The sequence below is a fragment of the Takifugu rubripes genome, chromosome 4, assembly GCF_901000725.2.
Source record: "Takifugu rubripes chromosome 4, fTakRub1.2, whole genome shotgun sequence".
NCBI classification, from domain to species: Eukaryota; Metazoa; Chordata; class Actinopteri; order Tetraodontiformes; family Tetraodontidae; genus Takifugu; species Takifugu rubripes.
In genome coordinates, this window is record NC_042288.1 from 11,964,908 (window position 1) to 12,514,328 (window position 549,421).

The 549,421-nt window shown below is 46.0% G+C and overlaps 45 protein-coding genes, 8 long non-coding RNA genes, 3 other non-coding genes and 1 pseudogene across 112 annotated transcripts in view; 31 read left to right on the top strand and 26 right to left on the bottom strand.

Moving 5' to 3' along the window:
• chata (choline O-acetyltransferase a) overlaps window positions 1-4,933 on the top strand; it is a 5,974-nt gene extending 1,041 nt beyond the window's left edge. Inside the window, exons 3-15 of the mRNA XM_029835583.1 lie at window positions 109-300; window positions 557-675; window positions 831-884; window positions 989-1,169; window positions 1,726-1,903; window positions 1,977-2,146; window positions 2,599-2,699; window positions 2,778-2,906; window positions 2,987-3,109; window positions 3,184-3,325; window positions 3,485-3,547; window positions 3,646-3,783; window positions 3,893-4,933. Coding sequence (XP_029691443.1) covers window positions 109-300; window positions 557-675; window positions 831-884; window positions 989-1,169; window positions 1,726-1,903; window positions 1,977-2,146; window positions 2,599-2,699; window positions 2,778-2,906; window positions 2,987-3,109; window positions 3,184-3,325; window positions 3,485-3,547; window positions 3,646-3,783; window positions 3,893-4,264 — 1,962 coding nt within the window. The 3' untranslated portion in view covers window positions 4,265-4,933. The remainder of the gene's footprint in view (window positions 1-108; window positions 301-556; window positions 676-830; window positions 885-988; window positions 1,170-1,725; window positions 1,904-1,976; window positions 2,147-2,598; window positions 2,700-2,777; window positions 2,907-2,986; window positions 3,110-3,183; window positions 3,326-3,484; window positions 3,548-3,645; window positions 3,784-3,892) is intronic.
• A 438-nt stretch (window positions 4,934-5,371) lies between these two features.
• Window positions 5,372-5,889, top strand: LOC115249572 (uncharacterized). The gene is made up of 3 exons (XR_003888247.1): window positions 5,372-5,514; window positions 5,587-5,706; window positions 5,800-5,889. It is a non-coding gene; the product is annotated as an uncharacterized lncRNA (long non-coding RNA).
• Window positions 5,890-6,272: 383 nt separating this feature from the next.
• ogdhl (oxoglutarate dehydrogenase L) lies at window positions 6,273-17,935 on the bottom strand. 6 transcript variants are annotated; one of them, XM_011603289.2, is made up of 24 exons: window positions 17,405-17,935; window positions 16,917-17,137; window positions 16,584-16,751; window positions 15,718-15,820; window positions 14,254-14,369; window positions 14,016-14,170; window positions 13,767-13,913; window positions 13,582-13,672; window positions 13,333-13,512; window positions 13,135-13,263; window positions 12,855-13,034; window positions 12,612-12,764; window positions 11,884-11,986; window positions 11,633-11,761; window positions 11,166-11,316; window positions 9,350-9,477; window positions 9,108-9,286; window positions 8,898-8,969; window positions 8,546-8,671; window positions 7,932-8,004; window positions 7,678-7,841; window positions 7,434-7,588; window positions 7,209-7,362; window positions 6,273-6,758 (listed from the first exon to the last, which is right to left on the bottom strand). In XM_011603289.2, the coding sequence occupies exons 2-23, from the start codon at window positions 17,133-17,135 to the stop codon at window positions 7,239-7,241; spliced, it is 3,045 nt and encodes a 1,014-aa protein (XP_011601591.2). In that variant the 5' UTR covers window positions 17,136-17,137; window positions 17,405-17,935; the 3' UTR covers window positions 6,273-6,758; window positions 7,209-7,238. The 6 variants fall into 6 exon arrangements, with proteins under 6 accessions (XP_011601591.2, XP_029691134.1, XP_003964098.2 ...); XM_029835274.1 differs by having other exon boundaries at window positions 6,273-7,362; window positions 17,618-17,934; XM_003964049.3 differs by having other exon boundaries at window positions 6,273-7,362; window positions 17,405-17,934.
• A 1,430-nt stretch (window positions 17,936-19,365) lies between these two features.
• On the bottom strand, window positions 19,366-37,384 carry parga (poly (ADP-ribose) glycohydrolase a). 3 transcript variants are annotated; one of them, XM_011603292.2, is made up of 18 exons: window positions 37,322-37,384; window positions 36,617-36,679; window positions 35,871-36,521; window positions 35,670-35,772; window positions 34,283-34,405; window positions 34,121-34,201; window positions 33,820-33,894; window positions 30,758-30,850; window positions 29,584-29,738; window positions 28,019-28,098; window positions 27,858-27,918; window positions 27,470-27,545; window positions 25,188-25,335; window positions 23,178-23,256; window positions 22,948-23,056; window positions 22,706-22,811; window positions 21,286-21,414; window positions 19,366-20,663 (listed from the first exon to the last, which is right to left on the bottom strand). In XM_011603292.2, exons 2-18 carry the CDS (start codon window positions 36,643-36,645, stop codon window positions 20,482-20,484), a joined length of 2,280 nt encoding a protein of 759 aa, XP_011601594.2. In that variant the 5' UTR covers window positions 36,646-36,679; window positions 37,322-37,384; the 3' UTR covers window positions 19,366-20,481. The 3 variants fall into 3 exon arrangements, with proteins under 3 accessions (XP_011601594.2, XP_011601593.2, XP_003964099.2); XM_011603291.2 differs by having other exon boundaries at window positions 37,318-37,368; XM_003964050.3 differs by having other exon boundaries at window positions 37,231-37,353.
• Window positions 37,385-37,425: 41 nt separating this feature from the next.
• myofl (myoferlin like) lies at window positions 37,426-52,058 on the bottom strand. Of its 2 annotated transcripts, XM_011603293.2 has the most exons (54): window positions 51,767-52,058; window positions 51,396-51,451; window positions 51,204-51,295; window positions 49,704-49,812; window positions 49,518-49,614; window positions 49,274-49,443; window positions 48,951-49,079; window positions 48,626-48,688; window positions 48,464-48,514; window positions 48,360-48,390; window positions 48,156-48,271; window positions 47,938-48,064; window positions 47,604-47,707; window positions 47,462-47,530; window positions 47,338-47,381; window positions 47,171-47,253; window positions 47,050-47,085; window positions 46,837-46,961; window positions 46,635-46,748; window positions 46,149-46,326; window positions 45,854-45,978; window positions 45,650-45,759; window positions 45,322-45,511; window positions 45,086-45,241; window positions 44,870-45,001; window positions 44,622-44,785; window positions 44,061-44,175; window positions 43,621-43,723; window positions 43,375-43,514; window positions 43,136-43,300; window positions 42,809-42,896; window positions 42,579-42,656; window positions 42,313-42,494; window positions 42,020-42,178; window positions 41,832-41,933; window positions 41,586-41,747; window positions 41,331-41,496; window positions 41,177-41,247; window positions 41,076-41,090; window positions 40,892-40,990; window positions 40,672-40,803; window positions 40,290-40,445; window positions 40,105-40,196; window positions 39,809-39,979; window positions 39,581-39,729; window positions 39,303-39,442; window positions 39,126-39,214; window positions 38,950-39,045; window positions 38,721-38,862; window positions 38,546-38,645; window positions 38,248-38,441; window positions 38,056-38,165; window positions 37,826-37,973; window positions 37,426-37,732 (listed from the first exon to the last, which is right to left on the bottom strand). In XM_011603293.2, exons 1-54 carry the CDS (start codon window positions 51,852-51,854, stop codon window positions 37,694-37,696), a joined length of 6,162 nt encoding a protein of 2,053 aa, XP_011601595.2. In that variant the 5' UTR covers window positions 51,855-52,058; the 3' UTR covers window positions 37,426-37,693. The 2 variants fall into 2 exon arrangements, with proteins under 2 accessions (XP_011601595.2, XP_029691133.1); XM_029835273.1 differs by lacking the exons at window positions 48,951-49,079; window positions 49,274-49,443; window positions 49,518-49,614; ... (2 more) ...; window positions 51,396-51,451; window positions 51,767-52,058 and adding an exon at window positions 48,765-48,857.
• Window positions 51,303-58,553, top strand: LOC101062462 (cone cGMP-specific 3',5'-cyclic phosphodiesterase subunit alpha'-like). The gene is made up of 23 exons (XM_003964051.2): window positions 51,303-51,464; window positions 53,407-53,894; window positions 54,008-54,160; window positions 54,434-54,523; window positions 54,615-54,755; window positions 54,825-54,899; window positions 54,977-55,041; window positions 55,118-55,184; window positions 55,256-55,303; window positions 55,377-55,526; window positions 55,625-55,768; window positions 55,834-55,899; window positions 55,980-56,126; window positions 56,213-56,320; window positions 56,414-56,523; window positions 56,607-56,694; window positions 56,783-56,883; window positions 56,952-57,059; window positions 57,140-57,203; window positions 57,290-57,364; window positions 57,443-57,526; window positions 57,618-57,765; window positions 57,833-58,553. The coding sequence occupies exons 2-23, from the start codon at window positions 53,427-53,429 to the stop codon at window positions 57,865-57,867; spliced, it is 2,535 nt and encodes an 844-aa protein (XP_003964100.2). The 5' UTR covers window positions 51,303-51,464; window positions 53,407-53,426; the 3' UTR covers window positions 57,868-58,553.
• A 2,799-nt stretch (window positions 58,554-61,352) lies between these two features.
• Window positions 61,353-64,240, top strand: lgi1a (LGI1a protein). The gene is given in 8 exon segments (NM_001246290.1): window positions 61,353-61,657; window positions 61,759-61,830; window positions 62,215-62,286; window positions 62,372-62,443; window positions 62,585-62,656; window positions 62,858-63,027; window positions 63,112-63,276; window positions 63,359-64,240. Coding segments are annotated over 8 exon segments (1,638 nt in total). The 5' UTR covers window positions 61,353-61,460; the 3' UTR covers window positions 64,177-64,240.
• A 566-nt stretch (window positions 64,241-64,806) lies between these two features.
• Window positions 64,807-84,834, bottom strand: mark1 (MAP/microtubule affinity-regulating kinase 1). 5 transcript variants are annotated; one of them, XM_011603295.2, is made up of 18 exons: window positions 84,473-84,833; window positions 81,970-82,170; window positions 78,092-78,145; window positions 72,671-72,719; window positions 72,482-72,547; window positions 71,932-72,002; window positions 71,237-71,293; window positions 70,864-71,100; window positions 70,279-70,398; window positions 69,870-69,969; window positions 69,671-69,783; window positions 69,402-69,594; window positions 68,682-68,857; window positions 68,499-68,590; window positions 68,269-68,409; window positions 67,945-68,196; window positions 66,736-66,780; window positions 64,807-66,660 (listed from the first exon to the last, which is right to left on the bottom strand). In XM_011603295.2, the coding sequence occupies exons 1-18, from the start codon at window positions 84,521-84,523 to the stop codon at window positions 66,318-66,320; spliced, it is 2,361 nt and encodes a 786-aa protein (XP_011601597.1). In that variant the 5' UTR covers window positions 84,524-84,833; the 3' UTR covers window positions 64,807-66,317. The 5 variants fall into 5 exon arrangements, with proteins under 5 accessions (XP_011601597.1, XP_003964074.1, XP_011601598.1 ...); XM_003964025.3 differs by having other exon boundaries at window positions 69,441-69,594; window positions 84,473-84,832; XM_011603296.2 differs by having other exon boundaries at window positions 68,676-68,857; window positions 69,441-69,594; window positions 84,473-84,832.
• An 8,782-nt stretch (window positions 84,835-93,616) lies between these two features.
• On the bottom strand, window positions 93,617-107,382 carry efemp1 (EGF containing fibulin extracellular matrix protein 1). 2 transcript variants are annotated; one of them, XM_011603298.2, is made up of 11 exons: window positions 107,174-107,382; window positions 106,509-106,613; window positions 106,337-106,382; window positions 105,942-106,217; window positions 97,564-97,686; window positions 97,364-97,483; window positions 96,842-96,961; window positions 96,639-96,758; window positions 95,758-95,884; window positions 95,495-95,687; window positions 93,617-95,172 (listed from the first exon to the last, which is right to left on the bottom strand). In XM_011603298.2, exons 2-11 carry the CDS (start codon window positions 106,587-106,589, stop codon window positions 95,011-95,013), a joined length of 1,368 nt encoding a protein of 455 aa, XP_011601600.1. In that variant the 5' UTR covers window positions 106,590-106,613; window positions 107,174-107,382; the 3' UTR covers window positions 93,617-95,010. The 2 variants fall into 2 exon arrangements, with proteins under 2 accessions (XP_011601600.1, XP_011601601.1); XM_011603299.2 differs by having other exon boundaries at window positions 107,184-107,381.
• A 669-nt stretch (window positions 107,383-108,051) lies between these two features.
• On the bottom strand, window positions 108,052-108,151 carry mir217 (microRNA mir-217). Its single transcript, NR_105316.1, has one exon. It is a non-coding gene; the product is annotated as a microRNA mir-217 (primary transcript).
• Window positions 108,152-108,610: 459 nt separating this feature from the next.
• Window positions 108,611-108,683, bottom strand: mir216a (microRNA mir-216a). Its single transcript, NR_105317.1, has one exon. It is a non-coding gene; the product is annotated as a microRNA mir-216a (primary transcript).
• Window positions 108,684-109,292: 609 nt separating this feature from the next.
• Window positions 109,293-109,369, bottom strand: mir216b (microRNA mir-216b). Its single transcript, NR_105318.1, has one exon. It is a non-coding gene; the product is annotated as a microRNA mir-216b (primary transcript).
• A 13,966-nt stretch (window positions 109,370-123,335) lies between these two features.
• Window positions 123,336-133,438, bottom strand: xpo5 (exportin 5). The gene is made up of 33 exons (XM_011603300.2): window positions 133,214-133,438; window positions 132,661-132,782; window positions 132,477-132,549; window positions 132,251-132,388; window positions 131,893-132,075; window positions 131,759-131,785; window positions 131,484-131,669; window positions 130,986-131,062; window positions 130,858-130,899; window positions 130,687-130,777; window positions 130,499-130,582; window positions 130,239-130,364; window positions 130,061-130,151; window positions 129,853-129,981; window positions 129,482-129,597; window positions 129,246-129,401; window positions 128,884-128,925; window positions 128,724-128,813; window positions 128,382-128,581; window positions 128,202-128,304; window positions 127,465-127,646; window positions 127,097-127,197; window positions 126,907-127,003; window positions 126,688-126,824; window positions 126,422-126,519; window positions 126,270-126,316; window positions 126,067-126,170; window positions 125,683-125,742; window positions 125,512-125,606; window positions 125,319-125,426; window positions 125,046-125,183; window positions 124,737-124,901; window positions 123,336-124,600 (listed from the first exon to the last, which is right to left on the bottom strand). Exons 1-33 carry the CDS (start codon window positions 133,313-133,315, stop codon window positions 124,454-124,456), a joined length of 3,657 nt encoding a protein of 1,218 aa, XP_011601602.2. The 5' UTR covers window positions 133,316-133,438; the 3' UTR covers window positions 123,336-124,453.
• Window positions 133,439-134,137: 699 nt separating this feature from the next.
• LOC101075443 (apoptosis-stimulating of p53 protein 2) lies at window positions 134,138-153,347 on the top strand. Of its 2 annotated transcripts, XM_011603302.2 has the most exons (20): window positions 134,138-134,281; window positions 134,556-134,712; window positions 140,327-140,474; window positions 141,398-141,511; window positions 142,733-142,803; window positions 142,930-143,031; window positions 143,863-144,037; window positions 144,180-144,361; window positions 144,491-144,655; window positions 146,106-146,153; window positions 146,671-146,854; window positions 148,557-148,679; window positions 148,833-148,954; window positions 149,134-149,542; window positions 149,706-150,550; window positions 151,261-151,398; window positions 151,512-151,645; window positions 151,737-151,903; window positions 152,007-152,206; window positions 152,288-153,347. In XM_011603302.2, the coding sequence occupies exons 2-20, from the start codon at window positions 134,686-134,688 to the stop codon at window positions 152,327-152,329; spliced, it is 3,396 nt and encodes a 1,131-aa protein (XP_011601604.1). In that variant the 5' UTR covers window positions 134,138-134,281; window positions 134,556-134,685; the 3' UTR covers window positions 152,330-153,347. The 2 variants fall into 2 exon arrangements, with proteins under 2 accessions (XP_011601604.1, XP_011601605.1); XM_011603303.2 differs by lacking the exon at window positions 146,106-146,153.
• A 1,448-nt stretch (window positions 153,348-154,795) lies between these two features.
• LOC101063126 (semaphorin-4G-like) lies at window positions 154,796-169,280 on the top strand. Of its 4 annotated transcripts, none has more exons than XR_003888237.1 (16): window positions 154,796-154,991; window positions 157,523-157,766; window positions 160,985-161,133; window positions 161,473-161,535; window positions 161,627-161,725; window positions 161,821-161,914; window positions 161,981-162,094; window positions 162,256-162,410; window positions 162,854-163,029; window positions 163,344-163,488; window positions 164,055-164,277; window positions 164,455-164,567; window positions 164,643-164,797; window positions 164,944-165,002; window positions 165,380-167,602; window positions 168,495-169,280. XR_003888237.1 is itself a non-coding variant. In XM_029835236.1 (16 exons), exons 3-16 carry the CDS (start codon window positions 157,637-157,639, stop codon window positions 166,369-166,371), a joined length of 2,667 nt encoding a protein of 888 aa, XP_029691096.1. In that variant the 5' UTR covers window positions 154,796-154,991; window positions 156,286-156,368; window positions 157,523-157,636; the 3' UTR covers window positions 166,372-169,280. The 4 variants fall into 4 exon arrangements, 3 of the variants coding, with proteins under 3 accessions (XP_029691096.1, XP_029691095.1, XP_029691094.1); XM_029835236.1 differs by adding an exon at window positions 156,286-156,368 and having other exon boundaries at window positions 165,380-169,280; XM_029835235.1 differs by adding an exon at window positions 156,943-157,109 and having other exon boundaries at window positions 165,380-169,280.
• A 6,570-nt stretch (window positions 169,281-175,850) lies between these two features.
• Window positions 175,851-184,219, top strand: LOC115249698 (ubiquitin carboxyl-terminal hydrolase 37-like). Of its 2 annotated transcripts, none has more exons than XM_029835820.1 (8): window positions 175,851-175,954; window positions 176,028-176,179; window positions 176,274-176,367; window positions 176,446-176,522; window positions 176,620-176,737; window positions 176,826-176,880; window positions 176,964-177,153; window positions 183,760-184,219. In XM_029835820.1, the coding sequence occupies exons 1-7, from the start codon at window positions 175,874-175,876 to the stop codon at window positions 177,143-177,145; spliced, it is 759 nt and encodes a 252-aa protein (XP_029691680.1). In that variant the 5' UTR covers window positions 175,851-175,873; the 3' UTR covers window positions 177,146-177,153; window positions 183,760-184,219. The 2 variants fall into 2 exon arrangements, with proteins under 2 accessions (XP_029691680.1, XP_029691679.1); XM_029835819.1 differs by lacking the exon at window positions 183,760-184,219 and adding an exon at window positions 177,242-177,699.
• Window positions 179,159-183,998, top strand: LOC115249647 (ubiquitin carboxyl-terminal hydrolase 37-like). The gene is made up of 14 exons (XM_029835647.1): window positions 179,159-179,376; window positions 179,500-179,575; window positions 179,660-179,752; window positions 179,839-179,973; window positions 181,743-181,817; window positions 181,909-182,045; window positions 182,137-182,268; window positions 182,351-182,474; window positions 182,546-182,697; window positions 182,792-182,885; window positions 182,964-183,040; window positions 183,138-183,255; window positions 183,344-183,398; window positions 183,694-183,998. The coding sequence occupies exons 1-14, from the start codon at window positions 179,225-179,227 to the stop codon at window positions 183,996-183,998; spliced, it is 1,725 nt and encodes a 574-aa protein (XP_029691507.1). The 5' UTR covers window positions 179,159-179,224.
• A 7,384-nt stretch (window positions 184,220-191,603) lies between the features above and the next one.
• On the top strand, window positions 191,604-192,198 carry LOC115249701 (uncharacterized). Its single transcript, XR_003888382.1, has 3 exons — window positions 191,604-191,908; window positions 191,992-192,084; window positions 192,175-192,198. It is a non-coding gene; the product is annotated as an uncharacterized lncRNA (long non-coding RNA).
• Window positions 192,199-193,201: 1,003 nt separating this feature from the next.
• Window positions 193,202-196,158, top strand: LOC115249697 (ubiquitin carboxyl-terminal hydrolase 37-like). The gene is made up of 13 exons (XM_029835818.1): window positions 193,202-193,233; window positions 193,320-193,457; window positions 193,680-193,754; window positions 193,846-193,982; window positions 194,077-194,208; window positions 194,291-194,414; window positions 194,486-194,637; window positions 194,732-194,825; window positions 194,904-194,980; window positions 195,078-195,195; window positions 195,284-195,338; window positions 195,422-195,611; window positions 195,700-196,158. Exons 2-12 carry the CDS (start codon window positions 193,353-193,355, stop codon window positions 195,601-195,603), a joined length of 1,251 nt encoding a protein of 416 aa, XP_029691678.1. The 5' UTR covers window positions 193,202-193,233; window positions 193,320-193,352; the 3' UTR covers window positions 195,604-195,611; window positions 195,700-196,158.
• A 1,329-nt stretch (window positions 196,159-197,487) lies between these two features.
• Window positions 197,488-197,944, top strand: LOC115249700 (uncharacterized). Of its 2 annotated transcripts, none has more exons than XR_003888380.1 (3): window positions 197,488-197,568; window positions 197,695-197,767; window positions 197,852-197,944. It is a non-coding gene; the product is annotated as an uncharacterized lncRNA (long non-coding RNA). The 2 variants fall into 2 exon arrangements; XR_003888381.1 differs by having other exon boundaries at window positions 197,491-197,568; window positions 197,692-197,767.
• Window positions 197,945-201,536: 3,592 nt separating this feature from the next.
• On the top strand, window positions 201,537-202,410 carry LOC115249699 (uncharacterized). Its single transcript, XR_003888379.1, has 3 exons — window positions 201,537-201,589; window positions 201,673-201,862; window positions 201,951-202,410. It is a non-coding gene; the product is annotated as an uncharacterized lncRNA (long non-coding RNA).
• A 7,514-nt stretch (window positions 202,411-209,924) lies between these two features.
• On the top strand, window positions 209,925-211,145 carry LOC115249691 (uncharacterized). The gene is made up of 6 exons (XR_003888370.1): window positions 209,925-210,229; window positions 210,314-210,406; window positions 210,497-210,601; window positions 210,676-210,750; window positions 210,865-210,903; window positions 211,037-211,145. It is a non-coding gene; the product is annotated as an uncharacterized lncRNA (long non-coding RNA).
• A 379-nt stretch (window positions 211,146-211,524) lies between these two features.
• Window positions 211,525-214,481, top strand: LOC115249688 (ubiquitin carboxyl-terminal hydrolase 37-like). Its single transcript, XM_029835768.1, has 13 exons — window positions 211,525-211,556; window positions 211,643-211,780; window positions 212,003-212,077; window positions 212,169-212,305; window positions 212,400-212,531; window positions 212,614-212,737; window positions 212,809-212,960; window positions 213,055-213,148; window positions 213,227-213,303; window positions 213,401-213,518; window positions 213,607-213,661; window positions 213,745-213,934; window positions 214,023-214,481. The coding sequence occupies exons 2-12, from the start codon at window positions 211,676-211,678 to the stop codon at window positions 213,924-213,926; spliced, it is 1,251 nt and encodes a 416-aa protein (XP_029691628.1). The 5' UTR covers window positions 211,525-211,556; window positions 211,643-211,675; the 3' UTR covers window positions 213,927-213,934; window positions 214,023-214,481.
• Window positions 214,482-215,759: 1,278 nt separating this feature from the next.
• LOC115249693 (uncharacterized) lies at window positions 215,760-216,268 on the top strand. Of its 2 annotated transcripts, none has more exons than XR_003888373.1 (3): window positions 215,760-215,892; window positions 216,016-216,091; window positions 216,176-216,268. It is a non-coding gene; the product is annotated as an uncharacterized lncRNA (long non-coding RNA). The 2 variants fall into 2 exon arrangements; XR_003888372.1 differs by having other exon boundaries at window positions 216,019-216,091.
• A 1,042-nt stretch (window positions 216,269-217,310) lies between these two features.
• Window positions 217,311-218,538, top strand: LOC115249692 (uncharacterized). Its single transcript, XR_003888371.1, has 3 exons — window positions 217,311-217,635; window positions 218,261-218,335; window positions 218,427-218,538. It is a non-coding gene; the product is annotated as an uncharacterized lncRNA (long non-coding RNA).
• An 8,286-nt stretch (window positions 218,539-226,824) lies between these two features.
• Window positions 226,825-229,409, top strand: LOC115249690 (uncharacterized). Its single transcript, XM_029835770.1, has 7 exons — window positions 226,825-227,794; window positions 227,915-227,990; window positions 228,254-228,388; window positions 228,654-228,758; window positions 228,833-228,907; window positions 229,022-229,060; window positions 229,194-229,409. Exons 1-7 carry the CDS (start codon window positions 227,643-227,645, stop codon window positions 229,377-229,379), a joined length of 768 nt encoding a protein of 255 aa, XP_029691630.1. The 5' UTR covers window positions 226,825-227,642; the 3' UTR covers window positions 229,380-229,409.
• A 261-nt stretch (window positions 229,410-229,670) lies between these two features.
• Window positions 229,671-234,059, top strand: LOC115249689 (ubiquitin carboxyl-terminal hydrolase 37-like). The gene is made up of 13 exons (XM_029835769.1): window positions 229,671-229,713; window positions 230,201-230,338; window positions 230,561-230,635; window positions 230,728-230,864; window positions 230,969-231,100; window positions 231,183-231,306; window positions 231,378-231,529; window positions 231,624-231,717; window positions 231,796-231,872; window positions 231,970-232,087; window positions 232,176-232,230; window positions 232,314-232,503; window positions 232,592-234,059. Exons 2-12 carry the CDS (start codon window positions 230,234-230,236, stop codon window positions 232,475-232,477), a joined length of 1,233 nt encoding a protein of 410 aa, XP_029691629.1. The 5' UTR covers window positions 229,671-229,713; window positions 230,201-230,233; the 3' UTR covers window positions 232,478-232,503; window positions 232,592-234,059.
• Window positions 234,060-241,287: 7,228 nt separating this feature from the next.
• On the top strand, window positions 241,288-267,253 carry lzts2a (leucine zipper, putative tumor suppressor 2a). Its single transcript, XM_029835178.1, has 9 exons — window positions 241,288-241,491; window positions 252,004-252,105; window positions 261,403-262,044; window positions 262,804-263,454; window positions 263,530-263,652; window positions 263,751-263,897; window positions 264,014-264,529; window positions 264,692-264,796; window positions 264,880-267,253. Exons 3-9 carry the CDS (start codon window positions 261,436-261,438, stop codon window positions 265,060-265,062), a joined length of 2,334 nt encoding a protein of 777 aa, XP_029691038.1. The 5' UTR covers window positions 241,288-241,491; window positions 252,004-252,105; window positions 261,403-261,435; the 3' UTR covers window positions 265,063-267,253.
• Window positions 267,254-267,405: 152 nt separating this feature from the next.
• On the bottom strand, window positions 267,406-275,328 carry LOC101063348 (PDZ domain-containing protein 7-like). The gene is made up of 15 exons (XM_029835177.1): window positions 275,139-275,328; window positions 274,856-274,993; window positions 274,621-274,795; window positions 274,282-274,458; window positions 273,979-274,126; window positions 273,275-273,335; window positions 272,529-273,026; window positions 271,924-272,076; window positions 271,613-271,785; window positions 271,372-271,463; window positions 271,178-271,269; window positions 271,027-271,095; window positions 270,098-270,634; window positions 269,914-270,014; window positions 267,406-267,965 (listed from the first exon to the last, which is right to left on the bottom strand). Exons 1-15 carry the CDS (start codon window positions 275,326-275,328, stop codon window positions 267,789-267,791), a joined length of 2,781 nt encoding a protein of 926 aa, XP_029691037.1. The 3' UTR covers window positions 267,406-267,788.
• A 1,360-nt stretch (window positions 275,329-276,688) lies between these two features.
• Window positions 276,689-281,907, top strand: sfxn3 (sideroflexin 3). Of its 3 annotated transcripts, XM_003964026.3 has the most exons (12): window positions 276,689-276,802; window positions 278,004-278,222; window positions 278,334-278,504; window positions 278,864-278,962; window positions 279,030-279,105; window positions 279,184-279,269; window positions 279,344-279,471; window positions 279,738-279,787; window positions 279,911-279,960; window positions 280,041-280,088; window positions 280,158-280,295; window positions 280,377-281,907. In XM_003964026.3, exons 2-11 carry the CDS (start codon window positions 278,059-278,061, stop codon window positions 280,252-280,254), a joined length of 969 nt encoding a protein of 322 aa, XP_003964075.1. In that variant the 5' UTR covers window positions 276,689-276,802; window positions 278,004-278,058; the 3' UTR covers window positions 280,255-280,295; window positions 280,377-281,907. The 3 variants fall into 3 exon arrangements, with proteins under 3 accessions (XP_003964075.1, XP_029690895.1, XP_011601608.1); XM_029835035.1 differs by having other exon boundaries at window positions 278,308-278,504; window positions 280,158-281,907; XM_011603306.2 differs by having other exon boundaries at window positions 280,158-281,907.
• A 52-nt stretch (window positions 281,908-281,959) lies between these two features.
• LOC101063569 (peroxiredoxin-like 2A) lies at window positions 281,960-285,492 on the bottom strand. 4 transcript variants are annotated; one of them, XM_029835036.1, is made up of 7 exons: window positions 284,744-284,892; window positions 284,192-284,414; window positions 283,843-284,028; window positions 283,271-283,359; window positions 283,044-283,184; window positions 282,795-282,959; window positions 281,960-282,715 (listed from the first exon to the last, which is right to left on the bottom strand). In XM_029835036.1, the coding sequence occupies exons 2-7, from the start codon at window positions 284,364-284,366 to the stop codon at window positions 282,620-282,622; spliced, it is 852 nt and encodes a 283-aa protein (XP_029690896.1). In that variant the 5' UTR covers window positions 284,367-284,414; window positions 284,744-284,892; the 3' UTR covers window positions 281,960-282,619. The 4 variants fall into 4 exon arrangements, with proteins under 4 accessions (XP_029690896.1, XP_029690897.1, XP_029690898.1 ...); XM_029835037.1 differs by lacking the exon at window positions 284,192-284,414 and having other exon boundaries at window positions 284,744-284,880; XM_029835038.1 differs by lacking the exons at window positions 284,192-284,414; window positions 284,744-284,892 and adding an exon at window positions 285,368-285,492 and having other exon boundaries at window positions 281,963-282,715.
• Window positions 285,493-285,500: 8 nt separating this feature from the next.
• On the bottom strand, window positions 285,501-287,098 carry LOC101063791 (peroxiredoxin-like 2A; annotated as a pseudogene). Its single transcript, XR_003888205.1, has 6 exons — window positions 286,885-287,098; window positions 286,632-286,802; window positions 286,480-286,571; window positions 286,264-286,404; window positions 286,019-286,183; window positions 285,501-285,937 (listed from the first exon to the last, which is right to left on the bottom strand). The product of XR_003888205.1 is annotated as a peroxiredoxin-like 2A (transcript).
• Window positions 287,099-287,231: 133 nt separating this feature from the next.
• LOC115249523 (uncharacterized) lies at window positions 287,232-290,783 on the top strand. The gene is made up of 3 exons (XR_003888206.1): window positions 287,232-287,346; window positions 289,048-289,108; window positions 289,187-290,783. It is a non-coding gene; the product is annotated as an uncharacterized lncRNA (long non-coding RNA).
• A 409-nt stretch (window positions 290,784-291,192) lies between these two features.
• mat1a (methionine adenosyltransferase 1A) lies at window positions 291,193-295,532 on the top strand. 3 transcript variants are annotated; one of them, XM_029835002.1, is made up of 11 exons: window positions 291,193-291,456; window positions 291,742-291,877; window positions 292,607-292,684; window positions 292,766-292,888; window positions 292,974-293,086; window positions 293,180-293,323; window positions 293,458-293,583; window positions 293,670-293,762; window positions 293,851-294,033; window positions 294,130-294,263; window positions 294,585-295,532. In XM_029835002.1, exons 1-11 carry the CDS (start codon window positions 291,409-291,411, stop codon window positions 294,685-294,687), a joined length of 1,281 nt encoding a protein of 426 aa, XP_029690862.1. In that variant the 5' UTR covers window positions 291,193-291,408; the 3' UTR covers window positions 294,688-295,532. The 3 variants fall into 3 exon arrangements, with proteins under 3 accessions (XP_029690862.1, XP_003964076.1, XP_029690863.1); XM_003964027.3 differs by lacking the exon at window positions 291,742-291,877; XM_029835003.1 differs by lacking the exon at window positions 291,193-291,456 and having other exon boundaries at window positions 291,785-291,839.
• Window positions 295,533-295,539: 7 nt separating this feature from the next.
• On the bottom strand, window positions 295,540-307,079 carry LOC101064015 (transmembrane protein 150A). Of its 4 annotated transcripts, none has more exons than XM_029835004.1 (9): window positions 306,897-307,077; window positions 306,624-306,672; window positions 306,426-306,549; window positions 304,301-304,348; window positions 303,930-304,016; window positions 303,043-303,110; window positions 300,064-300,191; window positions 297,983-298,160; window positions 295,540-297,532 (listed from the first exon to the last, which is right to left on the bottom strand). In XM_029835004.1, the coding sequence occupies exons 3-9, from the start codon at window positions 306,488-306,490 to the stop codon at window positions 297,294-297,296; spliced, it is 813 nt and encodes a 270-aa protein (XP_029690864.1). In that variant the 5' UTR covers window positions 306,491-306,549; window positions 306,624-306,672; window positions 306,897-307,077; the 3' UTR covers window positions 295,540-297,293. The 4 variants fall into 4 exon arrangements, 3 of the variants coding, with proteins under 3 accessions (XP_029690864.1, XP_029690865.1, XP_029690867.1); XM_029835005.1 differs by adding an exon at window positions 305,128-305,212 and having other exon boundaries at window positions 306,426-306,672; XR_003888203.1 differs by lacking the exon at window positions 295,540-297,532 and adding an exon at window positions 299,533-299,898 and having other exon boundaries at window positions 298,024-298,160; window positions 306,426-306,672; window positions 306,897-307,079.
• A 359-nt stretch (window positions 307,080-307,438) lies between these two features.
• On the bottom strand, window positions 307,439-312,071 carry ftr14l (finTRIM family, member 14-like). The gene is made up of 8 exons (XM_011603315.2): window positions 311,839-312,071; window positions 309,990-310,647; window positions 309,749-309,844; window positions 309,435-309,668; window positions 309,186-309,345; window positions 308,954-309,085; window positions 308,410-308,546; window positions 307,439-308,307 (listed from the first exon to the last, which is right to left on the bottom strand). Exons 2-8 carry the CDS (start codon window positions 310,386-310,388, stop codon window positions 307,924-307,926), a joined length of 1,542 nt encoding a protein of 513 aa, XP_011601617.1. The 5' UTR covers window positions 310,389-310,647; window positions 311,839-312,071; the 3' UTR covers window positions 307,439-307,923.
• Window positions 311,221-315,414, top strand: LOC101076341 (zinc finger protein 883). 4 transcript variants are annotated; one of them, XM_011603313.2, is made up of 3 exons: window positions 311,221-311,412; window positions 313,221-313,357; window positions 313,500-315,414. In XM_011603313.2, exon 3 carries the CDS (start codon window positions 313,622-313,624, stop codon window positions 315,269-315,271), a length of 1,650 nt encoding a protein of 549 aa, XP_011601615.1. In that variant the 5' UTR covers window positions 311,221-311,412; window positions 313,221-313,357; window positions 313,500-313,621; the 3' UTR covers window positions 315,272-315,414. The 4 variants fall into 4 exon arrangements, with proteins under 4 accessions (XP_011601615.1, XP_003964077.1, XP_011601616.1 ...); XM_011603314.2 differs by lacking the exon at window positions 311,221-311,412 and adding an exon at window positions 312,094-312,634; XM_003964029.3 differs by lacking the exon at window positions 311,221-311,412 and adding an exon at window positions 312,094-312,621.
• A 1,381-nt stretch (window positions 315,415-316,795) lies between these two features.
• Window positions 316,796-333,044, bottom strand: stox1 (storkhead box 1). Of its 2 annotated transcripts, XM_003964056.3 has the most exons (5): window positions 332,762-333,044; window positions 328,201-328,855; window positions 320,350-320,502; window positions 317,706-320,262; window positions 316,796-317,191 (listed from the first exon to the last, which is right to left on the bottom strand). In XM_003964056.3, exons 2-5 carry the CDS (start codon window positions 328,532-328,534, stop codon window positions 317,038-317,040), a joined length of 3,198 nt encoding a protein of 1,065 aa, XP_003964105.3. In that variant the 5' UTR covers window positions 328,535-328,855; window positions 332,762-333,044; the 3' UTR covers window positions 316,796-317,037. The 2 variants fall into 2 exon arrangements, with proteins under 2 accessions (XP_003964105.3, XP_011601618.2); XM_011603316.2 differs by lacking the exons at window positions 328,201-328,855; window positions 332,762-333,044 and adding an exon at window positions 320,648-320,748.
• Window positions 333,045-333,938: 894 nt separating this feature from the next.
• ccar1 (cell division cycle and apoptosis regulator 1) lies at window positions 333,939-345,134 on the bottom strand. Of its 3 annotated transcripts, none has more exons than XM_029835176.1 (26): window positions 345,063-345,134; window positions 344,037-344,198; window positions 343,535-343,710; window positions 343,331-343,438; window positions 343,145-343,177; window positions 342,850-343,046; window positions 342,578-342,704; window positions 342,135-342,254; window positions 341,582-341,771; window positions 341,367-341,511; window positions 341,133-341,288; window positions 340,833-341,058; window positions 340,596-340,709; window positions 340,163-340,329; window positions 339,224-339,434; window positions 338,038-338,121; window positions 337,772-337,960; window positions 337,409-337,600; window positions 337,118-337,333; window positions 336,912-337,047; window positions 336,518-336,606; window positions 336,298-336,438; window positions 336,072-336,192; window positions 335,804-335,986; window positions 335,305-335,510; window positions 333,939-334,844 (listed from the first exon to the last, which is right to left on the bottom strand). In XM_029835176.1, the coding sequence occupies exons 2-26, from the start codon at window positions 344,146-344,148 to the stop codon at window positions 334,773-334,775; spliced, it is 3,711 nt and encodes a 1,236-aa protein (XP_029691036.1). In that variant the 5' UTR covers window positions 344,149-344,198; window positions 345,063-345,134; the 3' UTR covers window positions 333,939-334,772. The 3 variants fall into 3 exon arrangements, with proteins under 3 accessions (XP_029691036.1, XP_011601620.1, XP_011601619.1); XM_011603318.2 differs by having other exon boundaries at window positions 342,850-343,064; XM_011603317.2 differs by lacking the exon at window positions 345,063-345,134 and adding an exon at window positions 344,772-345,045 and having other exon boundaries at window positions 342,850-343,064.
• Window positions 345,135-345,398: 264 nt separating this feature from the next.
• On the bottom strand, window positions 345,399-347,926 carry LOC101064687 (NFU1 iron-sulfur cluster scaffold homolog, mitochondrial). Its single transcript, XM_011603320.2, has 8 exons — window positions 347,650-347,926; window positions 347,239-347,339; window positions 346,961-347,096; window positions 346,784-346,850; window positions 346,588-346,699; window positions 346,437-346,500; window positions 346,107-346,281; window positions 345,399-346,033 (listed from the first exon to the last, which is right to left on the bottom strand). The coding sequence occupies exons 1-8, from the start codon at window positions 347,712-347,714 to the stop codon at window positions 345,965-345,967; spliced, it is 789 nt and encodes a 262-aa protein (XP_011601622.1). The 5' UTR covers window positions 347,715-347,926; the 3' UTR covers window positions 345,399-345,964.
• A 666-nt stretch (window positions 347,927-348,592) lies between these two features.
• Window positions 348,593-351,291, top strand: echs1 (enoyl CoA hydratase, short chain, 1, mitochondrial). Its single transcript, XM_003964058.3, has 8 exons — window positions 348,593-348,760; window positions 349,202-349,399; window positions 349,490-349,617; window positions 349,779-349,878; window positions 349,966-350,070; window positions 350,195-350,314; window positions 350,396-350,463; window positions 350,546-351,291. Exons 1-8 carry the CDS (start codon window positions 348,670-348,672, stop codon window positions 350,609-350,611), a joined length of 876 nt encoding a protein of 291 aa, XP_003964107.3. The 5' UTR covers window positions 348,593-348,669; the 3' UTR covers window positions 350,612-351,291.
• Window positions 351,292-352,398: 1,107 nt separating this feature from the next.
• LOC101065124 (transmembrane protein 150A) lies at window positions 352,399-357,272 on the top strand. Its single transcript, XM_003964059.3, has 7 exons — window positions 352,399-352,667; window positions 354,544-354,591; window positions 354,659-354,721; window positions 354,797-354,864; window positions 354,935-355,065; window positions 355,302-355,479; window positions 355,580-357,272. The coding sequence occupies exons 1-7, from the start codon at window positions 352,603-352,605 to the stop codon at window positions 355,771-355,773; spliced, it is 747 nt and encodes a 248-aa protein (XP_003964108.1). The 5' UTR covers window positions 352,399-352,602; the 3' UTR covers window positions 355,774-357,272.
• On the bottom strand, window positions 357,209-362,089 carry eif4e1c (eukaryotic translation initiation factor 4E family member 1c). Of its 2 annotated transcripts, none has more exons than XM_003964031.3 (7): window positions 361,991-362,089; window positions 360,953-361,038; window positions 359,671-359,766; window positions 359,205-359,268; window positions 358,695-358,808; window positions 358,439-358,578; window positions 357,209-358,260 (listed from the first exon to the last, which is right to left on the bottom strand). In XM_003964031.3, the coding sequence occupies exons 1-7, from the start codon at window positions 362,006-362,008 to the stop codon at window positions 358,146-358,148; spliced, it is 633 nt and encodes a 210-aa protein (XP_003964080.1). In that variant the 5' UTR covers window positions 362,009-362,089; the 3' UTR covers window positions 357,209-358,145. The 2 variants fall into 2 exon arrangements, with proteins under 2 accessions (XP_003964080.1, XP_029691218.1); XM_029835358.1 differs by having other exon boundaries at window positions 360,953-361,035; window positions 361,991-362,023.
• Window positions 362,090-363,155: 1,066 nt separating this feature from the next.
• On the bottom strand, window positions 363,156-384,203 carry tet1 (tet methylcytosine dioxygenase 1). Of its 5 annotated transcripts, XM_011603322.2 has the most exons (12): window positions 383,761-384,203; window positions 380,973-383,201; window positions 368,913-371,139; window positions 368,310-368,400; window positions 367,825-367,918; window positions 367,523-367,731; window positions 367,275-367,425; window positions 367,035-367,124; window positions 366,768-366,905; window positions 366,509-366,685; window positions 366,280-366,424; window positions 363,156-366,194 (listed from the first exon to the last, which is right to left on the bottom strand). In XM_011603322.2, the coding sequence occupies exons 2-12, from the start codon at window positions 383,025-383,027 to the stop codon at window positions 365,134-365,136; spliced, it is 6,438 nt and encodes a 2,145-aa protein (XP_011601624.2). In that variant the 5' UTR covers window positions 383,028-383,201; window positions 383,761-384,203; the 3' UTR covers window positions 363,156-365,133. The 5 variants fall into 5 exon arrangements, with proteins under 5 accessions (XP_011601624.2, XP_029691618.1, XP_011601625.1 ...); XM_029835758.1 differs by having other exon boundaries at window positions 380,973-384,203; XM_011603323.2 differs by lacking the exon at window positions 380,973-383,201 and having other exon boundaries at window positions 383,761-384,177.
• A 250-nt stretch (window positions 384,204-384,453) lies between these two features.
• Window positions 384,454-389,681, top strand: slc25a16 (solute carrier family 25 member 16). 4 transcript variants are annotated; one of them, XM_011603324.2, is made up of 11 exons: window positions 384,454-384,662; window positions 384,750-384,786; window positions 384,925-385,050; window positions 385,533-385,625; window positions 385,706-385,839; window positions 386,035-386,098; window positions 386,345-386,466; window positions 386,558-386,624; window positions 386,699-386,861; window positions 387,003-387,071; window positions 387,475-387,631. In XM_011603324.2, exons 3-11 carry the CDS (start codon window positions 384,969-384,971, stop codon window positions 387,629-387,631), a joined length of 951 nt encoding a protein of 316 aa, XP_011601626.1. In that variant the 5' UTR covers window positions 384,454-384,662; window positions 384,750-384,786; window positions 384,925-384,968. The 4 variants fall into 4 exon arrangements, with proteins under 4 accessions (XP_011601626.1, XP_029691627.1, XP_011601627.1 ...); XM_029835767.1 differs by having other exon boundaries at window positions 384,454-384,611; XM_011603325.2 differs by having other exon boundaries at window positions 384,454-384,567.
• Window positions 389,682-390,082: 401 nt separating this feature from the next.
• Window positions 390,083-395,351, top strand: alox5a (arachidonate 5-lipoxygenase a). Its single transcript, XM_003964032.3, has 14 exons — window positions 390,083-390,355; window positions 391,291-391,489; window positions 391,572-391,653; window positions 391,724-391,846; window positions 392,104-392,210; window positions 392,346-392,518; window positions 392,626-392,772; window positions 392,852-393,055; window positions 393,119-393,205; window positions 393,370-393,548; window positions 393,644-393,765; window positions 394,506-394,606; window positions 394,674-394,844; window positions 394,982-395,351. Exons 1-14 carry the CDS (start codon window positions 390,206-390,208, stop codon window positions 395,159-395,161), a joined length of 2,025 nt encoding a protein of 674 aa, XP_003964081.1. The 5' UTR covers window positions 390,083-390,205; the 3' UTR covers window positions 395,162-395,351.
• Window positions 395,352-396,168: 817 nt separating this feature from the next.
• On the top strand, window positions 396,169-420,023 carry LOC101077844 (arachidonate 5-lipoxygenase-like). Of its 2 annotated transcripts, none has more exons than XM_029835761.1 (15): window positions 396,169-396,305; window positions 398,323-398,498; window positions 400,117-400,315; window positions 400,393-400,474; window positions 400,546-400,668; window positions 400,753-400,859; window positions 400,925-401,097; window positions 401,271-401,417; window positions 401,482-401,685; window positions 401,757-401,843; window positions 401,923-402,101; window positions 402,190-402,311; window positions 402,388-402,488; window positions 403,611-403,781; window positions 403,886-404,065. In XM_029835761.1, the coding sequence occupies exons 2-15, from the start codon at window positions 398,349-398,351 to the stop codon at window positions 404,063-404,065; spliced, it is 2,025 nt and encodes a 674-aa protein (XP_029691621.1). In that variant the 5' UTR covers window positions 396,169-396,305; window positions 398,323-398,348. The 2 variants fall into 2 exon arrangements, with proteins under 2 accessions (XP_029691621.1, XP_029691622.1); XM_029835762.1 differs by lacking the exon at window positions 396,169-396,305 and adding an exon at window positions 419,758-420,023 and having other exon boundaries at window positions 398,349-398,498; window positions 403,886-404,066.
• Window positions 396,239-412,843, top strand: LOC101066485 (arachidonate 5-lipoxygenase-like). Of its 3 annotated transcripts, XM_029835763.1 has the most exons (16): window positions 396,239-396,305; window positions 398,323-398,333; window positions 409,393-409,557; window positions 409,844-410,042; window positions 410,119-410,200; window positions 410,271-410,393; window positions 410,473-410,579; window positions 410,667-410,839; window positions 411,013-411,159; window positions 411,224-411,427; window positions 411,499-411,585; window positions 411,665-411,843; window positions 411,932-412,053; window positions 412,130-412,230; window positions 412,389-412,559; window positions 412,664-412,843. In XM_029835763.1, the coding sequence occupies exons 3-16, from the start codon at window positions 409,408-409,410 to the stop codon at window positions 412,841-412,843; spliced, it is 2,025 nt and encodes a 674-aa protein (XP_029691623.1). In that variant the 5' UTR covers window positions 396,239-396,305; window positions 398,323-398,333; window positions 409,393-409,407. The 3 variants fall into 3 exon arrangements, with proteins under 3 accessions (XP_029691623.1, XP_029691624.1, XP_029691625.1); XM_029835764.1 differs by lacking the exons at window positions 396,239-396,305; window positions 398,323-398,333 and adding an exon at window positions 405,239-405,355 and having other exon boundaries at window positions 409,392-409,557; XM_029835765.1 differs by lacking the exons at window positions 396,239-396,305; window positions 398,323-398,333 and adding an exon at window positions 408,766-409,006 and having other exon boundaries at window positions 409,392-409,557.
• On the top strand, window positions 416,351-419,762 carry LOC115249685 (arachidonate 5-lipoxygenase-like). Its single transcript, XM_029835766.1, is given in 13 exon segments — window positions 416,351-416,620; window positions 416,925-417,123; window positions 417,201-417,282; window positions 417,353-417,475; window positions 417,561-417,667; window positions 417,733-417,905; window positions 418,079-418,225; window positions 418,290-418,493; window positions 418,565-418,638; window positions 418,640-418,818; window positions 418,895-418,995; window positions 419,154-419,324; window positions 419,429-419,762. Coding segments are annotated over 13 exon segments (1,890 nt in total). The 5' UTR covers window positions 416,351-416,470; the 3' UTR covers window positions 419,609-419,762.
• A 1,513-nt stretch (window positions 420,024-421,536) lies between the features above and the next one.
• marchf8 (membrane-associated ring finger (C3HC4) 8) lies at window positions 421,537-458,085 on the bottom strand. Of its 2 annotated transcripts, XM_029835673.1 has the most exons (9): window positions 457,688-457,916; window positions 449,690-449,878; window positions 432,632-432,682; window positions 429,412-429,491; window positions 428,224-429,126; window positions 426,057-426,234; window positions 425,447-425,582; window positions 425,051-425,065; window positions 421,537-424,324 (listed from the first exon to the last, which is right to left on the bottom strand). In XM_029835673.1, the coding sequence occupies exons 2-9, from the start codon at window positions 449,783-449,785 to the stop codon at window positions 424,020-424,022; spliced, it is 1,764 nt and encodes a 587-aa protein (XP_029691533.1). In that variant the 5' UTR covers window positions 449,786-449,878; window positions 457,688-457,916; the 3' UTR covers window positions 421,537-424,019. The 2 variants fall into 2 exon arrangements, with proteins under 2 accessions (XP_029691533.1, XP_029691532.1); XM_029835672.1 differs by lacking the exons at window positions 425,051-425,065; window positions 428,224-429,126; window positions 457,688-457,916 and adding an exon at window positions 457,929-458,085.
• Window positions 458,086-459,261: 1,176 nt separating this feature from the next.
• On the bottom strand, window positions 459,262-465,379 carry zfand4 (zinc finger, AN1-type domain 4). Its single transcript, XM_003964110.3, has 10 exons — window positions 465,030-465,379; window positions 464,090-464,403; window positions 463,784-463,859; window positions 463,409-463,476; window positions 463,132-463,318; window positions 462,880-463,024; window positions 461,602-462,726; window positions 461,397-461,448; window positions 460,971-461,088; window positions 459,262-460,105 (listed from the first exon to the last, which is right to left on the bottom strand). The coding sequence occupies exons 2-10, from the start codon at window positions 464,271-464,273 to the stop codon at window positions 459,970-459,972; spliced, it is 2,091 nt and encodes a 696-aa protein (XP_003964159.2). The 5' UTR covers window positions 464,274-464,403; window positions 465,030-465,379; the 3' UTR covers window positions 459,262-459,969.
• Window positions 465,380-465,521: 142 nt separating this feature from the next.
• On the bottom strand, window positions 465,522-475,427 carry washc2c (WASH complex subunit 2C). Of its 5 annotated transcripts, none has more exons than XM_029835669.1 (31): window positions 475,276-475,427; window positions 474,290-474,421; window positions 473,969-474,133; window positions 473,755-473,823; window positions 473,496-473,669; window positions 473,298-473,391; window positions 473,160-473,221; window positions 473,025-473,081; window positions 472,834-472,935; window positions 472,669-472,753; window positions 472,487-472,546; window positions 472,246-472,373; window positions 472,039-472,129; window positions 471,822-471,875; window positions 471,553-471,711; window positions 471,328-471,470; window positions 471,143-471,253; window positions 470,429-470,521; window positions 470,241-470,342; window positions 470,029-470,136; window positions 469,760-469,938; window positions 469,190-469,304; window positions 468,644-469,060; window positions 468,429-468,557; window positions 468,241-468,342; window positions 468,090-468,152; window positions 467,936-467,995; window positions 467,394-467,603; window positions 466,681-467,322; window positions 466,428-466,596; window positions 465,522-466,339 (listed from the first exon to the last, which is right to left on the bottom strand). In XM_029835669.1, the coding sequence occupies exons 2-31, from the start codon at window positions 474,419-474,421 to the stop codon at window positions 466,212-466,214; spliced, it is 4,203 nt and encodes a 1,400-aa protein (XP_029691529.1). In that variant the 5' UTR covers window positions 475,276-475,427; the 3' UTR covers window positions 465,522-466,211. The 5 variants fall into 5 exon arrangements, with proteins under 5 accessions (XP_029691529.1, XP_011601642.2, XP_011601641.2 ...); XM_011603340.2 differs by having other exon boundaries at window positions 468,644-469,039; window positions 471,553-471,732; XM_011603339.2 differs by having other exon boundaries at window positions 471,553-471,732.
• Window positions 475,428-475,841: 414 nt separating this feature from the next.
• slf2 (SMC5-SMC6 complex localization factor 2) lies at window positions 475,842-484,046 on the bottom strand. 2 transcript variants are annotated; one of them, XM_029835482.1, is made up of 19 exons: window positions 483,893-484,046; window positions 483,253-483,281; window positions 482,486-483,009; window positions 482,327-482,363; window positions 480,414-481,872; window positions 480,240-480,338; window positions 479,983-480,150; window positions 478,933-479,038; window positions 478,759-478,846; window positions 478,539-478,680; window positions 478,365-478,449; window positions 478,080-478,256; window positions 477,875-477,969; window positions 477,680-477,779; window positions 477,492-477,602; window positions 477,329-477,409; window positions 477,148-477,234; window positions 476,558-476,626; window positions 475,842-476,454 (listed from the first exon to the last, which is right to left on the bottom strand). In XM_029835482.1, exons 1-19 carry the CDS (start codon window positions 483,925-483,927, stop codon window positions 476,119-476,121), a joined length of 3,828 nt encoding a protein of 1,275 aa, XP_029691342.1. In that variant the 5' UTR covers window positions 483,928-484,046; the 3' UTR covers window positions 475,842-476,118. The 2 variants fall into 2 exon arrangements, with proteins under 2 accessions (XP_029691342.1, XP_029691341.1); XM_029835481.1 differs by having other exon boundaries at window positions 482,327-482,366.
• A 372-nt stretch (window positions 484,047-484,418) lies between these two features.
• LOC101067231 (phosphoglycerate mutase 1-like) lies at window positions 484,419-487,120 on the bottom strand. Its single transcript, XM_003964066.3, has 4 exons — window positions 486,877-487,120; window positions 486,191-486,465; window positions 485,595-485,775; window positions 484,419-485,428 (listed from the first exon to the last, which is right to left on the bottom strand). The coding sequence occupies exons 1-4, from the start codon at window positions 487,013-487,015 to the stop codon at window positions 485,259-485,261; spliced, it is 765 nt and encodes a 254-aa protein (XP_003964115.1). The 5' UTR covers window positions 487,016-487,120; the 3' UTR covers window positions 484,419-485,258.
• Window positions 487,121-490,064: 2,944 nt separating this feature from the next.
• On the bottom strand, window positions 490,065-491,770 carry marveld1 (MARVEL domain containing 1). Its single transcript, XM_011603343.2, has one exon. The coding sequence runs from the start codon at window positions 491,445-491,447 to the stop codon at window positions 490,659-490,661; it is 789 nt and encodes a 262-aa protein (XP_011601645.2). The 5' UTR covers window positions 491,448-491,770; the 3' UTR covers window positions 490,065-490,658.
• Window positions 491,771-492,546: 776 nt separating this feature from the next.
• Window positions 492,547-493,864, top strand: avpi1 (arginine vasopressin induced 1). Its single transcript, XM_029835648.1, has 3 exons — window positions 492,547-492,554; window positions 492,715-493,038; window positions 493,109-493,864. Exons 1-3 carry the CDS (start codon window positions 492,547-492,549, stop codon window positions 493,335-493,337), a joined length of 561 nt encoding a protein of 186 aa, XP_029691508.1. The 3' UTR covers window positions 493,338-493,864.
• A 21,097-nt stretch (window positions 493,865-514,961) lies between these two features.
• Window positions 514,962-543,688, bottom strand: LOC101077773 (zinc finger matrin-type protein 4). 3 transcript variants are annotated; one of them, XM_029835684.1, is made up of 7 exons: window positions 543,190-543,688; window positions 535,906-536,022; window positions 533,192-533,212; window positions 528,036-528,210; window positions 525,321-525,575; window positions 520,785-520,881; window positions 514,962-516,436 (listed from the first exon to the last, which is right to left on the bottom strand). In XM_029835684.1, exons 2-7 carry the CDS (start codon window positions 536,014-536,016, stop codon window positions 516,415-516,417), a joined length of 681 nt encoding a protein of 226 aa, XP_029691544.1. In that variant the 5' UTR covers window positions 536,017-536,022; window positions 543,190-543,688; the 3' UTR covers window positions 514,962-516,414. The 3 variants fall into 3 exon arrangements, with proteins under 3 accessions (XP_029691544.1, XP_029691543.1, XP_029691542.1); XM_029835683.1 differs by having other exon boundaries at window positions 533,120-533,212; XM_029835682.1 differs by having other exon boundaries at window positions 533,042-533,212.
• Window positions 543,689-549,421: the final 5,733 nt, after the last annotated feature.

Here is a 549,421-nt window from a genome sequence, read left to right on the forward strand (position 1 = left end):
CAATAAGAAGAATATTAAAATACATTTTTGTCACACTGAGAAGAAGAAAAGATATGCTTGTGAAGCATATTATGCTCTAGCATTTATTTAGTTTCCCTCTCTGATCAGGGACTTCCCAGGTTGCCACTCCCTCCTCTAAGAGACACATTGGACATGTACCTGAGGTGCATGAAGCATCTTGTGACAGAGGAGCAGTTCGCCAAGACCCAGATTCTGGTGAAGCAGTTTGAAGCCCCTGGTGGAGTGGGGGAGCTGCTGCAGAGCAAACTCGCAGAGAGGAGGGAGAAGTCAGTGAACTGGGTATAAAATCATTTTCCCGGTCATAAATGTACAGATAAGTTTGCGGCTTTGAGTCACAGCTCATTTTCTTGGCATTCAATGGCAGCATGTTATCCACTGGATTTGTTAATGTAGTTAACATTTTTAAACGTTCATAAAGTTTATTACAGACGAATGAATAAAAGGTAGACATCTAGACAGATTGACAGGTCCAATATTGTGTTGTGTTCCATTTGCGTTCATCATCGTGTGAAACGTGTCTGTTTCCTGGTTGCAGGTTTACGACTACTGGCTGAATGACATGTACCTGAATAACAGACTGGCTTTGCCTGTCAACTCCAGTCCTGTCATGGTCTTCCCACAGCAGAACTTCAGAGCTCAAATCGACCCCTTGCGGTATACGATGCTGCACAATAGACTGATTAACCCATTAGTCATCAGTTTTAACACTGGGGGTGAAAAAAACACGGGTTTTTGACAAATAGACAGACAAAACAATTATTTGAATTAGTATTTTCCAATTTTTAGAACCAATTCCCCTTTTTTTGTAGATTTGCTGCACACCTCATTTCTGGAGTTCTGGAGTACAAATCACTTCTTGATGCGTAAGTTGAAGTAAAGTGTGATTCAGCCAAACCTGACAAACACAATCACAGCAAAAATGTCTCCATGATGCCCTCATGTGTAACTAAGAGGCCTGTGGCTGCAGGCGTGCCCTGCCTGTGGACTACGCCCGTGGTCAACTGGCCGGAACAGCCATGTGCATGGAGCAGTACTATCGCCTCTTCACCACCTACCGCCTGCCGGGACATGAGAGGGACACCCTGGTCGCCCAGGAGAGTAGCGTGATGCCAGAACCAGAACACATCATCGTGGCTTGTAAGAACCAGGTCAGACATCACGAAAACACGTTGCCTCTGATGCGAAACGTGGTCGTCATCATCAGATGGAGCTGACTTTGAGATGGATCACCTGATTTCAGCTCCCATTTGTTGTGAGTGGAAGAAAGAAACAAAACTACTCACACTGACTGCCTGACTGCCTGTTCATTACACAGTTAGAAACAATAAATTTTAGCTCATTTTGCAGCACTTAGACAGATTTACTTTATGGCTGTGTCAGAGCAGAACATATGGACCATCATTCACTCCACATAAACAGACTGTTGCTTCTATACTAACTTGTCTCCTGATGAGGGATTAGCAGCTACAGAGCTCTCTATTAAGTTAATTATCTTTATCATTTACACATCAGCCAGCAGTGTTCAGTGATGCCTCCATCTGTGTGAGAAGGAAACAGGGAAATGCTCAACCGAAACGATGGAGGTAATACAAAAAAGTCACAAAACAGGACGATCGCCTCGGGCCGTGATGCAGATTCCTAGATTTCCTCCAGACGAAACTTTTGGAACGATCACACTGACACTTCATTCTGGCTCTCGCCCAGTTCTTTGTTCTGGATGTGGTGATCAACTTCCGCCGACTCAACGAAAGAGACCTGCTGACTCAGCTGAGCAAGATTGCCAAGATGGCCGACAGCAAAGAAGAAGAGCTCCCCTCCATCGGCCTTCTCACTTCAGATGGACGGACAGAGTGGGCCAACTCCCGTAGCGTGCTAATGAAAGGTAGGTTGATGCAGGTCCGTGATACTTAATACAAGCATACTTTCCACCCTACTAATTTACTGTTATCATCTAGAATCCACAAACCGGGACTCTCTGGACATGATCGAGCGTTGTCTGTGCTTGGTGTGTCTGGATGATGCCTCTGGGGCTGATCTCAGCGATACCACACGCGCCATGCTGATGCTCCATGGAGGAGGTCCAGCCAAGAATGGGGGCAACCGCTGGTATGACAAGCCCATGCAGGTCAGTGCAGCAGGAAGTGCAGAAGCCTTTGACATTTGCCTCTTTATGCACATTGTGAACCCGCATAAAAAATGTGTGCTCTAATGTGCAACAGGATCAATTCATCTCCTTAATTACGGAGGGAAAATGGCCTAACTGAAGAAATTAATGTTCAGTATCCCACAGTGCCTGTAGATATAATTAGACCAAAAAAGGAACAGCTTTAAGAATTTTGGGATGGAAACAAAGGTTAATAATTAAAATTTAGCACATAAAGGCAACATATCTGATGGATTTGCCGTAATAAAATGAAAATCCAAGTTTACTGTAATAAATCATACGATTCGAAGGTCACGTGGCTGCACAATAACGACGAAGCGACGCAGAGCATAAACGGATTTTCAGCTAATCTAATTTTGCAGTTTGGGTCAGTTGAAGGAAACACTCAGGAAAATTGTTTGACAATGTCAAAGTTTGTCGTAGGAGCCGACGGCTGCTGCGGGGTTGTATGTGAGCACTCGCCATTCGAAGGGATCGTCCTCGTGCAATGCACCGAATATCTGCTGAAATACATGTAAGAAACAACGTCTCACGGTGCGTGTGAGTGATCCTTGCTGGCAGAATGATGCAGGAAGGTCATTTCTGACAACAGGATCGGCAGCCCGTCGAAACTGGTCAGAGCTGCCAGTGTGAGCGAACTGCCTGCGCCTCGCCGACTTCGCTGGAAGTGCACGCCAGAGGTTCACAAGCTCATCGCTTCTTCTGCAGACAGGCTACAGAGGTCTTGATTTCACTCCAGTTTATGCTATATACGTGTTTAAACACGCTGCATTGATAGATGATGTGTTCTCGGCCTCTCAGGCTGGTGGATAATCTGGACATTAATGTCTACAAATTCCACAACTATGGGAAGGAGTTTATAAAGAAACAGAAAATGAGTCCAGACGCCTACATTCAGGTTGCCCTTCAACTGGCCTACTATCGGTAAGATGTGTACTGAAGCTGGAGTGGTGTCACACAACGGCAAATTAATGTTTTATCCACCTGTGTTGCAATAGATGCCACGGACGACCAGTTTCCACCTATGAGAGCGCCTCAATACGGCGTTTTCGGGAAGGCCGAGTGGACAACATCCGCTCCGCCACGCCAGAGGCCCTGGCTTTCGTCAAGGCGATGACTGATGGAAACCGTAGCACAAAGGTACGAGGCTATGGATGCACAGAAATAAATGCTGCTTTTGGAAGAAGCGAGCACTGTCAGGTCATTTCTTTCTACTGCAACACCAGGGGGAAAAAAACCTGGCTACTGTAACTAAAGGTATTTAATAGACCTGCATTGATTTTCTGTTTGTTTCTAAAGGATACAGAAAAGATGGAGATGTTACGAGCTGCCATTGCAGCACAGACAAAGTACACTATCCTGGTAATATGCTCCAACCTCGTCGTTTTCAGTTGCAGTATTGACAGTGTTTGTCAAAGGAAATCCAGTGTTGCACATCTGCTTTTTGTCCATTTTTTTAGGCCATAACTGGTAAGGCAATAGACAATCATTTACTGGGATTACGTGAAATTGCACAGGAGTTGAAGATGGAAAAGCCGGAAATCTTCCGAGACGAGGCCTATCTCATCAGTAACCAGTTCCTTCTTTCCACAAGTCAGGTATCGTCATTCCTCAAACCAAATCCGCCCTTTTGGATGGAGGGTGGTTCTTTAGCTCTTTATAAGGTTTTATATACCATATATGCTGCGGTTCTCACTCTTCCTTCAGGTTCCTACATCTGTTGATATGTTCTGCTGCTATGGACCTGTGCTTCCAAACGGATACGGAGCGTGTTACAACCCTCAGTCCGATTACATCATCTTCTCCGTGTCCAGCTTCCATGAGAGCCCGCAGACCTGCTCGGCAGAATTTGTGGAGTCACTGGCGCGGGGCCTGCTGGACATGCAGGATCTGTGCAATAAATGTAATGCTCCCCCGGATTCAGACATAAAAAGACAGGGTCAGAGGTCACACACTCAAACAAGCACAGACTGGCAGAACACAAAATCCACGGGGCAGGTTGGTCAGAGCCAAACGCAGGAGAGCCACACTCCATCGTCTTCTCGGGGGGGTGCACAAGCTTTAAAACATGAAATATAACTATAAGAAATTATCTGTGGGGAAAAAAGGGTGGTTTTAAACTGTGTTTCTGTGCTGTATTTATTCCACAAACAGTGTAACTGTGATAAAATGTTACATAAAGCTGTCTTTGTTGCTGTAAGTGCCGAAGATGATGTTATCAAGTGGATTATAGAAGAGTTTTATTAAGATTACAATATACTTCCATTGTCAGCTAAATGTCCATTAGAGAGAAAATATATGATAATTAATTAGTCACTGCTCAACAGTGAAATTAGAACGCTAAAGGGGAAATTAAAAACACATTTTTTCTCTCACATCTGGATCATTTTCCCCACAAAGGCTATTGGACAGTCACTAATCATCAAGGCGCATGCTGCTGTCTAGTTGTCTGAAGGTTTCAGTGTTGTGAAGCTGTTCCATGCAATTTACACGTGTGTCGTATCTTTGACATCCAAAATATTACTGTGACTGTATCTATAGGAATCCTGAATTTTAAGAGATGCTGTTTAATTTCTGAAAGTGTGATATTTATCCAGAGACTATATGTAAGCAGAACATACATGTGGTTTATTTTTGTATGATTTAAAGAGAAATCATTGATATTTCAGTATAACATACTTCCAAACCCCAAGTGATCACTGTGTTTCTGGCTGTCTTAAAAATGACCATTAAAAAGTACTAAAGTCATACCAAATCTGGAGTTTTGGTTTCGCAGCGTTACATTAAGTGAACAGTCACAAATATTGACATAAGTTCGTTTATATTATTTCCACTTTGTGTAGATTACGGGAGGCCAATGAATGCATCTGCAGAAACGTGATAACTTAATTATAGAGTATTTTCTCATTCATTATTAATGACTATAGAACTGAACTCACATATGTATGATCAGATGAATGTGCACATTAATATTTACCTATTCAAATATATTTTCCGCAACAGGTTCCTGACATTCCACAAATACAATGAAGATGCTTCTCATTAATATAAAATGGAGAATTTTCCACAGTCCTAACAAACCAGTGATGAAAATTTAATCACACTTCCCCAGTGCAGGCTTCAGGTTTCCCAGTAACAGGGACCTCCGGACCACAGTCACAGGACGTCTGCCAAATCCAGACAGCAGATGAATGTGTGGGACTTCTGTTGTGTCACAGTCACCCGTAGCGACCCAAACCAAGCACGCCCAGAGCCGCGCGGGTGACACTCTGCTACGGAGTCTAAAGGGGCCGTTCACCACAGGAGCTGCTGCCTTCAGGGTCTCCAGAGTACGTTTATTCAGGCTGTGCATGTTGTCTGCCTCGGTCACCGTGATCTGAGATCAAACTCTCCACTTGTAGCTGCCCTGAAGGCGAGCGGGCACCGGTGCGTCCTGGAAGAGACGAGCGCCCGGGACAGGGTGGAGCTGTTGGTTAACGGGATGTTCGTCTTCACATGTGACAGAAAGCGGCTGCAGTTTGGTGAGACGTGTGTCCTTACTGTGGGTGTGATTTGGGGGAGATGCTGTGCCCATTTATTTCTTTTCTCTCTATTTTTTACTTAATCCTTTTAAGGTGGAGACGGGAAACTGGACCCTCTTTGCAAAGAGGCTGTCATCGCAGTGGAGAATGCTCACTGATTAATTAAAGACATAATTCTGCAACGCCAACTTTATATACGGTATCAGCGCATAAACCTTTGCTTAATTAAGAAGGCCAGTCTATGCTGACAGTTGTGTGGCTTCTTCTCGGTGAACAGTCGTTACTCCACAGACCATGTGAAACACGGTAAACATGTTGATTTATGGGTCTCCTGGGAAATATTCTGCATAGGAATCCAATGTGCTGCATCACGTTACCTTGTAAAGACTTCTGAGGAGAAGAGGAAGCATGACACACACCTGCCCGGTGACGAGGGACAAAACTATTAACCACCTGAATGGAAACCTCCCCTGTCAAATTATTGGCTGCATGGTAAAACATCAATTAAACTATCATCTAATGGACTTCTCTTAAATGGTTTCATGTACTGTGACTCAGAACACCATTGAGTTAAATGCAGTTTTTTTTTATTCTCATTGAAATACAACCTGTCCCGACCCAAAATGATTAGTTTGGTTTAATAAATGGTAGACTTGATCAAAAATGCTCCTGTATACGTTTTATATTACAATCAGCATTTTGCATTGTTGTTTGCGTCGTTTTTAGGTCACATTTCATGAAGACAAAATGGATATTATCCTTAAAATGCTGCAGTATTGAAGAAGAACTTACAGTATAGCTGGGCAGGAAGCAGAAATGAATAAAGAATTTTGTAAGTACAGTTGTAAATAATAACAATTTCTGCTGGATGCCTGGGGTTTTGAATGTGACAGCCAGTCGTCATTATTGCTCTCCAGGCTTCCGGAGCTTCGCTGCCTTTATGCGTGTTGTTTATGCGTGCGCGTCTCTCAGCCTCCGAAGAGGATCCCGAGCCTTATGTCCACCAGTCGAAAACATGGCTGCGAGTCTCTGTGCCAGCTGGCTCATGTCTCCCGGTGATACGAGGCGTGACGATAAGTACAGACTCCTTCCGTCACAGCTAAGGTAAACACAGTAAAACTACTGATGTGTTAAATTTGATAAGAGTCTCCTTAGCTGCCATTCATCGTTTAAGTGCACTGAACTGTTCTGTGCGTGTCTATTGCTTCTTGAATTGATCTATAAAAATCAATACAACTATAAATTAGTACTTATAATGTAGTGCATAGTTATGCAGCCTTGTGATAATTCTTAACTTAAATCAATAGTATGATTTTGTGTGTATCTCCATTTTTAAAACTGGATATCTTTAAACAAACCTAGAAAATCATACATTTACTGCATTCAAACACTTGGAGATGCTCAGGAATGCTGACTGAGGTGCATATATTTGGGATTTGTGGAAGCGTTTGCCAGGTCAGTGTTGGACAAGCAGGCTTTGGCGTTTAGGGATTAAAGTGCACCTCCAGCATTCCTCCTGGTGAAGTTTGTGGTCACAAGCCCTTCTCCTGGAACGCTCTCAGACTAAAAGCCATTTCCATGAACCGCTTCAGCTCATTGAGGTGGGTGAACTTGTTCCCGGTTGCAGGGGCGGCTGCAGGCTCTCGTCCCACATACCTAAAACGGAACACCGATGCCGTGTCACCTGCGGCTGGAGGTCGCGGTTGTCACGTGAACTGAACTCTTACCAAATAGGCTTCCTGTTGGCCAACACTGTGAGGAAACGCGGCCGGACGTAATCATAGTAGCCCATGTTTTTGTGCTCCTCCTGACACCACACCAGCTCGGCCTCGGCGTACATCTCGGCTTCTGTCCTGACCAAGTCGAATGGAAATGGAGAGATCTGAAGGGCAGAGAAGAAGAAAAATCAATAAATAATCCCCTCTCTGTTCAGTTTGCTCTGCTCCGATAGCAGAGGAGGGATTTTGAAACCTGTTCGAGTCGGATGATGGCAACTTCTCTCTCCAGGTTTTGCTGTTTTCTTTCTTTAGCCAGATCATAGTAGACCTTTCCACTGCAGAAGATCACCCTTTTCACGCGGGCTGGGTCTTGAGCTGCAGGACCGTCATCTGGAATTAACCTCTTGAATTTGGTACCTAGAAATGTTGTATAGACAACAATGCAAACAGGACATATTTGAGACAAATCCTGACGGCACAATGTCCAGAATTATGAAGTAAGTGCACCTGTGGTGAGTTCATCAAAACTGGACCTGGCATCCGGGTGCCTCAGCAGAGACTTTGGTGTAAAAACAACGAGCTGTCATGGAAAAAGAGCCCACAATGTTTCTGTGAGAGACAATCAGCAGCTCTTGTCTTAAGTAGAAAAAACTTTTCATGCCACCCGATCAACATCTTTTCACAGTCAAATGAATAAAACTCATTACGCTCAAACAACCATGTCCAGAATTTCCCAGATTTCTTAAAAAAAAAGAAAACCCAAACAACATTATCCCCTATTGGCCCCCTCACTAATTTGCTCAGGAAGTTGTTTTTTTCATGCTTCATGAAGCATTGCATTGATGAGAAACAGGGGATCGGCTACAGTGTGGCTGAAAAATAAGATTTTCTACCAACGGGACAGTATAACAGCAACAGGGAGGGTATAATTCGACATCCAAAAATCCCTTTACTTATGTCTGATATATAATAAAGCCAGTTTGTATATTTCCAAGTCATTTGTGAGGATAAACGCGTGCATGCAAACGATTTAGTCTTAGAACTACCTACTGTGTAAATGAACAATGCAATGTGCATAAAAACAAAGAAACAAAGTGCGATGAAGAAAATGTTACTATTACCGGTTTTCTGAATGGCAGCAGGACCTGCCGGCGGAGCACACGACAGTAGTTAGCAGGAGTGGAGCAGTTAACGACGATCCAGTTACAGTCGTAGAGTTGCTCGACTTCAAAATCTCCGCTGAACTCCTTAACAACAGCAAACAAAAAGGATGTAGATATATTAATGTGGAACCTTCTGATTCAGCCTTCTGGGAGTCACCCCTGAGTGAGTTACTGCTGATTACTGCTAATTGAACATTGTCACTTAAGCTAGCACTCAAGAGGTCACGGCAGGCACATCCAATTAACAAGGCAGCTGTTGAATGGTAACAGGAGGACACGTAATGGTGTAAACTGCATCAGAGGATCGTACGGGGAAGTGATCAGGATCATCGTTGCTCATCTGCAGGAAGCGTTCGGGTCGAGCCGATGAATGTTCTGGGCCCTGAGTGCAGGACAGAACAGAGAAGAGTTGAAAGAATGTCGGGGGAAGGATCCTCCTCACAAATACAAACAAAAATTCAGAGCCAAACAGTTTAGAAGCAGATCCACAGATGTTGCAGGGTGCCAAGATTCCTCTCACCATGCCCTCCATCCCGTGTGGCAGCAGCAGGACGATGCCATTGTTGCGGACCCACTTGGCCTGGCCTGAGCTGATGAACTGGTCTATGATACACTGGGCTGTGTTGTGAAAATCTCCAAACTGCGCTTCCCAGAGGATGAGAGCATTTGGACTGGCCATGGCAAACCCCAGCTCAAAACCTGAAGTCACAGTTGTCGTCACGCAGAGCTTCAAAATTAATGTTTGCCGCACGGCCATCTCACCTAACACACCATACTCCGACAGGGAGCTGTTGCAGACCGTGTACGGAGCTTGGTTGGACCACAGGTGGTTCATGGGAACACAGATACGTTTGTCCACCTCTTGGTCATGAAGAACGTGATGCCGGTGACTGTTAAACAGGAGCAACGGAGACACAGAGGGCTGAAAAAGTGCATCAATGAGTATTAAAATGGGCCAAATGATCCTTGGTAGCAAAATAAAAATGTCCACTTTATCCGCAGCAGTCTGGATTTGGACAGATTTCTGACAATATTGTTCACATTTTGTTGTCACATCATCTTCCATACTGATGGAATGGCTTTCAAACCCAAGTCTGCCCTGTTTCCACATGAAAGAAAATTCCTCTTTAAATGGAATAAATGGCAAAATGGGATATTAGATCATTTTACTACATACTGCATTTGGGTATGATAATCATCATCATCCCTCAGCTCATGTTAATACATTAATCCTTTATTCTTTTGAATACCACAACAGGGTTTCTGGTTGATCCAGATGGAGGCATGCAGGCACATATTCCCCAGAGGTTTACTCAAACACTAGCCATCCTAACCAAATGCCCGACCCTTGACCTAACCTCACACTAAACTCCCTTCTGAGAACCAGCCAACAAGAAAATATTGTCACACTCCTGATGTGGAAATCACCTAAACCCCTGATTTTTAAGGACATCCAGGCAGACATCACAAGTGTAATCTTCTGGCAAAAGCACAGAAATTAAATCTTATGATTATTGTAATGGATGTGATTTCAGCCCTTTGAATACTAGTACCCATAATTATGGACTAATAAGGGCCACACAACATGCTGCTCGTATAAATGTGTTGTTTGATCCTGACTCCACACTGTAGGAAGGAAGTGGATTCAAAAAAAATATTAGAAAATAAATAAAAATTACAATTATAAAAGTGGAGACCAGAAACATAGCTTCTAGTTTCATTTTTGATATTGGACTGAGTCAGAAATAAGCTCCGACCTTTGTCTTTTTACTTTCACATATACAACAAACACTGAACACATACACAAGCACGCACACACACACGCACATCTTTTGCCTGGGGGACCCCATTAGTCAGGGAAAGGGGGTGCGCGGCAAAGCACACACAACCCACCCAAAGACGATGAACTGAGTCCATTAGTCCTTGCTGTTACGTGCACGCACAGAAACGCGAGCTGGCCCACTCAAGTGTAACACGCCAATATGCTCAGCTCCCAAGAACGATGGCAGCAAATGACTGGTGGTTTGGGGCAGGGGGGGTAGTGTGGTTGGGGGAGGAAAATGGTTGTGTGAATGTGTGGGGATAGGGGAAGTGCAGTGGGAGAAAGCACGCTTATGGGCTCAGAAGGGAGGAACAGGAGAATTTAAACAAACAACAGGTCCGATTACATCGAATCCCGACGGCGAGAGTCGCCGCAGAGTTAGACGTTGGCCCCGTAGCCTGTGGTTAGTTAGCGTGATGTATGTGGCTGCGAGCCGGGAGGAGGGCGGCGGGGCGACGATGTCACTGAAGATGGGCCGGTGGAGAAACGATAAGGGACAGATGAGACAGGCGCAGTGAAAGAGGGAGCCGCTTTCGTTCATGTGTCACTCGCTTCCTCCATACCATGACAACACCATGTGGGCTCCAGAGTTCCCAGGAGACTCAGCTGACGTCTCCTCTCTGTCAGACTCTCCGCAACAACAAATAATTCATTCACTATCTCCATCTTGTCCCAGTCAGCTATGCTGGGCGACTGTATATTCTCGTCACGTTAATGAACCGGTTCAAGCTCTCCATCTTGGTTACACTGACTCACCTGAACGTGCCCCGCTCCACATCCTGCCCACTGAGTCGCACGTGGATTCCATCTTTGAGGAGGGACCCAAAGGCCATGTACTCGCCCAGAGCCCAGTCCACCTGACGCTTCTTCACTAGATCGGCTCGACCGCGCAGGATACGCGAGACACCTGGAGGAACAGAGGGGAACCCGAGTGATGCTGGATGATGGAGCATTGGGGAACGGAGCATAAAAGGCAATGGACTGATGACTGTTTTGAAAATAATCTCAATAACGTCTGCGGCAGTCAATTGCTAGAGCGCAAGGGGACTAAACGGAACAGCTGCAGTCAGGAAAAGATGTTCACAGCTGGATTGTTTAATTGACTTTATGTCATCCAGAGAGACGAGTCAAAAATGAATAAGTTCTGCTGTGTTTCGTATTGTTTGCTCTTTCCTGAAGTTTTCAGTGCAGAAATATGACCAGCATCAACACAGCTGGCTCACCAGGGTGGATATTAAAGTCTTCCAGAGGTACCGAACTGGCCTCCTTGCCGATGTGCTGCAGAATCTCTTCGTCCAGTCCAGTGGGGATGTAGCTCATGGTCTTCGGCTCTCCGTCTGCTGTGAAGAAATCTAAAGACAGGAAAACAGGCCGCTTCACTTGAGCAGAGATGAAAAATAGGAAATTTGTGAATCCACTGCAGAGTTTGATAACAATGGCCTGTTTTATGTTCTGTAGATTACAGGCTGTTTACCTGGCCAGGGGGAGTCAAGCCAGTGTCTGATATGCAAAATCTTCTCATCTTTGGAGCTGGCGTACGCCTCCTCACATATCTTATCGTATTTTGCCACTTCTTCCTGTGATTCAGACATGGAGACGGGGTAGTAAGACATGCCACATTATCCTCAATTACCAGTGAAGTTTGAAGGTTTTTAGCATAATTTATGATAAAACCAAGTTAAAGATAGTTAAAGACAGATAATAATGGAGCAGAAGCAAAGCAAGATTTCTCTGAACAAAAAAATACTGCCCGTCGACGATTAGAGCATGTTGTTATTATGCAGAATCATATTTTACGGTCTTAAACGGGGAGCCGAGTCCATTCGACAGCAGCTTAAGCCGATATGTGGCACACTACCCGTTCAAAAAGGATGCACCAATCAAAATTCCTGTTTGGAATGAAGAACCTAAGCAATTCTATTGAATAATTAAACACCACCAGACTATTTGGTTAGGGTTACTTCAACTTCACTGAATATACTGCACGCTCCACGTGAGGGATCGTGGGGCTCGGTGATTGAACTGAGAGCGTAAATTGAAACTCAGCTACAGTGCAGCAGTGTTGGCACAACATCTTTACTCATAGGCGAGGGTAATCCCTAAGAGTGATTTAAGGGACACGGTCCAGCACGGGGTGATAGCGAGCAGCGTTTAGCAGTGGCTGCAGTTTATTTGAGAGCAAAAAAGCAGCAGCGCACGAACCTCATACTCCTGCAGCGTCACCACCCCCTCGGCAATCAGGCGGTCGGAGTACTTTTTCAGCACGTGCTCCTGCCGACGGATCACTTTGTACATAAGCGGTTGCGTGAACATGGGCTCGTCCATCTCGTTGTGGCCAAACCGTCTGTAGCTAACCTGTAGAGGTCCAGCGTGCAATATTCAATTTAGGGTTGAGATTTGTTTGTTTTTTTGTCAAAAAACAATTTGGACTCTCCCCCATCTCACCAGGTCAATGACGACATCTTTGTTGAAGGTGGACCTCCATTCTGCAGCAATCTGGCACACGTACACAACGGCCTCGGGGTCGTCGGCATTGACATGGAAAATGGGCGCATTGACGACTCGGGCCACATCAGTGGGGTAGGGGGAGGAGCGGGCCACTCGGGGGTCCGTAGTGAAGCCAATCTGAAGGAGAAACCATCACAGGCTGTAAGTTGATCTGGCATTGAATGATGGACGCACCTCAAAATTCTGAAACTGTCAGTGAGAGTGAGCTCTCCGATACCTGGTTATTGACCACAACATGGATCGTACCATGTGTAGAGTAGGAGGGGAGCTCACTGAGATGGAAAGTCTCATATACGACACCTTGTCCAGCAAAAGCAGCGTCACCGTGTATCAAGATGGACATCACCTGGAAAACAATGATTTTATATCGTTGTTTTCAACTCAAAAAACTCAATCAAAGAAGCCAACCTGGTACCTTTTTTCCTTCACTGTCTCCTCTATAGAACTGCTCAGCTTTGGTTTTGCCCTGAACCACCGGATCCACAGCCTCTAGGTGGGACGGGTTGGCCATGAGAGACAGCATGATGTTCTTGTCAGTTTTACGATTAATCCTCTCGTGGTACATTCCAAGGTGGTACTTGACATCACCCGAACCCTACGCGTATAGCAAACAGTGATGGCAGAAGGTTGGTTTTTTTTTTCCACGGGTCCACATTCACCTCACCTCATCGGCAGCCTCAAGTTTGGGGTCGAATTGACAGAAGATCTGATCCAAGTCTTTTCGGATCACGTTAGCCAAGACGTTCAGTCGGCCCCTGAGGGAAAGGTTTATAAAGTCTCCATCAGGGCAAGAAGAACAATGAGTTGCACAAACAGATTTAAATGAGATTTAATAGAACAGAGGAGTACCGATGAGGCATTCCCATGATCACGCTGTCGACGCCTGCAGTGCTGGACTCGTCAATGATGGTTTTAAGGGCAGGGATGAGCACTTCACAGCCCTCCAGGCCAAAACGTTTCTCCGATGACCACTTCCGAGCCAAGAAGTCCTCAAACCTGCACGTAAAAATAGATATTTTTGACCCTAAACAGTGCAATAACATGGACACACAATGAATTACACTCAAAAAAATCCAAGGGCTGCTTGTTGCTGCTAACCTTGTGGATCTGATTAAGCGTGCTAGCAAAGTTCTTTTGTCGACATCTGTTAACCGCATGATTCCTGGAGTCTCGATCTTTTGACGGATCCACTGACACTGATCCACGTTGTTAATGAACATAAACTCCACTCCAATGTGGCCACAGTAGGCCGTCTGCAAAACGAAAAGTCTGGCATGATGGTTCTCTTTCTTAACTTAACTCAAGGAGAGTAAAATATACTTTATAGGGGAAATACCTCCAGTCTGCGTATGATTTCTCTAAGAGGTAAAGTGGAGTCTTCTCCTCCGATGAAGGTGGTGGAGGGCAGCTGAAAGCTTCTGTCCAAGTCAGACTCTTTAAGATCGTAGTAACCTAAAAGGGGAGGAGTCGACAGCAAGAACACACAACTTAGAACAGAAAACATATGCAAGGGAGTGGAGAATTAACTAAGTAGAAAAGTGCACCCTTTAGCTTTATTTAACAACAGTCTACAGCTGAAAGGTAAATATTGACTTAAGAAAAAAAATTCAATGTATCTCTTATTCCTGATAAGGGTCACGGGAAGACTTTGTCCATTGTGTAATCCTGTTTGTCGCCTTGTGACCTGCTGGGATAGAACAATCAAAAAATGCATTTTTAAAAAAGAAATGTGGCCATAACCTCAACCAGGGGGGTTTGATGAAAAGGTGCTGCTCCCTGCGAATGCCCTGCACAATCCTGCAGTGAATTGGATCAAAGCGAACTGCACAACCTTCTGATGGCAAAGATAAAGCTTTGCCGAGAACTAAAAAACGATTGTCCAGGATGTGGTTGGCTGCAGATACCAGCAACGACGGCCCCTGGACGGCCAGGGCCCACCTGATAGACCTGGCCAAGCTCAGGATCACCAGCAGCATCAGAGGAGACAGGTGCAAATCATATTAGGAACGCAGCAAAGACAAAGGGGGCCGAGAATAGACTCTTGCGGAGCACAGAGCCTTACATTAGCTTTCATTAGGAAGCTACGGCCCTGGCGACGATACATAATTCAACACTAGGTCCTGCCAGAGTGATCACAGATAACAACAGTGCGGCAGAAATAAAGCCCCCCCTCTCTCACTCTTCTTTATGAGCTATGCTCACTTTCTGAAGTCGACCCGCTGCCTCCGATCCGGTCTTCTAGATGAAATGGGGAATCGTAAAAGCTCGGCCACAGATTAATGACAGAATTAGTCTGAACTGCCTTTAGAGGCACTTACACAGGGAGACTTTTTAGATGCAAACAGCGCTCCTGAAAGACTGGATCAGAGAGACGTGCGCGTGACACGCACGGGAGTATTCAAAACATTTATCGGGATAAAGAAATGAGAGCAAAACAGCCTTTCAAATTGAAACTCACAGTAATAATGTTCTTATGGTGACAAGATTTATGCACATTCAGTATCCTGAGGTAATTACAAGGGGAAAAAAGACTTCTATAGTAGGAAACTAATCAGCATATATGCTGCCTATGGGTTATCTCTATATGAAAGAGGGGTTCATGAAGGTGTTTCATGTCCCTTCTGTGGTAGGGATAAACTTGTATAATTAATGACAGGCACAATATTGTTTGTATTATTTTAACAACCCTGCTTTGGATGTGTTTTGTGGAGCTAAACATGTAATGTTTGCGTTATACATATTGTATAAATCACAATGACAATGTACAAAAGAAATAGTTGCATGGTTCACCGAAACCAACCTAATTTATCGATACTGGTGATCAAGTCAGAAGGAACGAAGGAGTCCAGGTCGGCCTCCAGGATCCCCAGAGGATCTAACTGTGCGACCTGATGCCCGCCGATCTGCGGGGAGAGGAGGAGCAGCGAGAGATGCAAAGAAGGATGAGACAACAGCTTCAAACCAACTCACCCAGTTTGAGCCCTACAGAGGTGCTTTTACTGCAGTACACAATAGTAATAAACGCACCTCAGCCCTAACCCTCTCCACACTGACATTACTGACCCTTCCTAGAACCCTCACCGTAGCTATAAACAGTCTTAGCTCTCAAAGAAAACTAAAATGTTATGTGGTCCATCCCAAATGTCCTCACTTCCCAAAAAGAACCTGACTCTGCCTGGTGGAGACCAAGAAGCATGCCCGAGAAGACACAAAAACACGTTTGGACCGGGATTACCACAAAGTGGGACTAAAAGTCACTTCTTTGCCAAAAGAGACTTTAATAAATCCCTCTGATAATTGCTCGTATTAATTGGAAGGGCGAGGGGGAAGTGCAACCACCTGTTTTGTTTAAGGAGTCTCTTTGATATTTTTCATTTTTCAAAAAGCAGCCAGGCTGCAGTTAATCTTGCAATCTGCATAACCTCACGCAGGGACAAACAAATTGTGTATTCCCTTTAATACCAGACTGAACTGTGCAAGCAGCTTCTTGGCAGTCAAATGAATATTTTTTATGTATTATTTAAAACAATCATGTTGGGCAGAGATCTCTGTGAGGACACACTGATATAGAAAAGAGAAGCTGCAAAAGATAAACTATAGAACAGATACTTTAATGTGCTAATAATGAAGTTGCTTCCCCACTGGTGCCTGATGAAGGTGAGGTACCTGGTAGGCCCTAATGAGCGTGTGCACAGCCAGGTGGTCCTCAACTACTTTCTGTGCCATGTCTGATGAGGGGGACAGGACTCGGCCCTGGAGCAGAGCGGAGGGGCGTCTGCCGCCTGCCTCGCCAGATGGACTGGACTCCATGTTACGGAAGAACGTGTCCCAAGACTAGAAAAGGAGAGAAATCCATCGTCAACACCGATAAAGTGTGTGGCTGCTTGGGTGGGGAATGACAGGAGAGAAATATGTGCCGCATCAAAAATTCATTAATCTTATTAGTTCTTGACTCTCTAGTTCACGGTTGTGATTATTAATATGGAAAGTTCAAATTACCTTGTGGACGCTTTTGTGATCCTCCAGCCAGGCAAAGTACATCTCTTCAACGTAGCCGGAGTTGCTGGTCAACGCTGAGGGTCCAGGCGCGGCCCCGGAGGAGCAGCTCCTGCTGTCCACACAGCCTCTGGCAAGGCCCGCTCCACACCCGCGCAGCCACCGACTCCCCCCGACACGCCCACCCCGCAGGACACCCGCCAGCACCCGAAACTGACTCATGGCTACGGGGACACAACAGAGTGATTGATGATTGGGAGAATTCCTTCAGAGACATCAGAAACTTAATAAACCCCATTCTGCTGCAGTTGCGCAATCATGGAGCGTTATCACGCTCCATGATTGCGCACAGGCTCGTTTTGCGTAATCATGAGCAGACAAATGTAAATCGTCGACGCGTTCGTGGCGGTTTGCGTGTTTTACGCGCTCGCCCCTGCAGCTGCTAAACGCGCAACCACGGCTATATTTCGACAAGTCTGCCACCTTCTCACCTTGGCCTGGAGGAATAACTGCTCTTCTTCCAGCGACACCAACAAGAAAATGTTTGTCATTTCAACAGGATTCCGTTTGCTCTGGTCGGACCTCTAATCCCTCATTAATCCTCATAATCTCCCGTCGGCGTTTTTCAAAAAGCGGAATCACAGAAACGCAACAGCTCTTTTAAGTGTCTCAAGGGCCTTCTGAAGAGTAATCATTTCGTTTACCTCAGGGGTGGTCGCCGGAAGGTGCAGGACAGGTGTCAGTGAAGGTGATCCGAGCGCGCGCGACGCGCCTCCCTGCGGTGCGTCAGGTGATGCGTGACGGAGGGGACGCATCAAGCCGAAGTTTACAGGAATCCGTGATGAATAAATAACTCCATATGTCTGTAAAGTTTTGTCTGTAACTTCAGTCTCTCAGGTATTAATCGTCACAACCCGACGGGTGGTTTTGTTTCTCGTTCTTTTTTCCAGATGTGTATCATAGTCTTAATTATATCAGCCAATTAAAGTTTTATAAAGACTGAGCATGAGTCATTTGCGCAAGTGGTTTCAGATTGATGAGTTTCCACCTTGAGTGGGTTAAACAATAACATAATTGCCCTCCTCTCTTTCTCCCTCCCTCCACCTCTTTTTTTAGTTTTTCATCATTCATGCTTTCCTGGCACAGAAAGAACAGCGTGATCAGTCATGGAAAACACCAGTGAACTATCCTTCAGTTCCAAAAGTAGAGGGCAACTCTAAAAATATGCCTGTTACATAAAAAGAAACAAAATAAAATAAAAGAGGAGACTGGGCTGAGCAGCGGAGGGTTCTTGGTTCAAGCCCGGGTGCAGACAAAACATAGAAGGTGCTCTGGTAGTAGGGGGACGTCCCAGGACACTTTCAGAGCACTGTCGAGGTACCCTTGAGCAAAGTATCGAACCCCCAAATGCTCACTTTTCCCCCATATGTAGCTGGATAGGCTCCAGCAACCCTAACCATGACCCAGCAAGGGATAGAAAGGAAAAATACAAAACATAAATAGGAATTTTATGCTTTACACATGATAGTGCCTACTGAGAGAGAGCTCCTGTTTTCATTCAGCTGACCTGGGGAACAGGCAATTATGGAGTGAAATGCCATTTTGTGTGAGCGAGGCTGCAGCCTGACAAAGATGGAGCGAAGGCTGGTTTTAATTTGCCATCGTATTAATAGTATCATTGATGAAAAGTCCAGTACGGCTGGGAAACATCACAGACACTCCGTTAAGTTACAATCAGAACGTGATTGTGAGAGAGAGAAATTGTGGGCTGCATTTCTGGGGACGTAAACAGCCGCTGAAAGGCGAACAACAGTCCAAATGCGTCACCGGTCCTGTTGACTTTAGTTATCCATTGGCAGTGATCAGTGTACAGATGAATGTCTGAGAGGAAGGTGGCACCAGTGTCCTGAAGTTCACTTCCACACGACAGAGGTCATCAACAGTCAGTCGGGCCAAAACAAACCATTTTGCACGAGCCTGACTCTCAGCTGCTGCCTTACTCAGTACAAAGAGCAGAGGTGGAGGATAATGTGTAATCCGCTTACCAACGCCAAGCCTACACGCCAATTACGAAGGCTACGTCACAGGAGTGTTTATAATTTATCTAATAAAGCATGTTTGGAGGCAGAATCAAATTTGTCTGAAAGCCCTTTGGTGCACGTTCTATCACCAAAATCAATCAATGATTAAATAATGCATGATTTCATTAAATGATGTGACAAATCCCTGGTGCCGAGCACGGCTAAAATAAGATTTTTTTTTTTCTCCGTTCTGATGAAAGCGACATTCTAAAATCTGATATTCAGAGGTGATCTATGACATAATTAGTGCAATGTATTGGAGTTGCATTAAAGATTAAAACATCGTGAGTTAAGTGAGGCTGCGCTAGAATAGCTACAAATATTTGCGTAAGGGTTTTGGTCATTGCACGGTGTTGAATGGAGAAAAAACATTTCAACAGGATACATTTTAATTAAAACGTATTGAGAGAATATCACCAACCTTCATAACCAACCTAAACTTCGGTCAGATTTACAGGTTAATTCATAACTATACAATGATGAATGTGAACAAAATAAAATATAGAATTATATATAAAAATAAAAGGTAATGATTTTTAAAAACTAACCAGTACAGTAATTCTGGATTTCCTCCCCCTGCATGAGAATAAGAGTGGTTACATTATTACCTCCGCCAAGGGGGGCAGGTGACAACCGGCGTTTGCTCGTTTGTCTGTTGGCAAAATAACTCAAAGTTATGAATGGATTTTAACGAAATTCTTCAGGAAATGTTAACAACGGACCAAGAGCTTCTTACAATGGGTAACCTTCAATGTCAGCCAACCTTGTATTTCTACTGCCTCTATCACACACACCCATAATTGAGAGTGTATGTGTGTGTAAGTCACAATTTGTGGGACCTGCTTGGCTGAGTTCTGCTTTTTTCCTAGTTTCTAATAAACTGGCGAGCTGAGATGGAATTACAAGTCGGATATTCTTCTCTCACAATGGCAGATTTAATGAATCAATAAGAATAACACTGACATCATACAAGGGAAAAAAAGAGCAGCGTGTTTGATCAATAAATGTTTGCCATGCATAGACTACAGTATGGAATCTCAGCAGCTCTCTGCATTTATTTGCTGTACCGCCATCTGGGCACATGAAAAATACTGTTGAACAGAAGAAGCATCCCATAATATGGAATATTATTAATGGAACCTTTCCACAAACATGCGTGATATTCAGCCACATTTGGAAGCGAAGGAAAAAAATAATTCCACACGTTGACTCAACACCTAACAGCAACCAGGATTTACTATTGCTAGAATCTCTCAAACATTGTTAACACACGAGGCGGCATCACAACAAACGCCACCAAAGAAGGCAGAGTCGTGTTTTGGTTGTTCATGTGTCAGGATTACAAACTTAAAGGGAGCGTGTGTGTGTGTGTGTGAGAGACTAGTAACACTGTAAGTGTTGACAGCACATTGTGGTGTTTTTTTTTTAACCTGGAGCCTCGATGTGTAGTGATGATGGAGGCAGGCTGAGCTGCAGTTCTCTCCTGCTTAAAGAAGGTCCAGCACCCCAGCCAACGCCGCGGAATCCCCGCTGGGCTCCTCATCGTTGGCTGGGGTGCGGGAGGAGACTCTCTCTTGGATGAATCTGTAGAGGCTTTCTTCACGTCGAGCCGTGTGACGGTTCATACACACCAGGCTGGAGTACTGATTCAAAAGGGTGAACAGCATCCCTGAGAAGGGGGAGTACAGGGGGAAGAGGTAAGAAGAGAAGAGGAGACAAAAAGAGAGGAGAAACTACTGAAAACACAGGAGACTTGAACAAGTAAAAGAAATAAATCTGAGGAAAAATGAATGATTGTTTGGCTCATTTATAAATCCCGCACAGACGCACACCCACGCCACAAGCTTTTTCACTGTAGCTCCACTTTAGGAAATGGATGGCTAGAGGGGTATTTCTCTGAAAGGCCTCAATAAATGTCAGCGCAAGAAAAATGAACGGAGGGGGAGGAAAGAGGCAGGGGTCAGTCCAGGCAGTAATCCACTCTGCAGCCGAGACCGAACGGATGGGCGAGGAAGGAAGATGGCCCATAAAGTGGAATAACTTAAGGTAGAGATGAAGTGCATTCTGTTATTTATGCACCCTGAACCGATGACGCCAACAAAGACACTGTGTGGTGAGAGCCTCAGGAGCCCCGCGGCCCCTGCAGAGGCTGACGACATCGCCGTTCCTGCTCAAGATGTAATTTACTGTCGGTGTGTATGTGTGCGTGTGCGTGTGTGTGCGAGTGATTGCGCCAAAGGCAGAAACTCGCACAACAAAACGACAAATTTGGGTTGGCGTGCAAGACGTACCGACAGTGACTCGTTTGTCCGTGAGGAAAGAGTGTATTGTGTGAACATCTCTCATGAGCTGAGCATCTCCGAAGGTGAAGTACGCCACGTCTCTCCCGGCTTCTGCCGCCGCCATGAGCTGAATCAATGCTGAAAGAGAGACGAGCAGGACAAAAAGATTATTACTGGCGCTAGTAGTAATAGTGGTCATAATAACACAATTGATTTAGATTACTTTGAAAACTTTCAAGGTCAGCTTACATCATGTGAGAAAACAAACTGCTAAAATAACAGTAAGCTAAAATATAAATAACCTAATTATGAATTATGACCTCATGGTCACAAACAGGACAAGTTATGACTTCAGGCAGAATCACCAGAAATGACAAAGGCAACTGCTGTACCAGGAGAGTAAATAACCCACCAGCAGCAGCAGAGCTTTAACATGTGCATTCAATCAAAAACACTTTTAAATATTTATTGGAACGGATATTGATTCCAGATGAATAAATACAGGAAGCCATTACACCGTAAAGGTCTGTAATCTTGACAACAACATTATGGCGGTCTTATGCAAATGCTACAATCCAAGTCAGCTCCAGTATCATGATGGAAAAACACTTTTGCTGCTTCTAAAAATACCGGCTATGCTAATTCCAGGGCTAATGGGCGGGGGTCCCTGGAAGCTAATACCATCCTCAGGGACATTGTGAATAGTCCAATAGATCTATTATACGAGGCTATAAAGGAAATTAACTGCTCCAATTCTACAGGAACCAACACTGAAACACATCGATGTGACTGTAAACAGGTTTCAGTTTTTCAAGAAAAAAAATGTTAACAGCTGTTCAATTACAATTAGTTCGTAAAAAGAATTAAAAGAAGAATATGGATCAAAATACGACGTGTTCGGATGTCAATGACTTCTTCAGTCTAGGGGGAAATTCAAATCTCCAACAATCACAATGTTACAATAAAAAAGAGCTACTGATATATAATTTGTGAATTAAAATGAGGGAAAATGTGACTGAAAAAGGCCAAATTCTGCAGTGGGGCGCACTTGAGCGGACTTTAGCTTATCAAGAGTGATGATGTGTGAGCCCAGAGAGACCTGCGTCGGCTGGGATTTATGGCGCTCCTTCCCTGTAATCAATTGCCCTTTTAATGGAAAACATAAATGTATGCCAGCCAGTCAATAATGGGGAGGGGGGGTGGGTGCAGGTAACTGACACCCTGGGGGAGCTACTAATTGACTACAGGGAAGCGAGAGAGAACCCAGATGCAACCCTGTCAATCACAGACAGAAGTTCTACTGTTAAATGTTCCGTTTTCTCCCACCTGAATCGCAACTTTACAGTTTTTCTTTTTCAGGTGAACATTCTAAAAGGGCCGAATAAGTGGCATTCTATTCAACACGTGCCGAATAAAAGGTTAATGATACCTTTGAGTCGCGTGTCTCCGCCAAAAGCTCCGCAGCCCCAGTTGCCCGTGGCGACTGCGGAGAGGTGCTTGCTTTTGTAGTTGTTTCTGAAGAACCCACAGTAAGCCTGGAAAAAGGTAGGAGGATAAAATTACAACTAGAAAATGGTTCATCTGGGCATTAAAAACAGGTTACACCTTTTAAGGATTCGTTTTAGGGGGATGAGCTAATATAGCTATTTAAAAAAAAGGACAGTTTCGCACCTTGTTGAGTTCTCTTAGGATCTTCTCAGGCAAAAACTGCTCCAGGTAGTGTCTGAATTTAAGAGCGTCAATGGCCACAATTTCTGTGCATCGCCTCTGCCACTCATCACTGGAGAGGAAGGAAAAATAACAGAAGAGATGAGGATCCTGCTACCTTCTTTTTATAGCGATTTGGTTTATAATTTCACAACCCAAATACTTAATTACACGGGATTATGAGCAAACGATACCTGGGAGTCTTGTCTTCGTCGTGCTGCACCCATTTGTAACTCTCAGCATAGCCTGAATATTTACTGTACTGTTCAGTTCCTGAAGAAAAAGATGGTTGGTGAAAAAAACAGACCACAAATAACTCAGTATTGAGAGGATGCGGTGGGCCTAAATCTGTTTCTGCAACTTAATTCTTAAATCTAATTTAGAGCTTTTTGTGCTGCCTACATGAGTATCAGTGTGGATTGGATTGTCATAAATAAAGGGCATTGATTTAATAAGCAGCCCGCTTTGGGCTTTGAAATGAAAAGCTTTTAGCCATAATGGGAAGAAATGGATGGAACTGAGAGGAGGGAATTAAAATGCCTGCATGGCACCAGCACCACAATATCATTCAGTAACTGGGAAGGTTTTAAAACATTATCTCTTATACGATCTATACTGGTATGATGCAGTACATCTCCTTGAGAGCCAAGCACATGATGTTTATAAAAATACTCATTTTTGCCCTTAACAAGAAGGAAGAATGTGTGAAAACTGTTTTTCTAGCAAAAATCATGAAAAACGTGTGATATTACCATCCTGTTTGGGCGACTAATAATCCAGCCGCATTAAATCCCTCCTACAGCTCCACTAACTCCTCATATCAAACAGCTGGCCGCTCACATGACTTCCTCTATCAGACATCCTCCTTCACCTTCATCCTTCCCATCCAGGAAACCGCCCACAGATAGAGGCTGCCACCAGTAGATTACATCTGCGCCCACTGATCAGTAAACTGATAGAGTGACATTTGAGAGTCAAATGCACCGGACGTCTAAACTAAGGAAAACAAGGCGAGATGAAGACGGAGCAAGATGGAGAAGAAAAGATTTGGCTTACGGTCGTGCAAAGAATATTCTGCATGACTTCAATGAATCTTTGACGCAACTGGCCCATTCCATTAGAGAAGCAACGACCTTAGTTGGGCCATAAATTCCTTTCTGTCCAAATGTAATAAAGTTAAGTGGAGAGGAGGAGGAGGAGGAGGGAGGGAAGGAGGGAGGGAGCTAGAGTAATGGCCAACAGGCAAGGAGGCAATGAAGGTGACTTGAAGAAGATGAGGGTTAAATAAAACCGATGGAAAAAACAGGGCGCCGTACATGACAGCCGATAGTGGTCGTAAAAGAGACAGAAATTGATTTTAAAATTGAATAAAGAGAACTGGAACATGCGTGTCTGTTTGGTGGAATAAACAGGCAGAGCAATATTATTCCTTTTCTATTACACGTCATTATAAACTACAGCTATTGCCATTGCGGCAGAGAATGTAAGACCCAACCCTGTTGTATTTTGGCCCGTCAATATGCTTCTTCCTTTCTCCAGGTAGAGAACTGCATGTATGGATCAGTCCCAGTTTATTTTAAGTCTGTTTTACTAACTTGTGGTTCGTCCCACCCATAGGGAAGAGACAGAACTGTAATCTGTGCTCGTCATTATGCTGAGCGGAGGGCAGGTTTCATCTAAGTGCCAGGGATGTCCAAAGAGGGGGAGGAAGGTGAATGAGAGGGCAGAACATTTCCAGAGGTGGACTGAGAGCGTTGGAGGTTGAAAAATAGAGCAATCCTGCCGGAAAGAAATGAAGGATAACCGGGCAGAACCAGGTGAATCGATGGAAGGAATTTATATTCGGACCGGACGAAAGGATGAGGGATAGAAGCAGATAAACAAGGAAAACTTGAGTAGACATGCAGTCAGTGTGAGGCTTACTACTAGAAAAGCTAAGATACCTGTGCAATCCTCTATTACTTTTAATCACTGAAATCACACAATGCACTATATCCACAGTTTAATATAAATTAAAACAGAGACGTGGCAATAATGGAATCCTGCAGACTGCCCATTAAAGCTCCTTTACCTGTATTTCAGACTAAAATAAGGGCCGTGACAGAGGAAGTCCATAACTGCCCGTCCCAATAATTAGCATTTTTTTTAAGGTTTAAATTAAGGTCATATTTTGGTTTAAGTTTAGGTCACTATTGTGTGTGTACCTGTGATAATAAGGCATTCATCATGTTCCAAAGCTTCGGTAAAAAGGCGAGAGACGATCAGTTCTGCATTTATCACAAATCTAATTTCTTCCTGGACCAGTCCGTGTCCCGTTACTCCTCCACCGACAAACCTGTTTGCAAAGTCCACCTAGAAGAGAAATAATAAGACTCAATTTACAGCCCCTTTGGTTTCTCACCACTTCTTTAAAAAGTAAGAGGCTCATTTGACAAACTGTGTCAAATCCCCATTGGATGAACATGGTGTTTATAATAGCCTTAGTCAGGCTAAACTTTATAGTTCTTCTCTCGGCTACCTTCATTATTTAAACAAATGAATCGATTAGGGTCTCCTTATTACCCGTCACTGTTGTGGGAATCTAACACAGATAGATGTCTACTAATCGCTGCACTGTTTCCTGCTCGTAAATAATCAAATCAGGAAACCACAAAAAAATGCAAGAAATCGAGAGATAATTCAGGCACAAATAAAAGATTACAGCCAAAAATGAGCACAGCGATGGCATATATTTAGGCAAAAAGCATACAGTATGAAAAGTGGGGATTTGAGTCACCCTCAGTTTGTCATTATTTAGCCCGATAATAAGAAGGAAGAGAGGAAAACAAATTAGACAGATTCAGCAGATCAGCAACAATCTAAACCCTAATTACATTGTTGTCATTAGTGCGAGACCAAACTGGTTTGACCACCGTATTGGACGCATATCAATAATAATTAACAGAGGCTAAGCTAAGCTTATCTTTTCTGATCACAAGATTGCGAAACAGTCCGGTTTCTATGAATCTTCTGGGAAACAAACATATTGATCCCGTCGCAACTGCGGTTGTAGCTCTGGGCCAACATTTCCCGTGTTGAAATATTTCCATGTGACATTCACACCCCAGGTTATTTAACGCCACCTTTTGTTTCTGTGGCGTGTGTAAGAAGACAGTCCGTTCAATCAGCATGCTGCTATTTAAACAGTCTGTCAAGGGCGAAGGTTCTGCTCACTGGCCCACAGCAACGTCAATCTGTGTGACAGTGAGTGTGTTTGTGTGTGTGTGTGTGTGTGTGTTCTAAACAGTCGCTCAAATCCTCACCTCCTTCACTGGTTCACCCCTAACCCTCCTCCACGTCTCACCTCCTGACAGAATGACAGCCCACTTTGGCCTATCGAAACGCAACACACCGCCTTCGACTGGCCTGCAGAGGTAGCCATCAATCCTCCTGCAGGACTTGTGGCCCAGCTACCCCAGTGAGACAAAACCCAAATCTCTTACCCCCCCGTGCACACTCTCTTCCCTCATCCCCCACCCTTGGGTCCTTTCCTCCATCCTTTGCTTCTCTGAACTACTCAAGTGAATACATCAGCTGTCACAACAGAAAGGAGAAAAGCATCAAGCAGGCAAACTGGAACACAGAGGACGCCGTCTTAGATCCGGCACCAAATCAGACAATTTGCTATTTTAAGAGAAATTGGCTCTTTTCCAACCCAACAACCATGTTGTTAGGATAATGCATCACATGTCTGAGTGTCCATGGGCATGTTAGTCTCCAAATAAAGTGTGATTGGGCTCACTGACTGAGATCAGGTTCAGACAAAACTTAAAGAGTCAGAAACCAGTAGCACTGACCAAAGAATTAAACGTAGGAAATAAAAGCTTTAAATAAAGCAGCTGGTTTAGTACGCCAAAGAGCAACGTCTCAAGAAATCCTGTAAAATCATCATGATTTAAATTATTTCTAAATTGCATTTATAAAAACACCCCAAATTGTATCAAAGTGCTGTGCACAAAAGAAGATGATAAAAGCTAAGATTCAAGTAAAAACACTGAAAAAGACATAGTGTATAAATATAGGGTCAGAAGCCAAAAATGGTTAAAAAGCCAAAAAGAGAGCGATTTTTTGGAACCATTTATTAAAGAGCAAGTGAGCCAGCCTGCCTGATGTGTAGAGAGAGCTGACTCCAAAGGTTAGAGGCAGAGATTGAGAAAGTGAAGCCCCCCTCTCAGCTTCCTGCTTGAATTTGGTGCAACAGACAAAGACTGGAGTGATTGAGAGGAGCATATGGAGCATATATGACCATGGAGGTCAGCTGGGTGTAGAGGGGCAAGGCCACGACAACATTTTTAAAAAATGCAAATATATTCAACAATTTCTCACAGCATTCAAATACACCTTCAGCCATTCTCAAGACCATTACGAAGTTCTGAACACACTCGGCGTTAAATAAGGCACTGAGGGGTTTCTGTGAATGTACCATTGAAATTAAAGGATTTCTTACCTGCAACATTCCGTAACCATCATCCTCAATGGTGCCTCGACAACTGATATGCAGACGTGTTAACTGTTTCTGGGAGCTGGAGAGGAAAACAGGAAACTTTGGATTATTTTTGGATGCGTATGCACAGGCTCGGGGAGGAAGAAGGATGAGGTACTGCAAGTTAACGCTTGCTTGCATTTTCATCAAAACACTTTTGTTAAATGTTTGTGTCTGTGGTGAACATTTTTCAGTCGTGCTTCATGAATTTAAATCATCACTAAAGCCTTCAATGAAGCCATCAACTCTGCAGCTGAAAGTAGTTAGAACTTAATTTGTTTATACTGAAATTAACACTGAAAAAGTGATAAAGACAGGCGATTAAATGTATGTTTGTTAGTCATCAGCCTACCTTTCCCAGTTTGGAGGATTGTTTAATGTTTGCCTTGTGAATGTAACAAGACCCTTGGGCCCTTGAAAAAAGAACAACAAATGGGTTTTAATAAATAAATACTGTCGGCAACAGATAAATAAAGAAAAAATCAATTGCTCTCAGTTGGGATATTTACTTACTGTTCTGTGTAACTCTCCTGAAGTAACACAGCAGTGTTTTTAACTTTTCGATTTTCCTCATTGAAGAACCTTCAAATAACCTGGAACGGAAAGCAAAAATCAAACACCCAGCTTGGTGCACAACAGGAGGACAATTACAGGTTGGGACAATCTTTTAAACCACTATTCCATCTTCACCCTCTTCCTCACACTGGAACAGCCTAAGGACTTAGCATTATAACAACACATCAATATTCAGCCGACAAGTGTCACGTGGGATGTATTTTTTTAAAATGGCAGAAAATTTGATAGTCTGGAGACGTTGCATTATTTTGAGACAGCATCCTCACTGAAAAATAGCCATAATTAGGCAATATTCCGCCTCAAAAAATAAGAGAGACCATCCTGTGGCGCCTCCATTCAAACCCAAACACACGGGCTTTATTTTTCACTAATGAGCTTTCACTGTTGACAAACTTTTTATTGGGTTTCCTACGCCATTTCCCTAACGCAGAAAAACACAGGGTAAACAGACACATCTGCTTTCTTTGCTCCCTCTTAATTCCATCCATCACTTAATGGAGGACAAACCTTGACAGTTGTGCCAAAACAGCAATCAGCAGATTGCTTGCTGCTCTGGGTGTCCAAGACCGAGTACCGCTGTGGACGATAAGCACAGTGATGGACACTCCCTCAATTAGAGCAGAAGGGGAGGGCTGGTAACGATCCAGAGCCCATTTTAGACTGCAGTGGTTGTCTTGTCTCATCTCTGATACACCAAGATTTTTCGGCCGCCCTCTTCTCCTGGTTTTTGCCTCAGAAATAGTGACAGTGAAGGCGGAACTGTGTGAGTCCCAAGAAAGCGGCCCGATGCGGCGGGAATCAATGCTTACATTATTACAGAATCCACTTTACTTTGCCTGCCACTAACATTTCATGTGAAGTCAGGCGGAGGGGGGCTTCATCTGCATGGCTGTCTGTGTGTCCAACAAATCACACATAATCGATACCGAGACTCTGTCTGACTACCATGACGGAGCGAATGACTCCTGGTCAGTGGTTTTAATGCCAGGATTAGTAAAACACCCAGAGTTGACCTACAATGTCTGAAACACAAATAATATATGCTTCTCCACTGCTGTGTGACATATGCCTTCTAAAAAAAATGATAAGAACGGCCCATCATCAGGTCACACTATAAAAACTATAGCTGCACAATTTAATATACATAATCATATTAGATCTCTACATATTCTATCCCAAAGAGAATGTAAATCTACAGGACAGACAGGTGTGGAGTCAATCTATAAAAATCATTGTACTGTAGAATGACGGCACACTTGCTTAATGGGCTTTAGAGGATTGGATGACTTGTCCAAAAAATTACTGTGATGTGATAAAAAATAAATAAAGGGTAATATTTTTTTCTTTAAGGCAGTAGTGCCCCCTTATGGAAATCAGTTACTTTTCCTCTGAATATGCCCCCTGAGTGCTGTATTTGATAGCCACTCCCTGTGAATTCTACTACTTAAAATATCCTTACCCCCAGTTACCCCCCCCAGTGAGCTCCCAATATTCTAGTTTACCTGTAGAAGTTGATCTCGGGGTAGTTGCCGTACTCTGACTTTCGGGAATTGCGTCTGGGAAATGTGCAGAAGAAGGCGTTGGCCAAAAGGCAGGCTATTTGCTCCTGAGATAGAGTCAGGGAGTGGTTCATCCTTGTCTTGAGAAGGGGAATTGGCTGAAAAAGACAGTATGAGGAGAAATGCACATTAAAACTTAAAGTGGAGACTAACAGACATAAACAAAATCGCAGATGAGTCAGGTAGGCACACAGCGGTGGGTCTGAGGGCAAGTGGGAGTAGATAATTGGTTTAGCAATCCAACAAGCAGAAGAGACAGGGAGTCCCATTAGGTAAATGGTGGTAGTAATTAAGGTCCTGGTTTTCTTGCTCTCCTCCAGGTTTGTGCAGTCACACACAAGGGGTGCATCCATCTTCCCTGATTAGGGCTAAAGAGTCTCCCAAGGCTGCACAGTTAGCAGATCAATACCAGCACTAATAACGCACGTAGACGTTAGCCTTGACGCTCCTTGCCACAAAACAAGGAATCACAGAGCTTCATGCAACAGAGGAGTGATCTGGAGGTGAATCCTCAAAAACGTCCATTTTTATCTACGTACGCCAGCATCCTTGACATTCGGCCCCTAATTCTGCCTCCAGGAAAAGAGGAGTTTCCCATCCAGCTGTGAGTGGGCAGTAAATCTGCTTTATTCAATTAAACCGAGGACTCTGAACTAGATAAGCGAATTACAAAAATACCGACCTCAGAATTCTTACATTGCTCTAATTGAAGACAGTGAATGATTACTGATGGGGAGGAAAATATGAAGACAAATGGGGATGACATTTAAACCATCTCTGACATGTATCAGCCCCATTTACTGGGAATGAAATTAAGGGCCTCTGGGATTTGACGGGGTGATATCAAATCCTGTTTTTAGCATACGCTGCTCACATGGTGGGTGTGGAAGGTCCGGGGAAAAGACAGATTTTTACATTTCATGAGCGCAACACATCAGATGGATGACTGAACATGAGACAGACGGCTCCTCTCCCTGCTCTCATCTCTAATGAAGCAGGCCTTCATGTGGACCCAAAAGGACCACTCCTTATCTAACAGCTGTAACTCATGAGCCCATCTTATGTAATGTCTCACCACCACAAATAAATCCCTTAAAAATTGCTAAATTGTACTTGCCATAGTGCAGAGGCTGGGTGCACTGAGCGCCAGGTCAACCATAGCTGGTAGCACGACCTCAAACAAGTGTTGCTTCTCACAGTCCTCCAGACACTGTTGGTTGGACAAAAAAGATGTGTGGACAGATTTAGTATTAAATCGTGAAACAAAACATCTAGAATTTGTTTTTTCTAGTTAAATCTCTGATATAATTATAACATTTTTTTTTTAAACTAGAGTTTTAAATTTGATGAACTCTATGATTAACCTTTAGACTATTATAATCATGAATTCTTCCCTCAGGTATTTCTGGAATACCTTGGCATGGTATCTATAACAAAAAAAGGATACCTTGATCTACTTTTTTGAGTCAAAGTGAACAAGTATATTAAAAAATTAAAAAAATAAAAAGAGAAAATGTATTCACACAACTGGTACAGAGCTACCAGGAGATGCAAAAGCAACCTGAAAATGTTTCTTCCAAGTGCCTCTTACTGGTGCAGGGATGGGGGAAAATAAATCAAATTTTATAAAAACGACATGTTCCGGCCGAAACGACCGTTCATCTGGCAGCGAGATTGCCACATCTGAGATGCTCATACCTCAGTCTGCAGCTTAGCTCAGCAAGCATGTGCAATGTTCTCTGAAATAAACAACCGGTTATTCCATCATAGGCTCAGATTTACAGCACAATCAATTACGAGCATAGTGGCAACGTGCGCTGCCTGTATCAATCACTCGGCTTATTCTGTAAAGGTGAGCAGGAGGCTCTTGCTGATTAAATAGCCCTCTCGGAGCAAATGCAAATGGCCAATTGTGAGGCGTGTGGTAGGGCGGTTTAATTTCCAGCCAAAAGTCTTTGGTGTGTGATTGGACCGGGGGGCATTTATACAGCCACAGAGCAGCCTGACTAAATCCTGTCAGAAGTAATGAGCTGGCAGACATCATAAAGCGCTCCTGTGGGACTAATAGATGGAAGCTGGTGATGCAGCAAAATGAGGGTAGGGGGATGATTCCCATCTCCTCCTTGGCTACAGCGATCGGCACTTACAGTAACACAGAGGTTACATACAAACTGCACCTTCAGCATCGACAGCACAGACTGAGCTCCAGCAGAACAGCCAATAAGCACGTAATGAATGCAATGTGGTCACTTGCTTTACTCCAAGTCATATCAGCTGGTTTCAGCCTGTGAAAACTGAAATAATAACTTTAAAAAGTATTTAATCCTACAGCTAAAAGGTGATTACATCATTATTGTTACAAAACTTTTATTTAGTGTTTGCAAAAAAAGACTGTCAAAAAAATATTTAAAGGTGAATGACGTAAAGGTATGAAAACTACATGACCAGATTATCATCAGTTGTTTGTTTAAATCATGAGTACTTTTCTGATGATATTCTTAAGCTATTTTTACAATTACAGGTGTGCACCTCCCGGGTGTGCACGTCTGCTCAGACATTCATCAAAAAGGGACATGCTGACAGTTTCATTTGGCATGAGAAAACTCAAAGACAATTTACAGGCAGACCCTTATTTGGCTATCTAATTCTCCCCACTCGATAGCTATTATACAAGTGTCAGTCCCTGCTCTTTGTGCAGTGCCCTTCCTGACAACCCCCACCCCCCAATTTTTGGAAGGTTCTACATTTTAAACAATGTATTTTTGGTTGAAAAGTTCAAGCTAGGAATTGGTCTACAGTCAAAGATTACCCATCACAGAGCTTTTAAACATATTAAATTGGGCACTGACAAAGCAGAATTTGAGTATTTCTGTGTGATTCGTCTGTGTGGAAAAGATTACTCTCTTGTGATGGTGCACATTGACAGCACAATTCCAGCTGTTAATCATTCTTGTTCACTAGGATGCTCTAAATGAGTCCACTGGCAACGTTTGTCAAGAAACCTGTCTGAGGCAGTCATGGCTACTGCATATACAGCAGATATATTTAGTCTCTAAGAAACCCTGCACACTAACTATTCATTTTCTGCAGTTTCATCCACACCTAAAATCATTTGAAAGTCTTCTGAAATTCAAGTTTTGACGTAAATTCTGTGTGTCACAAAGCCTCAGTAGCAAATGCATTATTAATTGAAGGAAATACTGTGCTAAGCTGAGTAAACGTTGTTGCTGATGCAACAGATTCCTGGCAGTCACTTGCTGGCTTTACTCAGCATCCCTAAAGATTTAATGGAAGTTTTTAATTAAATTAGACTAACCTATAAAAAGGCTCAGGCAGCTATTGATCAGGGAAGCTCTCTGCTCCACTCTGATAAATTATTTTGAGCAACAATAATCAGAAGGGGCACGTGACAGTTTTTAAAATTGATTTGAATGGAGGATTTTAAGTATCAGCACCGCTAATCAATGGTTACAGCTCTATTAAAATGCTGCTACTACTTAAAAAGCACCAATTAAAGCACCCAGGAAGAATTATTTGCTTCCTTTTCAAATAATTCAACACATCTCCTGATCACAGTAAAGCCATTTCACATCATTTCCAGATGTTTCTCTAAACTGTGTTTGTTTAAGTCCCTGAATATGTGAAAATGGCTGAGAAGTGTTGGAAAAAATGGAGCAGGGAGACCAAAATGAAAGATATTCCCTTGATTCACCTACAGCAGCTGTTGCAGCCATGGTCTGTGATTATCTGTTCTAACTGCTTGATGCTTTCTTGCCCCCGCGAGACTCCAAGGTGCTGGGAGGGGGATGACGAACACTGATTGGCTTACAACAAAACAGAGAAAAGTATTGTTCTAGTTTAGTATCATAAATTAAGCTTATTACAGTTAATAGATTTAAATTATAAATACAGATTTTACTTTCCAAGGCATGTAATTACATGGCCCTGGTGCAAATATCGTGCTGCCTTTAGTTTTGGAACGGAACTTATAACAGTACCAAAAGCTCCAAAAATACACTACAAAAGGGGAAAAACAGTATAACACAGGAACTAAGGGTAATATAAAGGTATGTTTTCCAAATTGTTAATTGCTTGAATTAATCAGGGGAAATGTTTTTATCTCTATGATTAATATTTGTGCAGCCCCAGCTAGAGGTTGTCGGGTTTTCCACAGCTTACCTCTGTGCAAAGAAGGTTAAGGGCGGTGAAATCCCATTTCTTTGTGTGGGCTATGTTGTATGTCAGTATTGCTTCCTGCAAAAGAGAATTGGAAATACTTCTAAAACACAATGACGTTAACTACATGTTTTTTTGTTGTAAATTCCGCCCCCATGTGGCCATTTTCTAGAATAACATCGAGTTAAAGTAAAGTTAATTACAGCGTAAATAAGTGATCATGAATAAGTATACAAGAAAGAAAAATCACTTTATTTCCTGTATTTTTCTGTTTAATGGGAATAGATTGAATGAGAATTCTTACCCTAATATCCAGGGAACTTTTGAATCCTCTCCGCAAGGCATTGCATATTAGATCCCATCTACTTTGGACCCTACCTCCAACCTGCATGAAAAAAAAAAAGACATCAAAATAAGACATGTATTCCTACTGTTTATTTTGAAAAGCACAACTACAGTGGTATACTTCAGTCTCCATGGGAAACAGATTTTTATCGGAGCAGGGCATCTTCACGGACATGTCATCCCAAGCATCTTTGAACTTGCTTGGGTATGAAACAGGGAATTCTCCCTCTCTGAGAAGGTCCGTCTGTAAGAAAAAAGAAAATGCAAAAGAGGGAGGAAAGAGTTTTACAGGTTGCTGTTACAATTGCATAGGCCAAACAGGTCCTGGATTATAAAATCACATCACATTGTGTACTGTTCACCGGTCTCACCATAATTAAGTTAAGTTACTGAAGTTTGGGGCAATAATTACAAATCTAATGTACAATGTCATTGTTTATTCGACAGAAAACAATAATTTGCAACATCCTAAATTATATCGATCATTTTTATGGTCTCATTTATTTAACTTTGCTGATTTGGTGGAATTTCAAACAGCTCAAATAATGCACAAAGCAAAAAAAACAACCAACTGCCCGCAAATGTCCAAAAATGTTCACTGTGAGAGAGGAAGGCAACAATCTAGGGTCATACGCGTTGCCATGCGTACGACGAGAAGGACCTTTTGTGTTTCTGTTTTTGGTGTGAGGCTATGGAACAGTCTAAATATGGAACTGAGGGAATGGCCAGACATCAGGTTTTTATGATCGGTATATGAATTAGGAAGGTATTATTAAATATGTATATATGTGTGGTATGTATGTATCTATGTATAAGTGGTAAGGTAGAGATGATAATGATGTAATAATGGCAATAGTGGTGGTAATAATGATGTTAAAGATACAATAATACAACTAAATCACAATAATTATAATAATAAAGGTGACATAGTCAGTAATGGTAGTGATACTGTTAATGATAATATATTTTAATATACGACAAAGGAACACAGGTAAAGACATTTTTGTTGATTGTTAATTAGGGGCAGGAGTTAATAAGTATAAACCTCACCCTGCTCCTTTTCAGGCAGTTATTTACAGTTATGTCATCGCTTGCTCCGCTCTTTATTTCACTTTCGGATCAATATCAATACATAATACAAGCATAAGAATTAAGCTTTTAAATCTACCTGACAGAGACCAAATTGCAAATAATGTGATGTTAAAAAATCTGACTTTTTATATATTTTTTCAAATATAAATTAAAAGTTTGCAGTTTCAAGTTTAATTTCCTTAAAACTAAATATCCAGAGTGAACATGTGAAACTGTTTTATCAAATGTGATTGTTGGGTTGCATCAACTCCCTATAGGAGTTCTACTGAGGTGAGGGGAGGAAGGGAGGCTTCACTTCTTTTAGCCTGTGAGTTTTACTTTACCAATTTTCATAAAATGAACAACAAATGTAGATAAAACACACAAATCACCTGCTCATTATCACACTGCACTACATGCAAAATGTTTGAACTCACCCTGACTGTGACAGTGTGATTAGGTAGTGCCCTCAGGTGGGGAAAAGGAGGGGCACACTGGGGCATTCTGTTCAGCTCATCTATGGGCGTCCCCAACCATCCACTGTAAATATTATACACAGAACAAAGAAAGATAATTATGAGTGGACATTTTTATGATGTGGAGTTGTGATATATGAAAAAGTTAGCAAATACATTTACCTTTCAGAACTTGCACCTGATGGGTTTTTGATTAAATCACATGCACCACTACACTCTGCTCTCTCAGCATTTTCTGTTTCTGTGGTGTCACGTTGGACCCCATCTTTAGCAGAACATCCAGAATCATTGTCCCCGACAACATCCTGGGAGTCCACTTCCTGGGACATTGCAAAACTAGAGTCCTGCTCAGTGGAGTCGTGATCCTTCTCTGAACAGTCGAAGAGTGTGGATTTAGATAAAGGGCTCGTAGGACTCAGCATCTCCGCATCACTTGGAGTATTTACATCTTTCCTGGGACTATTTTTGAGTGAGAGGATGAGTTTTTGATTTGAGGCGTCTGCAGCAACACAAGTAGTTTTGGCAGGCTGTGGACCAGGTGAACTGGGTCTTTTAGATTTCTGACCATTAGACAATTCTATTTCGGTTAAGTTATTTTTGCCACTTGCATTGTCAGATTCCTCAAGTCCCCCAGCAGAACCACAGTCCATCAAAGTCTGGGATGATGGAACACTTTGTGTGCCCTCTGTCTGAGAACAGTCTTGTGACATGTCCTGTGTATTGGCTTCACAGAGGTCATCATCGTTCTTATCTATTACGTTAGCTTTTGAAAGGTCATCCTTTAGATCTTCAGCCTTGATGTCAGGAGCCACACTGGATGACAGGAAAGACGAAACCAACTCATGATCACGTGTCAAGGTTAGAAAAATCTTGCACAACTAAAACCTTTATGTATAACTTGACTTTACCTTTCCTGAGAGTTCATCACTTCATCCATCTTCCAAAGTTCAGATAATATTCATAAACAGAGGCTGTTCAAAGAAGAAAGGCCTTCATGTTATTAAAAGAAATACTTTAGGATATTACTATATAAAATACTATGGGATATTTTTGTACTGTTGAGTTGAAGGTGAAAGTCGAGCCACGCAAAAACAAGCACTGCTTGCATGACTTAGCTATAAGTCACTAAAGTAATTATATACTGCATCGTTTTCTCAGTATGAGCCCTATTAGCCCGGCAAGATTTCTCTTCGGGTTTAAAGTCTTCGACAGAACATTATAAATAGAATGCGACTTCATTTTGTACATCCGCTCAGTGACGCTAATTTCAACTAGCTGATACTGATCAGTTCTACGCTTATTTGACATCTACCCCTAAAATATAACTATATATTACATGACCATTGCACCTATAAACTATTAATAATAAGAATTAAAAAAGCGAAAATAAGCTTTGGGTTAGGCTCACCTAACTGGCTGAAAAACAGTTAGCATTTGTTCGCTAGCTTTGATTATTCTTTTAAGATGACTCCAACATGTTGCGCCGTATAATTTAAGTAAAAGTTAAAAAAAAACAACTTACAGGCATGCCACGTTTTCTTTAATAAAATGGAGTTACACGCGTTGGGTAATAATTATTTTCGTTTTACATGCAATCATTTTCACATACTGACTTGTGTTCCGGTTCTTCCTCTCCAACGCCGACGACCCGAAGATTGTCCAATCAAAACAGTTTTTTTCGTATAGTAGGCGGGCCATAAATTGTTGTCAAGGCAACTGGGTCATAAAGTAGTTTATTGTCGTAAAACATATGAAGACACAAATATGCAGAAAAACAAATAATAACAGCGTTGTAGGTTAGTAATTTTATTCAATATATAATTCTTGGCAAGCACATATTTTTCCTTTCAACAAGCAATATGTTTACTGCTTCAAATAACAGTTTTTATGGAAAAAAGGTCAGATTTTAAGCAGCGATTACTATCATCTGATGACAATAGAGGTGATGAGAAATGCAGGGCGTGGTACATGAAGGCAGGCAGGTCTTAGGAGAAAGGCTTCACAATCTTCATGGAGATATAGTTCTGTGGACATGTAACACTGTGTGTTAGAATTCAAAAAGCATCCAAAATATTAGTTTAAAAGGCAGCAAAAAAGATCCAGATGAATTATCTCACCGGTAGAGAGTAGAACAGGATCCCCAAGAACAAGATTACCAACAGAAGGACAATTGCTAAAAGAAAAAACCACTTAAATCTGCGCCAAATGATGAACTTCATGGTCTTGCAGGGATTGGTGAACCAGAAGAATGATGTGTCAGGGCGGCTGTTGATTGGGGGGGAAAAATAGCATTAAAATGTATATTCATATATATTTATGCAGACCAGAGTGCTGTGACATTTCTTACTTCGGCTGGTCTAGTTTGGGATTCATGTTTGGCTCATCTCTGCCTTTCCCTGCAGGCCTCTCCTGCATCTCCTTCTCATCCACTATTTCAAGCGTCATTTCTACTTTTCCCTGTAAAACATTTAAGCACATTTATAATCACAAGAAAACATAGATACAAAAAATTGTTTGTATGCTGGGAAGAACAGCTTACACCCAGCACATGTTTTCCATCCTGCTCATTCACGCATGGCCACCAGCCACGAACAGCCTTCTGGGAGAAGAGTGAGTTGGGCAGTGGCTTTTTCAAGGAAGATGAGTTTGGCATTCCAGGCAGCATCTTTAAGCTGCACTTCTCTGGACTCTTAGCAGGAGAGATCAGTTTGAGAAGATCCAGCTCAACTGAACCTTTAGGAGAGATAAAGATGGGGGGGGGGGGGAGATGCATGAATTTGAATTTGAATCTCAGTCCCATTTTTTGCTGTAAAATTTAGTTAACCCTGTTGTTTTACCTAAGTAGTCATCTAGGGAGAATTTGTCATTGTCCCATATCTGGATCATCAGTTTAGGTGGAATCCTAAATTCAGTTTTATCCAGGTTCCAAAAATGGTCCTAAATAGCAGTTTATTGAGATTAATCCTGTAAACACTAACAACACTGATGTATAAATGTGATGTTTCCACTTACTTTCCTTGAGACAACGCACAGCTGTTCTGCAGGCAGGTAGTCAAACTCGTAAATTAACCTCCAGTTGAAATTTCCATCACCATCCAGGGATCTGTAATGGACATCGGTCTTCTGTTTCTGCTCCTCCATTCCTGGCATCCATCTGGGAAACACAAAAACATCAAGTTCACATTAGCTAGCCGGCAAAGAAAAGTAGGTAGAAAAGAATTTTGTTTCATAAGACATCTACCCTTTAACATAGATATCACTCATGTTCTCTCCAGTGATGCTTGTTTCATCCAGAATGACATCTGTTGTGTTCCAAATGATGGCTCTCAAAAAGTATCTGTTTTGAAAATATTGCAGTATTTTAATCTTACAAGCGTAATAACAAACGGCAAATATCTCTTCTCAGGTGTGTTTTACTTCTTGGCTCTGCGTGGTTTAATAACACATGGAGGCCCTGGCAAACCGAGGTTTTTCGGGAAAATGTCAACCCACATTTGGATTTGTCCCTGGATTCATAGAAAGAAACAGGACATTTGAATGAAGATGTGATGCAATACACACGGAGATGGTAAAATTATACAGTGTTGTCATGACCTGGGATAAATTTGGTTGGTGGGAGCTGTAAAGAGTTCTGGTCTCCACATGCTCTGGCACTAAGCCCTGGTTTCTGAGGACGTACAGGGCCAGTCTCTCACTGGCTGGGCCCAAGTGTGGGTTGATCCCAGGGGTTGTCTCTGCAATGAATATGCAACATCTTAGACACGATGGACGAAGAGAAATATTACTTAAGCGTGAACACAACTGTCAAGAAAGAAGTTATCAATCTAATAAATGATTACTATAATCATGGTTCTAAAATATGAGCATGGTACCAAAATCGTGCAGGTTGTATTGTCTTCCAGAGAATGTCAGAGAGCTTCCATCTCTTTCTAGGCGAGGAGGTGGAATGGCCCTCAACTTAGCTACATGCTGGAGGATCTGGGAGGGCTTCAGCTGGTCTCTCCACTGATTGATCCCAGAGCTAGAGCAAAATAGTTTCTTTAATGATTCTGCTGCTGGTGTGTTAGTCCTAGTGTATGTGCCAAAGACTGCAAACTTACGTGCAGTAGGTCTGCGGCAGGCCACAGCTGGACCTGTAGCGAGACAAGAGTCTGTTCTCTAAATCAATGACGGTTTCACCCACTTTTTCATCTCTGCTCAGCAAATCGTAGTCATAGACTGCAATCTTTAGGTCTTTGTCTTGAGGTATAAAGCAGGACAGCTCGAACATCCTGAACAAATAGAAAGGACAGTTATAATATCCCACAATATACAAAATCATATACATTGTGAGTAAAGTATTATTTGAGAACATTTAATAACATAAGATTTTTACAATGGAACAGTGAAGTTTCACCTTCCAAATTCTGGATTAAGGGTGTTTGGTTTGTAGTTGTCTCTGTCATCATGTGTTTTTCTGCCCATTGAAATCTTGACATATGGATCACACTGAAACAACACAAAACAAATCACAGCTACAATCATCACCAATCACTTGGGTTCACGGGCTGTATTAAAGGGAGACTGGATGGTAAAGCTTACCATTCCATTTGTATCCTTAGGCTGCAAATCAATGCAACGAATCACATAGATCCGGACCAGGCACTCCTGTGGTCCACTTTCTGGGAGCTCTGTGAACTGTCGGGGTGGAGCTGGAACCCCTGGGTCATCAGGAAGTGGGTAAATTTTGAAGGAGCCCTAAAGAATAAGAATTTATCAAGATCACTTTTGTAAAATGTACATGTCAATTGCTCTTAAACAGGGACGGAAATTTGAAGATGGCAGATGAAAATACCCAAACTATCCACCAGAGGACGACAAAGAATTAAGTATCTGTACAAAAGAAGTAACCTATCTTTAACAGAAGGTAAAACATTTTGGAAATCTAAAGGTGATAGTAAAGTTTACTCCCTGTATTTTTTACCTTGAATTCTCCCACCACAGACGGGTCATCTTCATCATTTTCTTCAGTCTTTCCTCGCTGGAGTTTGAAGGTACGGCAGAAATCAGTGAGTCCGTCGAACTCGGGGACGTCCTCTAGTTCAGTTTCATACACCTAAACAAAGAACAAGCATATCAAAGATGAAATTATCAATATAAAAACACAAATTATAGTTCTGTGGCAACACAGGAGGGCATGTAACCTGTAATTTGTCATATCCCTTTTTCAAATAAGGGCCACACTTCTCTTCATCTCCAATGGAGGCATAGAATTTGCTCCACCAGTCAACAGTTTCCTCCTCCTACAAAAACAAAATAAAAGAGAATAGCTCCTTCCCCCACACAGTAAGTTTTCATTTAAGAATCTGCGGGAAGTCTAGATCTCACCTTTTCTGCTTGAAGCTACACAATAGGAGCAAAAAAGAACACATGTCATAAGTAATGGAAATAAAACAATATGTTCTGTACCTATATGCAGCATTGCCTACCACAGTGTTCAGAATGGGACTCTCCTCTACATCTATGATGACGTCATTCTGAGCCGCAGCAATCATTGCCACTGTAAAAACAACAGAAGCCACAACAAAGTCCATCCTCCATTCTAGCTGATCACACCTGCCTGGTTCAATGTGGGCTTTTTACCTCTTGCAGACATGCAAATATCATTACTGATGCGATACGGATCACAGCGGAATTCCTCCAGGCAGTCAATGGTGCACTGTCCTACTACAGGTTTCCTTCCAAAAGGCCGGTGGTCAATTACCTTCAGCACAATGGGAGGGGTATACATCTCCTCTTTTGGAAGCAGCTAAAGGAGTCAGCAAGAGGCCATATTAGAAGCATGGACATGAAATCCTTGGAACTTTCGGGCTATTAATAGAGTTTTAAGACTTTTACCACTTTGAGCAGCAAAACAGATCCAGGGAAGTTGGGGTTCTTTTTGAAGTTTCTGATGACTGTAGTTTGAACTATCTCACCACCACACTCCACTATCAAACTTGGTGAGGAAACTGTGGCTAATTGGTAGGACTTCATGTTCCTTAATCCCCAAGTCAGGACCTGGAACCAAATAAATGCCCAAAAAACCCTCAGCATACCTTGGAATTTAGTGGAAACAGTTTTTTTTCAAGAGTAATGGGGTACCTCAACCGCTGTTAGCTGCACTACAGGTCTGATCCCCTGGGGAACCATGTAGAGCCTCTCGCCTCGTCGGGGAGGAACTATGGGCAAATCTCCCTCATCTGCCTGGAGGACAAAGCACAGCATGGTGCTAAGGACACACCTTAATAAGGGAAAGATTGAGTATTTATCTTATTTAGGTTCTCCCTTACCTTGTCTTTGAGGAACAGCTCCGCAGCCATCAGCACCTCCCCGGCACTGCGGCCTTTTTTTGAGACTGGAAACCACCGAAGCTTAGGAGTGCCAGACATACTGGGGTTGAGTTTCACAGTAGGGGCGCACATAGAGCGACCCATGGGCTCATCTTTACCCTTTGAAATAAATGTAAACAGACAACTACTGGTTGGACCTAGTATGAACCCAATTACCTCCACTGCAGTTTCAGAAATGATAACCGACGCCTATCATTTGAACACAACTTTGGTAGATTAGATGCTCCACATACTACTTGATCGCTGTCATACAGCTCCAGCACCACGTCCGGAGGATTGTAGGCAACAGTTTGCGGGTCTCCGTAAATTTCAATGTTCTCAAATATGAGAGTTTGGTCCCACGTGGGGTTCAGAGTGGCCCTTATAACCTCTGTGGTTTTGCTCACATGTAGGAAGGACGCATGGACATAAGGATCTGGAATGAACAGAAATATTTTCAGAGATCGGGGCTCTCTATTGCTTATAGTAGTTTTTTTTAATTTATAAGTATTTTCTTTACCTGAGAAGCTGTCTTTGTCCATGGCACAGAGGTTCCTCCCCTGATACACATACACTCTCAGATGATAAATATGGGACCCTGACAGGACACCACTGTTAATACAATGCTGAGCTTTGCCTCAAAGTAAACACAGGAAAAAGTAATATACTGCTGATTATTAGCCCTGATTTAAACCACTCAGGAAGGCTAATGTTGCTCAGGAACCAACGTTTTCCGGCCCAAATACTTACGGCTAAAATGGCAGGAAACAGTGGGGGTGTTGGCACCAAAGACTTTGGCCGCGTCTGTTTTATTCGTTTTTTCATCAACATCAACTCCCTGTTGAAAAAAATAAAAATAAAAACTGGATACCTAAGAGCTTCAAGGAAAGCAGCAGGCTGATTTACAAACAGTGGATTTTTTTTAGGGGGAAAAATGCAGGACTAAAAATAAATCTTTTTTCTTGACATCTGGCAGGACACATGCAATAAAATAAGAGGATGTGACTCATTGGCAAGAAATGGAACAATTCATATTTGCCAAAGCAGCATTTTTCAAGGGACCTCAGATGGACTCACCAGCCCCCCTTCTAGTTTAAAGATTGCAGAAGACCCGATACAATCTGACGGGACCATCTTCCTTCTCCATCGGCGGCGGCGGACAGTGTCAGAGGAGCGCTCCTTCCTGTGGAACTTCCAGCCAATGAGGGAAGAGTACTCCCAGCCTTCCACAGGTTCTCGCCTCTGCAGAAGAAACTAGAAATTGTATATCTTTTTCCATTTATGTCCCCCCGTTCCGCCACTCTCGGCCCCCTCACCTCAGCGGGAGCTGTCTGGTCTGATATCTTCTTTCGTGGTCTGATCAGTCTCTTCCTGCGATGGACATGGTACATTTTCTCTGCTGCAACCCACGATTTGGGTTTGTCATCAGGTGGAATTGTTATTCCATATTCCCATCCTACAAGGTAAGGTCGAGGGACATATTGGGATGGTGGATTTCCAAAAAAAAAAAACCCACATAAGGACATTTTGAGAGACATTCTTATCCTTTCTGTTCATGTTACCTTTCTCATCTACAGCTCTGTTGATGTCAAAGCTCCAGTCATCCTCCCAGCTCCACCCAGGTGGGCATTCAAATGCTCCTGGACTTTGAGCCTTTTCTCCATTCTAAACAACAGGGACGCGTATTAAACATCTACAGTGGGTGTAAATGGAAACGGTTCAGTTGTGTGGACCCTTAATATATCTTTTTAACATAACAACAGAGATGAAATGCTAATTCTTATCATTATTTTTCTGTGGGTTTGTGGCTGAAAGATGGCAATGAATCACATCCATGAAAGAACCAGGAACATCTAAAATATGCTATGATAACATTGGAACCTGATTAGACAGGCTTTTGTTCTCTTATCTTTAATTTTTTGTCCAAGGTTGTCCAAGGTATCCAAGGTTTTTGAAAACATGTCTGTACATGCGTGGACTTGTGCATGTGTTGCGCATTTACCACATCTGTATACGGCTCTGCAGCAGGCTGCCAGTCCCCACCAGGAAATCGTGTTTCATTTTGAAAAACTTCATCGGTGAACTCGGTGTGGCCTGCGTCCGCTTCAGTCAACAGGCTGCGGAACACAGCACAGAATAGTTGTGCCCGTGACTCAGAGTTTAGACACGAAGGAGTAAGTTCAGGAGACAGGATAGGTGGAACACAAATGGCCAGACCAATGAGATTTAGGTAGATTACTCTGTTTATATTTGCCTTGGATGGAGAATGTAAGCACTTCACAAGGAGACTTCATGGGACATTGACCTCCTCAAACCAAAACACAACTTGATGCTGAATTCCTTCTCATTTCCTGTGATTGTTTTCCTGACATGGTGCTGTAATGCAGCTAACTCAAGCACCAATCTATGCCAATTAACTATGCTGGGAGTTGGAATATGAGTCAGATTCTGAGTCTGCACCACCATAGTGGCAACAGGATGTTTGGACTTCAGAGCCCAAGTGTTCCAGTCAAAAAACAACTATTGGGGAGGGGGTATATTATTGTCTGGATTTAAAGCTTACCATTTTGCTGGGTCAACAAACCAGTCGTCCTCCCATTCCCATCCACGAGGAGGTAGAAAGCGTTCCCGTTTGAGCTTCACTTTTCCGGTGACGTCCGAGAACTTGTGGCGGCCGACAAGGCCGGTGGTTCCCCACTTGCCCAGAACAAAGGCCTGGTTTTCATACTGCAGAAGACAAATCGGGTGAAAATTGCGATCACTCATTCACACCTGGCTGAAATGGGATCACTCTTGGAAAAGGGACGTCACCATTTCTGCATAGACGCTGAAGCTTCCTTCTGAGAAGCTGTTAAACTTTTCCTCCATGGCAGAAAGGCTGAGCCACATGCTGATCCTCAGCTGAACGGGGATCTTCATGCCTTTATTTTTGTCCATTGGGTACTGATAAACAAAAGAAGCTTTGTCTAATACTCCTTGGAAATGTCGACGTGAACAGTGAATATCTGGTTCAGTCTAGTCTCGCACCTGCATGAATATGGTTTGGATCCGTCCACAGTGTTTGCCACGGGCCTCTTCGCTGAAGTTGGAGTACAGGACCTCGTTTGCTGGAACCCGGGCATAAGCGACCCGCTTCTCTCCTCTCAACATCCAGATGATCACATCTGGCATGCTGTTCTGGGGCTGTTGAAGGCAAACCTCATTTAGTCACATCGGTACAGGTTTGTATGTAGGTTTGTTTTTTTCTTTATCTCCATCCTGACCTCTTCTGCAAGCTGCTTGAGTCTGTCCAACCAATCCTCAATGTCACTAATTGTAGCCTTGATGTCGGTGGCGTCCTTGATGCGAACGGCCATTTGTTCAATACTTTTTACAGCAGCATCTCGCAGGTTTTTTATCTGGAGATCCAGAGCGGTGACATTTGGCCGGCCCTCCAGTACTGGAAGCTGGAAACTGTTTCACAAAACAATACAGACAAAAATCTCCAAATGTGTCACTCATTAAGACGTGAGTTCTCAAGAAATGGTTCCATATGGTCTCTTCGTGAAACAAAGAATTCCAGAAGTTTGTTCTTTCTTTATACATCCTCACCTGTTCATGTCCTCTAACATGTGGTTGAGGAGTTGAAGCCAAATCTCTTTCAGGCGTGTCTCTGCCACTTTGGCCAAGACTGCAGTTTTTAACGAGGTGAGTCTGGTCTCCTAGAGGTCGACACACAAGCAGAATGAGGACATTATTCCAATCATTAGTGTAGGAATGATAAGTCTTCAGGCACCTTTCTTGATTCATATTTACCAGCCTCTCTGCAAGGTGGAGGAGAATGTTGACAGAATCCAAACGGTGACTGATGTCTTCCCAGTATGAGGTCACAATCACTACTGGTTTGGTGTCAGCCCAAGGCAGATAATAATAGTGATTACCTTTGGGATAACAAATAATAGTTATGGAGATAGTTAAATATGTCACTCTGGAATCAATGAAGTCCGGATTCACAAGTTGAGATCACTGCAAGATGCCTGTGCTGTTAAAATTCTGCTTTAAAACAGAGGTATGTAACATTTTTGGTTTTATTGTATTGCCATTTTCATACCATCAAACACAGCAAAGCTGTACTGAGTGGTGGAGGACAGTGGCTTGCAGGTGGAGTCCAGTTTGTTGCCATAGTTACCAATGCTAACCTCAAACTGAATGGGCTCGCCCGGCTCTTGGAGCATGCACGCACTGTGGAACACAGCGCACAGGGAGTACTTCCTCCTCCGCTGGTACTTCTGGAAAAAAAGGGGTAGTATGATATTGAAAAGGGGTGGTCCTCCAGTTTCAGTTCTTTAGGAAAGATGAGTTATTTTTTCTGTAGGGCTGAAGCATAATTCCATTCCAAAATAAGGCAGGCTGACATTGAATTCAATTCAATCTCACTTTATTTATAGGGCGTCTGTTACAATCACGATTGTCTGCTTTACAGAAAGGCAGAGCCTGATCCCTGAGGAATGAAGCAAACCTCCCTTTTAACAGGAGGAAACCTTGACCCTCCTGCTGATGGCCAAATGAGTAAAGGAGGAGATGTAACTTTACAGACCTGTGCCACTAAGATGTCATCACTGCAAATGTGGTCCACATTTTTATCAATCTTTCCATCCAGCTCAGTGGATAGCTCAACAAGCACCCTCCCCCTGTAGGCCACACCTTCACCCTGAAAGGTAACAAACCAATCATGTTAGCTAGGCCACATGCGTATACGTGCCAAACCCTCAGCACTGATCCTGTGGCAGCGGCCTTACTTTTCCAAGATTGAGCTCCTCGTATGGGTCAGGAAGCCCGGAAAATTCTCTCGGGCTACCGTACAGGTTGATGTAGCAGGGGCCAAACGCTGGGAGGAAACCAATCTCTGATGCTGCAGTGCTCACTGTCAAACGCAGAAGACACTCGTTAACTGCAAACTTGTTTACCTTTTTCTTTTATGCTAATAGAACCAAAAACCATGAAGCGCGTACATTCTGACAGAGTGTTGCCGGTCTCAGCCCGTCTATCTGTGTCAGTGGAGAGGGAAAAAAAAATAAATCCAATGTTTAGCCAGTTGAGCGAAGCATTAAACAAACCACCACTGATTATCACCCTCAATCTCTCCACCCGATGACGACATTGTGCTGAGATTTAAAAATGTCGTCCCGATAGCGTCATCCTTGGTCAGACAATCCCTGTGGAGAGAGATGACAGGTCAAACATTGGCTGCGATCAAACCATTCCAAGCTGAGCCGTGCAGGAGTGAACGTCGTCCTTACCAGTCGTACATGGTCAGCTTGATGCGCTCACACATGGATGGAAACTACTGACGCAGACAGAGCGGCGGTGTTACTATGAGCCGAATCCAAAACCTCCATTTGCATTTAAACGCGTCATTCATACCTTCACTTGGACATTTATGAGTTGGTTCCATTCTGGGTTGGCATTTTTCTCAATGATTTTGGTGCACAACTATATAAAGATTCATAGATATTAGTACAATAAAATCCGACAATTAACTTAATTTGCTCCAAACTTCAACTACCTTCTTTCCAGCAAAGCTCAACTCCACGTACGGATCCACCAAGTTCTTCTTATCGACGTCGCCTCCGAAGACCTGTTTGACCGTCTGAAGGAAGGCGTCATCCACTAGAATGGAAGTGTGTAAGTCATGTCAGTGTGAGCTGTCGTGGAGCATTAACAGTAAGAACACAGAGGGTAGAGAGTGAAGACGGATCTTCTGCTCCCCTCTCTTTGTGCACTGTGCCGGTGCAGGAGCGCTACAGTAACATTGATTAGCACGCCAAAGTACTTAAATGGAAAAATGAACTGTTTTTGCTGAAAGAGTTTTGATAAATTGGGATGTAATGAGGGCTCACTCTGTGGTACGTCTTCAGCACGGTAAACTTTGAGGGTGATGGTGGCCGACCTCATTGAGACGCCAGCCGGCACTAAAAGGTTGCTCTCTATGTCGTCTTGCTCCTCGGTCACATCTCTCCTCTCCGTCTAGCAGGATTGTATGGGAGGGAATACTGTCAAGGGTTCTTTAGTACTGAAGAAGAAGTGGACTTGATGGTGAGGTAGACCGCATGCTCACGGGGGGCTCGTCTCCAGTTCCCAGAACAATGATGCTGACTTTCAGGTAACCTCGGGCTCCAGAGCTGGAGTCATCAGCGTCGCTCAGGAGGAGCCATTTTCTCATTATGGCGTGACCTGGGACAGGAAACGTTCCACATGATAAACTATAACCAATCAGATGCACAGGGCATCTTAATAAAGCGTTTGATGAGGGAATACTCACCTGGTTCATCAAAGATGTAGCCAACATCCAGCTACAAAAGCACGATAAAGAATTATAAATCATAATTAATGCCAAAAACAATCCTTTAATGTTAAATGATCAACCTTGAATTCCCCCATGAGACTGTCTGCTCTGAGAGAAAAGGAGTCATAAACCTGTCAGGAAAAGCAGAGAATCAGTCGTCTGATTGTGAAGGAACAAGGTGGAAATTGACATAGTTTCTAATCCAGTTAGTCTGTCAGAAGGGCCAGCGTGTGTCAACTCACCCGAAGAATAATGCTCTCATCAAACAGCTCTGAGGGCAGCATGTTAACATTGTAGAAAAACATCTGGAGGACAAAAACAGAACTGGTCACAAATGTGCACCATTGTCTGAGGGACTGATGGCAACACTGCGGGACTTACAGCGCATTCAGCTGAAGATGCTCATGCTTGGACAGAAACTGAGATAAGGGAGGGCGATGAGGAAGAAGAAAGAAATCAAGCCTCTGTTTTCAAGCATCATTTGGGGAACTGGAGTCAAAGGGAGAAATGAAGCTGCAGCGGCAAGGAGATGCAGAGAAGAAGAGCTTCAGGTGCTGGAGCCATTACCTCATCGAAAAATGGGTTGTTTCCTCTCCTGATTCTCGTCCTGTGGGTCTGTCCGCACGTGCTCACCTTGACTACTGGCTTGATGTTGTTGCCGGGCAGCTGGCGGCCCTCAATGACACGTACGCGAATCTGGACACGGCAGGGATTCACAATTACCAGCTCATCGCTGCCACTGCAGTTTGGGATTAATAATATCCCAATAATCTCTGAAAACATTTCTGGAACATTCGGCCAGGATTGTTGACGTTTGGGGTTTTTATAATTGACGGCTGGTGAAACTGGTCAAAGAGAGTTTTGAAATCAAATCGGGATGAAGGCAATACCTGGAAGTCCTGAGGTTTGTTGGCCAGGGCTCTGTTCCTCTTTCGGCTGAGTCGGACTGGCTTTCGCCCCTGTTTCCCAGGCTGATTTGACGAAGAGGCAGCGGACACACCTCCACCTTGGCCTCCACCGTCCACAAGCGCCTCCTCTTCATCACCTTCATCGGTGCCTCCTGAGAGGCAAAATAAACAAAGATTATATTCACACGCAGCATTTTGTCTTCCATGAAGTAATTCTGGGACTCACCAGCGTCCACGTGAGACGTATCTGCATCAGGTGGGTCAGTTAGGGTTGAAGTGGCGTTGGCAGGCGGTTCATACCGGATCAGCAAGTTTATGGTTGCCTGGAAAAGTGCATGTGTGAGCATTTGACATGACTTTTATCAGTGAGAGCATAATAATAAAATATTATTAATGAAAGCGTAATAATCACCCCAACAGCTTTTTGTTTCTCATTCATCAAGGGCACATTCTTGAATGGGAGCGATGTCGCTTGACCACCGGCCAAGTCTCTCAGAAGGATCTTTGCTGAGCCGATAAACCTGAGTCACATACATCATCATCATCATTATCATCATTATTATTATTATTCATTACTGGTTCAGTATTCTGCCACTATTTCCACTTCCCAATTTTACTTCTTCACACATGACAAAGCAGGCAACAACGCCTAGATTTCTGTTACTAGCAACAATGATGAATGACCGCAAGAATTGCAACAAGTCAACAAATAAATGTACATCGCAGGCCGAATTAGCACAGTCACCATGGTGACACTTGGATGTTGCAAGCGTGTGGGTGCAGGAAAGCACCCTGGGTTGGTCCCCAGTCCAACATGAGAAGTGTCCACAGAGAGAGAGAGAGAGAGAGAGAGAGAGAGCTGAAGATGAGCACCCTCTTGATGTGAGAACTTTATTTTTCATGTGGGAACAGCAGCTGCTGCCAAGTCCCCTGAGTGACGAGGAGCATTTGCTTGCATTTGGCAGCCAGAAAACACTCAGAGAACACAGAACCGGCTGAGATTCACCACAGGAATGTTCTGGGATCTTTCTGGCCTGGGTACGGGTAGATAAATACAGAGGGAGGTAACAGGCGTGTCCTCCCCCCAACAACACTGGAGTATGACAAATCCCCTTAATACGCTTTATCAAACCATTGTTTCATTATTACACAGGTTTTTAACATGTGGCTGCACATTCCTGTGTCGACACGCAAAAACTCATTCACTGTTTGAACATGTAACTCCAACTTAAAAACCTCACTGGCAGAGTTCATCCAGCAGCGTCTGAGGCAGCGGAACTGAGCTGTTACTCATCCGCACAGATGTGCCAGCAGCAAGGCAGCGCACGAGGCCTCGTTGGCCAGATTCACGCGCTGCAGACAGGCAACGATCGTGGAAAAATCTGAGTGCATTCGTGGCCGAGGCAGAACGCCACCTCCCCCCATCCCCCACCCGTAAAGTGCCTGTCGCCAGAGTGACTCGCTGTGAGATAGTCGGCTTTCCTTGATGCCTCCGTGGCGGAACAACATATGATTACGATTACATAGATGTTAGATTGTGCTGTGAAATAGGTAAAGCGTGAGGCAATTTCAAAGTGAGATAATGGACTTCCTTTTATAGGCAACATTTCTGGTAAGCAGAGGCAAGAGCAAAGTCATTGCAAGTCTAAACAAGAACGCACAGTCCCTGTGGTTTCAACTTTCAGATGAAAACACCATTTAAGCAATGTTGTTGGAATCAGCCGTATCATGGTACTGACACCGCCACAGCCTGCTGGCTGCTTTTAATATTCAATTCTATTTTATTAAAAGGCCCAGAAAGTTAGACTGAGCTTGAGGAAGGAGGAGTTGGAGGCTGAGTCCCAGAAACCCTCCTCCACAGCAGTGTGGTCAGGTATCCACTAGTCTGCAAACTTTCAGACGGGTTTCTTACTTGTCTTTGCCGATTGTTTCGAAGTCTTTCACAACCACGTCGATAAAGGACGATGCATCCAGGGGCGAGCCCTTCAGATCAAATTCAAGTACCTGCATGAACAGGGAAGTGAAAGTTAACAACAAAACAGGGACCTAAAGCAGGGACCTAAATCTTACAGTCTAAATCCAATCGCTTATTTTAATCACTTACTTCGTTCCAAACAGGATTCAGTTCATTGTCAATTGATTTGGTTTTCTTCTTCTCACCTGCAATTTGAAGGTGAGTAATGTAGGTTTTGTGGCAAAACACTGAAAAACTGCACTAATAATACACATTAAAATTGTGTGCACAATCAAATTCGAGAGTGAAATAGTTACAGAAGCCAAAATCGCAGGACAGAGTTTCTGCCCTTATAAGGATGGGCTCTTCATTTTTAAATAAGAAGTTCTCAAGGTTTATCGTAAGTTTGTTTTAAGATATTTAAAAATGTCTAACTTAAACACGGTGGCGTGCATGAAACAACCATCAAAATGGTAACAGAGCAACACTTGAATGTTGTTTGATTGATGCGCATTTCTCACCCCTGAAGACGATCGCAGTGATCGGATCCGGATTTCCCAGTTTCTTCTTAGGGATCCCGCTGGCGGACTCAACGATGACCCGCAACATATCAGAGTCGGGGAGGGGGGTCCAAATTTACTGAGAGAAACAAGTCATATTCCACTGGAAGACAAAAAGAAAGACTCCGCACAAGTTCTTAAGATGTGGAGAAAAGAGGAGAGGATGAAAGAGTGCAGCCTCCGGAATCAAAGAAGTCTGTGCTGAGGCTGAGCTCACCACATGACCCTCCTAACCTTCTTCCCGTTAAGAAGAAGTTCACGTACAGTATTCTGTCGACTGGCATCACTCCACATCCTGAGGACGTTCGGAGATTTTCGGAAGTCGTTTTCTTTTACTAGGGCGCCCTCTAGTGGTGAAGATTACACATCACTTCCGTGCCTGTTAACCGCTAGCTGTGTTAAAGGGTTAGGGATTTCATGCATTTTAGTTGCAGGTTTTTGACTTTTGTATCATATATTAAAATTTAACTTAAAAAAAACATTGTGCGGATAGTGCTATAATAATAATAATAATCATCATCATCATAATAATAATAATAATAATAATAAAATAATAAAGTACAAGTTACAATGGTAATAATCCACTTTTAGACTGCTGAGAGAAGTGATCTGCTGTCCTGATTTGGTCTGTGGTCTCACACAGCTCAGATGAGATAAATATCACCATGGAGCTTGTGCATGTAATCCCTTTCCTGGGCTATTTGAGGGAGTGGATTACAATTGCTAATCAACACCATCAGGAATTGTGACCCTGGAACTTCAACATCACTCTAGCTTTGGCCTAAATCATTTTTCTGCCTTCATTTACTTATACAGTCTTAATTAATTTATAATATAGCCAATTGTATAAATATTTATCAGCTAAAATTATGTTTCATAGAAAAGGCAGTAAGATCAAAAGATGAATTTGAAATAATTTAAGTTCAACTTTTAAATAGTCTATGACTTGTTATTATTGAAATTATCCTTTTTATTCAGGCTGAGTGCATTTCAGTAGTTGAAGGGTCAAGAATTGCATTAAAATAAATCGATTAAGCAATCCAGTTGAACGCTTTAAGTGATTAAAAGAAGCTGCCAGCTGACGGCTCAGGTTAACCACTCTGTGGAGGAGCCTAATAGTGAAGTGCTGCTGTTTGTGAGGGTGTTCATCAGTGTATCATCACAATAATCTCTGTGATTCATACAAATCCTCCTGAGGCATCATAAGGTTTTTAAAAACAGTCTCTCTGTGGCCGATAGCTGCTTTCACCCTCTTTGTTTGGTGGAATTATCATTATACTCTTTAAATCATAACACTGGCCTTTTTAGTGCCTGGTTCCTTTCTACTGTGGTCACTCTGCAGGTGGTATAACTGGGATATGTCTTTGTGATGGGATTGGATGCTCCAAAATGACAAGTGGATGGATTTACAAGTTAAGAAAGCTCAGAGGCTTTATGAATCTTACGTCACAGCTATTAGTGACCCCTGGGATCCCCTTATGGAGTAAGCCACTGCCTTCTGTTGCTTTGGTTGAGGTTGAAGTTTGGGAAATGCTTCAGTAGCTTCTGTAGGTCCTTTACTCCTCTGCTGTCTCCTCTATCCATCCGCACTCATCTGGCAGAGCGTCACGGAACCTTCAACATGGCAGACAAAGACACTGTGGAGAAGTTCCTGGACAACAACCCAGAGTTTGCCAAGGTCTATTATGAGAAGAAAGTGAAGGCTGATGTGATCACGGCTGCCTTCAACAACCAGGTGCAGGTCAAAGACCCGGCATCCTACAAAGATCTGTCCACCATCCAGGAGGCCGAGTTCATCTTTGAGCTCATCAAGGAGATACAGAGCAGCAACCCGCTGGAAAAGATCCTGCACAAGATTCTCCAGAGGATTGCTCTGCTGATCCAGGCAGATCGCTGCAGCTACTTTGGCTGCAGGGCTCGTAACGGGACACCTGAGCTGTCCACCATTCTCTTCGACGTGACACACAATTCCCCCTTAGAGAAAAATGTCGTCAACCCCAATGTGGAGATTGTTTTTCCCACCGACATGGGAGTCGTTGGTTGGACGGCCCATTCCAAGAAGCCTCAGAACATTCCCGATGTTAAGAAGGTAAAGAGAAAACTGCTGAATTTGTTTGAGAAAAATGAACGGATTTTGTGGACTTTTGATTGGAAAAACATGTTGTGTTTCCATCTAAAGCATTTGGCTGCTCTTCTTCTCAGGATTCTCATTTCAGTGATTTTGTGGACAAACAGACCAAATACACCACAAAATGCGTGATTACAGCTCCCGTCATGAGTGGGAAGGAGCCCATTGGCGTCATCATGGCCCTCAACAAACAAGGCGCTGAGGACTTCTCAAAGAGCGATCAGGAGGTGAGTGGCCTTGAGGAACGCCTCAGACGCCTCAGGTGTTACATATTTTTAGCCAATGATTTGAAATAACCTATTTTAGCTCTGCCGACTTCCTGTTACTGACCTTTTGTGCCTTGACCTATAATGACAGCTCAACTCCTAATCTTGTCTGGGAGGGAGTATTTCCCCTTTTCTTGTCTTTTTTGACACAACACATCCCAGCCACGAGGATAACTCAGCAAAAATGACTCTTCCAAACAAACGGAGGTGAACTGAAACACTCTTTTGTTGCAGCTCTTTAACAAGTACGTGAACTTTGCTGCAGTTGTGGTTATGCAAGCACACACCTCTTATATGTGGGATGTAGAATCTAGGAAAAGCCAGGTAAAAAAGCATTTTCAGAGCGCAGCTTCAATCATCACATGCACATTGTTAAATAAAAGGGTTTTTGGGGCTGTTTTTTTTAACATTTTAGGTGTTGCTGTGGGCGGCCAGCAAAGTGTTTGAGGAGCTGACGGATATTGAGAGGCAGTTTCACAAAGCTCTGTACACAGTCAGAACGTACATCAAGTGTGAAAGATACTCTGTGGGACTGCTGGACATGACCAAAGACAAGGTATGGGGGGAATGATGGAATCAGGCTATTGTGGATGCAGAGACGTGATTATGGGCATTTCTCAACCAGGAATTTTTCGATGAGTGGGCAATCAAACTAGGGGACCAGGAGCCCTACAAAGGCCCCAAGACCCCTGATGGCAGGGTGAGTTAAAGGGCAGAATGGTTCTTTTTAACCCAGCTTGCAGACATTTGAATGATGTTTTTGCTCCAAATATTTAGGAAATTAGCTTTTACAAGATTATCGACTACTTGCTGGAAGACAAAGAGGAGATTAAAGTTATTCCGTAAGTACACGGATGTGCTGAATGGGTTCTGAAAAGGACTAATCTGTGCAGTGACTCCTTTTCTCTGTGCTCACAGTGGCCCTCCAGCAGACCACTGGGCCCTGGTCAGTGGGCTCCCCTCATATGTGGCGGAGAATGGAATGGTAAGTTTTTCCTTTTATTTGGATTAAAGCGTTGCTGAACATTCCCGAGACTCACACTTTGGTCCGTCTAGATCTGCAACATGATGAACGCTGCGGCGGACGATTACTTCACCTTTCAGGTGAGCCGCTCCTCTCTCGCTCCGCTTCTATCGCACCCTGTATGTGACACAACCTGGTTGTTGTATCTGGCAGAAAGAAGCGGTGGACGAGAGTGGGTGGAAGATCAAGAACGTCCTCGCGCTTCCGATTGTCAACAAAAAGGAAGAAATCGTCGGAGTCGCCACCTTCTTCAACAGAAAAGATGGCAAGCCCTTTGATGAGAATGATGAGCAGATCATAGAAGTATGGGACGATTCTTGGCTTTGGTTTAATCCTGCCCTTATTTCTAAAGCAAAAGCACCTCACCCAGACATTTAAGGTATTTAATTTCGCGTCCATAGTCTCTAACCCAGTTCCTTGGCTGGGCCACCCTGAATAGCGACACGTACGACAAACTGAACAGGACAGAGTGGAGGAAAGAGGTCGCCCAGGAGATGCTCATGTACCAGACGAAGGCCTCACTGAGCGACGTGCAGACCATTCTGGTAAGCTGGGCTTTATTTGGTTGCTTTAAAGCAGGCAAATGTAAAACGTTTTCACGAACACACAGAACACTCAGGAGAAATTTGGCTCTGACCCTGAAGACTGCGACCAGAAGGAGATGTACAAGCTGTTGGTAAGCTGCCAGATAAGAGAGCCAGCAATACTGCTCATGATATCAAATCTGATCATTTGCTGCGTCCTTCCACCCTGCAGAAATCAAACATCCCTGATGCGAAGACTGTGGACTTGCATGAGTTCCATTTTAGCGACTTCCCCCTGTCAGAGTTTGAGCTCATCAAATGTGGCATCCGCTGCTTCTTCGAGCTGGGGGTGGTGGAAAAATTTAAAGTTCAAGCGGAGGTAAAGTAGGCACCCTCGAGTTTTTAACAACTTCTCGGTCATTTGGCTGCCAATGGCGTTTCTCCCTCTTCCCTTCCGCCGTGCAGACCCTGACACGATGGATGTACACGGTCCGCAAGGGATACCGCGACATCACCTACCACAACTGGAGACACGGCTTCAATGTGGGACAAACCATGTTTACGCTGCTGCTTGTAAGGCCGAGTTCTTGCACCAAATACCCTCTTTTCTTGCTGCTTCGGCTAAATTTTGCTCGCCACGGGTGAATCCATCCTTCTCCTCAACAGACTGGTAAGCTGAAGAAGTACTACTCAGACCTTGATGCCTTCGCCATGGTCGCTGCTGGATTCTGCCATGATATTGACCACAGAGGGACCAACAACCTCTATCAGACAAAGTAAGAACCTTTTGTGTCCGGCTACAGGACACCGAAACATGATCATGTGACTTACCTGCTCTGGATTTGGCGCACTTCCGCAGGAGTCTATCCCCGCTGGCCAAACTGCACAGCTCCTCAGTCATGGAGCGACATCACCTTGAGTACAGTAAAACGCTGATGGAGGATGAGGTTGGTCTTCCTATTTATCTGTTTAACAACAGCATTTGGGAGTATCTGTCATGCCGCGCGGTGACAACCGTTGTCCATTATCCTGCAGAACCTGAACATCTTCCAAAACCTTCAGAAGCGTCAGTTTGAGACAGTGCAGCATCTGTTCGAAGTCTGCATCATCGCCACAGATCTGGCCCTCTACTTCAAGTAAGGACGTCCAGCAGCCTCGACTGTGAGGGCGTCTTCGGTGGCCTAATGGCTGCGTTGCCTTTCAGGAAGAGAACAATGTTCCAGAAACTGGTGGAAAGCATGCAGGCAATGCCAGAGGAGAAAGAGAGGATCAGCTACGTCTCCAACAACCCGACCAGGAAGGAAATCATCATGTAAATGCAGAGGATGAAAGCCAATGCTTGCAGGTTTTCGAGATTCCATTTATTCAGAAATGTTCTTTAATTTCTGGCAGGGCCATGATGATGACAGCCTGTGACCTGTCAGCCATCACAAAGCCGTGGGAGGTTCAAAGCAAGGTGCCTTCCTGTCCCCAGACTCCTCATCTAAATGGAACCCTCCCGCTCCCCAGACTCACTTCTCTGTTTGTTTTTGATGGTTCTAGGTCGCTCTGATGGTGGCGGCAGAGTTTTGGGAACAGGGAGATCTTGAGAGGACAGTCCTGGAGCAGCAACCTATTGTAAGAACTCCATACAATTATTAGCGTTCCTGAACCTCGTTCACCATAATCACATTGTTCCTTCTTTTGCCACTTTAGCCCATGATGGACAGAAACCACGCCGACGAGCTACCAAAGATGCAGTGTGGTTTCATTGACTTTGTCTGCTCCTTTGTATACAAGGTACATCGGTTTAGAGTAAAACGCCATGTGTTCTCCCCCAGTTTCTAAAGATCGTTGGGGCTTGTCCTGCACTTTTGCGTGTGTTTTGCAGGAGTTTGCTCATTTCCACTCAGAAATCCAGCCCATGTTCGACGGGCTTAATAACAACAGGTGCGAGTGGAAAGCCCTGGCAGATGTCCACGAGGCCAAGATAAAGGCAATTGAGGATGGGAAGAAGAAGCCGGAGGAACCAGATCAAAGTAAACCTTCAGCGCTTATCACTGTTGTCAATATTCCCTCACTTTTATTTTTATTTGTAACTCATAGGTGGCGGAAAGTCAAAGACGTGCGTGATCTGTTAAACCACCAAGACCCCTGACACATTCAAGGACACAGTCACGGAGGTCCATCAGTGTGTCTTTGGAATAAACATAAGGAGTTCTACAAATATGCAAAAATCCTTCTTTTTATATGAGTCACTCTTCCACCCTCTGGTCCTGAAAAATATTTTAATCCACACTTCACTTGAGTAGAAATGTTTATATGCAATGCTATAATAATGTATAAATGTATAGTGTATATAGCTCCATTTAAAAAAAATACAATATATGTATTTTTTTTATTCTAATCATAATAAATTTAAAATTAACTTATCAAGCTGTTTAATTTTAGACATGGTTTTAAATGTCAAGCTACAAATATGATGCAGATTAAACTACTATATTATGTTTATGAAATATGTATTATTTACACCTAAAGCTTTCTTTCAATTCTCAATTTCAAGCATATGTCCCAGACAAATGGGTGAGAGATGTAAGCAGATTTAACAGGATTGGATTTGTTTATAAGCCACCTCGAGCTTGTGGGCTTTCCTTTTTAAATCCCCTGCTTAAATTTTTTTTTAAAAACTGTCACCCTGTTCATAAGGCATGATGTTGGGAGCACGTGTGGACACAAGGAGCTGGAAGTAAGAGAAAAATAATTAAGAGATGTTCTGATGTAGGCATAAAGCTGGCATTTAGGAGCAACATGTAAAATATAGAAGCATAAATAATGTTTATTTTAATAAAAATCACTAGTTTGTGTCTGATCTTCTTTTGAGAACCATTTCTAAGCAATATAGTATATCCATTTACAGCAGGTTTGACAAATGCTATGTTTTTATCAGACGCTAATATACAAGCATATAACATTTACTAATGTTGAATGAATATAGCTTATATCATGCTTGTAACATGATATACTATTGACCTCTGGGAGAGTTAAAGATATTATTATGCATCAAAAGAGCACAGATGGTACATACTGTTGAGGTAAATATCATCAATATTGGAGAGAAATGTCATCCAAATGTTAAAATATTGAGATAAGTCTCACAAATCTTTATTTGGGCTTCGTTGAAAACTGACACTAAAGTACCCGTGGCAAAAGTCATCATCCTCCTGAGATGATGGGCTCAGGCAGATGGTAGCAGGTGACGGGCAAACTTCATAGTTCATACCAGAGGGGTCAAAGTCCCGTCAGCCACGTCATAGAAGGTAAGCCAGCTTTGTAAATGGACAAAACATCTTAAGACATAACACAGCTCCAGAGGTCAAGCATATTATGTTGTTTTCACTGCTGGGAGCACATGGACTGACCAGAAGGATGAGCCATTCGCAGATAAAAGGTGGAAATGTGAATGTACTTTGTCAAATGTTTGGATTAAATCTCATTTTAAGTTTTAGTATTTTTTTTATTAAACAATAAGCTGCATTGTTGCTTTATTTGCCCTCAGTGATATAGAAATGGATATAGATTTAATTTGTTTTTATCATTCAGCAAAAGATTTCTTAAATAAATGAATGATTTCATATTTAACAGGCCATAATTTGTTTGTATTGCCCTCTAGTGGCAATACGGGTTACTGCAGTATGTAGGTAATTTATTCCGCCCCTTCTCTCTCTCTCTCTCTCTCTCTCTCTCTCTCTCTCTCTCTCTCTCTCTCTCTCTCTCTCTCTCTCTCTCTCTCTCTCTCTCTCTCTCTCTCTCTCTCTCTCTCTCTCTCTCTGTGTTTACTGGTTCGAGTTTTACTAACAGCACATGGACACTGAGTGACCACAGATAACCTCAAATGCAGCATTTTGTCCTTATAACATAACTGTTAACATCAGTCACATTAGTATAGTTCTCTTTTATAGAGTGATGAGATAAAGCCTGAAAGTCTGAGTTCCTTTTCAACAGGTTGCCGTTAAGAAGATTACAGTGTGGCTGGATTCACTTTCCCTTCCTTCAAGAATTCCAAATATTGTTCTTCTTCTAATTGTGGGAGCAATTTGAAGAAGCCAGCCCCTTTTGCGATTTAAATAACGTTAAAATTTCTGACGATTGTTTGGTGGTAAAGGGCAACATGAACCGAGAACCCTACAGGACTGATCCATTTGGTCACGCTGTTTCGTCTTATAATCTGACACAAAATGCAAATTCCTCAGCAGAAAAATCAAAACTATGCGATGATGTGCTGTTAAAATGCCGAAAGCCTTTCAGAAACAATATCGGCCGTGCAGCACCGAGGCTGTACGAGCCACCATATGGCAAAACAGGCCTGTGCGTGCACATTCTCTCCTTGTGATGAATGATGACATTTATGAAGAACAGACAGTGCCCATCATCCTGCAGCACAACAATCACCCCCATTTACTCCAAAAAGCTTGCGGGGGACAAGGACTGGTTTCTTCCTCTTCTCCATTTTCCTACAGGATTCCTGGAGCAGGCAGCGGGCCTGGAATGTCGTTCCGCTCCCCTCTCTCGTCGGATCATGACCCCGCAATTCCAAATTCCCCACTGTCCTTTCCACAGCCAATAAGGTATTACCATAGCAATAACAGTGAAGAGAAAACATGTCAGCCAGGGTGTGGGGAGGCCAAAACATCTGCACGTTTCCCCCCAGAACGTGACACAGCTTTTTAGAGAAATGTAAACACATTAATCACCAAGCTCAGGGGAATGGGATTAATTTGATCAGATGCCGGGAAGGATTTCTATTCATTCTGGCCGGAACATTGGAAACAGTCGTGATGAGAAGGACTGACGCAATAAAACAGGGCAGGTTTTAGAAGAAGCTGGTTAGTTTTGAAGGGGAAAAAACATGTCATGATCGGCCTGATGGGAGCCAGATTCTGTCCTTTGTTTGTGAGGGGTGTCAGAAGGGGGGTGGGGCTCATTTCACTGAAACAGAGCAGATGTCAAGAAGACAGGAGGGCTTCCACACGCCCCTTGTCACGGGCCAGCCGCAGTTGACATCTACCGGTCTCCATGGAAACCGGGCGTCAAACAGGAAATAAAACAGCCCTTAAAAAGACCAAACCCTCGGCGCACTTTAAGGAATATACACAACTTGTGTCTGGGGGTGTCGATTCAAGCCCAGCTAGTGTTATTTTGTCGTTATTGTTGCTTTTTCCTCGGGTTTCCCGCCTGTATCCCGCATCGCAGCGCGGTGTGCGTCTGCGCCACAGACAGCGATCCGCTGGCTCATGGCAGCGCGCTCCATCCACAGCTGATTCACCATTAATTATACCATTCCGTCGCCCATTGGGAGCTGCGAGCGTGTGGGTTGCTTTGCCGAAATCCTAGGCGTGGTTTTGGATGGAGATGCTCCGTCTGCTCCCGCTGGGATCCCCACCTGCCGTAACGCCGCGTTTGTCAGCGCGCCAGCTGGTATTTTCCTCAGCTCGCACCACCGCGCCGCGGATCTGATCAGGATCGTCGTTCGCTGTCGTGGCTGATGCTGGCTTTTATTTCAGAGCTACAGCATAAGTGAAACACCGCTGCGGTCGTCCTGGACGCCCGGTTTTAATCGTCGTGGAGACATAAATAAGATCGGACGGCGCGTCGCCTGGCCTGCAGCGGCGGCGACGGACGGAAGGATCCACGGCAGAGAAGCCCGGTTCATGTCCAGGATTTCTGCTTGGCCAGCATGGAGAATTCACCGAAGATGCCCATGAGATCGACCTGGCTCTTTTCACTTGTCGTGGCGTCTGTTTTTCTTGCGGTGGTGGTCGGGAAACCCAAGCAGCCTCGTTGTCCCACACATTGTACATGTACCAAAGATAACGCGCTGTGCCAGAGCGCGGATATAATCCCCCGCAGCTTTCCCCGCGAAGTCACATCACTGTAAGTCTTTACTTTATTAACAATTTTCGGTGCACAGATTTCTAAAAGACTGTCTTGTATGAGATCTGAAGGCGCGCACACATGTCTGTGTTTTCCTACAGATCATTCGCCAATTCTAAATTCACCGAAATCCCAAAGGAGAGCTTCATCCACTCTCCCGGCCTGCATCTCCTGTGAGAATTCTCCAAGCTTTTTGTCATTGTCTTTATTACATTTGTCACTCTCTATAGTGAGCAGGATCGCAGCGAAAAAAAATATCACAATAGTATTAGATTTCCTGGAGGCCTTCATCTGAGCATTTTCCTATGCAGGCTGTCCCTCAGACTTGTGGGGAATCCCCCTTTAAAAAAGGAAATCCTTTGACTTCATGGGGAGGAGTCATTTAAATCTGATGTGGGTTTTTTGGGGGTTTATGGGATATGATAAAGCAGATAGGGTGTCTTTTTTCCTCCTGCAAAAGTCTGTTTTTGTGTGAGAATAAGGCTGCAGATGTGGGGTAACAGCTTGTTGTCCAGGTGGTGAGCAGCTAGAGTGAAATATTAACAACTTCTCTGCAGCCTGTTCACAGCCAACAACTTGGAATCTATCAACGAGGATTCTTTCCTCGGGCTTCCTCATCTGGAATATCTGTAAGTGGGTGATGCCACCTTATTCCGGAAGATGAAATGAACGCTTGTAATCATTCGACTTCCCATTTTAAAAAAACCTTCCCAGGTTCATCGAAAACAGCCAAATCCAGACGATCTCTCCTAACGCTTTTAATGGGCTGAAGACCTTAGTGCATCTGTAAGTTACTCCCGAACTCAATTTTATTGAGTTTAGATCATTTTTTTTCAACCAGTTTGGTGTTTTTAGTTTGGAATTGAATGAAACAAGAACAGTCATAGGGAGTTAAATGTCATTGGCAGTGATTCTTTGTCATTCCAGGAGTCTGGCCTTCAATAACCTGGAAACTCTGCCCAAAGATCTTTTCAGGGGTCTTGAGGCCTTGACAAAAGTGTACGTATAAAGTTTTGTGTTCAAAGTGCCATTATGCTGGTTTGCTAAAGTGCTAAAGTGCAAGATTCAAGCCACAGCTTGTGAGTGGGCGGCCCTTTTAAGGCCATTAAACAGCCGTGTTGCTCAGAGGAAGAGATAGTCCTGCCACTTATGAACCACGGAAGCTGTTCTGCTCTCAAGGTTTTGTTTGTTTGTCATCAGAGACTTGCGAGGGAACCAGTTCGCCTGTGACTGTAAGCTGAAGTGGTTGGTGGAGTGGATCTACAGCACCAACGCCACCGTGGATCAGATCTACTGCAAAGGCCCAGCCTCACAGCTGGACAAGAAGATCAACAGTCTGCTGCCGCAGTCCTTCGACTGCATCACCACAGGTGGAGCACAGATGGAAGTTCAGTTATTGTCCCTCCAGCCGTGACCTTTGAACCTCACCTGAGGTTTGTTCTTGCTTTCCTCAGAGTTCGCTTCCTACCAGTCCTTGGACTTCAAGACATTATCGGTGGAGGCCTTTTCCTTTGGAAATGACCAGTATGTAGTGTTTGCTCAACCCTTCAATGGGAAATGCACTTTCCTAGAGTGGGATCATGTGGAGATGGTCTTCAGGAAATACGACGAAATCAACAGTAAGTGAAATATACGCACATAACGCTGCACAGCAGCCGCCATGATCGCTCCCATCACGGTGGCCCGCTGTTTCCTCACCAGGCACTTCCACGGTGATCTGTAAACCTCTGGTCATCGACGACCAGCTCTTCGTCATTGTGGCTCAGCTGTTTGGTGGATCCCACATCTACAAACGCGACAGCTCGGCAAACAAGTTCATCAAGCTCCAGGGTATCGACATCCTCAAAATCCGTAAACCCAACGACGTGGAGACGTTTCGCATCGACGGGGAATCCTTCTTCATCATAGCAGACAGCTCAAAGGCCGGCTCCACCACCATATACAAATGGAACGGCAATGGATTCTACTCCCATCAGTCGCTCCACCCTTGGTACCGGGACACCGATGTGGAGTTCATGGAGATCTCCTCCAAGCCTCACCTGATCTTGTCCAGCAGTTCCCAGAGGCCGGTCATCTATCAGTGGAACAAAGGCACCAAGCAGTTCGAAAGACGCACTGACATTCCAGAGATGGAGGACGTCTACGCCGTCAAGCACTTTCACGTCAAGTCGGACCTTTTCATCTGCCTGACGCGCTTCATCGGCGACTCCAAAGTGATGCGCTGGGACGGGGCCCTGTTTCGAGAGCTGCAGACCATGCCGTCCCGCGGGTCCATGGTGTTCCAGCCCTTCACCCTGGGAAGCTGGCAGTACGCGATCCTGGGCAGCGATTACTCTTTCACCCAGGTGTACCGCTGGGATGCCAAGAAGGGCGAGTTTGTCCAGTTCCAAGAGGTGAACATCCAGGCGCCGAGGGCCTTCTCACCGGTCTCCATAGATAACCGGCAGTTCCTGCTCGCCTCAAGTTTCAAAGGCAAAACTCAGATTTACGGACACCTGGTCATTGATCTGAGCAACTGAACGGACCCAGGCTGAACCCTCTTACTCTTTACACTTTGAGAGTCCATTGGCGTTCGTGCATGATACATGTGATCACATGTATCTTAACCAAATGTGGCCCAGGTTCATGTAGAGCTCACTGCATGTTTCTCAAGTCACAATCAGATCTGGTATTCCGCCAAGACATTAATGCATGATTACAAGCCATCAAATCGATGAATGCAGTATCCATACACATTAAAACGTGCATTCGCCAGTAAGCTATTACATTTTTTTTAACATCGAGCTTTTAACATTACTCAGCAAAGTTTGTATACATTTATAGCCTCGTCTATTTATCTACAAGGTAACAATGAAGCGGTACTTTTTAATTGCACAATCGAAATTAACAAAATCTGCCAAAATGAAATGTTTACAATGTTTTTCTGTCCACTTGTGCGCCGATATTTGTAAATGAAGCTTTTGTACGTTTGAAAAGCACCACATGAGTGAGATAAAGGATGAAGGAGAACAATGTGGAAGTTCTGATCAGATATTGGAAAATACCAACAGAAATGCTGTGTGAGAATACCCGTACATCCCTGTGGCTAACCTTTTTATTGTTATCAATGGTTTTTAATGTTTAAAATAACAGAAATACAGTTTTTTTTCACAAGTAGAGAAAACATATTTTTAATGGATGACTTCCGATATCGTTCATGATGCTTAACATTAGCAAACTATATCAGCTGTGTCGTGACTGAATGATCCAACCCTTTCATGCTGTTTAAGTCAATAAAAGTTAACATAAGCGGCATCGCCTCTCTGTTAAATGCCATCAACGGGTACGTCTTTGCGCTTTAATTCAAGCCATGTAACTAAAAATCAAGAAAAATACATGTACAAACAAATAAAATTCTTTTTATTTTCTCCAACAAAGTGCACGCCTCAAATCTACAAAGCAGCACATTACAATGTAATGGAATAAATACAATAAAATCAGCTGAAATAATAAAAAAAAAAAAGCAGGGAGAAACACAAGTACCTGCAAATTCACACTGGTGGCAGGACAAAATCAGCCTCTTTAGAAACACTCCTTCATGGTGATTGTTGGATTTTTCATGCATCTCCAGTCCTTTGGATACAAAAAGTCCCCTGATTTCTAAAGGAAACCAAATTAAATCCCGTGTTGTTTTGTAATTGAGGACAACAAGCTAACTCAAAGGAGTTACAGGAGCATTCTCTTACGTTCGTTCACGCAACCCTGGAAAACTTGTGCAATTGCAGCAGGGTTTTCCAAACCACCTTCCTGCTGCAAAGAGGAAATAAAGTGAACATATCTTCAGTTTTAACTGAGGTTACTACTAAAGTCTACACGGTGCAACTTAGTGTGTATTCATAGGCAAATAGAACATAAAGGCAAGGGTGCGTGTCCCTTAATATTCAAGAAAATAATTTAGTGCTCTTTAAATAAAATTAAAAACACTATTTTCATGTGGTGGCTCTTAAAAAAAACATTTAAAAAAACTCACAGACTGAAAGGATAATGCTTAAAGAGACATCCATTATATTAGGAAAGAACTCAAATCCCATGAAAAAAAAGACAGTATTGACAATAAAATTCTGTACAGAACACAAAATCAATATACAATACAGTACCTGCAGATGTTATGCATACAGTACAATTCTCTTTTTACATAGTTTTAATATGAGCTCCAGCCTGGTCTATATACTGATATACCACAGATGGAAAAGCAGTTATTTTAGGTTTTAGTTTTAATGGTTATTCAGTGAGATTAGAGTTTCCAATAACGGTTTTAGAAAAACAGACTGAAAATATTATTGCAGGATGGTCTTCAGTTGCACGTACTGCATGTTACACAAGTGTCCTGTTGTGAGGAGCAACGGGCTGATGAGAGAGAAACACGTTTGGACGGAAACAAAAAAAGGTGTTTTTTTCCCCCCCATTATCTCTCCATAACAAACGTTAACCTCTGCGATGCCTCTCTAATCCACTACCCTGTAAGGTACATTCATGGCCAGTATTGCACATTACCAGCCAAGCCCACCCTGATTCGGCATGGTGAGGACTTTTCAGTGCTGAGATCTGTCCTTTCAGTCAAAACTAATCCAGTGATGAGGCGACACCTCATGAGAAAGACCGACAACAAGTCTGTCGGCCGTCACAGTTTGAGCTCATTGGCGATTTTACAGGCGATGTTCTTAAAGGCGATGGACGTGCCCGATATCCTCTTAAAGCGAACGCCGTTGAGTGACAGACGGGGCAACTTGCACACCTCCATCTCCCACTGGACCAGGTTGTCCTGCCGTGCGTCGCCGTGCACGCAGAACAGCAGGAACCGTTCACGCTGCTCGTAATCGCAGCTGTTGGCGTCCAGGACCTTGCGGATCTCCCTCATCATCTCAGTGGGCTCCATGGAGGAGGTGGTCTTCATGCTCCAGGTGAAACGTAGCGAGCGAGGCTTGGCGTCACGCCCTTCTTCCTTAGAGTCGCCTGATGCACTTCTACCATAAAAGGAGTAGAAACAAATCGCGTTGTTGACAGTGTTGGGTGAATTAGAGTTTCTACCTGTTCCTCACCTTGGTGTTTCTGTCCTGGCACTGGCTTCTCCCTCACTAGGCACCCTGAAACAAACCAGGAATCCACTGTTACTGCGACACAGTCTGATGTCAAAAGTTGCTATTCCACCTGCTAACATCACCACCCCCTTTCCACCGAACACAGAGAGGGGCTTCAGGCATCATGCCAGGAAAGAATCCTAAGTCCGTAGCTATCAGGGTTCAGCACACAATGAGGTGACTCTGACTTTTGAGGGCTTTAAATACAGCAGCTCCTTCACGATAGCCATTGGCATTATCCCATCGACCGTGCATTACCTCTCCTTAATGCCCACTCATCTGCGTGGAGAGGCAAAGTATTTCCTAATCTTCAAAGTTGAGACCCTGTGAAGTGTCTGACCTCTTTTCTAAAAAAGAACTCTCTTCTGAAGAGGGTGTAGACTGTAGAGTAAGCAGAGACAGAGCCAATCTGGGCCTTCTCTGGTACAGAAGGAGCTTGTGAACCGTGACGATTGTTGCTGAGGCAGTGGGCACCAATGGAGGGGAAAAACACGGCATAACAAGGTGGCAAAGATGCGGATGTAGTGGGCAAGTAAAGGGATAAGGAAACGTGGGCCGAAGTCATGGTGGGCACAGAGAGGTTTGGGGGGGGTTGACAAGGAGTGGGGACAGGTGCAGCAAGCGTTGAGATCTCCTACCTCCGGGTCGACCTGAAAGACAGAGCTCTACGCAGGGAGAAAAGGAGAGAAAGCTGTGAGCCTCAACTGGTAGGATCAGCGTGAAGGTGATCAAGGAGCCACCGGTGGGTGGACTTGGTTTGGCAACGTAAAACCCTAGTTTAGAACTGGGATAGAGAAGGGTACTGAAACTATTCTGAAGTATCAGTAAAAAGTTGTGAAGCTGTCTGCTTACAGTTTAAAGTTTGGGTTAGGTGAGAAAATAAATTCAGAAAACCTTCATTAGCCTTTTTTGTCCTAATTGCAGAAATACGAGTCACAAAATTTAGTTTTTTTATGAGCAAAATAAAAAATATTACACAGCAGCAAAATAGACACCAGCTATCACTCCAAAAATTTAAGGAACAGTATAGACAACATTTTTAGGGGTACAGAACCTCACAGGATCACCTTAACAAAATACAAAAATCTCTACTGCCCCCTGGTGGCAGACTAAAGTCTGTGGCTCCATCTTTTTAATCCCAATTCTACAGAATCTGTTTCCTTTACTGACCTGCGGACAAACTTGGAGGTGATCTTGCTGATGATCCCTGCAGATGTGCCCCTGCGTTGCTGAGCAAGAGCCCCTGTGTCGTGGGACAATGTGGGTGAAGCCGGGGGGCCATTGTAGGTGGCGCTGCGCCGGTCTCTGAGCTGAGCTCCGTGGAATGTGCTGCGACTGGTGGTTCCCCGTGGGAAGCGGTTCTTCTCCGGGGTGCTAATACTGTGTGCAGATGGAGAGCTGGAAGGACCACGAGGGGAGGAACTGCAAAAGAAAAGCAATGTTTGCTTTTGCTTTTGAAAGGCTGATGAGAAAGCCTTGGATCTGGGTTCAAACCTTGCTTTAAGCTCTGTGTTGTCATCGATGGGAGGCAGTGTGCTTTTTGACGGATGCCCCGACGATGACATGGACTTGGTGTGACGAGGTCGTGTGGAACTTATTGCAGTTGACGGGGTGCTACCTGACACCTCAGTTAAACTGTGCATCACAAATGAACACATTTTTATTAGAAATCCATTCAAAAGTTTTAAAATTTCACACCTCAATGTGCATGTCTTTGTGTTTACCTGCTGTCTTTGCCATTTGGGATCGCTGTATACCGTTCAGTAGAAGATCGTTCACACACATATGTGTTCCTTCGGGTCATTGACCCATTAGTCTGCATGTTGGAAAGAGGAGCAACAATGAAAACCTTTTACTCCAGGTCTGTATTTTTAATATCATGTCATTTTTGACATACACACCCCTACAGTGCTTGAAGTCTTCTTCCTCTCTTGCACACCCAGGGGTGAAGCAGGAACATCTCCTTTGGAAGTGCTGAGCTCTAGCCGGCGCGCTCCGTCCCACTCCTCCCTGTGGTCACTCTCCACGCTCAGGGCTTGGCCGCGCTTTGTATACGACACCGCCGGGGGAACAGAAGGGCCCACTAAGAGAGACAACCTCGTGTTAAATTAATATCTCCATTGTGGCCAAATTAGGGATTTTAGACAGTGAAGGTGTCTACATCAAGCAAAGCCATGTCAAATGCCATGTCAAAGCCATGATTTGAATGACAATCTTCTACAAATGTGATACGGAAATACGGAAGCCAAGTTACACTGACAAACTGCTTCCCTCCTCATGCTTTGAGATGCTGTTATTGAGGGAGGTGCAAGAAGGCAACGAGCCAGCAGATGGCGCCAGACACAACAGCTCCAAATGACATAGGAGGACGCTGCCAAACGATCTGTTCAGTAATGAGGATGAGCCACTGACTGCTGTATTTACACAAAACAAGCATTTAAAGTATGTGGCCGTGTGATGAACCTTGTTTTTAAATTACATCTACAGTAATCAGCATTATTCTAAACCCTTTTTGTCAAAACCAGCATCTTTTTGCTGGCTGATCCTCACTGACGGGGAGCAACTTCCTCCTACACCGCACGCACCCATCAGCACTCTCAGAGCTGGGAAGGACGGGGTTACTTTACTTGGCTTCTCTACGACACCACCACCCTCATCATCCCCACCATGATCACTGTAGCGGCGCTGCTTCTGATTGGCTGAGATGCTACGCGTGACTTTCGGATGGGCAGGAGAAATGCTGGAGCTGTTGTTGATGTCGCTTGTCGGCCTCTGTCGCTGGCCCAGGACGCTGTTGGCGAGGGGCTCACTCCCCTCAAACTGAGACACGTTGAGAAAGAGGATGAGGAGTGGACCCATACGGCATGATACATCAACTACTGATGGAGAGACTGACCTCTGGAGCTTTCCGTCCCAACAGCAGGTATGTGGCCATAACATCATCATATTTCTGGCCATGCAAAGACTCTGTGATCTCATCTTTAGGATAGCCCATCGTCACCATGAGCTCTGATGGAGGAGAAGCAGAAGTCACAGAATCAGCAATTGGCAAATGCCGTTGAGAGCGACATGGGCGCAGATCCACTCAGACATACCTATTCTGGATGAATCACTGAAGTCCGCCTCTGGCTCGATGTAAGGTTTCAGCTCCTCCTCCTCATGACCCACATTCATCCAATGGTCTTTCATGATTTGCTAACAAAGAAAGAAAGCGTTTATCTTGTGCGCATCCGACACAATTAGTTCATCTGCAATTTTAACCACAAATCTTCTAACAGCAGATAATTAACCATCTAAATTCTGCTAATTATACGGCAGGACAAAAGATGTGGAGGAAATATACACATATAAATATATATACACCGGTGCATATATAAAATCGTATGTGTGTTTAGAGCTAAACAACAGTGGGCAGTGGCAGTTAGAGGAGAAATCTTTATTATTGACCTTCAAATCATTGTGGACAACATATTACTAAATATATAACAGCACTGACAACTTTACCTCCAAACTGCCCCGTTTTACTGGGTTGAGCACGAGTAGCTTCTTCAGAAGATTTTCACAGTCCGTCGACATGTAGAAAGGAATACGGTATTTTCCCCGCAGGACCCGCTCCCTCAGCTCCTGAAACAGACAAGACATGAAATAAGAACCAGAGCTACCCAATCAGTGACCAGATCCCCAGTCCATCTCAGGAAAAACTGACATTGTTAATGTCATCAGCAACATCATCAACAAATTAATTGCATTTCATACTGATCTATAATGTACGTTGAAAAAAGATTCTCGCAGGACTTTAATGTTAAAGTAATATGAAGATATTTCATACAACGATGCACTATTCATCCATTCACTATTCATAACCCAATTTAGGTTGATGCATGTAAACATCATGACTCAATCAGACTAGCCTGAGGTCATCCAACCGTTCCTCTGGCCTTAGCTGTCACTGCAGATCATCAACCGAGCAGAATTTTCAAAGTCTTCTGATCTGTTAGCAAATGAAGGCAATCTCCTAATTCTGACTGTGAGAAATTAACAAAAACTACACAATCTGGGGAAAAGGGGGGGGGGGTGGCGGCGGCACACCTTTAGGTTCTGACCATCAAACGGCAGCGATCCGCTGACCAGCGTGTAGAGAATAACACCAAGGCTCCACACGTCCACCTCTGGGCCGTCATACTTCTTCCCCTGGAACAGTTCCGGAGCGGCATACGGCGGGGAGCCGCAGAACGTGTCCAGCTTGCTGCCCACGGTGAACTCGTTACTGAAGCCAAAGTCTGCTATCTTGATGTTCATATCTGCGTCCAACAGCAGGTTCTCGGCCTGAAGATGGGAGGGAGAGGGAGGGAGGGAGGGAGGGAGGGAGGGAGAGAGAGAGGGAGAGAGAGAGAGGGGGAGATCACAAAGCTGACAGATGTGTGAAGATTGTGATTCTGAAAATAAGAAGTTCAGCTCTTACCTTTAGATCTCGATGTACTATTCTTCTCTGGTGACAATACTGCACTGCAGACACGATCTGGAAAAAAAAAGTTAGAGTTATAAACAGGTAAACCTGGAGAATAAGCCTCGTGAAAAGGAGCACAAAACCATTTCTTCTTAATTATTATATTGGTTTTATTCCATTGAACTGCTCTTAACGTTTCAGGAGTGCAGTAACAGCATAACTCCAAGACGATGACATTGTTTAACACAGGACAGCACGGCGGTAGATGAAAATATATAGTGTGACGTGCTTATATAAATGTTTTGATGTGGTAAATGTATGAAGGCCCGTGCTGCCATGTGACACACAGCAGGCAGGTGTCACGACAAACATCGCTGGCATATGTAAAAATAGACACAAAGGAGGGAAATGTTCCACCCTCCCACCTACTCTCAGGAACGAAACATTTCTAACCTTTCTGAATGCTGCTGCACTGCTATTGTTCACACACTGTTCCTCTGAGTCATCGTTAACCATAAAGAGGCTCTGCAGCTTCTCAATCACGCTGCTCACTGCATCTGGAGCACCACTAGGTGTCAGGGGGAGCCCTGGTTGCGCTCCACTCTCAGACCAAGCTATCTGCACACCATCGTTCCTCTGCAGGCTGTGACTTGGTGCATGAAGAAGCGGAGTGACGACAGGTGGAAAATGCTGCCGTGCTGATGACTCACCTGTCTGAACTTGGCTCGGGCCTCCTTTTCCTTCATTCTGCCATGAGCAACTAGATAGTCAAATACTTCTCCTAAAAAGAGGAAATATTCCGTTGTTATAGCGACTCATTTGAATTGTGGATTTGATGTTGTTCTATCAAATCTAGGTCTGGCCTAAATATCTGTAAATGAATCTTTTTATTCAAATGGCCATTTCATACAGGCCCTATAATGCTGCCTTCATGACAATGTGTCATGTTTGAACACATTTCAGGGGGGTTTTTGGACTACATTGGGTTGTTTTGTCTAATCCCTGTGGCTCCTTAGTACAGATTCTTGGAGAACCTTTGGAGCAGAAGGCACGCATGACTGCAGAAGTCCGAGAGACACACGGTCCCACATAAGCAGCAGTCTTGCTCCCCCCATCCACTCCCACCCCTTGTTTAAATCTGAGTCCGACGCCAACATTGGGGAACCGGTCTGAGGGAGAGATTCTGCTCTTGTTTACTGCATGAGTGAACCCACAGTGTGCATGTGTAAAACAGGCATGAGTGCAAACTCGTTGACTCACCGCCGCTGGCGTACTCCATCACCAAATAAAGGGTCTTCTCTGTCTCAATCACCTCAAATAATTTCACTGCAGAGGGAGAAAAATAAAAGATGAGAAATTCCAAAGATGCCACGTTCAAGACCTCGTGGACAAACACAACACGTGTTATGTCCTGGATGAACACACATTAAACACTCACTTCCAACTCACCTATGTTTGGATGATTCAGTAGCTTCATTATTCGGACTTCCCTGAAGAGCTGTGGAGACAAAGGAGCGTTAAAGGCGAATGACAGAACAAGCAGTCACCCCGTCACTGGCAGAGACTGCTATTAACCACTGATTAGGGAGCTGAGAGGCCACAGTAAACTCATTAGGGTATCAAAGCGTGTGTACATCGGAGGCTGGATTACACGCTGCAGAAACGAGAGCGCTAGACAACAGTGGCGCTAGTGTCCCGGATTGCATGGCAGATGCGGTGACATCACGCTAAACCTTGACCCTCCACAGAGAGGGGCCAGAATTACAACCCTACTGAATACTGCAGTGGAGCCAGCAGGCCTTTACAGAGCCGCCTTGTAGAATTATCAACGTAACGCTTCAGCCCTCCACTTCTAGTTATCTAAATATTGGAGAAGTCATTCAATGGAGTAGTGGGTTTAATTTAATACAGCAGGTTGGTTTTTTTGGGTACAGATGGGAAACAAATGTATTGAATCTGCGAGAACCCCCTCAATGGAAGATCACATCCTGGAGTCTATTTTTGTAGAACAGAGGAGGTAACGGGGATATGATCATTGAAAACTACCTCTGCTCCACGTTTACGCCACAGAGAGCTCATGCAGCCACTTAGAGGTGCTGTTGAATCATTTACATTGTGCTGGTCATGCTCAGGGTGTGTTAAATTGCACTCAGCTTGGATTTAGCGTTGCCTGCTGCGGCAGTGCGTCCGTTTCCTGGTCGTTTAGGGGAAGGTGAGGACTTTCTGTATTTTCATTACCGAGTTATTAGGGCAGCGCCGGCATGATCCGTCATCAAACCCAGCAGGTGCACCGGGCCAGACAGTGGGCACATTGAGCTTCGGTCGCTCTTAACATGTTAAATGCAGGTTCTCTTTCGTGCATTCTGCTTGTGTTGTTTTTTTCCTTCACTTGCCACACTATCAGTTTTAATCTTAGTTTTTCACAGGAGGATTAAAGAGATGCTAAAAAAAGCCTCGGGTCTGATCAAACTCAATAGTAAAACACCATTTATAGCTCACTTATACAACAAGAGCTTAGAAGATAATAAAACAATACGGAAATACTATATTTCACCCAAAAAAACCAAAGCAAATGTTACAGCTGAGCAATGAAATCAAATGTCATAATATATTTGACCTTTCACCTCGATATATATTTTAAGCCTCGCTAGGGGGATTACAGCTATTTATAGTTTTATTACCATCTCTTTTTGCATGTAATAAATGCAGATTAAAGAGAGTTTGTTCATGCATCCATTCTCCTTCCTTAGCAACTGCAAACAAGCCTTTCATGTGTAGCAAACTCAGTTCCATATTCATTGACCTCTCAAACACCCAACACTTCACATGCACACGAATACATGCACATCCAACTCCCAACTGCTGATTTACCTTCCAAACGCGGACCTCGATGTGTGGCACAGCCACCCAGATTCAACTTTATTATTAGCCCCGTGGGAGTAAATGATGGCCCAAAGAGTCGGCCCTTTAACCTGATCCCCCATTTCCTCCCCTCTCTCTCATTTACGTCACTGCCCTAAAGCCCCTCACATGGGAAGCATGTGTGCAACCACTTGCAAACAAAAATTAGAACAAATCTGAGAAGGGTTGATGACAACAAACAGAGACTGTCGATACAGGCTCAACGGGGACGCTGACACCATGAAAGCTGACAGTAGATAATGAGCTGGGATCTCTGTCCTGTTCGGTACTAATATCAATACTATCTACAGACACAAAGGGGAGTCACAGTGGGTATCAAGCAGCTTTTATTGGTGGGTTTGGACAGGAAATATGTGGAACAACTACAACAATATAATAAATGAAACACCCATGTTTTTAGGAATGAAGTTAGACAGCGCTGGAAGAGAAACCTGGACAAAACCTGTTTTGAGTGTGTCTGGATTTCAGAAGTCTGTGCCAGTGACCTACTTCAACTCACCCAGGGGCTTCCAGTCTCCCAATCCAGCCTTAATTACAGCCGAGTCCCCGTGCAGAAGGAGTAAGCAGAGCATATATCAGACTGGAACCACTTACAGGAACTGGCTGGACTATTTCAGTCACAGCATCACAGCTGCTCATTCAGCACGGAGATTATTGATATGGGCCGAGCAGCCAGGAAGCCCTCATCACCGTGTGTTTCAGTTTACAGCTACATTAAAATGAAAGAATACTACCTTAAACACTCATTTTAATGCTTTAGCAAACGGATCCCAGCACATTCACCGTTGAAGCTAAAGCTAGCAGGCTAGTAAGTGGATATAATTGCTGGGTAAAATGAGGGCTGCTCTGCTAATTAGGCTACATGAAATTATGCAAATTATGTTCTGGCATCACAGAGCAAACTGTCCCAAAATATGCTTCTATACAGGTATAAAAGACTGTCTTAAGCTCATCGTGTTATATAGAAAGATCTATGAACAACAGGGAGCATGTAGTTTAATGTGAAACCAATGGCTAATCTCAAAGGATTAAAGTGTAACAATCCATAAGATTGTCTAAAACAATCTGCTTGTTTACTTCAACTTCAGTATTTATTAATGTTGGGAGTGCTAAAGCAATAAAGTTTTTATTTACAGATCAGACCGGGACCAAAGCAGAAGGATGGTGGGGGTGAGAGCAGCGTCAGCTCTGTGAAAGCAGGGATTAACAGAGAGGCCTCTTTTAGGGATAAAATGCCTAAAAACCATGACAACGTCAACATCCCTGACCTCCGATGTCACGTGGTGCATTTCCTGTGACAGATCTAAGGCGTTGCTTTTGGAGGCTCAGCTGACCTCATTTCCTGTTGCCCTGTACCAGTAGGCCAGAGAGAGATACAGACTGGAGCTTCCATCGAGCTCCTGCCTCTCTGCCCTCCGCTAATCTCGTTTTAAATCAATTTATCCAAGGGGTGCAGCAGGCAGAGTCCCACCTTACATGAAGTCTATATTTGTAATCTGCGCTCTGAACGGGTGCGCATAGTACAAACCAAACAATTCCCAAAGTGCATGTGAGGCGCAGGCTTGTGTAACAGTGTTGGTCATTGCCTACATTGCCAGATGGCGCGGCTGCTGCCGGGCTCCCTCCGAGATCGCTTTTGAGAGACTCGTGGAGAAAAAAAAAAAAAAAAAAGCCGCCGATGATAATACTTCATCCCTCTCAGACCTGAACGCAGAAGGCTCAACCTTCCACCAGCACCAGTCCAGTGTCATCAAAATGAGCCCTTATGCCCATTAACTGGCGTCCACACCAGAACTGAATGCTTCCGTTGGTGTTCTTCCTCCAATGGTTTATGAATAAACAGAGTATTTATTAATGAAAGACTTGTTTGTGTCGCAGAGCTGATATGAATTAAAGCCACAGTGTTGGCACGCACTCTTTATTTTACAACTCTTGATTAGTGTCAACAGAAGGCATTATTGTTACAAATTATTAGTTACTTAGTGGTTTGTGCCACAAATTTCTGTTTAAAACCTGGTTTTTCAGGTTGTTCATCCACACTTTCTTGCCAATTTCAGATGGTAAAGGGTCACAGAGTGAGCAGAGCAGCAAAAGTACCTTCGGGGAAGGTTTAGCCTAGACTGATATTACACAAAAACACACAAAGCAATAAAAGCACCTATCGGTATGTTACTTAGAGATGCTGACAAACATTAGGGTTAGGGTTATCTTAAATAAAGATAGTTCATGGAATCAAAGCTCCACAATAGCCTGCTGCCTGTTGTTTTCTTATTTATTATTCTGGTTGCCATCCAATCTGAAGAGCAGCACCATTCCTTTCACTCAATTACAAACAGGCAGCACTGAACCACAAGCACCAGGAATGAGAACCACTGATGTCTCTTCCCCAGATATTAGTTGGCCGGTCCAAGAATAACCAAGCAAAGATGGAATTTCCCATTAATGCTTCCATACAGCTTTCACAAGGATAGTATAGGACACTTTGAGTCAATCGATCCAGTCCATGAGACGACTGCTGCATCATAAGGGAGGCGTCTGCATTGCAGAGGGCACTTCTGCAAACTATTCCAGCAACCAATGCAGGGCAGAGATCAGCCCAACATATGGCGTATCACCACACATACAGAGACAAATCAAACATTTGGGCTTCATTAAATCAACTGTTAGGCTCCTAAAAAGCAGCTGGATTTCTCCAGATTTGCCCTCTCAGGTCCACTGCAGCTGACATTTGGATGACCCTCTGAATAATTGATGGGATACATCCAAATTGGTCTGCAGTCTCACATGATACATCTGCCCTGCCCATCGGACAGCGGACGCCTCAACCCGCCACCGAGGTAACTGCTCACGACTTGGAGACGGCTTATGATTAATGAGAATCATTAGGACGCACAAAACGATGCCAGCTCTGAATGATCATTGCCCCAATTTGTGCACCGTAATCTGTTTAACACAAGCACGTTTATGATTAAACTCGTCTCAGTCGGACCTTGAAGTCCTTCGAGCTGCGTCCTCGTGCTGATTTATTGGAGAATTGCAGTTCTGAGCAGAGTCAATTAAAAAAATGACATGTTCTTTTTGGAGAACACCATTTGCAACAGAATCTTTCCACAAAAGCCGAAGCAGGCTGGGAAATGAGCTGCTTTTGCCGCTTTAGACCCAAGAACAGCCTTTGTTTCATCACGTAGCCCTCCAGGTCGTCCTGTCCAGACTGGTGTGGGATGCAGACACTGCAGGAAGCTGCTGCTCCGCGTTGTTTTCTATTTTTTAAAAATGTTTTTCATCCCAGCAGCTTGCATGGAGACGATGACCAGCAGGCCCATGCGGAGCTTTGACCATCGCTACCGGTAATGTGGCGCTCACAACGGGCCAATCCTCGTATGATTCACCACAGAATCACACAAGCAGAAGCTTCTCTATCTCTTCCTGGATCTCTTCGCAGTGACTGGACCACCGAAAGAGCGGCTGCCAGTTAGCTCTATAGCTGCGTCGTTTTTAGACCTCCAGTGGGCGATGCTTGCTCATCGCACTTTACTGATGCTGCTACTGCTTTGTATCCGCATGGTCCAATCTGCCTTCTGCGTGCGTGCGTGTGTGTTTAATCAGCAGAAAGAGCAGGATTTGGACTCATTAATCAGGAAACAGTCCCAAAACCCTTCACTGTAATTGGTTATGACTGCTAGACAAGGGTAAGTGACAAACAAGCAGGCAGGGGTATTTTTAGTCGCTCCCTACCACAACCTGGCGCAGTGACGAGCGGGGAGGGCCGAGATTAAACGAGCCTTGTGGTCTCTCCTGACTACATCTGATTACATTATGTAAGGCGGCACATCCTGAGTTCAAAGAGCACAGAAGCAGCATCAGGAGGCCAAGAGCGACTGGGGGAAAGGCAAGCGCACGGTAATCAAGGCGCTAACGGCGCCACGTGACCAGAGAACTGCAACTCACCTTCTGTAGACTGGTGGGATTCAGCTGGGTTTTGTCTATAATCTTCACCGCCACCTACAGAGAGAAGTCGGGAAGAAAAAGCCAGTGGAGGGGAGTGGGAAGGAGGGGAAAAAACACATATCAGAGGTGTCAGGATTAATTCCAGCTATGCGTGCGTGTGTCTGTGTGTGTGTGTGTCTGTGTCTGTGTGTGTGTGTTTCAGCTGTGGCAGAACGAACGATCGGAATTGTTTCACTATTCCGCAGCGAGGATGCGTCATCAAAACATGTCCCAGCTGGGAGTGCGCTCGAGCAGAACGTGTTGTCATTTGTGAGGAGATCAAAAAGGAGACACACGAGAGATGTGCCTTTGGTCCTCTCAAAGCTAAAACCAAGACCCATTTCCCCAAATGCAGATGTAGAGTCTGAAGGAATGAAGGGATGGTCGAAGCGTCTCTGTTGTTGGCATGACAGCAGCCCAGTGATCCGCTGTAGAGTTGGCGGGTCCACACATTTTACTAATCACCCAAAAAGAGTGAAACAGACCTTCTCCCCCTCACTGTGTGACAGCACAGAAGCTTTTAGCTAATCCGTACTGCAGACTCATCATTAGGCCCCTACACTGTGCTGGAAAGTGATTGGCAGGTTGACAATGCCATCCCAGATATTTCTTTACAATAACGATACAATCATTGTAGACAAAGTTGAGATATTTGAAGGAATGGGGCTGATATACTATTATCTTAAAGCATTTCTTCTAAATCTCTGTGACATACATCTGCATGAATAGATAGACAGCAATAATGATCCTGACTTTTCCTGTCAGCATCTCTGGAGGTGTCAGTAATCCTTGGATTTAAGATGCTGCACACGCCTCAGTTCTGTTTCTGCGGGTTTGAGGAAGATTTTCACCGGTGCTCTCCAGTAATGACTGGATTTGAAACCACTCATTACTTACATTCTAAATACCACTATCAATTTGAAGTTCGGTATGTGGTCTTAAATGAGATATATTCAAATTAAGAACAAACGCATCGGAATTACGTGGCATTTAGCCTCTACACAAGCGCTGAGCATCCCTGCCATCGACCAGGCCCAGCAGGGTGGCACAAATCCATCAGCAGCGCAGGAGGAGAGAGACAAACAGGGAGAATTCATGTCACTGACAACTCAACAACAAATAATTTAATTTGAAATTATTCATCTCCTGCCACGATCAGAGCTACAGCTTCCAAACAGCTGCAGAGATATGATGATTAAATCAGAGTTTTAATAAATGGATCCAAAAGTTAGCAGAACTTAAACAGCTTAAATGTAACTTCAGATCTTAATTAAAGTGAGTCTTAATTATAAGGGGTGGAGTGTGCCGATCTTAGCCACATTATTGCAAAATGTAAACACTCCAGCTGCTCTACAATGTTATTTATTTCATTTACAATTCACATCTTGCTAGCGGGATGGGAAAGGAGAAAGTGGAGATTAGAGATATCATTTCTTAGCCTCCGTCTCTTCAGCGGCTGCATTCTCTGACTCTAAGCTTAAAAATCCTGTTAACAGGGAAACCAGAAAGCTGCTGAGTCACAGGAAGACAATGCAGGTTGTTTATCCCGAGCAGGGCTTCCCCGAGACATTTATTCTTACAAACCTGGAGAAAGGATGGAAATATCGTGGCTTTAACAGGAACTTGGAGCAGGAGACATGAATGTGGGCACATGGCGCTCACCGCGTGGAGACGAGCGGCATGCAGGTGGCGTCTATTTGATGCTTATCTCCGGCAGACAGGTGCACAGAGACCTGATTCCTGTCCTTGATGCTTCCTCCCGTCACGCTCAGATTTGGGTGCAGCCATGTGCACATGTGTGCGTGTGATTTGTCCACATGTAGCGCTCTATCGTTCTCATCTTTCACTGTTCCTTTGGCATCAAATATTTATTACATTTCCTCCGTGCTAACCTCTCTCAGTATTTCCCTCTTTGTTCTTAGCTTGAGAGGTGCGGTGAATGACATCATAGGCCAGAGTCTGTGTGTAAACGTGTGGGGTTGGAGTAAATAATGTGGTTCCAATGACATAAAGCCTTTTCTTGGGTGTAACTGCTAAACCGCTTCCTTAAAAAGTTAAACAAGCTTGATTTCCCCCTGCTGATAGGCTGCAAAGACTATAACCTCCCAATATCACCCCATTTGAAGTACATTTTATTCTGTCAATTATTGCTTCTTTTTTTTTTTTACGAAGGGTGATTTTACAACACTGGTGTCTCCGTTACTATGTACTCTTGACCTGCCTGTATTATTACCTGTTTTCTTTAGGATAAAGGAGACCCAAAACCCCCCATGAGCGAAAGAGAAAAACTACTTTTAAGAAATATGAGCCCTCTGTCAAGCATAATTGGGTTTCGTGTCAGCTCCAGATGGTACAGGAGGCCATATGGGCGTCTCTGTCGATACTGCATTTGTGCCATGTAATTAATGTAATAATTTTAAATTACCGATGTGCTTCGCAGCATGTTACTGTGAGGTCACGTTCGCGCTGCCTTTTTTTAGCTTTGTTGTCTTTGTTCAGCTGCATGTCTAAATTTAGTCCTTCCAGTACATTTGTTCTCAGAACAAGGGCTTTAAGAGCTGCCGAACAGTAGGAATAAAACTCTTCTAATGTGACAGTCTAATCAGTCCAAAAAAAATAAAAAATTGATAATTTTAAAGACTAAATATCATCAACTACATTTCAGAGTTCCTTCTTCCACAGTGGGGGGGTTTTACCCTAACAGAAGCGCGTGTCCTGGCCTTTTCTATGCTTTTTTTTACATTGAAATGTACAGAAATGGTGCTGAGCTAAACAGGACCTGTTTTAGTGGGTCATGTTCCTCGCACCTGTTATTCACTCTCACTTTGATCAATGTTTTTGCATTCTGACGCGTCAGCAGAAAACGCCCGGCGCAGCGGCACCTGACCTTCTCCGCAAATGCACCCCGCACGCCTTGCTCGAAGGACGCAGAGCGGATAGAAGCGTCAATGGTTTAACCCGAGAGGCAGACAGATGAGAATGGTCTCGCCGCTCAAGACGCGACTGGCCGATTAAATGTGGGATGATCAAAAGATGTTTCGGGTTAAAACGCTGGAGCGGTACATCCTGCTGAGTGAACTCTTGCCTACTTTATGAAACTGGCACGGCAGAGCATGATGTTAGTCGAGACAGCGTTTGATTCAGGTTAGCCGTAAAGGTTATTCATTCGATCATTTACCATAATCTAGCTATTAATGGATTTGCTGCTGCTCCAGCTGGATCAATCTGCTGCTCCAGGCCTTAGTCTCCTTGTTGGAGAGGTGAAATCTTTATTAAAATGCTGAGGACATTTTGTGACGCTGCAAAACACGATGCCCACGTAACACAAACTTCTTCTATCCCATGTGCAATCATTTACACTGTAATGATATACAGTATAACCCAATCAGGCGAAGGCTTACTACTTCAGCTGCCCACTGCCTTGTGGATGCTGCTTTGAAAGTGGATAACTAACCTGCTGCTAAAATGACAGACCAGAGGCAGATATTTTGAGATTTCCCTCCACACAACAGGAATAATTCTTATAATTCAATGTAAATTGACCACAAAGGTGTGACAGAGAAGCATGATAACAGCATCTGAGAAAGATCGGCAGCTAAAATCTTTCTTAGTAATCTAAAGATGGCAGATTATTGAGTCAACCATGAGTTGCACTTCCTCCCACAGTTTAAACATCCGCTGCAATATCAAAGCCAGGCATTTATCCTGAAACGCACGCCACCAGCTCACGCTCTGATGCACGTGACTGTTGGACTCATCAATAACATGCTCAGCAGATTAGCAATAAAGAAAATCTCAGCAACCATAACTTCAAAATCATTTATAAAACAAAGTCTCACCTCTCGCCCAGTCAGAACATGTCGTGCCAGCTTCACCTTGGCAAAGTTCCCCTTCCCGATGGTCTTGAGGAGACGGTAATTGCCGATGTGCGGGTGTTCCTCGGTGGAGGTGAAAGAATTGCGGCATCGCGGCAGACTGTGGCGACTTGCAGACTTTGTCGGAGGAGCTGGGGGCTCGGCAAAACCATCCACCGACGAGTGCTGCAGGGAAACGGCACACGTGATTAGCAAAATCCTTTTCCCCTTCTCTTTCTGGCAATTTGACCTGAAGTACCTGGAAACCAAACCCAAAACTCCTTTTCTCTTCAGTGTAAATTCAGAGGGACCCATCCTCCGGCAACAATGCTGTGGAGTGCTGCGGTGGAGATTTGTGTGTTTGCCAGTGCTGAGATATTTGCCGCGCAAACACATATGAACCCACTAACCTCGATCTAAGAAGGGGACCCAATATGACGTGTGTTCGTCACCGAGCCTCATTACAGCCTGTGAAACTACATGAAAATGCACGCAAGCACAGAGACGAGCTGTTCCTGCAAGAATCAGATACCCCTGCCTGCGGGATCTTGTGAGTCCTGAAAAGAATCTACTTACATTTGAGCAGACTTTCAAAAACAGTCCAGTACCTGTGGCCAAACCGGTCCCTGTATATTAAGGTTAATTAGAGACAGCTTGTTGTAAAAGCAAGGCTGGCACCGATTCTGCTGGTGCTTTTCCCCTCCTCTGTAACAGCTGCTGGTGTCGGTCCAGGTCAGAGATCCCATGATCCTTTGCTCCTGAGCACCACACCCTGCCAGAGAATAAAGCCTTGGTCTGGTTACCCAGGCTCCCCTGCTCCTGTTTCACCGGGTGAAACGAAACACCCTGCGGGGTGCGCATCATGTCAGCTAAGCTAACATCCAAACAGAGGCAAGATTCAAGCCCTGCCTCGTGCACCGAGTGTATGAGGGTGCGTGTGCTGCGAAGCACAGATTAATGTAGTACGAGTCGCCTTTGCATTTGCTGTAGGTAAATAAAATCAAGCCATTCCAATCCCTTCAACTCTCATTTTTAATTCAGGTCTGTGTATTAGCCAGTTAATCTTCTTCCATATTTCCATATACTAGCAGAATCCAGACAGGGAAGAGATTAGGCCAACCTGTGCTTAATACATTCACAACTGTCTCACTTGCCCATCCATTTACTCCAGAGTGTGCAGCTTCAGTGATGCCAGAAGATAACAAACACTTGCACAGATTCACATAAAAATAAGAAAGCCAGAAGAGAGAGGCTTCTATCTTGTTGCACTAAAAGCCACTTTTCGCTCTGAGTAATAAGTTGTTATGCAATGCAGTTCAGCTGCTAGTGGGCCCTGGGGCTGCCTGATGGAGTCGAACAGGGGCAGGATCGGCTGCCTGGCCACTGCAAGGGACGCTGAGGCGGTTGTTTAATGGCTGCAAAGCAGTCAATGTTTATGAGACCTCGCTCTTAAACAGTTACTGCAGGACTCGCCGATGAAAAAGCATGGCTGGTGGTCAGTCTGAAAGGTAATCTCAGAGTCACATCACAGGAAAGTTCAATTTATAGTCTAAATTTCATCACCACGGAGATAAATGGCACACAGAAATAGAAGATTCTGAGTAAAAGCCGTATTTTTAAACGATCAAATTATTTCCAGTCGTTTCCTCTTTCACAGAACCAAATAGAAGCAGGAGTTTAGTTTTTCACCATGTTGTTTCCAGGGGGAATTAACCACGGAGATGTGTCAGAGCCTGTGTGCACACACAGAAGTCCTCATCTGGGCTCATGAAAGGGGTATTGTTAGGGTGCAGGATAGAGGAGGATGGTGGTTCATAAAAATTCCTTCACACGAAATGAATGAGACGCTCTCCAGTGGCGTGAGCCACTTCTTCAACACGTTAATAAACACATTTCTGGCCAGCTCATCGGCGTCGTGGCAGCCGAAGGGAGAGAACCAACACGGGTGATCCTCCTCTTCCTCCTCCTCAGCAGCAACGGGCCCCGGTGGGTGATGGATGTCACATTGCGATGCCACCAAGCGTTGCCATTGTAAACTAGGGCAACATCCTCCCCCACCCTCCCTAAATATTGACGTTGTGCACTACGAAACACCCCAGGTCGCACGAGTGTGAGCTCGCAGGCCACACGGGCAACCTTTTCTGAAATGGAAACGTTCGAGCGTGAATCGGTAAAAGCGGCATAATGACGCAGTGCGTTGTTGAGGTTGGCGCTGACCTAAACAACAACAGCGGCGGAGAAAATGCACATTCATGCACAATTCTTCCCTAAATGTTCTGGTCTATGCTTTAATTCCCGTCAGTGGGGGGGAAGCGGGGGGGGGGGGGGGGGGGGGGGGGGGGGTGAAGCCGGCGTGCTCATTGGCCGGGTCCCCCCCGCAACACCGAAAAGCGCCGCCGTAAATATGCACCGACTAGCACGACTAATTTGCCTTTTTTTTTTTGTTCCTTCTCCCACCTCCAGCTTTGTCCGGAGAGCAGATACTTACATTCTCCGTGTCACGCTCGTTCACGGTCGGCAATGGCGTTCTGGTCGACATCTTGTGTGTTTCGCAGGCCGCTCAGCGATGCAGCGGGCTGGGCAGAGCGGAGCAGACACGGCGCGGCGCGGTGCGGTGCGTCGGGCAGAGCGGTGCCGCTGGCCCCTCTCTACATCCCCTGGAAACAACCCCGCGGGCTGCGGCCCTTCACCACAGCATAGCGCAGACACGCCAGGGTTCTCGAACTAGCTTTGTGTAGTCCCCCTCAGGTAAGCTAGTGGCAGACAGAAAGGGAGGAAAGAGAGCCGGAGAGCGAGCGAGCGAGGGAGGGGGCAGGCCAGGAAGATGCGTCGGATCTGCGCAGCGCATCTCAAACCTCCCACCAGGAAGGATGGAGGCTTCTCTCTCTCTCCCTCCCTCTCTCTCTTTCTCTCTCTCACACACACATTCACACGCAAACCCTTTGTCTCTTATTTACAGCTAATTAGAGAAGTCACACATTTGTAACTGCCAAGTTGTCCAGCAGCAAAAGTGAATTTAAAAAAAAATACCACCTAATAATTGTAATAGTGGAAATAGTTAACCTACATGTTTGTCATTTTTGGCGGATGTATTCAGAATTTAAAATAGATCACTTGCTCCAGGGACACTGACGCTGAGTTTAAAGGCTGTAAATTGGACAGACTTTGCCATCTGTTGGACGTCTGCAGCAGTGCAGTGTTCTTTCATCCAGCAGCCATTATAACAGTGATGCAATATTTTCCGTATTGGATATGGAACGAATTCTGAACACCTTTCTGCTTGGAAATGGCAAGCTCTGTGTGCCTTCATCACTGAATGGTTACCTGGCATTTTTTGGGTGTGGTGATGATGACTTGCAGACGTGAGTGCGAAATTCGTCCGCTAGGTGGCAGCCTTCCTCCGCACCACAATGCTCATCTGCGGCTTTTGACATCCGAGGCCTGCAGAAAACAACCATCATTCATTTGCTTTCTTTTGTTTAAAATGCCTTCAGCTTTTATGCCCGTGATCATAACTCACGCCAACACTGACATTTTATATTGTGATGAAAAACAGGCGCTGCATCAGGAGCGGATTTCTGCTGCTGAGTGTTTTGTACGAGATGTCACATCTTCCTTGCCCATTATCGTGGAACTCGGGCAGCAGTGCACCTTCATGACTGATGGCTACTTACACAGCAGTGAGGCTGAAACAACAAAGGGCGCAGCAAGACATCACGTATCACAATAGCTGATGGATATAGGACCTGAAAGCTTGTGAGAACGTTAGAGCCTGTTTTTTTTGTGGGTTTCAGGAATCTGTAGTTTGTTTTTCAACATGTCAGGACCACAACATCCGCCTTTCTTTCTGTCGAAAGGAATCCAGTAAGCGCTCACATCATTTTTCAGGGGGGAAAAAATGTTTTGATTCAAGAGCAATATGCAACGAGAATGGTTCAGCAAAACAAAATGGGGTCTGACACTGAATCTTGGCATGTGGATGGGCATTTTTGGAATTCTGCATTTGATCCCAGCATGGACTGGGTCCCAGCATAGCAGGTCTTATCCTCTCTGAGCCCTAACAACTGGGACCGGCTAAATAATTTCCACTAAGACATCCTGTTGTAGCGAGATATTTGGCTGTCAGTGTGATTTACGATGACATTTGCATCAGGAGTAAAGGTGAATTCACTTTAAGGGGAAAAAAATACAAGTGTTAACGGGTGACAGAAGTTATCTGGAGAGTTAGCCTTTTGTTCTTGAGTTGCAATGCTGTGGAATGTAATGGGCAATGTCACTAGTTTAATGATTACATGTACACCCAGGGCGAAACGCAATTATATGCTCTCAAGAGCAACCATCAAAAAAGAGGCAGCTGTTAACTGCTATTCATCACGGACCATCATGCAGTTCTACTGTAGCTGCAGGATGGGGCCTGAGAGGAAAGTGTAGCAACACGGGCACAGAGGGGGGGGTTAAACTTAAACTTATTATGAGCCAGATTGCAGCGTAGCATCTGTCAGCACTGGCAATTTACCGTAGCTCTTTTTCCTCTGTCAGTTTTATAAGTGAACATCAAGCCGCTAAGAAGGCAAACCTGCAAAAAGTGTCGAAAGTTTTTTGTTTTTTTTTGGACAAACTGTGCCTCTGACATTATTGTCCAAATGAATTAAAGGTTGAAATTTCAACATACAGCAGGAGAGATCTCCAAAAAGAGGCCAAAACATCTCTGTTGCCCTCTGGTGAGGGCTCACAATAATGCAATAAGGTTGCCTAGGTGAGAGCGCAGATGGGTTTAAAGCATTTCTGCCTGAAGCATCTGAAACAGTGCTGAAGGGTCATCAGCTGGGTGCCGCTGTTTACTGGTGTTTCCCTTTTTAAAACCCAGAACACCTACAGGTCGTGGGGCAGCCTACCCTCGGACCCTTGCCTTGTCCTTTCTTTGGACCCAAGTCAAATGCTCGCATGCTTAACTTCCTCTGCCAGGTCTTTTGTGGCCTTTAGCTTGAAGCCTGAGATCTGAAGAGACTTCAGGAATCACTGGATGCTCCAGTGGAGCCTCAGCAGGCAACTTCCACTGGATAGATGAATACCTTCCTCCCATCTTGAGGACACACAGTCGCCAGCTCTGCGTACCTCTCCTTCATCTTGTGCCTCCATTTCCTCGTCACATTAGACAGTCACCTCTGCTATGATGACTGACTTTCCAGGAACAGACCAGCTCACATTGTCTGGTCGTAAGAAAGTCGTGGTTATCCCGGGGGGATATTTAGTTGACAGCAGAGGCTTGTGCTGGTGTGAACCTCACTCACTTGCCTCACATAATAGCTCCGCAGATGTGATGGAACTGGCCTTGCTCTGGTTTCCTCCAGCCTCCCTGTCTAAAGAATTGTAGCCAGTTTGCGCAGGGCCAGTTCATGGTACCATCAGCCCTGTGCCAGGGCTGCATTGCACAATGCCAGGAAGTTCTTTAGACTTTGGTTCTGAGACTTGCAGAGCAAGCGGGTTTGATCCGAGCTGCACCACAGGTGCAGGTTGTTGGGACCTGGAAGGATGTCATAGGTGGCACAGATCAGGAATCTCAGCCTTGCCTCAGGTATCCTCCATATCTACCCGCATCATGGCCTTGTCAACCACAGATTCCCAGCTTGTCCATCTCCCTTTTTGTTGCTGGGACACTGCTTTGATTTTATAGTACCCTTATTACACATTCTATGTTTAAGACATAACCATAAGTACAACGACTTGCATGGAATTTGTCCTGAAACCTGGTATATGCTCAAATCCCATAGGCACCCTGAAAATTCAAATGTATGAAACTGAAATCCAAGCACATTTGCTTTGTATATCCCATCAATGTGACATTGAGTGCACATGTTAGGTTACCACTACTGTGGGTTCGGAGAAGTGCACATTCCAAGTGTAGCTGCAACTCTGCACACAGTTCCACGAGGAGTGCTGTTGGAGACCTAAAGCAGCTGATGATCCAGTCACTGCCCTGAGCCACAAAATCTACTCGGTCTCTGTAAAACTCTTGCTCCATTCGCAACATCTTCTAACTGCGCTGAAGCTGCCGTTGTGGTTAACAGTAGTTTCTGCACCATTTGACAGATACTTTGGTCTCATTCATGTAATCACAAAGACGGGTATGTTAATTGGTCATCTGTTTATTGCTAATGTGCACATCACTCTACGGAATGCCCTTTTTGACATTATCAACAGTTTCCCAGCATCACACCTGAGGGTCGCCAGCAGCTCAAAAGGACTAGAAATGTCTGTACGCCAGCCACAAAGTTGGGGGGGAGCACCACACATTCCTAGGGTCATTTTACTCTCAGCTCAGGCTGATAGATTTCAGTGGAAGCTGTTTCTTCTGAACAGTACTGCATTGGTCAGGCAACAGGAGATGCCCACTTTCTGATGTATCTTTTGGTTTTTGCATCCAGTTTGAGAGTAGATGTGGATGAAAAGGTGACGTCATAGATCTTCAAAGGCCACATCAGGCCACATCAGGTCGTTCTTAATCAGACCATCCATAAGTTCATATGCCTACACGCCACCATAAGTCAGAAAGGTCAGGTGTGCAGAGCGTACCCAGGCTTTGCACTGGCTGCTCTGCCAAGATCCCCTTGCCACTAACAGAGGAGTTGTTGTGGCTCCTTTTCTGATTGAGAGACTATAATACTTGGCAGACACAATGCATCTAACAGTAGTGGACTGGCAGGATGGAGCTCATCACAATCCCTTTCTGCAGCTAGTGCCTGCCAGTTGTACTTGTCTGGGTAGAGTTGCAGACATGGAATTTGTCAAAGTACTTGGTTATGAGACTCTGGATGCCTGGTGGTATGTGGAAGAAGTTGAGAGAGAAGCTGATGAGCTGTTGGGGTACCAAAACGTAGGCCTTTGCAAGATCCTGCCAAACCACGTGGAGATCTGATTTGCGGCTCTTGGCTGCATGGATTTGCTCCCAGACCCTGGATGAATATTCCACACAGCTAGGAAAACCTGGGACGTCCAACCTTTGGGAAAGTGGTGCCGATGTATTTGTTTGCAAATCTTCCCCTCCACATTCATCAGGGCAACAACTCTGAAGTAGCTAACGTCATGGGTATCCTTCTCTTTCAAGATGAAGGTGGTGATGGCCTTGCTCCATTCTGATGAAATGGTTTGGGTTTGGCAGGCAATTGTCACCAGCTTCAGCAGAAGCTTGAGGAGGTCTGGACAGCTGTTGTACATTCTGTGGGGTACACCATATATACTACCAGTTTGACTTCAGGCCATTTGGGGGGGGACCGATGCTCAGGTGTGGGGTACTTGGCTGGGTGATCTGAGTGTGCACTCCATTTGGCTGTTGCGAAGGAGATCACTAAAGTGTTCCTTCAGCTCTCCTTCACACTCCTTCAGGTGTGCAAAACTCCTCCCTCCTCCTCCTCTATGGCTTTCTTCCATGACTTCTGAAGCAGGAATCAGAAGAATTCCCCTCTCTCATTTCCTGAATCCAATAGTAAATCTGTTTCCCCTCTTCTTTTTCTTATTCATTATCCGAAACAGTAACAACCAAACTGATGGGGATGGCTCAGGTGGTTGTATAAACCAGGAGGGCGATGCTGCAGCATCAGTGTGCAGCAGGTTTTGAACAAATGCTACAAATGAGTCCCAAAAAGTTTGGTCTTGTTTTCACACAATAGGCAGAAGAAGAGGAGCATCGTGAAATGTCAAAAACACCTTTTTGAAAAACCCTCAAACAAAAAATCTTGTGCACTTCAATCTTTGCTGGCTGAAACTGAAAATACCTCAGGTGAGATGTTTTAGATAGTGCCCATCATCTGTACTGTCATAGATTAAACATTGGAAACAGGTTAAAAGATTTTACTTTACACCACAATGTTGAATATTTGTTTTCACTCCAGCATTTTGATTCAGCCGAAATGCTGAGAGAAACATGCTGGCCCCGACACATTTGTTGCTTTAATCATCAATCATAAATTCCAGTTAAAAATCACAAAGTATTACAAATAAAACAGCAGACATTCCTGCCTTGGGAACCTGTTAACTGCGCACCTTACAAGGCAGAGCCTGCAATCTCTTCTGTCTGCTCTGACAAGTCAATAAAATCCACTGGTATGCTGAACATTTTTGGAAGGCGAGATAGATGCGAGGCTGCGGTGGAATTTGATCAGGCAGTGAGCCAGCCTTCCGTTCATTACAGAACTTCCCAGCAGCAACACACCCTCCCGGTGAGCAAATCTCAACTAGAGGAGAAATATCACCGTCAGTCATGTCAAGAACCCCCCCCAAAAGCCTACCTTTGAGTGTCTGTCTTCATCAGAGGTCACAAAACAGGCACATTTACTCTTCTTCTATTTGCATGAATGTGTACATATGCCATTCATATTCTTGTTTTTACCTCTTGGTGAAAACCTGTTTTTAAAAGGTACTGTATAAATAAAGGCATTGTTATTATTATTATCTTTATCTTGATTTCTGCAGTCAGATTTTAAAGCTTCAAAGTTTAGAGCAGGCGGCGAGGTCATGTGCTCTTGTATTGCTCAACTGGAGCTCGGTGGATTTTGTGTCAATGCTGAATTCCATCAGTATACAAAAGAATTTTTTTTTTTTTTTTAATTTTCCTTCCCAAAGTATTTTTTCCTGGAGGATTCAAAAGATCGGCAATGTTCGTCACAACACAAAACAACCCATGATCACAGGGCGCGCATGCAATCAGAGTTGCTCAGTCTGGCAAAGTACTGAAAAACAGCTAAAAAATGTAGACACAAATTCCATAGAATAGCAACAGATGAGCTATATCTTAAATAAATCCCCACATGCATGCTTTTACCTTTATTTTCACCTGGAATTGGTAGATCATGCCAGTAAAAGTGTGAAAAACTGTGCAGCAGCTGTGGAGAAATATAAACATGTCCTCTGATATGACCTTCATAAAAGGAAATACAGTTTACTGTGTACTTGGGGATAATTATCATCTTTGTATATCACATTTTCCCTTGTAATTATCTCATAACTCAAAGACTTCCCTGGCAAGCTGAAAACCGTCTGGTACGCCATTATATAAGAAAGTTCTCCGAGAAACCGATCCATTAATTGTCAGGATATAATTACATCTTCAGCGCCCTGAGGGGCAATCTTGTTTAGTCTTCTCAGGGATACCGCTCCAGACTGTAATTACAGAATAAAAGTACACAGGTACAGACCCCCAGGAGTGAGTTTTCAGCCAGCATGAAGCCCGATTGAACTTACACCTGTGCCCGTACATGCAGTAGCACCAGGATGTGGCGCACAGGAGCAGAGTTCACTGTCAAAACACACACATGTGCGTTCGGGTCCTTCATCTCCTGTTGTTATTTGTGTGTTATTTGTGTGTTATTGTTGAGACTGCTGCATGCGTGAGTGTGTTCCCCGAGGACGCCAGAATTCCGCGGCTCTTCTTGCCAATACTTAATGAGTGACCTCATCCCAATATGCATTGCCAGTGTGGAAATGTCATCCAGTAAAGTTTTAATTTCTCACCTCTTTATGCGCCCTCTTTTGATGTTAAAACAACATTATGTAACTGTTACAGCTTTGAAAAGCCATTTTGGGATCATTTTGATGGTACACTGACTTGTAATTGGGAGAATATTGACTCTGACATTTTCACTGTGCACATAAAACGCCTGTTCTTGCACCATGCAACCTGGGTTGAGCAATCTTCTTCAAGTCACACGTGAGCCTTTAATGGGGCTCCACGACACACCATCAAGTTGGTGAAACTGGATCATATTTTACAGAATATGTGTTTCTGATTTTTCTTCCTTTGGTTTTTCAGACCTTGATCCCTGTTTGATGTCCCCTTGGGATCAATTATAGGGACCTTTTTTTGAATGTTGTTTCAGAAGCAAAGATCAAGAGCTTGAAATCATTTCAATCCCCTGTAAGTATAAGACAACACAAGACTGGAGTAAAAAGTGTTAGAAGTGGGTTTATACAGGCACCGCAGCTCCCTTACCATTTGGGACACTGTTCTTTTATGTAGGGATGCAGAAAAGTCAAGTTAAGCCAAATGATCTTTGGTTCTCGTTGATGTAAAACACTTTTACACAATGTTAATGAGACTAAAATGTAGAATTTATTTTAAAACGAATGCAAGAAGCCGCAAAACATTCACTTTATTTAATCATATTATTAAAAGTTCTTTGACAGAAATGTGAAATGGATCTTCCAGTATAACCTTTCTGCTAAATTGGACTCAGTTTTGCTGCTCCCAACGGATTCTTCTCCCTTTCATTCATATGTTTTTGGAAAGAGGAGAAGACCGGTAGTATAGATGTTCAGGAGTAGTTAAAACACATGAAAGGACTGAGGTATGGGACAAGCCTTTCTTCAGTAAACTGCAGCTATCCTGCAGCTGCACACGACACTGATGAGGAGCAGCGCAGGACTGGACAGCAAAACTGGGGCTGAATGACTGGGATCGGCTGCAAGAGTTTCGCCATGACAACGGATGTTGATGTGGGAGGACTTCTGTGACCCGAATCGATCCTCGTTTTACACGGAAAAGGGAATCCGAACACAATGGTTTATTAATCATTTAATTAGTAAGATGGTTATTGGAAAAGCAGAAGAGTGGAGCAGCCTGCCACAACACACAAAACACATTCTCCTGGGGGAAAGTTCTGCATACAAACCACCCAACCACACTGGCTCCTGAAGATTAGAGTCTTTATAAAACATGTTTTCTTACTGAAAGGTTTTGGCAATAGAGAAGCATTTGAGGCTGACTTCTCCCAAGCATCGGCAGGGGCCCCATTTCAGCTTTGCGTTTCACTATATTGTGACCATATGCATATGTGATCCAAGGGCTGTGCGCGGCTTTGCTCTCCCACACTTACTGCATACAAAGCGAGGTTAGAGGAGGAAAATGCTCTGAAATAAGTGTTATTGCATCACCGGGAGAGTACAGTAACCAACCAAAATTCCACTGAGTGAACTCTCATGACCTGCATCAATTTTATTTTGCTGTGATCTCCAGCCACTTATGGCTGATTGATGGAATGTCCAGATACAGGCGATGAGACTGAAGTTAATTACCATCAGAGAAATATTAATCAGGATCAAGATTCAGAGTGTGTTGTTCTTCAGCGCAGGGCTGAGTCAGAGAGAAAGTGGGTGAGCGATTTTCCCTCCTGGGGGTTGAATCATGCACGGGCAGCAAAAACACAAGAGCTCCAGCGAGGGGGTTAGGGGAGCAATGACACATCGTGTATCATCTTACACGTCCCAGCGCTGCGCTGACTGAAGCTGTGGAGAACAGAATGATTGAGTAACAACTTACCATAAAACCACTCCCAACCAATTTCGAATCGAACGCGTCGTGGCTCCAATATCTGTCACGCACAGTTTCAACATGCTACATTACCATTCTGCCCACTCGATCTCCTTAAACAAGATATATAGGATGGAACGTGCGCCGCGTTCGCCACATTTATCATTGTTATACTCAGATGGGATCAACTTCACATTTTCCTAAGAGCTTGTGGAGCTTCACAGACAACGGCTGAATTTTCCATCCCAGCACCAAGTGAAGATAATGTTCGCTTTCTTGCAGTCCGACAGTGCTATCGTGCCATTTCCTGTGCCACAGAACAGAGCCCACTCTCGTTTATCCATCGTGTTTTATTCAACAATATAACTTTTCAGAGTACAATCAATATAAGATGTATATGACAAAATATATATTTAAATAGAACAGAAGACTTAAGGGATTTTCAATAATGAAATTGAACAGTCTGACAGGATGAACCTTTAAGGCACTGTGGCATGTTTGCTTCTGAAAAGCACATAAAAGTTTTTAAGGCAAAGATGTCAGCGTTGAACCTTTGCAGCTCGGTGCACGGCGTTTTAGCAATAAGCCAGAGAGGACACGTGCAGTCATGAAGCAGGCTTTGAAAGCATTCGATCCTGGTGGCATTGCGTTAAGTTTTTAACAACTCCATGTGCCACGTTAGCAACGTTGTGTTTACGCAAGCCAACCTGGTGCCATTGAGACTGACATTAGAAAGCCCAGCTGTTTCCTCTGCAGCATCGCCAACAAGCGGTCAGCTGGCCAAAGTGTGTTATGAAACAGTCATTTCCTGCACGTGCTCCAAAGTTCAAAACTCTCTTGTTATTGCCTCGGTGACCGAGCGCTGCGAGGGTAGTATCACAGAGACGCATAAACAGCTCAACCACAACCACCAAACCCAAGGCGGAGAACAAACTCTTTTCTCGCTCTTTTCCTCCCTCAATGTTTCACACTTTTACTAGCATGGATACTAAAAATTCAAACACACACACATTTGTTCCCTTGGTACAGTATGTACATGACATAACTCTTGCAAGTAAAATCTATGAGCATCAAGCCTGTTGTCATGCAAACTTTGAACACTCTCCCTTTTTTTTCTGAACTGCTCTGGATGTTTTGGGAAATCATTACTCATGAGCAAAACTATACAGAAACTGGCGCAGCAAAACTAACCGCTAAAATGTTTATGGACAGAGGCAGTGGCTAAGAAGGTCTGTAAGTTTGTTCTGCGTCAAGATTAGTCACATTGGATATTTACATTTAAGTAGAAATTAGGACTTTTTTCCCCGTATGACAGATGTTTCAGTTGTACACATGCAGGCTTAGACACTTAGATGTGTTTTGTGTCCACTAAGCTTCTTGTCCTCCAATATTTCAACCACTGAATTACAACTACAACAAATAATGCTAATCTGCACATTTCCTCCACAGCTCAAACTCAGCTTTAAAGATGAAAAGGATTAAACTGTTGAGTGCTGTTTTTGAAAACAGCTGCTTGGCTTTCAGTAAAACCTAATTCTTTCCCAACCCTTTACAGGAAAGGAAAGCTGGTGGTCAGATGGGTGGGTTTATCAGGGGCATGCTGGGAGTGATGTGTGGCTTTGGTGCACCTAAACATGTTTGGGTGTTAAAAATTGGACAGTATGTCCTGCTGATGAAGCTGTGTGATCCAGATCGATGAGGGCTGGTGGAAGGAGCAGCACTGATTAGAATGCGTACGGTCCGACTATAATGGTGAGCCGCAGCACGGAGCTGGAGCGGTAGTTCATCACCAGATGTTGGGTGACCATCTCCAGGTCCACGACGTACTCTCTGGGCCCCGCGAGAGGCTTGGTGAGCACCAGCATGGCGCTCGCATTGCTGGAACGCTGCAGATAAATGAGCCAATAAATGAAAATAAGAAGACTGAATTGATTGACACTTGCATCTGTCCATTCCTGCAGAAACACAGTGGAACAATGATCTATATGGACCCATAGAGGGGGCGCTTGTGGACCGAGGAACTGGCTAAGAAGGTCTGTGTCGTATTTATGACAATTCCCGTAGTCCCAAATAAAGCAAAACATTATACTTTAACCATTACAGTAATAATACTATAGACATTACGATGTGATATTGCGTTGTGTAATTAAGTGGATTTTGACACAATCAGTACACTAAAGCCTTTTCAAGCCAATAACGTCCACTTACACGCAAGAAAAAATCCCCGCCGTCGTTTCCAGCCTTGATCCTGAAGGTGCTCTGTGTATTGGCGTAGATATTGGTGGCCTGAATCTGGAAGATGTCAGCTGGCACGGTCCGGTCCGCCTGGATGCTCATATACTTGTAAACGATTGAGGGCGGGAGGCCCTGACACTCGGTCTGAGATCGGCAGATACAGCGGCTGCAAGCACGGAGAGGTCGTAGTGAGACAGGCTCTGTGATCTGCGCAATGCTGCGCGGTGTCCACTGACCTTTCAGCCGTTTTGGTGTAAGGCGCCTCACAGGGGTTTCTGGGATAGCATCGAAAGCCTCCATAATAATTCCAGCACATTTCATCATCTTGACAGTTATGAGTCCCCATCTCACATTCGTTTATATCTGGCCATTGCAGAAAAATGCGGACACAGGAAGGAAAGATTCAATAAGAATACAGTAGTAGGTATCACAAAACACACATGCCACTTCCAAAAAGAAAGAAATCCGCATGCTTCATCAAGCAGAGCTAGGAAAACATTCCCAGGGTATGCATGAGAGCATCCATGGAGTTTCAGTAATGTAGAAACATTCACTACATGGAGATAAAACACAAGCAGGAAGTCCAGGGACGTGGAGTCCAGGGAAACCCCCCCAACGTCACCCCACGCTGCTCTAACTGCAGCTCTTTCGTTGCCGTCCTGTAAAAATAACAAGCCCCAAACCGCAGGGCTATTTCTGGCACAGCAACCTGGATTCATCACCCAAAGGTCTCCATGACACAACCAGCCAGATTCATGGCTCCCCCCTATAAAGCCTGCACCTGACCGGGGGATGGGGGGGATAAATAACAGCTCAGCCTTTGAGTTAGGCCTGGAGCTTCAAATAAATCCACTTCAGAAAACAACATCATGCACATAAATTCACAGAAGTGGCGGAGCAAGAGAAAGTTTCTGTGTGCACGTGTTGTCTGACAGCTGCACGTTTCCATCACAATGCTGACGAGAGTGATTTTCATACGCATTTTGTTGTCAGTGGTTTATTATCTTTAAGCAGTTGAGAGAGGAGGAAGAGAGGGACCAGTGGGAATAACAGTGTTAGAGGACAAGTAAAGAAAATTGGACCAGTGGCAAAAAGAGGAAAAGGATGGGTGCGGTACCTTGACACAACCTGTTTCCTTGGAGCTGATATCCTTCTGGACACTCGCAGGAGTAACTGCCGGGGGTGTTCACGCACTGGTACTGGCACATATAGCTTGAGAAGCTGCATTCGTCGATGTCTGCACCGGAAATAAACACGTATGCACAAATGTTCAGCAATCTGCCGGAGCGCATGTGCGTGTGAGCAGGTGTGCGTGTTCACCTTGGCAGGAGACTGCGTCCAGGGCCAGCTCGTAACCCTGGTTACACTGGCAGAGGAAAGAACCGATGAGGTTGTAGCAGAGGTGCTGACAGGGACTCTGCACATCACATTCGTTTACATCTGGAAAAAGGACAAGCAAACACATGTCTGACACGTTTGGGCGCGACGCCGACCGTCGCGTGTGCATCAGTTTGAGCTCAAGCCAGTACAACACACAATATGATCTGCTGTCTACACGACTGTCCGGGGTCATTGCAGACCATTGATTAGGTAGCTCTCACGTTCCGTTAAATAGCTATGGTAAACCCCTGCACACAAAACCTGCAACATGTCCTCTTGTCGTGACTTGCATGTTTGTTCCATTAGATACGGAAAGCAAACATATGCAGTTTTATGTTGAACCTGCATTTGGACTTGGTAATGTGCATCTGAAGGACAGTTAAATGTGTCCCTGTCAATACCAATTACACCGTGACACAACAGGACAGACTTCAGGCTTTTTCAGGCGTCTCAGCTACTTACCGACACAAGTGTGGTTGTTGCTGGCCAACTTGTATCCTACGTTACAGTCACAGTGGTACGATCCCTGCGTGTTCACGCAGACGTGCATGCAGTAGTGGGTCAGACCGCACTCATCTCTGTCTGCAAGGTCACACAGACATGGGTGATCAGGCACGTGACAAAGCAAGCTTATAGCTAAACTTTATTATCATGTGACTAACCGATGCAGCGGTCTCCATTTCTCTGGTAGCCTAGAGGACAGTTGCAGGTGTAGGAGCCTCTGGTGTTGTAACACGTCTGCTCGGGGCCACAAGCGTGTCGTCCTGTTGTACATTCGTCAATGTCTGCAGTGAACACACAGGGACATTGAGAGGAGGACGCTCCAGCTCGATTCCTAGAAGAACACGACTGGAGGAATCGATTTGTTTGGGCTAGACAAACCCTGTGATCACTGATGTGTGAACTGTTCTTCGCAGTCACATCTGTGATCCCTGACACCAACGCAAGCCGGAGCACAAGCGCACACGTTCGCTCAAAGAGCGGGCAATTAAATAAAGGGGGCTTTTATTCTGCAGCTGGAGATTGAAAACAAAGATCCTATCTTCCAACAGGGCAGCGTTTTGTCCTCTTTGTGTGTGTGTGTGTGTGTGTGTGTGTGTTTGTGAAATCATCAAATCACATTTTCCAATGGTCTTAGTTGTGTTGAGTTGAGGATTTCAATTTTTCAATTCCACACTTGAGCTAAAATGTAAAATGTGTGGAAAGATTATTTTCCTGGTGACCACAACATGTTTTCGATTCATTCTTTTAGAGGCATTTTTAAAACAATTATCCCCCAACCTTTATTTTAATGAACACAGGCCCCTCCACACACACACAGACTACAAATATACCCGTGGTGCTTGCTCTCATCCCTGTGGGCACACCAGCAGACCTCTTGGGTGGTCTGACACACACCTCATCATATGCAGCCAGTGGGCATCATTTTAACAGGCGAAAGCCAAACAATAGCGGGAAGAGCTGGAAGGTGATGGGAACAGCTTCACGCGCAACTCTCTAATGCAACATGGCGTAAAGTTGGAAAAAATCGAGTGCGGCCGGTGCCAGTGACACTTGGCCATTAACTGAAAGCTGAAGAGCAGATAAGAAATCCATACTCGTCAAAAGGAAGGAAAAGGAAGTGGCCTGAAGTGTGCCCCTCTCTGTGGGGCCACAGTGATAAGATGGTCATAAGCTGGAGCTCAACACATTCGAGAAAAAAGAAAAGCTTATCTGAAGGTGCAGCAAGGCGGCAACAGTTGCTCACTGCAAACAGGGAGGAAGGCAAAGACCAGGCTGGTCGCCCACTGACCTACTAAGTAAAGAGCAAAGATAAAAGGAGTGTTGTTCTGGAAAATCTCTGATGTGGTTTAAAAGGTATTTGGAAAAGTGCATGAGCAAGTGAGGAAAGTAAATGCTGGGACTGCAGCAGTATCGCGTTACGAGATACCGACGCAGCTGCCAGAAAATCTTCATGTTAAAAATAAACATCTGCTGCATTAGTGGTTCTCTGTCATTGTTGGTGGTCGTTCTGCAACATCTGAAGCCTTGTTCCAGGAGATCACACAAATCTGGAACCGGGCGATGGATTTTCTTTCAGTGTGCATGAAAATATGATACATTCTGTTTGGTATATTTCTACATTTAGCAACTTTTTAAAGGGCTTCATACAACTTTAGGAAGGCATTAGGGTGAAATGATGAAATATGCTGTACATCTACATGCTCTCGGTAAAACAAAGCACATTTCATGTTCTCCATCACACCGTTCCATGTACAGTTCATCAGTAATGGGGGGCAACATGTGCAACTCATTATCAGGAAACTACACACAACTGTTGTAACTACAAATGTGTAACTTAAACAAGAAATAGTACGACAGCCAACAAACAACTTCAGAGAAGTTAATGGAGTTTGTTTTTATATGTCATCTATTTCAGTATCATCTGATCATCTGGTCCATCCACCCATCCATCCATCCATCCATCCATCCATCCATCCATCCATCCATCCATCCATCCATCCATCCATCCATCCATCCATCCATCCATCCATCCATCCATCCATCCATCCATCCATCCATCCATCCATCCATCCATCCATCCATCCATCCATCCATCCATCAAAATTGGCAGGAATAAACTCTAATTGCCGGTCATCCTTCGCTCACGCACTCACCAAGTCAAAGTCTCCAATCAGCATAATGTGCATGTGAATGCTAACCGCTAGCCCTCCCTGATGTGTGATTTCCACAAACTATTGTGTGCCGTGCAAAACAATGTGGAAAAACTCCAAAGCTGACAAAATGCCCATAAAATGTCCGTCAACAACACGTGATGGGAGGAAGCCTGGTTTCTCCTATTACATGTTGTTTAGATGTTCTCCCACCGTTTTAAGGAAATGCCAACCAAATACTAACTTCACACCTACAATCTTTTAACAGTGAACATCAAAGTGAAACTCTTTTTCCTATCATAGTCTACCTGCTGTCCTCAGTCTTGCCAAAACTGAGGATTAATTAGGTTTACCAATGAGGAGGCTTGCTTTTATTCTTGGACATAATGAATTATTAAGGGGAAAGAACAGGGTGAATAACATCCAGTGATAAAGACATTTAACAATAGATTTAGCCAAAAATGAAACTATAATTGCATGGAGAGGCAGATTACACTAATGCACAAAAGAGCTTTTCAGGGTGAGTACGAGTCTGAGTGTGTTTTTGAGCTTCGCCCTGCAGCCCTTAACTGCAGAGTCCCTTCTGACACGGTTCACTAACTTCAGGGTTGTGGGTTTGAAGTCGCTGACATATGGCTGCAAGTCATGAAGTATGAGTCAAGTCCAAATAGCAGAATTAGATTTCTTGTTTTATGACAATTGCTGCCAGTCAGAATCAGGTGCACTCTGAGTGATTTTGGCATCTGGAATCCATGCAAGTGCATTCATGCCACTGTTGGTCAAAGTAGTCTGGGAGACTATCCAAATAATCCATCAACGTTTCACCCTCATACCTTTTAAAATCATAAACTCACAGAAAAAGGCTGCCTGACAATGTAGCAATAAATGTCTTCAAATGTCATCCTCGCCCCCTTCTAGAAAACCTAAGCCCAAAAATAAAAGCACATGTGCTGAATGACATCCAGAAGCTCATTCACGTTGAAATCTTGTGGTGGTGACTCTGTCGCTACCCTTTTATGAGCTGCCAAACCAAAGTGGCACGGCATATCTTCAAATGTGGAGGTGGTGCAAAGTGTATGAGTGGGATGGGGGGGGGGGGCATCCCAGTCTGGCAGGCTCGCTGCAGCTTACAGTACGCAGCACAGTGATTCATACAGAAACAGGGATTTTACTGTGAGAAGCAATCAGAGGTGCAGATGAACTGCATGTGAGGAGAAGTGACTTTGTTTAACGTGGTAATTCCTTCCGAGCGACCCCGTTGACCCCGATGAATCAGGCGAGGACTTAGAAAAAGTTTCATTTGAACTTAGATTTACAGCTGTGTGTGCATATGTGATGTCAGAGTTTAAAAGAAAAAGAAACTCCCCTCTTTCCAGGCAGATTAATTCTAAATGCCCTTTGGGAGTTAAGGGAGTAACGGGAATGGCAGCAGCTAAAAGAATGTGCATGTGTGTGCGTATGCGTGTGTGTGTGTGTGTGTGTTTGAGAGGCTTAAACTTTAAAAAGCTATTTTTGCAGATGCACATAAAGGTGGTCGAAACAAAGGACATAACCTAGCTGTGTGAGCTTCTTTGCAAACTCTACAGAACACTGTATGTTCTACAGATGGCTCAAAAGTTATGTGGCCTACATTAGAAGAAATGCGTAATTTGCACCATATTTATAGTGACATGACAGGGCTTGTTGTAAAAATCACTTGAGAGCATTTAGCCTTGTTTTCACTGAACCGCAGCAGTGGAAACCAGGAGCCATTCCAGAGAACAGTTGGAGCCATCCTGCTGTTGGACGGCATCTCTGTTTCCCGCTGATTATTAGATAATTCAATCTTTGGGAAAACAGAGGGCAAAATGTACCATGATAATGGCCAATAAAATTTCCTAACTTCCAATACACGGGCCCATCACACACTGGCCGGTGAGCTCTGCTGCTTTGTCTCAAACATCAAAATCAGACCTTTAGGTAAAAGTTGCAGCCTTCGTGCACATCCTTCTGCCTGTCGACATGCATATATATACATATTTATACATATATATAAATGTAACGCAGTTGGATTTCATCCCTCACTGCTTTTGTATGGAGGTCTTCATTTTTTGAGGACTAACTAGATCAACAGGTTTTGTGAAAGCCCACTTATAGATGGTCTAAAAAACAAAAAGAATTGAAAGCTTCTTGGAGCTACCATTTGGCACCGAGCAGCACTATTTGTGGCCAGAATCTGTGCAGAACTGACCAGGAAGTGTAGCAGTAGTTTGGACTTCAGGGTTCATATGGACACCAGCCATTCGTGGATAGAGTGCAGCTGTTAATTATGGCAATTCACCATAATCCACAAAAGTGAGTGCTGGTTGAAGGGATGGGGGGAAGGAAGGGTTCTGCCACCAGGGAAAGGGGCTCCTTACACCAACTCTGGTTCTGTTGCAGCTTCGGGACAAATGGGAGTGTTCACGTTTCCCATTTGAGACAAATGACATAAAACACACTGGCATAATATTCAGCCTATATTCATCCATATTTGGATGTTAAATGCTTTAAAGTTCTTTCTTTTCACATCACCCACAAGGCTCATATCGCTGCCATTGTTCAGGAGGAGCGGGAGTTACATTCGCGTTGATAACCATGAGCAGATTTGTGGGTCTGACCTTCAGCGTGCACTCTGAAAAGGTTAGCCGGAGTCTTGGCATTCTTGAAAGTATGTCCTGTGTACCAGCAACATTCCTGCACGATAATGTTTCCTGTTACTTTGAAAATGTCTGCCGGTTTTTAAAAGCTCCTCCAGCTATTTGGTGCAAATCACCAGCCTGGACAAGCTGCTTCCTCTTCAATGTGACGGCCGTGTGGCCCAAAACAGGGCAACGATAACAGCAGGGTCGCATGTTACAGTTAGTGAAAGTGTTAATAGGCGGTCCTGCACTTTAAAACATGGCTTCAGCTAATTCTAGACTGTTAACATTGTTTCAGGAAATTACTGTATTCTAAAAAGTAGAAAAAACATTTAAAGAATGTTGAAATATGGATATTGTTTCTTTAAAAACTAGTACTGGTTAAAATATACAATTTACTTGCCAATATGATTGCGAGATTTCTTTGATAATGACACAAAGTTGGCTCAAGGGTCTCAAGTAAGTAAAGAAAAAAGGAAATTAAGATGCTAATTGATGCTAATTTAAAAAGAGAATCTCAAGTATATGATTGTTCCTTTCTGTGACAAAGACTCAACCATCATCAGCGTAGCAATATACACCAAATAACCTGCTGTGTATAACTGAGACTGGGGACTATGAATTTACAGCTGTTTGGTCATCAAAAAGTATTTAACAGAAATAAATCAGGTCTCATAATTCTGCACTTGGGTGTTTTGCAATTTCTTGCACGTCATCCCAAAGTGAACTAAATTTGACTGATAAAAGTGGCCAGCGCTGTCGTTCCTCAAAAGCCTCGACAATTTACGGGCTCACAGTTGCAACAGTGGTTGTCACGGTTAAATCTGCAGCGTAACAGGTGGACAGTAAATCACAGAGCAGTTGGACCATCTCCCAGTGGAAACATATTGTTGCAAATGATGGCTCTGAGAGCAGGTGGAAGCTGGGAGCTTAGCTGATAATAGGAGGCTTCAGCAGTCTTTTTTTTTGAAGCATCACAGTACAAAGTGGATCAGCTGTCATCAAGGAAATGCAACCAGCGTCATGTTGATCTTCCCTGTTCCTAATTATATCGTGAGGCGGCGTCACGTTGGACCTTCTGCTCCCCCACCCGCCTAAGTTCTGCTCTCAACATTCCTCCTCTTTCCAGATCGATTTGATGCTTATCTGTCAAGGTGGTGAGTAATTCTTACCATCACAAAAGGATGGGAGCAAACGGAAAAAACAACCACCGCTGACATTCCTGAGATATTCCTCCCAAGCGTATTGCATCGGGGTGGAAAAATGTTATTGCATGCTTTTGGAAAAGAACACAACTTCTCTGTCACGCGGGAATAACAGCCTTAACAGTGCATGTTTTGGAGAAGCAGTGGGTGTCCAGGCGGAGGTGTTGTCAGGCTGGCGCGTTGGTGGTGGTATCACAGAATTAATGACCTCGGGGAACTAGACAGGTAAACGGGAGTGACGTGTCTTTTCATGTCTCATACTGCTGCATGAGAGCTGTATCTAATTCAGGGATGAAAAATGAACAGGCAGTAAAGTCCCGACTTGACTCAACAACAGATTCTGCAAAGTGTCAAACGTGACAATACGGCCAACGTTACACACCTGAAGTCAGAGGAACTGAAACACAAGTCTGTGTGTGGGTGAGAGAAAGACAGAGAGAGACAGAAATAGAGAGAGGGGGGGGCTCAACTGCAAATGAAAAAAAACAACGTCTTACTTTTCAGCGGATTAACGGCGGATTTGACGACTTTTGATGGACAGCCCTCATTCTGAGGAGGAAGTGAGCTCACCCCTGCTGAACATATGCATATGCAATCCCACAACGAGCCGCTTGTAAGCATCTCTCGGCAGTAAAAGCGCCAAGTGTGTGCGTGTGCGTGTGTGTGTGTTTGGAGAGTGGGGGAGGTCATGGAAATACGAGGCATCATTAAGTTGTCACACATACAGTTTGTGCGGCCGGGCTGGAATCGGGCGCCAGCTTCTCCTATGTGCTACTGCAACAACATATATTTAGGCTTACACTCAGAGCCAACAAGGCTTTATTGACAATTTGCAACTAGTTATCCCCATGGCAACAAAAGTAAAAGCTATATTTTAAGGGGGTGAAAAAAACCCCGAAATGTGTTATATAATATTTGGTTTGGTTCAATTTTAATCAGCGTAAAGAAGAGTAAGAAAAGCTTTTTCGATTTTGTGCTTTGGAAAGTGGTTTCAATCATTCCAGAGAATTTAGCTGATCTCTCTTTGCTACTGGCAACACAATCTACACCTCAGCAGCAGCGTAACCATGACGTCGGTACATCCTGGACTGGCGAGGGCTCCACCTCAGCGGTCAGCGGGCCGATGTCAGCTTTTCATCCCTCATTCAGCTGTACCTGAGGCTGCACTCTGGGTTCCCTCCGCAGAGTGGTGAGTTAGCAGGAAGGGGGCCTGATGTAAGCGCTATTTGATACACTGAGGTTTCACCCTCTTTGGAAGTTAATGGGAATTCCTTCACTAGCAACTTTTGCAACAACAAAAAAAAATTCTCTGGAGCGAAGGAAGAAAAGACACTTCTGTGTCCAAGAACAGTTGGCGCATCGTCGCTATAACGAGTTAAAGGTAATGACAGAGAAACAGGAGCCTGATGTAAACAGAGATTATATCACCAACGTGAATGTGAGCCCACATAACCGCATGAGACATCTTTCAGTCATTTCAACGCAACGCCGTCAGCAACAGCCTATCTTTGTTTTGCCCCTGCACCAAAATGGCAGAGCAGTGATTGAATAAATGCCGTAGCCCCTGCCAGCCTGGTCGTGCGGTTCCTTCATCTGATATGCTGCCATGTTTCACACTCCCATAAAACCTAATTGGGTTCTAATTCAGAGAAAATCATAAAGCCGCCTCACACGTCTTTGCCCCTGGTGTAAAATCAAACGCGCTGCTTTCACTGGCGTTCTGTGACCACAAACGTGACCACACGGAGCGACGCTGAGTTCCCAACCACAGAACAGATAGAGTCAAGGAACATAATCGCGCTGATGTCACAGTGTGGCGTGTGGTTAAATCTACACGCCCCCTCCCCAACACATGACAAAAAGGAAAACCTAGCAGACATTAGAGGTAATTTTTTCTTTTTCTTTTTTACCTTGGGCACAGAGGGTTAACATCTGGCAAAATAATGTGTGTTGGTGCGGGCATGTGTGTTTGCGCCAGAACGACACCCCGCTCCTCGTTTGTAAAGATCAAAGTCCCGCTCAGACACCCAGTCCTGCGCGGCAACCACCACCTATTCCAGGGGAACATCTGCTGTGTGTGCACAACACTGTTGCCGCACTATAAGACGAAATCTCCCCGGTCCGACCCTGAAGCAGAGGGCCGCTACACCCTGCATTTTTTAATATTTCAGGAAGAAGCTGATGTCTTGCCAAAAACCACACCAGCAGTGATCAAAAGCATTTGGAGAACACGACGTCACGGGAGGAAGGGGAAGGGGGGGGGGGTAGAAGCTTGCAACACACCTGGCAGCTACGCATGGTTAGCTGCTGACAGTCAGATGGATGAATAAACAGTTGACCTTCAGATTTTTGGCTACTGAGACTCCAGCGTCGTTAGCAAATAATAATCAAATGCGTTTGTGGATTCAGGCACTTTTTTTTTCCAGAGGTGTGATATCGATGAGTCATCAGCACTATTCACTTGAGTAGATAGAATGCATCATCTGGTGGCTGAACTGAGAGCAGCTGGTGCTCAGCTTACCTCTGCAGAGGTTCTGCTCGTCCACGGTGAAGCCGTTCGCGCACCGGATGTGCCGGCTGGCCTGAGACATCGTCTCGCTGCTGGAGAACACCCGAGTGATCTGGCTCGTCCCGACGCCGGTCCCAGGGGGGACAGGGTCCGACGCCGTCGGCTGGTCGCTGTCCTGGCTGATGTAGATGATGGCGTTCTTTGGAAGGCAGAGGTATCCGCCGAAGTGGTTGATACACTGCATCCCCCCTTTACAGGCATCGTCTATTAAAGAGCACTCATCAATATCTGTGGAAGAAAGGAGGGGAGGAAACCCGTGATGGAATAATTACTGTTGAAGAAAATGTATGAAAAACACAAATTAATTACCATCATTAATAAACCGGTGCATTTTTTAAAAATCCCACCTCTGCACTGCTCCCGGATTCTGTCATACTCATATCCATCAGTGCACTGTAGAAGTAAGAAAATAGTTAACAGAATAGATGGATTCGTGCGTGCATGCATGGATGGGTGCACGGGTGGATGCATGGATCAGATGTAATTCAAACTACACGTTTGCTGAAATCGCGCACTCACTGAGTATAAGACGGGCTCCTCCGGCTCCAGAGAGAGCACGTGTGTGAGAAGCGCACAGAGACACACGCAGGTTCCCAGCATGTCGATCCAAACGTTGCAGCCGGACTGGAACAAGCAATCAGAGATGATCAGAGGATGCGAGATTTATTATTAGTATTACTATTATTATTGTTTCGCTTGACCAGCCTACAGGTTTAATACCAGCTGTTACGTCACTGAAGGGATGGCTTAACGTGTCCCAACGTCTCCCACTGTTTGCGCGATGTTTATGTTGGCGCTGCTCCAGCTGAATGTGCCACTTCAACAAAGTGAGGGGTTTTTTTTCCTGCTGTTTTTCTCCGAAGGGATTAGCGCGTAATGCGCGTAAAGATCGTGCGTAAACATGCCCCTGTGCGCCAGCCGATGTCCGGACACTGAAGGCGTTTCAATCAGCCGTGGACGCGTTTACTAAAATTAAATGTGTGCACAAACCCGGTGCGCTGTTGGAGAGCTGAGTTCGATTCCCGACACGTTTTAAGATAAACACACTTGCCATTGGACACATTCCCGAAGCAAACAGACCAAGTGGTGCTGCAGATGACCCCGTTCGAACGGCTACTAGGTGTATTGTTTTGATTTGGTTGTATGCAGCAGCTCTGGCATCCTGTGGCCCCTCGGCGACCTACCTGTGTTTACCTGTCGATCTCTGTCTCGTCGTGCTGAAGGAAACGTCCCCGTTGCGCGTTTTGTTGCAAGTCCAGTCGTGTGTGCAGAAGTTGGGCTTTATTGTAGAGACGGAGCGGTGAGACGTAAACGGCTGTTAGAGAGGAAGCAGCACTTGTGCTGAACATGCGGCTCGTACAGTGAGACATTCTGGGGGCGGTGTACCGGGCAGGTTGAGCTGCGGGTTCGCCTCTCACCGGAGTCCAGCCAACTACACGCTACAGTAGCTCCCTCTATGGACTGATTGGAATATAAATATGAAGCAAAACTGGTAAATCATCGCCAGTGTATCTGGGAAATACCGGCAACATAAACACAAATCTGCGTCCTGTAAACCACACCGTCCTTGAATGTTCCACACAGACCTTTTAAAGACAGAGGGGGGATTCCATTTGCGGACATTGATCAAACCCTGCGCTTAGGAGCTCCGTCAACTGGCACCGCTCGTCAGAGTTTAACTTCCAAGACTCTTCTTGACTTCTGGAACCTCTCCTGAAGTTGGCACGGACGGCTGGGGCATATGAGCAGATAAACCTGGCCCACATTTCATGCAGGCAACCTCAGAAGATGTTGGTGACAGGATTGCAGCACATTGTTCATTCTGATTATCCAAATAATAATAACAAAAAACTACGAGTATGTAATAATTTTTTATTGGATTTGATGAAGGTACAGTTGTTAAATAAAGCACTTGACTCATCACGAGGTCTGGACTCGGTGGTACGAAATGTATCACATCAGCATGTGGAAATTTAGCCTGCAAGTCCTACATGCTAATATTCAACCACATATAATCCAGACACTCGATTTGACCTCACAGAAGGAGCAAGACTGTGATGTTTCTTTCAATGCTGAAGGCAATGCATCAGGTACTGTTGGGTAAAAAGCATCAGCCAATCAGTTCCTGATGCAGTATCATCCGCATCAAGAAGGCTCTTCATTGTTTTTCGTGCAGGGGTGATGAAATGCTAATGGCGAACATTTTAGTCCTGGTGGGAGAGGTGGCAGAAACGTAACCCGAAATAAACATGCCATTATTGTTCATTTTATCCAATAAGAATACAATAGAATACTGTACAGTACACATCATCGTAAGTCATGGTGGCAGGAGAAGCATCTGGATAGTGAATTCATGCAAATTCAAAATGGGCATGCATTATGAAAGAGCTGCAAGAAGTGAAGCTACACTTCAAAAGACTGTCGCAAAGAAATTTCTTAAAAGTGAGGATGGGGGGGGGGGGGGGGTGCGAGAGGAGGAAGAGCAGACACAGAGGGTGTCTGTGAAATGTGCTTGTGTAATTGCAGTGACATCTTCATTGAGAGCCCTCCATCTTTTTCCTGTGTGCTCCAAAGGGCGTCGCTGATGCTGGTCGATGGGGAGAGCAGCCGAGGCGCTGTGTTTAGCATAATCCCAGAGGCCATTGTGAGAGCAGCTAGTGAACGACTCACAGTTGCCAGCTGAGATTTTACCAAAACACAACAGAACATAAGGAGAAAGGGATGAAATGTGAAATTCAGAGCGGGAGGGGAAGGGCGGGGGAAAACGGCTCCGACAAGAGAACTGGAAACACTAATGCAGATGTGTGATATCAAATTCCCGTGAAATATAAAGAGTAATGCTTTGTATTTACAGTAAAAGGTCTCTGCATTGTAGGGGGGTGAGGATGAGTGTCTCATCAGGGCAGTAGTCTGTGCAAGAGTAAAATCTTTTACCTCCACATGTCAGGGGCTTTTCCAGGACAGCAATTCAGTAACCTCTACCACTTTTTAAAAAAAAAAAAAAAAAAAAAAATTCCCTTAAGCAAAAACTGCTTTGACTTGTTATATCATGAAGCAGACGAAGATTAGGTGTCCTGTGGCAACATTTCAGCTTTTGCAACGATCATTACCTTAAGCCACCGTGTGAAATCCTCTTTAAACACAGTTTTGGGAAAGCAGATGATTGCAATCCATTAGTAAACAATCGAATCTTAACATCTTAAAAGTTCAAAAGTATAAAGAGAGAAAGAAGATTTAGGCTAAATAATAGAAGCATATTTTTAAATGTCATTGTGCATTTTTTTTATCAAGCAGCCTTATTAGATAAACTGCAGAATCTCTCCAGGTGATTGTGAGAATATAAAACACCATCACAGTTGCCTGCAGAGATTAAACAGTCAACCTAACTCTCTTTTCTGGGGCAGGTGAGTGATATTCTTACCAATCCACATGCAGCAGCCATTACACTGATCAGGATAAAGACTTAGCTTTGACCCCAACACCCCCCTTGCTACCTCTCCAAAGGGTCTTGCGTTACCATGGTGATGAGGCCAAGGAGGCACGTGCCTCCCATTGTTGAGCGCTGTCCTCTGGGGTCAGCTGCACACCCAGTTAGAGGTCAGATGTCATTCAGGCATCTCGCTCGGGTCACCACTCGCTAGCTTTCAGCCTCTGACCTCGACACACTGAAACAAATTGGGATGGGGGAGAAAGTGGGGGTGGGCAAAATGTAAACATCTTTCATTTAAAAAGTCAACATCTATCACCACATTCTCTGGAACTTTTGCATTTGTTGTGCTTCAGGCAGTTTACTTCAGAGTAGTAGTGCTGTGGACAGTGTATCGTACAGTAATCAGACAATATGTCTCCCTCTGCTGGCCAGATGTGGCACTGAAAACAGCCTTTTAGGTGGTACTGACTTAAAATGAACTGGGTCAATGCCAAATAGGGCTTCTTGTTGGTTATAACTCCCATCTACTGGCCCATCTACTGAGATTTTACGTAACCTTCTTTCATGTAAATCATAAATATCTCCCATACCTGAAGTATGAAGAGGCAAAAATTCCAAATCCTTAACTTGTTTATTCAGTTATATGCATTATCAGATATCCTACCGCACCCAACTCAGACATATTTCTGTTGAGTTTTTTAAAAAAGTTTTTTCTTTTTAAATTTTGACCATGGCGTCCTGGTCTTTTCTGCAATATTCGGGTCATCGGGTTGCAAAGTGTTGCTCGGGCGTTGACAAAAGAAAAATCTTAAGTTTATTAAACGGAACAGGCTGACAGTCCACACTTTGTTAGGCAGTGAGTGAACAGAGTGGTTTTGACAGGCCTAACCTCTTAAGCTTCGGTCCCACTGAGCTCGGCACAGCTAGAGCTAAATGCCATCTGTCCCAACATCATGAGCTCCCCCCAACATGTCCCCCAATACTTTAGAGTAAAAATTGGACAATACAATACTTCATTCGTGGAACAATGGAAGATAATTCTGCTCATCTGATAACATCTGCTAAGCACCTCCGTTAAATGTAATAATTTAATTTCAGTAAAGTCCACCATGTGGTTTTACATTCAGTTGGTTTTCTTGTAATGAACACGCAATTTTCAAACCCATTTTTTTAAGAGAAGCATCTCAGCTTCCGTTAATAACTGATAAACGTTGTATTCTGTTGATCCCAAAGTTTTTGCACCATAGCATCTTCGCCGTGTTGTTCTGTGTTTCTGGCATAATAAAAAGACAAGATGATATTGGTGACGCATAAATGCAGCCATGGGTTTGCAGCAAACTTTATACAGTTGGTTGGAACTCCACCTACTGCTGCTGTGTCCTGCAGTAACACGGTCGTCGGTGTAGCATGTTTCTGCATCACAATAGCAAGAACCCAAACTACAACAGGTCGGAGTTTTCAATGTGAGACGAAGGGGGGAGCTGCCAGGGTCCAGACCCGGCAGTGAATTATGTGCCAAGCCAGTGACAGCCCCTCCGAAAATACAAATCAGTTTTCTTCAGTTAGCCTCTCGCTGCGACTGGTCCGTGCTCGGGTGAAATTTGGTTTTGAACAGATTCATTTTACGCTTTGCTGAGTTCCGCACACTGCACGGAACAATAACGTAACGTTATGGCCACGTGAACTTTAGTCCCTTGTCCTTTCACTGTGCCGTGTGCTCCGTTAGCTGTCATCTGAAGTTAAGAGCAGACAACAACCTATGTGTCTGCTGTCAATGAGCATCCTTTAGCACTTCATTAAGGCCCTGGACCTTCAGAGTGCGGGCAATTGTCTTCAGCTAACAAAAAGACCGACGCATTGTATCGGTTGGAGGTAAATTTATCAAAGGAAGCCGATACAATGGACAGAGCAGGCCAAATTATAAAACAGGTCTGTAACGGGCCTCCTGGGGAGTCATATTGTAGCGTTTGTTGATGGTCCGAGTTTGAACTGAATGACGTGGTGAGATTCAGATGGTGTAGTACAGTATGTGGCAGTCCACAGCATACAGAGCAATGCACAGGCACAACGTAGGCTGTAGGAGTAGCCGCATGAGGTCACATGTGTGCCGTAGTGTGTGGGTGAAATAATTCGGGGTTGAATCTGAGTATATGAGGCCACGCTGTGAAACAGGCTGGCGAAAAACAATTGGGATCTTGATGAACCGAGCTGACATGTGCATGGGTCCCTCCCTTTTCCGTTAGAGGAGCCCTGCGACAGGGGTGGAAGTGAAGAGAGTGCATGAAGAAAGTAGGGACAGAGGAATTTGAGAGGGGGGGTCAGGGTGTTAGCACAGTGAAAAGGAATCTGCAGGACCTGGGGGTGTTTTCTTCCAAGAAAAAAAAAAATGCAAGATTTAAATTAAAACTTGCCAGTGTTTCGCCTTCCCAGGGTTGTAAAAAAAGCAAAACAAAACCCATTTTTTTCTGAGGATTATTCATAGTAACGCAGCAAAAAAAGAGGATTCGCTGCTTCTCTTTTAAAATCACTTCTTTGAAAGTGACGATTAGTTTCGGATTATGATTCGCCGCTGCTGAGACCCAACCTCAGATTCGCACTTTAACTCCGACGTTCCGAAGAGTAGATTGTTAATTAGACATTGAAAATTATATGTATTTGTTTCTCGGCAGTGACACGCTGCTGTATTACTGCCTGTGCTGCAGATAAAATGGGCCAATGGCGCATCAGTCCACCGACTCTCCGCTTCATATTTACATCCCTTCTCAGTTATTGGACACATAATTCTTCCAAACATCTTTTCACTCTTATGTCGCATGCACACACACACACACACACACGGGCGCACACCCATGAGGCTGAGGACAATCACAATTTTTACGTGGCCCAGTGTATCAAACATGAGATGCGTTTTGTGCCATTTAAAATGTGAATTTATGTCTCATGTAAACGAGTTGGGAGTCGATTTCAGCCTGTTGGACTGGCCTTTTCCAACAGCGCATTATATTACAGCCTTCTAGTCATTCCACGCTGCCCGTTCATCACCTTGATGAAATGGCAGCGAGGCCAAACGAGGGGGCCTGGCCGTCGTACCATCTGGTGTCCCCACCGAAAAACACGATTCCCAAAGTTTTGTGCGACCTACCGAGTCGTTTCTACGACGTTCACGAAGGTAAACGGTGGTAAACGAGACTATCGCCAAAATGGACGCCTCTCCTAAAATAACAACTGGACAACTAAGCTATGGAATCAGCTCAGCAGGAGGAATGTGAAGTGCAAATATATGTAAACCAAGCTTGGATGTAGTAATCAATTGGGTTTTGTCTGGTTAGGCTGACGTTTACATTTAAAACATCTAGAGGAGAAAACTGCTGACAGGATTTCTAATGTGAGCCTGTTTTCAGAGGACAGTTATTGTCTGTTTTATTGGTGGTGTCACAACATGGTATTAAGATGTGACCTTTTAATTTACAGCCCTGGATTCACATCAGTAAGAGCTAATCGGAGGGCAGATTTCATTTCAGGATTCACAGAGAAGTTGGCTGACTGACCGAGGTCTGATAAACTTTCAACTTATTTCTGCTTTATTATTCTTTGTTTGGTTTAAGTGGGCGGATATGAATAAAACAGTGTTGCTCACTTCACACAAAATTATGAAAGCCGGGGTTTTTGGAGGGTCGGGATTTTCTCTCCCTCGTTCTGTGTGTACATGCGGCGCGCGTGTGTGTGTGCGTGCGTGACCTGTTTCTGCATTCGTTTGCTGCTTTCGGGAGATAAATATGTAGTGAACTTGTCAGCTGATCAAACTTTGTCTCAAAAACGAGACCTTGACCACATGATCAATCGACTGCGCTTATCGCGACAATATCCAGTCCACCTGCAGCTTATCACACGCTCTCTCCAAAAACCACACACACACACACACACACACACACACGCACACATACAGAGTCCACGTACTAAACCCTACGCCCTTATCCGAAACCCCCAAGGTCTTGACACTCATCTATCAAATACAGATGTTTTTTGCCCTCTACTACAAAGCGACAGTCCAGTTTTCTGCTTTTTTCAAGAGGATATAAAACTTAAATACACTAAACAAACAGCTCAGTGATAAGACTGTCACATGGACTTAAAACCAAGATGTCAAGTGGATGATGGGTCTGAGGAAAATGTGCACTAAATGAGGGTAATGGTACAGTATGTACCGATTCTGCATCGGCCGATTCGGTTTCAGAGCAGCAGCCTGAAACCTTATAGATTTCACATATTTTACTGCCACTAACGACTCAAACAGAATATGAGGGTGGACCGTTGTTTCTATGTGCCAGATCTACAGATCAGACCACACAAATTGCCCCCTCGTCAGTTTAAAGCCCCGTCACCGTACAACTCTGTCGGCTAACTTATTCTGCCGGCCTGAGAGGACGTCCAGTGCCTTCAATAAGGTGCTGTGTAATTCAAGCCCAGAGAAGCGGTGGAGAGACAAGGAACTGAGCGGTGCGGCTCACGGCGCAATCGTGATTGATGGTCTCCGTCTGTGCAATAGCTGACTGAGCAACATGTACATCTCTCTTATTCACACTCTTAATGGCACTCACATCCTTTAGTGGGCTCTGTCGAACATGCGTTCATCTTAGAACATACAGTATATGTATCGTGTCAGTGGGTCCTCCATGAATTTGCATGATTCTTACCTGGGATCTTTGTCATGGTCCCGATTCATCCCTCGTTCCTGCACGATCACGGCTGAAAGGAAAGGAGAAACACAACAAACAGGGGAAATGAATATTTCAGACGTGAACTGACGATGCAAATCGTTCTCGTCTGTTAATATGGATTAGCAAATCTGACCCCCCCCCCCCCCCCCCCCCCCCCCCCCCCCCCGCCCCCCCCAACCCCAACAACAATCCTTGATCCCGTCACGTCTCTGTCGCCTGGTGCCAAGACGTGCCTGGGCTGGCTGTGGGCCAGGCCCGGGCCGGTCGCCACCACAGCACCAGCAGTCAAGCAGGCAGGCCTAGCATAATGCTGACACATCGCTAACATCAGCCAGGGAGAGCGGACCTCTGGGAGCTGCTGAAACATCAACACAGCACCATTTCGGATTTACACGTGCTCATCCGCAGTCCAATTTCACCACTACTGTACTGGCCTGATGAGACTCGGGCTCGAAAAAAAACATCACTCCAATGAGGCTAAAACGGTTGAAATGAGCAGGGAATACTGCAAATGTGCTCAAAGGCCACACCCCCCTGCAAGCAAGTCAATGATTATTTACATGAAGCCTTTCTCACCCCGTAACAGATCACACAGCTCAGACTAAATCCACTTGGAAGGAAAAGGTGCCCCGTTCAAAACAGGGATTTCATTTTACGACCAGATTACGTGTTGTAGAAATTAATAAAAGAAAAACTCTAATTCAAGAGGATTCCAGATCAGAGGACGTGCTTCCACAGAGATATTTTCATGGATTTTTCATGAGAGGGTGCTTGAGAAAGGCTAAAGACACACATGTTCGGCATTCAAAAGCAAGTAAAAATACAGTATATGTCCATTGCAGGCCTTCGTAAGCAAATACCGGTTGAAACAGGAATTTTTTTGCACACGTACGAGGCCACAGACACCACCCGCTATTTTTAAGCGTGCCGACTGTATATTTGGTCAAACGCATTAATGCCTTTGTGCTTAGATACCGATGCAAATTAGATTTGCAGAAACGAGCGCGGGTCATCAATATGCACGGATATAAACAGGAGTGCCACTGATTGATGATACAAACCTTCTCCCTGTAGCCTACCCTGTGACATCTGACTTGTAACTCCTCGAGGGGTTAAACTTATTACCCTTTGACTCGCGTGACCTCTGCTGCACAACGAGCTAAATTGAAGGATGACCCCAGCTTGGGCGCGATTGGCCGCTCGCTGACCAAACTGCGGCCAGAGGGCTGACCATCCAAACCCTGTGGGGATGTGACCCTGGCCCTGCCACACGCTCGGCGGATAATACTATTAACAGGTCGATACAAGGCGAAAAAACGGTGGAAGAGTTCACTGCTTTAACGTGAAGGATGAGCAGGAGAAGGGATGAAGGGGAGATGGGGAAGGGACGGATTTACACACGGGGTCGGGAGGTTGTTTGTCATGTATATTTGAACAAGTGGAGCCGATTTGATACTTGAACAAATCTAAAAAACAACCTCAAACAGTAAAAGTTGAATTGCTGCATACGAACATTGTTGGCCCACAAAAGAGAGAAAAGAGATATTGAGGAAAAACATCCAAGCAGGAAACAAAACCAGCTTAGTCATTCTTGTGAATTCCTACAAAAGAGCAAATTGGAATTAAAACATAAAGAAAGTGATGTTACCTTTGTGTGTAGTCAGAAAACTCACCACAGCATAAATATCTGAATCCATCTTTTAGGATTCGAATATTCTGCTTTGCTCAGAATCCTCTTTACAGTATGAGGAGAAGAGGCGTGTGCTGGGTGTTTGCCAATACAGCACGTTGCAAGATATGCACTCACTCACTCACTCACTCACTCACTCACTCACTCACTCACTCACTCACTCACCCTCTCACACACACACTCACTCACCCTCTCTCACACACACACACACACACGTGCACATACACACAAAATTCTGATTATTCATACTCCGATCAGTCATTTTTCCTAAATAAAAACATATTATACTTCAAGAGCTCATCTTATATACATGTTTTGACAAATGCCTGCAAATCCACTTTTTAATCTTGGTGAAATGCATCCGGCATGTCCTAGTTCAGATTCTTCTCTAAAACGATATTACTCTTACACAAGGCCCAGGTGGAACTATGGGCAGCCCCACAAAAAGTCATTGCTAAACTCACTGCTGATTTTCCAACTCCTTACACAGATCATCGGCCTGGAAAAGCCCCAGTGCTCTTGCTTTTATTAAAAAGGTACCGCGATTCACTGCATTTTGATAGAAATTGACTGTAAACATCATGAATATGCGTGATGAGTGTGTACTTGGGGCATACATAATGTGCTTTGTCTCTCTCCACCCTTCAGAGTTAAGCACAAATAAAGTGCAGGAGTGAATAATGCAACAAGCACCCAAAGCTGTGGAATTAGTTTTGAATGAGGCATTATTAGATATTAGCTGAAGTTCTTGGAGCTGAATCTGCTCTCAGATATGCTGTGTAAACATCTGTGCAAACACACATTGAGTCTCACACAAACGCACATGCAGCATCTCACACGCACGTTAATAACACACGTTACCCGGGGAGGGGGGGGAAACTGTCCAAAGAGGAGTCGGACAAACAAACACGCAAGAATCCCCAACTGTGACAGGAGGGAGAGAGTGGAAATCAAAAAAGAAACGGTACCTTCTGAAGCCTGCGCGTGATGGGAGGGTGGGACACCTGCAGAAGCTTGCGAGGTCTATCCAGAGCTCTTCAGCGACTGCTTCCTCGCTGAGCTGAGCGCGTGTATGAGGCAGCGAGAGGGAGAGACGGCATGTGTGTATGTGTGCGCGGCTGAGGGAGGGGATGCCACCCCTCCTCCTGTGCACTGAGCCTCCTTAACGGGATGGAGGGGTAGGTGGGGCCACCGCAATAAAGCAAACACTCACACACACATTTTTTTTTTCCTATGGCTGTTATGTCCTCGTTTCTCTTTCTCTTCCCCGCCTCCGCGCTGCCATCCTTCCACAACTTGCTCAAAAACCTCCATCCCTCACAGACTTGCTCTCTCCCTCTGCCTCGTGTCCCCCCCCCCCCCCCACCCGATTTTCACTCAGCCTGCAAAGCTCTCGTATGTCCCTCTACATTTCTGCTGCCTCCCCTCCCTACCCTGTGCCCCAATCCCTTCCTCTCCGACTGTACGCTAATATTAACATGCTTCCATTAATCTGGAGTGCAGAGGGACATATGCTGTTTCTGGCTGGAGGTCCACAACCTGCAGAACTCCAGGGATGTGCACGTAGCCCTGTTGGGCTTTAGTTTAATAAGACAACAGCGATCAGATCAAGAACCTGTCCAATAACCTGGTGTGTTTGGGACATGAAAACAACAGAGTGTGGCAGCAGGGAGGAGTGGTCGCAGATATATAGCAGCAAAGCTCACTTTTCTCCACTCCTGTTACTCTGCGCTGTTGTGCCTCTGCCCCTTCGTCTGTTCACTCATCCGGCCAGCAAACACAGAACCCATCTGATTTGGGGAGTAGCCATCCCTACATAAATCATTCCCTTATTCCACTGGCCACGCATTACATTGGAAGTATTGATTTCACCCTGCTGCAGCAATGATGGCAGGGAAGCCCTTCACAATGGTCACAGACAGGAAGTGGGAAAACAAACCACGGGTGTGTTTCGCTGGACCGCAATGGTGGCTTCTCCAGCTTTTGTCACAACAGCGCAGAGGGGAAATCAATGCCACCATGCACAAAGTGCACATGGCAGAAAGAGTCAAATGTTTTTATTCTAATGTCTATTTGTACATTAAATAGTCAGTGTTAGCTTCACAAGTACCTTTGACTGAGAGCTTTAAAGGACTACTGTAAAGCAACATAAACAACAGCAAAGTGGTTTTAGAGAAACCACTGTCCTTGGATTGAAAGTGACCATTAGAGGGATGAATGCTGTGGTTTCCATGACAGCGCAGCTGAGGATACATTGAACCCTGACCTTATCCTCCTGGCTGTGCTCTGAAGCGGTGACCAATCCCTAGGTCAATCAGGTCAAGAGTGTCAGCGAGGGGTAAATGGTAATGACCCTTCCTGGTTATGCAACCAAACCATATCAACCTCTTACTAGAAGCGTCATTTATACTTATCTGTGCTGAGCATCTTCCAGGGATTCACAATGAGGAGATGACGACAAGTGTAATTAGAATATAGTGACAACCGATAAATGCAATACAAGCACAAAATACATCAACACACTGTAAAACCAGATTTTAAAGCAAGTTAGTTAACAAAAAAAAAAGCTGTTGGACAATTCTTTTCTAAACCTTAACCTATTTGATGAGTCAGCAGAAATTGTACAAGGACTTAAATAGTAGTAATTTTGACAAAATGTTATCCAGCAATCATTAGGTTCAATACAAATTTCTGGAAAGTGCTGGATATGTCCTGTGAGAAAGAAGGGATGGGTTTTTTTTTTTAAGATGGTACTGTCTTGGGGTAGAGAAATTGGGTTAGAAGAGAGGGGGGAAAGACAGATGAAGGGGTGGAGGGACTGATCAGAGGGGTGCCAGACACAAAGAGGCCAGGCCGTGGCCGGTGGCACGCGATGGGCAGATTAACCAGCGTTTCCTCCCCAACTGAAGCTTTAGGACACCTGACTGAGTCCCGCCAATGGCAGGCAGCCAAGGATTTTGGGGGGGGGGGGGGGGGAGCAAGCTAGGGCTCGCCTTTCAACACTCAGTCTCTTCAACAACACAAAGAGGGGTGGGGTAGTGTTCATGAGGGTAAAAAAAATAAGGGGTGATGGGCTGGTGGCTTGGAGAGGGGAGGCGGTGGTGGTGTTGGGGGGACTACAAGCCTTACCCCTCACCATCTGCTGCCCGGGCTAAGTGAGGACAGGGGTAGGGCCAGAAGTGTGGGGAGTAGAATTTGAGCGTGTGTGTATGGAAAGCACACGTGTATCTGCGTGCACGCACCTGTTAGTGTGTCACAGGGTGCACGGGTGAGTGGACCGGCAGATGGACGGGGCATACTCCTGGCACCAGAGCTTTAGCGTTCGTCATCCTACTCTAAGGAGTATGCCCCCTTCCCGCACATTCCTAACCCCTCCTCCTTAATCCACTGTGCCAGCCAATTCTTTATGTTTTGCCCAGTTTGATTAAGACATCCTTATTAGAGCCATTACTGGCTGACAGGGTGTGTGTATGCCCGAGAACTGCTTAGCCATGCTGTTGTTTACTGTAATCAGACCCGAGCAGATGCAGCCCCCTTTTATGCCCCAATGCTCCTGAGTAACCCGTCCTTTATTATTGACTATAAACTATGAAAAAAAGTCGTCAAAAATGTATTCGTCACTTGCCAGAGAAGAAAACCAATCATGCCCCTAAGAACACTAAAGCATAATTCTATATTATATATTATGCATATTATCAAGGATCTGTTTCCCTGCAAAAAAAGGGGGTCAGAACAGCAGACAGTTCAGTCTTGCTGAGCTGTAATCTGAAAATTCCTGTAATCCTCCATACAGAGCCCGACTGCAGACTGTAGCGTGGAGAGGTGTAACCTCGCCTCCGTTTAGCAGCCATGTGTCTGAGTGAGCTTGACACGCAACCAGAGCCTTACAGCTGCCAGGACACACACTGAGAGATGAAGCACAGTAAAGCTGCCCCGGTCACCCACTCCAATAATTATGCCATTTTTCACCCTACAATGCAGAGTGAGTGCAGGTCACTGAACTTATTCAACTCCGTGTCAGAACAAGTAGCAGAACTGGGAGCCAATGAAATCCTCAGATAGTAAACAAAGGGTGTGGACAATATTAATAAGCACTTTTGAAAATTAAGATTCACACACTGCTTGGTAATAATGGTCTACTTGGCAGCGTCGCTATAACGATCATAATATGATTGTGCAGGCTGCGTGTGACATTTGTTTTCTACCACGTACACGCACATCGCCCGGTGCGATTACTGTAACGATTATGTTCCTGCAATAGATGGAAAATTGGGGCTTGTTCCCCAAGTACCACACCTACAAAAAAGAGGGTGAGGGTGGGGGAAAGATGAAGCACACATTCAGCCTGCACTTTACTTTTCAGTGCCAACCTGGTTTACAGTATTTGCCTGAGGTTCAAGGGTCAACCATGTGGTTGTGACTCGCGTGTATTACACAATAAAAGAATTCCATCCGTATGTTTTTTTCTTTTAAAAAGCTCACATGTAAAAATAAATAAATAGATAAAAGTTCTAGTTTTAAAAAGGGCCTCTGACCTGAAACATTTACCTGGGTTTTGGCCGCTGCTTCATGGCCGGTAGGAAATCTGCCCTTCCTTAGATTCGACCGCAGCCAACAACTCTTGGCTTTTTACCGGAAAGCAGTGCGGCAGACATCTGCCACTACCTGTCGGCGTTGAGAACCGCTTGGTTCAATAATGGACCAGTGTTATTTAACTATCTACCGAGTTTCATCGTGCTGACGGGAGTCGCGCTGATTTCCCGAGTGCCAGGATCAAAATTCAAACGCGCACCTGTTCGACCGTCCGAACAAAACCGAACGGAGCCGAGTAGGAACTCGTGGTGGAGCCCGTGTTTAGGTCGAAAAATAAAATACACAACTTGGGGAAACAACGCGCAAGTTGTTCAGGTGTCGTTAACACCAGAGAGACTGTTTGAAAGAGGGGGAATGGTAACGTCCAACAATGCTAAAAAAATCAGATAAGAGCTTTTTTGGCACACTGTCCAAAGAACCAATAACAACAGAGGTCACAACACACTCAGGTGCACCTTCTATGGCAAAGCACAGCCCACTTTTAATTTAGAAGACATTTAATGATTACTTTTAGAATTTGGTGCAGGCATATTATATGTTTCTGCAATAAAAAATAAATTCTTAAAGTCACTTTACAGCACAAGACAGCAAGACTCCTGTTTATCTGACGGCTGGTGCTTAGAAGGGGAAGAGCTGATCAAATTCTTAATGAACCGAGCACAGTCATTGCACAGAAAAGACCTAATATGCTTTTGGGAACTTGCCAATGAAGGAAATAAGCCTCCTATGTATATACGTTAAGTATTTTCATGTTGAATTTATCTCATCAGCAGTTTTTGTAAGTTACTTAGATCATGCTGAGGAGTGAAAAATGTGCTTTTCATTCATTCTAAAAGAAGAAATACTTGTTTTTAATGCTTTTTTTTGCAAATATTTAGAAATTAGCTACATTTTCAAAGTCACGCTGATTGAAACACCTTACACACAAGGAACAGCAATGGGTGATCAGTACGCTGCTGGTTGTGAATTGACCCCCCCTTCCCCTTTCCTCCAAATCAAGGTTAAAATTGTTTTTCAACACTGGATTAGACATGGAGTCAAAGTCCTGAATTTGGTTACTTTATTTTGTTATTTTTTATTGGAGGAAATCTGATGTGTTAAGGTGAATACCTGCAATATAATGTAGTTATAGAGACTACAGAATTCTACTTATTCTTGATTTATTAGTTAAGCCTTGTTTTATTTTTTTAAAGACCAAATTGCAGTAGGTAATTCATTTCCATGAAAGAAATCTATGCGCCATTCTTTGATAAGCATGATGAATTAATTTAAATGAAATTTAAATATTCTTAGTGATATTTATGTGGGATGTTTAAGTGTCCACAAATAAAAACAGCTTTTGCTGTTGCAAAGCTAAAAAAAACCACTTTATAGTTTTTCACAATTAAAGAATGAACTATTGAATAAAGCTTCAACACTTTAATTCCCGAAGGGCTGTGAATTATTGCACCATAGATAAATGTTAGACATGGGTTCCAGATCATTTTCAAGAGAATAAAGATTGGATGACAATGTAAATTTTACTTAATATCAGTTTAATGTGTATTTACATTCAGCGAGCTATTTTAGTGGTTGCTTTATTGCTGTTATAAGGTCTTGTATCATTTGAAACCATAGGTCATCCTTGTAAAACTTGGAATTTATTAAAGTATGGACATAGGTGGCAGGTAATAGCCTAAAATACAGCAAAGTAGTGACGGAAAATTTAACAGATGAACATTATATTATATTTAAAATTTAACAGATGAACATTATATTATATTAAATTTAAAGTGAAAAGTGACATTGATGCCTTTAAGATGGGACACTTGGTTACAAACAACAGTAAGTGTTTTCTTACTGGTATTTACTCTGCGTTACAAACGTCGAGGCCCAAATTTTTGCTAAATAGATTCAAGATGATTTATTGATTACAAACTAACTCACAAGTTCAATAGGTTACGAGTTCAATAAGTTACCCACTACAAACACACCCGTGACTAAAGCTTCTTCTCGGTCTATGGACGTAGGTTGGTTCTTTCTTCTTCTACGTTTCTGCCTCATTTACGTGATATAATGGGAGTGTTGGGTAGTTTGCGTTACGTCCAGGGATCTTCATCGCCACCTGTCGACTTGGAGGCCCACTGTTCACTATTTGAGTGCATTAGTTTTGGTGGTGAAAATGTCACATTATTTTGAAGATTACTTCTTGATTTATTGTGAGTGAACAAGTTGAAGCTTATTTGCCTTTCCATATCCCAACTTGGAAGCATAACGGTAAGGTGATAGCTTTATGTACAAAACTATATAATTTTAATGTTAAGAGTTTAAAATGATGAGCTTCGAGATGCAGTATTTATAATGGACATCTACACGGATTCTGCCAGGTCATTTCTATGTAATAGATAACATTTTTTTCCCTAAAACATATGACAGTGTTTCCCATCCTCGTCATCCGATATATGCTTTAAATAAAGCAATCAAAGAAACTTAGAGGTTAATTATAATCAGTGGTCAGAAACCAACAAATGTATGATTGGCAGAGATGGAACGAGCTTTTTTTTCCTCGTGACATGGCAAAATACTGATGCGCAGGTTTTATTAAAACATTACAGTTGTCATTGGAGTATGTATACTATAATAATGTAAATACATGCGTATATATTTTAGCAATTCCTAAATTTTATTGCATTTTGCTTTACTTAACCATATCAGCAAATCAGATGCAAAATATTAAATATAAAAATAACAGAACTGCCTCAACTGGAAAAAAAAAAAGGCTTTTCTTTGCACAAATTATTTGTCTTTAACAATTTGGAACGATGGCCACATATGGATATATTTAACAGGACACGAGTCAGATTTACACATAAATCAAACAATCCTTAGGTGTTTAATATAACATAGAATGAAAATGAAATTATTGATAAAAGCAGTTTTAGTGTTTGTTCCAAAAGGTGTTTATTAATGTCCGAGCAGGTGACATTACCAGAATTATCTTGGTAGAGTTTTTTGTTTGTTTTTTACGTCCAACAAATTATCTTTAAAAACAATCCCTTTAACAATGAAGGAATGTAGTGCTGGTTTGTCAATTTCTTTCTATAGGTGGAAATAAAAATACAGCACAACCAAACAAACAAAATAATAATAGCATAACCAGATGAACAAAGCATCACACATACTTGGAATATGTTACACTTTAGTTGATGCCTCTACTCAACATATAAAAGTCAAGATGGTCAAAATCCAGACCAGCACAGCCTATGTAAAATAAAACATCAGTCAACACAATATAGCTGCTTTTCTTTTCATTGTATTTAGCCGATATCTCCGCGTGGTAACAGGGGATGAGGCACCTGAGCTAACATTAGCACATTATTCTGAAATTTTGAAAGAAAAAAATGGGTACCAAGGTTTTCCTTCCTTTCCATTGGAGACAGGATGAAAACACCAGTCGCTCAACGCCACTGCTGAAAATGACCTCCAGAACCAAGACGTACAGAGGGTCTCCACCTCTCCACAAACTCCACACCTACTCTCACTGTTGCCCGCTCTGCTGTGCTTGAGACATTAGTTAACGCTCAACCTCAACCCTTCACTTCAATGAGCTACGATACGCTTAGTGTGCACCATGCAGCACAGCATGGCCCTGCAATAAAAATACTGAGTTTTCAGATGTTAGTGTATTTTTGTGGCTCAGTTAAAAATTAAAAGAAAACACCAGTGCAAACAACATTTTGCCTGCTTATTCCAGATAGTATCCTTGTAAAATACTTTACATTAACAGAACATTTTTTGTGTGTGAAATAGATCCTTCAAATTCACAAAAGGACATACATTTAATTAAACCAAGAGTGTCTCTTTTCTGCGAGCAGAACTGGCAGGTGGAGACAATAGGTGCAATAATGTGAGTGGTGCTGTGGTGGTGAAAATAAACGACGCAGGAGTATTAACAGTTCTGGTAGCACCGTACAGCTCAAAGATTGTAAAGGAGACCCTGGTTTGTATACATAATTTTGTCTTCAGTGTGAAGTCCATTCGAACCACTATGTTTCTAGAGGGTATTACTTTGTGAGAAAAAGAGATCCGTCAGGAATATCGCTTCGCTGCTCATTATGTCTTTGTCCGTCTTCTGCTTTTTAAATAGAGACGGAAGATTCCGGACATGCACCTCTTTCCTGAACTGCTGGCACAGAGCTTTCTGTTTGCAGAGAGAGAGGAGAGGTGAAACACAACCATCCAGGGATTAGACGGAAACAATTCCACTTACAGAGACCTGTCTTCCAATCGGATATAGCAGAGAACTACCACCCTCTAGCGGTAAAATGTGGCGTTACCTCAACAGTTCCCGCAATTAACTTCTTGAACTGGTCTTTCCTCCTTTTCTCTCCAACTTTCTGAGCATTGGGGTCTATAAGCCGATGGTCGTACTGGTCCAGAGCCTCCACGCTGATATTTGGGATTTGAGCCATCACTGCTCTCAGCTCCACAAAGCGAGGTCGCTATCAAAGATGGAAACAAGTGTACGAATACCCAACTGACTTTCTTTTTAATTACCAAGACAAGTTGGTAATCCTACAGAAATAATGGCAGGTATAAAGATTTAAGCTGTAGTCTAGTGGAGTGATGATTGGCACTAGACTCACCAGGTTGTCATAGATGAGCATTGCCAAGTAAGACAGGGTGGCATTGCAGGTCTCATGCTGCCCATGAAACTGAAGACCCCTCAGAACACTGGTGAAGAACCATGTGACCGCCTCAGGAAGAAGACTACCCCCCACCACCTGCAGATGTGAACATGTACAGGACATACCTAAATCTGACATTGTTTAATCAAAAGGTTGTTTGTCATACACACAATAGTTATTTAATAAATCAAACATTTTTTCCTGTATAGTAATTAATGAGGAGGCCTCTACCTGTTGCAGTAGTGCCCAGCAGACCATGGATGCAGTGCGGTGACAATTGGTGGTGTCCTTCCAGGACAGTGAGGTGAAGGAGAGGGTCAAGAGGGTCATGTAGATGTTCTGGGTAAAGAAGAAAGGAAACAGTAATTAAAAGTCTGATTTAAATGAGGCTAAGGCTGCCGTTTGACTATTCTGCGATACTGACCTCGTGCTTCAAAAGACATTTTCCCAGCTCGGTCAGGTTCTCCGTGCTGTGGCCAGCAGGTGCCACCTGCTCTGAATCCATCACCATGTCCTCGTCTGTGAGAGGGAATTTGCTCAAAAACACACAACAGCAGCAAAGAAAATGCACACACCAATTTATTTATTTATTTACCCTCTACTTCCTCCTTATTTCCTGCAGGTTCCTGCACTTTTCGAGCAATACAGCTCACAGCTGGAGAAGAAGAAAATGTCACACTGGTGCACTGATAACAGAAGTTTCCCCAGAATAAACTGATTCACAATCTGCTTTTTTATGTGATTTTGACATCTGTATTAAACATAACATACACTTTCTTTAAAGCAAAATATGTAAACACACAAAATTAGATTTAAATCAATGTTCACTGCAGCTAATTGTGAATGTGACGGTCGTCACTGAGACGCCTGTTCGTGGATTTGTGTGAAATAAATCCTACAGCTCACTTCACATCCAGTTTGCTGCCCAAATTGTAACAGCAACTGTAGCATTTTCACAGGATCCTTAAAGCCGACTTACAGACAAAATCCAGGAGCTCTCTGGTGACCAGGCGGACAAGATATTCATCCAGCATCTCCTTTGTCACCTCACTTTCCTGACAAATCACTTCTTCCTCATCGTCACTAAAAACAAATTCACAGTATTTCCACCCATTCAGAATTACTACACTAGGAGGCTCTGAGTGGTTTAAGAAGGCTTTTGGCCACAGCAACAGCACTTACTTGACAGATGTCCTCTGGTTGATGACCTGCCACTTCACATTCAGTCTCTGCAAAATGAAACAGAAGCGGGCCATGAAATCCGCTAACAGTAAAAACTGTGAGCTGAGCACCTTTTCTTGGCTGACAAATTGGCATCATAGCGAGATTCTGACCTGCAGCATGTAAGCAAACATCGGGCCCAGCAGGGGGCAGAGTACACTGTCATAGTACTCCTGAGGACATGATAACACCATCTGCTTCAGAAACAACCGTGCCAGTTGTTAAAGAAATTCCACACCTCTTAAATCAACGTCAATCATCTAGAGTGGCCTCAATTCAGTTGAGCAGACAGTAAAGATGTCTATAGACAAACCACAGATCAAATAATGGCAAACAAACCCACACCCAACACTAAAATGATTGAACAAACAAAGGATATGAATCATCAGACGGAGTCTGTGGTCAGGGACGTGGTCGAGGTTCACAAAGGCTGAGCTGGCTAATTCCCGAGCCAAACCCTCAACAGTGTAAAATTCCTGCTGCAGACACGGACCCGCATTGCCCAGGATTTGGAAGCTACAGAGAATAAACAGGGGGAGCATGTTAAACGTAATTATTAGAATATGAAGACCTAAACACTAAAACATATCGATTCTACCTGTAGTCATACACAGTGGTGAAAAATCCCTGCATTCTTTCCAGGTTGGTTTTATATACGGGAACATCGCAGTTCTCCAACGGCTGCTGGGGGAAAACTGAAGAAAGCACACGTTCCATACATTCAACGCTCGGGTCGTTACAGCAGGAAGCTCAAAGCGAAGCAAAAGTGTTTAAGAAGCTTCCTTTACCAAGAACGGTTTTCTTATCAAAATCCATCAAATCGTGGGTCCCGCCGTAGGTCTCGCTCAGACGAGCCATGTTCTCTGGCAGGAACAGGTTGTTATGAGTCCTGCAGTGAGAAGGTGAAATCCATATCAGGTCAGATCACGTGGTATGTCGATAATCGATCGCTTCGGTGAGGAAATATCAATCAATCTTTATTTATATAGCGTCTGTTACAATCAAAATTATTAACAATACACTGCTGCTTCGACCAGGTATCAACATCAGTTCAAAGAGAACCGATATAAAAGAACTGGCGGAAACTGGTGTGAAGCACATATAGAGTTGAGTTTATCACATGTCTCCCTGACTACAAGAAACATTTACAAAATACCTTATCAGAGCCAGCAGATTGGGCAGGAAGGACAGGAAGAGTGCAGCGCCAGGGTTTCTGTGGATGGGAGCCCCAGTGGGGGTGTAGTCAACCACAAATCCACCAGCTTTGGCTTCTTCCTGGTCCGCCGGCCACCGGGACCGCTTCACCATTGCAAACATGGCTAACAAGGCGAAGGTCACCTGGATAAGCATCACAGCAGGTTTTAGTGATTCTACGGACATAGCTAGCAAGTCTACAATTATCTTACATTACATACATGTTTTCTTTGTGTTGTTTCTCTAATGAAGAACAGAGCAATCAAAGGAAACTTTTTACCAAAGGCCCCAGTTTGTCTTTACAGTGAACTGCTCATAAGTGAGCATTAGCCCATAACTATAGCCACTTTGTTAAATCTAGTTGTTATAAAGGACAAAATCGCATTTCTTTGAAGCAGTAACAACTTAAACTGACTTGTCCTGGTGAATATGGATATGAGGAGCAGTAAAGTGGATAAGTGAAGCATAAACACAAAAGGAGGCAACATTCAAACATAATCTAAACAAGCACTGAACAGTCTGTTCGCCCACACACTGCAAGATGCTGATACAGTGGTCCTCTTGAAGGAAAGTAATGGAAAAACACAAAGCAATGAAGCATGGAGAAGCTCCGCTGGAGTGGCAAGATTTCCATGCAGATGTGTGATAAGAAGTGAAGAGCAGAGATAAAATAATAGCTAACTTCATCAGTTCACTTACTCTTGCTCGATTGAGGCCCGCTGTGTCTGTACCTTCACCGCTTTCTGTGACCACTTGATCAGCCCCAGCATAGGAAAGGAAGGCAGCAGGTTCACACAGCACGCTGTAAAAAGTTAGTCAGACGTCACACTGAGTGTTTTAACGGGATGGAAGGAAAGGGCAAAGGAACACAACACGCACTTCTTCATTTCATCCGAAGCCCACTGCACAACCACGGAGGACATCAGTTCATCCAGAAAAGCCTTCTGTTTGGCAAAGTCTTTAAACTGGTTACTGATGAGAATCAGGGACTCCATTAGTGCGCACTTTTCCATCTGCGACAGCGTGGCATCGCTTGCAAACAGATTCTTCACATGGTTGTAAAACATGTCAAAATAAGGCTGGAAAAAGAAAGAGTCAGTAATCCATGTTTATTCACCTGTGCATAGTACACGTACATGACCACGTGCAAAAGCTACAGCACGTGTAACCTGTTGGCATCTATAGGTGTTTAATACTGAAAGAGACAAGAAGGGAAATTACCAAGATGAATTGTGGGAAATCCCGGCAGATTTTGATGAAAGAAGAACAGGCGTGTTTCCTCACGTTCTTTACACTCCGGGACCAAGACACCTGGAGTCAGAGATCATCGCTGAATAACGTTCCTTATCTTTAATGTTGAAACATGACAAATTTGACTCACCCTGTTTTCCTGACCACCTTTAAAGGCGACTGCTTTAAAGAGCTGTAACGACACAATAAACTGGCTATTAAAACCTAAAACGCTCGTGTAGTTTTGACGACTTTGCAGGCTTTTTATGTTCCTTCCTGTGAAAACAGTAAGGAGCAGGTTGCACCCTCTCCCTATTCTCCTCCGGTCTGACGCCAGTCTAATTTATTTTTCATTAGCATAGTAATTTTGCTAAAGATGTTCCACAAGAGCCCAAATCTTCATACTCACACCCTGAATCATTTTCATATTATGCTTTACACTATTCATCTCTGGAACCACAAAGAGCAATATTGATTCTACTTCCTTTAATTGCCATTGGTGTTTCGACTCACTTTATAAAAGACTCTTGGAAGGAACTGCTGTCTTCTTGTGGCAAATGGAAAGAGGGTGGAGATGTTGGTGAGCACGCAGGACATAATGAGCGGGTCGCTGGTTTCATAGTTCAGCATGGCTTGCAGCAGCTCCATGCTCTGATCAATGGGGAATTTCTACAAAAAAAGAAAACCCCAAAAAGACATTATAAACAGTGATCAAGCATTTTCCATCTACTTCCACACGCTCCAATTACCTCCTCCTCCACACTTTTTAAGATCTGCCACACCGTACAGTCCATGAAAGTGGTCACTGCTTCCCACTGTAGCACCGACGGAGACAGGAAGGAGCACATGCCTTCAGCAGTCTGAGCTGGAATGATGCAAACAGATACTGCAAGTTAAAGTCGATGCCCATGCACACTACACTGTGAAGATTGCTCCAACAATGTCTGCATTTATATGACTTATTGCACATAAAAACGTTTCTTTTTTTGGGTTTTGTGTAATAGACAGGTAGGTTTATTAATATAAATTCCCAGCACAGAACCAAATCCATAATACAAGTAATAAATGGCATGTTCTGCGGTGCTGTGGTTATCTTACAGAGCCAGTTTAGCATACTTACATTTGCTCCCCCCTGTATCAATGGGAGTAGTGACCTCATAACGTAACCATTCGGATGCTATCTGGAAAGCCTCGTGAGGAGCTATGCGGCACGCACCTCTCACCAGGTCTCCTTGCTGTGCTCGGAAAGCTGTCAAGCATGACAAAAACGCAAAACTGTCAAAGGCTCAAAATGAATCCCGGTGCTCATTTAAATTTACACGACTTACTATTAAAGAAAGAATTAAAGTCACTGTCATTGTCAAAGTCTACTCGTGAGTAAGCACAGCTGGGGCTGTCATTTTTGGAGGGAAATCCAGTCTGAGGGGGGAAAAATAAATAAAATCTCCAGTTAAGTGCTCGTTTGTCATGTTCTCTGTAAGGGTAGGGGTGAAATGTCTGTCTCACTTTGACAAAGTTGGTCATACAAGCTCTGAGGTATCTGACAGCCATCTGCACAACAGCCTCCTCTCGTGACAGGGTTTCGTGTCTGAACAAATTTGCCCAGGTAATCAGAGTGGATGACTTTAAAAACTAAAAAGAAAAGAAATGACAAAGGCTCAAACATGGAACACATTTGCAGACAGGTCCTACTTGCAACACGTGTACAGGTGCATGCTTCACTTGCACCATAGCACCATCTGAAAAAGGGTGCTTTATTAACTCACCTGACTGGAATGTGTGGTAAAGGCTAAAAGGGCCTCCAAGTACTTGCTGAGATTTGCTGGTATGCTGACCTTTGCATCTGAACCCTACGAAGAAACCGCATCATCTTTAAAAAAAAGAAACGCAAAGTCTACCTACATACACTAAATGAAAACAACAACTTAAATGAACAGAATGAAAAACAACTTGCCACTAATGCACACAGCTGCCCTCCCAAAGCACAGAGGACCTGGCACAGCCTCTTCAGGAAGATGTAGCGCTGCTCCACCACCTCAACCACTCTAAAACCCAGGAAACACCACAAAGGAGTATATATTACTGAGAGATAAAAAGCAGTTTAATTTCTGATGCCGCTACTTACTCAGATTCAGGCTTCTTACATATAGCCAGACCATCTGCTGACCTGGAAGCAGACAGATGCAAACAATAAGGTGGCAACAGATGAGTCAATCCTATAAAAAGAGATTATTAAGAAGCAGTTGCACTCACTGGGCTGCAGAGAGGATGCAGTCGATGGCTACATCATCAAAAAGCAGCATAATGGGTTTCCTATCTTCCAGCTTCCCCTGTGTGGAGAAAAATGGACAGAAATGTTACATCCTTACACCCTCCACTACTTGATCCCATTTTTAGGATTTGGAGAGGTCTCAAACAAAAACAAATTATTGAAAATGTTCCTAAAAACCACATCCTGTAGTTAAGGTAATGATATCAACTAAGCATATGAATGCAGATTATGAACCTGGGACTTTGGAAAAAAAAAATTGTTGAAATTTATAGAAAATCTGCATTTTGTGATTCAACTAGCCACTTGGTGGCGCTGTTGCACCGGCAATTCCTTCAACCACCTGTAGTCGACATTTTCTTTAGCTGTCGATCAAGATGAGGTTGAGAACTGCAACTACCCGAGCAAAAACAGGTTAAAACAAACAAAATAAATAAAAAAAACAAGACCCGAACAAAGAACGCTGAATAACTGTGTCTTACCTTCCGTCTGACGGCGATGACCAAACACTCAGCTGCCTCCAGCTGCAGCTCGGGTTCATTCAGCAGCAAACACAACACCTCCAGAATCTCAGAGTATTTAGAGCTAATATAGGAAAGTGACACCCAGTCTATATACCCTGCAAGTGTGTTCAGTGTAGACACAGCCACTCGACAGAAAGCTCTGACCTGTGGGCCAAAGAACAAGAGGGAGGATTAAAACTCATGAAACAATGAAAGGCTGAATTCAGACCAGATGTGCAGGGATCATTTCTCACCTGGAGTTCGTGACCAGGTAATACTTTCTGGAAAAATTAAGGAAATAAATCAATAAACACGCTACATGGCTGATTTTTGTCTCTCGGGAATTCAAGCTGCACATTTCTGGCAAACAGAATGAATGCTCGCTGACCAGTTTCCGGAGCTCTTCCACATTCGCTCGCAGAATGGTCATCATGAACCTGAAGATGCTGTCCATGTTCTGGGTGAGTTTCTGCTGGATGTCTCTGCGCCGCTGCGCCGGCAACGTCTGGAAGAAGATCACGTCCTCGGCCAGCCGTAACAAGATCAGCATCACCAGTTCTGTCTGTGTTTCCTGTGGAAGGTGCATTACAGGAAATGAACATTTTATAGAGCACTAATAAAATAAACAAACAAAAGAGATGCTGTCTTGGTAAACAGAGTAGATACTGCAGGATAAAACCATCACCACAGTAACCTGATGATCCCATGATGAGTGATATAGTGAAAAACACATATAAGTTTCTCACCCCTTGGCTACTCAGGACCTCCATCTCTTTTAACATATCCGGCCACTGTTGAGGCCATTCTCTTTTTATCATTTCAACTATGATTCGCGACAGGACATCTTTGATGTGGCTCTCCTCTTCCAGGATAGAAAGAGTACCCTGAAAAAACACCCAAGCAGGCACAACATCAATATGAAACATCTACTGGATTTCTAAACTCACAGGAGCCCATTTCAGTTATGCATACGTTTGATAGAAGCTGCATGGCGCACTCCTTTAAATGGACCTTCTCTTGCTGCTGCATGTCATTCCATCGGAACCTACAAGAAAAATTCAGCTCTTTTAAATAGGCAGCTTGTGATTTATGCCTGATTTGTTAAAAGGAAATAGGGTTAAAAAAATTGCATTTTGTGTTAGTTTCCCCCACTCACTTGATGACGTGCTCCAGAATTTGCAAACCGAAGTGTCTCACAACAGCTGGCTGGGCTTTGTCAGCTAATTGCAAGCCGCATGGCACACACAAAGAGTTGTTCTCTTTGAATTCTTCACAAAACTGTGGCAAAACAACAAACCGTACGTTACAAGCAGATATACAGACGAGCTTCCTGAAAGGCTTCAATGGCTGAAAGAGTAAGATCAAAATAATAAATGGCACAACGCCAGCATACTGTGCAAATTCGCGAAAGATGTCATTGCAAAGATGGTGTTGTTAAATGCGTGTCTTTCATTCAAGATTCGACCAGATGTTGCTATGTCCATTAATGAATGAACACGGAGCCGAGGGTGATTTATTATAAGGACCGGCAAAGTCACACAGCAAACGAGAACGCACTAGTAGAATTTAACTGTTTAAACATGCCGCTATAGCAAGCCCTATTAAAAACGCAGACATTTTACAGGGCCGAGCAAACACTTAATACTGCATTCAGAGAAACTTTAATAACATGCTAACTAGCCGCTAGTTAGCATTCAAAACGATGCTACCTTAAGGGCCTCCAGACGGTAAATGTGGCTTGTTTCTGGGTCCATGGTGACATTTACAGCTGCCATGAGCTGTTCACACAAGGAAGCCACCTCACCAGACATGGCTTAGGGTAGGCCGTGTCGGGTCGTTAACAGCGAAAACGAGCGTCTCCCTTATGCAAAGCACCTGCACACCACTGAGCAAGGCTAGTAAAGGGAGGACCTAACGTGCACGCAATGTGCTATCCGATGCGAAGTTGGGACGCCTGGCTTGCCGTAGAACCGGAATTCTGGGAGCAGTAGTCGTTCTTAAATGATCGTCTATGAAATCACTCAAAAATCTATCTATGTATGGTGGAACAAGTGAATATTTGATCAGTTTACTTATTATTACTCTGGCAAATATTGCGTGGCAGCCAGCATTTGTCTTGCTTTAAGCTAAAATAACTGGGGAAAATGATTCCTGGATTTTAATGAAATTTTCAAGAAATGTTCATAATGTGCCAAGGAAGACCCCATTAACTTTTGGTGATATTCTGGATTTTGGAGGTGATGGTCAAAGTCTTTGAACAACCCCCGTGAAAGCAAGACATTGGAGCTTCACAGTGCCTTGATTTTCTAATTAAAATCATAGACTATAATCTACTCAAACAACAACCTTCAAATACTCCAGTATTAAACCCTATTAATATTATTAATGAGGGGAAATGAGCTCCTTGGTGGAGGTCTGCCCTCTCCGAGTGCTTTGCCTCTGCTTTAGTTTGAAATCAGTTTTCAAAGTCTCATTTTTGTTCCTTCCCCTCCTTTAACCATCCAGAATGATGGACATCATAAGTTAGAAACAAGTCGCGGTTGAACTCTTCTTCTTTCGTCAAATAATATGTGAGAACAGCGCAGATGTTTTTTTTTTTTTTTTTAAATAAACTTTATTTGTATTGTCTTCATTCCACTGGCGGGGAGGAGGAGGGGGCGGAGCCTGAATTCCAAAGTGGACCGAGTTTCCTCCCAACACGTCACTCCGGGATAGGCTGCGACTATCAACACCGCCGAGTCGACGGGCTCCCAGGCTGGTTACCCACCCCTTCTACGGTAAGCAAAACCTTAAAAGCCGTCGAAATTACCCACTCATAAGAAGAACTAGTTTCTTTTCAACCGTATGCGCCACATTTGGGAGCGCTTGCCTGGCCGTGCTACGAACAGCGATGCTCGCACAACTGCGGCGGAAACTTTTGTCTTGAAGGCCTTGTTGTCGGCTGCAACAGGTCCGCGACACACTTGGCGTCAATAGAAATGTTCATTTTAGAAGTCTTGTTTTAATCTGAGTGACCGTGTGTTACCTCTTTTTTTTTTTTTTTAAATCCAGAACGGGACCTCCGAGCAGGAGAAAGTAGCCCTACCCGTCGCGGGTTTAGACTGGAGGATTAAAGTGATCGCCAGCCCCGCAGCTTTCGTCGAAACTACCAGCGAGGATTCATGTTGTACTGGTTAGCTAAATGCGGTACGAAGCTAAAATGATGCCGGTGAGTACTAGATTTATTCCCGCAACTTCCAGCGGTCTCCCCGGTGGTCGTGTTGTCGACACAACGATGCCGCAGTGTTGCCACCACCGCGAACGAAGTGGACATTTAAACATCGCCATGGCGAATTAATGTTTGGCATTTTGCGCCTCGGGCAAGGTGTGCCGATTTTAATTACGTCATTATAGCGTTTATTTAAAGGGGTGTTCACGTGTGTGGTTACAGGCAAATTCCATGCGCGTTTATTAAACGCTTAAATCTGTTTAAACCCCTCCGTGCGTGGTTTGGGCACATTAATAATCTAAGTTCATCTCTATTCTGTTGATCTGTACAGTAGCAGGTGTTAATTTTACCCCGGACACAAGCAAAGTCATCGTCCTTATCATCATCCCAGCACTTATTTGCCTTGGCTCTGCGTGTTCTCAATTATGGAACATTAGATTCCTTATTTAAAATGTTATCTGCTCTCGGGAAGCTGCGTCTCTGCCAGGTAACTCCTGTTCGTATACTGTATATCTGCCTCAGTAAATCTCCTTGATCAGTGGATTAATCATTTGTAGCAGTGTTTGGAAGAAGCCTGGCCGGTGCGTGACCTCAGTCAGCCAGTCCCATTCAGCCATTTGTTAACAATCTCTCTTTTTGTCTAAACTAAATTTTTGCCCCTGGAGGAAATGTTTCCCTTTGGCCACATTAGATCTATCACAGTTTTCTCACCTGGGTGTATTTGGATGTTTGAATAAGATACAGCTACTAGTTTCCACTTGATAAACGCCTCGACACAACCGGCTTTGTTGCACGGCATTATCTGAGGGACTGCAGCCGGAGCCTGTGACCCCTCTTGCACGGGCCAGGGGCTCGGAAATGGTGAGAATGTAATGTCGTAATTAGTGGCAGGGATGGTAAATAGGGGGGTCACTGTTTGCCGAACACAATAAGCTGTAGGGGCTCTTTAACAGCATGTTGTGGAGAGCACATTGTTTGTGCGTATGCTGTTGCAGCACGCTGATAAGAGACGCGCACCCATTATTGAATCATACGACAGTATGACTCATTCACCCCTTGTTTACTGACGTCACTGCTCAAAAAACGCCTTTGTTTGATAGATATTTGTTAAGGGCAGAGGTTCAATCTCCGTCTTGGCTGCCCTGACTACTTGGCTACAGGAAAATACTAAAAAAAAAACTGGAGGAAACTCAATTTCCCATCCATCTCCCATGACGCTATGTGATTCCTGTGGAATTTCAAGCATATCACCTCAAAAGAGCTACCTAGTCATCATTATTGAGCATGCTCCTTATTTATCTGTAATGAGCCGCAGCAAGTGTCACTGGTGCCATACTTTGCGCTGGTGAAAATGAGATGTCAGATTTTGCTGCGTGTGTCAACAGAAACCCAAGCAGGAATTCTTTCCAGTCACCAATGAGCCTTTTGTTTTTTCTGTGCGCTAGAATGTAGCGTCTGCAATTAGGCAGTTATCACATCGGTGACAGCGACATTCCAAACGTTCACCCGAGGAATCCATAATTGTATAACTGGTAGAACAGGTGACGTTTAGATTTAATATGATAGCTTAAAGCAGCGCTGTAGGGGAGGAAAAGGCTGAGATTAATTTATCCTACTAGTATCAGAGGGTTTCATTCAAAGCAACATTCATTGAAGGTTGAATTCATCTTTAGTCAAAATCATCGTGTGTATTTGTTATTGAACCTCCTCACAGAAATTAATAATCAAAGTTTAATTGCCTTTAAAACCCCCCATAAATGTTCACATATTTGTATCCCTGTTAGTTATTTCTGTGCGCTTGAAATGTGGGTATGCTGGTTTGAAGGCTCATCTCCCTCCTTTTCATATCGACTTCCATTCCTGTTCCACACAAGTGCAACGTGAACACCGGTTTTATCTGGAGTAGGAATGGAGAAGAAAGCGATAGGCTCAGCACTGCAGTGCAGTCAATGACAAGAGGCGTCCTAATCCAAGTGTCGCAGCCCGCTGCAGCTTCAATGCATCGGACAAGCTGTTTTTTCAAAGATATTGCAGCTGAATGATCGCTGCCGACCTCTCCTTCCCCTTCGCCTCTCGGCCCCCTCGCGCACGTCCAAGAAAGCGAGCGTGAGAGATGACGGGGGCTGCTTTGGCTGGGACTTGCTGCACGAGGCTGCTGCTCCGGCGTGTCATAAACACTCGCTGTAATCGTGTTTAGAGGTGACTCCTCCAACAAGACCAAGTCTGCTCATCTGCCCAGCGCAGCAATATCTGTAATTGGAACTATATTTGTGGACAGAATCCCGCAGCGCTCTGTCTAATCTGGTAAAATGCAGCCGGACGTGGCCCGTCATCTCCAGCTGCTGTCACACTGCCTTACACCCCCTTTAGTTTTCCTGTTTTTCTCCAGTAACAGTGTGTAGTTGGTCATCCCGGAATATTGAGTCAAACCATCTTATTTAATGTGATTGCGTAAATTTGGATGCAATCCTGAGATTAAGTCATGAATGACCTCATACTGTATTTAATGTCGTCGTGTGTAGCAGGGGATGGTGCGAACGTTTACCTGTGAATGTTGTTTGAAAAAACTTAAGATTCAGATTAATAAAGCTCAGTTTATCGGGTATTTTATTCAGAATATACATTAAATGAGTGTAATTTTTGTATCTGCATAACGGAAAGCACTGCCTCATGATTATTTTATACAAAAACTGTTTGAAGATGGGTGTTTAAATCATCTCCTGCATACTGGGAATAAAGCCGTGCAGATTCCAATATACTTTATTGCCTGGAGCACTATGAACTCCAGGATATAAATAACATTCACACGTTTATGCTGATCATAAATCCGGATCCAACAAACCATTTTGTATCAGTCTGCAGTGCCGCCGTCTCCTTTTTTCTTTTTCTTATCTTGTTCTTATCTAAGTAATGTTTGTGGCCTGATCATCACATACCATCTTTGGGTGTGTCTTCCATTTTGCTCCTGTCACTTCCAGCCTATGATAAGCATAGATGATTTCCTACATGAGGCTAAATAGCTTCGATATAAGCTGCACATGTCTGTGCATCTAGGCTCCAGATTTATGGTTTGTCGTACCTCTTCTGGCCCAAAGATGCTGCACCGTGCAGTGGAAGACCAAAATGATGACCTTCCTTAGTGACAACTTCAACTCGGGGAATACAGTTTTATGTAACTGTTATGTTTAAGTGGGTTTTTGATTTGAAAAATCCTGTTATTGCTGGAAATTTCAGTTAAAGCACAAGACTTTGCGAGTTGTCTGTTTATAGCAACCAATGCTGCAGTTATAGACGTTTTGATGTATGTGACCTACCATAGAATTGACTGGCGAAAGCTAATTTCCTTCTGGCCACCACTCAGGTATATTTTATCTGAGCTATCGGTGGGAGTGGCACATACCTATAAACAAACCAATCTGGCATCACTTCTTATTGGCCACTGATACGTCTTTAAGGTGAAGACATCTTTGAGCTCATTCTCACAGAAACTGGAGAGGCTTGAAAAGCCTGTTCAGCTTTGAGCTGCATTCAACCACATCTCCTTAGATGCCTAGATTTCTGACTTTAACACAAATATACTCTGAGTAAGCTGAATCACTGGCAGAAGAGAGGGTTTCCACACGAAGCCACCTTTCATGTAACCAAGGTGAAGTGAGCTTTAGCGTTGTTATTCATGGTTTTTGGTGATTCTCCAGGACCCCTTCAATGAGTAGGTTAAGTGTGTGCTGCCAGCTGCTACCACTCTTTTCCTCTTAGTGCATCTTTTGTCGAGTTATATTCTTTCATGGTTGAGTGATGTACATGTTTACACTTGAGTAAAATGTGACAAAGCATATTTTGATCCTAAATAAAGCACATCTTAAATGATTAAATATGCAGACAGCTAAAAGAACATTGTTTGTTGTGTATTCATCTAGTTGGTGTGTTGTAAAGCCATATATATTTTTAATATTGCAGATTATCTTAATCCCAGAGATATAGCCTGAGTGATTTAGCCTTATAGCTGCTCTGATTCTATCTGCAGGGCAGACTGTGGTGCAAAAGCTTTTTTATAGGTACAAATTCCCATTTGCAGTGCTGACCCATTGCATCAGGCCAAACCACTGGGATATTGCTGATTTAGCTCTAGTAGAATTAGAAATCTGTCATTAAAATGGCAAAACAGGACAGCGGAAGCAGCTTGTCTGCTTCTCCTGTCCTGAGGCGATCTCTTCATCACATGCAGGATAGGAAGTGCAGTCCTTTTTTTTAACATTAACCATTGTGAATCTTTAATGGGCATTGAGGGATTATAGGAAAAATACCACAAAGTCAAACACTTTTGATGATCTGAGGCATCTCGAGCTGTGGAGATGAAGGTCAGCAGCAATGTGCTCACTCATCATTTCCTCCCTGGGTCATTAGATTTAGTGTTTGCTGTTGGTGAGAATCAGGCGGCGTTTGCAGCAGTGACGCTCACAAAACTCCATTTTCCTCCCTTCGGTGTTTCTCTTCAGTCCCCTGCCCCCTCCCTGACTGTGTTCTCCCTTCCACTCTGCAAATATTAACAGGGTCATTTGAAAGTCCCGTGTTGTTGAGAATCCGACAGAGCTCAGATTCAGATTCACGTCACAAACTGTTTCACTTGAATTCCCAGCTACATTTAGACAGATGAGATGTCTTCCACGCACCCAACAGGGGGAAAAAAAGTTCTGTTTTTTTGGGTTTATTCTCCAGGGTGGTCCACCGCTCTGCAATTAGCTTTTGTATGCTGTTGATAAACAGCAGAGTGATGTCTATTTTCAGCTTTTTGTACTGTAGACTACTGACAAGGATGACTAGTTGCTGACTCTGAAATATTTCATTTACATTCCCGTGGAACAAAGCAGTTGAATCAGCCAGTGAAACAATACTCTCTTGTTTCTGCATCATCATGTGACCAAAGTCGTTGCTTTCTGTGTGTGTTTCTGGGGGCCCTTTAAGTGGGGAAGAGTTACTTGGCCACTCATTCACAAAGCTTTATTTAAAGATGAAAGCCAGTCAAAGACACTTATTTAGGGCCACTGTTCATTTTCCCAGCACACCCCACGGTTAAAAAGCAATCCTTGCTCACCCCATGTCCTTTGTGCCTGTGTGACCCCCCCTTGACCTGTTCCCACCAGTTTTCCTGTAGCCATAGCCACTCACAACAGTCACAACTGACTGAGTCAAACACAGAGCTCTCACACACTAATAACAATTATACTGTAACTATGGTGCTTTCTGTCTCGCTTTCACTGTTGATTAAATGAGACTTTTAATGAGTCCTAATTGGTTCATGTCCTCATCTGCGATTAGTTTAGGAAGCATATTCAGCCCTTCCCTAAATGCAGAGTAGAACAATGTTTTTTCTGGGGGATATTACATTACTGTCTGCATTTTAGGAAGTCCCCCAAGCACGTATGCATTCTAAATCTCCTCCATAAACTTGTTAAGCATGAGCGATGCCTGCTGTAAAACAGCTCGGTTTACTGCACAGTTTCATTGTTGTTTCTTCCATACCATTGGTGGAACTAACTGTTTCATTGTTCTCTTTAGATACCAGGGCCTTTTATCCTATGTTCATATTTTTCTTTCTCTTTCCTGTTCTCATCAGATGTTCCTCACAGTATACCTCAGTAACAATGACCAGCATTTTACTGAGGTTCCCATCACCCCTGAGACGCTGTGCCGGGATGTGGTGGAGTTATGCAAGGAACCCGGGGAGACGGACTGCCACCTGTCTGAGATGTGGCGGGGATCGGGTAACTTAGTCTGCCTCTTGACTAATTCTCCACAATGGCGCATATATTTTCAGTCGCTTGCCATTTTTAATTTTGGAATATTACTGCATCTCAGTGGACCTTTATTCATTTTAATGCCAAAAAAGCTGCCTTTCTTTCTTTTTTTTCTCCAAGAAAATTATATATGGAGATTAGCTATCTGGTCAACTACCTCATTTTTGAGCAGGCTTATCTCTTCAGGTCTGCAACACAAATGCAGCAAAGCCCATAATCTCTGTAACAAACATGGTCTCCAAGCCATCTCTCACATCCCTCAGGTGAAGATCGGGGGTTGAGATTTCCTTCCCATCTCAATTTTCCTCCTCCCTTCTTTGAGAGCCGTGAGGTATTCAAAACCAAAGCCAGGCTTCATAGTTGTTTCCATGGTAATGCTCCTATAAGGGGGAATAAAGTGCCAATTACTGTGTTTGAGCACTTTCACAAGGAGTCTGAAAACGGACTACTAACAGCTGAAAAGATTCTAATTTGCATCTGTTTTCCAGCTATATCCTCACTGCTGACTTCAAAACAAAGCAGCTGCATTTAAAATGCAAATCTATAGATGTTAATCAACTTTTCTGCCGCAGTACCTTTATAAAATATCTTAGAACTCACTGAACTCCTTCATTGTATTACCAGTATGTTGTCCTTTTTTGAACAAAGTGTCCTTAGAATGAAGAACCTGCATGATGAATATCTAATGAGCATAATTGCAACCACTTACAGCACACAATTATTTTACTGCCTCACAGGAGGATACATCAGTATTTTAATTTCAAATGGTCACATCTGAATGAACGCGACAGTTGTCTGCACATGTAACCGAACTGTAGTTTGAGAAGCTTCACATCATCGGTGGAATTATATTAAACTTTCACATGTGATTTTGCAAATTCTTACCACAGAGCGAGCTGTTGGTGACGGGGAGAGAATGTTTGACCTTCTCCAACGATGGGGACAACACCGGCCAGAGGTGCGCTTTTTTCTGCGCCACAATCGGGCTCCTAGCCGGGAACAGGGTAAGTGTCTGTTCACTCCTGGAACCAGTCACATCCTACATCTTCCAGAATTAAGAGTTGTACACGATGTACTAAGAACAAGGACGATGTTTGTAGAAGGCATTTGACAACAATATATTAAATTTGATAGATCCCTAAAGCTCTGTAAAATGCATACCTCATTCATTTAAAAAAAGCCTGTCTTTAAAATAGGTCTTTTTTTTTAGGTAGAATAATAGAAGGTAGAATAAAACAATTCCTGCCTACACTCATGTGCTGGCTTTTGAGAACAGGGTGCTGGAGTATGGTACCGGTATTCTAAATTGGTCTGCTTCAAATCCTGCTTTAGTCGTTGGAGTCCAAAGGGTCACATCATCATAAGCCCATTACTTTTCAGTTTCTTTAAGACCACAGAAAACTCTAATATTTAAATCACACGCTATCCTCTCAGCCCTCAGTTACGCAACTAAACCCTTTTACCTCTCACAGCTCAAGTCTGGACTGAGGATTAGATGTCCGCTTTTTCTTCCTGTTATCTTCCTCCTCTTGTTTTCCCACACTCTTACCTTTGCTCTCCTTAGACATTGGGTTACATTTTTGATATTTTTAATCCCAGTCAATAATTTCACTCTTGCGCCTGCTGTGTTTGAATGTAATTTTCTAGAAAGTGTGTAGTTAATGAGTCTTTTCACTGTTGAATTATCAAGTTTCTGATTATATACAGGTGCTTTTTTTCCATCAAATCAATCTAAAACAAATGTATTTAGCATTTAGCATAGCACAGAGCCCCAACTATAGGTCTATTGACAGCCATAAAATGTTCTAAACAGTTGCCATAAGTCAAGGGTCATCTAAAACTATTATGCAAGTTATCCCAGCAAACGTGTACATTCTGTCAAATGCTACATGCATGATTGGATAAAGAGATTCATGCGCTTATTCATATTTCAGATGGTTGTTTTACTTTAAACGTGAGCCTAATTTTAAGTTACAACGCACAGATAGCAGCAAGAAAACTAAAGTCATGCACAAATCACTGTAGATTTAGATCTATTCACCACCGTCCAACAACATTAGAGAAACCTTTAAAACATTAAAACTTTATTTTTGGAAGTCAAGAATGGTGGAATATGTTTAGACAATCAGCTGTATTGATTTTTGGGGAGTGAACTGATAAAGCACACTATGATATTTAAATTGTCCCCTGGTTAGTCTTGTCTAATACATGTTTCCTTTTCTCAGCTGGCTCAAGAGGCTTAGAGCCAAAGAGGAATGGGGTTAAAGCTCCGCAAGACAGACGAATGGAAAATGGGGTGAGTAAAATAAAGGGCATTTGATATTCTGCAATTTTATTTCGTTTGCGTCTTTGGCGAGAAAAAGAAACATGTTACCGTTTCTTCCTTTAAATGTGTATTTAATGATGTGCATTCTCCTCAAAGGTGACCACACCACGCATGGATATGACACTGGCTGAACTACAAGAGATGGCTGCCAGACAGCAGCAGCAGATAGAAGCCCAACAACAGCTACTTGCTTCTAAGGTTTGTGAAAGCACAAGATGAAAGGTTGGAGCGGGTACAGAAATCAGTTGAAACGCAGGATACAAAAGCTGCATTGATGGAGATAAAAGCAAAAGCGAGAGGAGGAGGAGAGGGTCAAAATAATCGGGCAACAATAAAGTAGATGTAGTTATGAGAATGTGGGGAGATACATTACTCAGAAGTATATGGACAAAAGCATGAAAGAGAATGGAATGTACATGTAGGCTCTGACTCACAGGTGATATATGGATGCCTGAAACTGCCGCCTGCCTTTTCTTTCCTGTCTGGACTCATCTGGTAGTTTATTACTTTTTGTCCATCATTTCCGTTGCTTGTTAGCTGTCAACTAGCAACAGAGACTCGGTTTTGTGTTTCCAATTCTTTTGGGTAAATTGTATTTTGATGCACTGATGAAGACAGTGGAAGAAAACAGCTAAAGAAACTGCATCTATGTAGTTCTGTAAACTTGCACCACAGGTTTCTAGGTTTTGTCCTTGGCTCACTTTTGCATTCCAAACTATGCAAGTGTTCTCACTGTATGCCCGAGGATAAAGGAGCAAGTTAAAAGTTAAGTTTAAAATAAACTGACATTACCATTTTTAAACAAAGCGTGTGTTCTTTTTTCGAACAGGGAACATCTATTATGTGTCAGTTAATATTGATATTTTAATTACTCACCATCCAATGTTCTTTTAAACCCTATGTTCTTTTAAACCCTATTTACAACGTGAGCATGTTCTCTGTGGTAGAGTACTCACGAAAAAAGTTAACAAAGAGGTGTTTGTTTAGTCGTCGTGCTGACCTTTGCTCCCCGGTCCCGGTTATCCCCAGGAGCAGCGACTGCGTTACTTGAAGCAGCAGGAGCAGCGTCAGCTTCAACAGGCCTCTGAACAGGAGAAGCTGCAGCGCCTTCGAGAGAATATCGACAATCAGGAAACGCGACTCAAGAAGGTGCGGGCCCTCAAGGGCCAGGTGGAGCAGAAGCGCCTCAGCAATGGCAAACTGGGTAAGCCCATCAGTGCGCTCATTTAGTTTGGCATAGAATGCACGACAAGTTCAAGTCTTATTTGAGGATTTGATGATTTCCTCCCCCTTGTTGCTTCTGTCTGTCTTTGGTTCCCTGTCTCCACTTCACTCATTCCCTCCAGTGGAGGAGATAGAACAGATGAACAACCTATTCCAGCAGAAGCAGCGAGAACTAGTGATGGCTGCCACCAAGGTTGAGGAACTGAACCGACAGCTGGAACTGCTTAAAACTAGCAAAATGGAAAACTTCAATGACAACCAGAGCTCTGTGGCAGAGTTAGACCGCCTCTATAAGGAGCTGCAGGTGTGCAAAAAAGAGATCTTTTAGGGGAAAAAAAATCTGCATCACTACACATTGCAGCTTGTAAGTTCTTGTTTTTTTTAACATTGAATAAGGTATTTTTATTTCTTCTTTTACCTTGCTGCATGACAGCTGAGGAATAAGCTCAACCAGGATCAAAACTCCAAGTTACAGCAACAGAGGGAGAACTTGAACAAACGCAACCTCGAGATAGTTTCCATGGACAAACGCATCAGTGAGCTCCGGGATCGGCTGTGGAAGAAAAAGGCAGCCCTGCAGCAAAAGGAGAACTTGCCTGTAAGTATTGTTTTCATATAGAATGTATAATCATAACAGGACAGAGAATGTCATCCTACATAACGTCCTACATAACGTGACTTATTTTAATAACAATTAATGAGACTGCATTTGTGGATGTCTACAAGTTTGTAATGTAAATGGATTTAGCCAGAGCTCCCTCTAGTGGTAACGAACGCTATCTGTATCTCTACATCTGAAAGCCGGAGATGTCCTGGTTCTCAGAATCCAGCTATGCCAGTGTAAGGCACCGCAACCTCGTCTAACCTCTTGGTGGAAAAATCACTTTGACTCCCCAACTTCTATCTTCCTAGTTCTACAATTTGATCTCTCTCTGTCAAAATTAGTTGGTAGGACTGATCATTGTTTCAATCACATCACAGAGGTCACACAACCATTTCTACAGTCAGCTTCTCCATCCCATCTGGCAGTATAAAAAAAATCCTGGTGATGAGGGAGGAGCAATGAGCACTGGCCGATGGGCAGGAATGTCAGAGGAGACGTTATCTTTTCTGGCTGCTCCCGACAGGAAAAAGCAAAACGCCGAGAAGAAATCTTACTGATACATTTTGGCTTTTCAAAAAACAGGGGTTCATCACATCACTAATTAAATGCCTATGAATGTTTTGTGATTACTGCCTGGTTTCGCCATGCTCCTGGGTCTCTCTGACCCTATCCAGGAGTTATGTATGCCGGTTGCGATGGGACTGATCCTGCTCACTAAGACTTGAGAAATAAAGGGAACGGGCATATTCATTCTGACGGTGTGATGGATAATTTTGTGTTTTCAAAGGTCAAAGGTCAAGGTCAAATAACTTGTGGTTTTACTCTTCTTCCTGTGGCAGTTTAAATCAGCATGTTCTCCTGCATAGAACGTTCTCTTATATAACAAGGGTGTTAGTCTGGTCTTGAATAATCGACTACTCAAACACTGTAATTTCAGAAGTATTCATTTACTTCTTTTCTCCGATGTAACTACTGTTTTGGTAGAATATTTAGTATTTTCCTATCAAGGGTACTGTTCTGCACTTCAAAGGAGTTTCAATACACTAAATTGATGACAGCCCAATTTCTCACTACAGAACACAGAAAGGTGTGTGCATGTGTGCGTGCATGTGTTGGAGCTGAGGGTATCGATAGGTTCTAGCAAGGAGGTGGTTTACTCACCACTGTGCTTGGAATCCTAATGAGCAGATCCATTTACATCAGTACAAAGACGCAGAACATCCAAGCTACTCTCCTCAACTGGAGGGGCGAGTGTGTGAGTGGCATCGGCCCACAGCAGTAATAACTATACTGACTGAAGAGCTGCCAGACCCAAGTCACAGCACTCTGCCTGGGATGACTAGTTCAGGGAACATCACGAGGCGAATATTCAGTTGGAGGAGGTAGCTTATTCGGCATTTTGAATTGCTATTGCATATTTGTGTTTTTTTTTTTGTTTTCCAAGAATGGCTATCCTGGTAGAGAATGGGCTTCAAAAGACACTCATCCTCAGGTAATTCATCCGTTAATAGAACCAAATTTTATGTATATGTTCGTGAGAAGCGGAGGTTTTTGCCACTTTCTTGCATCAACCTCGAATAATTTGAAAAATAATTTTTTTGTAAGATGTATTTTATTGGAGACAGGGATGATGTTTTTATGGTCCGTTAAAACAGTTTTACAACAGTTATAATCTATATTTAATGCTTTTTCTGTATAAATGGTAGATTATTTATTTTAAAAAAAAAAGAAGCTATCCGTTCGAGTGGGTCTAGGCAGGTCTTACAGAGGACAGGTTAAATATTTTCTTATGTGTGACCCTACCACTAGTGTCAGCTGAAATTTGGCTAAATTGGAGGGGGGGGGCACTTTCATGTCGACATAATGGCATCAACCTGGTTTTCCATCCCTCACTGGCCCTTCTGCGCAATTGTCCCTTCTGGAAATACATCTACCGTACTGTTATAGATTCTTCCTGTTTGTTAAAAAATTATAATTTTTTAAAAATCGTAATCCTTTTTAATACACAGCTGCCCACTGATGGACAAGCCGGTCAGCACACAGGCCCATCTCGGGTCGCGGCGGTCGGCCCTTACATCCAGTCATCCACCATGCCCCGTGGCCAAGTGAGGCAAGACCCGTTGGTAAAACCAGCTTACCCAGACGGCACCGCCACCCTACCAGCTCACGACCCCAGAAGCCACTCGGGCACAGGTGAATATGTAGTCAGACAATACAGGCGTTCACTGAGCTGCCATTTCTTCAGGCTCCATTGTTACTACCGGTATATTTAAGTTAAATCTGACAGTTGATCAGATCACAATTAAACAGAACTTTTCCCGATAGTTCATTGTGTATGTCGTAAGAGAGTTGATGACTTGTAGTTACAGTTTTAATCGATGTCCTGCAGCTGGAACAGAGGAGTCACAGGCACCTGATTGTTGTGATGTCACCCTTAGCTCGGAAGGTACTGAGTTACCTTCTGGATGGTGTGCTGTGGTCTTTCATTGCTGAGCCTCCACGTCTCAGTCTTTTTTCCTTCCTTAATACGATCTGCTGTGGAGTGTCTTTGTCTGTTTCTCTTCAATTGCATTAGTTTGCACAGCTGTGGTGACATAGTGATTTATCTATACACAGGAAAATCATCAGATATGATGATTGTTGCACATACGTCCCTTTATTATATTTCTTATGATCAATCATGGCAGACTAGATCAGCACATCCAATGCAAATGCCTTTTTCAGGCTCTTTATGCAGGGGTTTTTCCACTCTGCATCACTAAATCACAAGTGCATTTCATGGTATTAAAAATGTATGATCTGGCTACAGAATTAATTGCAACAACCAGCAGAGGAGGGAATTGCCTCTCCATTCTTCCTTTTCTTTCCTCCTCATTAGCCACTGTTTTTAACTGCACAACCATATAAAAGAAGAAAGCCTGCTGAGTTAAATTGCAGAATTTGGAGATAAAAAGGATATAAATAGGCTTATGTCAAGTTCAATTTAAGCAGCGATATGTTGTGTAGTGTATAGAAGGCTACTGAAGCCCACCTTGGTTTCTGTGGCCCGTCAGTGGGGGGTCCTGTCCAGGCTCGCCAACATGTCTGACACAAAGGGAGAGTAAGGCAAATCTGTTTGTTTTTTCTTGTCTTTCCAATGCGCCTTCCTCAGAAGCCGTGTTGTTGTTTAAGCCTCTGAAAGAGCTGCGGGCTAAGAGAAAAGGTACACACCTGGTTGGTCTGCATGCTTGTGCATTTTTAGAAACTTTTTTTATCAGTGTGTGGTTTGTATGAGAGTAAATCTCTCTGAGAAGATGAAAAGGCTGAAACTATTCATCTTTGCCTCGTGTCCAGTGAGCGTCCTTTGCTGTTTCTGTGTGAAAGTGTGCGGTTCGAGCTTGTGTCTCACTGAACGGGTCGGTTGAAACAGATGACCTTCAGTCAAACTGGCGTCCTGTGTTGATTCTGACAAACGCGCTGGGATGTTGTGAGCAGAATCTTTCTGTGTTACTTTAAGGGTAAGGAGAGCTGTTTGCATCCCCGTTACTCCACTGGACATCATTGAGTTTACATCATTTTTAAAGATAACCCTGTTGGCCCTCTGTTTCTCAGGTTATACAGTAGGTTATCGCTCACTGGGGTCTCATCATTTGATTGAGGATATCTGAATTCAAAATGTCACTTCAGATTACAATAAACAATCTTTTGCCTGGATGTGAACTTGGTTTATTGTATTGATCTTGACAAATGATAGATAACTAGTTGCGTTTGGTGTTGTGCAGTAATTGTCATCTGCTGCAGATCTGCATTCATCATTATGCAAATAATTGACACCTGATGTGATGTGTAAATACATTTCAATATATCTTCATTCTCTTTTTTTCTCCCTTATTCTCTTCTAATGTGCCTGCATTAGGACTTCAGCCATCCAAGCTGGCAGACTGGAGTTCTTCAGGTCCAGAATGTAAGGCCAATGGTCACGGTTCATCTTCCACGCTGCCACGAATGAGCTCTCTGTCCACTGCAGCTGCAGAACAAGGTAGAGAACATAGACATGGCCGCGGGGCCTAAAATCTGGAAAACCAACACATGCAATGACAGGCTGTGCTCAAATGATTTGGTTTAGACTTTTATGATTCACACTTTCATGGCATTAACCTTAATACTGCTTCTTCATCTGCTCCTCTCATAGATGATATTAAACTGAAGGGGGACAGGAAAGTGCGTCCATTTTCCATGTTTGAGCCAACAGAGGTTCCCACCACCTCACTACGGAAAAACCAGAGCAGCGACGATCTGGTCAGAGATGCTCAGGTGAGATGAAAACAGGATTTTTCTTCTCTGGGGAAAGAAACACCATCCACATTTTCCCCACCTATGACGTCTGTATTGTGGTTCAATATTTGTTAAGCACAAATATTACCAGACAGGATGTCTATTAGTGTAGCATATATTCTAATTTGCCGTTTCTTTCCTCATCTCCATTTCTTTAGTCTGCTCCAAAAGCTCCAGTCAAAGTGCCCCCTCCTGTCCCCACCAAACCCAAAGGCCCCACAATTGTGCCATACTGCAAGCCAGGGCTCAACACGGGAACCTTCCCTAAAGCCAAGCCCCACAACCAGCAGCCCCAGAGTGCACAGGGCCGCAGCCCTCTCCTACCCTCTCAGAGCCAGACTCTCCCCCTCCCCACGAAGCAGGACACCCCACCTGCGGCAACAGTACGCCCCTTCACTCCAGAACTACCCTCTTCCAAAGACTCCAGCCTGAGTAAGCCGCAGACCTTAGCAGCCAGTTCCATCTACTCCATGTACACGCAGCAGCCTGGCACAGGGAAGCCCTTCCAGCCTGGGGTGCAGGGAGCTCTCAACAGGTCTCAAAGCCGCACAAACGGATTTGTCAGCGGTAAGAAGCAACACTACTTTATTTGTTCAACACCGTTGCAGCAACACTCTCGCAGAAGTGACTAGCCTGTATGGCCCGAATAGGATTTTATCATTTTAGTTGCTGTTCGTTTTCTGCATGTGGATGAAAAGTCTTCACTCCTGTTTCCTGTGTTTTATTCTAGTTTATGGAAAACCGGTCATTCCGAGTGGAGGCTCCCCACATCCTGAAAACCCTTACATGGAACGTCGCTCCCCTGCCCCGGAATCTGAAGTAGACCACAGCGGAGCGAATGGTGTTGCTCCACACCTTCCTGAGGGCCCTCAGCCTGAAACGGAACGCATCCCCCGGCCCCTCAGCCCCACCAAGCTACTTCCCTTCATTTCCAACCCCTACAGGCATCAGAGTGATGGCGACCTGGAAGCTCTAAGGAAAAAACTTTACAATGCTCCGAGGCCATTGAAGAAGCGAAGCTCCATCACCGAACCCGAGGGTCCGGCAGGGCCCAACATTCAGAAATTGCTCTACCAAAAAACCACACTGGCAGCTATGGAGACCACTGTGACCACACCAACCACTCCCACCTTCGCCGGTGAAGCAGAGAAGGCAGCAGAGGAGTCTGTGGCGCCTCCTGCTCCGAGTCCTTTGGAGAACAACCCCCCAGAGATGGGACAGATGCTGGAGGAAGAAAACCTGCCTTCTCACATCTCAGGGGGCACCATCCCCATTCCCCCTCCTGCTGACCAGACCAAACCGCCTCCAGTAATTCCAGAGAGCGAGCAAATTATCCCTCCTCCTCCTCCATCTCACCCAGCGCCCAGGTTTGACGACGCCCTCTTCCCACCTCCACCCCCTCCTGGCTTGGACGACATGCCCAGCCTACCTCCTCCACCTCCAGAAGGTTTCCTAGAGGAGTTCCCTCCCTACCCTCCACCCCCGTACCCCAGTGGAGCGGAACAGGACAGCCTGGGAGATGACACCTTTAACATGAAGGCACCGGAGATCACCGGCCAGTTCACGTTACCACCGGTATGATTCATCATTCTTCACTGCTGCGTCCTCATTTTCTTTGTATGTTCTGTTGTTTTCCTCCATTGAGAGTATTTTTTATTGATCACTGCAGGTCGCAGTGTAGGTTTCTTTGATTGTTTGCTAGCGCTAATTGTATCTAAGCCTCGTCACACGTCCGTTGTCGGTTAGTTCCTCATGACGCGCTGCACCAGTGATACGCTGCTATGTTATGCAAACAGGTAATACCTAATGAGTGCTTCCATTGTTTCCTCAGAAAATAGGCCTCCTTCAGCTTCCAGTAAGAGGATACCATCCCGTTTTTGCTACTTTGTGCGTTAAAAGCAAACAGTGCTGCATGCTGTTGTTAATCTGTGAGTGAGTTCTTTGTCGGGAAAGAGACGCGTTTTACCCTAATAAGGCCCAGCAATAACAAAGGTTTTATGGCCTATTTTCTCAGCAGTTCCCTTGTTTTGTCATGTCCAGTCAAATCCATGTGGTTGCATAATCAGGGTTTCAGCAAAAGGAGTGTGTTTATACAGCTTGTGTTAATAACCCGGATCACCAAAAGGCGTGGAACATTTATTCCATTTCAGCCGTGCTGCAAAGGAGAATAGACACTTCCACCATAGCTGGAAGGATTCAGCGTGCAACGCTACATCCTGGGGCTGTAAATTTACGTCTGAGGGTTGAGATCACTGTGTGATGTGCGATCGCGGTTGTGTGTTTAGGGAAAGAGGACCAACTTGCGTAAACTTGGATCCGAACGCATTGATCACAGCATGAGGGTGAAGTTCAACCCCCTGGCTCTGCTGCTGGACTCTTCTCTGGAGGGAGAATTTGACCTGGTCCAGAGAATCATCTATGAAGTAAGACGTCGTCTCTTTAAAAAAACGTCTTTCCTCTCTCTCCTTCCTCGGCTACTTTATATCATTTGAAAACGGTTTAAACGGCCGATTTTAGATTTTTTTGATCTCCACAGGTTGAGGATCCCAGTCTGCCTAATGATGAAGGCATCACCGCTCTGCACAACGCCGTCTGCGCCGGCCACACCGAGATCGTCAAGTTCCTGGTTCAGTTTGGCGTCAACGTGAACGCTGCTGACAGTGACGGATGGTGAGTTTTCCAGCGTTTGAATCCCGCGAAAACCTTTCCTTCCCAGATGACTTTAATTGATTTATTATTCTTTTTTTAAACACGACATCAGGACACCTCTTCACTGCGCCGCGTCCTGCAACAACGTGCAAGTGTGCAAGTTCCTGGTGGAGTCGGGGGCGGCGGTGTTCGCCATGACGTACAGCGACATGCAGACGGCTGCTGACAAGTGCGAAGAGATGGAAGAAGGCTACACCCAGTGCTCTCAGTTCCTCTATGGTCAGTAAAGGCTGGTTTAACTTCATCAGGTGTTCGTTTCAAATGCTAAATTGTGAGTTTCTGATGTTTTGCATATTTAATTAAAATGATCCTCCCCCCCCAGGAGTGCAAGAGAAGATGGGCATCATGAACAGGGGTATGGTCTACGGGCTGTGGGACTACGCTGGTGAAAACCCTGACGAACTGCCCTTCCACGAGGGCGACTGTATGACCATCGTCCGCAGGGAAGACGAGGATGAAATCGACTGGTGGTGGGCGCACATGGGCGACACGGAGGGATACATTCCTCGCAACCTCCTCGGGGTGAGTCACGAGTCGGAGCCATTACCGCTGAGGTGGCGGCGATATCGGGAGTGTGTTTCCTAATGCCTCGTTATCTTGCAGCTCTACCCCAGGATAAAGCCAAGACAGAGAACCCTGGCCTGAAGCACCAACACCCCCGCACAATCTGCTCTGCTACACATCAAAACACACCAACAAAAGGACTAGGAAAGAGGACGCAGCCGAAACGAAGAGATGACCTCACATATGAAGGATTGAAGTATGAACTCTGGCACTTTTTTATGTACCTACAACAGAAGCATTGTCCCTTTATCCCTGTTGGCAATTTCTGCATCATTCCTCTGTTTCTGCTGTTTTTATATGACTGTATGAAGCTATTTCTAAAGTGACAGGAGCCCAAATGATGGGATATAAATGGAACTAGCAGTATTTTTGTTGCCTGTTTTTCTTTTTTTCTTTTTTTTACATCTTTAGCTACCCTTTCAAAACTTCTGGGCCGATTGATTTTGTGACACACTTGGACACCACTACAGCGTCAACGGAGTGTGTAAGCAGGACGACAAGGCTTTTGAAAACACTACAGTACTGTGACAATCTTCAGGGGCTCATGTTATCTACTACGCCCTTGTGTGTGTGTGTGTGCGCGTGTGTGTGTGTATGCGCTAGTGGAGTCGAGCTACGTGCCACAGTTTTCGATTTCTCTCTCCAGTCGTTGCTATTTTGAAAACCAATAAGTTTTCCTGCAACGGTGCATCGTTGAGATGCCACAAATGCTCTGTGTACATATATTTCTACCACGTGTACTAGTGAAATATTACTGTAGGAGTAGTATTGAGTAAAGTGAATCTTCAATCACCTAAGAGGCCCTTTGACAGATGTGAGGCAATACGGATCTATATTTTATTACAAACATTCCATGGCTAAAGAAGAAGCAGGAGAATAGTACTGTACATGTCTTTAGTCACTTTTGACATCACAAAATGACAAAATCAGGAAAAAAAAAAAAGAGACCACAATCGTATAAACTGCACTCACCACACATCTGTTAATGTAGATGTATTTATTTTTCTTACTTTTTCTTTTGCTCTCTTTTTTTTGTCTTAATCAAAAATATGTTGTAGCATTTCAAACATTTACAATAAAATACTTTGTATTAATTTTACATTGTTGTTCTTCATTGGACCATCGGTGTTGATTTGTTTTCCAGTGGTAGTAAAGGTGAGCAGATTCCAGTTATTCTCTGAACTATACCGAAGAAAATTATGATGATAAATGATGACCTATGGCTTAATTTATTTATAGTCAACAGAAGCACTTCAGTGATTGTAGAATGTTGTGTATTATTCCATTGGATTGTGCGATTCATTTATTTGTTCTTGTTAAAAATGAAAGCTTCCATTTGAAGTTAATCAACTTGGTACCCGTGGAAACCTTTTAGGCGCCTAGAATATTGCCTATATTTCATTATTTTTTAGTACTCTATTATTAGCAGTGGATAAACTAACTTAAGTGACTCTAGTGCACTAACGTGCTGGACCGCTAATGCGGCGTTTGCTGCCCTCTACTGGACATGTACGGTAGTTTAGCTCATTACGGGCACATTTAATCTAATTACTTGGACATTCGCACCATTATTTTTGTTTTACCTTTTCTTTTGACATAAGTAAATAAAATTCATTATTAATATAAACTGAAATTGAAACGCAGAACTTGAGCTTTAAGTGTTTTTTGTACAATTTTGTTTTCAAAAAATACTGCATTTACAATTTTAAGATTTCCAGACAATTTTATCTTTTCGTGGTTATTTTCTAATTGACAGTTTCCATCCAGCCAATAATAAGCGAGGGCAAAGCTCTAGACAGATCATCGTGAGACCTTTATATGGTCGTTTAATTGAATTTAGTGAAGAGATGCAGAGATTATCTGTTGTAAACATAGTCTTGCACAATTGTGTTTATCTCTCTATTGTGTTTGTGCATGCAATCAGGTTCTTTCTAGAATTACATAGCATTTCTATTTACTGGAAGAAGTGCTCCATAATGAAGACCGCCTAAATGTGCAGAATATACAGCTAAAGCAAATGCTCAGATAAGTCTTTTGTAGTTTCTGCAGTTTTGTGAAGCATTTTAAATAATCATCCCACGGTTTCTACATTAACAATATAAGAAACACCACATTTACAATTTAATTTTTAAAAATACTTATAGAATTTATATTATAACTATGAAATTTTTGTTACAATTCTGACAAGTTCCCATAAAATCCAGTTAGACGTGGCACTGACACATGGTGTCTGCTCCTAATGAGTTATTAAAAAGCCAAGGTGCGAGTAAAATCACAGTATTTCCTTCTAAATGTGGCTGAACGTGATCTTATAAACCACAAACTACTATGCTCCAACACACAAGCCATTCCAAGTGTCATGTGGGATCAATAGATAAATAGATCTTTTCAGCGTCTTCGCACGACTGTAATTCCTGTTCCGGCCACAAGGTGGCAGCGCGAGGCCACGCGCTGCCGTTGAACGGGGCGCGGGTCAGACCGCAAGCAATGCAACCTGGGAAAACCAGGTGAGTCGTCAGGTTTTTGTGGTCCTTTAGCCGTGTGCGTGGGCGTGGAAACGCGCACAGAAGTTCGGAGAAGGGCGGGACACCTGTGACGCAGGACGAACCGCGGCTCGGAGCCTCGTGCCTGCGCGCGCTGCCCTCCTTCAGCGAGAGGCAGCGTAAGAGGTGAGCGCGTGCGGAGACTAAAGTCCGGTTGGAACGTTTAGGAGGAAAGAAACGATTTTGCGCTTTGGTTTCAGGTAAGATTCTTTGACAACCCAGCGCTCTTAAACATTCTCCAACGGTGACACCGCTTCCAATATTTAACCTTTATCCAGTCGAGCTTTACAGTTAGTTTCAACCTCCTCATTACCTTTATATGACATGATCTAAAGGGTTTCCTGAGGTGATTATCACCAAAAACCGAATTCCATCTCTAATATTGTGTGTAACTTCCTGCCGCATCCATCGCTGGTGTCTGGATAATCGGATTTTAGCCATGTTTAAAGCGCAGTGACTCATGCGTAATTGTACTCTGACACGTATCAGCCGGGAGGTTGTTTTAAATGCAGACTCGATGAGGCATCTCGGTGGGACCATGAGGGAGACACGGGGAAATGGGGCTTTAATTGCAGTCAATGAGCTGAGGACGCACCGATCTGATTTAAGTGAGAGGAGAGAAGGATCTTTAATCCGACAAATGATGGCTGGAACTGAACTAATCATTTGTCATTATGGCTTTAGAAATACACGCTTCACCCACTTATTACCTGTGGAGTGTTTAAATAAATAAAGAGCGTGATATTGTAATCACATTACAAGAAAAGCATGTTTTAAATGCCATCATAACTGCTAATGCCATTACTCCTACTGTTATTATGTAGCTAATTCTCTTGATGGTGCTCATTTCCCAAATGTTGAAAGGGCAGATTAACCCCTTTCTCACGCTAATATTTCACCCTTACACATTTATAATAAATTAAGAAATGCTTTTGGAGTACAGTTGCTGGAGCCTCTCATTGAGTCAGTCCAAAAGGGCGACAATAAAGCCTGTTGGCTCTATTGCTATAATAAATACTGCTTTTAATATGCCTCAGATATACAGTATCTTACTTCCTTCTTTGTATTTATCTTTGTACAACAGTGTTTACGGCCACAGGTACATTTATGTTGTGGGATTGACTGAATGCCTGCTCTGCCTGAGAAAAGCTGAAAAAAAAGGGTCTCACAAATAACACAAAGTTGTTTGGTGCATGATTTCAAATGGGGGTGAACAACAGTACAGTAGCAGCCTGTCAGCATTTGTCTCTTTTGCTGATTGTCAGTGTAGCATCAGTATAAAACGCTGGTTTAAAAGTCCCAGTGTTGCATTCACAAAGAGACTGCAACACACAAACCCCGAGGACAGACGCAGCTCGGTTCCGTTGGCTTCTTTTTGTCTGTTTGAGAAACAAAAAGGGTTTTACAGACGTCGGGCCGCTCAGTTGATTTGACTGTTGCCTGGGTCGATTGACATTCATCTGGTTGGACTGTCGGTGCGGGGTTTCCATTCAGACAGTGTCACAATTGACTGCAAGTGGACGTCGTGGGACGGCCGGCGATGAGGACAGCAGCGAGACCGATCAGCTCCCGTCTGGGTCAGACCTTCTACGCTTCTATATCCTCTATATTCTGACAGGGCTTCTCTGTAGCCTGTTAATAATTTAAAAAGCTCTGTGTTTTGGGGGGTTCTGGGCACTCAGAGGAATGGATTTTAGATGATAGAGAATTTAAAATGCCGTAATTGCGTCCTTTTTGCTGTTAGAATTACCAGCGTTTTACCCCCTGGCTTGATGCTCTCTGGTATTTTACAGGATAGTTTATTCCTCCATCAAGTCTCAGTTCTGAGGCTTGAATGCTGATAACCTGGTGGCCTGACTGAGACCAGGACTGCCTGTTCTGGTCCTTTGTGGTGCCTGCACACCCGTCCTCGACAACCTGAAGGCGCCGCTTCTAAGAAAGTCAGAAACTGTTGGCGTAAAATATCCTAAACCAGTGGCGTGGCGATCGCAGGAGGGCGAGTTTCAAAATGTTTCGGGGTGTTTTCGTGTATTTTTTCCCATATCGGCAGAACTGAGAGTTACTCTTCGGCGCTGTGGGTGGAACGGTGGGCAGTAAAGGTCAGCGTGCACGCAGTGTTGCATCTCCCTGACTCACTGCTTCTACCTACAGTTAAACACACGCTCAGTCCGGCATCGCAGACGTCCACACCTGCATGCTGCGCGCGTTTGTTCGTCACGTAATGCGACGCCTCGGCTGTTTCGTCGACGTCAGGCAGCGGGAGGCGGAGCCGGCCGTTCTGATAAGACCGACTTCGGCGACTACTTCCTTTATTTGCGGTCCGTGCGCCTGAATAGACTCTTTATTTGTGATGTTATTTCACTCTCCCTGTTCTTTCTTTTCTGTTTAATCTGGTTACAAAACAAGTTTCTCCACGTGGCCGCTCAGTACTCACGTGTTTGCCTTCTGACAAGGAAGCTTTTTTGACAGTCATTGTTTGGTCGGTGATATTCATCAGTGTGTGTGTTTGGTTGCGGCACATTCCCAAAAAGCCAGTTGGTTATTGTGATTAACAAAAAACAAGCTTTGCTTTTATTTGGACCCAGCACAAGTGTAAGTAAATTATTTAGTCGAGCGGAGCAAAAATGGTTGAAAACCTGTTTTTTTTTTTCTTGGTTTAAAAGGTGCTAATCCATCACTTAGGAAATGTCCCCATTCTGACGCCGCTCCTCTTGTCCTTCTCTCCGTGCAGGTCGTTGTGCAGTATGGCGAGAAGCTGCCTCCTTACCCGCCACTCCGATTCTGTGGGTGTGTGAGTGCGAGCACCCTTGTGAGTTGCGAGACTGCCACGAGACTCCGGGGCGAGATGCGGGAGACCCGATCCTCCGCTGCTGCCCGGCTGCTGCCCCTGCTCTGCTGCGCGTACGCAACAGCTGGCTCCATCTTCACGCCGCAGGAACTGGATGTGACTCCACGTGTTACCGTGACGAGCAGCGGTGAGCTCAAACGCCCGTAAACCAGTTACATCGGGATTAGAAGTGCATTTAACTCAACTATACATGACGCACGCACGCGCGCCTCCTCAGCAAAGGTTTGATCACGGACCTGTCAGTTGATGGGGGACGATAACGAGCTGTAGCATCTGGAACGTGTGAGTGAACGGCCCTTTGATGCAGTGCAAATCATTTTTCCATCAACGTGAACCTGGAACGATCGTTTATACCTCCGCTGTGGCTTATGAGGCAACTCGCACTTGCATTCCTGCAGAACATCCAAGGAGGGTCACATCACTGTAGCTGGTGGAGGAGGACCGTAACCATGACAACAGTTGTATGGCACAAGACTGCTGTGTACAGTGTTTTATGTGTGTGTGTGTGAGCTCGGTGAGGTGGACCGTGTTCCCCCGTCTGTATTTTAATTTCTTTTCTCAGGTTACGCCTGCTCGTTATCCGTCTCCTTCTCCTCTTTCGCTCCACTTGTCCTGAACCTCAGCTGATACTTCTTTATCTCAGTTTTTCTAATTTATCAGTCAGGGCGTGAACAGCCCACATCCCTCCTACATGATTCATCTCCTCGCCTGCTGCGCCTTCACCCTCTCATCCACTCCTCTGCCATCCATCCTTATATGTAGTCTGAAAGCTTCCCGTTTCATTCATTTGCACTTTTCATGGTCGTGCTGTCCTCTTCAAATCGCGCAACCTCTTCATTATCTCTGGACTTTGATTCTGACGCTTGATCAAAAGGCTTCGATATGCAAACTCACCGCTAATCCCTTTAATCTCAGTGTGTCTTGGCAACCTGGGGGCGAAGCCTTCAAAATGTGCGGCGTAGTTACCTGCTTTCAGTTCTTTTCACATCGTCTTTAGAAGTGTGCTAGCATAGAGCAGCGAAACAGATCTCATTTCTGAGGAGAGGGAAAGCTGCTGTTGCCTCTTCAATACCTTCTGCACACACTGATTTTCAGCTGTCGGGTGTTTTTGAGTTTGCGGGTTTAAATTAGTTTACTCGGCGGCGCCTGTCGGGCTCGCGTGCACGTCAGGTTACTGTAAACAAGCCTGACACTTGAGGGAGAATTTAAATGCAAGACTGGCACCTTCAGAGCCAAAAGGTTCAGCGGGTTTGTGTACGTGCTCGTGTCACTGAACACTGTGTTCCGTGCTGATCGGCTGATTCCTCTGTGTTTGCTCAGTAAATAACATCATCTGGGCCTCACAAACTGCCTCTCTCACACCTTCCATTGTGAACGGATCCAGGAGAGGCTTCTCACGTAAACTGATCTTGAATGTAGCTGCCGGTGTCAATGGTGCCCCGATGCTCAAGCTGCACTCCTGAAAGTTCCCTCTGCTGCGCTGCATTGTCTACACCCACATGCACTCATGTCAGGCACGGAAAGTTATTGTCCCAGAAATCCCATACAGGTGATTCTCTTCTTCCTCGTGCTGAGAAAGAGGGAAGAAAGATACCTGATGACCCACAAGTGCACCGTGATGAGATCTGGCTGCTGCTGCTGCTGCTGTCGTGAGCAGGTGTGTGTGTGTGTGTGTGTGTGTGTGTTTGTGTGTGCAGCAGCTGATAGGAATCTTAATGACAGCTTACATGGTAACCGTGAAGGCTTTAGTGGATCGGTTGAGGATGGAGCCAGTGTGACACTGAGAGGTTTTATTCTCCAGACAGTTTCAGTGCCATCAGAGCTGACAGTCGACACGTCACAGCATTGGTCACATTAGACAGTAGGTGGATCACAGGCTGCTGATTCCTCATATCAGTGTTGTTTCGTGGATATTGTTATAACACTAACGCACCCAGAGGGCTCTCCCTCCCTCCCTCCCTGTTACGGCGCGTGCGTTCGGGTCTGTTGACAGTGGTGACATGTTTACCCAGGCAAAGTGGAGTCCTGATGGATCGAATGTTTAAGAGTTACGTAACATGCATGGCTTCTGCAAATGGCCTCATGACAGGCCTTCTCAGAGTGTGTGTGTGTGTTTGGATGTGTATGCGTGTGTGTGTGTGTCTTGTCCTGTATAACAGTTGTACCCAAATATAGCCTGGAAAATTGAATAAGGAACACAAAAAGCTGAGGAACCATGCAGACACCACGCAGATGTGGGCCTGTTCAACTGTTGGACATAGAAAAGCAGAAAAGGGTCCATATTATTTTTATGTTTCAGTTGCTCTACTAAATAGATATCTGGGTTTGATAACACAGACAAATAAAGAAAAATTATCTTCTGTATATTATTAGCTATGGCGCCTTTAACAATTTCAGCATGAAAAAATATAAAGAACAAGTTAAAGAGAATAATATCCATTTCCAGTTGTGCAACCTGATTTTATTGAGATAAAAGGATAAAAATGATTTACATTTGCATTCATATTTAAGAAGTAAACCTCATACATATTGCAAATGTTTGTCAGAAGGCATCTTAATAACACTGAATCAAAATAATCAAGACAAAGTATTATTAATCCATAAAATGCTTCAGAATTATACGACTCTTGCTGTCAAATATCTGCCAACATCTCACAGGTTTAAAAACTTCTACAAGAGCTCATATTTAATGTAGTTACTCTCAGTAATATTCTATTTGGTTTTAATATTGTTTAGAATAAATATACACCAGATAAAATCATGACTTTATTCAGTGCTCAAACTGAGAAATGTTTAAAAATAACCAGTAAATCAGCTCCTGTGTGCTTCAGGTTTGCTCTATTTTGATATTGGGCCAAGTCCCAGAATCAAAGAGCTGTGCACGCGTATACCTTTGAACCGGCGCTCAAGAGTGGAAAAGAAACGATCCATCATGTGAAATGAAGAGACGTCTCTCGCTCACGCTTTTCTCCTTCTGTCAGGTTTGATTGAGGCCTCGCTCATTCTCATGCAGCAAACACGCCGTGGCCCCCCTGGCAGCAACGGTTTGATCACTGTTTTTGAGGCCTACAAATATGGATTTTCTTCATCGACTTGGGTTAAAATCAACACGTAAAGTCTTCGTGCAGAACTCACTAATTGGCGCAGCAGCCCCGGTGAGAAGATTCCAAAAAGATTCCAGATCTTCTCTGCCCCCCCCCCCCCCCCGGCCAATCAGCCCGTTGCTGTGCTCCAGTTCAATACTCCTCTAGAGGAATGCCAATTGGACTGGGCATCACTGCAGTTATTCAGAACATGGTACATCTTCATTAATGCATCCTCTTCCTCTCTCCTGGATTTCCTCAGGTCTTCAGGGCTGCAGGCGCTTCCAGGCCCCTGCAGTCAACTACAGCACGGTGCTACTGGAGGCCGGGAGCGAGCGTCTCTATGTCGGGGCTCGCGGGGCTGTGTTTGCCCTCAACGCGTCTAACATCTCAGCCAGCGCCGCTCTCGCTGTGAGTTTGTTTTGTTTCCTTGTTGGTGCACGCTCTGCGCCTCAGCGACCGATTCTTCAATCCTCTAATGGCGTCATTTGCATTTCACCAGGAATAAACAACAGCGTGTCGTCTTTAGGCAGCATTTATTCCTGTGGCTTCTCGTACTTTCATTCTTTCAAAATGAAGCATGTTGCGGTCTTATTGTGCTCATTTACTGCCCCTTTTTTTATGCTTATCGTTCAAATAAAGCCTGTTTTTTTTAACATAAACTGTACAGAGAGGAATTTGAAAACTCTGCTGGTGCATTTAGATGTAACCATCCATCGTTTCTCTGTTTTCCCATGTGGTCGATGTTAGATTGAGTGGGAGGCCTCCCCGGAGCAAAAAAATCAGTGTCTGCTCAAGGGAAAAGATAATAAGGTAGGCGTTGGTTTGTGCCTCTTCCTCAGGGTTTTCTTTTTGTCGTTTGTGTGTTCTTGCATCTCAACCAAAGTCTTCTCTAACTTCTCAGACGGAGTGTTTCAATCACATTCGCTTCCTCCAGCGGTTCAACTCCACCCACCTCTACATGTGCGGGACCCATGCCTTCGGACCACTCTGTGCATACATCGTATGATAAACACATCCATTCTTACTTCAGCAGTGCGAGAGCCGTCTGTTTCTCCTTCCTGCTTCATTTTGACTTGTTTGTGATCGTCACTGCAGGATGAAGACAAGTTTGTGATGTCATCTCAGCCTGTAGAGGGCAGAGACAAATGCCCCTATGGCCCCAGGACAGGCTACACTGGCCTCATTGTCGGTAGGTTTCTTCAACCATTGGTCTCTTCAACCAGCGGGCCAAGCTGATCATGTGCCCTTTCTTCAGACCAGCAGATTTATACTGCTTCCCAGTATGAATTCAGGAGCTTTCCAGATATCCGGCGCAGCTCTCCGTCTCCCACACTGAGGACAGAAGACGCTCCCACACGCTGGCTAGATGGTGAGTGATAAAAGATCCCCTGTATGGGTGTGAGGGAGGTCTTAGCTCGTGCCAGGTTTATGCGTCGAATCAGTAACATTTACGCACATCCATTTGGGTTGAAATTGCAAACAAAAAAAATTCTTACAAAAAAGCAGAATTCATTATTTTTCCCCATACAGAGGCAGAATTTGTGGGCTCCTCACTGGTGAGAGAGAGCCTGGACAGCAGCACTGGCGATGACGATAAGCTGTACTTCTTCTTTACTGAGAGGAGCCAGGAACGGACGTCCACGTACAGCCAGAGCAGAGTGGCGGCAGTGGCCCGGGTTTGTAAAGTAAGTGTAGCTCGATTCACCTGACCGATGAGTGCAGGAGCGGCCTCCTCTGCTGCCTAAAAGATGAAGGATTGACTTCTTCTTTTCATGATGAGAGCAAAATCACACGATCACAGGTGCCTCAATCAGCAGGTTATTTGGGTTATTTTGATCGACATGCAGCACACATCTCATTTGCTAAGTGCCTCTCGCTATTGGGAACCTGTCATAACATTTTCATTACCGTTTAAGTGGCCTGAAAAAAGAAAGCCATAGTCCTGTTATATTTGTTATTCCTTTCTTCTACCATCTGTTGCTCTCTTCAGGAGGTTCACTTCCTCTTGTGTGCCACTTTGAGCCAAATGATGAGTTGGTTTTGTCATTTATCCAGGGATTACCTCATGCGACCCCTGATGCTCACACTGTCCTCCTTTATACACTAATCCTCCATCGTCTTCCCTCAGGGGGACCATGGAGGACGGTTAACTCTCCAGAAACGATGGACATCCTTCCTCAAGGCCAGGCTGCTCTGCTCCCTGCAGGAGTACGACTTTCACTTCAACATACTGCGCAGCGTCTTCGTCCTGCACGGCCGTGCGCCTGAGGACACACTCTTCTACGGCATCTTTGGCTTGGAGTGGTGAGTATCTACGGGTTATTTGAGGATGCAAATGCAAATGAGGCAGTAATCAATTCTGCTTCCTTTCCTGACATCACAAACAGAATCCCGGTAAAGGTCCCACATCCTTGCATTGAAATACTCTGAATAGTTTCCCTCTCTGTGCTGCTGTGTTGTGAATATACGAGATGTAAAGATAACAAAGTGGCTTTTGCATAATAACTGTAAATTGCATGCAGCTAGATAAACATCTGTCTACTGATAACATATCTGGGTTTACTGCTGTTAAGGCTCTGCTCTGCTCTTTGTCTCACTCTGTCTGCATCGCCTTCCAGGAAAAATGTAAAGGCCTCTGCAGTGTGCCGCTATTCCCTGTCTGTTGTGCAAGAGGCCTTTGAAGGACCTTATATGGAAATCCAGGGCGCCAGATCCGAGTGGAAGGTTTACACTGGAAAGATCCCCGATCCCCGACCCGGAACGGTAAACACACACACGTTCATTCCAGAGATGAAATATAGAAATGCATCACCCCTCGTCATCCATGCACCAGAAAAATGAAGCAAAGTTCAGATCCGTTAGGAAGTGTGGGGGAAAAGATGGGGGGGAAACGATAAAGGGTGTGAGCGACCGCCGCAAGGATGAGACTCGAAGCACAGTCAGCTTAGGTTTCTCAAACCAATTTTCATGCTGCTTAATTTCAGCCTGTAGCTTTGGTGACAATGGCGTAGTGAGGCACCCAGAGCCGCGGCGTGGGACATCCTCCAGTGTGGTGTCACTTCAACACTTTATGGGACTTAATTTTAACATCGCCAATAAACAGAAGGGTGCAGCTGCAGGGGTTTTATTTTTAGAGCATGAAAGCTTCTTAGCGCAGTGTGCTGAAGTCCTTTTAAAAAAGCCCACAAAGGAAAGATCACGTCCCCTTACTCAGGTGGACGGAGGGACGCTCGCCTGGACGCTGACCCCACACAAAGCCAGCGCCCACCAGCTGAGGTCACACATCCTCCAGGTTCAACTGCATATTGACTGTCCTGGTTCACCTGCAGTGTATAACCGATGGCCTGAGGGCGCGGGGCCTGAACACGTCCACCGCCCTGCCTGATGACGTGCTCAACTTCGTCAGGAGGCATCCTCTGATGGCTCAGCAGGTCCTACCTTCATACAGAAAGCCCATTCTGTTCAGCAGGACGACAGACTACACACACATGGCCGCCCTTGAGACCCAAGGCTTGGATGGACGTATATACCATGTGTTGTATGTTGGCACAGGTAACATTAGTTTGCATTAAATCGACGAGCCTGTTTATTATAAATGTTTGTACATTCTTTTAAATAATTGTGTGCAATACTTATAACCTTAAGTAGTGCAGTTCAAGTCCATACAGTAATACAAAATGATTCCAAGAATTTGATGACAGCGTTTCTCCACCGTGTGCCCTCGTTCAGATCAAGGCTGGTTACATAAAGCTGTTGACGTTGGGGGTCAGCTGCACATCATCGAGGAGCTCCAAGCTTTCAAGCAGCAGCCCATAAACAATGTCGCCATTTCTGAAAAGCAGGTAGCCCATCGAGCGTTGGAACATCCAAACACGTCGTTTCTGTCACGCGCCCAATGAATCTACCCTCTTCCCCAGATGAGCGTGTACCTGACCTCCCCGTCAGGCGTGGTTCAGCTCCCCCTCTCCAGCTGTCAGAGGTACGTCTCCTGCTACGACTGCATCTTCGCCAGGGATCCTCACTGTGCCTGGAATGAAACGACGTGCGTGGACATCCTGCCACACATGAACAGGTCAGCGTTGATCTCAATCAGCCGCGTACTGACATATCGCTCGCTAAAAGGATGCAAAGCCAGAGCTGTGGCACCACACTGCCCATACATTCAGTAAGTCCTCGTACTTTTAAGCACGTCTTTGCTTGTGCTTCCACTTCTCACAGATCCACTTTGATCCAGGACATCCAGCAGGGTAACAGAGGATGTGAGAACACACGAAAGGGTATGAAAACGTCTCATCTCCCACGCCTTGAAAAGGGAGAAAGCTTCCTTTTCACACGAGAATGATGAAAGCAAAGATCGAAAATAGATTGTTAGGGAGAACTTGAAAGATGCTTAGTTGTCATCATACGCCGCAAAGGCTTCTTTGAAAGTTGATTATGCTCACTGCCTTGGCAAAATCCTCTCCTCCCTTTTCTAATCACATTTTGCCATCTCCTGAGAGATGTCTGTTTGATATTCAAGGCAGGCAAATAGCTCCTCCCGTTCCACAGATTCAAAAAGGTTGAAGCTCCCTCTCTGTTACCAGTCACCTCTCCAATAAGTTTAAAACGTCCTGTCTAGTTGGGTTCTCTCACCGCCCCAATATGCGTGTTTCAGAAGCTGTCGTGCGGCGCCGGGCTGTACGTGTGGGCGATGATGCGCTGCTGCAGTGCGAGCTGAGTTCCAACCTGGCCAATCCGCTGTGGACTTTAAATGGCGGCCATCTGGAGGGCTACGGCCTCGACTCCGGCTACCGGACGGGCACCGACGGTCTTTTGATCATCGAGGCGCAGCAGAGCCAGAGCGGCCTCTACGCCTGCTACGCCGTTGAGAACAGCATCAAGGTCGCTGTCGTTTCCTACAACATCACCGTCCACCAGGACCCGCCTCTACTCTCAACTGTTCCCAGGAGAGTTTCCGCCACTTTGCAGACACCCACGGAGTCTCCCGTTTCTGAAGGACCCCTCCCACCACCCGCCCCTCTTCTCCCCCACTCAAAGCTTCTCTCCTCTACAAATTTGGAGGCCATGTACCTGTCACTGGTAACCATCTTCGGAAGCCTGTGTGTGGTTCTCACTGTGGTGCTTATCTATGTAGGCTTTTGCCTGCAGGTGGGACACAGAGGGAGGTACTCGTTGCGCGATGCGGCGGCTGCCTACCGGCCCGATAAGAGGGGCAACAGGAAGCAAAAACACCACCGAAGTTCCTCCCTCATGGAGCTCAAGACCATATCGAGCCACTGTAACGGCAACGGTGTTGGTAACGGCATTTCAAAGCCGCATAACGGCAGCATCCACGACGGAGGTTTTCTCCAGATTGTCCCCGGCGAGGGTAACCGAACACCCATAAAAGGGCACCCTCCCCCAGCCCCCCCACCCCCACCGAGTCTGCAGCTTTCCCCCCCAGAGTGCGACTTCCCCGGCGGGCTCTCGGCCACGCTGCCCAGCGTGCTGAGGAGGATGAACGGCAACAGCTACGTCCTGCTGCGGCAGAGCGACTCTGAGAACACGTCGCCGCTCTGCTACTCTTTTGCCGAGGAGCTAAACAGGATCCTAGAGAAAAAGAGACACACGCAGCTGCTACCCAGGCCGGACGAGAGCTCCGTGTAGACAGATGCAGCGCCCCCTGTGGTAGGAGGACTGAAGCGTTTGTACCTGGTGCAGAAGTGCCTGTAACACGACTCACAATTGTTGAGGACTAAAGCAATGGAGGAGTCTTATCTACATGGGCTTAGAACACTATTCCACTTTGAGACATTCCTACAGTTTTTAACCGATCAGATGACGTAATCACCATGAAGGAGCGACTTTCATCTACCTCACTTCAGCAATGGCCACAGGATCAGGGCTGCACGTTCACCCACAGACGGATCTCTGATCAACCGAAGGCAGCAGAGCCCCACTGACATATCAGTGCACGTGTGAAGACTTCTGCTTTTAGGCATCTGGATTTACAGTTTCAGCTGTGGACAGCCCAAGTTTGTCTGCACTGACAAGTAAACAGGAGGCCAGTGCATCCTTAAGTCAGTATTTTCACTCTTAAGGATGAATTAACCAGTTTCTATTATCAGCATGAGATAATAAAATGGTATTAATTTCTTACCACACAAGTGGTGAATTAATCATGATTTGATCTTATGATTCATAATAATATGGAGCTAATGAATGAGTTTTTTTATTCTTTTTGTTTTATAACTATACAAAATAATATAAGGTATTTCTTTTATGTCTTTTTTATTTAGCAATAAACTGTATCTTCTTTAAGGAATCAGCCACTGCACAAACCAGTTTTGACTTCCAAAGTCCTTAATAATATGAGCCAAAAATGTATTATTTTAAAGTGACTTAATGCAGAATGGCTTTTCTAGAGCCCTAATCCATAATTAATCAAATAAAGCTGTAAAGTATTGAAGGTTTAGTTTAGCTGCATGAGGCTTATCTGAAAATATAAATTTAACATCTAAACATGGGGATAATATGTTAACAATAATGTTAAATAGTGATTATTTCACCTAACGATTGTCAGAACAAACTGTCTTGTACAGATTTTATTCCACTTCTGTTTTAAAGTGCACTGGGAAGTTCACGGGGAGCTTTTACAGAATTATGAGCCAGTGAGGAACAGCAGGATGGAGGAGCTTAATTCTTGTCCATCTCTCAGTGTGAGGAACTGCAACAGTGATGCCCACAGCTGTCTGCTGAACCTGGACTCGAGTCAAGTGGATTAGAATGAAAAATACTGAGCTCTCCTCGGCTGAATCCACCGCAGGACTGATATTCAGTGTGAGACTAACTCCAAACGACAGGCTAGTGGGCACAACGCCGGCTGAAAGAAACCGAGGTAAAACATTCTTGTATCTCACCAGTGCATCTCCTGCAGGGGCATTTCGCCCAATGAGCACTCGAGGGAACGGATTATGGTGCTCACTGATCTATTGTTTTTATGAGATGGCACAGACTGGGGGGAAAAAAGTATACGACACTTTAGTGCATTTAAATCCACTTGCATGCCAGCAGCTCCTGTCAGGGTGGTTTCAAATCAGTCGAAGCATCAAATAAAAATGGGAAATATTGTCAAAACCTGCTCCAGATTGAAAGAAAGAGAATAAAAGGACATTTGAATGTTGAAGGATGCTTTTGCTCTAGATTGACTTCCTAATGTCCAAGACTCTCATTAATATAGAAGCTCATCACACATTGACGCAGCTGACTGTCGGCCCCCGACTGCAGCATTAATTAAACACTTGTCGCTTCAAAGCCGGACCTGAGTGCAGAGGGAGGAAGAGGAGGGGTCTCCTCAGAGGTTTGCTGTGATAAGAAAGCCTGCAGCCGCAGTCATTGTCACCAAGTGCAGAAACAGAACTCCTGTTTGTGTACATATAGGAGAATGCACGTCACCGTTAATTATGCAGCCTCACATCACAGCCTGTGATGCATGCTGCGAGATCCTGTCCTCCTCTCTGGGTGCTCGGGAGAGCTACACTTTCTAGTCTTTCCAGTCTAGCTGCAGTGATCAAAGGAGAAGGACATAGCTGCACGCTTTAAGAGCCTTCATTAAAGCCCTTTGCCCTCGTTTCAAAGCGGGAGACAAGCTAAGGTGGAGGCTTCGTTTGTTCTGTTTATACCCGGCGTGGCTTAAAAACAACACCACTGAAATCAGCATTGCTAATTATTCGACACTTTCAGCTGCGTTTCAAATGGCCTGAGCTGCCCGTTCTTCTCCTCTGTCACAGGTCTGACGAGTACCGGCCAATCTAAATTCCCGTTAATTCCCAAGGAAAGCAGCGCATTCCCTTAAAATGAAAGCAGGATAAATGCTGCAAGGCTGCACTTGACCGAAGTGAAATTCACCATCAAAGTCAGGGGAGACAGAGCGGACCGACCTGCTGCTCCCCTCCTGCACAACTGGAATAAAAATGGTTGCCTCCAGCATTTTACTGAGCAACATTTGCTCCTCACAAAGCCACTGTGTGTGTGTGTGTGAGAGTGTGTGTAAGCATCCTTGCCTCTGTATGATGTAACCTGATAACACCAAACTTGACATATAATGGCCTCTTTCTAGGTTTTGCTGCACGATTCAGTTTCCGAACCTGCTTTGTTTTCCGAGTGTAAAAGGAATCTCCTAAAGTGTCGGAGCTGATGAATTTTACTGAGAAATCCCCCCAAAATAATATTGAGATCTGTATTTATTTTGTAATTTTGTACATTGTGTTGTTGTTTTCTCGCTGTGAGAGCTCATCCTGAGAGGTGAGAGGGCCACGAGTGTCCCCTGCTGCACAAACTATGTTACCCAGAAGAAGAATAAGCAACTGCATGCAGAAGCTGTACCAGCACTGTGTAATTTAATGTTCAATACCTTCTAATTTACTGTACATGCGTTTGGTTTGAGCTCTGTTTGCACGTTAATCCACGCTTGAGCACACGAATCCTAAACTAACAAAGTAACAGTCGTTCTTCGCATTTCACTTGAGGTGATGGGAAATAAATCTTTGTGCCTCGGTGTTTTTGGAGCCTCATCATTGCTTGTGTGTTTCTTAGTCTCTGGCAGAGACGGGTAGGTGAATCTGCTCCACGGTGGCGGGGGCATCTCCAGTGTTGCTGGAGGTCCTCCAGCACAGCCCAGGGCTATAAATCGGCTCAGCACACGCCGATGCAAAGACTCGATGGCTTCGAGATCAGTTATATTCAGCTGCCCCCCCAGTATCCTCTGGGACAAAACACAGAGAATATCATAAGATGAGACGGGGTTCTGTGACTGAATCCAGTTGCTTTTATCATCTACTTGACCCTTTTCTCGTCAGTAACCTCAGAACCTGCCAACTGTCCTAATTCCATATCATCAGCGGTGCAGCAAACACCCTTAAATGTCTCTCTGACACGCACACGCAAACAAACAGCAGCAGGGCTATAATCCATCCAGGCACGGGCAGCGGTTACACACTGACACGTGGTTAACTGTCAAGGCTGCTGTTATGGACATAAAGGAGCCACGCCCCTTTTAATCAGGGTCAACTTGAATAGCTGGTTCCTTCCTTCCGTCTCCTTCTGAAATGTGTCATTAAAAAGACTCAGCTGATTAAACCTTTGGCTGCGTTGACTAGGTCGGACGCTGAAATCCTGGTTCTACACCTGGAACTCACCTCACCTGACCCCATATCTAAGTTAACGCAGGGAACAGGTGGCTCTCGGATCATCGATTCATCAGTCAAGCCGTCGTGTCTTCAAGGCCAGCACGTCTGCAAAGCTTTCCCAGTCAGGTCGGAGGAAACCTGGTGATAGAAAAGTGAACCCCAGCTCTCTCGCTCTACATTATAAAATACTGTGACGTATTTAGTATTAATTGGGGGGAGATATTTGATTGGTTTCACCAAGTCAGAAGGAGAGCTATAAATACAGTCGGGATATTGTATCTCCTGCTGGGAAAGCAAGCTTCATCAGACAGACGTTGGGCCTCAGGTGTAGGAAATGATCCTAGAGATTAAAATTGACAAAGGCTGCTGCCCTCATCTGCAATAATGATGTGTTTATTTCTGGAGACCCAAAAGTTGATATCTGATGTTTCCTGTGTCGTGAGATGCAAATGAGGATGGTCTGGAGTCAGCTGGGCGACAGCTGGCTGCTTGTCACCATTGTGGAGCTCGTTCAATAGAGAAAACAAAGGGAAGTGTGTCAGTCAACTCCTCTTCTCCAAGACAAACAGATACTGTTGCTGCTTCATGAAAACAAGCAGCCCAGACCGGTTTGATGCCAGCAAGGAGCCACGCGCCTCCGCTCCCACACCCCATCAATCAAGCCTTTATCTGCTTCCTCCACCCGCTGCCCGTCATATTTTCTCGAGACTTCACGCGTCACTCTTCAGATAAACCTGAAGAGAATGTCGGCTCCTGGATATCAAAGACGATTAAAGCCATCCTCACATCAGTATTTTGGAAATTGCCTCCTTTGTTCATAACTGTCAAGTTCCAATGGCGGCTATTTTTAAACTTTTTTTTTTTTTAAAGAGTAGGTACGGTGGCAGCTTGTCCAAAACAGGAGGTGTTTGGATGCGTTCAGGCAAACCATGTGACTGTGGTCAGATGACACATGCACACACGGGCAGACACAACTGATTTTTGAGATTAACTGAAGATTTATGGTCTCATCTGAGCACTTTTGTCCTTATGAGTAAAGTGAAACAAAAACCAAATGTTTGGACTTTTGAGATTGATAATAAAAATGAGTCAACATGCAAACACACCTGAACAATGGTTAAAGATAAAAGACATGAAATGCGCGTGTGCGTGCGCGCGCGCGCGTTCTTACTTCCAAACACATTTAATCTGCACGCATTTGGCGCCACCTAGGGACAATTTACACCCTGTGATGTAATTCTTCATTTGGCCAATAGAGGTCAGTAATCTTCCATTTATGAAACCATTTCAACAGGTTGAAACTATTTTTAAATACTTTTTCCACAAAGTCCTAAATAATCCAAGACGTGTTTTATCTCATCCAGGAAGGAATAAAATATTTGCAACATGCTCAGTTGTCATGGTGATCCCAGGCTGCAGCCCTGGATCAAACTGCTTTAACACTGATGAAAGACAAGCACGACCTCATGAGTAAGTGTTCAACAAGCCTGCAGGCTTGTGAGTGGGAGACTGGCCTTGACTCAGAAACTTACACCATTGTTGCCTCTATGCAGTCATCAGAATGTGTTCATAAAAACTGCCGCCAGTTCTGCTCACATCTGCTCACTGCAACACATTTCAAGCAAAAAATGGAATTTATGTAAATGAACGGAGATATCTTTTATAGTACCTTTTATATAATGTATAGACCCTTCTCTAGTTGGCTAAATATGCCCTATGACAGCATCCAACAACTAGATTTTGCACATTCTGCACATTTTCTCTTTTATGTGTGCTCAGCCTGTCTGTTTGTCAGAAGTCAATATGCACTTAAGATGATCTCAGGCTCATCCAGCAGTTAGCAGCTGTAACGTGAAGAGAAGATGTGCCAGGGCGCCTTCCTTCTTAAACGATTTATGGAGGCACGTTGAAGCTGAGCTCAGAGGCAGGCATAACAACAAACAAAAGAATCTGTTCATTTAAATGCAGCCAGTGATCTCAGTGGATTTTGTTTCTAAGACAAACAAACCAAAACTGAGAGGAGGCAGCAGCCAAGTCCTTGCACGGAGCCATTTTTGCAGTTTGGAGCTAAATGTGCTGAATGTGCGATGGTGAATGATTGAATGTCAGACTGATCCTTTTTGCTTGACTTTTTCTTTCCAATAAAGGGAATTAATTATTCATCAAGCTAAAGCCAGAGTTGATTCTGTAACATAATCTCAGGCAGACATGGGCAGCGCATCACAAGCACAAGGATGAAAGTACAACTAAATTTGCGTAGACGTTTTTATTTTGGGACCCAGTTCGACTCAAAACAGAATGTCAGCAAAATCTTGATTTAAAAGAATCTTATAAATTAATTAGCAGTTCTGCTCAGAGCCACATCGCTGACTGGAGACTAGTTAGCTAAGCTGAAAACTGGCAAGTAGAATCTCAAATCCTTTCCAAATTGAGGTGTTCGAAATAAATAGACCTCGACACACACACACACCCACGCCCACATACATGCCCTATACTATGTGTAAGTCACACTGTGTGGGGAAATAAGCAACTCAGTGGAGGTCTGTGCTAGCTCTAGGTCATTTATTATCATACATGCCACCACCTTGGTCCTGTTTGGCCTTTATGCATCTTGCGATGCACACTGCGATGATCAGAGTAATATATTAATCGTAATCAAAGCACAGGGATCAAAAGCAACAAAACAGTGCCATCAAAGGACAACTGTACAAAGCAATAAACAAAGGCTGAAATTCAACATTATAAAGAGGGGGTATAAGGTTAGTCAGTATATCACAAACCAAGTAAACTGACAAACACATTTTGTTTCACTGCAAAAAGAATGCAGCCCATTAATAGCGCAGCTGGCAATGCAGCCAAATCCAAGACCAAAAAGTTTATGAACGAGGCTCTCCGGTGCTTTCTTTCATGTTTTTGTGTCACTGTAGAGGACTCAGATGAAGAAGAAGATGAGCCTCTGGACCAACCAAGGCGGTACGACCAAACGTTCCTCAAAGTTAAACATATTGCCCTTTGTGACTGAAACATTCATGTGACAAATGGAGAAGGGTTCTTCATCATGCAGATCTTCTGTTTTCTTGGGTTTTGCATTAGTAGGGAGGAGCAGGCTGAAGAGCCCTTTGCAATAGTCAGCCGGCCAGGCTCACCTTTAGGAGTCACACGTCACCAGGTACATTTTTCTCTTTTGATAGAGAAAAATTAACACCAGTTCCTGATGTTTCACATGGACCCTGTCTCTTGTCTCTTCCAACAAACAGAGCCCAGCGTGTCCTGCATGGGAAGGAGGAGAGGACACGGGTCCAGTAGACAGCCCCTGTTCCTCCACATCCAGCAGCGACGTTGAACAAGCTGTAAAAATGCTTCTTCTAAACTTAACATTGATGTATTTTTGACTTTGTTTAACGTGATTGAGCTGATGTTGCTTTATTCTTAACAGAGCCTGGGGTCCACAGATGAAGACCAAGAGATAGTTTCTTCCTGTGCCAGTGACACCCAACAGGAGGAGCAGGCTGAAGAGCCCTTGACAATAGTCAGCCGGCCAGGCTCACCTTTGGGTGTCGCAGGTCACCAGGTACATTTTTCTCTTTTGATAGAGAAAAATTAACACCGGTTCCTGATGTTTCACATGGACCCTGTCTCTTCTTCCAACAAACAGAGCCCAGCGTGTCCTGCAGGGGAAGGAGGAGAGGACACGTGTCCATTAGACAGCCCCTGTTCCTCCACATCCAGCAGCGACATTGAACAAGCTGTAAAAATGCTCCTTCTGAACTTAACATTGATGTATTTTTGACTTTGTTTTATGAGATTGAGCTGATGTTGCTTCTTCTTTAACTAACAGAGCCTGGAGAACAAGGATGAGGAAGAGTTAGAGACGCTTTCTTCAGAGCAAAACAGTTTATTTATGAGCTCCTTAGAGTTTGCAGAAGATGCAGCTGAGCAACCTGTAAGAGGAAAGCACAATGGAAATATGGACATTAGTGTGCTGTAATGACCACTTTACTGCTATTTTTACAACAGATTTCAACAAGTTACAGTTATGAGGAAGAAGAGTACCCATCCTCATTCAGCAAAAGGGTTTCAGACATCCTGGCTGTAAGAATCAGCAAAATTCTGACTGTTATAAAGGACTATCCATCAGGTTTATTTGACTGGACAGTCTTTCCTTCAATGTTTGTTTTATATTTTCCCTTTACTTTTACCGAACAGAACATCTTTGATGGAGATCAGTCAGAGATATCTTCACGTGTAAGTCTTTTATTTTGTAATGCCTTTTCCTGCAGAAGCTACGGCTGATGAACCTCAGCACAATATGGATGTTACTTGCAAATATGGACATTAGTTTGTTGTAATTACCAGTTTTTCCCCCTATTTCCAACAGAGCTCAACATGCACTACTGAGGAGGAAGAGGAGAACTTGTCGACATCAAATAAAAGTGTTTCAGATGTCCCGATTGTAAGAATCAAGCACATTTTTACTGTTACATTGTTATTAGGACTATCCATCATATTTATACCACTGGGTAATTTTTCCTCTAATTGTGGCTGTTTTATTAGATTGAGCTGATGTTGCTTTATTCTTAACAGAGCCTGGGGTCCACAGATGAAGACCCAGAAATATACTTTTCCTGTGCCTGTGACACCCACCAAGAGGAGCAGGCTGAAGAGCCCTTTGCAATAGTCAGCCGGCCAGGCTCACCTTTAGGTGTCGCAGGTCACCAGGTACATTTTTCTCTTTTGATAGAGAAAAATTAACACCAGTTCCTGATGTTTCACATGGACCCTGTCTCTTCTTCCAACAAAAAGAGCCCAGCATGTCCTGCAGAGGAAGGAAGAGAGGACACGTGTCCAGTAGAAAGCCCCTGTTCCTCCACATACAGCAGCGACTTTGAACAAGCTGTAAAAATGCTTCTTCTAAACTTATCATTGATGTATTTCTGACTTTGTTTAACATGATTGAGCTGATGTTGCTTTATTCTTAACAGAGCCTGGGGTCCACAGTTGAAGAAGACCCAGAGATGGTTTCTTTCTGTATCAATGAAACCCACCAAGAGGAGCAGGCTGAAGAGCTCCGGATAATAGTCGACCGGCCAGGCTCACCTTTAGGTGTCGCAGGTCACCAGGTACAATTTAAGAGATTGAGTTATTTTTGCTTTGCCTTTAACGAACAGACCTTTGAGAACAAGGATGAGGAAGAAAAGCTTTCCTACATCTTAGCAGTTTAGTTGTAACATCCTTTCAGGCAGAAGCTTCAGCTGAGCAACCTGTAGAGGAAAGCACAATGGAAATATGGACATTAGTGTCCTGTAATGACCACTTTACTGCTATTTTTACAACAGGGTGCAACAAGTTCCAGTGATGAGGAAGAAGAAAACTCATCCTCATTAACCAAAAGGATTTCAGACATCCTGGCTGTAAGAATCAGCAAAATTCTGACTGTTAAACTATTATAAAGGACTATCCATCAAGTTTTTTGATTTTTTTTTTAACATTTAACCTTAACAGACACTTAAAGCTGATGCAGGCTGTGATGTGGCGGCTGTGACGACACCGCCCAGAGCCCCAGAGGAGCGCCTAATGAAGGCCTTTAACAGATTTGGAAGTGGGAGAACCCTTACGCCTGATGAACTGGCCTGTTATGGGTATAGATTTTAGCATATCATCATCATCACATCATCATCACCATCATCATCATCAACACTTTGCTCTGTTTTTCTTGTGTTTCAGGCTCCCCAACCTGTCCCAGACCTGTTATATGAACTCTGTTCTCCAGAGCCTCCTGACCCTCGTGCCTTTTGTGAAGGAGCTCAACAAACAGAGTCAACAGTGGCTTTCGCACCCAAAAGCTCTGCTTTTCAAGTACAGCACAAGCTCACGTATGACCCTTATTCTCTGGCATTAATGCAATGAATGAAAAACATCTGCTTTCTCCTTTCTCCAGGTTGCTCAGTGACATCAGCAACGGCTTCTCAACCAAAAACAGAATGCAGAAGAAGTCCACCCTCTTTACATTCCTGCACACCATTGCCCTGCATCATCCAGAATTTGGAAATGATGCCCAACAAGTAATCATTTTTTTTAATTTTCAAGAGCATCATCCTGATCTTTTCTGGACTAGACACTTTGCTCTGTCTGCAGGATGCCCACGAATTTCTGAACACCGTCCTGGAACAGCTGAGCTCCATCTCTGCAGAGATCAGGTCTTTGGCGAATGAGAGACACCAAAGCTACACCTGCCCTGTGGAGGCTCACATCAGCTTCCAGATGTTGAGCACCATGCTGTGCCACAGGTGGGAACATACCTGGAAACCTTCTGCTCATGCATAGGTGTTGAACTTGTATAGTTGAATCCTTAGTTATTTGAATCCACTCTTGAATTCACAGTTGTGGCCATAAGCGTGAAAATATGGAGGAGATTCTGATCCTGTCCGTGGCGCTTGAGGACACCATCATGCAAAGCATACAGCTGCACCTGAAAGTAAGGGACACAGGTTTGGTGTTCATGTGTGAACGACGGAGGAGCTGTTGAACCTCACAACTGTTGTTGATTCTGCAGGAGCAACTGCTGGATTTCAAATGTGACTGTGGCGCCTCCCAGACGACATCGAAAAGATCCTTTTTCACTCTGCCAAAGTGAGAACCAGCCATCTCAGCATCCTCACATCTGCTGCCTTCTAAAGGCCCTAACTGTCTCTACATCTCCTCTTCCCTCCCCTTTTCTTCTCAATAGTGTGCTGATCGTCCACCTTTTGAGAATTCAGTGGTCCTACTTTGGTGCACAAAAAATACACAGAGCCACGTGTTTATCGAGGGAGCTGCTGCTCAGCACGAATCAGAGCAGTGAGAAGGTAAACCCTTGATAAACCTTTAAGCAGTCATCAGTCTGAAATGGCCCAAAGAGTGGAGCTAATGGCTTGTTCTTTTGATTTTCTGCAGACAAAATACACTCTGAAGAGCATCGTGAACCATTTGGGGAGTTGCACTACCAGCGGTCAGTAGTTAGCTGTCAGTACTGCGTTGACATTCAACCTTCTCCTTGTTTGACCACTAACAAAGCAGTTCCTTCCTTCACAGGCCATTACATTTGTGATGGCGTTTTTCGAAATGCAAGCCAAGGGGATGGTAATGCCTGCTGGGTGACATACGATGACGACGTTGTCACAGAAACAAATGTTAACCACGTGTGCCAGCAGCGGCAGAAAACAGCATATTTGCTGTATTATGAGAAGATGGAAGAAGATGAAAATCCAGACTAGAAATAAGGGTAAATATGTTGTTTGTCTCAGGATCCAAAAGCAGGCAACCCACAGTGGGGAATAATGAACTAAAAGTGCCTTTATTCAAAACACAAGGTTCACAAGGTCTGGGTGTGGTAGAAGTCATCAAGGGTGAATCGGCTGAAGGTTCACCATCCGCTCCACCTCAAAGGACCCCACGAAGTGAGGAGTCAGCTTCCGAGACGCAGGAGTGCAGCACGGACTTGCCTCCACACCCTCCTGCAACGGACCATGCTGGCCTGTACTGAGGGTACCGCTACTTCGTCCTCCTGGATCTCAAATAACGGAGGCTGGTACCCCAGGAATGCCTTGAAGGGAGACAGTCCGGTGGACGCTGAGACCACAAAACTCCACCCACGGCAGGTGGGCGATTGACCCCCGGGTGGCAGGTCAACTTTGAGGCGTGGGCCCTTTTCTCCAGGAGCCGTTGGAGGACGAGATGGACATGCTGAACGTGCTCCTCCTTGTCTCCGCCGTCGTCAAATATTCCGCTGTAGTGAAAACATTTAATAAAGCAATTTTTCATCAAGAAATGGATCCAGAGCTACTTTTCACTTTGTAAATATTCTTTTACTGAGATCCTGTCGCCTGGTGAGGAACAGACGATTCCGAAGAACAATTTTAAGTGAGGGAGGGGGGTACAGTGAAGACCGATTGATTTTTTTTACACATTTATGTTGTAATATTTTAAGATGATCATATTGGACCCCTATTGAAAACAATTGTAAACTACACATTGATTTCTTATTTCCCAAAAATTTCATATATCAACCTGCACGGTGGAAATTACGTTAAAAATGTATTTTTATGGTGTCACGTGATACCGTAAAGGCTGATGGGATATATTTCCGAGTTAGGGTGCATCGGTTGTACACTACTTTTCGCAGTGCATTGTGGGATATATTGAGTGCACTACATAGGGTACAGCGATGCTGGAGAAGAATTCGGACACTATTTCAAAATGGCGTCCACTCTAGTGAGTGCACTAATAGGGTATAGGGCAGGGGTGGGCAAACATTTTGATTCGTGGGCCACAATGGGTTCTAACATTTGACAAAGGGGCCGGACCAGGAGCAGATGGATGGATGGAGTGCTTTGGTAACCTCACCTCATTGGAGAAAAATTACACCAGAATTGCAGTGAAAATATAACGTAACACAATATAACAAGGTTTATTCATTTAATTTTTCAAGTTTGGCGGGCCGGATTAAAACGTTTAACGGGCCGCGTGTGGCCCCCGGGCCGTAGTTTGCCCATGCCTGGTATAGGGGGTGGTTTAGGACTCAGCGTAAGATTCATATACTTGCAGCGTCCCAGGCTGAACTGCAGGCCTGTGCAGCTAGCCAAGAGCATCTTGACAAACATATGCAAGTTCTGGGGCAAAATGCACTCAGCTGGAAAGTCACAACGCTCACCTTCACACCAAGGTACTTGACCTGAAGGCCCACAAAATCATGGGGACACAAGAAGGTGAAGGGAAAAAAAGAACCCATTGAATTTGTCCCCAGACGAATCACCTGCTTGGGAGTGAACATTTTCTGCAGCCATTAAAATTGATTGGGCGCAATGTTTACTCCAGCCGGAGACCCGCTAGAGCTGAGCTGGAAACCAGCATGGCCCACATCCACCACATTCAGAGTGGCTTCTTTGACGTGCCGAGAAAGCACCTAAAATATGAAGGATTAACCACACCTCGACACACACACACACATGCCCACATACATGCCCTATACTATGTGTAAGTCACACTGTGTGGGGAAATAAGCAACTCAGTGGAGGTCTGTGCTAGCTCTAGGTCATTTATTATCACACATGCCACCATCTTGGTCCTGTTTGGCCTTTCTGCATCTTGCGATGCACACTGCGATGATCAGAGTAATATATTATCGTAATCAAAGCACAGGGATGCAAAGCAACAAAACAGTGCCATCAAAGGACAACTGCACAAAGCAATAAACAAAGGCTGAAATTTAACTTTATAAAGAGGGGGTATAAGGTTAGTCAGTATATCACAAACCAAGTAAACTGACAAACACATTTTGTTTCACTGCAAAAAGAATGCAGCCCATTAATAGCGCAGCTGGCAATGCAGCCAAATCCAAGACCAAAAAGTTTATGAACGAGGCTCTCCGGTGCTTTCTTTCATGTTTTTGTGTCACTGTAGAGGACTCAGACGAAGAAGACGATGAGCCTCTGGACCAACCAAGGCGGTACGACCAAACGTTCCTCAAAGTTAAACATATTGCCCTGATTTGTGACTGAAACATTCATGTGACAAATGGAGAAAGGTTCTTCATCATGCAGATCTTCTGTTTTCTTGGGTTTTGCATTAGCAGGGAGGAGCGGGCTGAAGAGCCCTTTGCAATAGTCAGCCGGCCAGGCTCACCTTTAGGAGTCACACGTCACCAGGTACATTTTTCTCTTTTGATAGAGAAAAATTAACACCGGTTCCTGATGTTTCACATGGACCCTGTCTCTTCTTCCAAAAAACAGAGCCCAGCGTGTCCTGCATGGGAAGGAGGAGAGGACACGTGTCCATTGGACAGCCCCTGTTCCTCCACATCCAGCAGCGACGATGAACAAGCTGTAAAAATGCTTCTTCTAAACTTAACATTGATGTATTTTTGACTTTGTTTAACGTGATTGAGCTGATGTTGCTTTATTCTTAACAGAGCCTGGGGTCCACAGATGAAGACCAAGAGATGGTTTCTTCCTGTGCCGGTGACACCCAACAGGAGGAGCAGGCTGAAGAGCCCTTGACAATAGTCAGCCAGCCAGGCTCACCTTTGGGTGTCGCAGGTCACCAGGTACATTTTTCTCTTTTGATAGAGAAAAATTAACACCGGTTCCTGATGTTTCACATAGACCCTGTCTCTTCTTCCAACAAACAGAGCCCAAAGTGTCCTGCAGGGGAAGGAGGAGAGGACATGTGTCCATTAGACAGCCCCTGTTCCTCCACATCCAGCAGCGACATTGAACAAGCTGTAAAATCTACTTCTGAACTTAACATTGATTTATTTTTGACTTTGTTTTAAGAGATTGAGATGATGTTGCTTCTGATTTAACTAACAGAGCCTGGAAAACAAGGATGAGGAAGAGTTAGAGACGCTTTCATCAGAGCAAAGCAGTTCATTTATGAGCTCCTTAGAATCTGCAGAAGATGCAGCTGAGCAACCTGTAAGAGGAAAGCACAGTGGAAATATGGACATTAGTGTGCTGTAATGACCACTTTACTGCTATTTTTACAACAGATTTCAACAAGTTCCAGTGATGAGGAAGAAGAGAACCCATCCTCATTCAGCAAAAGGGTTTCAGACATCCTGGCTGTAAGAATCAGCAAAATTCTGACTGTTGTAAAGGACTATCCATCAGGTTTATTTGACTGGACAGTTTTTCCTTCAATGTTTGTTTTATATTTTCCCTTTACTTTTACCGAACAGAACATCTTTGATGGAGATCAGTCAGAGATATCTTCACGTGTAAGTCTTTTATTTTGTAATGCCTTTTCCTGCAGAAGCTACAGCTGAAGAACCTCAGCACAATATGGATGTTACATGCAAATATGGACATTAGTTTGTTGTAATTACCAGTTTTTCCCCCTATTTCCAACAGAGTTCAACATGCACTACTGAGGAGGAAGAGGAGAACTTGTCGACATCAAATAAAAGTGTTTCAGATGTCCCGATTGTAAGAATCAAGCACATTTTTACTGTTACATTGTTATTAGGACTATCCATCATATTTATACCACTGGGTAATTTTTCCTCTAATTGTGGCTGATTTATTAGATTGAGCTGATGTTGCTTTATTCTTAACAGAGCCTGGGGTCCACCGATGAAGACCCAGATATATACTTTTCCTGTGCCTGTGACACCCACCATGAGGAGCAGGCTGAAGAGCCCTTGACAATAGTCAGCCGGCCAGGCTCACCTTTGGGTGTCGCAGGTCACCAGGTACATTTTTATCTTTTAATAGAGAAAAATTAACACCAGTTCCTGATGTTTCACATGGACCCTGTCTCTTCTTCCAACAAACAGAGCCCAGCGTGTCCTGCAGGGGAAGGAGGAGAGGACACGTGTCCATTAGACAGCCCCTGTTCCTCCACATACAGCAGCGACTTTGAACAAGCTGTAAAAATGCTTCTTCTAAACTTATCATTGATGTATTTTTGACTTTGTTTAACATGATTGAGCTGATGTTGCTTTATTCTTAACAGAGCCTGGGGTCCACAGTTGAAGAAGACCCAGAGATGGTTTCTTTCTGTATCAATGAAACCCACCAAGAGGAGCAGGCTGAAGAGCTCCTGATAATAGTCGACCGGCCAGGCTCACCTTTAGGTGTCGCAGGTCACCAGGTACAATTTAAGACATTGAGTTATTTTTGCTTTGCCTTTAACTAACAGATCTTTGAGAACAAGGATGAGGAAGACTCAGAAAAGCTTTCCTACATCTTAGCAGTTTAGTTGTAACATCCTTTCAGGCAAAAGCTTCAGCTGAGCAACCTGTAGAGGAAAACACAATGGAAATATGGACATTAGTGTGCTGTAATGACCACTTTACTCCTATTTTTACAACAGGGTGCAACAAGTTCCAGTGATGAGGAAGAAGAAAACTCATCCTCATTAACCAAAAGGATTTCAGACATCCTGGCTGTAAGAATCAGCAAAATTCTGACTGTTAAACTATTATAAAGGACTATCCATCAGGTTTTTTGATTTTGTTTTTAACATTTAACCTTAACAGACACTTAAAGCTGATGCAGGCTGTGACGTGGCGGCTGTGACGACGACGCCCAGAGCCCCAGAGGAGCGCCTAATGAAGGCCTTAAACAGATTTGGAAGTGGGAGAACCCTTACGCCTGATGAACTGGCCTGTTATGGGTATAGATTTTAGCATATCATCATAATCATCATCACATCATCATCACCATCATCATCATCAACACTTTGCTCTGTTTTTCTTGTGTTTCAGGCTCCCCAACCTGTCCCAGACCTGTTATATGAACTCTGTTCTCCAGAGCCTCCTGACCCTCGTGCCTTTTGTGAAGGAGCTCAACAAACAGAGTCAACAGTGGCTTTCGCACCCAAAAGCTCTGCTTTTCAAGTACAGCACAAGCTCACGTGTGACCCTTATTCTCTGGCATTAATGCATTGAATGAAAAACATCTGCTTTCTCCTTTCTCCAGGTTGCTCAGTGACATCAGCAACGGCTTTGCGACGAAAACCAGAATGCAGAAGAAGTCCACCCTCTTTACATTCCTGCACACCATTGCCCTGCATCATCCAGAATTTGGAAATGATGCCCAACAAGTAATCATTCTTTTATTTTCAAGAGCATCATCCTGATCTTTTCTGGACTAGACACTTTGGTCTGTCTGCAGGATGCCCACGAATTTTTGAACACCGTCCTGGAACAGCTGAGCTCCATCTCTGCAGAGATCAGGTCATTGGCAAATGAGAGACAGCAAAGCTACACCTGCCCTGTGGAGGCTCACATCAGCTTCCAGATGTTGAGCACCATGCTGTGCCACAGGTGGGAACATACCTGGAAACCTTCTGCTCCTGCATAGGTGTTGAACTTGTTTAGTTGAATCCTTAGTTATTTGAATCCTCTCTTGAATTCACAGTTGTGGCCACAAGCGTGAAAATATGGAGGAGATTCTGATCCTGTCCGTGGCGCTTGAGGACACCATCATGCAAAGCATACAGCTGCACCTGAAAGTAAGGGACACAGGTTTGGTGTTCATGTGTGAACGACGGAGGAGCTGTTGAACCTCACAACTGTTGTTGATTCTGCAGGAGCAACTGCTGGATTACAAATGTGACTGTGGCGCCTCCCAGACAACGGCGAAAAGATCCTTTTTCACTCTGCCAAAGTGAGAACCAGCCATCTCAGCATCCTCACATCTGCTGCCTTCTAAAGGCCCTAACTGTCTCTAAATCTCCTCTTCCCTCCCCTTTTCTTCTTGATAGTGTGCTGATTGTCCACCTTTTGAGAATTCAGTGGTCCTACTTTGGTGCGCAAAAAATACACAGAGCCACGAGTTTATCGAGGGAGGTGCTGCTCAGCACGAATCAGAGCAGTGAGAAGGTAAACCCTTGATAAACCTTTAAGCAGTCATCAGTCTCAAATGGCTCAAAGAGTGGAGCTAATGGCTTGTTCTTTTGATTTTCTGCAGACAAAATACACTCTAAAGAGCATTGTGAACCATTTGGGGAGTTGCACTACCAGCGGTCAGTGTTTAGCTGTCAGTACTGCGTTGAAATCCAACCTTCTCCTTGTTTGACCACTAACAAAGCAGTTCCTTCCTTCACAGGCCATTACATTTGTGATGGCGTTTATCGAGATGCAAGCCAAGGGGATGGTAATGCCTGCTGGGTGACATACGATGACGACGTTGTCACAGAAACAAATGTTAACCACGTGTGCCAGCAGCGGCAGAAAACAGCGTATTTGCTGTATTATGAGAAGATGGAGGAAGATGAAAATCCAGACTAGAAATAAGGGTAAATATGTTGTTTGTCTCAGGACCCAAAAGCAGGCAACCCACAGTGGGGAATAATGAACTCAAAGTGCCTTTATTCAAAACACAAGGTTCACAAGGTCTGGGTGTGGTAGAAGTCATCAAGGATGAATCGGCTGCAGGGTTCACCATCCGCTCCACCTCAAAGGACCCCACGAAGCGAGGAGCCAGCTTCCGAGACGCAGGAGTGCAGCACGGACTTGTCTCCACACTCTCCTGCAACGGCGCATGCTGGCCTGTACCGAGGGTACCGATACTTCGTCCTCCTGGATCTCAAATAACGGAGGCTGGTACCCCAGGGATGCCATGAAGGGAGACAGTCCGGTGGACGCTGAGACTACCACGAACCCCGGGAAAGAGATGGTGGTGTGGAACTCGCACTTCTTGGCCTTCACAAAAAGACGGTTCCCCAGGAGCCGTTGGAGGACGAGATGGACATGCTGAATGTGCTCCTCCTTGTCTCCGCCGTCGTCAAATATTACGCTGTAGTGAAAACATTTATTCAAGCAATTTTTCATCAAGAAATGGATCCAGAGGTACTTTTCACTTTGTAAATATTCTTTTACTGAGATCCTGTCGCCTGGTGAGGAACAGATGATTCCGAAGAACAATTTTAAGTGAGGGAGGGGGGGGACAGTGAAGATCGATTGATTTTTTTTACACATTTATGTTGTAATATTTTAAGATGATGATATTGGACCACTACTGAAAACAATTGTAAACTACACATTGATTTCTCATTTCCCAAAAATTTTATAAATCAAACCGCACAGTGGAAATTATGTTAAAAAATGTATTTTTATGGTGTCACGTGATACCGTAAAGGCTGAGTGCACTATTAGGGTATAGGGGATGGTTTTAGACTCAGCGTAAGATTCATATACTACAGAATTAGTAACAATAAGCTTTTTCAAAGAGGTAGGTTTTAAGCCTAAAATTAAAAGTAGTGATGGAGTCAGCCTGCCATACCTGGACAGGGAGCTGGTTCCACAACAGGGGGGCCTGGTAGCTAAATGCTCGGCGCCCCATTCTACCCCTAGAAACTCTGGGGTAGACCAGCATTCTGAGAGCGGAGCGGTCTATTGGGCTGGTAAGGTGTCACTAGCTCCTCCAGGTAGGATGGAGCTAGGCCTCTGAGGACCTTGTAGGTCAAAAGAAGGGTTTTAAAAATTATTCTAAATTTAACGGGCAGCCAATAAAGAGACGCCAGTACAGGAGTTATGTGATCTCTTTTGTCAATACCTGTCAGAACTCTGGCTGCAGCATTTTGGATCAGCTGGAGGCTTCTTAAAGAGCAGTTTGGACATCCTGATAATAAAGAATTACAATAGTCCAGCCTGGAAGTAACAAATGCATGGACTAACTTTTCAGCATCATGGTGGGTCAGTAGTTTTATAATCCTTGTGATGTTCCTCAGGTGAAAAAAGGCACTCTAGAGACTAATTTAATGTGTGAGTTGAAGGACAGATTTTGATCAAAAGTTACTCCAACATTCCTCACAGAGAGACTAGATGTTAATGAGATACCATCTAGAGTGATCATGTGATCTAATCTATCCCTGAGAGGTTCAGGACCAAACACCATGATCTCAGTTTTTCCTGAGTTAAGGAGGAGGAAATTTGAAGACATCCAGGACTTTATGTCTTTAAGACAGGTCTGGAGCTTCACTAACTTCTCTGTCTCCTCTGGTTTCATGGATAAATATAGCGGAGTGTCATCAGGATAACAATGAAAATTTGTCACATGCTGCTGAATAATGTTCCCTAAGGGAAGCATGTACAAGGTGAAGAGGATTGGTCCAAGTACAGAACCTTGAGGAACTCCATGGCTAACCCTACTGTATGAAGAGGGAACACCATGGACATGAGCAAACTGGTATCTATCAGATAAATATGATCTAAACCAGTCTAGTGCTGTCCATTTAATCGCAATCACATGTTCCAGTCTCTATAACAGCATGCTGTGATCAACTGTATCAAAAGCAGCACTGAGAACCAGCATAGAGACAAGTCCATGATCTGAAGCTTTAAGAAGATCATTAGTAACTTTAAGAAGTGCTGTTTCTGTGCTGTGATGACCTCTAAAGCCTGACTGAAACATCTCAAACAAGCTGTTCCTCTGCAGGTGCTCCAGTAACTCAGTCACCACAACCTTCTCTAGAACTTTAGAGATAAAAGGAAGGTTGGATATCGGCCTATAATTTGCTATATGTCCGGATCCAGTGACGGCTTTTTAAGCAACGGCTTAATCACTGCCACCGTGTAGGACCGGGGTACATAACCTGTCACTAAAGAACCATTGATCTGGTCCAGGATAGAACTGCCTATCAATGATAAAACATCCTTCAACAGGTGTGTTGGGATGGGATCTAAAAGACACGTGGTGGACTTGGATTTCTGAATTAGCAAAGACTCAGAAAAATATATAGGGCTGAAGGAGTTTAAGGGCTCGTTGGAGAACCTGTATGTTCCCACAGTCAGCACATCTGGTGATGGTCCAGTTGTTGGGATGGCCTGGTTAGCTTTTTCTCTGATAGCTAGAACTTTATCAGTGAAGAAGCTCATGAAGTCTTCACCACTAAGGGAAGAAGGGATACGTGGATCTAAAACACTGTGACTTTTGGTTAATTTGACCACAGTGCTGAAAAGAAACCTGGGGTTGTTCTTATTTTCTTCAATTAAAGAGGAAAAATGTTCTAGCCTCGCGGAGGGCCTTTTTGTAAACTAATAGACAGTCTTTCCAGGCTACATGATAGCTGTCAATTTTACAAGAATACCACTTCCTTTCTTGTCTGCGCGCTTTCTGCTTGAGGGTCGTGATATGTGAATTATACCAGGGGGCACACCTCCTCTGATTTACTATTTTCTTTTTCAGGGGGGCAACAGAATCAAGCGTGATCCTCAGTGAGGTTGCTGCACCTTCAGCAATAGAGTCAACCTCAGCAGGGCAAAGATTATAATGATTGATCCCTGGGGAAACACACAGTGGTCCTGGGATTAGCACAGGGATCGCTTCCTTAAACTTAGCTACAGCATTATCTGAAAGACATCTGCTATAGTAAGACTTTGTTCTGAGCATAGAAGAATCCTTAATCATAAATGTGAAAGTGATCAAAGAATGGTCTGACAGGAGTGGGTTCTGGGGGAACACTGACACATGTTCTACCTCAACACCATAGGTCAGAACGAGATCTAAGGTGTGGTTGAAGTTATGAGTTGGTTGGTTTATCAGTTGAAGGAAACCAACTGACTCAAGTAATGAAATGAAGCCATTTCTAAAGCTGCCATTGACAACATCTACAATCTGGTGGTTTACTTTGAGTTTTATTGTTTCTACATCATAGATCCAAACATAGAACATAAACAATGATTATACTTTAAAATAAAACTGATGAAGACAGGATGTGACGCTGTGTAAGTCAGGATGTAGAGGAGGAGGGGGGCTTTGGGAGCTCTGGAATTGTTCTTTAATTCATCTTTTCCAGAACTTCATCTTTTTGCAGATCCATCTACAGAAGCATTTTCTCTTCTTTTTCTTTGATACTTGAAGCTGCAGAAAAGAGAGATTGTGTTTTAGATTTCACTGAACATCATCTGAAATCTTCTGGAAGAGAAACAAAGGCGAAAGCATCTCACCTCAAGTTGGAGGATCGCTTCAGAGAGCCTCTGGAGCTCCTCTTTGGTCTGCTCCTCCTCCTCTTGCCTCAACCGTTGGCTCTCCTGGATCTTCTGCTCCAGCTCTTCCCTCATCTGGACCCATTTTTGAGCTGTCCTCTCCCACCGCTGACAAACATCAGCCAGCATCTTGTTATAGGTCTCTTCTTTAGTCAACAGCTGCTGCTTTATTGACTCTTCTTTTTTAACGATCATCTCGTTATATTTGTGTTGCTCTTCTTCCAGCAGTTTGTTGAACTTTTTTCTTGTAGAAAGAGCTGCTGCCTCAAGGCCTCATTCTCTTCATTAAATCTGTGCTTCTCTTCCTCCAGCTTCCTCTCAAATTCCTCTTCGATCACAAGGAGCTTCTGATTCAAACCTTCCTCCTGCTCCATCAGCTCTCTCCTGTGTCGCTCCTCTATCTCCTGCTGCTGACTGTGGAGGGTTTCCTCCAGAGAAGCACATTTGAGGTTGCTCTCCTTCAGAGCAGCGTGTGTGCTGTTCAGCAGGGTCAGGGTCTCCACATGGGCCACAGTCCTCATCTGTCTCCTCTTCACTGCCCTGCTGAGCTGCTCCTCCTTCTCTGCCAGGGCTTCTCTGAGGTGCTGGACCTCTTCCCTCCAAGTCTCCATGGATGATTCCAGTGGTTCTTGGTCTGCCTTCAGCTGCTGGGTTCCTCTCTGTGCCATTGACGCGTCTGCTGGTCACCAGTGTGGTACAAGAGTGTTGAGCTCCTCATGAGTGTGCTGAATGAGGTAGAGCTGATGTGTTTGATCATCAATGACATAAAGGAGATCAAAGACTAAAATGTCAACTTAAGATCAAAGAGAAAAATGCCAACTGATTAAACCAACTGACTCAAGTAATGAAATGAAGCCATTTCTAAAGCTGCCATTGACAACATCTACAATCTGGTGGTTTACTTTGAGTTTTATTGTTTCTACATCATAGATCCAAACATAGAACATAAACAATGATTATACTTTAAAATAAAACTGATGAAGACAGGATGTGACGCTGTGGAAGTCAGGATTTAGAGGAGGAGGGGGGCTTTGGGAGCTCTGGATTTGTTCTTTAATTCATCTTTTCCAGAACTTCATCTTTTTGCAGATCCATCTACAGAAGCATTTTTTCTTCTTTTTCTTTGATACTTGAAGCTGCAGAAAAGAGAGATTAGGTTTTAGATTTCACTGAACATCATCTGAAATCTTCTGGAAGAGGAACAAAGGCGAAAGCATCTCACCTCAAGAGGATCGCTTTGGAGAGCCTCTGGAGCTCCTCTTTGGTCTGCTCCTCCTCCTCTTGCCTCAACCGTTGGCTCTCCTGGATCTTCTGCTCCAGCTCTTCCCTCATCCGGACCCATTTTTGAGCTGTCTCCTGAAGCCAGGTCTCAGTAAGACGAAATAAATCAATGTGATAATCCGCTATCAGGTCATGCACTAACAGGGATTTACACAAAAGAGATTAAATATTTAATAGTCCACATTTAATTGTGATGTTAGTTTTCTCCAACTTGTGCTTTGGTATTAATTTTAATTAGATTATGGTGATTGACCGCTCCCCTGCTCTGTGCTTGGTGAACTTTTAACCGTGGAACAGAGACTACCTCTATAGTGTTAAATGTGTTATTGTTGGTGGATGAGGGTTCTATGGAAGCAGCAGAGAGGTGTGTAAGACTACAACTCTGCATCCCGGTCTGGACCCTGGATTGTCAGGTCACTTTGAGTCTAATAAAATTAGCCAAGTTACTAGAAATAAGAGAGACACCATCCCGTGTGGGATGGACTCCTAATCAGACCAGGTTTTCCCCAAAAAATGCTATAGTTGTCTACAAAGGCCACCTGGTTTTCGGGGCACCACCGTGACAGCCAGCGACGACATGCGGCTAAACATCTCATCGCTGGCCGGATTGGGGAGGGGACCGGAGAATGCTCCGGAGTCCGACATCGTTTTAGAGTAACTGCACACCGACTCTATGTTAATTTTGGTGACCTCCGACTGACGAAGCCGGGTGTCGTTGGCTCCGACGTGAATAATAACTTTACCAAAGTTACGTTTACGTCTCGCCAGCAGCTTGAAATTGGCGCCCGCCAATGTCGCCCGCTTTGGCCCCCGGAATACACTTAACTATGGCCCTGTAGTCGGCTTCACGTAGCACAAAACAGAGTCGCCAATTACCAGGGTCGGTTTCTCAGCGGGTGTGTCGCCGAGTGGGGAAAAACAAATGATTAGCCGCGGGAAGCGGTTGGTGGTGCACCGTGGGCCTTTGGTTTGGGCGGCTAGCCGGCTGCTGCCGGGGGACCGCTAGCTGTAGCTACGCTAGGCGGCTCCGCAGCAGCTAGCTTCTCCCGGCTACCTGACGCAACTCCAGCTAACTCCAAGCTGCAGAACCGCGTCTCAAGCTCGCCAAGTCTCGCCTCCATAGCCGTAATTAAACGACACTTTCTGCCCCTATTCCCTTCACTAAAGGAGGCAGAGGAGTAATTAAACATTTCACACGCTGAACAGACAAAGACACCGGGTGAAACAGACGGTGAGGCCATGCTAATGCACATAGTCGGCGAAGCCCTGTATTTGTTTAATATGGGTTGTTTTTCACTGTTATCAGGTGACTAGAACGTCCCAAGTGTTCAAATTTTAACTAAAGTGAATACAACACACCAAGGCTGTTTCCTAAACCACCCCCTATACCCTACATAGTGCGCTCAATAGTGTGGACGCCATTTTGAAATGGTGTCCGCACGCAATTGTGTGGACGCCATTTTGCAATGGTGTCCGCACTCAATAGTGTGGACGCCATTTTGAAATTAATTTTTTTTCAGTAGGGGTCCAATATGATCATCTTAAAATATTACAACATAAATGTGTAAAAAAAATATCAATCAATCTTCACTGCCCCCCCCTCACTTGAAATTGTTCTTCAGAATTGTCTGTTCCTCATCAGGCGACAGAATCTCTGTAAAAGAATATTTACAAAGATGAAAAGTAGCTCCCGATCCATTTTTTGATGAAAAATTGCTTTATTAAATGTGTTCACCACAGCAGAATATGACTTGAGAATGTACCGTCACGTCTTGGCTTGAAAATGTCAAGGGACACTAGTTATTTTAGGTAATAAGTAATAATTATTCTATTATTGACATTAATATTTCATTTTATTTTATAGAGTTAATTATCGGGTAAAATATTGCATTTTCCTAAAATGGCCGCTGAATGTATTTCTGATGGACCGGCCGGTTCGTAATTATTAGGCGAAACCATGGCGTCACTTCACGTGCGCCGTAAATGACACCATTGTCCGAATATTAACTTTAAATTGAGTAAACTACGTAGTTCACTCAATCCATGTCCCCCATGTAGTGAGCAGTGAATAGGGAACGAGTGTGTGGTTTCGGAAACAGCCCAAGTGTTCAATTTTAAGTAAAGTGAACACGACACACCGTGCACAGGGCAACCAACGAATGATTGAGAAGACAGGAAGTAACGCAATACGTTACCCTGACGCAATCGTGTGGGGAAATAAGCAACTCAGTGGAGGTCTGTGCTAGCTCTAGGTCATTTATTATCACACATGCCACCACCTTGGTCCTGTTTGGCCTTTCTGCATCTTGCGATGCACACTGCGATGATCAGAGTAATATATTAGTCGTAATCAAAGCACAGGGATCCAAAGCAACAAAACAGTGCCATCAAAGGACAACTGTACAAAGCAATAAACAAAGGCTGAAATTCAACATTATAAAGAGGGGGTATAAGGTTAGTCAGTATATCACAAACCAAGTAAACTGACAAACACATTTTGTTTCACTGCAAAAAGAATGCAGCCCATTAATAGCGCAGCTGGCAATGCAGCCAAATCCAAGACCAAAAAGTTTATGAACGAGGCTCTCCGGTGCTTTCTTTCATGTTTTTGTGTCACTGTAGAGGACTCAGACGAAGAAGACGATGAGCCTCTGGACCAACCAAGGCGGTACGACCAAACGTTCCTCAAAGTTAAACATATTGCCCTGATTTGTGACTGAAACATTCATGTGACAAATGGAGAAAGGTTCTTCATCATGCAGATCTTCTGTTTTCTTGGGTTTTGCATTAGCAGGGAGGAGCAGGCTGAAGAGCCCTTTGCAATAGTCAGCCGGCCAGGCTCACCTTTAGGAGTCACACGTCACCAGGTACATTTTTCTCTTTTGATAGAGAAAAATTCACACCAGTTCCTGATGTTTCACATGGACCCTGTCTCTTCTTCCAACAAACAGAGCCCAGCGTGTCCTGCATGGGAAAGAGGAGAGGACACGTGTCCATTAGACAGCCCCTGTTCCTCCACATTCAGCAGCGACGATGAACAAGTTGTAAAAATGCTCCTTCTAAACTTAACATTGATGTATTTTTGACTTTGTTTAACGTGATTGAGCTGATGTTGCTTTATTCTTAACAGAGCCTGGGGTCCACAGATGAAGACCAAGAGATAGTTTCTTCCTGTGCCAGTGACACCCAACAGGAGGAGCAGGCTGAAGAGCCCTTGGCAATAGTCAGCCGGCCAGGCTCACCTTTGGGTGTCGCAGGTCACCAGGTACATTTTTCTCTTTGATAGAGAAAAATTAACACCAGTTCCTGATGTTTCACATGGACCCTGTCTCTTCTTCCAACAAACAGAGCCCAAAGTGTCCTGCAGGGGAGGGAGGAGAGGACACGTGTCCATTAGACAGCCCGTGTTCCTCCACATCCAGCAGCGACATTGAACAAGCTGTAAAAATGCTCTTTCTGAACTTAACATTGATGTATTTTTGACTTTGTTTTAAGAGATTGAGCTGATGTTGCTTCTTCTTTAACTAACAGAGCCTGGAGAACAAGGATGAGGAAGAGTCAGAGACGCTTTCTTCAGAGCAAAACAGTTTATTTACGAGCTCCTTAGAATTTGCAGAAGATGCAGCTGAGCAACCTGTAAGAGGAAAGCACAGTGGAAATATGGACATTAGTGTGCTGTAATGACCACTTTACTGCTATTTTTACAACAGATTTCAACAAGTTCCAGTGATGAGGAAGAAGAGAACCCATCCTCATTCAGCAAAAGGGTTTCAGACATCCTGGCTGTAAGAATCAGCAAAATTCTGACTGTTATAAAGGACTATCCATCAGGTTTATTTGACTGGACAGTCTTTCCTTCACTGTTTGTTTTATATTTTCCGTTTACTTTTACCGAACAGAACATCTTTGATGGAGATCAGTCAGAGATATCTTCACGTGTAAGTCTTTTATTTTGTAATGCCTTTTCCTGCAGAAGCTATGGCTGAAGAACCTCAGCACAATATGGATGTTACATGCAAATATGGACATTAGTTTGTTGTAATTACCAGTTTTTTCCCCTATTTCCAACAGAGCACAACATGCACTACTGAGGAGGAAGAGGAGAACTTGTCAACATCAAATAAAAGTGTTTCAGATGTCCCGATTGTAAGAATCAAGCACATTTTACTGTTACATTGTTATTAGGACTATCCATCATATTTATACCACTGGGTAATTTTTTCTCTAATTGTGGCTGTTTTATTAGATTGAGCTGATGTTGCTTTATTCTTAACAGAGCCTGGGGTCCACCGATGAAGACCCAGATATATACTTTTCCTGTGCCTGTGACACCCACCAAGAGGAGCAGGCTGAAGAGCCCTTTGCAGTAGTCAGCCGGCCAGGCTCACCTTTAGGTGTTGCAGGTCACCAGGTACATTTTTCTCTTTTGATAGAGAAAAAAATTAACACCGGTTCCTGATGTTTCACATGGACCCTGTCTCTTCTTCCAACAAACAGAGCCCAGCATGTCCTGCAGGGGAAGGAGGAGAGGACACGTGTCCAGTAGAAAGCCCCTGTTCCTCCACATACAGCAGCGACTTTGAACAAGCTGTAAAAATGCTTCTTCTAAACTTATCATTGATGTATTTTTGACTTTGTTTAACGCGATTGAGCTGATGTTGCTTTATTCTTAACAGAGCCTGGGGTCCACAGTTGAAGAAGACCCAGAGATGGTTTCTTTCTGTATCAATGAAACCCACCAAGAGGAGCAGGCTGAAGAGCCCCTGATAATAGTCGACCAGCCAGGCTCACCTTTAGGTGTCGCAGGTCACCAGGTACATTTTAAGAGATTGAGTTATTTTTGCTTTGCCTTTAACTAACAGATCTTTGAGAACAAGGATGAGGAAGACTCAGAAAAGCTTTCCTACATCTTAGCAGTTTAGTTGTAACATCCTTTCAGGCAAAAGCTTCAGCTGAGCAACCTGTAGAGGAAAGCACAATAAAAATATGGACATTAGTGTCCTGTAATGACCACTTTACTGCTATTTTTACAACAGGGTGCAACAAGTTCCAGTGATGAGGAAGAAGAAAACTCATCCTCATTAACCAAAAGGATTTCAGACATCCTGGCTGTAAGACTCAGCAAAATTCTGACTGTTAAACTATTATAAAGGACTATCCATCAGGTTTTTTGAATTTTTTTTTAACATTTAACCTTAACAGACACTTAAAGCTGATGCAGGCTGTGACGTGGCGGCTGTGACGACACCGCCCAGAGCCCCAGAGGAGCGCCTAATGAAGGCCTTAAACAGATTTGGAAGTGGGAGAACCCTTACGCCTGATGAACTGGCCTGTTATGGGTATAGATTTTAGCATATCATCATCATCATAATCATCATCACATCATCATCACCATCATCATCAACACTTTGCTCTGTTTTTCTTGTGTTTCAGGCTCCCCAACCTGTCCCAGACCTGTTATATGAACTCTGTTCTCCAGAGCCTCCTGACCCTCGTGCCTTTTGTGAAGGAGCTCAACAAACAGAGTCAACAGTGGCTTTCGCACCCAAAAGCTCTGCTTTTCAAGTACAGCACAAGCTCACGTATGACCCTTATTCTCTGGCATTAATGCATTGAATGAAAAACATCTGCTTTCTCCTTTCTCCAGGTTGCTCAGTGACATCAGCAACGGCTTCTCGACCAAAAACAGAATGCAGAAGAAGTCCACCCTCTTTACATTCCTGCACACCATTGCCCTGCATCATCCAGAATTTGGAAATGATGCCCAACAAGTAATCTTTCTTTTATTTTCAAGAGCATCATCCTGATCTTTTCTGGACTAGACACTTTGGTCTGTCTGCAGGATGCCCACGAATTTTTGAACACCGTCCTGGAACAGCTGAGCTCCATCTCTGCAGAGATCAGGTCATTGGCAAATGAGAGACAGCAAAGCTACACCTGCCCTGTGGAGGCTCACATCAGCTTCCAGATGTTGAGCACCATGCTGTGCCACAGGTGGGAACATACCTGGAAACCTTCTGCTCATGCATAGGTGTTGAACTTGTTTAGTTGAATCCTTAGTTATTTGAATCCTCTCTTGAATTCACAGTTGTGGCCACAAGCGTGAAAATATGGAGGAGATTCTGATCCTGTCCGTGGCGCTTGAGGACACCATCATGCAAAGCATACAGCTGCACCTGAAAGTAAGGGACACATGTTTGGTGTTCATGTGTGAACGACGGAGGAGCTGTTGAACCTCACAACTGTTGTTGATTCTGCAGGAGCAACTGCTGGATTACAAATGTGACTGTGGCGCCTCCCAGACGACAGCGAAAAGATCCTTTTTCACTCTGCCAAAGTGAGAACCAGCCATCTCAGCATCCTCACATCTGCTGCCTTCTAAAGGCCCTAACTGTCTCTACATCTCCTCTTCCCTCCCCTTTTCTTCTCGATAGTGTGCTGATCGTCCACCTTTTGAGAATTCAGTGGTCCTACTTTGGTGCGCAAAAAATACACAGAGCCACGAGTTTATCGAGGGAGGTGCTGCTCAGCACAAATCAGAGCAGTGAGAAGGTAAACCCTTGATAAACCTTTAAGCAGTCATCAGTCTGAAATGGCCCAAAGAGTGGAGCTAATGGCTTGTTCTTTTGATTTTCTGCAGACAAAATACACTCTAAAGAGCATTGTGAACCATTTGGGGAGTTGCACTACCAGCGGTCAGTGTTTAGCTGTCAGTACTGCGTTGAAATCCAACCTTCTCCTTGTTTGACCACTAACAAAGCAGTTCCTTCCTTCACAGGCCATTACATTTGTGATGGCGTTTTTCGAGATGCAAGCCAAGGGGATGGTAATGCCTGCTGGGTGACATACGATGACGACGTTGTCACAGAAACAAATGTTAACCACGTGTGCCAGCAGCGGCAGAAAACAGCATATTTGCTGTATTATGAGAAGATGGAAGAAGATGAAAATCCAGACTAGAAATAAGGGTAAATATGTTGTTTGTCTCAGGACCCAAAAGCAGGCAACCCATAGTGGGGAATAATGAACTCAAAGTGCCTTTATTCAAAACACAAGGTTCACAAGGTCTGGGTGTGGTAGAAGTCATCAAGGATGAATCGGCTGCAGGGTTCACCATCCGCTCCACCTCAAAGGACCCCACGAAGCGAGGAGCCAGCTTCCGAGACGCAGGAGTGCAGCACGGACTTGCCTCCACACCCTCCTGCAACGGCGCATGCTGGCCTGTACTGAGGGTACCGCTACTTCGTCCTCCTGGATCTCAAATAACGGAGGCTGGTACCCCAGGAATGCCTTGAAGGGAGACAGTCCGGTGGACGCTGAGACCACAAAACTCCACCCACGGCAGGTGGGCGATTGACCCCCGGGTGGCAGGTCAACTTTGAGGCGTGGGCCCTTTTCTCCAGGAGCCGTTGGAGGACGAGATGGACATGCTGAACGTGCTCCTCCTTGTCTCCGCCGTCGTCAAATATTCCGCTGTAGTGAAAACATTTAATAAAGCAATTTTTCATCAAGAAATGGATCCAGAGCTACTTTTCACTTTGTAAATATTCTTTTACTGAGATCCTGTCACCTGGTGAGGAACAGACGATTCCGAAGAACAATTTTAAGTGAGGGAGGGGGGGACAGTGAAGACCGATTGATTTTTTTTACACATTTATGTTGTAATATTTTAAGATGATCATATTGGACCCCTATTGAAAACAATTGTAAACTACACATTGATTTCTTATTTCCCAAAAATTTCATATATCAACCTGCACGGTGGAAATTACGTTAAAAATGTATTTTTATGGTGTCACGTGATACCGTAAAGGCTGATGGGATATATTTCCGAGTTAGGGTGCATCGGTGGTACACTACTTTTCGCAGTGCATTGTGGGATACATTGAGTGCACTAAATAGGGTACAGCGTTGCTCGAGAAGAATTCGGACACTATTTCAAAATGGCGTCCACTCTAGTGAGTGCACTAATAGGGTATAGGGGGTGGTTTAGGACTCAGCGTAAGATTCATATACTTGCAACGTCCCAGGCTGAACTGCAGGCCTGTGCAGCTAGCCAAGAGCATCTTGACAAACATATGCAAGTTCTGGGGCAAAATGCACTCAGCTGGAAAGTCACAACGCTCACCTTCACACCAAGATACTTGACCTGAAGGCCCACAAAATCATGGGGACACAAGAAGGTGAAGGGAAAAAAAGAACCCATTGAATTTGTCCCCAGACGAATCACCTGCTTGGGAGTGAACATTTTCTGCACCCACTAAAATTGATTGGGCGCAATGTTTACTCCAGCCGGAGACCCGCTAGAGCTGAGCTGGAAACCAGCATGGCCCACATCCACCACATTCAGAGTGGCTTCTTTGACGTGCTGAGAAAGCACCTAGAATATGAAGGAATCAACACACCTCGACACACACACACACGCATGCCCACATACATGCCCTATACTATGTGTAAGTCACACTGTGTGGGGAAATAAGCAACTCAGTGGAGGTCTGTGCTAGCTCTAGGTCATTTATTATCACACATGCCACCACCTTGGTCCTGTTTGGCCTTTCTGCATCTTGCGATGCACACTGCGATGATCAGAGTAATATATTAGTCGTAATCAAAGCACAGGGATCCAAAGCAACAAAACAGTGCCATCAAAGGACAACTGTACAAAGCAATAAACAAAGGCTGAAATTCAACATTATAAAGAGGGGGTATAAGGTTAGTCACTATATCACAAACCAAGTAAACTGACAAACACATTTTGTTTCACTGCAAAAAGAATGCAGCCCATTAATAGCGCAGCTGGCAATGCAGCCAAATCCAAGACCAAAAGTTTATGAACGAGGCTCTCCGGTGCTTTCTTTCATGTTTTTGTGTCACTGTAGAGGACTCAGACGAAGAAGACGATGAGCCTCTGGACCAACCAAGGCGGTACGACCAAACGTTCCTCAAAGTTAAACATATTGCCCTGATTTGTGACTGAAACATTCATGTGACAAATGGAGAAAGGTTCTTCATCATGCAGATCTTCTGTTTTCTTGGGTTTTGCATTAGCAGGGAGGAGCGGGCTGAAGAGCCCTTTGCAATAGTCAGCCGGCCAGGCTCACCTTTAGGAGTCACACGTCACCAGGTACATTTTTCTCTTTTGATAGAGAAAAATTAACACCGGTTCCTGATGTTTCACATGGACCCTGTCTCTTCTTCCAAAAAACAGAGCCCAGCGTGTCCTGCATGGGAAGGAGGAGAGGACACGTGTCCATTAGACAGCCCCTGTTCCTCCACATCAAGCAGCGACGATGAACAAGCTGTAAAAATGCTTCTTCTAAACTTAACATTGATGTATTTTTGACTTTGTTTAACGTGATTGAGCTGATGTTGCTTTATTCTTAACAGAGCCTGGGGTCCACAGATGAGGACCAAGAGATGGTTTCTTCCTGTGCCGGTGACACCCAACAGGAGGAGCAGGCTGAAGAGCCCTTGACAATAGTCAGCCAGCCAGGCTCACCTTTGGGTGTCACAGGTCACCAGGTACATTTTTCTCTTTTGATAGAGAAAAATTAACACCGGTTCCTGATGTTTCACATGGACCCTGTCTCTTCTTCCAACAAACAGAGCCCAGCGTGTCCTGCAGGGGAAGGAGGAGAGGACACGTGTCCATTAGACAGCCCCTGTTCCTCCACATCCAGCAGTGACATTGAACAAGCTGTAAAATCTACTTCTGAACTTAACATTGATTTATTTTTGACTTTGTTTTAAGAGATTGAGATGATGTTGCTTCTGATTTAACTAACAGAGCCTGGAAAACAAGGATGAGGAAGAGTTAGAGACACTTTCATCAGAGCAAAGCAGTTCATTTATGAGCTCCTTAGAATCTGCAGAAGATGCAGCTGAGCAACCTGTAAGAGGAAAGCACAGTGGAAATATGGACATTAGTGTGCTGTAATGACCACTTTACTGCTATTTTTACAACAGATTTCAACAAGTTCCAGTGATGAGGAAGAAGAGAACCCATCCTCATTCAGCAAAAGGGTTTCAGACATCCTGGCTGTAAGAATCAGCAAAATTCTGACTGTTGTAAAGGACTATCCATCAGGTTTATTTGACTGGACAGTCTTTCCTTCAATGTTCGTTTTATATTTTCCCTTTACTTTTACCGAACAGAACATCTTTGATGGAGATCAGTCAGAGATATCTTCACGTGTAAGTCTTTTATTTTGTAATGCCTTTTCCTGCAGAAGCTACGGCTGAAGAACCTCAGCACAATATGGATGTTACATGCAAATATGGACATTAGTTTGTTGTAATTACCAGTTTTTCCCCCTATTTCCAACAGAGTTCAACATGCACTACTGAGGAGGAAGAGGAGAACTTGTCGACATCAAATAAAAGTGTTTCAGATGTCCCGATTGTAAGAATCAAGCACATTTTTACTGTTACATTGTTATTAGGACTATCCATCATATTTATACCACTGGGTAATTTTTCCTCTAATTGTGGCTGTTTTATTAGATTGAGCTGATGTTGCTTTATTCTTAACAGAGCCTGGGGTCCACAGATGAAGACCCAGATATATACTTTTCCTGTGCCTGTGACACCCACCAAGAGGAGCAGGCTGAAGAGCCCTTGACAATAGTCAGCCGGCCAGGCTCACCTTTAGGTGTCGCAGGTCACCAGGTACATTTTTCTCTTTTGATAGAGAAAAAAATTAACACCGGTTCCTGATGTTTCACATGGACCCTGTCTTTTCTTCCAACAAACAGAGCCCAGCATGTCCTGCAAGGGAAGGAGGAGAGGACACGTGTCCATTAGACAGTCCCTGTTCCTCCACATACAGCAGCGACTTTGAACAAGCTGTAAAAATGCTTCTTCTAAACTTATCATTGATGTATTTTTGACTTTGTTTAACATGATTGAGCTGATGTTGCTTTATTCTTAACAGAGCCTGGGGTCCACAGTTGAAGAAGACCCAGAGATGGTTTCTTCCTGTGTCAGTGACACCCAACAGGAGGAGCAGGCTGAAGAGCCCTTGACAATAGTCAGCCGGCCAGGCTCACCTTTAGGTGTCGCAGGTCACCAGGTACAATTTAAGAGATTGAGTTATTTTTGCTTTGCCTTTAACTAACAGATCTTTGAGAACAAGGATGAGGAAGACTCAGAAAAGCTTTCCTACATCTTAGCAGTTTAGTTGTAACATCCTTTCAGGCAAAAGCTTCAGCTGAGCAACCTGTAGAGGAAAGCACAATAAAAATATGGACATTAGTGTCCTGTAATGACCACTTTACTGCTATTTTTACAACAGGGTGCAACAAGTTCCAGTGATGAGGAAGAAGAAAACTCATCCTCATTAACCAAAAGGATTTCAGACATCCTGGCTGTAAGACTCAGCAAAATTCTGACTGTTAAACTATTATAAAGGACTATCCATCAGGTTTTTTGAATTTTTTTTTAACATTTAACCTTAACAGACACTTAAAGCTGATGCAGGCTGTGACGTGGCGGCTGTGACAACACCGCCCAGAGCCCCAGAGGAGCGCCTAATGAAGGCCTTAAACAGATTTGGAAGTGGGAGAACCCTTACGCCTGATGAACTGGCCTGTTATGGGTATAGATTTTAGCATATCATCATCATCATAATCATCATCACATCATCATCACCATCAACACTTTGCTCTGTTTTTCTTGTGTTTCAGGCTCCCCAACCTCTCCCAGACCTGTTATATGAACTCTGTTCTCCAGAGCCTCCTGACCCTCGTGCCTTTTGTGAAGGAGCTCAACAAACAGAGTCAACAGTGGCTTTTGCACCCAAAAGCTCTGCTTTTCAAGTATAGCACAAGCTCACGTATGACCCTTATTCTCTGGCATTAATGCATTGAATGAAAAACATCTGCTTTCTCCTTTCTCCAGGTTGCTCAGTGACATCAGCAACGGCTTCTCGACCAAAAACAGAATGCAGAAGAAGTCCACTCTCTTTACATTCCTGCACACCATTGCCCTGCATCATCCAGAATTTGGAAATGATGCCCAACAAGTAATCTTTCTTTTATTTTCAAGAGCATCATCCTGATCTTTTCTGGACTAGACACTTTGGTCTGTCTGCAGGATGCCCACGAATTTTTGAACACCGTCCTGGAACAGCTGAGCTCCATCTCTGCAGAGATCAGGTCATTGGCAAATGAGAGACAGCAGAGCTACACCTGCCCTGTGGAGGCTCACATCAGCTTCCAGATGTTGAGCACCATGCTGTGCCACAGGTGGGAACATACCTGGAAACCTTCTGCTCATGCATAGGTGTTGAACTTGTTTAGTTGAATCCTTAGTTATTTGAATCCTCTCTTGAATTCACAGTTGTGGCCACAAGCGTGAAAATATGGAGGAGATTCTGATCCTGTCCGTGGCGCTTGAGGACACCATCATGCAAAGCATACAGCTGCACCTGAAAGTAAGGGACACATGTTTGGTGTTCATGTGTGAACGACGGAGGAGCTGTTGAACCTCACAACTGTTGTTGATTCTGCAGGAGCAACTGCTGGATTACAAATGTCACTGTGGCGCCTCCCAGACGACAGCGAAAAGATCCTTTTTCACTCTGCCAAAGTGAGAACCAGCCATCTCAGCATCCTCACATCTGCTGCCTTCTAAAGGCCCTAACTGTCTCTACATCTCCTCTTCCCTCCCCTTTTCTTCTTGATAGTGTGCTGATCGTCCACCTTTTGAGAATTCAGTGGTCCTACTTTGGTGCGCAAAAAATACACAGAGCCACGTGTTTATCGAGGGAGGTACTGCTCAGCACGAATCAGAGCAGTGAGAAGGTAAACCCTTGATAAACCTTTAAGCAGTCATCAGTATCAAATGGCTCAAAGAGTGGAGCTAATGGCTTGTTCTTTTGATTTTCTGCAGACAAAATACACTCTAAAGAGCATAGTGAACCATTTGGGGAGCTGCACTACCAGCGGTCAGTGTTTAGCTGTCAGTACTGCGTTGAAATCCAACCTTCTCCTTGTTTGACCACTAACAAAGCAGTTCCTTCCTTCACAGGCCATTACATTTGTGATGGCGTTTATCGAGATGCAAGCCAAGGGGATGGTAATGCCTGCTGGGTGACATACGATGACGACGTTGTCACAGAAACAAATGTTAACCACGTGTGCCAGCAGCGGCAGAAAACAGCGTATTTGCTGTATTATGAGAAGATGGAGGAAGATGAAAATCCAGACTAGAAATAAGGGTAAATATGTTGTTTGTCTCAGGACCCAAAAGCAGGCAACCCACAGTGGGGAATAATGAACTCAAAGTGCCTTTATTCAAAACACAAGGTTCACAAGGTCTGGGTGTGGTAGAAGTCATCAAGGATGAATCGGCTGCAGGGTTCACCATCCGCTCCACCTCAAAGGACCCCACGAAGCGAGGAGCCAGCTTCCGAGACGCAGGAGTGCAGCACGGACTTGCCTCCACACTCTCCTGCAACGGCGCATGCTGGCCTGTACCGAGGGTACCGATACTTCGTCCTCCTGGATCTCAAATAACGGAGGCTGGTACCCCAGGGATGCCATGAAGGGAGACAGTCCGGTGGACGCTGAGACTACCACGAACCCCGGGAAAGAGATGGTGGTGTGGAACTCGCACTTCTTGGCCTTCACAAAAAGACGGTTCCCCAGGAGCCGTTGGAGGACGAGATGGACATGCTGAATGTGCTCCTCCTTGTCTCCGCCGTCGTCAAATATTACGCTGTAGTGAAAACATTTATTCAAGCAATTTTTCATCAAGAAATGGATCCAGAGGTACTTTTCACTTTGTAAATATTCTTTTACTGAGATCCTGTCGCCTGGTGAGGAACAGATGATTCCGAAGAACAATTTTAAGTGAGGGAGGGGGGGACAGTGAAGATCGATTGATTTTTTTTACACATTTATGTTGTAATATTTTAAGATGATGATATTGGACCACTACTGAAAACAATTGTAAACTACACATTGATTTCTCATTTCCCAAAAATTTTATAAATCAAACCGCACAGTGGAAATTATGTTAAAAAATGTATTTTTATGGTGTCACGTGATACCGTAAAGGCTGATGGGATATATTTTCGAGTTAGGGTGCATCGGTTGTGCACTACTTTTCGCAATCCATTGTGGGATACATTGAGTGCACTACATAGGGTACAGCGATGCTCGAGAAGAATTTGGACACGATTTCAAAAGTGAGTGCACTATTAGGGTATAGGGGATGGTTTTAGACTCAGCGTAAGATTCATATACTACAGAATTAGTAACAATAAGCTTTTTCAAAGAGGTAGGTTTTAAGCCTAAAATTAAAAGTAGTGATGGAGTCAGCCTGCCATACCTGGACAGGGAGCTGGTTCCACAGCAGGGGGGCCTGGTAGCTAAATGCTCGGCCCCCCATTCTACCCCTAGAAACTCTGGGGTAGACCAGCATTCTGAGAGCGGAGCGGTCTATTGGGCTGGTAAGGTGTCACTAGCTCCTCCAGGTAGGATGGAGCTAGGCCTCTGAGGACCTTGTAGGTCAAAAGAAGGGTTTTAAAAATTATTCTAAATTTAACGGGCAGCCAATAAAGAGACGCCAGTACAGGAGTTATGTGATCTCTTTTGTCAATACCTGTCAGAACTCTGGCTGCAGCATTTTGGATCAGCTGGAGGCTTCTTAAAGAGCAGTTTGGACATCCTGATAATAAAGAATTACAATAGTCCAGCCTGGAAGTAACAAATGCATGGACTAACTTTTCAGCATCATGGTGGGTCAGTAGTTTTATAATCCTTGTGATGTTCCTCAGGTGAAAAAAGGCACTCTAGAGACTAATTTAATGTGTGAGTTGAAGGACAGATTTTGATCAAAAGTTACTCCAACATTCCTCACAGAGAGACTAGATGTTAATGAGATACCATCTAGAGTGATCATGTGATCTAATCTATCCCTGAGAGGTTCAGGACCAAACACCATGATCTCAGTTTTTCCTGAGTTAAGGAGGAGGAAATTTGAAGACATCCAGGACTTTATGTCTTTAAGACAGGTCTGGAGCTTCACTAACTTCTCTGTCTCCTCTGGTTTCATGGATAAATATAGCGGAGTGTCATCAGCATAACAATGAAAATTTGTCACATGCTGCTGAATAATGTTCCCTAAGGGAAGCATGTACAAGGTGAAGAGGATTGGTCCAAGTACAGAACCTTGAGGAACTCCATGGCTAACCCTACTGTATGAAGAGGGAACACCATGGACATGAGCAAACTGGTATCTATCAGATAAATATGATCTAAACCAGTCTAGTGCTGTCCATTTAATCGCAATCACATGTTCCAGTCTCTATAACAGCATGCTGTGATCAACTGTATCAAAAGCAGCACTGAGAACCAGCATAGAGACAAGTCCATGATCTGAAGCTTTAAGAAGATCATTAGTAACTTTAAGAAGTGCTGTTTCTGTGCTGTGATGACCTCTAAAGCCTGACTGAAACATCTCAAACAAGCTGTTCCTCTGCAGGTGCTCCAGTAACTCAGTCACCACAACCTTCTCTAGAACTTTAGAGATAAAAGGAAGGTTGGATATCGGCCTATAATTTGCTATATGTCCGGATCCAGTGACGGCTTTTTAAGCAACGGCTTAATCACTGCCACCGTGTAGGACCGGGGTACATAACCTGTCACTAAAGAACCATTGATCTGGTCCAGGATAGAACTGCCTATCAATGATAAAACATCCTTCAACAGGTGTGTTGGGATGGGATCTAAAAGACACGTGGTGGACTTGGATTTCTGAATTAGCAAAGACTCAGAAAAATATATAGGGCTGAAGGAGTTTAAGGGCTCGTTGGAGAACCTGTATGTTCCCACAGTCAGCACATCTGGTGATGGTCCAGTTGTTGGGATGGCCTGGTTAGCTTTTTCTCTGATAGCTAGAACTTTATCAGTGAAGAAGCTCATGAAGTCTTCACCACTAAGGGAAGAAGGGATACGTGGATCTAAAACACTGTGACTTTTGGTTAATTTGACCACAGTGCTGAAAAGAAACCTGGGGTTGTTCTTATTTTCTTCAATTAAAGAGGAAAAATGTTCTAGCCTCGCGGAGGGCCTTTTTGTAAACTAATAGACAGTCTTTCCAGGCTACATGATAGCTGTCAATTTTACAAGAATACCACTTCCTTTCTTGTCTGCGCGCTTTCTGCTTGAGGGTCGTGATATGTGAATTATACCAGGGGGCACACCTCCTCTGATTTACTATTTTCTTTTTCAGGGGGGCAACAGAATCAAGCGTGATCCTCAGTGAGGTTGCTGCACCTTCAGCAATAGAGTCAACCTCAGCAGGGCAAAGATTATAATGATTGATCCCTGGGGAAACACACAGTGGTCCTGGGATTAGCACAGGGATCGCTTCCTTAAACTTAGCTACAGCATTATCTGAAAGACATCTGCTATAGTAAGACTTTGTTCTGAGCATAGAAGAATCCTTAATCATAAATGTGAAAGTGATCAAAGAATGGTCTGACAGGAGTGGGTTCTGGGGGAACACTGACACATGTTCTACCTCAACACCATAGGTCAGAACGAGATCTAAGGTGTGGTTGAAGTTATGAGTTGGTTGGTTTATCAGTTGAAGGAAACCAACTGACTCAAGTAATGAAATGAAGCCATTTCTAAAGCTGCCATTGACAACATCTACAATCTGGTGGTTTACTTTGAGTTTTATTGTTTCTACATCATAGATCCAAACATAGAACATAAACAATGATTATACTTTAAAATAAAACTGATGAAGACAGGATGTGACGCTGTGTAAGTCAGGATGTAGAGGAGGAGGGGGGCTTTGGGAGCTCTGGAATTGTTCTTTAATTCATCTTTTCCAGAACTTCATCTTTTTGCAGATCCATCTACAGAAGCATTTTCTCTTCTTTTTCTTTGATACTTGAAGCTGCAGAAAAGAGAGATTGTGTTTTAGATTTCACTGAACATCATCTGAAATCTTCTGGAAGAGAAACAAAGGCGAAAGCATCTCACCTCAAGTTGGAGGATCGCTTCAGAGAGCCTCTGGAGCTCCTCTTTGGTCTGCTCCTCCTCCTCTTGCCTCAACCGTTGGCTCTCCTGGATCTTCTGCTCCAGCTCTTCCCTCATCTGGACCCATTTTTGAGCTGTCCTCTCCCACCGCTGACAAACATCAGCCAGCATCTTGTTATAGGTCTCTTCTTTAGTCAACAGCTGCTGCTTTATTGACTCTTCTTTTTTAACGATCATCTCGTTATATTTGTGTTGCTCTTCTTCCAGCAGTTTGTTGAACTTTTTTCTTGTAGAAAGAGCTGCTGCCTCAAGGCCTCATTCTCTTCATTAAATCTGTGCTTCTCTTCCTCCAGCTTCCTCTCAAATTCCTCTTCGATCACAAGGAGCTTCTGATTCAAACCTTCCTCCTGCTCCATCAGCTCTCTCCTGTGTCGCTCCTCTATCTCCTGCTGCTGACTGTGGAGGGTTTCCTCCAGAGAAGCACATTTGAGGTTGCTCTCCTTCAGAGCAGCGTGTGTGCTGTTCAGCAGGGTCAGGGTCTCCACATGGGCCACAGTCCTCATCTGTCTCCTCTTCACTGCCCTGCTGAGCTGCTCCTCCTTCTCTGCCAGGGCTTCTCTGAGGTGCTGGACCTCTTCCCTCCAAGTCTCCATGGATGATTCCAGTGGTTCTTGGTCTGCCTTCAGCTGCTGGGTTCCTCTCTGTGCCATTGACGCGTCTGCTGGTCACCAGTGTGGTACAAGAGTGTTGAGCTCCTCATGAGTGTGCTGAATGAGGTAGAGCTGATGTGTTTGATCATCAATGACATAAAGGAGATCAAAGACTAAAATGTCAACTTAAGATCAAAGAGAAAAATGCCAACTGATTAAACCAACTGACTCAAGTAATGAAATGAAGCCATTTCTAAAGCTGCCATTGACAACATCTACAATCTGGTGGTTTACTTTGAGTTTTATTGTTTCTACATCATAGATCCAAACATAGAACATAAACAATGATTATACTTTAAAATAAAACTGATGAAGACAGGATGTGACGCTGTGGAAGTCAGGATTTAGAGGAGGAGGGGGGCTTTGGGAGCTCTGGATTTGTTCTTTAATTCATCTTTTCCAGAACTTCATCTTTTTGCAGATCCATCTACAGAAGCATTTTTTCTTCTTTTTCTTTGATACTTGAAGCTGCAGAAAAGAGAGATTAGGTTTTAGATTTCACTGAACATCATCTGAAATCTTCTGGAAGAGGAACAAAGGCGAAAGCATCTCACCTCAAGAGGATCGCTTTGGAGAGCCTCTGGAGCTCCTCTTTGGTCTGCTCCTCCTCCTCTTGCCTCAACCGTTGGCTCTCCTGGATCTTCTGCTCCAGCTCTTCCCTCATCCGGACCCATTTTTGAGCTGTCTCCTGAAGCCAGGTCTCAGTAAGACGAAATAAATCAATGTGATAATCCGCTATCAGGTCATGCACTAACAGGGATTTACACAAAAGAGATTAAATATTTAATAGTCCACATTTAATTGTGATGTTAGTTTTCTCCAACTTGTGCTTTGGTATTAATTTTAATTAGATTATGGTGATTGACCGCTCCCCTGCTCTGTGCTTGGTGAACTTTTAACCGTGGAACAGAGACTACCTCTATAGTGTTAAATGTGTTATTGTTGGTGGATGAGGGTTCTATGGAAGCAGCAGAGAGGTGTGTAAGACTACAACTCTGCATCCCGGTCTGGACCCTGGATTGTCAGGTCACTTTGAGTCTAATAAAATTAGCCAAGTTACTAGAAATAAGAGAGACACCATCCCGTGTGGGATGGACTCCTAATCAGACCAGGTTTTCCCCAAAAAATGCTATAGTTGTCTACAAAGGCCACCTGGTTTTCGGGGCACCACCGTGACAGCCAGCGACGACATGCGGCTAAACATCTCATCGCTGGCCGGATTGGGGAGGGGACCGGAGAATGCTCCGGAGTCCGACATCGTTTTAGAGTAACTGCACACCGACTCTATGTTAATTTTGGTGACCTCCGACTGACGAAGCCGGGTGTCGTTGGCTCCGACGTGAATAATAACTTTACCAAAGTTACGTTTACGTCTCGCCAGCAGCTTGAAATTGGCGCCCGCCAATGTCGCCCGCTTTGGCCCCCGGAATACACTTAACTATGGCCCTGTAGTCGGCTTCACGTAGCACAAAACAGAGTCGCCAATTACCAGGGTCGGTTTCTCAGCGGGTGTGTCGCCGAGTGGGGAAAAACAAATGATTAGCCGCGGGAAGCGGTTGGTGGTGCACCGTGGGCCTTTGGTTTGGGCGGCTAGCCGGCTGCTGCCGGGGGACCGCTAGCTGTAGCTACGCTAGGCGGCTCCGCAGCAGCTAGCTTCTCCCGGCTACCTGACGCAACTCCAGCTAACTCCAAGCTGCAGAACCGCGTCTCAAGCTCGCCAAGTCTCGCCTCCATAGCCGTAATTAAACGACACTTTCTGCCCCTATTCCCTTCACTAAAGGAGGCAGAGGAGTAATTAAACATTTCACACGCTGAACAGACAAAGACACCGGGTGAAACAGACGGTGAGGCCATGCTAATGCACATAGTCGGCGAAGCCCTGTATTTGTTTAATATGGGTTGTTTTTCACTGTTATCAGGTGACTAGAACGTCCCAAGTGTTCAAATTTTAACTAAAGTGAATACAACACACCAAGGCTGTTTCCTAAACCACCCCCTATACCCTACATAGTGCGCTCAATAGTGTGGACGCCATTTTGAAATGGTGTCCGCACGCAATTGTGTGGACGCCATTTTGCAATGGTGTCCGCACTCAATAGTGTGGACGCCATTTTGAAATTAATTTTTTTTCAGTAGGGGTCCAATATGATCATCTTAAAATATTACAACATAAATGTGTAAAAAAAAATATCAATCAATCTTCACTGCCCCCCCCTCACTTGAAATTGTTCTTCAGAATTGTCTGTTCCTCATCAGGCGACAGAATCTCTGTAAAAGAATATTTACAAAGATGAAAAGTAGCTCCCGATCCATTTTTTGATGAAAAATTGCTTTATTAAATGTGTTCACCACAGCAGAATATGACTTGAGAATGTACCGTCACGTCTTGGCTTGAAAATGTCAAGGGACACTAGTTATTTTAGGTAATAAGTAATAATTATTCTATTATTGACATTAATATTTCATTTTATTTTATAGAGTTAATTATCGGGTAAAATATTGCATTTTCCTAAAATGGCCGCTGAATGTATTTCTGATGGACCGGCCGGTTCGTAATTATTAGGCGAAACCATGGCGTCACTTCACGTGCGCCGTAAATGACACCATTGTCCGAATATTAACTTTAAATTGAGTAAACTACGTAGTTCACTCAATCCATGTCCCCCATGTAGTGAGCAGTGAATAGGGAACGAGTGTGTGGTTTCGGAAACAGCCCAAGTGTTCAATTTTAAGTAAAGTGAACACGACACACCGTGCACAGGGCAACCAACGAATGATTGAGAAGACAGGAAGTAACGCAATACGTTACCCTGACGCAATCGTGTGGGGAAATAAGCAACTCAGTGGAGGTCTGTGCTAGCTCTAGGTCATTTATTATCACACATGCCACCACCTTGGTCCTGTTTGGCCTTTCTGCATCTTGCGATGCACACTGCGATGATCAGAGTAATATATTAGTCGTAATCAAAGCACAGGGATCCAAAGCAACAAAACAGTGCCATCAAAGGACAACTGTACAAAGCAATAAACAAAGGCTGAAATTCAACATTATAAAGAGGGGGTATAAGGTTAGTCAGTATATCACAAACCAAGTAAACTGACAAACACATTTTGTTTCACTGCAAAAAGAATGCAGCCCATTAATAGCGCAGCTGGCAATGCAGCCAAATCCAAGACCAAAAAGTTTATGAACGAGGCTCTCCGGTGCTTTCTTTCATGTTTTTGTGTCACTGTAGAGGACTCAGACGAAGAAGACGATGAGCCTCTGGACCAACCAAGGCGGTACGACCAAACGTTCCTCAAAGTTAAACATATTGCCCTGATTTGTGACTGAAACATTCATGTGACAAATGGAGAAAGGTTCTTCATCATGCAGATCTTCTGTTTTCTTGGGTTTTGCATTAGCAGGGAGGAGCAGGCTGAAGAGCCCTTTGCAATAGTCAGCCGGCCAGGCTCACCTTTAGGAGTCACACGTCACCAGGTACATTTTTCTCTTTTGATAGAGAAAAATTCACACCAGTTCCTGATGTTTCACATGGACCCTGTCTCTTCTTCCAACAAACAGAGCCCAGCGTGTCCTGCATGGGAAAGAGGAGAGGACACGTGTCCATTAGACAGCCCCTGTTCCTCCACATTCAGCAGCGACGATGAACAAGTTGTAAAAATGCTCCTTCTAAACTTAACATTGATGTATTTTTGACTTTGTTTAACGTGATTGAGCTGATGTTGCTTTATTCTTAACAGAGCCTGGGGTCCACAGATGAAGACCAAGAGATAGTTTCTTCCTGTGCCAGTGACACCCAACAGGAGGAGCAGGCTGAAGAGCCCTTGGCAATAGTCAGCCGGCCAGGCTCACCTTTGGGTGTCGCAGGTCACCAGGTACATTTTTCTCTTTTGATAGAGAAAAATTAACACCAGTTCCTGATGTTTCACATGGACCCTGTCTCTTCTTCCAACAAACAGAGCCCAAAGTGTCCTGCAGGGGAGGGAGGAGAGGACACGTGTCCATTAGACAGCCCGTGTTCCTCCACATCCAGCAGCGACATTGAACAAGCTGTAAAAATGCTCTTTCTGAACTTAACATTGATGTATTTTTGACTTTGTTTTAAGAGATTGAGCTGATGTTGCTTCTTCTTTAACTAACAGAGCCTGGAGAACAAGGATGAGGAAGAGTCAGAGACGCTTTCTTCAGAGCAAAACAGTTTATTTACGAGCTCCTTAGAATTTGCAGAAGATGCAGCTGAGCAACCTGTAAGAGGAAAGCACAGTGGAAATATGGACATTAGTGTGCTGTAATGACCACTTTACTGCTATTTTTACAACAGATTTCAACAAGTTCCAGTGATGAGGAAGAAGAGAACCCATCCTCATTCAGCAAAAGGGTTTCAGACATCCTGGCTGTAAGAATCAGCAAAATTCTGACTGTTATAAAGGACTATCCATCAGGTTTATTTGACTGGACAGTCTTTCCTTCACTGTTTGTTTTATATTTTCCGTTTACTTTTACCGAACAGAACATCTTTGATGGAGATCAGTCAGAGATATCTTCACGTGTAAGTCTTTTATTTTGTAATGCCTTTTCCTGCAGAAGCTATGGCTGAAGAACCTCAGCACAATATGGATGTTACATGCAAATATGGACATTAGTTTGTTGTAATTACCAGTTTTTTCCCCTATTTCCAACAGAGCACAACATGCACTACTGAGGAGGAAGAGGAGAACTTGTCAACATCAAATAAAAGTGTTTCAGATGTCCCGATTGTAAGAATCAAGCACATTTTTACTGTTACATTGTTATTAGGACTATCCATCATATTTATACCACTGGGTAATTTTTTCTCTAATTGTGGCTGTTTTATTAGATTGAGCTGATGTTGCTTTATTCTTAACAGAGCCTGGGGTCCACCGATGAAGACCCAGATATATACTTTTCCTGTGCCTGTGACACCCACCAAGAGGAGCAGGCTGAAGAGCCCTTTGCAGTAGTCAGCCGGCCAGGCTCACCTTTAGGTGTTGCAGGTCACCAGGTACATTTTTCTCTTTTGATAGAGAAAAAAATTAACACCGGTTCCTGATGTTTCACATGGACCCTGTCTCTTCTTCCAACAAACAGAGCCCAGCATGTCCTGCAGGGGAAGGAGGAGAGGACACGTGTCCAGTAGAAAGCCCCTGTTCCTCCACATACAGCAGCGACTTTGAACAAGCTGTAAAAATGCTTCTTCTAAACTTATCATTGATGTATTTTTGACTTTGTTTAACGCGATTGAGCTGATGTTGCTTTATTCTTAACAGAGCCTGGGGTCCACAGTTGAAGAAGACCCAGAGATGGTTTCTTTCTGTATCAATGAAACCCACCAAGAGGAGCAGGCTGAAGAGCCCCTGATAATAGTCGACCAGCCAGGCTCACCTTTAGGTGTCGCAGGTCACCAGGTACATTTTAAGAGATTGAGTTATTTTTGCTTTGCCTTTAACTAACAGATCTTTGAGAACAAGGATGAGGAAGACTCAGAAAAGCTTTCCTACATCTTAGCAGTTTAGTTGTAACATCCTTTCAGGCAAAAGCTTCAGCTGAGCAACCTGTAGAGGAAAGCACGATAAAAATATGGACATTAGTGTCCTGTAATGACCACTTTACTGCTATTTTTACAACAGGGTGCAACAAGTTCCAGTGATGAGGAAGAAGAAAACTCATCCTCATTAACCAAAAGGATTTCAGACATCCTGGCTGTAAGACTCAGCAAAATTCTGACTGTTAAACTATTATAAAGGACTATCCATCAGGTTTTTTGAATTTTTTTTTAACATTTAACCTTAACAGACACTTAAAGCTGATGCAGGCTGTGACGTGGCGGCTGTGACGACACCGCCCAGAGCCCCAGAGGAGCGCCTAATGAAGGCCTTAAACAGATTTGGAAGTGGGAGAACCCTTACGCCTGATGAACTGGCCTGTTATGGGTATAGATTTTAGCATATCATCATCATCATAATCATCATCACATCATCATCACCATCATCATCAACACTTTGCTCTGTTTTTCTTGTGTTTCAGGCTCCCCAACCTGTCCCAGACCTGTTATATGAACTCTGTTCTCCAGAGCCTCCTGACCCTCGTGCCTTTTGTGAAGGAGCTCAACAAACAGAGTCAACAGTGGCTTTCGCACCCAAAAGCTCTGCTTTTCAAGTACAGCACAAGCTCACGTATGACCCTTATTCTCTGGCATTAATGCATTGAATGAAAAACATCTGCTTTCTCCTTTCTCCAGGTTGCTCAGTGACATCAGCAACGGCTTCTCGACCAAAAACAGAATGCAGAAGAAGTCCACCCTCTTTACATTCCTGCACACCATTGCCCTGCATCATCCAGAATTTGGAAATGATGCCCAACAAGTAATCTTTCTTTTATTTTCAAGAGCATCATCCTGATCTTTTCTGGACTAGACACTTTGGTCTGTCTGCAGGATGCCCACGAATTTTTGAACACCGTCCTGGAACAGCTGAGCTCCATCTCTGCAGAGATCAGGTCATTGGCAAATGAGAGACAGCAAAGCTACACCTGCCCTGTGGAGGCTCACATCAGCTTCCAGATGTTGAGCACCATGCTGTGCCACAGGTGGGAACATACCTGGAAACCTTCTGCTCATGCATAGGTGTTGAACTTGTTTAGTTGAATCCTTAGTTATTTGAATCCTCTCTTGAATTCACAGTTGTGGCCACAAGCGTGAAAATATGGAGGAGATTCTGATCCTGTCCGTGGCGCTTGAGGACACCATCATGCAAAGCATACAGCTGCACCTGAAAGTAAGGGACACATGTTTGGTGTTCATGTGTGAACGACGGAGGAGCTGTTGAACCTCACAACTGTTGTTGATTCTGCAGGAGCAACTGCTGGATTACAAATGTGACTGTGGCGCCTCCCAGACGACAGCGAAAAGATCCTTTTTCACTCTGCCAAAGTGAGAACCAGCCATCTCAGCATCCTCACATCTGCTGCCTTCTAAAGGCCCTAACTGTCTCTACATCTCCTCTTCCCTCCCCTTTTCTTCTCGATAGTGTGCTGATCGTCCACCTTTTGAGAATTCAGTGGTCCTACTTTGGTGCGCAAAAAATACACAGAGCCACGAGTTTATCGAGGGAGGTGCTGCTCAGCACAAATCAGAGCAGTGAGAAGGTAAACCCTTGATAAACCTTTAAGCAGTCATCAGTCTGAAATGGCCCAAAGAGTGGAGCTAATGGCTTGTTCTTTTGATTTTCTGCAGACAAAATACACTCTAAAGAGCATTGTGAACCATTTGGGGAGTTGCACTACCAGCGGTCAGTGTTTAGCTGTCAGTACTGCGTTGAAATCCAACCTTCTCCTTGTTTGACCACTAACAAAGCAGTTCCTTCCTTCACAGGCCATTACATTTGTGATGGCGTTTTTCGAGATGCAAGCCAAGGGGATGGTAATGCCTGCTGGGTGACATACGATGACGACGTTGTCACAGAAACAAATGTTAACCACGTGTGCCAGCAGCGGCAGAAAACAGCATATTTGCTGTATTATGAGAAGATGGAAGAAGATGAAAATCCAGACTAGAAATAAGGGTAAATATGTTGTTTGTCTCAGGACCCAAAAGCAGGCAACCCATAGTGGGGAATAATGAACTCAAAGTGCCTTTATTCAAAACACAAGGTTCACAAGGTCTGGGTGTGGTAGAAGTCATCAAGGATGAATCGGCTGCAGGGTTCACCATCCGCTCCACCTCAAAGGACCCCACGAAGCGAGGAGCCAGCTTCCGAGACGCAGGAGTGCAGCACGGACTTGCCTCCACACCCTCCTGCAACGGCGCATGCTGGCCTGTACTGAGGGTACCGCTACTTCGTCCTCCTGGATCTCAAATAACGGAGGCTGGTACCCCAGGAATGCCTTGAAGGGAGACAGTCCGGTGGACGCTGAGACCACAAAACTCCACCCACGGCAGGTGGGCGATTGACCCCCGGGTGGCAGGTCAACTTTGAGGCGTGGGCCCTTTTCTCCAGGAGCCGTTGGAGGACGAGATGGACATGCTGAACGTGCTCCTCCTTGTCTCCGCCGTCGTCAAATATTCCGCTGTAGTGAAAACATTTAATAAAGCAATTTTTCATCAAGAAATGGATCCAGAGCTACTTTTCACTTTGTAAATATTCTTTTACTGAGATCCTGTCACCTGGTGAGGAACAGACGATTCCGAAGAACAATTTTAAGTGAGGGAGGGGGGGACAGTGAAGACCGATTGATTTTTTTTACACATTTATGTTGTAATATTTTAAGATGATCATATTGGACCCCTATTGAAAACAATTGTAAACTACACATTGATTTCTTATTTCCCAAAAATTTCATATATCAACCTGCACGGTGGAAATTACGTTAAAAATGTATTTTTATGGTGTCACGTGATACCGTAAAGGCTGATGGGATATATTTCCGAGTTAGGGTGCATCGGTGGTACACTACTTTTCGCAGTGCATTGTGGGATACATTGAGTGCACTAAATAGGGTACAGCGTTGCTCGAGAAGAATTCGGACACTATTTCAAAATGGCGTCCACTCTAGTGAGTGCACTAATAGGGTATAGGGGGTGGTTTAGGACTCAGCGTAAGATTCATATACTTGCAACGTCCCAGGCTGAACTGCAGGCCTGTGCAGCTAGCCAAGAGCATCTTGACAAACATATGCAAGTTCTGGGGCAAAATGCACTCAGCTGGAAAGTCACAACGCTCACCTTCACACCAAGATACTTGACCTGAAGGCCCACAAAATCATGGGGACACAAGAAGGTGAAGGGAAAAAAAGAACCCATTGAATTTGTCCCCAGACGAATCACCTGCTTGGGAGTGAACATTTTCTGCACCCACTAAAATTGATTGGGCGCAATGTTTACTCCAGCCGGAGACCCGCTAGAGCTGAGCTGGAAACCAGCATGGCCCACATCCACCACATTCAGAGTGGCTTCTTTGACGTGCTGAGAAAGCACCTAGAATATGAAGGAATCAACACACCTCGACACACACACACACACATGCCCACATACATGCCCTATACTATGTGTAAGTCACACTGTGTGGGGAAATAAGCAACTCAGTGGAGGTCTGTGCTAGCTCTAGGTCATTTATTATCACACATGCCACCACCTTGGTCCTGTTTGGCCTTTCTGCATCTTGCGATGCACACTGCGATGATCAGAGTAATATATTAGTCGTAATCAAAGCACAGGGATCCAAAGCAACAAAACAGTGCCATCAAAGGACAACTGTACAAAGCAATAAACAAAGGCTGAAATTCAACATTATAAAGAGGGGGTATAAGGTTAGTCACTATATCACAAACCAAGTAAACTGACAAACACATTTTGTTTCACTGCAAAAAGAATGCAGCCCATTAATAGCGCAGCTGGCAATGCAGCCAAATCCAAGACCAAAAAGTTTATGAACGAGGCTCTCCGGTGCTTTCTTTCATGTTTTTGTGTCACTGTAGAGGACTCAGACGAAGAAGACGATGAGCCTCTGGACCAACCAAGGCGGTACGACCAAACGTTCCTCAAAGTTAAACATATTGCCCTGATTTGTGACTGAAACATTCATGTGACAAATGGAGAAAGGTTCTTCATCATGCAGATCTTCTGTTTTCTTGGGTTTTGCATTAGCAGGGAGGAGCGGGCTGAAGAGCCCTTTGCAATAGTCAGCCGGCCAGGCTCACCTTTAGGAGTCACACGTCACCAGGTACATTTTTCTCTTTTGATAGAGAAAAATTAACACCGGTTCCTGATGTTTCACATGGACCCTGTCTCTTCTTCCAAAAAACAGAGCCCAGCGTGTCCTGCATGGGAAGGAGGAGAGGACACGTGTCCATTAGACAGCCCCTGTTCCTCCACATCAAGCAGCGACGATGAACAAGCTGTAAAAATGCTTCTTCTAAACTTAACATTGATGTATTTTTGACTTTGTTTAACGTGATTGAGCTGATGTTGCTTTATTCTTAACAGAGCCTGGGGTCCACAGATGAGGACCAAGAGATGGTTTCTTCCTGTGCCGGTGACACCCAACAGGAGGAGCAGGCTGAAGAGCCCTTGACAATAGTCAGCCAGCCAGGCTCACCTTTGGGTGTCACAGGTCACCAGGTACATTTTTCTCTTTTGATAGAGAAAAATTAACACCGGTTCCTGATGTTTCACATGGACCCTGTCTCTTCTTCCAACAAACAGAGCCCAGCGTGTCCTGCAGGGGAAGGAGGAGAGGACACGTGTCCATTAGACAGCCCCTGTTCCTCCACATCCAGCAGTGACATTGAACAAGCTGTAAAATCTACTTCTGAACTTAACATTGATTTATTTTTGACTTTGTTTTAAGAGATTGAGATGATGTTGCTTCTGATTTAACTAACAGAGCCTGGAAAACAAGGATGAGGAAGAGTTAGAGACACTTTCATCAGAGCAAAGCAGTTCATTTATGAGCTCCTTAGAATCTGCAGAAGATGCAGCTGAGCAACCTGTAAGAGGAAAGCACAGTGGAAATATGGACATTAGTGTGCTGTAATGACCACTTTACTGCTATTTTTACAACAGATTTCAACAAGTTCCAGTGATGAGGAAGAAGAGAACCCATCCTCATTCAGCAAAAGGGTTTCAGACATCCTGGCTGTAAGAATCAGCAAAATTCTGACTGTTGTAAAGGACTATCCATCAGGTTTATTTGACTGGACAGTCTTTCCTTCAATGTTTGTTTTATATTTTCCCTTTACTTTTACCGAACAGAACATCTTTGATGGAGATCAGTCAGAGATATCTTCACGTGTAAGTCTTTTATTTTGTAATGCCTTTTCCTGCAGAAGCTACGGCTGAAGAACCTCAGCACAATATGGATGTTACATGCAAATATGGACATTAGTTTGTTGTAATTACCAGTTTTTCCCCCTATTTCCAACAGAGTTCAACATGCACTACTGAGGAGGAAGAGGAGAACTTGTCGACATCAAATAAAAGTGTTTCAGATGTCCCGATTGTAAGAATCAAGCACATTTTTACTGTTACATTGTTATTAGGACTATCCATCATATTTATACCACTGGGTAATTTTTCCTCTAATTGTGGCTGTTTTATTAGATTGAGCTGATGTTGCTTTATTCTTAACAGAGCCTGGGGTCCACAGATGAAGACCCAGATATATACTTTTCCTGTGCCTGTGACACCCACCAAGAGGAGCAGGCTGAAGAGCCCTTGACAATAGTCAGCCGGCCAGGCTCACCTTTAGGTGTCGCAGGTCACCAGGTACATTTTTCTCTTTTGATAGAGAAAAAAATTAACACCGGTTCCTGATGTTTCACATGGACCCTGTCTTTTCTTCCAACAAACAGAGCCCAGCATGTCCTGCAAGGGAAGGAGGAGAGGACACGTGTCCATTAGACAGTCCCTGTTCCTCCACATACAGCAGCGACTTTGAACAAGCTGTAAAAATGCTTCTTCTAAACTTATCATTGATGTATTTTTGACTTTGTTTAACATGATTGAGCTGATGTTGCTTTATTCTTAACAGAGCCTGGGGTCCACAGTTGAAGAAGACCCAGAGATGGTTTCTTCCTGTGTCAGTGACACCCAACAGGAGGAGCAGGCTGAAGAGCCCTTGACAATAGTCAGCCGGCCAGGCTCACCTTTAGGTGTCGCAGGTCACCAGGTACAATTTAAGAGATTGAGTTATTTTTGCTTTGCCTTTAACTAACAGATCTTTGAGAACAAGGATGAGGAAGACTCAGAAAAGCTTTCCTACATCTTAGCAGTTTAGTTGTAACATCCTTTCAGGCAAAAGCTTCAGCTGAGCAACCTGTAGAGGAAAGCACAATAAAAATATGGACATTAGTGTCCTGTAATGACCACTTTACTGCTATTTTTACAACAGGGTGCAACAAGTTCCAGTGATGAGGAAGAAGAAAACTCATCCTCATTAACCAAAAGGATTTCAGACATCCTGGCTGTAAGACTCAGCAAAATTCTGACTGTTAAACTATTATAAAGGACTATCCATCAGGTTTTTTGAATTTTTTTTTAACATTTAACCTTAACAGACACTTAAAGCTGATGCAGGCTGTGACGTGGCGGCTGTGACAACACCGCCCAGAGCCCCAGAGGAGCGCCTAATGAAGGCCTTAAACAGATTTGGAAGTGGGAGAACCCTTACGCCTGATGAACTGGCCTGTTATGGGTATAGATTTTAGCATATCATCATCATCATAATCATCATCACATCATCATCACCATCAACACTTTGCTCTGTTTTTCTTGTGTTTCAGGCTCCCCAACCTCTCCCAGACCTGTTATATGAACTCTGTTCTCCAGAGCCTCCTGACCCTCGTGCCTTTTGTGAAGGAGCTCAACAAACAGAGTCAACAGTGGCTTTTGCACCCAAAAGCTCTGCTTTTCAAGTATAGCACAAGCTCACGTATGACCCTTATTCTCTGGCATTAATGCATTGAATGAAAAACATCTGCTTTCTCCTTTCTCCAGGTTGCTCAGTGACATCAGCAACGGCTTCTCGACCAAAAACAGAATGCAGAAGAAGTCCACTCTCTTTACATTCCTGCACACCATTGCCCTGCATCATCCAGAATTTGGAAATGATGCCCAACAAGTAATCTTTCTTTTATTTTCAAGAGCATCATCCTGATCTTTTCTGGACTAGACACTTTGGTCTGTCTGCAGGATGCCCACGAATTTTTGAACACCGTCCTGGAACAGCTGAGCTCCATCTCTGCAGAGATCAGGTCATTGGCAAATGAGAGACAGCAGAGCTACACCTGCCCTGTGGAGGCTCACATCAGCTTCCAGATGTTGAGCACCATGCTGTGCCACAGGTGGGAACATACCTGGAAACCTTCTGCTCATGCATAGGTGTTGAACTTGTTTAGTTGAATCCTTAGTTATTTGAATCCTCTCTTGAATTCACAGTTGTGGCCACAAGCGTGAAAATATGGAGGAGATTCTGATCCTGTCCGTGGCGCTTGAGGACACCATCATGCAAAGCATACAGCTGCACCTGAAAGTAAGGGACACATGTTTGGTGTTCATGTGTGAACGACGGAGGAGCTGTTGAACCTCACAACTGTTGTTGATTCTGCAGGAGCAACTGCTGGATTACAAATGTCACTGTGGCGCCTCCCAGACGACAGCGAAAAGATCCTTTTTCACTCTGCCAAAGTGAGAACCAGCCATCTCAGCATCCTCACATCTGCTGCCTTCTAAAGGCCCTAACTGTCTCTACATCTCCTCTTCCCTCCCCTTTTCTTCTTGATAGTGTGCTGATCGTCCACCTTTTGAGAATTCAGTGGTCCTACTTTGGTGCGCAAAAAATACACAGAGCCACGTGTTTATCGAGGGAGGTACTGCTCAGCACGAATCAGAGCAGTGAGAAGGTAAACCCTTGATAAACCTTTAAGCAGTCATCAGTATCAAATGGCTCAAAGAGTGGAGCTAATGGCTTGTTCTTTTGATTTTCTGCAGACAAAATACACTCTAAAGAGCATAGTGAACCATTTGGGGAGCTGCACTACCAGCGGTCAGTGTTTAGCTGTCAGTACTGCGTTGAAATCCAACCTTCTCCTTGTTTGACCACTAACAAAGCAGTTCCTTCCTTCACAGGCCATTACATTTGTGATGGCGTTTATCGAGATGCAAGCCAAGGGGATGGTAATGCCTGCTGGGTGACATACGATGACGACGTTGTCACAGAAACAAATGTTAACCACGTGTGCCAGCAGCGGCAGAAAACAGCGTATTTGCTGTATTATGAGAAGATGGAGGAAGATGAAAATCCAGACTAGAAATAAGGGTAAATATGTTGTTTGTCTCAGGACCCAAAAGCAGGCAACCCACAGTGGGGAATAATGAACTCAAAGTGCCTTTATTCAAAACACAAGGTTCACAAGGTCTGGGTGTGGTAGAAGTCATCAAGGATGAATCGGCTGCAGGGTTCACCATCCGCTCCACCTCAAAGGACCCCACGAAGCGAGGAGCCAGCTTCCGAGACGCAGGAGTGCAGCACGGACTTGCCTCCACACTCTCCTGCAACGGCGCATGCTGGCCTGTACCGAGGGTACCGATACTTCGTCCTCCTGGATCTCAAATAACGGAGGCTGGTACCCCAGGGATGCCATGAAGGGAGACAGTCCGGTGGACGCTGAGACTACCACGAACCCCGGGAAAGAGATGGTGGTGTGGAACTCGCACTTCTTGGCCTTCACAAAAAGACGGTTCCCCAGGAGCCGTTGGAGGACGAGATGGACATGCTGAATGTGCTCCTCCTTGTCTCCGCCGTCGTCAAATATTACGCTGTAGTGAAAACATTTATTCAAGCAATTTTTCATCAAGAAATGGATCCAGAGGTACTTTTCACTTTGTAAATATTCTTTTACTGAGATCCTGTCGCCTGGTGAGGAACAGATGATTCCGAAGAACAATTTTAAGTGAGGGAGGGGGGGACAGTGAAGATCGATTGATTTTTTTTACACATTTATGTTGTAATATTTTAAGATGATGATATTGGACCACTACTGAAAACAATTGTAAACTACACATTGATTTCTCATTTCCCAAAAATTTTATAAATCAAACCGCACAGTGGAAATTATGTTAAAAAATGTATTTTTATGGTGTCACGTGATACCGTAAAGGCTGATGGGATATATTTTCGAGTTAGGGTGCATCGGTTGTGCACTACTTTTCGCAATCCATTGTGGGATACATTGAGTGCACTACATAGGGTACAGCGATGCTCGAGAAGAATTTGGACACGATTTCAAAAGTGAGTGCACTATTAGGGTATAGGGGATGGTTTTAGACTCAGCGTAAGATTCATATACTACAGAATTAGTAACAATAAGCTTTTTCAAAGAGGTAGGTTTTAAGCCTAAAATTAAAAGTAGTGATGGAGTCAGCCTGCCATACCTGGACAGGGAGCTGGTTCCACAGCAGGGGGGCCTGGTAGCTAAATGCTCGGCCCCCCATTCTACCCCTAGAAACTCTGGGGTAGACCAGCATTCTGAGAGCGGAGCGGTCTATTGGGCTGGTAAGGTGTCACTAGCTCCTCCAGGTAGGATGGAGCTAGGCCTCTGAGGACCTTGTAGGTCAAAAGAAGGGTTTTAAAAATTATTCTAAATTTAACGGGCAGCCAATAAAGAGACGCCAGTACAGGAGTTATGTGATCTCTTTTGTCAATACCTGTCAGAACTCTGGCTGCAGCATTTTGGATCAGCTGGAGGCTTCTTAAAGAGCAGTTTGGACATCCTGATAATAAAGAATTACAATAGTCCAGCCTGGAAGTAACAAATGCATGGACTAACTTTTCAGCATCATGGTGGGTCAGTAGTTTTATAATCCTTGTGATGTTCCTCAGGTGAAAAAAGGCACTCTAGAGACTAATTTAATGTGTGAGTTGAAGGACAGATTTTGATCAAAAGTTACTCCAACATTCCTCACAGAGAGACTAGATGTTAATGAGATACCATCTAGAGTGATCATGTGATCTAATCTATCCCTGAGAGGTTCAGGACCAAACACCATGATCTCAGTTTTTCCTGAGTTAAGGAGGAGGAAATTTGAAGACATCCAGGACTTTATGTCTTTAAGACAGGTCTGGAGCTTCACTAACTTCTCTGTCTCCTCTGGTTTCATGGATAAATATAGCGGAGTGTCATCAGCATAACAATGAAAATTTGTCACATGCTGCTGAATAATGTTCCCTAAGGGAAGCATGTACAAGGTGAAGAGGATTGGTCCAAGTACAGAACCTTGAGGAACTCCATGGCTAACCCTACTGTATGAAGAGGGAACACCATGGACATGAGCAAACTGGTATCTATCAGATAAATATGATCTAAACCAGTCTAGTGCTGTCCATTTAATCGCAATCACATGTTCCAGTCTCTATAACAGCATGCTGTGATCAACTGTATCAAAAGCAGCACTGAGAACCAGCATAGAGACAAGTCCATGATCTGAAGCTTTAAGAAGATCATTAGTAACTTTAAGAAGTGCTGTTTCTGTGCTGTGATGACCTCTAAAGCCTGACTGAAACATCTCAAACAAGCTGTTCCTCTGCAGGTGCTCCAGTAACTCAGTCACCACAACCTTCTCTAGAACTTTAGAGATAAAAGGAAGGTTGGATATCGGCCTATAATTTGCTATATGTCCGGATCCAGTGACGGCTTTTTAAGCAACGGCTTAATCACTGCCACCGTGTAGGACCGGGGTACATAACCTGTCACTAAAGAACCATTGATCTGGTCCAGGATAGAACTGCCTATCAATGATAAAACATCCTTCAACAGGTGTGTTGGGATGGGATCTAAAAGACACGTGGTGGACTTGGATTTCTGAATTAGCAAAGACTCAGAAAAATATATAGGGCTGAAGGAGTTTAAGGGCTCGTTGGAGAACCTGTATGTTCCCACAGTCAGCACATCTGGTGATGGTCCAGTTGTTGGGATGGCCTGGTTAGCTTTTTCTCTGATAGCTAGAACTTTATCAGTGAAGAAGCTCATGAAGTCTTCACCACTAAGGGAAGAAGGGATACGTGGATCTAAAACACTGTGACTTTTGGTTAATTTGACCACAGTGCTGAAAAGAAACCTGGGGTTGTTCTTATTTTCTTCAATTAAAGAGGAAAAATGTTCTAGCCTCGCGGAGGGCCTTTTTGTAAACTAATAGACAGTCTTTCCAGGCTACATGATAGCTGTCAATTTTACAAGAATACCACTTCCTTTCTTGTCTGCGCGCTTTCTGCTTGAGGGTCGTGATATGTGAATTATACCAGGGGGCACACCTCCTCTGATTTACTATTTTCTTTTTCAGGGGGGCAACAGAATCAAGCGTGATCCTCAGTGAGGTTGCTGCACCTTCAGCAATAGAGTCAACCTCAGCAGGGCGAAGATTATAATGATTGATCCCTGGGGAAACACACAGTGGTCCTGGGATTAGCACAGGGATCGCTTCCTTAAATTTAGCTACAGCATTATCTGAAAGACATCTGCTATAGTAAGACTTTGTTCTGAGCATAGAAGAATCCTTAATCATAAATGTGAAAGTGATCAAAGAATGGTCTGACAGGAGGGGGTTCTGAGGGAACACTGACACATGTTCTACCTCAACACCATAAGTCAGAACTAGATCTAAGGTGGTTGGTTTATCTGCTGGAGGAAACCAACTGATGTAAGTAATGAAAATGAAGCCATTTCTAAAGCTGCCATTGACAACATCTACAATCTGGTGGTTTACTTTGAGTTTTATTGTTTCTACATCATAGATCCAAACATAGAATATAAACAATGATTATACTTTAAAATAAAACTGATGAAGACAGGATGTGACGCTGTGGAAGTCAGGATGTAAAGGAGGAGGGGGGCTTTGGGAGCTCTGGAATTGTTCTTTAATTGATCTTTTCCAGAACTTCATCTTTTTGCAGATCCATCTACAGAAGCATTTTTTCTTCTTTTTCTTTGATACTTGAAGCTGCAGAAAAGAGAGATTGTGTTTTAGATTTCACTGAACATCATCTGAAATCTTCTGGAAGAGGAACAAAGGCGAAAGCATCTCACCTCAAGTTGGAGGATCACTTCAGAGAGCCTCTGGAGCTCCTCTTTGGTCTGCTCCTCCTCCTCTTGCCTCAACCGTTGGCTCTCCTGGATCTTCTGCTCCAGCTCTTCCCTCATCTGGACCCATTTTTGAGCTGTCCTCTCCCACCGCTGACAAACATCAGCCAGCATCTTGTTATAGGTCTCTTCTTTAGCCAACAGCTGCTGCTTCATTGACTCTTCTTTTTCAACGATCTTCTCGTTATATTTGTGCTCCTCTTCTTCCAAGAGTTTGTTGAACTTTGTTTCTTGTAGAAAGAGCTGCTGCCTCAAGGCCTCTTTCTCTTCATTACATCTTTGCTTCTCTTCCTCCAGCTTCCTCTCAAATTCCTCCTCGATTACAAGGAGCTTCTGATTCAAACCTTCCTCCTGCTTCATCAACTCTCTCCTGTGTCGCTCCTCTATCTCCTGCTGCTGACTGTGGAGGGTTTCCTCCAGAGAAGCACATTTGAGGTTGCTCTCCTTCAGAGCAGCTTGTGTGCTGTTCAGCTGGGTCATGGTCTCCACATGGGCCACAGTCCTCATCTGTCGCCTCTTCACTGCCCTGCTGAGCTGCTCCTCCTTCTCTGCCAGGGCTTCTCTGAGGTGCTGGACCTCTTCCCTCCAAGTCTCCATGGATGATTCCAGTGGTTCTTGGTCTGCCTTCAGCTGCTGGGTTCCTCTCTGTGCCATTGATGCGTCTGCTGGTCACCAGTACCACAAGAGTGTTGAGCTCCTCAGGCATGTGCTGAAAGAGGTAAAGCTGATGTCTTTGATATAAAGGAGATCAAAGACTAAAATGTCAACTTAAGATCAAAGACAACAATGCCAAGTGACTAAACCAACTGACTCAAGTAATGAAATGAAGTCATTTCTAAGGCTTTCATTTACAACATGTACATGCATGGTAAAGTCTCCAATGATAATGACTTTATCTGATCTAAGGACCAAGTCAGATAAGAAGTCAGAGAACTCAGATAGGAACTCTGAATGTGGCCCAGCAGGGGGCTGATATACAACCACAAACAAAAGTGGCTTTTCTGTCTTCCAGTTCAGATGGGTGATGCCAAGAGTCAGGCTTTCAAATGAACTGGAACCATATTTTGGTCTAGGATTAATTAATAACTCGGAGCTGCCACTCCCCCTCCTCGACCAGTAACACAAGGAATATGATAATTAAGATGGGTTGGAGGAGTAGATTCATTTAAGCTAACATACTCCTGAAGCCAGGTCTCAGTAAGACGAAATAAATCAATGTGATAATCCGCTATCAGGTCATGCACTAACAGGAATTTACACAAAAGAGATTAAATATTTAATAGTCCACATTTAATTGTGATGTTAGTTTTCTCCAACTTGTGCTTTGGTATTAATGTTAATTATATTATGGTGATTGACCGCTCCCCTTCTCTGTGCTTGGTGAACTTTTAACCGTGGAACAGAGACTACGTCTATAGTGTTAAATATATTATTGTTGGTGGATGAGGGTTCTATGGAAGCAGCAGAGAGGTGTGTAAGACCACGACCCTGCATCCTGGTCTGGACCCTGGATTGTCAGGTCACTTTGAGTCTAATAAAATTAGCCAAGTTACTAGAAATAAGAGAGACACCATCCCGTGTGGGATGGACTCCTAATCAGACCAGGTTTTCCCCAAAAAATGCTATAGTTGTCTACAAAGGCCACCTGGTTTTCGGGGCACCACCGTGACAGCCAGCGACGGAGCGACGACATGCGGCTAAACATCTCATCGCTGGCCGGATTGGGGAGGGGACCGGAGAATGCTCCGGAGTCCGACATCGTTTTAGAGTAACTGCACACCGACTCTATGTTAATTTTGGTGACCTCCGACTGACGAAGCCGGGTGTCGTTGGCTCCGACGTGAATAATAACTTTACCAAAGTTACGTTTACGTCTCGCCAGCAGCTTGAAATTGGCGCCCGCCAATGTCGCCCGCTTTGGCTCCCGGAATACACTTAACTATGGCCCTGTAGTCGGCTTCACGTAGCACAAAACAGAGTCGCCAATTACCAGGGTCGGTTTCTCAGCGGGTGTGTCGCCGAGTGGGGAAAAACAAATGATTAGCCGCGGGAAGCGGTTGGTGGTGCACCGTGGGCCTTTGGTTTGGGCGGCTAGCCGGCTGCTGCCGGGGGACCGCTAGCTGTAGCTACGCGAGGCGGCTCCGCAGCAGCTAGCTTCTCCCGGCTACCTGACGCAACTCCAGCTAACTCCAAGCTGCAGAACCGCGTCTCAAGCTCGCCAAGTCTCGCCTCCATAGCCGTAAATAAACTACACTTTCTGCCCCTATTCCCTTCACTAAAGGAGGCAGAGGAGTAATGAAACATTTCACACGCTGAACAGACAAAGACACCGGGTGAAACAGACGGTGAGGCCATGCTAATGCACATAGTCGGCGAAGCCCTGTATTTGTTTAATATGGGTTGTTTTTCACTGTTATCAGGTGACTAGAACGTCCCAAGTGTTCAAATTTTAACTAAAGTGAATACAACACACCAAGGCTGTTTCCTAAACCACCCCCTATACCCTACATAGTGCGCTCAATAGTGTGGACGCCATTTTGAAATGGTGTCCGCACGCAATTGTGTGGACGCCATTTTGAAATGGTGTCCGCACTCAATAGTGTGGACGCCATTTTGAAATTAATTTTTTTTCAGTAGGGGTCCAATATGATCATCTTAAAATATTACAACATAAATGTGTAAAAAAAAAATCAATCAATCTTCACTGTCCCCCCCTCCCTCACTTGAAATTGTTCTTCAGAATTGTCTGTTCCTCACCAGGCGACAGAATCTCCGTAAAAGAATATTTACAAAGATGAAAAGTAGCTCCCGATCCATTTTTTGATGAAAAATTGCTGTATTAAATGTGTTCACCACAGCAGAATATGACTTGAGAATGTACCATCACGTCTTGGCTTGAAAATGTCAAGGGACACTAGTTATTTGAGGTAATAAGTAATAATTATTCTATTCTATTATTGACATTAATATTTCATTTTATTTTATAGAGTTAATTATCGGGTAAAATATAGCATTTTCCTAAAATGGCCGCTGAATGTATTTGTGTTGGACCGGCCGGTTTGTAATTATTAGGCGAAACCATGGCGTCACTTCACGTGCGCCGTAAATGACACCGTTGTCCGAATACTAACTTTAAATTGAGTGCACTACGTAGTTCACTCAATCCATGTCCCCCATGTAGTGAGCAGTGAATAGGGAACGAGTGTGTGGTTTCGGAAACAGCCCAAGTGTTCAATTTTAAGTAAAGTGAACACGACACACCGTGCACAGGGCAACCAACGAATGATTGAGAAGACAGGAAGTAACGCAATACGTTACCCTGACGCAATCGTGTGGGGAAATAAGCAACTCAGTGGAGGTCTGTGCTAGCTCTAGGTCATTTATTATCACACATGCCACCACCTTGGTCCTGTTTGGCCTTTCTGCATCTTGCGATGCACACTGCGATGATCAGAGTAATATATTAGTCGTAATCAAAGCACAGGGATCCAAAGCAACAAAACAGTGCCATCAAAGGACAACTGTACAAAGCAATAAACAAAGGCTGAAATTCAACATTATAAAGAGGGGGTATAAGGTTAGTCAGTATATCACAAACCAAGTAAACTGACAAACACATTTTGTTTCACTGCAAAAAGAATGCAGCCCATTAATAGCGCAGCTGGCAATGCAGCCAAATCCAAGACCAAAAAGTTTATGAACGAGGCTCTCCGGTGCTTTCTTTCATGTTTTTGTGTCACTGTAGAGGAATCAGACGAAGAAGACGATGAACCTTTGGACCAACCAAGGCGGTACGACCAAACGTTCCTCAAAGTTAAACATATTGCCCTTTGTGACTGAAACATTCATGTGACAAATGGAGAAGGGTTCTTCATCATGCAGATCTTCTGTTTTCTTGGGTTTTGCATTAGCAGGGAGAAGCGGGCTGAAGAGCCCTTGACAATAGTCAGCCGGCCAGGCTCACCTTTAGGAGTCACACGTCACCAGGTACATTTTATTCTTTTGATAGAGAAAAATTCACATCAGTTCCTGATGTTTCACATGGACTCTGTCTCTTCTTCCAACAAACAGAGCCCAGCGTGTCCTGCAGGGGAAGGAGGAGAGGACACGTGTCCATTAGACAGCCCCTGTTCCTCCACATCCAGCAGCGACGATGAACAAGCTGTAAAAATACTTCTTCTAAACTTAACATTGATGTATTTTTGACTTTGTTTAACATGATTGAGCTGATGTTGCTTTATTTTTAACAGAGCCTGGGGTCCACAGATGAAGACCAAGAGATAGTTTCTTCCTGTGCCAGTGACACCCAACAGGAGGAGCAGGCTGAAGAGCCCTTGACAATAGTCAGCCGGCCAGGCTCACCTTTGGGTGTCGCAGGTCACCAGGTACATTTTTCTCTTTTGATAGAGAAAAATTAACACCAGTTCCTGATGTTTCACATGGACCCTGTCTCTTCTTCCAACAAACAGAGCCCAGTGTGTCCTGCAGGGGAAGGAGGAGAGGACACGGGTCCATTAGACAGCCCCTGTTCCTCCACATCCATCAGCAACATTGAACAAGCTGTAAAATCTACTTCTGAACTTAACATTGATTTATTTTTGACTTTGTTTTAAGAGATTGAGATGATGTTGCTTCTGATTTAACTAACAGAGCCTGGAAAACAAGGATGAGGAAGAGTTAGAGACGCTTTCATCAGAGCAAAGCAGTTCATTTATGAGCTCCTTAGAATCTGCAGAAGATGCAGCTGAGCAACCTGTAAGAGGAAAGCACAGTGGAAATATGGACATTAGTGTGCTGTAATGACCACTTTACTGCTATTTTTACAACAGATTTCAACAAGTTCCAGTGATGAGGAAGAAGAGAACCCATCCTCATTCAGCAAAAGGGTTTCAGACATCCTGGCTGTAAGAATCAGCAAAATTCTGACTGTTGTAAAGGACTATCCATCAGGTTTATTTGACTGGACAGTCTTTCCTTCAATGTTTGTTTTATATTTTCCCTTTACTTTTACCGAACAGAACATCTTTGATGGAGATCAGTCAGAGATATATTCACGTGTAAGTCTTTTATTTTGTAATGCCTTTTCCTGCAGAAGCTACGGCTGAAGAACCTCAGCACAATATGGATGTTACATGCAAATATGGACATTAGTTTGTTGTAATTACCAGTTTTTCCCCCTATTTCCAACAGAGTTCAACATGCACTACTGAGGAGGAAGAGGAGAACTTGTCGACATCAAATAAAAGTGTTTCAGATGTCCCGATTGTAAGAATCAAGCACATTTTTACTGTTACATTGTTATTAGGACTATCCATCATATTTATACCACTGGGTAATTTTTCCTCTAATTGTGGCTGTTTTATTAGATTGAGCTGATGTTGCTTTATTCTTAACAGAGCCTGGGGTCCACCGATGAAGACCCAGATATATACTTTTCCTGTGCCTGTGACACCCACCAAGAGGAGCAGGCTGAAGAGCCCTTGACAATAGTCAGCCGGCCAGGCTCACCTTTAGGTGTTGCAGGTCACCAGGTACATTTTTCTCTTTTGATAGAGAAAAAAATTAACACCGGTTCCTGATGTTTCACATGGACCCTGTCTTTTCTTCCAACAAACAGAGCCCAGCATGTCCTGCAGGGGAAGGAGGAGAGGACACGTGTCCATTAGACAGTCCCTGTTCCTCCACATACAGCAGCGACTTTGAACAAGCTGTAAAAATGCTTCTTCTGAACTTATCATTGATGTATTTTTGACTTTGTTTAACATGATTGAGCTGATGTTGCTTTATTCTTAACAGAGCCTGGGGTCCACAGTTGAAGAAGACCCAGAGATGGTTTCTTCCTGTGTCAGTGACACCCAACAGGAGGAGCAGGCTGAAGAGCCCTTGACAATAGTCAGCCGGCCAGGCTCACCTTTAGGTGTCGCAGGTCACCAGGTACATTTTTATCTTTTAATAGAGAAAAATTAACACCAGTTCCTGATGTTTCACATGGACCCTGTCTCTTCTTCCAACAAACAGAGCCCAGCGTGTCCTGCAGGGGAAGGAGGAGAGGACATGTGTCCATTAGACAGCCCCTGTTCCTCCACATACAGCAGCGACTTTGAACAAGCTGTAAAAATGCTTCTTCTAAACTTATCATTGATGTATTTTTGACTTTGTTTAACATGATTGAGCTGATGTTGCTTTATTCTTAACAGAGCCTGGGGTCCACAGTTGAAGAAGACCCAGAGATGGTTTCTTTCTGTATCAATGAAACCCACCAAGAGGAGCAGGCTGAAGAGCTCCGGATAATAGTCGACCAGCCAGGCTCACCTTTAGGTGTCGCAGGTCACCAGGTACATTTTAAGAGATTGAGTTATTTTTGCTTTGCCTTTAACTAACAGACCTTTGAGAACAAGGATGAGGAAGACTCAGAAAAGCTTTCCTACATCTTAGCAGTTTAGTTTTAACATCCTTTCAGGCAAAAGCTTCAGCTGAGCAACCTGTAGAGGAAAGCACAATGGAAATATGGACATTAGTGTCCCGTAATGACCACTTTACTGCTATTTTTACAACAGGGTGCAACAAGTTCCAGTGATGAGGAAGAAGAAAACTCATCCTCATTAACCAAAAGGATTTCAGACATCCTGGCTGTAAGAATCAGCAAAATTCTGACTGTTAAACTATTATAAAGGACTATGCATCAGGTTTTTTTGATTTTTTTTTCAATATTTAACCTTAACAGACACTTAAAGCTGATGCAGGCTGTGATGTGGCGGCTGTGACGACACCGCCCAGAGCCCCAGAGGAGCGCCTAATGAAGGCCTTTAACAGATTTGGAAGTGGGAGAACCCTTACGCCTGATGAACTGGCCTGTTATGGGTATAGATTTTAGCATATCATCATAATCATCATCAACATCATCATCATCATCATCATCGCCATCATCATCATCAACACTTTGCTCTGTTTTTCTTGTGTTTCAGGCTCCCCAACCTGTCCCAGACCTGTTATATGAACTCTGTTCTCCAGAGCCTCCTGACCCTCGTGCCTTTTGTGAAGGAGCTCAACAAACAGAGTCAACAGTGGCTTTTGCACCCAAAAGCTCTGCTTTTCAAGTACAGCACAAGCTCACGTGTGACCATTATTCTCTGGCATTAATGCATTGAATGAAAAACATCTGCTTTCTCCTTTCTCCAGGTTGCTCGGTGACATCAGCAACGGCTTCTCGACCAAAACCAGAATGCAGAAGAAGTCCACCCTCTTTACATTCCTGCACACCATTGCCCTGCATCAGCCAGAATTTGGAAATGATGCCCAACAAGTAATCATTCTTTTATTTTCAAGAGCATCATCCTAATCTTTTCTGGACTAGACACTTTGGTCTGTCTGCAGGATGCCCACGAATTTCTGAACACCGTCCTGGAACAGCTGAGCTCCATCTCTGCAGAGATCAGGTCATTGGCAAATGAGAGACAGCAAAGCTACACCTGCCCTGTGGAGGCTCACATCAGCTTCCAGATGTTGAGCACCATGCTGTGCCACAGGTGGGAACATACCTAGAAACCTTCTGCTCCTGCATAGGTGTTGAACTTGTTTAGTTGAATCCTTAGTTATTTGAATCCTCTCTTGAATTCACAGTTGTGGCCACAAGCGTGAAAATATGGAGGAGATTCTGATCCTGTCCGTGGCGCTTGAGGACACCATCATGCAAAGCATACAGCTGCACCTGAAAGTAAGGGACACATGTTTGGTGTTCATGTGTGAACGACGGAGGAGCTGTTGAACCTCACAACTGTTGTTGATTCTGCAGGAGCAACTGCTGGATTACAAATGTGACTGTGGCGCCTCCCAGACGACAGCGAAAAGATCCTTTTTCACTCTGCCAAAGTGAGAACCAGCCATCTCAGCATCCTCACATCTGCTGCCTTCTAAAGGCCCTAACTGTCTCTACATCTCCTCTTCCCTCCCCTTTTCTTCTCAATAGTGTGCTGATCGTCCACCTTTTGAGAATTCAGTGGTCCTACTTTGGTGCACAAAAAATACACAGAGCCACGTGTTTATCGAGGGAGCTGCTGCTCAGCACGAATCAGAGCAGTGAGAAGGTAAACCCTTGATAAACCTTTAAGCAGTCATCAGTCTGAAATGGCGTGGAGAGTGGAGCTAATGGCTTGTTCTTTTTATTTTCTGCAGACAAAATATACCTTAAAGAGCATTGTGAACCATTTGGGGAGCTGCACTACCAGCGGTCAGTAGTTAGCTGTCAGTACTGCGTTGAAATCCAACCTTCTCCTTGTTTGACCACTAACAAAGCAGTTCCTTCCTTCACAGGCCATTACATTTGTGATGGCGTTTTTCGAGATGCAAGCCAAGGGGATGGTAATGCCTGCTGGGTGACATACGATGACGACGTTGTGACAGAAACAAATGTTAACCACGTGTGCCAGCAGCGGCAGAAAACAGCATATTTGCTGTATTATGAGAAGATGGAGTAAGATGAAAATCCAGACTAGAAATAAGGGTAAATATGTTGTTTGTCTCAGGACCCAAAAGCAGGCAACCCATAGTGGAGAATAATTAACTAAAAGTGCCTTTATTCAAATCACAAGGTTCACAAGGTCAAGGTCGTCAAGGATGAATCGGCTGCAGGGTTCACCATCCGCTCCACCTCAAAGGACCCCACGAAGCGAGGAGCCAGCTTCCGAGACGCAGGAGTGCAGCACGGACTTGCCTCCACACCCTCCTGCAACGGCGCATGCTGGCCTGTACTGAGGGTACCGATACTTCGTCCTCCTGGATCTCAAATAACGGAGGCTGGTACCCCAGGGATGCAAAGAAGGGAGACAGTCCGGTGGACGCTGATGGGCGATTGACCCCCGGGTGGCAGGTCAACTTTGACGTGTGGACCCTTTGCAGGACTTCAGACCTCACCGTCTCCAGGACGAACAGCTGGTTCGGTGCAGGATCCGGGGCGTCCACCTCCACCACGAGCTGCCGACTGCTTCTCAGCCCAGTTCCCAACAGACTGAGCTACCAACACCCACAATGCTTTTGGGAGAGCATTCCCAAAGAAAAAACCCAAAGAAATTTACTTTCAAGCTGATTTTTCTATGCTGTCAAGCTCAAGCAAATCATAGATGTGAGGCAAACTCTGCCTGATCGGCTGGATTAATTCCATCAAGATGGTTGCTCCATCCCTGTCAGAATCTTACTATCACTCTCACGTTTGCCTATTTTTAAATGAACTTGATTCTGTAATTGTGTCTTACATGTAGGGTAATAAGAATCTTAAAGGCTCATTTCCAAAGCCCAAATCAGAGGGAGGACCGGGATTGCCAATAGTCACACACTGCCAATGGGCAGCGAGTGATGCGGCCATGATGTTTTGGCAGTGGCTCAGTGGTTGGATCCTCCCTGCCGGCTCTGTTTTTCTCCAAGATGGGGAGTTTTTGTCATTAAACACATATTAAAATCAAGGGATGGAGAACTTTGAATTATTTGTCCCTCACAATAAGATATAAGAATCAAGACATTTTGCATTCTTCAAAGAACTCAGGATGAAATTTGGATTCCCACATGATTTCTGCTACCTGAAAATTTGGTATTATGTTTCCTCTAAATGTCCCGACTTTAAAACTTCCCTGACGGAGGATGTGTTCTTTGATGTTCTGCTGAAATCACCCCAGCTCCATAAATCTGGCTGTTCACAGGCCACAGCAGGCCTGCCTCCAACAACATAACATCCTCTAATGCTAGGGTGAACTGGACATCTACCCCCTCTCCCTCCCCAGAAGGTGCTGGTTGATATGGGAGAGGATAAATGGACCCAGGGTCCATTCATAACCATCACACACGATCAGGGCAAATTAACAGCCTTATCTGGTCACTCTCAATCACCTCTAGGGACCCTTTGGGTGCCCTGGTTAACGCCTTGCATTGGTGCATCTGGTGCCTTTATTTCATTCTTTGCTACATACGTGATTCTTTTCCCCGCATGTCTAAACCGAGTCATTGTTGTTATGACTGTTGATGTGCTTGTTTTTATGTCTTCCCTTTAAAACTTGAAAATAAAATATTTTTAAAAGCTAAGGGGCTTGATCACTCTCTGTTATGTAACCTTGTATCACTACTGCCTACACACACACACACACACACACAGTCACTTGGTCCCAGCTTTTATTTCAGTGAGTGTGAAACACAATCAACAGCAGGAAGGAAAGGCAATTTCAGGCTTCAACGATGAGAGCATTTGTCTGTATTTCGGTTTCATCTGTGTCTGTGTGTGTGTGTGTGTGTGTGTGTGTGTCTGTGCCCAAGTTACTCGCATTAAAGGGATTTGACCGACTTATGTGGTTGAGCTTTTGGGCCGCGCGCTAAATTTCATAGTAAAGTCCTGATTTAATGTCTGAGGTATTTGAGATTGTGTCTGGACATAAATCAATTCAGGTTATGGTCAGAATGAAAACTGAACAGAAAATTCATGTATCACAATAAAAAATGGTCTCATAAAGAGAGTTGCTCCTGTGTGTGTGTGTGTGTGTGTGTGTGTGTGTGTGTGTGTGTGTGTGTGTGTGTCCTCATGTCTGTTTTTTGGTGACTCACACCACTTTATCACCCATTTCCATTGTCTCCACACATCATTGACGGATCCGTCCGTCCGTCCAATCAACCAACTGTTCATGTTTTTGGCCCTGGGGAGGAACCATATGCAAACACGGGGAGGACATGGCAGCTAAATCAAACAAGACAGACAGACAGACAGACAGACAGACAGACAGACAGACAGGCTGTTGGCGGGGGTCAGGACAGGGTTGTGACTGGATTTGGGTTAATTTTAGAGTTAGAGGTGTGCAGTCAGGAGATTTTAATGAGTGTGTGTGTTTAACGGAGTTAGACGATCGAGCTCCAAGCCCAGATTAAAGATCAGCCCTTGTTATCTCCTAGCGAGCGGCAACAGGGGGTTTGACCTAGTTAGAGGGGTGAGTGCATGTGCGCATGTACACACACACACACACACATACACACACGGACACACACACAACTGATCCTTGCTGATTAGACACCTGGTACTGTTATTTCTATTAATCAGTCAATGAAGCAGTAATTAATGATGAGAGAGAGCAAGAGAGGGAGGCTGACTACATTTTGAAAACATGTAAAATAACTTGCGCACATAACTTTTAACGATCTGTAAATCTGCCCATGTGCAGCGCACTGGAAGAGCTTCATGATTCAGTCTCCGTTAGCTGTGTTTTACAGCTTGTCGGGAGGCTCGGCGTGATGGACAGGCACTCTCCGGGGTTGATATTAGAGTGTAGTTTCTGACTTTACAGCAGCACAGAGAAGTTCCTGTGCTTTATTGCCTTGCCGGTTCCAGCTGATGTCAGTCTTAAAGGTGTTGCTCTGTTTTGGGCCCAAGGGTTTCAGCCTCATGTTACCCTTTTTTCCAGTTTCTCTTCTTTTCCTCTTGTTTAACTACGTTTCCAGGCCGTGTCTATCAGTGAGGGTGAAATCATAAGGGCGTTAAGGAATCCTCCAAGTCTCGGATGAGTGGGAGGGAAGTGGGGGGGGGGGGGGGGGGGGGGCTCACTACCAAGCTTGTTTTCATCCGTTTGTAATGAATCTGTTTATAGCAAGGAGCGGAGTTCGGCCGTGGAACGACCCCTGGACTCTCACACAGCATTTCCAAACTTCCAGAAAACATAAACAAGAAAATGAACTCGCCCCTTATTGCCTGACCTCCTTGCTCTGCTGGCAGAACGTGAACTGTTTGGTACCCAGCGAGGACACAAGAAGAAGAGAGCTGCAGCAGGATGAGGCCAGCAGAGAGTCGGGATGGGGAGACTAAAAGGAGACGCTCCCTAGACTGGCCCTGTCTCCCCACATTAGTGCAGTGTACCTGCAGCTGCCCCTCCCTCTTCTGGCCTTTTCTCCTCTCAGTCTTTCTGGATGCTCTCAGTTTTTACCACCCAGTTGCTGCTGCGTCGTGTGACAGCCTCCTCCATTAGCCGGGCTTTGACAACCCCCCCCCCCCAGCCTGCCGTGCATCAAACTCAGAATTTCACTTCCTTCCTTCGTTTCCAAATGTAAACAGCTTCTTACGAATCGGCCATGTAAATATTTTGCTTCGTGCCGCCGCTGCCGGTCCCGAAAACACAAAATTCCGCATGCGTTCTTCATCATTTGTGATTTTGTTTCACAGGAAGTGCGGAGCCGGAGAGCAGACCTCCGCTGACTCCGTTGACTCGAAGCTCGCGTGAATAAGTGTGATTACAAGACACGCCAATAGCGCACTTAAACCCCTCGACCCACCGAAGATCAGACAGCGACCTACTCATTAGTCGCTCAAAGGGAGCGAGATTTCCCCTCCTACGGCTCTTTACTCGACCCTCTCTGATGGTTTAGCTGGTTTTTCTTAACTGGAGGTGCAGGTTAATCAAGACGAGATGAACTCAATCTCTAACGACAGCAGGCTCAGCTTCAGGTCAAAGGTGATCGGATGGAAGGGAGGTGCATTTCTTGGGTGACATTTTTACACTCTCCAGTGTCGTTACTGCAGGCCCGCACGGCCGCGCGTGCACGATCTGCGCGTCCTCTCAGCGCGGCGAACAAAGCAGCAGCGTGTGACTCATAGTTCAAGGACCCCCGAGACGACAGCATTCGTGAGACGCTGCTTCATTAAACGAGAGGGCGGATGAAGGAACGCCTCTGAGTCTGCTCGTGCACGTCTGTCCAGTGTCTGCCGACGCTCTCGCTGCTTCCATCTGCATCCTGGGTGACCTCAGAATGTCCCACAGCTGCTGTTTTTAAGCCCGACGCCCCCTTTTTTCTGTTTTCTGCATGCACGTGAGCTCCATTTCAGAGCAACTTTTGCAGCATTATTTCTCTTGCTGGGTGGGGCGACGCCCCCGAGGCACCGCAGTGTCCCACGTGTGCTGACGTGAGAAGGTGGGGGGTGATTTAAGAGTTGTTCAGTGCTGCAGCCACATCCTTGACCTGTTCCGATTTCAGAAAACATGCTGGTAGGATGTGCAGTATTTTACCCGCCATCAACGTGTCACCGCCCAACCTTTGGCGCGCTCCGGCGTCCCACCCACACGTCCGGTGAGGGCTGCTAGCAGTCGCCTGGAAACAGGACCGATTGACAAAATAACAGACAAAACTAAGGAAAGGGATTCATGAGGAGAAGCAGGAAAAAGCAAACTTCCCAAACCATATTTTGGCTTTTTTTAGACAGCATGAACTCAATGAGGAGTTAAATGGAACGAAAACACGGAGAAGAGCATGAAATTAAAATAAATTATGCAGAATGTTACATAATTTGTTCTTTTAAAAAAAAAAAAAAAAAAAATAAAAGTGCAGCACTCCAATGATTAACCTGGCTGGGGCGGGCACAGATTTACACAACATGGCAGTAAGGTGCCCTCAGCCTTCGCCTGACTAAAATTACCATCTGCGGTGAGTTCCCTGGGACGCAGCATAATTCACTGTCACTACCGAGTACAGACGCAGTCACACAAGCTCTAATGTGGCGCAGAGCGTGAGACAGCGAAAATGACACGAGTTTATCAAGAAATGGACTCAAAGTTTGATCTACTTTGGTGCGACTGCACATGTTGGAGCGTATTTAAGAAAGAAATCAGATTAATTCAAAAGGAAATCAAGAAGCAAAAACATCTTTCCTTCTTCCTCCGACATTCACTCGCTGTATCAATAATGTCGGATTAGGATCGACTTCCTTTGATGTGGCTGCTTAAATAATCCAGAGGGGATTGCTCCTGACATCCCATTTACAGCTCGGAGCAAGAAATGAACTGCTGCCAAAAAAAAGGGGGGGGGGTCATGAATTTAGAATTTGAGGCTGAAAAGCTGCTTTGAGGGTTTTGCTCTGATGTGGTCGGCCTGCCGCTCTGATCACAGGGAGGAGCAGAACGCTGATTCACTTTTGATACTTTTGTCTGTCAGAATCTGACACAGCTGAACGGCGTCACGCTGCTTGAATTCTCAGGGAATTCATGCACATGATTTTTAATCACATGATTATCTGCAACCGTAGTGAAAAATGCAAGCGGGTTCTTAAAGGGACAGTTCGCCCTGAGTCTAGTACAGCTTTATTTATAAAGGGAGTTTTGTATTGAAGAGGAACTGTTGTCAAAAGGAACTGTAGTGGGATTATCATAGAATAAACTCAGATGAAGGGATATGCCTCTCCAGAATCATGGCATATGGGCACCAGATCCATATGGGACCAGCAGGAAGTGTGTATCCTTCGAGGCTCAGAGGGATTCAAGGAACTTGTCATGAATGTCTGGTCCCTATTTTTCAGTCTGGAGCGCCAGAACAGACCAGACTTTAATCTGAATGTTGATTTTGATCTGAAAAAACAGCTTCTTTCTGATGCAAAAGTGCTTTGATCCTTTGATTTCGGCTGGCAACGACCTTGAATTCCTTTGAATTTTTCCCGAGTTAAATCAAAGCATACGGAACGCTGGCAGATGCGCACGTCTTTGCAGTTGGATTAAGTAGATATGATTCCTTGTCGCTTAATGCAAACTTTTCGGGGGGGGGGGGGGTCAGGGTTCAGCTGCAGAACCAGAGCGCCAGAGCGTGGAGGAGGATACGCGACGCTGATTGCAACACACAAAAGCGAAGATCAAAGCGTTCTCTGGTGTCCTGCATACATCATCTGCAAGGTTATTTTTGCAGACTCCTAATGAGCCTGTGCAGAAGAGCGCTATCCACCGCTCATCCGCAGCAGGCGAAAGATTCCGCCGAGTTAAACAGAAACAGGGCCGTGGCGTTGTTTTACAAGACTAACCTTGACAACAAAGAGATGGCGGGCTCTGAACTGACAGACACGGCGCTCTCGCCCTCGCTTTTTTTTTCTGCCCCAGTTATTTTTCTGATTCCTCCTCATAGACAAAGAATTCCAAATCGAATGAGCTCACGGGGCAGAGCTGGAATCTGCAATCTTTCATGCTACACTACACCCTCCTGATTTTCCCATTGGAAAAATATGCAAATGTCCTTCCTGGGAGTGCTGGTGGCGCCGCGCTGGAATCTGGACGCTCTAATTGGAGAGCGTGGAAATGTTGGAGAGGGTCCAGAGACGATGTCTCTATTGAGAATCGTCAGTTTTATCATGGATGCGCTTCAAGTTTATGGAATAGCTAAAATGCATCCATTCCTCAATGAGGCATAAACAATTCACGAGTCATGAAACGCAATGTCGGAGAAGCAAATGTCGCTCCAGGCGGAACCAGATGAGGGTTAGGGTTAGGGCCCCCGTGCATGTTCTCACTGGGTCAGATGTGTTCTGGTGTAGCACGTGTTGATATGGAGGCAGAGTCCATCCTGCTTCTAACCATCAATACGTTGCTGTATTCACGCTGAGCGGGTTCAGCGAACCTTAATATGCAGCATCACTTCTGAGTTCAACAGCATTCGCTGATGGTTGTTGATCGCCAGCGTTGTGATTACCAGTCGCTCTCAGGCCATGCGTGAGGGGAATATCCTGATCTTTCACTCCAAAGTTGTGAGATCATCCGTACTGAGCTCTCCTCCCAGCCACACATCCGCCCAGCTCCCCTCAGATGATCGTGAATTAAAAAGTCGCAGGCAACGAACCTAAACTTAGTGATTGATTTTTAATTTAATTATTTTTTTTGCAGTTCCACCCACTCTAATGAAGCAGTGGGAACCGGATTTTGGAGGGCCGATAACGGCGACGCCGGAGATGGAGCTCACGACTGTGGAGAAGAGGAGAGGTGCCGGGGTGGCGGTGGGGGGGGGGGGGGGTGCTATGCTGGTGGAATAACTGTTCATAAAGCAGAGGTCAGATGTAGTTCAGCAGCCAGCGCTGCTCTTTGAATCCGTCTCCTCAGGCAGGAGGCAGGAGTTCCACCCTGCCATCAAAGAAACAAGGTGATGCTGCTGCTGCTGTCAGACAATGTTCACAAGACTCACCGCAGGGTCGACGTGGCTGCTAAATAATGCAGTTTGTCGCCGCATTTTAACGAGCCCAATATTAAATATTCACCGGAAAGGGAAAAAAAAACACATCGTGTTCATATTGGGGTTAGACAGAGCGATTTAGAATTACTTCAACATTGAAGAAACTGAAGACATTTGCATGAATTTATCATGGCGGCCGGGCCGCGTCGCTCTCCTCTGGTTCTGAGGTAACTGGATCAAACTCAGCAGCTGCTCCCAGGTTTTTTTTAAGACATCAATCCAAGCATACCTCCGACAAATTAGCTAATCCGGTCATTCATTCTTCTCTTCTTTCATAGATTAAGGGAGCAGGTGGCGATCTATTGTGATTGTGAAGGCCTCGTATTGTGTTTCCAGGGTGACTGACAGCGGCGGCGGAGGTGGGCGGGAAATCTTTCAGCCCCGGAGTTCAAAGCAGACCGAGCGGGTAAGAATCTCACCTGTAATCTCCCCTCAGGTGTCTGTACGGACGGCAAAGCCAATTGGTCTGACTGAAGCAGGATATTGGGTAAATGTGCAGTGCAAAAATATGTTGCCTAGGTAACATATGAGAAGCTGATACCAAAAAAAAGGCTTTAGGGGTTCAAATGTAACACACTCTGTGTGTTCATACTGACAATTAGAGAACTGGGAAACTCAAAAGAAATTGCATTACATTTCCACTCATGAAAAACTGACATAAATACAACAGGATAGGACAAAAAAGGAAGAACGGGAGGGGGGAAAGGAGAAGAAAACCAGACTTTCATCATATTTTTTCCCCGTCGTTAACTGGCTGCCAGCTGACTAAAAACAAATCGGAAACTGCAGGCGATCTGAAATCATTTTTCAAGAATTTGACTTGAAAAACGATTCAGCTCAAGAAAGAGAGGAGGCAGCACATTTGCTTGATTGAGGTCTGATTGATGAGACCCAGAGGAACCATTTGGCATCTGCCTCTGCTGCTAGTTACAGTCAACCTTTAACAGATGGTTACATTAAGAAAGCTCTGTGCCACAGAATTTGTTGTTCAACCTCTGATAATTCATTTGAACAGCAAATCTGCTCAAAAAACGGTCAAATATGAAACCGATCACCACTGTGTGGACAAATATATATACAAGTCGCGTTGGTTGTTTTGGAAGTAAACTCAAGAAGGCGGGGTTCATTTTTATCTTTATTTTTATGAACATCTCTAGTTCTGTATTTGTTTCATCGGTCCTCACAACCCCCCTGACGGACCCCCGTTGCCCTTCCTTCCCCTCTCCTAAACGCAGAGCTCAGAGTCAGCTCGCCCCGCCCCGCCCCGCCGAGCATCGGACCGGGCTTAACCGGTGACCGTAACAAACCCACGCAGCCTGGAACAGCAGCAGGGGTATCGGAGCAGTCTGGACGGATCTGAGGGAGAAAGGGCAGAAAGAGCAGGAGAGAAGGAGGAAACAGGACAGCTGCATGCGATTGTTCTGTGATTTCAATTTGAAACTCCACCAAGAAAATCGTCCTTTACGGAATTATGGTCGCGAACGTCCCGTGGAAGGTGAGTGGAAAAGCGCAGCGCGCAACAGGGATTCTGCTCCCAAAGTCACATTTTGTACCGATTTCTCCAACAGGAGGTTTCAGCAAAGTTATGACTGTGCTGGAGAAATGTCTGTTTTAAATATGGAATCAAGAAAATGAGTGATTCTTCTCAGGTTTGTTTGTAAAAAAAACAAAACAAAAACAAAACACGTTTATGGTAAAAGAAACCAAAACCTCCTTAATTCACGGATTTGCTGCTGCCACGGAGAGTTCAAAGTTTATTCTCGAGATTCATTATTGATATTTTGACTTGACTAATCACTGGAGTAAAGTCTAACGTAGTGGTTCTAACTGTGCGTGCATGCGCGTGTGCATGTGCGTGGAGAGAGAGGGAAAACTGCATAATAAGCATCGCTCTGTTTTCTCCATCCAGCTGTTTTGTTTCAGCAACTGGAGCTGTGTTGTTCCTTGTATCTCTCTCTCTCTCTCTCTCTCTCTCTCACTCTCTCACTCACACACACACACACACGTGCACTGACACACGCATACACAAAGCAGTTCTTGTTTTTCTTAGTTCTCAGCTCTTGTTGTGCGGCCGAGATGATAAAGGGAATGCGATTAAAATCAAAGGTCGGGCCCAGAGAGGGAGACCTTATCTCCATTTGTTTTATGCTCCCAGGGCTTATTTTAATATATGGATTTGTTACAAGTTAGACTGGAAACACCCAAGGTCTTATTGGGCCATAAATAATCCCCATACCATCAAAGTGCGGGGCCGTGTGTGAGGTGCTTCATCTCGTGGCGAGCGCTCCTCACCGGGAGACCCTATATCAGACTTGTCACCGGCGGGGGGAGGAGGGGGGGGTGGCTGAGGAGCTGAAGCGAGGGCAGGTACGAGGTGAGGCGCTGTGATGCTGAGCCGATCACCTCCGTGGCGTCCGTGGCCCCCTGCTGGGTTCAGCCTCTCCGTTGTTTGCATTGAGGTGACAAATCTGGGGGCATAAACCGGAACACAGCCGGGGGCCACAATCAGAGCACGGGCACGTCTGGCTGCTCCCAGAGAACCCTGGAAGGGCACTAAAAACGCGGCCCGCCTCTTAATTTGCTCCTGGGATAATCTCGGCTGAAAATAGTGCATAAATATGTGCAAACGCGGGAGGGGGGGGGGGGGGGGCACATCTGCGAGTACTCTTGCATAACAAAATAAAAAGGAAAATCCCAGCGTACATCCCACATTATCCTGATGGGAAGAGAAATCCGATCCCCACCTGTGATGCTCGATTGGTGCGTGAGAGGCCCTGGTTTGAGGGTGAAACCACGAGGGATCAGGAGGGCGGCGTGACCAGTGGGAACCAAAGCACGTCGCATATTTAATTCATCGGCTCACGGAGCCGCGTCTTCGTCAGCGTGGCAGCACTTCAGGCAGAGCAGCAGCTTTAAAACAGAACAGATGACCAGTGAAGGAATCCCCCCCCCTCCCATAAAGCTGCAGCCCGGTGTCCCTCTGAGGTGAATCACAGCAGGGGGCGAGCCGAGCTGCCAGTCAACCTCTGCGCTAACACAGCCGCTCTGTTTGGGGAAACTGTAATTAGCCTCCTCGGATCACGGTGACCTTTCCTTTACTGCTCTCTGAGGGGGGCTGTTTTTTTTTAAAGGGGCACAGTTCAGCAGATCCCTCTTCAGGAGTGAACGGGCCACAGGAATCCGATTGATTTCCATTGATTTGTGCTGTGTCATTGGTTGGTAATCTGAGTTCAAGCATCACCATCAGCGCCGGATCTTCGTCCTGTTAGCTGCGGCTTTGATGTTGTGTCTTTAATTGTGTTTTTGTAACGCAAAACGAACCGCCTACATAAATACTACAGGATTTTTATCGGCCTCCTGCATGATTCAAAGTCATTAAACAAGGATTTTTCCCCTCTCGGAGAACGGATCTGAACCAGAAAGTGCAGCGATAAATCAGTGATGTAATTCTCTCATTAAGTATTTAGTGCCTCTTTCAGTCGTTTCTTCCATGATCGTCTGAGCTCTCTAGTCATTTTTGACATTTCATATCCAAGTCGGGCTTGAACATTATGGAGAATCCCTGATATCTTCCGCACGTTTCACCTTTAAGGGTTCGTGGTGGAGCCCGTCGGTGTCAACAGTGATGAACTGTTGTGCTGAAATACTCACTGACGCCTTTAAAGAAGGACTTAAGGGGGAGACGTGCAGTAATAAAAGCCACTGACATCTCAACACCTGACAACATGCTAGTAAGCCCAGATGTTAGCTTTAAAGTGGAGGCACTCCCAGCACGTCTCCTTCATCAGCGCTGAGGTGTGGTCATGAGGAGGCGCGTGGATCTCTGTTGTCGTGGGCCTGTGTTCCATCCCAACCCCTCATTAGTCCCTTTGATTTCAACTTTAAAAAACACCCGAACGCAGCAGTAAACAGGGCGCTGTCTGCCTGATATACGTCAAGAACCGGTTTCCTGACAGGAGAGACTCTGCTGGACTAAACTGCAGCTCAGTTAGATTTTCTGGTGGAATCTGAGGGGTGAGGGGGGCTCTGAGGGGTGAGGTGGGCTCTGAGGGGTGAGGTGGGCTCTGAGAGGTGAGGTGGGCTCTGAGGGGTGAGGTGGGCTCTGAGGGGTGAGGGGGGCTCTGAGGGGTGAGGGGGGCTCTGAGAGGATCAGGTGGGCTCTGAGGGGTGAGGGGGGCTCTGAGGGGTGAGGGGGGCTCTGAGGGGTGAGGTGGGCTCTGAGAGGATCAGGTGGGCTCTGAGGGGTGAGGGGGGCTCTGAGGGGTGAGGTGGGCTCTGAGAGGTGAGGGGGGCTCTGAGGGGTGAGGGGGGCTCTGAGGGGTGAGGTGGGCTCTGAGGGGTGAGGGGGGCTCTGAGAGGTGAGGGGGGCTCTGAGGGGTGAGGGGGGCTCTGAGGGGTGAGGTGGGCTCTGAGGGGTGAGGGGGGCTCTGAGGGGTGAGGTGGGCTCTGAGAGGTGAGGGGGGCTCTGAGGGGTGAGGGGGCTCTGAGGGGTGAGGGGGGCTCTGAGGGGTGAGGGGGGCTCTGAGGGGTGAGGTGTGGCTCTGAGGGGTGAGGTGGGCTCTGAGAGGATCAGGTGGGCTCTGAGGGGCGAGGTGAGCTCTGAGAGGATCAGGTGGGCTCTGAGGGGTGAGGTGGGCTCTGAGGGGTGAGGGGGGCTCTGAGAGGTGAGGTGGGGCTCTGAGGGGTGAGGTGGGCTCTGAGAGGATCAGGTGGGCTCTGAGGGGTGAGGTGGGCTCTGAGGGGTGAGGTGGGCTCTGAGAGGTGAGTTCACAGTTCAGATCAGACCCCAGAGTGCTGAGGTAGCCAGCTGCTCAGAGGTCCATTAGGAGCCTGGTCAAGCCATGTTTGCTCAACACGTGTGTGTTCCTCGCTTTGCATCCCTGAGAAGGTTGAAATCCATGTTGGAAACACACACACACACACACACAGAAGCATTTTCCACCCATTTCTCTGCGTCGTTTCTTCAGCCGAGGCGCGAAAGTGGCCCCGTACGTCACCAGGAGTGACTTCACCGCTGTCAGGGGCTGATGTATGAGGGCTGGAATGGCCAGTGCTGAAACAGCAGACCACACACACACACACACACACACACACACACACAAACGTGCAAACGAAGGACCGAGACGGGCAGAAGATGCAACAAGCTTGTGACACATCTGAAAATTTTCCTCCATCTGAAGAGGAACGTACCTCCAGACGAGCGCTCTGCCAAACACGCTGGAGATGCAGCCGATGATTTGCCCACATTGGAAGGCTCGTTTGTGCCAGCAACTCTAACGGGAATTATCGATCCAGCTTAATAGCCCACCGGCCCCACCTGGGTTGCTTTTACAAAATAAGGCTCTACAAATGCTACCATTTTATACTCGGGCCTGTGTAAACAACTACATCAGCAGAAATGAATGAGCATAGTATGAGGGGGGGGGCAACCTCAGCGCCATTAACATAAGCAAAGATCCACTGACACGCAGATGTTTGGACATGTGTCTGATTTGGAGATTAGATTTCCTCCAGCTACCTCCCCTGTGTGTGTGTGTGTGTGTGTGTGTTTGTGTGTGTGTTGCTCAGAGGAGGGAAGCCAACTCCAAGGATCCGTCTGCCAGATGACCCCTTGGCAGTGTGTGCGCCACATGGCGCCCTTCCCCCTTCCTGTATCAGCTGACGAGCTGGAAAAAATCAAAACTTTGCCTTTTGGAGCGGAGAGGGAGGATGTGGAAAGTCTGAAGCCTGGGCTATTCTATAAATCACGTCCCCCGTGCATCACGTGCACATCTTACTATTCTTCCTTTTAATTGCTGGCAGATGTATTCACCCCCCCCTCCCCTCCAGCCAACCCTTCCTCTTCTTTCTGAGGCTCACATGTTCCCAGAATACTTCCAGGAACTTCTGGGATGGTGTCCCAGCCGTGGTCTTGGTTTACTCCCCCCTCCCCCACGTCCCCCTCACCCGTCCCGCTCCGCTGGCCGGGAATCCGTCCCTGTGCTTACGAAACACTTGGCAGGAAAAAAAAGAAGTGCAGTTGATGATTTCGGCTCAGTTTCCTGGGGACCCGGGCTGAGACGGCCAGAGCTCTGTCTCCTAGCTGTTACGAGGGGCTTCGCGCCGCCTCGGTTTTGTCTGTCTCTGCTTTGTCCTGCAGAGGACGGGCTCCAGAGGACCGTGCTCTGTCTGCTGCGGGAGATTGTTCTCGGAAACGAGGAACGCATTACGGATGCACTGATGAAGCATCCCGCCAGTTCAAACCAGTCCTCGGCTACAGTACCGTAGGCTCGTCCGTGCACGGAATTTAAATGCCCCAAACAATGGGTCCTGTGAGCCTCTGTCACATCAACGCGTCCTCAAGCCTCCCTCCGCATCCCTCTGTCACTGGACGTTCCAAAGATGCATTGTCCCAATAATCCTTTGAGAATATATTATTATTATTATTATTAGCAGGGTGGATCAGTGCAGAGCTCGCTGTGTCTGGGGTCCTGGACACCCCCCCCCCCCAACCCGGCGTGGAATAAGAGCAGAGAGAAGTAGGTCAAAGTTTAATAGAGCGTCACGTCTAAACAGAAGGTTGGGTGGGGGGGGGGGTTAAGGAACTTTTGAATAATACCTAACAGATCAGCACGATCCCACGGTGGGTGTAGTCAGGTGGTCTCAAACCCATGAGCAGGTTAGACGCCGATTCATCGTAATAGATGGAGTTTACCCATCCCAAACTTAGAAATGGACGACCACATTTTAATTGGAATTGCATTTTAATTTTAGTTAAAGTTTTATGTTTATTTATTGGCATATAAATGCACTAAGGTGCTATAATTGGTGTGGAAACTAAACTAGAAACCTCATCTGAGAAACAGTCCAAGGTGACTCTGGCCTCGCTGACCCTTTGAGCTGTCCGTACCTCTTCAGATTAGGACGTCTGGGGATGGAGAGCGTGGGTTGAGCAGACCAGGAGGGTCTGGAATGGAGGAGTCATGTGAGGGAGCTAAGCCTTTGTTGTCACAGTGTCTACAGATGGTTTGGCACCTGGACGTGTCCAAGGCTGCGGTAGTATCAGCCGTTAGCTTTGTTAGCAGTGGAGTCGAGGTTCTTAAAGGCTGTTTAGATCACAGCGAGCTGCGGCGCGGCTCCCAGCTAAAACCAGAAGGTGCGACGCAAAGGAGATTTTCAGAGGATTCAGAGCCTGGAGAGAAACAAGCTAATGGACAATTAGCATCTCAATTTAAAGCTGAGATTAAATATCTTTACTTCTTAATTAACAAACCCTTAAAACCAGAGGTGAACGTGTCTGATGTTTTCAGGCTATGAAATAAGTCAATATCAGCCCTAAACCAAACCTTAATCAAAAATTACTCAGGCATAACAACAACAGAAACCTGGAAAATTGTGGATTATGAACTACTTTTTAATTTTGCATTTTCCTGTTTGACCTGTTACATCAGTCAACCACCAGAGGGCAGTGTTCTGAGTGTCTCTGGTCAGAGCCAGCTGACCTTGTGTTATCAAACTGATTTGCACCTGATCAATACGTATTTAATTGCTTAATTTGATTTAATGATGTCTATATAGTTTCAAAGTTTTCTTCAAATTGTTTTTTTATGTTCAACAACTGGAGATAACTGTAATATAAACCCGTGTAAGAAGAATTTGAAAGATCTTCCTGACAAATCACGGCGTCTTTGTTGAGGCTGATGATCCTGAGCAGGACCAGGAGTTTTTGATGCGCAGGGTTTGAGGCGTGCAGTAGCTGCGTGTGCTGTCAAAGATAAAACGGACAGATCGAGGTGGAGACACACTGCTCGGGAAGCAGCAGATGCAGAGCTGAACAGAAGAAACGAGGCCAGTGTCATCCCGTCTCTGACTATAGCAGGGTTGGGAGGGGATTAGCCTCACTTACATAACTCTGTCAGCCGAATCTCCGCGCTTAACCAGCCCTCCTCCCCCTGTACCCCTACACCGTCCCACTTGCTCCCCATCCGGGATCACAAAATTGATGGTGGCCTATTTGATTTTCCGGCGCTTTAGATCCTCTTCTCCAACCGATAATCTACCGAGAGACCATGAAGAGCGGGACCTAATGAAGATGAGGGACAAAAATGAGAAGGTAGAAGCAGAAATGTTGAGCTGTGTAAAAATCTGTCCAGAAAGGAGGAAAGGGGTTAAGAGTGGGGGTGGACGAGACTCTATTTATAGTTCATCCTTGTTGGGTTTGAGTGCCTGGACCAGCACAGCAGAGCGCAGCGTCCCTGTGTGTCTGTCCCTCAGTCTGCGCTAGCACCACACACCGATACGGACACGAGTGCTGTGTGCACCCCGGCGGATACAAACAAAAGCGTTTGTTCTACGAGCAGGAGAAAAAAAGCGAGGCGTTAACGGCGGTGCAGCAATACTGAAATATGGTGAAATTTGCCGCTGCAGGGTTCAGCGGCTGTAAAGAGTGAAGCAAACAAAGAGGCTTCAGTAAAAACACACAGGACGCACCAAAAGTCTCTCGTCGTCCTTTTAAAACCAAAGATGCCCTTCAATTCTTTCTTTGTTCGTGCATCTCATTTGCATAACCATGTTTATTTTTAAGTGTCCCACATTCGTGCAGCAGCAAGCTCGTGCGCAGATGGATGCATGCATGTGCTTCAGAGAGAAGCGCACGGTCCCCCGGCTCTGGGCAGATCTGTGGGCGTCCCTCCTGATTGCCCACATGACATTAAAGCACTTAAGCAACTGTGGACACACATTCACCCGGGAGAGGGAGCGGTTCCTTATGAAATAAGTACTGGAAAGAACCGTCTGTGTGGACCAAAATGCTGAGAATTAAAACGAATTTGGGGAGCGACCTGGATGATTCATGGAAAAATCTCCACGTTGGATAGAACCTCGTTGGGTTCTGCTGTTTCCACCCACAACTCTGCTAACAGCGCGCTAATTCTGACGTTAATACCCCGGCAAAAGGACGTATTCAACTCACCACCACGGTGAACGTTGTGGTTTCGATTCATTCAATCGTGATAGATGTATTTAAAAGGCAACTTTCACATTCTACTCTCAGTTCTGTCAGCTGAGCTGGCATCTGCAGTCTGGAGGAGCATCATAGATGGTGAAAATCCTTCAGTTGACCGTGCGAAGCGTGACACCAGCAGGTGTGATCCGGTTTGCACGCTGGACTTACTTGCGCAGTTAAAGTGCGGCCAGATGCTAACGGGCGCTCTGGCGTGTCACTGTGAAATATGTCTGGATATCTCATCTGGCAACTGTCCACTCCTCCCCGTCACACTCTGCTGAGCTGGGAATGTGCACATCGCCGTGCACTTGAAGCCACAGATGAACGGCTAAAGACAGCAGGAATTACACGAGGGGAGTTAGCGTGAACATGGCAGAAGATGATCCGCAGGATGGCAGATAAAACCGCAGACATACCGAATAAAGAGAACAATCTGTCCGGTCTTCAGTGTTTCTTCATTTCCGTTCCCTTTCTGAAAGCTGGGGACTATTTTTTTTTCCCATTCCATTTTCTGTTAGGTGGATACAGCTGTGGCTGAGCAACAGCTGCTGGGTTTTAGATGTGTCGGGGAGATGCCCCTCGTGTCAGCTCATCTAATCTGGCCACCGAGGAGGATGACTTCAGAGCTGAAATCTAAGAGGAGCAGAGGGGAGCTAGAGGGGAGAGGATCGATTAGTCGCTTAACTGCCTGTAAGTTGGCCTCGTCTGGCAGCAGCTACATTTACAATGTTGCTCTATGAAGAGGGAGTGCGTGCAAACGTCTCTAAACGTGAGACCGGAACCAAGGAAAAGTAGCATCGTGAGAACCCTGTCTCTTAAATGGAATAAACATGACAGAGCACCCTGCACTCAGGTGGCAGCGCAGCAGGTCAGTGGCATCACAAGTGTTTTAAGGTCGGACGTTTCCCAGAAATAAGCAGATAAGTAAATGAGCAACCCTGTGACTGAAATGTTCCGATCTGATTTCAGCCTTTGTTTTTTTAAATTTACCCATCAACTTCTTGGAATATCATGGAACGGCCTAGTTTATTTAGTTGGGAAACATGCCGGATTAAAATGAATCCCCAGCTATTGTCTACTTTCTCATCAGTTTCCCGGAATGTCACATCCTGATTATGGGCTGTAACCTCTGGACTGTATGGCGCCCTCTGGCGTCCAATAGTGGAGCTGCACCAGCCCTGCTCTCATATCTGAGGAGCTAACTGGAGTTTAATCCAGCAGGTAGAACTAAGAGGACAGCGTGGGCTGCTACAGATGGTATTGTTTCCTCTTCTCTCAAGATAAACGACCCTCATTAATCACAGCCATTTGTCTTCGGTTCCGAGCCGAGAGGTCAGTGATTAAACCGTGCTCTCTGTAACGAAGCCATCTCTTTCTTTCTATCTGTGTGTGCATCTCTTTCTCTCCCTCTGTTTTTATGGCTTTGATGTCATCCAGATCCCAGTCGAGTAAAAGAAATTTAGGTAGCAAATCATGTTTAATGTATGTGTGCTTACACAATGAAAGCGGTGATGAAAAGTGGGCCAAGCATCGAATGGAGCAAATTATGGCAACAAAGCAGCTTGAATGTGTGTGTGCATGCGAGAGAGAGAGCATGAGAGAGTGTGTGAGAGAGAGTGAGATTATGATATCCTCTTTGGTTTATACCTGACTGATCTTCATTCTGTGAGACTGTGGTGTTTACTTGTCACCCCTGTTTTAAGACAGGCTCTTTTTTTTTTAACCTGCTTTTTTTAAATACTGGCTTGACTGTTTTTATTGTTTAATGGCCATTAAATAATCATGCACTATTGACATAACACAACCAGCACATTCACAAAGACCATACATTCAAGTCCTCATTAAAAAATGACCTGGGAAGGAAGCTGATGCTTTATTTCTGGTCCAGCTGACGGCCGTCTGCGTGGCGTCCACTGCCAATATCTTGCTGTTAGGTCAAAGAGCCTCCATGTTATCAGCTCCATGTTAGCATTTCCCAAGAGTCACCTTCAAATTCTGCTGCTATTTCTCAGCTACATCACCAACAACTGTTCCATTAGAAGTACTGCACCAACCCCCTGATATCGCAGGGTCCCACATGCTGCCCCCCCCACCCCCCACCACACCCCCCTCCCTGTGAGGTAATCTATCCAGCAGTGATCTAAAGGATTAAAAAATCTCTATCTAATCTGCATCTGTGGGTTGACTGCACAACTGCACAGGCTGATGTAATTTCCTGATTAGATATGGTGCTGTGTGTGTGTGTGTGTGTGTGTGTGTGTGTGTGTGTGTGTGTGTGTGTGTTCATGAGAGATCGTAATGGCGCAGCAGGTCATGTCTTTTTGCCCTTCCATTGGCTTCAGGAAAATTAAAAGATGTCAGGCCGACCTCAAGCTGCAAAGGTTCAGACTCATTCATCTACGTATATACACACATCACGCACGCACACATATGCAGCGCGCCTCGGCAGCTGCTGTGATGGATGGGTGGGATGTTTTATTGGGACGCTTTGGGCCTCCAAAGGGTGAATGTTGCAACCTTAAGGATGGTTATGTCCACTCGTTTAGCTTGCTAGTTCCTCCCTTCTGTCCAGCTAATGCTGTCACGCTCCTTTAGCTCAGGAGCATCAGGCTGTTTTGCATTGATCCATTTGCACGTCTCCTATTTGGCACTTTGAAAACAGTGCTGTTCCTCTTTCTCACTCTCTGGGCCCATCAAGGACGATACTCCACAACTAGTCTATTCATGAGAAAATAGTGAAACTGACCCCGGCACACAGGCTAAAATCAATAGCCGTATTGTATCACTTATCAAACTGCAACAAGCTGGCTGATTACCTCATCGGCTGCCTGTACGGACTTGGAAGCAAGGAGATAGAAGGATGAGATCACACGATTGATGAGTCAGGATCTGATGCCAGCTAATTCTCACAGTGCGGCTAAACCCGCAGAAGCGTTCTTATTTCGGTTCAATGTGCTCCTCTGATGCTGTTTCTCGAACCTGCTTTGCTTGATGAAATTAAGGGCCAAATTGTTTTTCTCGCAGGCAGCGAGGAGGCCGATGAGCAGCGTCCTGGGATGAGAGCTTCCTGCCGTTGCCACGTCCCCCCCAGACCTCCAGGAGGAGTCGGACGGGCAACACTCTGAGGTAAAGAAGCAAAACAGATAACAATCTATGACCTTCAGTATGTGCTGACTCCTCTGCACCCGCCGCTCTTTTCCTTTTAACACCCCCCCCCCCCAGGCTGTTTTCCCACCATCTCCCCTTTCAGGCTCGGTCAGGTTGACGGTTCAGAGTGACCTGTTGGTGTCCGTCAGGTCGGCAGCGTGCGTGATTGACACCCAAAATATGTCCAAAAAACCCACTTCAACATGTTGAACAGTTGTGTGAGAGGAGGAGCGGGGGGGGGATCAATACGCCAGGATATTGCTGTTGATCCAAACAATCCAGCCAGCCACGATATTTATTACTGCTTTGTTTGTATTCGAGCTTTAGCCTCCGTCTGCGTCTGCCGCTCCGGTGTCTCACAGCGCAGGATTTCGGAGACCTGTGGGCTGATAATAATGTGCGGTCAACACAGTAGCAGCTGTCTTCCTCTCTTTTTTCCACCGTCTCCATTACAGATCGGCTGCCCTCCGTCTTTCCTCTAGTGCCCCCCGAGCCTGTCGGCCCAGCTGTCCCCTTCCTTCATTTGCTGTCTCACATTGTTACCGTGTCCCGTGCAAGGTCAATAACGGATACCGACCACGTTGGAAGCTAAGAAATGACAAAAGGATGTGCACGTGACCGCAGACGTCCGGTTTTGGTTCCTTTAGTCTGGCATCAGCTTCACCTGAGCTCATTCTTGTTTTAAATGCCATTTTTGCATGAAATATGGACATAATGGAGTCAAAATTGGCAGATTCCCACATCCAAATGAGTTTAAAAATGTTAAATATATGAGGTCATCAAGCTGAGAAGCTAAAGGGATATTTATTTATTAGGTATAAAAGCTGGAAGTGAACAGGTTTGCAAGCTGTTAAACCCATCATCTCCAGCCCAAACAGCAGCAGCGCAACCTTAGCTGACTGTACCTGAGGTTTGTGTGTTGATGTATGCAGCTGAAGTTGTTAGACGAGGATGGAGAGGTTATATCAACTCACACACTCCCGCCGTCAGACACACAACAGCCTCAAAAGCTTTTCGCTGTTGTATTTTGGGCGCCCAGAGTAGCGCTGTGATAATGGCAGTAAAGTACCAAGTCAGAGATCCCAAGTGAACTTTCTCCTCCCTTGTTATAAAACCACTGAAAAGGGAACACACACACACACACACACACTCACAGAGTGGTTAGATGTTTTATTTTTGCAGGTCTTTGGTCATAAAGTTCTGAAAAAGGGTTTTTACCTGGTGAGGTCATGGGACGAAAAGTCAGACAGGGTCACACTAAGCAATTTACCTTTAATGCACAAATATCAACCTTGTGATGCACTTTGGGTGTATTAAATGAAGGCAGATGTGACAGATGCAGCAGGGACCCGCCGCCACGGTTAAGGAGCCATGCGATGGCTGAAAGAATCCACAGACGCACACAAGGACACGCTCTTTGTTCACTCTTCTCTCGTCTCCCGTGCACAGGAAACCACGTAGGTGCACACAGACGAGCCTGGTGTTACGTAATTTACACCACCGTATTTCTGGGTGTGCTGTCAGTTTCACTAAACGGCTGCACGGTTGTGTGTAACTCTTATTTAGCCAAAGGATATGTGCTTAAAAATTAGGCCAAGGAATTCGGCTATGTGGCCTCCAGGCTATCAACCCCCCCCCCCCCCCCCCCCCCCCCCCACATTAGCGGTGAATAATGTGCAGGATGGTGCCACTGCAGAGAATATTTGTGTGCAGGCTAAAAAGGAGAACGTGGAGGAGAGGGCGGGCAGAGCAGAGGTGTGTCTGCATGTGTGAGAGGGAAACCGGAGGCAGGGGGGCTCACAGACAAAAGTGAGAGAGGGGTGGGAGGAGTGTGAGGAGGAGGAGGGGGGGAGGCGGTGCTAAGGCAGACAGCAGGGAAGGAAAGCTGAGAAGAGGAACAGTGGAGCAAAGTGAGAAGAGACAGAGAAGAAGAAGAGAGCAGGGCTGGAAAATAAGGGGGCTTCCATTTGGGAGTCCTGGTGTTGGGAAATGAGGTCCTGCTGCAGCACAGAGGCAACCGGGGCGCTCCGGAGTGTTGTAGGGAAGAATTAGAGGGAAAAGAGGGAAAGACAAGGACAACCAGCGCTCACACAGGCTCCAGAGATTTGTGCACAGTTTTTTTTCCAAGAGAGGAGACAAGTGGAGGCAGCAGCAATGCAGGACTCAGAATGGGGTGAGTCTCTTCCTTTCCCAAACTTCTGCCTTCTGTTTCCTCCATGTTTGACTCTGTTTACCTGACAACAACATTGCCAGGGGAAACTATTCACAACTTCCTGCTGGGAAGCTCATAAAGAGGGTGTCTTTTAGACAATAATGAGAAGGTGTGTAACGGAAAGAGTTGGAGACAAAAGTTGCTCGGCAAAGCGATTCACACCAACGCACCCATTTGACAGGCTGGAAATGACCCACAAAAGTGTTAAAGCACCTCTAAGAACTTCACTGAGCTCCAGCCGTTTTCCCAGATAAGAAAGGAGACTCTGGCTCTGACCGAGTCTGGATACTTTTGGTCTGTGTAAACTGGGACAAACTGGTCTGGCTGGGATTCATTCAGGTGGGATGATGCGCTTCTGTGAGGTCAGAGGCCGGGAATTTAACCCCGGCCCGGGCCAGCCTGCTCATTACTGCCTGTTGGGGCATTGATTGGAAAACGTAGCCTCTGGACGGTTGACCTGGAGGAAGAGGAAGGAGATTTGAAATCTTCACACACACACACAGCAAATGTAGGGCTTTCCCATCTCAGACAACATCAGGAAGATTCAGAGGAAGTCGGTGTGTTTATTTTGATGTCCGTCCTCCCTGGGAGACACAGGCTGCCGTCTCTCGTCTTCCTCACACACATCATTTAAGACCCCGGGCTGTTGGAGTTTTACATCTGCTTTGCTGTAGTTCGGGAATGATGCGTCAGCAACTCTGTTTATGTCGGAGCGGCGGGACCGCCCCCCCGTCCGTCACGTAGCGGCTCTCTTTTTGGACGTGTCAGGTAGAGGTTTCGTTGGAGGACACGCTGGAGACAGACTGCAATTACAGAGAGTTGGCGGAGTTGGAGGCGGTGACGTCTGGGCCTGTAAACACTGTGGACGGGCAGGTGTTGAGACACACACACAAGGTGAAGGTGGGGGGGGGGGGGACCGACTGAGATCAGGGGGTTACCTCATCTCTGAACAAATGAGCTAAATGTGTGTCACGAATCGCAGGTCACGTGCGTAACCTTTTCCAGTCCCACTGACTCATGCGTGTGTGTGCGTGTGTGTGTGTGTGTCGTGTCTGCATGCAATAATAAGCACGAGCAGCAGTTCCCTTTCTTTTCACTCTCTTTGTTTCACCGTGGGAGTCTGTTTCATGGCCTCACTTCTGATCATGAGTCTGAACTCTGAACTCAGGCGGAACAACCCGGCCCAAACATCTGCAGTTTCAGCCCACATCTGCCAAAAGTTAATTATTATGAGCTGACTCTTTAATTGTATTTGTGCAGCTCCTGCACTCTGGGGTGGAAACGCATTGGCAGAACACAAATCGTACTTGATGAAGGTCTCAGTAGTCGACGAGTGGATCCTCTTTATCCTCGACTCATTAACTTTTTCAGGAATCTGCTGAGCTAAATGCCATGAATTTATGTAAAGCCCTCAGCAAGGAAGCATTGTGTGACACTGAAGGATCGGAGCTGAGAAATCAAGAGATGTGAATCCAGAATGGCCTCTGTATGCAGCTCCCACCCCCCACCCCCACACACACCTCCATTTTCTTCCAGTTTACGGCGGCACGGACAGCGTGTCTGAATGCCTCTGCACGCTGGCTCCTTCGCCGAGTCAGATTTTTCCCCTCATGAGTGGAAGTGAATTATACATTGAGGCTGGCACAGTTAAACTCAAGCATGGCTGCTTATGTAACAGCTGCTGTGGAAATCATTTGCCCGGCTTTATTTAATAGATGTGTGTGTGCGTGTGTGTGTATGTGCGTGTGTGTGCGTGTGTGTGCGTGTGTGTGTGTGTGTGTGTGTTGCTAGGGTTTTGCAATGCGTCTTGAAGTCAGCCACGATCAGCATTTTCACGTTAAATATGCAACACCTTTCAGATGTTGTGGTCTACCCCCATTAGCCCCCCACACACTCACACACACACACACACACACACACACACACCACACACACACTGTATGCCACATTGTCAGTCAAATTGTTGTTGCTTTCAGTGGGAGACAGCAGGCCTTTTCTGTCTGCTCTCTGTTAAAGCGAAACAATGGCTTTCTACTGCTGCCAGAGCAGCTGGGGTGGAAGGAAGGGAAGCTTAGGAGGGAAAACTTTACCCTTCTCTGCACATTTGTAACAATGAGAAGTCAGCCCAGCACGAGGCCGTGGATTTTCCCCGCTATTCCTGTGAGCACTGAGCTAAAGATGACTGAACTGATAAGACACTGTCATCAACTTTTACGCTCAATCGAGGTTGATAATGAAAGACAGATCCGGTCATCGATAGTCTCCTGCCCAGACTAATCCCCATGTCTCTGTAGCGGCATGCTTAGTATTTCCAGTGTCTGCAGCCCTGACCACTGGCTGTCACTGGATAAGTGTCGGGGGCCTGGAAAATGTCCTGGAAAATCCAACATTTGGAACGAACGAGGAAAGTCGGCCAGATCTTCCCCTTTTCCACTGTTTCCTCCAGTACCACCTGACTGTCAACCAGCCCTCTTCAGCCCTGGCGCTCTGCACGCATATATGGGTGTAAACTGTGCTAAAATAACCCCCTAATATCCCAGCGTGAGTATCGCCACTCTCATTTACTGCTCAATAGAACAGTAAAGTATTTTAGAGCAAATCTATGCCACCTGTTCCCGACTGTTTCTCAAAATATCCCAACATCCCAAAAATAGTTCCAGGCTGCTTGTGTTTAAAATGGAGGCTGATTGACTGTTTAACCCCTCTTTTATCAGTAACCTACTGCTGTAGCTATTTTGAGTTGATTCACATGGCAATGGGACTTTTTTTTGAGACACGGGACTTTGGTTTCAGTGCTAAAACTCTCGAAAACGTTCTGATCCAAACCCCCAATCACATCTTTGCAGAGCGCCGAGTATTCAGGACACGCAGCACAACAGACACCGTTTGATCATTTTTTAATCAGCGACGGCACATTATTTAAACTGCACGGGCGCTATCTGCAAACGTACAGGACATCTGAATACAACTGTGCGCTGTGAATGTAAAACGCCCCATAAATGAGCCACTGATTGATGGTTTGCTCCCCCAAATGACCACGGTGTTTTCACAGAGATGTGTCGCTACTTTCATGTCATTCACTTTCAGAAGAGTGCTGGCTGCTCTCCCTGTCAACCCCCATGGGGAGTTCCACAGCCGTGTGTGTGTGTGTGTGTGTGTGTGTGTGCGCGTGTGTGTGTGTGTGTGTGTGAGAGAGAGAGAGAGAGAGAAAACCAGCGTAGGCTTGGGTCATTCCACTTTCCAGCAGCCTCTGATGTCTGAATTGAGGCCAGATGCTTTGAGATGCTAAAGAGCCAACCTGTCCACTGTCAGCCTGTCAGACCCTCACAAAACTCCCTCACTCTCTCAGCTTATTCCCCAGCTTTCTCTTTATCCCTCGTCCAAATGGGACCCTCCACTGTGCCTCCGGACAGAAGACATCTGCAACAGCATCGAGTTGTGTTTAGAAGGGCAGACAGAAATGTAGTGTGAGCGGACACCTAAAGACCCCCCCCCCCCCCATACACACACACACACACACACACTCTTTTTGTCTGTTCCATCGCCAGCGATACAAGAATTCAAAACTTTTCTTCTGCAGCAATGTGGACCATCTCCCTCTGCCAGAGGGAACAATAACTCTGGTTTCAGTAAAAGGAGACTCGGCATTAGGACTTAATGAGGTCTGAGTAGGTTTGCATGCGCTGTGAGCAGTGTGGGGGCAGGGGACGGGCGTCCACGCAGACACTCTCCCAGTTGGAACACAGACGTTATACCTCAGCTCCACTGGCAAAACATTAAAAGACTTGTTTTCCAGCGGAGTCTGATATCTTTCGTGCCAGTTCTTTGCCCGTTTGAAGTTTTTACGGCGGAGTTTCAGCGAGTGGCTGCGTGACGAACAAAACGGGAAAGGAGATTAGGCGTGGGCCGATTGTCTTGCTGAGTTATTGTGTGCGTGTCAGCGTGTCGCTGCCTTGCCCAAACTTGTGGATTTTCCTTTGTTGGCCGCCGTGGAGGGTTATTGTGACTCACCTAGAATGTTGACGTGCTATCTGCCTCAGGCTCTCTCAGTTTCAGGATTAATCAAAAGACAAAGTGGGATATAACCTCCGGTCAGAAGCAGCCAGACAGTCAGCAGCTTTGATGACTGTTTTTGGGGATCTGTGATGGCCGGTTAAAGAAGGATAATTCGAATAAAGTGCACGTTTGAGCCGTCGTTCCATAACGTCCCGCTCAGACGTGACGCTTTCATACATTCCACCTGTTGCTCTCGTCTTCACGCCGGCTTTGCTTCAGTTAGTCGCGCTGTGGGATCGCCGCTGACGGAGGAGAAGATGAAAAGCAAACGGCCCAGAGCGGCGGGCGGGCGGGCGGCCGAATGAAAGAGGGATGGAGATGGAAAAGAGTGGCGGAGGTCAGCGAGGCAGCAGTGCAACAGGAAGTGAGGAAGGACGTGGGTGAAAATGGGAAGAAAGTGGGGTTGAAAGGGCAGGAAGGATTATAAATCTAATGGAAAGGGTGGAAGTTACGGATTCATCGGACCTTCTGCGTTAAGTTTCAACGTCCTGTGCCTCGCTGTTTTCTACAATTCATGCATAATGGGGACCGCTGGGGTCAAAGGTCAAGCTGGTGTCTCACAACCAGTGTGTGACGTCCTGAGTGAAAGCAGGACTGTTCAAGCACCACAGAGTTATATAGAACCTAATATATAAGGTTCAGCTCAGATGAATTTATATATATATAAAAAAATGTAGCTCAGTTTCAGGATTAGGATTTGCTACAGTTTTGTAGCTGGACTGTAGAGATACGGTCCGGACCTAATTCTTTCTGCCATGGTTTGTTAGTCTTCTATTTCTATCTGTTTTTATTGTAGCCTTTGTTTGTTTTCAGGGATCAAAACACCAAACAGGAGTAAAAATATTCAGTTTGTTCAGGGCTGTTTTTTGGGTTTGGGCCTTTTTCAGACCCGTGAGGTGAAGATGATAAAAGTGAGGCAGAGCTGTGGATGAAAGTTGCAGAAATGATTTGTTATTTGATCAGAATCTGCTCAAGCTTGTGTCTTCCTTGATGGACACCTGGCTCTGGAGCGTTCCCATGGGGATCAAGCCCCTATAGAGCGTCTCTTTTGAAATCCTGCTATTGGAATTTTCCCTCTAACCCTCGCGAGCCGCCTTTGTGCTATCCCTCCTTCGGCGTCAGCTTTTCAAACGTTGTCCCGATCCCAGCAGAGTCCCCGGAAAAGCTTGGAAGCTGCATATGATTGTCAAGTGAGCCGCTGCTGTGGAATAATAGGTTTCTCCTCTCCCAGGCAAGATCCGGATTGTTCCCATCATAACGGGATTATTTCCTCATCAAAGAACCTAATTCAGGATCTTGTTTGTGACCTACCTGGCAACCCCAGGTCCTCGTCTGCCCTGCTGGTCACTGTCCTGAGCACCGGAGGGTGGATGGAGGCTGTAAACTCAGCTGCTTTGAAGCCATTCAGCGTCATTTAATAGTTTAGGAGTGTCGGGATGTGGTGTGGAGTGGCCTCAGATTGACCCCCAAATAGCTTCCTGCAACAACTGGAGTTTATTTTTGAATATCGAATCAAGTGCCTCGCTACGAGTTACGCCTCATGAAAGACTATCAGAATGATTTGAGGCACTTGAGATGCTCCCTATTTTTAGCGACGAGTGTTTTATTATCTTCCCGTCTTGTGCAGCAGAGGATGCTTGTAATGATGAAGGTGGAGGAAGCGGCGCAGGCAGACGCAGCCTCAAGTTTTTCTGTTTTCTTCTCTTTTTTGGAGAAAAAGCGGGGAGAGTTTCACTAACCCTGGGAAACAACCACTGAGCAACATCGGAGGGGGAAATTAGCTTTTGGGATTCGCTGCCCAAGTAGCTGGAACAAAACCCGACCCTTGGAGGTCAGAGGGGAGGGAGGACAAAATCAGACCCCCTTCTGTTTCCTCATTGGGCAGCGCGACAGGGATAGGGCCGGTCTCAGAGGGTTGTTAATTTCATTATCCTGCCTGAGAGGTCCTTGTCAGGGCTGGCAGTGAAGGAGAGGAGGAGATGGGAGATAAAGGGTGAAAGGAGGTTGTGAGGCGTGATTATTCTACATGAGAAATGATCACATACCACGCATATCTTTGGCCTCCTTTCTCTTGGGTGTCCACACATGTTTAACTGTGGTTAACAGCAGGTCCAGGCTGAGGCTAATGAGCATTCTGGGAATTTGCAGTGAACTATTGGGCAAAACTCGCAGTCGTTTTCTTAATCTTCAAATCCAAGTTAGCCAAAGCCAAATTCTGCTGCACGTGTAAAACAATCCACTTGGAAATCATGTGAGTTTCTCCAAAAACCACACATACATGATTTTATTTTATTGGCTGAAATAAACTGCAGGATAAAATACGTGCACTTTGTTGTGCATAAATGAAGCAGCCATAGCTGGTGTGGATTACTCCACTTGACCGTGGCTATAGTCTTGGCACGACAGGCCGAGCACAGCAGATACAGTATCGGGGCCCCTGCGTGCATCTGTCCTCTCAAAGCAGCTAACACTGATTACGCTACCTGCAAATGGAAGCGTCTCCCTCGCTGCTGCTTATTGTTTTAATATGTTTCCATTTATCACAGCCTAAAAATAGCAATGTGACTAAGTGCGGAATGTGAGCATTGTGGTCGTAAAACAGCGTGTTGCTCAAAAACCCCCATTAAAAGCACATCAGCGAGTGCACGGAGCTTTTAGACAGTGACATTTAGGAACTAACCAAACAGCTGCAGATGGTGATGACTGTGCCTCATCCTGTTTCCCTCTGCGTTTCTACCCTCTTCGATCCATCCCCTTTACTCCCCTCTGTCATTAATGACACTGTGAGCGACGCCGTTTATTTAATAAAGGATGAGTCTTTGCTGTGAGGATCAGTCTGGGGACATTTCCCCCCCCCCCCCCCCCCCCTGCAGTCACCTTGTCGTGCACCTTGTAGTTGAGCCTGCCCCATTCAAGCCTAACAGAATTATGTTAAGTTGCTTCTTCCGCAGCAACAGTGGTGTCTGTTCCATGTGAATAAATCTTTAACCCCATGTTTCCCCTTTCAGAGCGCGAGGTCGGTCTCACGCCATCGGGGTGTCATGGCTCTCGTTCAGGCACTACCTGTGACTGACCACCCGAAACCAGGTCTTGACGTCCAGCAGTGCCGGCCGCTGTCATCCCACTCTCCCTCAGGCCCGGGCTCCTGTGGCCCCTGCGGCACCGGGACAGCCATGGGTTCTGTCAGCAGTCTCATTTCGGGCCGGACGTACCAGGAGAGGCACTGCCGGGCTGCCAGTGAATTCCCCACCAAGGCGCGCCGATCTACCCCAGCAACCAACTGCTTCCGACTGCAGGACAACACCCTCCGCAGCGGGAGCTCCTTGGAACAGCTGCTGGCTGTCAACAACCAAACCCATCCCCAGGCCCACGTCGCGCCTCCGCCGTTGCCCAGCAAGCGGCAGCCCCGCCCTGGGAACGCTGCTGCGGAAGCTGGTGGGAAGGCTGCTGGAACACAGGCTAAGGCCACTAATGGAAACTTGGGACATACCAGCAACGAGGTGGTAGTTGGAGACTGGAATGACAATGTGGTGGTTGCGGCTACAAGCCCCTGCAGTGATTCGGAGGACCAAAGGGACAACAGGACTCTCAATGGGAACATTGGAGGACCTCCTCCCAAACTCATCCCAGTGTCTGGACAGTTAGAAAAGGTAAGAGCAACAGATGCAATAGCACATACATATTGGTCATCAAATAAAGAAATCAGAGATCATTTGATGACATTTCTTGTCTAAATTAAACTTAATTATTGGTATTTTGTAGCAGTCTTGACAGTTAAAAACACATTTTTCTTCAATCGTCTTTTAGTGCCATCCAGCATGACATTAGCTCTGCCAGCACAGTCACGGTATTCATGTAACATTAAGATTTTTATTGTAAAATGTCTCCTTTGATTACAGCCTGTGACATTATTACAGGGGAGGTTCCTATTGTCTGTTTCCATGGGAATCCCATGCCGCACCTAAATGCAGTCGTTAGCTGTTTCCCATTGATCCACTGGGAATTTTAATCTCTGGTCTGATGGGCTCAGATGGATCATTTGAGGGTAACTCACCCTGCAGACACACCATGGTCAGTGTCAGTGCTGTGGTCTGTAAATCCCAAAGCAGATGATTGAGAAGGCTGCTTACTTTGTGTTGAGCTCTCATCCTCTCCTCTTCCTCCACATCTTTTTGCGTCTTTTCTCAGGCTTTTGCTTGTGTCGCTACCTTAGTTGTTGCGGAAATAATTAGGAGAATTACTTAATGAAGGCCATGAATAGCAATTAAACTGGATTAGAAGAATCAGAGCCTGGAGGGATGACCTTCCAGCATATCACTCTCAACCTCCTCTAATGAGCTGTATTCATCCATCGCTGATTAGCATGTCTTGGCTTTTATCAGCTGATTTGAATGTGTTTTGGATTTCAGAACATGGAGAAAGTGCTGATTCGTCCGACAGCCTTCAAACCGGTTGTTCCAAAAAATCGCCATTCTGTGCACTACTTGTCACCAAGGCCAGGGGGCAGCAATCTGTCAGCGAGCCAGGCCAGCCTCAACATCCTGCTGCCCAACACCGCCAGCACCACCACCGGCATCGTAATGAGCAGCAGCTCCAGCTCTGAAGGGAAGTGTAGCTCCTACTGCGGAGGCCGTAATGCTCGGAGCAGCCAGTCGTGCTCTATGTCGGACTCGGGGAGAAACTCCCTCTCAAGCCTCCCCACACACAGCAGCACAGGCTACAGCCTGGCTCCCAGTGAAGGCTCTAGCTCCGGTTCCGGCTCCGGGGGTCAGCTGGAGCCAGTGACGGGCCTTGGCCGAAACCCTGCAGGTGGCAACGGGAGCCATAGCCACACCAATTCAGACAGTGGACGGTCGTCATCCAGCAAGAGCACCGGCTCGGGTTCGCTGAGCGGGCGCGGCCAGCCGCTGTCCGACAGCGGGTCCTGTGGCCATTCATCACCTCCTGTGGAAGGCTATGAGGGGGTGGTGAGGGAGCTAGAGGAGAAGCTACGGGAACGAGACCTGGAACTCCAGCAGCTCCGGGAGAATCTTGACGAGAACGAAGCTGCTATCTGCCAGGTACTTTGCTATACATTCGTTTGAGGTGTCGATACTCTAACTGCTGAGCTGTAACTAACGTCCTTAACCCGGCAGGTTTATGAGGAGAAACAGCGTCGTTGTGAAAGGGAGATGGAAGAGCTCAGACAGTGCTGTGCATCAAAGATGAAGCAGGCTTCTCAAAAAGCCCAAAGGTCACAGCAGGTGCTGGAGCTACAGGTACGATTAAAAAGTTTTAAATGTCTCTGGGTTGATCTGTTTTACTTTATAAGGCAGTAAAATGCGCTTCTTTCATGACCGACTGTGTCTGCTGTCAGGTGTTTCAACTCCAACAAGAGAAAAAGAAGCTCCAGGAGGACTTTTCTTCACTGCTGCAGAACAAGGAGATGCTAGAAAAGAGATGTGCCACCATTCAGAGGGAGCAGACCCAGCTGGGCCCGCGCCTGGAGGAAACAAAGTGGGAAGTGAGTGAGACTACCTGACACCTGGCATCAATATGGATGAACTCAGTGTAAAATAAGAGCTTTTATTCAGGTATAATAGGAATGAAAGAAACATTTTCTGCCTTTTGTTACTCCAGGTATGTCAGAAGTCTGGAGAAATCTCCCTCCTCAAGCAACAGCTAAAAGAGATCCAGTCTGAGCTCAGCCAGAAGGCTGGAGACATTGTGGTGCTGAAGGCCCAGCTGAGAGAGGCCCGTTCCGAGATGCAAGCCAGCCAGGCCCGATTTCAGGAGGCTCAGGCGGCCCTGCGGACACGAACTCTGGAGCTGGAGGTCTGCGAGAACGAGCTCCAGAGGCGCAAGAGCGAAGCCGAGCTGCTCCGTGAGAAACTGGGTCGCGTGGAAGAGGAGCTGACCCGCCTCCGCGACGCTCTGTCCAATCACGGCGTGCTCTCTGTGTCAGGAAGTGGGACTCTGAAAGGACAGTGCATGGGCCTCTCCATCCAGCAGGGGCGCGCTGTGGGAGGACGAGGTGGTCCCAGTCCCTGCGTGTACCGTGATGGGGAAGAGCACCATCTGGTCTGGGGAGGAGAGAGCGATGAAGCCAAGGCACAGAGGCAGAATGCAGAGACTGTGTTAGCGCTCAGACAACAGGTACGAGCTCATATTTAAGTGGTTATTACACACGTTTCAAGCCAAAATAATGATTAACTGATACGTTAGACAACCAGGGTCTACTGACATACTTGAAGGAGTCCAAAAAGTAAAATTTACAGCGAATAGACTGGATGTTTCTTTGTTTCATCCGTCGCTCAGGTGGACAGACTGAAGGCCGAGCTCCTGTACGAAAGGAGGACCAGTGAGGAGCATCTTTCACACTTTGAGGAAGAGAGGAGAGTCTGGCAGGAGGAGAAGGAAAAGGTACAAACTGGAGCAATCAGTCTCATTTCAGTCTGTGGTCTGCATTAGGGTTTAGGCTTCTAACTTTAGCCGTCTCCCTCCAGGTGATCCGTTACCAGAAGCAGCTGCAGCAGAACTACATCCAGATGTACCGGCGAAACCGGGATCTTGAGCGGGTCATGAGGGAGCTGAGTCTGGAGCTGGAGAGCAGGGACATGGAGGAATATGAGGTCCACAGTGGCAGCAACGACATCCACTTTGAGGAGATCACGGCCACTGAGATCTGAGAGAACCAGGCTACCTCCGTAGTCTGTGCGCACAAAATAACGCGGAAACTGGGCTGGAAACAAACTGAGATGTAAACCAAATCCCGGACACCAAGCCAAATACTGCACTATCTTTGAAGCAGCTCAAAGTGGATCACTGAGCGAGCACTCACCATTTGTCTCTGTCAAAAGGGAGATTTCCCCACGGTGCATTCTTTACATCTGCTAACAGACGTCTATAAATTCTGATAGGGCGCCATCCCTCCCTTTTTTAATGGGTTTCAGTCCACTACAAAGCCAGCACAAAGACCTATTTCCTTCAATGGGAGCAAAAGCAGTGAGACCAGGTTCAAATCAGGGTATCGAAAACGGACTGGAACATGAAGCAAAAAAAAAACAAAAACAATGTTAAATATCTGAAAGTTCAACTACATACATTTCTGTACAAATGGCGGTCAGGCATACCAACATCATGACATCATCAACCAGCTACATCTATGTTTAACGGCACGAGACTCAGCAGTTTGTTTCACTTCCAAAAAAAAAGTCAAAAAGAATGTATTGCGACTGTTATCAACTCCAGACAAATGCAGTAGAACTGGTCACCACTGGAGTCGGCGCGATGGGAGCCGTGGCTCCGCTCCGCTCGCTTCTGAAGCGAGTCATCAAATAAAAGCAGAGCCGGTTTGACATTTGCTTACACGTGGACATCCTATTCTGTCATGTTTCACCACCGCAGAGGAAGGAAATGTTTAATCCCAACGCCGCCCGTGTGCCGTGGACCACCGTCGGTTGTGATGTCGCGCTCGGCCGATGCTTCGTCTCATCCAGACACACTCTGGCATAAACATTTACATTTGAGACGGCGGAGATTTGGTCCTGGCTCTCTTTCTGTCGCTCTCCATCTCCGTCCCCATGCCTGCTCCCGTCGTGTTAGCTCAACTATTTTTGGCGGCTTCGGGAGCTAAAAATGGAGCATTCCTTCGACGTGGCATCACCAAAAGATCGTTGCTCGAACAGCATTGCAGGCTGCATCCGGTCCCCTTCGTTGCCGCCAGTGCATTTTTATCCCAAATCTGCCGGTCCAAAGCCAAGAGACACTGTCTTCCTGTCTTCCCAGTCTGCTTTTGAGACTTAGAACCAGATGTCAGGAGAAGCTGGTTCAGAGGCGAGGCCGAGCAGATGTCGTCACGCCAGGCGTGAGGAGGAGTGGGTCGGCGTTTGAAGCTGGGAGGTTTGCAGCGCTGCGTATGACACAGCAGGGTAGGTCTTTACGAAAAACCAGGCCCAGAGCTTTTATTTTACAAAGAGTCTATATCAAGAAACAAAAGTTCAAAGGAAATCTATATAATGGAGAAGATGTTGTATATTTTTATATATAGCACCTGGAAATATTTTGTTGTAGTACTGCTATAAGTGTGGATTTAATATACAGTACAAACTATAAAGACATATATAACATATATAGCTATCACACAACAATAATTCAAATGATCCGTCCATTATTAATGGAGGCAGCAGCATAACGAGAGCGCACCTAATAGAGTAATGCATGACAATATGTTTATACTAGCTGAATCCGTTTGGCATGAACATATACCGTACTAACGACCACAAAGGGAAAATCGTGAACGCCATAACCACAATATCATGTCACGACTTTAGGGTTTGTGCACATCCCACATTGGCAGATGCACAAGACAGATCGGATCAGGAAAGCGTGACCTCATTGGCTGTGAGGTGGAATCAAAGCCCGCAGTACGCAGTAGCTGCTAGCCTGAATCAAGGGAGGTGACTCTGGATGAGCAGTTTAGGTTTGTCCAGCCAAAACTCATTTTACTGACTGTTACTCATGAGACAGGGGCCAATGAAAGGTGATCTCCCTCCCCGAACAAGTCCCGCATGCGTCCCAGACATTCACCACACGTCCTTTCATGACCGTTTCCTCTGTAAATATGTAAAACGCTAAACAGTATATCAGAGTGACATTGTATTTTATTTAGGCAAAGTATCTATTTCAGATGTAGCCACTGTGACTAGACCAAAGCAACTTAACATAGTTCTTCTTTTGTGGCATTTGTTCTGCATCCTTTTTAAAATGTCCTCTTCCGTTTTTGTCTAAATCATAACGTACGTGGTCGTCTACTTTGTATGTTTACGTGTATATTTCTTGTACAAATGAGTTTTTGATTAAAAACAAGTTGCCACACCAGTAAGTTGGCTCAGCTGTTTACTCGTGTCTCTCCACGGTGCAGAAGGAAGGCAGGGTATATTCCAGTTGCGTGCCCGTATCGCCTTTTAATCTACTTTGATTTAAACTGTGCCGCCAGCCTCTGCGTCCTGCATTTCTCACTGACATGTTTCTGCTGCTACTCCACATGTCTGCATAAGCTCAGCGCGCAGCGTGGTGTAATTAAGCCTCTGAAGTGGCGGATTGCAACAGAGCTCATGAACTTGAGCCAGAAGACTACAGTACCAAAATACATAGCAGCAATCTGCTCTAATCTCAGCCAGACATTCGCTAAAACCAGACTATCAGTTTTGACAGAGGTCTAATCTGGGTATAAATCTAAAAATCTCATAACGCAGGCTGGGGTAATCTCTGTCTGGCAGGGACGCTGGGCTGAGATGTTCCAACTGGTGAACGCAGACCGGTCGCCGCATGCTCAGCGACCACGCGCGAGGCTGCTTTCCTCCCATATTTGTGCTGTTTGTAGCGGCTGTCTGGTCTGTAAGGCATCCTGAGGCTAGTCAGCAGGTCCTGTAGGGCAGGTGGGGGTGGCAGAGACCACGGGGACCTTCACCACAAAAACCATCGGGTCCTTGGCCTTGTTGCTAAACGCACGGCGAATGGCATCCACGGCGTGTTGATGCGTCACTCCCTGCAGACTCTCCCCGTCCACGGCCACCAGCTCATATCCTGCCTAGAAACATGGGAAACCATCAAGCACTGAACGGTAATTCAGCAACGGCTACGTTTCCTTTACAGACCAGCTGTATTTGTTTGATGCCAGTTTAAGGCTTTGCTTGAGAGCCGCAGCGCTCTGTTATTTCAGCATAATCACACAGAAGGTTGCTGGGGGGGAAGAAAAAAAAAAAACTGAGACAAGTACGTGCTTTCCTACAGGATGCTGGAGACAGTGGGCACATTATGGGGCCCTGAGGAAAGGAACTTCCTCTGATGTCATCAGCGGTTGCCAAGGATGCACCTGTCTCATGCGTTCATCCTCAGTGAAGGTTAGAGAACATATTGCTCACAGGCGACGGTGCCGACTGTTGTATCTCCACCAAACACCTGTTTTCCCTTTCCCTTTCCAGGCAGATGCATTTTGGCTTAATTTCCCCCCAAATCGTTGAGTCTAGGGGCACTGAGGGGATTTCTAAGCAGTTTATCACGCGTTTTTAAAGGTCAAACGCGTTTTATTTGACATAACTCACAGGCTAATCTCATGATTACTTGAGAACAATGATTCTTGCTCTGACTGGCATAGATACACTCATCAGGATTACTTAAACGTCAGAGATGGTGCCTTGGATAGCACAGAGTTAAGCTTGCAAGAAGTTATCTCAGTCAAATGGATCTTATTTTCCTCACATGCCTACACGCCGGATTGGCTGAGCCGCTCAGCTGTCAGAACGCCACCAGACTGAGTTTAACCTTTAATGAGACGTGTTTCTGAGTGGACGGGTGGAGAAAAAAAAGCCTTCTTCCACCGTCGCGACTTATTTCGTGTTATCGTACGTGTGGATGTTAGGAAACAGGATGCCTGTTAAGTCTGAGTGGGTCTAAACTCACTTCCCTCCAGGACAGGGGGAGATAACACTGGGTCAACAGAGCTGATATGATTGAGGGGCCGACACGTGTGTGTTGGGGAGCAGAGAGCAGAGATCTGATCCGTGGGCGTGCATGTGAAGCTGCCAAGCTTTTATCCAGGCATGTTTAGGAGCATAAAGATTGAGTCAGGATAGGGTCAAAGTGTTGGTGGGCGCGTTTCACTGCTTAGATCAACCTCACAGGCTGTGTTCCCAACCGTTATGCCCCTGACTTCTCCTCTAGCGCCCCCATGAGGCCAGAAAGATCACAACACTTGACGGACCGCAGTGGAAGTTCTTGACGTCAGTATAGTATTAACATGTGCAACTATGTTGCCTTGTACTTCGATATTCTTCTATATGAAATGACAATAAGTAGATTTGACTTGATTCAATTTGACACGCTTCCTCTGACACTGGCACTTGTTATGCTTGGTATGCGTGTGTGAGTGTGGCTGTAGACTCGCTGTAGATGTGTGACCAGGAGCTCTAATAGAGCTTCAAAGGGCGGAGCAGATATTTGATCCACTCTATGTTCGACAGTAATGAGTTGTTAGACCTCGGTAACATGTCAGCTGATAGCCGCCCACTCCAAAACGCATGCAAAATAATGTGCCCACCAGCAGGCACCTGTATTTTTTCCGCACTGCTGCAGTGTGTGTGTGTGTGTGTATGTGTGTGTGTGTGTGTGTGTGTGTGTGTGTGTGTGTGTGTGTGTGTGTGTGTGTCTCACTCACAGCCCAGCGGTTGAATACCTGTCGGGAATGAGCATTTGTGTCGCGAGTGTTCACATGAAAGATCACAGGCTGCCGTTACACAATGCCGCAGTCAATATTTTAGCCGCGCGTTAGCGGGGCAGCACCTGTGTAGCTCATCAATAATGGAAGCTCGGTGATACATGAGAAGCCCCCCCCCGCTCATCCTCATCTCTGCTCCTCCAGATGCACAGGTTGAGTAGCCGTTCAGTACAGCTCGGCCTGACAGCGGCCTGCTGTTCCGTGAAGCTGTGGTGATTTTTCTGTTGCCATATTTGTGTCTGAATGTGTTCTGATTTCTCACCTTTAAAGCCTCATTTGTTGATGCAGCTCCTCCTGGGAAGACCGTCTCTATCTTTATCATGGGCTGGATTCTGGATTCGACGCCTCCAGAGATACTAATCCCTAGAAAGAATCATACAGATGGTTAAATTGTGGCTAGCTTGTACTTCCCCTAGTTTAAACCTATCAGTTTCTGTTCAACTCACCCAGGGACGGCCTTGATTTGGAAATTAGGACAGCTTTGCTCTCGTGCTCCACAGGTTGCACCTTTGACCTCTGAACGCTCCCTCGGCCCGTGGATGGGCTTTTGTCCCTCTGGTGCTCGAATACGTCTGCTAGGGGAGTTCTGGTCCGTCCTTGTGGGGGAACATGAATGCTGACCTCGGTGTAGTCCTCCTGCTTCCTGGCTTTGCCGTCCGTGCTGTCAGGACTCGCCGCCCTCCTCACAGGTGACCTCCCTCGCTCAGGACCCCGCGATAGCAGGGAGACCTCATCGTGCCGTGACACCCCGTTCTGTCTTCTGTTTGGGGAGTGATGGGGTCGGCGGGGGCTGTGGGCGGAGTCTGTGTGGAGGGAGCCGGCGGATGAGGCGGGGCTCAGAGAGCGTGAACGCACGGCGCCGGAGGCGTAGCTGTCGATGGGTACGTCCAGCAGAGAGGTGAAGGAGCAGGACGGAGACACGTGGACTGAATGTCCCTGCAGTGTGTTCTGGACTGGCTGGAGGTGAAACCCACCCCTGAAGTCTGGGCACACATAAAAATAAACCAAAGATTCCGTCTTCAAGCGTTCAGACCAGGTTTGGGTTAAATATCTGCTGAACTAAACGATGGCTGAATGATGAACTCTCAGCCCTGCTCTGCCCTCATTGAGCCCAACACCAGACACGTATTGATGCCTCATTGACTGCTGAATGGGCTAAAAGTGTCTCTACAATACTCAGGCGTCTCTCACACACACACACACACACACACACACACACGCTAATCCTCCCTTCTGTCTACTGAGATGAAACATGAACACAGAGGAAACTTGAGCTACGTGCGGGTAAGAGTCCGGCTCAATATGGATTACATATAGAGCTGGACAGATCCAGAATAAAGAGACAGAGTAGTGACAGAGGAGGGCAGGGACACACCGGGGATCGGGGTGATGAGGTGACGTCGAGGCGTTCCGCTGCGAGGGGAGCGCAGAGCCGGAGAACGCACTGAAGAAGATACAAACAACCGATTTGGATTATTTGCCTTTCTAATGTTTGGTTTCATACATGCAAATAGTGAACTATGCACCAGAGCGGCTTCTGAGGATCTCGTACGCTTCCAACTCAAAAGGCATGATCATGCTGTCAAAGCGAGCCAGCTCCGTGGGGGGTATCAGCATCCTGGAGGGGGTTCCAAGGTTAGATCCAGTCACATACTAAAAAATCGTTGTTGTTTTTTTTAACATAAAGGACTTTGCAGACTTCACTGACTTCACCACTCACCTTATTTCTCTAAGAAGCAGCAGCTTCTCCGGCCTGTCCAAAATGGCCAAAAGGGGGCGCACCAAATCCTCAATCACGTTGTCAGACAAAAACTGAGGCAGAAAGCAGATGTTTGTATATCAGGGCACTGCAGGGTAGCATCAGAACAGCTGTCTGATGGATGGGTTCATGGTCAATACCGGACTGGAATGTTGGGCTATTGAAAAATACCAAAAAACAAGCACCCTGATAAGGAACTGACCCGCCAACAATGTCTCATCACCGCTGCCGCCTCGTCGTGCAGGAGCAGCTTCTTGGCCATGGCCTCCACGTGCTGCAGGGTCTCGGGTTGGGGCAGCCGTCTGCCTTCTTTAACCCCAGCAGGGGAATCCCTCAGAGGGGTAAAGAGCTGGACTGGGTGGCGGGGCTCCTCGTCTGAGAGATTAAAGTGAAGATTTTACTTCTGAGGTTGCAATATTGACCCAGCGGTGATATCACAGATGCTGTCACGGTAACCAAGCCAGGATTAAGAATGATTAAGACGTTGTCCGTGCAAGGTCGCTGTGATCTCACCTCTGTCGGCGCAGCGGGACGGCGACTTGGGGAGGTTCTTCTCTTTGCGCTCTTTTTTAAATAAGAGGTTGACAAAGGTTTTGGAGCGCTGCAGGTTGCTTTTATCCACGGACGACTGCTTCTCCTTCTGATGCCTCTTCTTGTGTCTGTCTTCTAAAGTTGCAGTCAAAACACATGGTTTAAAATATATAAGCAATAAACAAACAAGACTAACAGCGTTTTTTTTATGATTCAACCCAATTAAACTGTAATTAGCTAAGTCTACCTAATCCGGACCTGGCAGCTAAAGGCCATTTTTTCCCTTTTCTTCATTATGATCATTATGACGCCACACGTCGGATATCGGCTGCTTGTTTCTCTTCCAGCCAGCTCCTCTCTTCCCTGCAGTAAATCTGCCACTTTGAGAGGAACCACGGTAACGCTGATGGATTGTATCTGCACCAGCACAATCTAAACTGCAGTTGTCCAATCCGCCTTTCTGGGCTCCCACTGTCCGGATCTAAAGGTGTGAATTAGCGTGACGGACCGAAAGGTAAAACAAATGTGTGCATTTGTGTGCAGCTCAAAGGTTCTGGTTGACTTCATGAATCAGTGGTGGGTTTCACCTGATGCGCTGATCTGGCTCTGTGAGCGTCTGATTGGCTTCCTTGGTTTGCTGAGGGCCATCAGAGCTGCGGTCTTGGGCGAATGTCTCGCCACTTCCTGTTCTCCTGATGACTGCTTCCTCGTACCCGTCCGCCCTCGTTCGCCATCTCCTCCCGCCACCTTCGGACCTTCGCCTTTCCCTCGTATGACCGAGTCTTTTAACAGCACTGTTGCGCCTACGGTCCTGCTGGTTTCCGTGGCAAACGGGCTGTCGCGGTATGACCCGTTGGACGGGGGTTGAGGGTCGGTCTGTATGGCTGTGTCGGCGGTTCGCTCAGGGGTGCTGAGGGGTCTGGTGTGGTCCTCTGTGGAGATGGCAACATCTAACATCTCTGAGCCAAAGACAGGAGGGAAAAGGACCTGGGAGAGGCCACTGAGAGAGCTGAGGGGGGTGCTGGAGGACAAGGAGGAGGCGGAGGAGTTGGAGTATGAGTGTGGCGGAGGGCCTCCGTTGGCCACTACAGAGTGCAAAACACAGTTAGTACAAGGTGAACCTTGACCTTTGTTCAACCCGCTACGTGTGATTTTAATCATTTTTAAATGGTTTCAATTTTTGTAGGAGCAGAAACGAAATGAAACGGGAAAACCCCGAATCATCAGGTTGCATTTTGAATCTTTCTCCTAAAGTTATTCACGCCTGGTAATGTCTAACATCTAATCGTACGCTCTAATTTGAGGGGAAATACTCTGACAGAAGCCAACATACATTTGTGGAGCCAGCCATATTCTGCCACCATCTCTTTGTACGCAGGGTATCGTCCTGCCTCCTGTTGAAAAGCACAAAAACAACGACCAAATCACGCAGATCTGCTGAGGAACTGTGGAGACATCGAAGCCAAAGCTACAAGTGTTGATGGTGAGACCCTACGGACGCGATAATGAACACACTTTCACTCTTTAACGTGACAAGCGACCATTTGTTAAGCAGAACTGCGAGGGCTTTGCTCATCAATATCACTACTGCTTCTGTATATAAGAGTTGGACCTATAACTGGGAGGAATACACCCCAGGAACGGGAGAATTCTGCTGATTATAATCTGATCCATCTGAGCCTTTGAATAATGGACATCGTCCCTGGCTGTTTCTCACACGTGGAACCTGAGATCAGAGGGGTAAAATGAGCATGTGGTGATGTTATTAGGCTAAGAGTGCGCACTTTGTATTCGCTGCAAGTTACAGACGCCCATTCACAAGCAAGACGGTTGCGTGACACAAAGATAAGTGACACTGAGCAGCCGTGCACACACTCACACACGTATCAATGTATAGGAAACATTGTGGGATGTAAGCCGCGCTGCTCACTCTACTTTTCATGTTTCTATTAGCTCTCTTTTACTCTCCACCATCTCCTAAGGGACCCGATTAAATGTGACTGACTTTACATTTTACAAACTCGCGCCGTCTCTCACCCTGATGGTCAGCATCACATGGGTGTGGCTCTTCAGGACCTCCACAGCGTTGCTGTGGGTGATGTCGTCGAAGTTGACCCCGTTGGCTGCGAGGATCTGATCCCCCATTTTGATGCCGTGTTGCTCCGCGATCCCGCCTGGATCCAGCCTGAGGAGACCAAACAGGCAACCGTGCACACGCATAGACATCAACCCCCAAGACAGACGCATCACGTCAGTCCACCATCTCTTTTCTCGTTCAAGGTCACAGAGATCGAGAGAGCGTTTTATTGGAACGTGTCTCGGCGGCCGCTCGCTTCCTACTTTGAGACGTAAATTCCGAGCCCGAACTCTTTGCCTCCTCTGATGTTGAACCCGAGGCGGTAGTCGTCTGAAGTGGTGAAGAGATGGACGATTCTACGGAGAGCACCGTCGGAGCCGGCCTCTGCCGGCGCGCGTCCGCTGTCCTCCACCACCATCCGCCGGTGAATCAGATCCACCCTGAGCAGGAACATGAAGCAGAAGCACAAGAACACGCTCATATGACAATAGAGATTATTTCAGATGAAAAGCTGGACCTGAGGGCCGGGTCATGTGAAGGTCATGTGAAGGTCACGTGACGGCACGAGTCAGTGAGGAGATCTTTGCGTTCTTCGTCCTCACCATGTGGTCTTCTCCTTGGAGTAGCGGATGCCCGGGATCTTTCCCACTCGTCTCACCGCCATCCGCAGTCTGTTGTTCCCCGTCAGGACCTTCACGGCGCTGCTCATGGTGATGCTCTCCAGGCTGACGCCGTTCACCTCCATCAGCTTGTCGCCGACAGTCAGCCCGGCGCGTGCTGCGGTCGCAGGAGGGCGTCAGCCACAAACACGCGGAGCGCGAATCTCACCCGTCTCACCTGCTGGACTGTCATCTTCCACTTTACTGACAAATATGCCGAGTCCATGTTCGGAGCCCCCTCGGACACTGAAGCCCAGTCGGCCATCCGGGCTCTTATCGACCGTCACTGTGTGGATGTCATCGCTGTCGTCTCCTCCTGAAAAACACAAGCGATAAAAAAAAAGCATCAATCAACTCATGAGCGGACTGTATATCAGAATCCCAACTCTGACATCAGACAGATCTGTTTATTGCCTTTGTTACCGTAGCAACACTTGCCCATCATCAGGCCTTAAACTCACCATCAGCAGGGGCGTTAATAAGAATGACCCTGCCCATTGGGGAGGAGGAGCGGTAACCATGGCGCTGCTTCTTCAGCATGTAGCGCGTGGAGCTGTGGGACCCCCCAGACTGGCTTCCAGTGTTGAACTGGGGGTGCCCACCTCCATTTGTCATCTCCCTCCAGTCAGAGGAGAGAGAGGAGTGAGGCATATTAGTCGTCCCTCAGTCATCCAGACAGGAGGAGAGCTGGGGTCTGCTGGCAGGACGGCTGAGAAGGAGGTTCAGCTGGGAACGGAGCGGATGCTCTTTCCCAGCTTTCCCGGTTGTTGGTCCTGCAGATGGTGAGACGGGACGCTCAAAGCTGTGACTAACATCCCGGTGCTTCACCAAAACACTCAGACTGTCCAAAGTGAGGAAAAAAAGAGGATTTTCACTTGCTGAAATTCTTTGCAGATTGATAAATAAAAGGGATCATCCACAAGTTCTCTCTGAAGTCTCTAGATCGACCTGTTGTCCCACGCCTCAGGTGAGGACCCCAGCTGCTCTGTAGAGAAGCTGCGGTGCATGTGCATCTCCTGGCTCCATGTTTAATTAATTAGTTGCCTGTTCGGACAAGAGTGTAATGAATTAAGTGGCCACAGTATGTTCCAGCAAGCCAGTAAAACAGCATTATTTGACTGTTACAATATATAATCCACAAGCTAAAGAGATCAGGAGAAAATATAACACAAATACATTTGAATCCTGTAGGTGTGTAAGACTAGTGTGTGTGTTTATGAATCAGCACCACGGACAGCGACAGAACACAGGCAGCGCTTTCATTTAAGTTCTGTTCCAGATCGGCACCTGAGAACGGTGGTACCAACACAATAAATCGTCTTAAACGCGTCTCTATAGCTGCATTTCCGGTCAAGCAACTGCACAGCAAACGGCATTATTACCTGATATTGTCATTTGGTGTCGCTGAGACAGCAGGGTCGACAGCAGGAGCATTATTGCGCCTCCCCCGTTTTCCAGGTGACCGTTATTATCTGGGAGGTGTAATCCTTTTAAGCCCCAGCAGCTGTGGACTTCAATATGAAAATGAGTCAAGACATCTCTCAGCCTGCTTTATTCTGACCCCAGTAACCTTATATCTGCAATAGTCCGTTAAGATTACATTTGTTAGAGAGGAAAAAGTGAGCGGGGTTATTTGGTCTTGCAATACCCCCACCTGGTGGCCATTAGTGATAACATGTTAATAATGACAATTGAACAGTAATAATGTGCATTTAAATTGCTTCTAACCCACCCCCCATGTTTTTTTGTAAGGAATTTCAAAAATATAAAATAATAGAATTGTTCCTCATGTTTAAAAGTTAAAAAAGTCCGGCAAACGTAATTGTACAAGCTTCTTTTGTACAAGTTTCTCTTGTGCAGGAAGTCACTGATTTGATGTGCATATCAGAAATGAAATCCATTTTCTTCATCACGCCCTTATAATTCTACCCTCTGCATTTACTTCCAATGTAGAAACTGACACAAATGAATACATAAAATGGGTTTTGCTAGAGCTCCGTGTCTGGTGTTTGGAATGTTTTCAGCGCGTCTCTGTTTTACGACAGAAACTAACGCTTTACAGCAGCGCAGCTCCGGGTGCTACTAGAGGTCATAACAAGACTGTCGAGCAGCCAGAGCAGAGCAGGTCTGTTTCTATGAAAAATATTAATAACCATTTTTATATTGTATCTAAACAGCAGCATCTTTATGTACTTTTGAAACAATGACTGAGGCGTTTTAGCTTTATTGGTCATCCGCATAACTTGCTAGCCAACAGCTGAATGTAGTTTTAACGATAAAGAAGGGGGGGATTTGGGGTTTTTGTCCCGAACAGGCAGATTTTTGTGTTTGTCTTTTGTAATATTTAATGCTGATGGCATTTAAAATGGTTTGGTGTGCTGTTTAGAAGTGTATTTGGGTGTGGAAGTTTTATTTTCATTTTCAATTTCTAGCCTTGCTAGTTCGCTAGCTTCACTTGTGGGTCGACTTGCTAACAGGGTTCTTAAAAACGTCTCCTAATTACTTAATTTACTGAATTAATTGACTTTCCATTTGTAATGTAATAATCTTTCGCGTCTACCCGATCACAAGCTGGTCATTTTTTGGTATGCATTTTAAAAATGTAACCATTTAAAGCAGAAGGGCAACATGTACTGTAGTTAAATGAAACCACTTTTTAAATATTACGTTTATGGTTGTTTTTTTTTTGTTGTTTTTTAAACTTTGACACAAAGGAAATCACATTAAACTTGCTGTAGTCAGCATTTTCACAATTTCCGGACAGCTTATTTGCGTTAGGAGTGGCCCATCAGTGAACACACATTTCCATCATTGAGCCACTTTTCTGCATCTGTTGCAACAATCCGCGTTTCCAAACTGGACCCTCGGGTCTTCAGGGTGCAAATGTAGGTTTCTCTCATGTTTCCAAGTGTTGGAATGTCACCCTGGCTGGGTGGCGCTTTGACACAGGTAATTATGGGTTTTCCAACAAGGTTGCACATTGTTCAGTGATGCGTGCTTTGCATATAGGTGAGTATTTGACCTTTTGTTGGTTAATACCTGTCGATTAGTAAAATAACTCAACAGGTTATGGGCGGATTTTAAAGAAATTTGCCAAGGAACAGCTCATTAAATTTGGCGTTGCAGATTCCAAAGATCAAAGCCAAGGGGTTGTGATCCTAAAGCCAATCATAAAGCTCTGATGCAACCTTCTATTACTATTGCCTCATATGAGCTTGGAGGTATTTTTAAGTCAGCCTCCATTACAGGTGCTTGAACACGCACAAGGTTGTTTAGGGGGCGAGTCAGTCATGTGGGGAACTGAGCCACCTTTTTTTCCCCGGTAGTGTTGGAGTCCGGCGTGAATATATTCATTTTTCCACGGAATCAAAGTAAATAAGGATGTCTGGAGAGTTGTCGCTCGACATCAACATCAAGGAGCCGCGATGGGATCAAGGCACTTTCATGGGACGGGCCAAGCATTTCTTCATGATCACAGATCCCAGGAATGTGCTGCTGTCTTCCGAGACCCTGGAGGGTGCTCGGGACATCGTGGAGAACTACAGGTAGGCGATCACCACTGGGGGCCGTGTGGCGAGTCTTTGCACTAACCTCTAGTGTTCTGCTGTTCTGCATTCTCTCGTGTCAAAGTCGCTCCATTGTTGTGGCTCTTTCAGAGCCGGGAGAGCCAAAGCTGGCCTGACGGAGGATGAGCTGTGGAGGGCCAAGTACATCTACGACTCCGCGTTCCACCCCGACACGGGCGAGAAGATGTTTGTGATTGGGCGGATGTCTGCTCAGGTGCCGATGAACATGACAATCACAGGCTGCATGCTCACCTTCTACAGGTACAGTAGAGCTTTCACACACGCTGAAGCCGTTTGTGTCTGAGTGCTAAAGCAAGGCAGAGTAAAAATAGGCATTTTAATCCCCAAACAGTTCAAATCCTCTTAAGGAATAAAAAAAAAAAAAAGAAAATCACTCTCACAGCAGAGTCACTGTTGAATCATGTGATGATTTTGTCCTCGGAGGGAAATTGAGCCTTTTATTTGTGTTTGTGTCTTTTCTGACGATAGCGACGGTCAAATATCCTACACACAAATAGCGTCAGTGAATGTGACGCAGGTGGAAGCGCACATTTGAGGGTTGATCTTTCTAAACGCCGTCCCAGCAAAAACTTGGTTTCCCTTTTGGTTTGTGTTTCCAGGACGACTCCCGCCGTGGTCTTCTGGCAGTGGGTGAACCAGTCCTTTAACGCCGTGGTCAACTACACCAACCGGAGCGGGGACGCCCCCATGACTGTGAAGTAAGGACCATTCTGGCTTCTTTGAGTTCCCTAAATAAGAGATGCGCTGAAACGGGTGTGTTCACAGTCAGCTCGGCGCGGCCTACGTCAGCGCCACCACCGGAGCCGTGGTCACGGCGCTGGGACTGAAGTCTCTCGCTAAGGTATTCCCGGCGTGAACTAAAATCCTGCCTCTGCAGACGTGCGTGAGCTGCTGCGTCTAACCCACTCCTGTTCTCCAGCATCTGCCCCCGATCGTCAGCCGCTTTGTCCCCTTCGCTGCTGTTGCTGCTGCTAACTGTATCAACATACCCTTCATGAGACAGAGGTGAGGACGGATCCACGCTCCAGTTCCCCTCCCCCCTCCCCCGTCACTCATTCTGTCCTCCGTCCTCCACCCAGGGAGTTGAAGTACGGCATCCCGGTAACAGATGAGAATGGAAACAGGTTGGGAGAGTCGCCCAACGCTGCCAAACAGGCCATCGCTCAGGTGGTGGTGTCGAGGATCGGCATGGCGGTGCCAGCGATGGGTGAGGACGTCTGAGAGAGCAACTCATGCTAACGTGCTCCAGCTCAGTTTTTACAGCTTTAGACACAACAAGCGCCGGATGGTTCCACAGCAACACCGAAGGTCGAATGATAAATCTTATCTCATCAGTTTATGAAGAACATCATAGAATAATAGAATAATAAACATGGACAGCACAAGAACACGAACACAACACAACACGAACATTAAGGTTCCTATTTCCTGCCCGTGAAGCAGAATTCATCTGATCTGAGTTCCTTTTTCCAGCCATCCCCCCCGTCATCATGAACGCCCTGGAGCAGAAAGCCTTCATGAAGGTAGGCGTGGCAGTCGGGCCCTGGGCCCTGGGCCCTGGGCCCTCGGCTGCTCACTTCTGGCTCTTCTTTATTTCCTCCCATCTCGCTCACCACGGTTGGTTCTGCCATCTTGTCTCCCTGTAGCGATTCCCAGTTTTAAACGCTCCAGTTCAAGTGGGGCTTGTGGGTCTGTGGTAAGTGAAGCAACATTGCTGCCATCTTTTATTCAGTAGCGCCGTCTGAAGCACCCCCCTCCATCTTTCTGCCCCCCCAGCCTGGTGTTTGCAACCCCTCTTTGCTGCGCCCTCTTCCCGCAAAAGAGGTACGGAGGTCAAGCTTGTGCGTTAACGTTTGGATGTGTTCAGGACTCATGTTCCGTCATCTGTTGCAGCTCGATGAGCGTCAGGAGTCTGGAAGCAGAGCTGCAGGACACAATCAGGCAGAAGAGCCCCCACACCACCACCGTCTACTTCAACAAGGGCCTGTAGGACAAGCCGCCCCCACCTGTGGCGTGCATGGCAACACAAATGTGAAAGCTAAACAACTCTCATCTCTATATACTCCCTTTTATTTGCTTTGACTCAGTATTTTTCTTTTATTTCCTCTACAGATGAACTCAGACCGTCTCCTGAGCTCGTTTCTCTTCGGGGGGGGGGGCGTTGGTAAAAACACCCTTAAACTTGACGAGACACTGAATGAAAGTGTGTGTGTGTGTGTGTGTGTGTGTGTGTGTTGCATTCAGGCTCACTCCCAGGTGGAACCACTGGAAACATTCTTGTGTATTTGTTGTCATGTTGGATCACTGGGATCAATGGTTTGGATGGAGCAGCCCTCTCTTTAAGTTCCGTTTCTCCGTGTCGCACTCGTCAGGGTGCTCGTGGGCATCGTTCACTCCACTTTAAAGTGTTCTTACGGCCAAACCGTATTAAAACTGTGGTGCTAGAAAAGGGTGACAGTAAAAACATGAAGAAGTCATTTCTAATGTGGATCAGCGAGCGGTAAGGGTTCATTAGACGCATCGTCGCTGTGGTAGATTTTATCTTTCAGGGCTGTTTTTAATCATTGGAGGTGGCTTTATGAGCCAGGGCGATCGCTATGGCGACTATTGGTGGATGGGTGTGTTTACGTACAGGGCAGAGAGGCCTGGCAGTGAATGTGAGCACAAATAAGAGCATCTACTGATGCTTTTAACGACAAATGACTTTGTTTTAGTGTTATTTAGACTAATTTATTGGATATATTTATGACATAATGCACATAAGAACATATGCATGAGGGACTTTACACTTTAATGTGTCTGGTTAAGAGTTTATCAGCCGGCTTTATGTCTGCACCGCAAAGATCATCGGTAATTGTGACGCGTCTGTGCGACCTGTGTGTGTTGGTGTGTGTACTTTCGTCTTTATTCACTCGAGTGGAACGTCGTGGCTATTTAGGGGAAAATTAGCGCTGGTGCAAAGGGACTTTAGACTCGGCTCCTGAATTAACGCGACTTTAAAGGTCAATTTTTAAGTTTTGTTTTTACACCTTTTTTCGCCTAAATGGGTCAATTTAAAATTTAGCCTCTTGTATGAAACTCCAGTTTTGCTTTGTGTTGTAGTTCTCTTCAGATGTCCAACTAAACCTAAACCTGATGCTAACTCTTGTTGTGTTCCCTGTTGACCATTTGTCCTGGCTGTGCTGCTGCAGGCGTTAGTTGGACGCGTCTCGCTGTTTAAAAGGAGCTTCAGTTTGTTGATCGTATTTATTATGCTGGGGAATGCCGAGTCACCCGTGCTCTGGATCCCGATTCGCGCTCGCTCTGCAACACGGATCGCTTCTGCAGAGCTCGCCAAAGATGAGCGGCTCACGTCTTTCAGGAGCGAGTGGCTTCTCCTCGTTTTGCTTTGTCGTGTGGACCTATTTCGCCTGGTTTTGACTCGCTTTAGCTTCGTCACAACCAAGAATGTCTCCAGAGATTGTCACGAGCATTCAAGAGTGATGGAAATGCCGCGCAAAATCCCCCCAGCGTTCATGAAACTGCTGTTTAAACACCCAAATTGTAACAACCTATATTTTTATCTGCTTTAGCTTCCTGTTGGTTGGGCCATTTCACGTCAACATGTTTTACTCTGAGAAATACAATAAAATCTGTAACAGTGTTTAGACTTTGTGTCTTTAATGTTGCTGGAAACAAAACACATCCGAAGTTGATTGTTTTATTTCATTTATTGAGTCAACGATCATGTTAAAGTCATGTTAAACTATGTAAAACCAAAAATGAACAAGTCCAGGAAGGTGTGACGATGTCATTTCAGTTCTTAGCACACAAAAACAGCTCGGCTCCCTTCAGGCACTCCAACATGACAGATGTGTGTGTCTGCGTGTGTGTGTGTGTGTGTAGCGGCATCAAACTTGGTCATCCCCAATTAGAGTTTAGAGCCAAGTTATCATTGTCACACACACATAACCCAAACAGCTAATCTGGTCGTGCAGGAGGGCCGTTCGGCCGCCTGGCACCGAAAAAAGCAAAAGATAAACTCAGACGCTCCTCGTTTAGACATTTTAGACATTTGACTGAAGAAAAACTCCCTGGTGACAGTTTCAAGTGATGATTGTGCCTGAATAATAAAAGCTGCAAAAAAAGACCCTTAATTTTATTCTTTAAAAAAAAAAAAAAACATTTGTTTTTTAAAAAGTTGTCATTGATAAATGACACATTACCAGCTAAATTCTGAATCATCATTAATATTAGAGTAAGTTCAAGTGCAAGGTGGCAATATTAAACTAAAAACACAGACTAAATGTTACTTAAACACAACAAACATCCACTCTAATGTGTTGTGCGTGTGCCGGGTTGTTCGGAAATGTGACTTATTTGGGGGGCACAATTCTTTTGGCAGCCTCCAGAACCTCAGCAGGGTCCACCTTGTGGCCAAACTCCTTCTCGCGATGTTCCAGCAGGACCCCCTGCAAGCACGACATGCGGGTCAGAGACCGAACCGCACCTCACCAGAACCTCCGTTCACACCCCAACGGGGCGCGTTACCTGGTCTCCCGCTCCGATGACAAACACCCCCCCGAGGACGAAGCCCTCGCCGTTCATGTTGCCCTGGTAACCGGACCTCCAGGCCCGCATGAAGTTCTGCCACACTCCCAGCCGAATGAAGCCCAGACCCTTCATCTGCCTCCTCAGCGGGCCGTAAAAGACTTTCTGCAAACAGAAGCTACAGTCAGCTGAACCCGGACAGGCGGGGGGGGGGGGGGGGGGGGGGGGGGCGCCGTCGGCCGTGCCCACCTGCTCGTCGATGAAAATGTCCCCGGCGAAGTGCGGTCTGAAGTCCTGGATCTCTGTGCCGACGTTCTCCTTGACCACGGCGACCAGAGGGACCCCGAGCTCCTCCAGCTGGGGCTTGAGAGAGGACAGCTCAGAGGCCTCCTGCGGGACAGCAGACGGTCACAGACGGTCACAGACAGTCACAGACGTGCTTTCCATCGTGAAACGTGCAGCGGCGGCGCGGTCACCTCTCTGCACAGAAATCATCCAGGCCGCCGCACCGCCATGACCACGGCGCCGCTGGTCTCCCACAGGCTCTTTGCTTTGATGACTTTATCTACAAGCAGAACAGGAAGTTCCCGTTTCTAGGACAGGACGATCGTTTATCTGCTAATAAACACACAACATTTGTGCAACAGAGCAAATAATGGAAGCTGAAGGCGGTCCAAGGAAATATTAGAGCGCGACCTCTCAGGGTTTGGGAGAGCACATCGCTCTTTCCAAGTCTGCATATACATTCTATAATATCTATTCTATAATATAGAATCTATATGCTTAAACACAGCCTATACAGCCGTCATGGCCCTGTAATCTCCAGTACCAGCAGCTTTTTGAAAGCAGCTTTTCCTCAATTCCAAACAACCCTGACATTGTCCATTACGTACAGCCCCCCCCCCCCCCTCACACACACACACACACACACACACTACAGTAAAGAAAATGGTAAATGACTGCTTCCTTTGTTGGAGTACTCCTCCAAAGGTTTTCAAATGCAGCCGTGGCTGAAGCGGGTTATCGCCGTCACGGAGCGAACGCCCACCGTCGGTGGTGGAGCGGAGGTCAGCGTCCTCCAGGTACTCCAGCGGCGCCTTCGCCACCTTAGGCAGGCACAGGTCAGTGTTGGCCAGGAAGATTCCGGCTATTGCCGCTCCTACGGCACCGAGGCCCAGCGACCAGAGGCCCATCCCGAACAGCTCCCCGTCCAGCCCGGTCCCAGAGGACAACACTGCAGGGTGCAGAGCGAGAGAAGCGGATGACATGAGTAAAAGGATGGATCGCTCCACCCTCATCACACAGGCAACGTCGCCTCTGCGGCTCTCTTCATTATTCTGCTGAGTCAGCTTTAAGCTTTAGTCAACGGTGAGGAGCAGCTGGCTGAGGGTTCTTGCCTGTGGAGGGCTTGTTTAGCTCAGGACTGGCTTTGGCTTCACTTTGGTGAAACGGAGCTGTCTGGGTTCTTAAAAACTGTGGCCCCGTTGTGGCGGAGCGCTGGTTCGGGGTAGAAGAGCAGCACAGGGGCAAGGTCCACCTTAAAGGTGTCGGGCATTTGGACAGAACCAGCATCAGGGGGGAGAAAAGGGATCTGGCCCTGCGACTACAAACAGCCTTTCGCTGAAAGAAAGACACAGATTTCAGATTCAAACTCACCTTCAGTGGATTTGAGCATTTTATGAGGAAAGTAACTATTAAAATAATGTCTAGAAAAAATATGTTTTACACCTGAAGCACAAAGCGAGGCTACATTACAATGGAGGCACAATAAAAGCATAAATCTGGTCCATCGTTTAAAGCCAAAGTTCATGAACACATAAATTACAGTGACAATAAAAAGATACACCGGAAGTTTCAACTAATGGGATTAAAATCGCTTCAATATTACCTTAGAAAACTGTAACGTAAATACGACCAAGACAACCAAAGTAACAAAGTCTCATACTGACTTGTCTCTGTTTCCAAACTTTAAAGATCTATTTCCCTCCTCGGATGGACCATCCAGGTGAAAACCCTGCAAGACTATAAAAAGGTGTTTGTGCTCCTAAACTTTACACCAGAGGAGGGAAACTAGGAGGAAAATGATAACAGCAGCCAATCAGCTCACACACGTGCACGGACACCAGAACAGGCTGGGTTCTTTAACTGGGCTGATGCCAAAATATAAAATATGTCACAAGCATAGTTTGTTTCCTTTATTTTAATGCACCAATTTAAAGCCACTGCAAACACTCCGGCCAAACCGGTTTTCACGCTTCAATAAGGTGATCGATGATGACCTTGGGCTGATCAAAGATCACTCCGTTAACCGGTATCTGTCGGTTGGTGCAAAATTTCCCCCCAAAACTAGCTTTAATGTCAGCCGGAGGAATTACTACAAAATGGATCCACCCTCGACCTATCAGACGTTAATCTGAGTGGTCCGAGGACGTTCCTCCGAGAGCGGTCGCTAAAACCGCGTTAAAATCCACAGTTCATTTATTTAGTTTCCCTTTACCTGAGTTTTAGGCGCACATGTCCGCAGGTCTGGCCGCGATGATTAAAAAATTGCTTTATAATAAAGATTTACTCACCAGAATAAAGGACGTCTGGCAGAGCTGCGCAGGCGCACTAATCGATCCAAGAGTCCAGGACACTTAATCGAGCAAGAGCGAAGGATTTGAACGTTTAGCGATAATATGGCCAAACAAACAAACAAACACGAAGCAGTGTGTAAGTAGGGCTGTTTTATTTATCAGAACAGGCACAAAATGTGCACTCAAACAGTAGAATCCTCCCAAAGTCCAGCAAAAAGCGCCTCGTAGGAAGTAATGGATTTATGTGCTCGCATCAGAGTTGTTCCCCCAGAAGAGTTTAAAAACAAGTCGTCATTAAAGTCCACCGAAATCCACCACATAATCGAGACAGTTATTACAGACACTGGGCCAACACACGGTTAAAGTAGCAAATCAATGCCGACGCTGATTTAAGGGGTTTTGATGAAAGTATATAATCATGGAAACGAAAAAATAATATGGTGGGTTGATTTTCCATTTTGAGGTTTAGCTTGACGTGTTATCCTGTATTTGGCGGGCCGCTCTGAGTACTGCCAGCATGTTCACTTTATCCCCAAACTCCTTCTCGCGGTGCTCCAGCAGAATACCCTAGAAGAAATGAGACAGAGTAAAAAAACAAGTGCTGGATGAGTGAAAATCTCACAAATTTGTATCTAAGCTGCTGCAGACCTGCTGTGCAGGTCCAATCACAAAGACTCCACCCAAGACCAATCCTTCCCCTCTGAGGGTTCCCCCGAAACCCCTCCGGTAGGCCCTCCAAAGGTTCCTCCAGACACCAACGCGCAGGAACATGGAGAGACACATCCACCTCTCTTGAGGCCCGTAGAAATTTCTCTATTTTAAAAACACAACATAAAAACAGCTTTACCGTTTCTTGAATATGCAGGTTTCCCATCATAAGTGTAAAATCAGACCTTCTGATCCACGTACACCTTCCCAGAGAAGAATTTCTTGAAGCAGTCCAGTTCTTTGCCAAGGTTCTCTTTGACCACAGCAAACAGAGGAACTTCAAGATCCTGCAGCTGGGACTTGAGAGAGGAGAGCTCAGTCGCCTCCTTCGTGGTGGGGACGACACAGCACAGGTGAGTGCACCTTCTTTAACATTACCACGCACGTGTACCACTTCATACCTCTCTGCACAATAATCATCCCGGGCGACGCACGACCATGATCACGGCTCCGGTCTTTTCCCACAGAGTCTTTGCTTTTTGCCTCTCGTGGACTGAAAAACAGCGGCGTTGAAGTTACAGTTTACATGAAACGACCGTGTCTGCTGACTCACCGCCTCCCGTGGTCTTTAATTCTGTGTTCTCCAGAACTTCTTGGTTGGCCCATTCTGGCTTGGTCTGAAACCAGTCTGAGACGCTGCTGACGAGCTCGGCCAAGTAGAGAACCACCACCTTCAGGACGGCGTTTACAGTTGACATGTCTGTAGACCTGCTCCACAGGCAGCCTGACGGGGGGGAAAGCACCAAGGAATCAATAAATGAGGTGGTTTAAAATGGGACGTTAAGGGAAAGAATGCTAATACTCACCAGAGTGCGTCCAGCTGCTTATGTGGAGGAATGTGATGTTTTCAACCGGCCTCTTAAGCCTCAAAGGATCAGGACAGTCCAATCACAGGAAAGGCCTTTTCTAACAGGGGAGGAATTCTTTAAACCTGCAGTGGAACAAGGCTCTGCTTTGAGCTGGAACCCCAGTGCCAGGTTCACCGCCGTGCAGGGTCGCACCTGCTTTTTAAATCACCTCATCGGTTACATCAATGTATATCCGAGCTGTTAATAGATGCAATAACCCAAACACGCTGTTGATACTCTCTACGTGGTGTTGTCGTCTCAGTGTTTTGGCTCAGACGAGGCCAGCGGCTCAAGCTTCCTCTGAACGAGGCCGCCCCCTACAGTCGGCTGGTGGTAACTACACCGTAAAGGCGAGATCATCTTGTGTTTGACCAGAAATAGTAACACATTCTACAAAAGGCTGCCGCGATTATCCTGAGAGTAAGTTAATGTTTTGTGACACATTCAAAGTTCCACCTCAACAATCCAGAACACAACAACAGACATGTTTTAGGGTGAACACATTTTAACTCTCCTCTATTTATGAGACCCTTCACAGCCACCTCAGATAGCAGTTTTATGAGACGGACCATTGATAAAATGCCTCCACTCTGCTGTATATAGTGTTGAAGGTGTGTTTGAGTGTGTATGTGCACGGGTCTTCGGGTGGTGGGGCTCCCCGTGTTGAAATTTTATAGTCCTTTAGTTACGCTTTTTATAGAATCATTGGAAGATGAGCAGATGGTGGCAGCTTCAGAGGGGAATGTGCTGATGGTCCAGAGTGAGACGTAATAGAGCTGGGCCAGGCTGACCCTCCCAAAACCCAGCTGCTGCGCTCCCTCTGCTCTCTGCTCGGCTTCACGCTCCAGATCTGCGTGTGTCTGACACACGCCGTACGTCACTTTACTTCAACTACCAGGTTATATAAATGCTCCATATCTTTACTGTTCAAGCTCTGTAAAGATTAACGCGCAAGAATGCAAAGAAATGTGCAGCGTCATGGGGTTCATCAGAGCTCCCTGGTTGGCTGGAGTGTTTTTCTACTGTGCTCACACATGCACACATGCATGGATATAAATGTAGTTAACTGTTGACTGTTCCTGGTAGGCGTGCACGGGAGCAACAGCCAATCACGGCTGAGGATTCGCTCCCCTCCTCCTGTGCAATGATTCCCCCGACTGACATTGGTGAATAGGTCAGGCTCTTGTTGAGGGATGGAAGCCAGTCCGATAACAAAGTGTAACGTAAAAAGAAGGAGAAGCCTAGTGTGGCGTTTACTGTCCGGATCCAGATGTTGCTGGATCTGACTCGGGCCACGCGGTGCTGTTTGACCCACGTGCTCCCTTTTTGCGTCAGTCTGTAGTGTTGAAAGTGTTCTACCAATCATGTTCAGGCAGAAACGTCAGAGAAATAAAGTGATCAGCTCAAAGTTTTAACCTAAACACGCAGCCAGGCGAGATAAAAATCCATTAAAATGAAAACTTCTGCTTAAAAACAGAAATATCGCCTGCAGTTTATTGCCAAGTTATTCATTACGCAACATGTCGCGCTACTATCTCTTTGCTGTATTCACGACTGGCGGGATCTGACTAGTTCTGACCGCCATCCAGATGAAACTGGTTGTTTATCAGATGAGTTTGGATCACGGAGAGAACTGGAACTGCTCGCCCTTGAACTGGGGGAAAGACAAACAGGTGTTAACAGTTGCCGAAGAGGCCAGGGTGCTTTTATCTCATCCTGAAACGGCAGGTTTTAGTCTGACTCGTTCTCTAAAGCCAGAGGTGACCCCGTGACCCTGTTTTTCAAAATCATGTTCAGGTCAAAACGACACACACGTCCAGCCACTATCGCTCGGGAGAGACGCCGTCCCCGTCACCGCTGGTGAAATTGTCTCCATTTTAATATTTGCTTTCACACCAAATTACCAGGCTTTTGATCATGGAACATGATGGACAGACTCTGTGGGTTTGAACTTTAAACTTTATTTAGAGTGTGTCCTCTAAATAAACCCCAGTTTCTGGAACTAGGTTGCAACATTACATTTCAAATTATATAGTTTTTTTAAAAAACGATTCCGCTCGACCAAAGCGATTTCTCCATGTTTCCATAAACCTGGAAATGTAAATTTCCCCATTTACACAGGATCCGGTTTCCCCACATCAACTTTAACTGAAAGATCCATTTCCTGGTCAAGACTTGTGTGGTAATTTCAGCTTGTTTTTGTTTTGTTTTAAATTTGTTCATTGATTAATATTGAGAGTTCTGGTTTCTCTTTCAACAGAACCAGAACAGGCTCGCTGGAAAAAGCTCTCCCATTTCCCGGTCAGTCATTAACACGTCCGGGGGAACACAAACTTTAGATATCAGATAGCGTTCACGTGTGCGTGTACAACAAGTGTGTTGTGTGTTTGCATCCCTGCAGACCATAAATGTGCAGAGGTCCCCTGTGTTCATAGCAACGGCCAGTTGTGTCTCTCTTTAAATAAATAGGAGTCTGGTAATTGGTACTCCAGAATAACAAGGGGTGACCTGAATTTTGGTGTTTTCAGCAGTGTGTTAAAAAGGAACACTGAAGTATTCAACACCTTTATGGGGACATTTGAACCCCAGGAGTCTTCCTTGCCTCTTGAGGATCTTTGAGATGTTTTTACACCTTGACTGGAGTCCACCTGGGGTAAATTCAGCTGAGCAGACATCATTCGAAGTGACTCACGTCTATCTGATGTCTCACAGACAATATCAGAGCCAAAACAGAGAATTTAGGTCAGGCGTTCTGCCTCCAGAGCTCAGAGACAGGATGGTGAAGGACGCAGATCAGAGGAAGTCTCCATCAGTTCTGAAATAACTACCAGGACTCTCCACTGTGATGGACAGTCAACCAACCTGAGCAATCTGGGGGAAGTGGTCTTGGTGACCCAGGAACCCAGTCAGCTCCAGAGATCCTGGGTAGAGATGGGGGAGAGCTCCAGAAGGTCAGCCTCCGCTGCACCAATGTGAGGCTTGTGGTCGAATAGCCCAGCAGAAGGAGAAGACACCTGGTTGGAGGAGAGCAGGCCTCATTTACGACCTGATAAAAGCCTCATCCACAGCTCTCAGGACCTCCTAAAGGACGGATGCTACACCAGGATCTAAAGACACAACCAGGATGACTCAGGAGCGTCTCAGGGACCACTCTGAATGTCCATGAGTGCACCGGCCAGAACCTTGACTTGGACCCTATCAAACATCTCTCGGATGAAACCTGACAGAGGATCAGAGGAACTAAGCTGCCCGGAAGCTCTGACGTACAGAATATTTACATTTTAATGGGATTTCATCAAGGGTGGATCATAATAAACGCATCGAGACGTGCGTCTGCTTGCATCAGTTAAAGCAAAAGTCATCCGCAGCCCCTGAAAACAAGCAGCACGTTCACCTGAGAAGGCCAGGAGATATCTGAGGGACCCATCGGGCTGATCTGATCTGGGCTCAGGAAATGGTCCCATGATTTTGTGCATTTGTGTGCAGACACAAAAGCCCCAGGCTGCGACTGAGACCACAAAGAGCATTTAGACAACAGGTGGCTCTGCGCTGGAAACCTAATCTCTGCAGTAATTGGAAGTAACCACGAGCTGCCCCGAAAAGAGCAACTCCACCGCAGTTACAGCCGCAGTAGCCGACCTCTGCGGCAACCCAAAAGTTCGACGCGTAAAGACTTGGTTGTGATATTAAATAACATAAAACAATTATCCAGATTTCTGGCCTGAAGAGTCTGATCATTGCTAACAATGAGTTCGTAAATTCTAGTCAATCATTTCCTGAAATTATAGCAGTTGCATGAACAGGAAGTCTACTATTTGTCCTAGTTTACGGTGGATGGTGAATTCAAATATATTTAAAATAGAAACACGGCTAAATATGCATCTTTCCATCATGCTGACTGTTCACATCTAACCCGGAAAACCACTTTAGCCCAATTAAACACACTTTAGCCCTTTTTAAAGGGACCATTTTGCTCAATCTTGCTACAAACAGGGAAGAATGGCTAAAGGAAGAACTGCCCCCCCCCCCCCCGTTAATGACGGCCTTCCTGCCAGACCTCTGTCTGTGCAGCGCAGGTCCATTAGATCCTGGAGCGGTGCTGCGAAGCAGACGTGACGTAAACCCACACAAGCTGCACACAAAGGGTTAAGGGGCAGTTTCCACCCTCCCTTCATCAACTCCCCCTGAGTTGGACTGTCCCATGGATTCTCATGACGTGGATGCACATGTGTGCGTGTGTAGCTGGGCCATATATATACTGGGCCATGTGGCCTCACCATTGAAGTTTTGTAGGCGAGACTGTAGCTGCTGCAGGGCCGCCGGCCTGTGTGTGTTCATTTCTGTCTGAGAGGACCAGTCGGAGGCAGCTTTCACATCTCTCTGGGCTGCTTGTTGGTGGGAATCCAGAGGCATTTTGTTTTAAACTTCCATAGCCTCCAGTAGAAAAAAAAAAAACCATTAAAATGAGTGACCTGCTGCAAGATGGTTCTTTTATGTTCACTTCAGAGTCCGTGGGAGAGGGACATCCAGGTGAGTCTGCGGGTATTTCAATTCGGAGTGAGGAAAAATGCATCGTCTCTTAAATAAATCAGGAAAGGCCTTGGTGGCGGTTCTGTATTTACTCTCCGAGCCTGGTGGGTATTCCATTCAGAGCATGTGTTTTCTGTCACTTACTGGGCAGCAGGTTCTGGGCGGGGAGGGGAGGGTTGAGTTTCACGTAGACTAAAACAGACGGCTGAGACGCGTGAACCCTCTACACTTACTGTGTGTGAGGACATTCACAGAGCCTCTCACTTTACTTTCCCTGTCCCGAAGAGAACGCCGCCTCCGCCCCCTGTCATTCAGAGATGCGGGCCACCAGAGTTGCACAAAGTCACGGGTGTGAGGAGGAAAGCTGGGCCTAAAAGTCACACGTGCGTCAGAAAATCTCCAAAAGTGGCAAAATATAACAGTTCGTATGCATGTTTTCTGTTGTTTATGCTCAGAAGCAGCAGTGGGGAAGCCCCCCCCCCCCCCCCCCTCCGCTGTTACAAACTACCACTATTAAGGTTGTTAAAGGAGGCCTTTCTGACTGATGATTGATAAAATCCACGGTGTACTCTGCCCCTGACGCTGCTGTTTACCTGCTAACAAATGTACAAGTTCAACCTTTCAAAGTCTCAAAGTTTCATCGATGCAGTCAACCGGTTCATAGATAAGATAATAAAAAACACGAAAACTAGATAACTTGTTTGTTTTTTTTGCATTTATACATGCTTAACAAATAATAAAGAAACAGGTGATGTTTGGCTGTAAAGTGCTGAATATTTTACTGTCTTATTTAATTAAGGGCATCTTTTAAACGACTCACTTAGTGTGAAATACATAATAGCAAACTAGTATGAAGGTAAAGTGTGTAGTTGCATTGGTGTGTGTTCATTTCCAGAGGTGGGCCACGGTTAAAGGTTAGCACACACATTAATGATTTGATAACGCATCTGTGCTCTTCCCGATGACCTCTCGCATGTTCCACACCTGCAGAGGCTCATCTCAGCCTCAGTATCGGTGCAGGAGGGTGGGAAGAATTTAGCATTTTAGCCAACTTTTAGTCCACTCCTCTCCCCATCCAACCTTACAGGTCCATGTAGCTGAGCTGAAGGTTTCAGTTTGCTTCATCGTGGTTCTTTTGCTGTCTCCACAGACAAGATCTGTGACCAGATCAGTGACGCCGTCCTGGACGCTCACCTGAAGCAGGACCCCGATGCAAAGGTGGCCTGTGGTGAGTTGACTTCAGTTCCCCTGTATTTAGGCCCCAGTTGTTGGATAAAAGTGGTCTAATTAGATGGACTTCACGTGGCAGAAACTGTGTGTAAGACTGGAATGGTGCTTCTCTGTGGTGAGATCACGTCTCGGGCCAATGTGGACTACCAGAAGGTGGTGAGGGACGCCATCAAACAAATCGGTTACGACAACTCCGACAAAGGTGAGAAGGCGCAGTGGAAAGAAGCAACGTGTGTTGCCGGGTTCCCCCCCCCCACACATTTCTCTTTCTGTTTGCTCCTTTCAAGGCTTTGACTACAAGACGTGCAACGTGCTGGTGGCTCTGGAGCAGCAGAGCCCCGACATTGCTCAGGGTGTCCACGTAGACAGGAAGGAGGAGGACATCGGAGCTGGAGACCAGGTAAAAAGTCCCGCTTTCCCGTGCCCAACAACGCAGCATGGAGACACCGGGGGGGGGGGCACGATGCTGACGCTACGTGTCCCTTCTCTGCAGGGTCTCATGTTCGGCTACGCCACAGATGAAACGGAAGAGTGCATGCCGCTCACCATCGTCTTAGCCCACAAACTCAACGCAAAGATGGCCGAACTCAGACGCAATGGCACCATCCCCTGGCTGCGTCCTGACTCTAAAACACAGGTGAGCATGTGTGTGTGTGTGGGGGGGGGGGGGGGGGAGGATATCGCAGGTCAATCACAGATCAGGGACGGGACGATGTCGGTTTTTGGCGTTTTCGTTTGCACATTTAACTTTCGGCTGCCTTTACCCCACAGGTGACTGTGCATTATGAGCAGAAGGAGGGAGCGGTGATCCCCAAGAGAGTCCACACCATCGTGATCTCCGTCCAGCATGATGATTACATCTCCCTGGAGGAGCAGAAGAAGGTGCTCAAGGAGAAGGTAGCGTGTCACCGAAACGCCGAGAGAGGATTCTGTCAGAACATTCTGTCAAATCGGTGAGTTCAGTGTTGGATCTCTTGTGACAGGTGATCAAGGATGTTGTTCCTGCTAAATATTTGGACGACAAAACCATCTACCACCTCCAGCCTAGTGGCCGCTTCGTCATTGGAGGACCCCAGGTGACGCCTCGCTTACGCGCTCCTTATCCAGTCAAAGCGGCGAATGCGTAGTCATTTTGCTCATCTCTGGCTTTTTGTTGCGAACCAGGGTGACGCCGGAGTCACGGGCAGGAAGATCATCGTCGACACATACGGAGGGTGGGGCGCTCACGGAGGTGGAGCTTTCTCCGGCAAAGACTTCTCAAAGGTGGACCGCTCCGCTGCCTACGCTGCCCGCTGGGTGGCCAAATCTCTGGTCAAAGCCAAACTGTGCAGGAGAGTTCTGGTGCAGGTGGGGGTGCCGTTTCATGTACTTCAGATCTGGAGCTCAGAGGGTGCAGCTGTATGGAGGTGATGCATGCTTGTCTCCTGTATGTCTCTGTCACAGGTGTCCTATGCCATCGGAGTGGCCCAGCCTCTGTCCATCTCCGTGTTCACTTATGGTTCTTCTAAGAAGACAGAGTCAGAGTTGCTCCAGATTGTCAACAAGAACTTTGACCTTCGGCCAGGTGTCATCGTCAGGTAAACATGTCATTTAATGTCTTAATATATGTGACATAAAATTAGCTTTGGTCATTTTCACATGTACCAGTAGAGGGCGCCAAACAACAGCGCCCTCTGGAGACTAATGTAATGCTTATTTTTTAATTTTTTTCTGGCCCAGCATAGCTTAAATTAACCCAGCAAAACACAGAAAAAACACATTAAGTAATCATGAACCGTGGGCACCTTTACAATCTGAGAGCAGGCACTCAGGCCCTGTAAACATCATCAAACATGGAGACTGTGAAGAGATGACACCTGTTTCCATGTCTAAACACGTTTCTCCTGCTTCCTGTGTAGGGAACTCAACTTGAAGAGGCCCATCTACCAGCAGACAGCCGCCTACGGCCACTTCGGCCGGGATGGGTTTTCATGGGAGGTGCCCAAGCAGCTCGTCTTTTAACTGCACCTGCCTGGCTGGACCGTCGCCATACTGTAAATAATATATCATATATATTCATCTGCAGTCTGTGCTCCAGACCGTCCCTCACTGAGTCGTCTCTCTGCGCACTACCGTAAATCTGCCTTCAAAAGATTTATTTTATTAATCCGAACTGAAGCCAAAGTTACGGATGAGACAACTATAAAGATGCTGACATAAGAGTTTTAGTCCCCCCAAAAAACTTCTGATTATCCAGGAATATAGAGGAAACCGCTCAGAGGTCTTCTGTTATGAAACAAAGAGATGGATGTTGAAGCTGTGAATGGTGTGAAGAGCCCCCCCCCCCAAAGTCTTCTTGTTATGTCAGAAAACAGGTCACACGTCTCTCAAACTTCAGTCGTATGTAAAATAGCCACAACACGGTGCTTCCACTGCCGCTGGCGTCTTTATTCCCCGTTTCTTATGCGGCCGAGTCGTGAATCTTGATGCCGATCCGATCAAATCATTTCCCCTTTAGTGGAAGATGAAGCTGGATGTGAAACATTTAGTGGACCACTGAGTTTAAACTGGAGTCTTGTCTTTGTTTGTCCTGCGTTTCTCCAAAACCTCCTGGGTTCTTGTGTGGTTCTGCTGCAGCTCGGCCCTCAGGAGGCCAAAAAGGCAGTTCGGAAACTTTCTCACAGTGCATTGCGCAACATTTCACCTCCTTTCCACCTGGAAGGCGTCTGATGTCTTTTCAGGTGGCCGAATGAATCTCCGCCTTTTTTTGTAAAGGAGGTTTTGACCTGCGTCATCTTTCTGTCTGTGTTAGAACAAGAACTGGACAATGTAAATAATTCAACAATAAAATGAAAAACAGGAAAATGTCCACGGTGTTTTCCTCCTTCCTCTATTTTGAGCATTTTATTGTGGAACAGTAATCCAAATATATACAATCACATAACTCCTTACATCATTTACAACCTAAACCTCTTTGGTTTTCAGAGTACTTAAGGCACATGGGAACATTTTATTGGTTTTAGTCTAAGGTTCATGGTAGCTTGTGTGGTGGCTGCATATGATATTTCACCATATGTGCTCGAGCAGCATAAAGAAACTAGGAGATAGTTTTACAAAGAGTTGATTAACAAAATAAAGTAAATCATTGTCCTACGATGGTGAAAGAGCCGCGGCGCCTACGCTAAAGGAAGCAGAGAGTCCTCAGAAAACGAACCCGCACGGATCAGAACGGATCCACGCACTCGAGTTTCCTGAGAGCAAAGTTCAGACGGACCATTAAAGGAATGTTTGCCACAAGCTAAAGGTGACGGGAAAGTTACATTTTAACGAGTAAATGTAAGATTATTCTACATTCTGTAAATGGGACTGAGAGGCTGGATGGGTCGAGTTTATTGAGAACGAGAGCACCTTTGACCCGAAAGGTCTGAAATCTACATCTTTAGATTTAAAGATGTTTCAAGTATGGCCGAAAGAGCCTCCGGCACCGCCGCTGATGGTGGCTCCGCCCAAACACGGGGGGGGTGGGACGCCCCGAGGACCGCAAACTAGACCGCTTTGACCTTTAACCTTTATCCAGGGGCCCGAGAGATTATAATATAATCAGAGGAAGTTAAATAATGGACTGTGTGCGTTCACGCCTCTGGTGGGGAGACCTGACAGTGACAGGCGCGTGCACCGCCTCCCGTCACTGGGGTATTATGGTATGGCTTGCATTCATCTGATCTCACAAGAGACAGAAAATGTCTGCAAGTCGGGGAGCAGAGGAGCTCCTCATCGAAATGAGTAATTCCAGACGCAGACGTCTTTGCTGCGCAGCTTTTTCCTCTCATCCAGCAGCGAATTCATCTGCTCCCACTCGTGAACTTTGGTTTGAATGTAACGGCCGTCTCTGAATGACCGGAGCTGGAGGACAAACGGGGGGCGTTGCAGGGTTAAAGGTCAGTGTGGCATCCGGTCAAAACAAAGACGTCTGCATGCACACATGTCCAGAGGTTCCCCGCTGCAGATATATTTAGAACTTAGCAGTAGGATTAAACGGCTTTACTGCAAAATAAAGAAATTTGAAGGTGACAACTTAAAAACGTATAAAGCACTGATGCTTAGTGTTGTCTTAGAGCCTGGACCTTTAAGTGTTTCTCAATCTGACTGCAGACCAGCTCTCACCCGTCAAGCTCGACTAAAAGATTTCGCCTTAGCTTAAGACTCCTTTCTTTTAATTTCCTGTGTACATTTCTCCCCTGGAACACAAGCCTCGGCCTTGCCCCAACACTACTTCCTGTCTCCGTCACTCCTACAGAACTGTCAGCGCGGCTGTCCAGCAGCCTGTCAATCGAAGGCACCACCCCTGGAACAAGAGCACTTTCCCCCCACACAGAAGACAGGTTTCGGGGACGAGACGGGAGAGAAAATACTTCTCTGCTGGTCGGAAAAACGTTTCCACACACGTACAAAATACAAATGTGTTCTTTTGAGACCTGCGGGTCTGACGTGAGCGCAGGAGAAAGGAGCACCCTGGTGGCGGATCGCGGCGTCTCTGCACTCTCCTGGTTGATTTCAACGCTTGAGCAAATAAAAAAAACCAGTCTGGATATAGCAGGTCAAACATAAAGGAGCAAAGTGGGCCCAGTTTACAGCATGTTTTCACTCTGGTGTGGACCGGGCCCTCCCAGCGCCTCCACCTTGTGTTCTCTCCCAGCGGGGCCCAGGGCCCCACCTCTAGCCAGCACAGCCATGGTGGCTTCGGACATGCCGGCAAACTCGAAGGCGAAGGTCCCGTAGAACAGGATGATGATGACGCAGAAGACCCATTCAAAGATGGCCGACGCGTGCTGGAGGACAAAGCTTTCCTGGCAGAAGAACACGCCACCTGAAACTGTGGTTAAGGACGGCAGCGGTGTCACAGAGGGATGCTGGGATGTCTGAGTCATCACAAAAGCAGAACATTTACAGCACAGAGAGGATAATTATCCCCACTCTGAAAAGGTTTTCATTTGAAAGAGTTGCATATTTGTGCACCCCCACATGTCCCAGTCTACGGGCTCCGTCGCCACAACGTAGGCTCTGGACAAAGAGCCTCTTTCTCTGCCAGCAGCAAGGCACCGACGACAGACCCGAAGCCTGACGCTCTGTGGAAGTTATTCGGTAATCTGCCACATCAGATGACATTAATAACCCAAGACAACAGTTCAAAGTACTGAGAAACTGGATTTTAGGCTGATAATCTAATGAAGAACGGGGCACTGTGTCCTAATTCCGAAACACATGACAGCCTTGGAAGCTGCCGTCTGGTTGTGGTTGTTTGGGCTGGAGAGGATACTGAGCACCAAGGCTACAAAAGAGAGCAGGGTCAGGCAGAGCCGGAGGTGGGCCACGCTGTACTCCCCCTGCGTCTTGGCCAGGCGGTAGGTCAGAGCGGACTGCAGGCACACAAACAGCATGCTGGTGGGGAAGGCGATACCGGCTCCCACATAGTGGAGGACTTTGGCATTATCCACCTGTGGTAAAGGTAAAGGAGAGCGGGACAGAGAGAGGTTTCACGTTAATGCTGACTGGCAGAAGCACCACAAGGGAGCAGAAGAGAGCACCATGAGACGGCTTCTGTGCACGGTGGCTGTTCGAGGCCTGTCAGAGGCTTTTTAATAGAAGAAGTAAGAACAGAATGCAGAAACAGATAGCAGCGGTTAGCACAACGCCTCCTTTTTCCTGTCGGTCACAAGAACAATAAAAAAACAAATCCACAAAAGAGCCGTTGAGAAGCATGTGACTACAGCTCGCACCGCACACACACACACACCACACACACACACACACACACACACACACACACGGTCTGAACCTACTGATCTGAACAGATAAATTACTGACTGAAGATTGAGCCAAAGCCAGAAACACATCTCCAGGGAGTCATCTAAATATAACAAATAATGGATTTCAAGGCCAACGTTCCACAGTTAAAGCTCTGTGCTTGGACTAAAAATGCCCCCCCACCCCCCCCACATGATCATGCAAGCAACGGCATAGAAGTAATTCATGTTTCTAAGCCATTAAATCCACTGACCTACAGTAGGTGTAACATACCGAACATTCCTGCGCACTAATCTAACACTAAGACGTCGAGACAATTAACGCCAAATCTGTAAATCTTTCTCGGGTGAGGATGGCGCACGGCTACGACTACAGAGCGTTGGCAACAGCAATTCTATTTCGGCCCGGTACTGAGCCTCTTCACAGTGAAGTGGATGGTGCATCAAACTAAAGCCGAGCGTGCCTTTTGCCTCTTCCAGCTCTTCCAATTTAACGCAGCGCCGCAACGTTTGTTGATGAGACTATTGGAGCGGATGAAGCTGCAGTAGTAAGAAGCAACGGTGAGGAAACGGCGGGAATGACAACGAGGAGACTGGTTTCCTAAATGATGCTGCAGATGCTCCTTCGCTGTGGCCTCAGACGTGATCCTCAGCCGAGAACGTCCTTGAGTAACGTGTGTCTCGATGACTAAGCAAAACGGTCCGATAAATCCATCCTCTCAGGCCGCTCTGCATATATGAATATCAGTGTTAACACCAGAGGTCACGCACACACACACACACACACACACACACACAAACATCAACGGTGACGTGGACTTTGGGCCTGAACGTGACAGGCCCATGTGTTCCATGTGTTCTGAAGTCTCTGTGATGATCTGAGAGTCTGGCATCCGTCCTCTAGTGCTCGACATATTTGTGGCGTCTGCCACATGCTTTCGGGGCTCGTCTGTTTCTAATCTGCGTGGCTCTTAAACAGACTGTTGACCTTCAGTTACATTTCTGCCTCCATCCCAGTGGAATTTCCCCCGACTGTAAAAGGGACAGGTCTGTGTATGCTAACGTTTGGCTGCGACTGGGCTTCTCCAGCAGGCGCCAGGTCGGCCCGGCTCCTCTCTGCCGGCGCCAGGCTCCGTGACTCACTTCCCCCTGGCTCTTTCCGCGAAGTTCCTCCAGTTCTGCAGAAGACTCGCACATCTGATGTATGATTTTTGGATTATTCCTCTGCAGCGACACGCTGTTCCGCCAACAAAAAGACATCCCAGCATGCTTTGCAGCGTTTTATCACAGTCACCAATAAACGTCTCTCCTTCTCTCTCATTCTTCAGACACATGCGCCCGGAGTCAAAGTGTGCAGCCAGCCATCCAAATATTTAAAGATGAGGGGAAACATTTCCCAAGAACAAACAGTTGGATGGAAGGAATCCAACTGCAGGAATTGAGATACAAGAGGAAAAAAGGCCTTTTTAGGCTGTGCTCACCACGCCACTTTGGATATTTCAGTTTTCTCCCGTTTTAGCTGTTCTCTAGACAGTTATTATCCCGCTTCCTCAATGGAAATGTTGGTATTTTAGAGTGAACGGGATTACTGCACCTGAAAGTTGCCCAACACGATGAGCCCAGCAGCACAGATCCAGCCCGTGGACAGACTCGCGGTGTTGAGAACACAGTTTTGGTGCTTCTCGATGACGTGGGCATAGCGCAGCAGCACGATCATCATCACTGAAGACGGAGAGACACAGTCAGTCGATATCTCAGCAGACGAACACATTCTGAAGCCGCTCAAATGATGTGACGCAAGAGCAAGATGGGAGCTAATTATGGCGGGCCGTGCACAACGCTGCCACCGGGTTTCAGTTCACATCACCTGGTTTCAATTTAAAAGCACACGTCCTCCAAAATACACAAGAACTTCTGGGAAGGTGATTAAAACTGGCCAAGTGTGGAAATTCGAGACCAGGAAATGGCGGGAAAGTGGGAAAGCTGAGGGGTAAAAGAAGTGGGGGCTGGTCTAAGTGTTGCGTAAGATTAAGGCTGAAGCTGAATACAGTACACTGGCCAGATGGCTGCTGATGCACTAATGTGCTGTGACTGGGGGTATTGTTGACGGTCCGACCCCCGCTGGTTTGCACTTGTTAGGGCCCCGTCGCTGGGGCTTGATGAAGGCTGACTGGTTTTAGTGAAAAGACACGAAAAAGGGGTTTTTGAAAAGAAAGTGATAGAATTCAAGGAGACAAGGACCCCCGCTTCGAGCTGAAGCCGATACATTAGCTAAAAGTCTGATCTGCTGTCTTAACGGCGTTAAAAACTCTGAGGGCTGAAACGGTGGACTGAAGTACAAACAGAAGACACACACAAATAAATACTGTTATAAGACGCAGTTTCGGGTTAGCGTGTTATAAACGTGTGCAGTCCTCTGTCTGTCCGCTCTGCCCTCCCCGTGCTGTGCGACTTGCCCTCTGTTACCATTAGAATCATCTGGCAAAGTGATTCCAGTTCTAATCAGGGAAGAAGAGCCAGAGTCTCCAGGCCTGGACAACAAGCTCCTCTCTTTTTCCTTTTCCATCTCTTACATAAACGAGGGACAGACTTTAAGGCTGACGAATGAAAGTCATCTGCCGGTTATTGCACTTGATTAAGGCGCGCCGGGCCGCAGGCTGATGTTCCCATTTAAAAGAAAACAACAACTTTGTCATTATTACAAACGAGCATGTTGCGAAACAAAATCGCTGGCATTTAGCGGTCAACCCGACGCTTGGCCTCGTTCTCCCACCAAACAAAAATCTGTATCTGGCCATAATTTCCTGTTTTGCTGTGATTTTGACATCCTTTGTCAAACAAGCAGCACCACTGTGGCCCTGGAATAATGAGCACGAAGCCAGAATAAGTGGAGTCCAGGATTTTGATTCATTTGACAACTCGTTTACATTCAGTTTTCTGCCATAGGCTGTTTTTACATTCCGCTAAAGGCTCGCGAAAAAAAACTCAGCAAAAATGCACCTTACAGTTGAACAAACTCAGCTGTCTGTACAAGGAGATAGATTTCACCCCCAAACAGCCAGCTGCATTCTCTCACACAGCAGGGACGCTGGGAAAGAACACACACATTGTTTTTGAATCAGTGTGTGTGTACACTGGCAGGGACTTAAACAATAATAATAAAAAAATACAATATAGGGGTCATCCTGTTCCGGTTATCCCAGACAGGCCTGAACTGTGACTGTCGTGGGCACAATCTCCAGACTACAGAATAATATAGGAATCAATAGGCTGTTGTAGAGCTGCATACCAGGTAAGCTTAACCTGCTCCTACATATGAGCCTGCGTCGTTAACAGAGGCCACCCTGACTAATTAGATGAAGGGGAAAAATCCTGGTAAATGATGATGAACTCAATAACTCACAACGACCGAATTATCAATGATTCTATCTGTTGCTCATTTGCAGTGGCGTGCTGGCAGACGGGCCTTTTCACCCACTGTTAAAAGGTGTTTTTGAGGCCGGGCGGTACCATCACCGCCTACAGGATGGGGGGGGGGTCCAGCAGTTTTACAGTTAAACTGCAGATGAGGGGGATTGTGAAAGGAGGCCTGGATGGGGAAGTAACAACTGACTTGGTGTTGAACTGAGTCACGTATGAACGCTGAGCGTGACGGGGACGAGGCTACAACACACGTGCTGTGCTGCGTTGCCATGGTTGCGATTTAACCAGCGATGTCTGACATAACTTTTTGTTGATGGCGTACTTTTGAGACTATCGCGACTGTCCTGATACGGTCCAGGAGTTTAAGCAAAAGGATGATGGCTTTCATTACTGTTAAAAAGTAACATAAAGTGCCTGAAGTCTGAATCTGTTTAAGCTAATACAAAAAAAGTGCGTGGGAAAAACGGGCGACGCCACAAACACGCAGCTCTGCCATTCGCTGAGAGTAACCAAAGGTAAAGGTGTAACCCAACCTGCAGCCACTGGGCCAGTAAAATATTCAGGTTTATAGAAAACCAGCATGTGAACAGTGAACTGTGCCTGGAGTTAAGGCTGTTCTGTATTAACTCAACTTTAAAATGCATCAAAGTTCAACAACTTGGTGTTTTGAAGAGTGTTTCTCTCCCGATTTTTTATTTTATTTTTGGTCGTTTACACAAAAACAAACCTGCGTTTCTTCCCCGCGTTGGTGAATAACTGAGTCAAAGCGCCTTCATCGAGGTGATTCACGCCTCGGTTCTCGCACACAACAGCGTAAATCACCGCGCCGGCTCCGCGGTGCACATTTGTGATGGCGGAGCGAACGGCTTTGGTGTTTTATGTGTGTACACAAACACACGCAGGTCTGAGCAGCTGCTGGGAATCATTAACTTGATGGGTGCAGTCAGGAGCACCTGCTAATGCGGAGAACGGGGTGGCGGAGAACAGGTCAGCACATGAAATGATGCCGATTCCCTTCCATTCACTGCATTAGTACTCAGCTGCTCCATGTGTGTGTGTGTGTGTGGGGGGGGGGGGGGGGGGGGGGGGGGGGGCAGCAATTACACTGACATGAATGATAGAGGTGTGTTAGAATTAGTGTGTGTCTTACCCATGAAGGAGCCTGTACTGCAGATGAGACTGAAGAAGCAGCTCTCGGGTGGAAGAGCCCCACATTTACTGCGAGAGACCAGACAGAGACAGAAAAGCTGTGAGTGTTTCACCTGAAATATCACGTTTAGGTAAATGCTTCTCTCTCAGAAGGGTCTGGGGGGGGCCCGTCGCCAGCTCCTCACATCCCAACAACAAGCCCTTTACTCGTTACCTAGTCACTCTCTTCTAGGAATGAGAGAGGTCGGCAGCAGACAGTCAACACCGGCCGTCTGTGCCAAACTCCTGCTGAAGCCAAAGCTGCATCAGCTGACCGCCATGGCACATTCTTCTCTATACGGACAGGAAGAGCCCCACCAGTGGCTGCTCTAGTCAGCTGTTAGATAACTGGTATAGCTGGGCTTGCTGCTTTTAAATATTTGGACTATATTTCGCTTAGAAGCCTCATTTAAAAGTTCAATATTTGACGTGTAATCAGCCTTGAATTCAAACAGACACATCCAGCGCTAACGTTTGCAGGGAGGTTAATTTTCCAGGATGAAATGCCAGTTTTTAGACTCAGCCGGTGGTCTTTGATCTTCGGGAGCTCGGGGAGGAAGAAAAAAATAAAAAAAAGTGGGAGTGTCGTGATTTCCTTCCCAGTGTAAACGGACTCCTGTGTTTACACGGTGAAGCGAAGACCCGCTCGGCCTCCCCGTGCCACCGTGGCAGGCGGGATAAGTCAATCCCAACCTATTTTCAGGGTGTGTAAACACACACACACGCTGAGGGACTCAGAGGAACCACTCACGTTCCTTTTATTTTGTCGCACCGATGGGGGAGGGGGGTCACGTTTCACAATGGCTCAGTGTTCCTCTTACGAAGCACCGGACAGGAGGTAGGGCTGACCTGATGAGGGGCACGTTGTCCAGCGTGCAGCACAAGTCCGCTCCGCTTTGAAGGAACAGCTCCTCTTCACACGACTGGTTGTACAACCTGCAACGGCAAACAGTCGTCAACAAACCACGGCAGGATTTCTGATGATTAGAACCTCTGGCGGCCTCCTCCTGGAACCTGGAACCGTTCATTACTGTAACATCTGCTGGCCGGTGTGGATGGCGGCCCGTACAATTAGCTCTGATTATGGTGACAGAGGCTGTTCGCTGCCTGTGCTGCAACACCATGTTCCCTCACGTGCATCAGGGCTTTTGACGATGATGTACGTGAACATATGATGATAAAAGTGTGAAATATGGAGAATAAGTTTAAAAGGAACACACCAGTTGTCCACGGGACACACGTGCTGATTGTACAGAGCCATGGCGTACCTGGGGAAGGGACACAAAATGCACGTGAGGGTTAAATCAGCGTTGGGAATGTGTCAGAAAGCACAACATTTCAGTCATTTAGGCAGCAGGGCCTGACCAGAACCCAACTAAATGAGTTCTAAAGACTTTTAATGATTATATGGTCAAGATAAAATGTCACGTTAATTAAATGCCGCTGCTTGTTTAACCTGAAGCCTCAAAGGCATCGTACTCGCTGCCCAGAAGCCCACAGAGATAAGATGCTGGTCTGTCCAGGTCAGTGGTTCGATTCAACGGTCTGTGACCAGCAACGACCATACGGGGGTCAACGACCAGAGCTGTGCCACCAACGCAGCACCAGGCTGATGTTTGCAAAAAGATTATCTTATCGTATTAATATTAATATTATCATATTATCTTATCTGCAAATAAAGAAAAGCTGCGTTTATTTAGAAATACTAGCACATACCACTGTATCAGCGATGTGCTGACATTCATTTTAAAAGGATTGCAAACTAGTTGTAGCGTTATCAAAGTTATCCTGCTTCAAGCTGCCGACAACGACGTCCTTCACCAGGAAGAAACACTATGACCAAGACTTTCCGTGTAATTATATATAGGCGGTCGGCTACTGAACCAGGCAAAATAGAAGCGAAGTTGGAGGATATTTCTAAATAAGTCTTGCTTTTGGAGCCGCATGTGAGATCGAACATGTGCTTTGCGTGGTCCAACAGTAATAATAGGTTTGTTTATATAATTAGATCTTGTTGGTAACGGTTGTAAACTGAAGAGGAACCCACATAAAATCCCATCCGGATGCCCCAGGAGCTCTGAGGGAAGAGTCGGAGGAGCAGAGTGGACGCAGGCTGGGAAAATACACCAAATCTGCACAAGCAGAACACATCAGAAATGGCAGGAAAGGGTGGCAGATGAATTTTAGGCAGCTGCTCTATCAGATCCCCGTTCAAAAATCAAAACAACGCTGTTGTGCTGCCGTTTGCAGCGCTCAAGAACCCTGAAGGATGGTAAAAAGAACCCTGCGGAGACTCCTGGGTGGGCACGTACCCGCGTCTCCTCCAGCTCTTCAGACATTCACGGAGCGTAGCCGCCAGATGTGGAGCTAGCGCTCTCGTTCCCCCCCCCCCCCCCGTCCAGTATTTACCTTCCTCCAGCCGTCACCCACGGTGAAACAGGCAGTTACGCAACATCTCACGTCCCGACATTCCAGCAGTGGAGAAAAGGATCTCTCTGAGAAACCAGCCTCCCTCGGAACGCCGCAGATAAAAGTTCTGCAGTGACCTGTTAGTTTACTCAGAGACGTCCCGCTAACCATTTTCTACTTTCAGCTAACGCCGCTAAAGACCTCATTTACTCAGAACACAATCTTAAACATGGAGCCTCCATCTTCGCCGATTCTAACTGATTTCACTGTTTAATCCACAGCCAAAAGATTTAAAAAAAAACCTTGGAATTGGGCCATCTTCCCCTGAGTTTTGAATTCCTTCATCCAGCATAATAAGAGAGCTGGAACAGGAGGCTCTTTTTACCGTATGACTCCTGTCGAGACGTTACGCAGCAGATAAAGTGCAAGCCTCACTTCTGAGGGAGGAGAGTTAAGGCCAGACGCTTCCTAGAGAGGTAATCCAAACACAATCTCCACGGCTCCCGGGAATTCCCTGTAAATATGCACTGTTGCTCTCTCGTGGAAGACAAACGGCTCTGAAGCACAAATAAGATGTCGGAGTGACCACAGCCTTGGTTTCATGCACCATGAAAAGCAAATGTGATCATTTTAAATGCGACAATGGCTCAATTACTGTGCAATGCAAGCATTTTTTTTTTTAAATGCTAGCTTTAACACGAGGTTAAGGTCAATCTATGTAGCTATTTCGAGGACGTGGCTGATAAAATGACACGTTCTGTAAAAAAAAACCTGCGACCTCGGGGTATTAAAACATGAACCTGACTAATAAGTTTTTGCATCTTAAGTCACCACAGCTGAAAGCCAACGTGCACTGCGGGCTGGAGCCGTGCACGGCCAGCAGACAGCTTCGTCCACCGTGTTCTGGCTCCGACGGCGCTTCACTTTTACACTTACACAACCCAGATTCCAGTGATGGTGAGGACTGGGAGGCTAACGGGCAGGATCACCCACAGAGACATCTTCCAGCACTTTGGGCAGCCCCTTTCTTCTTCTTCCTCTTCGGCCAGCCGAGCGAAATCTGCTCAAGTAGAACTAACATTTAACTGAGGGTGACTGACATCTGCACCGCCACCGACTGATTCATGTCCTCACGCCGGTGGGCTGCGGGACAACTGCAGGTGCGCTGCTATCTCCTCGGCTCCTGCACGGAAGAAAAGGGTAACCAGGATTAGATGGGGAGTTTAAAGGCTGGCAGCGCTGCACTGATAAGATGTCACAGGTGGGACTGGGTTTTCTTCCATCTTTCCCCCTCTCTGCTTCTCGTCCCTTAGCTAGCAATGACATCAAAGAGCGATTCCTGGACTACTCACCTTCCGCCGTTACGTTAGGGGTAAAGTTTCTGTCCGTCCGTGTTTCATTTCTTACCTCGGCTCCACAAATCCGCTCGTCGGTGAACGAAATTAGTCCTTATTTCGGGGTGATTCCTGCTCTTTTCCGCCGAGGTGCCGATTTTTTCCCCCCCCCGTTTTCCTTTTGATGTGCTGACGGGGGATGGCTCGCGCTCACATGGAGTCGATCCCGCTGCATCGCCGCCACGAGACCGTCCAGCTGTTTAACTCCGCCCCCTCGAGAAAGTACAAGTGTTCGCTCCATTTACTATTGGTTGAGCACCAAGGGGGCGGGGTGAACAGCAAAAGCACGGAAAAATTGGTTTATACTTTGGTTTTACGATCGTATTATTACCACATTATTGTTTTTGACGCAAATGTCTTATACTAACGTGTTGTGTCTAATAATACGCCTGGCTTCCCATGTCTGTAGATGTTCTATATTTTATTGTGTTGAACGCATAGAGGAAGTCAACACACTTTGTTTCCTTGCCGACCGTAGTGTAGTCGGAAAACATGCTAGTTCTTTGATTTTTAAACATCATTTATTCGAAAAACACACGAAAAACACGAGCATTGTTTTGTTTCAACTGCAAGTTGCAGAGGAGTTTTAGGATTTTTTTAATATTTCATTGTCAGATTGACACACGGAAATGCATTCTACAGTATTTGGGTAAGTAAAGGATTAAATATGTGTAAATATCTGTCACTTTAGTGTGCGAGGGCCTTGCTGAGCAACAGCGTGTCTTTATGCTGCCCCCTGGAGCTTACAAATTGCAACTGTACCTTACGAATCAAGTCAAACAAAAGGTAAAAACTTAAAATAAAGTTAATCTCATGCACCCTTTTATAGACAAGCATTATGTACAGACAGTTTCAAAATTGTCAAAGTTATATTATGAAATTGTATATTCGAGTGATTTTTTTCAACACAGTTTAGGTGGTTAATAGACTACAACACGATCCATTTCTAATATTTCTAGTGTGTAACACCACAAACAGTATTTCATGTGTTACAAATAAATTTAAATAACTATCAATATTAGATCTGATGACAAAATCTCCTACAATTGTATAGTGGTACCAAAGCCCCACACACTGAATGCAGGGTACAGAGGCTCTGTAAATGTAGTCTGGACTCTGTGCAGCAGCTTTATCCCATTAGAGACGCTGTAAAATGCAAGTGTTCCTGCTGCGTGATCCAGGTAGACCCCGATACGAGACGACACTGGACCTGCGATATCTGTGCTCTTATTGTTGTGCACAAACGAGTATTTGGAATCCGAGCAGTAAAGGCTCCAGGACTTGTCGTTCCACCCCAGACTGCATTCGTTCCCGTTTCCCTTTCGGCGAATTCCCCTGTAGGTGACAGCAATGTCTATCTCTGTGCCATTCCAGTCCACCTCCCAGTAACAAGGATTCCCAGTAATGCTCTCCCTGCCCAACACCTGGAACAGAAGGAACAAGGCTGAGGAGCAAGGTCTGCTGTCCTGGCGTGTTGAACTTCCCTTGTGAGGGCAAATGTTTTTCCACCTTCTGTGAATTCCTACCTGCTGCCAGTGGTCGAATCGGTCCGGGTGAGCAGGGTAATTCTTGGGCTCAGTCTTCATCGTAGCTGTTCGGTTCCCCTCAGAGAGATGGAGGTTGGGGTGAGTGCTGTTGACATCGAGAATCAACTGGCGAGAGTCTAAAAGAAAGCAAAAATAATTATTATTCAGTTACTGCTTTGCTGTGTACTTGCTTCCATTCCTCTACTGAGACGCTTGATGAATATGGTTCCCCTAAATAATGAATGAAAGATGAATAAATGATTTGATTGCAATTTACGCGCAGCCGACGTGGCAAAAGAAGCTCAAGCTGCTGTGTTTGTCTGGGTGATACTGAACTATGTTGTCTTTCTTCATCAAACCTGTTCTGCAAGCAGTGAAGCTTTCGTCAGACTCTCAGTTGTTTCGGTACACTTGAAACCCTTTAAATACTGTACACATACGGGGCAAACCCATGAGATTATCATAATCCGAGGCTGTTGGGGATAGATTTTAGTCTGGTTGAGTCACATATGAGCCACCTGTCAACAATCTCGCAAAAACTCACATTTCATGAAATCTTCTCTCGTTTTTGGCTCTTCTTTAATCTTCGGTGCTTCCTTTATCTTCCACTCATCCCGCAAAATGGATTCCCTCCTCGTCTTCCCCTCGTTTTCCTGCGTGATGTAGACTTCCTTCACTATGATCAGATGCAACAGCATGTCAGAAAAGCCAGAATCAAACCCTTTGCAGAGAGCCGCTCGGCTCGTGGAAACACAAACAAAGGTGCGATCGCTCGCCTGCTCCCGAGATTTTGCTCATTTCCATCTTGCTGGTTTCCTCCACTTGTATCTTCAGAGATGCGATGGCTCGTTTGGTGGCGTCAAAAGAGTAATACGGCGCCACGCTGATGTTGTTGAGGTCTTCGTACCCTGAGGGACCTGACAGAGACTGCCAGCCCTGATGGATGATCAGAACATGGGGGGTTAGAGGGGACACACAGCTATCCCTAACCCTAACCCTAACCCATCAGAGGTATCGCTTGTAACCTGGAGGAAGTGGATGTGGTCGTCCGTGTGTGAGAGCTTCTCTAGGTCGTTATGTTTCTTCCTCAGCAGGGTAATCTCTTCCTCCATGCGGTCCAGCAGGATCTCCCCCCGTGTCACCGTGGTCTTCTCATGGGAACGGATCATCTCCTTCACCTCGTTGTACTTCCTCTCGATGGAAAGCAGAAGTTCAGTAAAGATCCGCTCGTTTTCCTCCAGGGCCGTCTGAGCCGAGTGCTGGGAAGGTAAAATGTGCAGGTCAGAATCTACAGCCACTGATGGTGGTTCTGGATCCAATCGGGCCCGCCTCTACTCACTTTCACTGATTCCACGGCCTGGCGGAGATCCTGCCATTTTTTAACCCTCTGATCGATTCTCTGCTGTGATTTGTTCAGCGTGGTGCCGAGTTGTTTCTGTGGAGCGATGGACGAGAGAGATCACCAGCAGCATCAGCTGGTCACACTGATGCTCAACCACTCACTGGTGTCGTGTCAACGATACCAATTATTGGGTATCTTTACTAAAGAACAGGCTAGCAGACATTATAACAGCACCCACCTGTTTCTCGGTCCGCTCGGTCCCAGCAGGGACGATGTCGTGGCCTTTGTGCTCATCCATCATACACAGAACGCACACCGACGTCTGGTCGGTGCGACAAAAGGCCTCCAGCAGCTTGTCGTGTTGGGCGCAGAGCTTCTCTCGCATCTGGCCTGTAGCGTTGACCAGCTTGTGCTTCATCAAGGCAGGATACTCGTAGTGCGACTGAAGATGGGTCTCACAGTAAGATGCCAGGCACACCAGGCAGGACTTCTCGGCCTTCTGCCGCCGCGTGGTGCAGAAATCACAGAAAACATCTCCTTGTTTGGCCTGGACCCTGGGCTGGCCCCGACTGGTGGAGCGACGAGGCTGCTCCAGGCTGCTGTACCTGTCTAAGTCCAGGGCGCCGTGGTGAGACATTCTTTCTTTTTCTATCGATCAATATCCAGCAGATACGATGGCCAAATGCAAATCCGAAATAAAATCTAAAAGAGTGGAAAAATAAGAGCTGGATGACAGACCCAGAGAGAAAATAAGCTCCGGCAACAGCTTCACTGAAAGAGGTTGACTGAGGCAGCGTGAGAGAATGTTAGTTATGTGGTCAACTCTCAGTGCAGAACCGGTCTTCCTGGTTGGGCGTTTAATTAACAAAGAGGGGGTGTTACTTCAAACACGATACCTGAAACAGAAGAAAGAATTGAGAGCAAACCAATAAAGCCAAAAAAAACTGCACAGTGTTTCCATATTAAATGTAGTATTTTTAGATTTCAATAAATGTATACCTTGGAAAAATTACATTAAAAAACACATTCTTAATAAAAGCTGCTGATTTTTTTTAATTATATCACTACAAGATTAGTAGTATCTGTGTACGTAAATTGTGACAAGGCTATTTTATGACCAACTTGGCTAATTTATATTAATTGAATTGGCCAGACATGAAATAGCCTATCACTTTACATTTTTTAAGGGGGGGGGGGGGGGGGGGGGGGGGGGATCAGCGTTTTGCCATTGTTGACATGTTGTTTAATGTATGAGGCATGCAACAGTTGAAGATAAAGGCAACCAAAACCCAAACCGAGTCCATCAAAAATGGGAAAAAGTCGATGTCCACGTTTCCTCGCCGCTCTGTGGCGGGAATTCACTCGCCTTATTCCCGCCTCTCGTGTGTGGCGGCGCCCCGCTGCAGTACCTCCCCCGCGTCGGCGGGCGGCGGTAGTGAGCCACGCGCCTCGTTGCCGCGCCGGAGATTGTTTTCGCTAAAGTGCGCTGGTCGTCCGACGTTGGCGCCAGATGAGCGGCGGCGCCAGCTCCACGCACACCGAGAGGAAAGGACACCCAGCGGGCTGACGAACCCCCAACACAGCCTACAAAGCCGCTCTGCAGCGAGCCCGAAACCGTCCTGTTTCTCCGCCATCTGCCATTTTATTAAAGGAGCGTAACGGTGGGTGTGCGCGCGCATGCTTAAATTCACCTATTTTAAACCGATGACCCTCATCCTGCTTTAACGCTATTTCACGCTCGAATTCACCGACCAAAGTAACTTGATGCGGGCTGAATGACCGCAAAAAATGACCCGCTGGCCGGAACTTGTGTGGGGCTTTATGGTCGGTGTCCGTCCGTGGTGCTGAAGAACTTTGTGGTGGGGAAAATACAGGCCCAGATACGCACTGATTTCATGGGTTTTCTGTCAGAAAGCGAGACGTGCAGGCGGCGACGTTGGAAACAAGTTAAATTCTCTCCACATAAACTTGGAAAGTGTCAAACCAGGCTGGAGCGTCGAAGCGGTGTTTGGCCGGGATTTGCATGCGAACTCACGGAACATGGGCGGCCGGGTGCCTTTAGTGGAGCTTCCGCTCGGATCTTTTACCTTCTCCAGAGTTGTGCAAAAGTGTAGAGAAGCTTTGAGCTCTGCTGGGCTTAGCTTAGCTCCACCGTTAGCCTGGCATCATGGCTATGTAGCCAACACGCTAATGGTCTCGGTTGGGTAGCAGCTAACGCGGAGCGAGGCCGCCATGGAGGTCTGGTGTGCGGGCTCGGCTGTTGCCGCAGTACCCGAGGGTTGTGCAGCCTCTGGTCCCGTTTCATCTGACGGCACCAAAAGCGTCCGCGCCGCCGTGTTATTTCACGGTTCTGCGCACTCAAGGCACGGCTGGGTTGCGTCTGAAACTTGTGTTTTGCACGGTTCTTATGGCGACCCTTCCCGGGCTTTTGGTGGAGCTTTAGTCGCAGTCTCGCAGTTAGCCATCTTTGTTCCAGTTAGCCAACTCCAAACGGGCATTATGGTGTGGCTCTTAGCCTGCTAACCCCCTCGCATTAGCTGGCAACGTCGTCCTCGGGTTGATCTACGAGTTCGGCCGTTATATGCGGGCTGTTTACTGCACGATAAACGCATTTTTCATTGTGTTTTTGGCGACCACCCTCACACTAGGCGAGGAGTGGCTCTAAATTCAATACATGTTGTAAGGGCGGAAGCTAGCTTGGCTATCGCGCACTAGCGGCAGCCATCTTATGCGAGCATGTAATCGTGGTTAGCTGGAACTGCTTGTGTGGCACAACAAGATGGCCTGTTAATACCACGGCAGTCGAAATTCCACGTCGCGAACTGGTTTAAAGTGAGCATCCGATCGCTCGGTTCGGTCCCAGTTTAAACGTAGGTATTGTATGTAAGTATCACCGATTCCGCGGTGCTTGCGCTATGACGCTAGTTAGCTGGCTAGATCGCGAACACATTAGCAGCTAACACAATGCAGTTTTGTCGTTAACCAGTCCCCGTCGATCATAGCCAGCTAACTAGCGGCTATAATGGCTATTTGTAGCTGTTATTGTGGGCTAGCGACGACATAATGTTGTGGAATACCAAAACATTGGCACCCAAGTGTCTCTCTGTGTGATATATTTATCTACGATAGTGGCACCACGTATTACTCGGGCAGGCGGAACAAAAGGCCCCGGAGCATTGGCTTAATAATTAATTTAGAATTTGAAGCTTGATTACGATGTGTTGGTCCACTTTGGTTTTATCTAATGCGTTAGCAGGTAATGCGATGCTCGTCTCGTGGCTAACTTTGCTAGCAAAACACAATTTAGCAGGCTAGCTCTGGCTTTATTTGTAGCATATGTCTGATATGTGCGCTTTGGGGCACCACTGATGTTTTATATCTCCTAGAAAGTAATGTGACATGAGTCCGGAGCAGGGTGGTATTGAGCTACTTTATCACCACCAATACTGATACCGTGCCTGTATTCAAGGTTTCCACTTCAGTGTTTATGGAGGGATGCTGAAACTTTTGAGGCCAACAAGATTCAAACTTAGCTGTTGGGAAGACTTGTGGATTGTTTCCAGACAGATTTGGCCTTAACAGTTTCTCTGACATCTAAAGGTTGCGGTGAGTATCTCATTATTTGCAGCTGTTATCAGTGATAATGGTCAGCGTGTCCTCTTGGTCCTGGATAATTTCCCATGTTGCTTTGCAGCATTAATCGTTTTGACACCCCGGACGTGACGATTAACGTGTTTTCCTTTCGCAGGTCTGATCACCGGCAAGAACAGCGGCGCGCTGCCACACAAAGCCCGCTTTGTCGCCCCCGATTCCCCCCTTGTGTCTTCATCCGGCAGGAAAACGGAGGTCGTGGGGCTGGAGTGTGTTCTCATGGCCGAGTCAGAGACTGAATGTGACACACCTGGCCTTGACACGCTTGGGTCGGAGTGTGTCATAGCCCACAGCCACGTCGACCTTCACTATGGGGCGGAAACGGAGATCATGACGGAGGAGAAGCGCGGATTAGAGCTGGAAATCCACGGCACCGACTTAAAGATCCAGGGACTCGGCGGCGACCTCGGGACGGTGACCTGCGTGGACGCCATCGTGGCGGAGAGCGACCACGACTACATCAAGGTGGAGCACGGCGACATGCAGTGCTTCACCGGGGCGGAGATCAAGACGGCGACGGGCGAGACGCTGCTCGGGGAGGTGCTGCTCAAGACGGAGAGCGAGCACGTGGTGAAGGTGGAGTCCGACCATGGGGGCGAGCTGACGGTGGAGTCGGAGAACGGCGTGATCATCCACGAGGCCCACGGCCTGCAGTGCAACGAGTGCGGCGAGATCTTCGGCAGCATATCGGACCTCCACCAGCACTTCGAGATCCACAAGGACCTGAACCCGTACATCTGCGTCCACTGCGGCGAGAGCTTCGCCGTGGAGGCCAGCCTGAAGCAGCACATGAAGATCCACATGAAGGAGAAGCCCTACGTCCCCGGGGTGGAGATCATGGGCAAGGACGTGATCGACGCCTTCAGCCTCAAGTCGCACCAGATGATCCATCTGCCGGACAAACCCCACCGGTGCTCCGAGTGCGGCAAAAGCTTCGCCGCCGCCATCACCCTGCGGGAGCACATGAAGATGCACTCGGAGGACAAACCCTACAAGTGCACCCAGTGCCGGAAGAGCTTCGTCCGCCGGCGGCACCTGAAGAAGCACCAGGAGGTCCACGCGCGCGAGAAGCCGTACACCTGCGGCCAGTGCGGCAAGGGCTTCGCCACCACCTCCAACCTGAAGCAGCACCAGAAGTCCCACGCCGCCGTGGTGCTGGGCGACAAGCCCCACCTGTGCGCGCAGTGCGGCAAGTGCTTCGCGGCGGCCGCCACGCTCCGCGAGCACCAGCGCATCCACACGAGCGACAAGCCGTACAAGTGCAACATGTGCAGGAAGAGCTTCGTGCGCAAGCGCCACCTGAAGAAGCACCAGCAGGTGCACGCCGGGGGGAAGCCCTACACCTGCCGGCACTGCAACAAGGGCTTCAACCACTCCTCCTCGCTGTCCCGCCACCACAAGACCCACCTGCAGAACGCCGTCTACCCCCAGCCCCAGCAGGGCAAGAGCCTGTCCTACAGCAGCCCCCCCAAGCAGAGGGTGCACCAGCAGGGGGACAAGCCCTACATGTGCCACCACTGCGACAAGGGCTTCAACCACTCCTCCTCGCTGTCCCGCCACCAAAGAGTCCACTCGGAGGCCGAGGGCAAGAGCTACCCCTGCGCCCACTGCGGCAAGAGGTTCAACCACTCCTCGTCCCTGGCCCGGCACCAGCGGGTCCACCTGGAGAGCAAGCAGCAGCCGCAGTCGCCGCCGCCGCCGTCGCAGCAGTACGCCGCCCTGCCGGCGCCCAAAGGCTTCGCCAACAACGCCTTCCCCAAGCAGCGCCTGCTGTCGGTGGAGAAGCCGTACCGGTGCTCCCAGTGCGGCAAAGGCTTCAACCATTCGTCGTCCCTGTCCCGGCACCACCGGATCCACATAGATCAGTGAGCCCACCTCCACCTCCCCCCCGCCAGGCCTCGCAGCCCGACCCGACTCTCCCCCCGCGTTCAGCGAGGTTCCAACCTTCTGACCCCGCCCAGCTCAGCACGCCGCGGAGAATAACTGGCCGCCGTGACCTTTGCGACCTTTGCTTCAGAGCCGGACCCGGGGCCCCTGGACCCGGGTCGCCACCGCCGCCGCCACCCAGACACTTTTAAAGGAGAAAAAAAAAAAGATCTGCGTGATTGTGACCTTAAGAAAATCCGCTCCACCTTCTCGGCGGCTGGTTTTGATAAAGGAATTGAGTTTGTGTGTCTGTGGGTGCGCCCCAGCCCCCCCCCCCCCCGACCCGCCCATGTGACGCCAACATCAAGAATCCGTGTAAATACTTGATTTTCTTTTATATATATGTATAGCTGACTAGTGTCCTCTTTCAAAGGTTGCTTTTTCTGCCGGTTGGCGGCGTTTTTGGAGTTCCGGCGCCGCCCGGAGGTTGTTTTTCTGTGTGTCCGCGTTGGACGTTGTGACTGAGAGCAATACCGACACCCCCGGTTCTATTATGACCCGTAATTAGAAATAAAAAGCTCCTGGTAGCAGATCACATGACCGGCGTCTTATTTCCAGCACAGGTGTCTTCTGGACCTCCGCAGCCGCATCGGAACCATTTAAATATCTGTATAGAACATTAATATCGCTCATGTTGATCTGGGGGCCCGTTTGGCTGCAGGACCGGACCAGAATCCCACTTTTCCAAAAAAAAAAAGTTTTTTTGATTCCGGCGGATTGTGTTCTATTTCCTGTCCTGTGTAAAATATCTTATACAAAGCTGATGTATTTTTTTAGATACAGCTCGGGCTTATATGAAAGGGAATGAAAGCTATAACAGTTTTTACAGGAGTGAGCGCGGTGAGCAATATTTCCTTTTTCTTTTGGATAAAAGTTGTGCTTCGGACCGGTAGCATAGGTTTCTTCCTTGTGTTAGATAGGTGCCTTATTGCATGCTCTGTAGAGGAAAAAAAAAGTATGCCAAGCTGTACCTGGAAAAAAAAATAGGGCTTTTTGTTCTTATCCATATTAACTTACCCTACATTTTTAATTTGATGTCACTTTCTTTTATTTTTCCCTCTTTTTTTGGCTTTATGTATATTACATTGTGTTTACACTGTTACGACCATAATGTTTATTCCTTCATTTTTGTCAACGGCCTCGCAGTAGAAAGTGTAACTGATCCATATGAGCTTCTCTGTACCACCTTCCCAGTTTGAGTGGCACACTATGGAAAAATAAAGGTTGTTGACTCTCGTGGTGGTTCTGGATCTCGCCGTTCTTGTGGGGACATTGTGGTTGTGTTGCTTCCCCGGTGTCCCCACAAGGTGTCGCCATTTTACAGGTTATGAGCGGAGGTCAAAGATGTTTTCTGGTGTGAGGAGTGCTTTGCTGTGGAAATGTGAGGGACTGCATTCACTGCTGGGACGCAGCCTGGTGTGCACGGAAAAGATCATGTGCCAGTGATTTTATATAAGTTTAGGCACCTTGACTGAAAATACATAACTTTTATTAGTGGTAAATGTTACATGGGGTTAAAGAAATGCGAGATGTTATGACAGGGAATGCTAGTACATGAAATGTGCAACGTGCACATTTTTAGTCTATAAAAACATTTTCTTAGCACAGAACAGGGTGGTGAATGCAAAAATCAGACATTTTAAAATTATATACATGTGTACACGTTTCCCTCTTGTAGCAGCGGACATCACCAGAGGAGCCCTCGGCTGCTATACGTTCATGACGGGCGTTAGCTGGAGCAGCGAGCTCTGTGGTCGCATGGTGCTGCTCTTGGAATGGAGTTTCTCCAGGTTTTGTAGAAAGCCCCTCCTCTTCAGCCCCTCCAGGATGACCGTGTTGCTGGACGTCAGGCTGATGCGCGTCCTGTGGAGACATGAGGGTCACGTATGGTTAATATGCGTCTATAAACACGCCGCCGGACCAATGCGATGGTATTTCTACCACCCACAGGGGTCCACAGCCAGTTCAATGTCAAACGGTGTCTTTTCTTCCTTTGATTATAATGCGAGGACTTAAGTGTTGCACTGCAATTATACCCAATTATCAAAATGGCTCCCTTCTGTGCAAACATTCGCTGCTATAAATGGTCACAAGGCGTTTGCTCAGCTTTATTTCACTTAAAAAGAAAAGGGGAAGCGGGAGCGAGGTCAACCGCAGACGTTCCGGCATGATGTTTCTCTTGCCTTTTATCTTAAGGATGAAGGGAGCTGGTGGACGCTCACAGAGCTAAAGAATCAAGCACTGATCTAAGGAAAGTCAGATTTCTATTCAGGAGATTAGGAGCATTCTTTAGCTAGCAAGAGTCCAAGAATCGAGGCTTTTAAGGAGACACCCGGGGCAACACTATCTTCTGACAGCTACAAAGAGAATCACCCACCGAGGAGAATCGATACCGCTGTCTCCAGTTAGGCTCCGGTTCTCCGTTTCTCCAGCCTCTGATCTAATGGCTCCAGTAGGTTTACCCGGAGGCGCTCCGTGACTCCGAGGAGCACATGTTCCATGGAATCCGTCGCCTTGCTCCATCTTCATTTCAGCCTCCCACTGAACAGACTCGCTGTCCCCCTCGTCGGCGGACTTGCGGACGGTGTCGGCGTCCGAGTCCATCTCGCTGGTGTGACAGTAGTCAAAGATGCTGCTGTCTGCAACGTCAGACGGGTCGGCGCCATTCAAATCGAGGTTGGCCTCGGCTTGTCTTTCCCCCTGGACCGACGAGCACGACCTGAGGTTGGAGTCACTCCGAGACCCCGGGGACCTGGTCTTTTGGGCTTGGGGACCAAGTTTCCAGCTACTGTCGCCACTTCTGGGGGGACTGAAGGAAGCTTTGGTCTGCACTGCAGGACAACTCAGGTCTTTGAACGCAGCATCCCTGAATTTCAGAACAGAGGTAACACGTGCTTTGGGAAAGTTCTGGTTGTAACACCTTACAAGGGGTTCGTTGTTTTTGGAAGACGTCCGTTGACCTGGACACCTTGATACACCTGCAGGGGCCAGTTTTGTCACGTCAATTAGGTCCTCTTCATTCAGACACAGGGAGCTGCAGGCATCCTCATCTTCCTGCTCATCTCCCCTCTGATAGAGCCGGCAGTCGTCCTCGAGTAAGCCCTCGGTGTCCATCGAGGTTAGACTGTCCGGTTGTTCCTTGGGGTTTAGGGGGTTCAGTTTGGCACCAATGGTGACGGGTCTAAGCTCTTCCTGTTCCTGCATGACGTTTTCACAAGCGTACCGCTGTGAGCAAAGCTGGTCAGGGATCTGAACCTTGTCCCGCAGTGGACTGGGGAGTCTGACAGAGTGTTCCCACTGTAAGGGTTTGGGACAGGGTGCTGTGGGGTCAGATGGGAGGCTCATCGTGGGCTCAGCAATAGTTGGACGGTGGTTGTACTCTGCTCCCAGGACACTTCCATTTTTGCCTTGTCCCTCCTGGTCCTTTCCCTCTCTCTGCTGTCGGATCTTATCAGCGATCCGCAGTGTGCTGTTCTGCGGGTAAGCTGAGCTGTAGTCAGGAGGAAGCTCTCTGGGGGGTTTCATATCTGCTTGGAGATCGTCAACCGCAAGGTCTCTTTTCGGCGCATTGTTGGACCCGTCTTCAGATGTGGGAGACTTCGTTGCATGCTCTCCGTCTCCCGCGATGGATTTGGCCTGATGTGGGTCCCAGGATTTGGAGCGGTAACCAGTTCGCTGCTTCTTTCCTATTCCCGAGACGCCGGCCTCCTTTACTTCTAGCCTTCTGTGCTCTCTGGTGATCATTCGGGGAATATTGATTTCAGGTTCCTTCACTGGGTGAGTCTGGAAAGGGTTTTCAATGCGTTTCTTATAAAGAGATTTTTCCTCCATAGCTCCACATTCTTCCACTCGATCCGGTTCATCAATGGGGATTTCCACTCTGAGCCGCCCTGGGATTAAATCTTCCTTCGCTAGATAATCATCCGGACATATGGGAGCCTTATTTTTAACCTCCTTTTCCTTTTGCTTGACTCGGGAGGAATGGGCCCTCCTCCTGCTGCGAGACGTCTTGTGAGCAACTCGTTTTCCTGCCTTGGACGAGTGATGATGCCTGGATCTCGAGTATGTCAAAATCTCTGTGGACATTCCCTTGTCCACCCCCTTTTCTGAATGATCCAGACCCTTGTCCAACACTCTGTCCATCCCTCTGTCCCTCCGCTCCTCCAGCTTCTTCATTAGGACGGTGTGCCGCGTCAGGTTGTCCACCGTCAGTTCGGGGTTGATGCGTTTGATGATGGCGTGCTCCAGGTCGCGGGGTAAATTGTTCAGGTCTTCCTCGTCCCTCACCGGCCACTCCTCCGGAGGAAACTGGGCTGAAAAGGAAGCATATTCCTTCCTTGGCTTCTCTTTTTTAGCTCCATTCCTCCAGAAAAGACTCAGACCGAATTTTCTGCCCGATTTGTTGTCTTTTTCCTTGCGGGCAGTCGCGTTGGTTGTGGCCGTCGTCTTGCTGACCTCGCTCGCCTGGTAATCTGCCGCTGTAGACGTGGACTGGTGCTGTACGCTGGGCTTGTGGTCGACCGGCCGGGGCCACTTTATGCTCCTTCCCGTGCATTCGCTTACAGAAACAGACACAGAATTCTGCTCTGGCACCGGCGAGGGAGGAAGGGCAGCCGGTAGAACAGCGGGGGTGATATTACTGGATGTTTGTTGGGAGTTGAAGCAGCTGCAGGACTTGCAGTGCGCCACCGGGAGTGACGGAGAGCTGTCAACGCACGTATCATTGCTCAGCAGGTAGGTAATCGGAGGAGGTGAGGGCGGCTCGTCAGTTGAGCCAAAAGTCCACCAGTTCTTCTCTCGGACCATGTTGTTGGTGATGAAGTACGTCTGAGGCGTCACGATGAAGTAGCCCTCGCCCGTGTGGTAGATTTTGCGCTCCTTGATAAGAGTGCCGAGAGCGTTGTAGAGGATGTCCTGACTGGGAATCGTTATTCCTGAAATGCGAAGAGAAAAAAGGCTAAAGCATTCTGGGCCATTTAACATACGGTAGTACCGGAACCAACAGCGTTGAGGTGGATCACCTGGGTGAGCTTTGCTCATGTAACTGACGAGTGCTTCCTGGCTGACGGTGATGTCGGCGGCGTTCATGTCTGAGATGACGGAGCAGAGCACCTCGGCCAGGGGGATGAACTGGGACTGGGGCACAGGGGACATCTGGACGGGGGACAGGTCACCTGAAACACACACGGTGGGATTATTGCACAAAACAGGTGCGGCGCACACAAACACACCTGGGTTAGGGCGGTTTGGCATTCCTCCACCCCCCCCACCCCCCAACCACCATCTAGACGGTGGTCCGTTTGTGTGAGTTATGTTTACCTGCCTGGCTGCTTCTGGAATTCCATCAGTGGTGGGACAGACCACGGAATTCCATCACTCCCACAGAAATAACCACAGGTCTGCCGGCCGGGCCCTATCATATTTCTTGCCCCCCCTCCCCCCAAACCAACCCCACCATGCAACCCTACACATGTAAGAGACAGACGTGTGGGAAAACCTCAGAAGAAAAAGAACCGGAGAGGGTAAATCCAGTCAGCGCCGTCCCAAAACTCGTGTTTAGGTGAATTATTCCAAATGTTTATTTTCGAACATCAGCATTCCGGGGCCCCAGGTTTGGGTTTTAGCTCAAATCTTTGTAGGTTTTGATGAAACGGTCGAGGCTCCGTGGAAGCTGTGATGTGGTTGCGGTTCAGGACGAGAAGGAGGACGAGGATTCCTGCTGCCGTGCCGCCTGCCAGCTGCATTCCTCGGAATGCATCACATGGCCGCAAGTTCATTACTCACAGCACAAAAACAAATGTATGGTTTTATTCCCAACTGGCACGGCCCGCTTCTGGACCGAGCGGGTCCCTGGGATGATTAGAGGCAACTCCCTCACCTAGAGGTCTGGAAAATCGGTTTTAGCTCATCAACAACAATGCAAAGACTTTAATAAGTGAAAGATGGGAGAGAACCGGGCCTAACGTTAGCATATGCGCCGCACATGAGACATGTTCGGGTGCCAGCAGCAAGGCTGTGTAGAAACGCACGCTTTCGGCTCCAACATATGCATCTGTGACGGCGAATGATTCTCCTCTCAACGCCCGGGCCTTCGGTGACAGCGCCACGGCTCGCACATGATGTAAACTAAACATTTACGACCCTCACGCTTGAACCACTTGGGTCCGAGGCAGCGAAAATAAACAGCCGATCAAATCTCCGCCGCGCTTGAGCGTGACGGAACACATATGTGCGCGCCACACCCGCTCATACATCCATGCTAGCCTGCAAATGACTCCTACATGTGGAAGAAAGACATAAGTCTTCGTAAAGATTGCGCTAAATTCATCGTTACGCGTAGTTTGGCCAGTATTTCACAGTCAACTGCCAAAGAAAGATCCCAGTCTTCCCAGATTGAGCTTACAAAGAGGGCTAAAGTTGAGAATGAGGCCACATCTCAACAGTTAATTGAGTTTAGGTCGTAATAAATGAAATAAATTCCTCTCCATATCATTCAAGCTAACTTAAAGGTGAACTTGTGCACCAGGCGGAGCACAGAGGAGCGTTCTGTGCTCATCTGATTGCTGATTCTTTTAGGTTGAACAGAAAACGATCTTATCCCCTCCAACAGGAGTGTTCTAAGAGGATGTGGTCTGACTGCCCCCCCCCCCCCCCCCTTCCTCCACCTCTGAGGACATTATTTAGACCAAACTCGGGTCCTCAATAACACAGAATTAGAACAGCTGAGTTGGTGCTCCATTGTTGCTAACTTCCCTGAGGAAATGCCAGAGCAGAGGGACGGGGGGGCGCTCTCCATCCGTCTTGTTCGAACCTCTGCCTCCTCAGCATTAAACGTCCCCCCAGAGCAAAAGAGGGTCGCAATCAAACGACCTCCGACGCCTCCACGGGGTCCATTTGTCCTGTTGCAGAGGTTCTGAAAGGGGATCGGAGTTTATGGAGCCCAACATTAGCAGGCGTGACTGGCGCTCTGGTCTCTTCTCCAGGGGGAACAGACCTCTGTGTCTTTGTAATCCAAGACCGGGACGTGACTTTACACTCATTGTCTCCGCACAAATAACCCCACGGGTGCCATGGCAACCCCGGCGGCCACGGTCACAACAGGGAGGGGAGGACGGAGCAGCTGTAGAGTCAAACTGGAGAGGAGTTTTGGTTCTGGTGGCAATGCGAAACATAACGACATAAACGCTGCAGCGAGCCAGACTGCTGTAAAGGAATAACGTCTCCCGGTGGACGGAGAATCTCCCCCGGGACCCCTGAGGCGGCGCCGCTGATGGCTGCCACATGTTCCGGGGTTCCACATGAGTCCAATTTCATATGTGATTGCATTAACTTAGCGCTCAGCCTGGGGACGTCTGGGCCGGAGTTGCTGCACGTTCACCCCCGCCGGCGGCGAGATGGGCGGGGCTTCGCGGTTTCGGTGACAGGATTCACGTACGGGATCGTGTATCCAAGGATTTGGATCAGAAACTGACAAATATCGACACCGAATTTTGCCCTTGACCTCGCGCAGTCATGTTCCAACGGATTAAAAGCATTACTAAAGCTCCCCCACAAGCACACACACACACACACACACACACACACCATCTTATCTCATACTAGTATCGTCTAATCTTTTAGGCTCCAGCGAGCGAGCAGACTAATCTTCTCTCTCCCTCATTAAGGACACACTGTATGGTATTCAGCACCAACTCCAGACCTGCCCCCCCACCTACACACAGACCCCCCCCCACACACACACACACACACACACACACTCCCAGAAGCTGTGACGGAGCAAAGATCCCGAATGACAATGTCAAACATTCACAGCGTACAGATCTGGTGTGATGGGTGGAGGAACCAGCTGGGATTTATGTCCCGCCCCTCCTCCCGGTTCCCCACAACCACTTCCCTTTGTTTCGAGGCGTTCTGGTCCGATGGGCCTGCTGACCCGGCCCTCGTGTTTCTCAGCTTCGCCTTTTACAAGAAGTTGAGCGTTGACCTCCAAAAAAACAGACAGACGTGGGCGTTGCAGAGAAATGGCCCAATAAAGCGAGTGAAAAGCTCCCTTTAGAGGGCAGCAAGAGCCCAAACCCTTCCCAATCAGCACCAGTACCCCTCAGCACCGGTGCAAGCTGCTGTACAACTGTTTAAGAGGGAAACGGTCTCAGGATCGACTGCTGATTCACAGCGACGTTTATTGACCCGCGACCATGAAAACCTGCAGGACCTGAAGACACCAGTTAAATATTCAACCACCAGTTAAATATTAAAGCGAGGTGACAGTAAAGTGGACCGTGCGGCTCCTCTGGCCCCAAAAGCTTGACAGCCTTGAAGGCAACAACTGTGGTTCCGATGATAAACGCGTTCCACCGGTAATGGATCGCCCGTTCCTGTGACACAGGAAGTGCACCTGTGCAGGTGTTTGGCAGAGCAAGATAAAAGGACTGTATTTTAGCCTCAGGTGCTCCACGTAACACGATAGCAGCTGTAGGAAACAGGCTAAAGAGCAGCTTCATTCACTCCCACCTCAGGTTTAATGGGCTCTGGGCCCGGCGGATCTGGCTCTCGTTTGCCTCCGTGGACGTGAACCCCACGCTGTGCTACATCGGTGTCGCCTCCAGATGGCAAGTCCAGGCGATTTAAAGGCGACCCATAAAACCCGTAATACCCGTTTGATCTTAAAAGGCCGTTCTGTCGGACCGCAGCAAAAATGAGGGACGAGCAGGAGGATTAACGTGCTAACGCAAGTGTTACCATCTCAGCTGAGACAACCGGACCGGCGTTCTCCAAGGATCGGTATTAGGCCCACTATCGTTATTATTTGGCCCCTTCACAAATCGTATATTTTACATATTTACAAAAAAAAAATCCCTTGTTTTTATATGTTTGCAACAAAATGGAATAAACAAAAGTTTCTAGTTTGGCACCGTTAAAGCTGCGAACGGTGCTAAAGAAGTAGCGGCTAGTCAAAGTTGAGGATAAATTGTATTTATCCCAAATTCCTAGAAGGTAATTGTGGTTCCAAACGCAGCTCCTACAATCACCTGCAGCATAAGGTTGCATTTTTGTTTTGTTCTGTTTGCATCGTGCACGGCAATTAACCCATACTGGTACAATGCTAGCTTGCTGCGTACTAGCTTACACTTCCAGTCCCTTAACATCAACAGGATGAATGGTCACACTGGATATGGTTCTTGGAAAAGCTCCCAAAAGCTCCGTCTACCTTCCCAAACATGCTCGGTCAGAAGTGGATATCAATCCCAATCAGAGTTTTTTAGCTAATTATCTCAACAACTCAATAAAACTGGAAAGACGAAGGACTGTTTTTCCTCTCCAGGTGTTCTTGCCTCGCTCCACCTACGTGCACAGCCTTCTGAAGCGGATCCGTTCCCCTTAATCAGGCTGATGGCGCTCATTGGTTGCAGATGACGCTCATTTCCGCCAGTTAACCAACCTCAAGGTGCAGCAGATCCTCGTGTTTGTTGTCTCAGTCCTAAAGCTCCCGTGGAAGTCTGCCATACGATCCATCACTTCTAATGCGTCTGGCTCTGCTGAAAGTATTACTTCATCCTTCAAATACTGTAAAAACGCGCTAAATGTAGCAAAGAAAACATCCCGTCAGGAAACTGAGCGGATAATAAAGTCAAATTTAATCGATTTGCCGTCAAGTCATTTGTCTGACCTGAGTGCGGATGAGGAATAATCCCCAACTTTAGCAGCCACTGACAGGTTGTGTAAGATCAGGGCTTCAAGAAAATCCCTCTAAATGTTTTCTTTGGCGCGGGTCGGGCCCGATATCTGGGCTAATAAAGAGACCGACGGGCCCGATTTGCACTGATCGCTCTTCCTCTCCAACGGGAAGGATGTGACCGAGCAATAGATCTGCAGAACAACGTGCGCGCACACATGCACATCCTCTCAGCTGGTGTCGGTCGTGACTTCCTCTGAACTGAGCTTTAAATGCAGGAAAATGCAAATGCAGGAAACTAATCGTTGCTAAAGGGTGTTAGCATCCGAATAAGGTTGGCGAAGTTAATCGTAAAATCGTAAACGTAAATGGTGACAGGAGGTTCGACTCGGTTTAATTGAGGTAAGTCGCAGTGCTGCTGCTTCAGGAATTTACTCGTGGGAGTACAGAAGCTGAACCGACCATTTAGCGACGAACACCTGGATATGGTATCGGTGCACGATGGTCTTGTCCTGCTAACAAACCTTCTGAAGCCGGCGGGGCCAAAGGTGGCTTGTTATAGCCAGAAGGTTGTAACCTTTGACCCTTTGCTGCTTAGTTAGGGCAGGGTGGTCCATTTAAACCTGAAAAGACTCAGCGAGGGGTGTCTTGGTTAATAAGCTAACATCTGGAGGCGTTATGACCATTAGCGCAGGGCTTGGGGACTTGAACCACCCCCCTCCTGTGAAAGGAGACACTGGGAGTGTTAAGAAACAACACTCGACAAGTGAAATGGGTCAAAAGAGCCGATCTGAGGCTCTTCTCAGCCGATGGCGCTCAGAAAACGATCTCAAAAGTAAATGGAGTATTTCAGGAATGCCCAACCATCTGATGGTATGGCGAGGTAAATAAAACGCGCTGTTGGAGGAGGAAACTTGGCTGACAGAGTGAGCATAGCTCTGCTGTGGGAAAGCACACAGGAGGGGACCCAGGGTCCAGTACGGTCCGCCCCGGCCGAGCAGGGGGGCCCGTGGATGAGGGCCTGTGTTTGAAGGATACAGGACACCTCATTACAACAGCGGCCAACTTCGTATAAATGTTTTAGCTGGTGGTTGCGCGCTAGTTTCTGCCACAGAGACGGCAGAAACTAAATAATGCAGAACCAGTTAACTGCCATTACGAACCCTCCGGTCAGGAAGATTTTTACGAATTTTACCGCATTTCAGACTTGTTGGGCTCAAAAACACTGAGAGTGCTATGCCTTTGTGAGCTAAAGCTAACAGGTTTATGCTAGCACAAAGGGCCAGGACGGCCGCAGGCCTCCGTCACCAGCAGATCAGACCAGATTTTTCATCAAGATCTTTCAGCCTCAAAACCTCAGCGGCTCCCCAACTTCAATGCAACATCGACAGAAATACTCGAAAAAATACGCCTCCGCGCCTCTCAGCGGTGGGTTCAAGGGCTAAGTTAAGAGTTTGGGCTGCGTGTTTCGCGTTGCCTCCAGGGTTTCTGTTGTGACAGCTAATCACCTCCAGAAGCCCAGCAGGGTGCGAACCTGCTCCACGCAAAGTCAACACGCTACGAGAAAGTAAATCTACAGCTTTGGGGGAACATGACGTCTCAAATCCAGAGACCCTGCAGAAAGATAAATACAGCCGCGTCTGTTATCAGGAACAGATGCTAAAACGCTCTCCTCTTCCTCAGATATTGCGTTCCCAGCAGGTTCGCCGAGCCGAGATGGTCATTGCCGGGATGTCCCGCTCCTAAGGGGGGGGGGTTTGGGGGGGGGGGTGAAGAGGAAAGTTGGGAAACACCCTGAAGAGACGCTGGAGCTAAGACGAGGAGGTCGACCGCGGTGCCAGTGGGGCCCGTTCATTCCTCACCTGTGTGTTTACCCCAGTCAACCCGGGGCCACAGTCCTCCCCCCTCCCGCAGGAACCCCCCCCCCCCCCACCACCACCCAGGAGGAAGAGCCCAGATTCATCTAACGGACGGCGTCTGGAGGCACCACCGATGAAGTCCTTCCTTCTTGCTAAACTTGTACGGGGGCCACGTCCTCGACCCCGAGACAGGAAGCAGCGACCGTTTGAAACCCCCTCCAGCCTGTAACTCACAACATGTCGGCACCGCCGCTGACATATTTATACCGGAGCAGCGTCGGGCCCTTCGGGTCGGTACCTGACATCACTCTCTCGGCCCCTCGCTGTCTTTGAAACGCGGGGACGTAAATCCCGGCTAACGAGAAGACAGGAGGGGGAGGGGGGCGCTGCTGGGACGCCGCCCGTCTCCACTCGCCTCGGCTCCAGCATCACTTTTCGCCTCTTTGTGTTGACTTACAGCCAGAAAAGTGTCTCCCAGCAGGATGGTATGTCAACCCCCCCCCCCACACACACACACACACACACACATCTCCCCTTGTGTGGTCCCTTCCCACCCGTCCAGAATCACATTCCGCCCTGTCCTGGCCCGTGCACTGCTGGATCTGACTGACTGACAGCGAGGGGGCGGGTGAAGCGTCCCGCCAACGGGAACCCGTCCCGGGCACCAAACTTTGGACTCCCACCCTTGTTTTCCTCCTGCTGCCGATCCCGTGTGCGGGGGCCACCTGACGGCGAACGCTGTCATTAGATCTGAGAGCCACCCGAGGCCCGGCCCGGCCCGGCCCGTCTCCCCCCCGAGCTGTCAAACATGTCCAGCCTATGAGATCATTCTATAGGAGCCTCCATGAGGTTCCCATTCCCCGTTTCTGCCCCGCTCATCTGACGAGAAGCAGAGAAGTGGAAACGATTAGATGCAATTAGACACAACTTTGTTAGACTGGGGGCAATAAAGGGACCCTTAACACCCCCCCCCCCCCACCCCACACACACACACACACACACACACCATGGGAGCCATTTAACAATGAAACAGCTGATGTTTAAGGTCCTCCTGAACCGCAGTTCACGTTGCCAACGCCTGGGAGACGTCTGCATTGTTGACACCAGGTTTAGCAGTAAAACTCCCCAGGAGGGTGGGGTGGGGGGGGCAGCTCCTGTTCTCCACACTTTAATGCTTTCACACCTCTCTGCCACTGTGGTAAACACACGCTGGGCCCCCCCAAGAAGCTCTTCATCACTTTTTGCGCTACTTCAGCCTCTTTGCTCAGTGTTCTGACGTTAAGACCCGTAGTTTAGTAGTTTTACGCGTGACACGGCTCGCGCCAGCTGCTGGGACCTACCGACGGCTTTGATGGTGAATCCCTTTGGTGAGCGCAGCGCTCTGCGCATCCACGCCTCTCTCAGCACCTCCAGGTTGTTGGCGTTGCCCTGGATGAAAAGCACCGTGTTTTCCATCCATCCCTGAAATTGCACCTCGGCCATGGCCTTAATCAGCCTCTTATTCCAGAAGCTCCGCAGGTTCTGCGCCTTGAAGTCGGCGAAGACCTCCCGCCCGCCGCCGCCGCCGCCGCCGGTGGCGTCGCGCACACTCTCCTCGTCCGGGCCGAGGACGACGGCGAGCGCGGCGGCGGAGAGCTGGACGAGCCGCTGCTGGGGAGACATTTCTGTCCACATTCACCGCTCCTTAAGAGACACTTCTCCTCCCTGGAATCCGCAGGAAACGGGGAGTGCTGCCACGCATTCCTCCGGCGCGCACCCTGAGCGAACACGACGCGTCCGGAGCGACCGCTTGGTTTCTCTGCGCTCCCAGGGAAACCAGAGGAGGAGGGGGGAGGAGAAGGGGGCGGACGAGGGTCCGCCGGGTCCCGCAGGTAGACCTCCCACTGTCTGCTGGCCCCGCCCACTGGGCTGCTTAGGTGCCTCAGAGAATCGCCTCACTTTGTGCCGTGTGCCCCAAAAGATCCGGTTTCCAGCCGCGGACCTTCCTGAAACTGTCTGGAAGAGCAGAGAAATCACGTGAAATCACCCAAATCAGCAGAGACCCGCGATGCATTGTGGATGCTGTAAACTCTGACAGGAGAAAACTGAGGAGAGATTAGCTGTTCAACCAAATGAGAACCAGAACCAGGCCCACTTTTCACTGACATGGCAGCAGCCTGAAGCCCACTCAGGCAAACACCTCATATATCAGAGTCCTGGAGTGTGTGTGTGTGTGTGTGTGTGGGGGGGGGGGGGGGGGGGGGGGTTGGTATAAGTGTGTTATTAGACGCCGCACTGGGACAGGATATTGTGCTTCCTCCATACATGAAAAGAACCCATCACCTCCAGGGAGGGCGGGATGAATTATCTGGAGGCCGCGGCGAGGAACCAGAGTCAAGGGGGGAAAGTGAGAACCTGCAAAGATCCTGTGTGGGACCAGACCTCTGGGTCTGTTTGATTCCAGTTTAACGAGATTCCTGGTGGTTGAGTCTTAAACCCCTTTGATGAGTGGGAGGTTCGGACGTCTGGGACGATGCCGTTTCAGAGAGGTAATGACAGATTCGAGGCAAACGGGAGGCCAACACCAGAGGGCGGAAGTTTCGGCCTCCTCTCCGACGTCCCGGCTGTGATCGCTGCTCGTCGGGGGTTATTCACGCTGCGTCTCCCTAAAACTTGGACATTAAAGCGAACTGGCGCTAACGTGCTAACGTCGCGCGGAAGTTAGCAGGAAGTCGGCCGCCGTTGGGTGCATCGAACATCCCGTGGAGCCCATGACCTTCCCCCCAGTCTGGAGGTGAGGCTGATGACGAGGACTCAAACCTAGCACACGTACGCCCGCTTCTGTCCGTGCACGCTGCAGCTGCAGGGTCGTCTCAGCGGCCTCCGTGGGATCGCTGTATATTTTGAATATGATAATTTCACGGAACCACATGTTCGGAACCTAAAACCTCCGCGTGCAAACCTACACATCTGGTCCCACTATAGGTTCTTGGCTCTTGGGACACTGTCTAACTAAAACACCTCCAGGTCCCCCCCCCCCACCACCACACACACACACACACACACACACACTTCTTTTTTACTTCCATGCCAAGAGAGGATAGAAAAAAGCACAACCCTTGTCATCCATAAACCTCAGCAGGGGATGCATTAATTCAAATATGTGCGTCGGCGCATCGCCGAGTCCTTTCCGTGCGTGTAGGAGGGCGGAGCGCCTCGCCGGGAGGGCGGCGAGGAATTCATCTCCTGCCGAAAGGTCACGGCTGGCTCAGAGGTCAAGGCGAGGACGTTTGTCAGAATGCTAATTGCTAAAGAAGCAGCTGATTGGAATAATAAGCGTGAAGGAGAGAGAAAACGTCCAGATTTTCCCGGCGTTCCCCAAAATCAGCAACCGTTGCATCAACCTTCAAAGCCTTGGATCACGATCGTCCCTCCTCAAGGTGCGTTTTCCTATTTTTCTTTGTTTGTTTGCTTTGATCTCCGCCTGAGTGAACGTGTCCCAGCATCGGCGCCGCTCTGTGATTAGAACTTCACCATTTCAGCATCAGGGCGCAGATCAAACGAGGACCTGGCTGGAGCGTCTCTGCCCGTTTACTGCTGCCGTGCACGCACACGCACGCACGCACGCACGGCACAAACCAGCGCACGCGGGAGTCGAACCTGCAGGGACAACTCACTTTTCTCTTGGATGCGTGAGTCAGCGAGCAGCCAGACACACATAATGACAGGCGCGTTCCCATAAAACGGGATTATTTAAGTCTGGATTATGATTCCACGTTGCTTTAATAAGCAGGATGGAGACAAAATCCAGAAAAGCACTTAGATTCATACTCTGGGACGTTTTAACGAACCTGATTTAGGGGCACTTTGAGCTCTGGGAGGTATGTTAAAGCGGTGAGTGATGGCGTACACCCACATCCTTAGAAACCACACACACACTCACACACTCACACACACACACACACACACACACACACATAAAAGACATGGTGGAGATCACAGCCATGTGAGAGACGTCTGCAGCTTTGAGCCAGCGTGAGAGCGAAGGAGGGCCGGCTGCTACGGCCCGTGTGTCTGCACACGTCTGGGGTCACAGGTGAACGACTCTCAGCAGAGACACAGACAGGCAGAGGAGACCCGACTGTCTCTGTTTGCCTGCCGAGACGTCCTCCCCGCTGCCCGTGAGAAATGGTGGGCGGCAGACAAAATGAGCAAGATTGGAAACAGTTGTTGTGGGTAGAATCCTTTTTTTTTTCTCCCTGTGTCTTTATGTCCAAAACAGAGAGAATCCTAAAATGTTCAATGAACCAGACTATTCTGTAAAAACAACAAGTTCTAGTCTAAATGCTAATGTCAGCAAGCTAAATGCTAAAACTTTTTTAAGATGATGGATGGATTTCGGGTATTGTCATAAAACATAAATCATCACTGATTTGGTGGCACCCAGCATTGAATACCTGTCCGTAAGCCCCGCCCCCTTTTGGAAAGCTATTTTTTCCATCGTTGCATCCACACGTGAGGTTCTGCTTTATAAGTGAAGAAATTAGCACCAAAAATGTTTTTTTGTTGTTTAGTAGCAGAAGTGAGAGATTACGCTTACTGTGGGTTAGCATTAGCGCTACAGTGCTAGCACCCCTGGAGGGGGACCTGCGTCTCTATTTATAATATAAGTGTCCTCAACCAACAACAGAATCGGATCCTGGATTGAGGGAATGTTAGAAGTCGAAGATAAATTGTGAGTCGTGGTGATTTTCATTGTTTTCCAGACATAAAGGTTTATACCCACATCCTGGGTGTCTGGAAAACCAGACTCTTGGTTTTGGACCTCCGGTGCCCTCAACTCAGATGACTGATTGGAGGATTTGGTCGACATCAAGGCAGTTTGGGCCTGTGATGTGTCACCTGCCACCAAATGAACATCGACCCCGCCGCCGCCGCCATTAAACCAGGATCTAAATGAGCGGCGCTTTGAGGCGATGGCGCTCTGCCCGAATGCCTTGATGCTAACTGGACATCAAAGGCTCGCTCGACATGCGAGCTTCATTAGCGCAGCGCACAGCAAGCAGGAGCGAAACACACACCCAGGAACACGCGCCCCCGTCGGGCCACGGGCAGATGTGGTGAACGGGCCCCTTTGAGGGGAGGGAAAGAATCCAGGAAACGCAGCCGCGTGCCGACTTCCTGATTAAAAGCTGCCGATTCAGAGGTTCCGTTTGAGTTACAGACATTTAAATGAGTCGTTGACCTCCTGACCCCGCACACCTGCAGTAACTGGTAGTTAGTTTAGCCACCGTTCACACACACACACACACACACACACACACACACACACACACACACACACACACACACACACACACACACACACAGTCTGGCCCCTCCAACAGTCCGGGACCCGCCAGTTGCCAGTGCAGTGTGTGTTTTGCTACTCAACGTGCGCCCTGAGGGGCGTGTGACCCGCGTTTGAGGCTGCGTGCGGTGCAGTTTCACAATGGAAATGTTTGCTTTTCCCAACGAGAGGCTGGCACCAGCGCGCCCGTGCGTGATTATGGTCTGGGGCGACATCTTGCTTCGTGGCGGGTGGATCTGCGCTGGGAAATGCGAAACAGGCCAATGAGACTCGGTGTCCTGTTGCCTCCGAAGGCCCCTCTGATGGCGACCGTGCTGGAGGGTCCTGGGCCGGAGGGCCTCCAGACGCAGGTTCAGGGGCGACGCCCACGTCAGAGGCGGCGTGGGGCGTTCTCACGCTGTAACACGGTATTCCCAAAGAAAGGCGTGTGAGAGGGAGATCACCTTACCCACAACTAGTTCAGCTCTGTGGAGAGGAAGCCGAGTTCCTGCCGTCCCAGCTGACCCGGGGACCCTTGGTGGGGGAGGGGTGGGGGTGTGGGGGGGGTCAAAGGAGCCACTCATGCATCTTACCTGGGGTATCAAAGAGGCCGCTGGGCTGGTGGAAGATGGCGGCGTGTAGAAAGTCTGATAAAAGGATCAGTTCCAGGAGAGAAGCCGCTGTCGTCTGAGGGACTAATCTGGATCCGACGGCCCGGGAACGACCTCGGCGCCGCCTCACGCAGCCAATCACGAACCAGGGATGAATGCAGAGCAGGTCCGCAGGTGAACCACAGTTCAGCAGCACTGCGGCGAAGATAAAAGGAGGTTTCGAGGTGATACAGGGTCCACGGCGCCGTGGCTTAAGCTGGGCCTGTGATGGGTGTGTGCGTGTGCGTGTGTGTGTGTGTGGGGGGGGGGGTTGAACATTTCAACAGGGTGCAAACACGACGGACTAATAAACTGCGGGACCAGAGTCGCCTCTTCTGCTCCACCCAGACTTCAGAGGTCCGATTACCATGAAAAGCAGGAATCTGCGGAGGGGCTGAACATGTTGACGCCATCAGTTAGCAAAGCAAACCCCCCCCCCGACCCGTTTAACTGCCCCCCTTCCCACCCCTGGAAACTGTGACCCTGCATTCAAACTGCCTGATTGTCACCAGACGGGCCTGAGAGCGCTTTGAGAGCAGGGACGGAGGTCCGGGGGGGCGGTGGCCCACAAAAGCCTTCTGTTGCAGCCTTGGGGTGGGGTTACCTGCCCCGCTCTGTGTGTGTGTGTGTGTGTGTGTGTGTGGGGGGGTCGGTCCGGCTGGAGACACGACGCTCCAGATGTTCTCATCTCCAAATAAAGGATTTTTCCATTCATTCACTTTTGTTGACTTGTTTTGAGAATGTAAACAGTCGCTGCTCGTCCCCGATGTTTCCTTCTGTCCATTTACTTTCCGATCTCCATCTGACGCGACCGACACTCGACTCCAGACCTTCCGACAGAGGACCACACCTCAAAAAAGGAACCATTTGTCCTCCAAATCCTCCACAGATGCTGGAGATGGAACAGAAGAATTCTGTATCAAACGAGTCCATTTGAACTCGTTTTTTGTGAAGTGCTTTGAGGTAAAAAGATCAAAGCGTGATCAAAGACAAGTTGGCCGGAGGGCTTCTGGAATTTTCTGAATGTAACTACAGAGCCGTTAATTGTGGCGTGCAGACAGAGGAAAGCACCTGAACGGGAGCTCAGGTGAGTCCGGCAGACACGAGGGACGACACCCGCTTTAGTGTTAAAATGACACTTTACTTCTGCACAAAACATCCAGGTACAATTTCAATAGAAAAATAAAACTGCGCTGGAGCTGAATGGAGTTGTGCTTCTTGGAATGACCCTAACGGGGGCGCGCGGAGGGACGCCTCCCTGTCCACGCGTGGCCGACTCCCTCGGGGGGGGCGACACATTCATTGCGCTTATCTTTTGGTTGCCGTGGTGAAGCTTCCTCAGAGGAGAGAAGCCGGACGCTCCCGGTAGAGAACCGACGACCTGCTGCGGGAGTTGAGTGGGCGGAGCCTGGAGGGTGCAGGCAGCAGGAAGGCCAACGAGCGGCAGGAGTCATGCATAGCCGTGTGTGGTGACGAGGAGAAGGAAAAAACGGCCAAATACGAACAAACTGAAGACGCGTGTTTGCGGTTACACAGCAGATTTGTGAGGAAACTCTGCCAGAACCACAAGCATTCTTTCCGAAATTAGTTTCTTTTAAATATACTTTTTGTTTTTAATGAATTCTCTTGCACATAAATATTATTGCTCATTAGAAAAACTGAACCTCAACTACATACTGGCACTGAAATCTACAATGTGGCGTCTTTTGGCCATATCAAAGCTAAATTAACAGCAAAAATATTAGCAAATTAACTTCTAGTTAAGAAAAGGTAATCAAAAGATCTACTGTACACAGGGGGGGGGGGGGGGGGCAAAAGAGGTCAAACAAACAAACTCATTTACATGTACCGAGGAGACAATAGGTCCAAATAAAACACAGCAAAACCAAATTCTGAAAATATATACAATCTTTAAGATCATCAGTGTGGGAGAAAGCGTCATTAAACCTGACAATCATTCATCTGAGCCGTTCGCTTGTGACGCCTGATCCAGAGCAACTTCCAAGTCCAGGTGCTCATCTTTATTCTGAAAAAAGAAGAAGGAGGGAAGGAATTTTAAAAGATGCTGCTTTGGGCCTGCAAAACAGTTTCACACGGTTCAGTTCAAACGCTGCAGTAACTGCTGGCAGCCAGCAGGGGTCACTTTCTTGTTCCAGTTCTCCCTCTAAACCAGTTTGAACCAGTCTGTGACCTTTGTATCAGGACCCACATGCTCTCTGTGGTTAAAACTGGTACATGTGACAGGAAACTTAACTTATTACAATGGAAGGACTGCATTTAAAGGGGAAGTGAACCCAGAAAACCAATAAAGAAAAAAACAAACGTCGGCTGCACAACTGTTATCAGAGCATTTATTCACAGGGAAACGAGGCCTCAGAACATGTGGAAGAGTTATCCATCACATACTCAGCGTGGTGCATGATTTCTCATCATTGGCCATGTGGAGACACTAAACCAGAACACACATTATGGGTTACGAACTCTACCTTGCTCATCAGTCCCAGCAGGCCTTTCACCGTGGACATCAAGGAGTTGGAGGTCTTGACAATGTGATCGTGGTAGACGGTCTTCTGCTCCTTCACAGACGTCAGCGTCTGCTCAGTTTGATTCAGCGTCCTCTTCACCTCCTCCAGCTCCCTGTTCAAGGCCTTGTTACTCTTCTCCAGCTGTGCTTTCACTTTTGCGTCCTCTTCTGCAACGAGACACGAGGAACAAAGTTCGGGTTACATTGTCGGGGTGGGAAAATGCAAACGGACACAGCTGAACCAAACCACTGTTGTCTTCCAATCATTTGGCTTTTTAAATAAAAGATGTGCCAGTACACATTTGTTTCCATCACTGAAAGAAGAGTGCTGAAGAAAATGGCACTGGGTTTTCATGTGGCAAAGCTCAAATTGAGCCAGATCATTGTCCCGTGAGGACTTCTGGCACAGAGTGTAGCTTGCGTCTGTCACAGAGAACACGTCAGGCCAGTTGAACCCATACCCAGCTTAGCATCCTGCACCATTAGCTTCTGCTCGATCTCCTCGCGCGTCTTCTCGCTCTTCTCCAGTTTCTGCATCATGCTGCCAACGTCCACCATGGCTCCGTTATATACGATCAGATTACCCGACTCGCTCGGCTCTGCCTTAACGCGAGCTTTAGGAGCCGGAAGAAGACTTCGGTTACCTGAAAGAGATAAAAATATCAGGCGCCTTTGTCATAAAGGTGTTTTGGTATTTTTGATGAAGGTTATTTAGTGCCGCCAGCTCACCCGTAAGGTTTTCTATCTGAGCTTCATTCATAGACTGAACAGGTTCGTCCTTCCCGTTGTCCGTCAGCTTTCGATAGTAACAAGATTCTCTGATCACTGGTTTGTTTAACAGCTTCTTGATCTGGAAATGTCAAAACCCCAACGCTCAGAAACACTGACGGCAGGACTGGACCCATGGCGGATGCACAGAACAAGGACCGAACTCTGGACATCAATGAGTGTTCACCTGTGCACGTGAAAGGTGCAGCCCCAACGTGTACAAGATCTCCTCCAGGTCCCGTTCCAACAAATAGCCACAGTGGCTCTGGTCAAAGTAGACGAAAGCCATGAGCAGCTCCCTGTTGTGCGTGACCATCTGCTTCTTCTCCTGGCATAAAACACCCAGATTATCTCACCGCTGTATAAAAATCCAGCTATTCAAAGATCAACCTAGCGGGATAGCTGACCTTATCTTTAGAGGCGCTCTCTCTCGACGACTTGCGGTCGTCTCTGCGGTCTCTCCTGTCTCTGTCGTTGGAGTCCTCGTCGTCCTTGTCTGGAAAACAAAGCGGCGCCAGAGATGAAAAACGCCACCGAGTGATGTCAGAGCGTTTATTCAGAGGGAAACGAGGCCTCAGAACGTGTGGAAGAGTTATCCATCACATACTCAGCGTGGTGCATGATTTCTCATCATTGGCCATGTGGAGAGACTAAACGGGTCATAGGTTTCAGTCACAGAGCGATGATGAGTGCAACGGAAGGTCGCTATGGCGACACTTAAACCAATCAGAGCTCCATTCGGAGCCTGTGGAGAATCCTTTAAACGTGACCTCGATCAGCCGTCATATGAAGAGAACGTACCGTCGTCGTCGTCATCGTCATCTTCAGCGTCCTCCGCCTCCATTGGGTCGTACTCCTCAGCGTTAGCCGTGCTGCCCTCATCTTCGTTCTCCTCTTCATCTTGAGAGGGCTCCTTTTTCAGCGTCTTTTCTTCGCTCTAATTGACGAACAGATGTTACGGCGCCGCAGGAGAACCATTCACGACTGAAAAGACCAGATAGCTTTACCTTCTTCTTGTCCTCCTCGTCCTCTTTAGCCTTCTTTGCCTGTGGCTCCTCGTTTTCCTCCTCCTTTTCCTTCTTCACGTCTCGTTTTTCAGCCTCCTTCTTGTTTTTCTTTTCCTTCTTCTCATCTTTTACAGGAATAGCAGCGAGGGCTTTATAGATGCGGTAGCCAAAGTCTCTCTGGAGCATTTCATTAAAAAGCTCAGCAAAGAGAGAAACCTGAGGAAAGAGCCAGAAGAGTTTGCTGTGTTTTCTCTGATAGACACCCAGTCTCAGCTAGAGAACTGAACTGACCTCAAACGAGTGCTCCTTGTTGTCCTCCAGTCGGTAATCCAGCAACACGCTCAGAGACATGACGCTGCAGTCGAATTTGCCATTCTTTGCTGCCCAGTTGGGGTTCACGAGGATGGTGGGCTCATCGGGGAGGATGTAGCGTCTCTCTCGTCTTTGCCGGTCAAGCTCCTCCTGGCGCTTCCTTTCCTCCTCCTGAGGGAGACAGACGCAGACACAAGCAGACACAAGCGTTAACACACAGCCATAAACATACATTTTACCGGTTTCACGAGTGCTATTGATTCTTCTTCACTGTTGGCTGCAAAACTAATGACCGAGAGCTACACATCCAAACACTGATCAATAAAAAATGAAGCCATTTACCTCCTTCTCTTCTTCGGTGCGAGACGGCTCTTCCTCCTCAGGAATTTTGCTCTCTGGTTTGTCTGGCTCCTTGGACTCCTCCACCTGCTCCTCCACCTTCAGCTGTTTGGTGAGGCGAGCGATCAGCTGCGACTTCAAGCCTTTGGAGCTCAGGGAGCGACAGTCGAGCTCTTTGCGCAGGTCGTTTACCTGCAGGGCCACCGGGCAGACGTAGTCATTCTCTGACATTCAAAGCCTGTTTCACGTGCACTCTCACTGAACCTGACCTTCATTGATTTGGGGTCCAGTTTAGCCCAGTGCGTGGGAGTACTAACGTCCTTGGATTCCCCGTCGTCCTTCTCCTCTTCGTCCTTGACAAGAAATCATTATGACAGAGAGACAGGCAGAGAGAAGGAAACGGGAGAGCGAAGAGTTAGCGAAACCCTTGACGCCTGCGCCAACTTCAACAGTTGATCCGTGCAAGAAGCAAGGCCACATTTTTCTCTTTTGTCTCGTCCTAGTGAGCTCTCGACTGCGTTTAAGTCCACTGCTACTGAAGCATACACAGGGAAGCTCTCTAGCTCTTATAAAAACCAACAGAAATGCCCCCCAGCTGCCAATCAATCAATCTGTGGAACACAAAAAAGGTAAAATCAATGAGAGGTGTAGTTACGGTGAACTGAAGCTGGTCTCCAAACGGAGTGTGGATAAGGTGGCCCTACTATGATCTATGGCTGAAGTATTGAATATATGTCATTTATGGGGTTTATACACCTATGTCACATAGGAGCCATCTGTCCTTTAGTCCACCCAACTGCCCTGGAAAAACCAAGTTCTACACATGGTCCAAATGAGAATGTAAAATCCAACAAAACAGACAGGAAACAGGACTTAAGGGAGGGTTTTTTTCAGTCAAAAACATCATATCGACGTGAAATAAATCATAAAACCAAACATTTCTATAACACACACAGTTCACACAACTGACTCCACAGTTTCCAGTGTGCAGACGCATTTTAGAATCCAACACTTATAAAGAATTACAGCTTATCTCAATTAAACTGATGCACACCAATATTGGAAGGAAAAGGATCTGGTGAATAAGGATTACAGAACCCATTAAAGTCAGATTATCACCAATTTATGGATGATTAACATGCTGGAAACTGTTTTATCAGTTGCGATCAGGACCTACACAACACAACCTAGTCTCACTGCTTCCACTGTATGTGTCTGCTGGATGTGAGGGAAGGTGGATGTGCTGATGAAGAGGGAGAAGGAAGCAGGTGGAGGAGTAAACAGAAGACACCTAGGTGAGGGCTGGTGGAGTAATCTGACTACGTTGTGTCTGTGTGAGCGTGAATATTGACGTGTGCTGTGTCTGATGTGTATCTGGGGTTTGTTTTTTTTTGTAATTCCTGTGCCTTCCTGTGAGAATTGGAAATGAGAAAAGAGGGATTAGCGGTTCAGTGCCTGTTCTCCATCCGCCTCCTTTCGCTCGGCCGACAGCTTCTCAGCCAGCTGCTCCCGGAGTCGCCGTGACAGCACCTCCCACTCTGAGCGGGTAGGAAGACAATGCCAAACATCCGGAAGAAACAAAACCACTGTCTCCACATGAGCAGGGACTGTCCGCCCCTTGTGTGTCTCCTCTGGTCGATGATAGCGAATCTCTGCAAAACGATACCTGTCGCAAAGGAAGAAGGTGCATTGGAAAGAAACATTCTGGTCAGGGCACAGAATAAAAGGCGAGCCTTGCTAGGGCAAGCCTTCTACAGCTACTCCCTCCCGTGAGGTTACTCATTGATTTTACAAATCAAAATGGTGACCGGCTCCCACCACCACCACAGCATATACAGAAATGGACCCAGTCTGCAGCTCTCCAACTGTTGTCACAGGTTACGGCAGCCATTTTGAGGAAGTTGATGAACAATCACAATAAATAAATAAGTCACAACCTAAATTCGTTATAGTTTTGGCCAATTATTGACGAGTGGTCTGCATTTACCCTGGGATAGACTTAAAACGCTACATTAAGGTCGTGTGAAGAGAGAATCAACAGGACAGTGAAAGCCAGTTAAATATATAAGATATTTAACACAGGAAAGAAGAAAAAAAATGTAACAGCGTCTTCTGGTCCTGCTTCCAACCAGTCCATGCCTTTGTTTCCCCCATCAGAATGAGATATGTGTAAATACATATGTGTAGGTAACAGAAAGAGCCAAGACAATAACACACAAAAGCCCAAAGTAACTGGTTTCACAGACAATATGTAAACGATAGGTAAGCAAATTAAAGCATTAACAATTAATACATGTTTGAGATCATAATGGCATCAACCGCTGTGCTGTATATCACGGCACAGGAGACAGATCATTAGAATGAATAAATATTGATGAAAATCAGAGCTCTTACCACTGAGTGCACAGACTAAGGTCTATGCCTGTGAGTGCCTTGCAACAGCGTATGGCTGTCTTTATAAGGACTGACGGGTCCCTCTCTGGGTCAGCTCCATCCAGAGAGGGGGACCAGTGACCACCAATGGCCATGGCCTCATCTTTACCTCTCATTCCCACCAAAAACTAAAGAAGAGAAAGAGACAAGTGCAAAGGAGAGCCACGGAGAATGACAACATGATTAGGTTTGGTTGTGGAGATGTTGAAAGGTGACAACAGGATAAAGAGAGAAAAACCAGTGACTACAGTGCGCCCACAATTTAAGACTAGACTTCAAGAGTTCTTTAATGGAATCCATCTGTAAAGATGGTTTATGCTGAACAGTGGGGCGTTGAGAAATACAACACTCCTACAGTCCTCACACTTGTGGCAGAAACATGCGGGTGGTGTACCTTAATGAGTCTAGCAGGATGCTGGAAGGAATCTTTGACTTCCTGGGTGTCCTCCGCCAAAGCACAGGATTTGTGATAAAGCTCCTCTAAACTGGGGTTGGCCAGCAGCATCACCTGCAACCCAAGGAGAGGCTCTAAGAGGCTGCCCATGAAACACCGGTTCACGGCCGATTGGGATAATTATGACTAGAGCGTCAACAACCAACGGGCGCAACAGACAGAATTGACTGGTCGTACCTTTGCACTGTAGGTGTGGTTAGCATCAGGTGGGTCCAGCACAGCTGTATTCTTGACTAAAGGATCCACCTCTTTGTGCAAGATGTGGAAGTTGCAGGCATTGTTTAACTGGAAGGGCCTGGTCATAGGGAATGCATCCACCCAGGTGAAGACGGCATCAAAAAAGTCACTGGGAATGTAGAGGCTCTGATAACGCCGTCGCAGTTCCATCATGTCGCAGCTGGAGCTGGAGAACCCACAGAAGCCAGTTAACAACTTTGACCTTTGACATACTTACACACAGAGTTCAGCTCAACTCACCTATCCAAACTAAATTTGGAGAACTGGACAGTGTAGCGAGGAACCACTCTACGGGGCCGTCGTGGCGAGCGGTCTCTTCTCGGAGAACGGTCTCTGGAACGCTTGCGTGCGGGTGAACGCTCTCTTGACCGCCTGCGCTCGCGGTCTCTGTCCCGACTAAAACGGGAATTCATCGATATGTCTGTACTGCAGCTTTTTAATGACACATTATTCCACGGTTTCCCGCCACCTCACCTGCGTTCCTCTTTACTTCTCAGGATGAGTTCAGGCCCCCGGTCATTGCGATTGGGAAAACGCGGTGGGGGTTCAATGCGCCGGACAGGCTGGGGCTGTGACATCATTCTGACAGGGGGCTGAAGCAGACCACCGGCAAAGACATCTAAAAAAGGAACATTTCTCCCTTTAAAGATTGAATAACAAAGACAGACATTTTTAGGCCAGTATCTCACCTTTGGGGGGAGGCTGTGGGAGCAGAGGCTGGGGAGGGTTGTGCAGAAGAGGGGCCAAAGAGGCAGCAGACAGCTGGGCTTGGAGAAGTGGAGGAGGGGGCTGGGATGGGACACTGAACGTATTTGGGGGAGGTAGGGATTGTAGCATGGCCGGGGCCGTCTTCATCATATTAGGAGGTTGTGGCTGGTTCTAGAAGAAAATGAACATGGGAATATGATCAAGAAATAATCCAGAATAATCTTCAGTCATCTTAAAGTCAACAAAGCACGTTAATAATCGCTGGTTGTTTGAAATGAAGACACTGGCAGATGTGTCCCAATAAGGACACAATATCAAAGATCAAATGAAAACGAAACATTTCACTGCAGGTTTTGGGCCTCAATAATAAGTTTAATGTATTGAATGAATCACAATCTGTAATAATGCCTGCAAAGAGATCTACTCTGTCAAAAGAAGCCTGGGACAAAACAATATTTTGGTATTGGCTACAACACACTAAGAGAAGGTAAAAGTGATCCAGCAAACAAATTCAAAAACTGATTTATTGGTTACATTTTGTCGGTTGTCTGGAGCAGAGTGAAGATCTGAGTAGCGCAGCTGCATCCCTGGTTCATTGTAAAGGCCGCCGAGCTGAGGGGAAGCTTGAGGTAAAGGCTGAGGCTGCTGCTGATGCTGGAAGGGAGTCAAACACAACAGTCAGCAAAAGAGGAAGAAAGATCAAGTCTGCAAAGAAGAAAAGCTGTAAATGTGGACGCAGACACTCGTGAGACCCAGTCAAATGTCTTTAAAATGGAGTGAAACCATTTTAATCATGTTAATAGAGCTTTCACATGGATGTTTTTCTGAAGAAATATAATTCGTAGATGGCAGAATGGTTTTAAATATATATAAATTGTGTCTTGTTCATGAAGAAATGTTTAAAGTGGACAAAACATCGTCAACCGTCCACTTTTGTGTCTCTCGTGAGCAAGACTACAAGCTCAAAATGTTCTTACCGACTGGTTTGGAAGCTGAGGTAAGGTTTGGATCCGTTGGGCATTCCACTTGAACGGCATGTTTGGGTTGTACACAGCTTCCACGAGCACTCTGTCACCCACCTGAGGAGTCTTCCCCTTCACCGCACTGGAAAAAGGTGGAAAATGAGATGTTTAAAAGCCATCATCTGTTTACTCACACATGCTCTGGGAAATGGCCAATATATCAAAACGCAGGCAAAAAGAACACATTTAAAGGTAAAACAGGATCCAATAAGTATTCTGCATCTTACCTCAGCTGAAAGAAAACATCTTCATCTACAAAGCCAAACGTGTCGTGTAGCTTATTGACGACGCCAGTAAAGACTCGCTGCTTCTGGGGCTGCGTCTGTTGTTGGTGACTCGAACGCGGCGTCGGGTAGGACACGGTAATTTGGGCTGTCTGCTGAGGGTTGGACAAGCTCATGCTGGTGGGCAACGGCACGGGGGGCTGAGGGTCAGGAATAAACTATTTTAGTGAATTTAAAGGGACTGAACATTGTTTCATATCAAAAATAGAGGCCAAATCATACAAGGCAGACATTTTACCTGAGAAAGTAGTGCTTGCTGAGGCTGTGGAAGCTGAGAAAAGAGAAGTCCGATGCAAATTTAATCATATGAGAAGACTCCAAATATTCTCAACAGAACTGTGGCTTTGAGACAGACAACAATCTCCGACACAAAACAACGTAATCTTTATGACAATAAAATCACGGCATGGCAGGCCTGTTTTACCTGATGAGGTACATTGTACAGTTGCTGTTGGGGGGGCTGCTGGGGAGGCGGCTGCTGTTGCTGCTGCTGCTGCTGCTGATACTGCTGGAGTGCCGTGTTAATCTGAGACTGGATGCAAGAGGAAAGGACAGTTATCAGAAAAGGGTCATGCCACGGAAGCATAGAACGGCGAGATAATGTGGTCTCAAGTCCTCCCTGACCGACCTGCTGTAGCGCTGCAGCAGCGGCAGCTGCTGCCTGCTGTTGCAGCGCAGCGGTTTGCTGAGACAGCTGGTAGTTTGCAGCCGACTGGTTGCTGAGGGAAACTGCAGCTAAGGCCGACTGCTGGGGATAAACAGACGGAGAGGCTCCTAGAAGAGACGGCTGCTGCACACCTAAAGCTGGAAATTGGGAAAGAAACAGAAGAGATTTAGATTAAAAACATTTTGGAAATGATGGAACAATGCTGTGTTTGCTCAGAGCCACTAGGTGGTGATGAGCATCATTCACTAAAAGAAATAAGCAACTGCCTGACGGTGGTTAAACTCGACACGCTGCATGTGCCGACGCCTGCGTTAGCTCCCCAAATTTGGCACATTTTTCCAGTGTTTTTTGGCATCAACTAGTAGTCATGTGTTTTTTGGGGAGTTCAAATAAAGAGTGAAAAGTAAAACTAAAAGGATACATGAAATATTTGCATTTGTGTGTAAAGAAAGACCAAACTCACAATGCAGGCTGTTGAGATCCAGAGACTGCCCCGAGTGACCCGGCTGGGACACCGCTGTGGCAGCAAACTGAGTCGCCCAGGGTGGGTTCTTCTGCCCCCCAAACTGGGCCATGGCTCAATCCGATGAGGGGTGGTTTCTGTTCACCAGGCCGATGCTTGTCGCTGAGACAGAAAAGGGACAACACATTTTATTAACATATGAACGTCAATTTTAGTTACACATTGTTGGGAGATCGTAGTCCCAAGTTATTTTATCCGTTTACACCTAAACCACATGTTCGTTTACATAAGTTCGTATCAGAATTCGAATTTTTTAAAAGCAAAAACGTATAGACTTAAACACGCTGAGGCATGGGAAGACTATTGATTAGTGGCCAGGCTGCGACCTAAAACCAAGATAACCAATTCAGTGCGATCGCGCAAATACGACGAACAAATGGGGGGAAATTATATTGAAAAGAACTGGAATGACCTCGTGCTTTAATACAACGAGTAACATTTTATAAGCCGGGCACTATTTTAAACTTTTGCAGTTATATTTTACTGCTGACACAGCAGCCTCGCGGAGCTAAGGAGCAGATGGGCTAACGGAGCTCTACTGTCAGTGAGCTAACGCAGGCAGATGGCTATCCACCGTATCAAGCAACAGAATCCTCTTGACTGCTATAATCCACAGCAACTCGATCAAAAGTATTAGCAAGTCTATAAATGCTTTATTTTTACGTCGTGTCTGACCTTAGCACGGTGTCATTATGGTGACGCAGAGAGCATGCGTTAGCTAGCCAGCTAACAGTACGTGGTTAGCATTGTTGCTAAATTAGCTTCGTGCTTAATTTGTCATAAAGCGAGGCCCGAAACTACGCTAATAGGTAGTGGTTCGGGGAGTGTGCACGAAACGGTCGATGTTAGAACTAAAGACGGCATAAACTCAGAGGCGACAGAAACATTCCCGCATGCAATCTACGCACAGCACGCAGCACATTCGCATTAGATATAAAACATTCAGGTTTGCTGCTCAATGCTCACCGATGTCTTCTACGCCGGCCGATGGAGAAATAATAAAAAAAAAAGGGGGGGCCAACCTGCGCATGCGCGGACAGGGTGAGTTTAAAAAAAAAAAAAAAAAAAAAAATCGGTCAATTTAAACTGGTTTTAACCTCGGAACTTTCACGAACATATTTACTTAATATCTTTGTGTAGTTGCATTTTGATAAGACAGTTACCATAAACAATTACAGTTTTGAATGTTTGAAGATAAATAGCTCATTTTAATAGAGGCTTCCAAATATAAATATTTAAACCTACCTTCCTTTTTTATAATAAAAATTTTCTGTGGTATACTCCAACAGCAGAACAACTCCATTTGCTTTCACATCAAGCAGACACTTTAACTTCATTTATTTAAAATGCAATTTGAAAATATACAGTTAAGAAATAAATACATAATAAACAATACAGTATTTAAGGTAGGACCTTCACTAGGCAGAGGACGTTACAGAAGCTTGTGTGTCGTCTGTTTTTGGTGAGTGTACAGTATATTCATGCGGTGACTGAGCTATTTTAATTATTTGAGGAAGCAGTATTATTATAACAGTAGCAGGACAGTTGAAACTCAAAAAACAAAGAACTCAGAGACTACAGACCTCTGCCAAGCAGGTCATTTCCCCACATTTGCTGACTGAAAACCGCAGTAGTATATGTATACGCAGTAGTAATACAAGGTTACATAACATCAAAGCTCCTTGGCTCATCAGCTATGATCTGTAGATGATCAGCCAAAGTTCCGATCACCAACATCTTCCTAAAATACACTTCTTTTGGAGTTATTTTTCCTTCAGCTCAAACAAACATGGCGGTTGTCACATAACCTCCTTGGCAGAGGTCACAATGCCTGGGGTTGTTTTACACGAGGAGCCTTTTTACTCTCTTTATTCACTGAGTTTTTGTTCCAGCTCTGTGAAAACCTTTGCATTGATTTCATCCACTTCATCTTCCACCTGGGCACAGATAATAGACAATATAAGAACAGACATCTAACTGTAAATAACACAAACTGATGCTGCAGGTCACCTGTTCCACACTGTCGACCTCTGGGATGTAAAACTGCAACATGTTCTGAATGCCATTCTTCAATGTGACTGTTGAGCTGGGGCACCCTGTGCAGGAACCCACCAGCTTCAGCTTGACTGTCCCGCTGTCAAACCCTTTAAAGATGACGTCTCCCCCGTCCTCCTGCACCGTAGGCCTGGCAAACACCACAGATGAGAGAGGTTATCGCACAACTAATGCTCTGGGAAGAATTCATAGTACGAACTGTTAGAAGGTGAACATCAGTTAGTCAAGAAACAAGAAACAAAAGCAAAGCTCATGCTAATCCTTCCGCTGAGGCTGGATCAGTACCTGATTCGTGTGTCTAGGAGCTCCTTTATCATTGACACAATGTCATCATCATCTTCAGAGTGACCTAAAGACAATTAAATTGTGGATTTATCAACAAAAATAAATTTGTGCATGCAGCAAAGGTGATTAATATGGATTATGCCATACGCACTGCTTTCGTTATAGACAACGCCTGTTGTTATTGGGTCACCACTCTCAAAGAATTTAGCTATAGCCTCTGAAACATGGTGCTTTATGCCTATCCAGTCCACGTCCTCATCAGTCTGCCAAAAGATAAGTAAATGTGTAAGCTGATAACCATATGCACAACAACAGAATAATAAACTGACAGTACATTTAATACTTACTTTTGTGACCGTGATGAAATCGGGGCCAAAGAACACACTTTTCACACCCTCGATTTCAAATAGGTCCCTGCAAAGAGATACAGAAACAGGAAATAATATACAAGAACCAGTATTTCAAATATACAAATACTACATTGACTAATAAACCATAATACAACTTTGAAAACAGTACCCAACCTGGCTAAAGTAGAACATCCAGCTGAGCTCGGAGAGGGAAAGTCAAGTGTCCCTGCTCCGAGGACAGGTTTACCCGGGAGAAACTTTAAGCTTTGAGGGTTCGGGGTGTCTTGTGTCTGGATGGACAGGTGTCTTTCTGCAACATACAGTACGATTGTTTAGGTTTGAGGACCTTGGGTACGGTTGTTGCCAGTGTGGCAGTATGGCACGATGAATGGAATATTAATGAAATGAAATAGCACGCTGGGTTATTAATGTTGTATCTTAAAGCCCCTCACTAGAAAAATGCACGATTCCAGGTCGATTCGGAGTCGGTATTGTGACGAAGTTCTGCAGCGTGCAAAATGGCTTTTCTGAGCATCTCGTCTTCTCCAAAGACCTGAAAAATACCCACATTGCACAATATCGGTCAAACAACGCATGTTTAAGTACTAGACGTTTTTAAGTAAACTGTTAAACCAATACACTTCATTGTTTGCATAGACGACAACGTTTACAAAATCACAAGCATCGTATAAACCAGTATACACATCCAAATAAGTGAATGGAATCAGTTATCCTCATATAGCATGCTAGTTAGCGGATTAGCTAGTTTCTTCCAACAGGTGTCGCATTTACTAAACTTTCATATAGAACGCGTAGCTTTTCTAGCACGATGGGTGTATTAAACATATGACCAGCGATCGAACCTGAAATGCGCCGTATTTCTGGCCCGTAACAACTGGCGAAGTCCCCATCTCATGTGCGCCGCCATGTTGGTTGTTTTGGGTATAAGGAACTCAGATCTATATCCAAATTCTGTTTCCTATCAAAGTCGCTTCTTAAACAACCCCGTTTCAAAACGCCCCAAGACCGAGAAAAAGTCTTAACCTGAGTTTAACGGTGTTTTTTTTTCTTTCTAAAATTAACTTAAATTGAAAGTGATGGAATCACGCGACCGGAAATCCTCCTTCTTTAGATTTGATTGGCAGCTGGCAAACAGCGTAAGCAATAGCGCCGCCTATTGGACCGGAGTGTGGCTGAGTAGGTTGATAAAACAACCAAGCAGAAAAGATATGGATGTTTAATTCATTCCTCCCTTCCCTGTAGGCCCTGCAATCAACCAGGATACGTGGGACATATTCTACTTTATTATCTACATATTATCACTTTGTTATTGTACTTATTCGAGTTGCATGGTTTCCTATTTGTGAAGTGTACTAGTCCAATGTGTCCTGTTCTGATATTCGTGATACGCTCTTCTTTTAGGGTTCCTGCCCAGTCCAACCTCTTTTTGAGTGTTAGAAAGCTGTCTTTCAGAGTTGACTATGTCCCAGTATTCCTAACATGTTTTTGTAGATGACGATCCCTTGGGAAATGCGGATTTTAGGTCACAAACCAATGTTTAAAAAGATTTCATACAAATATTAATTCTGTCCATTATATGTCCAAGTTAGTATTACTTCTTACTCATTAAAAGAAAAACAAAATAAACCCTGAGTTACTGAGGAAGTAATAACTCATTATTTCACTATTCTTTTTATCGTAGTGCCTGAAAGGGGAAAGCGAAAGGGATGTGGTGAGGTATGGTAATATAAATCATGACAATGGTCCCACCTCAGCACCCGTAGATGCAGGAAGTGACGTATCCAGGAAAAGGCGGAGTCTGCCTCGAACTGACAGCAACCTTGCTAGCAGATTCATTAGCAGCGTCCCTCCTCCTTGTCGTCATGTCTTTCCTTTGGACAAGTTCTGCTTTGCTTCTGAAGTCGTCCAGAGCAGCACCGGCTCTGCTTTCTGCTGCTCGCCTCTACAGCTCAGGTGTGCATTAAAGTAAACAAGGAAAGCCTGGCGCATGCCACAATGTCAAGGTGTTTGCGTCAATAACACGCACGACGCAAAAGCAGACTGCGGGTCAAGTTTGTCCATGTGTGGTCCATTTGCATTCCATAAACTTTGAGATTTAGTTTAGTAAAAAAAGAACAAAAAACGAAAGAAACCCCACAAACTAACACCAGATTTGATTCGGTCCTTCATATTTTATGAAAGGCGAGTCCACAATTTGAACTTTACCTCTTTTACTCACCATAAGTGACGCAATCTACACATTAATGAGTAGACAGAATATGTCGCAGCTTTTTTGGATAGTGCGTCATCAAAAAAAGTGTTATTTAGTTGGACGGGTAATACATGATTTAAAACTGCACTTGAAAATCAACCTCTTAATTCTAATCCATGCATTCCTCTTTTTTTTGCGTGCAGGTGGCCAGTATGAGTACATTTTAGTGGAAAAGCGAGGTGAGGAGAACAACGTGGGTTTCATCCAGCTGAACCGACCCAAGGCTCTGAACGCCCTGTGTGATGGCCTGATGCGGGAGGTGGGACAGGCCTTGGACAACTTTGAGGCCGACGGTGGTGTTGGAGCCATCGTCATCACTGGCAGTGAGAGAGCCTTTGCTGGTAATGCGAGGATTTGTTTTTCCATGTTTTCAGCAGACAACGTACTAAAATCTCTGCAAGTGCACCAAGATGAACCTTTTTGTTTTTCAGCTGGAGCAGATATTAAAGAGATGCAGAATCAAACCTTCCAGCGGTGTTTTGCTGGAAACTTCTTGGCTCACTGGAACAGAGTGTCCACCATGAAGAAGCCTGTGATTGCTGCTGTCAATGGTTTTGCTGTGTGTATCATATATCTCTTCTCAGTGGGATGTTTGTGGCTGCAATCTGTCAGCGGTATATTTTGAAAAAGTGGGGAATAATGGGATTATTTACAAAATGGAACCTCTCTCACTTCCTGTTTTATCCATGTGTATCCATTCTGTTCCCTCTACTCTTTCAGCTGGGTGGAGGCTGTGAGCTGGCGATGATGTGTGATATCATCTTTGCTGGGGAGAAGGCACAGTTTGGCCAGCCAGAGATCCTGCTGGGTACAATTCCAGGTAAACATATTCTGATCTACTTGGTGTATTTTGTTTTCATCTTTTAAGTAAGCAGAAGTAGAAGTTATTCTATCTGGGGTTCTGCAGGTGCGGGTGGCACCCAGAGGCTGACCCGTGCTGTGGGCAAATCCCTGGCCATGAAAATGGTTCTAACAGGCGACAGAATTAATGCACAAGAAGCCAAACAATCAGGTAAAAAACTATATATATGAAGTTATATGTTGACTTCAGAGTCTTCCTTTCATAAAGGTTTCACAAAGATCCATGTTCATTGTTTTCTCCTTTTGTTCTTTCTACTAATATTTTGGTTTCCCAGGTTTGGTCAGTGATGTTTATCCTGTCGATCAGCTGGTGTCTGAAGCTGTAAAATGTGGTGAAAAAATAGCTTCCAACTCCAAACTTGTCACCGCTATGGCCAAAGAGGCTGTAAATTCAGGTGTGTAAAATTAGTTGAGTGACCTGAACCTACACAATTGAGTAAAATCAAGTAACTGTTGGTCAATTTATGTAAATGTAGCTTTCGAACTGAGTCTGGCCGAGGGCAACCGTTTGGAGAAGCGCTTATTCCACGCTACCTTCGCTACGGTGAGTGAAAGACTCAATCTGAGAGTGAGATGTTCTGATAGTCCTCTGATTTAACATCGTTATTTGGATTTCTGCCTCACAGGAAGACCGTAAGGAAGGCATGACGGCATTCGTTGAGAAGAGAAAAGCCAATTTTCAGGACAATTAAAAGAGCCACGGTCCTTCATTTCCTGATATCAGCTGGTTCTTTGGTTATGTGCAAGCCGTTGAATGCTGTAAAAGCTAAAGTCAATTGATCATATATTGTGGTTATGGCCTTAATTTCAACTTGACTACCGAGCAGTTGGCAAACAGAACACATAGAAAAATGCCTTCACGGCTTTTAACCATTCCCTTGTTTTACGTCATCCTCTGCTGTCTCCACAGTGTTGGAATTCTCTTGAGGTGACTTTTGGAAACAGATAAGCTCAGTAGTTTCCCAATGGCTGGATGAAAATTACTCCTCTTTTTGATTAAGATTTGCTTAATTCTGATTAGATCGGCTCTAAGTAAATCTCAAGTAGCCTTTTTGTACCACTTAAGAAACAAAATCTAGCCACTAACACTTGGTTATCATTTTATAAAAGCAACATATGATGCAGGCAGTGATATAAGCATATTTGTGATGGTTACGTATATGATGTGGCCTCCGTCACTGCCTGTCTTCATCTACAGCTTGATTGTATCTGGAGTGACGTCTCAGCACTGAGCTGCACTATCAGACGTTTGACCACCACGTACAAACTTATCAGTGCATGTATAACAATAAAATCAGACTATAAAGTGTGCTGACTCGATTTTAAGCTTTTTGTTAAAGAAAAGAAACAACAGACAATTTGTATTTCTGTCCTTGATTTTTAGACTCGTACCAAAGAACATTCAAAATGCAGTGTGTGTATCTGTATATTTGTATATAAAGTTACAATTTGTAACGAGTGCCTGCTTGATATTGTACAGAATAAGTACAAGAAGCCAGAAATATTTGTATATAATTGTAATACAGTGATCCCTCGCTATATCGCGTTTCATCTTTCACGGCTTCGCTGCTTCACGGATTTTTTTTGCGAGTCGTTCATTGCAGTTCTCAAATATAATCGAAGGTGGCATATCCGTTTATAAAAATCTTCTTGCTCAGAAAAAGAAAGAGCGCCAACAACTACCCATAACAATGGGCCAGATTCACGAAGCGTTCTTACGAACAAATTTGTTCTTAAGTCCCACTTACGAACAGTTTACGAAGATTGTGGCATTCACCAATTTCTTATCCTGGATTTATTCGTAGGTAAGAACAAATCCTACGAACACTCAGGAGTACTCTTGCGCACATTTCAGTGCCGACATGTTGGCATGGTTGTGTTTTCTTCTCTTGTGCAGTTCAATAAAATTCAATATTACAATGATAATTCTGTCATATTTATTTGTTTATTTCCTATTTTTGGTGATTTACGGAGAATTTTAAAGTTTGTGAATAAAATGCATTATTGTCACAATCCGAGCACAGCTTTTACACGTTTATTTTTTTTTACATTCTCGTTGACTTCTTTAAGCGTGTTGGCTATAGTCATCAGGGTTGAGGCAATTTTATCAAGCGTGTTAGCCGTCCTTTCTTGATTGTTCAACACGGCGTCAGAAATCAGGCGTGGAGAGGCAAGCTTTGGGCATTTGGCTGCTTTTTGCTCTGTCTACAGGGTCCTGCTGCAGTTCCTTTTATGGGCATTAGTGGGCTGTGACTTATGCTAATCGTATGTTAATTAGACTCACCTGGCACGCGCTTTCAACCCAGTATTGCATTGTAAAATAATAAAAAATAAATAAAGATGACTACTTCACGGATTTTCGCGTGTTATTTTTGGAACGCAACTCCCGCGATAAACGAGGGATCACTGTAATTTGTTATAATTGGAACACCTTGGTGACATTGGATTGTGTTAAATCCACTCCTGAAGACAGCCAATCCCACATTTCTCAATGTTTATTCTGAAAGTGCACAGTGGTTCTGCAGAGGTGTGGCAGATCGAGAATGACGAGAATAAGAATGAGCTCTGCTGTCATCGCCCGGTTTCAAACTTGTATGTTATTCATGAGGATGATGTGCTGACAGACTGAAACCGGCGGCTTGAAGACATTCCCATTGTCATTCCTCTTCTTCATCAACCAGACATGGTTCTCTGGGTTATCCTCCCGGTCTCTCTGGCTCTGGTGTCTTTCCTTGGAACCTGGACCGTGTAAGTTGACCAGAAATAAGAAGTTTTTCATGTGAAAGTTCTGTCTAACACGCTGGGCGCTGATCGCGTCAAGCCAACAGGAAGTCAGACGCTAAAAACTAAGGAATCCGGTCAATTTTCAAAGTTAAACACCGCAGTCGGCAAAGTCGATGGCATTTTTGTGTGCGTTTTTATATATTTTTAATGTGTAGTGTATATCTTTGTTCTTTATTTATCGGTAAACAGAGCGCGAGACAGATGCTCTCGCACACAGGAAACAGGAAGATGTATAATAGATTAAAAAAAATCAAATATAATAAAAACAAAGACTAAACATTTAAACTAAAGATAAATATTTATTTAAGATTTTGTGTATCTACAGCCGACAACTTCAATTACCCAACGCTGGTATGAGAAGACGCTCAGGAACGCGCGATTGTCTGTGCGGGGCGCGTGAAACGTGAAAGTTTGCTAGCTCCTCCCACCCTACCTGCTAACCTATGATTGGTCAGTTGCGGTTCGGGGGCGGGACAAACGGAAAGGCACTTCCTGCTAGACCATAGGTGTCAAACTCTCGCCCATGGGCCAAATTTGGCCCGCAATTTAATTATATTTGGCCCGTAAAGCCACACCAATTGACTATTAGAGGTGGCCCGCCGGTATTATCGTTTAAAACGCATGTGCTAATACTACAATGCTCTGCTGGTGTTTTGGTGTGAAAATCCACACTCCACATCAATTGGTGGTGGGAATGCACCAATTTGTGGCTTGCCAACCACCAAGAAAAAGAAAGTAGTCATAGCGACCTTATATGCTAATGCTAATTCTGGCACTACCCCTCTGAAAAATGATTAAAGGCAGAAAATAGGACCTTTCTGAACAGGTAGGAGGCAGAATATATGTTTAGATATATAAAAGATGTACCCGTCTGTTTTGTATGTGGAGCCAATGTGCATTACAAGGAGAACAACAGCAGATGACATGCAATAGTAGATAATATAGAAATATAGATAAAATGCAACACCAAGACAAGCACAAGCACCTGGAAATGATTCAAAGGCGCCAGAAAGTAGAAGAAATGAAAAGGCATTACATTTAAATTAACTTACAATGGCAAAAGATTACTATTGAAATTTAATTCAGAAGGCTGCAAAAAAGAGAAGAAATGAATGCCAGTGATGTGTGCAATAATAAATTATTTATAATTATTGTTTTGTATTAAGCTTTGCTTGTTCCATGTTCAGTTGTTGAGCAAAACTAGTTTGGGTCCATATCAAAAGGTTCCATGTTATAGCTGGAGGAAGATTTTTTCAATAAATATCAATGTTGGCCCGTGACTTTGTCCCCGTTTTGAATTTTGGCCCACTGGGTATTTGAGTTTGACATCTCTGTGCTAGGCACTTCATGCTAGCTTGAATATGAGGAAGTTAGCTGCTTCAGCGGATCATCTTAACTTTTGCACGTAAAATTCTCTTGATTCTGAACCATTCGTGACCTTTCGCAGTGCTCAGTAAGATCTCAGTAGGAATTACATATCCTGCACCTGCCTGAAGGTGTTGATATTAAGATGAATGCAATTACAGCTGATGGAGAAATGGAATTTTCTATAAATTGTAGTATTCTACTTTACAGTATGTATCTTCAACGGAGTACAAAGAAATAGATACATTTTATTTTAATTTGTCTTGTGTAATCCATAACCCCCATTGGTTTTCTGAAATGTACAATATATTTGCAGTGTATATTTGCAATATGCATTCTCATCACTACCAGGTCCAACACAGCCACACTTAACCATACGCAAAGTTATCTGCTCCTACAAACACGCTATGTTTCTGTGAGCAAAAATGTTTAATACCAAAGTGACTATTGATTTTCTATCTTTATTGTTTTTCAGGTATGGTCTGGCCCTCTCCAACAAACATGTGTGCTCTCTCACCGACTGGTAGGTTCTAGCTCTCTCCATAAATCAACACTTGGACGTGTCTCCCGACTGGAACTGTGTTTTTCAGGGGTGGTGAAAACTTCTGCAGGGGGAACCATTCCAGCGGATGCTGCTTGGTTCCCACCATCAGGTGAGAACACGGTCTGGTTATCATCCTCATCCTCTTGCTCGCGGACACTGATGGAATATTTGCATGTGATTCCAGCACAAGTGGGAGAAGTGCACCGGAGAGCTCCCTGTTCAGCGCCACCATCAACGCAGGAGCCTTCCTGTGTGAGTTTCCCTGCAGCAAATCTCCCATTTCAGAAGAGCCGTGTCGCACTGACCTTGACCTCCCTTCCAGTTCTGCTCTTCTGCATCTTCCACCATGCTCATATCCTGGAGAAGCACGCGTGCCACTTCATGCTGAGCAGGGTTGGCCTGGCCTTCGGCGTGGTGGCAGCCATGGGCGCGTTCGCGGCCGGAAACTGCAACGTGAGTACTGCACTTCCTGATGCAGCCCGGGCAGATTGAACAGAGAGCTCATTATTATTGACCGTAAAACCCAACAGCTGCCATATACACAAGCACCTGTCAAGGCGAGCAAATATTTGTACCGTGACCTCTGAAAGATCCGAGGTTGCAAACTGACTGCTGCAGCAGTTCAAACATCATATTGTTGGAAGCAATTTGTAGTTATTCCAGCTTCAACATCAGCTCGTGTCTCCCAGCCAGGTGATCTGCCCGTGCTTCACCACCTTGGAGCTGCCGTCAGCTTTCTGTGCATCTGCTTTTACACCACCATCCTCACGGCGCTGACCAGGCTGTACACGCTGTCTGGATACGAGCGGATCCTCTTGCCGCTACGCGTGGCCTCCACTGTACTCCAGATCATCGTCACCATCTGCTGTATCCTTCACAGGGGTCTAATTCTGTTAGGTTTTTACAATCACAAGCACACACAGAGGTTTATGAAGTGTCGTTTCAGTCCTTCACTCGGAAGCGTCAGACACCATTTTGTCTGTGCAGGCTGAGTACTTTCACGTGCTCCTGTCAGCTGTGTTTGAGTGGATGCTCAGCGTCAACCTGCAGCTGTTCGAGCTCAGCTTCGCTGTGGAGTTCTGCTTCTTCTCCTCCTTCATGCTGGCGAACATCTTTGGCAAACAGGAGGACGAAAAGCCGCTGATGCTCACCATGTCCTGAGGAAGGCCGCCCTGGGCCCCAGATGCCTAAACACAAGAGACAGACAGAGAGCACTAAGAACATGCTCTGGGCATTTTTCTGGGAAGGGGTTTATCTGTTTAAATTATTTTGATATGATTGACCAGAAACCATTTAGGCGATATTTTAATGAGGGGCCAGATACGAGACCTGTTAACCAGCTGCTTTTCCAGGGTGTGTTCCAATTCAGTCTTTTATTTTGAGACTCGATGACGCCAGACGATCCTGTTTGACTGGATCATAAAGAGAGAACGGTGACAGCATCAGCAGTCCAACACACCCTCTTTACAGACTGTTCAGGCCCGTGTGTGTGTGTGCGCGTGTGTGTGGCGGTGTCCCATCCTGTTTGATGGGTCATCTGCAGTAGTTCAGAGGTGGGTTTTGACCAACACACCAACTCACATGCACAGCAGCCAGATTTTCAGGACCATGAGCCTCTTTTTCAATATTTCCAACAACTTATTCATTTACCTGGGTTAAAAAAAAGACTAAAATAATCCCAGGAAACTGTGGTTTGTATTCCACGTGCCTCAGAGTTTCAGAAAAAAGTATTCAAATTCAATTCTACTTTGTTTCTCTGGCATGTTACAATCAGAATGTCTCCAGGTGCTTCACAGAAGGGCGAACCGGGGACTCTCACGGTCCTTCAGCTTCCTGCTTCAGAGTCTGTACATTTTCAGGAATTTGTTTCTGTGTGAGCTCGACAGCTCAGACTTTCTGCTGAAGTTCTTCCTCGTTAATGATGCCAAAAAGAGCCCAGAACTCGTCTATCCAGTTATCACATTTCTCTGATGATCACACAACATAGATGTTGTAATAAAGGATTCTCGGTAATCTCGTAAGCCCCAACCCTCCCTACAGCCTCACGGAACGTTTGCAGTTGAGGGAAAGTTTATTTCCTGTGCAACTTTGGCAGATTTTTCAAAATCCCAGGCAAATGATACAAGTTTTTTGATACAGGGGCTGATGGTGCTGGACCTGAGAGGGTTTGATGGTGAATCAATCCTCAGCTGACGTTTACGGTGAAAGATTTAAACTGTTTAAAGACTGGGACACATTAGGTGTTAGTGGAGCCAATGAATCAAACTTCAGCTGTAATTGTGATGCAGCACTTTTCCCTCTGTCTGAATGTGTTCAAGCAGACGTTAGATAAGAACGCTACAACTTTGGGGCAGTAGCTCAGTCTGTTGGGGTCTGGGCTGGGAAGCAGAAGGTTCCTGGTTCAAGCCCCAGAGCAAACACACCCACCCCCCCCCCCCTCCTCGCCAAACATGCTCCAGCTGCAGGGGGAGGCAGCACCAAGCTAACCTTGGTACCCTGCTCACCTGCGGTGACCCAGGCAACACAGCATGATGACTGAGCTTCAGCAAACAAGCATTTTTCCCCTCATAGAATTTCACAAAGAGTCCCATATTTAATGCAAAGCACTTAAACTTTACTTGAAAGAAGGTAATATACATCCTGGAATTACAGATAATAAAGATAGATGAGCAAAACTCTTTTCACAATGAATGTATTTCTCTTGCATCAACCAATAAGGGAGTGACATTATCTACACTTTTAGTAATGAGACAGCAGAGAGCACACTTAATTCTGTCAGCATCGTTACTGTATGGTACAAAAAAGGTCATCTATATGCAGTAGTCAACATCGTTAACCTTTTTTTTAAAAAAAGAAATTGAACAAACACAAGCTTCAAGGTCATATTTCAACTAAAATGTTAACTAAATGCATACATTATAAATAAATGTAAAGGAAAGGAAAACAGGTACAAAAGTTCTAGAAGCATTTTCCCCACAGGTTCCAGCATGGCTGAAATGACAAGTGGAGTTAAATCCAAACCTTACACTTTGGAGCACGAGCGTGGCTTTCACACCTTTAAGATACTGTAGATTTTTAGATGCGTAACACTTCAGGATAAATCACATTAAAATTGCCCTTAAAATCTGTGAAAGTAGACGTGTTTTCGCGTGAGCGTTACTTAGTGAGGAGTCAGAAAATGGCGTGAGGTGAAGCACGAGGCAGAAGAGTCGTCTCCTGCCATTAACTACTGGGAAAAGAAGACAAAGAGCTGGTCCTTAGCTAAACTAGAGTGTCACCACTGTATCAATCACAGAACTTGTTAACTGTAAAAGCAAACAATTTATCCTCTCTTGCTCGCGGACATCAACTCGAGCCAGATTTTCCAGTCCCCTCGTATTCATCAATTTCTCATCTGTGTGTGTGTGGGAGCTCTGTACACATGAACAAATCTCTTAATAAAAGGAAATGACACTACAGTAGTTGACAACTCAAGTCCTGGTGGTGATGCAGTTTGATAATTGTTTAAATCTACAGCGACTTGGAAGAGGTGTTCAAATGGAGTACATGTTCTTGGTGGTGGAGCCGCTCTTGCTGGATGTGTCGTCGTGTGACTGATAGCCGAGCATGGCTTTGATGGGGATGTTCAGACGCTCTTTATAAAGTTGCCTGTGGAGATATGGAAGGTGTAAGGACCGGGCAACGATCAAGGCTGACGCGTGTCGCCACCTAGTGGTCAAATAGGCGAACAATCTAGTCTGCCAACAAGATGAGGAGGCATGTTGGTGAAGAACAAATCAAAACATGTTTTTATCAACTGTGGTGTAGCGATGACCGGGTTATTTACCCTATCGTCATGATGGCCTCCCTGTTTTGGCAGTTGCTTGTCCAGATGGCTATTTTGTCACCTTTAGGTCGAACGTTGACCACAGCGCCACAAACGTCGTCACTTGCCTCGTCAAATGACTCCCCGACTAAACACAAGAGCTGCAAAAAACAAGCAAACAAACAAAAAACCAACCCATATTAAATCTGTGGTGCACTACAGTTGTTGTGGAATGACATAAAAACCCATTTAAGCTCCATCACAAACGTTTCCGTACCGTCTCCATCCAGAAGCGATCGAGGTCATTGTGCCTCTGTTGTTTGTTGAGGGTCATCAGCCATCGGCCCCCCAGCTTGTTCCTGTCATCCTCCCACATTGGTTTAATCCCATCCTGGAATAATAAGAGACAACAAAAATGTTACAATGTCCCTTAAAGAGAGATGAAAAGCGGCCCTGACTGGAGCACCATGCAGGATTTGAAGGCGGATGCTTAAGGGCGGGTCCAAGCTAGGCACAACTGATTCACACTGATCAAGCACTTGTTACAGTGTTGTTGTGTGTCAAATTACACTTTCCACTGGCGTGTGTCATTCTGTGTTTGACGTCTCCGCACAACCAGCGTGGATACACATAAACTGCGACTGAAGCTACATAAACAAGCAGAAACCTTTGGGGGGAGACTCGTCCTGGATCCAGGCTCCGAAAGTGAAACCAGCCTTGTGTTTATATCTCCACAAACAATGAAAACAGCTGCACTTTCACGGTAAAACAGAACACCAAAGCTCACCTTAAATAAACAGTAATCGCAGCCGAAGCCAAGCTTGCTTGGTTGCTGTATGTGGTTGTACAATCTGCAAAACAAGAGCAGGGTTGACATTGAGGAAAAAGGTCCCGACGACCTCCAGACAGGACACGATCACGCCTGTAAAGCGCTGAAACTGAAACACACATAAAAAGGCGCCAACGGGGCAGCAGGTCTCATAATTCCAATCTGACATGAAAGTGAGACCTGCATTTTTTTAAAGGCCAAAACATCAAATTTGATCTCACATGCTTTGAGATGGGCTCGAAAGGAGCTGAATCTCACTTCCAGGACGTACAGGCCAGGTTTAGGAAAACCATTTCTGATTAGGAACAGAACATGGAATTGCCTAGCAACCCAGCCCATATCCAAGTTACTCAAGACATTTATGTAACACGTCATCTAGTAGAAAATAAAGTGCAGAATTATTTCACAGAGCACGCAAACTTACGCCCAAAAGTCTTCCACCGTGTCAAACTTGGAAATGAGACGCAAGTTCTCTGTCCAGCTTTTACTCTTGTCGTTTTTGAAATACCACAGGGCCCATCTGAGAGAGAAGTTGTTGGAGGAAATAGGTTAAAATGGTCAAGAGCAACGACAAACAATAGCTGCTTCAAACAGCAAACTGTTTCATAATACAAACACTCCTAGTAAGCTTGAGTAGAAAAAGCAAACGTCTGCAGGTGATGGATATCAGGTTTCACCCCAATGACCTGGATGAGTCTTAGTTATTTCTGTCTCACTAGTCCTCCTTAAACTCTCTGCCCCACCCAAGGTTCACCGACATTTGAGGAACCCAAACACATCCAAAATCACAGTGTAGCTGCAACACCATGCTGTAGTTACTCAATGTGGTGAGGAACCAGACTGAAGGAAGTGTTTTCATGTTTAATACTGAGCCACAGCCAGACACGAGGTCACCGTCCTGCTGGATTTATCAACACACGTGCGCTCAAAAGGTCCACCCATTCCAGCCAGAGGCACAGGTGGGACGCTAAACACAGGTGCAACTTTCTGAGTGACTGACAACAAGTAAACTTTAAAAAGACAAGATAAGAGCAACTGTGTGACTGTCGCTGTTTGTACTGAAGAAATATTTGTTCTAATCACAGAAGATGAAAAATGTGAAAATAATACGGCATATTAAATAAATTCTGGGCACCTAAAACCAGATAAAAGATCAGCGGATTTTCCGTAAAGCTGGACAAACAAGCAGAACAGCCTAGACGTGACTTAGTAACTTAATTATTCAGCGTTTCTAACCCGACTGTACAAAGCCCCTGAATGGGCCACCAACACAGAGTGATAACAGTTTGTAGAGGACAATAGGGAACAATTCCAACAGGAACCGGCAGAGTATGAAGAACAATTCCTCATTGTCAGCCTCCAATCTACCACTTCCAACATTTCAATAAGATCTATTGATCCATCACAAGTGAGACAAATTACAAATTTGTCAACACAAATCTTTAGATTTAACATAAATCCTCAGTCACGAGAAAATAAAAGTTTTACCCTAGACGAATATAACTAGACGCCGTACACAAACCTGAGAGTGTTAAATTTCAATTTTCAAGTTATTCATACCACCAACAGACCTGTGCCAACAGAAAAAGAATACGATACTTACACCAGGATATGCAAATGAGCCAGATTAGCATAAGAACAGCCTTCTATGCCAGTCCAGGGACCTTACACACCCCATTCAAACACTGCAGCTGCTGAATTCTCACCTGTTTTGCAAGGGGTGCTTGATGGAGCTGTCAGAACCTGCAGCTACTTGGCTTTCAGCCTGTTGGTCTTCAGTTTCAGTTGTCTTCTGAAGAAAAGTACAGTTTCTATGAGACATTTGACAGATCTACACCAGCAGAATCAACCCTGAACCATTGCACGGTGTCTTGAGACAAGATTGCAAATTATAAATGGAATGCTGGAGGATAGGGAGTTGTGCTAATATTTTTACCATTGTGTGCTAATATTTTTACCATTGTGGCTCCATGGGGACGTTTGGAAACCAGCAGCAACAGTTGGAAACCAACTCATCTTAAAATCAGTCCAATTATATCATTATTATGATCTTTACACCTGAGAGAAAGCTCCATGCAACTAAGTCGTTTAGCTTCTAAGCCCTTTGCTCCACTTTTGTGTCACACATGACATTTTGCAATAACATCAAAACCATCTAAAGCTAAAAACTACCGGAATACACAGATGGCCAATTTTATAAAGTCGAATCATTATTATAACACGACGAATCAGGCAAGAAAAGGACGAAAAACTCACCGGAGGGTAAAAAATACGCATAAAATAACCAAAATAAATAATATTAAACTAAAATTGAGTTAAGTAAGATTGCTTGTAGCAGACGTACGGGGCTAGCTAAAAGCTAGTTACACACGTGTCCACATTGTACAATCATTTTTACAATCGCACTCAAATTATTTAGAAATAAACATAGGTAACGGCAAATACCAACTCGTGATATTTATTCCAATGTTAGTACATTTAATAGATATCAATGACTGAAGTCTGAATGGGCGATATCTGTCCCTCCCTGCCAACAAAGTCAGGCACTGCCTTAACCATCCCAACGCTAGCCACGCTAACGCTGCAATCCACGCAAACTGACATCTGTGGCCTAAAAAAACGCACTGCTGCCGAGAATAATACGCGACGTTTCAAGGAGGCGAAAACTCAGAATTGTTTCCAAATGCGGCTCACATCCCCGTGCACGCAGATCGAATTTTCCAACGCTCTCTCGTCTCTCTTACCGGCTCCGACGTCGCCATCTTGACAGCAGAAATGTTCTGCCTGTTCGGCGCTGCTGCGTCACTCAACCGGCCACGCAGCTACGGAAGCCGCGTAGGGCCACGCGGATGTGGGTGGGGCCAATCTATGTATTATATTATATTAGTTAAAATCCCACAAAACTGTTATTTGCTGCTCCTTTAGACGTGCACTGAAATATGACCACGTGAAAGAAGACCAATATACACTTTTATCAGAACATCTGGCTGACAAAATAACCTTTAAAAAGAAATGTGATCTCCAAATCTTCTGAAAGGCTTAAACATGTTACCTCATGTGTTACTGTTATTAACACTACGAGAGACATTTTAGAGAAATGACACACTATTTTCTAAAAGTTTAGCTACTCCAAAGTGCATCAGTGCATCGTACTAATACTTTATCAACTCGGGTCTGTAAGGTAACATAGGAAAAGTTAATTTCCAAATGTCCACTCGATAATTTTTGATTAGATTTAACCAGTAATACAAAATTAAAAATAAAAAGAAACACAAGTGCTTTTATGAGAATGGCAGACATATTTTACATGCATTCATTCACATGTGACTTTAATCTGATGTCTTCAGGATGTTTTCATGGGAGGACGAATGCTTGACAGGCAAGCCCCTCCCAAGCCCTCCCCAAATGTGGCCTGGAGTGTCAACAGCTTTGACAGACTAAGGGTTGAAAGAGGCCATGCAGATGCACTCACATTTTACACTCCTCTAACACTTTATCTGTGAATTCCTTGATCTCGCTGAATAATTTTTGAAGCTCGCTGTAAGAGAAGATACAAAAATACTTCAGCTCTGGTCATTTTCCCCCAAATTCCTGCTTCCTGACAAGCTTGGAGGTAAAAACAACAATCAAATTTCATTTGAAAGCCACCGATATTCTCTTCTCCTGTGTTTTCATCGAAGTTTTTCATCTAGACGTGGCAGAGATCATGTGATTTTATTTCCATCTCTGAATGGAGAAAAACAAGGCACTGGCTCATCCCAAAACACCTGGACAATAAAATTCAAACAGTAACTATGAAACAATGACTCATCCTGCTATTATAGTGATGGAATATTAAAAGCTCAAGCTTTATCAATACAGCATATGCTGTCTGTCTGTACACACAAAAAACAGGAGATGAAATCTTGCTCAGGTCCAAAATATAAATATGACTTTATTTCACAATCCTGAAAGAGCCATCCACAAAAAGAGTACTGAATTTCTTCTCTTCTCAGGTCTAAACTGGATATACTTTCGACAACATACAGTAAATCAGTTTCCAAATGAGAAAGTTCATCCACTGTCTAAACACCAACAGTACAGTAAAAATAATGGGGTTCACATACATATTTACACATTTTCAAATAAAAGTTTTGTTGTTTTTTTAAAATTTTTGAATGCTGGTGCTTTTATTTCATAGTTGATACAAAGAGTGAAGACAGACGCCCCCCAGCTCTGTTATTAACAGTAACAATTGTAAAATTATACGTTTTGATGACGTCCTCTTAATCGAAAAATTTAAAAAAAACACTTTACATTCATTTACTTTTCTGTTGTTCTCTGTGGAAGACCTTTAAAATCCAGAAAGACCTCAAAGTAATGTGATTTTAACTACCCCCCCCCCCCACCCTCCCATTTTGATAATGGGTAACCAAAACATTTGAGTTCATCATGAGGCAACACTCATCCAGGGAAATGGAACTTCCTCTTTACCAACTCACATGTGCTCAGAGTGCTGAGCGTCCCACAAAAAAGCACCATAACCTCACTGATCAGTACAGCAACCAGATTAGTTCAGTTTACTTTGACATCTCGTCCTTTTAGCACCAAAAAGAAGTCAAAGTGTGTCAAAGTTCAAAATGCATCCCATGGGAAGCATCACAGCGCCAGTGTTAAGCTGTCAACAGCAATGGAAGGCTGTGCTCAGATGTCATCATGCCGTTAGGAAAAGAAGAGCTTCTCTTTTGTGGGTCAGAAGGGCATCATTTGTCAGAAGTTGACAACAACCCACACGTACAGACCGTGAAAAAATAAGTCCTCCCTAAGTGATCTTAGGCAACTGTCTGAGTGGGAGCTGATGTTTGAGTGGTTTTTTTTGGAGACAAAGATGAAACAGACACCAAGTCAGCACCGGTTAAAAGAATCGTAGTATCAAATAAAGTAAGAGAGATCTAATTAGCACCGAAAAGATGTACAGTGGAGTTTAAAATCCTAAAATCGCTTATGCCCAATGAAAGACTTTTCCATTTCTCATTTGATATGTGTGTCATTTTTCAATCAGATAATGCAGAAATACTGTAAAAATAAACCTCGGTTCGTACTAAACTATCATAAACTGTATCTCTATCTGTACATACATAGTTAGGCCTATGGATAAGAACCTCATTTCAAGTTGAGCTTAGGAAAACAACAAAAGTGCTTCTTAATGTTCCATACATACAAGTGAATAAAAGACAAAAAAAAGCACAAAACAACAAATGGGGAACTTCCAACCGCAGTCGGAGGCAGAGGGAAGAAGGGACGATGCTACGTGAGACAAAGTATGGGAACTATATGCACAAAATTAGTCACTTTCTACACTATGTGATATAAAGAGTCCACTAAACAAAGGTTACAGTGAGTGAAAATGGCACCGAAGTAAAAATCATCAACTATCGGCTGAAGTAAGAGAGCACAGCCCTACTGCGCAATATAAATTCTGAGCTTTAACACATAATGCAGGTTATAATAGAATTCTAGCAGTAAACAGGGTTGCACCAGGAATTAAATAGAAGTCCTCATGATCAGAATAAATAATCACATTCGTTCTTAATCGTGTATATAAAACCACTTTAAAAAAAAAAAAACACATTGAAAAATGCTTCAAAGCACCATCTCTTAACAATAAAAACACCGGAGCTCACAGTTAAAAAGCTGAGAAACTTTGGTCTTCCTCATGTCAGCGGAGATGAAGAAGGACAAAGTGAACCTAAAGGTTTTAGAAAAAGCACATTGAAAATCACACAAAAATGAGAGTAGCAGTTTGAAGTTGATTGAGGTAAGGCAGAAGCACAGAGTGTAGTAACTGTGTGTGTGTGTGTGTGTGTGCGTGTGTGTGTGTGTGTGTGTGTGTGTGTGTGTGTGTGGACTATGTCCAGCGATTGTAGGGGCCCGTCACTTGAGTAAGAGCATAAGGGGACACAGTGATGACACCATCCCTGGGGAAAGTCCATGCCTGACGCGTAGGGACATGCATGGTCCTCTCCTCCTCCTCCTCCTCCTCCTTCGTCTCCTCTTGCAGCCCTCCAGCCTTTCCTCCTTTCTTCAGCGCGCTGCCGCCCGGCATTTCCTCCAGTCTTAATCTCTCCGCCTCTTCCTCCCGTTCCCGTTCCCTTTTGGCCATCTTGGCGTCCCACATGGCCATCCCGTGGCCCGGCTCGTTTAGAGACTTGTGCTGGTAGAAGACCAGGGAGATGCGAGTGGGGTGGCTGCGGTTGGGCCGGAGGATAGGGGTGGTGGCGTGGAGCTCCCGCCGTGCGCACTCGATCAGAATGGACCCGTGTGACGGTGCCACGGCCACGCCTCCTATGTTGTGGTCTAGGAAATTGTGCTCACTGTCTGACCACACCTCTTCCACTTCCTGCTTGACTCCCTCTGCTTCGAGCATGTGAGTCGGTGCATGTAGGGGGAGAGATGAGAGGTGAGGGAGGCCATGACCTTTGACCTCTGTTGCAATATCCTCTGCAGCTGTGTGGAGTCCATTGAGCCTGCTGAAGAGGCCCTCGGAGGTAGGTCTAGGAGAGAAAGAGGAAGGAGGGGGGACACTCCTGCTGGGGGCAGGTCTGCACAGAGAGGAAGCGTGCATCCTGTTGGGCTCAGTATTATAAGTATGTGGGTAGTCAATAAGGGCATTCTGAGGAGGTATATGTTCTGGTGTAACACTCTGGTCACCAGGTCTGGGAGGGTAACCATTAATGACACCACTTATTGTCTTATAATTTAGAGCTGAACCATTCTGGCTAAACTGGAGGCCTGCTGGGCCATGACTCAGGGAGAAGACGTCTTCCTGTGTGGTGACCCCTGTGTTCACAGAGGGGTAGTTGCTGGTGCTCTGGTTGTAAGTGCTGGGTTCATTACGGTCGGGTAAGTATCTTCCAACACTCGCAGGCCTTGGTTGAAGTCTCTGTGTGCTATAGTAGCCTTGAGGCTCTAGATTGGAGGAAACATTTGGGTGAAAGCCTGAAAATATTTTTGATACTTTATGGATTACACAAGGGAGAGTCTGATTCGTTACCTTTATTTGGGGTTTCCATTTTCACTTTCCCGGGCGTGAGAGGAGTCAGCCTGAGCTTCTTCTCCATCTTCTCTGCTTGAGCCTTCAGCCGTGCCTCCTGCCTCATCTTTCGGGCCGATTTCACCGGCTCAGCGAGTAGACGCACCTGATAAACACCACAGATGCTGTCAAACCGCTGTTCTCTAGTCCAGCGAGAAACTAGAAGCCGCAAGCGGCTTTTTTCGCTCACCTCTCGGGGGAAAGAGGAGAGAACTTGCAGGCCGCCACTTCGAATCTTGGCCCACTGGCCCTCAACTTGACCAAACTCATCTCTGTCCGATATCCTGTAAAGTGGCAGAACGTGAAGCTGCTCGTCTTCTGGGACGTTACGCACCGCGCGGTTGTCTTCCTTGGTTAAAGTGCAAACCTGGAAAATAAACAAACCTGATCACCAGAATACCGATGAACCGACACTGAACCATTGACCCAGGGGGTGCTAACATGCTTACCACAGTGCTGCCGTTATTCATGTTGTGAGTGTCTTTGTGGGCGTGGGCACAGAAATCTACACAGGCTGTGACTCCGGAGAAGGGACGTCCTTCCCTCTGACCCAGCCGGCAGTCGCCGCCTCCATCCTCATTTTCCACCTAATAGAAATAAGAGAACAGCAAAATTAATTAGGAATTCAATCGACTGTGAGGAGCAGAGGATAACAGAACAAATAAGAGATTAAGGAGGAAAAAGACAAAAAGAAAAGAGGGTTTGATGTGTCCTGCCTGGTTTTGAAAGGCCTCGGGAGCCAGTCTTTTGTAGAGGGGTGCAAGGTCAGTGGCAAGACCCTGAAGGTGAGTTTCTAGCTTCTCCTCCTAAAAGACAGATTGAGGAATTTAGCAGACCTTTGGAGTTTGACACGGCGTAACACACCGCGCATACGTTACACACTCAGATAACGAATACGACATTGCAACTAAAGCGTATTGTTAACCAGGACTAGTGGAAAAACTACCACCCGCTACCTCCTCTGGGTAGTCTCCTTGCAGGCGGAACTTCCGTGGAACTTTGCTCCTGGCAAACTTGCAGCCGTTGAAATACATACTCCAGGAGCAGCCGAAGGAAAAGGAAGCGCCGCACGTGTCGGGGTCCAAACCCTGACACGCACATGTACGGCTGCAAAGATGAAGGTGCGAGTGGGGGATGAAGAACAGAAGTAGGCCAAGACGAAATAATGTCACTGAAAAGAAAAGCGATAGGAAGAGACACTCACTCCTCATTCAGGGCGCAGCGGCGACTGGTCGGAGAGCCGTACTTGAAGAGGGTCGTGGTGAGTTCCTGGTAGAGACCGTCTGCCACCGGTCGGGAGATCCCCTCCCACGCCAGGATGAGGATCACCAGCACAGCGGTGTCACAACAGTGCCCTGGCCTTCTGCGGACCAAACACAGCAGCTTTTCCTCCTCGCTGTCTCGCCGAATCACCTGTCAAACGGTGCACGAATATGCAGAGAAACATGTTAAACTAGAACTCAAAAGAACAATCTGGACATCTGACATAATAGCGCAGCTACATACCCATTTGGCTATCGGACAACCCTGGGAGCTCTTTCCTTCTTTCCCAGTGTAAACAACAGCCTCTATCCTGACTGCATTTCCTTTTGCTCCATACCTGAGGGACACAACATGAACAAGAGATGCAGAGTACTAAAATACACGTCAGACAACACATGACAGGAAATGAAACCAGTTAATATACAAGAGGAAAAAAACGCTACGCTGAACCCCCCCCCCCCACCACATGTTTCATTGACAGCAAAATGATTTTTCAAATGTAGTTTTCAGACTGTGAACTGGCAACAGTTGCAACATAGTTTCTTGTTGCTTTCCTGTTTAAACACGCCATGCTTTGTTCACACGTGTTGGAGACAGAGTGTAAAGCCTCTGTTTAATAACAGCCTTTAACTGTCATCCCCACCTCACACCACCAGACCTGCTGCAGCTCTGCTTTGGTAGTAACCACACCCCAAACACTGCAAACGGACTAATAATAGCCACTCTACCTGTTCTCCATCATTTCCCTCACTGCAGCAATACTAGGCCCTGCCCCAAGGTGAGTGTAGTAAGGGCCTTCTTCCTTCTCAATGATTTGGTCTGTGGAATCAAGGACAGAAGAGCTACATCAACAGTTTAGTGCACCCAAATAACAAACAAACGGCAAAAAGCTCGGTTATAAAAAATTCAAGTGCCAAATCTGCATTTTGAAACTGCAACAGGATTAAAATGCTTCAGAAAACTGAAGTCACCACCAAATATGGCTAAGAATGTGGCCTCATTTTGCTTGAATTGGCCTCTGAATTAGGACACAGAGAGAGAGAGAGAGAGAGAGAGAGTGTGTGTGTGTGTGTGTGTGTGTCAGAGAGAAAGAGAATCTGAATTAGAAGTGGAAAGAAACAGAACCAGAGTTTAAGCCAGATCATTTCATTTGTTGGTTAATTGCTGGTGGAGCCGTGTTCCAGCACTCTGCTGGGCCACTACACCCTCACTCTTTACACATTCACACATCAACCATGTGGCAACATGGACAAACTAAAACCATCATCTACAGTCAAAAGGAGACAGTTGACCTGCTTTCGTCTGCCTCGGTGCAGACAGCACACACTCACCCATGCACTGGCACGACGGAAGATCGGACACCTTTTTGGAAGGCGTGTTCAGCAGGTTCTTGGTTGGGGTATCTAGAAAACTCATGGGAGATTCCAGAAAGCTGCTGATGCTGTTCTTGGAGGGTGTTGACTCTGCAGAGTGACCCACATCTCCATCTGTAGCAGTGGATAAGATGGTGACAGCTCCTGACTTCTCCAGCTTATAGTAGCTTTGCTGGTTGGGAGGAGGTGAAAGCTGAGCCCCCGAGAAGCCGTTAGCAAGAACATGATGCCCGGTGCTGTGGCTGAGGGAAGCAGCAGTGGCCGGGCCGGTGTCAAGGTCAGCACTGTGGTGCAGCCTGCTACAAGGCTGCGCTACCTGAGATAACAAATGCTTCTCGCACTCTCGCCCCAGTTCTGCAGCAGGACTGGTGCATGGATCGAGTCGGTTCAGCGGACCGTTCGAAAGACACCACGACGGGGTGTGGTTGGTCCTAATGATGCTGTGGTTCTGAATCTGCTGACCCATGAAGGGCGTAGGCTGTATCAGGTGCCTCCTCTCCTCCTGAGCCTCAGTTCTGTATCTTTTCAAGTCGATTTGCGTCAGAGGCAGAAACAGGTTCTTCTTCTGGTGAACACCTGATCTCCCCTGTGTGAGATTCTTCTTGCCTCTGCCCTTGTGGGCCACCTCTCCGTTCGGCATTCGCTTAGAAAGAGACATCCTGCAGTTGAGTCCTTCCTGCAGACCGTCGCTCTTCTTCTTCCGGGGCTTGGAAGGCGTCGCTTTTGTCTTTTTGGCGTTGTTCTTTTTCTGACTGGCGGTCAGCTGAGAATTGTAGTTGTATTTGATGGCCGACACGGGCGTACCTTTAGGGGGGCTGTTTTCCGAGTGCTGGCTGTGTCGAGACTGAATGATGAAGGCCAAGTCGGCCAGCTGGGCCGCCACCTCCACTTCATCTTTGTTCCGCTCTTTACCGGGAACCCTGTATTTCTCCTCCCGGAACACTCGATCACAATCCTTTCTGAAGGTCGCATCATTGAGGTCTTTGTAGCTGCATTCTGACTTAATAACAGGAGAACCCAGATAGCCCTGCTCCGCCCTCCTGCAGGGCGTTTTATTACTATCTGAGCCGGACTTGGAAGGGTCCAAGTGGGCTAACTTTGCATTAGAACTGAAACCCTGGGAGCACTTGATGACATTGCCTTGCCTGGCCACAGGGGGGCATATGACTGACATCTGGTGCCGCAGTGAGCTGATGACAGAGACTTTGTTGCAGTGGACCCCTGCTGAGGCTCTGACAACCAGAGGTGTATTTGTAGTGGCCGATACAAATGGGGCTGCATTAGAAATCGGATTTTCCGCTTTGATGGACCTCTGGGTCCTTTGAGGTATAGCTGCCAGTTGAGTCAAGGCCTCAATAGCAATTGCCTGATCGAAACTAAGATTTCTTTTCTCTGCCAAAGACTGCACGCTTGGCAACAAGAGACTCGGAGGAGGTTCACTTTTCACACCGTGGGACGGCCTTTGCGGGCCGAGAGGAGTGCTTTTCTGACACGAGTTGTTTTTGAACTCCTCGGGCTCTTCCTTGACCAAGTGCAAATCTGGCGGCTCCGTTTTGATGGAGCGAAGAATGGAAGCCCGCGAGCTGAAGGCTTTCTCCTCCAGTCCCTTCCTCTCTGTAACTGAGAGACACACCACAGCAGCCAGCATTGACAGCGGGTCTTCGCAGACCTCATCTTCATCACACAGCTGCTTGGGAGCCTGTTCAGTTATCCACATCCATGGCTGCTCCACCTTTATCCTCTTCAGTGGAACTGTCATGTTTGGAGGACTCGTGGGTCCATTCTCAAGGTGATCTTTAGGGGTTTTAGTTATTATAGTCCTTTGAGGCTCTGATGCAATCATAGTCCTTTTATACACAGACTTTGGATCAGCGTGAGACCCAGTGGTCATATTAGCACCGTTAGGTTTTGTCTGGCTCTCCGTAGAACCGTTCTCCAAAGTCAGAGATGAGCATACGTGTTGATGAAGTGCAACGTTGGTCAGCTCCAGCCCAGGCTCTCCTTTAACAAGTGCTGGAAGCCCGCCTTGTTCCGGAGCCAGATTGTGGGTGAGCGAGTTCGTGATCGAGGGAGATCGTGCGCGATATATGTGACCTTCCTCCCCCTCATCTTCCTCCGCAGCCGCGTGGGTATCATCCATCTGTTCCTTGCCTTTGCCATCTACCGACCCACTTTCTGGAGCCACCTGAGACAGAGAAACGAGAGGAGAGGCGACTCAACAAGTGCTGGCAGTGTTCAGACATTCGGCTTGTTCTAACGGCAGCGCAGCAGATTGCGTCCCGCCGTGGGACAAGCCTCTGCGGCACGCGCGTCGACCGCTGCGGGGGGAGGGATGCTTTGCAGCAAGGGAAAACAAGCCAAAAAAAAAAAAGAGCCCGCAACAAACTCCGACAAAATCTATTTCTAAAGTGAGCTCTCGAAAATAAAGCCGAGTTAGTTCCCAGTCAAGGCTTCAATCAAAACAACATTCCTGACGGAGACGAGGAGTGTTTAAAGGCGCAGACCCACAGGTAGTCGAGCGCCAACAAGTAAACACCGAGAGTCACACACTGCTCGTGATTGCGTCACCAGCAGGAGGTCACTGAGGGCAAACCAGCCATGTGCATGCACATGCTGTGTTTGTCCTGGGTTTTAAATGTGTTACTGGGCAGGCGGTCATGTGCATGCACCCACATGTGACTAGAGCACAAGACTTCTGCAAACCCCTGAGCATCGTCTGCAAGGTAATTAACCCACTTTGCCATTTACTGAGATACACAATTGACCTTAAGAGTCTGACCTGCAGCAGCGTGACGGCCTTCCAAAGGTCCGCAGTATTGACAGACGGATTGCTGTTGTCAAACTATTACTCAGTAACAGGAGGAAACCACTTTTAGGACTGAGATTTTAGGACTGAAGGACAACTCCCTTTACCACAAGAGAGGAGCAGATCAGTCTGCTTATAAAGCTAAATCAATCTGATCTGCAGCCATTTCTTATTTCCATATCTTCAGTGAATCAGTGAGCAAGTTCAGAGGTCGAAGAGGACGCGCACAATTTACCGTGCGCCTCTCGTGTGAGTGTTTGGGAACGAGACATCTCATTTTCCCTATAAATGTTAGTGCGGAGAGGCAGGAGCGCTGCACTTTATCACTGTTTACCCGACATAAACACTCCTTAAACTTCATCAATGCCACTGTAATTTTACAGCGGGAGACGAGCACTCCAACGCTGACAGATCGGGTAAAGAGCAACGGTGCAGCGGAAACCAGACACGCACAGAACAAACAGAATCATGCATCGTTTGGTGGTTCTCAATGCACGATGGCACCCTACTTAAGAACACATGAATCTCATGATGATCTTGGCATCTTTTTGTCTGTGTGACACAACTGGCAAGATTTTAAAAACTGGAGTCGCTCTACATTAAATGGTCCGATGCTTCCCACATCTAAGCAGAACCGCTTAAATTAACAAAACAAAATCAATAGGTTTTGTAATCATAGTTTTTATCCGGTTAATCAAGCAAAAACAGCACCCCAAGTTCAGCGTTTCTAAGCTAAAACCTAATAAGTCAGAAGCAACACATTTAAAAATAAAGGGGCGCTTTTCCACAGGTAAAAGAACATGAGATAAAAGGTTTCAAAGGCAGCACTGAAGCCTAAGAGGATTAATAGAGGGCGACCCCGCGCAGGGTACTAATCTAGCGCCTTATGGACGTTTGTTGCTATGCAGCTTTGGGTCAGAGAGATGTCTTCAATACTAAACAACAATCCAAAGGTCCAATATTTTAGCGTTAGAATCTATTACTGACAAAACAATTTATTCTCCTGTCTTCAAGAACCACTCACAAATTCCTAAACATTACTTTAATCCAAAATGAGAAATGAAAAATACAAACTACTCTGAACGCGGGGCCACAGGGGTTGAAAAGAGAGCAAGTAAAGAGAGCGAGGGAGAGAACGAGAAGGCAGAGTGATCGTCACAACAAAATCCTTTCATTGACAGTAGTATTGGCTCACTTCCAGCACTGCACCAGACACACTGTGTGTGTGTGTTCCTGCATGAATCATCCTTCATGATCTGACATCAAAAATACAGCCATTCTGGTTGTTCTGCTTCATTTAGCCTTGCGATAGGAGATGGCATTGAATGCAATTTCTTGGTTGAAGTTTCTCTGACTCACTGCTCTGATACGATCCGGCTTTGTCTTTGTGGTGTGTGTGTGTGTGTGTGTGTGTGTCTGTCAGGTTGCCTTAAGTCACCCACGCTGTACCAGTAACAGTCCAACTGAGCAACAAGGGAAAAACACCCCCCCTCCCATCACACCAGTGTAGCTACGACAGAGTGCTTAGCATAAACATACAATTAGAGAAGCCTAGCAACAAAAGTGTAACCGTCGCCTGCTAATTAACAACCTCTTCACTTTAGCGGCTCTCCGAGGAGGGTGTCTGCTCTCAGCAACACTGACCCCCACACAGCATCTGCTGCTTTTTAACAACGTAAAAAAAAAAAAAGTCAAGAAATGAGCGCCTCTTTCTTCCTGCTGAGGATGTACGTGTGGGTTTACGAGTGTCTCATCTCAGAGCACGTGAGAATTTCTTCATTCATTGAGCATTTCCTTTGCACGCTCAAAGCCACTCGCATAAAACTCACTAAAGCGAGAGAGAGAGAGAGAGAGGGAGGGAGAGAAAAACCCTCATGAACTTAAAGTGCAACCTCAACGTATGCCAACGTGAGTCAGAGCTAAATGAACCGTGTCATGCAGATTAGGGCGACCGAGATTAGGGGCATTTGCCACAAAACACGCACCGCTGCAGCCGCAGAAGTCGGCTAAATTACAAGTTCCAGCCTTCGCCTCGGGAGCGATGCACTCCTGCAGCAGTCAGAAAACAGCAGGTGCTGAAGCAACGCTGCATAAAAGAGCGCAAAAGAAAGAAGCAGAGAAAAAAAAAGAGGCAAACGAGGGGAGAGAACTCTTTATTGCCGATTTTACTGTCACATCCTTAAAACCCACCTGGAAAAGACAGGCCAAACACTCCAAAAGCCCCAATTTCCGGAGTGTTTCAGCAACAACAGCAGTTTTCGTGTAAAGCTCTCCAACCTGTTAAGTCCAGTCTGAGAGGTGCACGCGGGGGATAAGCTCTAAAACGTAGAAGAGCCATCTGTGGCGAGACAATAGACCTCAGGCGGAGGATGGCGGCTGCCTTTACCTTGTCTGTCCTCTGGTGAAGCCACTCCAGTTTAGGCAGCACAACCCTAAAAGGTATTGGTGGCCATCTTGCTTTGCCTTCTTTGAGCTTCAAAAGAAAAGCCTGGCTACCGTAGCCACGCAGGGGGCAAGCTCTACGGGTGTCATGGCTGGTGCGAGTGGGTGCAGCAGCGCAGACATGTGCACAGACGTATAGACGCACACACATATGGGATGTCTCTAACAGATGCAGACAGAGCCTCGTCAGCCAATGGCGTGAGGACCTTAGCTGCTTGTAAATTATGTTCCATGCCTAGACTCTTCTAAACAAAGGATCCCCTATGTGGGCTTTTTACTCCAGCCTTACACACATGGACTGGAGGCAAGCTGTGGAATGGATGCCGCACACATGCTGGATCTGGATCCCAGGCATGACCGACACTGTTGGTGAACCCTGAAGCACCTCTTAGGCTTTAAATGAATCAGTGCGGAGGTGAGCTCCACTGGATATTTATTTCTAATTATGAAGATTATTATGCTGATTACTGGTGCTTAAACAAACTGCAAAGACTGGCAAAAAAATGAAGGAATAGTCACAACAAACTGTTTTTTTTGCCTCAAAACATGCAAAAATTGAGGAATATGAGGATAATCTGTAATATGATGGGGTGACACGCAGTGTCCAGCACTTCTATCTCCCTCAAAAATACAAAAAAGTCGCCATAAAGTGCATCTGTCGATAAATACACATATGAGAATAAGAAGTGCACACATCCCCAAGCCAAGACGCTGGGATCAGGTGAGGACAGAAAAGACTGACGCCGTGTCGCTCGGTAACGCTGAACAGATTTATCTTATCAAACTTCAACATTATAACAGCTCGCAATCAAGACTCTTGATGAATCATTGACAAGTCCTTTTGAATTGTGAGCAGATGGACAAATGTGGCTCCAAAAAAGGCCGAGTCATCATTTCTGTTGGAGCAGATGACGCGTCTTTGATTTTACACCATTTCGCTTCGCACAGGTGATGCACACCGCAGGAACAACAACCTTACAGCCGAGGACAGCGGACGGAACAATAATTAAAAATGTGTTTCTGATAATAAATAAAATAATCAAACACAGACGACGCACAGTGAGAGAAAGATTCCTCCACTTTCTGCACGCTGGGTGCGTGCAGCGGTCACGACGGAAATATCATCTTGAAGGGTGGATATAATTGCACCAGAGGCTGGACGGGGCCCCGGGGTCTCGGCTTTAACATTTGCGAGCTACGCTGTCGCTAGCTGACTGCCGTCATCTGTCTGTCACCATTCGCATTTATTTCTTAGATGGGAAAACTTCCAACAGCCGCTGGAGATGTGGCATCCCTTAAACTGCTGCAGCTGCTCATCAAGCACACACACATCCATGCCCGACTGCTGTAAACACTATTTGACAAACTATAATGTGTATGTTATTATTATAAACAGCGGGTGTCATTCTATGCATAGTGCTGTGATTCACCAAACATTCCTGGAATGGCTCGGCTTTAACCGATATGACGAGTCTCCGCTGAAGGACTGTCTCACTGTCGTTTTATAGAATTACACTGTCAAACAGGTTACATGAACCTGTTTGACTTACACAGGCCCCGACAGCTATCAGGAACCTTCAGGTGCGACCTTACGGAGCAACGTGGAGGAAACTGAGACTACATTCCACAGAGGAGGACAGAGGACGATGTTTTAAAGAAAGTGGACAGGAATAAAGACGCTGCGGTGTAGTTTTTAACAAGCTGTCTCGCTCTCATCAGATACAGGTAGTCTGGACATTAATGATCCTGAGCTGCACTGCATGATTATGGCAGCGAGAATCATAAAGCGGCACATCTGGAGGCTGAGCTGCCGCCGATGGAGCCGGGCCAGCCGCGAGCGCTCAGCGCCGTCGTTACCGTGGACGCGAACCTCAGTCCAGGTCCTCATTTGCATGAAAAGCCTTTCTCCAGCTCCACTTGTAACTTCCTACCCTTTATGAGCAATTGTTTGCATACAGCAGTGTGTACGTGTGCGCATGTGTGAGTGTGTGTGTGTTGGTAACAATCAAGGGAAAACTGGAAACTATGCTCGGATCCGGTCTCCGTGCTGAATATTTCGTCCACACGGACGCTACCTCTCACACAATCAGGCAGATGTTGAGCACGAGTGTGCCGTCCTACAGAAACCACATTCACATGTGGGTCCTGTGCTGCCAGACAAAAGCAGAACCAAGGATTGCTCTTGAATGCAAGACAAGCCCGGATATCTGAGAGGAGGCAGCCGTATGGCTCGTGCTGAGCGGAGCCAAGGGGGCCGCTTGCATATCATCGCTTCGCGTTTTCAGGCGATTTTAAAGGCGCAGCGGTCCCAGATCCAAAGTTCCGATCCTCTGTGTTATGTAACGTACTGTACTACGATCCTGCTCTCTGAGACGCCACACAGCGCTGGAGCCCACGTGGACTCAATTTGAGGGCCGGGAGGAAAGAACAGGAGAAGAGGGAAGAACTCTCAAATCTGGGTTCCTCTGAAACCGGGATGGACCGGACCTCGTTCCCATCGTGCAGACTGGTTGGTGAGCTACAGTACCTGGAGCGCGGACGCTGCTGACATCACTTACAACCGGAGTGTCGGGGTGACTGAATGGTGTCAGGTTGCCTGTTCACAGAGCTGCCGACGCCGTCACATGACTTTCAGCCGGTTTTCATGGCATCAAATGACTCAATCAGAAAAAAACTGACTCTTCACACGTCCCTGAGATGGACCAATGTTTTTCAAACGTGCACATTAACTTAACTTGATCCTGATGGTTGAACCCGTCTTGTCCCTCATTTTCCATTGGTTGATGTAGTTTACTGCAAACACCTCCCCCCCCCCCGTTATCTCTCTTCCTGTGTACAAAAACAAAGTTCCTGACAGGGTATCAAAGACGCATGAGGTCATTTTGACACCACGCCAACACAAGGAGGTGTTGATTCACATGAGTTGTTAAAAGTGTGTTCTATATTATTGGGTGGTGGATGGACAAGCCCTGATCACCTAAAGTGGGACATTTTGTGCCCTTGGTAGGATTTGTGAGCCATTTCTTTTTTTGGATGGAGGCGGAGTGAAAACTTCTTTTCACCAAGAGAAACCAAGTGGCACGACTTCAAAGCACATCCGAGGACTTAAAACCTTACAACAATTAGGAAACGAGCTGAGGAAAAACTCACAGATGTGGGAAACCTCTGAGGCGGAATCAGTATTAAAGTTTAATCGTATTCATTTCTGACTGCATTTGGTTGGAAATGCGACGGAATCTGCCTTGTTGGAGGAAAAAAACAGAACAAAAGACTGCATTTTTCTCAAGACACTTGTTTCCATTGGGCTGAAATGGACCATACATCTGCTGCGCGCTGGGCTGCGGTCAGAACCCACCGTAAATTCTAGTAGCTTGGGCCAGATTAGGAGAAAACACAAGCCGCTCCTAATCAGAGGCAAAGCGACGCCATAAAATGCGCACAAGAGTGAGCGCAGCGCTCAAATCAAGGATATAACGAGTCGTTTCTCCAAAAACTATTGGCAGAGTCTTTGGCATTTGACAAACGTTGCAGCCCCCCCCCCCCCCTTTATGTAATGATGAAGGATATAAACATGTGCGGCTGAGCAGCTGTCCCGCGTGCTGCCAGAGTGCCCACATGCTTATGGAGGAGGGCGCTGGTGCTCTTTCGCTTTCAGTGGTGGAATCTGTAGGAAAATCCAGTGTTTTCACGGCAGCTTCACACACTTGAACGCTCACGCGCCACCGAGGATCGGCAGATTAAGCAAATGTGGGAGAGGAAGAACAGCTGGGAGGCTCCGGGTCCGTGGAGGAACCCGTGAGCGGAGCGGAGGACACCTGACGGGTACGAGGGAGCCCGTAAACACCCTGGAGGCGATTCTGAGCGGCCGTGCTGAGCAGGTGCAGCAGCACGAGGGCGGCGGCGGCGCTCTAGACAGATAGTTCCATCTTAGTAAGGGAACTGAGACGCTCATCAATACCAATCGGACTCACGTTTCTCTTTAATAGAAACAAGTTTAGCCATCCCACAGCTTTATTGAGATTCATTTCTACCCTTGTCGCCGCGCTAATGAGCCACTCTGAGCAACCTGGGTCCTTTATCCTAATTACAGAGATGTAGGTTACTGAGTTTGACGGTCTAAACCCATTATAGCCCATTACAGTTTATCTCTGCTTATCCTCATTATGACCCTGAGACTGCTCTAGGAGACAACGGTGGCGGGTCAAAGGTCAGCACCAGACAATGAGATCACCATGGCAACCGCCTGTGAAGAAGACCTCGGCGGTGTCTGCGGGAGAGGGGGAAGACGAGCCAGACCTGACGGGAGCGTCCCATCAGACAAACGACCCTCGCTTTACACTCAGCTGCTTCCATTTGAAAACAAAGGGAAGGTTTTCGTGGGACCGTGACCTGCGAGAATAAGCTGTGAAAACAAAAACAGCCCCCACTTGACATAGCCGTACGGCTCAGACGTCCAGGTTAATGGACACGCAGAGTGTATATGACGTGGTCCCTGTAGAGCTGGTTCAGCTGCTCCCCTGCCCCCCCCACCGCCGACATTTGATTAAATCCAATTGGAGGTTCCTGAAAAAAAAAAAATCTTCTTATGAATATCAGATATTTTTTAATCTGATATCAGTTGTTATGACCTTCGTCATACTATTTTGTGAACTCGGAAGGGCAGAGTCGTCTGTGCTGATATTCCAGCTGTGCAGCCTACAGCACTGGACGTGTCAGGACGGCTTTTCCGACAGAAACGGCGCCTTTCCTCCAGATTTGTCCTTGCCACAAGACGCTCGCCGCGGACCCGTGGACCCGTGTCCATAAGGCGCCTGCTCTTTAAAAAGAAGCTCTGGCTGTGTTGAATCACGCTTCTCTACTGAGTGATTTAATCGTGCCGACTTTGCGCGAGCGACTCAACCCACAGACGCTCCACTAGCTCACTGTGGCGGAACCGGCCCCACATGCTGAGCTCTACTCCAGATCGTGACCTGAGGCCTCTGCCCTTTATTTTTAACAACCTATTGGAGCCGAGGGAGTGTGAGCTTGATCAACAGGACTACCCGGCCAGTGTGTCAACATATTACTCCCTGCACCAGCACACATGAAGCCAAACGGCCAACACTCACAGCGCGCTCTCCTGGCTTTGACTTGTTCCAGGACCAGAAGGACTCCTGTTGCACACGTGCCGCATTTACAATTACATTTATTATGTGTTTCATGGCAGATGAGCGGCTCCACGCCTGCGGAACGCAGATATTACAGGTCTGGATGTGGAAGCGGACGTCCCTGCTGGTCTGTAATTCCATAAACGCAGCTCCAACCTCCTCTGTTTACGGCACCAACTCGCCCATGTTGCGTGTGCGCATCTCAATCTGACTGAACACAGTGACCCACATTTCACGGCGTTCCAGATAACAGGTTTGCAAATCTGGCTAGTCCGGTCTTCCCCCGGCACGCCTGTCCAAACGTGTCCTACGACACGGCGAGGCCGAGGCAGGTCGCGGACGCACAGCCACACACACCTCTTCCACCGCATGGACAGGACGGAACTACCGTGCGTGGTTCCAGCTGCCAGAGGGAACTCCTAATCCCATCTAAAGGAGAATATCTGCACCTCTCTCACTAAAACTACACTGATGAACAATTACAGATGCGTTTCTACAGGATGTTTGTGTTTGTTTAACAGACTTCTGGGCATGGAGCTACTGTCCATGTGGTTTATCAGGGCTTGCCTGTAGAACACAGCTGCCCGCTGCATCCTGCACCACTGATGATAAGACAGTACTTAACGGTACAGCAACGGTATATTTGTTTGGAATAGGATATGACAGTAATCGTTCCATAACCAGTCTAGATATGAACTTATAATGTTTGGTTAATCCAGCTAAACGGGCTATGAACACATTCCAGACACGAGAAGCCCTATTTTTAGTGATACACCAATGTATGAAGACAACATATCCTCTGTTGAGATTCACTCTTGAGCCATTTCTTTGGTCCAATAAAAAATGATAAATCCCAGATTCAGCCTCTGGTCCTAAATATTCAATATTCACGATATTCCTGTTTAAAAGAGGAATTCACAATGAGATTTAAGACCGAGCCAACAACCCGCATTAACACATCACACAATACACACAATGGCCGTAGTAGGTGGAGAATAACTCAGTCTGGCGCTTGGACGATGAATGGTGCACGTGCCGGCCCCCATGGACACACACACTTCTTGCATTTCCATCTTTGTGGGGACTTTCACACACACGATCCATTTCCCAGCTCCTTACCCGAACCAGAACCATCCCATCTCGCTCCCTGACCCCAGTTCTAACCTCCACCTTAAAACCACGTCTTCCCCCCCAACTGTCCTTTAGTTGTGGGGGCCATTTTGAAACACGGACCTACTTTTCTAGTAGAACGATGATTTTGGTGGTAAATATGTAGCAAATGTGAGGACACAGTCACTCTCACACACACACACACACACAACCCCACTCACCAGCAGTTCCCCTTTTATTGCTACACACACTCGCCAACAGGAAGGCAACTGACGCAGACACCAACCGCAAACAAATGTGCATGAAAATATGAAAGTGAGACTGTTTGTCTCCTTCATCTTCTGCTCATTACCAGCCGGTGACCGTTGAGGCTTAAGGGTCAGAGGCGATATTTGTCCGTTAGTGGCCACTTGTCTGATATTTGTCGCGAGACCAGATAATTCTGGTGCAAAATCGAGCTCCTCTGAACTTGTGAAAGTTTTGAAAATGCATGCAAAGTCAGTGACGGCTCACCTGGGCAGCTGGGAGAGCGAAGGGAGAAGAAAGCGGCCTCCTCTTCAGCTGCACACACTTCCTCAGCTTGCAAATCTGATGGCCGGTACTGCGCTTCAGGCAGCAGCTACACTGGCCACAGTTGGTCTTCCTCAGGCACGGCTCGCACGTCCCACACCTGCTCCGCTTCTTCCTCTCCTTCTTTTGTGGTTTCTGAGCGTCCCGGGAGGAAAAGGAAGCTGCCTCCGGGCTGCAGGATCCAGATGGAGCAGACAGGCCGGGCTCTGCGTATCCAACATCCGAGTCGGCGTCCAAAGAGAAAGACGACCGCGTGCTTTCTGAGCTGAAGGAGAAGGTGGAGCTACTATCCAGGGAAGGGATGGAGATCTTCGGCGCTGGGTCCTGCTCTGGTCCCACTACCAAGACACCGCCCTTGCTGGGCGAGGGTTTAAACTCCGCTGCAACATCGACGCTCAACTGGGAAAAAGGTGGCGACGACATTAAGAGTGTTTCTTTGATTAAGTGCTTCGACGGCTCTCGGCCGGATTCAGTGTCTTTGGTCTGGGTCTCCGCTGGTGTGCAAACTGGTCTTCCTCCCCGAGAAAAGAGGCTCTCTGGTTGCAGAGAGGTTTCCCCTCGGCTTGGATCGCTCGCGTACCTGGGTCTGAATGAACCGCTGTGCACGATAACTGGCGTGTTTCTTTTGACTGAAACAGCTGAGGACACTAAAAACTGAGGTCCAGCACCAGGAGGAGGTTGCATGTCTGTCTTACCCTGGCTCAGAAGCTCTGGATCAAGGACCTCTGAGGTGCAGGGGGCTTTGGTGGTATTTGAGGTAGCTGTGTTCGAGACAGGTGGCACACGCACAGGTGGTTCTGACTGTACTGTCCATCTTCTGTTAGCGTCTGATGGATCTGGAGTTCGAGGACCTGGAGTGTTGGGCTGGGAGCCAGTAAGATAGATGGAAATGTCCTCTTGCTTTTCCTTTGTCTTTTTCCTGGTTTCAACTGGCTCCAAACTCGCCTCTCTGCGGTTCATCTCCACACCAGTACAAACTATCACTCTTTCTTTTGGCCCGTTCTCTGTCAGCTTCACCTTGTTATCATCCTCAGCCAGCTCAGCGCGTTCCTTACCATCGCTAGCGAAATCATCATCTTTTCTTCCAGGGTCATCCGAACTTTCAATCCCCTCGCTGGTCCCTTGCCGGACCCCCTGCAGCCCTGGAGGGCCCATCCTTGCCAGCTCAGAGGGCTCCGATGGGCTGGCTTCATCTGTATCACCACAGGGCTTTAGCTGTCTATCAGGGGCTCCAACCCCACACTCCAGATCGCCCGAAGCATCACGGCTGACGGCGTTTTTGTCCCGTTGGCTCGTGGCGCTGTCGTGGCTGCACTGCCCGCAGTCGTCCAGGGTGTCAGCACATGGTGGAGAGTCTGCCTTCAGAGGGCTGCCCTCCTGAGCATTGGGAACCCCCAAACCTTGGTCTTTGATACTCACAGAAACTTCAAAATCAGTTTTCAGAGAAACGGGAATTTTCTCTTCGGCGCCACGGCGATACGGCGTCTCGTCTTCCTCCTCAGGAGGTGAATCGTTGATGGCGGCGCTTGATGGTTGGTTTCTCGATTTTACCCGCCGTGGCGGGGCCGCTCTCTTAGCGCCGCCTCTGCCCGTCCTCCCCTTGCAAGATTTAGTAGTAGAAATAGACACTCGTGCGCCTTGGAGGGACTTCCCTCGCCCCGGGAGGTCTTTTAATTCACCGCAGCGCTCGGGCAGATTGCTTGGCCACCTAAGTCTCATAGATCCTGTTACATTTAGCGCAGGGTTAGCCGTGCCAAGGGCCTGGGAAGGTCCTTGACCAGCACCCCTACGCCCTCTTCTACTGGGGCTTTCAGCTAACTTTGTCTGTGCTCTTGTTGTTGACCTTTTGGGTTTTGCAGGGGCTTTCTGTCGCCTTTCTGCCGACCTTCCTTTGGGTTTATTCGAGTTACATGTCTGTCTCTTGGAGCTGATCCCTTTCGGCCCAGGTTTTCTCTGAGCAGGTTTCTGTCTCCTGGTGGATTTGGTAGTGGCAGGCATGACTGCAGGTGTGGAGGAGGGAGTATATGGCAGCCAGCATGGGAGCCAGGTCAATTCTATCTTTTCAGCAGCACCCAAATTATTATTAGCTTTCAAAAAAACTTTGTAATTCTGGTCTTCTTCCTGATGCCTAAATTATGCCGATGTCATTATTGTGCAATTGTAGCATGTGCCCTGCAATGACAGGAAAAAAAGGGGAAACCATCTAAATACAATTTCTCTTCACGCTTCACGTGTGTAATGACACATTATCACGAATAAAAACGTGAGCCACCGTCGGACGAGTGACACCTGAGAACAATGACGCTGAATCTATACGCTCCTTCACTTTGTCTGCTACACTTTTGCCCCGCCTGAATCATCTACCCGGACGACCAAACGCTGAAAGAATCATGCCAATAAAGGCAAAAAAGGAGAGCATATTTATGCGTGGCAAAACCCCACAAAGACACCACAACAGCCCAGGAATTCCACAAAGACGTGTAGCAAAGCTTCCTGCATGGCTGGCAGCGCTGGAACAGTTTAAAGGGCAGGCATGCTGAGGAGTGGGCTCTGGTCGGAGGTCGGATCCTGTTTTCGTCTTTCTGGCTGGCGGAAGAGGGGGTTATTACCGCCGCTTATTACTGTGTATTGCACCAGCGCGCAGCTCCAGTTGAGAGACTTTATCGGAATAGGTCGTTTGGCCCGCCGCGATGGTTTATTTACACGTTTACGGCAGAAATGCTTTACATACCAGTGAGCGACAGTTGCACTGTCTGAACTGCTAATAATACTCCGCTCCAGCGAGACAGCGAGACCTTGTATTGGTTTCCCTCCTCGGCAAATATAGACTGCTGGCAAGTTCAATCCTCCCACGGCGGTGACACATCGGCATGGCAGGAGCGAAACGGCGAAAAATGGAATTGGTTCCGTTAAAGTGCACCGTACGCTCTTTGGGGAAGGCGACTCCAGTAGAAAATGTAAATCCCGCTTATGTCAACCCATGCAGGGCAGCCACGCTCGCTCTCCCTCCACCAGACGCAACCTACGGTCTCCTCTGGCCCAAAACCTCCGTCGTCGGCGCTGGAGGGACGGGCGGTCGAGAAAACCCGGAGTGGATTCGAGGCTGTCGCCTGTGTCCGAGTCTTCTCACACCGTGTGTTTGCGAGCGCAAACAGGTGTGTCGCCAAAAACATGTATCTGATCAATAACCTTCGTCATGATGGGCCGTTTTTATTCATTAGTTTAAGGTTTTTCACAATGCAAAATAAGTTTGGAAAAGCTGGTTTTCACTACGGTGCAGTGCCAAATATTTATTTACAACGTTTTCCTCTGCTAATGCTGATGTTTTCGTCATCCGTGCAGTTATATTCTAATAAATTGATAATAAGAGGTTGCGAAAGAAACCACGCCCCTTTACCCAGAGAAGTGACAGCTCGTGCGCCATTCTCGCGTCATCAACATGCGACTGTCACTCCGGAGGAGCGAAGGGCACGGTTATGCGGGACTGCGTCGCATTCATACCCAAAACTACAAATTTCAGGCTTCTCAATACGAAAAGGTACCGGCGATCTGTTCGTTGCGACCAAACCAGCGATCCACTATGTAAGGATATATTTTCGCCGTCAGGTCAAGAAGAGGAAAATTGAGAGTTTGGTGACGAAACGACCATCTGTATTTCAACAAACCTCCTTTCCGCTTTGCTGTTTTTATTCACTTTTTACACTTTGGATGTCTTGTCAGAGATCCCTCTTCATTAAACTGCCAATCTGTCCGTTAGGTAATTCCTCTTGTTTATATTTTGCACTTGTTCTCCATACGTACATCTCAACCTTGTGCAGAAACGTTAGGGAATATCTGCAATGATGTCAATAATTCATTGTACTCAGCCACACCTGCACTTACAATTTCATTTCAGGATTGTGTACGGACATGAATGTAGCAGACTCCTGAGCAGGGAGGATGTCATCAGAGGCTGCCGTCTCCACACCTGCCATAAGCAGCAAGGGCGATTACTACTGGCTCCGGTCGTTTGTAGCTGGAGGTAAAATCTGACTTCAGTTTTGGTCGTTTGAGTCCCATCACATAATTGTTGCATCATATCAAGGAAAAGAAGTCCAGGAAAACACCTTATCTCCTAATGCTCTCCTGCCTGGGAGCTATCTAAAGCTTATCTGCAGTCGACTTCTGCAACAAAGGTGCCTGAAGAGTCAATATTTTAGGATATCTTAAAAGCACACTGCCATAAAACGAAGATAGCCTTTGTTACAGTTTATAGTTTGTTAGCTAATAATTACCTCACATAAAACATACGTCCCAGCAATATGGCTGAATTGTATTTTGTTAATCGTCAGCATCTTGGTTAAATCCTGTTAAAGCCTTAAATGTTGTATTACAAAACACTGTAAGATAAATGCGCAGCGCACAGATGGTTCCTTCAATAGGGGTTAGTAAAGTTGCTAGAAGGGTGATCTATTTTATCATAATGACTACTGCGTGTTGTTTCCATGCATCTATTCTCTGCAGGTGTAGCGGGATGTTGTGCCAAAACAACCATTGCTCCTCTGGACAGAATCAAGATTCTGCTTCAAGCCCAGAACCCCCATTACAAACATCTGGGTATCAGCCGCAGACATGAAATGGCACATGTGTTTAGTGATGTGTTCTGCATGCTTGAAGCCACTGTCTTCTATTTTCAGGCGTCTTTGCCACATTCAAAGCTGTGCCGCAGAAAGAAGGCTTCCTTGGCTTGTACAAGGGCAACGGGGCCATGATGGTTAGGATATTTCCTTATGGAGCCATCCAGTTCATGGCTTTTGACATTTACAAAAAGGTAAACAAACAAGAGCTCCTATACGCTCGATATTGTTAGTAGCACTGGTTCTGCTTCTGTGTGTGATTTACCATGAGGCTGGTAGATATTGTTGCATTTATTATTTTTTTATTGTATTTATTATTTGGTGGAAACATTGACCTTTGTCTCCTCTCTGGTAATCCGTCTGATCATTTCTTTCTCTTTTTTTAACAGCTCTTAGGCACTCAGATCGGGATCTATGGACACATCCATCGTCTGATGGCAGGATCTATGGCAGGTAGGGCCATAAATCAAAGACCTTTCCTTTTAAGTCAGTACCAGATATCATGTCCTGCGTTAATCGAATCCTTACTTTGCTTTCACTTAATGGTACGTTAAAGATCTGATGCTTGCAGCTGTCTAAATGGAATGTAGGTGGAAGAATCCCGTAAAATCCAAAGTAAACTCCGGATCGGCTTTTCTGTGTTTTGCCAGTCATCCACATTTAAGCGAGACCATGTGTGTGATCAATCGCGTGTTTCAGGAATGACTGCAGTCATCTGCACCTACCCGCTAGATGTGGTCAGAGCTCGGCTGGCCTTCCAGGTGACAGGAGAGCATCGCTACACTGGGATCGCCAACGCCTTCCACACCATCTACCTTAAGGTAGTGCTTGTCCACAGTTAAAAATATGAAAAGGTGACTAGTTGTAGTGTCTACCTACTTTATAAACCATAAATTCTCCTCTGGGCTACAGGAAGGGGGTGTTTTGGGCTTCTACCGGGGGCTCACTCCAACACTTATAGGAATGGCTCCTTATGCAGGTGACCAGTGGCATTTTGGGGGTGTATTTTGCTGAAACTCTGAATCTCCTGACTGTATCTGCTCCCCTCTCCAGGCTTCTCGTTCTTCACCTTTGGCACGCTGAAGAGCCTTGGCCTCAAACATTTCCCGGAGCAGCTGGGTCGCCCGTCTTCAGACAATCCCGACGTCCTGATTCTAAAACCCCACGTCAACCTGCTCTGCGGCGGCGTGGCCGGTGCCATCGCCCAGACAATATCGTAAGTGCCGCCGTCAGGGAAACCAACCAGCTTTGGCATGATGAGCTGACGACACGGCTGATTGTTGTTTGCAGGTTGGCCGCGGCTTCTCCGTGAGCACCCACATTTATCATGTGCCGCATTATATTCCCATGAATTTAGATACCCTTTAGATGTGGCTCGGAGAAGAATGCAGTTAGGCGCCATCCTCCCTGACTCTGAGAAGTGTGTGTAAGTATCCGCCTGGTTTCTCCTTCCCATTTTCCACAGCACCACTGTGACTTGTTACTCATCCCTGTGTGACTCACAATAATGCCACGACTTGCACATTTGACGCTGTTTATCATTTTGAGGGTTGCTGTTGCGGTATAATTGCTGCTAAAGACAATAAAAGAATCTCAATTTGTCTCACAAGTTGGCGTATTGTAATACTGAGGGCCGGCCACAGCGGTGTGATCGACTGTAGCGTCACGCTGTGGTTTCTGTTTTGGAAATTCTGAAACCATCGCGGTTCTTGAGATTGCTTCCACCAACCAGACACCCCAGGACTCCGGATACCCTGTCGATTCCCGTAAAAATGCGAACCCACAACACCATTAAAATAAAGTCTGTCCTTGTCTGTGCTTGAAAACAGCTCACTGATCAAGACCCTGACGTACGTGTATAAGGAGTACGGGATCAAGGCGGGATTGTACCGAGGCCTTTCTCTCAACTACATCCGCTGCGTGCCCTCCCAGGCCATGGCCTTCACCACCTATGAGTTCATGAAGCAGGTCCTCCACCTGAACTAGCGGCTTCTTCAACATCAGCCTGAGACGTCAGACAGATCGACCTCGGCGCTTCCTTCGACTCGCCGGCTTCTCCTTACGCTGCAGCAATGGGGGCATTTTCTTCTAAACTGTCTTTTTTATTTTTAAACTCCAAACAAACCTACATATCAAACAGGAAAGTTTACTCATCGGTGTGCTGCGGAAATAGAAGAAATTATTTTCTAATATTGAATATGTAATATATGTTTAAGGGATCTACTTTGGAATTTAGAGATAATCAGATCATTTATATTGTTTTATTTAAAAAGTGTCACATTCAGTTAATGTGTTAAATTGCAAAACATGAAATTTCACTATAATCTTTCATACCATGTTAAATACCTTTCTTTATTTGTTACTGTGCATTCAGACAATATAGAGTCTTCTTGGTGTTGGCTTGTATGCAGGACTGGGGTGTTTGGAGGTCTTCAGGAGAGAAATTACACCCCAGTTTGGTTTAAAATCATCTATTTCAACCTGCTGCCGCTGGGTGGCAGCATTGTATCTGGACTGGAGCTGTTCACCTGAAGAGGTGGACAGACCATTCAAACACACTTAACTTTACGAGCCAATTATTATCTTGAACTTGTCAAGAGTTGCTGGACAGAGGGGGAAAATAAGCAGTGATTCAGCCTAAATCAGCCAGCAGTTTCTGCTCACTGAATGTACGAACCGGCCGATTGAAATTAACGGTGTATTTATTATTGACTGAAAGGCCTTCAAGCCATTGCCAATGTCTGTTTGAGCTTTTTTAGTCTTCATTCTCCTGCGTCCTAAGTCTTACATCCTCGCAGCGATGTGGTTTCTCTCTGCCTTCAGAGATCCAAAAAGCAGTTGCCTTAGAAGAGTCGCTTCCGGTCTTTCAGTTCGAGAACACTCGATGTGAAGTGGTAACAAGCACGTGAGCGTAGCAACATGAGTACTCTACCTCTATCCCCTGTCAGCATGTGCTGTGGTGTCTGTGGCATCTTTGCTGGCATTCATCTCCTACATGTCTTAAAAATATTACAACTCACAGGTGTGCAGAGGAAGCCTGTGCTGGAGGTGGAGTGGCTGTGTGTTTAGATTGTAGGGCGGTGCAGTGTTGTTCCAGGGCATGGAGACATAATCCCCAAATAATTTTAAACAAGCTCTCAGAGGATTCACTTGTCACTTAAACATTTGAAGAGTGAGTCTTGTGCAACTTGAACAAAGAGCATTGCTTTGAAATGACTATTTGTTTAGCTAACCACAAACTGCAGCATCCTACTATCTCTGCAGAAGCTTTCCCAACATTTCATCAGACGGCTGATGTTCCCCTCTTGTAGTTTAAACAGCTTTGCTCCTGCTGCTGCCCGCAGGAAAAGATAAACGCACAAGATTAATTAGAAACAGTACGTGCAGATGTTGGTGATGTATGTTCTGCGCTTTTATCAGGCCGAGCTCGGAGAATTTGCATAGATGGTGCAGTTTAATTATTTAAACAATGAGGCGGTTTGGGCGTTTCGCCTCCATGTTTCCCGGTGGATTTGGGATGAAACAATTGACGGCTCAAAATTAAATTAAATGAAAGTCAAAAGCAGTCGGAAGTGAAGTCGGGAGCTCGCAGACCTTTGACACAATGTCTAGGTTGTGTCCGCCAATATTATCTGATACAGAAACTAAGAGGGGTGTTTCCAAGGTCTAATCTGAGCTGGCCGTTGTTGAACTCTTGCCTGCAGATTCTGACACCAAAGTCTTCTTTACTAACCATGTTGTGAAATGGTGTTTCTACACCAAATTGAGGATTCTGTAAGTTGTATTTTTCATGTTCTTCCAGGATTCCTGCAGCGCTGAGCTCACCTGTGCATTTTTCTGGTTGATAAAAGTGCAAAAATGTTCATTGTAATCCCTGTTTGGTAGATGAAGCAGCTGAAAGTGCTTCATCCCACATCCAGATTGGGATGTGTGCAGGTAAAACGGAACAATGGAAAAGCCTCTTCCTCTGTTTGTTTGCTGTCTTTGTAATTTGTTTTTACGAGCGGTGTCCGAAATACACTACCTGCCATAGAAACTCTCCGACCCTCTCGTCATTGTCTGTCAAAGCAAACGGCTGAAGGAGAAAAACAGTGGCTCTCTGTTACGGCGTTGTGTGTGACACTGGAGACGGGGGCATTTGCAAGTCTTCCACTGGTTCCTGCATGCTGCCACACACTAATTTGACTGTTAAATATGAGGTGTGAAGGGGGCGAATGTATTCTCCGTTAGACTAGTGGGCGTGAAAGGAGTCCAGATGAACGTACGTGCATGAACAAAGATGGAGGATGTGATTCAAACCAGTGGTATACTGTATATATTTGTAATCTCTGGATAACAGCGGACCACAAGGCCTGTCATTGTGAGGGCAGGCCTCCAGTCTGGCCTCGCAGTGGGAGGGCGGAGAGAGCGTCGGTGACTCGGGCACAAGCGGAGGTCAGCCCCTTCTCAGTCACCACTGGCGCAAGTCAGATTTTCGAGAGGTTTGAGGAAGAAGCCGAGTGGTGAGAGGTTTGTTCTCCTGCAGCGTTCTCCATCATCAGAGGCCATCTTCCCGCCGCCATGCCCTGCTACACGGTGACTGTTGCCACTGGGAGCCAGTGGTTTGCAGGGACGGATGACTACATCTACGTCACGCTGGTGGGGACAGAGCGATGCAGCGAGCAGACGCTGCTGGACAAAGCTCTGTACAACGACTTCGAGAGGGGAGCGGTAAGCAGAGCTGACGGGGGGTGGGGGGTTGCACCTTCTCGTCAACGTTTAGCTCTCAAACCCGACACATTGTGATACAGTTTATCATCAGAGCTGCAGGTTTATTGAAGTAGATTCTGCCTCCGCTACAGTCTGAAGTGGTGTCACAACACTGACCGACCTCTGTTGGGGGAAGAAGGACCTGGCAGCCATCTACTTCCTCTGTGGTGTTTACACACACAACCTCAAGATTGAGAAAAATAATGCTTTACCTTAAGCAAGAAGATCATCTGTATTTATTTGCTTAAAAGGAGGTTTTGATGCCTTTCTTTTAATAAAAACCAAAACTTCACTAGGTCGATTAAATTAGAGAGGATAAAGCATTTAAAAAGACACGCCATCATTCACCCTGGTGCTTCGTACCCGTTTTCATTTGCAATCTCTGTTGGAAACAAGACAGCCATAAAAATGAGAAGAAGCGGAAGGATGGTGAGTCATGCAAAGATGGAGAAATGGCAGCCATTGTTGTACATCATTATATGGACCAGGTTCTGTAGAAGGACGGCCATCATATTAGAGACTAGATCACCGAGGCTGAAAATTCCTATTAACAAGGCCAGATTAGCTGACGGCCATTCTAGGTCAGGAACACACGCGCGCACACAAAAATAAAGAGAAAACAAACATTTTCACGTTAAATAACTCTATTTTTTCAAATCACGCCCTGTACAACCAAAAAAATAAATGTATAGAATGGAATTGCATAAACGGACATGCAACATAAGGTGGATGCGCAGAGACAGGAGAGAGACAGTCAGGTAGGGGACAAGTCCAAGACTTGGCCGGGGCCCCTGCCCTCTTAGTCCAGGCCTGCCAGCGGGGGGGAGATGATCAACGCTTTGCCGCCTCAGTTCCAGCACATGTTGCGCATTTAAGGGTTGTGTTTTTATTCGCAGGTGGATTCCTATGACGTCAGAGCAGGGGAGGACCTGGGAGAGATCGTTTTGGTGAAAGTTCAGAAGAGGAAGTTCTGGGTGCATGATGACTGGTACTGCAGGTACATCACAGTCAAGACTCCAGCCGGGGACTATGTGGAGTTTCCCTGTTTCCGCTGGCTGGTGGACGACAAGGAGGTGGTGCTGCGCGATGGCCGAGGTGGCTGCCCTCTCCCCATCTGTTGCTCTTCTTTTCTCAAAGAGGCAGACAGAAGTCTCACTTTGTCCTGTGTGTGTTGCAGCATTTCTGCCTCAGGATGACAGAACCAGCCTGGTGAAGCAACACAGACAAAAGGAGCTGGAGCTGAGGAGGAAAACCTACAGGCAAGTTCTTCAGACACTCACATTTGTGCGCTCATGTCACGGCAGTAACGGTGACCTGCCACTTTCTTAGATGGAAGGAGTGGCAGCCAGGTTTTCTGATGAGCATAGATGCAGACAGACACAAGGATTTGCCCCGCGACATCCAGTTCGACAGTGAGAAAGGAGTGGACTTTGTCCTGAACTACACAAAAGCGTACGTTCTCGACCCCTCCCCGCTGCCATCACAACACGCATCTAGTTTCCTTGCTTGGAATTACCTGGAGAGATAAAGTCCCTCACATGTCACATTTAAAACGCACCTGTTCGCATTAGGCAGCGGTTCTGAGCAAAGGTCACACACATTACAGCGTCTGCGATGTCATTTTATTTTCAGTTCCTGATAAATTTGGTTTGTGGATGTATGTGAGTGTCAGCTGGAGGATGATAACACTAATGACCATGAACTTGCAGGATCGAGAACCTATTTATGAACAAGTTCATACGCAATTTTCAGTCCTCCTGGAGCGACTTTGCTGATTTTGAGAGGATCTTTGTGAGGATCAAAAACACAATCTCAGGTCAGCTTTACTTGTATTGTATTGTATTGTTTTGTATTGTATTGTATTGTATTGTATTGTATTGTATTGTTTTGTATTGTATTGTATTGTATTGTATTGTATTGTATTGTATTGAGTTGTGTTGTGTTATTCCAGAGTATGTGATGAAACACTGGAAGGAGGACTTCATGTTTGGCTACCAGTTTCTGAATGGATGCAACCCTGTCGTGATTGAAAAGTGCACCAAGCTTCCTGACAAACTTCCTGTCACCAATGAGATGGTCTCTGTCTGCCTGGAGAGAGGACTGACTCTGGAGGAGGAGATACAGGTAGACCTGCTGCTTTTCCACATGAATTTACCAGTTACGCATAACCAAGCGCTTCGGTAATTAGCACACTTAGAAGTCCGGGACTCTCAATCGACTCATCTCTTCAGGCAGGTAACGTTTACATCGTTGACTATGAGATTTTGGACGGCATCAAATCCAACAGCACAGACCCGTGCACGCTGCAGTACATTGCGGCTCCGCTCTGTCTGCTCTACAAGAACCTTCAGAACAAGATCATGCCCATCGCCATCCAGGTGAGTCATTCATTCCACCTGTGTTTTAATCCCATTATTTTAAATTTCAACTTTCCTGCTACTCCTATGGCTTTATCAGCTCAATCAAATTCCTGGAGAAGACAACCCCATCTTCCTGCCCACCGATGCCGAGTATGACTGGCTGCTGGCAAAGATCTGGGTCCGCTCCGCTGACTTCCAGTATCACCAGAACATCACGCATCTCCTCAGGACACACTTGATCTCCGAGATGTTTGCTATCGCCATGTTTAGGCAGCTCCCTGCTGTTCACCCCGTGTATAAGGTAAAGATCAGCCTAAAGGGTGAAGTGAGCTGTCCATTGGTTGATGAATGTCCCTTCCTCCAGCTTCTCATTCCACACATTCGCTTCACCATCGCCATCAACACCAAAGCCAGAGAGCAGCTCATCTGCGAGTGTGGCATTTTTGACAAGGTGAGTTTGGACACAGGTAAACTCGCACCATCTTTTCATTGTCAGCTTCCTGAATCTGCGTCTTTTCTGTGGGTCACACCAAACCAGGCGTTAATCGATCGCATCTCTTAGTTTGTTTTTTTTAAACATAGCAACAGATTTAATATTACATTTCCACCTGTAAGGCAAACGCCACAGGGGGAGGTGGTCACATCCAGCTGATCCAGAAGGCCGTGAAGACGTTGAAATTCAGATCTCTGTGCTTCCCGGATTCGATAGAAGCCCGCGGTGTGCACAGGAAGCAGGACCTGCCCACCTACTTCTACAGAGACGATGGGTTGAAGGTGTGGGAGGTCACCCAGAGGTCAGCAACAGGCTTGTATCCATGGAGATGAGAGAGTTTGAAGGAAGAGAAAGTACACCTAGCAAAATGAGTGACACTTCTTCTCTCTTTCCCAGTTTTGTTTCTGACGTCTTGCATCTTTACTACAAAGACGATGACGCGGTTGAGGAAGACGAAGAGATCCAAGCCTTTGTCAAAGACGTGCACAACTTTGGGATGCAGGATTTTGAGTCCTGTGGTGAGCGCAGCGCCAACCGTTGTCAATACACAGCACAACTGCTGTTTCTGTGCACCAGATGTCTGGGTCGGGTAGAAATCTGTCCAAATGAAAATCTTTATTATTTGTTATTAGCTCTGCAAAATTCTATCTTGCTTCCTGGTCCAAAGGAAACGGGGAAAACAGAGATCCTACAGTAAAAAAAATCCCCTTTTATGAGTCCCTAACTGGATTCATGGTGTCCCAGCATCCTCCCAAAGGATTCCTGGATGTACAAGGCCTCTGAGCCAGAAGCACCGCGAGCAATGTCATCCTGCGCGTGCACGGAGCACCGCACGATGCTGTGTGCAGTCATAATTATTCTCTCCAGAGATTTTCACGCTACCGCTGCAGAGGAATTGCACGGAGCAATGCACGGTGCACAGCAGGCGCTGCCATTATGTCCATGGCAACACCATCAGTGTGTCAATTATCCTGCCCCGACACAGTGCAGGTGCCCAAATCAGCGCCACTCTGCTATTTTTAGGGTCCATAAAGTCACTTCCCGAATGGAATTTAGCTCTATTTTGAGCATCGCAACAACTAGCCATCACAAATGATGTCTTTTTACAATCGGTTTAAGGAGGACGACAGCAGACGGGAGGATTGTGGTGTCAGTAACTGAGAAGCGATGTTGTAATCCCCTTCCTGTGTTTCTACATTACCTATTGCCAAAACCCAATTTGACTTTAAGCACAGAATTGAACTTTTCTTCCCTCCAGAATTTCCCAAGTCTGTGAAAACCCTTGAGGAGCTGACGGAGTATCTGACCATCATTGTGTTCACGGCTTCGGCTCAGCACGCAGCAGTCAACTTTGGACAGGTGACCACTGAATCATTCAGATGTATTAAGACCCGTTAATGGCATTTAACTGTTGCACACTACGCAGTATGACTGGTGTTCCTGGATCCCCAATGCTCCATCAACCATGCGCAGACCGCCACCTGACCAGAAGGGCCTGGCAGATGTGAACTTGATTGTGGACAGTCTTCCTGATCGCGGACGTTCCAGCTGGCATCTGGGTGCCGTATGGGCCCTCAGCCAGTATCAGGAGAATGAGGTAATGCACACGAGCACGCACACTCCTTTCCATACCCAACAAGCACATATAGAATGACTTTAGCACCTGAAATTCTTCTCTTCCATGAAAAATCTTCCTCCTGCTGTGCGGACTGGCTCCCTTCTCTGCGTCTGCAGTTATTTTTGGGCATGTATCCCGATGAACACTTCATTGAGAAGCCAGTGAAGGCAGCCATGGAACGGTTCAGGAGGAAGCTTGTGGAGATCAGCGCCTCTATCAAGAGGAGGAACGAGGGAAAGAAGCTTCCTTACTACAACATGTCCCCCGACAAAATCCCAAACAGTGTTGCTGTTTGAGAATATAAATGTGCCTCTTTTGTGTTTGGAAGATGAAAGAAATTTGGAAACTAGCCTGCTTTAACCTTTCCATCTCTTGTTTTCAGACTCATCTGTAAAAATGGATGTTATTGATTAAAAAAGAGCTGCACAGCTGTCTAGGCTCACGTCCATCACTAATACACAAATGCAGCTTTAGTGAAATAAAGGATTACTTACTTCAGGTATGAGATACGGACAGAAATATGACTGAAATGTAACACAACATCGTCGTGGCATTCTGTGGGTGTCAGTCCATGGTGATGAAAGTTGCTCTCAGAGGAGCACGGCAGCTTGTTGGACACGTCTGAATCATCGGGTTGGGCTGTAAAGGCACAGCCTGCTGGTCCATCTGCCCTGCGTCTCACAAACACCGTTTATGCCAGCTAACGTAACCAAGTGACAGCAGCTATGGTGCCAGTGGACCACAGTACAGCTGATCATTCCGCGTGCTTCTCCAGTTTTAACTCATTACAGCCCAGATGCACTTTCCTTAATGGGAAATTATGGGTGTTTAAACCGTAGACAATGTGGATCACATCCACCAGTAATCAAAGGAATCAGTGGGACGCAGCCTTGGGGATTTTATTCAACAAAACTAAAGAAGAAATAAACAAGAGGTTCATCTCAGGCTGCTGCATTGAAAAACAGGAGGAACACACCTACTTCATTCAAGCATTTCTCAGGTGCAGACATTGATGCTGGTATGGTGCCAAAAGAACTAGATTTCCCAGTGAAGTATGCCCAACTACCTACGGTTATAACAGTGCTGAGTAGCAAAGATTAAAAAGCAGAGAAAAATAGAAGGAAAGATGCATAGTGCAGGGGGGAAACCATAGAGCGAAAGGGTGTGGACTCAGAAATAAGTTGATAACAAACTGCTCTGGATGGCGTAGTAATCCACTTTCGTGGTGAAGGTGGCAGTAGGTGAGAAGGTGGGAGGTGGCGTAGCACAGCGGAATAATCTGGTGGTGGAGATTCTCCTGTAAAACTAGCTAAACCACATTTCAGGTGTCTCCGACAATAGAGGTGGCAGCCTGGAGCTTGTGGAAAATCAGTTTCAGATTGAGAGACTCTACTCACCGCTTGCTCGGGTCTACAATCTTCAAGAACCTCCACTCATCAGGTACTGATAACAATAAATTTCCTCATGAAATATATCCATACATTTTTTATAGCAGGTTTGCTGGGCATTAAAAAAATGCTGGTAAGTGTACTGAAGGGATCCACCAAGAGGCAGGGTGCAGGCTCAACTGTTCAGTTTCAGTTCCAGTTTCAGTTCCAGTTTCAGTTCCAGGTTCGGTTCGGTTCGGTTCGGTTCGGTCCAGTCCAGTCCAGTCCAGTCCAGTCCAGTCCAATCCAATCCAATCCAATCCAATCCAATCTTTATTTATATGGCACTTTTCATACACTGGGTAGCACAAAGTGCCTCACAAAGGATAAAAACAACAAAGAGAAACAAGAGAATCAAGAAAAAGGACACACACACAGATACACACACACACATGCATACACACACTCAAACACACACACCCACACACACAAACAAGCTGAGACATGGCTGGGCACCGAGACCTGAGGCGATTTTATAGTATTTTAACTGGTGTTGCATGTTTTGTCATATTTGTTCATGTTTTTATTTTACAAGGAATTGCAATGAAGCTGTATGATTTCACCTCGTTACTTCCTCGGTTCCAAAAACAATCCATAAGTGGCTGAGAGAAATCAAAGAGTGGAGCAAACTGAATTATCCTGGGAGAAGACAGCACACAGGAGTTTAATAAAGATGTTTATCTGTGTTTTTCCAAAGTTTCTTTATGCTACTGGGACCAGAAAGGAAGTAGTTAACAAAGCAAAGCAACCGCTGTACCTCCTCACCTCCTCTGACTGCCCCATAAGTTTGCTGCCTGGTGCTCCAGTTTCTAAAGCGAGTTTGTATTTGATTTTGAGACGTGTGTGAAAGGCAATGGGGGAATGCATAGAAAATTCATTGAAAGCAAAGAACGTTATCATTATCAGCAGTTGGCAGGGTTGTTCTCTATTGGCAAAACGGGTTGATTGTTGAGGCCACGTGCTGATTATAGCCCTTTGAATGCAATAATGTTAAAGAATCGGTACCATCTACAGTTGCTATTTTATGTTTTGAGCTCTCACAAAAGCCCTTGATCTTCACCAAATTAGGCCTCAGAAATCCATCAGAATCAAAGATGGTGAGCATGCCTTTTGGTTTAACCAACACTCCAGCTGTCCAGCCTGGAGATTCGCTCTCCTTCCTTGGTTACGTAATTAACTCAAATCAGATTCACATGGACCTGGAAAAAGACTGTGCAGTTGCCAATTGGCCAGCCAATGATAATCGAAAAATGTTCAACGATTCCTTGTTGACCAATTAGCTTGTTCACTTTCCCTCTGCTGTACACGCCCACTTCTCAGAACACTAAACCAGCTGGTCACAACTGTTTTATCTGGAACTCAGACCCTGCGGCAAAACTGTGGGTGGGAGGATCCTTGTTCAAGACACAGCCTGGTTGAAGGCAGCAGTTGACTACCATGGACACTCTGCTCCATACACGTCAGAGTAGTAAAGCCAGGCTTGCAAAAGACACTCTGATGGTTCCAACCTTCATGTCTTCTCCACCCTAGACAGTTAAGGCTCAGACTACATGGTCAACAAGTGGTTGGTTGTGAGAAACAAGGGCCATGACAAGCAGTACCTAGTTGACTGGGAGGGCTATGATAATCTCTGTGATGAGAGACACTGGATCCCTCTTAATAAATCTCAGACTCAAGTTCCTGGCCCCCTGCCCTGTTGCGTTACCCACTCTTGTGCACATTCTTGATGATTTCCACATGTGAACTAATAGTGTTTGAAGAGTATTTTTCTTCCCAGTTCTTTTTGTCTTGTGACTGTTTCATGCCAGAGATTAGTGTAGAAGCATATCATAGTCTTTGTAACGATTCTAGATTAATTAGAAAGTCATTTCTCTAGAATGTAGAAGATGGCTTTGTGGTCCTGCTTTTGAGTCCACCAATAAAATGATCTGGTCAGAGGAGTTAGCCATTGCTAACCACAAATCCCTCTTATTTAAATGCATGAACACCTAGATGGGTTCACTGTGATCTCTGGTTTTCCTTATCTTGAGGTGACGTTTGGACCAGTCTCAGCACAATGTCTTCTTACACGGTGAGCGTTGCAACAGGGAGCAACGCTTTCGATGGGACGGATAACTCTGTCTACATTACGTTGGTGGGCACCCTGCACTGCAGCATAAGAACATTGCTGGACAAGCCTCTATACAATGACTTTGCCAGGATGGCGGTAAGTGAAGTTGCATTGATGAAGAGCTGTAAGAATAAATATGCGGCAACTTTGGAATGAAAGCGGTTCTTTTTAGGCACAGTGTTAAAACCAAACCAAATGTTGTGGTCTATTGATAATACCACTAACATAATCTTATTCTTTGTATATTCATTTTTTTGTGCTTCAGAGCCAAATAAACATAGTGTGTATAAAGATTAGAGTTTGAAAACTCTGATGAAAGTTTTACTTGTTGTTTAAGTCTGGATACAAAGAATTGAACCTTTAAAGCAGGGGTGGGGAACCATTTTCATATCGAGGGCCATTTCAATTTTTATAAAGTCCTCCGAGGGCCATACTATTATGAACACATACCTAGGGATGCAAAAAAAAAGACAAAAAAAGTCTATAACTACTGTGTTACTAAGTCTCATGATTGATGCATTTGAATTTGAATTATTTATTTAACACACATGCATATAAAATCACCAAAAAAAATAGAATAAAATGACAAACAAGTAAAATATGTTTTCATGATCATACAAAACAATAAAAAAAGAGGTGCAGAGTTGAGGCAAGAGACCCGTAAGGGCCTGTTCGAGGCCTCTACTCACAAAAACTGCAATACAACAAGATAATCAAGAAAATAAATGAAAAGAATGAAAGATAAAGACAATAACAATAACAACTAGAAAGCACTCGGAGAGCGCAGACCTCCGCCAAGCGCAACAATTCCTGGCATATTGTGATTTCCACCATAAATATTAGTCCCACATATACTTTGACTACATATTTAGATTCCTTGACCATAAAAACATACCGTTAGCCACTGGAATCATAACAATATATGTCTTAGTTCAATAGTTATTCACGAGAAAAAATTCACGCTTTGAAACAATTTTACTTTGTCCGGCGCGAGCGCCTCAGCCACGGCTACGAGGCACTCCTTCACGAACTCTCCTTCGGCGTGAGGTTTCAGCTTCGTGGCTATTAATTCACTCACCACAAACCTTGCACGCGTAATATTCTCTCTGTCGGTACATGGTCGTGTGAAAGCTGCTTGTTGAGCCTCCAAACTCCGACGAAGAGCGTTCATTTTATCCAAACTCATCTGTCCTTTCAACTCGTCGAGTTTAGCCTGTTTCGCTATGCATTTTTCGTCCGTATCAATCAGTCCAGCCCACTACGTACATCACATGCTGTGTTCACTGACCCTGACCTTGACTCGGACATAACATAACCGTCCGTTTTGTCTCAGAAAACGGGAAAATATTTCCTCTTGTTACGAAAGAAATTTCAGGATACGAAAGGCTAAAATACGCTACCGCTGCTACTCGCAGCTCGCTGAATTTAGCGAACTGTCACACTGTATAAGTGCACATATAAAATATAAAAATCTTATTGCGTTGCGGGCCGGTAGAAATAGTCTCGTAGGCCGTATACGGCCCGGAGGCCGGGGGTTCCCCACCCCTGCTTTAAAGACACATTACATGCATGTAACAGCTATAGTTGTAATAACTATAACAGGAATGACATCACTGCTAACTTCACTCTGTTTGCCTGTACGTGTGCTTTCTCGCGTCCCAGTTTCCACCATTTGTTGAACATTTGTGCAGAAGATCCTTTGACTTAATTGCAGGTGGACACATATGTAATTGACATTAAAGAGGACCTGGGAGAAATCATCATGGTGAAACTTCAGAAGGAGAAGTTCCTGGTGTTTGATGACTGGTACTGCAGGTCCATCACAGTGAAGACCCCCTCTGGACAGTCTGTGGAATTTCCCTGTTTCCGCTGGCTGGTGGATGACAAGGAGGTGGTGCTGCGAGATGGCCGAGGTGGAGCAAAGAGTTGATGTTCTGTTCTTGTTAACTATCACATATAGAGGCCTCATTGTGTCTCATGTCTACTGTAGCGATCCTTCCTCAGGACGACAAGAGTGCCCCATTGATGGAACATAGAGAAAAAGAGCTGGAGCTGAGGAGGAAAACCTACAGGCAGGTTCTTCCAACACCAGCAGTTTCTGCTCTCATGTGAAACCATGATTTAAGCCCAGCTTCTTTCATAGATGGTCACAGTGGCAACCTGGTTTTCCTATGAGCATCGATGCTGTCCGATACAAAGATTTACCCCGGGACATCCAGTTTGACACTCGCAAGGAGGTGGATCTTTTTTTGAACCACATCAAAGTGTAGGTTGCATTAGGTACATTGTACCTATTAAATAATGGTTATAAATGTAATAAAGACAAAGGGGATGTTACATACATTTGCAGGTTGGAGAACCTGAATTTGACGAAATTCATAAACATGTTTCAGTCAAGTTGGGAAGACTTTGCTGATTTTGAGAGGATCTTTGTGACAATTAAAAACACAGCCTCAGGTCAGTGTTAACATGATATGGTATGATATGCTATGATATGATATGATGATATGATATTATTCCAGAGTATGAGATGAAACACTGGAAGGAGGACTTCATGTTTGGCTACCAGTTTCTGAATGGATGCAACCCTGTCGTGATTGAAAAGTGCACCAAGCTTCCTGACAAACTTCCTGTCACCAATGAGATGGTCTCTGTCTGCCTGGAGAGAGGACTGACTCTGGAGGATGAGATACAGGTAGACCTGCTCCTGTTAAGATAAGACAATAAAGAAATCTGTTCTTCTACAACCGCACAAGCTCTCAAATCATCCCAACATTCAAGGAAATTGAAGAGATTTGTGATCACGATGATCAATAAGAACATGCAGATTACAGCTGGACTGGTTTGAAAGTGATGTTCTGGTCTCAGGCAGGTAACATTTACATCGCTGATTATGAGTTCATGGATGGCATCAAACCCAACGACACAGATCCTCTAACGCAGCAGTTCTTGGCAGCCCCGATCTGTCTGCTCTACAGAGACCTTCAGAAGGAGATAATGCCCATCGCCATACAGGTAATTCATGTTCACATGGATTCACTGAAAGCATTTTAGTTGAATCGCCTTAATTGCCTTCCAGCTCAATCAAATTCCTGGAGAAAACAACCCCATCTTCCTGCCCACCGATGCCGAGTATGACTGGCTGCTGGCAAAGATCTGGGTCCGCTCCACTGACGTCCAGCACCACCAGATTGTCACGCATCTCCTCAGGACACACTTGATCTCCGAGGTGTTTGCTATCGCCCTGTTTAGGCAGCTCCCTGCTGTTCACCCCGTGTATAAGGTAAAGATCAGCCTAAAGAGTGAAGTGATCCGTCCATTGGTTTTCTCTCAGATGAATGTCCCTTCCTCCAGCTTCTCATTCCACACATTCGCTTCACTATCGCCATTGACACCAAAGCGAGAGAGCAGCTCATCGGTGAAGGCACCATTTTTGACAAGGCGAGTTTGGGGAAAAGACATAAAGGGGGATAAACTTACAGAACATGTGAGATGAAACAGCGTCTTTTCCATCTTCAAGGCACATTCCACAGGGGGAGGTGGTCACGTCCAGCTGGTTCAGAAGGCCATGAAGACGTTGACCTTTGGATCTCTCTGCTTCCCGAATTCAATCAAAGCTCGCGGTATGGACAGCAAGGAGGAGCTGCCCACCTACTTCTACAGAGATGATGGGTTGAAGGTGTGGGAGGCCATCAAGAGGTCAGAGGCATCTTGTTTCTATGGAGATGGGTGTGTTGAAGAGTGCTACATCTCTGTTGGTGACTGATGTCTTGTTTTCTTTTTGCAGTTATATTTGTGAGGTTGTCTGTATTTATTACAAGGACGATGAAGCAGTTCAGCATGACAAAGAGATCCAGGCCTTTGTTCAGGATGTGAGAGACTTTGGGATGCAGAACTTTGACCAATGTGGTGAGGTCAATAAAGACAAAAATTCTGCTGTCCAAATAATTGCAGCTCTTACTGAGTTTGTGTTCCTGTCCAACAGAGTTTCCCAGATGTTTGAAAACCCGGGAGGAACTAACAAAATACCTGACTGTGGTTATATTCACGGCTTCTGCTCAACACGCCGCGGTCAACTTTGGACAGGTCAGATCCCCACCACTAAAGAAAAAGATGAACTTGATCTAAAAGAGTTTTTAAAAGAAATGTTGTTCTAATAGCTTGACTTGGGTCAAAGCTTTGATTTTGGAAAAATGTACCGTATTTTCACGACCATAAGGCGCACTGTATTAAAAGGTGCAGTCTCAGTTATGGGTGCTATTTCTGCATTTAAAACATACATAAGGCGCACCGTATTATTAGGCGCATGCTGAAACATACAGTAAAAAATGACAACGGAAGTAAAACAGTGAGTTTTCATCTTCTGTATCTGAATTAAACAGCTGCACTATTTCAATGTCCAACATCCCAAATTCCTCTTCTTAATCATCTGAATCGGACTCACCGACCGGTTCCGCTTCAGCGTTGATTTTGTGAAAGCTCTTACAATACATGAAGACGGTATCATAGCCCATGCGTCTACAATCCACCTGCATATGGTGGCATAACTCGCCCGCCGCTGCCTCAGTCTTTGTGAAGGAGTGTCCGCCTTCCGTTATCCAACGCTCCGTCCGTTTCCGTGGCAGCCGAGAACCACGGTGAACGATGACTTCTCGTGCCCCGTTGTGCGTAGCGCCACCGTGCTGGTCCCAAAGGGATGTCAAAAGTCAGAGGGATCTCATCCATGTTGGTGATGTGGCTGGGCGCGGTTATCTTGTCGTGGCAGTAGGTGCGGAAGATGGCCGACCTCTCCTGGTAGTCCGCAGGCAGCCGCTGCGCAACAGTTGTTCTTGCGCGTATGGAGAGATGCCGCCTCCTCATAAAGCGAAAACACTAAGATTGCTCGATTGCCATTTTCAGCCGCATATTCGATGGCCTGCAGTTTAAAGTAAGCCTCATTCATACACGTCTTGCTTGACCGGCGCCATTTTAGGGGATCCTTACGCGTAGGTGTGCCGCTAATCGATTGGCGGAGAGTTTACCGTAGTGCACCCACCAAAGGTGCATAGCAGATTTTGGAACTCAGTCCACACACAAGGCGCACTGTCGATTTTTGAGAAAATCTCAGTGTTTTAGGTGCGCCTAATAGTCGTGAAAATACGGTACCAGGCAACATCAAACTCTGTATGTGAGTAGCAGCGTTGCCACTAATTGTTGTACATTGTGCAGTTTGACTGGTATTCCTGGGTCCCCAACGCTCCATCAACCATGCGGAGACCCCCACCCAAACAGAAGGGCCTGGCTGATATGACCTTAATCATGGAGACCCTTCCAGACTGTGGACGGTCTGCCTTGGTCCTGGGTTCCACCTGGGCCCTCAGTCGTTACCAGGAGAAAGAGGTGCAATGAAATTAATCAGTTGAACATTGAAGCAGCCAAATTATCTAATTCCCCAAGAATTTCATTCTTTAACCATCAAGGCTGATTGATTTCTGTGTCTACAGTTGTACCTGGGCACATTTCCTGATGACCACTTCACCGAGCAGCCAGTGAAGGCAGCCATGGACAAGTTTAGGAAGCAGCTTGCAGAAATCACCTTCTCCATCAAAAAGAGGAATGAGAGAAAGGAGCTTCCTTATTACTACATGTCCCCCGATAAAATCCCAAACAGTGTGGCTATTTGAGATTGATGTTACATTTAAGCTCCAATATGTGATTTTAATCATGGTTATAGTCCCACTGGGTGTTCTATTTATTTTCTTACTGTTCTAATCATTCAATGGGTCAAATTATGGTCAATTATTCGTGATATTTTACCCAATTGTGATTTTTTTTTCTTCAGTTTTTCTATTTCAGGTATTGGGAACATCTATCCAGATTGATTGTGACATGTAAACAATTTTCAATCAATGCACCGAGCAATCATTAAAATCTTGTGCAGAACAATAAAAAGCAGTCCAATCTAAATCCTTCCCCCCATTTCAAACCCTTTAATGGTTACAAGTTTATCTTTTCAGGTGTTAATCAGTTCTCTTGGCTATTCAAGCACGTGTTTTTGAGAAATTTCTGTAAAGCATATAGTCCTATTTAGAACCTGATAAACCTGTTTTATAGTGTCATAATGATCTTTGTGAAAAAAGGATTGTACTCCAATTATCATCAAAATAGTCTTCAATGTCACAATGTTGATGTCATATTTTACATTTGTCATTGTTAATGACAAGGTCACTTTAATTTTAAATGGAGTATCTTCGTTCCAAACCAGAATTTTATTTATATGGGAAACATTTTAAGGTCAAAGGTGACCAAAAACTACATATCCGAGTATTTGGGAAATTACATAATTTAAATTAATCTACATTTCATGTGTTAAGAAAAGGTATTTTATATTTTTAAATAATTTCCAGAATCCAAAGTGTATTTATAATTCGTATATTAGGATGTCTATTGTTCAGCATTTTAAAAGTTAAGGTCAAAAACATTACAGCCTGCTACATTTGATAAAAACATTCTTTGACTAGTTACACAAGGCTTTCCATGTGAAAGGGGTTATTATGCAGTTCTCAACTTGCACATGTCATGCACAGCATTGGTGCTGGTCCAGTGCCAACAGAACTCGATTTTCTAATGCTATCACGATATCAGTGCTGAGTAGCAAAGATTAAAAAGTAGGGAAAAATAGAGGCAAAGATGCATGGTGGAGTGAGGGGGATTCACAGAGAGAAACTCAGAAGTAAATCCAAAACAAGTCACTGTGGATGATGTCGTAATCTTCATTCTGCACATGAAAGTGGGGTGAGGTTTGGAGAGGAGGCGGACCAACAATGTGGAATTTGAGGTGGACAATTTGAGCAACCTGCAGCTCTTTAAAACTTTGTGAGCCATGTTTGAAGTCACAGCTTCCATGATTCTGCAGTCTTCAACATTTTCAAGAACTCCCTGAAGAAAGAGCGATTATAGAGTTCACCAGTCAGGTACAGACAACAGACTTGTTCCTGAAATGAAGCCAGGCACATTTTATAACAGGGTTGCTGGGTGGCTCTTTATTTTTTTCTCAAGTGGGAAAAGATGCATGCAAGTTTAGGGAGGTGATCTACCAAGAGACACCATGTGGACTCAATTTAAATGAAAAAAAACCCCAAACTTCATGCAGTGGCATGGCTGGCTTTTTGGGGGAATGTTTGATGAGATTGATAGTCTTAGTGGCTGGGTTATGTATATTTATTTATACTTAATAGTTTTTATTCTATATCAAGTTGTTTGTGTTTTTATTTCACAGTGATTAATTTGATATCTGGTTGGTTGGGCTTACTGAGGGGATGGACAATTCCAGCCACATTTGAGCCATCTACTTCTAATCCTACCATCCTTATCCTCTCCCTCACATTCTTCTCTTCTGCCTTTTGGTTTCTCTTCAAAACTGACCTCTTCAATCCTGACCACAATTATTTCCTCGCTCACCTGTTCTCTCACTGATACACTCCCTAAATAAATAGGGTCAGTGATAGAGGAGAAGGTTACGCCTGAAACTCTTTCAAATAGTACCCACTCATGGAACATTAGTAAATTTTACAGCAGTGGACCGAAGAAACCTCATTCACCTTTCAACTTCCACAATGAATTACAATCATAGGCACAGACTGAACCCCTAATGCAGACATGGGATACTGGATCAAGTTCTGATAATATTTATAAGGAATCAATGGCGAACAATACTGACTGAGCACGGGACTGAAAAGAACAATAGAGGATGAGACTCAGGACAAGGTTGAGTCAAGCAAAACGGAGTAGGTGGCATGGCAGGGCTGCAGGCAGAGAGAGAGCACAAATAAGAAAAAAGTGGCACCACAGGATGAGGGTCAAAATTTAGCCAAATTGATACCACTGAAAATTTCACAATGAACTGGGGAAGAGCCCAGTTTTTCAATAGGAAGTCATTGTTGGATTGGTTCTTTCCAAACCCAAAAGCAGGCAAACACAGTTGGGATAGTGTCCAAATAACAGTCTTTATTAAGGTTTAACTCAAAAGGTCCTCCTGGACTGCAGGGAAAACTCTCGTCCAGTCCTCCGGGGTGCATCAGGAGGACAGGTCCAGTGAGCAGTTTACGTCCGCAGGTGGAGAACTCAAAAGAGCGAGAAGCAATGATCGGGATGGTTTCGTTAAATATTAGGCAGCAAGAGTCAGGTTTACCATAAGGAGTACGGAAACCATCCAACGCTGGCAGGCAGGCGCTCCACCCTTAATTGGAAAGCTGATGACACTTGCCGGCAGGTGCGTCCGCCTGCAGCGCCAGCTGTGGACAATCACCAGCTCCTTCACGCCCCCTGCAGGAAGAAACAGGCAACGAGCGAGCCAGAACCCTGGACCCCAACAGTCACGAGTGTGTTAAGAATATAGCGTGAGAAGGCCAGCTAACAGGCATGCCAGCTTGGATGAAAACACATGCAGTGGCAGTTTTATTAAACAAAAGCCACTTTCCCACTAGTACCTCATCACCGCAACTTGACTCAACACAGTACAGCTTGGAGGCTATTTCACTAGGGGTACCAGAGCCAAGTAAGTACTTTTTAAGTATACCTACTCGCTAGTGTTGCCATATTTTTCCAGCACTGGGGCTTGAACTTCTCGGCCAAAGTCTTCAACAGACTGAGCTATGCCTTCAACAGAAGTCTTTGATGGGTGCTCAGAAAAACTACATACAATTATTGGACAGTCAAGAAAGAAAGTGGAACAAATGGGAGGGACTAAACGACCCCGAATGGCAAGCAACAGGAGTGACACTTGCCTCGACTTATCCAATGAGTTGTTGAAAATTAGACAAGGAATCAGAGTGACTTTCAGCATTTTTCATGGTACTTATTCAGTTCATGTTGGGCTCATTTTGAACGAATGAGTATATTTAGAAAGTAACATTGTCGTGGGTAGAAACAGGACCCAGATGCAGCGCACAAACAAAAGAGCAGGACTTAAGAGATCTTATTTTATTAGAAATCAGTTCCAATTCACAGTGAGACCAGCATCCAAGTAATCCAGGAAGTAATTCTACAGTACGATATTCCACAGAGAAGAAAACTTCCAAGAATGTGCAAAACTCAGAGAGACTATAAAAGGCAAGGAACTGGCAATGTACCTGGATGGAAACAGGCAAGGTCGATACTGTGAAATCAGTCCGAGAAGCACCACTGGAAAGTCTGATGTGAGCGCAACACAATCTAGGAAAGCTTGAGTGCCAGGCAGGGAGTTTAAACAGCTGGGGTTCAAACAGGTGTGCAAGATCACGCAGAGAAAAGATAAGGGTGTGCTAGATTGCACTGATTATGCAGAAGCAGACTGTGACATTGTTAATTGTATGCAACTGTAAGCATTTTGTGCATTTTGTCAGGCGGACATGCTAACTGTGTGGAGGCACAGAGAGGAACAACTAACATCCTTAACATCATTGTATACTGTTTGTATGATTGGCCATAAAGTGGATATATTTAATCTGCATCTATTTTCTCCAGCAAATCCAGGAGTATAGCCATCATCGTAGGAAAACTTGTGGCCCAGAGCTTCTACGTCAAAGACACGCCCATTCCTTTACTGTCAGAGCTGCCTGTTAAGAGATTAGGTTACTGGTATAATGAGAGCGTTCAAGACTCAGACCAGAGTGATTACCTGAGGGAAGTCACCATACGAATCCTTGCTGGTATAGACAAGATCTTGCTCCCTGGCAAGTTGAAACTGTTGTATCTGCAGTTCAGATTGCTCCTCCACCTGTTGTAGCCTCTAACGCTCTATGATACGCCCATTATCAAAGTGGAGAATCTGGAGAGGCCAGTGAAAACATACAAGAAGTGGCTTGTTCTCTCCCAGTGTCTTGGCAATATCAGCTTGTATAGGCATGAAATCCTAGAACTACCGGTCTCTAGCCTCACATAGTATAAATGCAACTAAGTGAGGGTGAACATTACCCTGATCAAGACTCGGGATGACAGCATCTGACTGGTGGCTCCCAAACTGGCAATTGGAAGGAGATGGATTACATCCGAGATTCTACAGAAGGCATTATCTGCTCTCAGATATAGAGATATCTTTGGGAGATTGAAGGAAGCTAAATCTGCCTTATCGTTAGAGTCACCTATGATGCTCTTCCCCTACCCAAGAATCGAAAACCTGTGGCTTGGAGAGAAACCATCATGTGCTAGCTGCCAAACTCCTGGCACACTCAGACTTGAAAGGAGAAATTCTATAGTTTACAAAAGTGAAGACAGTGTTTTAAAAAATAAAATCAATCACTGAATACTGTGGTGTGGTGTGATATGAGTATAATATGATATCTATACTATGGGCACAATATTTTTATATTAAGTAGGATGGCGTTGAAAGGAAAAGTTATAACATTGTATTAAGGGGTGGAAATTGTGGAAAAGGGTGGTACTAAATACATTTATACTTCCTTCCACTCCATTTCAAACAGGTATATTGAGTCATCCTATGTTTAATCTTGTGTTCAATACTATTATGCTTTCTTCCCTTTCTTATGTGCTTCTGTGGCTGTCAAGGACACTCTGGAGTAAAAAAGGAATATTGCACATTTAAACAATTTCAATAGGAACAGAGTAAAAAAGTTACTGCAACACAGGTCAGTGTATTGCAAAACTAAGCAAAACTACTTTTGACTTTCGATAAATGACTCTAAGTCTAGTTTTTAATAGTCCTGATGATGGACAGTGTACACTAATTTAGTTTTAAAATTTAGTCCACATCTTGTCAGTCCAGTAGACTCAGGGCTTTAATGTGAAACTAAACAAAAACAATAACTGGGAAACTTAACACAAGATAATTTAACGTCTGTTGGTGGGCCTAGCTAACAGCACAAATGACAGGTCACAGCAGAAGGCACAATTAGGAAAACCGTGTGATACAAGGGGGGAGAAGATAGCCACTGGGTAACCAGAACCCCCTCATGAATATTTATCAGTAATGACTTGGTTACACTGTACAACTCTGGATTTTCTTATCTTCAGAACCAGTCTCAGCATTATGCCTTCTTACACGGTGACCACTGCCACAGGGAGCAACACTTTCGATGGGACGGATAACTCTGTCTACATTACGTTGGTGGGCACTCTGCAGTGCAGCAGAAGAACATTGCTGGACAAGCCTCTGCACAACGATTTTGCCAGGATGTCGGTAATGCCTCTTATACTATGTCATCTTTCTGTGATATTCTAAATATTTTTTTGCTGCCAAAAGATCATTTTGCATTAAGTGTAGAGGTTAGAAGAATGCTCTAGTGGTCATAAGGTATACATTAAAAGACACATTACATGCATGTAAAAGCTATAATTGTAGTAGCTATAAAAGAAATGACATCACTGCTGACTTCATTCTGTTTGCCTGCACGTGTGCTTTCTTGCATCCCAGTTTCCACCATTTGTTGAACATTTGTGCAGAAGATCCTTTGACTTAATTGCAGGTGGACACATATGTAATTGACATCAAAGAGGACCTGGGAGAAATCATCATGGTGAAACTTCAGAAGAAGAAGTTCCTGGTGTTTGATGACTGGTACTGCAGGTCCATCACAGTGAAGACCCCCTCTGGACAGTCTGTGGAATTTCCCTGTTTCCGCTGGCTGGTGGATGACAAGGAGGTGGTGCTGCGAGATGGCCAAGGTGGAGCAATGAGTTGATGTCCTGTTTTGTTAACTATCACATCTAGAGGCCTCATTGTGTCTCATGTGTACTGTAGCGATCCTTCCTCAGGACGACAAGAGTGCCCCATTGATGGAACATAGAGACAAAGAGCTGGAGCTGAGGAGGAAAACCTACAGGCAGGTTCTTCCAACACCAGCAGTTTCTGCTCTCATGTGAAACCATGATTTAAACCAGGTTCTTTCATAGATGGTCAGAGTGGCAACCTGGTTTTCCTATGAGCATCGATGCTGTCCGATACAAAGATTTACCCCAGGACATCCAGTTTGACACTCGCAAGGAGGTGGATTTTGACGTGAACTTCACTGCAGCGTAGGTTAAGTCAGGTACATTGTACACAATTCATAATGTAAGTATAAAAATAAAATGGCGACATTCCATAAAATTGCAGAATATTGAGCCTGAATTTGACGAAGTTCAAGAATATGTTTCAGTCACGTTGGGAAGACTTTGCTGATTTTGAGAGGATCCTTCAGAAGATGAAAAGCACAGTCTCAGGTCAGCTTTTATATTATATTATATTATATTATATTATATTATATTATATTATATTATATTATATTATATTATATTATATTATTCCAGAGTATGTGAGGAAACACTGGAAGGAGGACCTCATGTTTGGCTACCAGTTTCTGAATGGATGCAACCCTGTTGTGATTGAAAAGTGCACCAAGCTTCCTGACAAACTTCCTGTCACCAATGAGATGGTCTCTGTCTGCCTGGAGAGAGGACTGACTCTGGAGGAGGAGTTACAGGTAGACCTGCTCCTGATAAGATACGACAATAAAGAAATCTGTTCTTCTACAACCGCACCAGCTCTCAAATCATCCCAACGTTCAAGGAAATTGAAGAGATTTGTGATCATGATGATCAATAAGAACATGCAGATTACAGCTGGACTGGTTTGAAAGTGATGTTCTGGTCTCAGGCAGGTAACATTTACATCGCTGATTATGAATTCATGGATGGTATCAAACCCAACGACACAGATCCTCTAACGCAGCAGTACTTGGCAGCTCCGATCTGTCTGCTCTACAGAGACCTTCAGAAGGAGATAATTCCCATCGCCATACAGGTAATTCATGTTCACATGGTGTCTGTGAAAGCATTTTAGTTGAATCGCCTTAATTGCCTTCCAGCTCAATCAAATTCCTGGAGAAGACAACCCCATCTTCCTGCCCACCGATGCCGAGTATGACTGGCTGCTGGCAAAGATGTGGGTACGCTCCACTGACTTCCAGCACCACCAGACTGTCACGCATCTCCTCAAGACACACTTGATCTCCGAGATGTTTGCTATCGCTCTGTTTAGACAGCTCCCTGCTGTTCACCCCATGTATAAGGTAAAGATCAGCCTAAAAGATGAAGTGAACCGTCCATTGGTTTTCTCTCAGATGAATGTCCCTTCCTCCAGCTTCTCATTCCACACATTCGCTTCACCATTGGCATCAACACCAAAGCCAGAGAGAAACTAATATGTAAAGGAGGCCTTTTTGACAAGGTGAGTTTGGGGAAAAGACATAAAGGGGGATAAACTTACAGAACATGTGAGATGAAACAGCGTCTTTTCCATCTTCAAGGCAAATTCCACAGGGGGAGGTGGTCACGTCCAGCTGGTTCAGAAGGCCATGAAGACGTTGACCTTTGGATCTCTCTGCTTCCCGGATTCAATCAAAGCTCGCGGAATGGACAGCAAGGAGGAGCTGCCCGCCTACTTTTACAGAGATGATGGGTTGAAGGTGTGGGAGGCCATCAAGAGGTCAGAGGCATCTTGTTTCTATGGAGATGGGTGTGTTGAAGAGTGCTACATCTTTGTTGGTGACTGATGTCTTGTTTTCTTTTTGCAGTTATATTTGTGAGGTTGTCTGTATTTATTACAAGGACGATGAAGCGGTTCAGCATGACAAAGAGATCCAGGCCTTTGTTCAGGATGTAAGAGACTTTGGGATGCAGAACTTTGACCAATGTGGTGAGGTCAATAAAGACAAAAATTCTGCTGTCCAAATAATTGCAGCTCTTACTGAGTTTGAGTTCCTGTCCAACAGAGTTTCCCAGATGTTTGAAAACCCGGGAGGAACTAACAACTTACCTGACCGTGGTTATATTCACGGCTTCTGCTCAACACGCCGCGGTCAACTTTGGACAGGTCAGATCCCCACCACTAAAGAAAAAGATGAGTTTTTAAAATAAATGTTCTAAAAGCTTGACTTAGGTCAAAGCTTTGATTTTGGAAAAATGTACCAGGCAACATCAAACTCTGTATGTGAGTAGCAGCGTTGCCACTAATTGTTGTACATTGTGCAGTTTGACTGGTATTCCTGGGTCCCCAACACTCCATCAACCATGCGGAGACCCCCGCCCAAACAGAAGGGCCTGGCTGATATGACCTTAATCATGGAGACCCTTCCAGACTGTGGACGGTCTGCCTGGCATCTGGGTGCCGTCTGGTCCCTCAGCCAGTACCAGGAGAACGAGGTACATAGAGATTAAGTAGTTGAACATTGTAGCAGCCCAATTATTTCATTCCCCAAGAATTTTATTCTTTAACCATCAAGGCTGATTGATTTCTGTGTCTACAGTTGTACCTGGGCACATTTCCTGATGACCACTTCACCGAGCAGCCAGTGAAGGCAGCCATGGACAAGTTTAGGAAACAGCTTGCAGACATCACCTTCTCCATCAAAAAGAGGAACGAGGGGAAGGATCTTCCTTACTACTACATGTCCCCCGATAAAATCCCAAACAGTGTGGCTATTTGAGATTGATGTTACATTTAAGCTCCAATATGTGATTTTAATCATTGTTATATTCCCACTGAGTGTCTTGGGTTCAATTTCTAACTGTTTTCTAATAAGTTAATGGGTAAAATTCTGGTTACTATTGTTTTTTTTCAGTGTGGCTATTTGAGATTGATGTTACATTTAAGTTCCTATATGTGACTGTAGTCATTGTTATATTCTGGAATGGAATAAACAAAAAGTGTTAATCCAAATAAAATAACAAATACCCAATAAATGTTTCATAAGCAACAAAATGCATCATGGCTGTTGCAGTATCTCTCTGGTTGATGCCTTTCAACACAACTAACCTTGTGAGTTTTTTGAGCCACAGTGGTGGCCATCACCTCAACCAAAATGTTTAATGAGAGGGAATTGGTCTGAAATTGGGAGTCCCTGGGACACTGATAAGGTAACGCCGTCAATCCAGCTTTGTGACACTCTTCCATGACCAATCTTCTGCTGCTACCTCGAGGTCGTAGATCGTAGAGGTCGATGGTGCTGCCTGGTTGCTCCCCAACCTCTTTGTGTGTGCTGATATCTTTGTCTACCTCAAAGCTGGACCCTCCTCTTGCGATCGTTTGTTTCTGCGCCCCTGTGTCAGGTCTCTGAGCTCAAGTTAACTGTCAGTTGGATCTTCTCCTGCTTGATTTTGATGTTAGTGGACTTTAAGGGGAGTTGCGCAATGTTCCTGTCAAATAGGCCTGAGGCTGAGAAGCAGGAAATGAGTCCCAACCACTTCCTGTAGCCGTTGGAGATGTTATCCAAGGAATGCGAGTCCTTCCTTGGGTCCTCAACAAAAATTAAGCAATTCAAGGTCATCCTTACAGCCTTCTGAAATACCTCAATGTCACCTGTAAAGATGCAAAATGCATCAACTTCCTCCACTGCAGCAGATAAACTCCCAGGGACACGATTGCTGCAGTAACAAAAACCTGTTCCAGGGCATGTTCACCTGGTTTTTTTCACCTTGTTTTTTTCTAAGCAGGCTATTTTGTCAGTTTGATAGCTTCCTGTGCCAACATGCCCAATATTATAAATTACGGGTGTGTGTCTCTGTGAGGGCTGATGCAAATGAGGCGCCGGAGTATTATAAAAATGGCCGTTAAAAAAAAACAAAAACCGAAGAAACACAAAGACTACTTAAAAGAAAAAACTGACTTGTGGCACTGGATTTTAAATCCACGTGTTGGACATAATGAACATCCCTGCTTACATTCCCACCGAGAGCTGGGGAAAGGGCTTTCTTACTCACAAGCGCATATTTGGGATAGAGTCTTTCGGTCATTTTCCCCCATCAATCCTGAAGAAATAAATTCAAATTCGGAAAGGAACTGGCAATGTACCTGGATGGAAACAGGCAAGATCGATACTGTGAAATCAGTCCGAGAAGCACCACTGGAAAGTCTGATGTGAGCACAACACAATCTAGGAAAGCTTGAGTGCCAGGCAGGGAGTTTAAACAGCTGGGGTTCAAACAGGTGCGCAAGATCACACTGCTGAGCAGAGAAAAGACAAGGGTGTGCTAGATTGCACTGATTATGCAGAAGAAGACTGTGACATTGTTAATTGTATGCAACTGTAAGCACTTTGTGCATTTTGTCAGGCGGACATGCTAACTGTGTGGAGGCACAGAGAGGAACAACTAACATCCTTAACATCATTGTATACTGTTTGTATGATTGGCCAAAAAGTGGATATATTTAATCTGCATCTATTTTCTCCAGCAAATCCAGGAGTATAGCCATCATCGTAGGAAAACTTGTGGCCCAGAGCTTCTACGTCAAAGACACACCCATTCCTTTACTGTCAGAGCTGCCTGTTAAGAGATTAGGTTACTGGTATAGTGAGAGCATTTAAGACTCAGACCAGAGTGATTACTTGAGGGAAGTCACCATAAGAGTCCTTGCTGGTATAGACAAGATCTTACTCCCTGGCAAGTTTAAACTGTTGTATCTGCAGTTCAGATTGCTCCTCCACCTGATGTAGCCTCTAACGCGCTATGATATGCCCATTATCAAAGTCGAGAATCTGGAGAGGCCGGTGAAAACATACAAGAAGTGGCTTGTTCTCTCCCAGTGCCTTGGCAATATCAGCTTGTATAGGCATGAAATCCTAGAACTACCCGTCTCTAGCCTCACATAGTATAAATGCAACTAAGTGAGGGTGAACATTACCCTGATCAAGACACGGGGTGACAGCATCTGACTTGTGGCTCCCAAACTGGCAATTGGAAGGAGATGGATTACATCCGAGATTCTACAGAAGGCATTATCTGCTCTCAGATATAGAGATATCTTTGGGAGATTGAAGGAAGCTGAATCCGCCTTATTGTTAGAGTCACCTATGATGCTCTTCCCCTACCCAAGAATCGAAACCTGTGGCTTGGAGAGAAACCATCATGTGCTAGCTGCCAAATTCCTGCAACACTCAGACTTGAAAGGAGAAATGTTTTAAAAAATAAAATTAATCACTAAATACTGTGGTGTGGTGTGGTGTGGTGAGTACAATATGATATCTATACCATGGGCACAATATTTTTATATTAAGTGGGATAGCGTTAATAGGAAAAGTTATAACATTGTATTAAGGGGTGGAAATTGTGGAAAAGGGTGGTACTAAATACATTTATACTTCCTTCCACTCCATTTCAAACAGGTATATTGAGTCATCCTATGTTTAATCTTGTGTTCAATACTATTAAGCTTTCTTCCTTTTCTTATGTGCTTCTGTGGCTGTCTAGGACACTCTTGAGTAAAAAAGGAATATTGCACATTTAAACAATTTCAATAGGAACAGAGTAAAAAAGTTACTGCAACACAGGTCAGTGTATTGCAAAACTACTTTTGACTTTCGATGAATGACTCTACGTCTAGTTTTTAATAGTCCTGATGATGGACAGTGTACACTAATTTAGTTTTTAAATTTAGTCACATCTTGTCAGTCCAGTAGACTCAAGGCCTTTATGTGAAACTAAACAAAAACAATAATTGGGAAACTTAACACAAGATAATTTAACGTCTGTTGGTGGGCCTAGATAACAGCTCAAATTACAGGTCACAGCAGAAGGCGCAATTAGGAAAACCGTGTGATACAAGGGGGGATATAGCCACTGGGTAACCAGAACCCCCTCGTGAATATTTATCAGTAATAACTTGGTTACACTATGTGAGAAGAATTATTGTTATTGTTGTCATTAGTATTATCTTTAAATGCTATGGTATGTAGATTTTGAGTGTTTGAGGAATGTTGACAGGAGAAGAAGAACATGAGAATGCAAAAGTGCTGAAGCTGCTTACAACCAAGCCCAGCACCCAGATGTATCCTGTTGGTCAAGATAATCGAAGTTCGTTAAGTTGGGTGGAGATGTCAGAAGGCAATGAGATATGATATCTTGTTTGGACACACATTCTGTTTGCACCAATAAAAGAGGTGAGCGAGCAGCAGATGAACAGAGTTGAGAGAGGAAGCTTGAACTGCTGCTCGGCTCTCCCTTGCAAGGACTCCAGTTGTTTGCGTGGTTACTCTGAGTCTGGTGAACGAACAGCGCGGGTGATCAAAACTTCACCCTCACAACTGTACAACTCCAGTACAACCAGTCTCAGCATTATGCCTTCTTACACGGTGACCACTGCCACAGGGAGCAACATTTTCGATGGGACGGATAACTCTGTCTACATTACGTTGGTGGGCACTCTGCAGTGCAGCAGAAGAACATTGCTGGACAAGCCTCTGCACGATGATTTTGCCAGGATGTCGGTAATGCCTCTTATACTATGTCATCTTTCTGTGATATTCTAAATATTTTTTTGCTGCCAAAAGATCATTTTGCATTAAGTATAGAGGTTAGAATAAGAATAAGAATGAAGAACATGCTCTAGTTGTCATAAGGTACACATTAAAAGACACATTACATGCATGTAAAAGCTATAATTGTAGTAGCTATAAAAGAAATGACATCACTGCTGACTTCACTCTGTTTGCCTGTGCGTGTGCTTTCTTGCCTCCCAGTTTCCACCATTTGTTGAACATTTGTGCAAATGATCCGTTGACTTAATTGCAGGTGGACACATATGTAATTGACATCAAAGAGGACCTGGGAGAAATCATCATGGTGAAACTTCAGAAGGAGAAGTTCCTGGTCTCTGATGACTGGTACTGCAGGTCCATCACAGTGAAGACCCCCTCTGGACAGTCTGTGGAATTTCCCTGTTTCCGCTGGCTGGTGGATGACAAGGAGGTGGTGCTGCGAGATGGCCGAGGTGGAGCAAAGAGTTGATGTTCTGTTTTTGTTAACTATCACATCTAGAGGCCTCATTGTGTCTCATGTCTACTGTAGCGATCCTTCCTCAGGACGACAAGAGTGCCCCATTGATGGAACATAGAGAAAAAGAGCTGGAGCTGAGGAGGAATACCTACAGGCAGGTTCTTCCAACACCAGCAGTTTGTGCTCTCACGTGAAACCATGATTTAAACCAGCTTCTTTCATAGATGGTCAGAGTGGCAACCTGGTTTTTGTATGAGCATCAATGCTGTCCAATACAAAGATTTACCCCATGACATCCAGTTTGACACTCGCAAGGAGGTGGATTTTGACGTGAACTTCACTGCAGCGTAGGTTGCATCGGCTACATTGTACACATTAAATAATGATTCTAAGTGGGGAAAAAGGCAATTGAGATGTTCCCTTATTTTGCAGAATACTGAACCTGAGTTTGTCAAATTTTAAGAACATGTTTCAGTCAAGTTGGGAAGACCTTGCTGATTTTGAGAGGATCTTTGTGACAATTAAAAACACAGCCTCAGGTCAGTGTTAACATGATATGGTATGATATGCTATGATATGATATGATGATATGATATTATTCCAGAGTATGTGAGGAAACACTGGAAGGAGGACCTCATGTTTGGCTACCAGTTTCTGAATGGATGCAACCCTGTCGTGATTGAAAAGTGCACCAAGCTTCCTGACAAACTTCCTGTCACCAATGAGATGGTCTCTGTCTGCCTGGAGAGAGGACTGACTCTGGAGGAGGAGTTACAGGTAGACCTGCTCCTGATAAGATACGACAATAAAGAAATCTGTTCTTCTGCAACCGCACAAGCTCTCAAATCATCCCAACGTTCAAGGAAATTGAAGAGATTTGTGATCATGATGATCAATAAGAACATGCAGATTCCAGCTGGACTGGTTTGAAAGTGATGTTCTGGTCTCAGGCAGGTAACATTTACATCGCTGATTATGAGTTCATGGATGGCATCAAACCCAACGACACAGATCCTCTAACGCAGCAGTACTTGGCAGCTCCAATCTGTCTGCTCTACAGAGACCTTCAGAAGGAGATAATGCCCATCGCCATACAGGTAAATCATGTTCACATGGTGTCTGTGAAAGCATTTTAGTTGAATCGCCTTAATTGCCTTCCAGCTCAATCAAATTCCTGGAGAAGACAACCCCATCTTCCTGCCCACCGATGCCGAGTATGACTGGCTGCTGGCAAAGATGTGGGTCCGCTCCACTGACTTCCAGCACCACCAGATTGTCACGCATCTTCTCAAGACACACTTGATCTCCGAGGTGTTTGCTATCGCCCTGTTTAGGCAGCTCCCTGCTGTTCACCCCGTGTATAAGGTAAAGATCAGCCTAAAGAGTGAAGTGAGCCATCCATTGGTTTTCTCTCAGATGAATGTCCCTTCGTCCAGCTTCTCATTCCACACAATCGCTTCACCATTGCCATCAACACCAAAGCCAGAGAGCAGCTCATCAATGGCAATGGGTGTGTTGAAGAGTGCTACATCTCTGTTGGTGACTGATGTCTTGTTTTCTTTTTGCAGTTATATTTGTGAGGTTGTCTGTATTTATTACAAGGACGATGAAGCGGTTCAGCATGACAAAGAGATCCAGGCCTTTGTTCAGGATGTGAGAGACTTTGGGATGCAGAACTTTGACCAATGTGGTGAGGTCAATAAAGACAAAAATTCTGCTGTCCAAATAATTGCAGCTCTTACTGAGTTTGCGTTCCTGTCCAACAGAGTTTCCCAGATGTTTCAAAACCCGGGAGGAACTAACAACTTACCTGACCGTGGTTATATTCACGGCTTCTGCTCAACACGCCGCGGTCAACTTTGGACAGGTCAGATCCCCACCACGAAAGAAAAAGATGAGTTTTTAAAATAAATGTTCTAAAAGCTTGACTTAGGTCAAAGCTTTGATTTTGGAAAAATGTACCAGGCAACATCAAACTCTGTATGTGAGTAGCAGCGTTGCCACTAATTGTTGTACATTGTGCAGTTTGACTGGTATTCCTGGGTCCCCAACACTCCATCAACCATGCGGAGACCCCCACCCAAACAGAAGGGCCTGGCTGATATGACCTTAATCATGGAGACCCTTCCAGACTGTGGACGGTCTGCCTTGGTCCTGGGTGCCGTCTGGTCCCTCAGCCAGTACCAGGAGAACGAGGTACATAGAGATTAAGTAGTTGAACATTGTAGCAGCCCAATTATTTCATTCCCCAAGAATATTATTCTTTAACCATCAAGGCTGATTGATTTCTGTGTCTACAGTTGTACCTGGGCACATTTCCTGATGACCACTTCACCGAGCAGCCAGTGAAGGCAGCCATGGACAAGTTTAGGAAACAGCTTGCAGAAATCACCTTCTCCATCAAAAAGAGGAACGAGGGGAAGGATCTTCCTTACTACTACATGTCCCCCGATAAAATCCCCAACAGTGTGGCTATTTGAGATTGACGTTACATTTAAGCTCCAATATGTGATTTTAATCATTGTTATATTCCCACTGAGTGTCTTGGGTTCAATTTCTAACTGTTTTCTAATAAGTTAATGGGTACAATTCTGGTTACTATTGTTTTTTTTCAGTGTGGCTATTTGAGATTGACGTTACATTTAAGCTCCAATATGTGATTTTAATCATTGTTATATTCCCACTGAGTGTCTTGGGTTCAATTTCTAACTGTTTTCTAATAAGTTAATGGGTAAAATTCTGGTTACTATTGTTTTTTTTCAGTGTGGCTATTTGAGATTGATGTTACATTTAAGTTCCTATATGTGACTGTAGTCATTGTTATATTCTGGAATGGAATAAACAAAAAGTGTTAATCCAAATAAAATAACAAATACCCAATAAATGTTTCATAAGCAACAAAATGCATCATGGCTGTTGCAGTATCTCTCTGGTTGATGCCTTTCAACACAACTAACCTTGTGAGTTTTTTGAGCCACAGTGGTGGCCATCACCTCAACCAAAATGTTTAATGAGAGGGAATTGGTCTGAAATTGGGAGTCCCTGGGACACTGATAAGGTAACGCCGTCAATCCAGCTTTGTGACACTCTTCCATGACCAATCTTCTGCTGCTACCTCGAGGTCGTAGATCGTAGAGGTCGATGGTGCTGCCTGGTTGCTCCCCAACCTCTTTGTGTGTGCTGATATCTTTGTCTACCTCAAAGCTGGACCCTCCTCTTGCGATCGTTTGTTTCTGCGCCCCTGTGTCAGGTCTCTGAGCTCAAGTTAACTGTCAGTTGGATCTTCTCCTGCTTGATTTTGATGTTAGTGGACTTTAAGGCGAGTTGCGCAATGTTCCTGTCAAATAGGCCTGAGGCTGAGAAGCAGGAAATGAGTCCCAACCACTTCCTGTAGCCGTTGGAGATGTTATCCAAGGAATGCGAGTCCTTCCTTGGGTCCTCAACAAAAATTAAGCAATTCAAGGTCATCCTTACAGCCTTCTGAAATACCTCAATGTCACCTGTAAAGATGCAAAATGCATCAACTTCCTCCGCTGCAGCAGATAAACTCCCAGGGACACGATTGCTGCAGTAACAAAAACCTGTTCCAGGGCATGTTCACCTGGTTTTTTTCACCTTGTTTTTTTCTAAGCAGGCTATTTTGTCAGTTTGATAGCTTCCTGTGCCAACATGCCCAATATTATAAATTACGGGTGTATGTCTCTGTGAGGGCTGATGCAAATGAGGCGCCGGAGTATTATAAAAATGGCCGTTAAAAAAAAACAAAAACCGAAGAAACACAAAGACTACTTAAAAGAAAAAACTGACTTGTGGCACTGGATTTTAAATCCACGTGTTGGACATAATGACCATCCCTGCTTACATTCTCACCGAGAGCTGGGGAAAGGGCTTCCTTACTCACAAGCGCACATTTGGGATAGACTCTTTAGGCCATTTTCCCCATCAATCCTGAAGAAATAAATTCTAATTTGAGATAAAATTATATCCTCCATAAAAAATTATATCAAGCACAGAATCTTTAGAACTTCAAAATCAGTGCCATGTAGCATTTTCTTAGAGTAAGGACGTTTTTACATGATTAGGTGGTGTCAGCTTTGTACCAGTCACTCTTGTTTAATGGAATATTTGTTTAAAAAGGATTTAAAAAAAAAAAAAGGCACAGATTGTGAAGGTCAAATGTCACTAAAAGATAGATCCAATAGGGAAATTACATTAAATGTAACATGGAAATCGAATTTATTAGAAATAGATATTTTATATTGTAAAAAATTTCCAGAGTTCAAAGTGTCTCTCAGTATGAGTATTTGTCTGTTGTTGCCAACTCTGAAACATGCCGTTTAATACATTTCTTATCAATATATTTCTACCATAATGTCTCTATCAGATTCATGGAGTGACATACAAACACTAAAAGTAACTTAATATTTATTTGGTTGCTCTTTAATTCTACATACTTTGTTCAATAATGGGAAGTTAAACTGAAAACACAATAATTCAATCATTTTTAAAGGCAAAAAAAAAAAAAAAGTATTTTTACCAAATGCTTTACAACCGCTATTCCAAATTAACTTCACAAAGTTGTGGAATGATTTAAGACAGGGGAACAGTCATACATGTTCAAGTAGTCGTAAAAAAAAGTGTAGCTTTATGCAAATGACATTGATCCCAGACAAGATGTCACTGAATCAAAACAGACCTAAAATGAGAGGACGGTGGAGCACCTGGAGGTGATGTCCCGCTCCATAGGATTACTCATGACAGTGTCACTTTACGGTGACCTAAAAGATTGTAAAACATATCACCAGGAAGTGGCCTCAGTCTTTGTTAAGGCGACATCAAAACCTCCATTTCCAGTAACGTGTGAGGAGCCAGCTCCTTAGCACAGAGTAAAACGTCCATCTTTAACCTCGCATACGTCAAACTGTTCACTTTTCCAAAACAAGGATGGAGGGCGATGGTCAAGCAAACAACTTTTTTCAGGATTATAAAACATAGTGCAAAACAAGGAGTGAATGATTTTTCTAATCATGTCTGGGAAAACATAAATGTCAGTTACATAAAACTACTAATGAAGGTTTTTTTTCTTGGTTTTTTTTTTCCAAATTTACTCTTTTAAAAATAAATACTACACAAAATGAAGAAATAATTATTTATACTGAGGACACATTGGACATCAAACACATTATGTAACTGTAGAATAACAACAAAAGGGGTAATTGCACTTTTTAATCTCCTTAACTGCGCTGAGCCTCGAGGGTTATTGGAGTTTCAGAGGCATGAAAAGCAACAGCTCCCTCAGCTCATATCAGGTATTGAAATCATAGACTCCAGATCTCATCATTGTGGGGCGTATACATCGGTAGAAAATGCAACTGAACAGAAGCACAGATTTCATTTATTGCTGCCTAGCAGTAATCGTAAGGTATGAAGGACTGATGCCGCTCACCGGTATCAAAGACGGGTTTGAAAAAATGTGTTGCTGGAATGTCTCCAAGGCTCACCGTGAGCCTGGTGTTAGGATGTCTCCACATCTACGACGGCATTTACAGCGACTGTAAGCCCAAAACGCCCTGAGAAATGTACCGCTGCCTTTGACTGCACCTTCAGCTCCATACCAGCAGGTGGCGTTCTGGCTAACTTATTAGTGGGGGGAACTATGACTGTGACAAGTGTAGAAATGCATTACAGATGTAAACAAAGAAAAAAAATCTTTTTTTTAATTTTTTTTTTATAAAGATCTTGTGCTTCACTGTCACAAAGTTCCCACTTTGGAAAATTCTGCTAAATTTTACACAGATCGCACGTTAAAGATGTTGGAAATGTGCGATGAGAACGAGGTTGGATGAAACGGTCGAGCTTTAGAGGGGAGGATCTGCACCGCCTGCAGACGGGGAGCGAAAGGGAGGCTGAAATTAGACAGCTGTGGATTTCCCAAGGTGTGGAAACATAAAGCAACATCACAGAAACTGCTCCAGGATCAGCACATGATAAATACTGCGCCAATGGCTCCATAGCATTAAGCAAAGCTGTTACTGCCCACAGGCGCTTCTTATTTTATCAAAACATCGGAAATGGTCTCACAATTTCCCTTAAATGCATTTAAAAAAAAAAAAAAAATCTTTTTCCCCCCAATCACGTTTTAAAAAAAGCATACATTCTCAAAGTTTTCAGAAACTTGTGTTGGTGTTTTGACTTTGTGTGCCTGGATTTCCCATCGGGGGGGGAAGAACCTGGTCGAAACATATCTTTTCCCCTCGTTTCTTTTCGCGTAATCTAAACCCCAGTTCCTCGTTCCTGGACGTCCACGGGAGTTTTGACATGTGAGCGCGTGTGAGGAAATCCATTGTCCACAGAACATCTCTGCATTTACAACAAACCGGTCTTAAAGAAAGGAGCAAAATTACAACGGGGAGAGTTTTTGTTTTTTTTAAAGTTGGGCCTTTAATAAAAAGTGCTTTTTAAATAATGTTCAGATGAGCGCCTGAGTGGATCCAACGCTCGGTGCTACATACTGATCAAAACTCATAGGAGGTAAAGATGGACAGGTCCAACACGCCCACAGGCAGTCTCTCGGTCCTGCTCGTGCAGAAGAGCACGTACAAGTGTGTGTGTGTGTGTGTGTGTGTGTGTGTGTGTGTGTGTGTGTGTGTGTGTGTGTGTGTGTGTGTGTGTGTTTGGGATGATTCCAGGATACAGCAAATAGAAAAATGTTCTGGTCCTACAATGTGGAGGTGGTGGTTGGGACAGAAGAAAGACGTGATCCAACCGTCTGTCGGTTTTACAGGTGTCCTGTCCCTCCTCTGCCACCCAATACTTCCGTGATGGTCTCTCTCTCTTCTATCTTCACGTATGTGGAGATTCCGCCACCCACAGACGTGGTCTGAGAGGCCTTCAGACCTGGAGAATGTCCATGCAGTAATCCTCTGTCTCCGTGTACTGGGAGGAGTTTGTGTCTGACTGAGTCGGAGCTAGAACTTCCTTGCTCTCTGAGCTTGGCTCCACCAGAGGTGGTTTCTCCAGCGTGAGCTTTTTATACGTTTCCGGCAGGTTCTGGACATATATGACCCGGTTGTAAGCCTTTAGTCTCCGCCATAGATGAATGTAGACTTTGCACTGGACGTACATGAACACCAGTCCGCCTGTGAACCCGATGGCCACCACCACCAGCTTGGTCCAGAAAGGCCACTCCAGGATTCCTGAGAGAGGAGACAAGGAAAAGTGGCAAAATATCAAAAGAAATCTTCAATTCTAAACCATGTTCATGAATAGTCCTTGTTTAATTATCTATTCAAAGTGAGCTCTACATCTACGTGTTGTTTACTGGAGCGGAGCAGAAAGGATGGAGGGGGTGGGGTGGGGGGGGTCATGGTGGTGCAGGGGAGCTATAGTAAGGGGAACCTTTTCACAGTGCAACCCACCAATCACAGCTCCATCAATAGAACATCTAGATATGATAAAGAATCAAACAGAAGCAGCTGCATTTTAATTAAACTCAAGTGAAAAACAGTGAATTATAGCAGATCCGAGTCCTTCCTGTGGTTCCTGAGGCAGCTGCAAATGCTAAACTGCTGATGTGTGAGGCTAAAGAGCAAATTTAGGATGTGTGCATCCTTACAAGCTGCCGAATCATCTGAAAAGATGTTTATTCAATAAGATTTTTCTACTGTGGCATTAACTAAGAAATACGAGACCTCATTAATAATGATTCTGTTATCTGCTGGATAAAAGGTTTGATTTAAGCTCCCAGTGTATAAGCATTGAATCAGTAAATTAACACTGTGAAAAGTAAAAAATAAATGCATAGAAATGTTTGCAGTAATCAGAGCAGGAAGGGGAGGGGGGGGTGTCAAGAGCAGTGGTAAAAGGACTGGGTAAACTGGATAGAAAGACAAGGTCAAAAGGTCAAAGATGAAAATGTTTACCTGGGATTCTTCCGTCTGCATGAGTAGAGAAAGTGTAAGTATCATGTGTTACCGAGGACACACAAACAGATCGATAAAAAAGGCAGAATGCAGAAATTAAAAGACAAATATTACACTTGCACACCTTACAAATGTCATTCAGCATGCGACCATTAACAATGAAACATGGACCAGGGCACTTTGGTTATAATTCTGCACCTCTGAGGACCAAACAGGACCCCTGACCCAGCAGCTTTGATCTGTACGCTACACGTGTAGCTTTACAGACACGTGGATGATCTGGTGACGCATGCGGATTTGCAGCTGAATGGAAGACATTTAACGCTACGTCTGACACGAAGAGTAACGCTACATCAGCTTGCGTGTGTGTGTGCGCGTGTGTGTGTGTGTGCTGACCTCGTTTGATTTCGTCTGCCGTCCTGTCGATAAGCACGTAAAGCGACCACACCACGCAGGTGATGGCGATGACGTGGAAGGTGACGGAGCACACGATCTTCCGCCTCTCGCTCGCCGTCATCTGGAGCTTCTCCCACTGCGGGTGGAGAACGTTGGAGGACGTTAACCAGCGACCACGCTGTCAAACATTTCAGCATTTTCCCCGGAAGGACACGACGTGCTCGGCTCGTGCGTGCAGGGGTGTGACAGAGCCTCGCACCTCCTAAGTGAGGAGCTGTTGTGGTGCAGATGGAGCTACATGCTTGACACTTCATCCTCGTCTTATTAGGAATTTCTTGGCCAACATGTGTTCAACGGGGGAATTCAGAGGCCATCAAGAGAGGAGCTCGTGCTCCAAGTTTGTTGTTTGGCTAATGAAGGAAGGAGCAAATTTTAATTAAGAGCCTCCTGCTATCTGCAGCCTGCAGCGGATGATTAAGAGCAAGGCACTTCTGAGCGGGGACATTTTGAAGGTTTAAAAGCTCAGGGCCACGCTGTTGCTCGAAGCAGCTGGAAATGGTACAAAAACGAAGGCGAGCATTGGCGCCGCGCAGACATCAGTGGCTCTCACCTTGCGCAGCGGCTTGAGCTTCGTCTCCATGATGAACTCGTATTTGCAGAGCTCGCAGCAGCGGGTGTCGGAGCTCTTGATCCACTGCTGAAGACAGAACTGGTGGACGAAGCGCAGGCTGCCCGTGCAGTGGCATGGCGTGATCAGGGGGCCCTCGTCGCCTTCACAATGACAGATCCTGTGGGAGCAGGAGGACAGAATCAGTGGTGGGCTGAAGCAGAGGAACGCTGCTGGGCAATAACAGATGGACGCCAACGTTTGCCCTTACAGGCATGACCGCTCATTTAAAGACAAGCAGCTCGGTCGAGGTTAAGTTGTTGGCTGGAAGTAACGGCTAAAGTTCAGCCGCGGCCCTTTTTGGTGGCTCCGTAGCTACAAGGTGTGATTGATCGGCAGCACTCGGGAAGTCGTTCCTGTTTGGAAAACCGCAGCGGATCTAGTAAAAACCTGCATGTGTGTCTGTGCAGCTGATCCAGACTGGACACACACCCTCGCCAGTGCTTCGGCAATAACGAATGAGACGCTATCAAAGTGCTGCTCGGTCCATTTCGAATTAAAGGCTTGGGAAACCTGCGGTGCCGCATTCATGGTGTGTTTCAAAGCCGCAGCCAACTAAAGCAGACGGCTGAGTGGAAAGGGTCAAAGCAAACGGGTGTTGCCAGAGCAGCCCAAGTCATGCGGACATCAGAGAAAAGCTCTCTCGGTCACAGAGCTGCTGCCGTTTAATCATCCACCACTCAACCCTTTGGATGAGGCGGTGAAGGTCGACGACAGACCTCCACACTAAACTATCGGTCTTTCTAACAGGAGGGAAGGAAGTGAAGACAGAGACGCTTAAAAAGGGAGAAGAAGGTGGGAGGAGGCGGTTTAACAGGGTTTAAAAGTGCCGATCTAGGGAGGAGAAGCGCACATGCGCACCTCTATTCTCAGACTGAGCCGCCCGAAGTGTTTCAAGATTAAGAGACTAAATTAACAGAGGAGGATTAATAATAGATGGTTTACTCTGCTGTCTTAACTGCAGGGGAGGAGGCGGATTAAGGAATAAAGGTAGCACAAATAAAATCTTTGGAAGAGTTGATTCTCCTTTCTGGCTTTTGATTTTAAAGATCCTAAAGGCTGCTTCTCTTTCAGACGACTGGCGGGAACATCAGCCTAAGCAGCCGGAGCCTTGAAGCTCACAATAATGGTGAAACTCAGCTGGTCGCTGAGCGGCCATTTTGTCCGTTAGCTAAAGATCACAATGGCGCAGTTAAGTGGTCTTAATAAAAAGGTGTGAAGTAACAAGCACAGAACTCGAGGCTAAAAGAGCCCTAAAAGGTTTCACGCCTGCGGAGGCATCAAGGTTATTTTCTTTCTCTCCTGTCCCTCAATTATAAAACATTCAGCTGCTTCAATAATGACAAATCATCTTTGTTGAAAAAGAAGATACGCAGGAGGTTTAGCAGGATCTGTAGGAGAGTGCACCAAGGAAAGAGCTGGATAATTATTTACTGCATGCAGGTGCACACATGCGCACACACACACATGCGCACACACACACACACACACGTGGCTGAACAGGTGACTTCAGCCTCACGTTTGACGCCACCTGACGCCCAACTGTGTGTGCACGGTGAGGGACTACGCATGCTATTTGAAGCCAATAATCTCCCCGCTGATCTCTGGTGCTCACCTTTCCAAACCTGCTTGTGCGTCTCCGTCAGCGCCTGGATTAGCTAATGTGTAATGCGGATAGAGGCGCATGCACGGACCGCGGCTCAACAAGCACAACAAACAAGGGACATTCCTTCGGGTTTCCAAGCCGACCCTCCTGCTGAAAGCTGCCGTCAGGAGCTGACGTGGGGCATGGATGGCAGATTCACCATCTACTGTTCAACATTACTAATACCACCCGCTGGATGAGAGAAGGGTTGGAATGATGGTGTTTGGGGTCAGACAGAAATGAATGTGTGGATTTGAGCATTTCTGAGTCAGGTTCTTCTCATTAGCAGCTTTAATCCAGGCGGAGGGGCCGAACACTGCTGCCGGGACTGGATTCTCACACTACTGGACGCAAAGCACTCCACAGGACTCTAGGGTTGACTGCCATGTAGGGGGTTTTCTGGGCTCTACCAAGTCACAGGAGGGGTGGGTGTGGACTATACCATCCAGACATCCAGTCACCCACCTGCAGCAGTCTCCTGACAGTGAGTAAAGTGACTGCGGACCTGACTTCTCTGTCAAAGGGCAGGGGTCCAGGTCGTTGTCCTCATCCATGTAGCACAGGGGGGCTGCCCCAGCCTTGGTGACTGTTGCTGGGGTCGTTTGATGGGCTTCAGGAGCTCGACTGAGCTGGTCTTCCTCACCAATGTCTTCATCTGCCAGCAGCTCCTCGGTGGGGAAGCCTAACTCACCATCTTCCAGAGCACTGGAGGACTTGGTGATGTGGAGGTGGGAGGTGTAGCTGCCCAGCTCCGAGCACTGCAGGCTGGCTGAGGTGGGGGAGTGAGAGAAAGGGAAGAGGACGCGGAGGAAGCTGGAGCTGTGGGAGCGATGGGAATGTGGCTGGTTAACGGACAGGAGCGGAGGGGCGATGATGGTGGGGTCTGATGGGCTGACGGGCGGGTTGCCCAGCATGTACTTGTAGTTGTTGGTGAAGGATGGGACTAAGTGTGGGGGGGTGGGCGCTGAGGTTGAATATGGGTTTTGTGGCGTGGGGGCCGGCGTCAGCTTGCCGTGGAGCATCTGCGTTGGTCGTTGTGAACTGGAGGGCGGAGCAGGTTCAGCCTTCAGTTCCAGCTCTCCCTCGGAGCAGGTGCGGTCTATGAACCGCAGACCGCGACAGAGGCTGTCCACGCGCTGGCCCACGTCGTTCAGGGACAAGGAAAACCGGAGCGGGCTGCCGGGGCGCATGTTCACAGACAGGGGGCGGATCAGGGTGAGCCAGTCTCGCGGTTTGCCATGTTTGGGGGCGGGAAGCATGTCTGTGCAAAGTGTGGTGACTGAAACACCCTCTGAACCTGCCCCCGTTTTACCGTTCGAGCTCAACAGCACCACCGCGGTCTTCTTCTGACCTTCCTGTTCCTGACTGCTGCCGTAACAGAACGTGCGTGCGCGCATTGATGATAGCGGAGACCAACAAGGGGAGAACAAAGGGAAGAAATGGGGAAAAAAACATTTAAACAGAGAGAAATTCAAAGAAAATGGAAACAAAGGATTTGGGGGCTTTGCTGCCGCCGGAAACAACCCCAATCGACAAGAAAAAAAAAATCATCCCTATGGAAAACCGGGAATTTAGACAGGACTCGGGGTTCAAAGTAGACCAGTATCAGAGCTAAGGTTGTCCAGAGCGGAGTCAGGGTGAAGGAGATCATACCTGCAGATGTCCTGACTGGAGGGAGACACCGACGTCCTGGAGAAACTGCACGGAGCGTTGACGGAAGTGGGGCTCCCCGCCTGTTGAACACACACACACCGACTTTTAACTGTGGCAACACAAAGCGCGGCACGGTTCAACCGACTGTGTCAGTGGATCAAATCCCATCTCCACAGTCAATCTGCCGCACGATTAAGGGATAAAACACAGTATTGGTGACGCTTTTTAATGGAAAACAAGCGGCGCCAGAAAATGGCTGCGTCTAAACGCGGCCCGCTGCAGAGGGAGCCGCTGTCCTCCAGCACTTCGGGGTGGAGTCTGGTCCTGCCCCTAAGGAGAATCCCTAAACAGATACATCTGCCAAAATGAGGCTGCTGTCATCCAAACACCATCTGCACCCCCTGCTCCAGCAATATTTAGCTTCCACAAAGATGCAGGTTTAGACGGAATAAACGGGATTCATCTGAAAAACATTTGCACCGGTTGTTATGGAATTGAACTCAGCCACATAATCGCCGAGATGCTGCGTGTAAAGATGTTAACTGCTGCTGCAGTCACTGGGCGTCAGATGGTGTTTGGCCTGTTAACAAAGACAGCGTGGGGGAGGTGGGGGGGGGGTCTGGTCATTTCAATAATAAACTAATTATCTATTGATTTCACTTCAAACTAAAGGGGGTTTTATTCCTCACAGCCTGACGAAGATCGATAGGAAATTCAATGTTGGCCTTTGCCCTTTAGCCTGTTTTTTGAAAAAGCAGAGCTTCTCGTTTTACGTGCCGCTCTTCTCCTTCCATTTGTTTTTAATTATTAATCAGTGGTTATAGATTCATCAGACCTTTGAATTCCTTCCTCGGACTGAGGGGACAAAACATAAAGCTTTGTTGGACGCTCCATGAGCGTGGACCCGAGCTGAACAGCAGCAAAGCTGGTGCTAAACCTGCTTCTTTTGGATATGAATAAGGAAAAGATGCAGATTAAGAGTGATGATCAGTCCAGGCCGTATTTTAATCCTCTGTAAATGAAGATGTCATTCCAGCGCAGGCTCGCCTTTATTCATCACCATGTTAGCATGTTGCGTCATGACTACACAGGATAACTATCAATTATTAACTTCAGATGTAATAAACCGGTTTCCCAGAAGCTGCTGGGAAAATATCGCCTGGAATTCAGACTTTGATTCCAATTAAAACAGCAGATCCCTGCAAAGACTGTTTACTAAGACGAAAGCTAAATGTTAAGGATGAATTCCTGACTCAGCGTTTCTCTGCTGGGCTCCAATCGCTCTCTGATTAAATGACTTTAACAGGTAACATCTGCACCTCAGGCTCTGGTGGCCCGGCTGTTTGCCCGGGAGCTGGTCCAATCCCAGAATCAGCTGGAACTGAGAGACATTTTGTCTCGCCGGCAGATGTTTGAATGACCACGAGCCTGCAGAGCTGCGCGCTGCTGCGTTAAGTGCGGTAGTTTAACGTCCTCCCAGGGTTGGAGGCGGTTTTCTGGTGCAGTTAAGCCTCTTCCCAACGCCTGCCAGAATCTCAGTCCGTCAGCTAAGAGGTCTGCTTTCATATTCCGCTGCAGCCTCATTTCTAGGTGTTTGGCACCTCTTCTTCAGCCAAATAACAGATAAAAAAGCTTTGAAGGCAGAGAAATCAATAAAGCAGACTTGGAACTATTGCAGCTTGTTGTGGAATTCCAATGAAACCATTTCATCTCCGGCTGAAGGCTGCAACTTATTTTCTGTTATGGTATTAATCCCTGTTTGTGTCTCATGACAGTCATTACAGGGGGAGCGCCACGGGCACGCGAACGCTGAGTCATCCGCCGTTTGAATAACAGAAACGCCCAAAGTCAGCAGCTAAAAATGACCACAAACACCAAGCCTGGAGCGACCGGAGCAGATCTAACAGAATAAGTTTGGGCTTTTCCCACCAGAAATGCCAGAAATGTGGTTATTTATGCGATAAGATACTTTTTGAAGTAGGTCAGCGATTGGACGCATTCAATTTCGAATTTGATGCGACAGGAGCCAGCGTGACCCAGCTCCAGCCGGTCCGGTGCTAAGCCGTGCACACGTTTGGTGCATGAAGACACCAGACACGCGCACGGCTTTGTGGAAAATGAGTGAAATCGAGTCGTGTTTGAGAATACCGAGATTTAATCAGCAGGGTCATGACCCCGTGAACTTTAACTGAACATCACCTCAGAGCCCAGGAACTTCTGGGCCACGGAAAATCTATAAACACGTTCCTGGCAAAGCTGCAGAGAGTCGCGAAAGGGATCACACACGGATCAAATATTATGGTCTGTAGTCCCACAGAACAGTTGAAGGAAGAGCAGTTGTGGGGAAATGATGTCAGCCTAAATGTCAGAGGTTTTGGGGGGACCTGCTAGGGTCAAACCGGCGATTTTAATCCCCCGGTGGACTCGTTTCTGCATAGATTGATTAAAGCTGATTTTAAAGCTGCCAGTTTTCTGCATCTCCACATGGAAAGGAGCAGAAAACACCAGCTGGCACCGAGACTGTCCCTTATGAATCGCAGCTGTCAAACTGAGCAGTCTCGTCCGCATTTTCTGCCTGTTGCTCCCACCCATTTATCAGCCCAACGGCGCCGCGGACGAGCGCCGTTGCACAAAGGAAGTCCACCCTCTCTTTATGGAAGCCTCCAGCACCCACGTTATTGATGTGTCCCACAGAAAACGACCCCCGATTATCTCTAATGCAATAACAGTTACTGGATATCGGCTTCGGGGTGTCGGGTGCAGCTTTTCCTGACCGGTGAAGCCACGTTTTCAGCCGATTGTTGCTCCTGCACAGACCTGAAAGGCATCACATACGTGTCGCTCGTGACCTTGCAGCAAAGGTCGGCGCGCTGAGACGGTGCCGATTGTGAAACGCCGGTGTTTAACGTACGCAGAAGCAACATTTGTTTCTGAGTAAATGGAGACGAAAGGGAGCGGCCAACAGCAGAAGTTTGTAAAGTCGGTCTGACTTTCAGGCTCAGCGGAGTTTAAAGACACGTCTGCTCTCCGGCGGCTGATCAAAGGAGCAGCCGATCGGGGTGATGCGAGAGCGAGCGGGTTATCTTTCAACTCCGCCGCACGTCTATCTGTCCCGCAGATCTGTCATCTCTGCCCGAGTCGGTTATCTGCTCGTTCTCTCGCCGAGGTGGAGGGAGGCCGTGCATCATCCTAATTTTTCATTCGCGTGTGCTCTGCTCACCTTTGATATATTGCTGGACCTGCTGGCAGAATGACCCAGGGGCTTTTCATTCTGGAAGAAAAAGAGGAAAAAACAGCTCCAGTAAGTGAAAGCACCCATGCAGAAATGTATGTTTCCTATAGGTACGATCTACGCCGTGACCAGGTCAGATGAAATATTGACATTTGAACGACAGCAGTGAGATGCAGCTTCGCTTGCAGCAGGGTCAAACAACAACCAGCTTTGAAGCAAACTAAAGACGGCAGAAGAAATAATTGTTCCAAGATGCTGTTAAATGGTTTTCAACACTTTTTACAGTGTAGCAGACCAGAGATCCACGAGCAAGCTGACGGAACCTAGTTCTGTGACCCCACTGGCTGCAGCGTGGATGTATCAAACCTCTGCAGGCAGCATGGACTCAAAGTGTGACACACATGGAGCCTAGAACAACTAAAACGGTCATCTAAGTGATGTCAGAATGGAGCTGGTTGGCCTCCTACAGCTTGAACCACAATTTCCAGATAAAGTGGCACAGAACATGAGACCAGACCAACATCAGAAATATCTTTCAGAAACCAATAATATCTGTTAAAAACCCCACAAAAAAAACAAGAGCCAAAGTTTAATCAGGCTACGGACAGAACAACGACGTTCCTGTTCTTCTGTCAATAACATCTGACAGCTTTACAGCACTCAGAAAGATAATAGACACACTGACTCTTTATTTCCCAACAAGGAAGTTGTGATAGAATGCAGCAAAGTCTCATTTCTGAGACATGTCACGCTGCTCTGGAATGAGATAAAACAAACAAGCCGATTACACAACTCAAAAATCTGCATCTTAAAACAAACCTTCTCAGGGTGTTTGTGTGGCTATCTGAGGCGAGTAACACCTCGCAGACTTAAGCCGTGGTTCTGGGATGACTACAGGGTTCCTCAAGGAGCGGCCAATCCCAGACAGAGACGGGGTCACGCCAGGTCACGCATGCAATCACCATCAGCATTAATAATCCACCAGAGCCAAGTTATTTATTACCCAGAAAGCTGCAGAAAGCTCTCTCATAATGTGTGATTTCTTTAATGAATGACCTATTAGAATATCTGACATGGTGATACTGCACTGCTAGTGCTAGCTAGCTAGCTGCTGCACGGAACTAAACTGAATTGAATTGTCAACAGTGTTTACAAATTTCATTTCTGCATCTAAATCTCCTCAGAACGGGCCCGGCCGAGAGGAGCAGCAGGCTACGGACGCACAGAGACGGAACACAACGTATGCTTGATTACTCCAGGGCAACGCTTGCGTCTCTGCCCGGGGTAGTTTCCATGGCGACGGAGGACCGCTACCTGCCTCGCTCCATCCTTGTTTTCCTGCAGCGTCATTAAAGACCGACGCGCCAGGTGTGACACGATCCGGGTTTGCGTCGCACGCTGATGCTCTGCCGCAGGTTCGTGCCAACGACGGTGATTCTAAAGGTCCTGCGTCGGCACCTCCAACTGCGGTTTCCGAGCGAGATCGAGACAGAAAAATGACACGTGAGGATAATGAGGCAGAGACAGAGGATTGGGACTAAATAAACGACCTTGTCCTTGAGCCTCTCCGGGCCAAAGATGTGGCCCGGCTGCAGGTTGGGGGTGATTTAAGTGGGGACGATTCAGACACAACAGAAGAGTAAAAAGGAGCTCAGATCTATTTAAAGAGGATGATTTCAGAACTTTCCGTGTGACCTGGAGCTCAGGAGTCGCCGTCGTCGCCACCTGGATCGCAGCGGCGAAACCGCCTTCGTCTGCATAATCCTGATAAAGAACGTTTGGCTTGGCAGCCCACCGTGTCGCTCCCTCCGCCTCCTGCCTGTTCACAACCCCCTGCTTTGATAAAACAACTTTCAGGCTGCAGCTTGTGAGAGACGGAAGCTTAAATTAGAGTACAGCAGAGGAGAGGAGGTCACGTTCAGAGGATATGGCTCTTTTTGTTCCCTCCATCCACAGGGAGGCTCAAACTACGGTGAATTTAAAAGTGGCCCTTTGAAATTGTCTGTCTACAATATAAGATTTGTAACCCTTAAATCACGCGCTGCTCTGTAAAAAGATCAAGACAAAGACAAAGATTTTATATTACACCACAATTGTAATCTGCTGATATCACAAAGAATTCAACACGGTCCAAGTTAATCTCTCCTCTGACCTCTTGAATATCCTATTTTTTTGGTAATTTACTCGTTTCTCTGCATAACCTGAGATCTGCTCACCTGCTCCAACAACCATCTCAGTAGATCCAAGTTTGTTTTAAACGCATCAATTAGTTACAAAGAGCCAAAAATTAGGTGGCAGAAAGGCCTGGAGAGGACATTTAATCTTGGGAATGGAAAATAATCAAAGACTTTGAAGCAACTACAGAAATATAAATACCACCTCCACAACCGAGTGTCGTTAGAGCTTTGAAGTGGTGAATAATTATCTCATCAAAAATCTGTTAATAACAAAGAACATCTTGGAACAAATGAAGAGAAGCTGGTGCAACTACAATAGTGTTTTTGTTTCCAGGCCACTCCAGTGAAATGGCTTAAATAATGCTCGCTCGCTCCTTTTTTTTTTTGGTTTTGAGTTTGAAATAATGTGGTTTTGTTAAAAGCTGTGTCACTAGCGCCATTAGCATCTTCCTATTCATGAAGAAATATAGCAACAGCAAATATCACAGCAAGAACCACAGAGGCAAATGTGTTAAAGAGGTTGGAAAACAACGAGGAGGAAGAGTTCTTCATCAGTGTCCAGCTTTCATGGCCTTGTTGTGAAAAGGTCCAACTCCTCTGTGCTGCGTCCAGGTCATTTTCCCTTCAGCTGGGACAAATTTAATCCTCATATATGGACCCTTCCTTTAAGTTCATGTGTAAATGCGGCTACAACCGCTGAAACACGCCCACTAACATTTAAAGTGGAATTGGACATAAGACAAGGAAGAAAGAAACCGGTTGATCAAAACTCCCTAACTGTCAGATCCACCAGAAGCTGCCCTCCCCTGGCTGCACCCTCCCTCCCACATCAAAACCAGTTGGAGAACTGGTTGGTTGGCATGGCTGAAAGGGCCAAGAGGAGAGCAGAACCGCTGAGCCCAAAGGATCAGAGTGATTCTACAGTGTCGGGGGGGGGGGGCGCATGAATGTTGTGTCCGCCAGGAATCTGTGGACAAGAGTAATAACAGACAAAGGAACACTGTAAGGACGTCAACACCTGAGGTCCATCTTCCCTGACTGATCACTGAGATCACTGAGAGATCCGCCTCCCGAGTTAAATGCCCAACGTGAAATACCTCCAGACAGACCAACGTATCAAAGTAAACACTGTCTGGACGCGTCTGTCTGGTTTCCCCTGGTCGTCACTGACCAGGGGTCCCAACAGGAAAAGGTTGCCTCCTATATGTGTTTTCCCACAACGTTCAACTCATAACAGTCACTTGGGGAGGAAACACAGTCTGGCTGGACAGGAAACCATCTGCAGATGAGGAAAAAGCACAGGATCTGAGGCTATGAAGGTAAAATGTAAATGAAACCTTTAAAAGCCAGGTGAAACATTGCCAAGACACCGACACGCGTGCACTGTTGTTTATCTGCAAACAACCATCGTTTTCCTTTAGCCCGAGCAAAGGAGGTTTGCAAATATTAACCGGGCTCATGTCTGAAGTTCCTACGCTGAGAAAAGAACAGCGCTAATGCAATAAGATCAAGGCCAGACAGCCGCTCAGATTGTGTTCTTAAGGTGGCATCTGCGCGTTTGTGCACGTGAACATAAAAAAAACTAGACGAAACTGAGGCGTTTAGCTGGTAACAGACGTGTGTGTGTGTGAAGGCAGCAGAGTGTGCGTCATGTACACAAACGTGCAAGGGGTGTGGGTGTGTGTGTTCATCCTTTGGTAGATGTGATGGTCATAATAGACCAGTGTAGGTGGGTCATATGGCTCATTCTTAATGGGTGACCCATAAGAAAAGAGCTTCACCAATGTCCAACTCAACAAACATGAAAAGCTGGTGGGAGATGAAATGAAGTAAAGCATATTTTTGCGACTGCAACAAGAGTTCAGCTGCTCTGATCACTGCTCCCAACGTGACTTTAGTCATTCGTGACCCGTGCGAACAGATGAAGCCACAGATAAATGTTTCAGGGCAGGACCGCTGCGTTGTGTAGCCCAACGATTAGCCTGTTTGCAGCTAGCACCGGACCATCGCTCTTTATTCCCTCTCAAACAGGTTTTAGCGCTGTCGTGCCGTGTGACTCGTTTATCCCCTCCCCCGATCTCCATGTTCCAGATGTGACACGGACCTCTGTGATTTAGTGCATCAGCTGATGCGACATGCTAAGCTGCTGGCCCACAAGAGAAAAGGCATTCATGGCGGCTCACGCCCGCCAAACCGGGGCGCCATTCGTCGGCTGGACCGGCGTGCAAACAATGTAAACAAGGGGAGTGTTGCAGGAGCTGGTGCAGTAACACCTCACACAGTTTGATAAACAGGCTGAAGATGGTCGCACAACTGTTTAAAGATAATAAAGCAAGCATGCAGCCATGTGCACGGCGGGGGGATTGATAACATCAACACTCCTGTGCCATTTACAGCACTTCTGTGCCCCCCCGCTGCTGCAGAACAAAGGGCAGAGGCCCAGGAGAAAGTGGGTCATCCCTTCACAGTGACCCCGAACAAACAAATACTGTACGACCTCGACATGGGCGCTGACGCCACGCACAGCATCATAAGTGCTCCAGATGCGTTGATCCGAGCAGATTCGCTCCCATGCAGCGTCCCCGGCCTCGCCTGGAGATGACAGGCGGGCGTTTGACTTCCATAACATCACCTGGTTCTTTGCGTGTCCCTTACATGACGCTGCATTTTTACACCACAGAGCGTGAGCTGAAGCACGCACCCTGGAGGGAAGGCTGCTGCCCTCACAGCAACACTGACAACAACACCATCAGCTGGATCAGTGTGTGTGTGTGTGTGTGTCTGTGTGTGTGTGTGTGTGTGTGTGTACCTGAATCTTCATCTTCCAACAGGAATTCATGTCTGGATCCGGAAGCGCCCCCTCTCACAGGCAGAATCTCACACAAAAAAAAGGATCCCCACGCACACCCGTGCAGACAATGGTTCCTCCGGGAGGTTACATGCGAGGCGATGAGAGATCTGAGCCGGTGCGAATACGCGAGCGGGGCTGCGTCAGCTGTGGATGCGGCGTCGGGACATGCAGGCGGGCGGCGAGATGGAGAGGCAGCGGAGGGAGCGAGTGGCTGCCCTACATTTTCTTCACAAACACAAACAGAGTGGCGGAGAGCTGCTGCTGTGCCGTTGCTACTTGTCCGTGACTGCTCTCCCTCACACTCACACACACACACACACGCACACACACACACACACACACAGACAATCTGCTGCTGTAATCCTATTGGCTGTGCAGCCACTTCCTCCAGCTGATCATGATGGGCGGTGGGGGAGGGGCAAACCCTCCCATGAATGATTCATGGGAGGGTTTGGTGTTGTCCTTTAAATCGGCTGCCTGCAGTACACACACCGAGCTTAACCTTAAAGCACTCCCCCCTAATTCTGCTTAAGCCCGACCACGCACACCCCCGTGTTTTGACACCGACACGCGCTCATAAGCTCCAAGTCCGCCAATAACGGCCGCCGCCGCTGCCGACGCCACCAATCGCCGGGACGCAGGGAGGAAGAGGAGACGGCTGTGCTTCATCAGCAGCTGCTCCATTAAGCCGTTCACAGCTCGACAATAGTAATCAACACCACAGGCTAATGAACTCAAAGCTGTAATTCACTGAGAACACTGGTGAACGTGCGTCTTGCACCAACAGTTCATGGACGGCAGCGTCGACTATTAATGAAGCAGCGTCACAGAGCTGACGAACATTAAACCGGGCCCAGCGTCGTCCTGAGGGCCGTCGCTCCACATGCTTCCGACAGGCGAGAACGTGACAACGTTCCCTTATCTGCGACGCCGAGGACAGATCAGGACTGTTCTATTGGATAACGAGCTGAGCGGCTCCACTTTTGTTGGTAACGCCGACTTAAACGGATTTGGCCTCTAAATACGCTCCCACGGCAACTTGTGGAGCGCAGCCAGCTGACGCAGCAATGCTCGCAATCCCTCCACACGAGCAAACGTGCACAATTACATGTGTTTTAAACAGTTGCCAAGTGGATTTTGGAATACTTTAATGCCATTTAATGATGTGTTTGGTCAATGTCCTGTAAAGATAGTTTAAGAAAAAGTGACTAAGACGACCAAACGGGGCCTCCAAACAGCTGGAAACCAGAAAACTGGGGACGGTTCAACACGAGTCGTAGTGACGGGAATTGTGGAGGCTGGTGGTGGGAACGGTTGTAGCCCCTGTCGGATGATATTATCCAACAGCCTGACCAGGGCGGCCGAGCGTCACGACTCAAGACAACCGAGGAGGAGCTGGAAGGAGAAAGAGGAGAAGGCAGAGCTCTTAATAGTTTGGTTTTTGAGGAGAAACATGTCAGATATCCTGCTGAGCATGAAATTGAGCTGTAAAAGCTTTTCGGCTCCAGTCGTGCATACAGATAAAGCAAGTTGCACTAAAAATTCACTTCAACTTGACAGAGACGGTGCAGACGGGAATCGGTAACAAAGAAAGGAGGCGAAATAGCGGAGATTTTCCGCAGTCTTAAAAGAGATCTCCGTGCAGCCCAGCCTTTGGAGCATCCAGGAGGAACAAAACAGTAAAAATGGCAGCAGCACAAGCATGAAACAGCACCATCAATTCACCGCTCCCAAATAACAGGGCTGCAGCCCATTTATTGATTTAGGCCCACTTCTCCACGCTTCCATTTTCAATTTCGGACACCCGCGGAGCACATCTACCTTGAGCGGTGAAAGCGGATACATTCTTTTCTTTTATTTTATATAAAGTGGGCCCCCCGTGCGCATGTAGCAGTGCTGACAGGGTGGGGCCGGGGAACTAAAAGTCTCACCTCAAAGCCTCATTTCTGTATGTGTGGAGCAGAACTGGGAATCTTTAAATGGAGCGGCTGAAATAAACAAGGACGATCCATCAACATTTTATCCCCAACATTTTCTCCATTTGCTCTTTTTCTCTCGTTCAGTGACAACATGCACCTTCTTGATGCTTTTCCCTTTATTTTTTGGAGCCCGTTTCACCAGATGACCCCTGAATTAGCCATGTGAACATGGCAGGATTAGCGTTCCTTTGTATGCCTGTTTAATCTGGCTGGCAGGTAAACAACAGTCTGGTCTTTAAAACCATCATTTAATTAGAGCTTTTGTGAATTAGGAGACATTTTTAGGCGGCAGAAAATCAAACCTCTGCTCATTTTTGGATGCGCTGCTGCTTTCATCTCCTGCACGCGCTATTTTTTCCCCTCCAGATTAACGCGAAACCCCAGAGACGATTTGCTTTTTTCACAGCCTTTTATCAAATCTCTGGCTGCAGCAAAGTTCTGCCATTAATTAACGACTTTCGCAGCGTTGAGCAGAACAAACCTTTCGTTTGTGGCGGGCATGAAGCGTCGTGCAGCTGAGGAGGACACTTGTCCCGTGTGGGCGTATTTAGCTGGAGAATAAAGGGAAGCCTGAGCCCGTTTTATCATGCATGTTCGATCAAAGGCGTCGACACAAGGTACAAGTGGAGAAATTTAGAATCTAAAGCAAGAGGAGCGTTGGCAGAAGCGCTAACGGCTTTTTTAACTCTTCTGCAGCTCCACATGTTGACAGCCGGTCAAACAGTCAGATAAATTTACCACTTAGCAGGCGAACACGTGCACGTGCACGTAAGTGCTGTCAGAGTTTCAGCTGCAGATCTTATCAGTGCCAAAGGACATAAAATGGTGCAGACTCAGCACGAGAGGTTTCTGCTACCTTTGAGACGAGATGACTACCTGGTGTTGCATAAGTGTGTGAGGTGCACATTCGTTTATGTAGGAGGAAATTATCTTAGGCCAGATAAAACTCCTAATTAACACACTGCAGAACGGACGACTCGCCGAGCGGGATTACGACGCAGCCACGGGGCCACAGGTTGAGCCCACTCTGTGGGGGTGCTGACCTGGCGTCTCTGGCTTCAGACCTGACCAAAAGTTAGGAAAACAAAAATGACTGAAGGTTCTTTTAGCACAATGGCCACAATTGGTTCTTCTCAAAGACAGATGAGATGTAATTACGCCTATTGTGAGGTCAAATCGATGAGCAGCGTCCAGCTCTGAGGCCGTTTTCTATACCGATCGACAGTCTGACGATGGTAATGACGATTAGCATCCCATCTCCCCAAAATTATATGGTAGCAGAACGAGTTTTAAACATCAGCTGGTTTATATTTTTCATGATTTTGTCTCTTCAGACTTCGTCCTTCACCGGCCGAGCTGTCGCTGTCCATGTGCATCGCTGCAGGGATGAGCTTAGCGCGTCGTACATAGAGCAAGAGCACCCCCCCCCCCACACCATCACCACCACCTCAGGTCCTACTGGGCATCATCGATCATCAGCTGCTGGGAAACAGATGGCACACTTTTACAGACCTGGTCAGAGGATCTAAATACAGACCATAACACACAGACATCTGAATCTGATAGCTTCTACCAGTCACCAAGACGAACTGCTGTGTCACTGAGCAGAGACCCACACGTTTGATCACGCAGGACGTTTCATCAAGTCATTCCCTTCAGTGGGAAGTTGTTCTGCCAGCGAACAAATGGAAGAGTTTCCCTCCCGCTTGCTTTGTTTTTACCATCAAATATTTGCTGTTCAGGAAAGCAGCTATGGCTCCAGGTGTGTAACCTTCATCTCTCACCATCTGTACCCACCAACCTGCTGCAGGCTATTGTGCTCAAGGCAATCGATCATCTTGAATGCCTCATTTACAACCTTCGCTAAAAGCCTATTTGCATTTGCAAGAGGCTGGATTTAACTGGATTTGGATTTAAATGTTTGAGATCTGTGCAAAAAAAATGATTCGATTCAAGATTGAGGCAAAAAAAATGAGGAAAATGATGAGAAAATATCTAAAAGAGGATCCAGAACAGATGGAACTATATTGAAATGAGAGATAAATCAAATCTGAGGAAAATGCCACTTCCTGGTTGCATGAATGCAAGTGACATGTGTCCTATACCGCCCCCTGTTGGTGTGTCCCAGCATGTGCACGTATCGCCATTTCATAACCAAGTCCACTTTCCTGATTTTCATTTACAGGCAAGGATGATTTCACTGGAGTTGTGCAGTGATTGTTTAGAAGTCCGCTAACAATCGGCCAACCAAACCACATGCGCACATCTATAATATCAAGGTGGTGTCTGGTGCACGCCAACGAGCCAAGTGCTGAGTCCTCTCCATATGGGGGATGCTCCGATGCCACTGGCCTGGACTGTTCCACGTCGCAGAACGCAGCTGTGCTGGGCTTACAGTCGGTCATGACAAGCTGCTGCCGACCCGTTTTACACGGTTCTGTCCCCGGCAGGACGGCAACAAGAGAGCATTGGCGTGTGTTATGATGTCGAACAGAACCAGAGCCAGATTTCAAATGTTACCACAAGTTAATATAACATTTGCAGCCCAGTTTCATCCATACCCGTCCTCACATCTTCCTTCTCTCAGCACTAAGCATTTGATATCACTAACAACAGCCTTCAAACGGGACTAAAATCAGCTCTCGCGGAGGCAGCAGATGGTGTTACACTCCCGGTGACATGTTCTGGCGTTCACGGCGCTTCTCAGCTCGCTCCGTCCTTCATCATCACTCCCGCTTTTTACGACGAGTTCACCAACTCAGCCTTGAATTCAAAACACCGGGGTCCAGTCTCCTGCCTCTGTCTCTTGGTTAGGAGGAGACCGGCCACCCACGCGAGCCGTGCTCACAGACAAAAACGCACTTTTCATTTTAATTTCTGCGAATCGGTGATTACACGTTCGTTTAATGAGTGCCTTCATTTCAAATTTCCGAAGCCCGTAACCATTATAAAATAGAGCAGAATAGAAGGGAACTGTTTTCCATGGTTAAACATTAATCACCCACATTCCTCTCAGGCCCTGACAACCTAATGGTGAGCCACAGGAAGGCCGCAGCCCCACAGGTAGACGGGAAAGATCATAATGATAACAATCAACAGCCCGACCGCCGTCACCGCCGTCAGCACAGACCGTCTGCTCTGCAACAGATATCAGAACACACAACCCTCCTTACGTCGCTGCGGAAGTTGTCACGGTTTTAAATAAACGTGTCGCTCCAACTCGTTCCCCCCTCTTGAACTCTAAAGAACAGGTTTGGGGTTTAGATGGTGGCATCGGCCCTCCGAGGCTCCTGCAACAGCTGGGTGAAACCAGTGCCCCATACTGGTTGGCTGAGGCAGGAGGGGATCTGAGCGTGCCAGCTCCAGGACGTCTTCACCCCTGCCAATAAGACACTCGTTCTGTCTGTGCTCCGTTTCTAAGGCAACGGCGTGCACATCTTCTGCTCCCTTTTTGTTGCTGGCATCAGACCCTGAACATACGCACGCTCATCACGCGCGTCTTATTTTCAACATCTCGCCCCAGTTCAGAGCCGATGTGAGTAAACTCAGGCGAGTCAAAGCCAGACGTCATTTCTCTGCTCTCTGCAGTGCAGCAAACAGCTCATTAGGAGCCGAGGCACTTGTGCAGCCGTACCGACCGCAGGCAGGAGGCTCCGAGAGCGCCTAACGGCTCCTCTAAGAAGCCCTTCAGCCTCCCTCTATCATTTTACTTCTTTACGCTACTCCTGAACAGCTACTTTAGGAGTAAAATGGCACACAGGGATCCCAAACACACACATTTTCTATAAAATATGGAAAAAGGATGAATCACCGAGCAGAGATGTGGTCTCCCCACACGAGCGGACTTTTGATGCAGCCGGTATTTCAGTGCCCTTTGGTGGAGACTGAATGCTAAAATCTGATTTACATACGAGGCCGGTGGAGTTCTACATTTCAACTCTGAAAATGCATTCGTGGAATCACAGAAATTCACAGAGGAAAACAGGTAGGTGGGATGAAAGCTGCTGCAGCTTTTTTAAAAGCAGAAAATGAAGTGGACATATGGGGCTTATAGAGAGATTGGACTTAAATTCCTTAGTCTAACGGAGCGTCACGGAGCGGTTCTGGTGAGTAACAAGTGGTGAGAGTCATGTGTGATGACAAAATAAAGCAAGAAAAGCAGCTTCTGAGGCAGCACATTCCATAAAAATACCAAAGTCACACTGCAGAACATTGAAGCAGACAAAAATACTTATTATATTCTGTCCTCACTTCCCTAAATGCCGCGAAAGGAACATTTTCTGCCGTTGTGAAGTGACCTCGTTTCCCTCTGCAGGGCTTCATCACACAGGTTTTAACACAATAAATCTCAAATCGATGTAAACCCAGCTCCGATCGACTCATTTAACCTGGGGGCTGACATCACGTCAGGCTGATTTTAAAATCATATCCCTGTATTAAAACATGCCTGGATCAGGGCTTCCTCCTGCCTGAGGTGGCAATTAACACACCCGTTCCTCAAAGCCTCAATCAGAGCTAATGACTGTTTACATCACTGCCTCATTTAAGTTGCTTTGCTGTCGAGCTGCAGAAAAAAAGGAAAATGACAGTTTTCTGACGAGGATGCTGTGAAGGACAATCCTAATTAATTACATCTGGGTTTTTTTCCCTGTAATAACAGCACAAAAATGGACCTGCAGCTGCAGTAATTAACTAAAAAACAACAGACAGCAGTTCTGACAGGCTGATTGTGCAAGTGAGCATTTCAGCTGAATCTGCTGGTGGTTATTTTTACATCAGTTTCTGGTCCCGTCATGATTTCCAGTAATCACAAACGTCTCCAGGGCCCTTTGAACCTCTAACTGTGATATCTGTGAAGGCACTGACGTGTTTTCAGAACCAAATACTGTTGCTGTGAAATAAATCCTCTCTTGTTCGCTACGTCTGCTAACAGACGCGACAGAGCTGGTGCAATAAATCACTCAGAGGCAGGAAAAATGCCTTTATCACAACAATCACATGTTGCCCACACGGAGACACAAATCTGTGATGCCGTGGTGAATGTATGGAGGGATTAGCGGCACTCGTGTTTGGCTAACGGAGGAGGGTGAACCAGAGGAGGAGGCGGGCGGAGGAGGAGGAAAATGACAGATGGAGACATTTTGGGGGACAGGGAACCGATATAAATAAAAGGCAACCTCTGCTGTGGAGGAAATAAACGGACTTTTCAAGAGGAAATATCGAGAAGGGCATCTGGATACCTGTTATTTTCACATCGGGACCTTCTGCGCGTGGTTACTGCACGCCCGCCACAACAGACGCCCGAGCCGGGGGACGACTGTGACCCAGGGGACGGAGGACGGAGGCTGCAGTGAGGGACAAAGCTGCAGGCTGCATCCACACTGGTCAAACCACGAGACAAGAGGAGGCAGAGACTTGGACATGGACGGAGAGCTAACCTTCAGGGTGGCGATTTGTGCATTATTTCCTCAGCATCGTCAGCTTTGACTCATCTCTTAGCGTAAATATCAGAGAGGTTTTCATTCAAAGTTTACTCATCGTGCTCTCTCCACCACCTCAGTGTGAAGGTTTCGGAGCTCCAGACGTAAACGCCTCGCAGCCATTACTACTAAAAGAGCCGCTTGTTATAGATCTTTAATTCAACAGCAGGAGCGGAAACGCACGCTTACAGCCACTGTTTGTTTTACATTTAAAGATTAAAATTGGGTTTTATTATCCATTTACATCTGCAAGTATCCAGGTGTTACCCACTCACATGTCAGGTGGATAACACCAGTGGATCACACTGGTTAGTAGGTTAATAACTCTCTATCCTTTGGATTATTATTAATTTAGTATAGTGAGCAAGCGGTGAGATTATCTCTCCAAAATGCATTTTCCCGGGAGATAATCCCAAAGCAGCTTAACGTATAGACATCTTGTACGTATTTAGATGCCGAGTGTTCTGATTCCAGCGAACGTCGGGGTGGGTGGAGGTGATGGCTGAGCGGTTAATTAGGGGATAGACTCTTCACTGTATCATGCACATCTCCAGAGAGCAGCGGGGGGGGGGGGGGGGATTATCACCTGCTGCGCCTCTTAACCTCTGTTGGCAGCTGGAACAGGACGACCGAGCGCACCTACAAAATCCATCAGACCCAGCAGCAGACGGCCAAGTGGCCTGAGGGGACGAAGAAAGGGAAGCAAAAGCCACTCGGACGGGGCCTTTCCACGACCGGGCCATCAGACCCGTACTTCAGGCTCAGCGCACGTACGCTCGTGCACGCTGACCTCAGCTCAACACGCTGTGGAGGGTTTTGTCCCGCAGCACCGTCCTAAAGGAGGAAGCGATTTCCTCTAAATCTTGAGTTGGAGGAGAGTCCCGCCCACATCGGGGGCCCACCTGCCAGTGTGCGCACACACACACACACACACACACACACACACACACAAACAACTTAAAATATTTTTGCTTACCGATTTCCTGAACCTGACACAACAGAGCAGATTCGTGCTGACACACAACATCCGCAGCTTCTGCCACCGAGAGGATTCCTGCTCGGCTGCAGCGTTATCTTCCCTCCCCAGCTTCTGCACCACGACAGGTTGTGGGAACTGGTCCCCCCCCCCCCCCAAATCACGGCTGCGGGGGCTGCTCGGGTGTGAGCCTGCGTGTGTTTGAGCTGGACGCGTGTGGTTGTTTCTGGAACCTGATCATTTTCTGGATTTAAACTGAAGAAAACAACAACCTCGCTGGGTTTCAGCTTGCAGCAGAATAGACGGGAAACAAACACTGACAGAGCCCCTTTCCAGATAATTCCGCATCCCGTGCCCACTTTACCCGGCTCTGAGCTTTCCTTATCGTGGCGCGCTCACGTGCAAGCCCCTCGGCAAGCTGGCGGGGGCTGATTGGATGGTTTGCATTTATCTAATGTTTGGAAAACTTTCCTGGCTCAAGGCAGAAGGATATTTCCAGATTTCCCAAAGGCATTTTTAGAACTTAAATCAAACTGCCCCTTTCATATAAGTTACTGATAAAACCGTGCGGCGTGGCGGCGGGCGGGCCCCCCCGTCTCACCCCAGTCAGCTTCCACGTTAAATAGCCACCGTTTAGCTTCGGTGACACCAGCCAACACGCGGGAGAGCGAGGAGTCTCCTCCGACCTTGACTCCAAGGACAAAGCTGCCCGATAAAAAATACATGCGGAATCAAAAAGGGAGCGTATCGAGTGTCCCGGCGCTGAGTGACGGCACAGTTACGGTTACTGGTGCCGCTCAGGTTTCAGGGAGGTGGACACTGAAAACTCTCTGTTCAGACTTCAGATCTAATGCTGCTTACAGGGCTAAAGAGGCAACAGCTCATTGTGTATTTCCTGGAGACACAGTTGCTCCCTCCCTACACCCACACTTTACCGACCCGCTAAACTGTGCCAGAGCTTATTTTATTGTCAGCTCATACATAATCCATTTCCTGCACGCCTTATCAAAGAACCCCAGGTGCAAATAAATCTGAGCGTATTATTCTGGGGAATATCAGAGAGCCTTCCTTTTCCTGGGAAATAAACTCATGTAGAGGCTTTTAAACTAAATAAAAAATTCAATGATGTGCCCAAAGATGAAGAATCCACAGTTTCACACAAGAACAATCAGGGGATTTTGAAAAGAAACAAACAGGAGGCTGGAGGAAAGAGGCCAACAAGGGGCCAGCAAGTGTTAAAGCTGCATTGCTCTTTGAAGGAGCAGCTGACCGAGCCGGAATTTTAACTAGCGCTCCTTTTTCTGAGATGTTAAAAGAGCAGTTGTGTTCTCGAAGAGGGCCAGATGGGCCTGTGCTCTGTGACTAAACTCCAAACACACGCATAACCTCAAGCATCCCCAAAACAATCAGTATTCAGGGCCAACCCTCAATTTTCCTCCTTGCTACACCCCCCTTTTCTCCTTTCCTCACTTTTCTGAAGGTTCTACGAGGAGCATTTGGGCCCCTGCTGTTAGAGCAGAATAACGTAGCCCCGGTCGACAGGCGATGCAGCGAGAGGGCGGTGCTGAGGGGAACGATGTGAGTTTTGATCCCACATTGTTACCCATCGTGTCATCCAGCTAACGTTTCTAGCCGACAGACAACAGCCCTCGAGGTTTACATCCCTGGTGCTGTGCGAGGAGTCGGCACACCTTCATTTAACCTTGGACAACAGGAAGCTGAAGCAGAGTTCACAGCTGCCGGTGCCTGAGCTGGTTGTGCATAGAGCAGAACTCCGTGTTAGCATGTTAGCGAGGATGCACCGATCCACACAGGCACTGGAGGCCCAGCACGGATGAGATGGGGAGCAGGTGGATCGTTGTAGTCTCACTCCCACAGCTACAGCTGACTGGAGTTTAACCCCAAAGAGCCAGTTTTGGGTTATCAGATGGATGCAACTGCAGGATGAAGTGACCAAGCACCACCAGGGCTACATTACAAATACAGGGCAGGTTTTTTGATCATGTCTAGATGTATTCATCAGGTTAGCAGACAGCTGTTTGCATCTCTCCGGGAGTCCCTGCTGTTCCTGTCTGGATTATTAAAACAGGTGGAGCAGAAAGGGGACGTCTAAATCTAACAAGAGAAACTGGTGCATGTGTGCACATCACGTGGCCTCGAGAGGGGGATGAAGCTCTCCCATATGTATGCTGAAGAAGAAAAGAAATGGAGGAGCCTCTTGAGAACACCTGTGCTGGAGGATCTATAGTGCTCTGATGAGGCCGGGCAGAGGGAGCGTGACACGGACATATTGTCTTAGCAGCTCGCTTTGTTGCAGAGCCTAAAAAAGCAACGGCGGCGTGAGAGCACTTCAGCGTCCAGCAGCAGAAACGGAGGAAGTGAAGCTGAACTGATGACTCAGAGGGAGGAAAATCACCACGGCAATCCCTAACAACTCATTCAAGGTTGAACATTTCCAAGCCTAATTGTTGGATTCTGAGAAAATAAATCACACAAGCTCTCAGAGCACATTTAAATCTCTCGGCAGGCTCAGACGGAGCGTTTCTAATCTGGGTAAACCGGAACCAGAGTTTGCCTTTGGCCTTCAGCACACGGACGCGTCTCTGCGTGACGCATCTGTCCAGGCAATATGAATAAATGTAAATCATGAGCAGCCGTTTAAGGACACTATTACAGAAATGACAAGAGCGCCGACCCCTGCGAGAGTCCACCACGGAGCCGCAGAAGCCGATTTTCTCCAGGCAGTTTTGGGCATTAATGCAAGTGCAGGAAGAATGTTCTCTAATGAGAACAGGCCTCATTAGATTCAAAACCTCTTTTCCACCCACAGGCAACAGAGACATTGTTTGTTTGTTTGTTTGTTTGTTTGGAGGAGGTCTGTAATGCAGAATCGACAGCGCCGTGACATTTTTGGCATTCAGAAAATAATAGGTTTAGGACTGATCCGTGGCTGGAGGACAGCCCGGACAGACGTTTTCAGGAGGGTCTGTTCTCCTCATTCACATTTTAATCCACAGATATGATGGAAACAACAGCAACTAGCAGACCAAATCCTAGCATACATGATAAATACCAGTATTCCTTCTTCTAATTAACTTCTCTTATGAGCACAGAGGCTGTGACATTTACAGAGGGAAGATTGGAAATGTGAGGGATACGAGCTCTTAAATGCCGACATCGCCTCACAAATGCGTTTTTCGCCACAGGAGCAGAAAAAGCCAAAATCAGCCCCGATGTCAGGCTGCCGCGGCGGTAACAGTGGACAGGGGAACTCTGGGTAATACAAAAGATGCACAGCAGGAAATTATTGGTTTAGTTAAAAACTGACAATGTCAGCAGCAGTGGTGGAGAAGAAGCTAAATTGGACTGTCAGGACTACTTTACCATCACATGGGAGTTTATTTTTTTTGCTGATATGCTTCAACTTGTCTACAAGGAGGCTTGTTAGTCTAAAATAATAATACATGATTGGACATTTAGCTCTACACGGACAGGACACGACACACATACTCAACATCTTCTGGGGAAAAGCACATTTTGGTCCGAGCACAGCCGTTGTAAATCAGAGGAAATCAGCGCGTACCTGCTTGTCTTTGTCTTTCGCTTTCCCGTTGCCACACGCCCGCGAGGACGTGACGTCACGGGGGATGACGGAGATCTGGTGCAGTGGCATGTTCATCCCAGCAGAGCCGACCGGGGGACACTCACACGCACACTTCCTGTCGGAGAGCCGGAGCAAAGGGCATGACGGTCCGGCCTGCGACCCCTCGCCCTGCGGAGGTCAGAGAGAGCAGCGGATGAGCTGAGGGATGCGCTCGAATACGGTCGGCCGATGTCTACAACTGCAGCCGATGTGTGAATGAGGCCCCTCGTTTCATCGTAGCTCCAGATTATGCTGCCAGTTATTTATAACTTCAGTTTGCACGTGCACGGTTTGACAGTTTCGTGCCTCTTAGGCTGAAGCAACTCAGGCAAGATCTGGTAAATTCTGTCTCATCGCAGCAAACGTCTTTTATATATATAAATATATCGATAACCATCTGCCGCGCAGGAAGCAGATAGTGTGGTGGAGCTAAAATTGAGTAAAACTGACCACAACAGCACCGTAATCTGTGCCGAGTTACCGCAAGTTCGATTCCGAAAAGCCGAGGCACAGCGTTGCGTTGCGTTTCCTGGGAAGTTACACAAGAGAAGTTGACATATGGGTCATTTTCACTTCAGATAAGGCCGCCATCTGTGCTCACACTGGCTGCAATTAAGCTTTAGCTCACTTACCATGAGGCCCTGCGTGTGTGTGTGTGTGTGTATTTTACTCTTTTTTGTCCACTAGTAAAATCCTCGGCACGAAAACGACGGGATTAAGAAAGCGGCCCACAGACAGACAGATGGGAGGTCAGTCAAATGACAATAATCAGTCGGCTGGTGTGAAGTTGCGATGCTAAATGTGGAGCCGTCGCTGCACTTAAACGTGTTAATAGAAACAAACTTGGCCTTTCGAACCCTTTTAATGCGCAATTGCATCTATTTGCGTGGTAAAGTACAAAAGAGTTGCAGAAATGTTGCAGAAATGTTGCAAAAATGGTTCCTGGTGTGCATTTGTGATCTGTGGTGCACTCGTAGAGTCAGGATATTGAAAACAACAGCGTTTGTCGCCGTGGCGATGGCTGCTCCAGAGGGCTCGTTACTACCGAGGACAACTGCAGGAACATTTCCCCGATGCACGTTAGCGTTTCAGGCTGAGCGGAGGCGATCGCGCCACCAGGGAGGGTCTGATGCTTCATTTCTAACCCCTAAAGCCGACTGTTTATTTGTGGACCAGTTTGGTTGAGCGGGTGGTTGGTGGTCGAAATAATCCAATTAAAATCAACCCAATGATCAAGTTGCCAGAAGCTTCAAATTCCAGCAGAGTTTATTTGAACGCTGACCAGAGACACATCGTCCAATCAGCTGGACGCAGCCCTGAGAGGTGGCTGAAGCAGCTCCGACGCCCTCTGGTGGGAGGCTCCAGTACAGTTAATAACAGCCCACCTCCAACATGGGTTTGTACATGTGCCAAAAAGCAAACAGCCTTTTTTTGGGTCTAGATGTGCTTTGTTTTTAGATCATTAATATCAAGTCCTCCGAATTAATAAGGAAGAGCATAACTGACAGCTCTGCCGGGGACTGGACAGAATTGGGGCACTAAGCCTAAGATGCTGATGGCGCCCTCATTCTGGGATCCTCTGGCATCGCCCGAGTGCGATCGGAGGACATGTTTTGACATGTTTTGACAATCAAGACGATGGGACGGACACCCTGCCGTGGCGAGAGGGTTAAAAATGCCTGAGATGGTCGGCCGGTGACGGGGTGAGACGACCACCGGTTTGGAGCCAGCTTCCGCCTGGGTGTCCCCCTGTGACGCCATGGTCTCTCCCAGCCATCCCATCGCTGCTGCACTGACAGTTAAATCACCGTCCCGTCTCCGTGGCGTTCCGCTCGGCTGAGCTCTGCTCCTGTTCCGGTTTCCCAGGAGCCCCTCCGTGTCCCCGCTGTCAGATCAGACCCGAGATACGGCCGAGCGGCTGATCTCTGGCGACCGGCCAGGGGAAACCTCGCTCGTGCATCATTCAATCCTGCCGTCACTGCACAAACGACCTCAACCTAAAGAGTTACCCTCCCAAAGGATGTGAGGCTTTAAAACGCTCCATGGAAGACGAGGCTGGATAAACACGGCTGCCTTTGGATGACACTAATTTAGATTCAAAGGCTGTTTAAATCAATGATTTGGAGAGCAAGCACATTTCTCGCTGCAATTTAATCTGTGAAGGTTTAAATATTGCAGAGGATTGCAGCAACACACTTGACTGTGGGGTCCCGACTCACAGTTTTTAACTTTGACTTGAAAGAATTCAGGATTCCGGCTGTAATTGCAGAAGACAGAACACACAAAGCAAAAGCTTTCACCCTCAAAGTTCAATTAGTGGATAATTTGACACATAGGAGTGTTTTCATTTCAGTTTAGTTTGCAGATGATTGTTTATCAAGGGAACGGTGCTAAGAAGGAAACAGCAACTGTGACACAGACAAACTTCCTCATTTGGGGAGAAAATACTGCTAATTTGCAGTAAAAGTTCATTCTCAGTTCTGCTGCCCAAGAAGATACAATCCTATTGTTTTTGAGAAACGGCCTGTTGGAGTTAAATACCTCACTGGGTCAGTGATTCCAACCATTCTCAGCAGACTGAGAGGAGCTGCGGGAATCAGAGCCGATAGAGAAAGAGCAAACGATGCGACACAAAGGAGGCGCACCGTAAAGGCTTCAGAAGCGTCGCTGATGCTGCTAAATGAAGATGTGCAGGCTGAAGCCAAAGCAAATAAATAGAGGAGAATAAAGTAAGAGACCTCCAGAGAGCAGCTTAATTAAAGTCAGTTTTCAATGAGATGAACGACTAATTCAGGAGCAAAACGGCTCACGCGGCCGACGCACTAAATAAAATTAGAAGCTTATGAAAATGTTTGTTTATCAGTGCAGAAACCCGCTCAGAACCTGGCGTGATGAGCCGCGCCGCCGTCGGCCTTCCCTGCTGGTTTAGTGGGACCCTGGCAGGGGGGGGGGGGGGGGGGGGGGGGGGGGGGTGTTAAACTGTGTGGCGGACCACAGCCAATTACAGTATAAAGAGGTCCAGGACCCGCCATATCCGGGTTACTGACCACAGAACACACAAGGCTGGCGGTGCTGAATTCTCCTCCTTTGCATATATGGAAATTCTGCACGGTCCAAGATGGCGTCTATCAGCCGCATGTGTGAATATCGTTGACGATTGTCTTGGCTAAAATCTGCTAGTATCCAATTAACTAATCGCTGTAGTTCATTATAAATACGGCGCATCTTGTAAAACAGGAATTTTTGGAGGAAGAGAACCTGTTTATAAGAGGAACTGTAGAAGTCGGCATATGATTTTTCTCAGAATAGTTTGGTTGGTCTTAGATCACCACCACATGGAAAACTAAAATACACACGATTTCAGCACATGCTTGAAAAAAATGTGCTGAAATTTGGGCCAAGGGTCTGGGGAACGCGTCGTGTCCTGACAGAGATAGGAAAACACACGAGTTTCTGCTTCTCATACTTTGCGGCGTGAACAGACCGCCAGACGGTATTGAGAAGGAAATGCTGAGCGAACTACAGTCCCGCAGTCTTTCAAACATCCAGAAACAGGAAGTGGAAGTAAAAAAAACCAACCCATCAACAGGACAGCGACGCACATCCATTACGGTAACAGTCTGTCAACATAAAAGTGAAGTAAAACACGAGACAAAGAGGAAGCATGAGCCCCCAACACACACACACACACACACACACACACACACACACACACACACACACACACACACACACACACACACACACACACACACACACACACACCGCCCAGCACATCCTGTGAGCATCCAATGCCGAGGCTGGTGGCGTTCCACTTCGGTAGCTAAACACCGAATGCACTCTCGGTCTCACTCTAGACGTCACTTCTGTGAACACTTCTGTCACACACATGCACACACTTGCTCGCTTCACATCTGGGTGGTTTTATTTCCTCGTACGTGCTGTTGCACAACATGATTAAGTCTTACCCACAGGTTTCGAGGGAGGATTAAGCTGCATATGATGCAGGAGGAGAGAAGTTCCCCCCACATTTTAAACTCGCTTTCTGAGAAACTTCTGCAGCACTCAGCAGAAGAGAACCTCCAAGTTTTAACAAGGTCAGGTCACCCTCCGCTCTTATTTCTACACCTCTATCGGGGCCTATGTCTTCATTAGGAAGCTGTCTCTGGGTTCCAAAAGTGGTGGCTTTGGCTCCGGTCCGCTCCAGGTCTCCCTCCGCCCAAAATAAAGTTAACTGTGAAGTCTGGAGTTTCCAGAGGGAGTTACTCTGCAGAGTTTCAACAGATTTTAAAGGCTGCAGTCACATAAAACAGTTCATTTCAGTGGATTTCGCTCGTATTTGCCTTGGCAGTGTTCTACAAATGCCCCCGGGCAAATTTTGGATTTGCGTTTGTCTGTTTGAGGGATTACGGGAAAAAAATTAAATCCCAGGAGAGGAGTCAATGACACTTAGTGGGAGGATGCAAAAAGGGATCCAGGAATTTTAAATTTAGGACCTCGCGGGGCCTTGAAGGAGGTTTGCAATCAATTAATTTTAAGTTATGTTCTTTATCAACTATTGCAACTAAAAGCTGCTTTATTGGAATAAAATACATCAGGTTCCTTCGCCAAAGATTTTAGCTTTAAGCACAGTCTGGGACCAAAAAAAACCAATATTATTCAAGGCCAAAAGTGCTTCGCCGTGACTGTACATGCGAGGTTTTCATCGCACATCCTCCGAACACATCAAACCATGTCTGGATTTAGACCCTCATCTTCCTCCTCCTCCTCCTCCTCCTCCTCCTCACAGGAGCTACAGCGCAACAGAACAAAGCCAGATGTCAGGCAGACGCACCAACCTCCACATGTACTCGGGTCTCAGTGCGACGTGGAGGAGCGGATCGAAGGAACCCACTCGTCCGTCGGTGCGTGTGTGTGTTCCACGGCAGACACGACGCCGACGGCCCAGCGGCTTCAAAGACGCTGAGCCAAACAGGTATAAAAGCTGCACTTACACAAGCGTAAGCATGAATTCCCCACCTCGGCTCTGAGAGCGTCAATGCAAAGTTTTAAATTGGCAGCCAGCACCTGCAGGTGGAACGGATGATTATGAAAACGGCGCCGCGCTGCACCCGCTGGGACTGCCTCCTCGTGTTTCTGATGTCAGACTGGAGATACGGATGGAAATCGTCCATCTGAGGAATCAGTTGCCCTCCGCATCGCTGATTTATTCTGACATTTACAATCATCCCTTCAGTCAGCTTGACATACGGAAAATACTTCGTTCCGAGGAGCAATTTTCATTTGCAGCGAGCAGCTCTGTTGCTATTAAATACATAATTAGTCCACCCCTGCAGGTAGAGAGAGAGCGATGCTCAGGAAACTCTAATCATTCAGAACTGAACGTTCTGAGCCCTCTCCTGAAACTTTACCAGTTTTACAGTTACGTTCAGGCCTTTTCAGACCTGATTGGTGGAATCTGCAGAGCTCCACGGAGCCACGCGTGCGACGCAAAGATTCAGTTTGCCGTTTTATTATCCTCCATCTGACCCAGGCATGTCCAAACCCAGTCTTCGAGGGCCACAATCCTGACGGTTTTTTTTTATCCCACTGAATGCATTTTCAGCCTGGTAGGACAGAAAACCCAGCTGGATTGTGGCCCTCGAGGACTGGGTTTGGACATGCCTGATCTAACCGAAACGCGAGCGGCTAATCCAATAACATGAGCAGGTATCAGCGGTGTCCCATTTCCAATATCTGCACTGTAGACAAAATGGGATCACATGTGCACTTATAGAGTCGTGTGTGTGTGTGTGGGTGTGGGGGGGGGGGGGGGTGATTTGTGGCCCTGAGCGGGCAGAAGCCTTGAGAGACCGTGAGGTCCCTCTAATGACACCATCAAGCACGACCCAGCGGTGCCGTCCCACCGTCGGTTCAGCCGAGTCAGCGCGTTTGCCCCCTGATGCATGGTGGCTGTCCACCCCTCCCCCTCCGCGTGCAAACTTCGCCGCGCCCACGTGCACACAAACACTACAAAACAGACGACGCACATCCAGAGGAGGAAGTCATAGGACCCGATCGATACCCTGATGGCTGCAAGGTTGCTCGCTGCGGGACATCAGGACCAGGTTATTAAGTTATTGCATTAGACCCCAGCCAGGCGCCGAGCCAGCAGGCCCAGCAGTGGACGCCTCCCTCGCATCTCTGCTGGAAGCTCATATGTGGACAGATGCGGAGGCCGGATTCTTTTAAGTGGACGAGCTTCCTGTCCCCGCAGAACGCAATTAATATTATTCGAGTAAGCAAGCGGGACAGAGCGGAACGCAGCCTCGGTCTGAGTCACCCAGCCACGTCTGCAGGTGCCATTTTGGAGCAGACTGACCACAAACATGGAAGATAACAGACTCGGAAGGAAAGCGATTCACTAAAACCACGTCACATCCGACTGGGATGAAACATGAGCCATTAAGGATAGAAATATGCCCTCAGGGTGTTTGTGTGCGAGATAAACAGACCTTAGATCTAAAAAGAAATGCAGAATGTTAAACTAAACTGGCCTTGCTGACAAAAACGTGCGCCGATACGCTAAAACAGGCAGCAAGAGTCAGAGTTTGTGCGGGGGAAAAACCAGCCTGAGGTCTCGATCACGACAAGCTTAAGCACGAAAACAAAACAGGACAAACTTCAAAAAAAACAACAAGCGGAAAAGAGGCTTCGGAGTCTCTTCCACCTTAAGCATCTTTCAAATGCCAGTTTGGTTTAGAAAGGGAGCCCTTGTCTTGTCCCTGCATAAAAGAGGCTGTCAAACTCCTGCAGAAGGCACATTGTCCCGCACAATAATAGCAGTCAACATGTAGAACAATGCCATCGTGCTTCTGACTGCATTCTCTCCACATGAAAAAGACCGAAGAATCAGTTCAGGGTGACAGCTGCCGTCTCCTCTCGACAGCTTCATTCCGCCCTGCAGTCGTTGACTCCAGGGGTCAGCTGAGGGCTCGGCGCCGTCATGGGGAGACCCATAATTTGTCAGATTATGAAGAGGCTCAAGATGAAGGTGGCAGATGGAGAGGAGCGGGATGTCCATCTCCGACAAGAAAAAGGTGGATTGCTGACGGGATGCACTTTAAAATAAAAAACAGGGGGCCTCAATTGCTGCTGGGATGGAGCGACTAAAATATCTGTAGTGCAATTACATATTTTACGAGATGGCTGAGGATGACAGCATGTGGCAGCTCTGGACGCGGCTGGTTGACCTTTCAGCACTAACTGCCAGCTGGATCGTGGAGGAGAGCTGGAGAACGCGCACGGCGCTGTGGAGCAAACTCTGCTCCATATCGAGCGGGGTTAAACAGGCTGCACCTGCCCGATGTGGCTCAGCAGGACGCGAGGAAAGCTGAGCCTCTGATCACCGTAATGGGAGAGCTGCTGTCACAGAGTTCCAGGTTAACCTGACTGCAAGGAGAGCAGAAGCAGAAACCTTAAATGGGCAGCGGGCTGCGTGTAGGGAGCCATGAACGCGCCGAGACAGAGACCAAGCTGCTGCCGCCACACAGCCAGTCATTGAAGCCATCAGTAGAATCTCTATTCACAGCAGAGCAGCACCAGAATACGCATTTTTGCACAACCACCCCCCCCCCCCCAAAAAAAACAAGTCATATTCCAGAGTGCTAGGAGGGAATTCTAAAAATGAAAATGCGTTTTTAGGAAGAAATGGAAGCACAACAACTGGCGTCCCGTCTGATTCCGTCCCAAACAAAAGGTTTAGAAAGGCGACAGGAAAAGCAACAAAGACGTGCTGGGAGACACGGAACACGGCTCCCACTGAGCCAGGAAGAATGGCCCGACGCACGTAGTGACGGGACTTTTAAAAGCGGACATTTCCGCACTGGAGCGTCGCCGTTTTTCTCCCGTTGTGCTGCAGAGCGCACGACCAACAGACGTTCAGCTGAATTCACATACCTGACTGTTTCGGGGCTCCAGGACACGTAAAATAAAGAAAATTCTGACACATTCAGATCCTAGTGCACATCCGTCCGACCGTCAGCCGCCTCCGTTTGGATCAGACGCGGCGAGAAACGCAGCGCATCCGCCGGAGCCACAGCAAGAATACTTCAGGGGTGTGTGTGTGTGTGTATGTGTGTGTGAGGGGGGTACCCTGCTATCACACACATATGCACATGCACACAAAGAAAACACTCACCAAAAGACGAGGTTTGATGGTTTGATTGCGCCCGCAGATCAGCTGCGCGTCTTGATGCGTCACTGACTTCCGCGTTCGGATGTTGGCTGGAGGAGGATCGGACCAAAACAAAACCACCGAATAGAAGAGAAAGGCCCCAAGAAGCCGAATGACAGGCGGCACGCACGGGCTTCTGGGGATGAGGAGGTGGATGAAGATGACGGCAGTGGATGCTCGAACACGGTCTTTCAAAGCTGTCAGCAACTGCGCCTACGTGTGTTTCACTGTTGTGTAATTTATAATGCCCTTGGGAAAATTAGCAGCACACACATTAGAACAAGAAAAAACCTGTCTGGCAGCATCTGTGGGGCTCAGACATTGTTCCTTTTCTTTATCCTGCATGTTTGACTTTGCTCATTTCTTCTATATTTTTCAATTATAGCTTCATTCTTGAATTTCAAACCATGTCTGTGGCCATTTTGCACAGCTCACGCCTGCATTGGAGTCCTGAACTGTGCAGCTCTGGTGAGCCTGGGCACAGTTTCAGTGTGCTCACTTCCCCAGAAATGTGAGATATTGCGTCAATATCTGGGATGAAAAGTGATGATTTTTAAACACTCCTCTAAACACACACACACACACACAGGAGGAGAGCTGGTCGTGCAGCGATCACCACTAGAAACGTTACTGTCTCAACTGAAGTGAATCAGATGAGCAACAGCATCTTCAGGCCAAAATGAGATTCTTCCTCTGTGAAACCATCATTGTGTTTGGGCTTATTATTCATGCAACTGCATCCTCTGGGCGGGACAAGGCCTCCTCTGTGCTCGCGCATGCGTGTGTGTGTGTGTGTACGCGTGTGTGTCAGACAGCTGCAGCCTGTTTGGGTTTGTGGTGGGTTGAGACTGTTTTTTGCAGCCTTATGCAGAACCAGGAAACTGAATGGAATATAATTGTGTCTATGTCACCTGCTCTCAGGCTCAGCTGAGCCTGAGAACATTTAGTTTTGTTTTTATGCACTTATTTATAAAATCTGAACCTAATTCTAACATCACACTCAAAATCCTGCCTTCCAACAGCCATTTGAAGTTGACTACCAGTCAAAATGTCCTCACTTCACTCGTAGAATGAGTAGTTTGCTGCTCAGTTTGAGCAAATGCCCGTGCTGAATGACTCACCATCACAGGGCCGATCTGATTACTGGTGCATCAGGATATTAGCAGATGTTTGTGTGTTAGAAAACCTAAAGAATCAAACGGTGAACCGTCCAGGACAAATGCTGCGTTGACACACAACTGGCCTAAATGTGGAGCGTTCAGACATATCATCTAGTAAATAAAATCAGTTTCGCACCTTTTGACAATATATATGGAAGGAAACTTTATTAGATCAAACCCCTGTAGATACTGTAACAGCAGTTTTTGCAATAGTTAGGAAATAAAAAAGGACATACAAAAGTTCATTTTATGGCAACCGCCTTAATTGTACACACACATTTTAAATACGAATCCAATTCCTGAAACACTTCACTTAGTTACAGATCACCACTGACATTCACACCAACACGCACATCAGAATTTCTATTTCAAAACAAATCGCCACTTTAAATATTCAGGAATAAATACTAAGCATTTTTAATCCATTTATGGGTGTACTTATTTTTTTGTAGTGTTTGTATTTGAGATAACACTTCCAAAGACGATCATGAAAATAGAAGATATGATAGTTCTAAAGTGCATCTGTCAGAAGCTGAGCATCAGCGGCCCCCACTTCAAAATAAAAGGGTGACAAATGTTCAAACACAGAATGTGCAGCAGATATATTTAGCAAAACCTACCTACATACATGCACTAATGTCTCATCCTCTGGTTAAACAATTGGGGGGAAGTAACAGATTCAATTCATAATCGGTCGTTCTGTGTCCATTCATACCCTCGATTCTCCACATGATCATAATCTAACTTGGCTGAGATTTAAAAAAATAAAAGCACGCAGTGGTGAAGCTTTTTTTTTGTTTGTTCTGATATCAATGACGGGTCCAGGTGACATGTCGCTCTTCGCCTCAGATCTTGGGCAGCTTGGGAGCGCTGATCAGAGGGTTGGCCTCCTGCAGGAGTCGCCTCCCGGCGCTCTTGTAGTCATACGTGCAGTCGTGAGCCTCGGCGTAGCGGTGGGTGGCGCAGAAGTTGTGACCACATCTGAAAGAGAGATTTTCACCACGTCAGATCAGCCGTCAGACCTCGGCCCAGATAACCGCCCTCGACAGACCCCAGACCAATGAAAGTGAATGGAAATATAACACTATTAATATTTAAGCAGAAGAGAGCGGGTCATTTCCCCACATATTGGATTGCAGCTGTTGGGAGCGCTGCTGCCGCCCCAAATCTGCAACACGATCCGATTTGATCATGAGCAAACGGCAGCGCAGACACTCGAGCTTCAACATAAGATCTGAGCCACAAAGCGGATTCGCTTTCACAATGAGAGAATGAGCTCCCCGGACCCGCTGGGTAGAGGACACATATGGGGCCGTGAGGGGAATTGGCACTGATATGAAGTTGGACACGAATGGGTTCATTCCTGAGAAGGCAGCAGGTTTCAGAAAGGAACACAGCTTCAAAGGTTTCTCGAGAACAGCACGTGACGGCTGTTGCTGCCTTTGTGGTCGACATCGCAGCACATCTTCAGGAACTCCATTTAAAGCGGCAGGGCCAAAACAATATGGCGACAACGGTTGGCTCGCTCCAGGAAACGCTGCACAGGTTTAAACAAGATCTGGAACAAGAATGTAGACACGTCCCAAAAGTAAAGGAGCAGATTCAAGGTGACGTCCCGCCGTAGTGGACAAGCTCAGGAGAAACTCTGATGAGCTGAGAAGCTCTGAGGGAGGGGGTAAAGGTCCAGGATGCTGATGTAGGGAAGCTTAGGTACTAAACAGAAGAATGTCTCCACATGAAAAGCTAAAAAAGTAGCATCAGGTCCAGTGAAGGATTCAGCGCGACCTACTGGGAGCTAAAATTAGGAGTGTGAGCCAGTGGGTGCAGGTGGAAGCGCCGCCTCTACCTGCACTCGTAGCTGCTGGCCAGACCGGTCTTCCTGCCACAGGCGAAGCAGTGCTTTGAGCTCTTCTTCTTGCTGCTGGTGGGAGCCTTGACTGGAGGTAGGTGGTGTAATGGAGCGCCTGTGGACGAGTGTGGGAGATTTACACATGAGAGGTTCTTCAAAGCTGGGTGAAACATATCTGCAAGGTCACCAGTGGCTGGTGTCTTCTGATGTTCTCATAATGATTATTTAAACACCTCGGGGCGCCTTGCAGAGCCCATTCAAGAGTTCTCACATAACGTAGCGCACTGAGAGCTCTCACGTTACCTCCGGAGCAGCTGAATCCTGCTACCGACTGTTGGGAGGGTTGGATAAATTTGGCCGAGTATGATAAACTAAGTCTTTCCCCTCTGGTACGACAGGATTGCTATAAAGAATCTGGCTTACCCATTTTGGTAAATGAAGCCACGACTCCATCAGACTCGACGGCGTCGCTGACCTACAAACAACGTCCGAAGTTATTGCAGAGCCTTTCATTTATAGGATTGAAATAAACATTTTAGAGGCTTTAAAGACTCCAATAACGTTGAAACAGTTAAAACAGACACTAAAAGCTGTTTATTGGAGTCACCACCACAGGTCTGTGTCTCACCATGTAAGAGGCTGCTGCCTGGTGGGACTGGGATATCTGTCGTGAGAGATCGTCCAGAAGGAGCCTGCTGTTTGTGTTGGAAGGCCTCCTGGAACGGAAGGTGTCCTGTCCTAAGGTGATAGATGAGGACAATGAAATGGCGAGCCCCAGATTCTCTCTGAGGTTGTCCCGGTGGCTGCTGCTGCTGTCCGGAGCCCTCGAAGACAAAGAAACTAGGAGGTCAGGGTCACTGACCGACCCCACTGGCTCCTTATAGGCCTGGTTGGCTATGATGGTGATGCTTCTTGCTTCTCTCTGAGAGATGAGCTCAGGCCTCTTGCCGGGCGACTGCACTTTAACGCCACGGCGCTGCGCGGAATGAAGCGAAGGCATGGTGGAGGAATGAGGAGACACGCTTCCTGCCTTGGTTCGGGGGGGGGACGGAGGCTGGAGACTGGGCTGTAAACACCTGGCAGGCGGTGACAGCGAAGGAGAGGGGGGGCTGATGTGGAAGGATGTGCCGAGTAGTGTCTTATCAGTTCTGCTGGTGAGATTATCACTGGTCCCAAGGGTCCAAGTGCTGATAGCGGGAGGGGAGTGGGACAACTGGTGCTGAGCCCCCACCTCCAGAGAGTGGTGGCCTCCGTCTGGGACGCTGGTTGCGTCTAAGCTCAGCGGGTCTGAAAGCTCCCCAAAAGGAGCTGCAGGCTGGGGTGGCACCACCAGCCCTGAAGCTTCTTCTAACAAACCCAGGCCTACTGCCTCTGCTGCAGGGTCACCCGGGTCAAAGGTCGCTTCTGGTGGACCCCTGATACACAGGGGTGGGAGCTGGGGGTAGACGCAATCCCTAACCAACCTTGTGCTGCCAATGTCCAAACGGGACACTTTGGGAGGGGGTCGGATTTTTGAAAACGGAGGACATGGGGACGGAGAGGAGGGTGGAGGTCGTCTGGGGACGGAGGGATGGGCAGACGTCCCGGCCAGGTCGTGGGAATTCCAGTCTGCAATTGGAGGTAGGTGTGCACTTGTCTGCCAGGGGGGGTGGAGGTGGGGCACTGAGCGGAGGAGGCGGTGATGGTGTCGCGTGCTAGACGGTCCCAGAGAGCTGCCGGGGGGGCGGGGCTTAACCTTGGCTGACTTCTTGGGCTGGGAAACAGATGCAATAGGATTTTAAGAGCACTTTGACTTCAGATGTTGATCTTTTATCACACACAATTGTCTCATAAGCCGATACTGATGTTACCAGAATTATTTGGTTTGATTAAAGTGAGTAAAATAAAGATTTATTAGGACTTCTACCTTTTTGTTCAGATTCATATCCTCCATCTTGGCTTTGAGTAGCTTCATTTTGTTCATTGTGATGGAATTTTCCAGACTTTGCTGGGAGGCTGCACAATTTTCTCCATCCTCCTCCTCCGTACACACGTTGTACAGAGAGTTGCCACTGAAAGAAAGGAGAGAACTCTTACTGGTGCTCTCACAAAGCTGCCTGGTTAACTGCAGGCTCTGTGTGGTGTGACTGCATTAAAAAACAAAAAAAGAAAATCTAACCTTATTGACTCAGACAGTGGGGTCAGAGTACCATCTCCTCTGTCTAACACTCTGAAGAAGTTTAATTGGTCACCTTCACGATAAACCACAAAAGTGACCTGCTTGTTGGCCAGGCTTTTCTCCCAACCTTCCTCCTTGGTGTTCTCCATCATGTCAGCTACCTCCTTAATTGGATCCTCCATCGTTACTGAAAATAAAACAAGAGTGCCGTCTGATTAAAAAGAGTCTTTAAAAAAAAAAAAAAGTTTATTCCAGGTCTATATTTTTTCTTTCCTACCTCTCCTGGTGTTTATGGGGCCTCCCCTGAGTGCCAAGACGAGTTTCAGAGTGCATCCTTCTGCAATACTGCAGACAGAGCAATGATTGTCTCATCAGAACATTCACGGAGATACTAAAAGCATGCTGCAGTGTGACAGGAGCCTGCTACGATGACACCTAGCAGCAGGCCCTGCTGTGTCCATCTCATAAACAAGCACAGAGGGGGAGAAGATGTGGTAAATATTAAATGACCAGAAAGTTTCTTGACTCTCGTCTAATCCCCTTTAGACAATATTCTGAATTAAAAATACAGCAGGCTATTTGGTCAAATGAGTTTTTAAAATTTCACTCTCCACACTGGAAGGACAGAAACAGTAGGGAGCAACAGATTTACCCATAGTCGTGCAGACAATGCTCATCATCCAGCTCCAAATTGTTCCAGATAAGGTGTTGCTGGGCAACAGGGATACCTTACAAACAACATGAGAGAGCGGGGCAGAAGATTAACAGACATGAATCTGTTTGAATTCCAACTGATTAGTTGTGCCAAAATGGAAAATGACTTGAGTTTGCCCCCTACAGGCAGAGGCATGCAACTGACAGGAGAAGTGCGACTTGAGGTCTTCAACATCAAAGAAAACAATGGAAATGGCTTTGATGTAATCAACAAATTCACAAGACACAGTAGCTGACTCTGTACCTTCCAGCCTCTGGATTTTCGCCTTGACTGAAATGACAGCCTCAAAAGGCAGCACCCGCAGCTCAAAGCAGGTCCCGGTCAGGGTCTCTATGAAGAGCTCCATCGTGTCATAAAAAGGCAGCTTATAGTGGAAGGCTCGCATACTCTTGTCATTAAAGAAGGGCGGCTCCTTTTTATTAGACATCCTGGCAAGTTGCAGCTCAGACTATTGGAAGAGATGGTTAAAATGGGCAACCGGCCCAAAATCTGCAAGGGAGGAACGGGCGCTGATCACAGACATCGCAATTTTCAGACATCCTGTAGGGCGACCACAGCTGTAAGAAGAGATACAAGCAAGATATCAGTCTTCCCTGAATTTCCTACAATCTTAAACTCAACATACAGTATCTGCTTGCAGTTATTTGCAATTGAAGACACTGGACTTGAAGGAGATTGTGGAAGATGTCTTATCAAACATTCAGCGGCGCATTAAAGTCAATGGCCAAAGTTCAAGCAGGTCTCCTGTGCCACTGGGCAACCAACCACCACCTGGCAACCTTTACCTTGCATGGAAAGCAGGTTCTCCAGAGGTGACCACGTTACTCCAGTTATAGCAATGCAAATATGAAGAGGGATACTTCACTATGTTAACTAGACAGTAGTAATGTAAGGGCATTATTATTTAAACACCGCCATTGAAGAATACTACGTGGGGGTATGAGAAATATATTTAACTACATATCTGTTTGTTCAAATACATCGTTGATAAATGTCACTTGTTTTCCAGGTTGGCAATTGGACAAGATTAGCAACCGTTAGCTTTCCAAAAAGCTAGAGATGAATGAAGTCAACACTGCCTATTCAATTCACACAGTTAACTAGCAGGAAAGGGTCACACTGAACGCTTATAATCGACTTAAAACGTTGCTTAACCATAGTTTCTAGGCTGAATTCTACATACCTTCCATTATCGTCGGAAAACCCTGCAGTGAAGCCCTCCTAGCCGATGCTGTTAGCATTAGCTTTTGTTGCCATGTTAGCCAAAAACTCAAACAATGACCACCTTTCTCCCAAAAAGCTAGCTAGCGGAATGCTAGGCTACATCCGCCTTCACCCGCCTCCGTTAAGTCCAGTCCTCTGTAGTATTCCGTCACATTATGTGGATAATCCGCCCACCGCCGAGCTGCTTTTCAGTTTAAAACTATCTTTAGACAAGGAACCGACGGTCGGATACTGACAGTCGTCGTTGTCGTCTTGACGGCGACATCATACCTGTCACAGAGGGCTGAACTGGACCTTTGACACGGGAGCTGATTGACAGACAAAGAGACCAATAGGATTTGTTGGCACTGGGGTGGGCGGGGCATGAACGGTCACCTGATGGTGCGTTTCCTGTGACTACGACCGTGAAACCATTAAAAACATAATAAATAGCATCTTCAAACACTAAAAGTAGGCAGCAGAAGATTTTTTGTTTTATTTCAATAATACTGAACTCAACAAAAACACAAATGCTTGATTTTGCAAAAATGAAACGTAAAATAATAATTACAGAACTCAAGACTTGTTTAGGCTTCCTGTGTATCAGACGCTGTTCTAAAGTTTAGTCAAAACATAAAAACAAGACATGAAAAAAAATGCATAAAATGTTCTTTTAGTTATTAAAAAAAATTAATTTCTTTTCCATAGCTGCAAAAGTTAAGAAAACAGATGGATTTCTTAATAAAAACATTGTCAAAATGCCTAAAGGCAGTAGATAAACCAGGATTTTTCTTGCCTAAATTATGGCACACATTCGAAGGCATGGAATTTCAACATGGAAAAGCACAAACATTTTCAAAACAAAAAAATTACTGCAGGCTTTGAGGCTAAGCAAACATTATGCTTATAAAGTGCTATCATGAATTATAAAAGATTTACGGTATATAATAATTGATAGATAATCTGAGCCAATACTGAGAAGAGTTTGGATGAACACAAGTGGAATAATTTAAGATTTTATCTTCCAAAAATATGCCACAATATTTATATGAATCTGTACGAATAAATACTCTCTCCACAGTGTGTTCAGTCCTTCAGGGATCCAAATGACAAAATAATTCATCCATATATGATACAAATCAAGACATTCGGACACAACAGTTCAGTTCCCACCACCAGCATTGAGAGGGTCATCAAATATGCTGCTGGAGTCTGCTGCTGTATTGGTTTTCTTTGCTTTGCTGGAAACCTTTGTGACTGGTTTTATTGTGCTTGAAGAAAAGATGTCATCTTCAGAGGACAGAGAAAGGGACATCAGACTCGTTGATGGCTACATTGAAGCAAAAGAATTACTATGTGTGTTTGTGAGGCAGCTTACCCATGTCATCATCGAATATTGACTTGGGCTCCCCCTTTGTCTTGGACTTCTGTTTTGGTTTGACAGTATCAGTCAGGTCAGCAAATATGTCTACGTTATCATCAAACAAGTTCGCATCCGTGGCCTTTTTGTGCTTCTTTTGAACTTTAGGCACAGCGGTTACTTCGTCCTGCAGACACAGAAAACCACACGGTAAAAACGGGAAACTTTGTGAACACTGCAAAGATCATTAAATAAAAATCTCTCCATATACCTGGAAGATGTCCAGCTTTGAATAACTACTGCTGTTCTTGAATTCTTTACTGCTCGTGGATGTGGGGGTGGAGGCGTTGCTCACTCGAAAGATGTCCTCATCTTCATCCTCTTCCAAAAAGGAAGCGGCCTTGGCCTTCTTATTGGTCAGCCTCGGCTTGGACGTTTGGAAAAGGTCGACAGAATTGTCCTCAAAAATGGACGGAAATGTGCTGCTGTCTTTGTCTTTCTTCTGACCTGCATCACCCACAGCCTGTGTAGTCTTTACGGTCTGTCTGGTGGGGGGCGCGTCTATGGCTGACGTGGACCCAAAGAGGCCGTCGGAGGCAAAAAGGTCATCTTCAGACGTCTGCAGCACATTGGTGCTGTTGCTGCCTTTAGAGGACTCGTCAATTCCAGCATTTTTAGTTCCCGGCAGTGTCAGAGTAAGAGGAGGGGGGGTCACTTTGGACAGAGAGGAATCTGGGGCAGCAGGCAAATCTGTGGAGACAGCTCGGCTCGATTTATCTTCTGAAGATAAGACGAAACCAGACGGTTGAGAAATTGGCAGCACAGCATTTTCTTTTGCGGCAGATATTTTGGCTGCCTGTTGCCTTGCTGCTCTGGACTGGGGTCTACGCTGTGCAGAGATTTTGGCACGAGTCTGCGGGACAGAAGATTCGCACCAGAAATCTAGGCAATTAAAACGAAAGCACAAAGGAATGTGGACCTCACCTTATGGGCACTCGGTAGTGTTGAGACTTGGACTGGAGCATCAAAGCTCACTCCTTGCTCTGAGCCTGTCTGGGCCCCCACCGGAGGGAAGACAGAGCTCAAGACGCCAGAGGAGGATTTAGAGGCTGTGCCTGGCAATAAACCTACAGCCCCAGGCCGTCCGGGGGCGGCCCCAGGGAGCAATGCAGCAGGGTTGATCGTCAGACTGGCCTGAGTGATAAAAACAAAACAATACAGTCATTTATCAAGAAAAGATAAATACAACGATTGAAGATCACCAAGAGGAAAATAAGCCATGACTGCTGCTGGAAATGAAACAGCTGCAAGATATACTGAAACAAAGCCTCCTAGCTTGAAAAGTCTTTAGGCAATACAAGCGAAACTATGCTTGCCATGCTGTGTTGCATTCCAGCTTAAGTGTGAAAAAGCCAAGATTAACGATCGTTAAAAAGGAGCATGCCAGTAAAAATAGAAAAGATTTTTCCAGGAAGAGTCAGCATGAAATATCAGGAATGAAGGCATTTAAGTCAATAAAATATTACTTGAAGTTTCCCAATCCTCGTTGAGGACTCTTTAGCTTTTACTGGACTTGATGGGAGTTTCTGCGAGGTTAAATCACAGCAGATCCACATCACATCACACCATAGTGTTAAATATCAGCTCAAATACAAACAGTCGCTTCTGCAGCAGCCTCACCTGTGGTAGAGAATCTACACTTGAGCCACTGCTATCAGGCTTATGGGGTTTATCTGATACTTTCTGTGGAGAAAATGAGAGGAAATTCCACTTTCTTGGAAACCAGAAATACAGAATTACAATCATTGCAAATACATATTCAGCTTTCTACCGGAGGAGGTGTAGGCTTGACAGAGCTGAAGAGGTCGTCCTCCTCATCCTCATCTGCAAACAGACTTTGTGCTGCCGGCTTCGCTAGGCTGACCTTGGAGCTCTAGAATTTGAACAACATCCCATTTGCTTAGACTCCAGTGATGCAGACAGAAACGATAAAGGAACACAAACATTGAATCGACTGACTGCGGCTTTCCCTGAGGTGGCAAAGAGGTCAACATCTGGGTCGTTGTCCCTCTGCTGCGTCTGACTGAACAGGAGCTCCTCGTCCTGAAACACCCCTGTGCTCTTGGCCTGTGGTTGCTCCTCTGCAGGCTAACACACGTCAAAAACATCACACAACTTTAAAGGCAGAGTAAACGCCACACCGATGCAGACAAGCTAAAAAGGTCTTCACAAACCTTCACTGCGGTTTTAGTGTTGGGTTTACTGGGAGTAAATTTTGGTTCATTCCAATCAGACTCATCTTCCTCGTCGTCATCAAACAGACTAAAAGTGTTTCTTGTAAATTTGTCTTCCTTCTTCACGTTTAGCGGTGGGCTGTCCCTGCCGAGGAAACCATCACCATCGTCGACTTCGTCCAACAGCTTTGTCTGCTTGCTGCCGACCACGTCGATCCCTCCAAAAAGGCTAACGCCTCCCACGGGTTTCTTTTTACTTCCACCACTCTCAGACAAAGGTGATGAAGGGACTGTCTTGGCGGTCTTTGTTGTCGGCTCGTTATGTTCTGAAGGCCTCTCCTCTTCAGGAGCCCAAGAAGCTGCAATTTTTTCAGATTTATCGACCGGGGAAGATGTCTGAGAAGACACAGCAGGGGTCTGAACAAAATCCAGCAAAGTAAAGAAAGGACAAAACAAGTGCGTTAACTTAAATATCATCCCTGTCCCATGTGCAAATAATAAGACTTTTTTTATAAATGGTATTTGAAAATAAGTTAGCACACTCACATGAGCAGGAGGAGCAGCGTTTTTGTTGACAGCAGACTTAATCCCAAAAAGGGAGCCATTATATTCATCATCCTCATCCTCAAACAGCAGAGAGACCCGCTGAGCCACCTTCTGACTATGATGCACAAGAGAAGAAGACGATGTCAGAGTGAGCTCGATAAATCATTCTGTTCTACATTCAGTGATGGAAAATGAAAGTGAACAAATGAAACAAAGCAGTTTGTCGCGGTCTGCAAACCTGAGACTGAAACACAGTGGAACCTAGACAGTAGGTGACCTTTGTGGCTTTTTGCCGTTTCCTGCAAGCAGAAACTCGCAGCCTTGGAAATATCAGTGTGAAGGGGCCAGCGTGTGCTTGCTATGGTAATAATGGACTCTATATGAAGCGAGATTTGTGCCAAAGTTTGTCCCTCCGGAGCAGATTTGCTCGGTCCAGTCATGTCCGTAGGCGACTGAACACCCCCAGCTCTGCTTCTTGAGAAGGCAGCTGGCTGAGCAACAGCTTGTGTTTGAAGGCCTTGAGGATGAATATATCAGCACTGTTGGTTCTAAAAACTGAGGGCCGAATACCTCGACTCTTGTTTTGGAGAAAAGAGGTCGTCATCGTCTTCATCATCAGCATCAACAAAGAGGCTACTGTGAGATGATTTGGCACTGGGCAGACTGGAAGGAGCACTGGCGCTGGGCTTCATCCCCCCTGAATTGACCTCTGGTTTCCCAGCGCTACTTTTGGAGGTCATCCACTGGTCCTGTTGTTCGAGTATTTACAAAAGGAACATATAATTTAATAAGAACTCTGCCTGCAGCAGTAAAAACATCTAACGTTTTGTTCATTGTACCTCGTCATCGCTGAAGAGGGAACTGGACACAGCCTTGGTGGGTTGTGGTGTGGAGGCCTTAGCCTGATTACTTTTTGGATTAGATTTTACTGCGGTTGCAAAAAGATCCTGCAATTTGGGAAAAAAACGGTTTGATGCATCTTACGCCGTCATACAGTTGCGTACCAGTGTGGGAGATATTATGATAAGCATTATGATACTGCTATTATTACCTCTTCTTCCTCATCATCAAATAATAAGCTAGCTGCCTTGCTGGTTTTGCCCTGACTTGTAGGTTCTGGTTTAGACAGACTCTTGGGGATGGCAGGAAATCCCTAGAAAACGCAGCACAAATACATAAATATTATTATAAATACCCAGCATATTATTAACTTCTCCCAGTAAAATTTGAGGGCTTCACCTGTGTGTCTTCATCATCAGAGAAAAGGCCTCTTGTCTGTGGTTTTTGAGGCAGCTTAACAGCAGCTTTCCCAACACTTGGAGTGGGACCATTCTGAAATATATACAAACATAGAGCACAGAATTCTACGTTGTGAATGGTGGCGTCTCCTTCGCCTCAGGTCTCGGTGCCCAGCCATGTCTCAGCTTGTCTCAGCTTGTTTGTGTGTGTGGGTGTGTGTGTAAGTGTGTTGTATGCATGTGTGTGTGTGAGTCCTTTTTCTTGATTTTCTTGTTCTCTTTGCTGTTTTTATCCTTTGTAAGGCACTTTGTGCTACCCAGTGTATGAAAAGTGCCATATAAATAAAGATTGAATTGAACTGAATTGAAGTTGTATTGAAATGAATGTTATAGTGCAAAAAGTAAAGCATTTTTTTTGGTGTGAAAGGCCAGAAATCTATAAAGATGTGTCCTCATGGCTGCCTGCATGTACATATTCTCCGCATACTCTACTTCAGACCAGAAAAATATTTTCCTACTGTACACTTGATCTAATGATTAAAACAAAAAGTAGTGACACCTATAACATCCGACCACGTGAGTCAGAGCACAATTAGACTTAGTCTGGTCTCCGCAGGCTGTTGTGGTCACACATTTGCCCAACAAACCTTCCTGTTAGAATGTAAAAGTACTCTAAATGTGATTTGGTATGTATTAGTGAGTGATGTTTTCAAACCTCCTCTGATTTCTCTGACTCCTCGCTGGTGGACGGGCGACGTTTTTTCAGTCCCTCGCGGAGCAAGCTTTTAGTCCCAGGACCAAACATGGAGATTGCCCCAGCTGGCATCTAAAATCAACCAATAATCAGCATCGGGACTGTTTCCAGACCATCACACTCCCTCAAAACTAAGCTAAATTTACCTTCTTTTCAGGATGTTGGCCCGACTCCGCCGCTATATCTTTCTTGCTCTGAGCTGGTGCGCTGAACTTCTCACTGAAAATGTCACCATCCTCATCATCGTCAGCAAAAAGGTCAATAGGTGTCTTGGTCTTGGCTGGTCCAGCTGAAAGAGAACGCAACCAACAGGCAGTGAAAGGAGGCGTGAGGATTCCACTACAATGACTTATGCGCTTACACACACTCACCAGAGTCAGACTTCTTCGTGCTGCTCCCACCGAAGAAGTCGTCATCATCTTCATCATCCTCGAACAGCCCACCTCCAGCAAACCCAGCACCGGGGGGATGCGGTCTGGGGGGAGCCGGAGTTCCGTTTTCTTTGCTCCCCACTGAATCGGAGTCATTCCCTGGAATGAAGAGGTTGTTTTCTGATGAGGATAAACAGAGGTTTGATGAGCAGGTTTATAAAGACAGCTTATAAAGTATCAATTTAGTTTTTTATAAATATATGTTATACCTGGGAAAACTGAAATGCCGCCTGCCGGAATCTTCTTTCCAGGTTTGTCAGATTCTTTGAGAAAAAAACAAGTGACTGTAAGCATCATTAAACCAGGACCTTTTTTTTTTCTAGAATTATCCTCTGACACAATCCATCCTCATCATCTCTTCGACTGCGGCTGTTTTCATTGTTATAAATTCATCTTCAACTCTCTGCCGCCGAGCGTCGCCGTTACCTGCAGCCTGAGCTGTGCTTTTCACGCTTTCATTCAGCAGGTTCTTGTCCTCGGACGCTGGCGGCTTTGGCGCCTCAGCGAAGAGATCTCCCTGTCACCCATAAGCAGGAAATGACACAATTCACACGCCGTCTACAGAACAGCCTCCGCACAAAGATGACTTAGACTGAACAAGATGGCAATCGGGGGAGATTCCGTTTAAAACACCTCGTCATCGTCGTCAAACAGGCCTCTCCCGCCACTGAAGAGGCCGCCCTTCCCACCAAACGGAGAGAAGTCGTCATCGTTGTCGTCCATCTTCGGAGGCTTGAACATGTCGTCGTCGTCTTCATCAGCTGTGGATCAAGGGCAGTGAGGGGCATTGGTATGGAGATAGGAAAGGATGCAAACGAAAGACAACAGGCTGACTGTCACTGATGATGATGATGATGATGAATGAAGTTCATACCCTGCGGCTTCGAAGGCTTTGGCTCTTTCCTGCCTTTACTTTTCTTCTTAGATGCCAACGCTTCCCAGAAAGGACATGGTAGAAACAAAAAAGCATGAGCATGCACATGCACGGATGGCACTCAACATGGGAGGGAAACAGATGTTCATATAACAGGATTATCCATCGCGGCAGTGACTTACAGGCACGATCTCCCTCCGCTTTGATGGCGGCGTCTCCTTTGATCCGGGCTGCCAGTTCCTTGGCAAAAGATGACGAGCGGGTGTTCTGATAAGAGGAAAGTAAAATCAGCTTCTGAAGTCAAGGCCAAAGGGGCAAATATTCAGAAAAAGCCCGAGACGATATACTTCTGTGTTGTCGTCTTCGTTGTCGTCATCATCATCCCTGTCTGATTCTCCAAATATGTCCGAGTCTTCATCCTCTTCATCATAACTCACCATAGAGGATTTCTGTGTCACAGCAGGAGGAAAATTCCAAGAAATGTAACGTTATTCAGTTTAAATGCATTTGATTACGTATATATTTGCAGACGCGTTACCTTCTTTATATTATTGTGACTTATTTCTTCCTCTTGGTCCAAATCCTCATCTGATTGCTGTTGAAAAATAAAAAGGATATATTTTTTCCCCACAAATAAAAAAACAACACTATATTTGCTAAAAATCCCTCTTACAGTCACTTCTTTGCCATCTTCACTCTCAAGAACGCTGTCTCTGTCACTGTCCACGGACACTTCTGGACAATCAGACATGAACGTGAGGGAGAAAATATAATGTTACAACACCCCGAGAACCCATGATTGAAATTTTACCGTCGCTTGAAAGGTCCCCAAGTCCGACGTCATCTTGTTCCATGAAAGTCCGAGAACCAATCAGGTACGGGAGCGGTCTGTCCACGTAAAGATCCTAAAAGACAACACTTACAACTTACACACATGTTGGTGCATTTAGGTGAAGATATGTCCTCATTTCTGCTATAGATTAAAGCTTCTTCCGCATTCAAGGCACACCTTAGGCTCCAGAATGGCTTCCACTTTGTCTGTGACCTCCTCGTCCTCTGAATCGGAATTTCCAGCTTTAATATCCAGATGCTCAAAGGCCGATTCCAGTACTTTTAGGCCGTAGTTCACAGCTTCCTGCATCTTGGGGATCAGCTCTGCCTCTTTCTGCTCTCGAGTCTTTTCCTAAGATCCAAACATTACTTGCTGAGGGCAATTAAGGGCTGATTTGTAATGAATGGACAGGCAGAAAGGCGACACTTCTTCATACCTGCTCAGGCTGCTTCTCTGGCCCATCAGTCTTAGGGATGTTCTCTTCTACCTCTTCATCGTACACTCTCTGCAACAACAAAGACTGTTTGACTTCCCTGCAAAATCATGGGAAAAGTTTTCCGCAGCACAAAAGAGTCGGTGGCAAAGTTGCACAAACAACCAAAACCTCATAGAAATATGAGAATAAAAACACTTTCAGTGGTATACGTTACATTTTCTATAAACTGTGTGTTGGAAAGCATGAGGAAGTCATTAAAGACAGAGTGCAAGCGGCTGTCTGTGGCCTTCGTGTCACGGATCAGACTGTCCAACTGCTTCTCAATCTCGTGCGTCTTTGACAGCATTCTCTGGGAGAAGTCTTGGAGGGAGAGGAAAAGCTGGAAAAACATTTGGGAAAAAAATATAGTAGAAAACATACTTGAGGTATACAGATGAATAAACGTGCAGCACTTAAGTGGCAGCTTGGAAGAAAAAAATAAGGAAAACTTGCTTAGTGGCCCATTTTAGAGCTAGACGAGGAGGTTCGGACTTACCCCCGAGTCGGCTGCCAGGGACCAGTTTGCACTGTTCTGTCGCATCTCCTCAAGGGTCCAGGGTCTCTCCCACATCTGAGCATCTTTCTGTGAGCTCGGGCCATTTGTGATTCCCTCCGACAACCCGCTCATCTTCAGCCAGATCACAGTTTGGTATTGATGCAAGTTAATAATTCAGAAATGCTTTTGAAAAGTTGTAAACAAATGGTTAAAAAGAAGGCTCTTCTTGAGAAATAGTGCGTTTCTGAATATCTCAACTACATTGGCGATGTTGGAGTGAAAACCCTAAACAGCAGTGGCGGCTTTATCCTCGTGGAACACCTCCAATGTGACACCACGGTGCTGTGATATTACAGCACCATTTTTTCCCATTTACTCCAAGCAAAATAACACAAAAATCAAAAAGAAACCTCGCCGATGGCTGTGATTGAAGCTGGCAGAACAGTGCTGTCGTCTGATCAAGGCTTTAAATCTCCTCACAGTAAAATAAACTAATAGGCCATCGTTTGTTTGACTGCGGGTCTTTGCTCATGTGATCTTTGCCTGCATCTACTTACAAAGCCTCATATAACCCTTCCTGACGACTGTTCGCGGACTTGCAACTTGCATCGATCGCCTGTTTTTCCTCGTAATTTGGGGAGTTTGTGCACATCGTTTGAAGGATCGAAATCGCGCAAAAGCGGTGCGAGTAATCACATTTTTGCTGCACTTCCGACTCATGACTGCCACAGCTGCAGTAGGAGACTCGGGCTTTCGCAACAACAAATTGCGAAAGCGAACTTGCAACGTTTGGGAGCCACAGTGAAATTGCTTGAATTTCGTTTCCCCCTCGGCAGCTTTGAATTTCAAATGAGACTTGTCATCTCAGGGAGACAGCGAGGACTGTTTAGTTAGCAGCTACTTTGACTTAGCTAGCTGGCAGCAGCAGCCCTCGGAACCGCGGCTCCTGGCAGCAACAAAACAATTTAAAGTGTTTCCAGGCCTACCCTTAAGTCCTCCGGTCAACCTCCGTCCACAATGGTCACCTGTAGCCCCGAACGGCGTAGAAAATGAGATCGATTATGCTAAATTCGGCCCTTGCCTCATTGGTCTTCTGACAGGTCAGCCATGTTCTGTCTGCAGACAGTCACCTGACTGCCGTTGCCATGGAAACCAGTGAAAGGGGGGCGGAGTGGAACGGACCGAATATTCAACCAAAAGAGAAACCTAATCGATTAGATGAGGATTCTCCGATGGATATTTATTTGAAGTATTAAAACCACCGTAATAAGTCTTTTTCTTGACAGCTAACACCGTCCCTAAATATAAAAAGTTATATATATTTTTTTAACAATAACCGAACTTTATCCACCCGAGCGGAAGCTTTAAAATGTGAACTTGGTGAACCGACACTTTCTTCAGATAGACATTTGAATTCTGCATTGATTTCAATCAATGACATTTATAAAAGGAAGGAAAATGACCTTAAGAAAAGCCATTTAGCCGTCCCTGAGAATGCAACAAGTGCAAAAGCATTTTGTTCATTTACGAAAATAAAAATCGAATCGTCACGCATATTTAAGTCAATTTATTTCCAGTGAAAAAAGTACAGGCTTCTTTACTATAAACATCTTTAATTAAAAAACAAATAGAAAATATAAACACTGCAAACAAGTAAAACTCTGATAAACAACATATGTAAATATAGGGTGTTCAGTGGAACAGTTAATAAAAAATATTACCTTTGCCCTGAACAAACCCAAAGGTTCTTCAATTTAAAACCATACAATTAAAATATTCCCCGAGCATCTAACCCAGGGGTGGCAATACACAGGTTGTTGCCCGTTAACTCAGGAATAGGGCAACGGAAAATCACGGTCAGCCTCTTCTGCACTCATCTGCGCCGGAGAATCCTGCCCTGCTGTCCACCCTTTTAAATCTGCTGCTCCATCAGCTTTGTCTGACTTTGTGTCATCCTCTGTCTCTTGACTGTCACTCATGGCGTCTTTTTCTTCATAATTGTCATCCTCAGAGTACACATCTTTCTCTTCACTGCTACTGCTTTCTTCTTCGTTTCCCTCCACGGACACAGGCCCCTCTCCATTGTCACTGCCGTCCACTTCCTGCTCTTCTTGGCTGTTATGTATATCTCCAGGCAAAGGTTTCCAATAATCGTACAGCTTTCCCTGTGGGAGAAAAGGAGAGTATTCAGTCAGGGGACTGCTGAAATGTACATTTTATAGCAAATCTAAAGAATTTTTTCTGAAAGAATCAAAAAGACCACTTTACATCGAGAGGTTTGGTCCTCTGAAGGAGGATCTGCCACTTGGTGTACATTCTGGCAACAAGGTCCTTCACCTGGAGGGAGACCAGAGCGGAAACAGAGGAGAGGACTGTTATGAATACAAATACTGTTAATGAAATATAGATAAATATGTAACGACCGCTGGAAGAAGTTTGAGTTTGATGCATTTTATGCAGGTCATGGTGTTTGACTCCACTTGCTGACAAAAAAGGAACTAAAAGAATTGATGTTGAGGAAACAGGAGCCAGTCAATTAACATCATGTCTTTCTCAGAAATAACTGACTCACCAAAACTCAATCCGTTCACAGAAGTAGCTCCTTTGTAGTAGCTTATTCTGGTTCTGTCTGGTTAACTCAGTTAGAAACTGCTGCCGACTACGGATTTCTCCTGTTCATTGTCACTGTTGTATTATGTGATTAATGGGTTTAGAACTTGACTGCGTGACAAAATTCCTTCCGGATAAAAATCACAAAGCTCTGGATTTGTCAAGGCTGCACGACGTTTTAACTGAATCTAAATGAAAACACACGATTGCACACAAACACCAGCTGGGCTTCTTGCCGTGGCGCTCACCTTGCTCCGGTAGAGACATTTCCCGCTCTCCCTGATGTTACACTTGACGTGAGTATCCAGCTCGGAGCAGAGGAGCTGGACTTCCATCTATGACCCAGAAAGAAAAGCAACATCACGATGGGACGGATGATTAATCGGCCACACTTCAAACTCCCAGTAGAAAGAGTAAGACCGGGCTGACCTTTTGATTGGCTGAGAAGATTAGTTGAGAATTGGTCGCTTCATTTGCCAAGGTCAAAAGGCTGTAGCAGAGGTAGTAGGCCTAAGATGGTGGATAAACCATTCAGTCATAACAGCGTCCAATGAAACAGGTCAACCCAAAATAAGGACCTGATCCTCTTTACCTCCTGGTCGAGGGTGGCCGGATCTTTCTGAGTCCTGCTCGAGGAGTTCTGCAATTGTCTGAGGAGCAAGGAGGGTCGCATCAGGGGCAGGTACGGCCTCAGCTCCGAGAGCTGTGTGAGGGAGGGAGAACTAACCATTATTGGTGAACAGAGGAAGCCAAGAAAGCTCTCCTGGTGAAACAACAAACCTTGAACTCTCCCGCTACCGGCCTGTACGTACAGTGTCCTTTCAGTAGCTTGGAGATCATAGACAGACTCAGGTGTTGGCGCAGCTGCAACACCTCATTCCTGACAGAAATGAACACCGTTATTATGTATATGAAAGACGGCGCAGCATAACCGTCCAGAGGGGAAACCCAGAACATAGGAAAATAATGGCGTACTTTCTGCGCACGGTGTGAGGCAGCAGTTGGACTATCAGGCACATGTTGTGGTGGTCACCTGTCAGATTAGTGAGAGCCAGACAGATCCGAGGCAGCTGGAAACATGACACATTTAAAAAGAAATATATAATCAACACTTAATGGAGGATTTTTGCATCGCACCAGAATTTGTTGGAAAAAGGGAATAAGAGATATATGGACTGACCATGGCTCTCCAGTCTCTGATATTATACAAGATTTTGTACTGCAGAGGGTACAGGTCCACACTCGGGTGGAGGATGAGCTGCGTGTCCAGGCTCACTGTGTTCACCACAGTCAGCAGCAGGAGCAGCTCCTCATCACTGTAGGCTCGTGGACAGAGGGTCATACAGTAGGACAGGTACTGCAGAGGGGAACACAGAAGCAAGGAGCAGCTGAATGATGCTTTCCTGTCCCGTGTGCATCTCCCAGAGATGGCAGGAAACAATTAATCACTTATTTTTGTTCATACCTTCAAAATGTTGTCGTAGTTGTATTCAGGGAAAGAGGCCTGGTCCCCGTCAACGGAGCTCTCGGTTGTGATAATATTCTCCTCCCTGCAAACACAGATCAAGTGTTATCGGCCTTAAACTTAATTATAATGGCTCGCACACTGAGGCGTCGCAGAAAGGAATCAGTTACTTACAACAAGTCTCTCTCTGTGAATGAAGGCTGCAAATTCTCCAAAGGGAAAAGAACAACAAAAGCAGCTCCCATATTCATCAGGGCCAGTGCAATATCGGCTAAGGTGGGCATCCATACTTCAAAGTTCTGTCTTCCATTTCTCCCTGAAACAGGAAAACCATGCTGAAATCCCCAAACGAGGAAAATCCAACAAGCTAATGCGCGTGCTATGGGACACTGACCTATCTGATAAGCAGCAGTGCAGGCAATGTCACACAGAGCCTTTAATGCCTTTTCCGATACCATCCTCTCGTTATGGACCGACATCAGCTGATGAGATCAAGACAGAATCACTGCCAAAGCTTGAGGGAAGGGGAAAAAAAGCCTGCCAGCATTTTAAAGGGTTGATGCGGTACCTTGAATAAGAACTGGGAAACCTGTGATGGACAGGGTAAGTGGCTATTGAAGACGTCCTGGAACATACCGACACAAACATGCATCTTCAGCTGAGCTGGGCTGGATCTGAGGGGAAACAAAAAGACCTGCCATTTGCTGATCTTTAGCTCCAATTCTTATCTGCTCCTCATTCTGTTTTAATCAGTGTAATAATGATTCTTTATTTCACTATAGTAATACATGCCATCTGTACAAAGATCCTTTTGTTCTTCATATAAGGGAGTATATCACTCATTGTCAGTGCAGTGCTGCAATTATTGTTATATAATTATTAGGGGTTATAGCCTTCACAGCTCAGGGTCACAAAGCCCTTTACAGGATATAAGCAGCAACTCCTGCAGACTCACACTGTGGAAACTTGTTTGCGTTGTAGCTCTTTTATTTCATTTTTATACTCTTACAAAAGAATGAAGTTATCTCTTATTTGGCTTTTCCTCGTTATATTCTTTATTCTTGTTGTATTGTTTCTCATTACTTAATGTTTCTCATTACTTGTTAATGCTTAATGTTGATGTGTGAGCTTGTAACCCTCTATATTCAAGGATGACAGGGTGCAGCTGCTGTAAGGAGTATTAGGAAGTGACATTGACTGGAGACAGCGCTGCAGAGCATGACGCAGGAGGACACAGAAGCAGGAGGATTTATTCTTTTATGTGTCTGTTTATACCATTTATGGAAGAACGTGCAGGATGCGAGCCAAGATAACTAACCGGTGAAGGCCTACTCATATACTCACCACTATGGTTTACATTCTTTGCTTTGTATGGAATCTTGTGTTTCCCCCTCCCCTTAGGCACATTTGAATTCTGTGTAACTAGGGACCTTCTAATCTCAATAAAAGAAGGATGGCGGAAGATGTGTCTCAGGACGTGTTGGAGATCTGTAACTGAGCACATCTCTTCGTCCTCCTTGCTGCAAGTAAAAACTTAAAGCTGTTTGTTTCTCTTGTGTTTTAGTTTATTCGAGCCTAACACACTGTTAACCTAACAAGATCTTAACACAGAACTTACATCAGAAGAGCTCTCTGTGTCCACTCCTTTAAGTGACCAATGCACGTTTTGAGCTGCAGCGTTTCCTGGTTGAAGATCCGGCCAAATCTGTCCAGGTTAAACACCTTCTCTCCCGGTGGAACGTCACGGAATGCATTACACGTCAGTGAGTAATGCTGGAGGAATTCTCTGAGAAACAAATTGCAACAGTAAAACACCAAGTGAGGTTCAGGGACAGTGGTTCAGCGACAGGGTCCGCTCGCTTTATTTTGCCTTACTGCTGCTCCGTGTTGATCTCCTCAGGTTTTTCACACTCGGCTATTTTCAACAGGCCCTCTTTACACTCCGTTAGCAGCTGTTCCTCAATCTCTTTAGCTCTAATTTAAAGGGATGAGAAATTTACTCCTCACTTGCAAACACCAAGAAGCACCATGCCTTTTTCAGCAACATACCTCTCAGTGGATTTCTTTTCTTGTAGCATCTGATCAAGGTTATTTTTGTAGATGCCTGGTTGTGTGACAGATGGCAACGGCTGCTGCGGAACATCTAAACAAGGTTTTTTACCTAATAGGGGTGAATGACACATTTGTCCTGAGGAGCTTACAGTCTTTGACTGGCTGGGATGTCCATGTGCACTAGGCTCCGAGGAGTTTTCCTTCTCTTGTGTATCAAGTGGCTTTGCAGCACAATTCATCATCTCATCTAAAGACAATAGGACCTCCTCCTCGCTGCTGTTGGAGCTCTGGCTTAGATCCAAACCTAATGCAAACTGCAGGTCTCGGTTCAGCTCCACATCCAGAGGATACTCATTACTCTCTCTGTCTGCTTGGTTCTCCTGGGGTGGAGTCTGAGAACAGTGAGCTGGAGATGCTTCCAAGATGGTGTCAGATTCTGCAGTGCAAGTTGTCACATCCAGATTCGACATCTGTTTCTCTGTAGAATAAACAATCTCCGTGCTTTCCTGCTCAACTGTGTTTTCAACATGCATCTGTTTTAAGCTATCTAACCCTAACCCAACACAGGAAGAGGAGCTTTGGGGTATCAAAGGGGAAGCTTTTTGTCGCGATCCAGTACCTGGGCTCTCTTTTCTGATTTTTAAATTTCCCGTCACTTTGTTATTGGAGATGGACACAGGTTTGGGTGATGTGACAGGACGGGCGACTGTGGAGGAGGATTTATTAATAGTTCCATTCGATTTTGGAGTCGGAGGTATAGCCACATAGGTCAATGGGTCCGGGGTGAACAGGTCCCCTATATCATCAGGGGGCCCAGAAGACCTTCGTGAGGAAACACTTGTCTTCTGTTTTGAAGCTGTTTTGGCAGAGTTACAGCGCGTCTCCCCCACCACGTTACCCCTGCCTGAGTTCTTTGCAGACACCGATGCATTATGTTGAGGACCAGAACTGTGGCTTCTACTTGACTCCAACTGCTGTGCGCTACCAGTGTCCTTCTGGGAATTCTTGATTGAAAACGACGTGTTTGCTTTTCCAGAATGATCCGTTTCCGGACTATTGAGTTCTGCCATGCATCCGTTATCTGAATTTGGCCCAATCTCCAATAATGATATACATTTATTTGGAGTCAGCCTTATCACAGCTTGCAGCACACCCACTGCTGGTTGTTGAATTGTGCACGAGTTCGGTAACGCTGACGAGCAAGACGACTCTGTGCTCTTATATTTGGGTGAAGGGTTCAAGTCACAAAGTGGTTCTTTGCGAAGCTGATTACCAGTGGTTCTGGAGGAGAATTTAGGGTGATGCTCTGGTGATGCCACAGATGAGCTGCTGCTTGAGATGCCAGGACTGAGTTTTGGTGTGACAGTTTGCTGGTTTTCACTGCACAATTTTTTGGCACCGGCGTCACAAAGCTCATATTCTCTGTGCCTCTTCTGAGATGAACGGCTGAAGCTGACTGTAAAATAACAGACAAAATAAATTAGCAAATGTAATGCAGGTAGAATATCAATATGCCTTTTTGTAACAAGAAATAAACAATTTGTCTTGCAACAAAAGCATAATATCACTCTGCACCATGAGCAATATTAATAAAAGTTTTAATTTAAAATTCTCCATTGATCAAAAAATAACAATTCAGTAGGTGTGACCCAAAAAATCCGCAGCAGACATGTCTACTATGCCTCCAGTAAAGACACCGTGATCTCTCAACCCTGAAACAGCCCAGGAACAACTTCAACATCATTCCTTATCTTTTAAAAAAGGACAGAGATGAGTTGTTCAGCTAGGATTCCAACAATTCTTTCATATCCTATTTACAGAGTAAAAGGTGCTTATGAAAAATGCTTTTTTTAAAACTTTATTACTGAGAATGATTAATCCAGATCCACTGCCCTGAACATCTTTATTACCTGGACTTTCACTGGAGCGCAACCTCTTATCTCGTATCTGCTAAAAGAAAAGCATACTGGCTTTAGTGAAGTGAAACTATACAAGAATGGATGGTTTTAAGGAAGGAAAATAATGTATACGCAATAAGACAACATATTAAGATTGAAAGAGACAAATACCTTATGTGACTTGTGTCTCTGTTTCTTTACATTTTTGCTTCCAGAATAGGAGAAACTTTCTTTGGATTTGGCCGTTGAGTTGTTCCTGATGTGTGAGGGCATCGAGTGACGTTTTACATCTTTGAATTTAATTTTAGGAGACGTAGAACTCAAAATCACGGACACAGGGGCCTGTGATTTGTGATTTGCATTGTTATTTCTTGGGGAGCCAAGTGTAAATAGTGAGTTATTCCCAGAAGATCCAACAGACTGATGCAGAGGAGTCAGTCTGTGTCTTGGGGTGGAATGGAGCCCATTTATGGAGGGAGAAAAGCTTTCACAGCTGCTTGGACCTGAGGCTGAAGAACATACTGGCTGCTGCTGAAGAAGAAAGTGCACGCTCTTGCTGCACAGCTGAGGGCTCTGAAGAGTCGTCATTGTCCCCGGGGATGGAGGAGGAACCTTATCGGGGACCTGACAGTGCTTCATCGTAGTTTCCCTGAGAGAAGATGTCATATGGGGTCGAGATTGTAGAACATCTTTCACTGGAAGAAAAAAAAAACCATCAGCCTTTCCAAAGGTTAAATAGCACTGAAAGCACCAAAGCAAAAAGGTTCATTTTTGTGCTTATGGCTTCCAGACCACTGCTTGTTTTGCACAACTACGGTTATATTATCGCATTATTAACTAATTATACACAATTACTAGCCTCCATTTGAAAATGCTATGCGAAATGAGTGATGCAGAATAAATAGACTGTATGTTGATGTGCTGGGGCTCAAACTCACCACTAGTCCTCGGACATTCTTCTTGAGTTCTGAAAGATAAGCAGGACAGAAGCAGAATGACCACCACCATTAACCAAACTCCGTAGCTTATCAGCTACACAATTCTAAATAAGAAAATTCATGATTTGAAGCAGAGGAACGTTCTGGAACTGCCAAGACGAGGAGGAGATCTGCTAATTGGGGCTTGGCTGCGATTCAAAGCATGCAAAGTGAAAATACCGGCTCAACGGCAAATATTTTACACATCAGGCAATAGACTAAATCTTGTTTCATATAATATCAAGGCTGCACAGTGTTAAAATGTCTGCACTAAACGCGGTGTCACCCCCAAATTATCTCATACAAAGATTTGAACTTTATATGGCAACAATAACTGTAGATGCAAGTAAAAACATTGGTGATGTAAACTTGTTCAAAGACAATAACAACTTGCAACTGTTATTCGTTAGAGTCGGGTAGTTCGGAATATCCTCCCTTCTTTGTGAATATATCCTTTAACCCTTGTAGTTTAAATAATTTTTCAGTAAAAACGTTAAAGCTAAAACATAGAAGTTAGCACGGCGCTAATCTAGGAAGCGCTGATACGACTTGCCTCTAAACAAACTCAAACTGATTTTCAAACAAACTTGTGTTTTATTACCGGGTATCGCCTAGATTTTCCGTTTCTCTTATCATGCTGAAGGTATGGTAGGTCGTCCATAAACGGTGACATTAATAATAACGGGGATAGAATCGAAACTACAATCATCTCTCCCGCCTACAACTGGAAGAACATAGCGCTATTAAACGATCAACGAAGAAGAAACGAATAGGGCGCAATGCATCATGGTATTCATTTTCTTCTTCTTTGAGTTTATACTGTGGAAGCAAAGACGCCACCCTGTGGGCTCGATAGTAACTGCAATACCTTACAGTCTGATTTTTAGATCATATACAATAACTTTCGCCCATCAGGGAGTTGGAGATAGAGGTCCGAGTTGTATACTTTTAATGGAGGTTGTCATTTTAGTTAAAATGTTCTATTTCTAAATGCACAATGTAATATATATAAATGAACTTATCTTGGAGATGTTTAAAGTATCTACTTATCTGTCTATCTGTCTTTGAATGATCACAACTGATACTCGATGGATGAATGCTCGTTTTTTCACAAAAACATGACTTGCTTTAACACTCCATTTATAGTCTTTATGGTGGAAACAACAGCAAAAGGCACTGAAACACAGATGACAACAGAGCCAAAAAATAACAAAAGTTGACAAAGTTCACGGCACTACAGTAAAACCAGGGGACAGAAATACAGAAAATAGTTTAATTGCTTCATCACAATCCACTCTTTATTACTGTTAACACTGAGCCAAACTGAAGGAACAAACAACAACGACGGCAGCAGGACACTGACAAACATTTATGGAAAGTTCCACCTTGTTCTCAGGAGGCTGCTTAATCACATCTCATTGGAATGCATCCTACAGAGGCTAATACGGAAGCATACGCAATACGTTTTCAGAACTACCTATCTTTATCATAAGTAATGGTATATTGGAAAATTTAGGGATTATTTATGAATGTCTTAGACTGTGTCCATATGAAATCAGATTTGAGCAACTGTCTCCTGACACCACTGCCAGGATTTCATCATTTATGACTCTTGCACAGTTGTTTGTAAATTGCACTTTTAATATAAAGTCATATAGAGTTAATGGGTCAATTTGTTTTTCACTTTCTATAATGTATATATATATATAGAGATATATATTAAGTTTTAAAATTGAGTGAGCAGATTTGTAGCTAAAATAAAATAGATTTACCCTCTCTTAACATTAACATTAACATTTTGGCCCTCAAATATAAGTGGTCCATCATCTTCTACCTCCATATGTACTGCAGGTCTTTGACAGTAATGTACAGTGCTCCCAACATGTGTTACAGTGCAAAATAAATCCGCTTTTAGGAAATACTAATCTTGGGCCAGCAACTCTCTCACACGCAGACGGATTTGCTCTCTATTTCTTGGCCTTTCCCTGAGCAGCGACAGCTTCCATGGCTTTGCGCACGGTTTCCTCGTCGCCCAGGAACTGCATCGGCTTCACAGGCTTCAGGTCCTTGTCGAGCTCGTAAAGGATTGGGATACCAGTCGGGAGGTTGAGTTCCATGATTGCTTCATCTGTCATTCCTACACAAGAGAGTGCCGATTATAACGATGCAAATTGTTTCTGTTTTTCCCCATTAGGGCAAGCAAATGAACAACTGGCGTGTAAACAGTGGGAGCACTCGTTACTCTCAACACTGAGAAGTCCTCAAACATCCGAACATTTGGGAGATCCTACTGTGCCACCCACCCTCAAGATGCTTCACGATCCCCCGCAAACTGTTTCCATGGGCAGCAATGAGGACCCTCTTCCCCTGTTTGATCTGAGGGGCGATCACATCGTTCCAGTACGGCAGCGCCCGGGCGATGGTGTCTTTGAGGCTCTCGCAGGAAGGAAGCTGCTCCTCCGTCAGGTCTGCGTAGCGACGATCCTGCAGCCAAAAACAGCCCCAGCGAGTGAACAGTTGGGCCCGTCATGTCGTTTGAATGTGTGAATAAAACGAGGTACCTCTGAACTTTGAACTTAAGCCCTTGCAGCATACCAGTCATACATTAACTCACCTTGGACGCAGTATTGGGTAATAACAGCAGGTTGCACGCTCCCAAAAAAGTCAAAGCTCTCTCTTCATTGTGCTATGTGCCGTGCAAATATATTTTCATCCTTTCATAATCTGACCCGACTGTGCTGAGAAGAAAAGCGCCACCTTAAACGTACACGTTTCACAACCTATGCTGATTTCATTCATTGTGCAGATTGTTGGTCAATGTGTGCAGAAGTGTGTTGTTTTATCCACAGACCAACAAAGATCTTTGGTTGCATCCTGCCGTGCAGATATCTTATCGTACCTTGCTGATGATTGCATAGTAGTCATGGTCCGGACCCATTTGGGGAGGTGGGATGTCAAACGAGCGTCTCCAAATCTTCACTTGGGCCTCCCCGTGCTTGGCGGCGGTTTCAGCCTTGTTTAGCCCGGTCAGGCCTCCGTAGTGACGCTCGTTCAGCCGCCAGGTGCGGTGAACAGGCACCCACATCTGGTCAATGCCGTCCAGGACCAACCACAGCGTCCTGATGGCCCGTTTCAGGACAGAGGTGTGGCAGATGTCAAACTCAAACCCAGCATCTGAGAGAGTTAAAATTATGACAAAAGGAAAGTGTGTGAACATGTCTGCTGCAAAAAGAAACATTAAGCAAAATTAAATATCTAAATTAAGCACAATCCTGAATTGCTTAGTCACTTAGCTTTGACTATTTTTTCCCCATCTGTTGAGTCGTCTATTGTCAGAGAGGAATCACATAAAGAGATCCTCTTACTTTTACAATTAAAACAATAATTCGATTATAGTGCGCTGGAGCTCTGCGGTAGAACTGCCCGAGTCTTCGCATTGTAAATGCATCATTTTGCACATCATCCATTCATGACGAGCCCATGCCTGGATGCACACTGGACTCTTGCATAATCATCAGGAAAACGGGGATCCTATTATTGCATTGACATTTCCGTTATTACAATGTAACGCCAGTTCCTTCTGACCTTTCAGAGCCTGTCCGCCCCTCTTGGCCTCTGTGACTCCGGTTTCGCTCAAATCAGCATCGAACCAGCCGCAGAAACGGTTCTCCTGGTTCCAGTTGCTCTCTCCATGACGAATCAGCACTAATTTGTAGGCAGCCATGATTGAATACGAGCCGAATTGTCGAGAACTAAGAACTCGCTGCAACAGCTAGCAAAACAGTCCGCTGCTGTCAAACTGATGAAGGGTTTTTAACGCAGTAGGCGGGTTCCTCTTCGATTTCCGGGTTCTCGCATCCAATCAGAGTCTCCAATCTGCGCATGCGCCTTTCTCGACCAATGAGGGCGTGAGGCGTCCCCTGACCTTCAGACTGGACAAGTGCAGGTCTGGTCAGTGCTGCCGGCCTGCTTGCAGGCTGTTCCTGGGTTACACCATAGTTCCGTCAGAACTCTGAATAAAAAGAGAGACAAAATTAATTTGCAATTCATTTTTTTTAGATGTACTTTGTGAAAGACTTCACGTGAATCTTAAATTTGTTAGCGCAAATTTGTGAATGCCTTGAAACAAGCCATTATATATTTAGTCTGCACGGATATATTTATGGGGATCTGCTCTCATCACATACATTTCAGCGTTCGTCTAATGTACTTAATGTTTGACATACTGTGTATGAGGTCCAGGTACGCCGCCTAGTGGACAAATGGCGTTGTGACTGGTCGATGCATGCACAATACATCTGTTTTTTTTATAACTTCACAAATGCAGTCGCCATATTTCAGCAGAGGAGCAAGTATTTTTTTAAACTCATAAGCTCACCTTATTATTTAAGATGTTTTTAGACATTTTCTTCTCCATCTGAGAGTGTTTCTCCTCAACTTGTGGTGGCCTGAGAGCAGCCATGACGTTTAACATTTTAGTGTTCTGCTTCAAGTGAGGAACAATTATAGCTGATGGAGGAGTTGCTAACCTAAGTGTCTCACTGACTAAACATTCCATAAATGACAGACAGGAAGTGAGTGACATCATCCAACAAGTGATCTGAGTAACCCTTGTCCCTCCTTTACCTCAGACTGTCCCAAACTTACCCATTCTGCCACGCACACCCACCCTGGTGGACCTGCAGAGTGAAGGAAGCAGTGGTATTTTCACAAGGCTATAAATAGCAGCGTTTCCAACCGGTGCCAGATATCGCCTTCTACATCATCTGCTGGTTCCAGACTGCACATTAAAGCTGCTGTTGACAGATGTGAAATCATTGTGGTGGCATCGCCATATTAGGAAACTATAAACTGTCTCCACGGCTTTTACAGAGATTCCATCCTGCCGCAGTCAGGATACGTGAATCTGAGACTTATCTTCACTTCTTTCCTGTCGCTCGGTCTCCCCCTCTCATAGATCTGACTTCCCAGTCCTCCCTTGGTTCCAGTAAAACCCCGCATCCCTGACTTAGCTCCTTCTTTTGCTCTCCTTTGCATTGGAATGTACATCTCAGCAGTATTCGATGAGAGTGTGGTTAACCGGGCGCTGCGGCACGTCTGCGTTTTCGTGTTTCATGTTCACACAAGTCGCCACCCAAAATGAGTCAGGGTACGAGGGCTCTGAGGGAGGAAGAGGCAGACCTGCCTGGGGACTGGGCATTTCCCACACAGCCTGTGGAGGCAGTTATTACACGTTCAGTACACACCTAGGACAGTAAAAACAAAACACCTTCTCTTGGAAAGTAAAGTACAGCGCTCCCAAAGTGTATCTTCCCTACCCAGTTCCCATCTTCTTAAGTGTGCTTTTAACAAACTACCCTGGGAGTAATCAAATCTTTCATTTCTTGTTTTTGGTTGTCCTTTTGCTTTATTTCCTTTTTAACATAACATAAACATTTGGAAGGATCTTAAATCAGCTCATGGTAAAATCCTGCGCTATAAAGAAGGCCCATGGGCCTTTGGAAGGGGCTACAACGTTACATTAGTTAATTGGCCAATATGGTGCTTTGAATGCGTGCGTGTCATTGATGTCACTAAGTGAAGAAATATGATGACGTCAGTCTCCATGTGTCCAAAACAGATCTTTCCTATTTAATTTTGGTATCAGGTCTTATTATCTTCAGGCGCTGACACGTGGACAGGACGGCTTTTCTCCAAAAGGGGGGAAAGCTGTTTGGGAGGGGTCCCGCTCCTTAAGAAGTGTTAAGTTTTAATCTGGATATGCAGCTGCTTTACGTTAACCCTTCTGCTCCTGTACCTCTGGCCGCACATATCAACTCCACAAACATGGGTTCTAATGGTTTCCCACGGCTCAGAGAGGTGGGGAGGCTCTAATATTCACGCGCTCGTGCAGTTTTCTGCTCCTTTGCTCACTTTCTTCTGCCCACACCACCCAGTTTCCAGTGTTGCTGTCACTTTAATGGTAAAATCTCAAGCGTTTTCATTGCCACACGTTCATATTCGATTGTGCATCTAGGAACTCTGACAATACATTTTATGTTCAGCTGGTGCTTGTAAAAAAATAAAGCAACCTGCAGCCTTTAGCCACACAAGTGCACCGAGTATAGAAACCAGCCGACAGATGTGGAGTTGCTCTGCATCAGCTGTGGTGCTTTGCTGCAGAATGCATGAAGACATCCAGAACTTCATCTATTGAATCATCTTCTTACATTTCCATTGGCTGAACATTAGCCCACCTCCAGCACCCCAACAGACTGTTCCGGTAAGCACAAGCCCCTTCCCTCCCCCCCACATTATAACACACACACACTCTCTGTGGGTGAAGAGGGAATTTTTGTCACACATCCTCATATATCGGCTCCCAGATGCTCGTTTGTTCAACATTGGCCTCATCTGCCTGATTATCCTGGTTCCCAGTGAGCTCGCGTCCAGCCGAGTTTACCATTCATGTCCCCGGTGTGGTCACAATGTGGTGGAAATTGTTCCCAGAGAACCACCTTTTGGATTCTACAGACCGGTTTGAAGATCTTCTGCGTTAGCTTTTATGTGGTGAAGTGGCATAGCCTCCAAAAGCACCCTGCTGAATTACAGGGGCTCCCCCACCCCGTTTAATCCTCCAACAGGAAGTTCCTGAGGGCTTTCATCGGCGTGTCTATCTAAAGCTGGGATTCATTTGGGAAAAGCCACTGAAAAACAAAATATGTGCACGCGTCCCAGCCCCCCCCCCCCCCCCTCCCCACCAACCGCTTGACAAAGCCTGTCTGGACACTTCAAACCCTTGAAAACATCTCAGGGTCTTTATTTGTTCGCTCGTGGGGGTTTACAGGAGAGAGACACACACGTTTTAGTCTGGAGCACCATCACATCTGCACCGTGTTGTTGTTGTCACGTCACTACGAAAGCAGCATTCTTGCGCGCTGATCTAATCACAGGTATTTCAGCGGCTCATGCGTTTGGCAACTTCTGAACAGAAACATAAAAATATAGATTTATAAAAGTAGCAAAAAGAATCCACTGTTTAAAAAATATAACTCATGTGGAGTAAAAAATACATGTCAGGCAAACAAAGTACTGAAGTAACACTGATATAGCGTAAGTACACAATATTGGGGATTTTACAAAAGATTACCAAGTGAGGGAAGGTCGAAGGTAAAAGAAGTCATTAACAATATTCATCCTTCCAGTCGAGCCCCCATCCAGGACCTTCTGGAGAAGAGATTTTTCTTTTTTTTTAAAGATATTGGGGCGGCAACAAAGAAATGAAAAACGAAATAAAAAGATCAAAACAAAACACAGTGAAATGAACTATTCCTCATCTTGTTGTGGACAACCTTGCAGTCCCTCCCACCCTTTTCTCTTCAGCTTCTTCAGTTGACTGTTTGTTCTCCCCGGCACTTCCTGCACCCCCCGTAAATGACCGACAGGACGTAAGCCAGGCAGCACAGGCAGGCGAACACGGCGGCCGCCAGGTACACCCTGTACAGGCAGTGGTGCTTGTACCGGTCCACGGTGCAGTACGCGTGGCGATCCGTCTTGTAGATCATGACCCCGATGGCCGGCAGGTAAAGCGTCGCGGCGGCCACGTCGTGCGCCAAGTTGGTGCACAGCCAGCGCTCCCCTCCCAGGAGCGGGACCAGGTCCTGCTTCCCCAGGAGGGTCAGGAAGAAGAGGGCGAGGGTGAGGAGCCAGAACAGGACCGCCACGAACAGGACGAAGTGAATATATCCCTCGTATTTGTTGGCGGCGATGGTGACCCAGAGCCCGGCGCCGAAGACAATCTGCAGGATCCGAACGATCCCCAAAAAGCTCCTGAGGAACCTCACGACATTCCCCCTCACCTGCGGCTGGGTCGGTTGAGGTGGCATCTCTCTCCTCCTCCGGTCACGGTCGGTCCCTTTTCCCGGACAGGGCGGGTGCTTTCTGCCAGCTGCAAACAGCTGGGAAAGACAGATGCAAGGAAACCCCCCGAAAAAAGAGGAGAAAGTGAAGTGAAGGGCCGCGCTCGTTGCTGTGCACTGCTGGACAGAAGAAAGGACTCTCTGTTCTTTCCGCAGCTCCGGGTTTTTGAAATGAAAAACCTTCTTGTAGGCAATGTTTCGTCTTTTCCGTTTCCTCTGTTGAATGTAGCATCTGTTTGGAGGGGCTGGGTGATGCATAGGGGCTGGCCTGTAATTCAAACCCGGGGCCCCTCCTCTGCTGGACTCATCCACGGTCACTCACTCGTATGCTGATGTATATCCACGTACTTTTCCCTCATGGGAGTGTGACCTTTCACCTCCAGTGAACCCCTCCCTTAACTCGGCAGTGATCTATGCACTTTAATCTGAGTAAAAAAGAAGTCACAGAAAGAATGTTTTATGGAAAATGTGCTTTTGCGCAGTCGTGCTGCGTTCACGGACTCTGATCAACCGCATTCTAGCCTCTAAATTCTTACAATTAATCTAACAAAAGAGCCTTTGCCTGTTTATCACCCGGATTGGATCGCGTGCGTCACTGCGTGCGCGTGTTTTACGTCTGCCACTCGTCTCGTGCCACTGGGACCCATTGACGTCAGTGGATTTCTGCGTCCACACCCTACGCGGTTGAGGGGCGGAGCGAAACGCTTTGGCCCCTCCCCACGTCCGCCGTGATTGGTCGGAGCGAGGCGCTCTCCAGCGCCGGTCGGGAGCCACCAGCGGGTTTCTGCCGTCTCTGGACGTCTGTCGACATCGATTCACGATCGACAGATGATCCGAGGACACAGCGATCAGATATAAGGCCGAGGAGCGCGACGCTTCTGCCTCGTTCCGTCCATCCTGGAGGGAAATGTTGCGGATCTGGGTCAACTGAAGGCGGATCGGGTAAGCGGGCGTTCTCCGTCTTTCCCACCTGACAATCACAAGGTTCTGGTCCACTGTTCTGGAGCAGAGGGCAGCCGAGCACCGTAGTTTACGCTGCAGCAGGCGGCGTCGCGGTGGTTTTCCAGAGTTCCGTTATTTCTGCCCCGTTTGCTGCAGCGCTTTGTATAACAAGGCGACAAACTGACCCAGTTCTAGTAAACAGCTTTGCAATCCAGGCTGTTTTTCACCATTTTATCTACGTGCACGTACGTCCTCATATAGGACACAGCAGGCTAAGGCTTTAAGATGACGTCACCATTGACGCAACAGCCAGATGAAAGAAAACAAAGGCAGTGGAGGAAATTAAAAATTCTTGGCGTTCTGGTTGGCCTATGACTTCACCTGTTGATTTTATTTATTTATTTTTTAAATAAAGATGAAGAAGTGGCTGATCTAGTTTCCTCAGAGATAAAGAGGCCACCTGTAGTTTAATAGGCTTTCACATATGGCTCGTCACTAACTTCCTCAAACAGGATTAAAGAATTAGGACTGTTTACCAGCTGATTTATGAATGAGGCACACCCGCTCCCTTCTTTCTCCTCAGATGGATACCGGACCGGCCACCCCCCCCTGCCTCCGTGGTGGCGGGGCCTTCATCGCTGTGGCGACTGGCTGACCGGCGGGCCAGGAAGGCCGGCTCGGCCAACATTTTCAGCAACGTAAATCTGTGTCAGCTCCAAAGGCTGTTCAGGGCGGCGGGGGACCAGGATGCCGAGCAGAGGGCACAGCTCATTTGGGGCCATAGTGACGAGACGGAGCTGGCACAGGCCCTAATCGGACTGAGGGCAAGGAGTCACAAGAGAGGGCCTCGAGGCAGCAGGAGAGACGCACTGGGCTCACACTGGCTACAAGCATTTAATCACCTCAGGTAGATCAAAACACAACCCAGAACTTTAGAATCGAAATATTTATCATAACAATTTTTATTCGTGTCTCAGGATTGGTGAGAATCTGCCAAACAACCAGAAAAAGGACTCTCTCGAAGACAGTGATTCCGAGGACGGAGCCCAAAACAGGCCGGATCCACACCAACACAACTCCTCGATGGTGTTAGCTGAGAGCCGAGGCCCGGCGGGGACCTCAGAGAGGCCGGGGAGACCCAACTCAGGACTGAGGAGGGGGGGAGAGAACGACCCAGAGAGATACCTCCACAGAATCCTCCACTGAACTGACCAAAAACCACCATCTCTGCACCAAACAGCCTGTTTGTCTCTTCTCAACACACTACCGTAGTGCTCAGAGCTAAAGAATACTAAAACAGACAATCAGAAGACAGCAGGGTGAGATCCACATGTGCAGTGTATTGTGTTAATGGACAAGACAGATGTGTGTGTGTAGAGTAGACACACATCGCTGCAGAGGTAGCTCTCTTTAAGCTCAGCCGAGGCTGCAGCATTGTGAGTTTAGAGAAAGGCGCAGGTTTATTTTTTGTTCGTAACAAAGGGGCAGGTGCTCATGAGATTAGACATAAAGAAACGACACCAGCCGAGGGCCAAACTCATGGGCATCAGTCCTTTGCTGAGAAACTTGAAACACTAACGAGCTTTACAATGTTGATGGTACTGGCGTGAAAACAAACTGTGCCTCTCAAAGCTGCCGTGGAGTTTTTCAGAGTTCTGGAAGATTGTTGCTTGTTTGATACAATGTGTTTTTATAGCCCTGTATGTTAATAAAGAAACAAGTCTTTATATTGATCTCATGTTTATTTTGTTTATTTGTCGCACAAGTATTGCTTATGGGAGCCTTTACGCCATGTATTTTATTTTTACCACAGCTAAAATACAGCGTTTAATCGTTGTATTCTCAATATTTTAAACTCTCACCTTACAAAAGAGAAAATGCTTCCACCTAGTGGCCACATGGATCAAGTGCATGTAATTCCATTATTTGACGCTAGGTGGTAGAAACGTTCCGGTAGTGGAAGGAAAAAACATCTCAAGCTCAGATAGTTTATTATCAAATATTATGAGCTGTCTGGCTTGAATTTGACAAATAACGTTTTATTCACTGGTCATTTTATTGTTTTCTTCGTCTTAACCTGTTTTCTTCGTCTTAACCTGTCTTAAACTGATAATAAACTGTCTTAAAAACATTTAAACTAACAAGATCAATTAAAATGACTGATGCTTTGGCTTAGTTATGCCTCTGTTAATGACTGTTTTCCCTCTCTGCTGAGCACTACATGGCTGCTGGTTGAAAGACCAACAAAAGCATTGTCTGAGGCGAATCAGTGACAGATATTTGTCTCTGTCTTCTGTGGCCTGACTTGACTTATATTTATTTTCATCAGTTCCGATGCTGGCATTTGAAACTGGCCTTTAGACCCATGTGCAGGACCTCTGGTACCAACAGAAAGGTTATTATTAATAATAACTCTCTGAACCCAGGTTTCGCAACACCAACCAAATGTCAATTTTTCTCCATTGCTTTCACGTTTTGAGTCAAAGCATCCCTAAATGTCCCTTCTACTGGGTGATATCAGGTTGGCGCAACAGAAAACTGACTCATGGTAAAGAAGCCTCATTCAGACTGAGCAGCAGCAGCCTGAGATCTTTATGCTGCTCTTCTCACCTTTTTGTGTAAACAAGCTTATTGCACAGCTAAAAGTAATTTTCACACCTGTATTTACTGCACATAGCTCACCTTTGCCTTTCATTCACTCGGTAAATATTGGCACTACCGATGAGAGAGGGGGGGGGGGGGGGGGGGGGGGGGGGGGGGGGGGGGGTGTGATCCAAATACTGCTGCAGCTGGAGAGAGCTGTGGAGGGATCCCTCTGTCGTTACACAATTATGGTCCACGGCTGGAAAAGAAGCACAAGCACAAATGTTCCCAAGACTGCAGCCAGAATTGGCGACTTAGTGGCTTTGGCAATGTAAGATTTTTACATTTCGTGTGATGCTTCCACGCCAGAGGATCCACAAACACGTCTCCAGGTCCTGGTTACACCTCGGATGTTTCTCTGAATGTAAAAAAAAGAAAGAATTAAAGTGCATTACAAACGTTGCACTGGGGCAAATTCAGGCTGAAGTCTAAACTGCAGCGTTGCAGAAAGACGCCGACTTTTGTACTCGTGGCTGTTCTGTAAACAAGCATGTGCGAAATTCCTTTGTGATGCGTTTGTTGCCTCTGAGGCACCGCACACATCTCCGCCCTGCTTTTAAATTATGTGCATATCAATGAATGTTTTTACACTCTCACAAATTAGCAAAACTGACAGAATTAGACTTTTCTGTGGGGATTTGCATTGGCGAGGTGTTTGTTTGGACATGGGTCTCCCGTGTGCCTTAAATTCAGAGAGTGTGTGAAGCCGGCTGGACACGCACTACCATCCCATGACTCTACAGACGCATCCGAAATTTCAATTTGGTTTTCAAAGATGACTTTCCAGACTTTAAAGTGGGGTCAAGACAAAGCAGATGAAGGAGAGAGGAGAGGCTTTCAAACAGAGGAAGGAAGAAGTGAACTTGTGTTGGAGGAAGTTTAATTACTGAAGTAATATAAAGAGCACGCACACAGACACACACACACACACACACACACACACACACACACACACACACACACACACACACACACACACACACACACACACACACAGACACACTTTAAAATCAGACCTCAACCCTCAAACAGCCCTTTGAAGTTGTGAAGACCCGAATGTCCTCACACTCCTAGTGAAATGCATATATTGCCCCCACTATGTAGTACAGGAACACACACACACACACACACACTACATTTGCTGTCTTTGTTGGCAGTGGAATCTCATAACACTGCGGTGCAGCACTCTTTGTTCCCTCCTCTGTATCATTGGCTTTGTTCTTCTCGCCGCTGTGAAGCTCAGACTCTCGCCATCTTCTGCTCTACACACTCGTTGGATCCGGCCAGAGCGCCCCGCTGACCCGGGTCGGTGCCGTCCACGCAGAGAGAACCACCTTTTCTCAAATTGGGGCGGACGAGCGGAACCCCGGCGCCTCCAGTCTGCACTCACAAGGTCAGACTGCCTCCCACATCTCAGGGTGCTCTGCCTTCCTGCCTCCAGGATGCTGAACTGACTTCACATCACATTACATTAACGTTGCTGAGCCCCAGACGGTCTCGGGGGTGGGGACATAAAAAGCCTGCTCCATGGGCTTGGTGAGGGTCCCATGTCAGGTGACCGTGGCTCTCCATTAGTCTCCGTCCTCTCTCTGAACGCCTGCTGCAGATACTTCTGCTCTTTAAATTCCCAATCTTTCGCTGCGTGCGAATATTTTTTATTCTCTTAATTAAACTCTGGTAAAGCGGCTGTGAAAGAGCAGAAGAGGAAATGTCACTTTAGGTTAACTTGGGCAGTTTCCTCGCTGGTTGTTTTTATGCTAATCTGAGAACATTTAACACATCTGATCGTGTGTGCAAACATGCCAGCGAGGCCAAACACTGCAACCAGAAACCAGCAGAAAACTCTTCTGCTCTAATTTCCTGATGAGTCATGCGGGTTGGTTTGCTCAGAAATCTGGTTGCAGAAGCTTTTTGATATTATCATCAGGAATAGGAGCTCATCGCCAAATTTAAAGTGGGAATAATTCCACAATAACGATGTGCACCAGTCAGCTCGGGCCTGGTGCACATATTTATCTTCATCTGACTCTCATCTTAGCATAAGCAAAAAAGGAATCGATAAAAATATAGAGGTCTGAAAATAAATCAGGGCATCCACTTCCTGTGGCCGGTGAGCGTCCTCTCCCTTCCTGATGGAGCTCTTGTGAGGGCGTTTCATATTTACTCACTTAGCCTTCATCACATCCAGCAATCTTAAAGTGTGTTCCACATGCACGTGAGGAGGAGGAGGAGGAGGAGGAGGAGGAGGAAGAGGAGGAAGAGGAGGATGCTGCTGATGGCAGCGGCCCCCAACACCTTCTACCGTGTCACCTTATGACCCGCCAAAAAGATGGAGTCTGCATTTAGAAGATGGAAGAAGATATTTACATCTAAATGCATCACGTAGCAGTAAAATTGCTTTAAAATAAGTGTGCCAGTAGACGTGCACGGTCGGTGTTTTATTCGTATATAATGCATTTTTTTGTGCTTTTATTCTGAAGACGGGACATTCTGTGCATCATGATTGATGGTCGTCGATCCGACTGGTTTTATTCCGTATTAGTTTAGTTTATTTCTGCTGCTGACGACAAAAACAACAGATTTATAGTGATTGCATTTGCAGTCCAGCATTATAGAAATGGATGCATAAAAATAAATGATGTTAAAATAAACAACACAAGTGGGTGGAGCCATAGTTCAGTTCCTCATCTGTAAGTGGTGACTAATTAATTAGATTTCCAACGACCATTTTCTCTCTTCGTTTAAACTAATGATCCAAACAACCCTTTTGTTGTTGTTAATGTGCAGTATGCACACCTCCATCCAGGCAGCGATATGAGTAGGACCTTTAATGGAAGAGGGCCCCTGAAGTCCTCTGGTCCTCCCCCGTCCGGACACACGTGCCCGTGGTTGGAACTGAAGGAAAAGGTCACGGGTGGCGGTGCAAAAAAGTGGGCAATTACACCACAGTCTGTCAGAGTGGTGGTTTTACTGGGACTTTAAGGAAAAAGTTCAAGTGCTTCAGAGATGTTGAACCATCTATTTAAATCTGTCTCATTTGGCCAATGCCGATATAAAGAAGTCCTGCTGCCCATCTTACTGCCATGTGTCTTATTTGTGCTGCTGTGATGCGCAATGGCAGCTGGGGATCGCTCTAATGGATCCTTGCATTAGTCATGGCGATCACTTCATCATCCCAGCTTTCAGCATCAATTATTGGGCTCAGAAATCAAGACGGCAGCGGAGAGAGAAGAGGACGGCGGCGGTGCTTTTAAGGTTAGCGGCTTTGCTGCGGACCGGACGTCAGTCTCGTCGCTCCTCTGACTTCGAACCCGGGGAGGTTTCGCAGCGGCGTTATGAGCTGGCTCCTTTAATTGTGTTTGGGCCAACTAAATCAATGACTGTCACCCTTCCTCACTCCAAGGAGCGCCAAAATGTGTCCCGCCGCTGCCGCCATTTCAAGGCTGTTTAGAAATCGGATTTCATTTTCCCGAACCTGTGAAGCTCGGCGCTGTGCTGCTGACGTCCCTCCGATGCTCTGAGCCGCAGCGCTGCTGAGAAATGACGCTCGGGGTGATCCCGCCTCAGCGTTATCGTCTCATCCTGACGATAGGAGGCCAGAACGGAGGCATGCGGAGGCCAGAACGGTTCCAGAGTGTTTCGGCCTTCTCCGGTTTCTGGAAATTCTCTCACGATCAAACATCAGCGAGGGTCGGAGCTGCGGTACACGCTCCTATTTTAATGCTCAGCGTGTTGGCCGGGTGTTTCCGGCTCGGTGCTCAAGGGTCGATTATCCTTGACTTCCTGCTCTTTCCTTAAGAGAAGCAAACTGGGACTTTGTGGTCAGAACGCCTGACACGATCTCGGAGTCTGACACCAGGCAGCCGGCAGTAAGACCTGAGGTAAGAGTTGTTGCTGTGTTATAATTTTATAGGGCTGGGACGTGGGACCATGCAGCTCCGGGTGGTTACGGGCGCTGGTGCGGCCACTGACGGAGATCCGGCCCAGCGTGAGGCTCAGGCAGGTCACACTGATCTGTGGTCTGGCCCTTCACCTCGGACCGATCTGGCTTGGGAAACCTTTCCAGGGTCAAACCTAAAAACAGCTCCTCAGGTCATTAGGCCGCTCAGAGCCCCCCACCATGATAATACTGTTGCTATATTTCAACTTAGTTACCTTTTAGTCATAAATGCGGCGGGCACCTGACACCTAAAATAAAGGACTTTATTTATTTTTTCTCCGCTCTCCTGCAGCTCCAGCAGCCTGTGGGCTGATGAGATTGTAAATATGGATGAGACTGTTTGCTTTCTCTGGCTTGTGTTGAGCATCAGTCCCCGGCGGCACCCCGACTGCCAGTGATTCCATGGTTCTTCTGTTGACTCTTCAATTATTCAGTCTGCTTCCACACTGACAACGAGCAGACACGAGGCAGGGGGGAGGGGTTGCCGTGGAACCCACCACTGTGGTTAGTTTCAGTACAGGAAAGCACAGGTGGCGGGCCCGGAACGGGGCCGACATTTAGCCTCATTTAGCATTCAGAGTCAAAGTTAATGTGGCGGAAATTCCTCTCGCAAAAACTTTGGGCTCAGCTGACGCGTCCTACTTTCACCCTCCTCCCGGTTTGTGTTTCCGTCCACTCTGGACACACAGGAAACACAACACGTGTGGAGCTGGATTGAAGGTCGGCGTTATCCCGGATGGAGACGCCTTGTCACGTTTGAGCGGAGCTAGCGGTGAGTGATGGTCCAGATAGTGGCGCCGCTTCATGCCCAATCTGTGCAGGAACATTTGTGCAGCCCTCGGAGAAGCTCGCCGATAAAGAGGACTAAACAGATTAAACAAGGTCGACAGCCGAGTGTATTTAGGAACAACGAAGAGCCACAAGGACTGGCTTAAAGCTTTCACTTCACCCTTTGATCGGGAGCTGAAATGGGCAATCTGCTTTAATGCTGCAGTGGCAGAGTGCTGTTAGGCCGTCCGACAATGACGCAGACCCAATACCACCGGTGATTTCCAGAAATGGTTTGTTCCCCTATCAGCGATTGTGACTGACAGCCGTGTGTGCTGGCAGCGTGATATTGCCTCATAACCCCCCCGGCGTTTGCCACCTTTGCAGGTGACGGCCCAGGTGAGCCGAATCAGCCAATCAGACGGGCGGGTGGAAAACAGGAAGTAGCAGGACACAGTGTTCTGTGTTCTTGCCGCAGCTTGAGGGCTCAATGTTACCCCGCACGGTGGTGAAACCACAGGACACTGTGTGTGTGTGTGTGTGTGTGTGTGTGTGTGTGTGTGTGTGTGTGTGTGTGTGTGTGTTGTGCACAGCAGCTCTGTTAAATGTGACGTATCTGCTCTTTCCCCTTTACACTCAAGGCCATCAGATCAAATGTGACGTGCACAGTGCGGCCACGCACATCCGAGCTGGCTTCTCACTTCACGCCGATGTGCACGGGGCTCGTCACAGGGCAAACACTGCTGTCTCCCCGGGTGACGGCGTGACGCGCGGACACACGAGCCTCCTCCGTCGCCACACACCCAACATGAACACGAGTTTTACATGTGTGCCAGTGGTTTTCTGCTGTCTCTCGTCTTTAATCGTTCTCCATTTCCCTCCCTGCTGTTCGGCTTCTCGTTGTCATGTGAAATAATAATAAAAAAAATAGAGAGAAAGGGCAACATTAGGATTCCTGCCAATAAATTGCGTCCCTGCAGCCGAGATTAAGCAAGAGTTTCGTTTCATTAAGACACTCTTTTGCTGTTTTTATGTCTCTGTTTTTATGGTGTGAAGACCGGTAGATACAATATCTTCCCGTTGCTTCCCACCTGACTCTGTCCAGCTCTTCTCGGGGGACCCCGGCGGACCTCCGAGTCCAGCTGACTCCTTCAGAGAACCCAATCCTGAGTCCTCCAAACCTGAGATTTCTGAGCTACGTCCTGATGTGACCTCCCTGCTATCATCTCTATCACAGCCCGGGCCGTTTTTTTGTCTCTTCTATCGTGACCACATAGGCGCGGACGTGGATGACCCTTGACCTTTGATTCCAAAAGACAATTCTGGTATGTCGCGAAAGGCTAATCGGCTAATTTAGGTCTACGAGGATGATGCTGACAGCATGTACGACTGTTTTCTTTAAATTGTTTTCTTTATATTTCCATTCTTTTTATTTTATTTTATTTTATTTTATAAAATGCTGGTTGGTGTGTGTCTCCTTTGTAAATGGCAGCATTATGAACGTTGGACAGGTTTGACGGGGGAAGGTTGATCCAGAAGGGGAAAAACCAGCACATATTTGGAACATCATCAACTAACTGATGGTGATTGATTCACTCATGCGACGCGGATGCATCTGTTTTAATTGAGCATCCTAATTAAACTGTTTATCAAATTAGCCTCGGTAACAATGCGTTCGTCCATCATTCATCTAATGCGTTTGCCCTTTTTTTACACCACATATATGATGACATCTCCTTTTTAATTGATGTCATTTATTTTTAACGACATATTCAGGATGCTCGTGTCATTTATCGACCCCTTTTTATAAGGCGTGCATGTTGGAACATGAATCATTTAAATGGATTATTATTTAATTAAATACTTTCTCAAGGTTGCCTTATAAGATGATAAAGCTTCATTCTGTGGAACACAGAGTAACACAGAACACATTAGACGATGCATTTTCTATACTTATTTACTATAGAAGGTAACACTTCCACTTTAGTGTGCATTCATTTCATTTTGATGTGATGTCGACTGAAACTGAAAAGTTATTTCCCTTATAGCCATGATCTGACACCATCTTGACAGTTTCTAGCCACTGTGAAATACCCCCCCCCCCCCCCCCCCCCCACACACACACACACATACTTTAATATAGAGTATAGTATAGAACTCTGCAGTTCAATACATCTGTTTTAAATATATCTTTTTCAGGTCACTCCAGTCTGCAGTGCATAGGAAAGCACATTCCATTAAATCTGTTTCTGAAACGCCACTCTGAAGACTTTTTGGTAAATCTTCTTTGGTACTTACAAGTATGGAGTCAAGGAAATAATTTATTTCTCTGCAAGTGGGTCACTCAGCAGAAGAAGGTGAAATGTTGGAGCTGAATTGAATCCTGGCCAGCAGGTTGGGAGCTTAAAGGAAATGTCTGAGTACACTGTACCTGTACCTGTGTGTGTGTGTGTGTGTGTGTGTGTGTGTGTTCATTTGCTTGAGTTACATATTTCAGTTTTTAATAAGTTAGGGAGACTGGATTCCAAGTTTAATTAAGAGCCAGAGAAAAAATGATGCCTCTCAGCAACCAGCAACATACCACGCGTGCACACACACCCACCCACCCACACACACACACACACACACACACCAGTACTTCTATGTTTGTGGGGACATTCATACACATAACACACAGCCCAGTTCCCTACCTCAACCCTAACATCGCAACTACGTGTCTGACCTTAACCCTAATCATAATCTTAGGATATACACATTGTCCTCACCTCCCAAAAATGTCCCCACTTTGCTAGAAAAGTGTGTATTTTGGTGCTTAATATGTAGCACATACAAGAACACACGCGTGTTTAAGAGGGTGGAATCCGTCCTCTACGACTTCTGTCTTTTTTGCAGTTACAATTAAATTGTCATAGTTTTTTATGTCATGGTTGTTTAGTAATTCAGTTTTTCTCACATCAAGAAACTTTATTTGACTGTAGGTGTATAATAGCATCCTCCTCCTCCTCCTCCTCCTCCTCATCATCATCATCAACAACAATCATGATGTGGGTTATCTTTACACATAGTCACGATACCATATTTAAGGGAACCCTCAGAACCATGATTAGTCCCTGATACATACTCGACCCTCTAAATACTACAGCACATTTACACGGGTGTAAAAATAAGCTGCAGCGATTCTTCTCGTGGACTTTCATCAGTCCACTGTGGGTTAATACAGGCTCATGGCAATATTAAATCCCACCCATGCAGGTCCGGCTTTGCACCTCTGGACCACCAGCAGCTCAGATTCAATGTTTGTGCAGTGAGTATTTACACGTGGATGCAGCTGTGTTGGAGGTCTCGTGGTCTCAGCACTCTTCACAGAGGGTTGACTTATCGATTAAAATGACACGCTTAGTCCCGCAGAACTTTTTAACCCTCTCATCAGACATTCTGTGGCTCCGGACCCTCAGAGGAGGCAGTTCTGTGAACCTTTGTCGTTCGGTATGGTTGGATTTTGTTGGCGCCAGCTGCTCAGCCTCATCACCCTTATTCCAGTGTGCAGTTATTTCAGTGGTATTGTTGTGATGAACTCTGCACCTTGACTCTATTTTCAGCAGAAGAGCACACAAGAAATAGATCCAAAGGCAGATTCAGTGTCACAGACCTCAATTACGTGTGGGTGCAATCATCACTTTAGATGGAAATAAAGGAGAAAGGGCCATTTCGTTTTTTATTTTGACCACTCATAACCATCATCCCAGCACATGATATCATATTGGTTTAGTGCTCCTTTGATATTGTTTAATGATGGCTGAGCAGTTTAGAGGACAAACTCTACCGCTGGTCATGCATCTGTGCTTGTAACTACACCGTAATTACCAGAAAAGATCACCACAGTCCTGGGGTGACACAAAAATAAAGGCCTTAATCTTGAGCTAGACAGAGGACTGATAGGATTTACAGACAGCTGCATTGTGAACCCCTGAGACTTACCGTGCTTTGCTAGTGCCGCCTGTTGCTAATCTACCCCCCCCTCCCCGCCTGCCCCGTCCTCGCAGGGTTTCCACAAACAATTGAGTTGGAGGATACAAGCTCTAATATTGAGCACAGAAAATGACAATGTGATGTTTGTAGCAGGGGTAATAGCCAAGCCAGGAGTTTAAAACCCCACGATCAGTCGTTACAGCCCCCTCATGTTCTCCCCTTTACAAAGCCTTTAATCTTGGGCGGACATGTTTTGGGGAGCTCTGAGCTCTGAGCGAGTGTGACGAGGCTTTCCCACTCTGCCTGGTGTCAAAGGAAGGTTCTCAAAGGTGCATGTGAAATCTTCTGTTTTGACAGGCGCCTGAACGGGGATTAGAGCAGACGTGAGCGCCGCATCAGCGGGAGGATCCATCCGCCGTTGCTGTTCTCACCGCTCTGACTAAATATACGACCAGGAGCCCGAGCGGAATCTAGAGAGGGTCTGTGGTCTCCTGTAAAATATTGAGGGCCATACATGATGCATTTGTGTGTTGTTCATGAAGGTGGGGGTGGGGTGGGGGCTCGGTGGCGAGTGTGTGAGGACTTCAAACGTCGCTCTCCTTTAGCTCCAAATGCAGCAGCCGAGAGGCAGATGGTATCTCCATCTTTTGTCTACTCATCCATCATCTTGGGTCACCTCTAGTTCTTTTTAGCACCTCCACACCATTCAGTGTGTGTGTGTGTGTGTGTGTGTGTGTGTGTGTTGGAGCTCATCTCACGCTCTAATTCAAATGATATTCCTCCTCTTCAAATTAAATTATTCAGCTCTTCCATTCATTTGTTTTATCGTTCCTTTGTTCTCCGTCCAGCGGTCTCTCCCCGGCCAAAAACCTGCGCTGACAAAAGCCCTGACCCAAGAATAGCCCCACCTGTGCGGATCTGCTGGGGGCAACTGTGAGTCCATGAGATCAGGGTGACCTTGAGTCGTCAGAGAGGGATGAGGATAAAAATCATGTAGTCGCAGAGTAAAATAACCCCGAGAGGGAAATGTTGGGTTGCTTCAGAGCTTCTTCTTTGTGTCTCCAGTAAAATAAAAAAGAAGCTTTTCTTTCCTTTACCTATTATTGCTGAGCTTCAAAAAGTCTCTGAGGGAAAGTCTTTATTTTTAAAATCAGTTATCAAACGACAGTCAAATCAACCTTGAAGGAAAAAAAAAAAAAGAAGCAAAAATCCAATCTCAGTCAGACGACTCACGATAGACATTGGCATTAAAACTCCTCCACTCTGCTCCCCGCAGATATATTTACATAAAGAAATTGCTGAGCGCACATGTGCAGAGACATTGAATGCCCCACGGTTGGAACCACCAAGGGCAGGGATTGTTGATTGGTTTTTGGGGGTGAGAAAAAAAACAGGAAGCAAACTAGATGCGGCACTACGATGGACAAGAATGGAGCCAACTAGCGACCAGCGCTGAAGCTAACCTTACAGAAGGATAGTGTGGGGATGTCTGAGGGTCTAGATTTATTTGAGGTTTGAGGGCTAGTGGTCAGCTTCCGATGTGGACCTTAATGGTCCTCCCTTCCCAGCTCCTTTGATATGCACATGAGACTTAACAAGTTTAATGAATATTTTTGATCGTGCTGTGACGGTGATTCGCATTAATCAGACTTACCATTCCCATTCCCTCAGCAGTTATGGTAAGCTAGCCGAGAGAGACACTGTTGACCCGAAGCAGTCGGGCGTGTTTTTGAGAACTTGATCGGGAGCTGAGATGAGCGTCCAGATCCAGCTTTTTGCCTCCAACTGGGCTTCATTTGTCAAGGCGATCAGCCTGTCGATTAAAACCTAAAGTGTTGGCTTAGTGGGCTGAAGGATCCCCTGGATACATCACTTTTAGCTGTGCTTCACTCGGTACTGCAGGAAGCAATTACTGAAAATCTTGCCAACATCTACCTCTTTTTTAAAAAGCAGCGGTGGTGCTTTTATATCTCCTGGTGACAGTCATACCCGGTGCTGCGGAGGGCATTTCAGGGATCAGGAGCTTTAATTGACTAATCCAGTCCCGAGCCAGATGAGATTAGCAGCTACTCAAACCGGGGAGCGGGGTGTGATAGCGTTTGACCTGCGCCACCACACCGGCTCTAAACCTCCGACAGGAAGGAAAACATGGGATGGGAATAATGAGAGCTGACCCCTGCAGGACGCCGGCGCTGATGCGGTGGTCTTGACGGGCAGCGCTCCACTGGCGCCGCCGTCCTCGTCCTGCAGGAACGCTCTTGATCGTGTGCCTCCTCCCTGCTGCCATATGCCACTTTGGGTGTTTTCATTTTAACATGTTCCCAGTAGTGAGTCCGCCTCAACGAGAATATGGATGTGTTGATGCTGTCCTCTTAATCCTGGCAGTAAATTGAAGGGGAGGGGGGGTTATTTACTTTGGCGCACGCACAGACAAGTGCAGGAAAGTGAGCTCAGACGAACACACTTTGAAAGCCGTGGCAGCGTGTGCGTGACACACTTTTTCTCCTCCTTCAGTCCTCCATCTGGCTGATGCTTCATCCTTCTCTTTCTTCTGCTGCCGATGCCTCATCCTTCATCCCTCCATCCCTCCGTCCCTCCGTCCCTCTCTGGCCTCTCTTGCCTACACTTACAGACTTTCACACAATGCCTGCTGCTCACAGTGTCTCCATCTGTGCCGGGCGGAGGGCTTTTGGGAGCTCTGTAGCAAATACAAAGATTAGCCCCACACCCACAAGATTTACACCAAAACGTCCCGAGCGAGGACGTCTACCACCGCTAGTTCCCGATAATGAGGGAGGCAGGAAGGGGCTGCGGTGGGGTTAATGCCCTATAATAGTGAAAGCTGCTTTGCTGACAGAATTTCCATTATCACAAACTGGTCAAAGGAGAAAGAATTCAGCTGGCGGCTGGAAGGAGCAGCCCTGCGGATGGTGTCTGCCCCCACCTCCATTCACACATGCTACAGCTACTCATACATGCAAAGGTAATAGTTCAAATCAATGTGTAGCGTGTCGAGACCATATCAGCTCTTGCTCTGCACCACATCACCATAAAAACTCAGATGAGGGTCATTTTCAAGCAACCCACAACAACCTAAAATGACCTTATTACATCATTCTGACCTTTGAGGACAAAGATCCCTACACTCAGAATGGATATACAGTATTTATATTTACTTAAGACTTCAGATCCATGTTTACCTAGCAGACAGAACCTGGAACATACACTCAATATACACTGTGGGGCTCTTCCCCTCTTGCCTCGGTGGTTACTCACAGTTATATTTCACTTATATTCATACATGGCCTCCAAACCACATATGCACATTCAATACGTCACGACTGCTGCTGCCGAGCAATGTGCTTTTGTCTCAGGCTGCTACTGTTTCCGGACAGGAAACCACAACCGCCAAGCGGTTTCAACCTGACAGGACGCGTTGGCCAGAGTTCGTTCATCTGGCCCAGATGTTGGACGAGCCAGCAGTCAGATAAGAATTCCGCCTGCAGGAGCCAAACAGCCTCTGCAAAGCTGCTTAATGCACAGCATTACACTTTCAGCCAGCGTGATGACGCCTTCCACTCCCTTCGCTTGGCAAACTTGGCATTTGTTGGCAAAGAGAAGCTACAAAAACTTTTTGCTTTGTGTTGTTATGTTTCAGCTGGAAAATTGAAAAACCAAATCTATGATTCCTATTCCGATTCCGATTTTAAATGTCCATTAATATTAGCATCCTTATTAACGGTTGTATTTCATGGTCATAACTAGCATATGTGGAGTAAAGAAATATCATCACATTTGCAACATGAATATTAATAGATGGCGCAAGTGGAGCAACTTTAATCAGGAGGAAATTCAGATTGCCTGTATTCCGGCTTTACTTTGATTCGAATGTCAGCACTTTTAATAAACCGAGTCGGATCAAAGCCTGACATTCGTCTCAGCCCCCCCTCGGTTGATAATAGGTGGTTTTATATGTGGGATGCCTGCGAGATAAATGGAAGTGTTCGCCTTGGCTATTACTCCCTCTGCTAGAGCGAAGCAGCATGAGAAGTTCACAGCTCATCTAAATCAGTCTAAATTTACCCCGGGCAGATCGGACCGAGGTCACTGAGGCTTGGCCATGGCGATCACGCCCTCCCCCTTAGTACCAGAATGGCTCCTTTTTAACGTAAATAGAAATTCAACATAAAAGCACAACTTCACAGATGGACTGAATGTATCCTTTCCTAAACGACCAGTAATAGATTAATATGTGGGGTGGATTTTAAGCGTTAACTACCCTCCCACTGTTGTCTACCCAAATCCGGTGTCGCTTCCTATTCATTCTCCCCATTGATCCACCTCAGGTCCTCTCTGGCTCATCCATACTGGACACAATGCATTTTCCTCAGGAGGCTTACTGCTCCTTTCCTGACCTATAGCGCTCATAGAGCTCCCAAGCTTCCCAGCTCTTTCACCCGCTCTCCCTCTCTTTCTGTATGTGTGTGTGTGTGTGTGTGTGTGTGTGTGTGATGTTTTGACATTGAGAGAGCAGTCCACTAATAGAAAGTCTATTGACTGGACCAGTCACTCAGCGCTGCTATAATAGCCGCCGGGCCCCTCCGGATAGTAGTCGATAAAAGTGGCTCCTCTCGGTACGAGACCTTTGTGTCAGCACTGGCAGAAAATTACGTATTTGATCGACCACCCTTAAGATGCAGTTTATAGCCTGTGTGTGTGTGTGAGAAAGGCTGAGAAATTGTGCATAAGTGTGCAGGGAAATCAAAGAGAAGGAATGTAGGAGCAGCAGGTTTGACATTGCAGTAAATCCCTTTTTCATCGTCTGTGTGTGTGTGTGTCTGTGTGTGTGTGTGTGTGTGTGCTCATGCAAGAAAATGTGTGACCACTAATTCCCAGGAAGCGTCTGTATGCCTGGACTGAAAGCAGCTGGCACGCTGGTCTCCGTGTTGTCACCGTTCCACCAACACACACTCGTGCCAACTCACCCAAAACAGGTTTTGGCAGCGAACATTTGTAAAGGAGGAAATGAAACAAAATTAACATGAAATTTAAAAAAAAACAAAAAACGGACGCATTAAAAATAGACGAGTGCGTCGGGACCTGCGGCGGAGAGGGAGGGATGAAGTATTAAAAAACTGGGAAGTCTGAGATGACGGAGAATGGTGAATGTGTGTCAGAGTGTGTTTGTGTGTGTTAACATGTCACCAGTCCACACCTGGGACGGACACCTGCACCCCCGTGTGGTAAAAATAAATCTGTCCAGAGACATTACCAAAAAAAAGGGGTTGAGGCGTACCATCCCAACCGCTGTGCGTGTTGTCGCGCGTTCCTGTTACATAGTGAGGACCGACAACTGCAGCTCACTAGCAAAGTGAGGACATTCCCAGAAAGTGGGTGGAATTTGTTGGTCTGGGGTTCAGACTTGGTTTGGTTAGTTGGGTTGAAATCAGGAATTTAGGAATTATTTTTAGGGTTTGGACCTGAAGGTCGGGAAAGTATCAGGTCAATGAAAGTCCTTACAAAGATAGAAGTGCAAGGATGTGTGTGTATGTGTGTGTGTTTTGATTGACAGCACTGGCTGACTTAGGGCAGAGGTGCCAGGCTGGAATAATCACTGCAAGGTCACTGTCAGGGTAAGATAAATATGGCCAGACCCTGGTAATCATATCTCTGCCACATAGTGAGATTTATACTCGTCATGTCCGAGGCCACGAGGCGGAGCGATGGCGAAGTGGCGAGAGCCCGCCGTGCACCGTGAGCAAAATGCTTCGCCTTCCCCCTGCGCCACATGATCGTCAGGGGTAGGAAAGCATCGCAGCTCCGTGCAGCCAAATGTCGCTCATTTACCCCTGACCTTTGACACCTTGCTCACGTTGTTACTAAGAGTCCAGTGGGGACGTGTGGTAATCCCATATGAGATGTCAAACGGCGATCCGGTGACGCTGGCTTCTAACAACGCGCTTCAACACACTCGGGCAACCTTTAAAAGTGGTCTTGTCAACACTTGAGCTGCTTTGTCAGGAGGATTAATCACTGACATCACCGGGAGGAAACGCGCCTCTAATTCTGTCCCACATTTATGCTCCGGGCACATGAAGGGGGAGAGCGGCTAATGTGATTATGGCTAATTTCTGCCAAACTGCTGGTAATGCAGCTCTGGGATATAAACATGCCCAAATGCGCAGGCATAAAGGACAAACACACACATACACATGGGCGCGAGCGTGCACACACACACACACACACACACACACACACACACACACACACACACACACACACACACAGAGGAAAGGCAGTTTCCTCACGGAATTAGCATAAATAATTGGCAACTTTGCTAAAGACGCGCTGCCCTCCTGCGGGCAGTAACCAGATTAAGTCCATACCTGACTGGAAACAAAGACGCGGTGACGTGCGGCGCATGTGGCTAGTGCAGATTGTGATGGTGAAGCTGGCACGAGGCAGCTGCCAGATGGAGAGTTGAGGGTGAGTAAGGGTTTCGCTGAGTGATATCTGCAGGGCGGGAAGCGTGGCATCTGTCATCTAATAGAAAATGTGTGCGACCAAACCTGAGACACGACAACGCTCCTCTGCCCTCCTCTGCTGCTGCTTGTACCCACAGCTAATGCGTCTAATCAGCAGCACTTCCTCCGTCCACATCCATTTGCCGCCGTGTCACCTGTCAGCTGTGATGAAATTTCCCACAATCCCGCGCTCTGCTCGGAATCTTAAGTAGGCGCCGGCTGCAGAAGGTTTCCTGGCGGATTGTCGGCAAACATTTATCTTTAAAAGAGCAAATTAAATGCTTCAAGATTTCCGCAATTAGACCTTTTTTTGACCCAACAAGAGCGCGTAATCATTTAAAATCATCCGCTGACACGCCGAGGACAGTCAGAAATCCGGCGAACCACCCTGGACAGCTGTTGCGTCCAAACCCGCTAACCTCGTACCTCGGCACTCGAGAAGCCCCTGGAGATTTGTCATCTTCGCTCCAAACACCAGCCGCAGACTTCAGGGATGACATCACCCACTCTGGGGGATCCAGGATACGTTGGCATCCTCTTCCAACCCCTCGCAGTTGTTTTCCATCTCGCCGTGGCTGCGCTGACAGCCACCCTCTGCTGGGTGACCTAAAAGATTACGCATCCGTCCTCGCGGGAGCGCGGGCCGCTCACGTCCTCAGACTCTTACACGTGCCGGCACAAACGATGACGAGGCCGCGTTCTGCTCAGACGCTTTGCTCCCTTAATGGATGCAAAGTGCTTTTTAGTGTTGAAATGGCTCTGCATTACAATCCTCCGGTACATTTACGCAACATCGACTGATTAAAGGCAGAGCGGGCAGATATTGCAGGTTAAGTACGAGACATGTTGCATATCATTAGCGAGTGGGCCGCATTGACTCATTGTAGTGATTAAATATTCATTTTGTGGGACTTTTACAGCCTTAAACTTATAAACCGCATGTTTAAGAGCTTCATGCTGGCTTTAATTACTTATTTTAAAGTGAATCTGCTACAGCAGCTCCGGAGGACGGATTCGTTGTGTCTTTAGGTATAAACTCATACAGAAGCTGCAGATAATGTTTTTTATATTAAACTCAACCGGGGCTTCTCTCTGCTGACATTCTCTTTCCTCTTCTCTTCCTGCTGAAACTGAATTTCTAGACATTTTTTCTTTCGGCGGGGAGGAGTGAGTATTCCCTTTTTGAATCGATCTTTCCACTTTCTACTTTGCACCAAGTAAAAAAAAAAAGAAAAACCCATTGGATTCTGACCCAATTCTGTCTTTAGTGACTTAAAACTCCAAAAGTCTCATGGTTAAAAGGTATAGCCTGAGATGATTGAAGCTAGCATTGCATTTAGCGGCTAATTAAAGCTATAAGCTGTGGATGAATATGTGCTGAGGAATGAAAAATATTATGCTTAGTAAAAAAAACCATGAAACACGGGTGACACCTTTGTTGTGTGGTGTGGCTGTCGTCCCCGTATGTGGGATGTATTTAAAAAATATGAAAGTCTTGTGCATAATTAATGTTTCTCCGAGCCATTAACACCATTGCAGCATTTCTAGATACTGACAATCAGCCCGCAAAATCTGACAACCTGATATCAGCCGCAGACACTCCTGATTATGTCTGCCGGTTCCATGGTTCGGCGTGTGCTCTGCTGGCGGAGGGCAGGATGTGGAGATGACAGGAATCAGGGGGGAGGGCGAGGGGGGGAGGGGGGTGGTTCATCAGATAGCCGTCAGCTGACAGATATACTTATCTGACTGTCTGCCCCCCTCCTGAGTGGAGGCCCAGATACACACAATATTAGACCAAATCTTGCCTCACAACCTAGTTTTTAATACTGTGGGTTGCCACATTCCAACACTTGATGTGTGTGTGTGTGTGTGTGCGTGTGTGTGTGTGTGTGTGTGTGCGTGTGTGTGTGTGTGTGTGTGCTACAAATGATATTTAAATCAGTCAAACAGATATGTAAATATGTAAATGATGTGTGGGCACGTGTTCAAACATCTGCTGCTAATCTCAACACACACCAAAGCAGCTGCCGGTGAGGCAGCAAATTTGTCAGTTGTTTTTTTTGGTTTGATTTTTTTTTTTTAAATTAAAGCCGCTCCGGCCAGCCACAGCATGGGAACAGCGAAAAGCTTTTTAGCACGGGAGCGTTACATCACTCGGCAAAGCCTCGTTTGAAAACCAGCGAGCGACAGATTTGGATTATAGCAAAAGCCAAAAACAATGTCTCAGCTTGACGGGAGCTGCAGCCTTGTTCTCTTTAGCTACAGACAAGGTCAGAAGTAAGCTCTCAGCCAACTCCTGGGACAGTTTTTGTATTGTGCAGCACAAATATATGAGATTTATGCCCCCCCCCCCCCCCCCCCCCCCCCGTAGGTTCAGAGCCCTGCAGGGGCAACAGGGAGTTCCTCCAGTGTGTGTGTTGGGGTTCCCTCCAGGTACTCTGGCTTCCTCCCACAGTCGTGGATTTGGTTGGGGGGAAGGGGGGAAGGGGGGGTTCTAAACCAACCTGGGGTGTGAATCTGAGTGTGAATGTTGTCTGTCTTTGTGTGTTTGCCCTGTTTGTCCAGGGTGTATTGCCCAAAGGCAGCTGGGAAGGGCTCCATCCATCTCCCTCAGTGGTAGCAGATGAAGGGACGTATTTGTCTCCTGCATTAAACAAACCAAATTGTAAACAAAGCTCTTCTGGTTCTCCTATTTAGAATAAAGGAGGTAAACAAGCTGAAGGGTGGATGCCTCCTCCCCGGCATGTCGATGCCAAATTCTGTTTGAGCTGTCATGTCAAATTTGAAGCAAATCCTGAAAATCATAGATTATTAATGACTAAAACATCACCGTCCCGTTGAGCAAATCCTTTCATTTCAGTTCTTTAAAGGGATCCTCCTTTCATGCGACGCGTATCCTATCAAATATTAAATTTCTGTCAGCTTTCTAATGATAGCGTTTGTCATATAACCAGCCTCGCTCGGCCATTTTCCATCTGTATTCTCACACATTGTCCCTGGAAAAGGCCAGTTTATGTCAGCCTGTCGCCTTGAAACAATAAATCATCCTCTTAAAGCAAAGAACTGTGGGGGAACTGAGCACCAGGAGTACACGTGTGTGCCGGTGTCACCTGCCAGCCTGTGATCCGCCGCTGAAGGATGCCAGCAGGGCTGCGCATTGTCGCGCTGATAACGATTTTTGACGGGAAGCCTCTGACAGCCTTGACAACCAACAGCCTGCGAAGCGAGGCGGAGTGGAAACCTGTTCTGGGGCCGTCTGGGGTCACATTATCACAGGCGCTGACGCGGCGCTCCAGTCAGGAGCAAACAGACGCAACACGTGGAAGACGAATCCACTTGGGGGTTGCAGCTATTTCCGATTTCCGACGTGCGCCGAGACGCACCGAACGTGTCCTTGATGTGTCGTAACAGCTGGTGAAAGTGGGACCCTTTCCCACCCTTTGAGCTGCGCGGGGGACGTCATGTTGACGTATATGCAAGACAGCGTCCGGCTGAGGTTTTGATGAGTAATAACGATGAGAAAAAATCTCCCAAACGCATCTTTGTCTTGATCCGAGTCCATGGGAGGGGTCACAGGAAGACGAGGATGCGGCGTCCTCAGCAGGAAATGGTGCAAAAGGACGCGTGTTTATGTCGGCGTGATGCTAATAGAGAGACGAGGCAGCGCGGCGGTGAAATCCTCACTTTGTCTCACCGCTCTGACGCGTGCGTTCTTTAAAATGTCACCCGGGTTTACGCCTCGGTGACATTTCCACGAGCTCTTCTCGTGAAGATGCACGGAAGGAAACAGATTCCTCAATTTCTCCTCCTCTACGGTGACGCGGCGGTTCGTTACACGCGGGACCCAGTGAACTCAGAAGTGAGGAGAGCTCGCCATTAATGTTTCACACGGAGGAGCTCTGGAATGGGTAGAAGCATGAAACACGGAGGTGAGTGTGGGTCGTGGATGTAGATGCTGCCGTTACAGCGGTCTTCTGGGGGTCTCCATTCTCACACCCATTCACTTGTGGTGCATAAAGGTTGGCTGGCAGGCTGGGAGTGATATAATCCAAGCTTTAATGTTTCATTTAGCTCCCGTTTAGCGTCTAAAGTGGACCATTAAGCGGCGTGCTGCTTTCCTGGCTGGAGCTGGTCGCCTCTCCTGTGTCACTTCATCTCCTGTCGCCGTCTCGGCCCATTAAAACATTGTTCTTTGTGGTTTCCACCAACAGTCGGTTGCAAGAAAAATTTTTCTTAATGAAAAGGTTGTAACTCTGCGTGTAAAGCCGTCCGCAGGTGTTTAATGGCGCTCTTTAGGGCATCTGTCTTTACGGAGCGATGTTATATGAAGTGCTAAACATTTTAATGGAATGGTGCTTTAGAAAAATGCTGCTGAAATGGTTTTGCTTTGTGGTCATGATGGATCTGCTCCTACATTGCTGACTGGCCGAAGGGATGAGGGGGCTTTATTAGACTATCTGCGACTCCAGTCAAACACCTCAAAGATGCTCAAGAGGAACAGATGGTCACCAGAGCTACAGGTCAAGGGTCAGAGAAAGGGTCTGAACACAGATGAGTTCATGTGATGCTTTCATTCAGGGTTCATTTAGATCAATGAGACGTTGACGAGTCAGAGTTGGTTTTGTTGGAAATGTGATGGATCCAGGCAGGAACGGGAAGAAAGGGAGGAAAAAGGACGCTGGAAATATGGCTCTCATCCTTATCTCAACAAACGTCTCTATCATGTGGCCTAAAAGAGATCACAGGATCCAACAAGATCCAGCAACACAAACACAAACTGCCTTCAAGGTTTTGTCAAGATGTGTCAAATCCTCATAGTTGCCGTCCTGCATCAATGTTGTGGCTGTTTTATGGATCCCAACAGTCTGTCTTTATTTTTTAATCTTCTCCATCTGGCATAAGAAGATCGGTTCTGTCCATCATGGCCGACTGAATCAATCATCCTCGCTAGATTATCTTTAAAGAAAGACAAGTCAGACGTCATTTCAGTAGCAACGTATTTGTATTTTAAACTCTCTTTCACGTCCCGTATCTCCACATCAATGAACACCGAATACAAAACTCTTGTGCTTCACACAGACAAACGCTTTTTTCTTTTGCTTCTACAAATTCGACTCCGTCTCTAGGATCCCGCATCGATTCACCTTGAAATCTGCGATTGCATAAAAGGTTCCTCATCCACGCGTCCGCAGAAGAAAAGTCATTTTTAATCAGGCCACTTGTTTTCTCTGCGAAATCAGCAGAGCACCAAGTATTTTCCCACAGAAAAACGGAACTTGAACCCACCCGAGCGGAGGGGCGCGTCGCTCCGGGTGCTGTGCTTTTCAGCCCTTTACCCGTCTCACGGAGAATCGACGCCGACCTCATCGGTCTCACGGGGAAAAAACGGAGCGTGCCACATCTCTGCTCACCCGCGGCGCGTTATTGAACCGAGCGGACGAGGAGCTCGCTGTACAGCGGAGGGTGGCGACACCTCCAGGTATGAGAACTGTTATCCACTGATGGGTGTGTGAGAGTGTGTGTTCTGGACGAGAAGGTGACTAACAAGTGTGTGTTACAAAGCTGTCACTGAGAAAATGCCAAACTCTGCAAGCAGAAGGTTGTAAAGAGACAAGTGGAGGCGCCAGTTTACGTTTTGCATGCAGTGAAGCCCAGGTGGAGCGTCGACTGGCTGCTGCTGCCTGGACCCTTGATCCCCCCCCCACTCGAAGCTCTTCACACACCAGATTCAAGCCAGCTTGTGGATCAAGCTGGACAGACTGTTTTGTTTACGTCTGCTTCGTTTCTCCTCCGCTTAACCACCAATCGGAGAGCGTCTGTGTCTCCAGAGGAGGCCCAGGTGGCTGAGACGAAGGACGGCAGGAAAATGACAATCAAGAGGAGGTATTGTGAGTAAATTACTCACGATCTACTCAGCAGCAAACCATTCAAACTTGGACAATATGCACCAGGTCCCTCCAGTGTCTCCAAATCCACTGTTCTGAGAACTAAAACCCACCACAAACACAACATATATAGATATTATTGTAGGTACTGTAGTCTGTGTGATCTGTGTGTGTGTGACACTGAGCGCTGAGATGGACACGAATCTCTACTGGAGCACTTTTGGGGTGGGGTGGGGGTGGGGGGATGGGGGGGGGCTGTGACGATCATTGTAGCGGCTCCTCTCTCCTCGCCGGGCCGAGGTGCTGACATCATTGCATCATCGTAAGAATATATATGGCAATATGTAGCTGCAAGTCTTCTCGTGTACGTAGACTTTGGACGCCAGACTGAAGAAACGCACTAGCATCCCCACCGCACACGCTCACACGCACACCTACACACAGGAGTTAGTCCACAGGATTATCACACTCTTCTTTCGGTGACGCAAGTCCTCTGAAATTGCTCGATCCATTAATCTCCTCCTCTCCCCAGCGCAGCCCGTCTCCGTCGCTCACGGCTGGTGTTGCTTCAGGCTGAGAAAAGAAACGACACAAAACACAGGAACATATTAGTCGGCCTCGTGCACGGGCAGATCTGACAGGACGCCGCTCTCCGCCCACAGACATTGGCCTTTCGCCATGGTCGTAATTTAGGAACAGCCTCATCAATACTGATACAGTGAGTGGACTCAGAGCCGCGTCACCGTCCGATGCCGCGTCACCGTCCGACGCCGCGTCGCCATCATATCCTGAGCCGATCGTGGGTTCACCTTCTGGATTCGTCTCTTTTAAATAACAGTTTCCCTCATCACGGCTCACGGGGTGTTTTCTCCCCATTGGAGCTTCTGTCTGGATTTATAATCGGAGCGAAACAGAAATAAAATGTTCACATAACGTTTGTCTCTCCTGGCTGCTCCACTGTGCCCTAATTGGAGAGATTCAACGCACACACACACGCACACACACACACACACAACCCTCCTGATGCTGAGAGACACAGGCACCCATGCTGTCAGCACCTATCCCCATAATGGCTGTTAAAACAGTGGCCTCTGCACCCTGTCTGCTCGTTGAGGACTCGTCTAGCATGTTGGATCCTCAGAGGAGGCAGGTGGGGGGGGGTGCATGAATTCGGGTTGGGCGGGGAGGCGATGCACGGGTGAAAAAGGGTTCGGTGGGATTCAAAAGCGCCGCTTTTTCCAAATGTGGTTTCCATTCGTAAAGCGGACGCCCGTCTGGTGCAGCTGCTGATCAATCTGACGTCCTTGCACCGCCGCGTCAGCAAAAACACGGTCGATCTGAGGTGGCGGTTCGAAACCGTTGCAGTATTTAGCTGTTTTGTCCAGTGTTTCCTCCCCGTATCCCATGCATTGATTCCCAAGGAGCGTGTTCAGGTGCGACGGGCCTGAGCTCGGTAGCATCCGTCCTGAATTAACCTCTGACCTCGGCTTCAGCGGGGGACACGCGGGCCTGTCCTATTAGCGGGTCAATAGCGCAGCCATTTGATTCAGTTATTTTACACTGAGCACTATAATCTGCCGCCCACTCTCTGCGCTGCCGTGGCGTCCTCTGTGGTGCTGATGCTGTATAATACCAGCAGGAGCAGGCTGAATGGATTACCGTCCCCGACCTCTTGCCCCTGGGGCCTGCGGTAGCATCAGCATTACCATCACACGCACGTGTGTTTCATAGAAACCCGATGTCAGAATTATAGGAGATAAAAAACATCCCAACATTGAGGTGGTCGAAGATACAATCTTGCTGTTCTTTACTGTCTTTCTTTATGGACTCAGTGGGGCTAATTAGCACTTACTTTAGCTCACTTAAAAGAAAAAATTGAGCAGAACTTTAAGGCTACAGTGTGTAAGACTCAAAACGCAGGAGGATTCAGATAACAGAGGCCGATAAATCTGCTGGTAACTACGGTCGCAGTGAAATATGCATTGAGGTAACCTGCAGCAGTCCATATAATACCGGTAATGATAATTCTGAGTCTGGCTGCCCTTTTCTGCATGTTTACAGGGGGATGTAAATCTGCCACTCAGTTGTCACGAAGATGCTAACTGAAACAGAAACCCGTCTATCTGATGTCCCCTCATCCTCACCGGCGCCGCGCCTGATAAAATGCAAACTGTCAAAAGTGTTCCGCCAAGCTGATGTAGTCACGCTCGTTTTGTCCGCCGTTATCTTCTCCAATTACTGCTGCCAATCTGGGGATGGGGATGGGGGGGGGGGGCAGCGCGGCGTTCCCAGTGACCCACACTCGACTGTGTACCGAGCAGATGCACGGAAGAGATAAGGAGAGCTGGCGGACGGACGCATGCAGCTATTTAAGAAACAAAGAAATCTGCTGTTTTATAGCGATGACACATTCATAACACACACACACGCGCGCACACACACACACACACACACACGCGCACACGTGCCAAAAAATAGACCTGAAGTAGACACATACAGTCACTTTTTTCTGGATGACTTTCTGTGAGTGTTAATCTCCGTGCTGCCAGTGGTGCTTTTCAAGCACACACACACACACACACACACGCACACACACACACACACACACACACAGGCAGGTGGAATTTGGCTTTGGTGTAAGCTCATGTCCACCCTGTCCCCCAGACGTCCACCGCGTCTCTTTCGTGTCCACCCTTCTAACCTCCCACGCACGCGAACGGGCCACTCTCGTCGTGATTCACACACATTTACATAACGGTGCACGCGTGTGCGCTAAGATCGGCGGAAAATAAAAGAGATTTGCTCGGCTCAGTGCTCCATCAGCCGACAGCTTGTTCTTAAAGGGAGCAGGCTCGGGGGAAATGTCTGAGCTGTGTAGTATGTAAATAAAGCCATGCTAATGCGTACATAAACACAAGCTCATTAATTTCCTCCTGCTTTGAACCGGCCGTATCTCAGAGGTCATCTAGCACACTACACAACAGCCATCTCTCTGAATTTAAAGCAGCACAATACAATCAGACATGCTGCATTATTTTCTCATGATCTAATCATGTTCCCTTTATGTCTTTTGTCGCTAATAAGAATGAGGATTCTCCATCGGAGCAGCGTGCAAAGGCGAGACTAACGTGGGCGCTAATGCACATGTTGGTTTCACCACAGTAACGGTGAAGGCGGAGAAAGTGAAGCCGATGAGGTGGAACCTCGTGTTCTTGTTCTGAGCGTCCCACAGGATCGGCGCAGCCGGGTCGACGTTCTCCGGGACCGGGTCTTCATTCTCAACAGCGCGCCGGGAGCGTTTTCAACATGCGAGCCAGGGCTGAGCAGAGCCGCGGCGCGAAATCACCTGGGATTAAAGCGCCGCTCCTGGACTGTGCCAATTATTTTTGCAATGTTTGGGGTTGAACTCTGATGAGAGCTGAGGGTTCAAAAATCAATAAAGGGAAATTTAAAATGTTAAGATACAAATGCCTCCAAATACGGATATGGATGTTGGACTTAGTTACACAGAAATGCCCCTTAAAAAGAAAAAAAGAAATACTTCTGTGTGATAGTGGAGCTGATTCTGCTAACCTGAGCGGTTAACCAGCTGTTAATCTCATCCTCGTCTCATCCTCTCTGTCTAATGTCAGTCACTCCATCCACTTATGCACAATCCAAATGTGCCTCATTTCAGGTGACGTTTGCTGCAGGCCTCCTCATCCATATGCTCCATAGGTCTCTCGCCTTGAGGTCAACACAAGCGTTGCAGCGTTTCTGCCGTCCTTTCCTCTTGAATCTGTCGGGAGGTTCTTAGATTCCGCCTCTGTGAGAGGACTTTTATCTCTCCTGCCTGTAGCTCCACCTGGAGAACTAATGAAGTGTTCTCCTACGAGCAGGAGCTTCAGGTGATGGTACCTTTTAGGACTAGATGTTAATGTGTTGAAACTGCTGCCGTTGTGTAATTCAACAGGCTTTTTTTCAGTGGTAAATGTGTATCCATAGCAACAGGCTGGCAATCTTAGCCAATTCAGGACTTTTTTGTCAGACTATCACAAGGTGTGTGATACAGCCGGTGACTTTTGTCGCTGTAAATGCGACTGTGGCTGTTCTCTGTCCTCCTGGACCCTGGTGTTGATGCTAACTGCTGGGAGAACTGGAAAGCAGCTGGTTCCGGTCCACTCTGGACCCCAACACAAAACACACACGACCAGGAACCAGTTTAGAAGGACGGAGCAGTCATCGGCCTGGCCACGAAATGATGTTTACCATAAAGAGACGGTCGCTTGAACGCCAAATGTTGGTCTTCTGTGTCCCACAAACACGGGACATTTCAGAAAGTACATGATCAATAGAACAGCGACCTTTCACGGGGTTCTGACCACACGTATTCCGGCAAACTGGCTCAAAAGCGCTGAGTTTCCTTCTTACTTTGTAATAAATGACCTTTACCGTAACTCTTGTAATGATAAACATAAAAAGTAATTAATTAATTAAGGGGGCCGTAGAGGGCAAATGGAAAATAATTCTAATCAGCGTGCACGTTGTGCGCGGCCCACTGGATCTCTCTGTCCTTGCCTCATTTATCCTTGTTATGGTTGTTGTGTATCACACTACACCCACTGCACGCCTTGTTGGAACTCACCTTTTATATTTTACGGGCGATAATTGTGTGGAGCTCAGACGAGGCGCGTTCAGGCCTAAAAACCTGTTTTGGTTTTTTAAGAACAATCTTTAGAACAACCTTTTGAATATGCTGACAGTATCCTGCATCTGGCTTCAGACGCATGATAAAAGTTTGTGTGTCGAACGGAAGAATGCAGCTTCCAGTTTACAGGGAAATTGATTTGGAGCCTGTAAACTATGTGAAGAACGTCCTCCAGGACTGCGAACGCACCCCCCTCCCCTCGTCAAGGTCCCTCTCTGGTAGCGATATACTCACTTATTCTGGTGCTTGGAGCCCTGGAGGTGTGCATGGTACTGCTCGATGGAGTTGAGGACCACATTGCAGACGCTGCAGGAGTAACTGCTGCGCAGTCCTGGAGAGACACGGACACGGGTTCAAAGGTCACGGTGAGAACATCCTCCGTACATGCACACAGCCGCTGCAGAAAGCAGCAGCTGCTGCGGCAAAAAGTGCTTCCAACGGTGAAAATTTTGTACCGACTTGCAATAAAAGTCTTATTTTTAACTCTGTATTGCAGGCGGATTCTGCTAATTGGAGTGCATCTGGAAAAGATTTGATTAGTCTCATCATTAGCAGTGAGCCAGGAACATTTTTAGATCCTCAGATCACTGGCATCATCCTGCTAGTGCCTCGCTGTGTGTGTGTGTGTGTGTGTGTGTGTGTGTGTGAGAGAGAGAGTTCTCACATTTACTACCAAAAAGAACCAAAAAAAAAAGATTAAAGTTGGACTTGGGTTTAGGTTAGGGAGTTAGTTGGTGTGGTCAGGGTAAGGAACTGGGAAATGAAATGTCCCCACAAAGATAGAAATATGCACGGACATGTGTTCCCGGGAAGGTTTTGAAGCTTGAGAACGATAAGAATGAGGACACGACGGGTAAGAACGGAGCAGCACAGTAGATTTGGTTAAAAAAAAAAAGACTCTTTGTGCATGTGCACGTTTGTGCACGTGTGGTGAATGCGCTGAATGGTCGGACTCAGACACAGATGTGAGTTAATTAGACGGTTTGCAGGTGGTGGAGATGAACCCCCCCCCCTTCCCCCTTCCCCCAAAATAGATGGATAATGTGGGATGGAAATAGCGGCGGAGTGGCGGGAAGAGACACGAGCGGAGGATTAGGTAACGAGGGAAAGCAGGAAACTGGTGGAGAAAATGAAGACGTGCACAAAACTCTGAGGAGACGACGCAGGATCCGCGTTCACCGACCCATGTGACCAGGCACGGGGCACCTGTGGGGTGTGCTGACTGCGTCCAAGCACCCCCCCCGTCCTCCGCTGTCGTCCCGCCCGGAAGATTTATGAGCCGTCTGTGCGTCCCGTCACCTTCTGACCTTCTGAGCCACTAATTGCTGGAGCATATTGGTGGATGCAGCGGCCATTTAGTCCCGGAATATCGACTCCGGCGTCGTTTTCAGAGGGCGTTAAAGACGAACGGTCATCAACGAGTTACCTGCAGCTTAAACTCCGGCGTTGCCTTTATTCGGATCAGGATACCCCCCCCCTTCCAAATTGCCATTACCTCTGCAGAGGCTGTTCATTTCCCTGCCACATATATTACCCACGTGCACGCGCAGACCTGTTTTTAGCCTGGCTGACGCCGCCTGCAGGCTCGGCGCTTTGTGCCCCTGCCAGGAGGAAGTGCTGCAGAACGCCTGCAAACATATGTGTGCGCTAACACGGGCACGCACGCACGCACGCACGCACGCCGCCTTGCCGAGCGCACCAACATTTGTCCATGCTAATTACATGTCGGGGAAGTGTGTCGGCTATGCAGGCGACAGCCGAAGCGCCGGATTGATCGCGTGCGTGTCTGAGCCGCTTCTTTTTTTTCCCTGATTTTTTTAAGCCTTGTTAATTACACATTAAGACATGTCAGTGAGGGGGGGGGGGGGGACAAAACGCCGGGTGCAGGGGCTGTTTGTGGCTGTTTGTGGCTGTTGCTGACGTTCCAAATGTGTGTCAGAGCATTTAGGAAGGCGCTTATCTAAGAGAAGGGAGAATGTCCTGCAGTCTCCGGCTGATATATTTGAACTTCGCCTCGGCTAAAACAACCTTAATGACCCACTAACAGCCCTGACGTTCCTGGCCCGCTCCATTAGGAAGCCTGGCTAAACCGCAGCCTCTTTTATCTGGGAGGCTCAGTTAGCAGTTTTCTGCCGCCCATTTTGTTTCCTGTCCGGTCTTAAATAAAAGGAAATTAGCGGAAAGGTAACGGAATGTGTGACTACCTGTGGAGAGTTTGGCGGTTCGGATATTTCTGTAAACCCCTCTCCCTGTAAGGTTTGGAGCTAGCATAAACGCTTGGGTGCAGCGGAACACCGTTGAGATTTAAAAAAGATCCGGATCCAAAAAGAACGCAGGCGACAGTTTCACTCGGCCTGACAGCAGATTTCAAAGTATCGTGAGTGACTTCAGAGACGAGATCTGGGGGTGTGGGAGCGAATCCAAGTGAATTTTTCTAAACAACAGTCGTTAAAGGTCTCCGGTGCGACGGCTTCATTTTGGCAGTTAAATAAAAGCAGCATCTGTTGTTCAAATAGACTCAACCTGCGTGGAACAAAACCCTTTTAAAAAAAATATAACAGTGTAACCTTTCTATAAACTGAATTTAATGCTGGTTTATTTAGAACTATAATTGCAACAACACAACACTTTGATCATTGGAAGACTTTTAATTTGGTTCTGGAGAGAAATCCTGAATTTTAGAGGCGCTAATGAAAAATCGAGTGATTAAATGTGAACTGGTGTCAAGGTTCAGTCATTTCACCTGAACCCTGAGCTGCCAAATGCAGCTGGAAAACGACCTTTACGCTGCTCCGCGAACACAAAAACAGATCTGACGTCTGGATAGAATTGCGGGGACGAATGAATAAAACACACGCGGAGAAATTCGCTCGGAAACTGGAAGCTGGGATTAAACGGAGCCGCACCAGCCGACATCGGCAGCGTTGGACGACCCACAAAGGACGTTATAAAAACCGGACCTCCGTTTGTAGATGAAAAAGGCCACCGTCAGTTTAAGCTACGCTTCGCGCCGTATATCTCCTCTTAATGTTTGCGCTGACGCCGGCGCGCTAGCGTCTCGCTGCTGTCTCGGGGGAGACGAGGTCAGGCCTGTCTCCCGACTCGGGCACAGTCATCAATTACACACAATTTTCTCGTACTCCGGGAGCTCATCCTCCCTCGGGTTCCCAAACACACACGGATACACACAGACTAGCCAGTCCCTGATGCTTATCTCACTGCCTCCGACTCCGAGGGGCGACGGCGTCTCGGCTCTGACTTGAGGGGTTTCCGGCCCTGTCTTGATTTATGTAAAGACGCAGCTGAGTCAGACGGGTTCCATCCCTCATCGCCAGCCGCCCCCACCCCCACGCCCGCCTTTGTCCACCTCTGTAATCCTTTCCCAGAGGTTCTGTCTGGCACCTCGCCGCATGAAATAACGACACTCTCCTCCGCGCCCCGTCGGCGCAATTACGGAAGAGCGCTCCAGAAGTTAGCGGCGCCAGAAATGTCAGGGAGACTTTTCGGGCGGCGAGGAGACGTGACCCAAACGGATGCACAAAGGGATGCACGCCTGCATCCAGGCAACAAGACACACACACACACACACACCTGAGCTTCATCAGGCGCTAACGAGAATGACAAATGAGCGTCTCTCGTTAGCTCCTCACATATTTACACATGAATAATTGTGTAAATGTTGTGCTAGAGTCCTAAAGGAGACACGAGATGGGGTTCGTTCGAGGCAACAGACAGGTCCACATGCTGGAGACCGTGTTCCTCATGTCTCCAGCATGTCTGGAGACATGTCTCCCCTCCCCTCGACGTTCTGAGTTCACACCTGCGGTGGCGAGAAACACAGGAAGATGTCGCAACGATGCTGACAGGCCCAGCAAGCGAGCGGTTTTGGTACGCGGTCCGATCTGAACCCCAATCCGACACGTCTTCGCGCCTGTCACTCAATATTCTGTCAGTTTTGAGTCCAATTCGTAGTCACATGCAGATAGTTTGGGCGTAACGCCCCCCCTCCCTCCCAGAACGCAGCTGACGTTGTGGGATGTGGGTCACGGTATCGAGAACACAAACTGTGTTATATCAAATATGACACCTCTCCGGGCCTCCGAGCCAGTGTGGGTGCAATATGACTCACGCTCTTAATATGATTGGCTTTTTGATGTGATGGTTTGTGTCACGGCACCTGGAGCACAGCGTTGGCTCGCACTGAATCTGTGCGTGCAAATACGAGCGCGGCGCTCGCGTGATCGCCGCCACGAGAAGAGCCCGGATGATGGGGAGCGAGGAAGGGAACCAGATAAGAAATAATCTCCGACGCCTTGGCCCAATGTCAAAGTTCTGTTTTGCTTTTTTGACTTTAGCAATGAGTAAAATCCCAGATTGGGAAGCAATAAGCCATAACTCTTCCTCCGACCTGTTCCGAAAGACGTCCGGCACGCTCAGACATGCGCACGTAAATTTGTCGGATATTTCACCTCTATCCCAATTTATCAGATTTTTATCCTCACTTTCACCCCCTGATTGTTTTATGTCCCCGTTATTATGGAGGTCTTCATCGTGTACTAATGGCTTTAATCTAAACGGGAGTGATTTAATTGCAACATGTGCTTGAAGGTCACGTTACGTTGTATTTCCACGGCGCTAATTTTATCTAAAGCTAGCTAGAGGTCTATTTCGGTATCGCAGTTGTACTTTGAAGCCGATTAAAACATCCGTCATCATTTCCACCAGCCCCGGCTCCCTGCTGCAGATCTTGACCTCCCCTTATCGTCTGACCTGTGCACTCGGTGGCATCCAGACTGCCCGCTAGCTGCTCCAGGAGGCGCGCCCTGGCGGCGTTCCTGCGATGCTTCTTGCCCTCGTAGTGCTGCTGGGCCATCAGGGGATTGTTGAACCAGGCACCGCACAGGCAGCAGTACTTGCCCGCCTCTCGCCCGCCATTTCCGCCGACCACGGCCACGGGGAGGGGCAGGGCGGGGGACGTGGGGGGGCACGCACTGGGATCCGTAGGAACTGGGGTCTGTGGTGAATCTGGGAGAAAACAGAAAATGACTGATGAAAAAAAAAGGGTCAATGAGGAAGTTATTGCAACAGAAAGTTGCCACTAAAATTTTGCATAATCAGATTGGCCTTAAAACTGAAGGGGGGGCTTTCAGATGGAGGGAGGGGTTTTATGTACAATGTGACCTCTCCTGGAGTGGAAGAGCTCCATCAGATATTAGTGGCACTGGCTCAATTGGTGAAATCATTGAAATGCTAATGGCATTCATTTCTTACAGTGTACCATCAATTTGTGAAACGATCCCAAATCCCGGGAAAGTCTCTGCAGGGTCCGTCGCCTGGCACTGACTGTTTCCCAGATTTCCTAATGATCTTTTAATCTCTGTGAGTTCCTGACAATTCCCAGCAAAGTGATTTCAGCATGAGCGACAGTGTTTAATCCCATTAGCTAACTCACTAATTCTTCACCTGCTTTGCTGTTAATGGAAGACAAAAAAAATAAATGTGCTGCCTGAAACGTGCATCCGCCTCCACCGTCTAGAGGACCCTGGGATGGATGTCGCCCTTTTAACTCGATTTTCATTGACCGAATGACGACCTGAAGCCATTCCAGAGACTTTGAAATGATGCTGCGGCGAGCAAAACAAAATTTATCCTCCTGCAGGTTGATGGATGACGGCGCAGGCGCCGCTCTAGTCGTCTCGCGGCGTCGAGCGCACGATTAGCGAGCGTGTCACGGCGATGCGGAGAGCAGTCTGCGCTAACGCCCGGCTTCCCGCGGTAATCCTCCTCCTCCCTCGTCTTTTTCCTTTTGCCGTAATCGTCTGGGAGCAAGTGGAAGCAAGAAAAAGGAATGGCAGACTTCCAGGTGACCTGCTACTTGTGACATACACCTGTTACCATGGTGATTGCCCATTAATAGCCGGAGGGCGCTGACAGGTCTGTAGGACAGAGCTGCGGCTCACGTTTGGGTCGATACGTGCATATATATTAGCGATCTTTGCTCAAACAGTTTATCCAAACAGTCTGGGGGGTGGGGGGGGGGGGCTCCTCATGCCAGATGGCCGTCCAAATGCGCCTGTACACCCACTACAACGTGTCAGTGGGGCCCCGCTCAGCTGACTCTGACCACGCAGCCACAACGCCGATTAACATTTCATAACCAAAGAAGCCCGCACGCCAAAACCAGTCACGTCACTTATGTCGAAACAGCTTCGCCGATGACAAGCGCGAGCGGCGCCGGCGAGGGCGAGGCGCGTGCTAATTGGCGTTTTCGCCGAGCGGGGGCGCGTGCGCTCACTTGACTGTTGCACGTGCGGACTGCCTGGCAGCCGAAGCCGCGCCGCTCACATAGTTACTGTATCTATGGCTGCACTTCGGCACCCACTTCCAGTCCCCTCGGCAGGAGGAGCATCTTTAACTGGAAGGAGCACCTAGCGCGCAGGTTAGCTGTAGCATCCGAGCTATCGCGGCGGATTTGGAGTCGGCCTTTTGACAAGGTCGTCGCTCTGGTCTCTTCCCGTCACCCGTGGAGGTTTCTCTTCCCGCACCCACAGTGTCCGTGCACACTGGAGCAGAAAGTAAATGTTCTTCCCTGGGTGGGGGCGCGCAGTGTGGGGGCCTGATGAGGGATGAGGCAGAGGTGGAACCGCAGGTACGGTCCCTCGCAGCAGCTCCTCCGCCATGCTCAGAGTCTCCCTCCCCTTATTCTAAACGAACAGTTTTGTAAAAATTTGTCCTTAAATGCTTTGGAATAGGAACCCATCAGTCAGGCCGTCCCTGCTGGTCGTGGGTGCACGAGCGCGCGCTGAAGCCTGTCAGCTCTGATGTGCGTCCTCCGCGCGGCGCTCATCTCAGAGTGATCATGAAGGCCACATTTGACTTTAATCTTTCCTGAAATCTTTGTCTCTCCCAGGTCACTCCCCTCGCTCCTGTTCAGTTGTTTCTTTTCCTCCAGGTCCCGCTTGTCTCTAAAAAAAAAAAAAAAAAAACGCGCAAAAGCGGCGGCGGCGGCTGCACAGAAGCGACACTTCTCAAAAGTAGGCCAAAGTTTAGCTAAAGTCACCCAGAGGCTTGATTCCAACACTCCCTTTGTAGAGCGACGGGGTGTTTTGGGCACTTTGAATCCGATGTGAATTAGATTATGGAAAGCTCCCCTGGAGAAGAGGCACTGGGGGGGGGGGCACTTAGAAAGAAAAATACTCTTAAACAATCACGGACCGGGAGAGCAGTCGGTCTGACGTTTCCCTTCAGGGGATGTTTACAAATTGAAGGCCGCTGCTGCCGAGTGCCTCACCTAACTATCATTTTAGCTTCGTACGTTTTTAGAACACGGGAAAACACTCTGAAGAGGTTTTTAAGATAAAAATATGCGCTTTGAACTAAAAAAGAAATACGCGTTTTCTCCAGGGATGCGCCGAACAACAAATATAGGTGCTTTCATTAGATTTGCTTTGAGGCTGTAGCTGCGGAGGGGACCGTGTATGAGACCTGCATCGGTCAGGCTGGCCACGGCAGACAGGCTGGGCGGCTCCCCCAGGACCAGGCGCACCCTCTTGGCGTGGGTTTTCCCCTGGTAGTGGGACTGGGCCACGATGGCAGAGGTGAAGAACATGTTACACAAGGTGCAGCACTTGTTCCTGTCCACCTCTGTCTCTGCGCAGTCCTGGAGGAGAAAAGGGGGGTGGGGGGGGGGGGGCAAAAGAGGGTGGCAGAAAGAGAGAAGAGAGAGATTAAAACTGGATCGAGGGACTTTGCAGCGAGAAATCCCCCCTTTTTCTCTCTCACACGCAGCTAATCAAATATTCATCCCTCTCTCTGGGCTCCGTCTGTGGCCGAGCCCTTCGACTGTTGCTGGGTCATTACTAATGATGCGGGGGAGCGAGGCCCCACGGGAGACCGTCAACATAAACAAGCGGTCTACCTGACTGGCAGAAACACCCAGAGACAAACACACGCACGCTCGTTTGTGTAGACGAACGACCTGATTATGTTGCATTTGTTGTGTCTATTTTTCATCAGCCGAGTCTTTTTCCTTCAGAGCGGATTTTTGGCCGTCCCCGACTCGGCTCTGAAAACTGTTTATGACCTTAGAATGCTCTACCAACCACTGTGCACATGTCCTCAGACACGGGGCTTCTGCCCGTCCTCAAATCCAGACTAATAACCAAAGGAGACAGACCCAATACCATCAAGGTTCCAACACTTTGGACGACCTGCCTGAGGACATTCAGACACCCGGGGCCGAGGCTCTCTTCAATCTCATTTAAAGACATATTCATCCGTTTAGCAGTGTGTGTGTGTGTGTGTGTGTGTGTGTGTGTGTGTGTTCTTGTACATGTTGCACAGAGAGGACCAGAGCACACATTTAATCAACAAAGTGAGGACATTTTGGCTGGTCCTCGCTCTTTTGAAGGATTGTTTATAGGTTGAGACTGTTTTATTTTCAGGTTTGAATAAAGGAAGAGTGACGGCAGGCGGGGGTAAGAGGGTAGAGACTGCATCTGTGAAAGTCCTACAGAGAGAGAAGTACAAGGATGTATGTGTATGCACATGTGTGTGTGTGTGTGCACGTGCGTGCGCGCGTGTGTGGTGTCAGCCCTGGTTAGCGTCACCAACAGTGGGTTTGAGAGTTAAGGACACCTTTACCTTCAAGGCTTTGCTTTGTCTCTCAGCTGTCCCATTCCTCTCCCTCATTCTTCATTTTCTCTCATTTTTCTTCTCTCTCTCTTCATCCTCTCTGCTTTTTATCAGTGTTTTTTTTGCCCAGCCTTTGCTCCCCCCTCCCTGCATCCCCCCTCCCCCCTCCTGGGCCCTGGTCTCACTGACTCTGTGTGTTGTGGGATGAAATATTTATCTATATTGGCATGCCCGCGCCGCTGCTCCTTCCCCCCTCCGCCTCTCCTCTCTGGTGTCCATCCCTGCTGTGATCATGTTAAAGGCTTTCATGTTAAAGGCTTTCTCTTATATATGTGGCTCATCTGTTGCTGCAAATGAATTCCTTTGCAGTTTATTAGCTGGAGCGTTTGTGTTGTGTTGCCAACAGAAGCGACATATTTGTTTGGGGCGAATCTGCATATAAACCTCTCAATCCTCACACATCACACATTATTATTCGACCGGCCTGAACCCCGGCGCCAATTAGTACGAGCCGAGTCTCCATCGCTGCTCACATATTTCTTTTACACTGCTCTTCTGCTCAGTTACATTAGCCTCTTGCACCCAGAGACTGCACAGCAGAGACCTCTTAGTGTCTTTTTCGGCTCACGCAGCACCCCCACACACACGCTGGCACAGTGTCCCTGCAGGTAATGAAACAACAGCCCTCAATTAAAGTGATGCACGGTGGAGGAAACATGGGTCAGATTTACTGCAGGTCTCCAGGACTGCAGCCCGTCGCTGTCTCCGCTGCTGCTGTGATTCATTGTAGATGTGTTTGGATGTGCCTGAAGTGCCTTTTGTCTCCCTGTCACCGGACAGCGCTCCTGAAATCTCCCCCTGCCTCGTTGTACTATGATGGGGCCACCCAGGGGCCCGCGGACCTGTGTGGCGCGGCAAAGTCCGACGGGACTGTCTGCGTCCGCCTGGCATCGATCTCACCTGTCGTCAGTGGGAAGCGAGAGAGAATCACGCTTGGAACACAACAATAACGGCTTTTGCTCAGTGACAGATGTTGCACCAATGCGGGGACACTTTCTAAAAACTCATGTCATCGTGTGTGTGTGTGTGTGTGTTTGTGGGGACATGAATCACTTTGGTCTCACTGCGCCTGTCCGTCTCCGCGCCGCCGTAAACAAGCGCCCTGTTTTGCTCCATCATGTCTTCCCCGGAGTTCATTAACCTTTCTCTTCATGCTCGTCTGTTTGCTCGCCTCCTCCCGTCGCTCGTCTCCTCGTTCTGCTTTGTAGTTCCTCCACCTGATGAACCGATTTCCACGCGACGCAGCGGCCCTGATTGCTTCTGCTTTCGAGTGCGGCGCGCCGGCGAGGTCTGCGCCGCAGAATATTTGGTGCTCGACTCCTAATTAGATGCGTTAATCTCCCGCTGCTGTTTTGCTCCCCCCTCGCCTTTCTACGGCTCTGCGTCGAGGCGCGGTGGGAAACGTGGCTAAATATACACACGGAGCAGCGCGGGGAAACAGACGCTCTCATTTGGAGTTGGAGGAAGCGCTCAAAGTGTGAACTGAAAGCAACGACAAAGCATCTACGGCAGGAGATACGAACAAAAGGTGAGGGGGAAAAAAGAGGCATCTGAGGTGGTTTGCACGAGTAAGCAGGCGCTCCGCTCGTGAGACAGAACGGAGGAGGATAGAGGAGGGGGGAGGATCAACTCTCTCCCCTCTCTTTCATCTGGAAGCACCTTTATGACCTACTTTCTCTGGTTTGTTGTGTGACAAACACTTTCACCTTCGCACAGGCCTGGCGGCATTGGAATTTACTGGTGGAGAGTGGCGTTTGATTCACTCAGGAAAAAAGGAAAAGCTCCCATTGGACTGCGCCGTGTCAGTCAGCCGGAGCTCGGAGTGGTGAAAAAGATGAAGTGCAAACCATCCCCGGGGAGAGAGAGACAGACAGAGACAGAGGGAGAGAGACATAGAGAGACAGACAGAGACAGAGGGAGAGAGACATAGAGAGACAGACAGAGACAGAGGGAGAGAGACATAGAGAGACAGACAGAGACAGAGGGAGAGAGACAGAGAGAGACAGAGAGAGAGAGAAAAGAAACAAATTGAACAGTGAGAATTTCATCTCTGGAGAACTGTCCTACATTACATCAGCTTTCCACACTGTCAGATAATCAATGTCATGTTTTTGTATCAAAGGTAAAGAACAAAGTCCTCACTGTGGCACTCAAGCTGCATTTCAGTGAGAGAGGGTGTGTGTGTGTGTGTGTGTGTGTGTGTGTGTGTGTGTGTGTGTGTGTGTGTACTCATCCCATGTGAAATGAAAGCCGGGAGGGGCCGAGTTACATCTCACTCGCTCTGAGAGACAGATGGAAACTCAGGTGCGAGTGCTTTTCCATTAGATCCGATTTTTGTGTATTTCAGGAACGTCTACGGATGCATTTCTGCATTTCATGCCTTATTTATCTGTTGGGCTGGGACCGATGGAACGCTCATTTCTCCAGAATTTCAGTTTTAATTCAACGTTCGAGGCTGGAAACTGTTGAATTATAAATCCAATTTTGTGCATCGAAATATATTGAACTTCCTAATGCAGAGATCGATGACGGCATCGTTTGGGGGTTCGTCCACATGTGCGGGGAGGGGGGGGCAGGAAGTTCTCTCTTTTCAGTCGTGTGCAGCATGACTGGTAAAACGGGACGTGAAATTCTCCCCAGGAGACTCTTGTGTGCCATTATCATCATCATATTAAAGCAAATATCAGCCCTCACACCCCCACTGCACCTCCTACCGACTGTCAGGGCTCAGCCCTCAGCAGCTCACTGATGTTTGAGAAGTGATGGTGTGTTGATGGAAACCAGGAACACCTTTTGGAGCACTAACGAGCTCCACCAGGGAGGTTGTGACAGTCTGTCTGCTGGGAAAATAACTCAAAACTCAGCAGCTTTTAAGGACGTTTTCAGGAAATATTGATGATGGGCCAGAATTAAAACTTGGTCATGTTTTAGATTTTGGAGGATCCTTTGGAGGGATCTTTGGAAGAGCAAAGGTCAAAGGGCTTCAGTCATAAAGCCACCTGTTGCATGATATAACCTCCTACTGCCTCTATATATCTCTATACTGTGGGTGTAAGTCACAATGGGGGGACATGACCCGCTTGTTTAGCTCTTATTTCAGGCACGTTTATGGAACTGGAGCTACTGGCGACATAAATGTTTGCAGGTTGACAACGTTTGCGAAACAAATCATCCGTTAAAATGCTCTTAAAACCTCATTATTTTGATTCATTCATCTTCTGGAAATAGAGGGGAATGGCAACCATTGGAGAATCACTGAAGTCTCAGCAATAAAAAGAATTAAGACGCAATTTTGCAGTCACAAGATGAGCCTGATGCACCAGAACGCTCACGGACCGACACGACTGTGACCAGAAAAGCAGGTAATTTGAAAAAATGGAGCTGATTCGCGAGCGCCGGTGCCGAGCACGAGCGAAACCCTCCAAAGGCGAGAACCTCTCTTTGATTATCGCTTATTGACTTCACAGTCAAGATCAAGCCGAGCCAGAACGTGAAGACTTTTATCAGGAGGACCGACCTCAAAGTTCCCCCAGATCCACGTGGATCCCGCACATCTGCCCCATCGTGCACGTGGCCTCAGCGCCCGCCGGCACTGGCGGAGCAAAGCGTTCGTTTACATGATATTAGAGCAGTTTTATATGGTTGGTTTTGACACCTATCAGCCGTGCACAAGCCCCCAGAGTGTGAGACAAGCGCTTCATTGGTAATCATGTGGAGAAAACGTGCACGTTGTGGCTGAGCTGCCAGCCTGGCGTAAGATACCGCGATACATGTTGGGTATAATTACGATGATTTACTCTACGAGGGTTCAGAGCTGGAGGGTGGCGTTCAAAGCCGCTCATCAACACAGAGACACACGGACAGCGGCAGCGTACAGGGTTGTCTGGCCTCAGCCTCTTGGACGGCGGTCCTCCGTCTTTCGGATGCAGCATGTAGAACAGACGTACCTTGTTCGCGTGCTTCTTACTCTGAGAAAGAAAGAGAAGCAAAAGAGTGCGTAAGAAAGCAGCCACATCTGCATTCATGAATAATATAACGACAGAGAAAATATTACATTTCTAATCACTGTTTTGCTCTTAATTATGTAATATAAGTGGCTCCCATGCTGAGCTGCATGAAGATTACACCCCATAATAAGCAGGAACAAATGCGATGCCGCTGCAGTTGCTGTCAATACCAATAAAGACGAGTGCACGTGCACATGTGCTGAAGTGCTCTGCGGCGTTTTTATCTTTCTCTGACCTTCACATCATCACTACCTCCTCGGTTCCTCTATGACAGAATCTGCTCAGGCAAAGTTTTAGCGTCCACCAACAGTAATGTGTTTCTAATCCAAAGTTTATGTCCTCTCGTCTGCCCCCGGGACCCCCCCCCCTCCCCCCTCCTCCCCCCTCCCCCCTCGTCCTCCTCTTCCTCCTCTTCCTCGTCCACCTCAGACGCATCCTCACTTGTCAGACCGCTTTATCTCTAGCGGATCCTCGCTGATGCACTAACGGTCACGCGGTAGGTTGCTCTGGGATAGAGCGGAAAGTGTGGTCTTGTGTCGCCATGGTTACCCCGCGCTGACCCATGCTCACCGGTCTAATGGACTTTATGTGTCCCTCAGTCCCTGCGTTTTCTCAGGGACAAATCAATTTGGAGGAATCAGAAAGGGGCAGAACTCAAAAAATGTCAAGAATTTGTGACATTTATGTCCTCACGGAATAGTGTCCTTAATTTAAATGTGTTGGGGAATAAATTAAAGTCAAAGCTTTTAAATGATTAATATTTGAAACCTCATTAATCACATAGTCGCTGTGGATGAATCCAATCGTTCCCAACTCGAAAATGTGCCTCATAAATATAATTTTTCTATATTCTTTGTTGTGGGAATGAAACCTTTTAACAATAAATAATAATGAGTGGTATGTTTAGATTTTGCTCTTAATCCAGGACGGGAGGGCTCACTTGATTTTATAAACTTGCTTTTTAAACTCAATTCAATCCTAAAAGTTGTTTTTAAATTGATGTGATGAATGTAAAATGGAATAATTCATTCCTGACCCCAACCAAAAGCGTTTTCTCCTCCATAGGAGCGATTTGAATATTTGAGTGCTTTGGGCGATACTGATATGGAGATGTTCTCTCTTCCACAGATTTGGAGACACTGAGAATATACCATCATCAGTTTCTAAACTTGGGTCTTGGAACACCTGATAAACTGGCCTCAGAACTCCCACAGGAGTGTAAACATCCAAAACCTTGAACAAACAGGAGTCAGCCCAAAAACGGCTTTAAAAACATGTAAAAAAATCTTAAAATTGATCCTTAAAATGAACAGGAAGCCAGTGGATTGAGGCCTAAACTGAAGTGATGCTTTAAATTAGCACATCAGCTCCTAATAATTACTCAGAATTGGTTCACATGCTGATTTTAGCAGTCCAAATTTAAACATTTTAGCTAAGACAAACATTACAGTCAGCTCCCTAAATAGGTCACCACCAAGACTGGCCTCTTTGGATGTCCTGGCCCAGGATTACACTGACTGTTGTCCTCCAGACTGGACGTTTGTCCAACCTCCAACTAGAACACCAGTGGGGACATGCGAACAAGGTGGTCTGGCGTAATCCCAGGTTGGCCTTGGGGATGCACTGCTGCCAAATCAGCAGCACCAGAAGGGACGGCTGTCTTCTTATGACCTCCTGTTCAGACAGAAACTAAGCGGTCCCCCAGGTATGTTGGGCCGCACGAGATTAAAAAGATAATCCTCCATAGTGTTATCAAACTTAAGCTGCCTCCAACCCTGGAGCTCCGCCCTGCTTTTCATGCCTCTCTTAAAGCCTCTTCCTCTTCCTCTGAGAAATTCCTTAAAAGCCTTGAGATCACAATGCCAACGAATCTTTCAGCTGATGTTTGGAAGTTTAAGCAGCTGTGAAAAACACCCCAGTCGACTTCGGCAGAAACGTTCTGTGCTGCATTGCAGCTGCAAAGACACTCAATTATTCTATATTTGAGAGACTGAAAAGGCCACATTGACTTTTCTGCACCTGTTATCCTGCATTTACTGAATAAAATTAACCGAGTCCTCTTGAAATAACTCATTATTTGAATAACTGAATTCTTGCACCGTCCCCGAGGTCTATCTGACCTCTGCAGAGGCTTTTGAAAAGACCGACTGCGAGGCCCGATAACTTATTACCGGGCTTTCGGGGCGGTTTGGGAGGCAGACGGCAAATGAGGCTGGTGCACAAACATCCATAACTGTTGCTGCTTGATTCACTTCCAGTAAGAGCTCTGTGCTCATTAGCCTGCTTGTTAATCCCAATTGTGGTTCTGTAATCAAGGATGACCTCAATGCACACGCCCACACACACACACTCACACACACATTTTGAATAATGCATCCAGCTGATTATATAATAGCTATTTATTCAAATACTCATAGGGAGCGTGTCAAGAGGTATGTCAAATAAAATGTGTGTTTGGGAGCGAGTGTCTGGTATTAGCATGCTGATTTTAGTCGTTGTATAATGGATGAGCGCTGTTTTGGGCAGCACGTGCTTAAACTGGTACAAATAAGGCCGATGCGGACGACACGGAGCAGGAATCTGCCTTTCAAATTAGCCCCATTTGAGTCTTCCCGTTCCGTCTGTGAGCTCCGGGTGAGCGCCGGACGACTCACCTCGTAGTGAGCCGTGCGCTGGGACTCAGAGATGAGCTGGGCATTGCAGATGTTACAGTAGCTCTCCGTGAATAAGCCTCCGTCCACCACATCCGCAGACTTCATCTTCATCTGAGACTGCACAGAAACAGGAATGTGATTAAAGCGCGGCCTGGAAGGAAATATCAGAGTCTTACAGTGTGTGTATTTGGTGTGCATGAGCGTGCATGTGTCCCATCTTCATTTTGGATTTTTTCCCCCTTCGCAGTGACTAACTCACGGTGGAAGTTCTGGCCAAAGCGCTTCGATCGTGTCCGTCAGGATTTTGGCTCCGGTGTGGGAACGAAGGGCCCTGAGATTTGGCTGCAGCTTCCTTCACTTTTCTTATCAGTAAACCTTTAAATAACCATTTTTTATGCTGCTCATCATAACCACAGATGGGAATCCATTCATTTATAGTGCTTATCTGATGAATCACGACACCCCGGTCGGTGTTTATTTCCACTGTTGTAACCATGTAAATGTTCCATAAGTTATTTGTCCGGTGTTTAATAGAAGAGAGGAAACCATCCACAGTTCATCTGCTCATAAACCGAATCTGTAAATCTTGTCACAGCCGACCAGTAAAACCACCCAGACCTGGCTATTCCACACTGAGTGGCATTTTTCTCCTGTGTTTTATACTCTCTACTGTAATGGAAAAATAGTTTAATGATGTGTTGGGGGGAGGGGGGGTTCCTGTGTTCAATTTTCTGTCCTCTTCATTACGTGAGCCCTGCAGGCGCCGCTCTGACAGGATAAGGATGAGTAACTGGTCTGCAGGGAGCGGTCCAAGAACATCGACCGTTAAACTGGATGAGCAACGATTCGCGGGGGCTCGTAGGGCCACGGACGCTAACGAAGTCATTCCGAGTAACTCCGATTCCGCTTCACAAGATTTCCTCAGTATCTTGTAATTACCTCCCCTTCGAAATCACTTAAACACCTTACTGGCAGTGACCCGCTGTCCGGCTCACCTGTTTAGCGGGACTTGCACCCCCTTAAAACGACATCAGCATCTACCTGATTGCAAACGATCGCCAGCGTATTTTGGAAGTTAAACAGACTTACTGGAGCACCAAGTTCAAAATGAATTCAATCACATTTAGCACATTATTCATCCTGGAAATATCCCTAATGACAAGCTAGACGTGCAACACATTATTACCTCCACAGTGAGGCATCCCATGAGACAATATGGAACAGACATATTATGCAAAAGAACACATTATGTTTGCTTCAGAAATTGTGCCACTGTCTTTTGTGGCATTAAAAAGACGCCATCTGTCTGCACGGATGGTAGCAAGGTATAATCAAGTCTATCTTTTAATCTTCCGGCTAATTAAAAGTGACTGCAACTCCAGAAATATCCATATATTCATAATATCTCAATTACCTCAGATTATTACATGCAAGATGGGAGATGTAGGCTAATTAATAGAGCCGATCTGTTGGTGAGATTAATTTTACGGCAGTCCCTGTGAAGCAGAAAGATGGGAAGGCTGATAGCGGGTAATAATATGAAAGAGGAAAGGAGAGAGGGAAGGGGGGGGACCTTCTCCATGATGTGGATTTAGAATCATGATTTAATGCCGTCACTATTGGGAGTTTGTTCCTTGGACAAGAGTCAGAAATGGTTTTAAAAATTTCAATTTAAAGGATCTGAAAGCCGATTATCTCCCTGACTGATGGGACACTTTGACCACAAAGAAAGTAGGAGCCCGTGTTCACAACACAAGCAACGCGAATGCTCTGGCGGTCCCAAACAGGTTGGATCTCCACTCCTCACCTCTACTGACCACCCTAGTGTGGTGCTGGTCCCAGAGCTTCCAGAGCTTCCACAACTTGTCCAATATTACATTGAACCTGCTCTGACCATATCTTGCGATGAAATAAGTATAAAATTAATGCAATAAAAGGCCAGTTTGTGTTATTTAACTGTAAAATCAGTTTGCTTTCATTTACATAAGGAATATATTTACTACTAAGGCCCAATGTAACACATTTAAGATTCAACAGGGCTCTTGGTTATTAAAAAAGGACGGTAAAAGAGAAAATGGGTCTGGGTGAACTCCTGGTAGACTCGGTGGTGCTCTCACGGATGTGCGTTTGCTTCACAAACCAGTTGTTAAAAAAGGCATCGGGAGCACATTTGCAGCCATCAGACTGACATGAACACTCTGCAACATCGGGAACTGTGATTCAGCACGGATCGGGAGGATGATGTCATCTGTCAGTCACGTAAAGGTCATTTCAAACGCAGCACACCTCCGCCGGCAGTCGGGATTAGCAGATATCTGATCCAAACTGGAGACTGTTTTCTGCATGGGTGCCTTCAAATGAATGGAGTCCGTCACACTCGGCTCAGCATCGAAACCCCTGTTGATTCGAAATGTTAGGAGCTCGCTGAGAATACCGCATGATCACCAAGATCAAAAATAGGTGGCTAGAAAGAAGTTAAAAATATGGAAGAGTGGTATAAAACTGTAGCGTAAATTAAAAATACAGAAACTCAATCAGAAAGTCGCCGAATCTGCCCCACGCGCCTTTGGCACGGAAGCCTGAGGCGTCAGAAGACAGAATGAGCCTTCGGGGGAGTTCCATCTGAGACCGCATCAAGTATTTAACATGGATGTGAACTGTGAGCCGCCCTTTAAATCTCAGTCTCCGACCTGCCCGTTATTATAAAGCCGGCATCCAATCATTTTTGGACTCATCCTGAGAGGAGCGGAGCGCCGTCTCCGCGGGCCTGGGACATGAATTAGTTTGTGATATTAATTAAAGCACACAGGCTTTGAGTGAGTGATAGCCCCGCCGTGCTGACAGAGAGGAGGAGCATGTGGTCCAGGTACAGAGGCAGGCGTTTCCACTCCTCCATCTCTTGCTTGTGCTGTGTTTTGGCTGAGATTTCCCTGCCCTATTATGCATGCAGACGATGAAATATTGAGAGTAGCCTGTGAGCAAATGACCTTTCTCATCAGCCCCTGGTGGCAATAACAAGGAAAAGAGTCTCCCGGGTTAATCATATGGAAGCCTATATCACAAAAGACACTCTGTTCTGTAACTTTGATGTTTCGCCTTTCATTTCTCATTTCTCGCACCTGCTAATCCCACCTCAGCCAACGCTGCCTTCCCATCATGCCCCGCTCCCCCCACACTCAGCCATGCTGTAATATTAACAGCCTTCCCCTTTGTGCGGCAGCAATCAAAGGTAATAGACTGAGGGAATAAAGCCTTTAAAGCAGCCAAATCCACACTGGTTGACACTAAACTGCCCGAGCAGCTCTTTGTGCCGTTCCTCCTCGCCGCCGCCGCCGCCGCCATCGGCTGCAGGCAGAAACAAATTCAAACACAGACGAAGAGGAGGTTGGTAAACCTCAGCAACACAAACATCTCCGTTCCTGTCTGCGTGCGTTCACCTTCAAGTTACATAAAGACACAACCGTACACCCGGGCCGACCCACACAGGCTCCAGCTCTTCCCTTGATAAAGTCTTTCTGCTCCAAACGTTTGGGCTGACCCCGTCCCCAAAGATCCTTTCTGACATGCAGCCATTCGTTTAAGTGCACCCACGAGGCGAACTGCATCTTTTTAATGGACCTGCCGGAGTGTTTGTGGTCACCAGGTGTGTCGTCTCGGGCCAAGTGGGTTGTCTCCTCCTCAGAGAAAGGGCAAGAGTTGGTGCTGGCGAACCTTCGGCCTCGGCAGTATCCCGACCCTCTGTTTCTCCATCAAATCCAATTTCACTGAAAAAAATGATCTTTATCTGTGGGGCGGGGGTGGGGGATGGCCACAGATTGAACTCCATAAAAGAGGTCATCGGAAATGTCACTTTGTAATAGCAGATGGAGTTTTTTTCCCCCACATAAATGAGAAATTACTCTCCCATTTTACTGCCATTTAGGGTCGTTAATGACCTGTTTCATCATGACACAGTAATAGATCGGTCCTGGGGAGAATGTCACTTCATGAGGATCTGCTTTGACTGGAGGGCTTCGACTGATTATGAATAAGTATAGCATGCATGAGAGAGAAGAAACCGCTTCAACAAGCATCGCTTAGAAACTTGCAGATAAAAAGGAAACGACAATGATCGACTTTCCTTCAAAAAGCTTTATTTTTCCTAAATAAACCATGAAGTCTGTGGTTGGGACAGGGGATGTGGAAGGGGAAACATTATCTTTCTCACTTGATAGTGAAGTTTTACAGATAAACGATTCATCCTCCAGCATCTGCATCATGTTTTCCCCATTTTTGCATATGTACACTTGCCTGTGTACAACCCATCACATCTCTCACTCTGTGTGTGCGTGTGTGTGTGTGTGTTTGTCAGAGTTGCTCAACCACACACTCTTATAGGCAAACTAAGTTAATGAGCAGAAACAAAAGGCTGACGTTTGTGGGATCTTTATGTCACTGTAACATATGGAAGCCGCCCGGAGACTCTGCAGGGTGGCAGCAAAACTGCTGGGGTATGTCTCTTCAATTAGTCGCTCGTTTTAACACTTTTGTACACTTTGTGCAACTTAGTCCCTCTTAAAAGGGAGTGTTTTCACACTGAACGCTAGCTTTTCTGTCTACGGAGTCAGATTTTCCATGCAGATGCACCTCAAGACAAAAGAAATGAATTATCCAAGAGGCTGAGCTGGAGCAGGACAAAAAAATATTACAAAGGTATCGGCACACTATAAGGTGGGCAACAAATCGGGTGTAAAATTGCACTAAGCTGAACAAGTAAAGTAACAAAGGCGAGAGAAAAGGCCTTTGTAATGGCTTTCCACTCTGCACATCTATCAGTCCTCTCTCACTTCCCTTTGTTTCCACTATCGAGCAGAGGAGACAAAAGGCACTTTTCTCTCTTGTTAATTGGTGAAATAAGCCCCCTGCTATAAAGCAGGTGTATAAATAGTATAATTCGGTACAATACATCTGGGGATTAACGACGCATCGCGCTCCTGAAGGGACACGGACATAAATATCTCGCATGGCCGTCAATCACAGTCGGTCTGTGAGCGAATGTGAGCCAGTGTGTCTTCGAGCATCTATAGAGGAGACAACAAATAGAACAAGAAAGCAAAAAAACCCCGAAATCATTAAGCAAAGAAAAATAATTGCCAGAGTTAAGCTGCAAAAAGTGACTTTGAGCTGCTCTTCAGCAGGTTTGCCATCAGTCATATTAGATATTAGATGTGTGTGCGTGTGTGTGGGGGGGTAACCATTAAATGAATCAAGCATCAGAATCAAATCAATGGCTCTGTCCCCGTTTGGGGGACATGTTGTTCGTCTCCTGTGATTCGCACTGGACACTTTCTCCAAATATGCAGTGTGGAGGAAATTGAAAATGTCCCCATTTCATTTCTGCACTGTAGCAGCCAAACCCCACACAGGGCTGCAGCCGTGTGCTGCGAAGATTATTACTTTACATACGTGCGTGCCGAGACATGTGCAGGAGCGCCTGCTGCGAGAGTGGAGTACGGGCGTGCACACGCTGGCCTAGATGGGGTGACCTTGCAGCGCGCAAATAAATGGGATTTAAGGGATGCGTCTCGCATAAACCTGCAGCTCTTGTTGTATTTGTTTTGGGTGTTTGAAAAAGATGTATGAAAGCTATAAAAGGACGCAGCGTCTCACTAACATTAGCAACATTTTCCCTCAAATGCTATGTCGCCTCCCTGCATTCACGTGATTGTCTCCCTTTCTTCTTCCTAAAAACACATAAATCACACTGTGGGGGGAAAAAAAGAAAGAAAAAGTACCACTTATTCCAAGCGTGCTAAATCCGATGACACAACTGCGATGGCATCTGCTTTGTTTGAGAGAAAGAAGCTCTGTGGAGGAGGAACGGCACCAATACGGCCACCAGACACAGTTACAATATCTGCATCCTGCAGGGAGGCACAGCGGGTGGCCCCAAATGAGTTATTATGCAGATATTAATGAATGTACACTCAGAAAGGTCAACTGGCCCACACACTGATGTACACGGGCACGCGTGCGTGCGGATTAACGCAAATGGACGTGCGCTCACATGAAGACAATCAGCAGAAAGGTCACAGTATATATTGTGTTAGGGGGGATTTTTAAAAGGCGATATGATGCCTGTTGCTAAGGAGATCACAGAGAAGAAAAATACACACACACACACACACAGGCACACACACCTACACACGATGCCCTATTAATCCTAAAAAACTAGAGCAACCATGTTTTTCCTCGATGAGACAGAAATCAGCTGCTCCTTTTCACGGGCATAGTGAAACATCCAGTGTTTACAGAAACGATGCACCACTCAAGGTCACGGTTCCTTCTGGTGTCGCTTCTCTTTAGAACAGAGTAAGTCGGGTTTCAGGGAGTCAGAATCAAACAAAAATGGCCTCGTACAGTTAGAATGCTGATGCTTTGGAAGACAATCAACTCTCCAGACCAATAAATGAATGGCAAGTTCTATTCTATTCTATTCTATTCTATTCTATTCTATTCAGGGCTCCGCAGCCGTTACCTGAATAAGCTCACAGTAGAAACCAGAGCACACTGATCAATATACAAATGAAATATGAAGCCTCAGAGCAGCTCACATGTGAAATAAAATGTCCTGTTGCAGGTTTAAAAAGATGTGCTGTTTACTAGATTCCAGGGAAATCCACAAAATGAAAAAAACAAACCAAAACAACATCAGTGATGACAGATTCAGAGAAGAAAAGTGGCGCTTCTTCTGATAAACTGCATGTTTGATTATCAGAGTCCAGCAGGTTGGCAGATGGCTGCTGGTTGGGGGTGTTAAGGCCATTTACAGAAAGTTGCTTCCAGGCTTTTCTCAACCAACATCTGCCACACCTGCAGCGACCTCCAGGCTGACCTAAGAGCTCATGTCAGACACGAAACGCCACTTGGTGCGTTTCTCTCTGCTCTCGCTGGCTTCAGATCTGTTTCAGCCAGCATTTGTCACATGTGAAGAATGTCCAGCCTGTCTTGCACTGGGTGTCAGAGCCAGTATAAAACCAGCTCAGAGTCTTTAAACAGCTCCCCCCTTTGCTCGTCGTGGGGACCGACCCCCACACCCTCACCCACCCAGCGCCCGCTTGCAGGGTCTCACAAAAAAAAAAAAAAACAGAAAAGAATTCAGCCAAACTTTGCTCTTGCTGCCGCTTCACTGGCGATCACGGAGAAACTTTGAAAGTGAGGGACGGCTGGTATCACGTCTTAGTGACAGTTGGGGTCAATAAACAAGCCCAGCAGCCAATATTCTCTGCCAGGTCCATCACTCACCTTGCGCGGCGGCTCCGGCTCTCCTCCGAACTGGCAACCATCCGCCAAACGCCTGTTGTAATCCTCCAACACACTTGGACAGGACAGGACCTCCAGGGCGACGAGGGGTCCGGCTGGTCGGCTCTGTCCACCAACGCGCCGCAGTTTAAATCACACAGTTTGGAGGCTTCTGGTTGAGCAGATATGAAGGAGGACCTGCTCCTCTGAGCTCCTCTGCGCGCCGTCGTGATGCGCCGACTCTGCTCCGTAGACTGTGTGGAGGGAAGAAGGCAACGAAGCTCTGTTGATATCATCCGCCGCTGCCGCGACCAGGAGACGCGCAAGAGAGCCAACAAAAGCAAAGTTAATATTCCGGCATGAGAGGGGAAATCAGGAGAGACACAGAGAGGAGGAAGAAGAGTGTGCAGCTTTTCCCGGGATGAATGAAAGACAGCAGCCTCTCTCTCTCTCTCTCTCGCTCTCTCTCTCTGTCGATGTGTGCGCGTCCGTGTGTGTGAGAGCACCGAACCTAATGCTGGACTTGTAAAGTGAGTGAGTGGGAGCGCTGGTCGAGTGGGTTCCAGCTCACCCACAGGATTGATCAGTGTCATCCTACGTAAATATGAAGGAAGAGTCACCATTCACCCATCTGTCTGTGCAGCCAGTTGGAGCTGAATGTGCACAGCATGCACGTGGTGGGATTTTCTATGCAAATGGGAGATTTCAATGCATCCCAAATGGGTCGGGTGCAGATTCTCACCCAGGATAAGGCGGCGGTGGAACGGTCTCTTTTGTTGTCCCTGACAACACGCAGCACATGGTAATAGCGTATGACGGTGTTACACATGTAATAAGCAGCTGATGTCACAGCTGAGGCGTTTCTGCTTTGTGGCACCACTGACACTTTCAGGTCAAACACAGAGGCGGATAAAATGTGAACATGACCGAGGCTGCATCATCCTGTCCAGTTGACTCTTTGGTTTTAAAGCACAGACTAAAAACACGGAAGCAACTATAAGCAGAGGCAGGAAAAGCCCTCTGGGTAATGCCAGCGTTCCTGTTTTCCTCCTCGGAGATCAGCCGGTCGTCCATGTCCCCACTTCTGGAAGCCGTGCTGTTTGTTGCCTGACGCGTCAGACGTAAACAAAAAGTGAGCGGCCGCAAGGCCTCTTTAAAGGGTTGTGTGAGCGTGTCCTGTCCACGGTTCCCTGTCTCCTCCTCTTTCCGTGCTCTGATTCCCTGGAGCTCAACAACCAGTCAGTTGATCTCTTGCCTCCGCTGGCTCTGACACCAATTCTCTCCACCATTACTCGTCTCGTCACCCTTCAGATGAGTGCAAACTGGTGTCATAGATGTTCTCTTCTTCCTCGGGAAGCAAAGTCTCATCTGAGGGTACAGCAGGGGATTTTGAAAACATGAGAAAGGAGGCAATGCTTCAATTACGGGTGAGGCAGACAGGGTGAGGTTAAAACAAGGGCATTTTCAAGGTATTATTTACACATTTTACCAGTTCTAAGGCTTCAAAACATCTTTTCCCCCCACAAGATCTTCTGTAGGATTATGAGCACCCAGATGTCGACGAATTAAGACATTGAAATAACTTAAATTGCCGAGGCTCAAGTCATATGCAATAAAATCCTGCTTCATTATCAAATGACGGGAGACAGAAAACAAATGCAAATGAAGAAAACCTGTGAGTTTGAGTCTGAAACCTGCTGTTGGGCGGCACCACCAGTAACTGCCGTTGAGCAACGTTTAACTCAACGTTTAACTTAACTCAACCCCCCCAAGTCACCATACGCTCCCAATTTAGAGCTCATCTGAGGAGGATGGCATTGTTATGCCCATTTCTCCCTGTTTGATTATCCCGTCTTTTTTTTTAACTGCCATTCTCGCTGGCGTATGGCAGCGTATTCATTCCGACAGAATAGGTCCCTATTACACGCTTTCGGAGGCTGTGACAGCAGCCTTCAGTGAGGCAGCCAAACACATCACGGCTCAGACGACGCACACGACCACACGCACACACACACAGAGTCGTTAGACTGCACACAAACACATTCACACGATGCACATCGACGAGATGAAAGGGCCAATTTATCAAACCAGCAGCTGAGGCGGGCCTGAGGACGTACGGTGCCAGTGCTGGTCTGGAGAAGGACGGCAGGATGTTCGTGCTTGTTTGTGCTCGTGTGTGTGTGCGTGTGCATGTGTGTGTCTGTCTGTTTAGTGTCATACAAAAAAAGGTCCAATTTACAGCCATTCAGCACTGTGGCCTGTTGGCCCGTTATGTTTGCAGGCTAAAATCCATCTGCTTTTCAACCATCAGCTGACTGAGGCGCTGGAGTTGGTGTTTAAATAGCTTCTTTCAAACTCCAGAGACAAAGCTGGGAACAGAGAGAACTGCGGGCGGTAAACACGTTTGAGATCAGAGAGTCAAACAATATTGCTGATGAAATCAAACATAAAGGTTAAGATCACCGCCTGAATGAGCTCCACGAGTGTATTATTGACGCCAGAGGGTCGACATCCTGACACCGTCGGTGGTTCAACCGTCCTCAGCTACGGGCTCGGAGCAAATTTTGCTAAGTCACGTAGAAACAGACACTACAAGGTCAAAGCGATCAAATTAGACTAAATTGATATAGCAGGTTTTATTACTCTTCTGCCCTCCCCTCAGAACAGGCCGTGTTTATATTTAGACACTGTTGTGCGAGCGTTTATGTGAAGGGGGACATTGTTAAATGTCAGTCCCCTGAGACTGTGACGTCGGCCTCGGTGTGAGTGCAGGTCTGGGGTCGGGCTGAGCGGGGATCCAGCGGATCCCAGACCAGAGAAAGCGTGCTCCATACAGTACACAGGCTGCTTGGCGACCCTGAGTCAGGGGTGGAGACAGATGACCGGGGCACACAACCTGCCTGGATGTGTCAAGACTGCACGTATGTGATCCTCAGGGGTGTGTGGACGGATGTAGACGAGTGTGTCAAAGCCCACCCCCGGTTAAATAGTTTATTGGTAACAGGTGAGAGGTGACTGGGAGAGATTTAATTTCAGAAGCATCAGCAGCTCTTCCTCCAGCTCAGATCGCTTACAAACAGCCGCTCGGAGAGGGAAGTTGAGCCCTGGGGGCGACTTAATCAAAATTAACATGATCCCGTCAACACCCTGGACGCCTGTCTAGGGGAGACGGGTGACTGATGTGACTCTCTGGCTGATTCCCCTTCATGATCACTGTCTCATTCCTTCTTTCTACAGCAAGTAAAGTGATTAACTCCCCATGATAAATCCATGAAATTGACGCGACTTCACACGTCGCCATACAAATGATTTGTAGAAGTGGATAAAACAACACCTGCCGTCAAATGTCAGCAGCTTTTAGGACCTACGAGTCTGGTCACTTATGAGATACTTCTATTTGCGGCAGTGTGACAAAATTATTTGGCAAATGGAGAAATGCTTCTGTTTAGTTCTAAAAATCTACCAGCAGAAATGTTCTTCATTTATCATCATATGATCAATGGGATTGTGCCTCTGGAAAGTAATGCCCTTTATTGACCTTCAAGCACGTTTATTGCCCCCCGCTGTGACCCGCGATCTGCCTTTGCGGCTGTCGCCACCTAGAGGACAATGTGAAACAATGCAGCTCATTTCAGAAGTTGAGACGCATAATCTTAATTATAATGGTTCTCAAATGTTAGCAGCTCCAAAGTGAAATGCCATTTTGTGAAAGCCTGTGAGTGAGCGTTTGTAATCAGGACATGAATGGTAAGAAAGCAAATTTTTAATTATTTAGTGTCATGTACCAGATGAAGTCATTAATAAATAGGATGTTATAATTCATTCAAGTGCTTTCTTCATATTAAAAAAAGCATAAAAAATGAGATCAAAATTTGCCTTGACGTTTTAGAATAATGCTAAATACTATCCCATAATATGCAGCCTTTTCTCCAGTTGTCCTGATAGACACAATAGTGGACAAAGGGTGGCGCTAGAGCAACACTGAGACCAAAGCTAAGCTCCCCCATGTTTATGACAGTCAGCGGAGTGCTTCCACTTGAAGCCACATTATTTAAATTTATGGCAAACCCGGTTTACATTCTGGGATTGATTGTTCCGTATTGGAATCACTTCTTTTCTACTTGGTTGCCTGTAATTACGTCCAAATGTCTCAGTCCACATTACACACGTCTCCTTGGAATTTAAACACTTGTGTTGACTTGATTTGCATCTGCGTGTGCTTGGGAGTGTTTAAGGGGTTTAATTGCATGCATACATTTGCCGCGTGTGTGTTATGGGATCTGTCTCCTCTCTGCTGGTCGTGCTCATCTCATCCATTTATGGTCCTGCAGGTCTGCGTGAGTCATAACCCGGATCCCCCTGCCTTTTAGACCCCTTGCTCACAATGCTAAGCATCGGATTATGAAGAAGCAACAATAGTTCCCTGCTATACATGATGCACATGTACAGAGTTAACTTTTAACTCTCATATTCAGATTATCCTGCTCTTCAAACTTGATTAATGTATTCTGCCTGAAGTCACCAGTTTCCACGTGTTTCCGTGCTGCTCCAGATGCTGACATGGTCCTTGAATGGCTTTATTTACACCCCAGCAGGGCAGCATGAAAGGTCGACCCCTTCCAACAATCTATTACTCTCTTACGTCCAAACAGAATGGGATTCAGATCTCCAGCAAACACAAGCGAACTTGTCATATTCTGTTTAGTGTTTGCATAAAAATTTACTGCCATTGATTCATGTGACTGTGAGCATGACTGACGATTAGTAAAAGCAACATGATGGACAATTTTTCAACTGTTGCATCTCTAATAGTTAATAAGTTAATGTAAAAATAACTTTTTTAACCTCTCTGTGCCTGTTTTTTCTGCGAAATTGGAAAAAGAATCCTTCAGTAGAGCAGAAACTGATTGCACGTTTAACCAAAAATAACTTTTTAATAGTAAGAAACCTTGAGCAGAACCTTGAAAATCTATCAGCTGGACCCTTTGAGCCTTTTCTCTGGGTGTGCAGGTCATCTGAAGCTGAAAATCTACCGCCGGGCCATTAAGAGACTGTATCGGCCCCGAGTAATAAACATTCCTGAAGGCTAAATTCATTTTTCATACTCAGAAATTTTTTAAACCATCGGTCAGGTGAGTGCCGATCCAAAGTTTCCAGAAAAACAACTGTGAACCCGGGACTGAACTGCACATTCATCACAGGTGCTGATAATGGACTGTTTGTGTAATGGTACAGGAGATCCATCATGCAGCAGCCTGCTGATCACATCGTCATATGAGCTCGCTCTGTTCGCTCCTCACATGACCCCCTGAGGTTCCTCTCAATTTATTTCTATACAGTTAAAAAAAACTTTACCTCTGAGGGTTTATCTGTGTAGCAAAGGTTAATAACAAAAAGTGATCGCCGCTACTTTGTTTTCCTGTTAAGGGCACTGAAGGACATTTAGGCATGCATGTGTGTGTGTGTGTGTGTGTACACAAAGGTGTTTTCGGGACAGCAGGGACAAAGTCGAAGATTGATGACAAGCAGCACACGCGTTACTCATCGCTAACACTAGGTGGTGAAGATTCAATTACAGCCAAGTAATTCCCAGCACGGACCAATCTAGAGTGTGTATAGAAACCCTGCTTGTGAAGATGAATGCCACATATTCATATGCAGTTTTCACTTTAAGAAATCAAGCACCATTGCCAGCCATGACATTTAAATTTAATTAAATCATTATCTGCACTGTCAATGCCTCATTTCCCTCTGACCCGAACCTGGAATAATATCTCCTGCTTCAGGGTTTGACTTGAGTTTCAGTCCCATCATCAACTTGGCCTTTTCACTACATTCTGTAGCTTCCACGGGCTCAATTTAAGCAGCTTTTTGTTTTCTTTCTTAATTTGACTTAGTAATGGGAGAGAAAATTCCTTCTCTGCCCTCAACAAGGAACCTCTAAATTGTAGAAGTAGACCTGATGTGTCTCCATGTGGATGTGACTCATAACCGCGTCCCCACAGATGTGTTATCTGCACACTAAGGGTGCTCTTAAATCGCGTGCACCTTTGTTTAACTACGACATGGTCTGACTCATAACCTGTTTTTTGTTTATCTGGGGGGGGGGCAACTGTCCACTTTTATCGTAAGCTCTGAAACATTTAGGGGTAATTTAAAGGAGAAAACCAGACTAAACAGTGAAGAGTGTGAGCCTGTGTACAGTTTATGGTTTATGTCAAGGTGGCGGTTCAAT

What these genes read in the sequence shown, in the direction of transcription:
- ogdhl (XM_011603289.2), bottom strand. Translation starts at nt 17,135, where the DNA reads ATGAGTCAGTTTCGGGTGCTGGCGGGTGTCCTGCGGGGTGGGCGTGTC. An exon ending in ATCATGGGAATGCCTCATCG is followed by an intron (nt 13,673 to 13,766) that starts GTACTCCTCTGT and finishes CCTTTCCCTCAG; the next exon opens with GGGCCGACTGAACGTCTTGG. An exon ending in GCCAACAGGAAGCCTATTTG is followed by an intron (nt 7,363 to 7,433) that starts GTAAGAGTTCAG and finishes GTTCCGTTTTAG; the next exon opens with GTATGTGGGACGAGAGCCTG.
- parga (XM_011603292.2), bottom strand. Translation starts at nt 36,645, where the DNA reads ATGGATGAAGTGATGAACTCTCAGGAAAG. An exon ending in CAGGAGAGTTACACAGAACA is followed by an intron (nt 27,919 to 28,018) that starts GTAAGTAAATAT and finishes TCTTTTTTCAAG; the next exon opens with GGCCCAAGGGTCTTGTTACA. An exon ending in AATCCTCCAAACTGGGAAAG is followed by an intron (nt 27,546 to 27,857) that starts GTAGGCTGATGA and finishes TTTCCTCTCCAG; the next exon opens with CTCCCAGAAACAGTTAACAC.
- myofl (XM_011603293.2), bottom strand. Translation starts at nt 51,854, where the DNA reads ATGTTGCGGGTCATCGTTGAGTCCGCCAGCGGGATCCCTAAGAAGAAA. An exon ending in ACAAACCTCAGGACTTCCAG is followed by an intron (nt 49,080 to 49,273) that starts GTATTGCCTTCA and finishes TGCCGTGTCCAG; the next exon opens with ATTCGCGTACGTGTCATTGA. An exon ending in TGTGCGTTGTCTCAAGGAAA is followed by an intron (nt 38,646 to 38,720) that starts GTAAGTGGAAAC and finishes ACTGCTATTTAG; the next exon opens with GACCATTTTTGGAACCTGGA.
- LOC101062462 (XM_003964051.2), top strand. Translation starts at nt 53,427, where the DNA reads ATGGCAGACAAAGACACTGTGGAGAAGTTCCTGGACAACAACCCAGAG. An exon ending in AAACGCTGATGGAGGATGAG is followed by an intron (nt 56,695 to 56,782) that starts GTTGGTCTTCCT and finishes ATTATCCTGCAG; the next exon opens with AACCTGAACATCTTCCAAAA. An exon ending in GCCGGAGGAACCAGATCAAA is followed by an intron (nt 57,766 to 57,832) that starts GTAAACCTTCAG and finishes TGTAACTCATAG; the next exon opens with GTGGCGGAAAGTCAAAGACG.
- mark1 (XM_011603294.2), bottom strand. Translation starts at nt 84,523, where the DNA reads ATGTCGACCAGAACGCCATTGCCGACCGTGAACGAGCGTGACACGGAG. An exon ending in CCCGAGCCAAGTTCAGACAG is followed by an intron (nt 71,294 to 71,931) that starts GTGAGTCATCAG and finishes TTTTTTTTCCAG; the next exon opens with ATCGTGTCTGCAGTGCAGTA. An exon ending in CCAAATGGCAAAGACAGCAG is followed by an intron (nt 68,410 to 68,498) that starts GTAAACACAAAG and finishes TGTGATGCACAG; the next exon opens with TTTAACTGAGGTGTCAGGTA.
- efemp1 (XM_011603298.2), bottom strand. Translation starts at nt 106,589, where the DNA reads ATGCTGGGAACCTGCGTGTGTCTCTGTGCGCTTCTCACACACGTGCTC. An exon ending in AAATGGAGACCGCTGCATCG is followed by an intron (nt 97,484 to 97,563) that starts GTTAGTCACATG and finishes GTGACCTTGCAG; the next exon opens with ACAGAGATGAGTGCGGTCTG. An exon ending in GGACGCAGTCTCCTGCCAAG is followed by an intron (nt 96,759 to 96,841) that starts GTGAACACGCAC and finishes TTTCCGGTGCAG; the next exon opens with ACATCGACGAATGCAGCTTC.
- xpo5 (XM_011603300.2), bottom strand. Translation starts at nt 133,315, where the DNA reads ATGTCTGGTGAGGTGGCTTCCTTGTGTGAACAGCTCATGGCAGCTGTA. An exon ending in GGCAGCTGTGTGCATTAGTG is followed by an intron (nt 130,583 to 130,686) that starts GCAAGTTGTTTT and finishes GTTTCTTCGTAG; the next exon opens with GGTTCAGATGCAAAGGTCAG. An exon ending in CGGGCCTCAATCGAGCAAGA is followed by an intron (nt 127,647 to 128,201) that starts GTAAGTGAACTG and finishes ATGCTTATCCAG; the next exon opens with GTGACCTTCGCCTTGTTAGC.
- LOC101075443 (XM_011603302.2), top strand. Translation starts at nt 134,686, where the DNA reads ATGCGGTACGAAGCTAAAATGATGCCG. An exon ending in ACGAAGCTAAAATGATGCCG is followed by an intron (nt 134,713 to 140,326) that starts GTGAGTACTAGA and finishes TGTTCTCATCAG; the next exon opens with ATGTTCCTCACAGTATACCT. An exon ending in GCCAGTTCACGTTACCACCG is followed by an intron (nt 150,551 to 151,260) that starts GTATGATTCATC and finishes TTGTGTGTTTAG; the next exon opens with GGAAAGAGGACCAACTTGCG.
- LOC101063126 (XM_029835236.1), top strand. Translation starts at nt 157,637, where the DNA reads ATGCGGGAGACCCGATCCTCCGCTGCTGCCCGGCTGCTGCCCCTGCTC. An exon ending in CAGCCAGCGCCGCTCTCGCT is followed by an intron (nt 161,134 to 161,472) that starts GTGAGTTTGTTT and finishes GGTCGATGTTAG; the next exon opens with ATTGAGTGGGAGGCCTCCCC. An exon ending in TGTGTTGTATGTTGGCACAG is followed by an intron (nt 164,278 to 164,454) that starts GTAACATTAGTT and finishes GCCCTCGTTCAG; the next exon opens with ATCAAGGCTGGTTACATAAA.
- LOC115249698 (XM_029835820.1), top strand. Translation starts at nt 175,874, where the DNA reads ATGCAGAAGAAGTCCACCCTCTTTACATTCCTGCACACCATTGCCCTG. An exon ending in GCATACAGCTGCACCTGAAA is followed by an intron (nt 176,368 to 176,445) that starts GTAAGGGACACA and finishes TTGATTCTGCAG; the next exon opens with GAGCAACTGCTGGATTTCAA. An exon ending in CGAATCAGAGCAGTGAGAAG is followed by an intron (nt 176,738 to 176,825) that starts GTAAACCCTTGA and finishes GATTTTCTGCAG; the next exon opens with ACAAAATACACTCTGAAGAG.
- LOC115249647 (XM_029835647.1), top strand. Translation starts at nt 179,225, where the DNA reads ATGCAGCCCATTAATAGCGCAGCTGGCAATGCAGCCAAATCCAAGACC. An exon ending in TGGGTGTCGCAGGTCACCAG is followed by an intron (nt 179,974 to 181,742) that starts GTACATTTTTCT and finishes TTTTTACAACAG; the next exon opens with GGTGCAACAAGTTCCAGTGA. An exon ending in GATGAACTGGCCTGTTATGG is followed by an intron (nt 182,046 to 182,136) that starts GTATAGATTTTA and finishes CTTGTGTTTCAG; the next exon opens with GCTCCCCAACCTGTCCCAGA.
- LOC115249697 (XM_029835818.1), top strand. Translation starts at nt 193,353, where the DNA reads ATGGTTTCTTTCTGTATCAATGAAACCCACCAAGAGGAGCAGGCTGAA. An exon ending in TTGGAAATGATGCCCAACAA is followed by an intron (nt 194,415 to 194,485) that starts GTAATCTTTCTT and finishes GTCTGTCTGCAG; the next exon opens with GATGCCCACGAATTTTTGAA. An exon ending in GGGGAGTTGCACTACCAGCG is followed by an intron (nt 195,339 to 195,421) that starts GTCAGTGTTTAG and finishes CTTCCTTCACAG; the next exon opens with GCCATTACATTTGTGATGGC.
- LOC115249688 (XM_029835768.1), top strand. Translation starts at nt 211,676, where the DNA reads ATGGTTTCTTTCTGTATCAATGAAACCCACCAAGAGGAGCAGGCTGAA. An exon ending in CCAAAAGCTCTGCTTTTCAA is followed by an intron (nt 212,532 to 212,613) that starts GTACAGCACAAG and finishes TCCTTTCTCCAG; the next exon opens with GTTGCTCAGTGACATCAGCA. An exon ending in CAAATCAGAGCAGTGAGAAG is followed by an intron (nt 213,519 to 213,606) that starts GTAAACCCTTGA and finishes GATTTTCTGCAG; the next exon opens with ACAAAATACACTCTAAAGAG.
- LOC115249690 (XM_029835770.1), top strand. Translation starts at nt 227,643, where the DNA reads ATGCAGCCCATTAATAGCGCAGCTGGCAATGCAGCCAAATCCAAGACC. An exon ending in TAGGAGTCACACGTCACCAG is followed by an intron (nt 227,991 to 228,253) that starts GTACATTTTATT and finishes TATTTTTAACAG; the next exon opens with AGCCTGGGGTCCACAGATGA. An exon ending in AAGATGCAGCTGAGCAACCT is followed by an intron (nt 228,759 to 228,832) that starts GTAAGAGGAAAG and finishes TTTTTACAACAG; the next exon opens with ATTTCAACAAGTTCCAGTGA.
- LOC115249689 (XM_029835769.1), top strand. Translation starts at nt 230,234, where the DNA reads ATGGTTTCTTTCTGTATCAATGAAACCCACCAAGAGGAGCAGGCTGAA. An exon ending in GGATTTCAGACATCCTGGCT is followed by an intron (nt 230,636 to 230,727) that starts GTAAGAATCAGC and finishes TAACCTTAACAG; the next exon opens with ACACTTAAAGCTGATGCAGG. An exon ending in GGGGAGCTGCACTACCAGCG is followed by an intron (nt 232,231 to 232,313) that starts GTCAGTAGTTAG and finishes CTTCCTTCACAG; the next exon opens with GCCATTACATTTGTGATGGC.
- lzts2a (XM_029835178.1), top strand. Translation starts at nt 261,436, where the DNA reads ATGGCTCTCGTTCAGGCACTACCTGTGACTGACCACCCGAAACCAGGT. An exon ending in ACGAAGCTGCTATCTGCCAG is followed by an intron (nt 263,455 to 263,529) that starts GTACTTTGCTAT and finishes TTAACCCGGCAG; the next exon opens with GTTTATGAGGAGAAACAGCG. An exon ending in AGCAGGTGCTGGAGCTACAG is followed by an intron (nt 263,653 to 263,750) that starts GTACGATTAAAA and finishes GTCTGCTGTCAG; the next exon opens with GTGTTTCAACTCCAACAAGA.
- LOC101063348 (XM_029835177.1), bottom strand. Translation starts at nt 275,328, where the DNA reads ATGCCTCACTCCTCTCTCTCCTCTGACTGGAGGGAGATGACAAATGGA. An exon ending in TCCAAGGAGAAGACCACATG is followed by an intron (nt 274,459 to 274,620) that starts GTGAGGACGAAG and finishes GTTCCTGCTCAG; the next exon opens with GGTGGATCTGATTCACCGGC. An exon ending in ATATGGCTGGCTCCACAAAT is followed by an intron (nt 273,027 to 273,274) that starts GTATGTTGGCTT and finishes TGCACTCTGTAG; the next exon opens with TGGCCAACGGAGGCCCTCCG.
- sfxn3 (XM_011603306.2), top strand. Translation starts at nt 278,059, where the DNA reads ATGTCTGGAGAGTTGTCGCTCGACATCAACATCAAGGAGCCGCGATGG. An exon ending in GACGCCCCCATGACTGTGAA is followed by an intron (nt 278,963 to 279,029) that starts GTAAGGACCATT and finishes GTGTGTTCACAG; the next exon opens with TCAGCTCGGCGCGGCCTACG. An exon ending in CATGGCGGTGCCAGCGATGG is followed by an intron (nt 279,472 to 279,737) that starts GTGAGGACGTCT and finishes TCCTTTTTCCAG; the next exon opens with CCATCCCCCCCGTCATCATG.
- mat1a (XM_029835002.1), top strand. Translation starts at nt 291,409, where the DNA reads ATGGTTCTTTTATGTTCACTTCAGAGTCCGTGGGAGAGGGACATCCAG. An exon ending in ACATCGGAGCTGGAGACCAG is followed by an intron (nt 293,087 to 293,179) that starts GTAAAAAGTCCC and finishes CCTTCTCTGCAG; the next exon opens with GGTCTCATGTTCGGCTACGC. An exon ending in TCGTCATTGGAGGACCCCAG is followed by an intron (nt 293,763 to 293,850) that starts GTGACGCCTCGC and finishes GTTGCGAACCAG; the next exon opens with GGTGACGCCGGAGTCACGGG.
- LOC101064015 (XM_029835004.1), bottom strand. Translation starts at nt 306,490, where the DNA reads ATGTCTCTGTGGGTGATCCTGCCCGTTAGCCTCCCAGTCCTCACCATC. An exon ending in GTGTGTCCCGTGGACAACTG is followed by an intron (nt 304,017 to 304,300) that starts GTGTGTTCCTTT and finishes TTGCCGTTGCAG; the next exon opens with GTTGTACAACCAGTCGTGTG. An exon ending in GACAACGTGCCCCTCATCAG is followed by an intron (nt 303,111 to 303,929) that starts GTCAGCCCTACC and finishes GGTCTCTCGCAG; the next exon opens with TAAATGTGGGGCTCTTCCAC.
- ftr14l (XM_011603315.2), bottom strand. Translation starts at nt 310,388, where the DNA reads ATGTCTCACCACGGCGCCCTGGACTTAGACAGGTACAGCAGCCTGGAG. An exon ending in ACCACATCCACTTCCTCCAG is followed by an intron (nt 309,346 to 309,434) that starts GTTACAAGCGAT and finishes ATCATCCATCAG; the next exon opens with GGCTGGCAGTCTCTGTCAGG. An exon ending in GAGCAAAATCTCGGGAGCAG is followed by an intron (nt 309,086 to 309,185) that starts GCGAGCGATCGC and finishes ATCTGATCATAG; the next exon opens with TGAAGGAAGTCTACATCACG.
- LOC101076341 (XM_011603313.2), top strand. Translation starts at nt 313,622, where the DNA reads ATGGCCGAGTCAGAGACTGAATGTGACACACCTGGCCTTGACACGCTT.
- stox1 (XM_003964056.3), bottom strand. Translation starts at nt 328,534, where the DNA reads ATGTGGACAGAAATGTCTCCCCAGCAGCGGCTCGTCCAGCTCTCCGCC. An exon ending in ATTCACCATCAAAGCCGTCG is followed by an intron (nt 320,503 to 328,200) that starts GTAGGTCCCAGC and finishes TGTGTGTTTCAG; the next exon opens with GTGACCTGTCCCCCGTCCAG. An exon ending in AGCGGTATCGATTCTCCTCG is followed by an intron (nt 317,192 to 317,705) that starts GTGGGTGATTCT and finishes ATGTCTCCACAG; the next exon opens with GACGCGCATCAGCCTGACGT.
- ccar1 (XM_011603318.2), bottom strand. Translation starts at nt 344,148, where the DNA reads ATGGCCCAGTTTGGGGGGCAGAAGAACCCACCCTGGGCGACTCAGTTT. An exon ending in CTCCAGACAACCGACAAAAT is followed by an intron (nt 341,772 to 342,134) that starts GTAACCAATAAA and finishes ATTTTCTTCTAG; the next exon opens with AACCAGCCACAACCTCCTAA. An exon ending in CCCACAGCCTCCCCCCAAAG is followed by an intron (nt 341,512 to 341,581) that starts GTGAGATACTGG and finishes TTCCTTTTTTAG; the next exon opens with ATGTCTTTGCCGGTGGTCTG.
- LOC101064687 (XM_011603320.2), bottom strand. Translation starts at nt 347,714, where the DNA reads ATGGCGGCGCACATGAGATGGGGACTTCGCCAGTTGTTACGGGCCAGA. An exon ending in AGAAATACGGCGCATTTCAG is followed by an intron (nt 347,340 to 347,649) that starts GTTCGATCGCTG and finishes GGTATTTTTCAG; the next exon opens with GTCTTTGGAGAAGACGAGAT. An exon ending in ATTTCATCACGGTCACAAAA is followed by an intron (nt 346,700 to 346,783) that starts GTAAGTATTAAA and finishes ATCTTTTGGCAG; the next exon opens with ACTGATGAGGACGTGGACTG.
- echs1 (XM_003964058.3), top strand. Translation starts at nt 348,670, where the DNA reads ATGTCTTTCCTTTGGACAAGTTCTGCTTTGCTTCTGAAGTCGTCCAGA. An exon ending in CTGCTGTCAATGGTTTTGCT is followed by an intron (nt 349,618 to 349,778) that starts GTGTGTATCATA and finishes CTACTCTTTCAG; the next exon opens with CTGGGTGGAGGCTGTGAGCT. An exon ending in CAAAGAGGCTGTAAATTCAG is followed by an intron (nt 350,315 to 350,395) that starts GTGTGTAAAATT and finishes ATGTAAATGTAG; the next exon opens with CTTTCGAACTGAGTCTGGCC.
- LOC101065124 (XM_003964059.3), top strand. Translation starts at nt 352,603, where the DNA reads ATGGTTCTCTGGGTTATCCTCCCGGTCTCTCTGGCTCTGGTGTCTTTC. An exon ending in TTCCTTGGAACCTGGACCGT is followed by an intron (nt 352,668 to 354,543) that starts GTAAGTTGACCA and finishes ATTGTTTTTCAG; the next exon opens with GTATGGTCTGGCCCTCTCCA. An exon ending in TCGCGGCCGGAAACTGCAAC is followed by an intron (nt 355,066 to 355,301) that starts GTGAGTACTGCA and finishes CGTGTCTCCCAG; the next exon opens with CCAGGTGATCTGCCCGTGCT.
- eif4e1c (XM_003964031.3), bottom strand. An exon ending in ACGGTGGAAGACTTTTGGGC is followed by an intron (nt 359,269 to 359,670) that starts GTAAGTTTGCGT and finishes CTTGTTTTGCAG; the next exon opens with ATTGTACAACCACATACAGC. An exon ending in ATCGCTTCTGGATGGAGACG is followed by an intron (nt 358,579 to 358,694) that starts GTACGGAAACGT and finishes TGTTTTTTGCAG; the next exon opens with CTCTTGTGTTTAGTCGGGGA.
- tet1 (XM_011603322.2), bottom strand. Translation starts at nt 383,027, where the DNA reads ATGCCTGCCACTACCAAATCCACCAGGAGACAGAAACCTGCTCAGAGA. An exon ending in TCCGTCGTGCCAGTGCATGG is followed by an intron (nt 368,401 to 368,912) that starts GTGAGTGTGTGC and finishes TTGATTCCACAG; the next exon opens with ACCAAATCATTGAGAAGGAA. An exon ending in AATGGAAACCCCAAATAAAG is followed by an intron (nt 366,195 to 366,279) that starts GTAACGAATCAG and finishes CCTCCAATCTAG; the next exon opens with AGCCTCAAGGCTACTATAGC.
- slc25a16 (XM_011603324.2), top strand. Translation starts at nt 384,969, where the DNA reads ATGTCATCAGAGGCTGCCGTCTCCACACCTGCCATAAGCAGCAAGGGC. An exon ending in CCGGTCGTTTGTAGCTGGAG is followed by an intron (nt 385,051 to 385,532) that starts GTAAAATCTGAC and finishes TATTCTCTGCAG; the next exon opens with GTGTAGCGGGATGTTGTGCC. An exon ending in CCTGACTCTGAGAAGTGTGT is followed by an intron (nt 387,072 to 387,474) that starts GTAAGTATCCGC and finishes GCTTGAAAACAG; the next exon opens with CTCACTGATCAAGACCCTGA.
- alox5a (XM_003964032.3), top strand. Translation starts at nt 390,206, where the DNA reads ATGCCCTGCTACACGGTGACTGTTGCCACTGGGAGCCAGTGGTTTGCA. An exon ending in GGTGCTGCGCGATGGCCGAG is followed by an intron (nt 391,490 to 391,571) that starts GTGGCTGCCCTC and finishes TGTGTGTTGCAG; the next exon opens with CATTTCTGCCTCAGGATGAC. An exon ending in CAGCAGTCAACTTTGGACAG is followed by an intron (nt 394,607 to 394,673) that starts GTGACCACTGAA and finishes CACACTACGCAG; the next exon opens with TATGACTGGTGTTCCTGGAT.
- LOC101077844 (XM_029835761.1), top strand. Translation starts at nt 398,349, where the DNA reads ATGTCTTCTTACACGGTGAGCGTTGCAACAGGGAGCAACGCTTTCGAT. An exon ending in CTCTGGAGGATGAGATACAG is followed by an intron (nt 401,098 to 401,270) that starts GTAGACCTGCTC and finishes TTCTGGTCTCAG; the next exon opens with GCAGGTAACATTTACATCGC. An exon ending in GTGTGGGAGGCCATCAAGAG is followed by an intron (nt 402,102 to 402,189) that starts GTCAGAGGCATC and finishes TTCTTTTTGCAG; the next exon opens with TTATATTTGTGAGGTTGTCT.
- LOC101066485 (XM_029835763.1), top strand. Translation starts at nt 409,408, where the DNA reads ATGCCTTCTTACACGGTGACCACTGCCACAGGGAGCAACACTTTCGAT. An exon ending in CTCTGGAGGAGGAGTTACAG is followed by an intron (nt 410,840 to 411,012) that starts GTAGACCTGCTC and finishes TTCTGGTCTCAG; the next exon opens with GCAGGTAACATTTACATCGC. An exon ending in GCCAGTACCAGGAGAACGAG is followed by an intron (nt 412,560 to 412,663) that starts GTACATAGAGAT and finishes CTGTGTCTACAG; the next exon opens with TTGTACCTGGGCACATTTCC.
- marchf8 (XM_029835673.1), bottom strand. Translation starts at nt 449,785, where the DNA reads ATGAACATGCCACTGCACCAGATCTCCGTCATCCCCCGTGACGTCACG. An exon ending in GGTCCAGCAATATATCAAAG is followed by an intron (nt 429,492 to 432,631) that starts GTGAGCAGAGCA and finishes TGTGTTCAACAG; the next exon opens with GCGGGGAGCCCCACTTCCGT. An exon ending in TCCAGTCAGGACATCTGCAG is followed by an intron (nt 429,127 to 429,411) that starts GTATGATCTCCT and finishes CTGTTACGGCAG; the next exon opens with CAGTCAGGAACAGGAAGGTC.
- zfand4 (XM_003964110.3), bottom strand. Translation starts at nt 464,273, where the DNA reads ATGTCTAATAAAAAGGAGCCGCCCTTCTTTAATGACAAGAGTATGCGA. An exon ending in CATTGTCTGCACGACTATGG is followed by an intron (nt 463,477 to 463,783) that starts GTAAATCTGTTG and finishes CTCTGTCTGCAG; the next exon opens with TATTGCAGAAGGATGCACTC. An exon ending in CCCCATAAACACCAGGAGAG is followed by an intron (nt 463,319 to 463,408) that starts GTAGGAAAGAAA and finishes TTTTATTTTCAG; the next exon opens with TAACGATGGAGGATCCAATT.
- washc2c (XM_011603339.2), bottom strand. Translation starts at nt 474,421, where the DNA reads ATGAGCGGGTTGTCGGAGGGAATCACAAATGGCCCGAGCTCACAGAAA. An exon ending in TGTTTGACGACGATGACGAG is followed by an intron (nt 472,130 to 472,245) that starts GTGTTTTAAACG and finishes TATGGGTGACAG; the next exon opens with GGAGATCTCTTCGCTGAGGC. An exon ending in CGAGGATTGGGAAACTTCAA is followed by an intron (nt 467,604 to 467,935) that starts GTAATATTTTAT and finishes TTTATCACTCAG; the next exon opens with GCCAGTCTGACGATCAACCC.
- slf2 (XM_029835481.1), bottom strand. Translation starts at nt 483,927, where the DNA reads ATGATAAGAGAAACGGAAAATCTAGGCGATACCCG. An exon ending in GAAAATCTAGGCGATACCCG is followed by an intron (nt 483,282 to 483,892) that starts GTAATAAAACAC and finishes CTTATCTTTCAG; the next exon opens with AACTCAAGAAGAATGTCCGA. An exon ending in CGGCCACCCTCGACCAGGAG is followed by an intron (nt 477,410 to 477,491) that starts GTAAAGAGGATC and finishes CCACCATCTTAG; the next exon opens with GCCTACTACCTCTGCTACAG.
- LOC101067231 (XM_003964066.3), bottom strand. Translation starts at nt 487,015, where the DNA reads ATGGCTGCCTACAAATTAGTGCTGATTCGTCATGGAGAGAGCAACTGG. An exon ending in GGGCGGACAGGCTCTGAAAG is followed by an intron (nt 486,466 to 486,876) that starts GTCAGAAGGAAC and finishes TAACTCTCTCAG; the next exon opens with ATGCTGGGTTTGAGTTTGAC. An exon ending in GATCGTGAAGCATCTTGAGG is followed by an intron (nt 485,429 to 485,594) that starts GTGGGTGGCACA and finishes TCTCTTGTGTAG; the next exon opens with GAATGACAGATGAAGCAATC.
- marveld1 (XM_011603343.2), bottom strand. Translation starts at nt 491,447, where the DNA reads ATGCATCACCCAGCCCCTCCAAACAGATGCTACATTCAACAGAGGAAA.
- avpi1 (XM_029835648.1), top strand. An exon ending in CAAGCATTTAATCACCTCAG is followed by an intron (nt 493,039 to 493,108) that starts GTAGATCAAAAC and finishes TTCGTGTCTCAG; the next exon opens with GATTGGTGAGAATCTGCCAA.
- LOC101077773 (XM_029835682.1), bottom strand. Translation starts at nt 536,016, where the DNA reads ATGAAGATGAAGTCTGCGGATGTGGTGGACGGAGGCTTATTCACGGAG. An exon ending in GGATGCCACCGAGTGCACAG is followed by an intron (nt 520,882 to 525,320) that starts GTCAGACGATAA and finishes GTGTCTCTCCAG; the next exon opens with GACTGCGCAGCAGTTACTCC. An exon ending in GGCTCCAAGCACCAGAATAA is followed by an intron (nt 516,437 to 520,784) that starts GTGAGTATATCG and finishes TTCTTTTCTCAG; the next exon opens with CCTGAAGCAACACCAGCCGT.